The sequence below is a fragment of the Urocampus carinirostris genome, chromosome 19, assembly GCF_059441175.1.
Source record: "Urocampus carinirostris isolate Australia breed hairy pipefish chromosome 19, RoL_Ucar_1.0, whole genome shotgun sequence".
In the NCBI taxonomy this organism is placed as follows: Eukaryota; Metazoa; Chordata; class Actinopteri; order Syngnathiformes; family Syngnathidae; genus Urocampus; species Urocampus carinirostris.
The window spans coordinates 21,433,612-22,008,400 of NC_142367.1; the positions used below are offsets into that span (position 1 = coordinate 21,433,612).

Genomic DNA, 574,789 nt, shown 5'->3' on the forward strand with positions numbered 1-574,789 from the left:
GCAAGTCAAGTCACAAGTCAAGTCCCGAGTCTTAGATTGCCAAGTCCAAGTCAAGTCACAAGTCATAAAAACAGCGACTCGAGTCGACTCGAGTCCAAGTCACTAAGTCTCAAGTCCCCATGTCTGTTGAAAACAGTGTCATGTTGTCCGCAATGAACGGTATTCTATTAACTACATTACCCACAACCCCTTACGCGATACGGTGTTTATTACGTCATGACGTCTATGCTTTCGTTGTCAACGGCGGAAACTGAAGCGGGAAGCACGGATCTGTTTATAATTCAACCGTAATTTAGACGCATATTTTATCTTGTACTTTTAAAAATTTCGGACTGTTTTAAAGATTTTAAAGATGTTGTAGAAAATAAACTGTTCTCAGACGGGGCATTTTGTTACCATGTGGAAGTTAATGCGTGCTAATGCAAATGAAGGCAGTTGGGCGAGTTGTCCTGACTTTGGATAAGATTCATCTCGACTCTTCTTTCCTACTTTTTTCCTATCAATGGCCACCAAAGGTAGGAAACATACAAGTGCCATTGATATTTGGGCTTCAATAACATCCCTTTACTCTTATTTTTGACTTAACACAATAGAACAATTCGAAATAGTGAAATGCATTCGGTTTAATGCTCTTTGATTGACAACCGTTCACTCGCTTTTGGAACAACTGCTTGCCTTGATGTCTCTTCACGAATGACGCAGATTTCTGTTTCTAGATGATTGGCAGCATCCTTACGTCAACATATTCAAACACTTCCGACTTTCAGAGTGGCAAAAGGCGTCCAAAGAAGGCGATGTGTCACTATACACGGTAAAAGTCAGCTGCAAAGAAGTTTTTACAGTCAATGGAAACCTCCCAAAGGGCTTTACAATCTAAAACTTGCACTAAAAGCTTTCTGCTTTGTGTTCTCAGTGCTTTTAAAGCAAGTGTCAGGAACCTATGTAAATGGTCTGCATTTATATAGCGCTTTTCAAGTCAATGAAGACTTCCCAAAGCGCTTTACAATGTGCTTCACACTTACCCATTCACACACACTCACACCCCAATAGCATGCAGCCATGCAAGGCGCCAACCTGCTTATTGGGGGCATCAGGGATTCAGTGTCTTGCCCAAGGACACTTCGACATAAAACACGGAGGAGCCGGCAATAGAACCTGCGATCTCTTGATCCCAAGACAAGCGCTCTACATCCTGAGCTAATGCCGCCCCTATGGCTCTTCTCATGAGTACATATGACTCTGAGATCACATGCTGGTGCAAATTTCCTCTGTAAAAATCCAAACGTGAAGTCATGTTTATTAGTATAGCCCTTAACCACAAGAAGACTCAAACGGCTGTAAAACTGTTACAGTCCAACCCCTGATCTAAAACCTACATGACGGCAAGGAAAAACTCAAATCCTCAGCAGGAGAAACCTTGACAAGGGTGGCACATGAGGTAATCCCCCCTCCTAGGATGACCAGGCTGAAATGGTACTGCAGGGCTCACTACTTGGTCCTCTTCTTTTCAGCATTTATACGCTTCTGTTAGGTGATATTATCCCAGCCATCTCCGGGGCAGTGGGCAGGGGACACCCTGACCTGGTTGCCAGCCAATCGCAGGGCACACAGGGACAGACAACTCATTCGCCCATTCACACCTAGGGACAATTTGGACCGGCCAATTCACCTGAGATGCATGTTTTTGGAACGTGGGAGGAAACCGGAGTGCCCGGAGGAAACCCACGCAAGCACGGGGAGAACATACAAACTCCGCACAGGATTTGAACCCATGACAGATTCCCATGACATGAACTCTGCCGCACAAGCGCTAACCACTGCGCTGCCGTGCCCCACATTTGCATATTACCCTATTTTTATTACAGTGTGTATTTTTCGTAACACCATTTAAATGCTCTTTATTAACACGCTATATTGGGTATTTTTGTATTCGATTATTTTATTTTTAATACAAGAATACAGATGGAAGTGGGAATTTCCCTACGGGGATGAATAAAGTATCTATCTATCATTCCCAAGTATAATATAGACTTTTTGGACTGCTTTATAAGCTCGGGGTGTCGTTGCTGTCATGCACTTTCTGGTCAAATTTCAACATATTACCTATTGTTTTCTTTTATTGATGTTCACTATGTTTTCTGTACTGTTACCCAATGCTAAATCTATTGCACCCTAGTCATCCTGGAAGGAGTATTACCACTTGTGAAGCCCCTTCTCTAGGTTTCTCATTTTCCTCATGCTGAGGTTTTGAGTTTTTCCTTACCTGCATGTTGGTTTTAGATCAGGAGATGGTGTCATTGTAATCCTGTGCAGTCCTTTGAGACATTTTGACTTATCTTGAGTATCACTTTCCATTGCTATGCAGATTACACACAATTGTATCTTCCAATAGAGGATTCTGCCCACTAAATTGTGGTAATTTAGAGGCATTGGAAATATAATGTACGTGCATAGCCAAAACAACACTGATAATCACTGGCGGATCGTACGTGAGGGCAAAGGAGGGGTCTCTGAATTCTGACCCAATACATTTTGATACCAATATTAGCAAGATGTTTGGTTTTGTTAAAACACAATGATAATTTTGTTATGAACGATGATAAAATCTATTTTATTTTTATTTTTAACAGCCTAAAATTCTGAGCATGTAGGTATTTTCTAACCCTACCCTAGATGATAATAAAATACAAAAATAGTTTTAATTTGCTGATGGATTAATCACCAACTATTATTCAGCTGTTAGTTATTATTTTTTTTTTTTTTACAGAAAACTGATATACTTGATATGCAGTTCTGAAATAAATCTAATAATAATAATAATAATAATTTCCTTGTATTGTCATTCTGTGTAACAATGTACACAGAACGAAATGTCGATTGCACCTGACCCGTTGTAGCGAGCCGATGCAGCCGCAGATGCAGCCGCAGCCAACAGAGGGCGCCGCCGACCACTTTTTAAGTCTTAGGAATGACTCGGCCGGGGCGCGAACCACCGACCTCCCAGTTGGTACTATGGCATTGTTATTACTTGGTTCTAAATAGGAATGGGGCTAAAACAGGCTGAATGGATGACAAAAATAAATTAATTTAAAAAAAAAATCATCAATGGGCTGAGTCTAAAAATATCTATTCCTAGTTATTAAGAACTAACGGCGTACGTAAACCAACTAGTCATGTTAATAATGTGTTGTGAGAGTTACAAACGGACGCGACCAATATAAAACACTCGCTATAAATTGTTTTCTATCGTTAACATTTTCCAATTTTCTTGAATTGCGATGACCCATCTTTGGTGAGATATTTTCCAAAGTCATTTGTTGGCTACTGAGTTGTTCATTGGGGGCTATCCGGTTCCAGTGGTCACCACATTGGTGACTTTGGTCTGTCTTTGTGATTAAGGGCTATACAAATAAACACGACTTGACTCGACTTAAACTCCAAAGCTATAGACAGCCTCTACATTAGTGATTTAGAAGAGAATAAGGAAATTAAACTAAATTTCACTTCCTTAAATGTTAATATTAATGTCCAATTGACTTTTTAGAGGTGGAAATGTTTCACATTCACGGTTCTTTGATCCTTTAACCGACTGGGTTGTCAAGGCATCACTTCCTGTGATGTGTCTTGGGCAAGTACAGCCTGATGGTGCCTATCCCTCTCCAGGCCGTTTTTTTTTTTGTTTGGAGTTTGCTCCCTACCATGAAACTAATAGTACTGTTTCTTGAAAATTTGAATTTTAAGAGAAAAGTGCATTTTCTATGCTTTTTTTTGTGTGAGTATGTTACCCTCCTGCTGTCCTCAGGTCAAAATTACCCGCTGTATTGTTGTTAAAAACTTAGAAAGATCCCCTTGAATTATATTTTATTTAAATTAAAATTTTATGACTTCCTTGATTGGTCCCAAGAGTGAAAAATTGAAATATTCATATTTACATTTTCATGTAAGCTGTATTAAAAAAAGTACTAAAATGGTCCTTAAAATCATGTCAACACAAGATTTAATCATTCTGATGTGCTTTAACTTTAAGAAAACAGCACCCTCTTCTGGGGAGCTTTGTAATGGTTGCTGTCTGCTCACTCAAGGCTCAAATCGCTGTGTCTTGCAAACACACAATCGTACTATGTCACATCGCTATATCAAATAGATTTCTGTTAATCGTGCTGCCCCACTAGTTTCGACGGTTACCAGTAGCAGGGAAACCTTCTGATCTGACTGAGATACAGCACCTTCCTCATCTGGCCCTCCCTTGTGTGACAGTACAGGTCATTAAAAATACAATCAATTTCAATTCATGTTTTTTCAGCCGAGAAAAAATGCATTTAGATTTGATCACTGATGGTGGCTTTCTTCTCCAGAGCTCCAATGTTGTTTATCAGCTTTTTCTATTTTGGTCCATGCACATGTACCGTACATCAATTTTGCCCCTACCAATGCATTATGGGAGTCATACACAAACTAGATTGTTAAGGTCCAACTTACCTCCTGTGGTTGGCCATCAAAACTGGCACCATGCTGGCTGCCATCAAAGCGTCAGACTCACTGCAGCACTGATTTTCAACCACTGATAAAATTGTAACTCACAACACGTGGTAAGCTTTCTTTCCTGGCTTTGATCTCCGGCAAAACTAACATAAAATGCGACAGAAACAAAATGAAAATAAATCCAAACAGCTTGCCGACATCATTTTTGCCGTTCCATGGATTACGTTACTCCCCAAGCCTGCACAAAATTTAGTCATTTTATTCATATTTAGTTTCTTTTGTCTTTTATTAGCATATTTGGTATTGGGGTAATCCAAAAGTAATTGAAAGTAATCCAGTTAAAGTAACCCTACCCAACCCTGGCCGCGACACACTAGTGTGCCGTGAGAGATCGTCAGGTGTGCCGTGAGAAATTATCCAATGTCACTTGTTATAACTTAACATTTTATAAAACATTTATGAATCATTTTCTGCAAATATTATGTCATTGTCAAGTGTCTGTGCTGTAAAAACTGGGGGAATTATAAATTATATTGTAATTAAAGATACTGTTCAGTGTCATTTCATAACATTTTTGGTTAGTGGTGTGCCGCAAAATCTTTCCAATGTAAAAAACATGCCCTGACTAAAAAAAGGTTGAAAAACACTGCACTCCAGCATTTCAATGATAACAATTGCTGCCTGAATAACTGCTAGCCCTATGTTTTTTATGTTGAATTGTATTGAACATTATAGCTGGTGCGCCCTTTCCTATACATTTCAACTTCATGTAACACGTTTTTATTGGAGCAGAACTCTTTCCTTAGTATCAAAGTAAGAAGGTAAAGGCATTATTTCATACCAAGCAAGATATTCCAATCACTAATCGCTTACTGAAATTAGTTGGAGTTTATTTAATTGTGAAGAAATACAGTCTGCCACATCAATTGTACAGTAATGCACTCCCACGCCCACTTATTTTTGTTTCTTTAATGAACTAAAAGCTACCTGTCCCCGTTGATTTTGAACCACCTTAGGACAAGACCCTCAACAGTCAAGTGTTCCGGATCAGGGGTTCTGCGCCAGCCGACAGTTGCATACGCCTTCCGAAAAACTCGGAACATTCTCTGGGGCTGACAGGCCGATATTTGTACGTCCTCTTCAAGCCCAAACCAGGAAAGCCATTTTTGATTGTCCTGGATGTTAAAGCGGAGGTACCGTCTCTAATGTTTCCGTTTCTTAGCCAGAACTAAAATAGCAATCCACTTTCAAAGCTATTTTAATATATGACGTTAATGAAATGTCTGCTTCGTCCCTCTTTATTTCCCATGACTCATAGAACGGTCGGGTGGTCCGCATCTCCATCTCCAACCTGTTCAAAGAGTTCAAATTTACGACCTCGTCGCTTCTCTTCCCGTTCCAGTGTGGATCTGAATCTATCACTGAAAGGACAGCAAAGTCAACACAACCACGTAAAATACGCCTTTTTCATAATGACACAAAAATGTTCCTTTTTATATTGCGTCGTTTTTGCTCCTGTGGTTAGAATGCAGGCCCCCGGCACCCACCGTGGCCCGTTGGACCTGCTTGATGATGGATCTGCGGCGTACACTAAACACTTACCTCAACCAGCTTTACTATAGGCAGCTTAAGAGCGTCAAGCTGTGTGCCTACATGTCTGTTAAAAATGTGTTCACCAGTGACCTGGAGCTGAATCCTGGTGAGACCTTCAGCATCTTCCTCACAGAAATGAAATAATACATTTTCATATCGCGGATACAACGATTCATTTCACATCATAAAATGATTGAAAATTGTATGATACAAAAAAGTGCGGGATGATATCTTACAATTTCGACATTTTCTTTTTGTAATGCCATAGAGATTTATTTACATACAAAAAAGTAGTCTTATTTGACCCTCCTGTTGTCATCGGGTCAAAATGACCCCCCCCACTTTGTTGTTAAAAACCCAGATAAATCCCCTAAAAAAAATTTCAACTTCGATCGGTCCCAACTGTAAAAAAAACAACAACAAAAAAGAACTGTTTTTTTTATTCACATTTCCATGTAATCGGTATAAAAAGTATGTCCTTTGAAAGAGCACAACAGAAAGGCGTTCTACATTTTAGAGTGCCAATAGGCAAATATAGTCCTGTATTATCTATCTCTTAATATGCATCATTCTAATAGGTTCCCTCGGGAATATAACTCACTTTATTTTCTAAACGGGAAAACTCATGGGTGCTTGTGACAAAATTGGTGGCTTAAACTCTTGAAAGTTACATATTTTTGACCTTCCGCTTTCCCTTGTGAAAACCGATTGACGGTAAACAAAACCCCATAGAGCTGGATCTGTTTATTGGAAATAAAGAAGGCAGAAGAGAGATCTTTCATTCACCACGAGCCAGTGTCACAATGACGACTGCTCTTTTATCTGCATGTGCAATTGTCTCTTTTGACAGAGGTTTCTTATCAGCAAGCAAAATTAATCGGCCTGTCTGCTTCAAATGGCACTGGACACATGCCTAGAGACATGCTGTTCCCTGTGCCTAAAGGACGAACCTGGAAAAATTGCTACAATTACATCAGGTGAGCTCCTACCTTAAGAAAAATGGATTTAATTTGTGTTCTTTTCCATTTTTTGGAGGGGTTCTCAATTTTTTTTTTTTTTTTAGACCAGCAGCTCTACCAAAAATGTGTTTGAGATATGGACGTGGCAATTCAAGTCAATTGCTTTTTTAATGCGGATAAACCCCTATCAGATGTAAAACTATACCTTGATAGATGCCAGAACTCGTTGGCCACATGGGCCTACCATGTAAAGCAGGGGTGTCAAACTCATTTGAACTCGGGGGCCACACGATAGAACAAACATTCTCTCTGGGGCCGGACTAGTAGATAAAAGAGAAAGAGGGAGGGAAAACTGGGAATGGTGGGACAAAGAAAGGGAGAAAGGGGGAGAGAAAAGAGAGAGAGAGCATGAGCAACAAAAAAACATAAACAGAGAAATGGTGAGACAGGGGCAAAGAAAGATAAAGAACATAATCCAAAGATAAATAGAAAAAAAGAGAAGGAGATAAAAGAGAAGGGGCGAAAGAGGGAAAAGGAAAGAAGAAAACGAGAGCAAAAGAAGGTAAAAAGACCTAGAGGAACAAAGAAAGAGACAGAGAGATGGAGAGTGAGAGAAAAAGGGAGGAAGAGAGAGAAATAAAAGTACAGTGTTTGTGAGAAGCACATCGCTTTGGCAACATTGAGTGGACATATTTCAACCTGCAGCTCGTTTTTCTCTTGCGCTTCTCCGAGTGTCGTCTCGCGGGCCGTATTTAATCCTTTACTGGGCCTGATCTGGCCTGCGGGCCGCCTGTTTGACACCACTGATGTAAAGCAATTTTAACCCACATATTTCATTGATCAGTTTTTTTTTTGACATGTTAGGTAGAGCGAAGGAACACATTAGAAGTGTTTCACAATTCAATTATTACGCGCAGCAAAATAAATGACTTGTTCCCTTGGGAGATCATTTTGATCATCGTATTTTTCTCATTTCACCAAATCTGTAACCTGTTTTTCCAATTCAAAAAATATAAGAAAAGTGTTTGTTAAAAAATTTGAAAAGTTATTTGACACACTTAATGGAAGAAATATCGTTTTCCTTTTGGATATTATTTTTCTTAGTTAACCTCTAATAGTTCTAAAAGTTGAAAAAATGTACAGTACATATGACTCAATAATATTACCTCAGTAAAATCAGCACCTAAACCATAAAGGAAGACAAATATTTTGTAAAATAAGCAACGTTTTTGCTAACCAAACACAAATGTTTTATCCTCAAGAAAAATGTGATTTTTCATTTTTCAAACTGGACATTTTGAAATGTGTATTTGGATCATGTTACTGTGTTTCCATTGAAACCCTACTCTGTCCTCAACCAGGTTTCCATTGGAAGGAGATCTAAAGTGTGGTGTCATACGAAAAGGGCCTTCAATTGTGGAGAAACCTGAGCACCACAGGAAAAATAAATGTATGTCCTTTTATTTTGTGCAACATAATAACTATCTCATATACAAGTATATGTACATGTACATTATGTTTTTTAGCAAAGGTGCCAAACCTCACAGTGGGAGAACCTCAACTCCCCAGCCAAGAATTTGTAAGATTAACAAAAATAGATTGGTATTTATAGGGCAAACCTTTCAATCTTTGTCCATAAAAAATGCAGCTTTCACAGCAGGCGATCAGCGTTCCTAAGCTGCCTGAAGATGTAACGGAGGCCGTGGATGATCCACAGCCTCAGCAGGAATCATCACCTTCCAGTCAGTACTCTACTGTTGGGGAGGAAAACGAGGAGGTGAAGTAGTGTGGAAAAAAAAAAAAATCAAATGTCATTGACATAATGGGCTGCCGGCTCATGTTATTTTTTCTCTTATCAGGTTTCTGACAGTCCAGGAGAGGTGCAGGTAAAAAAAAATAACACTCTTGACAGTAAATGCATTCAAACAGGATTCTTTTTGTATTCAGCTTTTCTTTTGTCATAGAAACTGATGCCAGACCCCATTCTCCGGCTCAGGAGGATAATAGGCTTTGGAGGAGCTACTTCCAAATGTGTAGGAATATTTATGGCATTAAAAGTTCATGCATTCGAACATATTTCTATTAAAGTATTAAATTGTATATTTTATTATATTTTATAATTCATTGAGATTTTTCCTGCCTCTACTTGTTTGATATTAGTATTTTTGGGTATTTTAACATTAACAGATATTTGTTAAAGACCATTGGTTTGACTAAATGGTTGAATTTATTGATTTATTTTTTATTTTAGGCCCTATGGACAATGTCAGGCGATTCTGTGGTCTATCCATGTCACGCTATTATCGTCTCAATGAAGATGGACTCGAAAGAGCAGAGGTTCTTCATTGGCCACACGGATAAAGTAAGATGGCATCCTGCAATGTAGTTCTGTGAATGATGCGCACATTTTATTTTTTTCATGGAATCACGATGGAATTACTTAAAAAGCGCTATATAAATGCAGACAATTATCATTATGGTGACTGGGGCCAATTACCTGAAATGGCAAAAGGTTTTCTTTCTTTTTTATCGCATAGCAACCATAAAGCCTGCGGGGATGAATAAAGTATCTATCTATCTACCTATCTATCTAAAGTGTTTGGTTGTGTGTGCATGTCAGGTTTCTGCCCTCGCTTTTAATGGCAACAGTACATTGCTGGCTTCTGCGCAAACAGGAAATTACTGTGTGGTCCGAATATGGAACTACTTCAAAGGAACCTGTTTGGCCATGTTCAGGATGCATGCTCAATCAGTAACCTCGCTAAGGTAATCAGAAGCAAACCACAGGTCTCTTTTATTCAAAGTTGAGAGCAGACTGTAATTGTGTACTTTTCAAAGCTTCTCATACAGTGGCAGCATTCTCTGCGGTGTGGGGAAAGAGAGTCGAGGGAAAACGGTAAGTATGGTACCTTGGGCACATAATAATAACATGTTTCAAATGCACAATACGGCACCACTTTATGTAAATCTTAGCTCAGTGTAACTGACTGATTTTTTTCAAATTCTACTTTTCGTAATAGTTGGTGGTTGCCTGGAACACAGCCAGTGTAGGCAGCGGCGGAGAAGTGAGCATGTTTGCCAAGACAAAAGCTGACGTGGATATAAAAACCATGAAATTTGCAAACTTTGACGAGACAAGGTACCCTCTTTTATTCCCCGGCACATTCATTCTAGTTCGCTCATTTTAAACTCAATTCTCTTTAGGGTGAGTGGAGGTGGTTGATTGTCAAAATCCTTTATATATACCCTTTGGTTTTGAATGTTTCTATTGTCCAAGTTGAACTCGTTTGTGCCTTTCTTTAACCGCAGAATGTTTTACTTGATTGCACTCCATTCCAACTGCCAAAACGTTCTGCAATCTGGTTTCAGGCTTGTGTCGTGTGGTCGTGACAGCATTTGTCTGTGGAGGGTACGCCAGGGCACACTGCGTTCATGTACAATTAACTTGGGTGAATATCGCCCTTTGGAGTTCACAGATGTGGCCTTTATTGAAGGGGACTCACCTGAACAACATATTGATGATAGACTTCTGTAAGTGAGCAATCTGCGTCCGTTGGACTCTGGAACTTGTTCCCTCTTAATGGCTTCCCCCCTATACAGGTTTGCTAGCTGCAGGAGTGGCCACATCTTCGAGATTGACTACACCAGAGTTGTCATTAAAAATGTACGATGGTTGTTCCCAGCGCAGCAGGGGGAAGAGATTTGGTCACCTCACAATGGTGGGTTTGCTTCCTTAAGTGCTCCTCTAGGTGCCCGAATGGCAAAGGTGCAAACCTAGCAGAATCAATTTTAATGCACAAGTACACTCTCAATTTGTCAACTCCAAAGTAGCAAACGAACAAGAACAAGTAGCTAAATCATACTCTCATTTGATTATCATATAACAAGAAAAGGATCCTGGCAAAATGCAATCACAGAGGTAATTGTGTTCAAGAAAATCTAAGTTTCAGGTTTTTTTTATGCGAACATTTTTGTGTGAGAAAAATATTGAAAGGTTAAAAATAGTTTCAAACCTTGTTCTGGATCAGAAATAACACAAATATGTGTAAATGTCTTAATCACTTGAAAATTATGATTTTGAGGATGCCAAAAGGGAACATTTGCTAAATCTGGAAATGTTTATTTTTATTATCAATATATAATTGAAATCGCTATGTTTGTTTTATCTCATTGTTAGTTCTAGTTATAAGGAAGATGTATTTTTAAAGTGCTGAAATTGGGTATAAATGTGCGTTATGCCAGATCCAGGTATTGGCATCAACAGCCTCAGCGTGTGCTCATCGTTCTGTGCCACCGGCTCTGCTGATGGCTTCCTTCGGCTGTGGCCTCTGGATTTTTCCGGTGTCTTTCTTGAAGCTGGTAGGTGCAGTGCAGCATAAACTACTTGACACAATTAGGCCATTGTCATTCAATGACCATAATCTGTAAGGCGTGAATGCACAGGGAGCCGAGCACCAATGAACTGGAAGCAAAAATTTTCAAAAGAGGAGCATCACATGAAGGGACAGGGGCATCTGTTGCATTTAAAACATGAATGTAGCTGTAATTCACAACATTACACTCATTGTAAAAACTCGCCTATCTTAAAAACGATTCTTATTTAATGTCTAAGTGTAAATCTAGTCATTCTAGAAAATCTAATTCTACCTAAATTGTTTTGTAGAACACGAGGGCCCTGTGAGCCTGGTATCTGTGTCATCAGACAGCATGCGCGTCCTGACCGCCACCTTTACTGGCAACCTGGGTTTCCTTGATGTGAGGAGTCGGGGTTACAGCACGCTGATGAGGTCGCACACGGGCACCGTGCTTGGCTTCAGCGTGGATGGGATTCGTCGGCATCTAACAACAGCCTCTTCTGACGGCTCTGTGCGTATTTGGTCCATGGACTCCTTGCAGCAGGTTCGTCTAAATTTTCAAACAGTCAGATTCCTAATATTTAATCTTATAGTGAGTGAGCTACAGTTGTAAAGATGTGTTCACTCTGGTTTTACAGATGACTTGCAAAACAAATAAGCAACATCAAAGCAGCTGCAGCTCATTTTTTTAGCTACAGCTTTTTTCTTTAATCAACATTTTTCTTTGTGTTCGCAGCTGTATGACTTTGTTTCTGAGGACAAGCCATGTTCAGTTGCTTTTCATCCCAGCGAACAGATCTTCTCTTGCGGCTTCAGCTCGGGCACTGTACGAGTCTTTGATATTTCCTGTGGCAAACTCTTGGCTGAGCACAACAAGTATGTGTGAACTCATCAATGAGCAAATTCCACAAAAATGTTGATAGGGCTAAAAAAATTTCTTCAGTTTGGACTGATGGACACGATTCAACTAAAATGTGTGAATTCAGATAGGTGTTATTTTTTGCAATTTAATTCCTAGAATGCAATTCAAGACTAAAACTGACTTAATTTGCTTTGTTCCTGCTTCAGTTATACGCAAGTGTTGCTAATGGTGATCTTTAATGGCAAATAGGGGGCTTGTGTGTTGCAGCACTATAGTTTAGATGTCCATTCAATAGTATTTAAGGTTACATTTCAGTTTAAAAAAAACTACAACAAAAAAAACCCATTCTTTTACATTACTTGAAGAGATTTTTATTTTATATGCAAATTTGTCTCTATTGCATTCGACAGTCATCACAGAGGTGAAGTGGTGGGACTTGCCTTTTCTCCAGATGGTGACTACATGTATAGCGCTGCCTGCGAGGGCTCTCTTGCACTCTACAACTCCTGTCACGGTGACAGCCACTTAATCAGAGTTGTTTGTGCGTAATCGCCTCACTGACTTGAATCCTATGCATCTAGTTATATTTCTCTTGGACAAACATGGTTTTCATATGGTCACTATCATTTACTTTGTGATCTCCTGATGTTTTAGGTGGGGTGGTTGCCAGAGGCACGGCGCGTTCTCCAGATGCGCTTACAGTGAGCAGCGACAGCCGGTCTGTTGCGTTTGTTGGGCCTTCTGAGTACACTATTACCATCGCTGACGCATTATCGCTGGAAGAGGTTAGGTTCTGCTTCCCGCCGATCTTCAAATGCCACGCTAACACGCACAAGTATTCAAATCTTTCCATTATAAAGGTCTTCCAATGAATTGAATGAAGAATATTAGGATTGGAATTAGGATTTGTCTTTGTCATTGGTATCAACGTTGGGAAACGTTGTATGCAACAAGAGTAGACATGGTTCTCCAGGGTAAAAAAAAAAAAAAAAGGAAATATTGACTTTGAAGAAAAAAGAGAGGAAAGACTATCGGGATAAATAAACCAAAACATAGTTATTACAACAAAGTGCTTAGCAAAACTGGCCTAAGTTATAATAATAATAATGCAATGAAGCACAGTGCATTGTAAGAATAGTGTTATGAATATAATTGCAATAACATTTAGCAGCAGCAATTAAAGTATAACAACAATATAATTCACAAGGTATATATATAATTGTTTTTAATTAATATTATTCACAGTTAAATTTGGCTACAACAAAAAGAGAAATCAACCCAAAACTGTCGCAAGATGTGTTTTCACAGTTTTGTGGGTTTGTTCGGGGTTGTGATGGCCCTGGGGAAGGAGCTGTCCCTGAGTCTGTTTGTCCTAGTTTTGAGGGACCTGTAGCGCCTACCAGATGGCAACAGGTCAAAAAGGTGTTGGCCGGGTGGAAATTGTCTTTTATAATGTTTGTAGCTCTGCTACAGTATTGCTCGTCGGCATTGTCTTAAAATAATACAATAATATACAAAGTCCTACTTTAAGGTACTGCTTAACATTTACCTTTCTTCAGACACTTCGTCTTGATGTGAGTGTTTTGGATTCGGACAGCACCTTCCTGGATTCTGTGCTTAAGGTCTGCTTCTCCTGTGCTTCTCCCGAGCATTTGTTGGTAGCGACGTCTGCGAACAAAATCCTCTGGGTCAACATCAAGACGGGTAGTCTGTTCCGACAGGTATTGTTGCAGATAAAAAATGTTAAGGCACGCGCTTTAAAAAAAATAAAATAAAAAAATCAAGCATTAGTTTACTTCTAACTTATTTTTCGGTTTCACCAGGTGTCCAATGTGCACAAGCACGGGTGTTCCTCTCTGGCTGTAAGCGAAGACCGACGGTTTTTGGTCACAGCAGGGCATAATGCAGTCAAAGTCTGGGATTATAACATGCAGCTTTCTTTGAACTCTCAGGTACAAAGACAGCAATTTACTGTGAAATTCGGACTATAAGCCGTGACTTTTTTTCCCAAGCTTTCAACCCTGCGGATTATGCAATGATGCGGCTAATTTATGCATTTTTTTTCTAACGGCCTCCAGGGGTACCCGAGCAGTAAAGGTAAGAGTAAGACGTGTGGAATATATGTGTTGAGGAAGATGCAAGTTTAACGAAACTTCGAGCTTTGTCCATGAATAAAAGGACCATGAACAGACCCACATAATGGAAAAGGTGTCAATTGAAAGGGAAGCGCTATCTACCATATTAGGAACAATTTTACAAGTCTATTTATTTGTGAACAGAAATAATGTGGCGAAACGAATGGATTACAAGAAGAAACGTCCATCAAAGCAGAAATCTTTTAGGATGGTTTCTATTTATCTGTTGGCATTATCGTGTGTTTTGGAATAAATATTTTACACGGTTGGATTCTATGGGTTTTCCTTGATCTAACAAAAGCATTTTCGCTGATATTCAAAGAATTTGAAGACGGCCAGGGGGCGTTATGGTGATTTACCTCGGATTTATAGTTTTCGGGTATCTTGTTTCAGACTGATCGTGATGTTTCTCTGATGAGTATATTTTGAATCTTTAATCCCAATAGTTTAAGCCTTCCAATGATATATGTGTTGACGTATCTCAGTGACTGAACTGGTCACATCGTACAGACACGTATTTGTTTATCAAAAGTCGAACAGCCCACCGGCGGGTCGGCCGAACGTAGAGGGGTTAAGGTACCGTATATTATTAAAACTTTTTTGTGTACCGTCTTTATTTGTAAATTTATCATGTTTTGGCTTATAGTCAGGTGTGGCTTATGTATGTACAACATAGTTTTTCCTTTAAAAATGTACTGGGTGCAGCTTATAATCAGGTGTTCCTTATCGTCTGAATTTTATGGTACACATTTTTAAGGATATTTTTTACCAGAATTAATTTATTTTTTACTTTTGATAACTAGATGGTATTTATGCAAATTAAAATAATTCCTTTCTCAATTCTTAAATTATGGTATTTAATGAAGGATCTTTTACGTTTTTGCTGGACGCTATTGTGCATTACTTGCAAAGTTGCATACATTAGTGATGCGATATTTGTAGCCTCAAAATCAAGACTTTTCAGCAGAACCTAAAATGCGTGTAAACATTGTATTGTCAAGCATTGAAAATAAATTATATGTAAAAATGATGTTTATCATATTTTCATGAAAGGTTGTTGACAAAACTATATTTTCAAATTATTAATGAAGTATATTTCTTACTCTACACTCCTTGGCCAACACTGGTCCATTTATTACTAACTATATTGTATACAGTTCATGCCATTCCACTCTAAGCATGTATTTTTTTTATTTTTGTCCCAGATGTTTATAGGTCATAGTCAGCCCATCAACCAGGTGAGCTTCACCCCTGGACAACAAGGTGTGGTTTCCGTGGGGGACGCCATTTTCCTTTGGGACTTCTTGGCACACCCAGTTAGCTTGCTACGCACCTTTCGGTATTGATAACTATTAAGGTGTTCTGTATTTAATTGACATGTCAGTCTTTAATTTCTTGTCTATGGTTTTATTTTAACCCACAGTTTGCCATTGCGATTTGCAACCACCTCAGGTACAGTAAATGTTGTGCACAAGTCGACATATCCTCAGCATTTATCTCCTGCCACACATGATCTGATAGACCGTTTTGAATGAAAAGCTCTGGATGAAATGCCTCGAGAAAAGGCACCACGACCCTTGTCTCCGCCACCACCACTGGATGTGACCGCCATGGACCCTGTTGAAGTGCTCGAAGGTATTAAGAAAAATAAAATGAATGAATGAATATTCCGAAAGTTACGAATGTAACTATGGTTCTACGAGGCGGTGCTTCAAGCACGGAATTTCACCTTCACCCATGTGTAGTTAGAAAAGTGCATACCAAAAATTTGTCTCTCCATCGTACCTGTCTCGTTAGGAATGTCCGTAAATTCCAGTCTCATCAGAGATGTGCCACCTTCAGAAGAGCCCCAAGGCACAACAACCCCCCGAAAGAGGCCAGAAAGCGCCTCACGGAGGCATACAGCTACAGCAAGACTCCAGCACCGTCCCAGCGCCAGACGTAGACCACAAGACGGGACACAAAGAGCACCATGGGACAAAGCTGCCGTGTGCCCCCAATCGAGAATGGTGTGCCAGAGCTGGTCAGCACTAGCACTCAATGTCAGACCAGGCCCCCTTAGAGGCTAAACACATGAGCGCTGGTTGGGATGCCAAACCTGTCCCCCCTGTCGGAATAACAGAAGCTGGCAGTCGTGGACAGGCCAAAGAACACCTAAGCACAGCTGGCGCAAAAGGGAGAACCACGTCCAGGGCGGCCAAAAGGAGGCGAACAGGAACAGTGTGCAGCCCACCTGAAGAACACAACCCTAACCCTGAAATTTATAGACATTCCTAATGAAACTAGTTGGATGGAGTGGCTGATTTATGCTATGCATTTCTCGAACTGCCCATGGGTGAAGGTTAAATTTTGTGCTTGAGGCTCCGCCTCTTGTAGTGACAAGATATAACTTCTTGTTTTCATTATGGGTCACCACCTTTTTCAAAGCCCAAGGAGTAATGGGAGTTCAGTGATAGAACCTTAAATAAAGAGCTAGAAGATCCTTGTTTAATATAAGCAGATTTTTGTCCATATTTGGCTCTTCTTGCTAGAGCTGTGAAAGGAATTAATTTTGTGGCTTTATTCTTAAGTATCCCTTCTCTATTTGATTTGCTGCAGACACAGCCACTATTTCAAAACCCATCTTTCATACCAAGCCTGCTTCGCCCTTCCTGAAAATTACAGAACTATGTGAAACCCTTAAACTGACAAACAATCCTCAAAATGATGGTAAGTACTTGATGTTTCCGGGATATTAACAAAAGAAGATTCATTTTTAACATCTTCTCCATGTGTAGATTTGAATGAGAAAGTGAGAGTGCGTCCAGATTGTTATACACACTACATGCCACGATTTAAAAATTCTGTTCTTGATGAGGTAAAACATTTCTTAAAATATGAATTATATTTGTTTTTTTCTTTTGACCAGTCAGAATATTTTCTTTGACACAGAATGCTGTGAGTCCCCAGCCTGGCAAGGAAGGCTTGATCCTGAAGTCTGTAATTGGTTATAATGGAAATGGCCGTAGCAACCTTATTTGGAGTCCTGACCAAGGTTATTCCCTATCATTGCTTAATGAGCTAAAGCAAAACAGATCATTGGCTGGGATAACATAGTTTGAATCCAATACAGATGATAATTAAAATGGCTACTCTTTTTGCAGGAGACATTTTGCCTGCAAATCAGTTTAGTTTTGTTTTTCCCTCACAGGTTTATTTGCATACTCCTGCGGCAGCGTGGTGGTGGTGGAAAATGTCAACTCGGGGCATCAGAGACATTTGCAGGGCCACAGAGAAGAGATATCTTGTCTTACTATTTCAAACAATGCACAGGTATGAGGGCTCCAAGATCTCAATGTTAGATATTCTTGGAAAATGGTGTATGACGTGATTAGCTTTGCCACAGAGATTACACCAGAGAAATAAAGATATTTCACTGCAGGGGGTCAGCCCCTGTGATGCACCTTAACCAACATAGTTAGAGGTATGATCAGGCCTAAAATATCCGACCCAGCCCGCGGGTATTGAAGCCCTAACATGCCTGAACCTGACTAATTAAATCTATTTGAGGGACCGAGCCTGACAAAAACCCATATTTACATATTTTATTTGTGAGGGTAAGCGGATCGTCGCTCTCGCTGACTTCTAAAATGATCCAGCCGTCATTGTTCACAGTGTATGCTTCTTTGCAGAGGATGCAAAGCCTTCCAATGAAGGGATTCCGTCCCCCTTTCGCGCAACGCAGCCCACGCGCGTGCATACCTGGCTGTGCGCACCCCGAGGGCTCAGCGGAGTGCGTTGAGCCAAAAAGGGAATCCTCAAAGAAAAATAAACTAAGAACGAGAACTAATGATTGGCGTTTTAGGCTTAAGACCTTACCTCCACAACATATTGCATTGTTCCACGTGGCGTTACCACAGAAAAGAAAAGAAACCAAATAGCTACCAATTTTCTCAGCAGGAGTTTAAATGTTGAGGCTTAATTACCAAGTGGAGTGGCAGATGCCTGCCTGAACACACTTTGTCTCCAATTATCTGGACGAGTGGAAGCCTTGTAGCGCCTCTATATTTAGATCAATTTTACCATAAGGAACACTCACACACAACCATATACAGGGAAGAAAAACACATCCTACAAAAAGTATTTCTGTAACAGATTCTGGTAAAAAAAATAACGAGCAGTTTATGTACAGATTTTCTAAAATAACATTTAGTAGGCCCATTTGTTTGGTTTAAGTAGGCCTCAGAAGTAATTTCGACAATTACCTAACCCTAACACTACTCATCTTTACCTACCTACCTACCTAACTTTTGATATCACACCAATAATTTCAAAGAGTAAATTATTTTTATTGGTTGTGGTTTACTATTTTTTATTTAGATGATGGCATCCGCTTCGAGCAAAAGTGCCAGCAAGAGCCTCATTTGCATCTGGGCTGTCCCAAGCGGATCTTGTCTGAAAACAATTTCCTACCACAAAGGGGCAGTGCAAAGTCTCTCTTTCTCCAAAGATGACCGTTTCTTCCTCTCCATTGGTTGGTGCCGTTTTTCTCACTTTTTTGAGCCAACTGTCAAGTTTGAATTACTGTACTCGTTCAAAAAATAAAGAGAGAAGACATGGATGGATTTTACTTGAAACTACTGTGGGCGTAAGCCTTCAGATAAGGGATTCAAATTTCCGCTCTGCCGCCCCATGAACACCTTCTTTTCATTACAACTTCAAGGATATGAAAAGCGGATCAGTTGTAAGGGGTTTGGAAATTGAAGCATGGCAACATGATCAGTGAAATATCGCATTTTAAGCAAGACAACGAACCATAAAACAAAGAGCAGTGAGCCGAAATAACGAGAAACTATGCACAATGATAATATACAGACTTGGCAACCGCCTTCTTTGCAGAAGTGGTAAAAATAGAACCTACTGTAGTAGCGATAAATAATTAAAGAAAAAGACAATAAATGACTTCCTTTAAAATATCTCATCTCATCTCATCAGCCGTACCGCTTATCCTCATCATGGTTGCGGGGGGGCTGGAGCCCATCCCAGCCATCTCCAGGCAGTGGGCAGGGGACACCCTGAACTGGTTGCCAGCCAATCGCAGGGCACACGGGGACAGACAACTCATTCGCTCATTCACACCTAGGGACAATTTGGACCGGCCAATTCACCTGAAATGCATGTTTTTGGAACGTGGGAGGAAACCGGAGTGCCCGGAGGAAACCCACGCAAGCACGGGGAGAACATACAAACTCCGCACAGGAAGTCTGGAGCTGGATTTGAACCCACAACAGGTTCCCATGACATGAACTGTGCCGCACAAGCGCTAACCACTGCGCCGCCGTGCTGCCCCTTTAAAATATACATTGCATTATTTTTAATACAGACATTTTATGGACACGCTATAATGTAAGACAAGTTGTACAACAATTCATATTTTCCTCATCATATATTTGCTAATATACATTTTTTTGAGGAAGCACCTGCTATAATGTAAAGATTGACTAAGGTTGTTAAAGAAGCTTGTTTTTTTTTTTTTTACTAAACGATTGAGTCAAAGATTTACTTTAAATACAAATACATTTTTATCTGACTTCATTTCTATTGATTATTTTGTCAGGAGACTTCTCAGACCCAACAGTGGCTGTGTGGAACAGCACGACCTTTCAGATGTTTTCCAGTGAAAGTGTTTTGGGGGCGATGCATGCCGCAGCTTTCTGCCCCTCTGTGGCAAGCCAGCTGGCCTGTGTGGGAAGCCAAGGAGTCTACTTTGGCCTTTTCGACAGCCGCGACCAGGATGGCGACCTCACTGTGTGCTAATGCAGATTCTCCATTTTGGCTCGATCACATGTGATGATGCACTGTGTGTGGTATAATAGCCCTGATTTCATCCATCCTTTTAGCTCCAGAGAGTGAGGGCACCAGTAGAGGTTGGCGATGTGGAAATGACTGCTGTCTGCTACCATTCGGATTCCATTCTGTACACTGCCACTAATAGAGGACAAATTTGTGTTTGGGACATCAAGACACAGCTTTGCTTTATGACATGGGAGGCGGATGAAGGAGAAATTGGTAAATATTTTTGTTGCTCTCCTTTTATTACAACAAGTGAAGTTATGTTTATATTCGCCTTTAATCGCAGTGATTCCTATCATCTACACTTGGATACTTTTAAGGAAGCTCTAACGAATGTGTCTTTGTACATTAGTGGTCGAAATATTTTATTTATCTTCTGCTAGACGGCAGATGTTACTTAAACCTGTGTATTTACTTGTCATTGTAAAAGAGGGAATCTTTTTCTGCAGCCTGCTGTACGGTACATCCAGTATAATTATAGTTAATATTGACCTTTTGCACACACATGCCCATAACTATACGACGGAAGGAGCCGATGCCTTGACAGACTGCAGTAAACCGGACTCTCTGGGTGAGGCCAGTAGACAACAACAGCAAAAAAAGCTATTCTATTCAACAAAATTGGCAATGACTAGACAAACCAATATTGTGCAGCTGTTGGATGAGGTGGGTCACCTTGTCAGAAAACAAAGAGCGCTATTTGGAGGAACTGAGGGACGCATACCTTATTCCAACCTAGCATATTCCATCTTATCAAATCCTCCAGTCTGCCTGACTTCAGTCCACACGATCTGTACCACTATATTGTAAATCAGTGGTCTCAATCTCAATTTACTTAGGTGCCATTTGAACTTGGGTCTGCGTGAGGTCGGGCCGCATCAGGTTTTCAAAGGCTGAAACTCCCCAAAAGATACATGTAAAATGCATCCAATGTCTAAGCTTCGGTTTTACAGCAGTGACTCTTTCCACATTACGGCAGCCTCTCGTTCTGAATTTTAATTTGAATAAAATGTTTTGCCAGCCATATATAAAAGAATGATTCATAGAATCAGATATTTTTTTTAACTTTGAGTTCGTAATGTGTACACACTGCGTGGGTTTAACCAGGAGGTAGCTAGCCAATCATATTGCAGATGGACATCCATCGATCTTCAAAATGAGTGCAGTGTTTTCAGTAATAAATTGTTGTACCGTGCCCCGGGATCTACTTTTACCGGAGATCCAACGGCACCGACCGGTGTTGGCCCGTGGGATTATTTCAATGTAGGAAATGTGCCTTGGGTCAAAAAAGGTTGAAAACACTGCATTAATGAGTACAGTTTGAGTCCTGCCTAAATAGTTTGCACAGAAGAAGCATCGATTTCAAATTCACGCTGGCCGCTCCAACATTAACCTTAATATGTCAGGGGCCCCACGCTATTAATCTTGAGGACCGCAAATGCCCCGCGGGCAATGTGTTTGAGACCCCTCTTACACCGGCGCTGATCTTAAAGGTTAAAACAGTGAATGTTTACCAGTTCCCACCGGTACATGTTGCTGCGCTGACGGGCAAAAACGAGACACTAATGTTGGCTGTGTATGCTAATTTGTTTTATCAAGGGTGTCATCAAATCCTAAATAGACTGTAACCAAAATCTGTTGAAATTGTTTATCATTTTTATTTTAGCTACAGTAGCACTAGCTAACTTATTGATAGCTACATTGAGTGTCTTTAGTGACCTATCTATATGTCAAAGCCGTCTCCCTAATGGGAGGTGTCAAGAGTCAAGAACTCACTAAAATTCACCAAACATTCACTCCCCTTTGACCTTCCCATCCTGACACCGTACAATGAGCCCACAGCTCAACAAGGGCTAAGATGTTGTGCCATGCAACCCTCATCAGCAGAGAGCCTCGACAGGATACACTGGTTTACCCTCTGAGCATCATATAAGCTGATATCAGTCAATCATAACTATCCTTCGCTATTAACATCTATCCTCAGCACACACTCTTCCATCCTTTCAATTTGCCGACCTCATATCCAGGGAACGTTTCACCCAATCCATCCAACCATATTTGGGCCTTCCTCTCATTCAATTTACGACCACTCCTGCACTACATACTCCCTTAATCAAAAGGCCTACATCAATACTTTTACCATATGTCAAACCATCTCAAAACATTTTAATCAACCCTCTCAGCAAGATGTCTCACCACACTAGTTCTCCTTACTTCCTCATTCTTTAACATCTTTAATTAAAGACACTTTTTGCAAATCTTGGAGTACTTTGATGGCTGCCAGGCCCTCCAATTAGTTGCAGGTATCCATCGCCGTCCTCTCTTTTCATCGAGAAGGATACAATGAAATGCCAAATTGGGCTTAGAACCTTGCCAGTTCGCACAGCAAGAAATCACCATTGTTTACAGTCCTATTTATATTCTTTTGTCATAGTTATTGATATTTGATTCAACTCATTTGATGTCCACTTAGGTGTTTTTGCCGTCTGTCATGGGGCTCATATTTTTGGGGAATGCAACATGACGTTATGTGCAAAGGTCAATAGTTTTTGTTTTGTTTTTCTCAAAAGTGTAGTTCTTTTCAAATGAGTAAATACATTTTATAGAAGCCCTTGCGTCCTTCCTCTTTTGTACGAGTCTCTCAAAAGATGAAGTTTAGCACCTAACGTCTTGATTCCTTAAAAGCCATTTTGTCTCCTTCTTTTGAATACGGGTGGTGCATTTGTGAAGCTTTTCACAAAAACGGCTCGTCACTTTTTCTCATAGCGTTTCAAGAGTTTGTTTTTCTTCATTTTCTAAAGGTGTGTTGCTCTGTCGAGGGAACAGTCTGCTGACGGGCAGCAACACCCACTGGCTGAGACTGTGGGAGGTAGAAGCTGTTAGGCACTTGAGGCCGCTGGGCAAGGTGTCAAGAAAAGATGGGTACGTTTTAGTTAAGCCATAATTTGCTATTAGTCAGGTCTTACTCTGTAGCCCGTCGCCTCAGCTTGCTAATCACGTGCTTTTTACTCTCAACTCTGAAACATTAAGGAAATTGGTAGAAAATGTATCAATCCTCAATGTTACCCCATGGTGAGCCTTTACCAGGAGCACATTAAATACTTGAGTGCTGTTGCTATGACAACGTTTATACTGATGTAGTTTTTTTTCCATGTTGATGACTTTTTCTACTCACAAATCAGAGCCGATGGCAATATACTCGAAGTAGACATGATATCAAAGATTTAGATATTCATGATTTGCATTCATATGTTGCTCCAAATTACCCTGCTGATTGACAAAGGTTTTGAGTGTTACTTTTTCTTATTAAAATAATTTTAGAATAATTTCCAAGCAGCTGTGTGTCATACGAAAATAATCCCGCAATAGATGTAATATTAAGTTTTAGATTGCCTTGCAAAGGTATTGGCCCACCAGGAATTTTTCTACATATTGCCATATTTGAGGTAATACTTTGTACAGCCTCCGTATGTCTCCAGAGGGTTTGCACATTTAAACAGAAATATTTGCCCATTCTTTTTTACAAACTGCTCACGTTTTTTAAGGTGTGATAGAGATCTTTTGTGCACTGCAGGGGTCGGGAACCTTTTTAACCCAAAGAGCTTCAAAAGCAAAAATATTTTGATTTTATTTTATTCTTTTAAGAGAGAGCCACACCATATATATTAAGACAAAAAAAAAACGCCAAACCGTTTCTCCAGACAAAAGCTAAATCTTCAGCAAATTTTATTTCACTGTGTGATGATTTGATAACATTTATGAAATAATACCAGAGCCTGAGTCCCAAAGCAATATAAAATTGGTCATACTTAAGAGCGTTGAGGCTCATGTTGACTTCAATTATTGTAAATAATGGTTTCAAAACAGGTGCGATCAAAGTCTTTTTTGTAAAAAGGTGACAAAATACTACAAAGTAGGATACTAACGTATTAACCTGCAGTGCAGACTTCGCAGGGCAAGGGGAAGAAGGAGTGCGCGGGCCCTGTGTGCAGCTCCGGCCATTTCTATCACGCACCCAATCAAATTGCACTAGGTGCTTTGCTAGGGCTTCTGGGTATTTAAAGTTTGGTATGTGACTTTTAATCATAAAGTGTCTTAACAATGAAATTGAGATTCGATCTGCAACCTCAGTGGAATGTTTAAATCTAGGCTTAAAACACACTTCTACTCTATAGCATATGAATAACCTATACTTAATGTTGATAATCTGTGTATCATTTGCCCTCATGTAGATTAATAGTCTGTAATGATAGTTTGCAATAGTCTTTGATCTGTGCAGCCCTTGCTGTGATTTTTGGACTGTGGACTTTAATGAAGGAATAAGAGCTTGCTCTGTCCACTCCACGCATCGGCCCGGTATTGCAGTACCTCCGGGAACGGTGCATTCACAATGATCGCAGCAAGGCTTTAGGGCTAGGACCTTAGCTTGGCCTTTTGGCTGAGAGTAAGTGTCCCGGCTCCTAGGCTTTGTAGCGTATTATGAACTGACCGATAACGGATAATGGATAATGAATAACGAAGATAGAACAATAACCCTTAAACCCCCCCCCCCCCTTGCTGTAAGTTTGATTTTTGCAATCGGGAGATGGAATAAGAGCTTGCTCTGTCCACTCCACGCATCGGCCCGGTATTGCAGTACCTGCGGGAACGTGCATTCGCACTGATCGCTGCTTGGCTCTGTGGCTAGGACCTTGACTCAGCCTCTTGGCTGAGAGCAAGTGTCTCGGCCCCTTGGCTTTGTAGCGTATTATGATTTGACCGATAATTGATAAAGAATATAGAACAATAAACCTTACAAAATCCCCCCCTCGCACAGTGTTCTGGGAGATGTGTAAATGTTGCGAAAGCTTCTTGTATCCCATTCTTGGTTTGAACTTTTCTGTAACTTTATCCCTGACCTGCCTGGCGAGTTTTTTGGTTTTCACAGTGGGGTCTGTCCTCCAATGTCTGAATTTTCAGACCTCTGAACCCATCACAGAGCAGGTGACTTTAAATTGAAACCTGATGCACTTTGTTTGTCATTGTTACTCATTTAGGTCAACATTGAATTATTTCTAAATCATCAGGGAACTTCCGGAGTTGGTTCCACTTTAAGATTATGTCTAACGTGTTGTTGAATTTTCAGGTTTTTTAGCTGTTGGGTTTGACGCCTGAAATGTGGCAAGATGTTGAAAAAGTTCTTGGGGGCCAATACTTTTGCAAGGCAATGTAATTGACAAAAGGTCTTCAGAAAGTACAACATTCCCTTCTTGTGTTTGCGGCTAGTAATGTTGTTTGCCAAGGTCGTTCTACTTCATACTAAGCCCGGTCATTGTCTTTTATTAGCATGACATCAGTGGTGTTAAAACAGGAGATGAAGCTGGACGGGACCACAGTCAGTGCTGCTTTCGACAACACAATGGACATGGGCATTGTAGGTACCACAACCGGAACTTTGTGGTACATAGACTTTTTGGACAACAGCAGCATCCGGCTAGTGAGTGGCCACAAGAATAAGGTAATAATAGACGCGCCACAAGTAGTTTATTATTGAAAGTAATATCAAACCATCTTTTTTCTAATTTACCTATTCATTTGCATGAGGAGGTGTTTGAATTTGTTATTTATTTTTATTGTATTTTCATTTTTTTTAATATTGGTTCAATTTGTAGTTTTTGCACAGGCTTACTGTATTTTATTCCCTTTTGTTTGGTCGTTTTAATGTAATAAAAGTGCTGTCCTACAGTGAGTAGCTGCAGACTACATTAGCCTCTCTTACTCTGATGAATGCATTGTTAACAAGTAGTTGAAGTAAGCCAATCACACCTTTACACCGGGTGTTGGACCCCTTAGACGATAATTAAAAAAAAAAATAAAGAAATCAGTAAGGGTGTAATAAAATGGAATGTTTAATTAACTCTTGCTATGAATACTGCACATGCAATACATGATCTAAGATCCAAATGGCATTTCGTGCAGAACTCTTACTGACATTAAAATCTAATAAAATCTTTCCTTCAGATAAATGATTTAGCCTTTCAGGCAGATGAAAGCCACTTTGCAACTTGCAGTGAAGACGGCAGTCTGAGGGTTTGGGCTCTGCCCAGTAACGAACTAGTGGTCCAGTTTCAGGTGCTCAATCAGGTGAGGATGGTTTAGTAGATCTACTTTTCATCACTGTTGCATGAATGGGTCGATTAGATTTGGACCTTTTGTATGTTTCGCTGTGTTTTAGTCGTGTACCTGTGTGTCCTGGAGCCCGGCTCCTGGCATGCATCACGTGCGCGTGGCGGCAGGATACAGCGACGGCACCCTGCGCATTTTTCGACTTTCCACCTCTGAAATGGAGCGGAAGCTTCATCCCCATCAAGTTGCTGTCACTGCCATACAGTATTCTGCCAATGGTAGTGTTTGAGAGGCTGTATGACCAATGTTCCCTGTGAGATGTGCACAATTGTGCTCTGCGCATGAAAATCAAGGCTCGAAATTGCAAAATGAATTCCCTAGCAAATTCGTCCAGAATTACAGTGCACGCAGGTAAAAACGACGCAGGTTCCCTCTGCGGTGTGTTTTAAACATGCTATTTTGAAGATAATGTCAACACGAAATTGAGTCAACCAAAGTAAGCTTTGCATGTGACCTCAAATTCTTGCGCCAGGGGGACAGGCAATAGAGAGACTGTAAGCCTGAGGCGTGTTCAGGAGAGTGATCAGACATGTAGTCTCTTGATAATCGCTTGCCGCGCACTGCTGAACGTTTTGTAATCGCTCACTGTGATTGCCTTACTGATCCAAAATGGCCGACGACAGTACAATGGATTTCGTTCTACAGCTTGCTTTGAGCGAGTTGGCTGATATGAGCGACAGTTCGCATATTGACACAGTTAAGGTTATCCTAAACGCAGTGGAAGGGTCATACCTGTCTTGCATTGTTCACAAACATTACCAGGCAATGTAAGACGATATATTACATCGCCAACAGCACTCGTCAGGGTGAGATCCTCCATCTTCTGCACTGTCGACGCCATGTTGGAAATCAAAGTAAGCGGTCTTTCTCCCGTGATTACTCGGGCACGCGAGCGCTCAATAATCACTGGCCGTTCAGAAGCTAGCGATAGCTCGCGATAGCAATCACTCACTCTCCTGAACACGCCTCTGATCTTTATTATTATTACTGTTATTATTATTTTTTTATCACTAAGACATTAGAAAATAACGATACAAGTGTGATTTACTTCGATTGTTAGTGACCTTTTTTACCAACACGACCAGGTCAATTTTGTCGCGCGAGTATCAGTTTCTTTTTAAGGATCGGGCACTTTCGGCTCGGCTCACTAAAAAAGCTGACTTTTTTGGCTCCCAATCGGGTATGTTTTTGATGCTTTAATCTATGTATTAAGAATTATTATGTAGCATTAAAAAAATATTTCAATAAAGGGGGAAAATACAGCAAATAGAAAAAGAAGGAAAATAAAAAAAAGGAGTAAAAGAAGGGGGAGAAGTAAAATAATGAAGGGAAAATACAAAATAGGAAAAAAAGAAAAATTGGGGGGGAAGCCACCTCGAAAATAAAAAACCTTAAATCAAGAAATAAAAAAAGGATTTTGGGAATCTTTTAGTGGATTTAAATAATTTGCAGATATATCAAGTCAGTATTTGAATTCAAAAGTGATTAAATACTGCACTGTTCTTTATAGAGCAACCAACTACCGGTAAATAGATTCTCTACATGTTAGTATTATGTTGCAAACGATACATTTTTTTTTTAATGGAAAGTTTATGTAAAAGTTGTGGGCTGTGCAACCTTTCCAATAGTACATTCGTCAATTCATTCAAATGTGAAAAAAAAAAATTTGCATTTCCATAAACTCGGAAAAATCTAACTCGACTTGATCTCAGGTTTTGGACATGTTCGATAATGATTTGGTTGCCACACTTGGGATTGATGTTTCTCACTATTGTTCCAAACTATGCTCACAGACTCTGTGTGAACGCTCAGACACGTGGAAGCTTAGAAGAACATTGTTTATGACCTCAGTTCTTTCTGTCATTCAGTTCATTTATTTGGTCCAGTGGGTGCTTGGCCGTTGATGATTTTGGTTTCAATCCAGTTTTCCGTAATTAACCAGGTGACGTTATCCTCTCCGGTGGGAAAAATGGTCTCATCGCTGTCAGTTATGCCCTGGACGGATCTACCATTCGTGTTTTGAGGGACCACAAAGGAGCGGCCATCACCACCATCCAGTGTGTTCGGGAACAGGTCAGATTTCTGGAGGGGGCTGTTTTCACACAATCTTAGTCTTTCTCAAATGGGGATACATTCTGAGACGTAAGGCTCTTCAAACAGTACTTGAGGTTTGAAATTAATTTGATAAGTATTTATAACATTTTTATACAGTATATAGTGCACACACACACACCATAATTTGTTAGAATTTGTCCCCTCCCATAAACAAGAGGTGAGGAGCTGCCGTTGTGTGTTTGGAGCTATTGGTTACCAACCCTTGGTGCTGGATTTTAGGGAGGGTCCATTTTTTAAAAAAGGGAGTATGATCTCACAAGACTGCGAGTGACACACCACCACAAGGTTGACAAGAAGGTTGGAATTGATTCGAAATTAAAGCACTTGTTTCACTTCGACCTACACTAAAAATAAAGTGTTTTGTCCCCTTTTTGCATTTAAAATAAATTGAATACTTTGAAAAAATATTTTTATTTAATTAAATTTAAAAAATATAAATCGAACGGAGCAAAAGTAGCAGATTTTGTTGAAGGCTGATATATTTTGTCTCCAATTTAATAATTTGTTATACTAAAATAAGATAAAATATAACAAAAATATTAATATTTTGCAAACATTAATATTGAACCCAAACATTTCATAGATAATGAGTAATGATCGGGCATACCACACAATTTTGCTGGTTTTATTCTTATTTTATTTGTTAAAAAAAATAAGTTAAGCAATACAGTAAAATACGGGCAACTAGAGTGTCAATAGAACAAATATTCATTTTGTTTTCAGTAGACTATCTCATAGATCTTTAATGAAGCACCGGTTTAGGGGTTAGTATATGAAGATATAGACAACGTATAAAATATGTTAGTATGCAGATTTATTACATTTCACTTTGACTAATGGAATACATAAATATACACAATTTTACATTCATTCATATTTACTCCCTTTTATAAGATTTTGATAAATGAGAACTACTAATGTGACCAACTCATTTTTACTTCTTTGCAAATATAAGTATAACCTTTCAGCTCTGGAATAAAATGTGGGTGAGATTAGATTAATATTTTTTTCTCAAGTAACCTTTTGTTCGGATGTGAGGGTGCCGTTGTCAAGGGTTCTGTCAGCTTGTTATCAAAAAAAGAAGGAACGCGAATAGTCTGGCATTTAAGGTGCTCGGTTTTCAGCAGTGAGGTCACAGAAGGTTCAGGGTACTAGAATATATTTCCTGACATATTGTGACTTTTTCTCCCTCCAAGCTTATCGATACCCTTTTATCGTTTACAGTGCAAGGACTTTGGACTGGGCGGGAACGAGCTGTGGTTGGCTGCCAGCGTGGACCGGCGTGTCAGTGTCTGGGCGGCCGATTGGTTCAAGCGCAAGTGTGGTCTACTCGACTGGCTCACGCTTGCCGCACCGCCATATTGCCAGGTACTTCCCAGTCGTAGAAAAATGCCACTGTAAATGTCGAGTGCTTCAAGTGAGTCATTCCATTATCTGGTTTTGATATTTAGTCACATCGTGATGTAGGGATTTTGCTAGCTTTAATTTTGTAAATCGCCCTGTTTTATTCCTGGACCCTGGCTATTTCAGCTGAAAATGAAAATCTCCATTCTGATCCCTGTGTATGGTCTCAACGTGTGGTCCACGTGCTGAGTTCAAGACCGCAGAGCAGGCCTGCCTGGCCGCGCCACGCGGCCGTTATGCGAGGCAGTACTAAAAAAAGCGAGCTATCGATCAGCTCCTCTATTTATATGGACCAGGGACGCTTGACCAGCTCATGCCTCTATGAGTGCGGTCTTGGCTATCTGTATTCGGATAACGGACTTTGAAGTTGCTAAACTTGTTAGAAAGCCAAAGAAGTGAGAAATTTGTGTAATGTTCTGTACTTGAGAATGCCCCTCCAGTCAACATAATTACGTACGGTGACATTATTTTCTCAATACATTGCCTTGGATGTTTTAATTACATTCAAAACTTCATGTTATCAGATTTTATTATGGTAGATGATGAATTGGTACTTTCGGGAAGTTTCCGAAGCACTGGGTTATTTGGAATTTAATTTGGTGCTGGACTTATTTGCTCTATAATGAGAACACCAAAAACGGAAAAGCACATTGCAAAGAGCTACCCTATATGCTCGCGCATTAGCCGTATTTAGAAATTCAAAATACAACACTGAAATTGGATGTTCGTAAAACAAAAAATGAACACAAGGAGGTGTAAGATGGTCATAGCCACTCCATGGCCCACGGCCGTGTCCTTACGCTCCCCCGCTCGCCTGATCTCATCTTCCCGTTTAGTCAATTGGCGTCATCCCAATTGAGTTTAAGAGGGACCGCATATTGTTTGTCCACAGATTTGCTATGCAGTTGAGATCTGTAGACTGGTTAGGCCACTCCAGGATGTTGAAATGCTTCTTACCAAACAATTGCTTTGTTGCCCCAGCTATGTGTTTGGGATTATTGGCATGCTGAAAGACCCAGCCACTTCTTATCTTCAAATGCTCTTGCTGATGGAAGGAGATTTTCACTCAAAATCTCTTGATACATGTTCCCATTTATTCTTTCCCTTACACATATCAGTTGTCCTAGTCCCTTTGCAGGAAAAATGGCCCCAAAGCATGATGTTTCCACCCCCATGCCTTACAGTGGGTAAAGTGTGGAATTTAGTTTTCTTTCTCCTCCAAACCTGAGAACCTGTGTTTCTACCAAAATGTTCTATATGTGTTTCATCTGACCATAACACATTCTCCCAGTCCTCTTCTGTATCATATAAATGTTCTCTAAGGAACTACAGACGGGCCTGGACGTGTACTAGCTTTAGCAGGGGGACACGTCTGGCGGTGCAGGATTTGAGTCCCATCTGGCGGTGCAGGATTTGAGTCCCTGGCGGCGCATTGTATTACTGATGGTAGCCTTTGTTACTGTAGTCCAAGCCCTCTGAAGGCTATTCACAAGGTCCCCCAGTGTGGTTCTGAGATTTTTAACAACCATTCTTATCATTTTGACGACACGGGGTGAGATTTTGTAAGCAGCCCTAAATCGGGGGAGATTATCAGTGGTTGTGTATGTCTTCCATTTTCTAATAATCGCTCCCATAGTTGATTTCTTTACCTATTTCAGATTCAGTCTTCACAGCCTGGTGCAGGTCTATAATTTTGTCTCTGTTGTCTTTTGGAGTATAACTGACTGAGGTTTTTATACCAATAATGAGTTAAAACAGGTGCTATTATTACAGGTAACAAGTGGAGCCTCGTTAGAAGACGTTAGCCCTCTTTGACAGACAAATATATTTTTTGTACGTGACCAAATTCTTATTTTCCACTTTAATTTGGAGATAACTTCTTTAAAAATCAAACAATGTCATTTTGAGGGTTTTTTGCAGTCTGTCTCTTAAGGTTGATGTTTACTCATGTTGACAATTACAGGCCTCTCTAATCTTTTCAAGTAGGAGAACTGGTGGTTCACTAAATACTTATTTGCCCCCATCGAATTGTATTGCATTGCAGGACGACAGCCCACCCCCGAGCCTGGCTGCCTTCTGCGCAACAGACCCCGGCCTGCTCATTTACACTGGTTACGGAGTTGAAAAAGAGCTCATTTTCTACAGCCTTGCCAAAAAACAGGTATGAATGAATGAAAATTTAACAACAAAAATAATGTTAACATAACATGTTCGAAAAAGAAGCAGACGCTTATTTTCCCCCACCCCTTCATCTTCCCTATTAAATACATTTTACAGATAGCTCCTCTTGTGTCCAATATAAAAAGTCTCATGGATATACACATTACTTTGGTCAGATATCAATAATTCTGATAATTATAATGATAACAATAGTTACCGTATTTTCCGCACTATAAGGCGCACCTAAAAGCCTTTATTTATTTATTTTTTTCAAAAACTGACCTCGCACCTTATAATACAGTGCGCCTTATTTATGGATCAATATTAAGTCGCAAACTCTTCCAACTAACTTGCAGCCGCCGACTAGATTTTCCCCCGAACGCCATGTAGTCCACGGTGTATGCTGGGATTTATTTACTGGCGTTTCATTGGCTAACCAATGTGTCAATCATCATTTGAATCGATCACTATTGGCTAAAGTTATTCAGAGGTCAAGGGACGGATCCTTTTTATCATTTACAGGCTCTGGCATAGGCCTAAACGTCAAAACAAAGCCTGCAATTGGCCAAAAAAGATGTGTCAATCATCAGTTGAATCGATCACTATTGGCTAAAGTTATTCGGAGGTCAAGGGGCGGATCCTTTTTATCATTTACAGGCTGGCATAGGCTTAAACGGCAAAACAAAGCCTGCAATTGGCCGAAAAAGATGAATGTGAATAGCACGTGGTTGACGGCATAGAGAAAGCATTTTTTACTATTTTGTATTTGTAAATATTTTATTCTCCTGGATTTACTACACTCACGGATATAAGAGGACCATGGCTGCACATTATTACGAACACAACGACTTCGGTGAGCTACTCCGGCTATATATTATCCCTGTATCATGTTTCAAACTGAACTCGATGTTTCTGTGACAAGCGGTGCTGACAGTGGATGGCCCTATAACCCGGTGCGCCTTATAGTGCGGAAAATACAGTACATATTTTATACACTAATCATCGCAGTACCCATCTATTAACGTTATAATGCTACTAGTCACTAAATATCATTGTGACACGAGTGATAATAACAACAATAGCAATAATAACAGTTATGATATAATAGTAACAATAACAACAAGGTTAACTATAGTTGTAAACGCAGTATTTCCAATCTCTAGTATTTCATAGGCCATTTTCTTCATCTCTGTATTTTGCCAGTATTTTTTTTTTTGTATTTATATTTGAACACGTAAATAGTTGGACATTGTTTGATCTCGTCTTTTAAATTGTTCCAAAGTTTGACTCCACACACAGCCACACACATACTTTTCCTGGTGGTTCTCACTTTGGGATTTTGAATTTACTACAGCCCCTTAAAGGTACATATGTTCCTTGTGTATTTTATAAAATAGCCTCCATTCATGACTTTAAATTCCTTTCTACTTGATCAAGATCATCAAAAAAATTGCTTTGCCTCACTGGGCAACGTGCTTCAGCCTCTCTTCTGAGAGTCAGCTCATAGCCTTGGGATCAAAAGGTAAACTCTCCCCTGGTAGTCGCAAGATGTTTAAAAATGAAAAAAAATCTCTTAAATGCCCGACTTCTTGTCATGCTTTCAGAGCGAGTGTTGAAGCTGATAAAGTGGACCAGCGGCAAGTTTCAGGACTTTGTACAGCACAGCGACTCACTGCAGACGTGTCGTTTCTCACCTTCGGGGACTCTCCTGTTTTCAGTGGCTCATAATGAGATTTTTCTATGGGAGATAAAAGGCCTCTGAAGAACTTTTTTTTTATGTTTAGTTTTCATCTTTCTCCTTGGTTATGCATCCCTGTGTTTTTTTTTTACATACCTGTCAACCTTAGCCAATTGTTCCCCTATTAATGATTGCAATTTCCCATTATGAAGCGATATTAAAGCTTACAAATACAACGCACCACCTATTTACTCACAGCAAGACAGAGTTGGTAGAATAGGAAAAAATATCATTTTTGTAAACAAGTTTATTGTGTTGCTATCAAATACATGCTTCATAGAGGATAACATTTGCTAGCGTACCAAGGTAATGTTAGCAATATACGATAATGTTTTTGTTTCCTACCAATGTTTCAAAAAATGAATATAACAAAAGAATCCCATACGAAATGGTTATACAGAATACACAATTTAATATGATACGGGGAAACCGTGTCAGGTGACATGTATGTTTTTAGGATAAAAGGTAAGGAAACTAGCCAGACTTTCTGCCACTCTACAGAACATGTGATCGAATATTTTCATTCCTTTTTAGCCAACTGGGGACGTTTGTTGTAATTTTGCTTCTGCATTGCGAAATACAAATGTAACAAGTGTGTCTTTTACAGATTTTTTAAAAAAAAAAATTTAATTACATATTAATTTCAGAAACCCAGCCAGGCACTGATGTTTGAAATAATCAAAGGCTGATTGTGGAGTTCTCATTGAGTGATTTCAAAAGTCAAATCCCCTGATTAAAGGAAACAATAGAAACCAAAACAGTGACCACAGTTAATTACAGTACATCAATTGAATTTCATTTTTTTTAGGTTTTAGGTTTTGATTAATCACAGGGTCAAAAAACATATCATGTATTTAACTCAGTGTCATAACGTATGAATACGTTTTCAGAAGTATTGTCGTAAAAATTCGTTGTTGTATTTTTAAACTATTATGAACTGTTTGGCGCAGCTCATTAGTAAGAATCGAGGCTCTAGGAAATTATAGTATGAAAATAACCACTAGATGGCAGGATTGGCCGTTATATTTTCACACATCGGGGTAGCCCCCACTCCCTAGTGTTGCTTCCTGTATCCAGTGATTAAAGTCTGTAGGTGGCGAAGCAGTGTGAGTGAAACGACTATATGGATCAGTACAGATAGAACGTTTTCCTTTCCAAAAAAGGGTAATAAGTCCATTCGTCGAGGCGGAGAGGGATGACGATTTGTGTGCGTTTCAAGGAATGTGATCGCCGCTGAGACTGAAATCCTGTGATCAAGTCATAGAAAAAGTTCTTGCAAAGTTTATGGATGAGTTTAGTGTTCTTGCAATAAAATGTTTGGCGAGCAAAGTGTCCTTGTGGTTATGAGCGAATTATTTGCATATTGGAGGGCTCACAAATGCAAAAGAAAAAGCTCCAAAGGGAAAGTTCTGCTTGAAATGCATCGTCATAACAAGCTGTTTTTCTCGGTTTTCTTGAAAACGAGTATTTTCAAGAAACTTAGCAATGATCAACTGTTTTTATTGTTCTAAATAATGTTAAAAGCTCGAAACGTTATTTTCTGTGGGCCTTCCAAAACTAGTCAAATTGGCTGGCACCTGCTATCTCATTTGAGAGAAACGTCTGGCATTGAATGAGTTAAAATTGTGTATTCAATAATAATCACATTTTTTCTGCTTAAAAAAATAACATTAGGGGAAAAATGTTCATCGTGTTTCCTCGTTTTTATTACAGTAACGTCCACTAGTTGTGAGAGCATGTAGTTTTATGTGTGACCAGCAGATGGCGTTCTTTCCCGCTCTTCCTTTTGAACCGGAAATGTACGAGTTCACCTTGTGTCCAAAATTCGCAGCGAAGAGACTAACAGTTATGGAGCTTTCTCGGGAGTTTTAACTTCCACATGAAATTCAAATGCCTCCTTAACCCAACAGTGCTTCTGACTGCCCGTCAAGAGGGAAGACGAGATGAAGAAGGACGTGAGGATACTTTTGCTGGGGGAACGTGAGTACTGTGTGACGCTCATTATGACAGATGACGGACAGCTAGCCGATTAGCAAATATCATTACAAGGCTAACTTCTTAAATAGTATTTCTCTTATCCAAACGGAGAGTAAATGTTAGTTATAAAATACTTTAATTTATGTCGACGTAGTTTGGCAGCTAAGTTGTAGGGCTTTTATCATACGAAGCTTAGACTCAATGCAAAATATATAACGTAGAACTTTTTGTATTGCTGGGTTGGAACATATGGCTCGCGAGCCAGATATGTCTCTTTCCACGAGTACATACGGGGCAGAGATGAAATAATGGCTTGGAAATCAAATTCAAAACTTGTAGTGTCACTTATGACTTTAAAATGAGTAATTCCGGCTACAGTTTGCAGTCAGGGTGTGACACCACCAGACCCCTTTTTGGCTGTGTGATGCTAAAAGAATCCTGTGTATGGAAGTTTATTAAACAATCTATGCAGGGAGGATTACTTTTAAAATGAAATTCGATACAGTTACTAATAACCTATTAAAAGATGTCTTCAGTAGTGTAACCCGAACACTATAATATAAAAGTAATGTAACTTGATTTATTTTGGATTATTTAAATGCCAAATATGCTACTTAACATCCATCCATCTGCACCGCTTATCCTCAGAAGGGTCGTGGGGGTGCTGAAGCCATCTTCGGGCAGGGGACACCCTGAACCGGTTGCCAGTCAGTCGCAGGGCACACAGAGACAGACAACTCACTCGCTCATTCACAAATAGGGACAATTTGGATTGGCCAATTCACCTGACATGCATGTTTTTGGAATGTTTGAGGAAACCCACGCAAGCATGAGGAGAACATGCAAACTCCACACAGGGGGTTTGATCTCACGACCTCAGACCTGTGCCACACACGCGCTAACCACTGCCCCGCCGTGCTCCCTATTTTGTTTTATATAAATGATTAATGCAACCTTGATAAATTAAAATAGGACACTAAGATTCGATCTGCAACCTCATTGGAACTGTTTAAATCTAGGCTTAAAACACACTAATATAGCATATGAATAACTTATATTTTATGTTGACAACATGTGTATTATTTCTTATTGCAACATCCATTGCAGCCTGGTTATCCTGGAAGGGGGATTACCTCATTTGAGGTCCCTTCTCAGTTTCTTCATTTGCCTCATGTTGAGGTTTTTGAGTTTTTCCTTGCCCTCATTTAAATTTTAGATCAGGGGATGGTGTAATAATAATAGTCTGTGGTTTGCAATAACCTGTGGTCTGTGCAGCCCTTTGAGACTCTTCGTGATTAAGGGCTATACAAAAAAAACATGACTTAAGATCAGGTCGTTGCTTGTAGTCCAACAAAAGTGCTCCCATTTTAATCATGTAGTGTAGTGTGTTGAGTAAAAAAAGAAACATTCTCTTTTACATGGCGGATAATATATAAAACTAGCGCACACGGGACTCTAATATTATTCCCTGTAGTATTGAACATAAAAATGCTTTTAAATAAAATAGCAATCCTGCAAAGTAATCTTTGTTTTTCCAAACTATACCTGTAATGTGGTTACATCTTTTGTAAATAACTAACGGAATACATTTACATTTTTCGTATTCTGATTACGTAACGGTGTATTCTCCCCAAGCCTAAATATATGTCCACTGCTGAGACACTTTATGGTGAAAACCCGCAGAACTAACTGTAAACACCTGAAATTTTTACCCAATTTGATTTTGTGAGTGTGGGCAGTTTCTGCGCACACATGCGCTTCCCTCTCTCCCCTCTCTCTCGCAAGCACCGACTGCAAGTAACCGAAAACTTTTCATTAGCAGTATTTTGTGGCAATTTTACAAAAGAACTTTGCTCGCACCTTTATATCGGACCAAAATGACGGTCAAAACGGGTCTCGATGCTCTTAAGTTACTGCAGGAGGGAGACATATTCAAGTGGTATATTTACATTATTATTTCTTAAATTTGATCAAATCATAAAACCTCACACAGTGAAATAGAATGCGCTGAAAAATTAGCTTTTGTCTGGAGACCGGGTTTGGCGGTTTTGTTGAATTTTGTCTGAGAATATATTGTGTGGCTAAGAAAAAATAAAAATAGGAATTAAAAATATAATATTTTGCTTTTATGGCAAAAAAAGGCACCTGATCCCTGGGTAAGACTAAACTACCCTTCCAAACTGATTTAATTGCATCTATTTAAAACAGTGGCTTTAATTTCCTACAGAAGATATCACTAAGTATATGGATTACATAATGAAAAGAGAGCAGAATCGTTATCCGACCCCTATCTACCATTGAAATATTGCGGCACATTTGCCTTACTGTTCAAATTCTGCACTTAGTGGCTCATAAATCACGTGATAAATAAACTGATGATCTCATTTCCCAACGCTTTTAATAAACGACTTTATCCGACGTTATCGCTTAGTTGTTGCAGCCCTACTCTTTTCAGACTTTGGAGATTGTTTTGAATAAAAACGACCATTTTTTTGGACATGACAACCCAAATAGACAGCTTTTGTCCCAGAATGGATTCTTTTGTGACCTGAATGTTTTTAATTGTACATTCCTTCCCGAAATTAATACCTCATAATTACCTAATTAATGCCAATGACTAATAAAACATGTTTTAAACCCACATAATCCTATTTGAGAACCACTGATACTTTTTATCATGAGTACACACATGCATCAAAACTTCAAAAACGAAGAATGAATATGCCTGGACAATCATCCTATATCGCCTGGCGCTAGTATTGTGCATCAAAATCTCCATGCATTTCCAATAATTTCTTGGATGTTCTTTACCAAACCAGCCATGGTGGGGAAGACATCCCTCATTATGTCTTTGGTTGGGGAGGAGTTCCCCGAAGAGGTCAGTGCAATTTCCCTCTCCTCATCATCTCTTGTGCCTAGTTATGTGAGATTGGGCTTTAATTAAACACCTCCTTTCTTTTCGGAACACGGTGGGCTAATGATGACTCACAGGTTCCATCTCGAGCTGAGGAGATTACCATACCGGCTGACGTCACCCCGGAGAAAGTTCCCACACACATTGTCGACTACTCGGGTAACTTTACTTATTGAACCATCTGCTGCATTGGAATGATAAGTTGTGAGTTTTATACAAGCCTGCTTATTATTACTTATCTTCTTGATAGAAAAAGATCAGACTGATGAGACCATGAAAGCGGAGATTCTAAAGGTAAGACTTGAGATGGAATGTTCGAGACTTTTTTTTAAAGAAGCAGCGTTTAATGACGTCATCCAACGTAGGCCAATGTGGTGTGTGTAGTTTACGACGTGACCAACGAGGATTCAATAGAGAAGGTAGATCCTCCACTTCAAATCAGTTGTAAAATCCCAATTAAGTTCCGTTTTGCCTTTTCAGATCAAAACAAAATGGATACCTCTAGTAAATGGCAACGCAGAGAAAGGGAACAAGTATGTGTCAGCTTGAAATGAGTATCTCATTTCGACGAGCTTAATTAAAGCAATATTTTTTCGTTATCACCTTAGAGTTCCAATCATCCTCGTGGGGAACAAATCAGACCTCCGTTCGGGTAGCTCGATGGAAACCATCCTCCCGATTATGAACAAGTTTTCTGAGATTGAGACGTGCGTTGAGGTAGGTTTTGTTGGCGATTTTTTTTCCCACTTTGCATTCACTGAAAATTCACATCGGCTGCGGTTTGCCTTAAGTGCTCTGCTCGGAATCTCAAAAACATATCGGAGTTGTTCTACTACGCGCAGAAGGCGGTCCTACATCCCACCGCACCGTTGTATGACCCCGAGGACAAACAGGTTTGTTGTTTTGTGTTGTTTGGGTTTTTTTTTTTTAAAAGCATTTTCTTAAAAGACTTATTTGATCCCCCCGCTAGCTGAAACCACTATGCATCAGAGCGCTCAGTCGCGTCTTTTACATCTCCGACCAGGACAACGACCGCATCCTGAGTGACACCGAGCTCAACTGTTTTCAGGTTCTCGTCACAAATGTTCCACTATCAACCAATACGATTTTTTGACTGGGATTTTTCTTTTTCTGAACTAGAAATCTTGTTTCGGCAATCCGCTGGCACCGCAAGCCTTGGAAGACGTCAAGACGGTTGTGTGGAAAAACACAAGTGATGGAGTGCAAGACAATGGCTTGACCTTAAATGGTAAACAGACAAAGTAATTTATTCAGTGCCAGTGATGGTTATATACGCCAAAGTTTCCAATTTTTATATTCAAATGAATGATATTTGCTCTTTCCATATCTGAAAAAATTAAGCCTGTTTTATTTAAAATTATTTTAATTGTTTGACATGACCACATGTAAAATCAATGAAACTCAATATGTAGTCCCCAAGCCTTAAAAGTGAGCTGTAAAAGTGTTTACACAATACACACCAGATCAGGGTTTGTACTTGAAATCCTTGAACATGCTTGAATTTTAATTTCTTTCTTTTCAAAGATTGAAAAGTGCCTGGATTTGGGATGAAGTGCTTGAAATTGTTGCCATATTTCACAAGTCTGCTTAAAAATGACGTCAACACTGCAGTCTTCCTTCAGGATTAATTGAAACTATCATTAGTTTGTATGGCATTGATCCATGAAGCTACATTGCCCCTTAGGGGCCATGTGCATGCTACACCTAAACAGGGCACTATGAAATGTGTAGTCGCCCAAGGGTAACGTATCAATTACAGACATTTAGTATGGGCCATGCAAAAATGAAAGTAGCGTTTCCCAGGTGTAAATTGTAAGTTAAGTTAAATTGAAGAACTTCCTGCTACTGAAAATGCTAGCAACATATTACTCTCTTACCCAAAACCTATATGGGAAAAGGTTTGTCTCAAAAATATTGACGAACGTTTTGTTCACATCAATAAATATATTTGCGATTTACTAAAGAATTAAATAGCATATGTCTTGATAAATGCACTCACATGTGTAAATCACAGATATTGGCTCTACAAAATACACAGTTCACAACCTGGATTTCTCTTTTTCGATTATACTGGAAAAATATTGTTAAGAAGTGCTTGAATCTGGCAATGAAAAAAGGTATACGAACCCTGAAAAATACTAGACCAAAATAATCTTAAACCGCCTGTAATTGATGTTTTTAATCTTGCAAACGTTAAGATGCTTTTGTACTTTATTTTACTTCTTGAAATTGTATTCCTGTTAACCGTCAAGTTTTTGACCTTGAAAGAAAAATAATCTGTTCTCGGTAAGTGGTAGTTTTTGCACAATTCTTCACCACAAAACATTTTTCTTTTCAGGTTTTTTGTTCCTCAATACATTATTCATCCAGCGGGGCCGGCACGAAACCACATGGACGATCCTCAGAAAGTTTGGTTACGACGATAACCTGGAGCTGACAGACGATTACCTTTACCCGGCGTGAGTCGGCTCATATTTCTGCTACCATTTTTTGTGTGTGTGCGTGTTTGTACTCACTCCTCACTTTTGCTTGTTTTTACTACTGCAGCCTACAGGTTCCTGCGGGCTGCACCACTGAACTCAGCCACCTGGGTCAGCAGTTCCTCCAACGACTGTTTGAGAAGTACGATAAAGTAAGTAGTGATCTCAGCTGATGGTTGTGTAAGGAGTGGCTGTTGTAAATCCCTTTATCTCGTTTTGATTAGTCAATTGTGTAACCTTTTGTAGAGTAAAGGCAAACATTTATTCGATTATACCATACAGATTAGGAAGTTATCATTGACTATGTATTAGGCAATAATCCGATTGGAAAGGAAATATTCATCGGAATGAATCGTTCCCCTAAGACAAACTGATAACCCCATAAAAAGAATTTTAACAAATATTCTGATTACAAGGGCGAAGTAGGAGCATTTGATTTTTGGCATAAAACAAAGAATAGTTGCATTCATGTCACTCATCCCATCAAATGAAATTCCATGCTTGTTTCTTTCACACTCGTGAGGCCCATTTACAAGGTTTTCTTGTACGTGGCTTGCCAAAAGCATAGATACTCTATATCTGGTGTATGGAACCTATGGTTCGCGAATCATATATGGCTCTTCTCACGAGTACGTGTGGCTCGGAGACAAAATTGACTCAATGCAAATTTTCTCCATGTTGTTCCAAATTTGTGTTGGCGAATCCTATTGCAAAGCAGACAAAGCCAAACCAACGCTGATGAACAAAACGGTACTGTCCCATATATACAGGGCACATTTTTAACTACAGTTTAAAGTCGGGGGCGTCACACCAAAAAAAACCCGTTTTGGCAGTCGGTCGCTAAGAAATCTCATATATGGAAGCTCATTAAAAAACCCCAGTTCACTGTTGAGACACCTTACAAAGAAAATCCACATTGCCAAAACGGAAAAGCAGGCAGTGCAATTTGATTGGGTGAGCAGTAGGGATGGGTGCAGCTATGCAAAGAGGGCTAGCACTCCCTCCTGTCTCTCGCTCTGTGCTGAAAGTAAATACAGACGCTCCCCTACTTTGACTTATGTCAAACGGTAGATAAGAACATTTTTTTCGGGATGTCAAAAAAATATCCGTACATTGCTGTAAGTTAGATTTGGTATTGTGTGCACCTTTTTTTGAGTACAGGACAGTACTGTCGTACTTCTTTCCGCCACTACCGGTGTGTTGTGGCGCTGTGAGAGGTCACCCAGCATCCACCCCGAAAAAAAATAATTCGCTTCCTCTTCCTAGTTAATTTGTAAACATTCTATACTGTATCTCCAGCACACGAAGAACTTTGACATTTTTATTGTTTAATATCATGTGCATCCATTCAATATGGTTGGTGTAAAGTGTAAAAAAGAGGTGAGCCATTTCCTTTTGAAATGAAAGTGGAATAAGAAAGAAAGCTTAATGCGGTTGGAAAATGGTTGAACCGCTTTCGGCCACTCTCTAACACGGAGGAGGACCTCTTGAAGCTCATCTTCCAAAAGTAATTTAAACTCAACTTTATTTATCTTTATAGAGCATATTACTTTATGAAATGTTTATTTTTTAGAACAAAACAATACAGGTTACTTATGCAAGCCTTAAACATATTTATACAAACCTTAAACATACAAAATATAGCACTGAAGCAACTTACGAACAAATTCAACTTACAAAAGATCATCCGGAACCTATCTCGTTCGTAAGTAGGGAAGCGTCTGTACGTCGAAATCCTCGTTGCAGAATTTTGTGACGTTTTCACAAAATAACTGCTTGCATCTTGTTGTCAAAGCCATATTTATGAAAAAAATGAAAGTCAAAATGAGCCTCAGGGATATTAAGTAATTGTGCGAGGGAGACACGTTTTAAGTGGTATATTTGCGGATATTTGGGACACAGGCTCTGGCATTATTCTTATTTCATAAATTTGATCAAATCATCAAATGTCACTCAGTGAGTGATAATATGATAAAGAATAAACATTTGTTTAGAAAAATGAAAATATTTTGCTTTTATTGACCTTTTAGTCAAAAAGGTTACCGAACCCTGCTTTATTTGGATTGTTACAACTGCGGCTTCCATCATTTTGAAATGGATACATTTATGGAATTATTGCCTGTGGGGGAAGAAAATGAAATGGAAATCGTCTTGGTTAAAACTTGATATTGTAGTAGAAAAAAGAAAAGCACACACCCTGAGTTGGAGTTTTGGGTTTTTGATACCACCTTCCATCAGAGGTGCGTGTTTCCAGAATCGGCTCAAAGAAGAACACGCTCCTCCTTTTTCAGGAAGCTCATTTATTGTAAAACACAAAAAAGAATCTCCACATCTAATTGGTTTATATGAACTCAGAAAATGAATCAGATTGGTTTAGACAGGAATCACATATTTAAATGCAGTGTATGTTGGTCGCTAGATTGCGAGCGAGTATAATAAATGAGTAAACTTTATAAACGCAATGCGTCTCTGTTAGGAAAATCGCAAGCTCTCGCTTGGAATTTGGCAGTGTCAAAGTCATCGCAGAAAGGAGTTCTGTGCACTTGTTCGATGACAGATATGGAGGTTACCAGTGTAGAGACAAGTTCTTTTGGCTTGGGAAACTTATTCTCTTGACCTTGAAGCTGTTTGAGAAATCGTAAAACCACACACTTATTGAGCACTATAGAAATATAAACTTATGAAGATATAAGAAGACTATAAAAGTTGTATTGGATAGAATATAGTATTAAGGCAAAAGCATATCCATGCGCAAAAAATCCGAAAATGAAAGGAGTAACGCAACTACTGCTATCCAAATAATTGCAGTCTGGCTAGGACTTTAATTGAATTTCTTAGCACGTTTACATAATTGGAACACTGGAACTGTTCTGTTTCCAATCCGATGATTGTAAATGAATATAATGTTTTGGTTCCAGGCTATTATATAAATATACACTGTATATCCCTTTCTAGGATAAAGATTCTGCGCTGTCACCGGCAGAGCTGAAAAATCTGTTCGGCACTTGTCCCAACATGCCGTGGGGTGACGAGGTCTACACAACAGTCGCTACAACCGCCGAAGGTTACGTCTCAAATCACGGCTACCATTCTCAGTGGAGGTATGCCCCTTCTTGTCAAAAGGGCTCTTTTGAGCTTTTCAGACGGTTTCTTTATTTGCATTTAGGCTTTCTGCTTATTTGGACGTCCACCGCTGCCTTGAGCACCTCGGGTATCTCGGCTTTCCAATCCTCACCGAGCAGGAGTCGCAGGCTGCTGCGGTCACGGGTTTGTTTATTTCTTCACTTGGTTTGTATCTGTGACGTAATACAAAAGGACTGTAGATAAGAACATAACGCATGGTCGATGAAATTACAATCGCCGTTAAGAGGATTACTAGTGTGGATCTTACGGTGTATATAGGGCACAAAAACAGATCGACCTAGATACAGTATAGACCTCGTTGAGGTGTGAGTCTAGCTAGAAAAGTTGAAACCTCAATTAGACGTGAATGTTTCTCTACCTTGCCTAAGCCAAGACTCCTATTTTGAAAGCAATGCTAAATGAAGACAATGCAGTTTCAGTGATAGCTATATTTGGTAGGATTTAGATTATTCAAACTAGGCAGCCTGTTGTCAATTTTGATTTGACACACCCTTTGTCATAAATTAATAACATTTGGCCTGGTTAACAGTGTATTAAATATACACTAAATGCAATTGAAAAGGCACCCACCAGAGGGCAGCACCCTGAATTGCACCCTGATATTTTTTAAGGGGCTCATCAACTACAATTATGAGGCAACTGTTATTTTGAGTATTAAATGTCATATGTTTTTAGATATTTGTGTGTTTAAAAGTAGCAAATATTTCCACAGGCCATACTGAATGTTTTTAAATGTAATCTGCACTCGTAAACACAGCTTTACAATTAAACCCTGACATCATTTATCTGTGTTATTTTAACTAAAACGTTCAAAGAATAAATTGCTTGTTTTGGATATGAAATTTCCTCTGGTCAACTTAAAATATTTTACATTCTAAGTGAATACAAATGCATGTCTAGCCATCTTAAAGTATAACATATAAATCAAACTTATTGTTTCAGTTTATTAATGTTCCAATATTAATTAAAGAAATTATGTAATTGTAACCTTACATTTTAACTTCACCAAATCTGCTACCCTTTCCAAAAAGGCGGGACTCTTCCTAACAAATTAAAATCGGCATTGTAACCCTTCTGTTCGTATATTTTTTTGAATTTTACTTTTATTGCTGAAATCTAACAGTAACAAGAGAGAGAGAAGTGGACCTGGAAAAGCACCAAACGCAACGCTCTGTGTTTCTATGCAAGGTGATCGGACAGCGAGGGACGGGCAAAACCACTTTTCTGCAGGCCTTCATAGGCCGCACCGCTCTGGTACTATGCTCAATGTTAGCCAGGGATGTCAGCTGTTTAGCTGCGGTGGTCTGACTGACTCCTCTGTTCCTTGACTAGAACAACCTGAGCAGCCACAGCAGCGCCGTTTCCCACTTCGCCATCAACACGGTCCAAATTAGCAATCAAGAGAAATCCCTTATTGTAAGTAACTCCGTCTTGATGACTCTTTTTATTTGTTGACTGTGAATTTGAAATTGTGCAGCTACAGGAGGTGGACGTCGAAGCGGACTTCCTGAAGGCGTCGGACTCGTACTGTGATGTTGCTTGTCTCATGTATGATGGCAGTGACCCATATTCCTTTGACTACTGCACCAGTATTTACAAGGTATGATACACACCAGTCATTAGATGTTAATGTAATAAGTTACAGGATTGTGTAATGGGGGTGGCTATGTATATTTTTAATTAACCTAGGCAATGGAGGCATGTTCTCAGTGTAGAAAAAGGTCCTTGGTTTCGGTGTAGAAGTTTGTTTACAGCGTAGGTAAAATTGTTGAACCTTTTTTTTTTTAAATATATTCAGAAACAGAGGGAAAGGATGACAGGAAAAAGCCGGATCTTAAAGATGGTGTCCGTAACATCAAAATGTTGTACATGCTGACATCTTCTGGCTGAAATCACCATTGCTGCTCCTTTAGTTGCACGTGCAAGTATTTAAAATTTGCTCAAATAAACTATTTCTTTAGGTGAAAATACTAGTTGACTTTATAGAAGATCATGACACCTGCTTTTCAATTGTTATTTTTTTCAGCAGACAAAACACCCACTCTTAAAATAAATAAGGAAATACCAATGCTGGTTTACACCATATAAAACAAAGACCCTTGTTTTCAGCATTGGATAAAATGCTAATTAATGACCTAATAGATTATGATGATTGTTTTCAGCCTAGAAGATGGAAAAAGGCTTGTTTTTGGCTTTAAAGAAGATGTTATTTGTCAGTGGGGAGAAGATGATGCTTGTTTTCCTCTCAAAGACGACCCGCTCTTTCATCGTAGATGAATATACGAGTTGACTGCATAAAAGATAATTGTGTTTGCCTTTGAGTCTAGAAAGGAAAGTGCTTTTTTTTTCTCGTATCTTCAGTGTAGGGAATTTTATTTTCTCCGAATAAGAAGACGCTAGTTTACAGCACAGATGATAAATGCTTGTTTCCAGTGGAGTTGATGGTAATAGCCCGCTGAGAAGACAATTACGTGTACTTATCAACCTAGAATGATTAAAGCAATGCTTGTTTTTCGCATAAATCACTATTTGCCAATGTTTTCACTGTGAACAAACAAGACACTTATGGAAGACGATGCTAATAAGCCACAAAGAAAATAATGATATTTACATTTAATCTTGGAAGGTATCCATCCATTATCTGCACCGCTTATCTTCAGTAGGGTCGCGGGGGTGCTGGAGCCCAACCCAGCTATCTTCGGGCAGTGGGCAGGGGACACCCTGAACCGGTTGCCAGCCAGTTGCAGGGCACGTAGAGGCAGACAGCTCACTCGCTCATTCACACCTAGGGACAATTTGGACCAGCTGATTAACCTGAAATGCATGTTTTGCCCGGAGGAAACCCACGCAAACACGGGGAGAACATGCAAACTCCACACAGGAAGGCTGGTAGTTGGATTTGATCCCATAACATCAGAACTGTGACGCGGACGCGCTAACCACTCAGTCCCTTTTACACACTAACTAACCGATAGCGGCGTCAGCCCTACAAGGCAACTACCTGCTATCGTGTCTTGCCCAAGGACACTTGGACATATAACACCTAGGAGCCGGGAATTGAACCTGCGACATCTTGATCCCAAGACCAACGCTTAATGAGTACCAGGCAAAAATACATGAATTATTATACCAATGTTATGTTTTTTGTTTTTAACCATAGTTGGAGAAATTTGTATCTTTTACATAGTGGAATCCATACCTGGTAGTTGGCAATTTTCGTTCAGCGTCTTACTACTCGCTGTGGCACTGGTTTCGCTCATATTGGACAACAGTGCCATCTAGTGGTCAAATATTACACACTGGTTTAACATGAAATCACGAAAACTACAAGAAGAGATGTTTTAATAGCTTTGGATTTGAAAGCCATCAATTTATACAACCGTAGGCAGTTATGTAAAAATATGAGCTTGCAGAAAATATGGTAGTTTGTTAGTTTCTATTTGTTTTTTTGTTTTTGTTTTTTTGTGGGGACCTCTCAATAATGAAATGTCATAAATACAGGACTCACTGTCTGTTTTTTAGCAACACTACATGGGGAGCAATATCCCCTGCGTTCTGGTGGCCTCCAAACAAGACCTCCCTGAAGTCAAGCAGTTCCACGGGGTGACATCGGCCGACTTCTGCTCCAAGCACCGTCTCCCTCAACCGTTGCCTTTCTCCTACATGTTTCCCGAATCCGACACCAAGAATATCTTCACCAGACTTGCCTGGGCTGCTGTGTACCCGTATGTTGGACCTTTCAATCTTTTGCCATTTCAAGAAGGGGTGCAGAGTTGATATGAATACAGTAACCCTTGGTTTTTCGCGAAGATTGCGTTTCAAAGAGGTCTCGTTATACTCAACACCGGCAAAGTTGAAACATTTTTTTGTTAAATACTCGCTTGGACATCGAAACCAAAGAACAAACCCATTTTACAGGCTCAAGCATTTTCTTACTAACAAAAAGGACTACTTCATAAACGTTTTTTAAAAATATATATATATATATATATATATATATATATATATATATATAAAAATATCCTCTGTACTGTCAAGTCAAATCATATTTATTTGTAACACCCTTAATCACAAAGAGTCTTAAAGGGCTGCAGAGACCACAGATTATTGCAAACCACAGACTATTATTACAGCATCCCCTGATCTAAAACCTACCTGTGGGCAAGGATAAGCTCAAAAACCTCAACATAAGGAAAATGTCTTCATTTTCCTTATGGGCACATGAGGTAATCCCCCTTCCAGGATGGCCAGGCTGCAATAAACAGATATTGTCAACATAAAATACAGGTTATTTATATGCTATAGAATAGAAGTGTGTTTTAAGCTTAGAGTGAAATATTTCCACTGAGGTTGCAGATCGAATCTCAGGGGGAAGAGTATTCCACAGCACCGGGGCTCGAATGGAGAACGTTCTCGTACCTGCGGATTTCTTCTTGGCTCTTGGGATCACTAGTAGACCAGCGTTTTCAGAGCGAAGGCTCCGGACCGGAACATTGGGGGAAATTAAATCTGAAAGATATGAGGGAGCAAGTCCATGCATGATTTTGTATACTACCAACAGAACCTTAAAGTCACATTTTAAGCTAACAGGGAGCCAATGCAGGTTAGCTAAAATCGGGGTCATATGATCAAACTTTCTTGTCTTAGTTAAAAGCCTAGCTGCAGCATTTTGCACCAGCTGAAGGCTCTTGATTTTGGACTTCGGGAGACCGGAGAGAAGTGCAGTAAAGTAATCGAGACGGGAGGTAACAAATGCATGAATTATAATCTCCGCATCTGACTGAGACAGCATAGGGCGAATTTTGGCAATGTTGCAAAGATGGAAACAAGCTGTTCTAGTAATATTGTTAACGTGTGTTTGAAAGGGCAGATTGTCAAATTTTAAATTCTAAAAAAAATCTAGCTGCTTTATTGCACTTCTGTATTGACTAAGGACGCGATCCACTTTATTTCAGAGTATATTTTGCCGCCATTATATAGGAGACAAAAATATGGCGTGAAATCAATATTCAACTCAACAAATAAAAGTACTCTATAAAGGGTTTTCAATTTCAAATAACTACTGTACTGTCAAATTTTAATTTACCAAATAGCCTCGCTACCAAATTGCACCATTGATTAGTTATATGAAATGTGAAGGGTTGACTTGTGAAGATATATTATAATGTTTTTCCATTTTGGTTTGGCAGATAAATATTAGAAAATTATTCAAGATTATTCTGAACGTCTCAAAACTATCCACTTCACATATGTTGTCGCCATCATGTGGACGTTATTGAAAACTGCTTTTACCTTCCTTTAGCGCAGGGGTCTCCAATGTGGCCCGTGCACGCTTCAGGTATCCCCCTACGTCTACCTGAGTAGCCCAAGGACTGGTTCTGCTAATGAATCACGGGTCATTGTGATTTTCTTTGAAATTTGATTTCTAGCTGTCATGATGTTTTGTGGTTGACTGAGCCTATTTCAACCTCTTATCATTTCAAACTGGTAATTACATAGTCATAACAATGTAAAAACATAGTATATCCAACCAGTAGCTATTTGCGCTAATCAGTTCAAGAAGGTAGCTCTCTACTTCAAAAAGGTTGGCGACCCCTGTTTTAGTATGACGAGAAGTCCAAATTTGTTGGCGATAAAGCGTTTTCCTCTGCCTTTTCGTTACGGCTTTTTTCGGTCCAGAACACAATGCATGATGGAAATAAAGCGAGGGATTACTGTATTTTCCGACCACAAAATCATATTTTGGGGGACTTTATTACAACAAAGCAAAATATTTAGTACAAAATACACGTTTTGGAGTAGCCACATCCGGACTTTAATCCCATTGAGATATTTTGGCATGTCCTCAAGACTGCGTTTCATGCCAGACACCATTGGGAACTGATAGAACTAGAGCGGGTCATAAAGAAGAATGGTGCAACATTAGTCCGGATTAATGTGCCAACCTGATATGCTGTCTGGTTGAAAGTATTGCTGCTAGAAGGGTGGCCACAAAATATTAAACGTGACCGTTCAGTTACTTATTCCTCCTTCTACTGTCGTTATCGTTATAATATAGACATTTTTTTAGCTATTTGAATGATTTGAGGTCAAGCTTTGTTTTTACAGTGTTTTTATAAAGGTCTTACTATGATTGTGTTTATCTCCCCCAGACACCTGAACGGACCAGAAATGAGCAGGACTTCGTTCTGGCTAAGAGTGACGTTGGGCTCAGCTGTGGTTGCAGTTTTGGGTTTGGCGCTGTTCAGAGTGGCCGTGAGACTGAAATGAGCTGGGACCAGCTGAGTTTTCAGTCTGTCTGTTGCTTTCCCGTACAGGTCAACACCCTCGAAAGGGTTTCGGTGTGGCCTGCTGCTGTGATGCTTTCTTTTAATTTCCCTTTTTCTGCCTTACCCTTGCTTGTGCTATCAAAGGGACCACCGGCCAGAAGACCCTTTATCGTTTGACTGGAAATGAGATTGAAATATTTTATTAGAAACGCAGTGTTTCTTAAGCAGGATCAGAATCGAATGCCCGTTGACATTTTTTGAAATGTAAGAACAGATTCTGTTCTTTCCGTGCTTAATAAAGAGAACACAACACTAGACCGTTGCCCCCCTTCTGACTGCAGGAATAGAGCCTTTCACAGCGTGACGTTACAGCCGAAAGAATACTCGGCGCTGGTCAACACAATGAAGAAACCAAGCTTTTGTTTCTGCGAGATCGGTGTTTAAATGCCGTTTTGTGTGTTTGTGTACCGGATTCTGGGAAAGAATGATAGTAATCGTTTTACAGGATCCAGCCGACAAAGAAAAAGAAGAAAAGCGAAAAGATTGGGCCGAGGCACTGCTCGGGTTTGCAGCGCACATTTTATATCAGGTAAGGGAAATTAATTGTTTATGATTGCTTCTATCGAGTCTATACAGTTATATAAACTATTATATCTGCATAGTATGTTCTTTTTCAGCATCAGAAAATAAGATATTTTCCTGATACTATAAGTAATACGGGGTCGATAGTGTGCTCTGCAAACCCGAGTATTTTTGATGAGTGCCTCGCTCCAATCTTTTCACTTGAATGCATCCATAACTCTCTCTTTTGATCAGGATTATCCGCTGGAATCCTGTAAAACTTAAATATACAATCATGTTTTCTCTCCGATTCCGATCGCACAACATGATGACATTTTAAAACCAAACTAGCAGAAACAATAGCTTGGTTTCTTCAGTGTTTTGACCAGTGTGAAAAAAAAGTTTGCCTCCAGGCTAAGTTCCGCCCACCGGATCCGTCACAATGTTTACAAAGAGTCTATATATCAATCTTTTTAAACTTATAAAAGCCAACATTCATCTTTATCAACTTTCCCTAAAGAGACAGTATATTTGACCATTAAGTGTCACTGTATTGTGTCATGCAACTCAAAACGAGTGCTAAAAAGCACAACATAGAATACAAACTCGTAGTTACTCGAAGTTACAAAACCGCACCATTTTGGCGAACAATTATATCAGCTCCCTTTTGGTAAGACCATGTTTTGTACAATAAATGCCAATTTCTCGACTTATGTGTATTTGAAAAACATGCATGTTTCTATGATAGTTAATGTATTATTGCCTATTATTTCGATCATTTTTTTCAATGAATCAAGTTTTATAAAAAAGATAACTACTAGTAGTCGCTATATTATACACCCCCCCCCCCCAAGTGTGTAAGTGGCATCGGTCTGAAAACTGTCCTTTTTATGTTATTCAAAACTGACGTTTCTCTTCCCAGCAGTTGTTAATGACAGTTCCTCGTGACCGCCAAAAGGGGGCAGTGTTGGACCGAGTGAGTCGCTCTCGTTCTTAGGTGCGTCCGTCAAATCACGTGATGTGCTGTAGTAAACAATACTATAATACTATTTTTGCGGTGATGAAAAACTCAAAGGAGTTAATAGGGTGGAAAATTCACATGATCTTATTTACCTAAAGTGTTTGGAAATTCTTTATTTAGGTGTGCTTTTGCTGAATGCATTGACTAAATATATTACAATTTCGACAGTTAAATGAGCAATTCCACTCTCCGTTACTTATTTCAATACAAAGTGCGCAAAAGAGTGTTTTAATCACGACACAATATACATTTTAATGTTTGTACAGACAGTGGTTAGAACATTCGCCTCACACGCGAAAGATCCCCGGTTCGAGCCCGGGTGGAAACGTATGTTGGCCTGGAGAGGGATGGGCGCCACCAGGCTGGACTTACCCAAGACACACCACAGGAAATGATGCCCCTACAAACCTAGTGGTTAAGGGATCCAACCAACAAACAACCACTGCTCCCTTTAGTTGGTGTACAAAAAACAAAGACTGGAGAGTCACTCTGTGAGTATGTCGTCATTTCACATCTCTTTAGATCAGGGGTGTCAAAGAGGCGGCCTCCGGGCCGGATCAGGTCCCCCAAGGAATTGAATCCGGCCCGCTGAAGTGCAAGAGAAAAATGAGCAACAGGTCAAAATATGTCCAGTTGATGTTGCCAAAGCCTCTCACAAAGACGCTGTACTTGTATTTCTTACGCTCTGGTTCTCACTCTCTGTCTCTCTCTTTCTTTGTTCTCTGTCTGTCTTTTTACCTTATTTTGCTCTCTCTTTTTTTCCTTTTCTCTCTCTACTTTGCTTTCCCCTTCTCTCTTTCTTCTCTTTTCTCCTCTTTCTCTCCTATTTCTCTTTGGATTTCTTACTCTTTTCCCCACTCTCTCACTACTTCTCTTTTTATCTCTTTTGTTTCTCACATTATCACTTTCTCTTTCTTTCTCTCAATTTATCTCTTTCCTTGTCCCACACTTTCTCTTTTTCTCTCCCTCTCTTTCTCTTTTTTTCTTTCTGTCTAATCTACTAGCCCGGCCCACGAGAGAATGTCTTGTCTATCGTGTGGCCCTTCAGTTAAAATAGGTTTGACACCCCTGCTTTAGATATTTATGTGTTCTTGTATTCCTCGTGGAACAATCGAGGTATTTATGTTTCATGGAACCATTTTATTGAATGATTTATTTACGTACCTTTATTAAATAATTGATTTCGTTGTTATTTTGTAAGGAACGTTTTCATTTTTTTTAATCCGTCAAATTTAAATCCATAAATATTTTAAATATCGATATAGAAATATATGAAACGCAGATTCCTTTATCGGCAACGGGTGTAACGTCATCGCCACCAAATTTGATATTCAATCAAAATATTGAGGTTTGGCTAGGCTCTAAAAAGCGGGATGATGTTTTTGACTGAAAAACAACGGCGACCAGATGATGAAGGTGCTGTATTGGAGTCAGATCAGGAGGCTTCTGCTTTTGGTAACCCTGGAAACCAGTTGTATCTTTTTCATGCGGAGGAGGAAAAGCCTGGAGACCAATGGACTCCTCCAGGCTGTACTTGCCCAAGACACACCACAGGAAATGGTGCGTTGACGGCCTGGGTGGTTAAGGGATCCGTGAACCGTGATGAGGGTAAACGGAGTGTAAATGTCTTTTTGAATCATACTTATCAATCTGTTCTCTTCTGTTTTATAGTTTTTGTGTGACAAAAAAGACAAAAATTGAAGAAATCTGTTACACTTAAGAGCTATCACATCACAACAAATGGACCACAAATACCATATAAATCCTTTAAAGGAGGTGTAGGGAATTTTGAACTTTTGTACTCACTGCCACCATCACCTGCCTTGTGTCGTCATTGCACCCTCGGTTAGCTCTTCATGATGCGTGTGCAAGTATATGCATTTCTTAGGCAAGCTCGAAAAAATCTTTTTACATCTTTCTTGGGGGTTGGGTTGAAATTAGGACTCTACTTAAAACGGGCTTCTTCTTACTTTCACCGTTTTTGTGCTACACGAACAAATCAGGTGGGGACGAACATGACGTCACACTTCAACACTGCCGCACTTAGGTACAGCTTTGCCGAAATAGGATAAAAGCAGATAGAAGCAGTGTAAAATAAGTCATAAAGGCTCTTTGAACTCATCTGACCATTAATAACACACCTAATAGAGAAAATATTTAACTTTCAACTTTTTAAAGGGGCAGTGTGTATTATTTAAGGCCAGGTGGTACAAAAAATCTTCATAAAGATTCTTTTAACTCCTTTGGGTATTGTTAACACATACCTAATAGAGAAAATATTTAGCAACTTTTTAAAGGGACAGTGTGTATTATTTAGGGACTCATTCGGTTAAAAAAACAACATTGTTTTGAATAATGGGCAAAAATACATGAACCATACCAATGTTCATTTTCATATTCCGTAGTTGCAGCCATTTTTGTCCTGCTACTTGCTGCGCTCATTCTGCACTGGTTTTTGTTTGTATTAGACGGGAGGTGACAAACTCATTCTAGCTCGGGGCCACATCCTCGAAAGAAAAATCTGAAGGGGGGCTGGACCAGTAAAAAGAGGAGAAAGAAAGAAGGGGAAAGAGAGAGAACAAAGGAGACAGAGTAAGAGAGAGAAAAAAGAACAATAGAGAGAGGGTAAAAAAGGAGAGAGAAAGAGAAAAAAATAAAGAAGGTGAGAGAGAATGATAAAAAGAATAGAATAGAAAAAATACAGTGAGAAAAGACAGAGAAAGAGGGAAAAAAATGAGTGTGAGAACGAGAAAGAAAAGAAGGAAATAGCAAAGAGAAAAAGTAAGAAATATAAAAGGGAGAGGCAGGTTGAGAAATACATAGGGGAAAAAAGAAAAAGAGAACTGGATAGAAGAACAGATAGAGAAAAGGAAATTGAGAGAGGAATAGAGTAAAAAAAGAGAGATATAGAAAATAAATCCTACTACAGTTGCTTTACGAGGGTTGACATCAAGCGGACATTTTTAAAACAGCAGCTCATTTTTCTCCTGCGCTTTTCTCTGCAGTCTTCCATTCATACCCTGAGCGGGTCTCCTCTGGGCCGCCTGTTTGACACCAGTGTATCAGACAACACAGTGCCATCTAGTGGTCAAATATTATACTTGGGAGGACCGCCTCAAATGACGCACCGCACAAGTGTATTGGAAATAACTTTATGTACTTTCGTTGCATTTATCGATGAAATATATACATATATCGACAAGTAAATGAGCATGGTCAATTGATTTTTAATTTATGATATAAAAAATCGAACAATATATCTTCCATTTTATTGTTTTTAAGATAAAAGACACAATCTAATGTTGGAATGAACAAATACAAATAACTAGCACCTCGTGACGTCACAACGAAAGGACCTTACAGTGACAGTTTATTCCAAAAATGGAGTTTTACAACAAAAAAAAGGAGCTTCTTGGAGGAGTATTTACAAAGTCCTGTGAGTGAGTGTCCCTTCACTTCTTTTTACCCGCTTTGGTGGCCTTTTTCGCAGCCTTGGGTTTGGGTTTGGCGACCCTCTTGACCGTTTTGGGTTTGGCGGCCTTGGTTTTCTTCGGCGTGCGCACTTTCTTGACTTTGGCCGGAGAAGCCTTCTTGGTGGCGGCCTTGGGGCTTTTGCTCTTCTTGGCCGCGGCCTTTTTGGGTTTGGCCGCCGCCTTGCTCACCTTTTTAGGCTTGGCGACCTTTTTGGGCGCCTTGGCCGCGGGTTTGCTGGGCTTTCTCGCCTTTTTCGCCGGTTTGGCCTTTTTGGCTTCGTCCGGCTTGGCGAGTCGGAAAGATCCGGACGCGCCGATGCCTTTGGTGTGGCGCAGGGTCCCGGAGGCCACCAGGCGCCTGAGGGCCAATTTGATCTGGACGTCCGCGTTGTCCCCCACCTTGTAGTTCTTGCGGACGAACTTCTGGATGGACTGACGGGACGCGCCGCTCCGGCTGGCATCGTGGAGGATGGCCGCTTGGATCATGTCCGAGTATTTGGGGTGCGAAGCGGGTTTCTTGGGTTTGGGGGTCTTCTTGACTTTGGCTGGGGATGCTGATGTCTCCGTCATGGTTTTTTTTTTCCTTTTTTGGGGGGGCGTAAAAGTTCAATTCGAATCAATAAAAAAGCAGCACCAAAACAATCCGCGTCAGGATAAAGAAGTCATAAACAGGTCACCCGTGTGATCCAAAACCCGTTTTCCCCGAAAAAATCCGAACAAGCGGTCGTGTTAAAGTGTGAATCCGCAAGCGCTCCGTCCCTATGAAGCCTCTCCGCGGACGTGATTGAAAGCAGCCACCGCTTCAGCTGATCTAGCGGACTCCCGCGGAACTGGCGCCGTCCCGTTTTGTGTTTCTTCCCTCACCAATTCGCACCCCGTTCCAAAACCGCGCACCGGTTCCGACACTCCGAACCACACGAACCGGTAGCAGAGGCATCGGGCTTCCCCACGACACCCACGCCGTTGGCCCACGACGCCGAAAAACAACTTTTATTCCGGGAAAACCGACTCGGAGTCGCACGCGCCGGCGCTCATTTTGCACAATTCGTCTTAAATAAACCCCGAAATACGCCACGCGTGAAACATTCACACCACGCGTGTGGAAATCGAATCTATGCTTTATCGATTCCACGCGACGGAACCGGTTTACGATCCGGTTTTGTCTTTTAATTCGCCCTTACATTTTCGCAACTAACACAGTCCGGCCGCCGACTTGGTGTGACGCGCTCGAGATTATTTGGTGTAAAAGGTCGTTTACATCAAATGTCACCTTGACACAGTCACGGGTGACTTTCGTGGTCGTGGCGTGGGTGTGTTTTTGTCCCCTCACGGGGATTTGATCAGCCCGGTTTGATGATTTCGGGGCGATTTGTTTGCATTTGTCACTATGGCAGGCGGCGCTCCTCCATTGTTAGGAAAGTTGCCAACGCGCCTCATCGCGACACGATTGTTGGTGCAATTAAATCGATTTCAATTCGAATATTAGGTTATTTGTGGATGGGGGGGGGGGGGGTGTCCTTTTATAAAAGCAGATGTAGATCCAGATGTTTTTTCACTGGAATAAACGGCGCCACTTCTTTTGTTTGGGAAGTGACGCACATCTGTCAGACGCGCTTGTTTTGCTTGATTTATTGAAAGAAACTCTGCATAATCCGGATTCAAACGCACATAGATCTCTTTATATTCTTATTTTCATACACTGGATTCGAAAATACACTGCTAGGTATACAAAACACACCATTTACTGCAATTGTTTTGTTTATCCGATGAATCAAATTGTTTACCTACGTTATCTTTCTTTTTATTCTACATGTCTGTGAGTAAATAGGTGCCGCGTTGAGCGTGTTTGTTAGGTTGTATATAATGTCAATAAAAGTGAAATGCAATGACTAATGATTTAGACGTTTGTGTATTGTTGTAGTATTACTTCCGTAGTGTTTTTGTAGTAAAGCATTCTTGTATTTCTGCAGTGGTGTTTTTGTAGTATTACTGTACTGTATTTTTGGAGTATTTCTGTCGTAGTATTTTTGTAGTATTATTGTAGTTGTACTGCATTTTTGGAGTATTTCTGTAGTATGGTTTTTGTCGTATGTTTTGTACTATTTCTATAGTAGGATTTTTGGAGTGTTTCTGTAGTAATCTTGTACTTTTTCTGCAATAGTATATTTGTAGTACTACTGCAGTTGTACTGTATTTTTCAAGTCATTTTGGATTATTTCCGTGCTAGGGTTTTTGCAGTATATTTTTTGAAACTCACTTATACCCTATACTTTAGGTTATTTATATGCTATAGAGTCTATAGCATATAAATAACCTAAACTGCTTTATGTGTAATAACCTGTGAAGCCCTTTGAGACTCTTTGTGATTAAGGGCTATACAAATAAAAATGACTTGACTTGACTTAAAGTATTCTTGTAGTATTTCTGCAGAAGTATTTTTGTAGTACAATGTTTTTAGTGTTTTTTGAGTATTACTGTAGTTGCACTGTATTTTTAGAGGATTTCTGTGGTAGGGTTTTTGTAGTAATGTTTGTACTTTTTCCATAGTATGATTTGTTTGTGTTTCTTTAGTATTTTTGTTGTATTTTTGTAATATTATTGTAGTTGTATGGTATTTTTGGAGTATGTTCCTAGTAGGGTTTTTGTATTTTTTTTTAACTATTTGGATAGAATGATTTTTGGAGTGTTTCTGCAGTTTTCTTGTTGTATTTCTGCAGTGGTGTTTTTGTTGTATTATTATAGCTGTACTGTATTTTTTGAGTATTTCTTAGTAGTATTTTGTAGCGTTATTGTAGTTGTACTGTACTTCTGGAGTGTTTCTGTAGTAGGATTTTTGTTGTATGTTTTGTACTATTTCTATAGTAGGATTTTTGGAGTGTTTCTGTAGTAATCTTGTACTATTTCTGCAGTAGTATATTTGTAGTACTACTGTAGTTGAAATGTATTTTTCGAGTATTTTTGGATTATTTCCGTAGTAGGGTTTTTGCAGTATATTTTTTGAAGTATTCTTGTAGTATTTCTGCAGAAGTATTTTTGTAGTAGAATGTTTTTGGAGTATTACTGTAGTTGCACTGTATTTTTAGAGTATTTCAGTGGTAGGGTTTTTGTAGTAATTTTTGTACTTTTTCCATAGTAAGATTTTTTTTGTGTGTTTCTTTAGTATTTTTGTAGTGTTATTGTAGTTGTACTGTACTTCTGGAGTGTTTCTGTAGTAGGGTTTCTGTTGTATGTTTTGTACTATTTCTATAGTAGGATTTTTGGAGTGTTTCTGTAGTAATCTTGTACTTTTTCTGCAGTAGTATATTTGTAGTACTACTGTAGTTGTACTGTATTTTTCGAGTATTTTTGGATTATTTCCGTAGTAGGGTTTTTGCAGTATATTTTTTGAAGTATTCTTGTAGTATTTCTGCAGAAGTATTTTTGTAGTAGAATGTTTTTGGAGTATTACTGTAGTTGCACTGTATTTTTAGAGTATTTCAGTGGTAGGGTTTTTGTAGTAATTTTTGTACTTTTTCCATAGTAAGATTTTTTTTGTGTGTTTCTTTAGTATTTTTGTAGTGTTATTGTAGTTGTACTGTACTTCTGGAGTGTTTCTGTAGTAGGGTTTCTGTAGTATGTTTTGTACTATTTCTATAGTAAGATTTTTGGAGTGTTTCTGTAGTAATCTTGTACTTTTTCTGCAGTAGTATATTTGTAGTACTACTGTAGTTGTACTGTATTTTTCGAGTATTTTTGGATTATTTCCGTAGTAGGGTTTTTGCAGTATATTTTTTGAAGTGTTCTTGTAGTATTTCTGCAGAAGTATTTTTGTAGTAGAATGTTTTTGGAGTATTACTGTAGTTGCACTGTATTTTTAGAGTATTTCTGTGGTAGGGTTTTTGTAGTAATTTTTGGACTTTTTCCATAGTAGGATTTTTTTGTGTTTCTTTAGTATTTTTGTAGTATTTGTGTAATATTATTGTAGTTGTACGGTATTTTTGGAGCATTTTCCTAGTAGGGTTTTTGTAATATGGCTATTTGGATAGTAGGATTTTTGGAGTGTTTCTGTAGTATTATTGTAGTATTCCTGCAGTAGGATTTTTGTAATACTCTTGTACTATTTCTGCAGTAGTATTGTTGTAGTATTACTGTCGTTGTACTGTATTTTTGGAGTATTTGTGTAGTAGGGTTTTTTTCTCTTAATTTTTTGTAGGATGTTTGTCGTGTTTCAATGATATTCTTGTAGTATTTCTGCAGAAGCATTTTCGTAGTATTTTTGTGGCATTTCTGCAGTAGTGCTTTTTTAGTATCCTTGTACTATAACTGCAGTAGTGTTTTGTTGTAGAATGTTTTTAGTATTTTTTGTAGTATTAATGTAGTTGCACTGTATTTTGGGAATATTTCTGTAGCAGGGTTTTTGTAGTACTTTTTCCTTTGTAATATTTTGTATTATTATTATTATTATTATTGTATTATTATTCATGTAGTAGAATGTTTGCAGTATTTCTGAAGCATTTTTGTAGTTTGTAGTAGTAGTACTATTGCATTATTCTTGTACAATTTCTGCAGTAGTATTTTGTAGCATTACTGTAGTTGTACTGTTTATTTGGAGTATTTCTGTAGTAACGCTTTTGTAGTAGTTTTTCCACTGTAAGATTTTTGTAGTAATTCTGCAGTAGTATTTTGTAGTATTCTTGTCCAATTTCTGCAGTAGTATGTTTGAAGTAGTATTTCTGTAGTATTTATGTAGTATTATTGTAGTATTACTATAGTTGTACTGTATTTTTCTAGTATTTCTGCAGTAGTATTTTGTAGTATTCTTGTACAATTTCCGCAGTAGTACGTTTGAAGTAGAATGTTTTTAGTATTTCTGTAGTATTATTGTAGTATTACTATAGTTTTACTGTATTTCTGCAGTAGTATTTTGTGGTATTCTTGTACAATTTCCGCAGTAGTATGTTTAAAGTAGAATGTTTGTAGTATTTCTGTAGTATTATTGTAGTATTACTATAGTTTTACTGTATTTTTGTAGTATTTCTGCAGTAGTATTCTTGTACAATTCCTGCAGTAGTATGTTTGAAGTAGTATGTTTGTAATATTTCTGTAGTATTATTGTAGTATTACTGTGGTTGTACTGTGTTTTTGTAGTATTTCTGCAGTAGAATTCTTGTACAATTTCCGCAGTAGTATGTTTGAAGTAGAATGTTTGGAATATTTCTGTAGTATTATAGTAGTGTTTCTGTGGTTGAACTGTTTTTGGAGTATTTCTGTAGGAAGGTTTTTGTAGTATTTCTTTGTACTATTTTGCTTTCTGAAAAGTTTGGACACCCCTGATCTACAGACAAGAGGCGACTCCATGATGCTAGGCTTCAAAGCAGAGAGGCAGAAAAAAGCCATATCTGAGACTGGCCACCAAAAGGAAGAGATTCATATGGGCTTATCAACAGACATTGGACAACTCATTGAAAAATGTAAGTACGATGTTTTCCTGGAAAACACAAAATTGTCTGGTTGCGTATAAAAATGGAACTTGTGCCAGGAATTCATTTGTATACATTTTTGACGGGCGGTGGAGCGCCTTGAGATTTTTCGACGTAAAACGCTAAGGTTGAGAAATGGTTACTGTAAATTCCGGACTACAAGCCACGGCTATTCACAAGCTTTCAACCCTGCGGTTTATGCAATGATTATGCTTTTTTTTTTTCTAACCAAGCAGTTTTAGTAAGAGTAAGACGCAAGTTTATTGTAACTTCACGATTTGTGCGTGAATAAAACTAGCATAAACATAACCCTCATCATGGAAAAGGTGTCCATCGAAAGGGGAGGGCTAACTACCATGTTGGGAATCATCTCACTAGTCTGTTTATTTTTAAAGAATAGTTTTGAAGCAAAACGAATGGATTACTGTGAGGAACGTCCAACAAAGCAGATATGCTTTTAGGCGGATTTTTTTTTCTGTGGGCATTATGGTGTTTTTTAAAGTAAATAATTTACTTTTACCTGTGATTGGCTGCAACCAGTTCAGGGTGTCCTCTGCTGGGATGAAAAATCTGGGATGGGCTCCAGCACCCCCGTGACCCCACTGGGGGATAAGCGGTGCAGATAATGGATGGATGGAATTTACACGGTTGGAATCTATGGATTGTCCTTGATGTAAGGAAGCCAGGGGACGTAATGGTGAGTTATTCCGGCTTTATAGTTTTCGGGTATCTTTGTGTTTAAATTTTTGGCATATGCGGCTTATAGTCAGGTGCGGCTTATGTATACACAACATGTTTTTTTTTTTCCTTTGAAAATATACCCGGGTGCATTTTATAATCCGGTGCGGTTTATAGTCCGGTATATTCCCAATATGTCCGTCGGTTGAGGGACTACGATCCGGATCGGTTAGCATCATCTGCGAATGTTTAGCGATCCGTCACCTGTTGCGCGTTAGTTGCGAACAAGGTCCCGTAACACGGCCACTTGCGTTTTCAAACACTTGCTCTTATTCATTTGTTCAGTGAATGTTCAGTGAGTGAACAGGTGTCGGGGGCCAACTGTGACGCCGACTGCTCCAACAAAGGCCCCTGTCAGTCAAAGCGGGGTGTCACTTGACCCCACTGCTTCCCTGGCGAGGCTAACTGTTTGCACTGCTTTAGCTTCTTTGTCTCACTCCGTCATTTTTATAAATAATGGTTTCAAACCAGGTGCCATCGGAGTTCCTTAGTAAAAATGTCACGAAATATCAACAAATTTACCTTCGGTGCAGACAGCGTTGTGTGCCGAGCTCCGCCTACTGCTCACCCAATCGGTGTGCTTGGCTGGGGTTTCTGGATGGTTACAGTTTTTCTATGGGTTTTCATCATAAAGTATCTCAACAGTGAACCTATATTTTTAAATGGCTTCCAAATAAAGAATTCTTTAGGGACATAAAACATACATAAAACTGTAAAACTGACCAAATAAACGGGATTTTTTCTATTGTTTTGCCCATCCTTTCATAAGGTTTTTGGTTTTGAGGGGTACCCATAGCAGCAGGATGGCAGACAATCATGTCAGCTCCTTCTAGGTGAGCCCCATGTTTGGATTTTTTAAATTTAATCTTATGCCCTGTTTGATTAAGACAATTTGTAAGCCCTTTTCCTCTTTTCACTCGTGATTTGTCATCAGCTGTTGTCTTGGATTCATTTGTGCCCAGAATATTCTTTGAGTAAAACCTTCGGAAAAACTTCTAACGTCTTTCATTTTGATAACCTACCTTCGCTCTCTCTTCCTTTTTTTCCCTTTCCTCTCTTTCTCTCTCTCTCTCTTGCTTTACCCTTCTCCCTTTCTCCCCTTCTCTCTTTGTCTTCTTCTTTCTCTCCTCCTCTCTTTCTCTTTTTCTATTTCTCTTTGGATTTTTTTCTTCCTCTCTCTTGCTTCCCCAATCTCTCACACTTTCTCTTTTTATCTCTTTTTTCTCATGTTTTCTCTCCCTCTTTCTCCCTTTGTCTCTGTCCTTGTCCCATACTCTCTCTTTTTCTCTCCTTCTCTTACTCTTATTTCTTTTTCTCTTTTTTTCTTTCTCCTCAATCTACTAGTCCGGCCCCCGAGAGAATGTTTGTTCTATCGTGTGGTCACTGAGTTAAAATGACTTTGACAGCCCTGATTTAGACCAAATGTTATTTTCTACGTACATTTTTTTAGAATAGATCGTCACTGATCTATTTTAAAGGGACAGTGTGTAATACGTAGTGCCTCCTAGTGGTACAAAAAATTCAGTTCAAATGAATGATTTGAATAATAGGCGAAATACATAAACTATCTTGCCAATGTTATTTTTTTATAAAAATCAGAGAAATTTGTATTTGTATTTCTTTTACACAGTGGAATCCCCACTTAGGTCGCCGCCATCTTTGTCTGGCAACTTGCTGCTACGCTGTGCTTTGCGGCACTGGTTTTCGCAACTTGCTGCTACGCTGTGCTTTGTGGCACTCCTTTCTGTTTGCATTAGACAATACAGTGGTTAAATATAACACACTGGGGCTTTAAGAGCATAAAAGAACCAAGAAAAACTTTATTGGATCTAGACTATTTGACTTTTTCTTCTTTTTAAAAAAAAAATCTATAGTATTGTTATTATTCTATAGCAAATGTATTATTCCGGGTTAAAATCCACCCGCTGAGATAAACGATACTGCAATCGTAGGATAAAGGAAGGTCAATTCTTCTGCTTGTCATATTGCTCTTGAAGAATTCTCCGTTTAGCTCTAATCCCAATATTAACCCTTGCCCCTTTAACACTTGGAGGATTTAGTCTGAAAACGTAAGGGGTTTTCTTTAAGCTCAACAGTCTCGACCCCAGATACAAATACTAATAACAGTAAAAACGTGTTCTTATATATATGTACGTATAACAAAGCTGCAAAGTATGAACCAAACCATAGAAAAATAAACAATTAAACACATTTTTTTCAGATTTCTCCCCAACTGTTTTTGGCCTTTTTTTCAACCCTTTTGGTTGTTTTTTCATGTCCAGTCAGTTACAATGACACTATAAAACCTCCCCCTAAAGCTTTATGTAATTTATATATATATACATATAATTCTTTTTTTTAAATTAAGTAAAATATAAGCAACACTCTAAATGAGCATTAACCTAAAATAATGTTATTTTAATTCAAAAGGAAAAAAGGTAAAAATTGAATTAATGATATAATAATATACATATTTTAATCAAGTCAAATATAAACAAAATTCGAGATGAGCATAAACCGGAATTAATGATGCTTCAATTTAAAAAAAAAAAGAAAAAAAAAGGTAAAAAAAATAACGGTAATGATAATCACCATTTCTATACATGTCAAGAACCGGAACAGGATCAGAACCCAAATGCGTGACGTTTCTCACACAAGCCTTTTATTTTACGGGAAATGGGGAGTCATGCACGTTGCCGTGGAATGACAGGAAGCCAGAGTCCGACGTGATCGATACCAATTGCCCGAGCAGATATCGGACGGATGGGTTCGATACCAGACAGGACGGACAGACAGGGTTGATAATGAAACAGGATATCGAAATTAAACGGGAACAAAACTGGAAACCGTTATTAAACAGGACAAAATAAACGGGAACAATACCAGACAGGAAACACAAGCAGAAAGTCAAAATCCACGTCTTGCGGGGCAGAGGTTCGTTGACGGACTGACAACAGGTGAGTTAGAGCATTGAGTTTAAATAGAAGGAAAGCCTATCTGTTAACGAGCCGCAGCTGGCGCCACATGGGCGGGGCCAATTGGGCTCCATGGCAACCTTTACAATACATCTATGTGTGTATGTATATATCACATATAATCTATTTATATATTTAATTTTTTTCAATCAAGTAAAATTACAAAAAAATCTAAATGAGCATAAACCTAAAATAATATTTTATTTTTAAAAGAAAGAAAGTATACAATAATCATGAAAAGAATAATTTTCTTTGTTTGTATATATACTGTGAGCCACAAAAACAGTGCTCAAGAGCCGTAAGTTGGATATTGACTGCAAAGATGTTGGTTATTAAGTTGTAATTGCTTATTTTGTCGCTAGAGGTCGCTACTGACTTGTTTTTTGCATCGTACTGCCAAAACTTAAATTTAAACAAAGAAATACTGTAGTCAAATTAGCTCAAGTGGTACAGAGGCGTCAAGTCGTTCCTAATCGATCACAGATCTTATGATCAACCCTTCCGAACATCTTATCGGTGTTCCCCTTGACTCGGAATCAACCTTCATTTGCATCTTTCGCTTGAATTGTATCATCGAGAGATGTTTCTATGTGGAGCAGTTTGGAAGAAAACGATGTCATTTTCTGACCTAATTCTTCCCTGAAAGAGGGGGGTCTGTTTCCCCCCCAAAATCACGCCCTTTGCTGTGTCAGAAGAGGGGAGACTTCTCGGTTCTCGTGTCTTCGTATGGAAGCACGTGGACCAAGGGCTAAGCAAATGTTTTGGGTTTTTGAATGTGGCCGAGGGAGACGTTATTCTCATTTATGGAAAATTATACAAGCAGAGATCTACAGATTTCGTTGTATTTGTTTACATCGAATGGGTTTGGAAACACTCATGATAAAAGAGAAAGAATACATTATAATATATCAGGGCTCTGTTTTAACACTTCATTTGATATTTTGTTAGGTGGTATTACTGTACTGTAGTTGTATTTTGGGGGGGATATAATTTTGTAGTATTTGTCTAGTATCTCTATAATGGGATTTTCATGAAATTTGTATTGTAGGATTTTGTAGTACAGCACGGCGGCGCAGTGGTTAGCGCGTGTGCGGCACAGTTCCGAGGTCGTGGGAACCTCCTGCGTGGGTTCAAATCCAGCCCCCGGCCTTACTGTGCGGAGTTTGTATGTTCTCCCCATGCTTGCGTGGGTTTCCTCCGGGCACTCCGGTTTCCTCCCACATTCCAAAGACATGCATTTCAGGTGAATCGGCCGGTCCAAATTGTCCCTAGGTGTGACTGAGCGAGTGAGTTGTCTGTCCCCGTGTGCCCTGCGATTGGCTGGCAACCAGTTCAGGGTGTCCCCTGCCCACTGCCCGATGATTGCTGGGATGGGCTCCAGCACCCCCGCGACCCTACTGAGGCTAAGCGGTGTAGCTAATGAGATGAGATGAGATTTGTAGTATCTCTATAATGGGATTTTTATGATATCTGTATTGTAGGATTTTGTAGTAGGATTTTTGTAGTATTTCTGGAGTATGATTTCTGTAGTAATTCTGTAGGAGGATTTTTATGGTATTTTTATAGTGTTTGCCTGTAGGGTTTTGTAGCATTACTGTAGCAGTATTTTTATCGTAATTCTGCAGTAAAAAAATATTGTAGTATTTTCGCACTAGGATTTTTTGGTAGTATTTACATAGAAGGATTTTTGTAGTATTTCTGCAGTAAGAATTTTTTCTAGTGTTTTTCAGTTGGATTTTTTTATTTTGTCGTACTTATATAGTAGAATTTTTGTAGCATTTTTGTTGTAGGATGTTTATAGTATTTATATTTTAGGGTAGTATGTCTGTGGAAGGACTTTTGTAGTAATTCAGTCTGAGGATTTTTGTAGTATTTCTCTAGCATGATTTTCGGAGTATTTCCATAATAGGATTCTTATAGTAATTCTATTGAAGGGTTTTGTTGTATTTCTGAGGTAAAAACATTTTCTAGTATTTTCGCAGTAGGATAATTTGTTGTATGTATGTACTAGGATTTGTTGTAGTATTTACTTAGTAGGATTTTTCTAGCATTTCTGTAACTGATTTTTTTCTGATTTTTTTGTAGTAATTCTGTGTGACAATTTCTGTAGTATTTCGGTGGCAGGATTTTTGTAGTATTTCCATAATAGGATATTTATAGTATTTGCATTGTAGGGTTTTATAGTACTGTACGTCTGTAGGAGGATTTTTGGTTGCATTTCTGTAGTTGGGATTGTTCTCAGCTCAGGGATGCTGCTGGAAATGTGAATTTCCCTTCGGGGATGAACAAAGTATCTATCTATCTATCTATCTATCTATCTATCTATCTATCTATCTATCTATCTATCTATCTATCTATCTATCTATCTATCTATCTATCTATCTATCTATCTATCTATCTATCTATCTATCTATCTATCTATCTATCTATCTATCTATCTATCTATCTATCTATCTATCTATCTATCTATCTATCTATCTATCTATCTATCTATCTATCTATCTATCTATCTATCTATCTATCTATCTATCTATCTATCTATCTATCTATCTATCTATCTATCTATCTATCTATCTATCTATCTATCTATCTATCTATCTATCTATCTATCTATCTATCTATCTATCTATCTATCTATCTATCTATCTATCTATCTATCTATCTATCTATCTATCTATCTATCTATCTATCTATCTATCTATCTATCTATCTATCTATCTATCTATCTATCTATCTATCTATCTATCTATCTATCTATCTATCTATCTATCTATCTATCTATCTATCTATCTATCTATCTATCTATCTATCTATCTATCTATCTATCTATCTATCTATCTATCTATCTATCTATCTATCTATCTATCTATCTATGTAGTATTTCTGCTGTAAGATTTTTTTCCTAGTATTTTTTTCAATAGGATTTTATTGGAGTATGTATGTGGTAGGATTTTTGTAGTATTTACATAGTAGGATGAGTCTTGCATTTCTGTAACAGGATTTTTTTTACCTGCACTTCACTTTAATCAAGGAACTGGTATTTAAGGTGTGTGCCAACAGCAGAGGCTGCAGTGTCATTGTCTTTCAATTCAATTTACGTTTCCATTTTGTTTTCCACTTCTGTTCCAAGTTTGGTCTCGTTGTGGTTTTCTAGTTTGGTTCACACGTTGATTGTTTTAGACCGTTTGTCACTTTCTTTCCCTGCATTTGGGTCCACCCGTGAAAAAAGATACAACGAAAACAAGTCTACTTAGAAGAGATAATAGGAACGTTGGTGTCATGAAGAAATTGGTCGCCGTGGAGTGTTATACGAGTCAGATGTTGAACTCCTGGTGCATTCTTTCCTCAGCCGCTGTTTTCGCCTTTGTACCTTGCAGCCGTAAAAGCAAGAAAGGAAAAGTGAACGCCGGCGGCGGTCTAATTGATACTTTCTGCCGCTCTTTCTCCCTGTAAGGCACAGGGATTCAATCCGGCCCGCGAGACAACACTCAGAGAAGCGCAAGAGAAAAACAAGCTGCAGGTTGAAATATGTCAACTTGATGTTGCCAAATAAAGGTGCCTCGAACAAAGACACTGTACTTGTATTTCTTTTTCTCTCTCTCTCTCTTCCTCTTTTCCACCCCTTTTCTCCGACTCTGTGTCTCTCTTTTTCTCTTCCTTTGTTGCTCTTTGTCTCTTTCTCTCTCTGTGTCTTTTTAACTTATTTTGCTCTAACTTCCTTTTATCCTTTTCTCTTTCTCTCTTCCTACCCTTCGCGCTTTCTTTTTTTCATTTCTCTCCTGTCTTTCTATTTCTCTTTGGATTTCTTTCTTCCGCTCCCTTTCTTTCCCCTCTCTCACGACTTCTCTTTTTATCTCTTTTGTTTCTCACGCTCTCTCCCTCTCTCTCTTTCTTTGTCCCATCTGCTCTCTTTTCTGCTCTTCTCTTCCTCTTATTTCTTTCTCTCTCTTTTTCTTTCTCTTTAATCTACTAGTCCGGCCCTCGACAGAATGTTTGTTCTATCGTGTGGCCCCTGAGTTAAAATGAGTTTGACACCCCTGCTGTAAGGCCTCATTAGCCTCTACAGTCTACAGTCTCCCACACAGCGACTAAACTACTGTTTTGTTTGAGCAGACAGGGGATATACAGTAAGTTAAATCGAGGCAGCCCACACACTTATGGAGACTATTTGGTGCTCTTGTTTGAAGATTGAAATTTCTATATACCGAAGCCATATCCCCCTAGTGCACGGGTGTCAAACATGCGGCCCGCGGGCCGGATCAGGCCCACCATGGATTTTGTTTAGGCCCCCGAAACAACACACAGAGGAGAACAAGAGAAAAAGCAGCGGCAGTATGAAATATGTCCATTTAATGTTGACAAAGCAAGGTGTCACTCGCCAAGCAACTGGTGCTTTATTTCTTTCTCTCCCTCTCTCTCTTTCTGTTTCTCTCTGTTTCACTGTCTTTTCTCTCTCTCTCTCTGTCTCTCTTTCTGACTCTCGGTTTCTCTTTTTTCTCTATTTATCTATTTCTATAGAGCTCCCTGTTTCTACGTTTCTCTGTTTCTCTTCTTTTTAACAATTTTTTCTCTTTCTTTTTCACTTTATCACTCTCTTCTCTCTGTCTCTTATTTTCTTTCTTTTTTTCTCTCCTGTGATCTCTCCTTTCAATCTCTTTCTTTTTTCATTTCTTTTGCTCTCTCTCTCCCTCTACGCACTCTGATTAAAGGGATAACCCAAACCTGTCTTTTTTCATGTTCTCCTTTTATAATTCCTTTTTTTCTTAACTTCTTTATACAACATAATCATTCGTAATATAATTTTTCAAAGCAAGTGAGCCGTTTGAGAGCCGGCTCTCTCGAATGAGTTGAGCCGAAAAAGCCGGTTCTCTAAAAAGAGATGGACTTTCTTTCACTACATAACTACCACATGAAATCTGGGGCGGCAGACGCATGCGCACAGTAGCATCAAACCGCTGGCTTCGTTTGCAACAAAAAAAAAAAAACGATACAGAGATAGAGGCTACTGCGGCGAACTTGTTTGACTTGATAGATTCGCCGTTTGGTGATAGTCGGTGTATACCGGATGGTACCCATCATTGACAAATTTGCGTTTTTTCGTACAGATTTTCTCGTACGTGGTACACGCCTAAAATGCATAATAGACGTACTTTGGACGGCAAAAACGTACCGGTTGACAGGTATGTTATGCTGTAACTGAGTCAAAGCCTTCTCATTGGCTGGAATTCAAACGGTCTCCACCGCAGGACACATTACTGTAATCACATTTCCCACAATTACGGAATATGAAATAGAAAAACAGCGAAGCGATAGGGTCCCTCTAAAAGCGGAGCTTTGCGTTTATCACCGAGACTCGGCCCGTCGGCGGTAAATTCTCAAAGACCCCGCCGAGAGAGCGAGAAATACTTCATCATGGTAATCTGGGCGGGTGTCACCAGGGTGTCAACGCCACCTTCTGGGCCTCCCTTGTTTTACGATTCGGGATTTACGTCCGATTTCGCTCCGGGGGGGAGGGTCCCTGAGGGCTCTGGAGTAGGACGTCGGTGCGGACTGCCCGTTATGGGCTTGTTTATTATGGCTTGAAGATTTGGTGAACTTTCCTGTGGATGCTCTGTTAGAGTGCCTTGTCGTCTGCTGCGTGTGCATGTGGGTAACGCGGAGAGGATGAAGAATATGGAGGGAATATAGCGCGAATCCAACTTGACACCCATCTTATGGGTGATGGTGATGCGAAATTCGAGGCCCTGGTTGTTGTTAAAATCCTTTTTATTTATATATATATATATATATATATATATATATATATATATAAGTCGAGAGAGATATCTAGAGAGAGAGAGAAGTCTAGAGTGTGTAAAAAGAGAGAGGGAGAGAGAGCGTGAGAGAAATCTAGAGAGTGTGTAGAGGCAGAGAGAGAGAGAAATCTAGAGTGTGTAAAAAGAGAAAGGGAGAGAGAAATCTAGAGAGTGTGTAAAAAAGAGAGATTGAGAGGGAGAGATCTAGAGTGTGTAAAACAGAGTGTGAGAGAGAAATTGTGAAATAGAGAGAAAGAAATCTAGAGAGAGAGGGAGTGAAAGAAATCTAGAGTATGGAAAAAGAGAGGAGGGGAGAGAGAGAGAAATCTAGAGTGTGTAAAAAAGGGAGAGATCGAGGGAGTGTGTAAAACAAGAGTGTGAGAGAGAGATTGTAAAAGAGATTGTGAAAGAGAGTGAGAGTGAAAGAGAGCGAGAGAAATCTAGAGAGTGTGTAAAAAGAAAAAGGGAGAAAGAAATTTAGAGAGTGTGTAAAAGAGAGAGAGATCTAGAGAGTGTACCAGAGTGTGAGGGAGAAGATTATGAAAGAGTGAGCGTGAGAGAGAAATCTAGAGAGTGTTCGAAAAGAGAGAGGGAGAGAGAGAGAGAAATCTAGTGAGTGTGTAAAAAGCGAGGGAGAGATAGAAATCTAGAGAGAGGGAGATCTAGAGAGAGTGAGAGAGAAATCTAGAGAGAGATGGAGTGAGAGAGAAATCTAGAGAGTGTTCAAAAAGAGAGAGAGAGAGAGAAATCTAGAGAGTGTGCAAAAAGCCAAGGAAAAGCGAAATCTAGAGAGAGAGAGATATAGAGAGAGTGAGAGAGAAATCTACAGAGAGATGGAGTGAGAGAGAAATCCAGAGAGTGTTCAAAAAGAGAGAGAGAGAGAGAAATCTAGAGAGTGTGCAAAAAGCGAAGGAAAAGAGAAATCTAGAGAGAGAGATATATATAGAGAGTGAGAGAGAAATCTACAGAGAGTAAGAGAGAAATCTAGAGAGAGATGAAGAGAGAGAAATCTAGAGAGAGTGTAAAAAGAGAGAGGGAGAGAGAGATTGAGAGATATCTAGAGTGTGTAAAAAAAGAGTGTGTGAGAGAGAGAGATTGTGAAAGAGTGTGAGAGAGAGAAATCTATATATACATAGAGAGAGAGAGAGAGATCTAGAGAGAGAGGGGGAGAGTGTGTAAAAAAGAGAGAGAGATTGAGAGAGAAAGATTTAGAGAGTGTGTAAAAAGAGAGAGGGATGGGTGCCACCAGGCTGTACTTGCCCAAGACACACCACATGGAATGGTGCTCCGACGACCCTAGTGGTTAATGGATATACCAACTCACCCACCCAGTATTACCTAACACGCGAAAGGTCCCCGGTTCTAGAGCGGGTGGAAACATTTGTTGGCCAGGAGAGGCATGGGCGCCACCAGGCTGTGCTTGTCCAAGACACACCACAGGATGTGGAGCCCGACGACCCTCGTGGTCAAGGGATCCATGCACATGATTCTGTTCTTTGTTTACAAGGTCATAAACTGATTTTAACCATGGCCCCCCAGTACAAATAGTGTGTTGAAATCAAATAGAATGCCTTTTCCTAAGTCATCTACAATCTATATCCCTTGGGAATTAGATGTTGTGCTCGCCCTGCTACGCTTTGGGTTCGATTTATGTTGATTCTGATGTTATGCAAGCGTGGTCAGCAGAATTTTTCAACAGATCAATCATTGCTTAAATATAACTCATGCACCCAAACTATGAAGGGACAGTGTGTCATTTAGCGCCTCCTAGTGGTGAAAAAACATTCATTTGAAAGAAAACAATATTGATTTGAATCCTAAACAAAAATGCATGAACTATCATACAAATGTGAATACTTGTAGGTGGAGACATTTGTATTTATTTAATATCAGATGAGGGAGCTGATAGAATTGTTTTTTTCATTGTTTTTCTTCTGTTTACTTTCGAGGTTTTTTTCTTTTTTACTTTTTTCCAATTTTTTTTATTTATAATTTTTATTCATTTTATTCATTTTTATTTTATTTTGTATTTTTTTTATTCTTTTTGCCATTTATATTTTCTTCTTTTTCTTCTCTATTCTTTCCCTTTGATTACCTATCTTTTTTGTTTCTTTTCTGTCTCCTTTCATTTCCTTCTTCTTTTTTCAATTTTTTTCTGTTTTCCCTGACATTTTCTATTTTCTTTTTCTTCTTTTTTTCATTTTTTTCTCTCCCATTCACAAAGGCCGGCCAAATGCACAAAAAAGGAAGGAAACACTGTGATATTTGGTGACTTTGAGTCTCCTTAGTTTGTATTTTCCCTCGTTTTTGATTTCCCCACGCAATACAAGTGGTCAAATTTTACACACTGTCCCTTTAAGTTCTTTAGTGGGTCAAAAAATGTGCTTTATATACGGTGTAAGCAAAAAATAAGAGAATTTTCCAACAATTCTTTGCGGCCTCGTACCATTTTACAGACTGTGGTTGCTGACCACTGCTACAAAACATAATTATAGTGAAGGATATTTTTTCCCCTCTCGTTTTGAGCTTCTAAATATCGCTATCCAAAAAATGCTCCTGTGTGCCTTTTTTATGATTTCAGTGATGATAATTAGCGTGCGTTAACGCCTGTTAATGGCAGCATCCATCTCTTGAAAAAAAAAAAAAAAAAAAAAAAAACTGTCCGTGTGTGTGCAAGGCGGCGGGCGTCCGTCAGTAGTAAATCCGCAGTGGGCTCCGCCCCCTTCCCCCTTCCCCATTGGTGGATCCAGGCCACCTCCCTCCCCCTGCCTCATTAGTATGCAAGTGACGAAGGTGCGCGTGCGCGTTTCCCTCCGTGCGCGTCCGTCGAACGAACGGATGGGAGACTGAAGGAGATTTACGTTTGCACGCGCTCCGAAAAAAGAAACGGGAATTCCATTTTTCTTTCCCGTCTTTCTTTTCTTCTTCTCCTCCTTTCTTCTTCACTGTCGTCTCTTCTTCCTTATGCCCTTGTCCTCGGCGGCTCCTCTCACCACCCTGGCCAGTATATGGATAGAAGCTCTTTTTATCAGCTCATACAAGAGCAGGTAAGCTGGCGGATGCGGTTGCCATGGTGACGGGCTTTGCTGGAGGCGGATGGATGTTAGGGATGGAGAGCTGATCCCTCCGAAAAATGGGGGGCGGGGGGCGGAGGGGATTCTGCGGAATGAGCGATATCATGGAGCCATGTGGGTGCATACGTTGCGAGGTCAGATAGTGGGGAGAGAGGGGCGTTGGGGGGGCGCTGGGGGGGCGTCAACGTCTCCTTACGATGAATGGGTGCAGAGGATCGGGTGAGGGTGTTGAAAAAACGACTGGATTTATAGCACTTTGAGCCAGGTTACTCCAATCAAATGTCATTTTCAATTATCCCCGGATGTCATTGGCTCCCAGGGTGATTTGGGGGCGGGGGGTAGCCTCCATTGTTTTTTCTAACCAATCAAATTCTTTTTGGACCCGATTTCGGGTTTATTCAACAACCGATCTCGAATCACATTTGATGGACAGCAGTTCAAAATGGATTTCGGTTCCCGGGGGTCAAAGTTGAGTGTTACATCGCTGACAACCCAAATCAACGAGAACAGGGGTCTCGGATCCCCACCTGGAGTGCCAATTGCGGCCCTCGGGGTGCTAGTTTAAGCCCCCCCTCTTTAACTCATTCAGTGCCATAACATATGTTTTAGAACAGGGGTGTCAAACTCATTTGAACTCGGGGGGCCACACGATCGAACAAACATTCTGTCAGGGGCCGGACTAGTAGATTAGAGAGAATGAAAAAGACAAAAAAATAAGAGAAAGAGAGGGAGAGAAAAGTAGAGAGGGTCGGACAAAGAAAGAGAGAAAGGGAGAAAGAGAGAGAGAAAGAGAGAGAAGCCAAGAGAGAGAGAGATAGAGAGCTCATGAGAAACAAAGAAGATAAGAGAAATAGTGAGAGAGGGGGAAAGAAAGAAAGAAAGAAAGAAATACAAAGAGAAAAGAGAAGGAAAGAAAGAGGGAAGGAGAAAGCCAAAGAGAGAAAGAAAGAGAGAAAATAGAGAGAAAAGGAAAAAAAGGAAAAACAGAGAGAGTAAAAGAGAGATAGAGAGTGAGAGAAAAAGGGAGGAAGAGAGACAGTGAAAGAGAGATAGAGAGTGAGAGAAAAAGGGAGGAAGAGAGACAGAGAAACAGAGAGCGAGAGAGAGACAAGTACAGTGTCTTTGTGAGAGGCACCTGGCTTTGGCAACATCAAATGGACATTTTTCAACCTGCAGCTCGTTTTTCTCTTGTGCTTCTTCAAATGTTGTCTCGCGGGCAGGATTCAATCCCTTCGCGGGCCTGATCCGGCCCACGGGGCGCCTGTTTGACACCCTTGATTTAGAAGCATTGTCTCTGACTGCCATAACATACCCCAAAATATATTCTAAAGGCTTTGGCGCTGTTGATCAGTATGTATCAAGCCTCTGGGAATGATTTCAGTATGATAAATCACCACGACATGGCAGGAATGTCTTTGATCAGATCTTTGTGCTCACATCAAGGAGCCCACACTTCCTCGTGTTGCTTCCTCTATCCAGCGATTGAGAGTGTGTGGACCGAAATCATGTGATCACATCACGGGAAACATCGGGCCCTTAAAACTTGAAGCATGATATTCAGAATATTATGGTTTTTAATTGTTTTTGGCAAGTTCATCATCCTTAGTGATTTTCCTTTTGTCACTGTGTTGTATCATCCATTTTCAGATAGGCAGCTAAACAGTTTGTGACCTTTTGAGTTTTCCCTCACCGTTATGTAGGTTTTAGATCAGGGGATGGTGTCATAATAGTCTTTAGTCAGTGCAACCCTTTGAGACTCCTTGTGATTAAGAGCGTCATAAACAAGCATGACACGACTATAATTTTCCTTCACCAAGCCGGTTGAGTGCCATTGACGTTTAGAATTAAAGGGACAGTGTGTGGAGACTGGAAGTGAAGAACATCAGGATAAGCCTCCATTGATTTCTTTTCGTCCAATCGTTTTAACCTGCGATTTTAAATCAGTTTCGATTGAAGGACTGATTTTCGCCGCCGGGGGTCAAAGTTGAATGGCGAATCACTGACAACCCTCATAAATAAGCTCAGGGAGGCGGGGCTTGTCTGTGGCATCGTGTATTTCCTTGTTGTTGTTTTGTTTTGTGAATGTGTGTTTGTAGCAAGCTGAGTAAGAGGAAGCTTGTGGTCACGTTTCTGAGTCATTGGCTGGGAAAAGCACTTGAGGAATGGCGAGGAGTCAATCATCAGAAGGACTTGGGGGTTTGTAGCCACGCCCCTTTTTCTTCTTCGTGAATTTTTTTCGTACATTTATGGTCGGAACACCAAAATGTTGAAAGAGCCATATCGGACCCCAAAAAACTCAAAACTTGTACTTGGAGTCGCAAAAAACTTTATATAAGCCTTATAAGGAAGGGAAATATATAAAGTGGCACCTCTACTTTTGAGTTTAATTTGTTATGGGAGTAGATTTGTAACCTGAAAAATTTGTAAGTAGGGACACCTTTTGAATATAAATGCGCTATTCCGTTCCAAGCCCCACAAAAGTATATATATATTTCTAATAAATCATGAAAGAGCATCAGAACATGAAATAAACAAGTATTAAAATTAGACTGGTCCTCATCAGTGTTTTTGGCATTATGTTTCTTGAAAAACTGATCCAATGACGTCTGCTTTTGCTGTTGAAATTGCGCGGTCAGACATCATCATAATGTCAGGAACCAGAACAGGATCAGGACCCAAATGCGTGACGTTTCTCACACAAGCCTTTTATTCTACGGGAAATGGGGAGTCATGCACGTTAGGCAGCAGTCTGGCGTGGAATGATAGAAAGAGGCTGACGAGATCGATACTAATTGCCTGAGCAGATATCAGACAGATGGGGTCGATACTGGACAGGACGGGGCAGAAAGGGTTTATATCGGAACAGGACATCGAAAATAAACAGGACAAACTAGACGGGAACAAAACTGGAAACTGATAATAAACAACGGGACAGACAGAATTGATACCAAAACAGGATATCGAAATTAAATAGGACAAACTAGACGGGAACGAAACTGGAAACCAATATTGAACAGGACAAAATAAACGGGAACAATACCGGACAGGAAATACCAACAGGAAACAGGACCGAGTCAAAACCCACGTCTTGCGGGGCAGAGGTTCGTTGACGGTCTGACAAAAAAAGACTGAGAGCACTGAGCTTAAATAGACGGAAAGCCAATCTGTCAACTGACGCCATCTTCTGGCCGAAATCATCATTGCAGCTTCTGTCAAGCTCCTTTTGTTACGCATGCTTTTTTGTGGGGGGCGTTTGTGTGGGCATTTGGACTGTATTGAAAGCAGTCCTTTTCTTACTTTCACCATTTTCATCCTAGAATGAACGAAACCCTCAAGCACACGCGTGAAATCTGTCTCCTTCACTCTATCCCTCCATCCTTTCCTTCGGTGTAATACGCTCTGTAACCGGAACACAGAGGACAAAAGTGAGATAATAGCAAATAGGTGCGGTGGGAAAATATATGTAAAAGCTCTTTGAGCTTAGTTAGCAATTGTGAAGACGTACTTAAAATATTTAATTTGAGACTTTTTCAAGACATTTCAAACTCCGTACCCCACTTTTTACTTTAACAGTATTCTATGGAGCCCTCCTAGGGACATAGTAAGTTTAGAAGTCCCGTAGTATTTGTCATGGTTGCCATGGCGCCCAATCCGGTATTGTTCCCGTTTATGTTGTCCTGTTTAATTTCGGGTTCCAGTTTAGTTTCCGTCTGTTTTCTCTCCTGTTTATTATTTTCTCCAGTTTTCGTTCCCGTCTAGTTTCTCCTGTTAATTTTCGATATCATGATCCGTTATCCTGTCTCCCCATTTCCCGTAAAATAAAAGGCTTGTGTGAAAACGTCACGCGCTTGGGTCCTGTATCTGTTCTGGTATTCTCCACGATTTGCTATTGAAAATCTAGTGAGTAGCAGTGCAAAAATAGTCGATTCTTCTGCCTTTTTTATTATTTAGATAAACTAATCATGTTTTAATTTTCCTCGGTTTTCTTAAATAGATCTTGAGGTGAAATTACCGCTGTGGAATACATTAATTAATGATATTAAACATACTGATTTGAAGTAAATCAAATCAGAAAATCAGAAAACTGATGTATTGTAAAATAATAATAAGTCCGAAATGATCACTAACTCACTATCCAGTAATTTGTGATTTAATTATAATAATAGTAATAATAAGAAAATATTCTACTTCAAAAAACGCAGTGGAGTTAAAAAAGGGGGCGCCATGTGAGGCAGATGATCATTAAAAGGCAAGTCTGAAGAGTTTTGAGTTCGGATTCGAAAGTGGAAATTCCGGAGGTCAAGCGGCAACGAGTTCCAGAGCCGGGGGGCAGAGCGTCTGAAAGCGCAAAAGTATCACCTCTACCCGTTGTGCGATGAGTACTTCAAATTTTATTTTGACACATTTATGTCAAGCCAAAAAGAACGAGGCTCTCCCAAGCTGCTCCCCTTTTATCATCCTCCAACGCTAATTTGCATTGAGCAGCATTTAAACGACTCCCTACGAGGCGTTTAAGCGGCGGAAAATGGAATCGGAATCGCCCGCGTCAAAAGCATTTCCTCACGTCTCCCTTTTCGGTCGAGGAGCCACAAAAAAGGGGGTCGGGGGATTGACGGGAGTGGCAGATGTGATGGATTTCTTTTGGCGGATGTGGAATTTATCGGCTTTTGGAGGCCATTTGGATGTTTTATCAGCACAAAGTGCTTTGTGTCTGTGAATGCCACACAGCGGGAAACTTCAAAATAAGAGATGTCAAGCCGCGTGTTGATACACTTAAGACGAATGTCAAAGTAAACTTTGCAACATAGAGAATTAAAGATTGCGCATTAGATGAAACTGACTACATTGAGTTCAAATAGACATCAAAGTGCGGATTTGTCTTGATAAACCACAAAGAGCATCGAAAATCGGATTTAAATGAGGAAATCTGCAGGAAGTGAACAATAATTCAGTGATTGCTAATAATTCAGTTATTGAGGACCAGAACACCACCCGGCAATATGCAAAAAATTCATGAAAACGCCCCTCCCCCTCCAATATAGCGCCTCGTAGCAAAAGTCGACCGGGGATAATTGATCACGGCCGCACGTTAGCCAGGAAAAAAAGAGTAGCCATGCATGAAAAAAATTTGCTCTCTCTGCCCCATCTCTCAGAAATAGGTGACTTGGAATAATGGTTTGCAGCCGAAACAGTGCAGTTCGTTTAGGTGTGCCACAATGGCACGTTTCAGTTGCCTGCACCAGAAAGAAAATCTTTTTACCGGCCCCTGCTCTCAGCAATAATCAACTGGGGATAATGGATCAAGGACACGCATTAGCTGTCAATTTCAAACGGAAATAACGAAAAAAAGTCGCCACACAAATTTGCTTTCTCAGCCCCAGCTCTCAGCTATAGTTGACTGGGAGTAATGGTTTGCAGCCAAAAGAGTGAAGTTTGTTTTAGGCGTGCCACAATGGAACGTTTCAGTGACCTGCACCAGAAAGAAAATCTTTTTGCCTGCCCCTGCTCTCAACAATAATCGACTGGGGATAATGGATAAAGGCCACCCGTTAGCTGTCCATTTTAGGCGGAAATAACGGAATAAAGAGCCTCCACGCATGGCACAAATTTGCTCTCTCGGCCCCAGCTCTCAGCAATAGTTGACTGGGGATAATGGAATGCAATCAAAACAGTGCAGTTCATTTAAGCCGTGCTACTATGGCACGCTTTAGTAGCTGCACCAGAAAAAAAAACTTTTTGCTGGCCTCTAATGAATCAGGGCCACGCGTTAGCTTTTAATTTCAGGCGGAAATAATGTGAAAAAAAAAGCCACGCATGGCACAAATTTGCTCTTTCGGCCCCAGTTCTCAGCAATAGTTGACTGGGGATAATGGATTGTAGCCAAAACAATGCAGTTCATTTTAGGCAGAAATAACAGAAAAAAAGAGCCGCCACACATGACACGAATTTGCTTTCTTGGCCCCAGCTCTAAGCAATAGTTGACTGAGGATAATGAATTGCAGCTAAAACTGTACAGTTCATTTTAGGCTGGCTTGAGGGGCCTGAACTGGGAAAAATATATTTTTGCTGGCCCCTCATGAATCACGGCCACACGTTAGCTTTTAATTTTAGGTGGGAATAATGGAAAGAAAGAGCCACGCATGACACAAATATGCTCTCTCGGGCCCAGCTCTCAGCTATAGTTGACTGGGGATAACGGTTTTCAGCCAAAACAGTGCAGTTCATTTCAGTGGCCTGCACCAGGAAAAAAACCTTTTTGCCGGCCTCTGCTCTTAGCAAATGTCGAAGACTGATAATGGATCACAGCCTCACAGTTGCTGTTCATTTTATGCGGAAATAACTGAAAAAAAGAGCTGCCACGCTTGACACAAATTTGCTCTCCCTGCCACAGCTCTTAGCAATAGTTGACTGGGGATAACGGTTTGCAGCCAAAACAGTGCAGTTCGTTCTAGGTGTGCCTCAATGGTACGCTTCAGAGGCCTGGACCGGATTGAAATTTTTAACGATCATAAATTTGTTTTCTCCAATGATACATTGAATTATTTCTTGTGTTAGACTTCACGAATTCAGATCAAAACGTGTCAAGTTAATCCAGAGATTAATCGACCGATTAATCGACTGATTATTCGACAGATGAATCGCTTTTTCCTTTGCAGACCTCATTTTTATTTCCAGGCCAGCGATTTCACCGTATAGCCTTAAGCGCTACAGTCTCAAACCCATTTTTCAGAGAGAAATCTTTTCACCGGAATGACAGTGACTTTTATTTTGTAGGGTCGTCCCATCAAAACGCCCGTAAAATGACTTGTGTTCTGGACGACTGGAAGTATACGGGCTCTCTGGAGGAGCCAGGTCTTTTCATCCGCAGTCAGCAGTGTACTCTTCCTTCCAATTTTATTTTGTTGAGCTCTTCCCACGCAGTCGTAAAAAAACGAATCGACTGTGGGGGCAAAGTCTGGCGCTCAGGGGCGACGTTTTATTTTGAAAATAATATATGTGTTTATTGCATATATACAACTGTGATCCTGTTTTTCTTTTTCGACCAATTTTTGAGAATGACTATGTTTGCTCGTTTAGTCCCATTGCGGCAAGCGGCTATTTTACGAATCAATTAATCGGTTGTTGTTGTCGATTAATCGATGAATCCGGTTAACTCAAAATGATTTAATCTCTTTTCTGAAACGGAATGTCAGTTTAAATGAACAATAATGTAGTTGCTATTGGAATCCCTCATTTATTGCAGTAATTTGGGATCAGAACCCCCCAAGTTATGCAAAAATCCACAGTACCCTTCCCATTTTTAACAGCCCCCACTCACATCAATAGTTGACTGGGGATAATGGATCTTAGTGGCAGGGTGCTGTCAATTTTAGACAGGGAAAAAACGGGGAAAAAAAGAGCTGCCACGCAGGGCACAAATTTGATTCCCTGCTCTCTGCAACAGTCGACTGTGGATAATGGCTCGCAGGCGAAAGAGTGCAGTTCATTTTAGAGGGCCACAGTGGCATACTTCAGCGGCCTGAACTGAAAAAAAAAAAGACATTTGCTGCCTCCCTAAGCAATAGTTGACCGAGATAACGGATCACAACCACAAATTTGCATTTTATTTAAACTGGGCCAGCACACCCTCTGACATAAGTCTCCTCTGGCAGTCCCCGCCCGCAGCAATATGGGTTTGGGGATAATGGATCGCGGACGCATGAGTGCAGTTATTTTCAGTGGAAATACAGTAACAGCAAAAAAAAAAAATCATCAGGCCCCACAGAAGTTCGCCTTTTCGATTCCCACTCGCATCAAATATGTGATTGGGGTAATGGATAATGGACACATTAGTGCAGTTATTTTCAGTGAAAATACAGTAACAGCAAAAAAAAATCATCAGGCCCTACAGAAGTTCGCTTATTCAACTCCCACTGGCATCAAATATGTGATTGGGGGTAATGGATCACGAACACATGAGTGCAGCTATTTTCAGCGCAAATACAGTAATGACTAAAAATCCATCAGGCCCCACAAAAGATCGCTCTTTTGATCCTCACTCCCATCAAATATGTGATTGGGGGATAATGGATTGCAGCCACACTAGTGAGATTAGTTTAAAGCAGTTACACTGTAATGGCAAAAAACAAAAAAACAAAAGTGTGCTCTACCTGTCTTTGCTTGCAGCATTAGGCAATCAGAGATAATGGATCGCAGCTGCACGACTACTGTTTACTTTTTGGTGGCCAGAACGACAGAAAAAGCAACAGGGCCTGAGAAAAATGTGCTCTGCTGGTCTCTGCTCGCAGCAGTATGTGATCAGGGATAATGGATTAAGGAAAATGTGTTAACCAGCGGAGGTATTGAGGCTACAAAGAATAAAGTAGCCAGGGATTCAAGTATGTCAGAAAAATTGAGAAAAAATTGGACTCTGATTTTTCTAGAAGAAAATGAAAAATGGTACGTTCAGGTTAAAACTATCTAGTTTCAAAATAATCCATTTCGGTGATACTCTAAAATGATTCACGAACCATTCATTAAATATTTCATAATTTTTCCTCAAAACAAAAACAAACCTGCTTTTATTATGAAAGAAAAAAACAAAAGATTGACAATCATTTCCTGCTCAAAGGCTTCATTTGATCAAGTTAAATACAAAACAATACTAAAACAAACACAAATCAATATTTTCTAATCGATTTAACATTCGCCCCCGTGAAGCTCGAATTTACCACAGACGCCTGAACGCCACATCCTTGGCGTTCTTCCATTCATCTGTATTCTTTCATTTCCTTCTCCAATATTCCGAGACGGAGATGGGAACGGGGGGCCTGGCCGTCACCATGGCAACCTTTACAGTTTGTCACCTTGTTGCAGTGAGTCGCTTTCCTCGGAGGAAAATTCTGCACCCCCCCAACCCTTCCCACCACCAGACCCATTCGCTAATTTGTGTCCTTGTAGCTCATTTTGCTAATTGATAGTCCTAATTGGCTGCCTGCTCGGGTTCCTCCGCCCCTTATTTCCCCCCTCAGTGTGGGCTTATGTGTGCAAGGTCAGGACTAAACCTGCTGCCAGAAGTGGGTAATAGAAAACATACCATAATTTCCAGACTTTTAGCCGCACCTGCCTCTTTGATGCGTCTGAATGTTGACCCAAACAGCAAGAGAAGCAATACGACTTCGAATAGAGTGAGAAAAGATTTCTATGTTGAGTTTCCTTTTTTGAGTCGCAATTGATAAAAACATCATGTGTCTACGGGGGCGCCAATCGCAATTTTAAGAAAACTGCAGGGTTTTAATTGCAAAAAAAAAAAAAAACGCTTTTGTTTCTGTGTGTTAGTCAGTGTTAGGGGGATAATGGATTGCAGTCAACTGTGTTTTTAAGAGTTGATACACTTGGGTAAAAATAAAAAGGTGTTGAATATTCTTTGATGGCCCCCTTGTGGCAAGAACATAAATCCAAGGAGCTCATGTAAATGTCCGCCATCTTGCTGCTACAGGTAAAACAAAAACCTTGTGAACTGAAAGTGTGGAAGCAGTGATATTTTATTTTCGTCCAAATTCTACAAACGGTTCAAGAACAGCATTCGTTTTACTTGGAGTTCGTTTTGGATTGGGATTTTAGGCAGATTTGACAGGAACTGTAAGGGGTTAAAGCGGGTCAAAAGTTGAAAAATCACAATTTTTCACACCCGAAAACAAAATAGAACAGTACAAAAGACTTTCTCAAAAAATCCCTCAGAATATTTGATAAATAAAATACAGTTTTTGTGCGAATGTATCCATTTCATAAATAATTTTGGGCAGTGATTGGCTCGGACACACATAAAAGCTTTATGATGACGGGACCGGTCTGAACTGGTCCATACTAGCTTTATGATTATCGGTCTGAACTGGTCCATACAAGGTTTATGATGACCGAACCGATCTGAACTGGTCCAAACTAGCTTTATGATGACCGGACCGGTCTCAACTGGTCCAAACTAGCTTTATGATGACCTGACCAGACTGAACTGGTGCATACTAGCTTTGTGATGACCGGACCGGTCTGAACTGGTCCATACTAGCTTTATGATGACCGGACCGGTCTGAACTGGTCCACACTAGCTTTATGATGACCGGACCGGTCTGAACTGGTCCACACTAGCTTTATGATGATCGGACCAGTCTGAACTGGCCCAAACTAGCTTTATGATGACCGGACCGGTCTCAACTGGTCCAAACTAGCTTTATGATGACCTGACCGGTCTCAACTGGTCCAAACTAGCTTTATGATGACCTGACCAGACTGAACTGGTGCATACTAGCTTTGTGATGACCGGACCGGTCTGAACTGGTCCATACTAGCTTTATGATCACCGGACCGGTCTCAACTGGTCCAAACTAGCTTTATGATGACCTGACCAGACTGTACTGGTGCATACTAGCTTTGTGATGACCGGACCGGTCTGAACTGGTCCATACTAGCTTTATGATGACCGGACCGGTCTGAACTGTTCCACACTAGCTTTATGATGATCGGACCAGTCTGAACTGGCACATACTAGCTTTTTATGAGCGGACCAGTCTGAACTGGTCCATACTAGCTTTATGAGGACTGGACCGGTCTGAACTGGCACATACTAGCTTTTTATGAGCGGACCAGTCTGAACTGGTCCATACTAGCTTTATGAGGACTGGACTGGTCTCAACTGGTACATACTAGCTTTATGATGAGCATAATGGTCTGAACTGGTCCAAACTAGCTTTATGACAACCAGTCTGAACTGTTCCATACTGGATTTATGATGACCAGACTGGTCTGAACTGCTCCAAATTACCTTTCTGATGACCAAACCGGTCTGAACTTGTCCAAACTAGCTTTATGATGACCGGACCTGCCTGAATTGGTCCATACCAGCTTTATGATGACCGGACTGGTCTGAACTGGTACATACTAGCTGTATGATGAGCGGACCGGTCTGAACTGGTCCAAACTAGCTTTATGATGACCTGTGTGATCTGGTCCATACTGGATTTATGATGACCTGTCTGAATTGGTCCATACTAGCTTTATGAGGACTGGACCGGTCTGAACTGGTCCAAACTACTCTGATGATGACCAGACCGATCTAAACTGTCTGGTCATCATAAATTAGACCGGGCGGGTTTGAACTGGTCCAAACTAAACGTTTGGCAGGATACAAGCGATAAAAACGCGTCAGCAAAATAAAAGGTCACGATCATATCAAACCAGTCTGTACTACTGACATGGCTGCCACTACTCAAACAACAAATTAAAAAAAAAAAAAATCTTATTTTGAGGTGGTTATACAAATTAAATCTATATTAGTAGAGGAATGTGTGCTTGCTCAGCATAAACGTTGCACTTGTGAGTCTAGCCAACGAGGCGTTCGGGTTCGCGCCGACTCTTTTCATGTCTGGCTGCTCGCACCCTCCAACACTTGCCTCGTCCTCCGTCAATGTGTGAGTCAGTGTGAGTGCGTTTGGACAGTCGGGAGCTGCGGAAATATGCTGACATTTTTTGTAAATCGCTAGCAAACAGATTTTGGGTGACACATCCTGCTATTTCTTGTCCAAGAGTGGCCATTGCCTTTGATTTTTTTCAATGTGACGCTAATTAAAAAAAAGGGTGATTTTTTTTGTTCTTTTTAAATAAAATGGAAGGAGACAATGGCAAAGGCAATGAGAGTAAATAGTAAGTGAATTATTTCAAGCTTTACCTGAACGTGTTGAAGCAGGTTTGATGCTTTAACTCAGGAGTTAAAGCAGAGTTATAACTTTGACTTTTGAGTGAGCTTTAAAGCTTTAACTTTGTAAGTTATAAATAAGGCTTTTGAGTGACTCTTAAGCAAGTTGAGTCTTGACATTTCCGGGAGCTTTGAAGCTTTAACTCCGATTTGGTTAACTCTTGTTTGAAGGGCTTGCAATAGATATATAAACTTTGTATATTCAAGTGAACTTTTTAACACCAAACTAGTTGAATCAGAGTAAAAACGTTGACTTTTGAGTGAGCTTTAAAGCTTTAACTCCGATTTGGTTAACTCTTGTTTGAAGGGCTTGCACAAGAGTTAAACAACAGTTCAGTCCGAGTTAGTTCAAGAAGATTCAAAACAGATTCAAATTTAGAATTTTCAAGTGAAGTTTTTAACACCAAGCTTGTTGAAGCAGAGTTACATTTTTGACTTTTGAGTGTGATTTAAAGCTTTAACTCCAGTTTGGTTAACTCTTGTTTGGAGGGCTTGCACAAAAGTTGAACAATAGTTCAGTCCGAGTTAGTTCAGAAAAATTCAAAACAGGTTCAAACTTTGTACATTCAACTGAACTTTTTAACACCAAACTAGTTGAATCAGAGTGAAAACGTTGACTTTTGAGTGAGCTTTAAAGCTTTAACTCAGATTTGGTTAACTTTTGTTTGAAGGGTTTACACAAGAGTTAAACAACAGTTCAGTCTGAGTTAGTTCAAGAAGATTCAAAACAGGTTCAAACTTAGAACATTCAAGTGAAGTTTTTAACACCAAGCTCGTTGAAGCAGAGTTAAATTTTTGACTTTTGAGTGAGATGTAAAGCTTTAACTCCAGTTTGGTTAACTCTTGTTTGGAGGGTTTACACAAGAATGAAACAACAGTTCAATCTGAGTTAGTTCAAGATAATTCAAAACAGGTTCAAACTTTGTATATTCAAGTGAACTTTTTAATGCCAAACTAGTTAAATCAGAGTTAATTTTTATACTTTTGAGTGAGATTTAAAGCTTTAACTCCGATTTGGTTAACTCTTGTTTGAAGGGCTTGCACAAGAGTTAAACAACAGTTCAGTCCGAGTTAGTTCAAGAAGATTCAAAACAGATTCAAATTTAGAATTTTCAAGTGAAGTTTTTAACACCAAGCTTGTTGAAGCAGAGTTACATTTTTGACTTTTGAGTGTGATTTAAAGCTTTAACTCCAGTTTGGTTAACTCTTGTTTGGAGGGCTTGCACAAAAGTTGAACAATAGTTCAGTCCGAGTTAGTTCAGAAAAATTCAAAACAGGTTCAAACTTTGTACATTCAACTGAACTTTTTAACACCAAACTAGTTGAATCAGAGTGAAAACGTTGACTTTTGAGTGAGCTTTAAAGCTTTAACTCAGATTTGGTTAACTTTTGTTTGAAGGGTTTACACAAGAGTTAAACAACAGTTCAGTCTGAGTTAGTTCAAGAAGATTCAAAACCGGTTCAAACTTTGTATATTCAAGTGAACTTTTTAACACCAAACTAGTTGAATCAGAGTGAAAACGTTGACTTTTGAGTGAGCTTTAAAGCTTTAACTCAGATTTGGTTAACTTTTGTTTGAAGGGTTTACACAAGAGTTAAACAACAGTTCAGTCTGAGTTAGTTCAAGAAGATTCAAAACAGGTTCAAACTTAGAACATTCAAGTGAAGTTTTTAACACCAAGCTCGTTGAAGCAGAGTTAAATTTTTGACTTTTGAGTGAGATGTAAAGCTTTAACTCCAGTTTGGTTAACTCTTGTTTGGAGGGTTTACACAAGAATGAAACAACAGTTCAATCTGAGTTAGTTCAAGATAATTCAAAACAGGTTCAAACTTTGTATATTCAAGTGAACTTTTTAATGCCAAACTAGTTAAATCAGAGTTAATTTTTATACTTTTGAGTGAGCTTTAAAGCTTTAACTCCGATTTGGTTAACTCTTGTTTGAAGGGCTTGCACAAGAGTTAAACAACAGTTCAGTCCGAGTTAGTTCAAGAAGATTCAAAACAGATTCAAATTTAGAATTTTCAAGTGAAGTTTTTAACACCAAGCTTGTTGAAGCAGAGTTACATTTTTGACTTTTGAGTGTGATTTAAAGCTTTAACTCCAGTTTGGTTAACTCTTGTTTGGAGGGCTTGCACAAAAGTTGAACAATAGTTCAGTCCGAGTTAGTTCAGAAAAATTCAAAACAGGTTCAAACTTTGTACATTCAACTGAACTTTTTAACACCAAACTAGTTGAATCAGAGTGAAAACGTTGACTTTTGAGTGAGCTTTAAAGCTTTAACTCAGATTTGGTTAACTTTTGTTTGAAGGGTTTACACAAGAGTTAAACAACAGTTCAGTCTGAGTTAGTTCAAGAAGATTCAAAACCGGTTCAAACTTTGTATATTCAAGTGAACTTTTTAACACCAAACTAGTTGAATCAGAGTGAAAACGTTGACTTTTGAGTGAGCTTTAAAGCTTTAACTCAGATTTGGTTAACTTTTGTTTGAAGGGTTTACACAAGAGTTAAACAACAGTTCAGTCTGAGTTAGTTCAAGAAGATTCAAAACAGGTTCAAACTTAGAACATTCAAGTGAAGTTTTTAACACCAAGCTCGTTGAAGCAGAGTTAAATTTTTGACTTTTGAGTGAGATGTAAAGCTTTAACTCCAGTTTGGTTAACTCTTGTTTGGAGGGTTTACACAAGAATGAAACAACAGTTCAATCTGAGTTAGTTCAAGATAATTCAAAACAGGTTCAAACTTTGTATATTCAAGTGAACTTTTTAATGCCAAATTAGTTAAATCAGAGTTAATTTTTATACTTTTGAGTGAGCTTTAAAGCTTTAACTCCGATTTGGTTAACTCTTGTTTGAAGGGCTTGCACAAGAGTTAAACAACAGTTCAGTCCGAGTTAGTTCAAGAAGATTCAAAACAGATTCAAATTTAGAATTTTCAAGTGAAGTTTTTAACACCAAGCTTGTTGAAGCAGAGTTACATTTTTGACTTTTGAGTGTGATTTAAAGCTTTAACTCCAGTTTGGTTAACTCTTGTTTGGAGGGCTTGCACAAAAGTTGAACAATAGTTCAGTCCGAGTTAGTTCAGAAAAATTCAAAACAGGTTCAAACTTTGTACATTCAACTGAACTTTTTAACACCAAACTAGTTGAATCAGAGTGAAAACGTTGACTTTTGAGTGAGCTTTAAAGCTTTAACTCAGATTTGGTTAACTTTTGTTTGAAGGGTTTACACAAGAGTTAAACAACAGTTCAGTCTGAGTTAGTTCAAGAAGATTCAAAACCGGTTCAAACTTTGTATATTCAAGTGAACTTTTTAACACCAAACTAGTTGAATCAGAGTGAAAACGTTGACTTTTGAGTGAGCTTTAAAGCTTTAACTCAGATTTGGTTAACTTTTGTTTGAAGGGTTTACACAAGAGTTAAACAACAGTTCAGTCTGAGTTAGTTCAAGAAGATTCAAAACAGGTTCAAACTTAGAACATTCAAGTGAAGTTTTTAACACCAAGCTCGTTGAAGCAGAGTTAAATTTTTGACTTTTGAGTGAGATGTAAAGCTTTAACTCCAGTTTGGTTAACTCTTGTTTGGAGGGTTTACACAAGAATGAAACAACAGTTCAATCTGAGTTAGTTCAAGATAATTCAAAACAGGTTCAAACTTTGTATATTCAAGTGAACTTTTTAATGCCAAACTAGTTAAATCAGAGTTAATTTTTATACTTTTGAGTGAGATTTAAAGCTTTAACTCCGATTTGGTTAACTCTTGTTTGAAGGGCTTGCACAAGAGTTAAACAACAGTTCAGTCCGAGTTAGTTCAAGAAGATTCAAAACAGATTCAAATTTAGAATTTTCAAGTGAAGTTTTTAACACCAAGCTTGTTGAAGCAGAGTTACATTTTTGACTTTTGAGTGTGATTTAAAGCTTTAACTCCAGTTTGGTTAACTCTTGTTTGGAGGGCTTGCACAAAAGTTGAACAATAGTTCAGTCCGAGTTAGTTCAGAAAAATTCAAAACAGGTTCAAACTTTGTACATTCAACTGAACTTTTTAACACCAAACTAGTTGAATCAGAGTGAAAACGTTGACTTTTGAGTGAGCTTTAAAGCTTTAACTCAGATTTGGTTAACTTTTGTTTGAAGGGTTTACACAAGAGTTAAACAACAGTTCAGTCTGAGTTAGTTCAAGAAGATTCAAAACCGGTTCAAACTTTGTATATTCAAGTGAACTTTTTAACACCAAACTAGTTGAATCAGAGTGAAAACGTTGACTTTTGAGTGAGCTTTAAAGCTTTAACTCAGATTTGGTTAACTTTTGTTTGAAGGGTTTACACAAGAGTTAAACAACAGTTCAGTCTGAGTTAGTTCAAGAAGATTCAAAACAGGTTCAAACTTAGAACATTCAAGTGAAGTTTTTAACACCAAGCTCGTTGAAGCAGAGTTAAATTTTTGACTTTTGAGTGAGATGTAAAGCTTTAACTCCAGTTTGGTTAACTCTTGTTTGGAGGGTTTACACAAGAATGAAACAACAGTTCAATCTGAGTTAGTTCAAGATAATTCAAAACAGGTTCAAACTTTGTATATTCAAGTGAACTTTTTAATGCCAAACTAGTTAAATCAGAGTTAATTTTTAAACTTTTGAGTGAGATTTAAAGCTTTAACTCAGATTTGGTTAACTTTTGTTTGAAGGGTTTACACAAGTGTTAAACAACAGTTCAGTTTGAGTTAGTTCAAGAAGATTCAAAACAGGTTCAAACTTTGAATTTTTAAGAAGTTTTTAACACCAAGCTCGTGGAAGCAGAGTTAAATTTTTGACTTTTGAGTTAGATTTAAAGCTTTAATTCTAGTTTGGGTAACTCTTGTTTGAAGGGTTTGCACAAGAGTTAAACAACAATTCAGTCTGAGTTAGTTCAAGATGATTCAAAACAGGTTAAAACTTTGTATATTCAAGTGAACTTTTTAATGCCAAACTAGTTAAATCAGAGTTAATTTTTATACTTTTGAGTGAGATTTAAAGCTTTAACTCAGATTTGGTTAACTTTTGTTTGAAGGGTTTACACAAGTGTTAAACATCAGTTCAGTTCGAGTTAGTTCAAGAAGATTCAAAAAGTATTCAATATTCAAAGCAGGTTCAAACTTTGTAACGCCAAGCTTGTTAAAGTAGGTTAAAAGCTTTGACTCAAGAGTAAATCACGTTTAAATATTTGACATCTGAGTAAGTTGTTGTATAAAGCTTTAACTCTGAGTTAGTTAAAGCAGATTTGATGCTTTAAAACTGTAGCACTTTTGACATTTGAATTAACTTTCAAGCTTTAACTCAGAGTTGGTTAACGCAGATGTCAGGATTTAACTCAAACGCAAAAGCAGGTTGAAATATTTCCATTTTCAGGAGCTTCAAATATTTCACTTTGATGGCTATGTCTTGTTTTTTATTCTATTATTTTGCTGGTGAGTACCCAGAACATCAAAAGAGCTTAGTTGCCTGTAGGGCGCTGTTCGATTATTAAAATAGGTCAGTGAGTACGTTGTCACCATAACATGAGTTTTCCAGCTATAAGGAGTTTATTGCTTTAATGATTGCATTATTCATTTTGGATATCGTAAATGCACTTTTGTTCATTCACATTTTTTTAGTAAAGGGTTTACTAGCTGAATCCTTTCTTATCAGTACTTTCCCAGTAATAGTCTTCTGCACTTATCATACAACTTGACGTCTCAGGACTGTGCAGTACTAAACCTTAGAGAGGGAGTTTGCATTCCCACACGGGGGCAGATTTATTTTCTTAAAGTATTTAACTAAGTGAACTCCATCGAATTAGTTGAATTAGTGTCGCTTGAGTCTTCGTCAAGCCTCCTTTTTCGTTCTCTCTCGATCTTCTTCAAGTTCTTCCTCTGCCCATGCCTTTCTCCCAAGCTGCCGTTTCGGCTCCTCCCATGGGCGGGACAGAGAAAAGCCCCCACATGCCCCCTCCATCTCGGAGAAAAGCGTCGCGATGTCTGTCCTTGTGCGTCTGGCCTTCTGCGGCAGAGTCCTGTTATCAACAGAACTAAACAAAACATTCGGAACGGCGTGACCTGAAGCTCACTGAGTGAAAATCTTCATTGCACTCGATAAATGTAACTTGTATTTAATGAAATCCTTCATAGTAAAATGTATAAAATCCTTCACTTCTAATGCTAGATCCCAGATTTGCCTTTAAGAGTTTCATGGTCCATTTTACAAATCCACACCCCTTTCCTATTTTAACGTCGGTTTAGCAAATTTCGATGCCTTTAGGTGGTAGAATGCGTGCCTAAAATCCACTTTTTAATGGATTATTCTCTTGTTTCACTTTTCCATTCCTCGCTTTCTTGTTTTGTATATAAATCCTTTTTTTTTCTGGGTTTCATTCTCGATTGCAGCCAATCACTGCGCTACGATAGCGGTGCTAGCATGTTGCCCTCTTGCCGGAAATGTCATCGGAAAGAAATAATACCATGCTCAGGAGAGAACAGGGAGTGTTTGTGTTTGTTTGTTTATAGTCCGACTTATTTTAGTTGCATGTTTATTCTTATGAATACAAATCAATGTATTAGCACCGGGAGCTGTTGGACAAATCCATTACTTGCTAGTGCTAGCGCGTCTCTCCAGTGGTTAAAGACTTCCTGGAGTATGTGAATGGATTACCCAGACTGCAATTTAGAAAAATGTATATTATAATGGGTTACTAGGCAACGGATTTGATGTTTTAATGCTAGGGTAAAAAACTAAATGCTTATTTTGCTAGCTTATTAGCTTTAAAAGACTAAAAACATGAGGTGATCCGAGATGGTTTTATATTATATTATTATTATTATTTTGTGCGTTAAACAACAAAATTTGGCCTTTCATTTCAAGGATTTACGAGGCATGAGAGAATGCAGATTTAACCCTTATTTAAAACCTTTGAGCTTAAAGTTTTAACTCTGAGTTATGAAAGAGGATTTAATTATTGAACTCAAAAGTCGAAGCAGGTGGAAAATTTCCCTCTTCAGAGGCTTCAGAGTTTTAATTGTGAGTTGGTTAAGCAGATTGGAAGCTTTAACTCAAAAGTTAAAGTCAGTTAAAAAAAATCCTTTTCAGAAGCTTTAAAGTTTTAAGTCCGAGTTAAAGCAGATTTTGAGCTTAACTTTAAAGTTAACGCAGATTGAAAGATTTCCCTTTTGAGAAGCTTTAAAGCATTAACTCCGAGTTAATTAAAGCAGGATTTAAGCTTTAACTCAAAAGTTAAAGCAGAATGAAATATTTTCCTTTCAGAAGCTTTAAAGCTTTAAGTCAGAGTTAAAGCAGATTTTAAGCTTTAACTCAAAAGTTACAACATATTGAAATATTTACCTCTCAGAAGCTTTTAAGCTTTAACTCTGAGGATAGTCCAGGCATATTTTAAGCTTTAACTCTAAAGTTAACGCAGATTGAAAGATTTCCCTTTCGAGAACCTTTAAAGCATTAACTCCGAGTTAGTTGAAGCAGAATTTAAGCTTTAACTCAAAAGTTAAAGCAGATTGAAAGATTTCCCTTTCAGAAGCTTTAAAGCTTTAACTTCGAGTTGGTTAAACATATTTGAAGGTTTCACTCAGGAGTTAAAGCGGGTAAAACAATTTCCCTTTTCAGAACCTTTAAAGCTTCAACTCTGAGTTAGTTAAAGCAGAATTTAAGCTTTAACTCAAAAGTTAAAGCAGATTGAAAGATATTCCTTTCAGAAGCTTTAAAGCATTAACTCAGAGTTGGTTAAATCATAATTTAAGCTTTTACTCAAAAGTTAAAGCAGATTGAAAGATATTCCTTTCAGAAGCTCTAAAGCATTAACTCAGAGTTGGTTAAATCAGAATTTAAGCTTTTACTCAAAAGTTAAAGCAGAATGAAATATTTTCCTTTCAGAAGCTTTAAAGCTTTAAGTCAGAGTTAAAGCAGATTTTAAGCTTTAACTCAAAAGTTACAACATATTGAAATATTTACCTCTCAGAAGCTTTTAAGCTTCAACTCCGAGGATAGTCCAGGCATATTTTAAGCTTTAACTCTAAAGTTAACGCAGATTGAAATATTTCCCTTTTGAGAACCTTTAAAGCATTAACTCTGAGTTAGTTAAAGCAGAATTTAAGCTTTAACTCAAAAGTTAAAGCAGATTGAAAGATTTCCCTTTCAGAATCTTTAAAGCTTTAACTCCGAATTGGTTACGCAGATTTAAAGCTTTAACTCAAAAGTTAAAGCAGATTGAAAGATATTCCTTTCAGAAGCTTTAAAGCATTAACTCAGAGTTAGTTAAATCAGAATTTAAGCTTTTACTCAAAAGTTAAAGCAGATTGAAAGATATTCCTTTCAGAAGCTCTAAAGCATTAACTCAGAGTTGGTTAAATCAGAATTTAAGCTTTTACTCAAAAGTTAAAGCAGAATGAAATATTTTCCTTTCAGAAGCTTTAAAGCTTTAAGTCAGAGTTAAAGCAGATTTTAAGCTTTAACTCAAAAGTTACAACATATTGAAATATTTACCTCTCAGAAGCTTTTAAGCTTCAACTCCGAGGATAGTCCAGGCATATTTTAAGCTTTAACTCTAAAGTTAACGCAGATTGAAATATTTCCCTTTTGAGAACCTTTAAAGCATTAACTCTGAGTTAGTTAAAGCAGAATTTAAGCTTTAACTCAAAAGTTAAAGCAGATTGAAAGATTTCCCTTTCAGAATCTTTAACGCTTTAACTCCAAATTGGTCATGTAGATTTGAAGCTTTAAATCAAAAGTTAAAGCAGATTGAAAGAATTCCCTTTCAGAAGCTTTAAAGCTTTAACTCCGAGTTGGTTAAGCAGATTTAAAGCTTTAACTCAAAAGTTAAAGCAGATTGAAAGATTTCCTTTTCAGAAGTTCTAAAGCTTCAACTCCAACTCATTTAAAGCAAATTTTAAGCTTTAACTCAAACGCTAAAGCAGGGAGAAAGATTTCCCTTTTGAGAAGCTTTAAAGCTTTAACTCTGAGTTAGTTAAAGCAGATTTTAATCTTTAACTCAAAATTTAAAGCAGAGATAAAGATTTCCCTTTTCAAAATATTTAAAGACTTAAAGCCCCAGTGTGTAACGTTTGACTGTGTTGTCTGGTGCGAACGAGGGCCAGGGTCACAGAGCACAACGTGGCGGCAGGATGCCGGACAAAAATGGCGCCGATCTAACTTTCTCGACCTATGATTTTTTATCAAAATTAACATTGGTATGACAGTTCATGTTTTTTTTTGCCTTGTACTCAAATCAATGTTTTTTGTTTTACTGGATAAAAATTCCTTTTGTTCCACTAGGAGTCAATAATATTACACACTGCCCCTTTATAGAAGCATTTGCATCTTTGTGTGATTTGAGTCAAAACTAAAGATAACATTTTGGCTATTCATCAAAACCAAGATCAAACCATAACGGTAAAGGTATTTTACAGCATATTACTTTCGGGATTGTTTTAAAACGTGGGCGTTATTTTCCACAAGCGCACCCGCAGACATTTTTATGGCACTCGCCCACTTAAATCAATTAGCGGGTAAGGCACAAAGGCATAATAACCGAGTGAGCGGTGATTATCGAAAACCTGACATTCCGTCGAGTGACCCCGATAACAGCTTCAAAGTTGAAATTGAAAAAATATGAGGAGATTGCCTTGTTAGTTGACATCAGGATTAGAATGAAAAATCGAAACATTGTTGACAGGATAAACTCGCAGTTCACGGATTCTTTAAGCATTATCAGGGCCTGCTTCCTATTGGGTGTCTGGGGAAGTACAGCCTGGTGGTAACCAAAGTTCCCTTTAAGCAGCGCACAAGAAAATCTAGCCAGCTCACTAAAATGAGGGCTCAAAATTGCTAATTAAGAATATTTAATACCTATAGTGCATTATGAATGCACTATAGGTCCGTGTGAGAACCCATAGAATCATATTTCCTATCAGAAAACATCGCAGACTTAAATGTATCGTTGTGATTTTCAGCTTTGGTCACAATACCCGACCCGCTTTTTCCGTTATCGCTCGCCACTTATTGGCCCACGTCTCCCCGCAAGATGGTGTGCTGGCACCTCCCATGGGCATGCCAAGGAAGCCCCATGGGCTTCAAAATATCAACCACGAGCGCATTGATGTCTGGCTTCCTCAAGACAACACCGGACCTTTCTGCGTCAACAGCGTCTGGGTGTGCTGATTGTGTTATCAGGACCCAAACGCGTTTCTCACTCAAGTCTTTTATTTTACGGAAAATGGGGAGTCATGCACGTTAGGCAGCGGTCTGGCATGGAAAGACGGGAAGCCAGAGACCGACGAGATCGATTCCAATTGCCCGAGCAGATATCGGACAGATGGGGTCGATACCGGACAGGACAGGACAGACAGAATTGATAATGAAACAGGATATCGAAATAAACAGGACAAACTAGACGGGAACGAAACCTGGAGAGAATGCTAAACAGGACAAAAATAGACGGGGACGAAACTTTAAACCGATATTAAACAGGACAAAAATAAACGGGAACAATACCGGACAGGAAATACCAACAGAAAAACAAGACTGAGTCAAAACCCACGTCTTGCGGGGCAGAGGTTCGTTGACAGACTGACAAAGGAAAAATGAGAGCATAAAAGAGTAAAATAACACACAAATCATTTCAAAACGAGATATTATCCTCTTTCTTTTTTCTTTTGCAGTTGGACCCAGACAACACCGGTTTCATCGCAGTGGAGAACTTCACCAGCCTAGCGGAGCACCATGAGCTGCAGCTGGATCCGTCCAAACTGGACATGCTGCTAGCGCTGGTCCAAAGCAATGAGGACGGCCAAGTGTGCTACCAGGAGCTCATCGAGCTGGTCAGTGTTGATTGTGTTGCCATGGTGTGCAGTTTAAACTTTAGTAGACGCTCTAAACGAGGAGGGGAGACATCAATGGATTTTGAACTTGCAAAGAGGACCAGGAGAGGGGATTTCAGATAAGAGAATTCCATCCTGTACCAAAGCCCTCTCTTTATTAAATCATAAAGGATGCATAAAACGGATCAGCCCTAAAGGGTGTGGAATCAAAGAACAGCAACAAAGTTGTAATAGTCAAAACAATATATAAAAGTGCAAAGTGATATTTATAGTAAGAACTTGCCATCCCAAGAAATCTATCTCTCAGGTGTCCAATATTAAAAACAGAAAAAAATACAAATTAAAAAAAAAGAAAAGAAAAGTCCATGCAACGAGAATATCTCGTGCATCCATTCAATATGGTTGGTGTAAAGTGTAAAGAAGAGGCGAGCAGTTTCTTTTGAAATGACAGTGGAATAAGAAAGCTTGATGCGGTTGAGAAAATGGTTGGATCGCTTTTTTTCGGCCACTTTTTACCACGAAAGAGGAAGTCGCCTAACTCTTCCTAGTTTGTGTGTAAACATACTATAAGTCAAGTCAAGTCATTTTTATTTGTATAGCCCTTAATCACAAAGAGTCTCAAAAGTCTTCCTGTTTCCTGTTTCATTATCAATTCTATACTGTATCTCCAGCGCTCTAAGAACTTTGACATTTTTATTGTGTAATATCTCACACATCCATTCAACATAGTTGGTGTAAAGAAGAGGCGAGCCGTTTCTTTTGAAATGACAGTGGAATAAGAAAGCTTGATGCGGTTGAGAAAATGGTTGGATGGCTTTTTTTCGGCCACTTTTTACCACGGAGGAGGAGCTCTTGAAGCGCATCTTCCAAGAGTAAGTTAAACTTCACTTAATTTATTTTCATAGAGCATATTATTTTATTTTTTAATACAAAACAATACATGTTACGTATACCAGCCGTAAACATACTTGTATGAACCTCAAACATACAAAATATAGCACTGAAGCAACTTACGAACAAATTCAACTTACGATCGATCTCGTTCGTAAGTAGGGCAACGTTTCAATCTTTTTATCGACAAACCTCTCACAGATTTCAAAAATGAAAGCTTTATTTATAATCCCAATCCGAAACAAAACGAATCATCCTTCAGCAGACTCGTTTCCCGCCACGTCCGATGATGCAACATGAGCTTCTAAATATTGCACTTGCATCTTTCCTCCCTCCAGGAGGTCCAATCAGAGGAGCGCTTCAATAATAAGCCCTCACATGTTGTTCTTCCAAGCTAGCCAAACTTTCGTCACATTCCCAAAAGCGTTGAAACGGGATCAAACGAGCGCCACTTGGTCCTCTGTGATGTATATTCTTTTTGTTTTTGACTGGAAATGGCACCTCGAACTTCTATCAGATGCTTGGTGTTGATTAAAGCATGAAAGGCGATCATATGACCTCAAATTTGGGGGTAAAACCAGCAAGGTGGGCTCCACACGGGGGCAGATTTATTTTCCTTAACGGATTAACTAAGTGTACTCCATCGAAATCGACCGAATTAGTGACGTTGGAGTCTCTGGCAAGCCCTTTTTCTCAAGTCCTTTAGCTCTCTTCTGATTGGCCCAAGTCTCCTCGCAAGATGGTGTGCCGGCTCCTCCCATGGGCGTGCCAATGAAGCCCCCTGGGCTTCACCATCTCATCGAAGAGCGACGCGATGTCTGGAACAACCCAAACAACATTGAGCGTTTCTATGTCATCAGGGCCTTTCTGCGTCTGGATGTGCTGATTATCTTATCAGCCTTATGTCCCATTCCTGCCGTTCCTGTAAACAACATTTTCTCCTAGGGTGCCCTGACATCGCACCACATCCCAGCCAGTCAATATATATCAATCCCCGATCCAAGCTCTGTTCCCCTGTCCCGGCTACCCATATCCTGATTGTTTCCTGTATCGATCCCTGATCCAAGCTCCGTTCTCATGTCCTGGCTACCCGTATCCTGATTCTGTTTCTTGTATCGATCCCTGATCCAGGCTCCATTCTCCTGTCATGGCTACCTGTATCCTGATTGTTTCCTGTATCGATCCCCGATCCAAGCTCCGTTCTCCTGTCCTGGCTACCCGTATCCTGATTCTCTTTCCTGTATTGATCCCCGATCCAAGCTCTGTTCTCCTGTCCCGGCTACCCGTATCATGATTCTCTTTCCTGTATCGAACCCCGATCCAAGCTCTGTTCTCCTGTCCCGACTACCTGTATCCTGATTCTCTTTCCTGTATTGATCCCTGATCCAAGCTCTGTTCTCCTGTCCCGGCTACCTGTATCCTGATTCTCTTTCCTGTATTGATCCCCGATCCAAGCTCTGTTCTCCTGTCCCGGCTACCCGTATCATGATTCTCTTTCCTGTATCGAACCCCGATCCAAGCTCTGTTCTCCTGTCCCGACTACCTGTATCCTGATTCTCTTTCCTGTATTAATCCCTGATCCAAGCTCTGTTCTCCTGTCCCGGCTACCTGTATCCTGATTCTCTTTCCTGTATCGAACCCCGATCCAAGCTCTGTTCTCCTGTCCCGACTACCTGTATCCTGATTCTCTTTCCTGTATTGATCCCTGATCCAAGCTCTGTTCTCCTGTCCCGGCTACCTGTATCCTGATTCTCTTTCCTGTATTGATCCCCGATCCAAGCTCTGTTCCCCTGTCCCGGCTACCCGTATCCTGCCCGATTCTGTTTCCTGTGTTGATCCCTGATCCCTGGCTTCCCGCTCGTCCCGGCTACCCGACTTGTTCCGATCTCTGACCACGCTCCTTTCTCCCGTTCCGGCTGCCCGACTTGTTCCGATCTCCAACCACGCTTCGTTCGCGAGGGCTTCCCGCTCCTCCTGCCCAGCAAGCAACAGATCGCTATCTTTTCCTCTCGCCCTGACTTCCCCGATCCCTTAATAAGGATTGTGTGAAACGTTACGCATTTGGGTCCACTGCTAGTTCCGGTTGTGACAATAAACCGTTAAAGGCTGGAAAGGAGTCAAGAGTCTCTTCGCAGGCTTCCGTCACCTTTTGAAAATATTTCCAGGCGTTATGGTTATCGCTAATGACTATCGAGCCGGGAGGGTATTGACCGTGCGCTGCGGCTAATTAATCCATCTAGGACAATCGACTACGGCTGAGAGCAGTTTGCGCGGTAGACAATGTGCAGACCTTTCCTCGTGCACACCTGCTGCTCGACATTTCGACCATTCGGCTGTCTTTTAAGGGTGTTGCTATCTTAGCACTTAGCTTCCTCATCCAAGCATTCAATCAACAGTATCTATTCCTCTTTTAGTATTTAGTTTCCGCTAATTCTATTAGCATGATGTCCTTGTTATAGCGTTCATGTGTTCATCTAAACCAGGGGTGTCAAACTCATTTTAACTCGGGGGCCACACGATAGAACAAACATTCTGTCAGGGGCCGGACTAGTAGATTCAAGAGAAAGAAAAAGAGAGAAAGAAATAAGCGAAAGAGGGAGGGAAAAAAAGAGAGAGGGCGGGACAAAGAAAGAAAAAGAGAGAGCGGGAGAAACAAAAGATAAAAAGTCGTGAGAGAGGGGGGAAAAGAAAGGGAGAGGAAGAAAGAAATCCAAAGAGAAATAGAAAGACACAAGGAGAGAAAAGAGAAAAGAAAGCGCGAAGGGTATGAAGAGAGAAAGATAAGAGAGAAAAGGAAAAAAGAAAGTCAGAGCAAAAGAGGTTAAAAGACACAGAGAGAGAAAGAGAGAGAGAGAGAGATACAGATACAAGTACAAGTACAGTGTCTTTGTGAGAAGCAAGTTGACATATTTCAACCTGCAGCTTGTTTTTCTCTTGCGCTTCTCTGAGTGTTGTCTCGCGGGCCGGATTTAATCCCTTAGCAGGCCGCCCGTGTGACACCCCTGATTTAAAGGATGTCATCGACGCCCCCAGAGAGACTCTCACCTTGTAATTATATTTATGGCTCCTCCCGTATTCATTGTCACGTGTAATTACTTCGAAAACCTCTCGATATCTATAGGCGTATCCTGTGTTACCGTGGTAACAGGCACCCACATGCTGTACCCGTTTTAACTTTCTACCTGACACTGACAGTTTTTAAATGATGTTTTTCCGATATCGCTTTATTTTACAGCGTGGTAATAGAGTGAAGAAACTAAATGATAGTAAAAAATGGGCAAATCATGATTTTTTTTGTATACCCCTTAATCACAAGAAGTCTAAAAGGGACGATTACAGACTACGGACTATTATTACACATCCCCTGATCTAAAACCTACATGAGGGAAATGGAAAACTCAAAAACCACAATATGAGGTAAATAAAGAAACCTATTACATCATCCCCTGATCTAAAACCAACATGAGGGCAAGGAAAAACTCCACAACCTTACCAAGTGGAAAGAGAAGAAACCTATTACACCATCCCCTGATCTAAAACCAACATGAGGGCAAAGAAAAGCTCAAAAACCTGAGCATGAGGAAAATGAAGAAACCTATTGCACCATCCCCTAATCTAAAACCTACATGAGGGCTAGGAAAAACTCAAAAACCTCATTATGAGGTAAATGAAAGAACCTATTACACCATCCCCTGATCTACAACCAACATGTGGGAAAGGGAACACTCAAAAACCTCAACATAAGGGTAAATAAAGAAAGCTATTACACCATTCCCTGATCTAAAACCAACATGTGGGAAAAGGAAAAACTCCAAAACCTGAGCATGAGGTAAATGAAGAAATCTTCTACACCATCCCCTGATCTAAAACCTACATGAGGGAAAGGGAAAACTCAAAAACCTCAACATGAGGTAAATGAAGAAAGCTATTACACGATTCCCTGATCTAAAACCAACATGAGGGCAAGGAAAAACTCAAAAACCTCAACATTAGCTAAATGAAGAAACCTATTACACCATCCCCTAATCTAAAACCTACATGAGGGCTAGGAAAAACTCCATAACCTGAGCATGAGGTAAATGAAGAAACCTATTGCACCATCCCCTAATCTAAAACCTACATGAGGGCTAGGAAAAACTCCATAACCTGAGCATGAGCTAAATGAAGAAACCTATTACACCATCCCCTGATCTAAAACCAACATGTGGGAAAGGGAAAACTCAAAATCCTCAACATGAGGTAAATGAAGAAAGCTATTACACCATTCCCTGATCTAAAACCAACATGAGGGCACGGAAAAACTCAAAATAAGGAAATAAATTATTATTATCTAAAATTTATATATTGGGCGCCATGGCAACCATGACAATAATAAAATTAAAATAAAACGTCAAATCGTATCCTGATCGAAAATGTGAAGATGCATTTCATTTTTAGCGAATTCGGCTTCTTACGATTTACTCGTTCCTCCCCCCTCTTGCCCACAAGGACTCAAGATCAACCAAAGTTAGACCGTTTTTTGGCAGTGCAAGCTAAATAAACGCGTTGGCACTTTCTTTTTCCGTTTCTTGTCGCGTTGAACATCAGAATCGGCTCTTTTATTGTGTTCCAGGTGCTTTGTGTCACATTTTATCACGAAAGCCACTCGCTAACTTTGATTTGGGGATGATTGCTTTGTTAGCGGTTCCCTCCGCCATCGGGATTATTTTTGTTTTAGCATAAATGGTTTGACTTTCAGATGAAACATGGGAGGGCTTGGGGGTAATAGAGTACATGTAATGGCGTAATCAAGATACAAAAATTGTAATCGTATTCTCATACGGTTACATAAAGAAAGACGTAAGAAAATCACAGGTATATCTTGTAGAAATAGGGATTACTTTGCAGGATTACAAATGTATTTAAAAGCATTTTTACGTTATATTCAATAAATATATACAGACGCTGCCCGACTTACGAGCAAGATTGTCAAGACCAGAACGGAGACAGGACCCACTTGCGTGACGTTTCTCACAGGTTTTATTAGAAGAAAGAGAAAGGGTTGTGCCCACGATCCGGTGATCGCTGGGCGCGGGAAGCAGGTCGATATGAATGTGGTGTCGGGAATGGAAAAAAACGGGTCGAAAGCCAGGGGAGGAGAGTAGATGTGGTCAGGATCAAAAAACGGGTCGAAGCCGGGAAAGAGGAAAGAGGAAGGACTTCGCTAGGCGCGGGAAGCAGGTCGCTCTGATTGGGAAACGGGTCTTCCGTGGCGAGCGATGGCGGTGTCAGGGACGGAAAAACGGGTCAGTAGCCGGGACAGGAGAGGTAAAACGTGGTCTGGGTCGGAAGCGAGTCGGAAGCCAGCAAAGGAGAGTAGACGTGGTCGGGGACAAAAAGAGGTCGGAAGCCGGGACGGGAGAGTAGACGTGGTCAGGATCAAAAACAGTTCGAAGCCGGGGACAGACGGGAGCAAAAACAGCAGGTGGGAGTTAGGGTAAAAAAAACCTTGCCTGGAATAAACTGAGGTTCGTAGACGGACTGACAACGGGTGACAGATAGACGTGGGTTTAAATAGGGACAGGGAGCCAATCAGAGTCCGAGGCAGTTGGCGCTAAATGAGCGGGCACAGGTGCTTCACATCAGTAATCATGACAGAGATTCTGGATCTGGACAATCGTTCGTAAGTTGCTTCAGTGCTATATTTTGTATGTTTAAGGTTTATAGAAGTAACCTGTATTATTTTGTACTAAAAAAGGAAAGATTTCATAAAATAATATGATTTATAAAGATAAATAAAGTAAAGTGTAACTCACTTTTGGAAGATGCGCTTCAAGAGGTCCTCCGTGGTAAAAAGTGGCAGAAAAAAAGCGTTCCAACCATTTTCTCAACCGCATCAATCTTTCTTATTCCACTTTCATTTCAAAAGAAACGGCTCGCCTCCTCTTTACTCTTTACACCAACCATATTGAATGGATGCACGAGATATTAAACGATCAAAACGTCAAAGTTCTTGGCGCGCTGGAGATACAGTATGGTATGTTTACACACAAAGTAGGAAGAGGAAGCGGGTTTCTTCTTCGGGGTGGATGCTGGGTGACTTCTCACAGCTCCACACGCCGGTAGTGGCGGAAAGAAGCACTACATGTCATGGTTGCCATGGCCCCCAATTGGCCCCCGCCGTTTGGCGCCAGCTTCTGTCACGGTTGCCCAATTGGCCCCACCCATAGACACCGGCTGAAGCTCATTGACAGATTGCTCCCTGTCACTTCTTAAACGCTGTCCTGTGAGTCGCCTTGGGTCGGTGCGTCTGAGAATCTCTGTCTTTCCTTTTGTTTTTGCTCCTGTTTTGCCCCCGCCACGTTCTGTTTGATTTTGACTTTTTCCGTTCCCGACACCGTCATCGCTAGCCACGGAAGTCCCACTTCTCCTTTCCCCAATAAAACTGTGAGTAATGTTACACGAGTGGGTCCTGTTTCCTGTTCTGGTCCTGACACTGCAGTAATGTCGTGTACTCGGAAAAAGGTGAACACAATACAAAATCTAACTTACAGAGATGGCTGGATATTTTTCGACATCCCGAAAAAATGTTTTCGTATCTACCGTTTTGCGTAAGTCGAATGGTCGAAAGTAGGGGAGCGTCTGTAATACTGTAGTACAGTGTGTGTTAGTTTGAAGTCATTCTACTGTTTTCCTTGTTTTCATTAGCTTTGTTTACATTCGCCATATCCTGTCGCATCTCTTTCTGCAGTCTGAATTATTACTCACACACGCAGCACACTCAGGACCCCCTTTCACCTGTGGAGCTGTCCAAGGTGCTTGACTACAAACAGGGTTGGGTAGGGTTACTTTAACTTGATTACTTTCAATTACTTTTGCATTACTCCTATACCAAATATGCTAATAAAAGACAAAAGAAAATAAATATGAATAAAATGACTCAATTTTGTGCAGGCTTCGGGAGTAACCGAATACATGGAACGGCAAAAATGATGTTGGCAAGCTGTTTGGATTTATTTTCATTTTGTTTCTGTCGCATTTGATGTTCGTTTTGCCGGAGATCAAAGAGATCAAAGCCAGGAGAGAAAGCTTACCGCGTGTTGTGAGTCATCATTTGATTCATATTTAGTTTCTTTTGTCTTTTATTAGCATATTTGGTATTGGAGTAATCCAAAAGTCATTGAAAGTAATCTAGTTAAAGTAACCCTACCCAACCCTGTACATATAGTACTTTTAGATGAATTGTGTCTATCCGAATTTCATCTCCTGAGATAGAGAGAGATGACAAGTCCCGGAATGTGTTGGACATTTAGAGAGAGAACAATACAATATTGGGTTCTTAATGTGAATTTAAACAAATCTTCAATGCGAAAGAGGTTTTACCTGGTTAAAATATGAGTTTTTTATGGGACTACAAGCAACAACCAGATCTTGGCGTCCTCTATTTCTTTCTCAAGGTTACATTAATCATTTATCTTAAACAAAATGTATTAATGATATTTATATTTAGTTTATTTCGTCTTTTTGTTGCATATTCGGTATTGGAGTCATCAAAAGTAACTGAAAGTAATCAAGTTACATTACGTTAATATTATAGTGTTTTGGATCACTGATGATATTTTTCAACAGGTAATTAGTAACTGTATCTGATTACATTTTTAGAGTAACCCTCCAAACCCTGAACATGGGTGTAAGGGAAAATGAGTGTTTAGTTTAACGGAAGCAGAATACAGCACTTTTATTTATTTATTTTATTTTATGAGTAATGATAGATTTCTTTTCCCAAGCGTATCCCTGCTGGTATACTCTCTACACAATGATTAACGACACTGTGAGCAAAGAGAACAGTTGATCTCAGCAGACGGTATTTTTCTTTATCTGTTCCCGAATTTACAGTTTTGGTCGAGACGGGAGAACGGCCCACGACACAATCAAATCGGTTAGAAGCTAAATATACATATTTTTTTGAGTAACACAATGAAAAAGATCATTAAATATACAGTACAACAGGGGTCTCAAACAGAACATTGTTTGAGGCATCAGCCTTGGTGTGAAAGTTTAATGTTTATGTTAAAAGTTTCATTAATGTTTGGAAATGTAAACTGCCAATGCATACATTCGAGGTCTTTATCATTTGCTGGATAGTTATTTTAATTTTATGTATTGCTGATTGATCTATCAAGTTATTTATAAATATATAAATATATATATATATATATATATATATATATATATATATATATACACTCAATTTTCTTTTCTTTTTTTTTGTTGCAAAAAACCTGACCCAGGACTTTGCTCTGGCGGCGAATTAGAATTGTCTTATTTGTCAGGACCAGAACGGAAACAGGACCCAATTGTGTTACGTTTCTCACAAGCTTTATTAAAGGAAAGAGGAAGGGCTGCGCCAATGATCCGGTGTTCGCTAGGCGCGGGAGGCAAGTCGCTCTGAATACAGAAGTAGATCTTCCGTGGTGAGCGATGGCGGTGTCGGGAACGGAAAAACGGGTCAGTAGCCGGGACAGGGGAGCATAAACGTGGTCGGGGTCGGAAACGAGTCGTAAGCCAGGAAAGGAGAGTAGACGTGGTCGGGGAAAAAGGGGTCGAAAGCCGGGATGGGAGAGTAGACGTGGTCAGGATCAAAAACAGGTCGAAGCCGTGGGACAGACGGGAGCAAAAGAACAGGTGAGAGTCAGGGTCGAAAAAGGCTTGCCCAGTGTTAACTGAGGTTCACAGACGGACTGACCAAAGGGGACAGATAGGAGTGGGTTTGAATAGGGATAGGGAGCCAATCAGAGTCCGAGGCAGTTGGCGCCAAAGGAGCGGGCACAGGTGATTCACATCGGTAATAATGACATTAATTAAAGTGTATAGGGTTCCTAGAGTTGAGGAAAATGTTTTCCTTGATTCAGAAAGTTTTATCACCTTGTGAACCACTCAACCATTTGCTTAAGAAGAGAAGCTGCTGCATTGTCCATCCATCCATCCATTCATCCATCTATTATCTTCCGCTTATCCGGGGTCGGGTAGCGCGGGAAGCAGTCTTAACAGGGAAGCCCAGACATCCGTATCCCCAGCCACTTCCTCCAGCTCATCTGACGGGTTCCCGAGGCGTTCCCAGGCCACCCTAGAGACATAGTCACTCCAGCGTGTCTCCAGCAACCCTGTGACTCAATTATTTGTAATAAAATAAGGAAGCTGTTGCAGTTCTGGTTGTGAAGCGTCTCCTTCATGAGAAAATATTGGTCCCGCTTGTCTCTCTTATTGTGTGTTTTAATCAGAGATGTAAGGTAATAGACCTAACAGGGACCCATACAGTATAAAGTAGGGATGCTCAATAAAGTTGTTTTCCATCCCATACCGATAAGCAACAACTTCCCATTGTTACTTGAGTAAAAGTCACAAACGCGTTGATTTCAGATCATCAAACCAATTTTAATATTACACGAAAACAACCCAAGGAAATGCAAAATGCGGTTTTGAAAACGTTGTTTCAGGACTGTTGCTAGGCATTTAGGTGCCCTAAGCACAAACTTTTTAAATACGCACCCTTGTTTTGGTGGGAGACTCGCATCTAATAGGCCAGTGCGCCACATGAGCCGACAAAAGAATAATTTAAACCAAGGAGAGTGCGCCCTTTAAAACAGTGCGCCAAATAGGTGTTGAAATACGGTACAATAGTGAGCTTTTTTTAACTACCGAAAAGCGACGCATGAGCTTCATCTCATTTTTAGAGAGATAACAGAACTCAAACAGTTAGGATAATTGGTGATGAGTCTTTAACAACACTGTGGAGGAATTTTGGCCCACTCTTCTTTGCAGAATGCTTCCAGATCTTCCATATTGGAGGGCTTTCTAGCACGAACTGCCTGTTTAAGGTCACACCACTGTCATGGTTGCCATGGCGCCCATTTGGCCGCGCCCATGTGTGTCTCGGTTGTTGTGGTGCCCAATTGGCCCTGCCCATGTGTGTCTCGGTTGTTGTGGTGCCCAATTGGCCCCGCCCGTGTGGTGCCAGCTGTGGCTTGTTGAGAGATTGACTTTATAAAGCTCAGCGCTCTCTTGCTTGAGGGTCAGCCCGTCAAACGAACTTCTGCCCACAAGACGTGGGTCCTGACTCGGTCCTGTTTTCCTGTGATATCTCCAGTCCGGTATCGTTCCCGTTTATTGTTGTCCTGTTTAATTTCGGGTTCCAGTTAATTTTCCGTCTGTTTTTGTCCTGTTTATTGTTTTCTCCAGTTTTCGTTCCCGTCTAGTTTTCGATATCCTGATTCATTGTCTATCCTGTCTGTCACTTCCTGTCCGGTATCGACCCCTTCTGTCCGATATCAACTCGGGCAGTTGGAATCGGTCTCGTCGGTCTCTGGCTTTCTGTCTTTCCACGCCAGACTCCTACCTAACGTACGTGACTCAATATTTCCTGTAAAATAAAGGCTTGTGTGAGAACGCCACGCGATTGGGTCCTGTATCTCAGGACCTACACTTTGTTTTGGTTCGAGGCCTTTCAGAGGTGGGCTCGCTCTTGTCCCTAACGGTTTTTCCATTTCCTAGATGAGCAGCAAGCGCTCCAGCAGTTTCCGCCGAGCCATCGCCAACGGCCGCCGAACTCTGCAAAGGGAGATCCTCCTGGACGAGACGGGCCTAGGTCTCTACAAGCGCTTCGTGCGCTACGTGGCCTACGAAATCCTACCCTGCGAGACCGACCGGCGCTGGTATTTCCACCAGAACCGTCTCTGCCCTCCGCCCGTCTTCATTGCCGTCATCACCATTGTCCAGGTAAGACCTATTTACTCTCTGGTCGGATAAAAACCTGCATTTTAAAACTCACCCGGACTTCAGGTCAGGTCGGGCCTCAAATGACAATCATTAACCCGGGCTCGGGCTGGGCTGGGGTTCTCTATCGCTTTTTATTTTTTTATTGTATTGATCTGACGATAAAAACAGCTTATCCCGTGATTTGAAGTCCGACGTTTGCTCAGCTCGCCCTCCAAATATGGATTAGCATTGCTGGTCTCTGCACGTTGAAGGATTTTATATATTTGACTATAAAGGATTTTATACGATTGAATACAAGTTACATTTATTGAGTGCAATGAAGATTTTCACCGAGTAGGCTATAGTTCAATGACAGGTCACGTCGTTCCAAATGCAGAATATTTTGACTAGGGAATTTTGATAACAGGACTCTGACGGAGGACGGCAGGCGATGTTTTGAGAACAAGGCCCTGATGACGTAGAAACGCTCGGTGTTGTTTTGAGTTTTCCAGACATCGCGATGCCCAGGGGGGTCTTCCTTGGCATGCCTATGGGAGGAGTCGAGACGTCATCTTGCGGGGAGACGTGGGCCGAGAGGAAAAAGCTAGAGGACTTCAGAGAAGGCTACACAGAGACTCGAGCGAAACTAATTTGGCTAATTCGGCCATATTCAATGGAGTTCACTTAGTTAAATTGTTTATGAAGGGGCGGCAGTGGCTCAGAGCGCTCGTCTTGGGATCAAGAGATCGCAGTTCGAATCCCGGCTCCTCCGTGTTATATGTCGAAGTGTCCTTGGGTAAGACACTGAACCCCTAATACCCCCAATAAGCAGGTTAGCGCCTCACATGGCTGCACGGCCGCTATTGGGAAATGTGAAGCACACTGTAAAGCGCTTTGGGAAGTCTTGACTTGAAAAGCGCTATATAAATGCAGATCATTTCATTTTCATTTCATGAAATGAAATCTGCCCCCGTGTGAAAATCTCGGCTTTTCATGTTCATCTTTTCCATCAAGAAACGAGCGCGCATTGTTGGGTGAATGTAGGTTGTGTTTGGTTAATGGAGTCAGACAACTAACTTGAACAATTTGGTAATTTGATGCTAGCATTAGCGGTTAGCACCCGCAGCCATAAAGCTATGAGTAGCAGTTAGCCGACACAGCTGGAAAATATGCAATGAATTTTTACTAAAAGGACTAAATAAAGGTTGTTGTTTTTTAGGCTAAAGCCGGCAAAAATAATATTAATAAACATAAATAAAATACTGAAGCTTATAAATACAAAAACACATTTGGATTCTTTTTTTTCAATTAAAAACATAATAAAATAAAAATGAGCCAAAAGATCTGTCGCATCACAGTTTTCCTCTTCATTTTAACTATTTTTACCTATTTTTAGTAGAAAATGTATTGAATTTTTTACAAATAAAATCTTTTTTTTTTAGCCAGAAAAGATTTTCATTGAAATATTATTTGATGAAATAAGCTTAATTATTTCTATTATTTTTTTCTTATTAGTTTCCTTCCTAAAATGTCAAAGATCCTTAATAAAGCACTAGTTATGTCACGACCAGAATTGAATCAGGACCCAAATGCGGAAGTGGGTCTTCCGAACCAGGAGATGGCGGTGTCAAGGACGGAAAAACAGGTCGATAGCCGGGACAGTTGAGCAAAAACGTGGTCGGGATCAAAAACGGGTCGTAAGCCGGGACGGGAGAGCAAACGATGTCGGGATCAAAAATAGCTCGGAGCCGGAGAAAACCGGGAGATCAGGATTGGACGGGTGCAATAACGGGTCCAAAAACGGGTCCAAAAACGGGACAGGCGGGAGTCAGGGTCAAAATGCTTGCCTTGTAGAAACAGAGGTTTGCTGACGGATTGACAACCTGAGAGTGACAGGACTGGGCTTAAAAAAGGACAGGGAACCAATCAGCGTGATGCTAATCAGTAATCATGACAAGATAGGTGTATACTGAGCTGAACTACATTAGAATAGGAATGCAAAAAAACAAAACAAAGAAAGGTTGGAAAAACCATAGGAGAGACCAGTGGTTTCCAAAATACGGCCCGGAGACCATTTATGCCCATATTTTAGCAGCCTGCTGCGTATACTCAAATCGGCACTTGCTTTTTTTTTATAACCTTTGCAGGTTTTTCAATTTCTCAATTGTTCACAATTTTCATCGTAACTCGATTGTTTTGCTCGTATGCGCCGCCAGATCATCGTCTTCATGTGCTACGGCATCATGCTCAACAAGTGGGTCCTGCAGACCTACCAACCCGACTTCATGAAGAGCCCCCTGGTGTACCACCCGGGGCACCGCGCCCAAGTCTGGAGATTCTTCAGCTACATGTTCATGCACGTGGGGTACGTGAAATCCAGCGCCGGATCTCCTTCGAAGTCGTTTGAAATCCCGTTTTTGATTTAGCTTGGAGCAACTGGGCTTCAACGCGTTACTGCAGCTGATGATCGGAGTTCCTTTGGAGATGGTCCACGGCGTATTACGGATAAGTCTGCTCTATATGGCCGGAGTTGTGGCGGGTGAGTGTCTTTTCTGGATATGTTTGGATGTTCTTGGGGTTTTTTTAATCTAAATTTTGTTAAACCCATGGTGTCACGTTTCAAGTAACGACTAGGGCTTTTATTGACAACATTTAATGTAGACGCATCATTTTTGCTGGGGACGCATTGTGTCAAATCAACGTGCGTCCCCGGGACGCAACTTTTTTGACACCAAATTGTCATTATTACCCGATTACTTTTTTTTTTTAAACAAAAGATTTACCGCTCTCCAAATTTATCGTCAGGCAGATCCGCCATTGTTGTTTTGGTCTCGCGCCGATCTCGGCAAACGAGATCTCGTTCTTCGAGATGACGTCATTGTTTTGGCGGTTGTCGAGTGAAAGAGAAGTATGGCTCCGAAAAAACAGTTGGTATTAGGTGCTAATCAACAAAAAAATTGGTAATTTCTTCAGTGTCGGTAATAAGTCGAAACATAATACAGAAAGTGGTAACGACAGCAATAATTCCGGCACGAAAAAACGACGGAGAAATTCTGCAGAAGACCGCGAAGGCAAGGAAAACACGTGTTTTCAACCCAACGATTCGACGAAAGATAAACAAAAGAATACTCCTACTTTTCTGCCAAAAGGGACTCGATTATATTCCTGGTTACGCTATGTGGACGATGGTAATGGTGGCTACATGTTCTGTGATGCGTGCACCCAGCGTGACAAAAAACTGGATTGCATCAATCATTTCGCAATACGAACTTTCAGAAGAGCACATTCGATCGGCACTACGACATTGAAAACCAAAAATTAGCTATGGAAATTCCGTTGCTGCAATTGGACCTTGAGAAGGCATTATATCTGTGGCGGGACAGCAAATCACGAAGAATATATGAACTGAAAAATCTGAAGTGATTAAACCTGCATAAATATATAGACTAATATTTCAGCAATATTATTTTGTATAATGTACAATATTTTTGTGAACTGAAAAATCTGAAGTGATAACTGCTTTGTATTACCAATTAAGTGTGATGATTAAAACTGAATGAATATATAGATTTATATTATATGTCGCCGATTTACGATTTCAACCTCGATAAGACTAAATTTTGGGGACGCATAGATCTCTGTTGGGACCCATAGATTTTTGAGCATGCCAGCCGGGACTGGAGAGCAAACGATGTCGGGATCGAAAATAGCAAATGAACACTGTGACAGGATTCACTTTTAGCCATCACGCTACTGATTTGCATCCTGCGTAAAAACAGCAGTAAAAACAAGCATTGGAGTTAAGAAGTACAAAAACTGAATATTCTGGACTTTGGACTGCTTTAGAGCGCCTCGTTGTCAAAGTTGCTTTGTGGGTGCAGGCAAGACCTAAAAAGACATATATGAATGCAAAAATAACAGGGACATTTGTATATCAATAACTTTTTTTCATTTGTAGAAGATAATAGGCCTTTAAACGTGGGTGTTTTAGAGTGCCTTTGTTGTTGGCAGCGAGTACATGCATGATTGAGAAGCGACAGTTGGCGAGGCGTGGCTTACACATTTGAGACTGAAGAAACATGATTAGAAATCAGATTTCCCGTTGGTGTGTGTCAAAAATAGAGCATTTTTGGTGGGCTTTACCAAAACCTTGTCATAGTTGCCATGGCGCCCAATTGGCCCCGCCCGTGTGGCGCCAGCTGGAGCTTGTTGACAGATTGGCTCCCTGTCAGTATTTAAACTCTGTCCTGTCAGCCCCTCTGGTCGGTCCGTCTGCGAATCTGTTTTTACACGGCAAGCCCTTTTTCGCCTGTCCTGTTTTTTTGCTCCTGTCAGTCTCCCGTTACGATCTATTTTGAGCTAGACCACGTCTGCTCTCCCGCCCTGAATAACGATTTGTTTTTTCATTCCGATCACGTTTTTGCTCTTCCACCTTGGCTACTGACCCGGGCGCTCCTTTCCCAGCTTCCCAATAAAACTGTGAGTAATGTAACGTGAGTGGGTCCTGTTTCTGTTCTGGTCTTGGCAAAAATATGCTCAGAGAAGTTGCTAATTATGTCAAAAAGACTTGGTTTTACACCGAGTCTAAAAAATATTATTTTGGCTCCCTATTCGGCCTGTTCTTTTTTCGCCCATTTGCCAGTCAGCAGTAGCTCTTCCCTGACCTACTTTGCTTTTCCCCTTTTGTTTGCAGAGTTTTACATTCGGCCCTAAAAACGCTTAGAATTGCCTTTTCCCAACTGACTGCTATTTATCAAGTTAAAGGTCTGCTATCGCTAGGAAGGGAAAGGCTCATTTTTGCATAAATTTATATATACGTATATTTATATATATATATATATATATATATATATATATATATATATATATATATATTTATGCCGTAAATTCCGGACTACAGAGCGCACCTGATTATAAGCCGCACCCACCACATTTTAAGAGGAAAACCGATTTTGTACATACACAAGCCGCACCTGTATATAAGCCGCATGCGCCCACATTTAAAAATGTAACACAAACACAAAATTAACCCAAAATTAACTTCAAGTCCTGCGATTGAAACTAAATGTCCTTCATTAAAGTCCACAGTCCAAAAATCACAGCCGGCAAAATGAACGGAAGATGATACCTGTACTTAAGGTTTGATGCAGACCTGCAGAGTCCGGGTCCCGTTGAAAGTAATCCAAGGAAAAAAGTGTATACTTCCAAAGGTAAGGGTGGGAAAAATATATCAGATGAACACATTGACTCACGCAACTCCTTTTTCTTTAACCAACTTTTGACCCCCTCTTCTTTTCTTGTTTGTCCCTCACCTTTAGCGGTCCCCACTTAAACTCGGCACCCCGCGTTTGTTCCGCCCCTCATTTTTCGTTCACCTGTGCAAAACATATCAGAATAAGTGTCTAAAATAAATACAAATAAATACATTACAAAAATATACAGTTGCAAATACATATTATACATGGGTTACACATATTTACAAAGAAAGACGGTACACCGAGAGAGTTTTCAAAGCTTTAATAATTATAATATAGCTTTGACGGGGCAGTTAATGGTAGCAACACTCGAGCGCCGCTGGCGGCCGTTAGAAAAATACATAAATTGGCCGCATAACTGAATAAGCCGCAGTGTTGAAAGTTAGGGAAAAAAGTAGCGGCTTATAGTCCGGAATTTACGGTATATATATATATATATATATATACACATATATGTTTGTATAACGTCTGCATTTTTTACATCAGGCGTACAACTTACAAAACGACTCCGCCCGGGTGGCCGACAACTTTTTTATCTATTTTTTAAATCAAACGTTTGCTTTATTACGATTTCGAAATCTTCGTTCGGTTTGGAAATTTCGGGATTTCAATTTCGGTTCGCTTGGTAATTTGCATACCCGGCAGCCAATCAGAAGCCTGCATCTAATAACTTGGTGCTTACGGACTTTCTCGTGCGTTATAAGGTCGCTCATTTCCGTATCATTTTCCAAAGTAGTAGAAAAATGGATAAGTGGTTTGGAATTAAGCCAAAACCTCAGCCCCAGAAGATTCAAAAGAAGCTAACAAAATTTATGACGCTACAGAACGTAAAGGTACATTAAGAGCATCGTGGAAAGAGGCATTCACGTGGCTTGTAGCAGATGACACAACGCAAACATTGCATGAATGAAGATGAGTAAATACAGGTACCTACTGATGGCAGATGGAAACCAGCGATGTCATATACATGCAATGAATGTTACCAGTAGATTTTAAATAAACTCATTTTAAAGTGTTCTGTTATATATTCTGATCATCAATCCTTAATACTTTGCAACAATGGGTTTTTTTTTTGCGATTAGTCGTCTTATTGTGTTTCAAGTTGTGAAAAATTGGGCAGGCAACTGTCACAAACCAGAAACAGGGACAGGACCCAGTAGTGTTCGTTTACTAAGTGGCACTTCCGTGTCGAGCGAGGATGATCGTAGACTTGCAGGAATACTAGTCGTTAGCCGGGACGGGAGAGCAAGGGCGGTATCAAGTACGGAAACAAGGTCGGTAACAGGTGTCAGGCAGGTAGTGGGGCAAAACAGGTCGGATGTTGGGATGGCAGAACAGGGCATAAATGGGTCCAGAAACAGGTCAGCAACGGGTATCAGGCAGAAGAAAACTGGGCAGAAAAAATCTCGGACGGAACGAGCTTGCCTAGCTGGGAGCATAGGGTCGCAATGATCTGACAGCTTCCTCTTGAAAGCCGGGGGTTTAAAAGGAGTCTCTTAGCCAATCAGCTCTCAGGGCTGTTGGCGCCAATTGGGCAGTCACAGGTGCCTTGAATCGGCAATCATGACAGCAACTTTATGACTGGGCAGGCAGAGTTGTCTGCCCTAGTGTCTGGTAACTTTTTGTCATGAGTTTCAGACACTGTATATATATATATATATATATATATATATATACCGGAGCCATATCCCCCTGGTGGGAGGTGGCTAGAGTCAAGAACACATTCACATTTTTGACTCTTTTTAGGAGAGGATTCCCAGCCCCCTCGCTTATCCCAACTGATGTGTTGGGAGTCATTAGGTGACTAAACCCCCCAATTCCAACCCCTAATTCCGAGCGCCGAGGCAATGGGTACCAATGTTGTAAGTCTTAGGTTTGACCCGGCCAAAACTTGAAGCGGCAACCTCTCAGTCTCGGGCTGAGCGCCCTACCCCCAAGGCCATCGAGCTGGTTTTTGCATAATTAATAACAGATTATTGCACTTTTTCCGTGTCCGCCATCAGATTTGCTCAAGCTAACGAGCGATTACTGTTGCATAGCAGAAGCCGAATCCACTCTGAGTCGTCTTAAAACCTCAAATTTTGCTTCTTCCTCACTACGTGACGAAACGCCCAAATGCTTCATTTCTTTTCCTCTGTGCCGCATGTAAAATTAAGTTAGCGCCATTTGAATCTTTCCCCCACTTCGTGGAAACAACAGACTGGAGTTTTTTTTTCTATCTTTTTTTTTCGCGCGATAGTATTCTTAACCCCTTACCCTAACCTTGCCAAGTGTACAAAATGTTAAGTCCTCCTCCCACAATGACGGTAAAAATCCCCAAAATGCGCCTAAAAAGGCAACTTGCGGGATCACACATGTATTCGTATTCTATCTTAGTTAAGACATTTTATTGACATAATGCTTCAAAATCCTAACCTTACCCCAAACAAAGTCCAACTTAAACCCAAACCTCATTCTATCCATATGTCCTAAACACATTTGGACTGCCAAATGTCCAAAACGTTGGGTACAACTCCCACAATGACAGTAAAAATCCTGAAAATGGGGCTAAGAAGATACAAAATTCAAATATAAACACACATATACATTCTAATTCTTACCCTTACCCCTGACAAAGTCCAACTTAAACCCAAGGCTTACTCTATCCATATGTCCTAAAGACATTGCTACTGCCAAATCTCCCAAATGTTAGGTACTACTCCCACAATGACAGTAAAAATCCTGAAAATGGGGCTAAGAAGATACAAAATTCAAATATAAACACACATATACATTCTAATTCTTACCCTTACCCCTGACAAAGTCCAACTTAAACCCAAGGCTTGCTCTATCCATATGTCCTAAACACATTGGGACTGCCAAATCTCCCAAATGTTCGGTACTACTCCCACAATGACAGTAAAAATCCTGAAAATGTTTACTGTCATTAATACTAAAAAAAAAACATCTTTTTGTAGTATTAATGATAATAATAATAATATACTAAATTTTATTTCAAAGCGCCCTTCAGGACACCCAAGGTGGCTGTACACAGAATATAAAACAGTAAAACACAGTCTGCATGTTTTTTCCTGCATTCTTAACCCAAATTGGATTTTCCGGAATGCACTTGAAATAAAATCTTTGCATTCTTGTCTGGATTCCAGTTTTTCTAAGGCTTAAAAATGACAAAATACATTTTTAAAAACATTTAAAAATATATATTTTTCTAACCAAAAAAAAAAACGTTTTTTCAAATGTATAGAAGCTGTATTATTATTTTATTAGGATTTTTGCTATCTTCAGAAAAATCCACCTTTCAAATTTCGAACGCAATAAAATAAGTCCCTGAACACACCGCGAGAACCTCCTCCACACCACAACCCTCCTTTTCAAAAATCCTCCGAAAAAACCCCAAATTACGTCCTCCCAAAAATAACCTGAGGCGTTTTACTTTTTGTCCCGGCGTGCCAGGGACGGGAACATTTTGGTAATGTTTTTCGACGCCAGCGCCGCGAAGGCCGCAGTTTTCGTTCCCGTCTTTTTTTTTTTTGGCACTCTTTATTCTGTTTCAGTCTACAGTGAATCGCACTTCTCTAATTTGGATGGAGGAAGGAAAAACATCATTGTTTTAATGAAAACTGCAAAAACTACATTTAGAAATAGGGAACTTCTTCTACTGGCAGTTTGTTTTCCCTAGCATTGAATTAAATTGTCTTTATTGTCATTGATAAGAATGTAGTCAACATTGTGTGCTGCGAGATGGGGCATAGCAATTGAGGGTAAACACGCAAGACTTTAATGGGAGAAAGAAAAAAAAATTGAGACTGGCGTATAATATAACCTCACAAAAGAGGTGGGTAGTGTAGCCCAAAAATGTACTCAAGTAAAAGTCCAGTTACTTCAGAATAGTATGACTTGAGTAGAAGTAAAAGTTTGTTTGGGAGAACCCTCTGTGGATTACAGAAATATACATAGCCTATGTGAGGCTACAACTATATATCGTTTACCAAATTGTTCAAATTATTTATCTGACTCCATTAACCAAACACAAGCTACATTCATCCAACAATTATGTGCGCTTGTTTTTTGAGAGAGATTTAATTTCTTTAAAAATTTAACTAAGTGAACTCCGTCGAATATGGCCGAATTAGTCGAATTAGTGTCGCTCGAGTCTCTGTGTAGCCTTCTCTTAAGTTCTCCATCATTTTTACCTTAGCCCATGTCTTTCCGCAAGCTGGTGTGCCGGCTCCTCCCATGGGCGTCCCAGGGAAGCCCCACGTGGGCTCCTCCACCTCGCCTCGATGTCTGGAAAACTCAAAACAGCAGAGCGTTTCTCAAAACATTGCCTGTTGTCCTCCGTCATCAGGGCCCCCCCGCGTCTGGATGCGCTGATTATCTTATCAGCCTCACTTCCAATATTCTCCACTAGGTTGCACTGACCTCGCACCACAGCCCCGCCAGTGAATATCTTTTGCATTAAATGTAATTTGTATTCGATCATACAAAATCCTTTATAGTCAAATGTATAAAATCCTTTAATACACTGCACATACACTGCACATACAGTACCGTAAAACCTTCCCAACCTTGCACACTAGCACTACCTGGTGGTTGTTTGGGTCACTGGTCAAATATAAATGAAAGGTCTGACAAATTGAATTCGCCTAAGCAGAGACAGGCATATATTTATATGGAGGGGATTTAAGGCAGTAGCTCAGGAGGTAGAGCGCTGGTCTTGGGATCAAGGGATCCCAGTTCGAATCCCGGCTCGCCCGTGTTACATGTCGAAGTGTCCTTGGGTAAGACACTGAACCCCTAATACCCCCAATAAGCAGGTTAGCGCCTTACATGGCTGCAAGGCCGCTATTGGGAAATGTGGAGCACATTGTAAAGCGCTTTGGGAAGTCATTGACTTGAAAAGCGCTATATAAAATGCAGATCATTTCAAGTAACAGGTTCAATGTAGCCTAACGTAGACGGCTGTTGTGCAATTTTTTCTCGGCTGCAGGCAAGTTTGGCCCATCGCTTTTTAGCGGGTGGGTTTCTTGTGTGGTATTAAGGGCCATAAAAAATAAACAAGAACAGAATTGACTTTTGAGAGAGGTAGAATGAGAGCGAGAGCCTGCGAGTGAGCCAGCAGACTTTATCGCATCATCGGACTTTTGCTACGTGAGTTCCTTCTAAGGTACTCTAGAATTTTAAAAAAATGAATCTTGACACCGCACATAAAGACAAATCGATTATCTTTTGATTAAAAGCTCACATGCAGCTCTATTTATATGGCTCTTTTAAGATTTGGGGTTGCCATCCTCTAGGTAAAGCTCATAATTCATCCAAAGCAAATAAATAAATAAATCATAGCAAGTCTTCCCAGCGTTTTATCATCCGTCAGAGACGTCTTTTTGTCCAAAAGGAGGACCGCTGACTCCCTCCATCTCTTTGTGCCCTTTGAACGTCCACGCCATGGAACGTCCCCCTTGCAAACAGGACCTAAAATCGTAAAGAGCGTTGCCGTAACGACGGGAACCGGATGAAGAGTTTATCGTTCGTGTTAATAGAGCCATAACGATTGCAAAGTATTTCCGTGCTTGATTTAGCTGGAAGCGGTCCAGTGGAACGCAGTACTGTAATTGCCTTGCCGGTCATCCGTTCACAAATATAATTAAGATATTTTTATTTTATTTTTTTTAATTTTTTTTTTACATAATTGCTCTAGCTGTACGATAGAGTGTATAAAGGTCAAGTTTGCTCATTAATTTGAATCAATTCCCTCGGGGTATGACTGATCGTCCGAATAACATAGATGAATGTATTACTGATTTGACTCACTTGTGCCCGCTCCTTTGGCGCCAACTGCCTCGGACTCTGATTGGCTCCCCGTCCCTATTCAAACCCACTCCTTTCTGTCACCTGTTGTCAGTCCGTCTGCGAACCTCGATTACTCTAGGCGAGCTCTTTTCGACCCTGACTCCCACCTGTTTTTGCTCCCGTCTGTTCTCCGGCTTCGACCCGTTTTTTGATCCTGACCACGTTTTTTGCTCTCCTGTCCCGGCTACTGACCCGTTTTTTTCCGTTCCCGACACCGCCATCGCTCGCCACGGAAGTCCCACTTCTGCGTTCACAGTGACCTGCTTCCTGCATCCAGCGATCACCGGATCCTGCGTGCAACCCTTTCTTTTCTTCTGCAGTTTAAGAAAATAAGGCAGAGTGTACCCCAGAAAAGTGGGCAAGCCTAATAGCTAAAGGACAAGACACAGGGGACGTTAGATCAATCAATTATTCATCAATTAATCCATGAATTCATTCATCCATTATTCCATTAATCCATTATTCCAATAATCCATTAATCCGTTAATCATTTAATCCGTTAGTCTGTCAGCCCGTGAGCCCTTGAGCCTGTGAATCTGTTCATCCGTTCATCCATTCATCAGTTCAACAGTTCATCACTTAATCACTTGATCCGTTAGCTCGTTAGGCCGTTAATCAGTTCATCACTTAATCACTTAATCACTTAGCCCATTAAGCAATTAATCAGTTAATCAGTTCATCACTTAATCCGTTAATCCGTCAGTCCGACAGCCCGTGAGCCCGTGAATCCGTTCATCTGTTCATCACTTGATCACTTAATCACTTAATCCGTTAGCCCATTAGCCCAATAATCAGTTCATCACTTAATCAGTTCATCACTTAATCACTTAATCACCTAGCCCATTAGCCCATTAAGCAATTAATCAGTTAATCAGTTCATCACTTAATCCGTCAGTCCGACAGCCTGTGAGCCCGTGAATCAGTTCATCTGTTCATCACTTGATCACTTGATCACTTAATCACTTAATCCGTTAGCCCATTAGCCCACTCATCAGTTCATCATTTAATCAGTTAATCACTTAATCACTTAGCCCATTAGCCCATTAAACAATGAATCCATTAATCAGTTCATCACTTAATCACTTAGCCCATTAGCCCATTGAGCAATGAATCCATTAATCAGTTCATCAGATAATCAGTTAATCCAGTCTATTAGTCCATTAGTCAATTAATCCATTAATCAATCAATCAATGTACGAAAGCCATATCCGCCTAGTGGGAGGTGGCTAGAGTCAAAAACACACTCACATTCACCAAACATTCATTCCACTTCGCTCTTCCCAACCTGACACCGAACATTAAGCCCACAGCACAACAAGGGTGCAACCCTTCATCAGCAAAGCCCTGGCAGGATGCACCGGTTTACCCCCTCCGCATCATATGTGTCAATATCAGTCATTCTAAACTATCCTTCGCCATTCACATCCATCCCTAGCACCCACTCTTCATCAATGAAATTAACCGACCTCACATCCAGAGCAATTTTTACCCCACCCAACCATTATTGAGCTTTCCTCTTATTCTATTTCCAACCACTTCTGCACTACTTTCAGTCAAACGGCCTTCATCCATATTTCCAAACCATCTCAGAACATTTTCATCAACCCTAAAGATGACCTAGAAAAAAATAGTGACTTTGCAGAGAAGATGTAAAAAAAAAAGGAATCCTCTCAAACCGTCTATCCTAGAACTGTCAAAATCCGCCCCGATATCCGATTAGCGGCTAGCATCCGCGCTAGGAAGCGTGCGAAGTTGAGAGACTCTGCAGAGAGCCAACTTTTACTCTTGACGGTTTGACAAAAGGTCTCAGCCTGGAGGATTAAAGCGATATACTTCAGTTGTGCCGATGACCCCCCGACTCCGACGCCTATCGACTACGTTTAGCTAGCGGCTAGATTTGCGGGCGTGTAGCACGGGGACCGCTAAATAATCCTTGCACGGGATGCGAGGCGTCAAAATTTCGCGCTCCAGGAGGAATCTTAAATCCTCGCTAAGCGGGACAAGACACATGACAGGTCTGTTTAATATTCGTACTTAATATTTGGAAACATAGCAAGTTTTAGTTTTTATCCAATCAGATAACAGAATTCTTGTTGTCGTGGCATAGTAACCTGCCCTGGGCCTTGACATTTTTAGGATACAGTATCGTGAAAAAGTGTTTGACCCCCACCCCTCCTAATTTCTGTGTTTTTTGCAAAATGATCACTCACAAAGGTTTCAGATCCATCCATCCATCCATCCATCCATTATCTGCACCGCTTATCCTCAGTAGGGTCGCGGGGGTGCTGGAGCCCATCCCAGCTATCTTCGGGCAGTGGGCAGGGGACACCCTGAACTGGTTCTCAGCCAGTCGCAGGCAGGGTTGGGTAGGGTTACTTGAACTTGATTACTTTCAATTACTTTTGGATTACTCCAATACCAAATATGCTTATAAAAGACAAAAGAAACTAAATATGAATAAAATGATGACTCACAACACGTGGTAAGCTTTCTCTGCTGACTTTGATCTCTTTGATCTCCGGCAAAACGAACATCAAATGCGACAGAAGCAAAATGAAAATAAATCCAAACAGCTTGCCAACATCATTTTTGCCGTTCCGTGTATTCCGTTACTCCCCAAGCCTGCACTAAATTTAGTCATTTTAATTGATTGTAATTGAAAGTAATCAAGTTCAATTAACCCTACCCAACCCTGGTCGCAGGGCACACTAGGACAGACAATCCGCTCGCTCATTCACACCTAGGGACAATTTGGACCGGCCAGTTAACCTGACATGCATGTTTTTGGAATGTGGGGAGGAAACCAAAAGTGCCCAGAGGAAACCCAGGCAAGCACAGGGAGAACAGGCAAACTCCGCACAGGAAGGTTGGTAGCTGGATTTGAACCCATGACCTCAGAACTGTTCCGCACATGCGCTAACCACCACGCCGCCGTGCTGCCCAGGTTTCAGATCATCAAACCTTTTTCAATATCACGCAGAGACAACCCCAGGAAATACAAAATGCAACTTTGAAATGTTGATTCTGTCAAGGTTAAAACTTGAAATAGTAGTAAAATGAAGAAAAGAACACGCTCTGAGTCAGCGATTTAGGTTTTTGATAGCTCCTTCCATCGGAGGTGCGTTTTTTCCAGGATCGGCTTTTCAGGAGGCTTATTTATTGTAAAACACAAGAAGGAAACTACACATCTGATTGGTTCATATGAACACGGGAAATGATCTGATTGGTTTAGACAGGAATCACATTTAAATGCAATGTATAATGTTGGTCGCTAGATGGCGTGCCAGTATAATAAACGAGGAATAAGGATAGTGAAACTTTATAAACACAAAGCGTCTCTTCCAGCGGCTTGGAAAGTGAGAGGGTCAAGGCCATCTTGAATAGCCAGCTAGCAGGCCTCAAGTTGTAGCTTTTTAATCAGAGGTACATCCCTTGGTGCCTGAGAACTTATTCTCCTGACTTTGAAGGTGTTTGCAAAATCGTAAAACCACACACTTATTGAGCACTATAGAAATATAAACGTATAAAGACATAAGACTATAAAAGTATATATTGGGTATAAGAGTATAGAATATAGTATAAAAGGCCCATTTAGACCACAGATTCCATTCTATAAGACTCAAAAAAATCTAAACCTATCTGGCCCTATGTGAAAAAGTAATCTTCCCCTGAACCTGAGTCTGGCCACCTTTGGCAGCGATAAGAGTTTTTCACAATGCTTTGCAGGATTTTTGGCCCACTCTTCTTTGCAAATTCGTTTCACATCTGCCATATTAGAAATATTCCTTTTGGTTTTTTTTATGTATTTTTTTGAATACTCCTTGTTGATATTGTCGATATTTATAGCTGTTATTCATTGTCTTTTACTCCTGTAAGCAAAGACATTTCCCCATTGTGGGACGAATAAAGGATTAACTTATCTTATCTTCTCTCGTCTCTCATATCATCTTAAAGGAGCTGGACAGAATTTGAAACTTTTTTACTCGCTGCCGCCATCTCCTGGCTTGTATCATCATTGCAGCCTTATTCGTCTCATTCATGATGCGCTCGCTAGTACGTGCATTTCTTAGGCGCGCCCAAATAAACACTTCTCTCTTCATCCTTCTTGGTTTGGGTTGGTGTTTGGACTGTCCTCGAAGCAAGCCTCTTCTTACTTTCACCATTTTCATGCTACACTAACAAATAGAAACCAAAAAAACTGCAGGGACGAGCATGACGTCACTCCACCAAAACCCACATTCCACCTCCCTGATGTGTTTTGCCCTGAACCGCTTTGCTAAAAGATAAAAGCAGATGGAAAGATTGGTGGAAAAATTTATAAGGGCTCTTTGAACTCAGTTGAGCATTTAACAGGAGAAAAACAATTCCCCACTCTTTTATTTTTTTATCTCGCAAGACCGAAACACGATTGCTATGCTAGACCGACAAAGAAAGGTTAAAAAGGACGCATCTGTCGCTGCTGCAAAGCGACATCCCGGAGCCGGTCAGAATTCCGAGCAGGAAAACCGTCAAGATGCCGACTCTTAATTATGCAAACGAGCTGATAAGGCAAACTCGCCGAGGCCCGATAAAACAATGCGGCCATTTTTAATTACGGTCGGGGTCGGTATGTCCCATCTGTGAGGTGTAGTATTCCGGCCTGAGGGCGCAAAAGAGTAAACAGGAGAAAAAGACTTTGAGAGATAATGGTTTTGCGGTGGGTGCTTTGTCCTCTCCGCCGTACCTTTGGGCGTCCTACCTTTTGTGAAGAAAGCTTGTACTTCACCCAACATAAAATCTAAGAAAACGCGGAGCATCTATGTGTGCTAGGGATGTCAGTTTGGCTCTGTGTGTTAGGGTTTTGAGGGGATAATGGATCTGTGTGGGGAAGGTTGGAACAGAAACAAGAGTGTTAAAAACAAGGACTGTATTTCTTAACAGAACCAAAGTACATAAGTAGTATATAAAGGGCTAGGATGAGGTGTGTGGACCTTGTCCCCACCTGTATCCAGTTCCAAAGCTGTTTAGGGCCCCCTGGTGGACGGAGGCCTACTGAACCCTAACTGTTTAAGGCCTAAACCATTGGTTCTCAACTGGTCTGATTTCAGATATTGTGTAAATTATAACTCCTTGTTTTATAACCTTATCTTCTCTGTTCCTTTATCTTCTTGGCTTTTTTACCTCACTGTGAATGTGTGAAACTGGAGTGTCATGCCCAATTTCGTTGTCACAATATGTTAACCCATTTTGTAACATTGACAATAAAGGTATATTCTATTCTATTCTATTCTACTTGGATTTCTCTCCCACTCTCTATCGCTCTTTCACTCTCTCTGTCTCTCTTTTTCTCTTTCTTTGTTCGTCTGTCTCTCTGTGTGTTTTTACCTTCTTTGGTTCTCTTCCTTTTTCATTTTTCTCTCTTTTCTCTCTCTCTCTCTTACACTCTCTCTCTCACTTGCTTTTCCTCTCGTTCTCCCCTTCTCTGTTTCCCTTTTCCTCCTTCTCTCTTTGTATTTCTCTTTGGATTTCGTACTTTCTCACTTTTTCCCCCTTCTCTCACTATTTCTCATTTTATCTCTTTTGTTGCTTCCGCTCTCTCTCTCTTTTCTCTCTCTCTCTTTCTCCCTTTCTCTCTTTGTCCTATACTCTCTACTTCTCTCTCCCTCTTTTATTTCTTTTTCTTTTTTTTCCTCTCTCTCTAATCTACTACCCCGGCCCCCGAGTTTGTTCTATCTTGTGGCCCCCGAGTTAAAATGAGTTTGACACCACTGGTTTAAGGTTAGGGTTAGGGTTAGCGCACTGATAAGATTTAAGCATCAATCTCGGGTAATGGCCAAGAATGAATGGATCTGTTTCTCTTTCATTCCTAATGTGATTTTGGCCACGGCTGATTTTTGTTGTACTATTTTGAGTAAGGCCCAAAGGAAGGTGACTGGTGCCGGATGAGTAATCCAACCCCCTTTTTCTTACCTCCCCCTCGAAAAACCCTTCACGCTCTGTGGACAGGACACGACAAAAACCATCATTTTTTTCGATTTGTCGCCTGAAGGATAACACGCAAAAACGTGTTGATAGAATAGAACAGAACAGTGTCCTTCCACGAGTGGATCAGGACCCAAAAGTGGACCGCGGACCTGTTTTCAGTGGGTCGAAGGAAAAAAAACGCAGGTCGATGACATTCCTTTATAGTAGATCGTGATAATGCCCTGCCCCATCTCTTTCACCTGTTCGGTCAATCAGCGCATATGAGAGGGACCACATCTCATTTCAATGGGATTTATTGAGTTTTATTTCCTTTTTCTGCCAATAATAACTGATAAGCGGATAGAAAAGTGGAAAACAGTGACGACGATGATCAAGTTTAAGAGGGAAACGATTGCGAAATAAGAAAATAGGGTACGAGTGCCATCGAAGCGCTGCTTCAAGGTAAAGTAAATGGTTTCGAAATAATATATTTTAAGCTTTTTACCAGTATATGAACCTTTATTAATGACCTAATTGAATAATTATGGACGTTTTGGTACAGTCTTTATTCATATTTTGAATTTATTTTAAGTATGTGGCAATTTTAAAACAGTTTTAGGGGGGTGGCTTATATGCGATGTAGGCTTATATGCGAGTATATACTGTTGGGATTTTACTATCAAAATGTACAGTTTACCAAATTGTTCAAATTAGTCATCTGACTCCATTACCCAAACACAACCTACATTCATCCAAAAATTATGCGCGCTCGTTTTTTGAGAGAGAAATGACCAGGAAGGCCGACATTTCCACACGAGGGCGGATTTTTATCTTTCATAACAGCAGATCTAAGAGTAAACAGGAGACGGGCCCCATCCGAGTTGCCCGGGATCATTTATACGTTTCAACAAACAAAGCAAAGCCATCCTACTATTCCCCTATTGGCTATGTGTCATCTGCAGCTAACTTTAGCTTTCTCTTGTTGGTTAAGTTTACCCCGCATGATGGCGTGTCGGCTACTCCCATGGGCGTGCCAAAGTAGTTGTTTTGTGCCCAACAATCTCTGGTCGTCCTGCGTCAGCACCCCTACGCCTCCTGTTATCAGAAATGTCCGAGACAAATCAACTGCCATTTATGCATTCCACACAGCCTCCCCTCACCTTTTATTGTACATTGAACTAAAGCACAGTCAGTGAATATCTTTTTATTCCATTAAACCGAATACATGTAACTTGTAGTCAATCGTATAAAATCCTTTATAGTCAAATGTATAAAATCCTTTAATTCGTAGCCGAAGTAGTCATTTTGTTCTTTGAAAATGTATGAATATGTTGTACTATCTCTGATGAACATTGTTTTAAACGTATACATTTGAGAAGTGGAATTTTTTTCGGGGTCTTCAAGTCAAACCAGTTGAAAACAAGTGGAATGTAACGGCATAGAATAGCTATGAATAGATAGAATATTTGCAATAATAATATTAATTGTTGTCCCTCCGCTCTAGGTTCACTGACGGTATCCATCACGGACATGCGGGCCCCTGTTGTGGGGGGCTCCGGAGGGGTCTACGCGCTCTGCTCGGCACATCTGGCCAACGTTGTCATGGTAACTGTCGTCCTCACCTCTATGGTGGCGCAGGGGGAGTTTCTTTTCTTTCTTTTTTTTTTTGTTGCTTTTTCTACCATTTCAATGTCATTGGGGCGGCAGTATTTTTCTAGTATTGCTATAGGTGTAATGTGCAGTATTTCTGTTTTCAACTTTTTGTAGAGGTATTTTTATAGTACTATTTCTCGAGTAGTTTTTTTATATTGTAGTATTATGTATTGGTATTTTTTTAGTATTTCGGTAGAAGTTAAATCGATGTCTTTCCAAAGCAGTACAGTATTTGAGTAGTATTTTTTGTAGAGTTTTTTGTAGTATTTCCATAGTAATATTTTTGTTGTATTTCCAAAACTATATATTTTTTTCTTGTATATCTGTAGTATTTTTATATTTTTTTTGTAGTATGAGAGTCGTATTTTTTTAGTATTACTGTAGAATTATTTATTTTAGTATTTTTGTACTATCTCTGTTTTATTTTTTAGTATTTCCATATAAGAATGTCTGTTATATATCTGTAGTATTTTTGAAGTACAGTGTTACTGTAGGTTTATTTTTGTAGTATTTCTGTTGTATTTCCAAGACTAGATTTGTTGTTGTATATCTGTAGTATTTTAATAGTATTTTTGTAGAATTACTGTAGAATTATTTATTTTAGTATTTTTGTACTATCTCTGTTGTATTTTTAGTATTTCCGTATAAGAATGTTTGTTATATATCTGTAGTATTTTTGTAGTACAGTGTTACTGTAGTTTTATTTTTGTAGTATTTTTGTGATATTTCCATAGGAGACGTTTTGTAGTGTCCCTCTACATGTAATTTGCAGTATTTCTGTTGTAAACTTAGTAGTAGTAATAGTATTTTTGTAGTTATATTTCTCTTGGAGTTTTTTTATATTACAGTATTATGTAGTGGTATTTTGGAGTATTTCAGTAGAAGTATAATTGATGTCTTAACAAAGCAGTACAGTATTTGAGTAGTATTTTTGTACACTAGTATTATGTAGTAGTATTTTTTTAAGTAATTCCGGAAGTACTTTTCTTGCATTTCCAAGAGTAGATTTGTTGTCGTACATCTGTAGTATTTTAATTGTATTTTGTAGTATTAGAGTCGTATTTTTGTAATATTACTGTAGCATTATTTATTTTAGTATTTTTGTTTTGTTGTCTCTGTTGTATTTTTTAGTATTTCCATATAAGAATATAATATTATATATCTGATAGAGATAGATAGATGGATACTTTATTCATCCCTGCAGGGAAATTCACAAAAGTGTTTTTGTAGCACAGTGTTACTGTAGTTTTATTTTGTAGTATTTTTTCCATAGGAAACATTTTGTAGTGTCGCTCTATGTGTAATTTTCAGTATTTCTGTTGTAAACCTAGTAGTCGTAGTAGTATTTTTGTTGTAATATTTCTTTTGTCGTTTTTTTATATTACTGCATTATGTAGTTTAGTAGAAGTGTAATTAATGTTTTCCACAGCAGTATTTTAGTACTATTTTTTTTAGAATTTTTGTGGTAGTATTTCCATAGTAGTATTTTTGTCATATTTCTTTAGAATTTTTGTAGAATTTTTGTAGTATTTCCATAGTAGTATTTTTGGAGTAAATAATTCTGTAGTCGTAGTTTTGAAGTAATATTTCTTTAGTAGTTTTTTTATATCATATTATTATGTATTGGTATTGTTCAAATATTTCAGTATAAGCATAATTGATGTATTTCCAAAGCAGTATTTTTTTTTTTAGATTTTTGTAGTATTCCCATCAGAGTAGTTTTGTCATATTTCTTTAGTATTTTTGTAATATTACGGTGGTTGTAGTATTTTTGAAGTAAATAATTCTGTAGTCGTATTTTTGAAGTAATATTTCTTTATTAGTTTTTTTTTATATCATAGTACTATGTATTGGTATTGTTTTAGTATTTCAGTATAAGCATAATTGATGTATTTCCAAAGCAGTATTTATTTTAGATTTTTGTAGTATTTCCATCGTAGTGGTTTTGTCATATTTTTTTAGTATTTTTGGAATATAACTGTAGTTGTCTTTTTGTAGTATTTTTGGAGTAAACAATTCTGTAGTAGTATTTTGTAATATAGTATTACTGTCGTAGTATTTTGTAGTAATTCTCCACTATTTTTTTTTATTTCAGAATGAAAGAAAAATAAAATATGAGGTCCCTGTTTCGAAGCACTATATTGGATATTTACTTTTGTAGTTATTGTGTAGCAGGGTTGGGTAGGGTTACTTTAACTTGATTACTTTCAGTTACTTTTGGATTACTCCTATACCAAATATGCTATTTATTTTCATTTTGTTTCTGTCGCATTTTATGTTCAGTTTGCCGGAGATCAAAGAGATTAAAGCCAGAAGAGAAAGCTTACCACGTGTTGTGAGTCATCATTTGATTCATATTTAGTTTCTTTTGTCTTTTATTAGCATATTTGGTATTGGAGTAATGCAAAAGTAATTGAAAGCAATCCAGTTAAAGTAACCCTACCCAACCCTGTTGTGTAGTATTTCTGTTGTATTTCCGTAGAAGTATTTTGGAGTGGACTCACAATGTTGGCCCCAAAAGAGTTAACCCCTCTTGGGGGCCCCCTAGTGGTTATGCCTTGCCCTGGCTCTGGCGGTGACCTCGTTCCTTCACGATATAAATCATTACTCTCTCGTAATATTGTGACTTTGAAGGCCTCCTCTTGCGACAAAAGCTTTATGGCCCGTCTATTTTTATCCTGTTTTTAATCTTGTATGCCCCCCCCCCCTGCCTGGATGAGAAAAGTTGCCCTGGGTCCTTTTACCCACAATTCCTCACAGTCAAAAAAGAGACAATCCAGAAGCCTCTTACTCTTCGAATCTCCTCCCTGTGCAATCATATGTTTAATTAGTGGAAATCTAATTAGAGAGAGCGCCCCCGGCTGGCAGTGTGCAGATCTGCAGCGGTCGGAGGCAGTTTCGTTTAAAAAACCTGGTTTGTTGCCAGGGTTGGGTAGGGTTACTTTAACTTTTAGTAATCCAAAAGTAATTGAAAGTAATCAAGTTAAAGTAACCCTACCCAACCCTGGTAACTATGACAATAAAGGTATATTCTATTCTATTCTATCAATGTAGTTTGCTTTTCAACCAAAAACGAGTGCTAAATGCGCAAGGAAGAAAACAAACTATGGGGACTCAAAGTGACCAAAACATAACCAAATGTTACCCATAATTTTTTTGCCTGATTTTTCACGATCACACTGGAAAAAAATTAAAACTTGGCTATAAACAAGGTGTACGAACCCTGGAATTGGTTACTAAGTAATCTAGGTGGTAAATAAAGTACTTTTTAAATGAACTACCTACAAACTAAGTATTTTGTTTCCAGTTTTTGCGACCAACACTGTTCACCAACCAGGGTTGGGTAGGGTTACTTGAACTGGATTACTTTCAATGACTTTTGGATTACTCCAATACCAAATAGGCTAATAAAAGACAAAAGAAACTAAATATGAATCAAATGATGACTCACAACACGTGGTTAGCTTTCTCTCCTGGCTTTGATCTCTTTGATCTACGGCAAAACGAACATAAAATGCGACAGAAACAAAATGAAAAGAAATCCAACATCATTTTTGCCGTTCCATGTATTCCGTTACTCCCCAAGCCTGCACAAAATGGAGTCATTTTATTCATATTTAGTTTCTTTTGTCTTTTATTAGCATATTTGGTATTGGAGTAATCCAAAAGTCATTGAAAGTAATCAAGTTAAAGTAACCCTACCCAACCCTGTTTGTTGCTCACTCTGGTTGATTGCAGTGTTGGGTGTGTTACTGAAAAATACTCATTAGTTACAGTTACTAGTTACTTCACTGAAAAGTAATTCTGTTACCCCCCATCCCTGGATTACTGATACTAAAAAGTAACGGGTTCCTCTGAAAGTAACTATTGTAAGCGTTCAGGTTCCCAAATGTAACCATAGACCAGGGCTCTCCATCAGGCCTGCTAAGGGATTGAATCCGGCCCGCGAGAGAACGCTCAGAGAAGCGCAAGAGATAAACGAGCTGCAGGTTGAAATATGTCCACTTGATTTGCCAAAATCACAAATGCTGTACTTGTATTTATCTCTCTCGCTCTCGCTCTCGCTCTCTCTCTCTTTCACTCCCTCCTCATTCTCTGTGTCTCTCTTTCTTTGTTTCTCTTTGTCTCTTTCTCTGTGTCTTTTTTCCTTTTCTTTCTTTTCTCTCTTTTTCTCTCTCTCATGCTTTCCTCATATCTCTTTCTCCCTTTCTTTCTCTCCTCTTTTCTCTCCTCTTTTTCTCTTTCTATTTCTCTCTGGATTTCTTTTTTTTCTCTCTCTTTCTCTTTTTATCTTTTGTTTCTCACGTCCTCTCTCTCTCTCCTTCTCTGTTCCTCTTTTCCCTCTCTCTTTCTCCCTTTCTCTTTCTTTTTCCCACTCTTTTTCTCTCATTCGCTTTCTCTTATTTCTTTTTTTTCTTTCTCTCTAATCTACTATTCTGGCCCCTGAGATAATGTCTGCTCTATCGTCTGTCACTTTGTGGGCCCACTCCAAAATACTTCTACGGAAATACTACACAATAACTACAAAATTAGATATCAAATATCGTGCTTAAAAACAGGGACCTCATATGTTATTTTGCTTTCATTCTGAAAATAAAATATCGTATAGAAGTACTACAAAAATACTACTACAGTAATACCATATTACAAAATACTGCTACGGAATTAATGACTCCGGAATACTACAAAAAAAACTAAGGAAATATGTCCAAAAGTACCACAGAAATACTACAAAAGTTCTACAAAAACACTACTAAAATACTGCTTTCGAAAGACTTTAATTATACTTTTACTTGAATACTAAAAAAATACCAATGCATAATACTTTAATATAAAAAACTACGAGAGAAATATTACAACAAAAATACTACTACAGTAATACTATATTAGAAAATACTACTAAAGAATTATTTTACCCCGAAAATACTACGAAAAGACAACTACATTAATATTACAAAAATACTAAAGAAATATGACAGAAATAGTACCGTGGAAATACTACAAAAAAATTACAAAAATACTACTAAAATTCTGTTTTGGAAAGACATCAATTATACTTCTACTGAAATACTGAAAAAATACCAATACATTATAACTATAATAAAAAAAAAATACTAGAGAAATATAACTACAAAAATACTACAAGAAATACTGCAGATTACACATAGAGTGATACTTCAAAAATTCTCCTACGGAAATATCAGAAAAATGTTACAAAAATAAAACTACAGTAACACTGTCTACAATAATACTACAGAAATATTAAAGACATACAACCAACATTTTAATATAGAAATACTACAAAATACAACAGAGATAGTACAAAAATACAAAACAAAAGTAGTACTACAGTAATACTACAAAAATACTATGATTATAAAACTACGGTAATAATACAGAAATGCAACAGATATACAACAAAAACTCTCCACTGAAATACAACAACAGTACTTCAGAAATACTAAAAAAATACTACTATGGAAATACTACATAACATGACTTCAGAAATACTACAAAAATAGTTCAAAAAAATAAAACAACTGTAACACTACAAGAAAACTACAGAACTTCAATAAAAATGCGACTTCAGAAATACTACAAAAAAACTACAAAAAAACAACAGTAACACTTCAAAACTCAATAACAAATGAAGTACTTAAAACATGGAGTTAATATACTATTTTGCTGTAAATGTTTTAAAACCAATTTAATGAAACTAATCTATTTCAAAAGAAATATGTCACATGCGGCCCCCGACTCCAAATAGTTGCCCACCCCTGGAGTAGAACATGGAATGAATTCTAGTAGGTATAGAAATTATCAAGTACTAGGGCGCCCCAAATGGAATTTTGCCTAGGGCCCCTGAAGGCTTGGGTCCTGCCACTGTGTATTCAATTTCCGGGATTCAGTATTTGGACAAAGAAGTAAGAGCTGAAGAGAGCAATTCAGTTCAGGACTTTTATTACAATGAAACAGAATATTCTGGGCTTGGGGCCTCAGGACAAAGTCCTTCCTAGAACAAGCATCGGAAAAATGTCCCACCACCGTCTCATAGGAAAGGGGCGTGGATTTACAAAAGTGAAACTTAGCTGGAAAATGAAACTCAAACCAGGCAAAATAGGGAACTCACATCTTCACAAGAGATCTTTTGGACCCAGATTGATTGTACGATACGATTTGGGCAGACTTATCAGAACACCACTTAGAAAACTCCCACATAATCAAAGAAATAAAAGAAAACATGAACACTAATGTGTGGAAGCGGTGAAGTCTTCAAATTTCTTGGTTGTGCAATCATGAGAGCTCGCGAACAAACACCTAGCCGAGACACTCCATATCCATATTGTCTCTGGGTTCTAAACAACTGAAAAATCACCATCTTTATTACTGCTCAAGACATTTTTTCATGTTTTTTGTGTTGCAAAAATAATTGTATGGTAAAATAGACTAAAATTCAGCACATGTTTGCCTCAGTCGTCTATGTCCCCCTCCCCATGCACTGCCTACCATTAACTACTGATGACACACAACCAAATATGCATCTCATTTAAGAATTTTATTTCATACTTGGAAATTCAGCTTAGATGCGAATATGTACAGTAGGGAGAATATCTACATGAGGAGAAATTCAGCGCCCTCGTACTCTGTGACAGATATGTGTGACAACCTAAGTGAGGCTAAGTGTACTCATCATCAGACTACACAATACTTCATGATCTGCATTTATCTAGTAGTACTAGAGTAACACACAAGGTAGTAACTACAGTTTCGTTACAAAGTTTTCCCAACATGCTAGCGTCGCTCACTTTTGCTTTTTTCTGTTTTGCAGAACTGGGCAGGAATGAGATGCCCGTACAAGCTACTCCGCATGATACTAGCACTCGTTTGCAGTAAGTTACCTTCCTCTTCATCTACAAATGTTTATTCGGACATTTATTTCTAAACATGGACAACAATATTTTTATCAAGGAATGCTGTATTTATTCTATTGCAGGGGTTTTGGGATTTTAAATAGCAAATTTTTATATTTCAGCCTGAATGCAACTGAGGAAAACCAAACGTTTGTTTCTCAAATCATCTTTTCCAATTGAAATGAATGCATTTGGGTTTAATCCGTTCCAGTTTGCTCCGTAATGATTTCAAAAACTTTAGGTGGCCCCTGAAGGCGACTGAGGGGCCCGCGGACCTGTAGCTCACCAGTGTTGGGTTTGAAATTGTTTTGGTGAAATTCTTGTCAATGCTTGAAATTGTTGCCACATTTTTTAGGTTAGGCATTGGGCTAGGGTTAGGAGCTAGTGTTCGGGCTTCAAATAAAGGGTTTAAACTTATTTTAGGAATCTGAAAACGGATTACCACCAATGTTCCCTCTAAGCTGCGTGTGCGCGCAATTGCGCACTGCCCAGAGCTTTTTGGCGCACAAGAAAATCTAGCCTTCTCACAAAAATCAGGGCTCGAAATTGCTAATTAAGAAGCGAATTAAGTCAAAGTTACAGTGCATGAAGGTAAAAATACACGGGTTCCCCTGACACTGTGTTCTAAATGCGGTATTTGAAGTCATTGCCGTCATTTCCACACGGGGACAGATTTAATTTCCCTATCAATAGAACTAAGTGAACTCCATCGAATACTGCCGAATTTGTGACGCTGTAGTCTCTGGGAAGCTGTCTTCCGAAGTCCTTTAGCTCTCTCCTTACCGGCCCACGTTTCCCCGAAAGATGGTGTGCCGGCTCCTCCCGTGGGGCGCCAATGAAGCCCAACGTGAGCTTCACAATAAGCTAAAATATTCTGATATCTGAGAGGCACTATAACTATAACCGTAAAGGTTAAGTTTTGCCGATAATCCGTTTCTTCCGCCCTAGTGAGCTCGGAGGTGGGCCGAGCGGTGTGGCTACGCTTCTCGCCGCCCTTGCCCTCATCGGGGCCGCAGCCCAGTTTCATGGCCCACCTGTCGGGGGCGGTGGTGGGCATCAGCATGGGCCTGCTCATCCTGCGAAGCTACGAGGAGAGCCTGCAGAAGCAATGCACCTGGTGGGTCATCGTCTTCTCCTTCATCACCTTCCTCCTCTTTGCCATCTTCTGGAACATCTTCGCCTACGAGCTGCTGGGCGTGCAGATCCCGCCCGCCCCCTGATGACATCAGACTTCGGAACAGCTTTTCCTGTCATAACCCCCTTAACCCTAAACATCCGCGACCAGACATTTTGCAAAGGAGTAAGTCTCTTTTATTAAAGAGGGTAGCAGCCGGGTTCCTCGCCTCCGTTTTGAGGAACTTTTTGTCTTTTTTGGACTTGGCCGTGCTCGTTCATTTCGTGCCTCTGGTGATACGAACAAGGAGACATGCCACAAAAACAAAAAAAAAGGTAACGTGCTGAGCGATTCAAACATCCGTTTTCTGTATTTATTTGTTGATCAAACAACACTGTGGATTCATAAAAACACTAATATAACATATCTATTAGTTATGGAAAGCTTTTAAGCATTTATCCAATAATGTTGAAAGGCTCAGACAGGCTACTAGCACACACTAAACCTTAACAGTAAACTACTAAGCTGCACTAGTACTTCAAAGCTCTAGTAGTAGGTGTGTACTTGAAACTAGTACTAGCACCTTGTCAAGTAAAGTTGTACTGATGATGCAGATACTATATCATACAAGACACTGTCTTGGTACTCTGCAACTAGTGCCACTTTTGGGTAAACTACTGTGACCTTGAGCCAGGGGTGTCCAAACTTTTGAGAAAGCGATCCAGATTTGATAAGCCTAGCCTTCTTTGGACAGTCTTTGATAGATTCACCTTCCGTGCAGTGCTTGGCGATCAGCGACGCGACTCCGTAGCTCGCTTTTGTAGCATTTTCATTTGACCCGCGGGGTCTCGTGAAAAACCGCCGCTGTGCTGTTTAAACAGCTTCCAGTTGCTTCGCCTTCTCACAGCGCTCGTTTCCATTTGGCTTTTTGTAATCGGGATGTTTCGTTTGGTAGGGCCTCTATTCTTTGAAAACAGCCAGTCTCTTGGCAAATTAGACAGATGCGGCTGGATTACAGTGAAAAAAAATGGATTTCCACTTGTCCTGGAAGCAGCGGCCCTCACAGTCAACTTTCCTTTTTTGTTTACAGTTGCCATGTTGGAAACGGGGTGAGCCAAAATATCTCACAGAAAGCTGTGGGCATGGTGGCCAAAGGGCTACTGCCATCATCTGGTGAAATAGTGATGTTTCTTTTTTTTATAATTTTATTTGAAACTTTGGTCTACATTACTGGTGGGCCTCTTATTACTAATTTTCTGACAGAGGTCGCCGGCCAGTAAAAATTTAATCCTAACTTTGGACATGCCTGCCTAAAGCCAAAGATACAGAATATAAATAAATGCTTAAACAACTTTCCATAAATCTATTTTTTTTCCCTCTAAACTTGGGATATGCAACTAGTGTGTCACTAGTAGGGTGATTCAGAGCACTGGTAGAATGTCGAAGACACCCTTTAGAGAGGCTTGGGCTAACATGGGTGTGTATTTTCCACCTTAGTCAGACCAAATGTCTGTCTTTCTCTCTCTCTCTGTCTTGGTCTTTCTGTCATTCTGTCTTTCTGTCCCTCAGTCTTATTCTTTCTGTCTTTGTCTTTCTGTTTTTGTTTTTCTGTATTTGTCTTTCTGTCTTTGTCTTTCTGTCCTCCTGTCTTTCTGTCCCTCAGTCTTTGTCTTTCTGTATTTGTCTTTCTGTCTTTCTGTCCTTCTGTCTTTGTGACTTTGTGTATTTGTGTCTTTCTGTCTTTCTGTCTTTCTGTCTTTGTCCTTCTGTCTTTCTGTCCCTCAGTATTTGTCTTTCTGTTTTGTTTTTCTGTATTTTTCTTTCTGTCGTTGTGTTTCTGTTATTGTTTTTCTGTCTTTCTCTTTCTGTCTTTCTGTCTCTTTGTCTTTGTCTTTTTATCCTTCTGTCTTTCTGTTCCTCAGTCTTTGTCTTTCTGTCTTTGTCTTTCTGTCTTTCTGCCTTTCTGCCTTTCTGTCTTTGTCCTTCTGTCCTTCTGTCTTTCTGTCTTTCTGTCTTTCTGTTCTTCTGTCTCTCTGTCCCTCAGTCTTTGTCTTTATGTCTTTCTGTCTCTCTGTCTTTGTCTTTCTGTACTTCTGTCTTTCTGTCCTCCTGTCCCTCAGTCTTTGTCTTTCTGTCTTTGTCCTTCTGTCTTTCTGTCCCTCAGTCTTTGTCTTTCTGTCCTTCTGTCCCTCAGTCTTTGTCTTTCTGTCGTTGTCCTTCTGTCTCTCTGTGACTCTGACTCTTTGACTGTCCATACCTAGAACTATGTCTCAAGCTATCTCAATTTCTATCTCTATAATACTTCATCTTTATCTTACTCGAATATTGTCGCTCTATGTCTATATTGTTATCTCTAGCTATCTATATCTCTACGTCTTTATCTGTCTCTCTCAAGTCAATCTATTATCTATCTCTATATATCCCTATTTGTAATGAATCATTTAAGAGTAATTCCAGAATTTGGAGTGAGATTAATATTGATAATTCCCCAAAAAATACTACTAGTTAACGTCCAACCCTCTCATGGATGTCAATTTTAACCTCATTAGTATGCCGAAATTCTACTAACCTGCAGTGATATTACACAAAGGAGAATAGTACACAGTCATTCTACTAGTGAACTGAATCATTTAAAGAACCGAGGTCTTGTTGTACTATACAAGGAATTTGGGATGCTTATCAAAGATTCTGAGGGAAAAAAATGTTCGAATAAACAGCTTCTCATCGTTTGGACATAAGGAGAGGGAACAACTCTCTCAGCCGATACCTCAGCTTGTGGTCTCGTGTAAAGGAATGTAACTATATAGATGTGGCCATAGGTAACGGTGGCTCATTTTTATCGTGTGTCGTGAAAAAGTCAATGTTTATTCTGGATTTCAAAAGGTGCATAAAGAAGGCTACGATTGTCAACCCTCACTTGACGTATACAAACTTCAGTGCTTTACTCAACAAGCCATAGGAAAGAACAAGGAGGCCGTTTTAGAACGATTATGTAGCCAGGAAATAAAAGCTTGATATCAATTAAAGAAGTTGACTTCTCTAAAATGTGGGGCAAGTAGTGGTATACATGTCATGAAACAAAACAGGATCAGGACCCAAATGCGTGACGTCTCTCCCACAAGCTTTTATTTTAGGGGAAATGGAAAGGCATGCACGTTCGGAAAGACAGGAAGCCAGTGACCGACGAGATCGACACCAATTGCCCGAGTAGATATCGGACAGATGGGGTCGATACCGGACAGGACGGGACAGACAGGATTGATATTGAAACAGGATGTCGAAATTGAACAGGACAAACTAGACGGGAACGAAAACTGGAGAAAATATTGAACAGGACAAAAATAGATGGGGACAAAACTGGAATCCAATATTATAAATATACCACAGCCATATCCCCCTAGTGGGAGGTGGCTAGAGTAATTTCTGACTCTTTTTGGGAGATTGATTCAGAGGAGGGGATTCCCAGCCCCCTCGCTCAGTGATTAGGTGACCCCTAATGACCCCCAGTTCCAACCCCTAATGCTGAACGCCAAGCAGGGAGGCAACGGGTATCAATGTTTAAGTCTTAGGTATGACTCGGTTGAGGCTTGAACCACAACCTCCCAGTATCGGGGCGGGCGCCATACCTCCAAGGCCACCGAGCTGGTTTCAATCCAATCCAATATTAAACAGGACAAAATAAACGGGAACAATACCGAGTCAGAACCCACGTCTTGCGGGTTAGAGGTTCATTGACGGACTGACAAACGGAGAGTGAGAACGCTGAACTTAAATGGAAGGAAAGCCAATCTGTTAACGAGCCACACGGGCAGGCCAATTGGGCGCCATGGCAACCGTGACAATACAATTCTACATGATTAGAAAGTTGAAGTGTTTTTGCAAAGATCAGGTCAGTCGACCAACAATCGAGGCGCGAATGAAAAATTTCACCCCAAAAAACGATGTTAAGTGTGTAAAAGTCTTGTGAATATCCCCAAGCAAGTGATACTTTCTCATACATTTCATTTGTCCCCTTTCGGCCGCTTGTACAAGTTGTTTATAGTTTGTTCTGCGCTTAAAGTCCTCGCCCGCGGTGTGTCTGCGCGTGGGCAAATTACAACCGATATGGATTCCTGCGAGCCGTTTACTTCTAGGAGGCTCCGATTTTCACCGGTCCGATCAATAATTCATTTTTATGCTTTCGCCGGTGGGCTCATAAATTCCGTTCCTCTACCCAGATGAAAAATCGGGCGGACATTTTGGGGAAGTGAGCGAAAATCGGCCGCTACGTCCAAGTAATGGATCGTTGATGGTAGCCCCTTGTGGTCACTATGAAATTTTATTGGCGGCCATACTTTCGGGTGATGAATAATGCATGAGCGCCCAGCTAGCTTGTAATGAAGAAAAAGGGGACGTCCGAGCGGGGGTTAATGTGCCTCTTTAGCTTTTAGATTCATAGGAACTTGTAAAAACGGGCTGGCAAGTGCTTGGGGTTTTTGTAAAAAACGTGCACGCACACTCGCCAAACTTGTGAATAATGAACCGATCAATTCATAATTCATGGCTGCTAACGCTCACTGCTAGCTCCTTTCGCGAAGTGGGCCGGACTAGGATTGACGTTGTTGACTAGCTAAACTCGCTTTTGGGTTCGTCAAGGTCTGCATATTTGACGCGGAAATGTCATCCAGGCCCTTCTCCAATCATTTCGATTGTTACTTTTTATTTTCGTAGGAAGAAAAGGTGCCAAAAAAAGTGGTCGGAAGTGACACTTGCTAACGAGACTGCTATAGAGTGCCTCGTTGTCTGCTGTGAGTACACGCACATCATTATGAAAAAAAACGAAAACAGAGGTTTATAAAAATGAGGATGTGGTCTGTTTTGGAGCAGTGGTTCTCGACTGGTTAAACTTGAGGACCCCCGAATGACAACCTGAGACCTAAATCAGGAAAAACTGTCCACTACTCAAATGTATCGAATGTAAGGGTTGTACAGTTTTAAGCATGTATCGTAGAATATATTCACAAATTTCTAAAAACAAAATGACCAGCAAAACCAAAAATGACTTCAAGTAAAGTATACCATGATTTTAAATCATTCTGGGATACGTTTATAACCTGAAAACTTTGTAAGTAGAGACTCATTTTGAATGTAAATGCGCTAATCCGTTCCAAGCCCCGAAAAAGTAATAAATCATAAGAGCTTTAGAACTGTCATGAACCAGAACAGGATCAGGACCCAAACGCGTGACGTTTCCCACACAAGCCTTTCGTTTTACGGTAAATGGGGAGTCATGCATTTTAGGCGGTAGTCTGGCGTGAAATGAGAGGCCGACAAGATCGATACCAAATGCCAGAGAAGATATCGGACAGATGGGGTCGATTCCGGACAGGACGGGACAGACAGGAATGATAATGAAACAGGATATCGAAATAAAACAGGAAAAACTAGACTGGAACGAAAACTGGAAAGAATAATAAACAGGACCAAAATAGACGGGAATGAAAACTGGAAAGAATAATAAACGGGACAAAAATAGACGGGAACGAAACTGGAAACCGATATTAAACAGGACAAGAATAAACGGGAACAATACCTGACAGGAAAATCTGGAGTCAAAACCCACGTCTTGCGGGGCAGAGGTTCATTGACGAACTGACAAAGGAAAAATGAGAGCACTGAGCTTAAAAAGACGGACAGCCAATCTGTCAATGAGCCGCAGCTGGCACCTCACGGGTGGAGCCAATTGGGCGCCATGGCAACCGTGACAAGAACACTAAACAAATACATGTTGAAATTAGATTATTGCACAATAAACATAAAAAGAGAGAAGCATAACGTAAAAAAACAAAGAAAACTGAAAAACTGATCCAATGACGTCTGCTTTAACCAGCTTTTGACAATCTGTCAGATATGCGCGAGGCAGACGTAGCGATACCCCGACTTGTCAACACTTTTTCTAGATGATGATAGTATTTTGCAGAGGGCTACATCTTCCTCCCCGCTATCTTACTGGAAACCCTCGTCCTCGTCGTCTCTGAACTATGACAGTGACGCAAAGAGCATGCCCGGAGCACGCACAGTCAGATTTGAAGCAGTTTGTTTTGTGTTCAGGAAACTTTGTAAGTGGCTAATAACAGCACATACTGTCCTGTATTTCTGACTTTGTATCATGAAACGCCTTTGTAACTAGAGGGAATATTTTCATTTAGGTACTTCTTATCCCGGAACTCTCGTATGTAGAGACATTCGTAAGCCTACATCACATATAGGTGACCAATAAAACTGCTTTAAATTAGCAACATACCAAAAGAAATTCATACCCAAAATATTAATAAAACATATACCGAAACAAAAATAATTACTTAATTGTGTGGATAATACATACTGGTAAAAAAGCTAGGAAGATAACATTTTTAAACCACTTACTGTCCCTTTAAGCAGTGCTTCAATGACACACTCATAGAATATTTTCGTATTTAGCAATCAAATCCTTCTTCGACTTGATTGTTGTTTTAAATGTTTTCCAATTTTCCTTCCATCTTATCTCTAGCTTTACTATAGGCAGAAAAACACACAAAATCACATAAAATGAAATATGGTCCCACTCAAATAAAATTGTGACACGCCGATTGTCTAAACAGGAAGAAAATCGAGCAGGGCATTATTGCCATTTATACTCTGTAATTGACTGTTTTTTGATCCTCTGAAAAAATGGTCCCCGAGACTGTGACCTGCTTTTGGGTCCTGATCCACCAGTTGAGAAACACTCCAATAGAGCACCTCGTGACTTGACTCTACGAATGCTTAATGCTAATATAAAGGGGAGGCATAAATTTGTTGTTTTTTAAGTTAAAGACCGGCATAGTAGCTGTTTCCAGCGCCTCATGGATCAAAATTTGCTTGAAAATAGTTACAGTTTAGAAAAGAATAAAGCTTTAGAGTGCCTCGTTGTCCATAGACCTTTACATGCCTGCAAATAAAGGTGCCGAAATTCTTACAAGTGGATGGATTTGACACATGCTGTGGAAGTTGTTTTAGAGTGCCACGTTGTCTGGTATGCGTACGCAGAAATCACAGAGAAAAAGGGGACAAAAGAGTGCCTCGTTGTCTACTAGTACGCACAAATCACAGAGAAAAGGGGGACAATGTTGGTTAAGAAATTGAGGGTAGGGTCTTCCTTAGGGCACTTATTTTTTGTGAGTACTTGCAAGTAACTGAGGGAAAATATAAAGTGTTTTTTTTAATATTAGACCAACAGATAGGGACTTCTCGCTGAGGTAACTGTTTAGAGCGCCTCATTGTCTTGATCAAAATTTGCTTGAAATATATTTACTTGATGGCTAAGGGCTTAGCGCTAAGGTAACTGTTTTAGAGTGCCTCGTTGCCCATAGACCTTTACATGAAGGTGCCAAAATACTTCCAAGTTGATGGAAGGGATACGCTAAACAGGTTGTTTTAGAGTGCCTCGTTGTCTGCTAGTACGCACAAATCACAGAGAAAAAGATTGAGGTTCATAAAAAAGAGGACAGGGGCTTTAGAGTGCATCACCAAGTGAAAGGAGGCGACAAATATTTAAAAAATAAAGTAGGGACAGGCTTAGCAGGGACTGCATTGGAGTGCGTCGCTTTCTGCTGCGAGTGCCCGCATGTCACAAAAATTTCTAAAACAACAAAAAATAGGAATTAAAGTATAGTTGGAAGGCTTTACTTTAATATAACCTTTTTGCAATGTCTCATTATTTGCTGTAAGTATACGCACATTAAAGAGAAAAAGGGAGAGTATAGGTAAAGGGTACATATAAAAATCAAAGTAGAAACGGGCTTAGCAGTGACTCCCTTGGAGTTCCTCGTTGTCTGCTGCGAGTGCATGCATATCACAGGGAAAAGGTATGGGGATTTTTGCTGATATGTGTACTCAAGAGCGCCTTTGTGTCCAGGAGACGAAAAGGCAGACTTAGGTAAAAAAAATGGACAGGGGCTTCCAGATGTCTTGGCTGCTTTAGAGTGCCTCGTTGTCCAGTTTTTGTGCGTGCAAATCGCAAGAAGGCGACAGATTAAAAAAAAAAAAAGAATAAATAAATGCAAAAATTTGGACGCCGCTTTCAAAATGCAAAGGGTATCCCCGGTTGATATGGCAAATTTAGAGAGCCTTGTTGTTGTGGCGCTTTACAATATAAAAGGATTATAAGTAGGATTCTAATGATTACCATGTGCTTCTTTGCCAAAACATTTTGCTGTCACGACCGATGCCTTGCCAATGGAACGACTTAAACAGTGCAAGCTAAAATCAAGTCAGTGATTGATTTAAAAGAAAGAAGGGGAAATACAGAAAGTCACAAAAGTGAGTACACCCCTCACATTTCTGCAGAGATTTCATTATAGTGTTTCGTAGAACACTGAAAAAGCTCACTTTGACACAATGGAAAGCTATTATAGCAGCGTGAATTTGTTTTAACCCTCAAAATATAGCTGTCAATAACTAAACCCCTTTTCAACAAAAGTGAGTGCACCCTGAAGTGAAAGTTCTGGAAGTGCATGGTCTGAGTACATCCAGACAGACCGCCCACCTCTTCAATCCCTACAGCAATGCTGATAGCACTCCTGCCTCTATCTTTCTTAGATAGTATCTGGATGTGACGCTGTGCACATTCACTCAGCTTCTTTGGACATCCAACCCAAGTATTGTTGTGAGTGTATCCTGTATTTTCCACCTTAGTCTGACCAAACGTCTGTCTTTGTCTTTCTGACCTTCTGTCTCTTGTCTTTTTTTTTCAGTCCTTCTGTACCTTAGTCTTTTTCTTTCTGTCTTTCTGTCCTTCTGTCCCTCAGTCTTCGTCTTTTTGTCCTTTTGTCTTTCTGTCCCTCAGTCTTTGTCTTTCTATCTTTCTGTCCTTCTGTCCCTCAGCCTTTGTCTTTCTGTCCTTCTGTCTTTCTGTCCCTCAGTCTTTGTCTTTCTGTCTTTCTGTCCTTCAGTCTTTGTCTTTCTGTCGTTGTCTTTCTGTCCTTCTGTCTTTCTGTCCCTCAGTCTCTGTCTTTCTGTCCTTGTCTTTCTGTCACTCAGTGTCAATACCTATAACCTTCTGTCTTACTGTCCCTCAGGCTTTGTCTTTCTATCCTTCTGTCTTTCTGTCCCTTCAGTCTTTGTGTTCCTGTCTTTGTCTTTCTGTCTTTCTGTCTCTCAGTCTCTGTCTTTCTGTCCTTGTCTTTCTGTCACTTAGTGACTTTATGGCTCTTTGACTGTCTATACCTATAACCTTCTGTCTTACTGTCCCTCAGTCTTTGTCTTTCTATCTTTCTGTCCTTCTGTCCCTTCAGTCTTTGTCTTCCTGTCTTTGTCTTTCTGTCCTTCTGTCCCTCAGTCTGTCTTTCTGTCCTTGTCTTTCTGTCACTCAGTGACTTTATGACTCTTTGACTGTCAATACCTATAACCTTCTGTCTTACTGTCCCTCAGGCTTTGTCTTTCTATCCTTCTGTCTTTCTGTCCTCCAGTCCTTGTCTTTCTGCCTTTGTTTTTCTGTCCTTCTGTATTTCTGTTCCTCAGTCTGTCTTTCTGTCCTTGTCTTTCTGACACTCAGTGACTTTATGACTCTTTGACTGTCTATACCTATAACTACAGCATGTCTCTAGCTATCTAAATTTCTATATCTATAATACTTTGTCTGACTCTAAGATTGTCTATTGATGTCTATATTGTTATCTCTAGCTATCTATATCTCTGTCTTTGTCTCTCTAAAGTCAATCTATTATCTATCTCTATATATCCCTATCTCAAATGAATCATTTGAGAGTCAATCCAGAATTGGAGTGTACAGTACTGTTGTGAGTGTTGTGAGGATCTAGGCCACTGTATTGCAACTCAACTGCAGGGTGTTGGCAATGAAGCCTTGGGTAGCTTTATGTAGTGCCATGATTCATTTTTTGACAGTTCCTTGCCATGGTGTGCCATATTGGGAGTTTCAGTGACCAGTATGACAGAGGGTACTTCAAATTGAACACATCTGCTCACTATTTATACCTGTGACCTAGTAAGAGTAACAAGTCACATGGTAGTTTGAAGGGAGACTGACAAGTAGTGCTTTTGGGGTGGACTCACTTTTATTGCCAGGGGTTTAGTTATAGATGGCTATATTTTCAGTTTCTTTAAGGAGGGGAAAAATTACTCAACTATATAGGCTTAACACAGTGTCAAAGCGATATTTCTTCATAGTTGTTCTATTAAACATTAGAATAAAATATCTGCAGAAATGCTAAGGGTGTACTCACTTTTGTGACATACTATAAACGTCAATTTCATATTGTAATATTGTGTAGCAATGAGTGCTTTGCCCAAAAAAGTATTTTTGTTTTTTTCTTAATTCGCCGATCCCGAGAGCTGCGTAAGGCCCTCAGGTAGCCGTGTTGCTTTCCGCGTCGCCGAACTTTCAAGGTTCAATCTTGACAAGCGGACGCCAGGTTGCACCCACACAGCGTTTACAAACAACTAGAGGGACACACACAATAAAAGCTATTTTTCTCTTGGATGATTCAATTTACATGCGGGAGATTTGTATCAAAGTCCTCATGAATTATTTCATTATCTATTGTATGTACTTTCTAAATGTTCTAAAACGGAACCATTTTATATTGTATATATATGAATATATTTTGTTTTATTTTGTACCGGTCATTGTATTTTGCTTTCTTTGAAAACAATATGAATAAAGAACGATACCGTGGCGACATCCAACAAATATCTTTGTATTATTATTAACTGGGATGTAGTTTCTTGTGGCTAAGGGCTACCAGTTGGAAATTCATTTTCTGAAATAACTTGCTATTACAGTGGAACCTCGGTTCTCGACCATAACCCGTTCCAGAACCCTGTTCGAGAACCGATTTGTTCAATCACCGAAATCATTTTTCCCATTAAAAATAATGTAAATCGTTTTAATCCGTTCCAACACCCTGAATGTTTACCATGAATGTTTAACGTTAACATGAAGCTAACCCAGGCTAATCGTACGTTCGCGTTATCGTAATCTTCCGTACGAAAGATTACGCTAACATGAACGTGTAAAAATAAAAGAATCAGGTCGTTTACAAGTCATTTAGCACCACAAAAAAAAAAAAGATAAAGAAAAGAATTATGAATAGGATTTCTTACCTTTGTGGTGGTCAGCAGAAGGCGCAGGCAAGATCGGAAACTCGCACACCTCTTTCATATTTAGCTATTATGTCTTTCTTAAAGGCAATAGTTGTACGAACAACTTTTCTTTTTTCACCTGTCCTACTTGCACCGACCTTCTTCGGAGGCATAATTAGGGGCTAAAACACTCCGTTCACCGATATTAAAAGCGAAGGCAAAAAGAGGCAAGTGTGCACTTGATAACAGTTGGTCACGAGGGTTAGGGGCGATCAACACCATCTACACCCATACGCCGCTCAGCATCACACTCTAGCGTTCCACTGTACTATGTTATTATCATGTTATTACCCGGTTGTAATCATTAAAAGTAGGGTAGGTATAAGCTCAATCAACTACTAATACATTGAACCAGATGGAAATCAAATTTCTTAGAAGATCACAATGAGTTATGTTCACAGGGTTTGTACACTTTTTTAAGGCCATTTCCAGCATTTTTAAGGACTTTTAAAGACAATTTTTCAATTTTCCAGTACTATTAAAAGAAGAAATCCGGTGTGAAACATGTATTTTGCAGATCCACAAATGTATTGATTCTGAGATCTTAAGTAAATACACATTTCATCATGCCCTGTTTAGGTGCAGCATGCACCCATCCTCCTTGGAACGACCCAAGTAGCTCAGGAGGTAGAGCGCTCGTCTCGGGATCAAGAGATCGCAGTTCGAATCCCGGCTCCTCCGTGTTACATGTCAAAGTGTCCTTGGGTAAGACACTGAACCCCTAATACCCCCAATAAGCAGGTTAGCGCCTTACATGGCTGCACAGCCGCTATTGGGAAATGTGAAGCACATTGTAAAGCGCTTTGGGAAGTCATTAACTTGAAAAGCGCTATATAAAATGCAGATCATTTCATTTTCATTTCATTATAATTATTGTTAGATTAGAGTGCCCCCTAGTGGCCAGCAGAGTCTATCACACCATGTAACCGTCTCTTATGAGCACGTGATTTATTTTATCCTCCAATCAGACGTGTTGTTTTATTTTGGTGTTTTCCGATAAATGAGCCTCTAGCACGCGCCTCTGATGGAAGGGCTATTAAAAACCTAAATCTCCGACTCGGAGTGTGTTCTTTACTTCGTTCTAATAAAAATTTTAAAAAGTTTTAACCTTGACACACAACACCGGCTAGCCATTTTCAGAATCGCTGCACAGGTAATGTAATGTAATGTAAATCTGCATTTCTATAGCGCTTTTCAAGTCAAATGAAGACCTCCCAAAGCGCTTTACAATGTGCTTCACACTTATCCATTCACACACACACTCAAACACCAATAGGGAGTCAGCCATGCAAGGCAACTACCTGCTACTGGGGGCTGTTCATTACCCACCTATAATGTACACAGTGAAGCCTTGTTTGTCGAAGGGGTTACGTTACAAAAACCTAATTTGGCATATATGTGTACATATTAAACCACAATGTTATCGTCACACTGTCCCGATCCTGCACCCATGTTGTTTTTTGTAGCTGTCTCTATTGTCTTCCTACCTTTATTTGTATTCCGTCCCCTTGGTTCCTTGCTAGTTCCTTGTCTGATTAATTGAATACATTTTAACACGTTTTTTTCAGGATAAGAAAAATAATACAGAAAACGAGCTAAGGCATTTAAATACATAATTCAACAAAAAGAACATGTTTTTTAAGGATGCTGCAGACACCTGCCTTAGGGTAAAAAAAAATAACTTTATTGTTTTTTTTCCATTGCTCAAATTCCAAATAATTCACATTTCTTCCCGTCATCTTGTTTTAAGTTTCTTAGCCGCTCTGCGATCATCACTCGGGCGCTCTTCCGCCGCACTGCCGCCTTTCAAGTCGATATCCTCGAAAACGGGAAGATGCTGTTGCTTAGCGACGGCGAGCGCCCACAAACAGCGCTCCAGTCTCTGGGGCATCCAATCGGGTTGAGGGTCCACTAATGGGGATAAACGTCATCGCGAGAGAAAAATGTGACAAGAAGCAGATTTATGTTTATGTTTGAACAGTTCAAAATAGGGCAAAGCTGTTGCTCTAGTGCAGGGGTGGGCAAGCTTTTAGATTTGGGGGCCGCATTGGGTTGAAAACGTTTTCATAGGGGTCCGGGCTGGGCATCCACCCCGAATGTCAGGACCAGAACGGAAACAGGATCCACTCGCGTAACGTTACTCACAGTTTGATTTGGGAAGAAGGGAAAGGATAGTACACACGATCTGTAGTTCGCTGGTCGCGGGGAGGAGGTTGCTCAGACGCGGAAGTGGTATTTCCCTGGCGAGCGATGGCGGTGTCGAGAACGGAAAAAACGGGTAAGAAGCCGGGATAGAAGAGCAAAAATGTGGTCGATATCAGAAAATGGGTCGTTATTCGGGACAGGAGAACAGACGTGGTCGAGATCAAAACGGGTCGTTATTCGGGACGGGAGAGCAGACATGGTCGAGATCAAACGGGAGCAAAAACACAGGACAGCCGAAAAAGGGCTTGCCGTGTAAAAACAGAGATTCGCAGACGGACCGACAAAAGGGGACCGAGAGGACAGAGTTTGAATACTGACAGGGAGCCAATCTGTCAACAAGCTGCAGCTGGCGCCACATGGGAGGGGCCAATTGAGCGCCATGGCAACCGTGACAGAAGTTGGCGCCACATGGGCAGGGCCAATTGGGCACCATGGCAACCGTGACACCGACGAAAAAATGCGGCTTCCTCTTCTTAGTTCGTATGTAAACATTCTATACTGTATCTCCAGCGCGCTAAGAACTTTGACATTTTTATTGTTTAATATCTCGTGCATCCATTCAATATGGTTGGTGTCAAGTGTAAAGAAGAGGTGGGCTGTTTCCTTTGAAATGAAAGCGGAATAAGAAAGCTCGATGCGGTTGAGAAAATGGTCGCATCGCTGTTTTCCGGACACTTTACCACAAAGGAGGAAGTCGCCCAACTCTTGAAGCTCATCTTCCAAAAGTAAGTTAAACTTCACTTTATTTATCTTTATAGAGCATATTATTTAAGGAGGGCAGCGTCTGTATTTCTTTTTTGTAAATGCCGAAAGTTTTAAATCTTATTCCTCGGCAATACATGAAAAAAAACGGATAACATGAGCCAATCCTTTTTGTTCTCATTTGCATTTACCCACACAAGTTATGTTTCATTGTCGATTGTTTATATAGGGACCACACTCCAAAAATACAAGTATATTTATTTATAAATCAAAACTTTAAATAATAGCAATAGCAAAGTAATACCTCACCTTTTAAGCACTATATTTAATCATTTGCATTGAAAAGCCCAATGCAATAGGTCTACTTCAGAACTCTTTTATTGCATGAAATATTTCGATATAATATTAACAAAATTGATGTACACAAAAATGTCGCCAACTATTATATTATTGGACATGAGCGAAATGAAAATTTCAGTTATCACGGGAGACAATGGATAACAAATACGTTGAAAAAACAGTGTATTCTTATTAGCACTACTTTTATAAACACACGTGTTAGCGTTAGCATTGAGTTTACCCAACGCCTGAGTTAAATCATTGATTTAATGATTTCAAAGGTGTTATTTATTTGATTTTGTATTTAATTGTATTTTCTAAGTCAAATAACATCAAGAGTGGTTGTTTCCTCAAATGTTCTCTGGTTGATTAACGGTAGCCAGCATATACAGCGACAGTGGCTTTGCTTTGCGAGCAGTGTCTGTTTTTGGCGACATCCAGTAGACATATTTAAAACTGCAGGTCGTTTTTCTCTTGTGCTTCTTGTATCACAGGCTGGACTAAATCTATTGGTGCACTCGATCTAGCCCGCAGACCATAGTTTTCCTACAACTGGTCTGGTGTCACAAAAAGGTTATTACAACGTTTGTACACCTTTTCCATGGTCCAATTCAAGCACTTTCAAACCCAATTTTTCATTTTTTTCAATACCTTTGAAGAAGAAATGTGGTGTCAATCATATATTTTGCAGATCTACAAATATATTTGCGATTCACATATGCGATTTTAAATATTCTTGGGCACAACCCGTAAGGGGGCTATGACGCTTCCCTGAAAGATAAAGATCTATGCCATACAAACTAATGCCAGCTGCAGTTAATTATGAGGGAGGAGGAAACGCAATGGCAAAGCTAGCCACCAGAGAGCCGTGTTGGCTTCCTTTTTTGGCAGACTTGTTGAGAATCATGGCAACAATTTCAAGCATTTAAAGCACTCTACCCCAAATTCAAGCATGTTTCAATCTTTGAAAACACAACATTAAAACTCAAGCATTTTCAAGGATTTCAAGCACCCGTACGAACAGAAATTTAGGCTTAAGATACGCTTTAAAATCGCTTTTTTTGTTTGAATGCTGTACTAATAGAGGTAAAATGGCAAACCTCTGTTCAGTCTTTGGGTCATCTCCACCATTTTGCTCAGGTAGAGATTGTAGTGTTTGGCTGTATACTGGACGGGTTTGAGACCCGGCACGCTCTCCAGGGCTTCGTCCGACATAAATGCCGCCCGATCTGGTGCCGCCGCCGCCAGCAGAGCTGAGAAAAAAATAGAAAATAAGAACCGTAGCTGCAATAATGGTAGGAATAATAGTAATACAGCAAATATACTAAATATATCACATTTAGTATTGTAGCACAAAAAGAATAACTCCCCCTCTCCCTGGTAATGGCTTAACATTTACAATTCTTTAACAATTTTTAAAGTTGTTTTTTTTTTTACACGATGCTGACCTGACGCGGTTGCCGGGCCGACTCCTCTCAACGTGCTGAGCTCCTCGATGGCGGCGGCCACGTCGGGCAAGAGGTGAAAAGCCTTTCGGGAGCATTTTGCCACAGCATCTTCGCCGTTGGAAGCCGCCAACTGCTGCAGGCGAGGCCTGAACTTCCCCCTCTGTCCACAAACAAAGACACCTGAGCTACTTTGTGCGAATGTATGTGTTGGAGTCAATAGTTGACCTACTCTTGTGAAGAACATCATGTCATGGTTCTCTCGAATTTCCAATTATTTCCACAATTCTGATTTTTCTCTGATAGAGTGATTGGAACAGAGTTCTTTGTCTTTGGTTCTATTTTGACTTTATTATAGTTTAACAGTGATCAAATCTACATACATACAGCCGCTCTATTATTTGGTAACATGTCCCTTGGCCATTTTCACTTTAATCAGTCGTTTTTGGTAACCATCCACAAGCTTCTGGCAAGCTTCTGGTTGAATCTTTGACCGCTCCTCTTGACAGAATTGGTGCAGTTCATTTAAATTTGATGGCTTTCTTGCATGGACTTGTGTCTTCAGCATTGTCCACAAGTTCTCAATGGGGTTTAGTTCAGGACTTTGGAAAGGCCATTCTAAAACCTTAATTCTAGCCTGATTTTGTCACAACCAGAACGGAATTAGGACCCAGATGCGTAACGTTAACCACAAGTTTATTGAGATGAAGAGGAAAGGCAGGGCCCGCGATCTGGTGCTCGCTGGACGCGGGAAGCAAGCCGCTCACAGAATCGGAACGTGTTCCGAATGCGGAAGTGGATCTTCTGGAGTGGGAGAACGTAGTGTCGTAGACGGAAAAACAGGTCGAAAGCCGGGACAGGAGAGCAAAACGTGGTCGGGGTCAAAAAAATGAGTCGTAAGCAGGGACGGGAGGTCAAAACGTGGTCGGGGTCAAAAAAATAGGTCGTAGCCGGAGACAAACGGGGAAATCAGGAACGGACGGGTGGAAAAAAAGCGGGACGGACGGGAGTCAGAGTCAAAATGCTTGCCTTGTAGAAACAGAGGTTCGCTGACGGACTGACAACAGGCGAGTGAACGGAGTGAGCTTAAGTAGGACGGGGAACCAATCAGGAAGCCAGCAGGGGCTGGCGCCAAACGAATTAATCAGTCATCATGACAGATTTAGCCCTTCCATTACCACTTCTGATGTGTGTTTGGGGTCATTGTCCTGTTGGAACACCCAACTGCGCCCAAGACTCAATCTTCAGGCTGATGACTTTAGGTTATCTTGAAGGATTTTAAGGTAATCCTCCTACTTCATTATCCCATTTACTCTCTATAAAGCACTAGTTCTATTGGCAGCAAAACAGCCCCACAGCATAATACTACCACCACCGTGCTTGGCGGTAGGCAGGGTGTACTTGGGGTTAAAGGCCTCACCCTTTCTCCTCTAAACATATTGTGGCCAAATAGCTTGATTTTTGTTTCATCTGACTGTGGAACCTTCCTCCAGAAGGTCTTATCTTTGTCTATGTGATCAGCAGCAAACTTCAGTCGAGCCTTAAGGAGCCGCTTTTGGAGCAAGGGCTTCCTTCTTGCTCGGCAGCCTCTCAGTCCATGGAGATGCAAAACACGCTTGACTGTGGACACAGCAACTTCTTAAAAAGTGATTTTCCTGACTTGTTCAAGTCAATGATTCGCTTTTACAGATCCATGCCGAGCTCCTTTGACTTTCCCATTGTAGCGTTTGTGGGCGTTTGCATCCAATGAGCACTATTTAAATGGCTTCAGACAGGTCACCAGCCGTAGTCACTCATAATCCCTCACAAGAAGTTAAGAGGCCATGCTATGGAGCTCATTTCACTGACACAACTTTCTAAGCCACCAAACTTGCTAATTGCTAATTCGGATTGCTGTATGTTTAGTAGATTTGTTCACTTTTTCTGTGAACCCACAATAAAGTCATAAAAGAACCAAACCTTATGAATGTTTTTTCAAGGAACTATCTGTTCCAATCACTCTAACAGAGTAACTCACCATGACTAAGCATTGTGTCAGGGCCTCCCCCTCCCCTTCACAATAAGAGTGTCCACACCGTGTCCTCAGTTGACATAAGCTCGCGCTCAATGGCGTCAAGTCAATAAATGCTTTTATTGAGAAGGTAAAGTATATTTTTTAGACCCGCAAAGCTCTGAACCAGCAAAAGTGGAACCGCGAACTAGCGAGGTTCCACTGTAACTGGAAACTCAAGAAAGCCATGAGAAGCGTAAGTCAACTTTTGACCACAACTGTATGTCTTGCAGATTGAAGTGTTGTGTTGCAGGGGAAGCCATTACAGTGAGCTTCCACTCCATCAGCTTGACCAGCTCTGCCAGGGTGACGTGTTTATCATCGCCTCGATTTGAGATAAGAGTAGGCAGCTCCTCTTGGTACCTGAGCGCACATGAGAATTTGAATCAATTACCTTCATATTCAGTGACTTGCCTTACCCGTCCGTCATCATGGAAAGTTCAAATAAAAAGCATATTAAATAGTTATTTTTATTCAGTCTTAAATTGCTTTATCATTTCATTTTCACATTATATTGTAAACATTATTAATGAAAAAAAACGTTGAATGCAACGTATTATGGAGCAGAGTGAAGCACGCAATTCTCTTGCCTCATGGCAGAGGGCAATAGTGAGTCCAAGGATCCCTATTCCAAACAATAGAATTAGTGTTCGTATGAGCATACTAACAGCAAGTCAAGCCATCTAGTAATATTTTTCTCATTGCATGGACTGTTTTCATGATGGAGGATTACCTAGATCGTGATGCTTTTATTCAAAAGGAGAAGTAAGTACAGTATTACTGTGCTGAGGATCTGCAGATGAAGAGCGAGGCACGCATTAATAAAGCGATAGTGAGACGAAGGAGTTTTATTTGGCGTCGACCTAAACTCAAAAACAATATAAACGGTGCATAGGTGGGTAGAGTAGCCAAAAATTTGACTCATATAAAAGTACTTTAACTTTAGAATGAAATGACTGAAGGAGAAGTAAAAAGGAGTCCTAGAAATGATTATTTGAGTAAAAATAAAACGACACAAGTACACTGACTGTAGTAATGTCTTATTAATTGATTTTTATTCGATTTTATGAAACAACCTTAAAATCGGGTCATCAAGACATCATCCAATAACCCAGCTCACAAGTGCCACCTAGTTGTTGTTTGGGTCAGTGGTCAAATCTAAATATAAGAAACGAGGTCGCTGATTTAATAAATGCGCCTAAGAAGAGACAGACAGACTCCTACTCACATGGGAGCGATTTAAGTAACGGGTTCAATGTAGCAGAATGTAGCGGAGTAAGAGTGCATAGCTTCTTCTTCACAAATCTACTAAAGTAAAAGTAAAAAGTACAGTGATTTAAAAGTACAAAATGTCCCAAAACATTCATGTAAATGTAACAAAGTAGATGTAAATCGTTACTACTGAAGGATTTCATACATTTGACTATAAAGGATTTTATATGATTGACTCATAATGCAATGAAGGTTTTCACTGAGTAGGCTTTAGTTCAATGACAGGTCAGGCTGTTCCAAATGCAGAATATTTTGTCTAGTTCTGTTGAAAACAGGACTCTGACGGAGGACAGCAGGCGTTGTTTTGAGAAACGCTCTGTGTTGTTTTGAGTACCCCAGACATCGGGACGCTCTTCTACGAGATGGTGAAGCCCAAAGGGCTTCCTTGGCACACCCATGGGAGGAGTAGGCACGCCATTATGCGGGGAGAAGATGGCCAATAGGAGAAAGCTAAAGGACTTGAGAAAAAGGCTTTCCACAGACCCCAACATCACTAATTCGGCCGTTTTCGATGGAGTACACTTAGTTATATTGTAAAGAAAATTAAATCTTCCCCAGTGTGAAATGTCGGCTTTCCTGTTCATCTTTCCCTCAAGAAACGAGAGCGCATAAGATGTTGGGTGAATGTAAGTTGTGTTTGGTTAATGGAGTCAGATAACTAATTCGAACAATTTAGTAAACGGTACATTTTGATAATTAATTCCAACACCTCTGAATTAGTGATAGTAATAGCAAACTAACAGCAAGTCAAGCCAGCCAGTATTTTCTTAGACAGTTACCTATCTGTTGCTTTTATTGAAAGGAGCATTAAGGTCCGACAATAAGACAAAAATTCCCATGCAAACGGTTAGTATATTTCCAGATCTGCAAATTAAATGAGGAATATTTGCAAACCAGACAGGAACCTCACTGCAGGTCACTGTTAATATATAGAGAGAATAAAAATGCAATTACCACTTGTCAAGATGAAGAAGCTTTCCAGGTTTCTTCATCTTGCTCTTGGTCTCCACCACGTCCCAGTATTTGTCTTCCACGCTCCTCCATGTGGCTGGATTCTCGCACTCAAAAAGCATCGCCTAATAATAATAATACATATATATCACACTGTTACACAACTTTGTTAATGAAGTTTGTTTACACTTAAGAACACACTCACTTCAATTTTGCTGGAGATGCTCCGGTGACGTTTCCGCGTGACCTTGTTCGAACTCTCGCGAGATTATCGTTTATCTGCTATTTACGGCAACGCAAACAAACACAACCCGTGAGCGTGGTTTTCTTTAAATTTAATGTGTTATTCTTCCGTCTTTACGCCTTAAATAATTCAATAAATTCACACTACTGTCATTTTCTACAGTACCAGTTTGGCTGAGTAAGTGTTACGTGATTTTGTTCGAGTTAGCCATTTAGCATTAGCATCCAGTGCTGCCATCTTTAGGGAAATGCAGAGAGTTGAGTTATTCCCAGATACTGGACCTCAACGCTCAAACATGAAGGTAAGAGGGGGAACACTTTTAGTTATTATATTTTAGAACAGATAGAACCGTGTCCTCTTTTTTTGGGCGACCTCAAATAGTCACATATAGCAAAACTGGACCTCTAAAGGAGTTGTCAAACTTTTAACCTTTCAAATTAACGCCAATTAAACACAACAACAATGGGTGGGCGAGTTTCAAAACAAGCCTTTTTTAGGGTATCGGTACTCACGATGTTGACCCATACTATTAGTCATTTAGTACTAATAAGTCATGGCATCATAAATTGTCATTATTTATAAAGAGTATATGGTCTTCCGAGGGTCACGTGACCTTTTAAGTGCCCGCCATGTTGGATTACAAGTGACAACGAAAGAAGATGTACAGTGGTACCTCTACCTACAAATTTAATTGGTTTGGGAGTAGCTTTGTAACCTGAAACACTTGTAAGTAGAGGCACCTTTTCAATGTAAACACACTAATCTGTTCCAAGCCCCGCCAAAGTATTTATTTTTTAAGAAATTAATAATATATAAAAGTGCTTGAGAACATGAAACAAATACATGTTACATTTAGATATCTCTAAATAAACATAAAACAAGAGGCAAGTAATGTAAATAAACAAAGAATAAAGAAAATAATACTTATATATTAATGTACCCTTAATCGCTGGTGCTTCGCATTTCTGGAAAAAACTGATTCAAAGACATCTGCATTTGCAGACGTTTGACAATCCATCGGAAATGCGCAAGGCAGACTAGTCAAAATCTTTTACCGGGTAATTTCTTTTTACAAATTTCGAGTCTTCGTGGGATTTTGCCAAAAGGTCTTTTAAAAAGATGGCTGCATTCTCCTCCTTGTCGTGTCTGAACTCTTCCTGCACGGCGGTGCGTTGCATCATCTCCAATTCCTGCAGCTCCTTCATCGAAAGCTCCTCGTTGTGGTCCTGAATCAGCTTGTGATCCACACATTATCATGGCGATAATAGATGTATTACAGCCATAATTTTTTTTAGCGCGTTCGTCCAAAGCTTATTTTTTATACCTTTCTATTATATCTTCCTTTTAACTCTATGGTCAGAAATAGTCTCATCTTCATCTTTTGTCCTTGTTTATTTTCTCCGGGTCCTTCGGAGTGTCCATTGTGAATGCTAGCTCTTTGTAGCAGTACCATACAGTAGTCTGTTTTCAAAGCGGGAAGGGGACACGAAGAGCATGCCGGGATTCACGCTAACGCATCGGGTTGCCATGTAGAACTCTGGGACAGCAAATAGCAGAGCGTACTGTACTGTATGTTTGACTTTGTCCTGAAACTCCTTTGTAACTAGAGGCAAATATTTTCCTGTTAAGGTACTTCGTATCCTGAAACTTTTGTAAGAAGAGACATTCTTAAGTAGAGGTACCACTGTTTACACAATTGTATCCGTGTACTTTACAGGTTTGGACACAATTTCGAAAACTTTATTCGAGGAAAGGTTCATGGTAATTATTAACATAAACCTGTATTTTGAATTTAAATTTAACCTAATCAAAACACAATTACAGCTGTGCCCTACTTACGAACGAGATGGGTTCCGGACTACTTACTTCATTGCTATATTTTGTATGGAATGTATGTTTAAGGTTTATAAATGGGCGGCAGTGGCTCAGGAGGTAGAGCGCTCGTCTTGGGATCAAGAGATCGCAGTTCGAATCCCGGCTCCTCCAAGTTACATGTCGAAGTGTCCTTGGGTAAGACACTGAACCGCTAATACCCCCAATAAGCAGGTTAGCGCCTTACATGGCTGCACGGCCGCTATTGGGAAATGTGAAGCACAATGTAAAGCGCTTTGGGAAGTCTTGACTTGAAAAGCGCTATATAAATGCAGATCATTTAATTTCATATAAGTATGTTTAAGACTTGTATAAGTACATTGTATTGTTTTGTACTAAAAAATAAACATTTCTTAAAATAATATGCTCTATAAAGATAAACAAAGTTGAGTTTGACTTACTTTTGGAAGATGAGCTTCAAGAGTTAGGCGACTTCCTCTTCCGTGGTAAAAAGTGGCAGAAAAAAAGCGATCCAACCATTTTTTTCAACCGCATCGAGCTTCCTTATTCCTCTTTGAATTCACATAAAACGGCTTGCCTCTTCTTTACTCTTTACACCAACCACATTGAATGGAAGTACGTGATATTAAACCATAAAAATGTCAATGTTCTGCATGAGAAAGTACCCGCTGCAAAACGAATCTGTATTTGATTATATATGACAACTAAGGGCCATTAAGTCCCTCATGGTAAATTGTCTGCATTTATATAGCACTTTTTTACACACACAAAGCCCTCCAGAACCTGCCCCTTGATCACATTTGGTGTGTTTTGTCTGCTGCAGATAACAAAAGACAATGACAATTGTATATTGTTAATTTCAAATGTTTTGCTTTGTTGGTGTGATAGCGCCACCAGCAAATGGCCTTTGGCGGGAGAGCATGAAGTGAATTTGGAGCCAAAGTTGAAGACGTCAGCCTTGCTTCAACAACTTGGTAATGCACATGTTCATTTCCTTCCTTTACAGTTTGACTGTCATACAAATGTTTTCACAAAATGACAAATTCAGTTTTTGCTTTTACACTGAATCAATTATTTTAATTAAAAAAAAATATCTATCCATCCTTCGGGAATGTGCTGATTAATTACTAAACCTCATATGAATGAACAGGAATCAACAACCACAGGAATGAATACATTTTGGCAAAGTAGAGCTCTTCTAAAATTACTGACACCTCGATGAATCCATTCAAATCAGTTAGTTGACATTATTGCAAATACTTTGGTAATGTCTCATTTTTTTAGGATTAGAATTGTCTTTATTGTTGTTGATAAAAACTTTGAGGACAGCGTTTACTATCAGACAAGATAAACTGGACCATTTAACAACTGGAAGTAACATCGAACCGCGAGATGACGAACTGCTGCGCTAAAATTCTGACGAAGACATGGTTAATCTTATCTATCCCGGCTGATGCTCAAGGAAACTGCGGGTCAGATGTATCGACATTTCGTTCTGTATACACGTGTACACGAATGACGATAAAGTAAATCTGAATCCGAAGATGTGGCACTCAAGATAAATACATAGTAAAAAAATTTAAAAGAAGGAAAGAATAAGATGAGAAATATTACGGACGCTGGTCTACTTGCGAATGAAGTTCCGGACGATCATTCGTAAGTCGAATTTGTTCGTAAGTTCCTTCAGTGCTATATTTTGTATGTTTAAGGTTTATACAAGTATGTTTAAGGCTTGTATAAGTAACCTGTATTGTTTTGGACTAAAAATAAACATTTCATAAAATGATATGCTCTACAAAGATGAATAAAGTTGAGTTTAACTTACTTTTGGAAGATGAGCTTCAACAGTTAGGCGACTTCCTCCTCCGTGGTAGAGTGGTCAAAAAGATAAGCGATCCAACCAGTTTCTCAACCGCATCAATCTTATTCCACTTTCATTTCAAAAGAAACTGCTCGCCTCTTCTCTACACTTTACACCAACCATATTGAATGGATGGACGAGATTAATCAATAAAAATGTCAAAGATACAGTATAGAATGTTTACAGATGAACTAGGATTAGGAAGCAGATTTCTTCGGAGTGGATGCTGGGTGACCTCTCATAGCGCCACCAGCCGGTAGTGGCGGAAAGAAGTGCTACAGTAATGTCCTATACTAGGAAAACGGTGCACACAATACAAAATCTCACTTACAGTAATGTCCGGATTTTTTCGACATCCCAAAAAACGTGTTTGTATGAGATGAGAGATGAGAAAATATATCATACATTTTTTTACTAATAAATAATCATTGAAGGTGCATTTCAAAATAAATGCTTTCTTATGTTTATTTATATTATCATATATATTTATTGTAAAATGTAATACTACAATAATATTTTTTGAGAGTAGAAGTATTAGAAACACTATAAACCAAATATTTGATGACATTTTTTCTAATTAAAGATAATTAAATACATATTAAAGGGACATTTTGTGCTGTCTAGCGGACAACTTCATTTAAAAATAACTTTCGACTTGAGTAATAGTTCATGTTTTTGCTTATCATATAAAACATGCCTTTTTAAAATACTCCTAGGTCAAGAAATTAGGTACATAACATGAGCCTTACCCATCTTGCTGCTACGAGTATACCCAAAAACCTTGTGAAAGGCTCGGCAAAAAAATGAGAAGAAAAATTCGGTTTGGTCATTGTCAGTACTCTTATTATTTATCGTTCCTTGTGGTTGTTAGCGCTACAAAATAGTGACCAGCTCAGTAGCCTAGATGGTAAGGCGCCCGCTTTGAGACTGGGAGGTCGGTGGTTCGCGCCCCGGCCGAGTCATTCCTAAGACTTAAAAAGTGGTCGGCGGCGCCCTCTGTTGGCTGCGGCTGCATCGGCTCGCTACAACGGGTCAGGTGCAATCGACATTTCGTTCTGTGTTACACAGAATGACAATACAAGGAAATTATTATTATTATTATTATTATTATTATTACATTCAGTGCTCAAATATTACACAGTGTCCCTTTAAAGCAGGGATGTCAAACTCAATGCACAAGGGGCCAAAATTCAAAACACACTTAAGGTCGCGGGCCAACCAGGATAAACATTTATTGAACACACTTAAACTGAATGTTTTTGGAACATAAATATGAATAAAAACAGACGAGAATATTAAATTTAAACTTTAAATCACTTATACAATATTTATTATTTTGCTCTAAATAAAAATATCTTGTCAAATTATACAACTTAGAACTTAACTTAAATTACTTAACATTAAAATAACATTCAAATTCCTTTGCTCCTATGTCAATGTATATATTAAAAAAAACTTAAATATCCCAAAAGATTTTGCTCTCCCTAATATATCTCCTATCAAAAGTAGAAATCTGAAAATGCTACACAAATTATTTTGTAAAAACGTCACAACATTCTGAGAACAGGGAGCCTGATGTGCTTACCTTTGGCGAGAGACGGGAGGGAGTGCTTGCACTTTTTTCATAGCTCCAACCATCCCTCCCTCCCTCTCACCCAATGAAATAACTTTAATAACTTTAACTTTAAATAAAAGTTCTCTTCCGGTGTTTTGGCGTATTTACAATTTCTTCTGTGGATTCATCAAAAAGTATCGGAACACTGAACACAGATTATATAGTGAGCTTTTATATAAAGGATTCTTTAGCGTTGTACAGCCAAAACGAGTTTTTTTCTTTTGTGTGACACCTTGACTGTAAATCGTAGTGAAAACGTGCCCTATATATTCAGAAAAGTACTGCTTTGCTATTCAGATTTGGTTTGGCTTTGCGTGCATCTGAACAGGATCAATGGCTCAAGTTTTGAACGAGATGGAGAACATTTTCTTGCAATTAAATTTGTCTTTGAGCCATAGGTACTCGTAGACAGAGCCATATGTGGCTCGCGAGCCATAGGTTCCCGACCCCTGGTATCTAGCATAGTATACGTCATATATGAAGGAAAAGGTACAGCGACTAAAACATCAGAATATGATGTCCACGGATGAGACGGCGTTGTTCATATTGACGGGCCATTAATAACAATAATGTAAAATGGTCTTGCGGGCCGGATATGATTACACGGCGGGCCGGACGTGGCCCGCGGGCCGGGAGTTTGGCGCATGTGCTTTAAAGTGACTTGGGTTTGACTATCGTAGGACCATGGAGAAGATGTCCCGCGTCTCCACGGCGCTCGGAAGTGGCGCGGTGAGCGGACGAACCATGTTCTGCCACCTGGACGCCTCGGCCAACGCCATCAGCGTGTGCCGCGATGCCACGCAAGTCGTGGTGGCCGGCCGCAGCATCTTCAAGATCTTCGCGCTGGAGGAGGAACAGTTTACGGAAAAGCTGAACCTGCGCGTGGGCCGCAAGCCGTCGCTCAACCTGAGTTGCGCCGACGTCATGTGGCACCAAGTGGAGGAGAACCTGCTGGCCACGGCCGCCACCAACGGCGCCGTGGTGACCTGGAACCTGGGAAAGCCTTCGCGTAACAAGCAGGACCAACTGTTTACCGAGCACAAGCGCACGGTCAACAAGGTGTGCTTCCACCCCACCGAGGTCTACATGCTGCTGAGCGGCTCGCAGGACGGCTTCATGAAGTGCTTCGACCTGCGGGAGAAAGAGTCGGTTAGCACCTTCTCCGGTAATTTACATCGATGACAACTGCTGTACAGTGGTACCTCTTCATACAAGCTTATTTCGTTACAGTAGCTCGAAATGCTCGGATAGCATTTTTCCGATATGAAAATAACAGAAAAGTGAGTGTTCCTGATCTCTCAAAAGGGAACAATAGATAACACTAAAACACATCTTTATGAACACTAAAAACGGATTCACATAGTAATTAAACATACAAAACACAGTAAAAAGATGATATTCAAGGTGGTGTCCATAACTTCAAAATATTCGACTCGCTGACGCCATCTTCTGGCCGAAATCATCATTGCAGTATCTGTCAAGCTGCTTGTGTGGCGTGTGTCTGTAGGTTTCTCTCTTCTATGTACTCACTCCTATTTATTTTTCTCATATTTTGGGGGGTTGGGTTGGCATCTGGACTGTATGTGAAACAGTCCATTTCTTACTTTCACCATTTTCATTTTTGATTAAAAGAAAACCTCGAGCAGATGCATGATATTACTGTCCTTCCCCCGCCTCCTTTCCTCCAGCTTCATGCGATCTGTGTCCGTAACATAGATGCTAAAAGGAAGATAAAAATGGTAAAAGGTATGTTTTAATATAGCGCTTTTCAAGTCACTGGAGACTTCCCAAAGGGCTTTACAATGTGCTTCACACTTACCCATTCGCACACACACTCACTTATAGCGGCGACAACCATGCAAGGCGCCTACGTGCTTATCAGGGACATTAATGGGGGCATAAACAGATGGGCCTGGTGAAAATAAAATGTAAAGGCTCTTTGAACTCAGTAAGAAATTGTTCACATGATTTTGATGGAGAAAATATTTCATTTTAAACTTTTTAATGACACCGCAATCTACGGACCCCACCTTTAATTATTAGCACTCAAAGTGGATGTATGTGGAGGAAGGGGTGGAAGGGCATGGTTTGGGACCATTTTTTTGTGTGTATGCCTCATAATAATTTTTACACACTAACGTTTTCCTAAAAAGACTTCTAGGCTCGAATCCAGATCGTCTCGGTCACTGGAAAAGTGGACAATGTCATTTCAAATTGGTCCTATTGTCGCGCGATTCTTCTCAGTCTGTCTTGCTGTGAATAAATGGGTGCCGTGTTGTGTTGGTAAGGTTTATTATTGCTTAAAAAGGAGGATCTGAAATTGGCAGAGGTTGACAGGTATGAGATACTTAAGCAGTTACTGTACACTTAAACAATAGTCTTACACATAATTGTTTTACTGCACCATTTTTCTACCTTCGTTTCCTGTAGTAGTTTGCATGCACAAACCGGACGAGACGACAATCCCATTCGCTTTTTGATTCTAGGCCAGTCGGAGAGTGTGCGGGACGTCCAGTTCAGCATGAAGGATTATTTCACTTTCGCCGCATCTTTCGAGAACGGAAACGTCCAATTGTGGGACATCCGTCGGCCCGACCGCTACGAGCGAATGTTCACCGCCCACACGGGCCCGGTGTTCTGCTGTGACTGGCACCCAAACGACAGGTAAAATATCCTTTTTACGCCTTCAACAATAGAATCATACTTTTGTACATTCGGAGAGTGTCAATTGGGATTAGAAATCTGTTTATAGTCGTCGAAAACAACCTAATAAACATTGCTGACAATAAAATTACACATGGCACTCCAGTATTACACATCAACAGAGAAAAATTAGATAAAAATGGGCAAAAATAGTTACACGGTAGTGCTTGGAGACTGCCTAAATTGGAAGTGCATTGTAACATTACTGCAATGAAAAATAGCGCAATAACATTTAGCAGCAACAGAATTCCAGAATAAGTCGATAAAGAAGATATGAATGCAGACACTGCCCTACGTACGAACGAGGTTCCGGACGATCGTTCATTAGTTGAATATGTTAGTAAGTTGCTTCAGTGCTATATTTTTTAAGGTTTGTATAAGTATGTTTATGAAATAATATACTCTATAAAGATAAACAAAGTTGAGTTTAACTTACTTCTGGAAGATGCGCTTCAAGAGTTAGGCAGCTTCCTCGTCAGTGGTAAAAAGTGGCCGAAAAAAAGCAATCCGACCATTTTCTCAACCGCATCAAGCTTCCTTATTCCACTTTAAATTCAAATAAAACAGCTTGCCTCTTCTTTACCCTTTACACCAACCAAATTGAATGGATGCACGAGATATTAAAGAATAAAAACGTCAAAGTTCTTAGCGCGCTGGAGATACAGTATAGTATGTTTACACACGAACTAGGAAGAGGAAGCGGATTTCTTCTTCGGGGTGGATGCTGGGTGACCTCTCACAGCCCCACACGCTGGTAGCGGTGGAAAGAAGCACGGCAGTAATGTCCTGTACTCGGAAAAAGGTGCACACAATACAAAATCAAACGTGCAGCAATGTCCGGATATTTTTCTACATCCCAAAGTTTCGTAAGTAGGGGAGCGTCCGTACACATTTTTTTATACATAGGCAAGATTTTTCACAATTTTGTGTGCTTGTTCAGGGTGGAGTCGGACTTGGGAAAGAAGCTGTTTCTGATGTTGTTGTTTTAGGACTCTGAGAGTTCTGTGAAAAACTTTTATTGAGGGTAGTCCGCATGCAAATATTAGTTCAGGTGACGTATATTTGTGTCTGCCCAAAATATTCTGTGAACCATTGAGAAAACTTTTCTTGTATGTGCGTCGTTTAAAGTTAAGGCAATATTTTCTCTATTAAGTACTGTATTTTTAGTTTTTCAGAGTTTGGCCGGGGGGTGTGACTTATACTCTAGTAAGACTTGTATGGGAAATTATCAACACATTATATCCTTGAGATTTATTACCCGTACTGTATATAATTCCACATGTTATTTTCACATTAATTAGCAAGAGGGCCCTCTAGGCCTGTGTTTATCATTTCAACCTGGCCCTATTGTGGAAAGTTTTAGAACCTGGAGGACCAAGAGGCTTACGGTCGACTTCCCAAATGGGGAGTTGTTTACCAGTAACAATGACACTGAGGATAAACATTCCATTGGATTTAGTAATTTTCGGAGTGAAGCTGATAGTTTGGTACACTTGTTCTTTATGCTAGAGTTATAGGAATAACTCTTAAACTCTCACTAAGTTACTGACCTATTTGAGCATGTCTAAGATATGCACGTGTAACCTTAGTATACTGTGTTCTCTATTTTATTTTGAATTGTCTTTAAAGATGACATGTATGTTTTTGGTGTTGGCTTTTATCAAATAAATTGGAGAGTGGCTTCATGCTGGTCATTTTTAAGAGGAGGCTCAAGACTCACTTTATTAATATAGCTTTTAATTGATAGTTTTTATTTCGTTTTGATTTGTTTAACTTCTAATCATCTTACTGTAACAAAATATACTTTTTATTTCACATTTTTATGTTTTGTACTGCAGTTGTTTTATTTCTATTTTTACATTTCAGTTTCTACTTATTTGAGGGGGCCACACTGGTAGAGTGTGGTTCATTTGCTGAAATTATGAGACTATCTGCTGCCACCCCTATCAGTGTGGCTAAGCCTCCCTCAGGTCCCCTTCCCCACATGGTTAGTCTGTGCCTTGCCATAATTATATTTTATTTTTATTGCTATTTCTTTTTTTTCCAATTGTATTTCAACCATTGTGTGTCTGTATGAGGCTCTTTCAGGTTGTTGGGGGGGGGGGGATGTTCGGTGGGTGTCATTGTCCTGTACCCTGAATGCTTTTATACAGCACTTAATGTGCCAATTTATTGCCTAAAAAGGGCTTTACAAATAAATTCGATGATGATTTGATAATTGCAGTTCTTTGTCAGTGTAGCATGAAACTGGTGAAAGTAAGAATAGGCCTGTTTCAAAAACAGTCCAAACAACTTCCCCCCCCCGGAAGAAAAAAAAGAAAAGATTTATTCGAGCGGGTCTAAGGAATGCACGTAATTGCACGCACATCTTGAACTGGCTTCCTGAGGCTTCAATAATTTTGGCTGAGGAGGGTAAAATTGTTTCAAATTCATCACAGAACCTTTAACATTTGGCTTGCCTTTCTTTTCAGAGGCTGGTTAGCCACAGGAGGCCGAGATAAAATGGTCAAGGTCTGGGACATGACCACAAACCGGGCCAAGGAGATTTTCTGCGTCCAAACGATCGCCTCAGTGGCGCGGGTCAAGTGGCGTCCTGAGCGCAAGTTCCATTTGGCCACCTGCTCCATGATGGTGGACCACAACATTTACGTGTGGGACGTTCGTCGGCCATTCATCCCCTTCGCCACCTTCGAGGAGCACAAGGACGTTACCACGGGCATCGAGTGGCGCCACCAGCACGAGCCCCACTTCCTGCTCTCGGGCTCCAAGGACGGCACGCTCTACCAGCACATGTTCAAGGACGCCACTCGGCCCGTGGACAAGGCCAACCCTGAGGGCTTGTGCTTCGGTCTTTTCGGCGATCTGGCCTTCGCCGCCAAGGAGAGTCTGATCAGCGGTGACGCAAACAGGAAGCCTTACCCGGGGGGCGACCGCCGCTACCCCATCTTCTTTTTCAAGAAACCCGACCCCACCGAGCAGTTTGCGCACGTGTCCAGCGCGCTCAGCGTCTTCGAGACCGACTTGGACAGCAACTGCATGGAATGGTTCGTGAGGACGGCGCAACTCTACCTACTTGGTGGCAAACCGTTTGCTGAGCTGTGTGATCACAACGCCGAGGTAGCGAGGGAGCTCAAAAGACCTCAGGTATGACACAAGCCGAGCATAATTCAATCATTTGTGCTTGTAGCCAAATCTCTGCTACTGCATGGATTTTCAGGGATGCATTTTTCAACATGGACTTTTTCTAATTAATCAGTTACTTGAGATACATTTGATAAATCTGCTACTGCATAGAAGTTTAGGCTACAAAAATGAAATGTAAAATATATAAAAATAGATTTTAAAATAAACATATAATCAGCAAATAGATAGGTAAACTTAAGTTCAATTGTCTTCTATTTATTAGTACTGTCATTTGTTTTCAAAGACGAGAAGATTTTCCTTTATGGGGTACCCAAATTTCCCAAATTAAATAATATATGAATAAATAAACAAAAACATAAAACTAGACATAAAATCATCATTAGCTGCATCGCTTATCCTCAGTAGGGTCGCGGGGGGGCTGGAGCCCATCCCAGCCATCTCCGGGCAGTGGGCAGGGGACACCCTGAACTGGTTGCCAGCCAATCGCAGGGCTAGACATAAAATAATTACTCTAAAAGTATATAATAATAAAGATTAATAAAAAAATATTTATACGGTATATAGATGAATAATAATGGAAAACAATACAAAAATGAAAAGGAAACACAAAATTATAGAAATAAATATACTAGAGTTTATATTGTCTTCATTATTTTAGTAGTGTCTTGTTTTTTTTTTTCAGAGACAAATTATTCCTTTATGGGCACCCAAATTGTCAAAAATTTAAAAAATGAATAAAGAAATAGTCACATAAATATGTATATAAAATATTGACTCAGAATAATGTAGATATATAATGTAAATAAATAATAACATACAAAAATAGAAACTCACTGGGTAAAAAGATCCACACCTCCAAGACCATGGTTCTCAGATGAAAAAAGGGTTGCATACCCTCTCCGGGTTAGGCACAAGATCCTGCCCCAAGTGGAGGATTTCAAGTATTTTGGGGTCTGGTTCACAAGCGTAGGATGGGAAAGGAGATCTACAGACTGATCGGTGCGGACCCTGTGTTCGTGCTTCCTTGTGGGTAAGGGGCTGAGCCGCGCTTACAAGCAAGTTTCCTCCGCGGGGTGGCTGGGTTTTCCCTCAGAGATAGGGTGAGAAACTTGATCATATAGGAGGGACAAAGTGTAGAGCCACTTCTCCTCCGCATTGAGGTGAGCCAACTGAGATGGTTCAAACATCCGATCAGGATGCCTCCCAAGGGATGTGTTCGATGCAAGTCCCACCCGTACGGGTCCCGAGGACGCTGGACAGACTATGTCTCTAGGCTGGCCTGGGAACGCCTTGGAATCTTGTCGGATAAGCTGGACTAAGATGCTTGAGATTGGAAGGTCTTAACTTCCCTGCTGAGGCTGCTGCCCGCGCAACCTGACCCCTAAGTGTAAGATAATGGAAGGATGGATGGACAAAAATTAAAAAAAAACAAATAAAATATTTAAAAATGAAATTAAACATATACGTGGAAATAAATGGAAAGTGCATTGCTCTTGCATGTATTTATTGCATGCTGCAGACGTGCGGTTGACATGACATGTTATTCAAAAGATGGGGCATGTCTTTGCCAGGCATACCTAGTCAATCCATTCACTTGCAAGTCAATCAAACAATGGCAATCAGATATTCTCCTCCAGGTTTCCACAACATGGACCATGCTGAGAATCATGTTCTCTGACCCAGCAAATATCTCTGGGCCTGGTCCCAACCACCTCAGCAAACTTGGCACCTTACCACTAATGAACAGGTGCTCCTATCTTCCAACAATTCCCCGCGTTGGTACTCATAATGACTTAATGAGGCAGACAACTGTCATTTGATGTGTTCAGCTTCACTTTGAAAGAGATTGGCTCCGGCATGGGTAATGAGAGCAGACTGGAGCGCAACAAAAGCGACACCAGACAGGACAACATCCACTTGGAACCTGAAAACATCAGCAACAATAATGAAGGTGAGAGCGGAAACATTTCCCATTATGCTTATCTTTCTCAATTTCTTTAGGCTAAAGAAATAGAGGAAAATAAGTTTGAAACAGGGTTCTTACGGGTGCTTGAAATCCTTGAAAATGCTTGAGTATTAATGCTGTATTTTCGGGGATTGAAAAGTGCTTGAATTTGGGGTGAAATGCTTTTAAATGCTTGAAATTGTTGCGATGTTTCTGAAGTCTCATTAAAAATGACGCAGACACTGCTCTCTGGTGCCTTCGCTTTGCCAATGCATTTCTTCCCTTGTGATTAACGGCTTCTGGCATTATTTTGTTTGGCATTGTCCTATGAAGCGTCATCGCCCCCAAAGGTCGCGCCCAGGATTACAGGTTAATGCTACACCTAAACAAGGCGCTATTATGAGTTTATTAGTGCAAGGATTATTGATCAATTATGGACCTTTATTAATAGGCCATGCAAAAATGAAGGTAGCGTTTCCCAGCAGTAAATTGAAACGGGAATAACTTCCCGCAACTGAAAACTTAAGCTAGATATTGCCGTCATATTTACCCAACACCTAAATGGGAGAATTGTCTTAAATACACATATATATGCGATTCACTCAAGATCTAAGAGTCAAATGTCTTGATAAATGCACACGCAAGATGAAAATGGTGGCTAAAGATATTATCAGGTGTCAGAATGAATAATTTTATCTAATGAGAGACTAAACACTGTGGAACTTCCCTTTTAGAAAACGAGGAGACGGAAGGCAGCGAGGGCCAGGCCGAGTACATGTTTGGCGACGCCGAGCTGGATGACGACGATCTTTATTCCATGGAACATGACAACCAAACAAGTGAGTATCATCCTTGATTTTTTTTAACTGTGAGTTACATCCTATATTTACCTCCCTAGCCGAAGAGCAGGAGTGCACCCTCCCCCAAGAAGCCTTCCAGCTGCGCCACGACATCTTGGACCACCCGTCGGCCCCCGAGCACCTGCAGCAGGACAAGGCGGACTCGCCTCACGTCAGCGGCAACGAGGCGGAGGTCACCTGCCTGACGCCCATGGAATCCTTCTCGCTTATCTCCATCTCGCAGCCCCTCTTCACGCCCGACCTGCCCGCCAGCTTCTTCTGCCCCATCGTGCGGCAGATGCTCAGCTACTACGCCGAGAAGGGCGACGTGCAGATGGCCGTGTCCGTCCTCATCGTCTTGGGGGAGCGCATCCGGAAAGAGATTGATGATCTGACCCAGGTATTACAATGCTTTCGTGTTCAAAACGTTCATTGTCAATATTAGGAAAAAAGCGCATACAGTATAACCTCGGTTATCCCGGTAAATGGGGACCAGAACACCCCAAAGAAACGTGAAAATCTGCCAAGTAGCATTGCACATTCGTATAAGCCCCCTCAGGGTCATATGTCCTTACCCTGTAACAAAAGAACAACTGTAGATCGACAAGTAAAAACACATTTGCAGTTGAATGAATGATCTTTATTGACATTGTACGAAATCTCTTCTCCTTTCAGTGCAAGAAAGCGATTTAGAGAGTGGCTGGTTAGCTGCATACCAGCATCGAATAAGTTCCACCTGAGCTAGGTCTCCCCGATGATTAAAATACAGCAGTCCAGAGTATAGTGGTTCCCCAAGAGTTGTAACTCTAGGTCATCCATATCTGGCGTTCGCGAGAAACAGGCTCAGCAGGGGTGGTTTAAGAGGGTTGTTTGTTAGCTGAGCCATAGCACCACACCGGACTTGCGGCCTCGCCCTTGCCTTTTCTCCCAACGCCACCTCAGTCCCTTCCCAGACCCAATAACAATCCACGGAGCACCCTGCTGGTGATGACCATTTCTTTGCGCTCTTCTGACTTTCCTCCGATTCCATTGATTAATTTATTTTCAATGTAACCAGCTGATTAAAGCTGGCAGTCTCTATGCTTGCGCGCCCGCCCCGCTGTTTGACTGACTGTCGATCACAGTCACGACCACCCAACAGGCAAAGCCCTCCCTAACCTGCCTTCGTGATAGCATTTGCTGTGTGCAATAATGTCACAAGCCACAAGAATAGAATAGAATATACCTTTATTATCATTGTTACAAAATGGGTTGAACACATTGTGTCAATGAAATTGGATGTGGCACTCCAGTTTCAAATATTACTTCAGAGATGAGGCCGACCATGTTAGTATTGTCGGCGTACTTAACAATTGTGTTTGTGAGGTGGGTCGGTGAGCAGTCGGAGAAGTGGAGGGTGAAAAGCAGGGGGCTCAGTACACATCCTTGGGGGAAGCCAGTGCTCAGTGTGAGGGTGGGAGAGACGTGGTTGCAGAGTTTCACGGACTGGGCGGTTTGAGAGGAAGTCCATTATCCAGTGGCAGATGGAGGAAGAGAGTCCTACGTGAGAGAATTTCTCCACCAGGATCTCCGGGATAATGGTATTGAAGGCTGAGCTGAAGTCCAGAAATAGCATTCTGACGTAGCTCCCCCCGGTGGTCCGGGTGGCTCAGCGCGGTGTGAAGTGCGGTGTTTATGGTGTCGTCACTGTGCAAAATAAATAACTTTCACGAGCTTTTTGGGAACATCCCCCCACCCTGAACTACATTTCCTCCGTTTAGGAGCACTGGTACACGTCGTACATCGACCTGCTGCAGCGTTTCGAGTTGTGGAACGTGTCCAACGAGGTGATCAAGTTGAGTACGTGCAGCGCCATCACTTGCCTCAACCAAACATCCACCACGCTTCGCATCAACTGCAGCAACTGCAAACGCCCCATGAACACCAAGGGCTGGATTTGTGACAGGTACCCGCACATTCATTCAACCCAGGGGTGGGCAAAATCCGGCCCGTGGGCCACATGAGGCCTTGTGGCAGGCTTTTCAAATCCCACTCGCCCAACAAAAGTGGTAAAAGTATAATTACCGTAAATTCCGGAATATAGAGCGCACCTGATTATAAGCCGCACCCACCACATTTTAAGAGGAAAACCGATTTTGTACATACACAAGCCGCACCTGTATATAAGCCGCATGCGCCCACATTTAAACATGTAACACAAAATTAACCCAAACCCGACTTCAAGTCCCGCGATTGAAATTAAATGTCCTTCATTAAAGTCCACAGTCCAAAAATCACAGCCGGCAAAATGAATGGAAAATGATACCGGTACTTAAGGTTTGATGCAGACCTGCAGAGTCCGGGTCCCGTTGAAAGTAATCCAAGGAAAAAAGTGTATATTTCCAAAGGTAAGGGTGGGGTAAATATATCAGATGAACACATTTACTGACGCAACTCCTTTTTCTTCAACCAACTTTTTACCCCCTCTTCTTTTCTTGTCTGTCCCTCACCTTTAGCGGTCCCCACTTAAACTCGGCACCCTGCGTTTGTTCTGCCCCTCATTTTTCGTTCACCCGTGCAAAACATATCAGAATAAGTGCCTCAAATAAATACATTACAAAAATATACAGTTGCAAATACATATTATACATGGGTTAGACATATTTACAAAGAACGAGAGAGTTTTCAAAAGCTTTAATAATAATAATATAGCTTTGACAGGGCAGTTAATGGTAGCAACACTCGAGCGCCGCTGGCGGGCGTTAGAAAAATGACATAAATTGGCCGCATCACTGAATAAGCCGCAGGGTTGAAAGTTAGGGAAAAAAGTAGCGGCTTATAGTGCGGAATTTACGGTAACCCACCCCCAGAATGATTCTTCATCCACCCATGGTGACATTTCTGAGCTGTATTCTGTCCCGTGGCCTGCAGGTGTCACCAGTGCGCCAGCGTGTGCGCAGTGTGCCACCACGTGGTTAAAGGACTGTTCGTGTGGTGTCAGGGTTGCAGTCATGGCGGCCACTTGGAGCACGTCATCAAGTGGCTCCAGAGCAGTCCGCATTGCCCCGCAGGATGCGGACATCTGTGCGAGTACACTTGATCGTGTGGGAGGAAAAACCCAAGGTAAGATCTTAAAGGGGCACGGTGATATTTAGTGCCTCCTAGTGGTACCAAAAATAATTTAATTCAGAAAAAAATATATTAATGTGAATACTAGGCATAAATACGTGAACTATCATGGTTGTTTGGATCCCTTAACCACTAGGTTTGTAGGGGTACCATTTCCTGAGGTGTGTCTTGGGCAAGGACAGTCGAGTGGCACCCATTCCTCTCCAGGCCAACATATGTTTCCACCGGTCTTGAACCGAGGACCTTTCGCTGCACTAACACCATACCAATGTTAATTTATCTAAAATCATACATCCAAAAATGGTATCTCTTACATGGTGGAATCCCTACCTGGAAGTCGCCACCATGTTTGTCTGGCAACTTGCTGCTACGCTGTGCTCTGTGGCAATGGTTTTCGTTTGCGAATCCCAGTGTGTAATATTTGACCACAAGATGGAAATGTATTGTCTAATGGAACTGAGAACCTGTGTCACGGAGCACAGCGTAGCAGCAAGATGCCAGACAAACATGGCAGTGACTTAAGTAGGGATTCCACTATGTGAAAGAAATACAAATTTCTCAAACTATTTTCTTAAATAAGATTTAACATATGTATGATGGTTCATTTATTGTTGCCTAGTAGTTTTTTTGTACACTTTCCCTTTAAGCCCGAGCCTGACCGGGTCAGGCCTAAAATGTTGGGTTGCTGCCTGTTCTTATATCATCCACCTGTTATTGTTCTTCCTTCTCTCTCAAAGTGCCACGCTAGTTTTTTTTATCGACTCACTGCTGCTTTATGGCCCAATTTTCAACCCATCAAAATGATGGATGGCCTTAAAATTTCCCATCAACTAGGGGTGGGTGATAATAGGAATTGTAGTATTGATCCGATCCAAGGGAATACATGGTAGTATCAATCAGATACTATTACTTGTTGCTAGAAAAGGTTACGATCAATAAACAATTGAACCCTCCCCCTAGAGTTAGTTTATGTTTATGATCAACACAAAGATTCTAGGCACTATCAATGTTTCCTTTTTTTCATCAAATAACTACAATTCCAACTTTATCAGCATAAAATAAAACAAATATTTCTGTTACAACTGTTTCTGAACAAAAGCCAAGGTAGTAAAAAAAAGCAGCATTGTAACAAAAATATAACAATGTCAACTGTACCTTCCATCGCACATTATTTTGAAAGTCAGAATCTGCAAATAGTGTAAACTGTACTATCTAAAACATTTAAGTGTTAAAAATTAAATCCTTCGACTATAACTGTTACGGAGCAAATGTAACGAGACAATTCCAAAAATCGGCAATAGATTTACAGGGTTTTGTTCAGTAACAGTAACATTTTTAAATTTTTGATAGCAGCTTGTTTCTGTCAGTGGGGTTTTTCATGTGTTTATGTAAATTTGCCGATAACAGTGCACACGTAGATTTGGCCTTCTCTTCCGCTTGGCAGGCAAGATGCAGCAGCAGGCCAGGTAGGGAGAGGTGCTAAGAGTATGCCTGTCAGTCACTCAAACAGGCCGAGGGCACTGGGTGAGAGAAGGACATCTACACATAGAAACTGCACTTTGAGGAAATTGGCTGGCGATTGAAATATCGATCTGATCCAAGTACTTCCTTAACAATGATGGAAAATTGTCAGTAATGTGACCTCTGCAGACACAGAAATATAAAAGATGTAACTGTTGACACAGTCTTGTTTCAGTTAGATTTCATCGTAAAAGACAGGCTTTCATTTTGTTATCATAAATCACCTCTCTTCCTCCCGAGTCCTCACAAAAAAATTGTGAAATTTTGCAGAAAATGGATGGATTTCAAGTTTGCTTCGGGCTCGGTCCTGCAAATCAAGTTAATTGGTCGGGCTCGGGCTGGGTCGGGCTTTAATACCTGTGGGCCTGGGTCGTCATTTTATCGGCCCGGTCTTACTTCTGGAGCAAACAACCAATACGCCTTCAGTCTTCCTCTATATGTGAAAAAACATGTGGTGCTAAAGGAAGAATTCTTAAGTGTCATGTTGGACTTGCATGGTTCTGTATATAAACGGACAATTTCCAGACAATTGTATATTTGAGACCGTTTATTGTGTATGAAACGGCAGAATCAGATTCTGTACTTGAAAGATTCTATGCAACTTTTAATTAAAACTGACGTGCCAAAAAAAGCCATTCATAATAATAATAATAATAATAATTTCCTTTGTATTGTCATTCTTTGTAACAATGTACACAGAACGAAATGTCGATACACCTGACCCGTTGTAGCGAGTCGATGCAGCCGCAGCCAACAGAGGGCGCCGCCATTATACCAATTAGGTATGTCTCGGCCAAGGCGCGAACCAGCGACCTCCCAGTCTCAAAGCGGGCACACTACCATCTATTCAGCAGGACATTCAAACATTAGAACAGTTTGTTGGGTGTGATCATTTATAAAACAAAACACGGGAACTAAAGCACTTCAAAATTTTGACATTTTTGAAAGAAGATGGTAAGTTTGTTTACTCTTTGCTTAAAGGAGCTGAACTGTTTTACTCTTTGCCGCCATCTTCTGGCTTTAATTCACAATTACAGGCTCCGCTTGTTTGTGATGCATGTGCAAGTATGTGCATTTCTTGGATGCATTAAAATTAACTTTTTTTCATCTTTTTGGGGGTTTGGGTTGGCGTCTGGACTCTTAATTGATGAAGGCCTATTCTTTCACTATTCTCATTCTACACTAATAAATATAAACTAAGCATCACATCACTTTCTCAGCACTCCCCTACCCACCATTCCTCTTTCCTAATGTTTTCTGCACCGAACAGCTTTGCTAAATGTCAGATAAAGCAAATGGGCACAGTGGAAGAAACATAAGGTCTCTTTGAACTCAGTTGGGCATTTTTAAAACATACTTAAGAAAATAGTTTAAGGACACCTCAAACGACGTACCCCAACTTTAATAACCACTGTAGTCCATTGAATACATTTTGTAGCTTTGATTTATTAAAAAAATTGAATTCATTAAAATTAAAACCTGCATTCATAGAAAAATCACATTATTTCTTTGAATATCTTTTTTTTTTTTTGCTCAACATTAAAATATGTGTTTTTCAATAATATCATGGCTATTTCAAATAGGTGTATCTCATTGTTTTTCATTGTGAATATTCCTGCTAAAAAAGGAAACGTGACATAAAACAGGGAGCAGCCATGATACTAAAACCTAAACTGCTTCATTGATTTGCCATTTCCCGTCAAATTGTTCGACTAAATCGTTTTCTTTATCTTTAGAGGGAAGGTAATGAAATCATTGAATGAAAATCGCAAGTACTCTATTTTGCGGAGGGTGCGACTCAAATATGCTTTTTCCTTCTCCGTTTTGCAATTTTGGGCTGGTGCAATTTATAACCCGAAAAGCGATTTCAAGCCCGGAATATACAATCTATAGATTAATCAAACGACAACTGATGTTTGACACTAAAAATTCCCTGTCTTCACAGCATTTACGCATTCCAGCCCCCCCGCCGAGAACCACCTTGACCGCGGCATGCACCGAGTTCATGTTGCGGGAGTTTTCGGGAATCGAACCGGTCCCGGTCCGTGCAAGGCCAGCTCTGGCCCTTCGTCATTCCGGGTGGTCATGTCACCCTCCGTCGTTACCGTATCGGACACTGTAAACGAAGATCAAATTCAAATCTGCAGAACTTTATTGGCGCTATTCGATAAAAAAATTGAAATATAGGTGTTGCAAAAGTATTGGCCCCCTTTAAGGTAATACTTTGTACAACCTGCTTTTGCTGCGACACAGGTCTTTTGGGGTATGTCTCTAAATTTTGCACATGTTGAAACTGAAATATTTGCTCATTCTTTATTACAAAAGAGCTCAAGTTTCTTAAGGTTTGGTGGTGATGGATCCTAGCTGCAGCGCCCCCCTAACTCATTTGAAACCCCTGCTCTTTAGGACTTTGGCTTGGCCATTCCAACAGTTTCACATTGTTAGTTTTAAACCATATAGTAAATTTTGCTTTAGTTTATTACGTTGTCCTGAAGGAAGGGCAGCATGCACCTAACCTCGGGTCTCAGAATCGCGCTCCATCTTCTCATCATGTCTAACTATCTTCCTAGTCCCAGCTGAAGAAAAGCAATTCCAGAGCATGATGCTGCCACTACCATGCTTGACAGTGGGGATAGTGTTTTCATCATTGGTTGATCATTGGTTGCTTCTCTGATAAGTTTTCTTCTTGTTTGGGCCAAAAGATTAAGAGGGAAGGCCAGTGGTTTTATGCTGATTGTCCCATTCCTGCTTTTGAACATATCCTCAACTCTATCCTGAACCTGCCTGGTGTGTTCTTTGGTTTTCATACTGCAGTCTGTGCTCTATTATCTCTTTTCACAGACCTCGGAGCCCATTAACAGAGCAAGGCATTTAAATTGAGACTGTTTCTTACTGTTGGTCATTTAGGTTGGCATTGGATCATTTAGAATTCATCGGGAAACTTCTGAAGTCAGTTGGTTGAGCTGAAGGAGAACAAGGGGGGCAATATTTTTGCAACACCTATTTTTCAGTTAGTTTTTTGAAAATATAAAATATTGAAATAATTTGGTTTGACTTCAGGATTGTCTCTCACACATTTTTGAAATATTTTCTTTTTTTTTTTTTAGCTTTAAGTTTGAAGCCTGAAATGGGGGTATTAAAAAAAACAAAAAGTAGCATTTCCCTCTCTAGGCACTCTAATACAGTGAACATCTCCGTGATGCGTTTACTGACCTGATTTCATTTAAGGCCTTTCCCAGCTGTCGGCCACTTTTTCAGGAGCGCTGAGTCGCCTCAGACTCTGAAGCACGGTTTGTAAAGTGTTCCCTGGTTGGACGAAAGGCTTCACGTCAAATGATTGCCATATTTGGGCCACGTGACCATATTTGGCAATCTCCTTACCCACTTCCTCTTCGTACAGGTTGAGTTTCTCCACAAGCTCGGAGGCGCGGGTGGGAAAATCGGCAACTGTCAAACAAAATTGGAAATATTGACTTAGAAGAAATAGTTACACCATTTTTGAATACGATTGTGTTCTTGGGGTATAATGTTTAATTTTAGAGCAAAAACATTGATGTTCAATTTATTGAAAATAATCGTTATGTAATAAGTGGAATATCCGATTAACCGAGTTTGAAATCTAAATTTGTTCAGTAAACCCCCTAGGATACGGCGACCCACTTGCATTTTCGCATTACTGTTTTTTTTCAGCCCCTCTTTACGGCATTTGCCCCTCTATGATATCAACTGAAAATTTTTCGCCACCCAAAACCTTATAAAATTCGGTTTCGGTTTTCGCCCAAGTCGTCTCTAAGACTCCTGTTTCCAATTGGTCGATGACCAATAAAATTCTGGTTGGCGTCACGGCATCATGAAAATACAGGCATGCTATTGGCTGAACTCCATCCCACAATGCTTCACTCTTCATTCGGTTCGAAATAGTTCTTTCTATTTGCAAGTTGGCGATAGAATACTACTTTTATACTGCACTTCGCTATGGGTCCGCAGATTTAAGAGATGCTAAAAAGAGAAGCCAAAAATAAAGAACCATGGAAACGAAGCTTATAATTAGCAATAAGTTTGAAGAAGGCACACAAACCACTATCAGTAGCATAGTCGTAACCGAGAGATTAGGCCCGCCAACAAATCGAATCCGGTGTTGTGCCGAGAAATGCATCCCCTGGCTACTATAACCACTTTGACCTGGTTTTATCTCACTTTTCAGGAATGTAAAAACGGACATATAACCAAAACCACTTCGTTTTGCATTTGTTGGGAATGTAATACAACTTAAACCGTTCCGTCTTTGTATTTGTTGTGAATGTAATCGAACGGTAACGCACACCGTATATAAATCACTTTTAAGCAGGTAACATGTTTATTTTGCCCTTTTCTATTCAAATCGCTCGTATTGAAACTGTTATGCACTCTACCTTAAAGCTTATTTCAGCATAATAAGCTTTATGGTAGAGTGCATAACAGTTCTCAAAAGTGATTTATATACGGTGTGCATTACCGTTCGATTATATTCACAACAAATACAAAGACAGAATGGTTTAAACTGTATACATTCCCAACGAATGCAAGTCGAAGTTGTTTTGGTTATATCTTCGCCATCAAATTCTCGAAAAATGATATAAAAGTGAGATAAAACGAAGTAAAAGTGGTTATAGTAGCGAGGGGATGCAAATCTCGGCAGGAATGCATTTCTCGGCACAACACCGGCTCGAGATAAAAACGAGCTGCAGTTATAAATATGTCCACTTGGCGTCGCCAAAGCCAGGCCTCACTCCCAAACGCAAAGTAGCTGTATTTCAGTCTCTCATTTCTCTTTCTCCCTCTTAGTCTATCTCAGACCATCTTTTTTCTCCCCTTTCTTTTTTCTGTCTTTCTCTCACTTTGTCTTTGTTTCTCTTTCTCTCGCTTTCGCTCTTTCTTACTTTTCTCTTTCTGCAAATTACCGATGTGATTTTTATTCTTGTCTGTGCATTTATCAAGACATGATTTTTAGAAATATTTTTGAGACAAATCTCTCCTCATTTAGGTGTTGGGTAAAAATGGCTTATTTTCACTTGCAGAATTTTCTTCCCATTACAATTTACCACTGGGAAACGCGGACTTAATTTTCGACATCACCCATAATTTATGTCCATAACTGATTCGAAATCCTTGCACTCGTACACATTTCATAGTGTCCTGTTTCGTTGTAGCATGCACCTGTCCTCTTCGGGCTATGATGCCTTATTGGACCATTGCCATACAAACTAATTCCAGCTGCTGTTAATCATGAGGGAAGAAATGCATTGACAAAGTGAAGCCACCAGAGCACTATTTTTAAGCATACTTAGTGAGAAACATGGCAACAATGTCCAGCATTTACATGCACCTTACTCAAAATTCAAGACGACATTACCAGTAAACATGACTTGACATTAATATTTGAGGATTTCAAGCATCCGTACGAACCCAGGATATAGTAAGTCTTCATTCCTCGGCAAACACTCACCGACATTGCTTTTGGCCCGAATGCCGTCGAGCAGGGCGAGCAGCTCCGAGCGGCACGCTCGGGCCTTGGCCAGGGTGGCGCTCATGTCCTGGGTCAGCCGGTGGTTCTCCACCAGCTCGCCGTGCACCCTCTTCCAGGCCATCTTGTCCTCGATCAAGCATCCCTCCATCACCGTGCGCAGCTCCTTCTCTTGCGACACTTGACTCTGGAGGACCTCCGCCTCCTCGCAGCGCTAAGCGCGGGTTTGGTGGCGCGTCAAGCGTCTTTTTACAGAAAGAATCGAGGTTTTTTTGCGTTACCTTGTGCAACTGAATGGCCATCTCCTGCATCTCGGCTTCCAGCTGGTCAGCATAAGCTTGCTCCAGGGCGTCACCGGGAGGGCGAGCGCTGCTGTGCCACCGAGCGATAGCCGAGGTCATCTTGCGCTTGGGTCCAAACAAGCTGAAAAAAGACCATTCTTTATCGGGTCTTTTCCCAGTTTAGCCCCTAAAATATGAAACTATCAGTATCCAGTACCAACTATGAAATGATAAAGTTCAAATTGGCCTTTTTTTAAATACTAGATAATTCAGTCCTGTGTGGAGTTTGCATGTTCTCCCCGTGCTTGCGTGCGTCCAAATTGTCCCTAGGTGTGAATGAGCGAGCAAATTGTCTGTCCCTGTGTGCCCTGTGACTGGCTGGCAACCAGTTCAGGGTGTCCCCTGCCCACTGCCCGAAGATAGCTGGGATGGGCTCCAGCACCCCCGCGACCCTACTGAGGATAAGCGGTGCAGAGATTATTGAGAAAGATGTATTTCCCAAGCCTTAGAGTACTGGGGGAAATCATGAAAAATAACATCTGATTCGAGGGTCTCAAACTCAATTGACTTTGGGGCCGCTGGAGTTGAGGTCTGGGTGATGTTGGGCCATAAAGGCCTTTCCACAGGAGAAGGTCCAACCAAGGCATTTAACTGTTTTCAAAGACAAAATATTATCAAACAGTCTTAAAGAAAATAATACAACAAATAACCTAAGAAATGTAATATGTGAGTAGAAATCTAACAATCTTGGATCACCCAAAGTTACATGCAAGGTGCAGCCATTGTCCTTTAAGGCTCAGTTCAACAGCAGTAAGCCCCTCATTCCCCATTTCGATTTAAGTAAAATAATTTGCAATTAGATTGCAAACATTGACCAATCAAATGAGCTATTTTGTTAAAACGTCACTGCCCATGTCAAAAGAGGAGGTAACTCGCCTACATCGATCTCCAAAATAGTAGCATGTGAATTTTAGGTCCTTCCTAACTAATTAGCCGGGAAAAATCATTTAGGGCTGCAACGACGAATCGATAAAATGAATTATTAAATGCATGGGATCTACTTAGATCATCGATTCGTCTTTCGCCACCTCTATTAAATGCAAATAACAGCGCATGCTTGTAGTACCCCTTCGATCCGGCAGAGGACGCCCTGACACCGTATTTTCATGCACCGGGCCAAATCCAAATGTACCGGTTTTAGCACTTTTAAAATTCAGAAATTAACTCAAAGTGCTGTATAAAAACATCCAATGTACAAAAAGGAGCAGACATTGCAGTTATGAGCAGATGAAGACATATATTAGATCCCAAAAACTACAGTTCATTCCTTGCCTTCTTAAGTTTTTGCATAGAGATTTGTAGAAATACATATAAGAGCGATATAGAATTGATAGATTGTTAGCTGCAGCCCTAGTAGCATCCATGTCAAAGTCATGCAGGCCGCATTATTATTAATTTCATATCAAGGTTGGGGGCCACAAACTATCGTCTTGCAAATGACCCGCGGGTTGTAAACTTGGGAGTGTAATCTGGAGGTGCCAACCTTTTTAAAGTTTAAAACAACTTTATGTTAATGATTAGCAAAATGGATACCATGTTTGAAAATAACTTATCAAATTAAATCATCAAGGGGGAAATATTGAGGAAAAGAGCGGTCCATTTTGTATGAACTTTGAAGGACAGCATCTCGATGGCATGCAATTGGCCAGAGAAAGCTTGTGCAACGGGAAGGAGGGATACTCTGCCTTGACAGGACCTGGACATGTTTTCGATACTAATGTCCTTGAGGATGAAATCGTTTTAAAAACGTTACATCATAAGAGTATAGTAAGGAATTTGGAATAAACGACAGGGCTCCATTTCTATCAACTGCAAGTCTTCTGGGTGACTTTTGGAAGAACATTCATGTTATAACGCAGTCATAATTATTAGAAGTTGGGTTGCAATAGGCTCAGTGAACCACTTAAACATCTTCTTTGTTTAACATTAATTATAGGCTAATTTTAAATACACCAATCATGCCAATGATTTCTCATGTCAGTTACAAATCAGACTGTCTAGAAAATCACAATGAAACATCACTGGTGAGCGTTAGTGACCCCTGCAGTAAATTAGCTGTGTGTTCAAGTCGTTCCTCCTTAGAATAAAGTTCCCGTGGAAACTTACGTGATGCCGATTTCCTTCAAGTCGTTCTCGGTCAGGGTGAGAAAAATACGGAGGTCGATGTCTTGCTCCTCGAGTAGAGGCAGATATTTGGAGAAGCCGATTTGTTCCAGAAATTCCGCCAAATCCTACAGGGATCAACCCAAAGGGAGGGGGGGAGTCAAGACATTTTAGAACAATGTGTCACAAACCTTATTGAAGCAAAGCACTGCTATCAATTAGTGTGAAGAGCTACCAGTATGATACACATTTTTGACGCATCAACTTCTATCAGGGAACTTAATGGTGAGTTTCTCTGGCTTTATAGTTTTCAGGTATCTGGTTTCAGACTGATCTTGATGTTTCTCTGATGAGTATATTTTCATATCTTGAATCCCGAGCGTTTAAGCTTTCCAATGATATGGGGCATGATATAGTTCAGTGACTGGTGACATGGTACAAGCACGTATTTGTTTCTCAAAGGCCCAGCAGTTCACTAGCGTGGTTAAGGTACCGTATATTATTAAAATTTTCTGTGTACCATCTATCTTTGGGCATATAGTCAGCTGTGGCTGATGTATGTACAAAATGATTTTTCCTTCAAAAAAGTACTGGGTGCGGCTTATAGTCAGGTGCGCCTTATAGACCGGATTTTACAGTAGGTTATTACTAAGTCGATGTAGCAGAGGTAAGAGCTTAAGCCCAACCCTTGTTTGCCCCAAATTCTGGCCCAGGTTGGGCCTAAACTGCCAATCATTACGTTGGAATTGGGCCTGGATTCTCTCACGCTGACTTTTTAATACAAATATTTGTATAAAAATGTATACTAAAACAAAAACTTTTATTAAAAAAATTTATCTCCCCAAAAATTCTGTCTATGCTTTGGCTCTTGCCGACCATACATTGTTCTTCTTATATCACTCTCTTACTTTAAAGTGCCATGCTAGATTCTACTGCTGCTGTGCTTTATGTCCCAATTTTCAACCCTCATATGATGGCCTTCAAATCCCTCAATGATGGAAAATTGTTTATTTAACTTCTGCAGACACAGAAATATAAAAGATGTAAATGTTTAATTTGGATTCAGTTATAAAAACAGGCTTTAAATTCGGGCGCAGTCCTGCAAATCGAGTGAATTGGTTTTAATACCCGTGTGTGGCACAGTTCTGAGGTCAGACCTGACTAAGGCAGTAGCTCAGGAGGTAGAGCGCTCGTCTTGGCATCAAGGGATCCCAGTTCGAATCCCGGCTCGTCCGTGTTACACGTCGATGTGTCCTTGGAAGAGACACTGAACCCCTAATACCCCCAATAAGCATGTTAGCGCCTTACATGGCTGCAAGGCCGCTATTGGGAAATGTAGAGCACATTGTAAAGCGCTTTGGGAAGTCATTGATTTGAAAAGCGCTATAGAAATGCATTTCATTTCATGGGATCAAACCTCCTGTGTGGAGTTTGCATGTTCTCCCCGTGCTTATGTGGGTTTTCTCCGGGTACTCCGGTTTCCTCCCACATTCCAAAAACATGCATGTCAGGTTAATCGGCCGGTATAAATTGTCCCTAGGTGTGAATGAGCGAGCAAATTGTCTGTCCCTGTGTGCCCTGCGGCCAGGGTTGGGTAGGGTTACTTTGACTGGATTACTTTCAATTACTTTTGGATTACTCCAATACCAAATATGCTAATAAAAGACAAAAGAAACTAAATATGAATAAAATGACTCAATTTTGTGAAGACTTGGGGAGTAACGGAATACATGGAACGGCAAAAATGATGTCGCAAGCTGTTTGGATTTATTTTTATTTTGTTTCTGTCGCATTTTATGTTAGTTTTGCCGGAGATCAAAGCCAGGAGAGAAAGCTTGTGAGTCATCATTTTATTCATATTTAGTTTCTTTTGTCTTTTATTGGCATATTTGGTATTGGAGAAATCCAAAAGTCATTGAAAGTAATCCAGTTAAAGTAACCCTACCCAACCCTGCCTGCGACTGAGTGGCAACCAGTTCAGAGTTTCCCCTGCCCACTGCCTGAAGATAGCTGGGATGGGCTCCAGCACCCCCGCGACCCTAATGAGGAAAAGCCATGCAGATAATGGATGGATGGATGGGCCTGGATGTTTTTTCAGGCTCAATCTTACTTTCGCGCTTCAGTGGTGGGGCAATAATAGTCTGTTAAACACAGAAGAATCTTCCTTGTTTTTGTTGTCATGCAACCCCCCCACTAAAACGGATAAAAGCCAAACTTACTTTTGGACCACTGTAGGCCGCGTCAACGTTCGAGCCCGTGCACGGAGCTCCACTTTGAAGTGAGTTGTTGCCGCCGTGCCGACTTTTCCCTTTGGAGTGGTGACATTTAGTCACCCGCCGCGAGCTACTCTTCCCGCACGAGTCCGAATCCTGGCGGGGGACGGTGCGCGTGAGATCCGGGTTTCGGACTGCCGGGGGGGGGGCTGGCGCCAGCTCACCTCGTTGCTCTCCACGGAGCCCTCCCAGCCCACGGCGTGGGGCAAACCTTCGCTGGCGCTGCTGCTGCTCCTCGTGGTGGGCGTGTCGTTTCCCAAACAGGGACTCTCGTCTGCGCACACTCCGCGTGAGCCCACCGCGATACTGCTCGTAAATACGCCGCCGCCGGTTAACTCTGACCTCTGCTGCTGTTGCTCTGCCCGTCCAGCTCGTTGATAGGCGAGGTCACGTCCCGGTAGCGGATGGGGTCGCCCCGGTCGCCGGTTGCCGCGGTGCGGGGCTCTTTGAGATGAACGTAAACAAAACAAAATGGACTCCGTGACCAGACATCATTCTCAAGGGGGCGGCGTATCAAATGCATGGGAGGGGGAGGCACGGCTATTATTACCCTCCACATTTTCTGCACAGCTCTTGTTAAACATAATCAACAGCTTCTTTATTTAAAACGCGACAGCAGACTCCCATCCGGACGCTTTTTTGCCACTTGTGATCGGTCAATATGCATTTTTCTCAATAGATTCATTGTGGTTGACTTTACATTTGTTGAGTATTTAAAAGTTGAAAATTGTTCTGTGTGTCTTTGGCTGTTTTTTTAATATATGTTTATAGTAGTTTCCATTATACGCGCTCTTAAAAAATGGATGGTTTATTGTTGTATTTTTTGTATTTGCTTGACTTTAAAGTTGCGTAATATAAAAGGTTTGAGGTTCACTGAAGAGTTAAAAAAAGAGCTATTACTATTTTATTCATTTTGTGCAAAATAGTACATTATTATTGGTAATATAATGATCAATAGGAAGCCCAAAAACCTGTATTTTGTCATGCTTTTTCCTTTTATTCTCCTGCTTAATTTCGTTTTTCTTTTTTGTTTTCTTCCTTTGCGCTCCATTTTCCTTTATATTTTTCTTTCTAGCTTGTTCCTCTTTTATTCTTTTTTTGGCATCTCTTTTTTTCTCTTAGTCTTTCTCTTTTTTTTCTCTTCTCTTTCTTTTTTCCTCTATTATTTTTTTTTTCTTTCGTGTGTTTCTAGCTTTTTCCTCTTTTTATTGTTTCTGCTTTTTTCTTGTCTTTTTTTTTAATAGTCTTTTTCTTCTTTTTTCTTCTTCTCTCCCTCTTTTGGGTGGGTGGGCACTACTCAAATTCTAGAAGACAGAACCCGGGAAACCAAACTGTAGAGAATATACCAGATTGCAACAGAGATGTGTCTTTTTGTGTTGTTGCCATGTTGTTGCCACGATACTGAACGAAAAATGCATTCTCTTTTCCTCGTTCCTCAAGGTTTAAGGCATACTTTGACAAGCTGACATTGACCGCAATGATACAAGAAAAGTGCAGCATTTTTGATAAATAACTTCCACTGCTGTTTGATTCTGATGTATAAATTGAGGACTTGATTGGTAGGTAAAACAGTTGGAATATAATGGGTATGTTGTATACATTCACTTAAGTACTTTTAAACTTCCTGTTTTGCTCCCTTTATATATAAAATAAATCATGTTGGCAAAAAAATACACTTCTTTGTCTCGGAGGGCATCAAATGCTTCCAGGCATCACCGCGGTGTTTTGTATTTAGGGTGCGTGCGTTGTGGAAAAGAGCAGCTCGCCAATTTCCCCTTAGTTCATTATTAATAGTCGCGTGATTGTGCTGAGCTTGGGATTTACCGTTCGCTCCTCCGGTGCGGCCTCCGACTCGGAATTTGGCGATGGCTTGAGGCCCGTCGTGGATGCTGGCGCCCTTAGCACGGCTGCGGCTCGCTCTCGGCCTCGGCAGCCCGCCGTCCGAATCCTCCGACGAGCTGAAGTCTTCGAAATGCCCTGAAAAAAATTCATCTAGATCAGGGATCGAGAACGTATGGCTCATGCTTATCTGAGGTCTTCAGTGATAAGCGCGATATAAATGTAGCCTATTTACATTTGATTATGTTGCACCGAATTACACATGTGCAAAGCCGTATCTTGTTCATGCTAAGTCAAAGCAGAACTCAAAGGGTTGGGTGCATTATCCATGTTGCACTCTTTCAACAAGATTAACAGTCTGGGTGTTACATCAAGAGACCCCGTTTGGTCTGTCACGAAGGAATCAATTACATAGAAGCTCATCAAACAATGTTCGTTCACTATCGATCACTGTGTTTCCTTCGTACGCCACCTTTATTGGTTAAGCATTTTGTTGACGTGGTGGCTTTTAGAGATACTCGAAAAGTAGAAGTTCAGCTAGCTGTTTTAGTTATGTGTAACAACATAGTCTAGGGGTGGCGAACACGTGGCTCTAGAGCCGCATGCAGCTCTTGGCTTATAAGAATGCGGCTCTTTGCCTCATCATATTTTCTTTATACTGTGGCTCTTTGCCTTTTTTCATGTTTAGGTTGTTTTTTGTGTGTATTGAGGGTGGCCACTTTCCTTGAAATCAACACAAGAACAATACTTGTTGCATTGTAAGGAGAGGAGTGTGTTATGGGAAATAATGTTTTTAATTGTGTGTGTTTGTGTGTGTCTGTCTGTCATGGCAGGTCAGTTCGTGGTGTGGCTTTGACTCTCCCAGTTAAAAATTTTGGCTCTTTGTGTCAAAATTGTTCGCCACCCCTGACATAGTCCATATAGTTACTGATGCACAGGTTGACTCATGCAGAAAAAAGGCGTGGCGTGAACGTTTAGCCAACGCAGTACACAATTCACAATGAAAACCTGGGAAGTAGCGAAACCAGGAAAAGTAAACCGCGATACAGCGAAGGCATACCGTACCTCCTTTGTTCCTGGGAGAGCGCGAATCAATGAGGCCGGCGATCTTGGTGTAGCCGTACAACATGGCGAGGGCTCGGGCCGTCTCTCCTTTAGCGTTCCGCTCGTCAGATTTCACCTTCTGTTCGACAAACAGCAGCGATAAACCAACTGCTAAATTCAATTCAATCGAACTTGCCGAACACGTTGAGCTGTGTTGATATCTTCTTAATTTTAGCCTATTTTTTTTTATTATCATGTATTAATTAATTAATTCAGTGAAGGCTGTAACAATTCAAAATGAGAGCAAAAACAACCCAATTGATAAATGGATCGATACAATACTGGTAACAGTCAACCTTAGTCATAAAATACATTACAATGGGGCTATCTGCTGTCGAGACACTATCTAATGAGTGCATTGGTAAATTGCTGTGGTTGTATGTGTGGCCTGGCTGCAACACGCCCAGTTCAAGACATTGAAATATAAAAATGAGCATCTGCTGGACTGAGTTGTAAATACAGCTGGACTTAAGTCGAGCAAGTTGTAAATCAGATGTGATTTGAACAAACCGTCCAGATTGTCTTTTATACAAGACTACCTTATTTTTTAGATCTGAATGCTGTTGTTATTTAATGTTTATTCAAAACTGAGCTAATGTTTTCCTCGGGTTTTCAGATCATTAAAAAAAAAAGGGCAAGAAGATCTGGAATAAATGATAATGTAAACAAAATAGGACTGGCACTGCTCAGAGTTGCAAGGACAGAATGCAGACAGTCTAATCATGATCTGCTCTTCTTACTGCAATCAGTGGAAATGAGTTGTCTGAAGGCTAAAATGTTGCATGAAATGCAGATGTTCTGTGTTATTTTTAATCTACAGACAGCACAAGAGTCGGCAGGTTTTTTTTGACATGCATATTTCATACTTGCTCACTCAGAACCGCTTTAAATACCTGCTGCAAATATAATAAAAATGAAGAATTCAATGCCAGCAGGAAAACTACACAAGCTTCTCACGTGATCTAGAAGGTACTGAACGATGATTTCATGTCCAGAAGCGGCAGCCTCCATGAGAGGTGTGAAGCCAGATCCAGGCTCCCTGCAGAAAAAAAAAAAAAACAAACACAGTGTTGTATAACACCTTTGACATATATAAACCTTTACCTCACGTTGGCGTCTGCATTGTTATCAAGCAGGAACTTCACCATCTGCTGGTGACCTGCGCTCGTACAATGAAACAAAGCCGTCCAGCCTCGACAGTCTTTTACCTCCAACTGGGCACCTTGCTTTTGAGAATAGAGGGACACCTTTTTGTAAGGATAAAATAAAGAAAACTAAAACCTGTTTACGTACCTGGAGCAGAAAGTAGGCGATGCTCTCGTTCCCACAGCTGGCGGCCAGCATCAGGGGAGTCTGTCCTTTGGCCGTGCTGGCGTTGACATCAACGCCGGCCTCCAGTAGCAGGTTAGCTATGTTGTCGTGGCCGATATACGATGCATACATCAGGGGAGTCCATCCTCCTAGGTTCTTCCGGTTCAGGTCCACCTCACGCCTGGAGAAACACAACGAGAGTATGGCGTTCGGTTTGAAAGCTTGCCGATTACACTTTAGGTCAAGTTTAATTGTATAGCCCTTAGCCACAAGAAGACTCAAAGGGATGCACAGACTACAGACGATTATTACGCCATCCCCTGATCTAAAACCTACATGAGGGCAAGGAAAAACTCAAAAACCTCCTTTGGATTTTAAATGCTGCACAGGGCTTTCAACTAGGACAAGACAGTTCGATTATATTACCCCTATTTTAGCTGATCTGAACTGACTTGACTCCCTGTCAGTTTCAGTTGTGATTCTGTTCAAAATCAGAATTAACTTTATTATCATTGTGTTGCTGCAAGAAATCAGGGTTGCACTCCTGTTGGCAAAATATATAATAGAAAATATAAAGTATTCACATCTAAAATAAAAATTATACACAACCGAGATATTGCACTTAAAACTGTGGTTTGGAGTGGTGGTAGCTCTGAATGGAAGAGGCTATTTTACCTGTTGGTAACGTACAAAATAATTGAATTGTCTATTTGTTCCTGCACAGACCCTTCGTTATGAAAGTACTGGTCTTCTCGTGATTCCAAGAGCCAAGAAGAAATCCACAAGTTTGAGATTGTTCTCCATTCGGGCCTTGGTGCTGGGGAAAGCTCTACCCTCTGAGATACAATTTGCAACCTGAGTGGAAGTGTTTAGACTGATGCTTAAGACACATCGCTTATGAGCTATGTTGACTTCATATTCTTGTTTCTTGAGGGACCAGGATGAGCCAGGTTGTTGGATGGTGCATGCATTTTAAACCATCATGCCGGCACCTAGACCTGATGTACTTCATAATCTAGAACCTGCTGCATCGGGTAAGATTTTAGGGCAGGAAGCTGTGAACTGGAAATTCTGTATTAACCTATTTTTCATATTGATGATGTCTGTGTATTACCTGTTGAAACCCTTACAACGCCCATTTCAGCCGGGTCAAAGAGGGTTTACCTCATACCTTTTCAAGGTTTCTTCATTTTCCTCATCCTAAAGTTTTTGAGTTTTTCCTTGACCTCAATGAGGGTAGTGTGTTCAACCCTTTTGAGACTTTTTGTAATCAAGGACTATACGAATAGAAGCAAATATGACCATAAATACTCTCCACTTTGGGATCTAAAAGGTAGTTTTCATCACCTAGTGATGCATTTGGCCACAACGTCGTACTGTCCGATGGAGCAGGCGGTGTGCAGGTCTAGAGGGACGTCCAGGTCCTCAGAACTCACAAGAGACTCTCCCAGCCACAGCGAGAGACTGGCACCCAGTTGCTCGGACTCGCTGGCCTCGTCACTGAGCTCCGACATTGTTCTTAACTTCTGAAAATAAATTTTAAGCACTTTAGTCCTGACAGTTTTGGTCAAAAGCGATTGCGATCTCATAGCTGACAACCTCAGCCTATTTCTCCCCTTATATATGATTGCGATCCCTCTTTTTAAGCGATAATAACCCTTGCAAACGCAATGCTGTTTACTCACCGCAAGTGATGCTATGTAAGGATAATTTGAGTAAAATTCTCTCAGGATCTTTCTTAGGTTTCCCCTCTTGCAGTTAATGTAGTGTTGCTTATTATGCATAGCAGTATATATATATATATATTTAAATCCCTTACTAGAATAATTAAACGTCGTAAACAATTTGAAATGATCAAAAAACGTATAAAATACGGGGAAAGCGTATAAATTGAAAGATATGATGTTCTGGCAGTTTTAGTCAAGCAAGTTAACGGTCCCGAGAGGGTTGCGCGCAAGCGCAGAAGTGGCATGATTCGTAGTAGCCATTTAATCGTCCATAACAATAGAGGGCTCCGCGCTTTGTGCTAAAAATAGTAACACGGCTTCGTGCCGCCATCTTGGAAGTCTGTCGATTACAAGCGGTGATAGCGAGAGGAGCAAATATTTACTCAGTTTGTCTATTTATTTACTCAACTAGCTTCGTTTGTGTACGGATTTTGTCCATCAACACTATGGAAAACTACGTGGAGAGTTTAGACAAGCAAGCACGCGAGCGGTACGCTGCGAAGTTGCATTTTATTGCAAAATTGGATCCCTACAAAATTAAAAACAAGGACTGGAAGTCTGATCCCGATTTGTTGCCGTGTGTGACTTACATCGAACTTGTTAACTATCTTATTTTCTACCCAAGTCCCTTTTGTGAACTGAAGGATTTTCAAAATTACTAAAGTATGGAAGCCTACGACAGATTTGTTGAGGAATCCTCTTACTGTGTTTGTCAAGGTTTGTGATGTGGCGAAAACATGCGAACATTGGATGATACTACACTGAAACTCAAAACGCTATCCCGCCCCCCTCAGCCATTGTAAATTAAAGGTGTTAATTAAGAGCCTTTCATTTAAACAAAGATTGAAAATAAATACAATTGCAAACAGCGCATACTTCATGTTTGTTTGATACATGTGTATGGTGAAGTAGTTATTTAATAATGTTATCCACTGAGAGAGAAGAAATATCTCATCAAAGTGGATGAAATGCACATTTACTATTTATTCTTGGTATATACTTGTTCAACATCTAGATCTTTTAAGAATATTTTTTCAGAAATGTTACTCAAGAAGCAACACCCACAGTATTTAACCTAGCCATACTTGAATGGTGTCGACAGATGTACATGAAGTACACATGTCCCATAACCTTTTTAAAATTTATTTCTACATCATAAATAATTCAATTTACCTGTCAGAAAGTGGTCAGAACAAACACGAACACAGTCAAGCTTTGGCAAATTCGACCGGTTGATAGCTGCCAGCCACATTCGTCTTCGCCGTTCACTTTTCTCCTGAGCTTCAATCCCCTGATTGTAAACACACTTCGGAAGTCTAAAGAAGCCCCTCCCACCCTTTTCCCCTCGGCTACAACAGCCAACAATAACGCACATATTCGGCATCACAATGTAGAATCTAACTGGTTCGCTGAACAATAACAATGAAGTGAAAAGCTTTGTGGACTTCCAAAATGGCCGCCAGCAATGCATCGTGGGTAATCTTAGGACCTCGAAGCACTCTATACAGATCTCGAAAACTTGTCCTTAACTTGTCATAATTTAACAACATACGACAATAAATACTGTATTAAAAACGTTACACTTGAATGTATATACGTGAAACATGATGGTAAGTTGTGCTAAACTTTGAAAAAAAAATACCTCTCCTTGATAAAAGCATGACTCAAACGCACATCTCATTTGAACATGATTATTAATACATTCAGTTACATATATAATAAAATTTAGCGTTAAATCGTTATTTTTCGACTTACTTGTCGGTAAAGTGTGCAGATGTGACGGGACACTGTAGCCCCCCTTTTCCGGTTTGTTTTGTTTAACGGAAGTGACGACATACAAACAGCAAAATATATGAAACGTTGAAACAAAGCGGTTTTAACAAAGCTTTAAACCGGAGGTTTTTCTTTCACAAAATTGTGTTTGAAACATCAAATATTAAAAAAATGAAAGCCATACGCAAAGCATTGCTCCAGCTAAAATCAGTCTAAAAGGTCCGACTTCGTCAAACCGGATCAAGTAACCCATGAAAAAGCGCGTTCACGTTCTCCTGGAAGACAGCAAAGGTATATCACAGAGTCATCGATCAAAAACTGAGAGAACACACGGAGTGTTCCCTCCGTTCTGGATAGATATTACATACTGTATTTCCTTGTGTTTTTAAATATGTCTAGCGTCATTCTTTGTATTTGTAAGAAAATGCCGTTTACTGGGCGTGAACGCCGCGCGCGTTTTCCCCATTTCCTATCGATGACTCTGTAAACTACCTTTCCTGTCTTACAACAGGGAACGTGGACGCGCATCTTCAAGGGATTACTTGATCCGGTTAGACGAAGTCGGACCTTTTAAATCTCAGGATAGGGGAAACCAGTCAGGTTTACTTAAGCCTGGTTTAGATTTCTTATCCTGGATTATTCAATTCACACTTTTGGGGATTGAAGATACTGTATATCGATGAAATTCCACCTCATATACAGCCCTGTAGTTTAAGCGAACACATGGCAACGGGAAAGCAGAGAGCGGCGTATTTTACCCCTCGAGAACTCGAAGTTCTTATGCGATCCTACGCCGAATACGAGCACGTCATTAAAAAGAAGTGTAACACCGCGGTCGCCGCAAAAGAAAGGGAGGCGGCGTGGGAGAAAATCACGGCGAACGTCAACGAGTAAGTCGAAATCTTATATGAAAAGCGTGGAGTGCTTTAACGCGAGTTGGTTCGTTTGATTCAGGTGTCACATGGGAGAGAAGCGCACTTGGCACCAGGTGAAGATGAAATATAAGAACGTTGTCCAATCAGGTAAGCCCCGCCCCCTCACAAGAAGCCCTTGTTCCGTAAAGCAATAGACCACGCGTTTAACAATAAAACGAAGAAGCTTAAAAATGACGCCAACACTCTGGTGACTTCGCTTCGCCATTGCATTTCTTCTTCCTTTGCGACAGGCATTAGTTTGTATGGCGATGAGATGTGAAGTGACATCGCCCCTTAACTTGTATTTCTGAAGTCATTCCATGTTCTAATCCGGGGAGGGGTGGGGCCGTATGTGACATGTTTTGAAACGACCACTATTGCAGCAAAATAGTATATTAAGTCTTTGTTTTATGTACTTCATTATTTATTTAATTTTGAAGTATTACCATAGGTTGTTTTTTTAAGTATTTCCGAAGTCAGATTTTTATTGATTTATCCGTAATGTTACTGTAGTTTTATTTTTTGTACAATTTCTAAAGTAATTGTTATGTTGTATTTCCAAAGTGGTATTTTTATTTTAGTATTTTGGAAGTACTTTTGTTGTATTTCTGTCGTATTTTCGTCTTATTTTTGTATTATTACAGTAGCTTAATGATTATAGTAGGTTGGTAGTATTATTTTTTGTAGTATTTTTCTATTATTTCTGTTGCATAGTGTAGTATTTCTATATAAGAATGTTTTTTGTATATCTTTAGTATTTCTGTAGTATTTTTGTAGTAGTGTTATTGTGGTTTTATTTTTGTAGTATTTTTGTGATATTTCCAGAGGATATTTTTTGTCGCATCGCTACAGGTGTAATTTGCAGTATTTCTGTTGAAAACCTCTTGTAATAGTATTTTTGTATTGTACAATTATGTATTAGTATTTTTTTAGTATTTCAGTATAAATATAATTGATATATTTCCAAAGCAGTATTTTAATCGTCTTTTTGTAGATTTTTTGTAGTATTTCCATAGTAGTGTTTTAAGCATATTTCTTTAGTATTTTTGTAGATTTTTTGTAGTATTTCCATAGTAGTATTTTGGGAGTAAATAATTCTTTAGTAGTATTTTGTAATATAGTATTACTGTAGTATTATTATTTTTTTTAGTATTTTTGTAACAATTCTGTAGTAGTATTTTTCTAGTAACTTCTTTAGTAGTTTTTTTATATCATAATATTATGTATTGGTATTGTTTTAGTATTTCAGTATAAGCATAATTGGTGTATTTCCAAAGCAGTATTTTTTTTACATTTTTGTAGTATTTCCATTGTAGTAGTTTTGTCGTATTTCTGTAATATTACTGTCGTTGTCTGCAGTGCTGAAGTATTTTGTAATATAGTATTACTGTGGTAGTATTTTGTAGTCATTCTATACATTTATTTTCAGAATAAAAGCAAACTAATATATATAGTCCCTGTTTTGAAGCACTATATTTAATATTTACTTTTGTAGTTATTGTGTAGTATTTTTGTTGTATTTCCGTAGAAGTATTTTGGAGTGGACACACAAAGCGACAAGCGTTAACCCCTCTTGGAGGCCCCCTAGTGGTCGCGAGGCCCTAAGCAGCCGCTCTGCTAGTCATGTTCTATGAAATAATGAAGCCTACGTGAACTAACATCGACTTCTTTTCAGCCAACAGAAAAAAGGCAGGATTTCGAAAATCAACGGAAAGCCAAGCGCAGTCGACGATAACAGAGGCAGACGTGGAGCTCGCCTCAAGCCCGAATGCAGGACAGTTAAAAGCGTTGGGAGGAATCGTGGGAGGGAGTTTATCCTCTGACACAAGTAACTCTATGAACTGAAACATATCAAGAACACGGAATATTTTCAAGCCTACTTTTAAAAAGAGTTTATCCCTTTTTTCCCTCCAAACAGATTCTGACGCTACCATATGCATGGTGGAGCCCATAGAAACCAAAACAGACATTGTAACAGTAAGTATGAATATTAAAGGGACAGTGTGCATTTAGAGACTGGTGAAAACCACTTTGTTCATTAAAAAAAATTAAAAAAAATCAACTATTATATAAACGTGCCTTTTTTTAAATTCTTGTAGTTCAAGGAACGTATTAAGCGTAATCGGAGGCTTCCTTAGAGGGAGCTGATATAATTGTCTGCCATCTTGCTGCTACGGGTAACCACAACCCCATGCAAGGCATTTGAATACACTAAGCGTATTTTTATATGATTACATTGAGATGCGTATGCAGTAATTCCTTGTTTTTTCGTGAGGGTTGCGTTCCCAAAAAGTCAAATCCCGCAAGTAGAAAACATTTTAGTCATTAGATATATGTAATATACAACATATGACTAACAAAATAACAACAGATCTATGAATAAAAACACAAAATAAAGTAATATATGGTCTTTATTGTCATTAGACAATATTCCAATGGAATTGGAGGTTCTTCTTTCAGTGTAAAAATGCTCACAGTTACGCTAGCACCGGGAATCCACAAGTTGAGCCAGGTCTCCACGATGATTAAAATACAAGTGTCACGAATGTAGAGGTCCCCATGAGTTGTAGCTCTAAGTCATCTCTTTCATGGGTTATTGGTCCGGCTTTTGTGAGGTACAAGCTCGGCGGAGTTTTTATATCCCCTAGCCGTAGCTATTGCTGTCTCTCCCGGTGGCGCCTCAGTCTCTTCCCGTACTTGATAACAATCCACGCAGCACCCTGTGTTGGTCAGCATTCCTTTTCACTCTTCTGATTTTCCTCAGAGTCCGATTTAGTGAATGAATTTCTTTTAAAGAGACGCTAAAATACAGTCGCTGTGCTTCGTCGGTTGCCATATTGACATTTGCGCCCGCCTTCTGTTTGACTGACACCAGCCAATCACAGTCATGCCTACCCAACACACACAAAGTCCTCCCCAACCTGCCTCTGTGGTAGCATGTGCTGTCTGCTGCAGAACACAACGCACAATACGTTGATATCAATGAGAATAAAGTGAGTCTGTGTTGTTATTCAAGACAGAACATAACGGAATGTGTCCCTCTTTTAGGATGACGAGCACGAAGAAAAGGTGTCCATTTCCTTTATAGAGGGAATTAGACCTACAGAGGTAACTTTTTCCATTTCCTAGCATTAAATATAGAGAATTATGTTTAGCTTCCACTAAATAGGTCCCCATTCTTTTCAACAGGACATGGGAGAGGAGCAGCATGAGAGTCTTTCAACTTCGCTTGCACAGGCTGAAACAGTGAGACACGGTGCCTTGCACAAGCATGAAAACATTTTTTTCAACATTTTGTGTGAAAAGTAGGTGTTGCAAAAAGATTGCCCCCCCCCCTTGAGTTAATACTTTGTACAACCTCATTTTACTGCGATGACAGCCACAAGTCTTTTGGGGTATGTCTCTAAAGGTTGTGCACATCTTGAAACAGAAATATTTGCCCATTCTTCCTTACAAAACAGCTCAATTTTCTTAAAGTTTGATGCAACGCGTTGAAGCACAGCGTTTCAGATTTTTCCACAAATGCTCTATAGCAGGGATCGGGGCCATAATGGCAAAATATTTCAGTTTTTGGAAGCAGCATACAATATATTTGAAGCAAAAGAGCCAAACTCGCTCTCCAGAGAGAATCAAATTTTTCGGTGCGTTTTATTTCACTGTGATGCGAGATGATTTGATGACATTTATGAAAGCCCGTGTCTCATATCAACAGATGTACCACTTTAAATGTGTCCCCCCCCCCCGCAATAAGTTGAAACTCATTTTGTCCATTTTTTCATAATGGTTTCAAAACAAGGTGCAAGCAGAGTTCTTTTGTGAAAATGTCACAAAATACTGCAAACAGGATACTGATGGATTTACCTTCAGTTCAGATAGAAGTGCGCTGTACGCATTGCTCCTATCGCTCACCCAATCAAATTACTCTGTGTGCTTGGCTGGTATATCTGTGTGTTTTCAGTTTTTTGTGGGTTTTTATCATACAGTGGACTTATATAGTTTATTGAGCTTTCAAATGAAGAAATCCTTAGCGACCTACAGGCAAAACAGTACAACTAATTGGCCCACTTCAGTTGTCTATGCCTGCAGGTCATCTAATGTGATCGTGGACCTCATGGTTGCTTCTCTGATTAGTTTTCTCCTTGCTTGGGCCTCAGGTTGAGAGGGAATGGCAGGTATAAATAGGTTTTCAGTGGTTTTGCGCTCTCTCCAGTCTGATATTCTTGCTCTGGGAGATGTGTAAATGTTGTGAAATCATTCTGTATCCCATTTTTGCTTTGAACTTCTCCTATGCTTTATCCTTAACCTGCCTGGTGTGTTCTTTGGTCTTCATAATACTGTCTTTTCTCCAGTGTCTCCTTTCACAGACTTCTGAGCCCATCACGGAGCAGGTGCATTTGAACTGAGACTTATTGTTTGTCATTTAGGTTGACATTGGGTCATTCAGAAGTCATCAAGGAACTTCTGGAGTCAGATGGCTGAACTGAGAGAATAGGGGGGGGGGGGGATTTTTTTTGCAGCATCTACTTTTCAGTTTTTTCGTTGTAGTTACACATAATGTTGATAACATTTACAAGGATCAGAATTTTCCGCGGATCCGCGGATTTCCGCTGTTTTTGAACCCCAAAGGTCATTCCCGTAAATCGTCTAAATTCGATGAGAAAATATTTTGGGGGGGTGAGGTATGATACGTGACTGTTTCATCACCCCAAGTTAGCATTTAGACCATTGGTCGATAGGTTCGCTGCTAACCAATCAGCGGAGCTTTTGTTCAGAGCATTGGCTTTCTCAAACATGGCGATCCTTCCGGTCTTTTCAAACGGTGAAATGAGTGTTTGAAAAAGTAAATATGAAAATACTAAGAAAAGAAGACGAGGCTTTTGTCTCAGAGATTGATAAAGGAATCAAGAATAAATTGAAGTGGTCATGGCTGGAGAAGACTGTCACAGTAAACGTTAAAATCGGCGCAAAGATCGAGGAAGTTACAGAAACTTTGAGCCAGTTCGTCGCAAAGTGTGATGTTCCAGGGAAAGCAAAGTGTCTATACTGTGTCGATCTGATTAATTATGGTACGCGAGGTTGTGTGGCACTGCTCGATCATGCTAAAATGAACAAGCACAAAGCAAAATTAGCTTGCCGGCGATCAAATTATGCACTCGGATCCGCATTTAAAATCGGCAGTGAAACTAACAGGAAAAAACCACCGGTTCAACATTATTGGCCGTTCCAAATCCTTCCACTTCAAATACTAGCAGCAGTCAACCACTGGTTCCCCTGTGTGACAGAAAATCCCAATCTGAGGTATTTATAAATCTATTTATTTATGAAATGATTTTATCTTTTGTGTTTATACAATATTTAGAACAGGATAAACAAAATTTAAAATTTGTTATAAACATGATTAAAATAAATTATTTTGTATCATCATGATCATGTTCAATATTACAAATGCTTTTAATGTCATTATTATTTTTTTAATTTTTATATATATATATATATATATATATATATATATATATATATATATATATATATATATATATAATACAAGGTTTCTGTTTTGTTGGATTTAATTCATTGTAGTGCAATTTTCACATAGCAAATAAGATAAATGCTGTTGGCTCCGCCCTGGACCTGGCCGGGGCCTGTGGCCCCTGGACCCTGGCTATTTCAGCTGAAAATGAAAATCTCCATTCTGATCCCTGCATTTAGTTTCATCTCACATGTCGACTCATAGAAAATATTTTCAGTTTTTTAGTTAGAAGTTTGAAACCGGAAATGGTAGCAATGTAACGAAAAGTTCTTGAGGTGGGGCAACACTCGCTATGCACTGTAGATGCTCAATATACACTGTTATTTTTGTGACAGTTCAATCTAACACCCTATTTCGTTAGCAGTTATCGTGGATTCATAAAACCCATCTGTTGAAAAAAATCCAAAAAACCGACAAAGAAATGCAGTACCTGGACCGCCAGATCAGGAAGGCGGACCTGGAAATTCAAATACTGGAGCATCAATTAGAGGTGGGTGCATGGTCAGAACATTTGAATTGTGACTAAACTAGTTCTTTTGATTGTAGGAAATCAAGAAGGCCAAATGAAGCATGTGACGTGTCCTTGTTTAATTGCTGGTGGTGATTAGGAATCATAAAGATAGCCCCTGGGGTTCCTCTGAAATTGCAGTACATTTTATTTGTGTTTATTTTACATATTATTAAGTTGTTGTAGTTTTTTTTATAATAAAATGAGGAAAGAAATGTCTGATGTGGTATATAATTTCCTATTTTTATTATAGGTTGGTTATTTCAGTATTTTTCTCTCATTTTAGTAGAGAAAATAATCTTTAAGGCAGGGGTGGCAAACAGGCGGCCCGCGGGTCGAATCAGGCCCGCTAAGGGATTGAATCTGGCCCATGAGACAACGCTGAGGGAAGCGCAAGAGAAAAACGAGCTGCAGGTTAAAATATATCCACTTGATGTTACCAAAGCCAGGTGCCTCTCACAAACTCTGTACTTGTATTTCTTTCTCTCTCCCTCTCTTTTTTGCTCACTATCTCTCTTTCAGTCAGTCTCTCTTTTTCTCTTTCTTTGTTCCTCTTTGTCTCCATCTCTCTCTCTGTGTCTTTTTACCTTCTTTTGCTTTATCTTCCTTTTTTCCCTTTCTCTCTCTCTTGCTTTCCCCTTCTCTTTCTTCCCTTCTCTCATTCTCTTGGATTTCTTTCTCTTTCTTTCCCCTCTCTCAATATCTCTTTTTGTTTCTTGTTTTATCACATTCTGTCTCTTTTCTCTCTTTTTCTCACTTTCTTTGTCCCACCCTCTCTCTTTTTCTCTCCCTCTTTCTCTTATTTATTTCTCTTTCTTTCTCTCCAATCTACTAGACCAGCCCCCGAGAGAATGTCTGTTCTATCATATGGCCCCAGGGTTAAAATGAGTTTGACACCCCTGCTTTAAGGGGTAGTGTGTATTGTTTGACCACTAGATGTCCCAGTATTGTGTCATGCGGCGGAAAACAAGTGCTAAAAAGCACAAGGATGAATACAAAATACGGAGAACTCAAAGGGACCAAACTGCAGTTTTCTTCCTAATTATTTTTTACAAACATTTCGTGACGTTTCCTTGTTTTTCAAAACCCTAGCTAACGCTAATTTCTCGGCTAACGAGTATTTAAAAAATGCACTTACAGAGATAATACGTCCATGAAGTTGTGCTAGTTTTTTACACCACTATATGAAAATAAATAGAAGAAATACTGCCATTAGTTACTTTGAGGCCTTGTAGTTTGTATTCCTCCTTGTGCTTTTTAGCACTCGTTTTTAGCTGCACAACAAAATACAGCAACATGCAGTCATCAAATACACACTGTCTCTTTAAAACAGATGTAAAAACACAAACGTTCCTAAAGATTTGTCTTATCTTTAAATAAGAATTCAAATATCATTAAGAAATTGATGCAAGTAAGCAAGTGACCATGTTTATGTAGTTCAAGGTTTGTTGTCCTGGAGAGGAATGGGCGCCACCAGGGTGTACTTACCCAAGACACACCATAGGAAATGGTGCCCCTATCACCCGAGTGGGTAAGGGGTCCAAGTAACCAACCATGCAAGTGACCACTCTCAGGGTGTCTTTACATATTTTGGCCTTGTGGGGTCAGTGTGGTGCCATGCATGCATAGTGTACGCATTAAAATGAGAACATTTTTTAATGTTTTGATTCAATTCAACTACAATAATGTAACTCACTTTTTAAATATTAAAACTATTTCACCCTTTGAATTCTCAAATTTTGTTTTGGGGTTATTGGTACCCGTAGTAATATGCAAATGTCTCAACCTACAAGTATTTAAAACGAAAACCTCTTTTATAGACTACATTCATGCATATGTTGCGACCATCCAGGGCACGAGACCAAATCTCTCTGCAAGGCAAGTAAGATGACGGATTCAAAACTTAACTCAATATTTGCTAGTTCTTGGGAATGAGCGTTTTTTTCTGCACGTGGGAATATCCCCAAAATCGATGTGCATAGCGGAAAACCTTCTTTTTATGCTAGTAACTTACAGACTTTCAGTGGTCGAAAACTCCAATAAACTCCCCCCATTCTTTTTTTCTATCATTGATTATCTGTGTTAATAAATTGTGTGTCCAGTCGGCATGGTTCATTGATTTACTTTTCTTGGGATTAGTAATTCATATCAGAACTCAAAAAACTCAAATATCTCAATTGTTTTATCAGTGTAGGAAATTTTAGCATCTTTCAGAGGAAAAAAAAGATTTATGGTGGAGCATAAGCAATACCTAGAGGCAAATTTGTTAACTGATTGCAGGGAAGAATAATTTGTTGAAATCCTCAAAATTAAAGCTAGAAAAATCCCTGCACATAGTATGGACGATTTATTGTAGTTTATTTTTTATTTTTCCTTTGTAAACGAGACGCATAACCTCAAAAGATGAAGAATTTACCTTTTTCCCGAAAGTCCACATCAAATTATAAAAAGTTGAAGCGGAACTCCTCTTTTGACGCAGTAAACACAAAGGAGGAAGGTTCCAAGCCAGTCTTCGAAATGGCATCCTGAGTTTCGGTTTGAGTCCGGTTTTCCTCAGAAGCCTCTTTGCTCTCAGCCCTCTGACGGAATGAGGATTTTCTAGGCGACTCCGATTTTATCCTGACCTGAGCGGATGCGAGTTCTGTAGAAACGGAGGGATGAGAATCATAAAACTGCTCACCAGGGGAAAGTAAATCATGTCATTTTCTACCTTTTTGGATGAGTTTGAACTGCTTGTTTTTCTCCTCCTCCATCTTTTTCCTGTAGTCTCCAGCCATGGCCCTCATCACTTGCCTCTTCTTGACAAGAGGAGCTTTGGAACTGCGTAACGTTTTAATCGCATGGGAAACGTCCTCTCCTGCAGGAAAAATTAACATAAATAGATATCCGGCTCTTCTGAGTTAAATGCCTAAGTGTCCTTGAGCAAGACACTGAACCCCTAATGCCACTGATGGCTATTGGTGTGTGAGTGAATAGGTGAGTGTGAGCTCGATGCCCACTTTTCCCTGCAGGCATGTTTCTGGCACTTTTATTCCGGCAAAAGTAAAATAGGATGGATTTCACCTAGGGAAAGACTTAATTCAGGGGTTCTTAACCTAAGGTTCACGAGCAAAATATGTCTCTTTTCATGAGTACATAGGGCCTGCAAATAACATTTTGCTCTTGCGATTTATTTTTGTGTTGTTCCCTTTTTTGATACGTGCAATGCTGACTTTGGTACATATAAAGCCGAAAACTCAAGCAATGCTGATGTTGGATGGCTCTGGTCCGGTATACATACAGCACAGTCCCAACTACAGTTTACAGTCAAGATGTCACACCAACAGACTCCATTTTGGCTGCAAGTCGCTAAGGAATATTTGTTTAACAACGTTTGTTCATTATTGAGACACTTTATGATTAAAAACCCTTAGAACTAACTCTAAACACCAGCCAAGCACACCAAAAAGTTTGATTGGGTAAGCGGTAGGGTTGGAGCAATTTCTGCACACATGGCATGCTCCCTTCACTCACATGCGCCCACTGCGGTGAAGGAAAATACATCTGTAAACTTTTTTGTTTGCAGTTTTTGTGACATTTGTACAGAAGAACTCTGCTTGCACCTTGTTTAGAAACCATCACTTATTAAAAACATGGAAGTCAATATGAAACTTAATGATCCTAAGTAACAGCGGGAGGGAGACAGGTTTAATGTTAATCATTTTATCAATTTTATCAAACCATCTAACGTCAAACAGTGAAAAAATGGGCAGTTTTGTCTCAAAAGATATGGTGTGGCTCTCTCTCCATTTATGTAAAAATAAAGGTATTCTGCTAACATGGCTCTTTGGGTCAAAAAGTTTCCCGATCCCTGACTTAATGTATAAAACCAGGCAATCTTGCCACATTTCAAGGGTTTCAACATTCAAAACTTGGCTAGTATTTCAAGAAGGAGCTGACCCAAAAAATATTACAGGGTTCTTACAGCTTAAAAAGTTAAATTCAAGACGTTTTAATGCCTTTTGAAATCAAATTTAATACCAAGTCGACGAAAACACACCATTGAAACAAGCAAAACTCCAAAAATAACAAATTTAAATAAATGCTCATTTTATTTTGAGTGTAGCATCATCCAAACACATGCCTGGAAAAAAATACTTCCTGGATGTGTAAAATTGATCAATGTGACAAAATCTTTGCATTTTCATTTTTAAGACGTTTGAAAATTGGATTCAGGACATTTTAATGCCAAATAAAGCCTTATCTTTAGAATCATGAATTCAATGCCGGGCAGGACGGCGGTGCAGTGGTTAGCGCGTGTGCAGCACAGTTCTGAGGTGATGAGATTGAACCTTCCGTGTGGAGGTTGCATGTTCTCCCTGTGCTTGCGTGGGTTTCCTCCCACATTCCAAAAACATGCGTGTCAGGTTAATTGGCCGGTCCAAATTGGCCCTAGGTGTGAATGAGTGAGCGGATTGTCTGTCCTTGTGTACCCTGCGACTGGCTGGCAACCAGTTCAGGGTGTCCCCTGCCCACTGCCCAAATATAGCTGGGATGGGCTCCAGCACCGAGACCCTACTGAGGATAAGTGGTGCAGATAATGGATGGATGGAATTCAATGCCTTTGAATACTCTTCAAGGATACGTGGGAACTCAAACTGTGGCATGAACCTTGTTGCCGCAGTAAAAGCAAATAAAAGGGAAATCTCTCAATTAATAAAAGGGAAAAGAAACACCAAACTCCATTGCTTTTCTATCAACCAAAGAAGTCACCTCCCTAACAAAGATTCATAAAAGAAGGTCCTCCTCCTCCACTTTTAATGCACAAATCCAACAATTAGAGCAACCGGCAAGCCTGAAGCAATTGAATTTGAGAACCAAACAAAGGGAGGTGTTGATACTTTTAACCAAAATGTGTAGTCATTATAGTTGCGGAAGAAACACCAAGAGATAACCACTGTTACTTTTTAAAGCAGAAGAGTTTTAGGGTTCATTAAGAACACCAGTTCACTCAAACCTATTGTAAAACTGTCTTCTGTGTCCTCAGTGCTGATTGGAGCCATGCGAATGAATCGTTTACGTGACAAATGACTAACAAATGACCCGCCGTGACAGAAATACTAGTTTCCACATTTACCATCAATAAAATCATGTTTTTTTCCGTGCCACTCACTGAAATCAACAAAGTACAATGCTTGTTTGCTTTCGCTCCATTCGTGTGCACTGTTGCTGTCTGAAGTATAAAAGCGTACACTACATATGGATGAATACAAAAGTTAAACCCACCATAAAATATATATAAGTATTTTTGCCCTCAAGCAGAAAATGGAAATGCACCGGAGGGATCATCCAATGCACATGAGGCTTTTCAGTGAATAAGCCAGAGTTTCTGTGTATTATTCATGTCAAGTCTTATTATCCGTATAGCCCTCAATCACAAAATGTCTCCAAAGACTGGTTACAATGACACCATCCCCTGATCTTCAACCAACATGCAGGCAAGAGAAAACTCAAAAACCTCAACACACGATAAACGCCCATTCCAGGATGACCATCTGTACAAGTACATAACTTCACTGACTGACTTGGTCTGTGATAAACTAAATAAAGACTCAAACTAAATGTAGAAACATATTTAATACTAACTCTGCTTTGGCGTTCCCTTCTGTGACTTCATCCCCAGCTCCAGTTGCTCAATACACCAGTCGAGTTGCCTTTTAAACTCTTCTTCCGCACTCTAAAAGAGACAAGTTATATTTAAGTTAACACATCGTCGTGGTTTGATGCAAAATGGGCACTTTTAATACACTAACCAGCTCTGTGTTGTCACTGACTTGACTACCCTCAGTTGCACTCGTCTTTTGAGATGCCTCAGTGATACCTGTTGTTTTTTTCTTTCCAGATTTCTTCTTTTTCTTTGTTTTTGACAGTGCAGGCTGTTCATCTTTGGGGGGGATCTTGGGTGCAGTGGAAGAAGGGGGATCTGGGTTCAAGCCATCGATTTCTGAAGTCTTCGATGCCATGATTTGAACCTTTGCTGTTTTTTCTTTTGTTTTACGTTTTCTGGCACTGTGGTTCTGGAAATGTCTGCATCTGCTTGAATATAAATAGGCAAGGCAAGTTTATTTGTATAGCACAATTCATACACAAGGCAATTCAAAGTGCTTTGCAGAAATGGCAAAGAGACAGGTTGAAAACACACAATTACAGTTCAAACATAGAAGAAAAGACATCGAAAATTTAAAATGTGGTGTTTAAAATGCATTAAAACCACAGATAAAACATAATAAAATCAATGAATTAAAATAAAGTAAAAGTGAAGAGTGCAGATAGAACCCTATGCACAGTTGTACAGAGCTGTTTTCAGCCTGGACTTGAACACTGTAAGAGTAGAAGCCATATTAATTTTAATTCATAATTTAATTAAATTTTAAGAAATATAAGTTAAAAAAAAGACGTCATTAAAGGAAAAGCATTATTACGTGAAAAGCGGGAAGCTGAGAGGGAACGTTGCGAGACGTCACTATAACTGCACCAGGAATCTTTACTTTTTTTTAAAAATACATTCTATTCTGTTTCGCTTATATTCAGTTAGAAACACGTAAAAAATATGATTTAAAAACAAAAACACGGATAAAACATGTCAATTTTCCATTGCCAAGCGAAAAATCTTACCACGGGTGTTACTGATTTTTCTTCGTGTTTTGACGGGGGTTGGTATCCATCTTTTTGCTGGATTACCGCCCCCTATCGCCAGAACCTCGTCACCGTTCCACTTTTCAAAACCTGTTAAAAAAGTCCCGTCCTCCTCAATTGGCAACGACTAAAATAGCACTGCGCCTGGACAACTTCCAGCTTTCTTAACCCTCATGGCATGCGGGTACACGTTATGTATGTAACGGGTGTAATAATAACTTGTTTTATCGAAATTCCTGCTGAAATATGTTGCATAGTTTCTGTATAAGTTCCTGCAATGATGAGTCAAACAGTGCCACCTACTGGTATGTGGTAAGGTTTTGTTTGGCTTTTGACTTTGCGACAGGAAGGTGGGGGTTTTTGGCAGACTACAACGAGCTGCCAACGGCAAGACACGATCTTTTGGTGCTCCGCAAAAAAAAAGTTAATTTTAAAAATTAAAACCACAGCTGACAAATCTCTCAACATGCACAGTAATGTGATTGATGTTGTCAAGCTGTTTGGATTTATTTTCGTTTTGTTTCTGTCGCCTTTTATGTTAGTTTTGCCAGACGTTGCATATTGTGCTAAAATGCTAATTCCCCTTATAGAGATCAAAGTCAGCAGAGAAGCTTACCACAGGTTGTGTTGTGACTCATTCATTTGCAGCTAAATTGTACCTGTTTTTATACTCGTTATTGTTATTATTTCTATTTTCTCATATATATAAAAAGGATGATGTTGGTTGAAATTCAGAATAAAGAAAAATATGTTGAATTCATTGTAAACGTTAAAAAAAAACACTATACGATCTCTTGTTAAAAGTATCTTGTTAAAATGGATATAAAAATGTATTGTGATGGTTGATATTCTAAAATGTATTTTTTGTAAACTGAAAAGAAAGCTTTTTCATATGTTTTTGGCAGTCTACAACGAGCTGCCAACGAGATCAAAGCCAGCAGAGAAGCTTACCACGTGTTGTGTTGTGACTCATTAATTTGCAGCAACTATAATAAAAACATCATCATCCACCAGCGTGAATGTGGATCTTTGGTGGGACGGGTACACTGCGGTTACATGTACATTTTATTGCCTTTTGCATTTTAAATCAAAGAGAGAGCGTTGAAAAGTAAACACTTGGGAGCCCAAATTTCCTACGGGTTGTGAAAACATGTGGATGTTCAAAATGGCACTGTGCTTTAATTTATATGTTACTGCATTTAGGAGCCAATCACATACTGCACATAAAGCCTATGTACATTATTTGGACTTAGATATCCATTATAATTCATCGTCTTTGATATATCATAAACCTGGTGTATTTCAATGCATTTCCAGGGATTTTGGTATTTTTCTCTTTAATGCCATGGAGTCAATTGTATGCAAAGTAAAAAATGCTGTTGAGAGGCGCCAAAGTCCAAATATAATTCTATCTATCTATCTATCTATCTATCTATCTATCTATCTATCTATCTATCTATCTATCTATCTATCTATCTATCTATCTATCTATCTATCTATCTATCTATCTATCTATCTATCTATCTATCTATCTATTTATCTATACATCTAGACATCTAGACATCTATCTATCTAGACATCTATCTATATAGACATCTATCTATCTATCCAGACATGTTTCTAGACATCCATCCAATTGTCACGATTACTGTTGTGAATCACTTGTGCCCGCTCCTTTGGCGCCAACTGACTTTGATTGGCTCCCTGTCCCTTTTTATACCCACTCCTATCCGTCCCCTTTTGTCAGTCCGTCTGCGAACCTCAGTTAACACTAGGCAAGCCTTTTTCCCACCTGTTTTTGCTCCTGTCTGGTCCTTGGTTTCGACACGTTTTTGATCCTGACCACGTCTACTCTCCCGTCCCGGCTTTCGGCCTGTTTTGTCCCCGAACACGTCTACTCTCCTTTCCTGGCTTACGACTCGTTTCCGACCATGTTTTTCCTCTCCTGTCCCGACTACTGGCCCGTTTTTCCGTCCTTGACACCACTATTGCTCGCTACGGAAGATCCAGTTCCGTGTTCGGATCATAATCCGAGTACGAGAGCGACTTGCTTCCTGCACCTAGCAGACACCAGTCCGGGGCGCGGCCCTTCCTCTTTCCTTTAATAGAACTTGTGAGCAACGTAACGCAATTGGGTCCTGTTTCCGTTCTGGTCCTGACAAAAATCAAGTGTCGTTAACTTAAATTGTGTGTGTGTTAACATTCTAAAACCCCTAAAGTAATACTTCAAAACAAAATAACAAATTATGTGCTTACAACAGGGACCCTATATACTATTTTGCTCTAATTGTGGTCGTATTATAACCACATTAATGAAACTAATCGAATTAATAAGAAGTATAACATGTTATATGCGTCCCCTGTTCTCCAAATAGTTGCCCACCCCTAGAGTAGAACATGGAATGAGTTCTAGTAGGTATAGGGGCCACCAGATCTAATTTTACTTAGGGCCCCATGAAGGCTTGGGCCGGTCCTGCATCCATCCATCCATTATCTGCACCGCTTATCCTCAACAGGGTCGCGGGGGAGCCAAAGCCAGTGTAGATTTACAATTTTGACAAGGGAAAGTACTCAAAAACGGAGCTCATCAAACAAACATGTTTACTCGGTTCATAATTGATTTACTTTTTTCCCCAGTAGAATAATAACGGGTAAGTTTACTCATTTATCGTAAACAGATAACCAAAACATACACAGTAAGGTCTAAAAACAATAATATTGGATGTGTAATCTGATATGGCGCCAAAGAAGTCCCTCACCCCAACATTTTCTGGACTTGAGAACATCCGAACTGTGCAAATAGAATAAATAATCAATAAAGATTGAATTCTTAAATTTTTATTTAAAAAAGTCCGGTAAAATGAGTTATGACACGTATTTGAACATTTTTATTGACACTTTTAACAGTAACAAACAATGTGAGGTTTGAACCATTTTCATCGACACTTTTAACAGCAATTAAACACATTCACAATTTCATTAATTCATTTTCTAACAATATGAGGTTTGAACAATTTTTGTCGACATTTACCTTACATCTAGATAACGTTTAAATGATTTCGTATTGTTCAAAACAAAAGTGATTAAAATAAAGGCAAACGTTAGGGATGGGTGGGTACGTTATCTCTTTCAACCAATCATATTGCGAGTTGAATAACCTTTGAGCCAATTGCCGCGCTTCAAAGGCGGAGACTCTGACGCTATAAATACTGAACGTGGGGCAACCGGGCATCAGAATCCAGTTTAAAAGAAGGCGTCTACAGCGTGATTAAACAGCTGCTTTTTTCCCGAAGGATTTTATAACGTAAGTTAATTGCACGGTTACGTTTGGCATGTTACATTGTTGTAAAGTATTATTGGGATTTGATTTACCCTTTTTCGAGTATGTGTGAACTCGTCGGTAGTGTTCCTTTCATACATCAACAATACAGTGCGCGCGCCATAGCAACTAGCAAGGAAGCTAAGTCTATGACTTAAAATGGCACGTTTCACCTAGAAATGTCAAATTTTCTCACATTTGGTTGTTATAATATATGTATTGGATTATAAAGCCATCATATTTAGGTGAATTTTGTTAAAAATGCAGAAAATAGTCTTTTGCCGCTCTGTGGCGCCATTTTGCATACTTGAAAGCGAAACGTTAGCCATGGAGGGAACGTGCGTGATCGCTCTTTGTAGTTTAATTATGCTTCTAGAATTTGTACTCGTAACCGTTACACCTAACTTTCATTTGCTTTATCTACACTGATGAATGACTTTGGTAACGAGGTCATTTCCCGCGTTCTGTAGATCGACTTGACACGATGACTCAATTGGCGCCATTAATGCTTAATCCGAAAACAATGCTCTCTAACCTATTAATAATGTATATTATTTTTTTATATAGTGAACAATGGCTCGTACTAAGCAGACCGCTCGTAAATCCACCGGAGGAAAGGCTCCCAGGAAGCAACTGGCAACAAAGGCCGCCAGGAAAAGCGCGCCTTCTACTGGTGGAGTCAAGAAGCCCCACAGATACAGGTATTAAACCCCTTTTTATCTTTCAATGCACGAAAGATCATCAAACTAAAATTATGGATCGATAATGCTTATTATACAGTGGAAGTTACCGCCATGTTTGTCTGGAATCTTGCTGCTATTCTTTGCTCTTGGCGCCGTTTTTGCTGGTACTGGTCATTAGTTCCCCTTGTGGTCAAATACAGACTGAAGAAAAAGTCCATACATTGCCAAATTGTGACCAATAATATAAGAGCAATGGAATTAAATTTGTATTTAAATATTTCACGCTAGCTCTCTTGTTGACTGGATGAATGTGGACTAAATTGAGACGAGTTGATCTTGATTAATGGTGGAAATACCTGTATCCCATAGAAAACGTTTAAAACTGCTCAACTGCAGGTTCAAAATAAACACACCAGCGCCCACCAGAGGCTCCAGGGTTATGGAGTACAAATTTCTCGATCGTGTACTAATGCCAATTCTCTCCCAGGCCCGGCACCGTTGCCCTGCGTGAGATCCGTCGGTACCAGAAGTCCACCGAGCTTCTCATCAGGAAACTCCCCTTCCAGCGCCTGGTGAGGGAGATCGCTCAGGATTTCAAGACTGATCTGCGATTCCAGAGCGCAGCCATTGGCGCCCTCCAGGCAAGTTTGTTTTTAATTTGGAGTCTTGAGTATGAATCAATGGAAAGCTAACTTGGTTGCGCTCAATTTCAGGAGGCCAGCGAAGCTTACCTGGTTGGTCTCTTCGAGGACACCAATCTGTGCGCAATTCACGCCAAGAGGGTAACCATCATGCCCAAGGACATCCAATTGGCCAGGCGAATCCGGGGAGAACGCGCTTAATTTTTTAAAAAATTTGTTTCGGGGTCGTTTTGTATATTGTGAACCTTTTATGTAACCCTGTCCTAGATGCTTCATAGTTATCGTTTACCTGTTCCATTTGTAAACAAAATTTTCATCCTTAAGTCTGTCTAGTGACTTTAATCCTATGTCTGCATGTCATGCAGTTGTTTCCTGTAAATAAACTTTACACTAAATCATATGGAGTGTTGTGCTTTGGTGATTACAACCAATACACTTGAGATTATTTTAACTTGCAGTTTATACACATAAAACCTATACTGTACATGTAAATGTGAACAGACCATAGTGTTCAGGACTAAGCATTCAATTTCAACCTTAAGGAAACACTTGGTTTTGGTTTTCAGTCAAGCACCTCAGCCATGCTTTCGTCCCTCCAGGTGAAACTGACCATAAAGCGGCCATGACACAACACCTTTCCACTCATTCCTATCGCCAACAGCAAGGCAGATCTTTCTCTACTTTAGATAATTGCAATTAGTGAACTGGTGATTTAATCATATACATTATCACTTAACCTTGATGTACATTGGATAAGTGTTTATCTACCTCATAATGGTCATTTGGGATTCCATGTCTTGCCCAATGACATGCAACACAAGGACTGCCTAAACAAGTAGAAAATTAAACAGGAGCAACCAAGAGGAACCATGATTATGTTAGCTATCCCACCTCAGCTGTGTATGTGTGTAGATCAGTCTGATGCTATCTGTGTGGAAAAGCACTGTGGGGGGTCTTCAGTACTTGATAAGCACTATATGGATCAGGGGTGTCGAACAGGTGGCCCGCGGGCATAGCCCACTACGGGATTCAAACCGGCCTGAGAGAAGTGCAAGAGAAAAATGAGCTGCAGGTTGAAATATGTCCACTTGATGTTGCCAAAGCCAGGTGCCTCTCACAAATGCTGGACTTGTATTTTTTTCCTCACTCGCTATCTCTCTCACAGTTTTCCCTTCTTTGTTCCTCTGTGTCCTTTTTTATTTTGCTTCCTTTTTCCCCTTCTCTTTCTCCCCTCTTCTAATTCCCTCCTCTTTTCTATTTGTTTTTGGATTTTGTTATTTCTCTCACTATTTCCCTTTTTATCTCGTTTCTGACGTTCTTTCTTTCTCTGTATTCTACTAGTCCGGCCTCCGAGAGAATGTTTGTTCTATCGTGTGGACCCCGAATAAAAAAGTCTTGACACCCCTAAAATAGATGCAGAGCATTTACATACACCTATTATAAACATTGGGATTATATATTTTAGCCTAGCATAAAAATAATACTACTTTTTTGTGCCATGGGGAACTCATTACTGTCCTTTTAATGTCAATGATAGTACTGTACAGTAAATGTTAACATAGTGGCACAGAATGATTTAAGCTGCATCGAAAATACATTGTTTACAGTAAAACGACAACCACTCAACACATTCCTAGTAGGATTAAATACGTCGAACATCCCATGTGTCATTCATCATCTTCGTTTTTATCAGGGAGCAGTCCGGGGAGATGCTCATAAAGTTTCTTCTCCAACTGTTCATCAATCTCTGACTCTTGTCTTGTCACGCACCAAAGCAGGAAGCCCACCGCCAATAAACTAAAAGGGGCAACTTTCCACCAGGGATGTCCGTATTGGCTCCCCATGGAGCGATCCACTCTCCAAACTTTATGGCTGGCTTTGCTGGTGGAGAAGCGAATGGGTTCATTGAAGTCCTCCGGGTCATCTTCAGGTTTGTTTGACTTGGCCGGCAGACGATGGCTCATAAATAGAGGTCGTACGCTGAAGACAAAATACATCATTTGAAGCATTTACTATCAATCTACTCTTTCCAAATGCTTTCAAAAGTGAATGAAAACTTTATTCGAACATTAAAAAAAAAAACAGAACAAAAACAACTCAACGACAAAATAATATTACATAATATGTCCGAAAAGGGGTGATCGGAAGCAAAAGCTTATATTCCCAAAGTCACAGTGATAAAATTGATAAAATAAAATTACTAATTTTTGTGCAGGCTTGGGGAGAAACAGAATACATGGAACGGCAAAAATGATGTTGGCAAGCTGTTTGGATTAATTTTCATTTTGTTTCTGTCACATTTTATGTTAGTTTAGCCGGAGATCAAAGCCAGGAGAGAAAGCTTACCACGTGTTGTGAGTCATAATTGTATTCATATTTAGTTTATTTTGTCTTTTATTAGCATATTTGGTATTGGAGTAATCCAAAAGTAATTGAAAGTAATCAAGTTAAAGTAACCCTACCCAACCATGTATGTAATACATATGACAATGGGGAAACGAAGCAAAAGTCTTAAATATAACAATTTCCAGTTACAATTGACTTCAAAACAGACACATCACATCTTAAGCGTAAAATTAAAATACGTTATTGTTGCAAAATGCACGAAAACATTCGAGTGTAAATAGTGAAGGATGAAACAAGGCACATACCTCATCCCGACATCTATTTGCCGGGTTAACGTTGATGTCCCACGACGTAATAATTTACTAGTCAAACCAGTGAAAGCGTGTGCTATCGTGGCATACATTTTGTACAATCGATCATTTTAGGACACGCTAGGGTCGATGAAAATCTTGTTTTGCTATCCTTACAACACAGGTCATGTAACGCGGAGTTGTACGACTGATAATTCATACCGAAGCAACGCAAGTCCTCACAATGGTTCCTGTATCTATGACGTTGACGCCCTTAAAGTGATATTGTGTATTATTTAGTGACTCGTAGAAGTTAAAAATACTTTCATTGGGTAAAAAACGATATTGATATGAATAATGAGCAAAAAATGCATGAACTATGATATAAATGCGCATTTTGTAATTCTCGTAGGGTGATTTAAAAAAACATAATTTTCAATATTGGAACTAACAATATTATAAAAAAAAAACGTCAATTTAGAAGTCTTTTTAGTAAAGTTTGCGCTGAGGGGGACGTTTCATGTGGGAGTGGGGGACAATTTCCGACAACACACTCTTGAAATGAAACGAAGGAAGCCAGCTTCCCACCAATCAACATCTGGTTCCTCCAACACGCCCCCTCTTGTGATTGGTCAATATGCATTCCTTGGGAGAATCCGTGTTTTTGACTTCAAATTTGTTGAGCATGAAAAAAGGTTAAAATGTGTTGTTGTTTTTTAATTTTGTATATTTATTAATATTTTAAGTATATTTAGTGTAATGTTTATAAAAAGATTAAGTTTATTATTTTTGTATCTCTCTTTTTCCTCTTTTTTTTGTATTTCTTCTTTCGTTTAATCGCAGTGTACTGTTATCCTATCATATTACTGTATTCCGTATGACATCACTTCTGGTAAAGTGACGTACTATTGTGCGACAACACGTGCTAGCAGTCTCTCGTTCATTGCTGTTTACTGTAAGTACATTTTACGAAAAGAAATGTGCTGATGTTTTCTTAAAACTATTCTTTACAGTTTTTTTACCTGGCGAATACGTTTTGATAGATAGATGAGTAGATAGATGGATATATACAGTGTTCATCTTACCTCTGAAAAGTGATGGGTCTCGGGGACTCGCGTGCTCAAAAATCTATGGGTCCCAACAGAGATCTATGGGTCCCTAAAATTCTGTGTTATCGAGGTGGCAATTGTAAATCGGCGACAAATGTATAAATCTATATATTCATTCCGTTTTAATTATCACACTTAATTGGTAATACAAAGCAGTTATCACTTCAGATTTTTCAGTTCCCAAAAATATTGTACATTATACAAAATAATATTGCTGAAATATTAGTCTATATATATATATATATTCCTGCAGTTTTAATCACTTCAGATGTTTCAGTTCATATATTCTTTGTGGTTTGCTGTCCCGCCACAGTTGTAATACTTTCTCAAGGTCCAATTGCAGCAACGAAATTTCCATAGCTAATTTGTGGTTTTCATTGTCGTTGTGCTTTTCTGAAAGTTCGTATTGCGAAATGATTTATGCAATCCAGTTTTTTGTCACGCTGGGTGCACGCATCACAGAACATGTAGCCTCCATTATTATCCTCCTCATAGCGTCACCAGGAATATAATTGAGTCCATTTTGGCAGAAAAGTCCTTTTCTTGCTACGATTATTCTTTTATTTATCTTTCGTCGAATCGTTCGCTTCAAAACACGTATTTTCCTTTTTTTCGTGCCGGAATTATTGTTGTTGTTACCACTTTCTGTATTATGTTTAGACTTATTACGGACACTGAAGAAATTACCAATTTTTGGTTGATTTGCACCTAATACCAACTGTTTTTACGGACGTATACTTCTCTTTCACTCGACAACCACCAAAACAATGACGTCATCTCGAAGCAACGAGATGTCGTTTGCCAAGATCGGCGCGAGACCAAAACAACAATGGCAAATCTGCCTGACGAAAAGTTTGGAGTGCGGTAAATCTTTGTTTAAAAAAAAAGTAATCGGGTAATAATGACAATTTGGTGTCAAAAAAGTTGCGTCCCAGGGACGCACGTTGATTTGACGCAATGCATCCCCGGCAAAAATGATGCCTCGAGGACGCAGGGGCGCGGGCAAACGAGAACACTGTAAATAGATACTTTATTCATCCCCAGCAGTATACTTGTGTTGAAAATAAAACAATAATAAAGTAAAAATAATATAATACATAAATACCCAATGTTGCGTAAATAGTGGTTCATAAAATACACACTGTAATAAAAAATAGGGTAAATGCAATGTGGGGTGTGGTTTAATGTGGGCTTTTACTCCCCCGGGTGGAGTTAAAGAGCCTCATGGCATGAGGGAGAAATTATCTCAGTCTGTCCGTGGAACAAGACTGACAGTCTGTCGCTGAAGCTACTCCTCCGTTTGGAGATGATGCAGTGTTGTGGATGTGATGAATTGTCCATGATTGACCGTTTTGGAACCTATCATTGCGTATTTTATAATTGCTTCAATTTGACGAGTGCCCCGATGTGTGCTTGTTGCAGGGTTTTAATTGTGTCATGGCTCAAGGTCAATCACAGAAGAAAATGAAGAAGACTCCAAGTGGAGAGGATTCTTCCCTTATTGAAGAGAAGACGTTGTCTCCTAGTGATAGTGTGCGAACCAAAAAGAAGAAAAGAAGAAGATCGAGAGTGGAAGTGAGTTGTAAAAAGTGCCTTTGCTGCGATATAAGGAGAAATTTTCTTGACTTTTTTATGTATGACATTCACATTTTTTTTTCTTGTCCAGCGTGCTCCAGTTGAAGCTCTAACTCAGACTGTTTCAGTGGAAAAGGACCAAACGCAGGTTGGCGAGTTCAATTATTGGGTTTATTTACTTGAAGTTTATAATTTGATTTCCAGTACAGTGGAACCTCGGTTCTCGACCATAATCCGTTCCAGAACCCTGTTCGAAAACCGATTCGTTCGATCACCAAATTTTTCCCATTAAAAATAATGTAAATCGTTTTAATCCGTTCCAACACCCTGAATGTTTACCTTGAATGTTTAACGGAAACATGAAGCTAACCCAGGCGAATCGTACGTTCGCGTTATCGTAATCTTCCGTACGAAAGATTACGCTAACATGAACTTGTAAAAATAAAAAAAATCAGGTCGTTTACAAGTCATTTAGCACCTGGGTCTCCACAACAAGTGGTGAGCGGTTAATTGGAAAGGGGGCTCCGTTCCAACACCCTGAATTTTTACTGAATGTTTAACGTAAACCTAAAGCTAACCCAGGCTAATCGTACTTTCGCGTTATTGTAATCTTCCTTACGAAAGATTACGCTAACACGAACGTGTAAAAATAAAAAAAAAGGATAAAGAAAAGAAATATGAATAGGATTTCTTACCTTTGTGGTGGTCAGCAGAAGGCGCAGGCAGGATCAGCAATAGTTGTACGCACTACTTTTCTTTTTTTACCTGTAGCAACTTTGCTGCTTGCACTGACTTTCTTCGTAGGCATAATAAGGGGCTAAAACACTTTGTTCACCAATATCAAAAGCGAAAGCAAAACGAAGCACGTCCGCACGTGATAACAGTTGGTCACGAAAAGAGCGATCTACACCCGTACGCCGCTCAGCATGGCACCCTAGCGTACGCACTCACGCATTACCGGCGTTCGAACTCCGATTTTTTGGACCGAACAGCGAAGAAAGAATTTTTCAATTTTTGGTCGGACTCCGATTTGTTCGAACTGCGAGGCGTTCGAAAACTGAGGTTCCACTGTATTTCGATTATGTAATACTATATAAACTCGCACAATAATCTATGTCATGGTGTGGTGCCCAGTTTGAGGTGTCCCTCAAGTGGTTCTCTCTTAACCCCTCTGGTTGTCTTAGGGTCAAAATGACCCGCCAGTGTGCTTTTGATGGCAATCAATTAAGAAACGCTTAAAAGCCACAGGACATGCATAGAGGTAGCATTTAGTTGGAAATGTGAACCTTTTAACCTAAAAATGTTATAAGGCTTGACTCGGCCAAGGCAGTAGTCTTTGACCTTCCATTCTCAGGACCGGGGGCCCAACCTTAAGGCCACCTAGCTGGCCTCCGACCCTCGATAGAGCGGTGTGCCCTACTATATGAAGAAAATCTGAGACTTTTGTGCGCCTTATGTGTGTGGAAATACTGTAATTACATTTTTTTCAACCTTAAAAAACTTAAACCTTAGTTGTGGAGGAAGGACAGAGAGAAATGTAAGTCATTGGAGTTAAAAAAGTGCATCCAGAACACATTTTTGCACATTTTCAATAAAATCTTCAGCGAAGAGGGGGAACTGATTCAAATATAATGTGGTGATGTCAAAGTTGTTTCTTCAAGCAATATGAAATTTGACGACTGATCTGTTTGACCTGGAGGACCCGAGGTGTTTACAGAAAACGAGGACGACAAGAGGGTTAAAAATGTGTTTACGATGCCCAACTGAGTTCAAAGAGCCTTTATATCTATTTTTCCACCGCACATATCTGCTTTTGTCTTACTGTTACCCTCAGTGTTCTGGCTGTGGGGCGCATTGGGCTGTAAGTAAGCAGGCAGGGGGGTGGGGGGAGCGACTTCTCGTGCATGCTGGGGTTTTCTTTCATCCTAGGATGAAAATGGTGAAAGTAAGAAAAGGACTGTTTCCAATGAAGTCCAATGCCAACCAATTTGACGAGTGCCCCGATGTGTGTTAGTTGCAGGGTCTTAATTGTGTCATGGCTCAAGGTCAATCACAGAAGAAAATGAAGAAGACTCCACGTGGAGAGGATTCTTCGCTTATTGAAGACAAAACGTTGTCCCCCAGTGATAGTGTGCGAACCAAAAAGAAGAAAAGAAGAAGATCGAGAGTGGGAGTGAGTTGTAAAAATTGCCTTAAGGAGAAATTATCTTGACTTTTTTTAATGTATGACATTCAGTTTTTTTCTTGTCCAGCGTGCTCCAGTTGAAGCTCTAGCTCAGACTGTTTCCGTGGAAACGGACCATACGCAGGTTGGCGAGTTCAATTATTGGGTTCATTTACTCGAAGGTTATAATTTGATTTCCAGTATTTCGATTATGTAAAACCATATAAACGCGCACAATCATCCGTGTCATGGTGTGGTGCCCAGTTTGAGGTGTCCCTTAAGATGTTCTCTCTTAACCCCTCTGGTTGTCTTGACCCGCCAGTGTGCTTTGTAAGTAAAAAGGGAGGGAGATGTGGGGAGCATGCTGGGATTTATTTCGTCCTAGGATAAAAATGGTGAAAGTAAGAAAAGGACTGTTTCCAATGAAGTCCAATGCCAACCAAAACCCCTCTCAAAAATGAAAAAGGAAGAATTTATTCACCCGCATCCGTTTAAATTTCACGAGTGTGTGTGTTGCAGAGTTTAAATGGTGCCACGGCTCAAGCTCAATCACAGAAGAACCAAAAGACTCCTAAAAAGCAGACTCCAAGTACAGATGATTCTTCCCTTGCTGAAAAAAAGACGTTGCCTCCAAGTGATGAGGTTCGTAGTGTGCGGGCAAAAAAGAGGAAAAGGTCAAAATCGAAGGTGAGTAAAAATAAAATGCCTTCGCTGTGGTGAAGGGAGAGATGGAGCGATAGTATTTACTTTATTTTTTTGTTACAATCCCCCCTTTTTTTCTTGTCCAGGATGCTCCAGTTGGAGTCCTAGATGAGGCGGTTTCCGCGGGGAAAGACCAAACAAAGGTAGGTGTGCTTAAAACCCCTCCTGTCATAATTACTGATTAGCATCGCCTGTGCCCACTCATTTGGTGACCGCCGCTGCGGGCTACCTGATTGGTCCCCTTCCCTTTTAAAACTCAGTCCTGTCACTCTCCGGTTGTCGGTCCGTGGGCGAACCTCTGTTGTTACAAGGCTAGAATTTTGACCCTGACTCCCGCCTGTCCTGTTTTTTCACCCGTTCTTCCACCCGTCCGTTCCTGGTCTCCCCGTTTGTCTCCGACCTGTTTTTGACCCCGAGCTTGTTGGCTCTCCCGTCCCGGCTTAGGACCTGTTTTTTATCCGGACCACATATTTACTCTCCTGTCCCGGCTATCGACCTGTTTTCCTGTCCTTGACACCGCCATCTCCTGCTCCGGAAGATCCACTTCCGTATTTAGATCACGATCCGATTGCGTGAGCGACTTGCTTCTTGCGTCCATAACTAATTCTTCGGATTAGTTATCTGACTCCATTAACCAAACACGACCAACATTCACCCAACATTTATGCGCGCTCGTATCTTGAGGGAAAAGATGAACAGGAAGCTTACATTTCCACACGGAGGCAGATTTTTTCCTTAACATTTTAACTAAGTGTACTCCATCGAAAATGGCCGAATTAGTGACGTTGGCGTCTGTGGGAAGCCTTCTGAAGCCCTTTAGCTTTCTCCTATTGGCCATCTTCTCCCCGCATAATGGTGTTTTGGCTCCTCCCACTGGCGTGCCTAGGATTTTTTTGCGCGCCTTGATGTCTTGTTTCCCAAAACAATGCCTGCGTCAACGTCTGGATGTGCTGATTATCTTATCAGCCGTACGTCCCGTTCCCGCCGTTCCTGTAAACAACATTTTCCACCAGGGTGCCTTGACCTCGCACCACAGCCCAGTCAGTGATTATCTTTTGCATTGAATGTAATTTTTATTCAATCGTATAAAATCCTTTATAGTCAAATGTATAAAATCCTTTATAGTCAAATGTATAAAATCCTTCGCGTCCTAGGATGAAAATGGTGAAAGTAAGAAGAGGACTGTTGCCAATGAAGTCCAATGCCAACCCACCTGCCCCCAAAAATGAAAAAGAGTTTATTCACGCGCATCCGTTTAAGTTCCACGAGTTTGCTTGTTGCAGAGTTCAAATGGTGTCACGGCTCAAGATCAATCACAGAAGACTCCAAAAAAGAAGAGTAAGGATGATTCTTCCCTTGTTGAGGAAAAGCCTCCAAGTGATGAAGTCCCTATTGTGCAAACCAAAAAGAAGAAGAGAAGGTCAAGATCGAAGGTGAGTCGAAAAAAACGCCTTCGCTGTGGTGTAGGGAGAGATGGAGAGATGATCTTCACTAGGTTTTTATTACAATCAGCCTTTTTTTTTTCCTTGTCTAGGGTGCTCCAGTTGAAGTTCCAGATAAGGCGGTTTCCGTTGAGAAAGACCAAACAAAGGTAGGCGGGTTAAATTATTAGGTACATTTACATTAAGGTACCGTAAATTCCGGACTATAAGTCGCTACTTTTTTCCCAAATGTTCAGCCCTGCGGCTTATTCAGTGAAGCGGCCAATTTATGTAATTTTTCTAACGGCCACCAGCGGCACTCGAGTACAAAAGGTAAAATTTAGACCGGTGGAATTGTAAGCCGAGGTAGTGGTGGTACCTTTCACAGGCACGGTTTGGGATGAAAGTTATATTATTATTATTAAAGCTTTGAAAACTCTCTCGGTATACCGTCTTTCTTTGTAAATATGTGTAACCATGTATCATATGTACTTGCAACTGTATATTTTTGTAATGTATTTGTTTTAGAGACTTATTGTGATATGTTTTCTACGAGCGAATCAAAAAGAAGGGGCGGAGCAAACGCGGGCTGACGGGAAATGGGATAAATCTGAGTTAAATCTCTTTGTTGTTGCAGCGGACAATAGTAGATATATATTTTTCCCACCCTTAACTTTGGAAATATATATTTTTTTCGTTGGATTACTTTCAACGGGACCTGGACTTAAAAGGTTTGCATTAAATTCAAACTACCGGTATCATTTTCCGTTCATGTTGCTGATTGTGGTGGATGGATTGTGTACTATATTTGCAGTTACAATCGCGGCACCTAAGGTCAGGTTTGGGATAAACTTGTGATGTTGGCGCATGCGGCTTATATACAGGTGCGGCTTGTGTTAGGACAAAACCAATAATGTTCGCAAAATGTGGTGCGTGCGGCTTATAATCATGTGCGCTCTATAGTCCAGATTTTACAGTAATCGGATTTCCAGTATTCCGATCATGTAAAGCCATATTAATGCGCACAATAATCCACTTAAGGCCTCAGTCCCATATTAGCTCAATGACGTGGCTCCCATTTTTAATCCAAATACTCACAAACGCAATGTGTAATCCAATTTTCTCCGGGCATGTAAGCGATTAATTGGGATTGCTCCAGAAATCCGATATTCTGTTTCCAATGTTTCTATTGCCTGCGTGTATCGGGGTCCTTTTGAGCATTCGTCAGTCATCAGCACTCGGGCCTTGTGTCAACAGAAAACCGAAACCGCAAAAATAAGAGATTTGAGTTGGTAAAAAATATTTACTAGACCGTATTTTCACGACCATAAGGCGCACATCTAAGTCTGAGATTTTCTTCAAGTTTTGCGGCCCGACCTATCATGTAAAGCGGTGGACGCGGACCAGCTCGGTGGCCGTAGGGTTGGGCGCCTGCCCCGAGACTGGGTGGTCACAGGTTCAAGCCCGGGCCGAGTCGAGACTTGAAATCTGATGTTTTCTTGTTAAATGCGATCTCCTATGACTTCTATGCGTCTCCTATGTGAATGCAACCACTTCCCATTTGCGCAAAAGGGGACATGTGACACACAATGCATTGTTGGCGGAAGTACTCATGGATGCTCACACCGCAGCGAATTTAGCAATTTGAAAGTTATTGTCTTGATGTTTCATCTATTGAAACTGTGTCATCTTTCCATCCGGACCAGGGCCGCGGTGGCGCAGAAACCATCAGCAGATTATAACGAAAATATCAGATTGTCGACGCTTGGGCTAACGTGTCTGCCGGGACTGTTGTGAAAGTGAAGAAAGTGGACTTTTTAATGAAGATATAGTGAAGCATTTCTGGTCAGAAACAGAGGACACCGATTTTTACAGTTTTGTTTGATATGGATTCCCGGTAAAAAGACTTTAGCACCAAACTGTCTAGCACCAAAATAGTTTTATCTGTGTGTTTTACTTGGTAATCAATACTTAAATAAACCACAACGAAACTCCGTTTTGCCTCCTTTGTATTTTTAAATACGCACACTAGTATGCTTGTTATTGTAACACGGCCGCAACAGAGGGCTTTACAACTGTGGCGGGACAGCAAACCACGAAGAATATATGAACTGAAAAATCTGAAGTGATCAAAACCGCATGAATATATAGACTAATATTTCAGCCATATTATTTTGTATAATGTACAATATTTTTGTGAACTGAAAAGTCTGAAGTGATAACTGCTTTGTATTACCAATTAACTGTGATGATTAAAACTGAATGAATTTATAGATTTATATATTTATATTTTGGGTACCCATAGATCTCTGTTGGGACCGATAGATTTTTGAGCATGCGAGTCTCCGGGACCCATCATTTTTCAGAGGTAAAATGAACACTGCACAGCATGTCGATATCTTCCCCGCCTCTGCTGAGGAAGCTTCTGCCGCAACACATGTTTCCACTTACCATTTCTGAAGGCTTGTTATCGTCGCTCACGCCTCTCCTGTCTGAATCTCGCCGTTCCAAGGCTGCCAAGGCTTCAAAAAAAAACAAAATCGATGTTGCTGCAAACGCTCACCGGGGGAGTTTGTCGTACTCTCGCGGGCAACATCTCAACCAGCATACTTTCAGAGTGACTTGGATGCCATGTGATCAAAAAGCCCTCCTTTTTTTCCCTCCTTCACCTTGCAGACCGTTAAATCACAGCATATACTGGCTTCCTTGTTTAGCCCGGAGGATCATATGTTCTCTTTTCTGGGGGCATGTCTGCCTGAAGTTTTTTTGCACTCATTTTAAAAAGGACGTATTTGCCATCCAAAAAAAGTATGCGTCGAGTAGAAGTGTTGCACAGACGACTAAATACAGGAAACCCCTCGTAAGTGCAATGAAACAGGAAGCAGGTTATTTTCTCATTTAAGTTGATCTTTTACGTAGTTCAAGAAATTGCAACCTGCAGCTTTCAAATTCAATGAAGTAGCTCTCATGCAAGAAACCGCCGGGAGTTTCAGGGACAGTGTGTGTTACTTAGAGCGGGGTGTCAAACGGGCAGCTCGCGGGCCGGAGCGGGCCCGCTGAGAGATTAAATCCGGCCCGGGAGACAAACGCTGAGGGAAGCGCAAGAGAAAAACGATCTGCAGGTTGAAATATGTCCACTTGATGTTGCCAAAGCCAGGTGCCTCTTACCAAGAAGCTGTACATGTATTTCTTAATCTCTCGTTCTTTTTCTCACACTCTCTTTCATTCTAGCTGTCTTTTTCTCTTTCTTTGTTCCTCTTTGTCTCTTTCTCTCTCTGTCTTTTTACCTTCTTTTGCTCTGTATTCCTTTTCTCTCTCTCTCTCTCCCTCTTGCTCTCCCATTCTCTCTTGCACTTCTCTCTCTCGCCTTTTCTCTCCTTCTCCCTTTCCCTCTATTTCTCTTTGGATTTCTTTCTTTCCCTTTTCCCCTCTCTCACTATTTATCTTTTATCTCTTATTTCTCACATTCTCTTTTCTTCTCTCTCTTTCTCCCTTTCTTTCTTTGTCCCACCCTCTCTTTTTCTCTCCCTCTTTTTCTCTTATTTCTTTCTAATCTACTTGTCCGGCCCCCGAGAGAATGTTTGTTCTATCGTGTGGTCCCAGAGTTAAAATTGAGTTTGACACTCCTGATTTAGAGCCACTATTTTGTGTATGTATATATATATATATATATATATATATATATAAATTTATATTAAAGAAATATAGATTCAAATAACACGCATAAATACACAAAGTATATAAACATGCTTTTATTTAAAAAAAAAAAGATACTTGTAGGTCAATAAACTAGCATTTATTTTACATAGCATGAGCCTCACTTAAAAGGAACTGACATAATTGTCGACTACTTTGCTACTGCAGTAGGGGTAGGGAACCTTTAGTGACCTGAACAGCCATTAAAGCTAAGTATTTTGATTTTTTTTTTAAAGACAAAAATCAATAAAACCGCCAAATGAGATCACCAGACAAAATCTGATTCTTCAGCTTATTTTATTTCACTGTGCGACAATGCCCTGCTCGATCTCTTCTTCCTGTTCAGTCAATTGGCATTGTCCTAAATGTGTTTAAGAGGGACTTCATTTCATTTTATTATGAATTTGTTGGTTTTATTTCCTTCCGCTACTGGAAAGTATAGTAAGTAAATGGTTTAAAAATGTTTGTATTTGTGGCTTTTAACCAGTGTATGAAGCTCTATTATCTACAAACAAATAAGTATCGATGTTTAGAAATATTGTGGGTAGAAATTTGTTTTAGTATGTGGCTATTTTTGAAAAGTGGAATGCTGGGTCCTGAAGTCAGGTCAGTTGAGAACCACTGTCGCATGCCATCCAATCAGCCAAGGAATATGTTAATTTCACATCACATTGACCATTATTTTCCAGGATCAAATTATGTTCCCAGAGTGCCCACACCTCATCCAAGAGGATTACCAAGTTTCCTGGAGGAAAGCCTATATCATCTAACCCTGGTTTGTTTTACACTCCCGCGACAGATTTCCGATCAAGAAGAGAACCTGAGCCCAGAGGAGAAGCGAGTCCTGGAGCGGAAGATGAAAAAGCTCCTCAAGAAGAAGATGAAAGCGGAAGGGCTCATCAAGCCCAAAACCAAAGAATCCGCCCCTGTCGCGTCTAAACTGGCCTTGGACTACCTCACCCGGTAAGGTTTTCGCTTTTGCGTGCAGTTTTTGGGGAAATCAGCGAGCTCTATGCTAAATAGAAACTCTGGTTTGGTGAACTCAGAAATCGCAAGAATTCTTCTTGCAACTCGAGGTTAACACCAATCGGCTTAATGCGATTCTGGCTCCCTCTACTGGTATATGAAAGAAACGCCCAGATACAGTTCTTAAAGATTCAGAGCCCACGTCAAACCTTCATTTTCCATTTGAGTGGGCTGTTAACTTTTAAATTGATTTGCCTTCATCGTCGTTAAACTCATTCAATGGCAGACGATTTTCCCAATTGGGGAGAACCGATATCAGCCATTTTTTTGCCATTTTAACTCATTTTTGAAGGCAAGAAACTAGAAACTTGACTTCTGTAGCTATATTGGCTTAGATATCACTAAAGAAAGCTTCAACTGTCATCTCTCCTTACAAATAACTATAATATTAATAAATGAAAATAATAAACTATTCTTCTTTTATAATCCGCTCTATACAAAAATTAGAAGAAGAAAAATCACATAAAGGAAGCTAACAAGAGGGAGCACGAGATGGGAGTGGGTAGAAGACATGCTTATTTGCTCCTAGCCCCTATTCAGACAAAACATAGGAGCTTGTGACAGATGCCTCTCGCATAAAAGCTCCCACTTGTCTGCCCTAACTATGATTTGTGCAGTACATCTCTGTTTTGGGTTCTTATTTAAAGTTATCTATGTAATTGTATCCCCATTTTTGTTGTGTTTAGTTTTTACCATTATCACCAACATATTTATTCACCTCATTGTTTTGTTAATAAATATAGATCTAGATTGTAATGATTTTGCATAATGGTGACAATATAATAGCAATAACGGTGTTCAACAATAAGAATAGTCATAGAGGTGATGATACTAACAAGAATAAAATAATCGTCATGATAATAGTTATAATAATGACAAGCTTGATAATAAGCTTGGCCCATCCCTTAACTCTATAAGACTTTTGCTCATTAAAGTTACTTGGATACCAATAAAAATAACAATAGTCACATAAGTTATTATAATTATCATCATAGTAGTAATTATAATACAGATTAATTCTCAGTTTTACCTATCATCACTCCGTCCATTTTCTGTGCCGCTTATCTTAACTAGGGTTGCAGGGTTTACCTATCTATGAACTCTATAATGCTACTAATCACTTTGTATCATTCAGACACCAAAAATAGTTTCAAAAGTAGCAAGGATAACAGTTATGGCAATAATAATTATTATAATAATGTTAACAACAACAATAACAAGGGTAATTATCGACTTAAACCATCCATTTGCTATATAATGGTTTGAATCTCTAAATATCATTCATGCCCCATTTTCTTCCCCTCTGTACTTTGACAAAAATGTTTTTTTTGTTTCTGAATTTGAACAGGTGAATATTTAGACATTGTTTGAGCTCATCCTGTAATTCGTTCCAAATTTTCCCTACGCATAAAGACACACACATACTTTTCCTGGTGGTTCTCACTGGTTCTATCTTGAAGGTACTACGTCCCTCTCATGTTATAGCCTCCCTCTTTTCGTGCGATTCATTTTTGAATGTTCTCTGGCAGTCCATCTTTGTTCACTCTAAATAGTAGTTGTGAAGTGGAAACTCCACCAGATAAAACAGTTTGAATAATTTGGACCGCAGAGACAAAATATTGGTGTGATGAATCGTGTTTTGTTGCTTATTCCTTAATGTTTTTAAGGCCTAATTTATGAAAATGTGATCCCAGGTGATCTGTATACAGTCTGACTATAATATTTCTCTGTTTTTTCGTTGATAATTTCTGATTTTAAGCATTCAAGAAAATAAATCATTGATCACCAATGACATATTTTATTTTATTTATTTGATTCCTTTTCCCTCATTGAAACAGGTTTCCGTAATGGATCCTAAATTTGAATGCATACTCATTGAGAATTTCCCTTTAGATTTTACATTTTATATTCATTTTCAGTATTTTAGTTGCAGTTATTTGAGATAGATGATAGGAATTGGTCGTCAGGGTCTAATTGACCACCCAGTTCTGCATTATTCTTTAAAACTGCTTTCAACACAGTGTTGTCTTTCCAGCTGGGCCAACGATCGCACAGCATGGAAGTTTGAGAAGAAACAGCAAACCTGGCTATTGAGAAACATGTTCGATTCCGAAAAGGTAACGCGACCGACCGCAACAAAACGTCCACCCTTCCGCCAATCGCGTTTAAATTTTCCGACAGATTCCAGATGAGGATTTCTCGGTGTTGCTTCGGTACATGGAGGGCCTGCAGGGGTTGGCGAAAGACCTCTCCTTACAGAAAGCCCAAGTTGAGGTCGAAGAATCTGGGAAAGCACCTGAGAATAAAAATGTCCAGAAGAGGGCGGAGAGAGCTAGAGAATTACTCCAGTTGCTGTTCTGAAGATGAGACGCACCTCAGGCTTGAATTTTTCTGTTGGAATTTATATCTGCTAAACAAAAGTATTGCAATATTATTATCATGATGAAGCAGAAAATTGCTAAACAAATGAAAATTAAATGAAATGATCTGCCTTTATATAGCATGAAAAGTCTGATCTTATCTTAGTTTTTATTTTTAAAATAAAAAAATGTGTACAAACCGAGCAGCATATAACACAATTGAGGATTTTTTGTTATTTTTCAAGCATTTTACATCCCTTCCACTTAAAAATAATTAATTCATAACATTTAGATTTTTACATAATCAACTCCTGTGTTTTGGAGGGATACAATGCAAATTTAAAGGCACATTGTGCATTACTTGGCGCATCCTGCTGGTAAAAGAAACTCATTGATTTGAAGAATTAGCCAAAATGCATGAACTGTCAAATAAACATGCATTTTTCTTAAAGCCCCAGTGCGTAATATTTGACCACTAGGTATCACTGTATAGTGTAATGCGAATTGAAACGATATTATTTACATTTCCAATAAATTTGTTGTTTGAATAAATACATTAAATTTCCAATAAGTTAGTTGTTTTTAATACAAATTCAAAAAAAAATCATAATTTCATTTTTTGGTTGTAGAGAGAATGATAAAGACAGAAAATAGATATTGAGAAAAAGAGAAGAAAAAAACAAGAGATGTAAAGGGGAGAGATACAGAAGTAGAAAAAAAGCAAGAGGAAAGAGATGAAAGAAAAAAAGAATGCGAGAAGAGAAGAACAAGAGGCAAATAGAGAAGAAAAGAGAAAGATAGAGAAAGGAAGAGAGGGAAAGAAAAGAGAAAAAGAGAGGGGAAAGGCGAAAAAAGAGAAAAAGTAGTTTGCAATAATCTGGTCTGTGCAGCCCTTTGAGACTCCTTGTGATTAAGGGCTATACAAATAAACATGACTTGAATGAAAACCAGTGCCACAGAGGACAACGTAGCAGCAAGATGCCAGACAAACATGGAGACGACTTTTAGGTAGGGATTCGACTTTGTAAAATGAATACAAATTTCTTCACCCTTGGTTGTTTTTAAAAAAAAAAATAACATTGGTTATGATCTTTCATCCTGGAAGGGGGATTACCTCATGTGCGGTCCCTTCAAGGTTTCTTAATTCAACCCGTGTTGCGGTTTTGAGTTTTTCCTTGCCCTCATGTAGGTTTTAGATCAGGGAATGGTGTAGTCTGCAGTCTGCAATAATCTGTGGTCTGTGCAGCCCTTTGAGAGTCCTTGTTAAAAAAAGCTATACAAATAAACACGACTTGACTTGATCTTGTATGTTTTGTACCACTAGGAGGTGCTAAATATTACACAGGCTCACCTAGAGGGAGCGGACATGATTGTTCGCTATCTTGCTGCTAGAAGTACACCAAAAATCAAGCAAAACTGGTGAACGGCCGGGCAAAAAGGGGTGTGGTTTGGTTACTTTGAGTCTCAATACTTTGTCATCTTCTTTGTGCTTTTTTGCAGTCGTTTTAGGATAATACAACATCTAGTGGTCAGATATTACCAAGTTTCCTTTTAAGGCTTCACTAAATTGAGATAATTTGATTTCACATTGTAACAATTCCAGTTTCTATGACGTCATTGCCAAAAAAGAAGATATTTAGCTCCTCCTACCACATTTCTTAGCCAATTAGGACATGTATACCTCCCCTCCAATTAAGACAGTTTTTAAAGGTCCTATCAGTGTCTGAGAAAGTCACTCTTAAAAAAAGTCTCCACCTCTCATCCATTTTGACAATCCTGTAAATAAAACAATCAGGTTCTTATTCTGCATCCTCTTGTGGTTCAAAATGGCCGACGTCGCCGCGTAAATGATGTCCCTTGGTTGTCCTTTCCACAGTTTTACTCCCATCTGTGGAAAAAAAAGTCTACATTTGTGCACACTGTTTTTTCTCTTATCCAGTGAGTGAAACTTTACCTGGTTTTGCCTCAAAATCGATATTGTGATCAGTGAGCAGGGCTCGAAGCCTCGTAATCTCTTCTCGCTGTTTTCGGAAATCCTGCAAAAAAAAAAAAACGAGAAACACCCTTTATAGAAATGTGTGTCGTTCAGTTTCCAATCCTGACATGTTCATACCTGTCAACCTGTACGGTTTTGCCGTACAAAGTACGTTTATTGTGCATTTTAAGACGTGTACGACTTACAAGGAAATCTGTACGGAAAAACGCAAATTTGTCAATGATGGGTACCATCCGGTATACATCGACTGTCACGAAACGGCAAATCAATCAAGTCAAACGAGTTCGCCGCAGTAGCCTCTATCTCGGTATCGTTTATTTTTCGTTGCAAACAAAGCGAGGAGTTTGATGCTACTGTGCGCATGCGTCTGCCGCCTGGGGATCTCCCATTGCATCCATGTGGTAGTTGTGTAGTGAAAGGAAGTCCGTCTCTTTTTAGGGAACCGGCTTTTTCGGCTCAACTCATTAAAGAGAGCCGGTTCTCAAACGGCTCACTTGCTTTGATGCATTATATTACGAATTATTATGATGTTTAAATAAGTTAAGAAAAAAAAGGAAGTATAAAAGGAGAAAATGAAAATAGACAGGTTTGTGGTGATCCCTTTAATCAATATATTACCAACAATAATTGAATGCAGAAAATGAATTCATAATTTGAATAAGAAAATTCTACTTAAGTATCTATCTATCTATCTATCTACTTAATTATATTTGCATGTGTTTTTTCCTTCTACAGTAAACGTCCAAGCAACTTCATTTTTGAACTTTTTTTATAATAAACCTCATTCATGTCGAGCAACTCCCAACAAAATGTTAATTAACAGTATATATGACATAACAAAACACATGTACAATATAACATGTTAAACTACATAAATAAGCACGTTTGGGGAAATAAAATATGGTGCAAGATTATTTTGTAAGGGAAAATACGACAGTTTGTAAGGGCATGGAGCCCTGGCGCTTGACAGGTATGCATGTTAACGAACCTCGTTACATCTCTGCAAAGAGTCGTGCGTTTCTACTTGATCCGCATCCTGGGAAGGATTTTTCCTGGCTTTCTGGCTCTTTAGTAAACCGGCGTCTTCGAAAACATCCCTTAATCGCTTGTCGTATCCCTGCGAGGTACATTAGCGGCGTTTAGCTTGGTGTCATTCGTTTTTTACATTTCTATTATCTTACTTGCTCGGTGATGAGACCTTCATAGCGTGACTGCTCCGCTTCATCCCACTCCTTCTGGAAATTCTCATCCAGGGTGGGGTACACTTTAAAAGACGGACAGACTTTAGAATAGAAGTGTCTTTATTGTCATTGATTGTAACGTAGTGTGCATTGTTGGCACTCCGAAATAAACACGCAAGATTTTAAAAAAACATATTGGGATGGATATGGTATATTTACAAGCGAGGGGTTGTATACACTAGCCTAAATTGTATGTCTATCTGAAAATAGTGCAATGCAGTAATGTAGATATGAAATACAATTCTTTGCATAGTCCTTATATTGCATTGTGTGTACACACAAACGTGTTCATTTTTCCTATGGACAAGAAAAGAAGATTTAAATAGTACTGACGCTGCCCTACTTTCAGACAAGATAGGTTCCGGACAATCGTTCGTAAGTCTGCCTAGTGCATTTCCGACATTCTCAAAATCTGGCAAAAGCAGATGTCATTGGATCAGTTTTTCAAGAAAAACTAGGCAAAAAGGTATGTTTTTTTTTCTTACATAATGTGCCTCTCGTTTCATTGTGCAGTAATCTAACTTCAACATGTAATTGTTTCATGTTCTGATACTGTTGTGGAATGTGGATAATAACTAATGATAAGTATGGGGTGACGTTGTTGCAAGAGGTCACAAGCTGATAGGGCCGGCGGACGACCTTCACGAAATATCTTAACTTTATTTGAGAACATTATAAAAGCCAATGTTGAACATCTGGAACTTTGAATGTGTCCCTAATGCAATAAAGCGTGTTTCCTTTTTTGTCATACCTCTTCTCTGCGTATTTTTTTGGGGTGACGCCCAACGACGATCTATTCGAAATAGGTTGGTTCCCTGACCGGGAATCAAACCCCGGTCTTCCACGTGACAGGCAGAGATACTGTCCTCTATACTACATACTTATCATTAGTTATTATCCACGTTCCACGACAATGCTCAAATGCTGGGATGTCAAACTCATTTTAACCCGGGGGCCATACGATAAAACAAACCTTCTCTCAGGGGCCGGACTAATGAGGAAGGAAGAATGAAAAGGAGAGATGGACAGAAAGAAATAAAGAATCAAGGAAAAATGAAAAGGAAAGATGGGGAGAAAGACTAGTAGATGTAGGAGAAATAAGAGAAAGAGGGTGGGATAAAGAGAAAGGGAAAAGAAAGATTGAGATAAAAGAAAGCACAGAGTTAAAATGGGAGAAATAAAAGAGATAAAAAGAGAAATAGTGAGAGGGGGAATGAAAGAGAAAAAGAAATCCAAACAGAAATAGAGAGAGAGAAAGAGAAAAAGAGAAGGGGAGGGGGATGCAAGAGAGAGAGAGAAAAGACATAGAAAAGGAAGAGAGAGCAAAATAAGGTAAAAAGACACAGATAAAGAGACAAAGAGGCACAAAAAGAAAAAGAGCGTGTGAAAGAGAGGGATAGAAAGTGAGAGAAAAAGGGAGGAAGGGAGAGAGAGAGAGAGAAACAAATACAAGTACAGTGTCTTTGTGAGAGGAACCTGGCAACATCAAGTTGACATATTTCAACCTGTAGCTTGTTTTTCTCTTGCGCTTCTCTGAGTGTTGTCTCGCAGGCCGGATTCTATCCCTTAGCAGGCCTGATCCGGCCCGCGGGACGCCTGTTTGACACCTGTGCTCGAATGACTAATTGAAAGAATATTATAATGTATCTCTAGGGCTTGGAACGGATTAAGCGCATTCCCATTCAAAATGCGTCTCTACTTACAAAGTTTAAGTTACGAAGCTACTCCCAGAACGGATTACATTTAATAGAGGTACCACTATGTTCAAATTTGATGAGCAACTTGTCTTACCTAAAAGAGAATGTGGATGGCAAACAAGCGGCGTCTCAAAAGTGAGTGAATACACGCAGGTACTTGGCTCGGACACTTGAGCCAGATGGGTTTTATTGCTGCAGGCAAGAAGAACCTATAGAAAGACATACCTTTATCATACACCATGTGTAGTATAATAGACACACACCACCAATGTTCCCTGTAATTTTCCTTACGGGTCTGAGCGTTCACACAAAGTCGGTGAGCAACGCTTGAAACAACAGTGAGCAACGGCAATCCCAAGTGTGGCAACTAAGTCATTATCAAACATGTCCAAAACTTGACATCACGTTACATTTTGCTGAGTTTCCGGCAATGCAAAATTATTTTTCTCTTTTGAATGAATTGACTCATGTACTATTGCAAAGGTTGTACGGCCTACAAACGTCGTTTGTTCTTACAATTCTTTCACAAGATATCAATTTTTTTTTATTTCCTGACATATTTTGTCGCAAAATACTAAGATTTTGGGGGCTTATTTAGTCGGTTGCACGATACACAACTGTATTTAATCACATTTTTAGTGGAAGTACAATGTTGGAAACAAGATTAACTTGATATAATTGGAAGTTATTTGAATGCAACACAAACTTTTTCCCAGTTTTTTCTCCTTTTTTAAAATTCTTTTTTTTTTTAAATCTCATTGTGTTTATTTTTTCCTAGCTGTTACTTTTATCTTGCTTTTTTTGTTATCTTTTACCTTTTTTACCTTTATTTGCTTCTTTCTTTTCTTCTGGATCTTTTACTGAATTTTTCCTGCTCTTTTTCTCTCCTTTTGTTTCGTTTTTTTCTCAGCTTTTCACTACTTTTTCATTTTGGTATTTTTTTCTTTTTAGTTCTATTTCCCCCCTTCCTTTAAGTCATTTTGTGCACAATTTTACATAATATTTGGTCGTGTAGGGATTAAAGAAGCAAAAACAACCTGAAGAGCCGTTTGGGACCCGAAAGAGCCGGTTCTTTTTAGTGAGCTGAGCCGAAGAAGCCGGTTCTCGAAAAACTCTACTGACTTTACTCAACGTTCTACTGCAACATTGACATCAAAATACCGCATTTAGAACACGTCAGGGAAACCAGTGTATTTTTACCTTCATGCACTGTAACTTTGACTTAATCCGCTTCTTAATTAGCAATTTCGAGCCCTGAATTTTTTGAGCTGGCTAGATTTTCCTGTGCGCAGAAAAGCTCTGGGTAGTGCGCAATTTCGCATACACGCAGCTTAGAGGGAACATTGCACACCACTCACGAAATACTATGAAGCCCAAATTTTCAAACTTTTGGGGGATGCCTCTTACCTTTGCTTCTCTGTTCCTGGTGCCACAAGTGTCTCCGTCTCTCATCCACATACCTGTGAAGGTGTTGTTCACCATCTCCCACTCGTGCCAAATCCTTTAAAGAAAACGCGAGGCTTTTATTTCCTCGACTATCGCCGCCGGACGTCCACACTTACCCTAAGATGCCGCTGTAGGCATTCCATCGGAATGACTGTTCATGTTGCGTGACGTTGTGAAATGGGCAAAACTCGTATCTATACCTGAGAGTAGAAAAGCACATGAACCCTCTAAAGTCTCGATCCCTGACGTAGATTTGGAGGTGACTTACACGGAGTGTGTCAAACTGAAACATCTTCCAGCCAAATGGAAAAGGTGTGAAGGTCCTATAAGCACAAAACCGTGTGAGGTTCTCACCGATGATCAAGATTAAAAATCGACCTTATCTTTACCGTCATCAACATAAAATGACAATTCCATTTTGTTTGCAAAAACAAACATAAAACAAGTCAAATAACGATGTTAATGTAACATGTCCGAAAAGGAGTAGGAAGATCATGCTTATTTAATCCTATCCTTTGGACTTGCTTAATAATTGTCTTACTTAGACATTTCCTGAGGATTTACATAGAACACCTCAGAAATATACATATTTACATAGGGTCTGTGGAGGCACAGTTACTTTTTCATGATTATTATCGTCATCACTATTTCATCGTCATTATCATTTTCGTCTCCATACATTTTGAGCATACTATATAATTGGAGTATTTATTATCATAACAATAATTCTCATTATTAAAATAGATTTGGATGGGAAGTTCAAATTTTCAAAGGGAGTTCAAAACGGGATGAAATAAAATCTCTACTTCTCTATTGCTCCATTTTGCTCTCTCTGTCTCACACACACACACAATCTCTCTCTTGCTCTCACACAGACTCGCGAGTTTTATCTCTCACACACACTGTAGTTTTATCACTCTCCCTCTTTGTCTCAATCTCTCTTGGTCTTGTTCTCCTTTTCTTTCTCTCTCATTCCCTCTTTGTTTCTCTCTCTCATTCCCTCTATGTCTCTTTCTCCTTTTCTCTCATTCATTCCCTTTGTCTCTTTCTCCCTCTCTCTCATTCATTCCCTTTGTCTCTTTCTCCCTCTCTCTCATTCCCTCTTTGTCTCTTATTAATTTTCCTTTTCTTTCTCTCTCATTCCCTCTTTGTTTCTCTCTCTCATTCCCTCTATGTCTCTTTCTCCTTTTCTCTCATTCATTCCCTTTGTCTCTTTCTCTCTCGCTCTCATTCCCTTTGTCTCTTTCTCCTTTTCTCTCTCATTCCCTCTTTGTCTCTTTCTCACTTTTTCCTCTCGCTCTGATTCCCCCTATGTCTCTATCTCCTCTCTCTCCCTCTCTCGTTCCCTTTGTCTCTTTCTCCTTTTCTCTCTCATTCCCTCTTTGTCTCTTCCTCATTTTCTCTTTGTCTCTTCCTCATTTTCTCTCTCTCATTCCCTCATTGTCTTTTTCTCCTTCTCTCTCTCACTCTCGCTCTACACACACACACACACACACACACACACAAAGATGGTTTAAATGTATGTATGTGTGTACATCAAAGTGCGACTGAGTAGCTGAAGGACTTAATCCTTGTGTTCGGTCAATTTTCAACGCATTATAACCTTGTAAATGATAATTAGTTGGAAAAAAATAAAGTCAGTCAAATATTGTTTAATATATTTACCAGACACTGGTGACGGAAGCACTTTGGCTTGAAGCCGGGTTCCAGCAGCAAGAAAATTGTTGTTTACCCTTAAATAAGAAACAAAACATAATTAGCGTAAAAAAACAACAAAACATTTAGAATAAATCAATTTTAAGTAAATATTCATCAACTAATAGGGGCTGGCTGGCAGTCTCACGATTGAGCAAGGACAGGCAGAGAAAAACACTTTTATGGAACTGCTGTATACCACAGCTTACAACAAGATGCTCACACACAAGTCTGACTTCAGCCCCCGAAATCACTCAAGACCCGCCCATTCAAGGCAAATGCCGAACATGCAGTAACCTTAAAACATACATCCATCCTTCCATCATCTGCACCGCTTATCCTCAGTGGGGTTGCGGGGGTGCTGGAGCCCATTCCAGCTATATTTGGGCAGTGGGCAGGGGACACCCTCAACTGGTTGCCAGCCATTGGCAGGGCACACAGGGACAGACAATTAGCCCGCATATTCACACCTAGGGACAATTTGAACCGGCCAATTAACCTAACATGCATGTTTTTGGAATGTGGGAGGAAACCGGAGTGCCCGGAGGAAACCCACGCAAGCACGGGGAGAACATGCAAACTCCACACAGGAGGTTCGATCTCATGACCTCAGAACTGTGCCGCACACGCGGTAACCACTGCTCCGCCGTGCTACCCAACCTTAAAACAAATAAAAAGTATTTTTGTTTATAAAAAAAAGTATTTTCTTGGTTAGAAATAAGTGGGGAAATGTTTTGGACTGCCAGTAATGAAGCAATTTAATAGAGTTGAGAGAAGATTGATAATATTATGAAGGGGATTCAGTGAGGAGAATATTTTAATTTTCTTTTGCATGGACAAACCCAAATGTATTCGGTGCCTCCACAATCTTCATTTTACCGCCTGCTCCATAGTGCACTGTGGAAAAGGTTAAAAGAAAAACACACAAAAAATAAATATAATAAAATACCAACGTTAAGAATTAGCATATAGTAGAATCATGTGGTCCATTTTGATCGATGTAATTTGTCGCGCAAAGGCAAATTAAACTTACCAAAAAGGCACAGCCATGCGATGAAAACGATTAAAAGTTTATTTTTCACGTCGAATAAATAGTACTTTTTCATTTTTGTGACTTATTAATGTTTTCTTTGACATGTCTAATCGCCTCCGCTGGAAACCGAGATGTCTTCCGGGTTAGATAGTCACGTGACAACAACAACTTGGCGCATGCGCTTGTTACTTTAGCGAAGGACGTCGGATTGTATTTATATGATAAACAATCATTGCTAATCGCAAGTTTTTTTTTAAACATAATCATGGTTTGAGTTATATTATTAGCATTATTATTATTTAAACTATCTTCACTTACTTAAGAAAGTGTACAATCTCTGCTGGATACTCACGCGTGATTGTTTCAATACATGCTAATGCTAACAGGAAGCATGTGCTTAACTTTTGACTAGCAATTATAACAGTTTTATTCCACCAAGTGAGATTCTATTTTGGATTTGTAAAATGGGACGGAAGAAACAAGGCAAGTTTGTGCGTCCTGACAAAGGAAAAGACAAACGACACAAAGTAAAGGGGAAAACATTGGAGGCTTTCACTGAGGAAATGCACTCTGCATTTGAAGGTATGAATGAAATGCTGTTGTTTATCTGTGCCTTAGAAAATGAACGAATGATGTTTGTGTATTCGTGGCAATCCATCTTGAAGGATTTTATACATAAAGGATTGTATATGATTGAATACACATTACATTTAATGCAAAAGATATACACTGAATGGGCTGTGCTGCGAGATCAGGGCACCCTAGTGGAAAATGTTGTTTACAGGAACGGCGGGAACGGGACGTACGGCTGATAAGATAATCAGCGCATCCAGACGCTGGTGACGCTGAAAGGCCCTGATGACGTAGAAACGCTCGGTGTTGTTTTGAGTACCCCAGACATCGGGACTATTCTACGAGAAGGTGAAGCCCAGGGGGCTTCCTTGACGTGCCCATGGGAGGAGTCGGCACACCAATATGCAGGGAGAAGATGGGCAATAGGAAAAATCTAAAGGGCTTGAGAAAAAGGCTTCCCAGAGACTCCAACGTCACTAATTTGGCCGTTTTCGATGGAGTACACTTAGTTAAATTGTTAAGGAAAATAAATCTGCCCCGTGTAGACATGTCGGCTTCCTTGTTCATTTTTTCCCTCAAGAAACGAGCGCGCATAAATTGTTGGTGATTGTAGGTTGTGTTTGGTTAATGGAGTCAGATAACTAATCCGAAGAATTTGGTAAACGGTACATTTTGATATTTAATTCCCAACAATGTCAATTTACATGAAAAAATGGTCTCAAGATGTGCAAAACAATGATTGTAATTATCTTGCATTCTTCCATGACAGCAAGTCTTCACAGAGAAGAGGAGGGTGCAGAGGGCCCTCAAGTGAAGCTACCTTGTCCCCTTGCCATGTGGGAACTGGGTCACTGTGACCCCAAACGCTGCACAGGCCGAAAGCTGGTCCGCAAGGGTTTTGTACGTAACCTGCGCCTCAATCAGAAGTTTAACGGACTCATATTGAGTCCCATGGGCACAAAGTATGTGACACCAGCTGACAGGTAGGTCATGTGTTGACGCTAGTATCAAACTGTTTGTACTGTTTCTCAAATTGGGTACTGAAGGATTTTACTATAAAGGATTTTATACGATTTAATACAAGTTACATTTATCGAGTGCAATGAAGACTTTTACTGAGTGGACTTCAGGTCACGCCGTTCCAAATGCGTAATGTTTTGGCTGGGGAATTTTGATAACAGGACTCTGACGAAGGACATCAGGCATTGTTTTGATAAACGTAAGTGTTTTGAGTTTCTCCAGACATCGAGGCGAGGGGTGGACCCCACGTCGGGGCTTTCATTGGCACGCCCATGGGAGGAGCCGACACACCAGCTTGCGGAAGAAACATGGGCAGAGGGAAAAAGGCAGAAGATTGAGAGAGGAGGCTTGACAGAGACTCGAGCGACACTAATTCGGCTAATTCTGCCATATATTCGATGCAGTTCACTTAGCTACATTATTTAAGAAATTAAATCTGCCCTCGTGTGGAAATGCCGGTTTCTTGTTCATTTTTCCATCAAGAAACGAGCGTGCATTGTTAGGAGAATATAGGTTGTGTTTGGTTAATGGAATCAGATAACTAATTCGAACAATTGGGTAAACGGTACATTTTAATATTTTATTCCTATCAGTACCTTAGATAAGATTTAACCTAATTAGGCAAAATCAAGAGCATTTTCTATAACGGTTCTGTTGACTCACTTTTAAGTATGGTTAACAATGAGCCCTTTTATTTTCCATTGCACTTATCTGCTTTGATCTTACCAGTACTATATTTAGATCTGTTCGGGGCGGAACACATTAGGTTTGAGGAATGGAGGCTGGAGGTAGTGCTGGAGAAAGACGTCATGCTTGTCCTTGCAGGGTTTTTTGTATTTGTCAGTGGGGCAGAGTTTTCTCGTTTGCCCGCATCCCTGCGTCCCAGACGCATCATTTTTGCTGGGGACGCATAGTCTTAAATCAACGTGCGTCCCCGGGACGCAACTTTTTTGACACAAAATTGTCATTATTACCCGATTACATTTTTTTTTAAACAAAGATTTACCGCACTCCAAACTTTTCGTCAGGCAGATCCGGCAGATGTTGTTTTGGTCTCGCGGTTCGAGTTTTCGTCTGCACGCCGATCGAGTTGTGTGGTGAAAAGTCCGTCTCTTTTTAGAGAACCGGCTTTTTCGGCTCAACTCATTCAAGAGAGCCGGCTCTCAAACGGCTCACTTGCTTTGATGCATTATATTACGAATTATTATGTTGTATAAAGAAGTTAAGAAAAAAGGAAGTATAAAAGGAGAAAATGAAAAAAAGACAGTTTTGTGGTTATCCCTTTAATCGGTATATTACCAACAATAATTTGATGCAGAAAATGAAATAATAATTTCAACCTCGATAACACTAAATTTTGGGGACCCATAGATCTCTGTTGGGACCCATAGATTTTTGAGCATGCGAGTCCCCGGGACTCATCACTTTTCAGAGGTAAAATGAACACTGAGGGCATGAAAATGGTGAAAGTAAGAGAAGGCCTTCTAGTAAAGTCCTAACATACACCCCCAAAATGATGAGTTTATTCGAGCGCGTCTAAAAAAGAATAAACTTGCATGCAAATCATGAACCGGTTGCCTACGACTGCACTCATTACTTTAAACCAGGAGATGGCGGCTGAGAGTAACAAAGCTTTCAAACCCTTTTAAAAATATGAAAAGTGATGCATCAAACTTAGGAGAGTGTGTTTCTTTGGGGTCTTTCTTCACAGGGAGATCGTGGCGCAGAATGGCCTCGCGGTGATTGATTGCTCTTGGGCTAAACTGGAGGAAACCCCTTTCAATAAGATGGTGGGGAGTCATCCACGCCTGCTGCCTTACCTCGTAGCTGCCAATCCAGTCAACTACGGAAAGCCTTGCAAGCTATCTTGTGTTGAAGCTTTTGCTGCCACTTTTTGTATCGTGGGTAAGGTCTGCCTTTATTTTTGTAGAGGGTCTCACAATGTGCCCATCCTGTGTTTTACGTTGCCAGGTTTTGAGGAACTGGCTGTGCTCTTGTTGAAGAAATTCAAGTGGGGGACCGGGTTCTTGGAACTCAATAACGTTTTGCTGAAGCACTATGCTGCCTGCGAGTCGGAAGAAGAGCTACTCACCGTAGAGAAGGACTTTCTATCTCATAAACCAGAGGAGGAAGACATTGGTAAATCTCTGTCATATCTGGTGTCCTACTGCGTTTTAGGGGCCATCTCAAACACTGAAAGACGAGCAGTACGGGCGATAATTGCATTTCAGTGAATCGACACGAAATTGATTTATAAAATGTGATCTTCGGATAGCCAATCGAGATGTGTTGACCAGACGACCGTAAAGCGAGAACCTAAAATGGGTGCTTAATCAATTTTATTATAACACAACCAATCTGGGGCAGCACGGCGGCGCAGTGTTTAGCGCGTGTGCGGCACAGTTCTGAGGTCGTGGGAACCTCCTGCGTGGGTTCAAATCCAGCTCCCCGGCCTTACTGTGCGGAGTTTGTATGTTCTCTCTGTGGGTTTCCTCCGGGGACTCCGGTTTCCTCCCACATTCCAAAGACATGCTTTTCAGGTGAATTGGCCGGTCCAAATTGTCCCTAGGTGTGACTGAGCGAGTGCATTGTCTGTCCCCGTGTGCCCTGCAATTGGCTGGCAACCAGTTCAGGGTGTCCCCTGCCCACTGCCCGATGATTGCTGGGATGGGCTCCAGCACCCCCGCGACCCTACTGAGGATAAGCGGTGCAGCTAATGAGATGAGACAACCAACCTGACATGAGATTTTTGAGGTTTTCCTTGCCCTTATGTTTGTTTTAGATCAGGGGATGGTGTCATAATAGTCTGTAGTTTGCAATAGTCTGTGGTCTGTGAAGCCCTTTGAGACTACTAGTGATAAAGAGCTGTACGAATACACTTGACATTTTCTGGTTAAAACTAAAACATTTTGCGTCCGCTTTTAAATATGAGCATTTTTCACACGAAAACCCCTGTTTGCAGATCCATTCGACATCAACTCGGGAGTGGAATGCATGAATCTCAACAGACGTCACTGGTGAGCGTTTTGCATTTCATTTTAGGTCATCTTTAAATTCTATTCACTTTGATAAATGTTATTATTACAGTACTGTACTGTAAAACAATTTCAAAAGGATTGGATCTGTTTATAAATGATCCTGAGAGCCCAGTGTACATTATTTTGTATATATATTTATGTACAGGTCCTGGAAATCCTGAAAATGCTTGAAATTTTAAGTGTTGTTTCAAAATGTTAAAAGTGCTTGAATTTTGCGTGAATTGCATGCGAATGCTTTAAATTGTTGCCATGTTTCTCTGCAGTCGTACTCGATAGACCACGCATTAAATAAAACCAGTGTGTTTGAAAATGATGCATTCACTGGTGGCTTCGCTTTGCTGTTGCATATCTTCTTTGCTCTTGATGAACGGCGGCTGGCATTAGTTAGTATGGCTTTGTTATGTGTTGCTTCATCACAGGTGAATGCTAACCTAAATAGGGCTCTATGAAATGTGTGATGGTGCAAGGATTATCACTTATGGGCCATGCAAAAAAATATGGTAGCGTTTCCCAGTGGTAAATTGTTATGGGAAGAACTTCCTGTCTCACTTTTGAACCAACACCTGTATGGGGAGAGATTTGTATGAAAAATATTAAAAATTGTTTATATCCACAAATAAATTTGCGATTTACTCAAGATTTAGAAAAAAAAAATATTCATGAAAGCACAGGCAAGATTAAAAATGGCAAGTGTGAATCTCAGATATATTTGTGGCTCTGCAAATTATATGACCCACATCGGATTATTTCGTTTACTGGTAATGGATACATTTTTAAAATGGCTTTGAAACTCCCTAAAAAGTGCTTGAATTTGGCCATGAAAAGGTGTACAAACCCTGTAAGTTCACTGGTGGGTGGGTGTATGCTTTAATCACTAGGGTCATAGGGACACCATTTCCTGTGGTGTGTCTTGGGCAAGTACAGCCTGGTGGCACCCATCCCTCTCCAGGCCGTCAAATGTTTCCACACGGTCTCAAACCAGGGACCTTTTACGTGTCAGGCGAATGTGCTTAACCACTGCACTATGGAAACGCCAACATGCGATACCCAGCAAAAAAAATTAAAAGGACAGTGTGTATTTTTGACCACTATATGCCGCTGTATTGTCTAGTGCAGTGTTTCTCAACTAATTTGACTTGAGGACCTACCATCCCACCCTTATTAGAAACTTATACCCAAATTAAGAAAAAAATAATTCCACTTCCCAAATGTATTGAAAAAAAGGCTGTTTAGGAGAGTGGTTGTGAAAGGATAGTGGAATGTTTGGATGAGTTTTAAGGGATGGGCATAGCACCTGTATGATGCGGCAGGGGTAAACCAGCATTTGGATGGGCCATGGTCAAAAATTTTGTGTTTTTTGCTACTTTTTCCTTTTTTTCTTTTCTTTGTTTTTGTGTATGTGTTTGTCTTGCTGTCGGTCATCCCTCTCAAGAGGGATATGACCAGGGTAGATATATAGATAGATAGATAGATGGATAGAAACCAGAATTGGTAGAATTCTTTCACAATTATTTCAGCAAAACCAAATGCCCAATTTTTATGAAATCCAAAATGCTTGAAATGCATGTAATGAAAAAGTTTAGTTGGGCCTAGCAACTCTTTTGCCGTCCACCGTAAAGTGAACTGCACTTGTGAGGCCGTGATCCATTATCCACCAACTCCAGCCAACCACCTGTGCAAGCGTGGGCACGTTAAAACAGGGAGAGGGGAGGCTACTCGTTGGATTTTAGATTACTGCGGTGGATTCAGGTCCCCGTTAACCATGATAAACGCACCACGGTATTGGTGTTTTACTGTGCTCAACATGTGTAAACACACTTTACGGGTCTTGGTGGTGTGAAATGACGGGTTTCAACTCACATCTGCAGGGCCTTATCGCCATCTTCTGTTAAGGAGTGCAATTGCCCCTCTTGTTATTTTTGTATCTGTCACAATTTTTTTGCCAAGGCAAAGGCCGGTGACCCACTGGAAACAGGTCCGCTGGGTCCCGACCCACCAGTTGGGAAACAATGGTCTAGTCACTAGTGCGACCAAAAACGAGTTCTAAAAAGCACAAGTAAGAATACAAACAACAGTGGCTCAAAATAACCAAACCGCATCGTTTTTTCTATCCCTCCGACTAGAGGGGAGGCTTGTCATATGTATAAAGATATGATAAATACATTTAATATATTTAAAAATGCACGTTTCCATAATATCACAATCTTTTGATTTTTTTACCACTACGTATAATTCTAAATGTGTGACCTTTTGTGGGGTATTTAGGGAGCCAGATGAGGAGGATTCTAGCGAAAGCACGACGTCAGAAGAGGAGGATGAAGAAGATGATGACGAACCAGAAGATGGAAAAAATGATGAGTCAGAAAATGTCTTAAACGCTAAACGGGAAGTTGCAGAAGCAGAACCGTCACAATAAATTATTGTATTTGTACAAATATGGGCAAGTCTGTATGTCTCAAATATTTTTTGAGCCTGGCTTTTCTTTCACAAAATATTTTGACAATATACAGAGTATTTGATTTTGGTTGGCTTGACTTGAATTAAAAAAAAAAAAAAAAAGAATTGCTTCTCATGATCTTATTTAGTTTTTTGAAATAATGACTCATTGCCAACTCATGATGGGACAAAAAGTAAGTTGCCACAACAATACAATGACCCCTATTTGCAAAATGAATTCTTTATTTCTCAGAATTTTCGACTGCTGTTTATGTGCCAAAAAAGCAACTTAAAGGGAAACTGTGTAATATTTGACCACGAGATGTCGCTGTATTGTGTAGTGCAACTGAGAAGGAGTGCTACAAAGAACTAGGAAGAATACAAACTATGAAAATAAAGTAACCTAACTGCGAAATTTTCTTCTCATTTTATGTATTTTCACGTTTGTTTTTGTTTTTTGGTAAGCCTTTTGCAAAATTTGGTGTTTTGGGGTACCCATAGCAGCAAGCTGGCCGCCAATTTTGTCTAGGTAAGTCTCATGTAAAATAAATGTAGTTTTTTTTAACCTAGAAGTATTAAAAAGTTTCTTTTAGATAGATAGATAGATACTTTAATCATCCCCGAAGGGAAATTCACATTTCCAGCAGCATCCCTGAGCTGAGAACAATACAATAATAAAGCAAAAAGAATACAATATACAAATACCCAGTGTGACGTGCAAATGCCCACTGAAGCGTGTTATATAGAATATCTAAATAGTGCTACACAGAATACATATTGCAATAAAATTCGGTAATATGCAATGTAGGGTGCGGCAGTAGCTCAGGAGGTAGAGCGATCGTTTTAGGATTAAGGGATCCAAGTTCGAATCCCGGCTTGTCCGTGTTACATGTCGAAGTGTCCTTGGGTAAGACATTGAACCCCCAATACCCCCAATAAGCAGGTTAGCGCCTTACATGGCTGCACAGATCACGGCCGCTATTGGGAAATGTGAAGCACAATGTAAAGCGCTTTGGGAAGTCATTGACTTGTAAAGCGCTATATAAATGCAGATCATTTCATTTCATTTCATGTAGGGGGCTTTTACTCTGCCGGGTAGAGTTAAAGAGCCTCATGGCATGAGGAAGAAAAGATCTCTTCAGTCTGTCCGTAGTACAAGACAGTGACAGCAGTCTGTCGCTGAAACTGCTCTTCTGTCTGGAGATAATGCTGTGTAGTGGATGCGTTGGATTGTCCGTGATTGACCGCAGCTTTTCCAGTGCCCGTCTCTCAGCTACTGTTGTCAGGCTGTCCAGCTCTGTGCCCGCAACAGAGCTCGCTCACCTTTATATGATAGCCTATGTATTTTTGCTTTTTATTAAAATCAATATATTTTAACTGAGTCTTTTTTTATCTGACGCTAAGAAGCACTAAATGTGCAGTGTCCTTTTAAAATAACATTTTTGAAGACGTACTTTTTTTCTCCCCTACATGTTTCACCATGTCAGCCAAAACTAAAAGAAAAGAGCTGTTCATAATTTGAAACCTGAAAGCTCTGTCACCATCTCCTAGCCTAAAGTCATGATCGCAGCCTTGTCAGATCATTCATCATGCGTGTGCAAATACGTGCATTTCTTAGACACGCTCTAATAAACTCTTCTTCTTTTTTCTAATTTTCACCATTTTCATGCTATGCTGACAAAAAGAAAGAAAAAACACCAGGGACAAGCATGATATTACTCTCCAGCACTTCCCTCATTCCTAATACCTAATGTGTCCAATCCCGAACAGCTTTGCTGAAAGTAAGATAAAAGAGAATAGATGCAGTGGGGGAAAAAAGGATAAAGGCTCTTTGAACTCAGTTGGGCATTGTTCATCTGCACCGCTTATCCTCAGTAGAGTCGTGGGAGTGCTGGAGCCCATCCAAGCTATCCTTGGGCAGGGGCAGGGGACACACCCTGAACCAGTTTCCAGCCAGTTGCAGAGCACACAAAGACACACCTAGGGACAATTTGGACCGGCCAATTAACCTGACATGCATGTTTTTGGAATGTGGTTGGAAACCAGAGTGCCCAGAGGAAACCCACACATGCACAGGGAGAACATGCAACCTCCACAGGGAGGCTGTGATAGCTGGACTTGAACCCTGAACTCTGCACCGTGGGGCTGTGCGCTATTCACCTATCTGCCGTGCCATCTGTTAAAACATAATAGAGAAGATAATTACCATTCATCTTTTTGAGGATACCTCAAACAATGCACCCCATCTTTCAAGTGTGTAATAATTGTATGGTGTTGTGCAGCCAAAACTGAGTGCTAAATGCACAAGGGAGAATATAAACTATGGAGACTCAAAGTGACAAATACATTTTTTCTTCACCTTTCACTAAGAACAAAAAAGGGGAAACATGATAAGAGACAAAAGAGAAAAAATGAAATGGAAATGCAGAAAATACGGGAAAAAAGAAAGAAACATAAAAAAATGAAGAGAAAAAAGCCAGAAAAATGGAAAAAAGAAAAGGGAAAAAAGGAAGAACAAGGGGGTGATAAAATATAGGAAAAAGTAAATATGATAGAGAAGAAAAAAAGGGAAAAACAAAAAATAATACCATAAATGAGCAAAAGTTATATTAATGTTTTTTTTACTTCATTTGTTCAGTTCCAGATACAAAAACACAATATTGCCAAAGTACAGAGGAGGAAAATTGGGTCTGAATGATATTTAGAGATTAGAACCATTATATAAGATTTAATTTCTTAAATAATGAACTAAGTGAATTCCATCGAATTAGCCGAATTAGTGTTGCTCTTCTCTCGATTGTCCCTCTCGATCGATCTTCTGAAGTTTTTCTGGCCACGTCTTTTCACAAGCTGGCGTGCCGGCTCCTCCCATGGGCGTGCCGACTCCTCATATGGGCGGGCCAGAGACTCCCCACGTGGACTCCACCTGTCTCCTCGATGTCTGGACCGGTCAAAACATCCCCGCGCGTTTTCACGTCATCAGGGCCTTGTTCTCCAAACATAGCCCGCCATCCGCGTCAGAATTCTGTTATCAATAGAACTAAACAAAACATTCGCATTCGGAATGGCGTGACCTGTCATTGAACTTTGAGAAAAATCTTCATTGCATTCAATAAATGTAACATGTATAAAATCCTTTATAGTAAAATGTATAAAAATCCTTCAGTAGCCAAATAAAGTTAGTAAGGAAGCCTAAAACAGGAAAAGTGGGGTCAAGCTAATCATTAAGCTTGTTATTATTATTATAACTATTGTCAATACTATTATTTGTTGCTGGTATTATTATCAACTATACTGGATGACTGTCAGCCGGTCTGCCTCCAAGCTCTGGAACTCATTCCCACCTAACCTTCGGAATTCCACTACCCTGTCCAGCTTCAAATCCCATCTCTTCCTACTTGCCTACTGCCACAGATGTCCGCCCCCCTTTTTTTTAACTGTACTTTGTTTTATTTTTGTTTTTATTCCCTGTTTGTTTTATTCTGTTTTCTTTTGTTGTCTAATACTCTGTGCACAGTGACCCAGGGTGTCCTGAAAGGCGCTTTGAAATATAATCATACCTGTCAAACTGTACGTTTTTGCCGTACAAAGTACGTTTATTATGCATTTTAAGACATGTACGATGTACAAGAAAATCTGTACGGAAAAACGCAAATTTCTCAATTATGGGTGCCATCCGATATACACCGACTATCACGAAAGGGCAAATCAATCAAGTCAAACGAGTTCGCCGCGGTAGCCTCTATCTCGGTATCGTTTTTTTCGTTGCAAACGAAGCGAGCGGTTTGATGCTACTGTGTGCATGCGTCTGCAGCCTCAGATTTCATGTGGTAGTTATGTAGTGAAAGGAAGTCCGTCTCTTTTTAGAGAACCGGCTTTTTCGGCTCATCTCATCTCTTAAACGGCTCACTTGCTTTGATGTATTATATTACGAATTATTATGTTGTATAAAGAAGTTAAGAAAAAAAGGAAGTATAAAAGGAGAAAATGAAAAAAAGACAGGTTATGTGGTTATCGCTTTAATCGGTATAATACCAACAATAATTAATTGCAGAAAATTAATAAATAATTTGAATAAGAAAATGTGAATGAGCGAGTGAGTTGTCTGTCCCTGTGTGCCCTGCAATTGGCTGGCAACCAGTTCAGGGTGTCCCCTGCCCACTGCCCGATGATTGCTGGGATGGGCTCCAGCACCCCGCGACCCTACTGAGGATAAGCGGTGTAGCTAATGAGATGAGATGAGATGAGATTATTCTACTTAATTATATTTGCATGCATTTTTTTCTTCTACGGTGAACGTCCAAGCTACTTCATTTTTGAACCTTTTTATAATAAACCTCATTCGTGTCGAGTAACTCAGTATCTCACAACAAAATTTTAATTAACAATATATATGATATAACAAAACACATGTGCAATACAACATGTTAAACGACATAAATAAACACGTTTGGAAAAAAAATATGGTGTAAGATTATTTTCTATTTTGTAAGGGAAAATACAACATTTTGTAAGGGCATGGAGTCGTGGAGATTGACAGATATGTATAATATACTATAATCTAAAAAAAATGCATGTTTACATGATTGTTCATAGATTGTTGTTTGTTATATGAATCAACGTTGTTTTTATCTTTTCAAATAAGTTTTTTGTTACCACCAGGAAGAGTCAAATAATACAAACTGTCCCTTTAAGATACTTTAATCCTCGCATGATAATTTTCAGTTTAGTTTTACTTGTGTTTTTATAGACACTAATCAAAATATTATGTTAAAATTGTATTTTTTCGAGATTCGGAGGGATTTGTCCCCACACCTCGATTTAGGGGAATACCATTTTTTCCCACCGCCGTCACACAAGTGTTTCCTAATGGAAACTGTGGTAAGTAAACGCATCACTTTACTACGACTAGCTAGCCGGCATCGTGTTTATAAAGTTTCGAGTTAATATATTGTGCGTTAATTAGTTTTGTTCAAAAATATATATTTATAGCAATGTCTGGCGTCTGACGGAGCCCTTTTCCAGTAAAGAGAAGTTGAGTGTTGTACTGTAAATGTGGCGAGGGGGGCGGACACAGCGGGACTCTGCTGTCCTGCGGTAACATTGTTGTGGAACGACGTCACAGCTCGAAAATGAAGGCGCAGAGGCAGCCATTACCGGAGCTTCTCTAATTATTTTATCCCGAATAAATACCCGCGGAAAACTCCCATGGCAAGAGCTACAAGTCAGCTGGTGAGTTTCGCCGCTTCGACACGGAGCACTATACGAAGCCGGCGGTCCGAACGTGGCGTGTGGCGGCTGTTTGACAACAAATAGTTAGGTCGGGCCTTCGTTGCGGGTAGCGGTAGCTTAGCTCGTTCGAGTGTTAGGACCACATTAGCGACGCTAGCTAATTCATGCTAACTACCTTTATATTTGTTCAAATTATTCGTCGGTGTTGAGCTTTAAATATGACTATTGTGTCTCTTATACTTGAGAAGGGTGTGTGTTTAATTATAACCCAACACAAAGCTGTTATACGTACACTCCCTGTTGCTATCGGCTAGCTAATGCTAAGCTAAGCAGCTTTGCGCTCTCAATGTTAACTGTCAGTTCAGTGCGATGCGCAAGGGGACGCTAAATGTATTCCTTCTTATTTTAACCGGCAGAAAATTAAAGAAAACATGGAGAGGGGATGTTTTTTCTAGTTGTCCCTAAGCAACCTGACGTTGAGCTAATCTGCTGGCTGTTAGCCCAAGTTTGTAACTCAGCGTCAGCCGGTGCGGCTTGAATCGGTAGCCCGAGAGAAAGTTCATGCAGGCCCCAATGCAGAGAGGAATGAGTCCCTAGGCGTGTTTTTTGGTATATTGCTTTAATCGACGAACACTCCGCGGTAGATTTACAGCGAATGAGTCAAAGGATATTGTTGTGAATGGGCCGGGTGAGTAGATAAAAAGCGTATAAATGACCACACCTTGGTTGTTGAATGAGATAAAAGCGAGGTCGAGCTGTGTAAGGAGAAAACGTCATGAGAGTTGTAAACGTGTTCTTCGTGTTGTTTTTGTTGGCACCATAAGACCTTCTGGTATTTACAACCTTGCACCGTTTGTTGTCTCGAGCAGTGAAATGATTAGGGATGGGCACGTAACGATACCAGGCTTTTCTAAATGCATCTACTTGCACTAGTGGATATTCAGCAATCGGAATCCTGTAACTTAAGGTAAGATACATTAATATTAAATAAACGCAATATTAATGTCAAGTATATATTTAAAACATGGGTCATTGTTTTGCAGAAGGAAGCACAAATCATGTAGTACTTGTATCTGGTATTGGTGACTATTAAAGGGATTCCCAAATTGTAAATAATAGTCTGTGGTTTGCAATAATCTGTGGTCTGTACAGCCCTTTGAGACTCTTTGTAATTAAGGGCTATACAAATAAACATGACTTGACTTAAAGCATGCAAAATGTGAGAAAATAGTATATGTTTTTGCATAATGTCATTGGTATAGTCCATTTTTTTTCAAGATAATGCATTTTGAATATAGTCTGTCTGGTCTTTGACTTCCTGAGTTCTGATGTCATGTGAAACCATTCTCCCTATTGGTTTATGTGTTACCTAGTCAAAAAGGTTTGGAGTGTTTTTAAGCAAAGTTTTGGTAGTTTTTGTGGAGAATGCCTAGGCGTTGTGTCATAGTTGGGTGTAGCAATGGCGAGAAGACTAAATGGGGCAAACTGGTAAAAATAACACACAGAGGGCTAACCTGGCCGGGACACCACAGGCTGCTGAAGAGGACGGACTGCGGGCCGATCGGCGGAAATAAACTTAAGGCTGGTTGACCGAAAACATGCAATAAGCAACCAGGATAACTGCGAGCCATGGCAGCAACAAAAGCGAACTCGGTCGGGAGAAAAAAACGAGAGCGGCGGGCCGTCCAGCTAACAGGGCTAACCTTGACCAAAACAACTGAAAGACTTCGGGAGCCTGCACGCTAACAGGGAGCTATCTGGACAATATTACATAAATGGCAAAGACAAGTTGCGAAAAACATGAGCAGAAAGGTAACTATCACATACCTAAACTGAGGCAAAGTCAAAAAGGGACGCACGCGCCTTTTACATGACGGCAGGTAAACTTACCCTTTGATGATGAACTGGGACAAAACGTTTAAAGGTCCCCTAGGGAAACGGTATGCAAAGTTCCAATTACTTCAAGCTGCAACAGGCGCAATACATTTGATGATTACTACAATCCCCGTCTGTTTTTCTTCAACTGGACGCGCCGTTTGTTTTGCGTCTAATGGTCGTCCGGTGACGTCTTAGCTCTAGGGTATATGAGGTCAAAGTGTCTACTTTGAGAATTAATTTCTCGAGATCCTTGGTGCGTGTAATATTTTGGAACATATCTGCGTGATTTAGGGAGGAACAAAACAGGGTATTTTAAAATCCATTTAAGATTTTAAGTATATAATTGAAATTGTCTTTATTGTCATTGATTGCAACTTAGTGTTGCATTATACATAACAAATTTAGGCGAAAATAAAAATGTAACCATATCACGATGGGTAGGCATAGGCAATATAGAAAAAGGAGTGCTTTTTAGATTGGCTTAGATTGTAAGTACACCATATCATGACATTCAGGAGCAACATAGTGCCAAACAATAACAAAGTATATGATACGAATTTATATTTTTCTATACATAGGCAAGCTATTATTTCCATTTAGTGTCCTTGTTAGGGCACTAATGGCTCTGGGGAAAAAACGTCTCTGAGCTCGTACGTTTTTGATTTAAGGGACCTGTAGTGTCACCCAGAAGGCAGCAGGTCAAAGAGGGGGCGGTGGTATCGGGTCAGATAAAATGTGGTATCAAACATCTCCATAAATGTCTGCTATGAGCCCACTTTTCAAACAAAATCTTTTATATTGGTGCTCATAAAATAACCAGTTCATCCTAGTTTACTCTCCAGTTCTATTCAGCAGCATCTGGATTTACCATGCAGACTACATGATAAAAACAACTGTTCGTCTGAAGCAATTGGCTTTTTGCACTGTCCTTGGATAACCTGCAATTGAGGGGATTTTGACTAAAATTTGCTTACCTGAAACAACCATAAACAACTGCGACAGGACACCCCTGGTATTATTGATGAGGCAGGAAAAAAAAACAAATAAGATGCTTACTGAAAAAACTTTATTTACTGAGAACTCGAGACAGGTCACAATTATATTATTGTGCCAAACCAGTCTTTCTCTCACACCCGCTTGTATATTGGGTGAGAGATGGGATGCAATGGTTTCCAGCACATCCACCCCCCAAAATATCTAAAAAAGACCCTTAAATTTGCCACCCTAGGTACATAGTCCCATCTACTGGTGTGTTTGTTTGGTGGAACTTGTCGGACAGGATACCCAAGTGATACGGGAACAGGAGAGTGAAACATAGACCTGTTTAGTGAAATCAAAATCGGGGGCTTTGAGGACAATCCGGATGGGTGGTGTACAAGCACATCGACTGAAACCAAATGAGCCGGTTCAAGCCTGCCCCCAAGACACACTCCTTACAGGCCGCCCAAATTCTTTAGCACTGTGCTCAAGCACCAGCAACGGGCTGTCAGACGATGTTTGTCGGGTTGAGCGTTGGCCATTGTGAAGCTCGAAAACAAACTGGCTCAGTATGAGTGTTGACAGTAAGAATACTTGAGAAAACAATGATGCACAGGTGTGGGGGTCAGCAACATATTGCCCAGGAGGGCTGTGTTTTCGAGGGCATGAAAGGGCTTGAACACCTGTGCTAAAATAAGTATGCCCGACTGAATTGACATTTTTTTCTGATTTGTGGACTGGCCTCTTTGATATTTGAAATCAAGTGCTAAGTGCGATCAAATTTGCTTAACTTAATAATGCATGCAATTATAATATATAAAATAATAATAAAATAAACTTATCATTGTATAACAAGCTTGTTTTTTGGGAGTTTTCTCACTGAGCCATTAAAAGTTGTACGTCAATGCAGGCTACTACAGTATGAACATGTTTGACGCCACTCATAACTCTGCTGACTCATGATTCTCTCTGTTCTTCCAGTATGATGTCGTGCCTATTCAGCCCAGCGTTGTCATTTGTTCCCGCTCTCATCCATCAATGGTAAGGAACCACCCTGACTTAAGCAGCAGCCACTGTCCCGGCATGGAGGGCTCGCCCTCGGAGACCCGTGCTGTCGGCGCATCTGCCGGCGGCCAGGGATCCAACCTCCGCATGCAGAAGGTGGCTCCTGGTCCTCAGCCCCGCAAGAAGAAGCCAGAGGACTTTAAATTCGGCAAGATCCTGGGAGAGGGCTCCTTCTCAACGGTATTACACTGTATATACATAATATATATATATATAAACACATTCCTCTTCACTTTTTAATTAGACTTGAGTATTTGTTGCTACATGCTAGCATTCCTATGATTATTGTTGGTGGATGAGTCATCCTTTTGAATTGACTGACTTATTATTGCTTTGCACTTTCCAAGGTTGTCCTGGCAAGAGAGCAGGTAACTGGCAAAGAATATGCAAGTAAGTATTTCCAAATGCGCTAGTAGCAATTTCCAAATGACTCAAAAGTAGAGGCGCATATTTATGTCTGTGTTCTCTGTGTTTCAGTTAAGATATTGGAAAAGCGGCACATCATGAAGCAGAACAAAGCTCAGTATGTGAAAAGAGAAAGGGATTTAATGTCCAATCTCGACCACCCGTTCTTCGTCAAACTCTTCTTCACATTTCAAGACGATGATAAGTTGTGTATCCTTTTCAACACTAGTATTATTTCTAGGGACTTACCGCTAAGTAGTTTGAAGAATGGTCTAATAAAATCTCACATTGCAAATAAATCAAACCAGACATTATTCTTTGTTTCAGTGTTGGGTTGATGACATGTTTTGTAGTTGTCCCCCTTAATTAAGATTTCCCAGACTTTGGTCTCAGCTACGCTAAGAACGGCGAGCTCCTAAAATACATCCGTAAAATCGGCTCGTTCGATGAGACCTGCACTAGATTCTACTCGGCAGAAATTGTTAGTGCTCTCGAGTACTTGCACAATGAGGGGATTATTCATAGGTAAGTATTTATGTCTTGTCTTCATTTTTATTCTTCTGCTTTCTTTTCAAGTAATACACAATGTTATTTCAATGTGCAGAGATCTGAAACCAGAGAATATTCTATTAAGCGAAGAGATGCACATCCAGATAACAGATTTTGGGACAGCAAAACAGTTGTCTTCGGATAGCAAACAAGGTACATTACATGGGTTTTTTTCTTTTTAGTGACTAGAAGTGTTATAGATGTCATTTTTTGAATTATTTATTACTTTTTTTGTTTGTTTTTGTTTTGTTGCAGCAAGAGCTAACTCGTTTGTCGGAACAGCACAGTATGTTTCTCCGGAACTTCTAACAGAGAAATCGGCATGCAAAAGGTAATTTGGTCTTGTCAATTGTGTATAGTTTTGTGATTGACATTTTAGTAACATTTTTGCTTTCTATTCCTTCCCTTATTTTTTTTTTTTTTTAATGCTTTTAGTTCGGACCTCTGGGCTTTGGGATGTATAATCTATCAACTGGTGGCTGGTTTACCACCATTCAGAGCTGGGTAAGTACCCTATTTTTATGTTTTACCACTGGTATCATGGAAGATACACGCACAATAAAAGGCAAAATCAGGAACAATGAAATGTACTAGCCCTGGAAATCCCGACAAGACTCCATCAGAGACCAGTCTTGCAACTCCTCAAAGTATTATCTACCCGAGCAGCTGCAAATGAGCAAGCACTCAATCGCCTTATCATCCTCTCGTCATTGTAAAATGCCCGTTGTTGTGGCGACGGTACCAGCAGTGTTGTTCAAACACGAGGCTTTGTAAATAATGGCGTATTTACTGTGCACAATTACTTGCTCGATCAAACCAACACGTCTTCCCCGCGGCCGAGGTAACGGGTATCAATGGTTCCTGAAATTGAGTTTTATTTGTGTCCGTAGAAATGAGTACTTGATATTCCAGAAGATTATCAAGCTGGAGTATGAATTCCCTGAAAAATTCTTCCCTAGAGCCAAGGATCTTGTCAAACAGCTTTTGGTAAGTCATTGCATAGCAGAATTAATAGTCATTGCATAGCGGAATTAATAGATTTAAGGAAATTTCTCCATTTTTATTGTATCTTTTGGGGGATTTTGCATAAAGAAGATAAACTTTTTATCAAATCAAAAATGTTCAAATTCAAAGATATAATAAAACTTAAATCCTTATTACAATATTAATAAACAAAGCAACCTTTTTTTTCTCCAAAAGATTTATTTTGGGTATCACGTGCTATAAGAGTCACCTGCGACATTGTTATAAGTTTGAACTATAATATGTATAAAATCCTGTATCCTTGTTTTCTAATTTCCTTTTTTTGGGGGGATAAAGTAATTTTTTAATTTTATGTTTTGGTGCATATGTCTTCTCTGCAAGGAAAAACATATAACTGGATGGACACATAAAAAGTTTGCCTTCAGCTTACACCATTTGGGCACATGTTTATGTATATTATTATTTTAATGTTCTACTGTTTTTCTGTTCCGTTTGTTTTTTATGCAATTATTTGATTGTTCTCTTTTTTTATTTTTTTTTTTGTGCGCTCAAATAAAGTTAATTCTTTTTCTAGTCCCTAGACCCTTCAAATCGGATTGGGTGTGAGGAGATGGGCGGTTATGGGCCGTTGAAACAACACCCCTTCTTTGACACCATCTCCTGGAGTGACCTGCACTTGCAGACGCCCCCCAAACTCACCCCTTACCTGCCAGCCATGTCTGAGGATGACGAAGACTGCTACGGAAACGTATGACCATGTCCATTCTTTTTGCATTCATAAATAGGGACGACACTCTCTAAAAGGCAAGTTAAAAAAAATGTCATCCGTCCAACTTTAGTACGACGACCTCCTGAGCCAGTTCAGCAACATGCAAGTGGCCCAGTCCAGCTCGTCGCATTCGCTGTCGCCGCACGAGTCAACGCCGCCGCAGAGGTCCAGCAGCAACATCGAGCAATACATCCACGACCTGGACAACAACTCTTTCGAGCTCGACCTGCAGTTCACAGATGAGGAGAAATTGTTGTTACTGAACAAACAAACTTCTGGAAACCCATGGTAAGTCTTGATGGCTTGTCTTTATATGCACATGCAATCTTCTTTTAAAACGTTAGAGATTAAAGCTATCCGGTGGAGGTCCTTCATTCATTTATTTATTTATTTCCCTGGTCAATATTGTAATTGATTTATTTTCTGGCGCACCGTTTTTTCAGTGGCACTCTTTTTTTGGTATCCAAAGTTCGCTTCCGACTAAAATCTTCCAAAGTACGTGACGCTACCACTAAAGGTTTGCGCAGTTGCGCACCAAACTCGTCCTTGTGGTTTATCAGTTAGGCGAGACCTTTGCAAACCCCCTGCATAAAAATCTGTTAATTCATGGGTTGCAGCCACTAGGGCTAAGTTCCATAGAGTCTGTGACAGTGGCGTCAGGCATCACTGTTTTATCAAGCCAGAGGACGGTGATAAATGAAGATATGGAAAAGTTTATTATGATTTGGGTCCGAATAAAAGCACTCGCTTGGGACATAATCACATTAGGGATGGCAGAAATTAAGGAAGTGATGTTTGATGAAAAATGTGAAACATTTTTAAAACATTCTTAATCTAGACAAAAACAACAATTACTGAATCGCTGTTTTATGCGTCAAGCGACCGAACCGGCACAGTGAGTAGAAAAGCGTGCCAAGACATTTAACTGACATTTTTTATTTTCATTCGGTTGTTGGTGGTGGTGGATTTTTTTGTGTTCTTGGCAATAAAGCTTTGGATTGTACAGTAACTTGGCCATATTTCTATTTTTATCTATACAATGTGGTAGATTTATTAACATTGACTGAACATTAGTATACCTACCGGGCAGTTGATTAATGGAGGTTTGGTTGCATTTAATCACCTTGGAACAGATAACCCAAAAAATCGTTCTATAAGGCGATATTTAAAAGCCGCACCCAGTACATTTTAAAGGGAACATTTTTTGTCCACACATAAGCCGCATGTGTCCAGATTGAAACATGAGATATTTCCATAGAAAGACGGTACACAGAAATAATTTTATTAATATACATGGTACCATAACCCCTTAACATTCCGACAGCCCGCCGGTGGGTTGCCTGACTTTTGATAAACAAACGAGTGTCTGTACGATGTCACCAGTCATTAAAATATGTCATGCCACATATCATTGGAAAGGTCAAAATATTTTCATCAGAAAAACATAGAGATCAGTCTTGAAACAAGATCCCCAATAACTATGAACCCAAGGCAACCTAGCAGTGCGTCCCCTGTCCGTATTCAAATTCTTTGAATGTCTGCAAAAATGGCTTTGTTACATCAAGCATATTCCAGTGAATCCAACCGTGTAAAATATTGTCAAGTCATGTTTTTTTGTATAGCCCTTAATCACAAAGAGTCTCAAAAGGGCTGCACAGATCAAAGACTATTGCAAACTACAGACTAATATGACACCACCCCCTGATCTAAAATCTACATGAGGGCAAATAATACACAGATATTGTCAACATAAAATATAGGTTATTCATATGCATATGCTATTGACTCCAAAACACACAATAATGCCGACAGACGGAAAGGAATCCACCTTAAACATTTCAGCTTGGTTGGGCGTCGCTTATTGTGATCCGTTTGTTTCGCCACATTATTTCCGTTCACAAATAAACAGACTCGTAAAATTATTCCTAATATGGTAGTTAGCGCTACCCCTTCGATTGACACCTTTTCTGTGATGAGGGTCTGTTCATGCTAGTTTTATTTATGCACGAAGTTACGTTAAGCTACCGTCTTCCGCAACACGCATATTCCATGCGCTCCTGAAAAAAAATGCATACATTGGCCGCATCGTTGCATAAGCCGCAGGGTTGACAGTTTGGGGAATTTTATGATAATCCCGTTTCATTTCAATAGGAAAACCTGTTTCATTTTACAAAGGTTTCATTATACAATGTCCCTGCTGGAACCAATTATATTTGTAAGTGGAAGTACTACTGTAGCCCTCATTTTTGTGTTAGTATTGGCACCACCAACTATTGTTAGCAGTTCATTTTTAACCTGGGGTCTAACTCCAAAAAGAAAGGAGTATTGCTCTATATACTAAATACTAAATCTTAACAAAACATTATTTGCATCCATTACCATATGTTGCTATTGTAATTTGATTTTATGGCCCATATTATAACTTTTAAACGGGTCACTGGAGACCATAACACAACATATGGGATATATTTGCTTTGCCAAGCTACGTTATGCGTTCCGGGTGTAAAAAAAAAAAAGATTATGTACCGGTCGATTGTTTATGACTAGCCTTTGTTTAGCAGTTTGATTCTGTTCCAAATTGGTTAGATTAAATGGAGAGCTTTCATTTGAAAGTTAATTTTTATTTTATTTTATTTTTTCACTACAGTTTTATTTGTTCTCTAGTAAAATAAAAATACCATCATTCAGCAAAACGTGTCTGATATGGCAGAAATATTTGCATTTTTCCCCCCAGTTAACTTATTATTGAAAACAAATCGGAAAAAGCAAAAAATCTGATATTAACCAGACAATTTACTTGAAAACATAGTTATTTTACCTGTTCTTCATTTTTACTTGATTTGAACTGGACATTTTGCACCGTTCTTGTTGCACTTTAGAGGATGAGGATGAGAAAATTAAAAAAACAAAAACACACATATTTACCAATCAACCAATTGACCAATGGCGTTTGCAATCTTTTTTTAATTGAGATATCGTAAATGTTTTTTTTGATTAACTTTGCATTATACATAATTAAATGTTATCACATTCTGTAATGATATGACTTTAAAAGACGCTGCCGGAGACCAATTAGACCCAATTATATTGGTATGGGAAACTGCCTAAGAAATAAAGTATTATACAGGTAAAAAGAAAATCACTTTGACGAATATTATAGTTTCGTCAATGTTGGATGTCAATAAATCTTTTTTCTCCTCTTCAATTTACACAGGCACCAGTTTGTTGAAAACAACCTCATTTTAAAAATGGGTCCAGTGGACAAACGGAAGGTATGTCTAAATGAATGATTTTCTCATTTTTGTACTTAGCTGGTTCATATAAAAACTCCGGTTTGAAGTTATCTGGGGCAAGGTTTCCAGAAAGTTTACTTTTAATAGCCGCCCAGTAAAATGTGTTCCTGTTGTAGGGTCTGTTTGCCCGACGGAGACAACTGCTGCTCACTGAGGGACCACACCTGTACTATGTGGATCCTGTCAACAAGGTCCTGAAAGGAGAAATCCCTTGGTCATTAGAATTACGCCCGGAGGCTAAGAACTTCAAAACCTTTTTTGTTCACACGGTAGCTATAACGACATTAAAGTCAATTTAAAAAAAAAAATATGCGCTTAGCAAGTCATAATAAGCCTCTTTTCTATTCCAGCCTAACCGAACATACTATTTGATGGACCCTAGCGGAAATGCTGACCGATGGTGCAAGAAGATCCAGGAAGTGTGGAGAAAGATCTATCAAAGACACCAAAATCCCGGCCTATAGGAATGCTCCCACTTCCTCCTGCGGCTGGCCCCCTCTTTAGCACGGAGGCCAATCACTGAGCAGAGTAACACCCTCTTTAGTGCCCTTCATCACCGCAGTGTAAACAAACTCTTTGCAGACGCTGGCATCTAGACCTTGTTTGTTTTACAGAGTAGACTTCTTTTATTTTGAGGGGTGGGGACATCTTTGGATTCAGGGTTGCTTTGCTTGGTCTTTGTGCTCCACGTGAGGCTTCTGTTGCCATCGAGTCCCACCAAGCACATCTGCTTTCATTATTCTTTTTTTTTTGTACATTCTCAATGGAAGGAGAACCGGGCAACACCTCTCTTTCTGTCTCTTCAAATCTAAAGGACTGCTTTCCTGATGATACCCTCAATGCAAAAAAATATATATATATTCACCTGAACCCCAGAGTCGAATTCAACCATATCGTTAACCCGCGTCCTATGTGCGAGCGTCAAGACTGTCCCCTCGTAAGATCGTTTAGCTGTAGCGGTTAGCGCACGCCGGCTCCACATATTCGCCGACATTTACCAAACTCCAATGTATTTTTGTAAGAACCCCCTGTGTATTTCCGCTGTATTTGGGATTTTTTCCTAAATCTAGTGGTACTTGCTTCAGACCGCGAGCAGGCGATAAGGTCGGTAAACGTGCCACTAGCTTGTACTTCCAAATCTTCAACTCGTTGACTGTTTCATGCATGGCCAGTTGTGTAGCGCCTTGTTCTCGCCATCTGTTTCAACGGGACACTGGGGATGTTACAGAAGTTGATTCAAGTTTTTTTTTTTAAAGGTTGGTAATTTATTTTGAAGGGGGGTTACATTTGGAACCATAGCAAAAGGTTACTGGACGATTTGGCTTTTCTGTTCACTTTGCTGTTGTGACGTGAATCCCTTTTTTGATTTGATTTTACTCATTTGCATCATCGTCTTGAAATACAAATATCCGACGTGCTGACCAGAAAGTCCTCATCCAACAGATATTATCACTCTTTGATGCAATCACAGGTTTCTCTGGATCGCTGGCTCAACCGCTTAGTTCCCCGCACGTGCGTTCACACGTTCAGCTCCAGTACAACTTAAGTTATCGTGAGCTCCTGTTTTTGTGTGAGCGTGTGTTCTCATTACTCTTGTATTTTTTTGACAGATTACCTTCAGGTCCTTCTTTCCAAAGGCCCTCTCCTCCTTGGTTTTGGCTGAGTCTGTGTGCAGTGTGTGACTGGAAAAAATAGACGAATAGGACCCTGGGGGCCCGGGGCTCTGCGTGCAAGGTTATCTTTATCTGATCCAAATAAGCGATAAAATTGCTGTAATTGTCTAGGAAAGCGGAGGCGGCGCTCCAGAAGCGTAGGCCTCCTCCTCCACACGGAGAATTAGTCGGAATCCAATAGATGGCAGTCGGTTACGTCGAGCGTGGAAACTCTACCGCGGTTTGTAACCGACGAGAACTGTGATGTACAGATAATGTACAGTATTATTAAAATCTGAAGCAAGTAATGCAATGACATTAGGATACAGTTTTTGTATTTTTATTCTTGTATAAGATTAGAGGGCTGTTGTTCAGCCTCTAGTTCATTCTGTGTTATTTAAATTCTAATATATGAATCATATTTGGATTGAAGTCATGTTCAGGGGCCATGTTGTGTATGTTTTGAGATGTTAAAGCCTTTGAATGTGAATAATTATTGTAAACTATAATATTTTACAGCTTTTTTCTTACTATATCATACATTTTCTATTTGCTCTGTGATTTAATCATATTTCCGCTGATAATTTAACGAACCCGTTCATTCTCTCTTTCGTCGGCTAGGTCAGTAGATGTTGAATGGCGACGGTTTCCACTTAATGCTCGGTAGTCCAGTCATGAAAGCATGTAGGGAATTTAGGCATCCGAAGAAAGCCACGCGTCCCGTCTTCTGAAAGACGCGGCTTGGCAGATCCTGCAGCATGTAAATAAAGTATCAGCCCACGATTTGTGTTTTTTTGTCTTGTGCAAATGACTTCGGGGTATGCTGTTTAATGCAATTGTGTGCGATGCTGCGGCAGGTTATTGGTGCACTAATTTGATATCCAATTTATGTTCCATGTACTCGGACGGTACGTACTGTCCTCCCGAGTGGGACAACCGCGTGAGAATAAAATGTACGGAACAACTCAATTGTGCTACTCGTACCGTGGAAATCGTGATCCCCAAATATTGCGCTTTTGGATCTTTTTTCTCATTGATATGTTTTTTTTTTTTGTAGTTACCGAGAAGAGCTACCCGTTCTCCATTTTGAATATAACATCCTGTTATTTATATTTTACTATTATGTTACTAAAAGACGGTGCAGTAATTAAAAGTCGTGTTAAACTAGTCTTAGTCAGCCACTTAATCATCATGATAGATTTTATAATCTTAGGAAATCACAATGACCCATCACCGGGGAGCTATTTTCAGAACTGGTCTGAGGGCTACGTTGTTCTTGGAAGGCTACTAGAGGCCTGCGGCATCATTTCGGTGACCCCTGCTTTTGAATAAAGGCAATTGAAAAAAACAAAACAGTACCTAAAAAAACACCGAAATATACTTGTTTTAAACATATCTCGGTCAATGGTTAACAATTAAGGTCAATTTGTTACATTTACCCCGGTAGAATATTTTTAAATCATAACGTTTTTATTTCCTGCCTTTGAATTTCTATCTATCTTGGTCATATGCCTCGAGAGTGGTAATCGACCGCAAGACAAACGCATATAAAAAAGGGAAAAAGTAGCAAAAAACGCAAAATTTTGTGGACCATGGCTAACCCAAATGCCCAACACTGAAACAAGTTAGGCACCTGAGTCGGTCATGCTTTCGTCCTTCCAGATGGAACGAGACACAAGAAAGCGGCCATGTCACTCGCGTCAGGGTGACACAACACACCGTTCAACAGCAGGGCCCGACAGCTTTCACTGGTTTACCCCTGCCGCATCATAGAACGCATCCAAACATCCCACTATCCTTTTACAACACCTCTCCACTCATTCCTATCACCAGCAAGACCTCAAGCTTCCATTATATTTCGACCTCTTTCCTGCAGTGCACTCATAACACCATCTATCCACGTCAACCGCAGCCTTCCTCTTGGTCTCTTTCCATTTACTTCTACTTTGTAGATCCTCCTCAACATTCGCTCCTCATCCATCCTCTCCATGTGTCCAAATCAACCGAGTATTCTTTCATCCACACACTTTTTTCAGTTCCACTACTACTCCAGTTCTGTCTCTCACAATTTCATTTCTCTATCCAATTTTGTCACTCCTAACATACTCCTCAAACACTTCATTTCAAAAACAATTTCCTTCTTAATACTGTGTTCAGGTTCCAAGTCTGCATCATTCAATTTAGGTTAGTCTTTGATTTTAAACACACCAGAAAATACTTCTTGCAGATACAGTACTTTAGCTTGCGTTTTCAAATTATTTCACTATATTCTTTATTTTGTAGTAAAATAAAATGCTTATTAAGATTGGTTTATACACTGTAGTTTTTATTATTGTTACCTAAAATAAAAGTAATAGTTTTTATTTAAATCATAGAAAAAATACACCAAGAAAAAAGTCCTCTAATAAGAAACACTCTATAAGAATTATTTTACGGGAAAAACTAGGAAAAATATCATGAAATACACAAAAAAACTATCAGCTATTGGAAGCGTTTTTTGGGCAGGCTTGTGTGGGTACAAATGAACTACTGTTTTATTATTGAATTAGATTTGTCTTTATTGTCATTGATATCAGCAAACCTGGTATGCAACGAGATTAGACATGGCACTCTAGGATACAAATTAAGGCTTAAAAAGAGGAAAAATAACCTATAAATGTCAGTATAAATCGGCAAAACTATAACCTAAGTTGTGTCAGAAAAATGTATGTTACTTTTTAAAGATCTAAGATATTTCAAATATCAAGTACAGTACGCGTTACAATAACCCCCACCCCTAATTTGAAAGCCGGGATGAAAAGAATTGAAATTAGGCATAAAACGTTTGCTTGTTAAAACGTATGCAGTCTTTTAGTTTGCCTCTAGGTGTCACTATTACACAATTTCACTACGGAATGTCACCGATCAATAGATACTGTACTTTTATGATAAACTTAAATACGATTAGGATGCAAAAAAAAACTGATTCTATTCCTTTACAGTTACAGAAAAAGAGACGTATGCAAACTACGGGTATATTTTGTAGAAACAAGGATTGCAATTTTTATTTAAAAGTACAGTATATTGTGCGTAATTCGATGGACGAATTAAGTCTCATCATGATTCCATCAATGACATTGGAGAGACGGAGAGAGATGACGTCTCTTAAAGGGACAGCATGTAATATGTAGTGCCTCCTAGTGGTACAAAAAACATTGACTTAAATACTAGGCAGAAACTATCACACCAATGTTAATTTTTACGATATAGGTTGATAAATTCGTATTTCTTTTACATCGTGGATTCCCTAGTAAAGTCGGCGATTTGTTTGTCCGGCATCCTGCCACCACGTCGTGCTGGTGAGATATTACACATTGGGGCTTTAAAGGGACAGTGTGTATTATTCAGCGCCACCTGGTGGTAATAAAAAAATCTTTCACTTAAAAAACAAAATGTATTTAAATAACGAGCAAAAATATGAACTCTCACGTAAACATGCATTTTTTTCAGTACTCGTCGGTCGAAAAATGAGAATTTATTTGATATGTAATGATCCTCACCTAGATTAGCGGGAGCTGACGTGATTGGCCGCCATTTTGCTACCCTCAAAAACCTGTCTTTTTTTCCTTTGTTTTGCTTGTAACGTAATTTTGATTATTTTTTCACACAAAAAAACAAAAACAATATTATTCGACTTTAAGATCAATTTTGCTCGTTTTTAGTATTTTTGTTATTTTTACTTTTTCTCTCGTTACTTTTATCCCCTTTTTCCGGCTTTTGTCTCTTAGTTTTTACTTGTTTGTTTTTCTTTTATTCCATTCTCCCTTTTTCCTTTTGTCTTTTATTGCTGTTTTTTTAATCTACTTTAATTTTTTATATTCTTCTTTCTTTTTATTTATTTTTCTTTTATTGCTATTTTTTCTCTCCTTTCCTTTTTCCTTTTTCTCCTTCTTTCTTTTTTTCTTTCCCCTTTTCTGATTTTCTTTTATCTTTTAATTTTTTTCATAATTCTCTTTTTTACCTTCTTCCTTCTTTCATCCTTTATTCCTCTCACTTTTTTCTGTTTTTCTTTATTTATAGAAGGCTAGGCAAAAAGGTGGGGGGAAGAAGGTGTTTGAGTCAATGTAGTTTGTATTCTTACTTATTGTATTTCCAGTTGCACAAAACAGAGACATCTAGAGGTCAAATATTACATACTGTTCCTTACTAAACTATGAACGCACATTTCCTTAAAAAGACAAGAACGTTTGCTCACATGACCCCGATTTTAGCTAACCCGCATTGACTCCCTGTTAGCTTAAGATGTGATTTTAAAGTTCTGTTGGTATTATACAAAATCATGCGTGGACTTCCTCCCTCATATCTTTAAGATTTTATTTCCTCCTATGTTCCGGTCCGGAGCCTTCGTTCTGAACATGTTGGTCTACTAATGATCCCCGGAACCAAGAAAAAATTCACACGTCCGAGAGCGTTCTCCATTTGGGCCCTGGTGCTGTTGAAAACTCTGTCTTCTGCGATTCGAGCTGCAACCTCAGGTGAATTGTTTAAATCCAGGCTTAGAATACACTTATATTCTATAGCTTATAAATGACCTATATTTCATGTTGACAATATCTGTGTGGTATTTGTTGCTGCTACATCCATTGAAACCTGGTCACCCTTTTTCTTTTATATTATACTTTAATTATTTTATATTTTATTCCTAATTGTATTGTTTGTTATTGCAACATCCATTGCAGCCTGGTCATCCTGGAAGGCAAATTACACCCCATGTGTTTCATCATTTTCCTCGTGCTTAGGTTTTTGAGTTTTTCCTTGCCTTCATGTAGGTTTTAGATCAGGGGATGGTGGCAGAATAGGCCGTAGTTTGCATTATTCTGCACAGACCGTTGGGACTCCTTGCGATTTAGGGCTGTACAAATAAACACGACTTTACTTAAATGTAACTCATTAATACCCACCTCTGGTGTTTTGTACGTTGCTATATGTTGAAAAAGGCACAATAGCATACCTGTTGCGCTCCAGGGCTCCATGCCCTTACAAAATGTCGTATTTTCCCTTACAAAATAATCTTCCACCATATTTTTTTTCAAATGTGTTTATTTATGTAGTTTAACATGTTATATTGTACATGTGTTTTGTTATATCATATATATTGTTAATTAAAAAAAATTGTGAGTTACTCGACATGAATGAGGTTTATTATAAAAAAAGTTCAAAAATGAAGTAGCTTGGACGTTCACTGTAGAAGGAAAAAAAATGCATGCAAATATAATTAGGTAGAATAACACATTTTCTTATTCAAATTATGAATTCATTTTCTGCATTAAATTATTGTTGGTAATATACTGATTAAAGACATAACTACAAACCTGTCTTTTTTTCATTTTCTCCTTTTATACTTCCTTTTATTCTTAACTTCTTTTCACAACATAATAATTCGTAATACTGTATAATGCATCAAAGCAAGTGAGCCGGTTGAGAGCCGGCTCTCTTTAATGAGTTGAGCCGAAAAAGCCTGTTCTCTAAAAAGAGACGGACTTCCTTTCACTACATCAAACCGCTCGCTTCGTTTGCAAAGAAAAAAACGATACCGAGATTAAGGCTTCCGCGGCAAACTCCTTTGACTTGATTGATTTGCCGTTTCGTGATAGCCGGTGTATACCGGACGGCAGGGTTGGGTAGGGTTGCATTAACTGGATTACTTTCAATGACTTTTGGATTACTCCAATACCAAATATGCTAATAAAAGACAAAATAAACTAAATATGAATAAAATGATGACGTAGTAAGCTTTTTCTCCTGGCTTTGATCTCTTTGATCTCCGGCAAAACTAACATAAAATGCGACAGAAACAAAATGAAAATAAATCCAAACAGCTTGCCAACATCATTTTTGCCGTTCCATGTATTCCGTTACTCCCCAAGCCTGCACAAAATTGAGTCATTTTATTCATATTTAGTTTATTTTGTCTTTTATTAGCATATTTTGTATTGGAGTCATCCAAAAGTAATTGTTAGTAATCCAGTTTAAGTAACCCTACCCAACCCTGCTGGATGGTACTCATAATTGACAAATTAGCTTTTTTCCGTACAGATTTTCTTGTACGTCGTACACGTCTTAAAATGCATAATAAACGTACTTTGTACGGCAAAACCGTACAGGTTGACAGGTATAAGTAACTCGTTACTACCCACCTTTGGTGTTTTGTGCGTTGCTCTATGTTGAAAAGGCACAGTACAGTACAGTAGTGGCTTAGTACTAGTACTGGAATACACGACATTTTTGGGTTTGAACAATTTTATTGTCACTTTTAACAGCAATTAAACACATTCACAATTTCATTATATCATATTCTAACAATATGAGGTTTGAACAATTTTTATCAACACTTTTAACAGCAATTAAACACATTCACAATTTCACCATATCATATTCTAACAAGGTTTCTGGAGGTAAAGTGAAAGTGTGACATTCTCTAAACAATTAAAGTAGTTTAATCCAGGAGTAAAAACGTGCAAGGCTTTGACCTTTTCCCTCACTTGACTGCTTTCGTGACATCACTTCATCATCATTGCTCGTGGAGCGGTTTTGCACCAAATAATATTACACGCATGCAATTGCGTGCGCAAGACGCGAGTGGGTTAGTGGGAGTGGCCGCCGGTTGGGGTTTCTTCTTTCTTTTTTTTTTCTTTTCTGATTTTTCTTTTCCATTTGCGTGATTTGATCGAGCATTCGCGTTTGCAGCGGCAGGGGATCTCGTTCCATTTTTTGTTCCCCTTCAGCCTCTCCTGCAAAACAGCCGAAGCCAAGGCGAGGGCGGCGGTGAAGACGCGAGGGATGGCGGAAAATAACTCGGAGAGCAGCGGCTCCGTCCACCGCCGATGTTTGAGCCATTCTCCTCCCGGAGCGGGTTCGTCCAAATGGATTCGACTGAACGTCGGCGGGACTTATTTTTTAACAACTCGGCAGACATTGTGCCGAGACCCCAAATCGTTTCTTTACAGGCTGAGCCAAGCTGACCCGGAGCTCGATTCCGACAAGGTAAATGCTAAGCTAGTTAGCATTCGTTTTACTTTTCGTTGTTAAAACCCATGAATGAATTACTGGCGGCTTGGTCAAACTGTCTTTTGTTATAAACTTAGTTAATATGTGTTTAATTTAACCAGGTGGTCATGTAGTAACAAGCCTCGGGTAAACCGTATCCTCCCTATCTCCAAGCTAGTTAGCATTAGCTTACTGGCTAGATTCCTACAGTCACCACATGATGTTCTTTAATTCGACTATTTTAAAGTTACCTATTTTTATGTTTTGCCATAGTTATCATTAATTAATATTATTATTTACATTATACTTGCGATAGTTAAGACATTTTTTTTAAATTATCAGGAAAGAGGATAACAACTGTCCCAAAACTTTGGTCCATCAATGCTGTTTAATCCCTTAACCACTAGGGGCACCATTTCCCGTGGTGTGTCTTGGGCAAGTTCAGCCTGGCAGCGCCCATCCCTTTCCAGGCTGACATGTTTTTCTAGTCCAGTGTTTTTCAACCTTTTTTGAGCCAGAGCATGTTTTTTTACATTGGACAAATTTTGCGGCACACCACTTACCAAAAATGTTATAAAAGGACACTGAACGGTCTATCCATCCATTATCTGCACCGCTTATCCTCAGAAGGGTCGCGGGGGCGCTGGAGCCCATCCCAGCCATCTTTGGGCAGTGCTTAGGGGACACCCTGAACTGGTTGCCAGCCAGTTGCAGGTCACACAGGGACAGACAACTCACTTGCTCATTCACACCTAGGGACAATTTGGACCGGCCAACTAACCTGACATGCATGTTTTTGGAATGCGGGAGGAAACCGGAGAGCCCGGAGGAAATCCACGCAAGCACAGGGAGAACATGCAAACGCCGCACGGGAAGGTTGGTGGCTGGATTTGAACCCATGACCTCAGAACTGTGCCGTGCTGGACACTGAACAGTGTTTAATTACAATATAATTTATAGTATTTTTACAGCACAGACACTTGACAATGACATAATATTTGCAGAAAATGATTCATAAATGTTTTATAAAATTTTAAATTTTAAAAAGTGACATTGGATAATTTCTCACGACACACCTGACGATCTCTCAAGACACACTAGTGTGTTGCGGCACAGTGGTTGAAAATCACTGCTCTAGTCGACCTTATTCAAGCATTTCCTCAACGTAAAAAGCTAATTTTACCCTCAAAAGTTTATAAGTTGACGAACAAATATTGTGTTCTCATAAGAAAAGTAATTACTAAAATGATCAAGGAACAAATATTTAACTGTATTAGTAGTAATGGGTTGGATCCCTTAACCATCAGGGTTGTAGGGGCACCATTTCCTGAAGTGTGTCTTGGGTAAGTACAGCCATCCCTCTCCAGGCCGGCATATGTTTCTCTAGTCGACCTTATTCAAGCATTTCCTCGGGTTATAAGTTTACCCAAAAAATATTGTGTTCTCATTCATATGCAAAAGGAATACAATTTTACATTTTTTTTTTACACTTTTTTTTATTAAGATAAAAGTAATTACTAAAATGATCAAGAAACAAATATTTACTATATTGTTATTAGTAATGGGCAGCACGGCGGCGCAGTGGTTAGCGCGTGTGCGGCACAGTTCTGAGGTCATGAGAGCGAACCTTCCTGTGTGGAGTTTGCATGTTTTCCCCGTGCTTGCGTGGGTTTCCTCCGGGCACTCTGGTCTCCTCCCACATTCCAAAAACATGCGTGTCAGGTTACTTGGCCGGTCCAAATTGTCCCTAGGTGTGAATGAGTGAGGGGTTGTATGTCTCTGTGCCCTGCGATTGGCTGGCAACCAGCTCAGGGTGTCCCCTGCCCACTGCCCGAAGATGGCTGGGATGGGCTCCAGCACCCCCGTGACCCTACTGAGAATAAGCGGTGCAGATAATGGATGGATTATTTCTAATATGGGTTGGGTTGGATCCCTTAACCACCAGGGTCGTAGAGGCACCATTTCCTGTAGTATGTCTTGGGCAGATACAGCCTGGTGGCGCCCATTCCTCTCCAGGCTAACAAATGTTTCCACTCGGTTCGCCTGTTCGGCGAATGTGCTAACCGCCGCACTTCAGAAATATAATCAAATTATGACTCGAAATATGGCAGACATTTATTTTATATTGAGTATATTTTAAGTTCACAAAAAATATTTAAAAGGAGAAACTGATCTGCCAGAGGAACAGTATAATTGTAAAATATAAGAGAATACTCTTATGCAAGAAAAAAACAATTTTACCACTTGTTTTTTATATCACGAGAAGAAAAATTAATAATGAAAATGAACAGGGACTATTGTTTTATTGTATTTTGAACTTTTTTTATTTTGAAATTAGCCAAAACTATATTTTATAGCAGGTGATTGAATGTTATTTAAGTTTGAGTGGATTTCAATATTTTGCAATAATATATACTGGTTTTACTATAATTTATCATCAAGTATATTTTGTTTTATCATTTCATTTTGTTGTTATTTTTACTAACGTGTGCGTGTGTATTTGGCATTCAGAGTTGTTGAGTGAGGGGAAAGGGGCAGTTTTATTTTGTCTATGTACATGGAACGTTTTTATATAGCACCTTGAGTTGCAATATGTTGTATGGGTTGTGTTGGGTATCCATAGCTTTTTCCTGCGAATACATACCTAATATCTTCCAACAATCCCTCAATAAGAGGCTGACTTTCATTTTTATCTTGGGCCAACTTATGCCTCTACTGAGCTATAAAAATAGCCCTACTCCCTTCCTAACACTTTTTAAAAATTAACTCGATTTGAGCTTCCCAAGGGTAATATTAATACAGAGCCGCTGACACTGTTATATTTTTAAATTTATTAATTTTTTTAAACAATGTCCCAGTCTAGAAAAAAATACTGGATTTTATTGAGTTATATCTAGTTTTTCTCCTGCTTTTTATTCAGTTTCCTTATTTAGAACGGTGTGTTAAGGACAACTGTTCCTCCTACATATGTGTTCCACACTGAACAGCTGTGCTAAAAGTAGAATAAAAGCACATGGGCGCGATGGGATTTCAGTTGGGTTACACATAACTTATTCGAGAAGATATTTCACTTTTTTTTAAGCCCCAGTGTTTCCTTTGACCACTAAATGACACTTTATTGTTTAACGGGAACAAAAACCAGTCTCACTGAGATGAATGGAGCAGCAAGATGCCAGACAAACTTGGCGGCGACTTCCAAGTAGCGATTGCACTGTGTAAAAGAATACACATTTCTCCACCTATTATTTTTTTTAATAAAAATTGACAGTATGATCGTTCATGGATGTTTTTTTTTTTTTTTAACTGAATGAAAGTTTTAGTACCACTAGATGGCACCAAATTGTCAGGACTAGAACGGAAACAGGACCCGCTTGCATTACGTTTCTCACAAGTTTTATTGGAGGAAAGGGGGAATGGCTGCGCCCACGATCCGATGCTCGCTGGACGCGGAAAGCAAGTCGCTCTCACAATCGGATCGTAATCTGAATACAAAAGTGGATATTCCGTAGTGGGAAATGGTGGTGTCAGGGACTGAAAAACAGGGACAGGAGAGCAAAAACGTGATCGGGGACATAACGGGTCGTAAGCCAGGACGGGAGAGCAGACGTGGCCGGGAACAAAAAGGGGTCGTAAGTCTGGACGGGAGAGCAGACGTGGTCGGGATCTAAACGGGTCGAATCCGGGGACAGACGGGAGCCAAAAAACGGGACAGGCAGGAGTCAGGGTCGAAAAATTCTTGCCTAGTGTTTACTGAGGTTTGAAGAAGGACTGACAACAGGGGATTGACAGAACTGAGTCCAAATAGTGACAGGGAGACAATCAGAACCCGCGGCAGTTGGCGCCTGAGTTACATCAGTAATCATGATACTAAATATTACACACTGTCCCTTTAAGGACGCTTCAAACGATACACCCCAACCCTAACGAAGCCCAAATATGAATTGCTTAGTTGTTTGACGTGGCGCCTTCACATAAGCATTTGATCCTTTCACGACCATGCTTTTGCCCACAAAATCAACTGAATTTATGTGCGTATTGGCTAACGACCGTGCACAGTGTGTCATTATCTTTGGTTTATGTTTAGTGCACTTAAGAGTTGAGTTATTTTTAAGGTAAACGACTTCATGCGAAATATATTGCCCGAGTTTTTAGAATTTAAAAGTTAGGGGGAGGTTGGATGGGCTAAATAACAGAGGGGCCATTGTGTGTTGTATAGGCAATGCATTGGCTTCCCTCCCGCTATAAAAGGGGTGCCCTATTGGCCCTACAGCTAGCAGCCACGGTGCTGGTGGCAAGGCGCCCAGCATGAGTAAGAAGTCACTGCCAAGTGGGGTGAGGTACTGCCGGAGATGAAATCACTCCTCTCTCCCTGAATGGCCTCCACATGCTCCACAAGCAGGAGGAGGCTGTTTGTGCATCTGCCGATTCGAACAGCAAGCTGCCTGTGGGCTTTCCAGCACAATGAAATTAGTGTGCCCGTCCTCTCCGTGACACACTTTAGTATGCCTTGCCGCTCGTTTAACACCTCTGACGGTTTGTTTTGGTCCACTTTCATAATCTGCCCTAGTTTACGCTCCGCGGAGACCGCGGCTCATCTTGCATTTTAATGCCAATATTTTAATCTGGCAATAATCGGCTCACTTTTTGCTCAGTTTATCCTTCGATGGGTTACGGCTCATGCGGATGCCGTGTCTTAAGTGCGTGCCAGAGGAACCTCTGTGCCCCTCTCCCGTGAGTGCTGCTTAATCTCGGAGCGTGAAAGCATATCCGCTGATAACTTTTGAATTTAAACTTCTAGTGGTTGGAACATGAACACATGCGAAGAGTACTTGTTTATCCAAATAATTGGACTTCTTTCTAACGGATCGTTTGGATTGCTTTTGTATTAGAAATGTTCAAAATCTTCCCACTTTTCTCATTAATAACCATGATGATGATGGTTTGCATATATATATATATATATAGCGCTTTTCAAGTCAATGAAGACCTCCCAAAGCGCTTTACAATGTGCTTCACACTTACCCATTCACATACACACTCGCACACCAAAAGCAGTGTCAGCATATGCTATAAAATCTATTTATGTATTAAACAATCACATGCATTCATCTTTTTTATGGATTTACTCAATAGGATATACAACAAACTAAAATTCCAAGTTTTTGGTTTTATTAAGTGAATAAGCAAAAAAAAAGGCCAGTTTTTAAGCTAGATGTCCACCTTTTTAGCTAAATATCTTCCTACATTTTTATCCATTTAGCAAGCTATATAGCTAACTTTTTTACATTTTTACAAGCTATCTGGCTAACATTTTATCTTTTTCGTCAGTCATTAAGCTAAATTTTCGCCTCCTTTCTAGCTAGCTTTATTTTTAGTTGTCCATTTGGCTTTTGAGTTGGCTTTTTACTCTTTTAGCTAGCAACCTAGGCCCCTTTTAGTTTTATTTGGTTTGTATTGTGCTCTGCAGTGTAAGACACATTATCCTCCCATTTAATAAAAATTGAACATTAGAAAAAAGGGTTACAATACGTCACCTTTAAAAATCCATGATAATGCCTTGCTTACAACATGAGGGTGTTGTTTTTGTTTATTTTTGACAAACATTGAGCATGAGGAGCTTCTCTTTAGGTGTGATTGGGCTACTTGTAATTTCTTGCATAACTTGCTAAAACACCACTACTACTATGATTAAAAAAATTTCACCAGCACAGAGCAATTCAGAAAAAAAGAAAGAAATCATACCTATGATTTTAGAATTTATAAAACGTATTTATTGCACATCCCACCATAGTCATGTTTAATTATAAACAAGCTCTTCTATTTGTCATGTGAAATTTATGAGAAACATTTTCCTTTTATTTACTTTTAACATAGCTAATTCTACTTTAATTTTTATATTATTTTAACCAAGCTCTGTGTTGGCGGTAGAGAAAGGCCACCACCTGACGGATCGTCTTCCTCCATCTCAAGTAGATGCGGCATTGTGTTGCTGTTTCATCCTAGGAGATGAGAGGTTAATTTCTCAGTCATTCATGCTGACGTGCCTCCGCAGTACTCTTGAAACTGCATTATTCATGTTGTTGACTGGAGTCTGTTTTGCACGTAGGGTTAGGCTAGGGGAGAAAGTGCTATCACGTGGCAGGTTACAACTTTTGGTACTATTTTATTAATATGGCTGCAAGTTTTATTTTTAGCTATCTTAAATACAAGAGTTTCAAATGAGTTGCTGTCAGAGCTGTGTAATGTTGTTGCCCTCTATGCTTTTATGTATCAAATCCAATCTCGGTTGATGATTTTCCATCAAATGACGAGCAGAACGGCCAGAGGTTCGTGATAAAGATGATTTTTAGTCAACTCTGTTCAGACATGCAAAGTCCAGGCGTTCTCGCTCTGAGAGCTGCATAAATTTTTCAGGCACCCATCACAAAAGATCCCTGTTTCTCTTAACATCCTCTTTTGCTAGCCCAGCTCTTCTGTGCGAATGAGAAACACGGCCACATCTAATGCTGAATTCTGGTCGTATGTCATGCCCAAGCAGAATTGTGAGTCGAGATGTAAATATTTAACTGAAATCCTGAAATTTTATGTGGATGATTTTAAATTATGTCCAACTACAAGTTTTATAACAATGTGGCTGGCAATTGCTGTACTGATTTCTAAAACTGTTGCTCTGTAGTGCCGAAAATTGGGCTTGTTTAAGCAAAAAAATTCACCAATCGCTGTTTCATCAAAAAAATAAACATATTAGCAAGATGAGGTTAGCTAGTGTCTCTGCGCTGGTGTCATCACTATGATCCTACGGCAAATCATACTTAAACTGCTTTGTTCCCCCCCCCCACTCGATTTTTTTGCTTCTCCATGTCATCCAAATTTTAAGCTTTTCTTCGCCATTTCGAAATTTCACATAATTGGACATCGTCATCTTCCAACTTAACATGTGATTCTGGCATTGACCAGGGCTTGCCAAATTACGGCCTGGATTTAATCTGGCCTGTGAGACGAATCATAAAGAAGCATATGAAAACAAGAAGTTGCTTTTTGCCAAGGACCTGCAGTTTTAAACAGGTCCACTAAATGTCACCAAAGCCACGTGCCAGTCCAACCCACCCACTGTAACTGTATATGCTGAGTACCATTTATCAAACGGAGAACAGTAAATCTTTGTGTAAGGCAATACAATTACACTCAACTGGATTTTTTTTGCCTGTGTCCCTTTGTGCACCCATAAAAACTCTAAATTTTATTGGGCTTTTGGTGAACATTCAAGGTGGATTTTTCTGTATATGCTTTTAAAAAAAATCAATTTTGTCCATCCAGATTAAATTTAATTCAATAAAAAAATCGGGAGTAGCCCTATTGTATTCAGTTATTTAGTGCAAATTATCAAATTTAGTGCTTAAAAGAGAGTTCTTGCTCTGCTACTCCTCTTAAAGTTTTTATTTGACATATAATTTATTTTAATTCATTGTGTGTTTCGAAAACCTGCTGTTTGAAATGATCCCTTTACCAACAGATGGGCAATGAAACACAACTTTTGCAGGTAAATGCAAACAATTAAAAAATAGATTGCTTTATTTGATCTATAATCCTCATGTATTGCCGAGGTATCACATTTGAGACGCTATCGGCATAGACAAAAAAGGAAACGCATCAATCCCATAGATTTTGTCCACCGGCCCCAGTGCAAATATTTTCAACCCAATGCGGTCAGTGACTCAAGTTTTCCAACCCCTGGCGTCTCTTTTCTGCTGTTGTCCGAAAAGCTGAACTACCCGCAAACATGACGTCATTTTGGGATCAAACCTGTTCTAATTTTGCAGTGAGAATTTGTTTGACTGAATGCATCCATTTTTTCAGGTGGATTCGAGTCTAAAAGCGAGAAAATGACTTTTGCCAACATTCAAGTCAACCTCGCATTCAAAGCTTTCATATTTTGCGAGCGTTTCCTCTCAAACCTGCCGAGATGCAACGCGTGTATTATTTAAAAGATGAAGGCCTATTCGACTATGCCATTACCGCTTCTACTCCGGGGGGATTCTGGCTCCTACGCTCCAAGGATCAGACTTCCACTTGGCTAAGTAGCTGCAGTCATGTGACCCGGCGCTCCACCGCATCGTCTTTTAAATGGCGCTTCCGTGCGTCTTTCCTTTCTCCTGCAGTTGCGCGCTGATGCGTTCTTTCTGTACCTTCCCGAGGCGGTAGCAAGCGTGCGAAGCTTCCTTTTGGTCGTATAATTGTGCAACGTGACACGTTAAGCCGAACGGAGGGTCGACATCCGTTTGTGCGCATCATGTGTTGGACACGTGTGCGCCGCTGCAAGCAAGCGAAGGGGGCCGAGGTCTCGCCCTCTTTTTGGAGGCCCAACCACAAAACAAACCATGTAATGTGGTTGACCCACAATAAACTGACCTAATTCTGCTTGTTGGGTGTTGACACATTTTCATGTAATCTGACATATTTAGTCTAATTGATTGATTTGAGCCAGTATAATTCCATGGTATTTATGTCATCATAATACAGTGGGTCAAAGGAAAATTCCTTTTTAAAAAAAAAATAATTTGTCAGGACTGGTTGCTTTGAAAGAGGCAAACGAAATTAAAGCTTCCTGCAACGTATGTGTCAATCAATCTAAGCCTTCTTATTTTTTTGTCTGTACTGTACCAACCTGTTGTGGTTTATGGATCAACTAAAAGAAAAACAACACAAATCTATCTTTCTGTGACGCACAGTAACAAATGGAACACTGACAGTATTCTGGTTTCTTTTGTTTTTTTTCTTTATTTTTGTGAGAACTGAGGGCATTTTATGGCAAAATGGTGCATAAGGGGCAGCAAGACAGCGTAGTGGTTAGCGCGTGTGCAGTACAGTTCTGAGGTCATGAGATCGAACCTTCCCGTGTGGAGTTTGCATGTTCCCCCTGTGCTTGCGTGGGTTTACTCCGGGCACTAAGGTTTCCTCCCACATTCCACAAACATGTTTGTTAGGTCCAGATTGTCCCTAGGTGTGACTGGGCAAGGAAATTGTCTGTCCCTGTATGCCCTGTGACTGGCAGGCAAGCAGTTCAGGTTGTCCCCTGCCCACTGCTCAAAGACAGATGGGATGGGCTCCAGCACCCCCGCGACCCTACTGAGGACAAGTGGTGAAAATGATGGCTGAATGGTACTTAAGGGAAAATTTTCTTTCTATTGCATATAACAAACTGGAAAATTACGTCATCTTCTCGCTAATGTCATCAATAAAGCCTTAGTCAAGCTCCTGATGTGGCGCCTGCAAGTACGTACATTTCTTAGACATGCTTGATTAAAAGATTTCTTTAAATCTTTTTGGGGTTCGGGTTGGCGTCTGGTCGTTTTTCACCGTTTTCATGTTACACTATCAAATTGTGATGACGAGCATAAAGTCACTCTCCAACATACCCTCCCTCTCCCCCTTTTCCTCCTACGTCATGTGCTGGACGTCCCAAAAAGCGATGCTCAACATAAATATTAAAGCAGATCAGCACTGTGGGGGGTGGAAATATAGATAGGATTTGTTAGCACATACTTAATAGAGATATATTCTACTTTAAACTTTTCAAGGACACCTCAAACGACACCCCATCGTGAAAATTAAAAAACCTGCTTTTCGTCACAATAAATCGTTCTGAATTGTGCATACATTTTCCTGTGACAGCAATAAACTGCCATGTTAATTAGTGATTTTACTGCCTGCTCTGAGAATTTTATTGAGTATTATACACCGTATCAAATTAGATTTTACTTGCAAAATCTATATGGAAAAACAGCAGAAAAAAAAGTTTTTTATTTTTGTTTCCTGCCTCATTGACATACGTTAAGGTACATGACTGCACATATACAGAACTTTGGTTGTACATGCCATTCCTCGATTGTCTTTTGATTTTGTTTCCCCACTGTCATTTCTGTGTATTTTTTGGGCCTTTTCTCTTCAGGCTAAATAAAAAAACAACACATTTGTATAGCTGAGCCCACATCAGAGCTCCCTTCAATAGCTTTGTTTCAAACGGTCTGCTGATGGTTGCCTAAAAGAGCATCTGGTGGTGTCTCCAACTACTTTATGCATGTACGGCCAATTAACGTGACATGCATGTTTTTGGAATGTGGGAGAACTGCCCAGAGGAAACCCACACAAGCACGGGGAGAACATGTAAACTCTGCACAGGAAAGCTCGTAGCTGGATTTGAACCCATGACCTCGGAACTGTGCCATGCACGCGCTAACGGCAACACTGCCGTGCCGCCCGACTTAGTACCCATAGATCCCAAATTTAACATGTTGGCAGGGGAACAAAATATCTCCTGTGCTTTGGTGGTATATTTTTACTTACAAAAAGAAGGCCAACCTGCCATCAGAGTACAGATATTAAAGAACACGAACTGGGACATTTTAATCTAATTGGGCGGATGCAATTAATAGTTCACTTGTAATGATGGCCCAGTTTGCTGTACAAGCACATGAGAGTATTGGCATGGTTTTATGGCTCTTTCCTCAAGTTTAGGAAATTGAGTTTTGAGTGGTGTTACTAAGTACCTAAATAATTCCGATTATCAATTCAAATACACACATTTAAGGAAAATGGTGTTGAAATTTTGTGGAAGGTGTAACTCGCCAAACTATAACTTTTGTTTGTCAAACAGCACCTTAATAATGATAGTTCAATAATTACGTAATAAATAGGAATCATGCTGTCTAATTAACAGCATATCCTCAACCGCCCCATAATTTTGACCCATATTGTGCATCAAAGTGTTAAAATGCAATGCTTTCAAATTGAGGAAATGGCCAAAATACAAAACATTTAGGCCTTTTAAAGATTATTGAGTACAAATATGACTTAGTCTTTTTTTCTTTTACTCCAGATCATCTTTGATTGTGATGCTTTCTTTGTACATGGATAATCTTGGGTCTTTGAGTTAAAGTAATATTTTTGTTTGAGTGTAAATGCCGATCGACTTTAATGTCCTGGATCAGGACAAGTTACTGGATTCTTTTTAGCTCGTAAAACAAGGTGAGTTCTCCTGTCTCCCTTAGGAAATTCGTCTCGCTCTTCCCAACGCTTTTCCGCTCTAATTGTTTGAATCCACCCCCGACCCCCGTGAGACAAAGCCGGCCTAATCACTATACTTAGAGAAATAGGGGAATACCCAGCGGTTGCGAAGGACTCGAGATCAAATCCAAGGCCGGTGGGAATAGTAAAGTGATACTCAAACGCTTGTGTGTACAATTCGACTGGAGAGATGATGAGTGCAAAGTCTGACCTCACGCTAATCAGATGATGCATATGTAATCCCTGCTTTCACAGTTTATCCTGAGGGGGATGTGATGATTGCCCTACTGATTTTTCGCTTTTCTTTTTAGGATGAAACTGGTGCCTATCTTATTGACAGAGACCCTACATACTTTGGGCCGGTGCTCAACTACTTGCGGCATGGCAAACTGGTGCTCAACAGGGACTTAGCGGAGGAAGGTAAGAGGGGATTGTGGTTGAAAGTGTCAAACGAGCTGTGAATTTTTCTCTTTTTGAATGAAGTAGTAAGAATTGTCCCTTTTCTAATGTTAAAAATAAAGTTTTTTACACCAACCAAACTTTCTGGAATTATATATTGCGCTTTTTTGTAGTTTGGCTGTTCCTGTAGCATAAGCCTCAGAATAGATTAAAGTTTCTCTGCCACTTGTTAATATAAGGTATGCTAGGTTGCTTTGTGAGCGTTTCACTAGTAGCACTTGTTCTGACTACTTTTTCACTAGGTCACACTTAACAGGATTTGATCACTTTTTTTATTTTAATGGAGGGAAAGCAGGACCGTGTTTGCATCCCGTAAGACAACCAAAAAATTGCGTGACCAGATTTTTTTCCCAGCACATACTGTAAATTTCATGGCAAATGCGTTGTGTCAAACCATTGCTTAATTTAAATGGTCTCTTCTTCTACACTGGAAATTAGCATTTTATTCTCCGAATACGAACATCTTTTTTTATGCCAAAAATGATCGTAGTGTTCTCTGCAAAAACTTGCCGCATTGTTTTCCATTAAAGCCTCGGTCAAGCTTCTTATGTGGCGCGTGCAAGTACGTGCAATTCTTAAACACGCTCGAATAAATGCCATAAAGGTAGCAAATTATTTTTCTATAATTTAGCTGTATTGTCAGATAACTTTTTTTATACAGAATCATTTTTGGCCTAGAGTGGCTAATATGCACTGCAAAGCGGATTGTAGTCTGGAAAATATCGTACAGGCCGCCCCACAGAACAACTAGTTTTAGTACAACTATGTATGTTTTTTCTGTTTAGCGACCGTTTCGAACCAAATGTTTCAGGTGTCCTGGAAGAAGCTGAATTTTACAACATCACGTCGTTAATAAAGCTCATCAAGGACAAGATCAGGGAAAGAGATTGCAAGACATCGCAGGTATGGTGACGGTTTACGCTGGCGTCCGCATGCATGGACATAAATGCACATCAAACCAAAAAGCTCTGGTCTAAAGAGGTTAAAGAAGAATGAAAGACTTTCTCCAAAAAGTGGTACAGAGATCTCTGTTTTCGCGGTTAATGGGGACGAGAACCCCCCATGAAAAGTGAAAATCCGCATAGTAACATCACAAAAACTTACCTCAAGATGACGTCATTACTGACTAAGTGTATACAACTGTAACAAAATAACAACTATAGATCTACAAATAACACACAAAACGTATTTGCAGTTGAGTTAATGGTTGTATTGTCATTATACAAAATTAAAATGAAATTGGATGGCTTCTCATTTCAGTTTAAGGAAGCAATTTAGAGAACGGCTGGCTAGCTGTGAGCATCGGGTGTCCTTGATTTGAGCCAAGTCTCCCCAAAGATCAAAATACAACCATCCTTAGTGTAGCGGTTTTCGATGAGTTGTAGCTCCAGGTCATTGATTTCATGGGCAATGGATCTGGCATTGTTGAAATACAGGCTCCGCGGGGTAGCTTGTGAGGGTTGCTACGTACCTTGGCCGTAACAGTACACCGGACCTGCAGTACTGCTCTTGCCTTCTCCCCGACGCCGGGCCAGTCGCTTCTGGAACATGAGAATAATCCACGGAGCACCCGCTGGTGATCACCATTTATTTGCGCTCTTCTGACTTTCTTCAGGGTCTAATTTAATTAATGAATCTGTTTTTCAGTGTAACATGCCGCTAAAACCTAGCGTTCACTATGCTTCCCAGTTTATTTTGGGGGGCAGCCCCTGCCCGCTGTTACGCTGGTGTAGGCTGCCAGTCAATCAGTCGTGCACACTGTCAGTCATACCCACCCAACACAGAGCGCTGTCCCTAATCTGGCCCCGCTGTCTATCAGAACACAATGCACGATACAATGATATCAAAGAAAATAAAGACAATTCAAATCTAAAGGAGCCAACCAGCAATAACCGAAGCGCGAAACGGCCAGGGGTCTCTGTACTCTAAAGTTGCCACAAGTCCCGTTCTGCTCATCCACTCTCAATTGTTCATTTATTTTTCTCCAGGTGCCAGTGAAGCATGTTTACCGGGTGCTTCAGTGCCAGGAAGAGGAACTGACCCAGATGGTGTCAACAATGTCGGACGGCTGGAAGTTTGAGCAGGTAGAGCGTCATCCTTGGACGGGCAGGGCGCCGGGGGTGACTTCCGCTGTCCTGTTTTTATGTGCTTGACTCACCCACGCTACACTCAGATAGTCCAAAACCTCGACGTGAAATTTGACACCAAGCCAAACAGGCAAATCACTTCTTCCTGAAAGTCCGCTTACGTGACCCGGGCATCCCTTTTGTGCTCTGATTGGTCATTGCAGTTTCTGAGTATAGGTTACGGGCGGGCCCACCAGTCAGAGTTTCTACTCATTGTGTCAAGGGAGGTGAAGGGAGAGGAGTCTGCTTTGCCAAACAACAGCGGAGAGGTGTGTCCCACTTGTTTATGTCTATGGGCTGGTCACTGCATGGTCCCCTGTTGCCCATACACACACCCTGTTGGCCAGTCTTGTCCTAAGTAGACGCACTTAGATGTCAATTCCTTTTTTTGGTTGATCCTTTTCATATTGCATTTTTTCCAAATGTCAGACCAACAAGAACCTTGTGGCACCTTTTCCTCTTAATAGTTTTAAGTTGTACCACGCTCACTTTTGCATAAGCTTGTCATATGCCTCTCTGGCTTCTTTTATACACTAGATACTACAAGAATGGTTGTGATAGCCAGGCAAGATGTACAAGTTTTACCTGTGTTTGTGTTTCTTCCGGAGCCCAAATCTCTAATCTGTTTACTCATCTCAGATAAGAAACTCCAAGAAACACAACCAGACCGCCAACAGTTTTTCAGAGGGATTATGCCTACCTACTAGATATCTTAACTTAGTTTAAAATGAAGCATTTTTTTGATGGGCTTACATGATCGTTCTTATTATTAGGATGGTGTTTTCTTTTCGGAGTTCTATCCGGTGACATACAAAGCAGTTGAGATTCTAGCCAAAACTAGAGCAGAAAGACTGAGGCAGCAGTGTCTAATGACTGCCTGTTTCAACATGCACACAGGGACACAATGTTTACAGCTAGCCATTGTGTAGTCATGCCATGAAGTCAAAAGGGAGGGCAGGTGGGCTTTCTTGATCTGGAGTTGCTGTTTGTTTTTTTCTATCTGTGGGTTTTTCTGGGCTCTACAAAAAAAGTGGGTGCAATTTAATTTGACATATTTATGTTAGAGTGATAATGAGTACTTGAGTAAGTTTAAAAAAAAAAAAAAAAAAACAAAACTTCAAAAACTCATACTGACCCCTTCAAGCACGTACACGGTCCCCACTGACATGTGAAGTGGCATGTTTACTTCACGCAGTCAAGCCACATCCCCTGCCGTCTAGTTTTTTTTTTTTAATGTAAATGGTGCTGACCATGTTTGATGTCTATTTTTCTAAAGGTTATTGTGTGTAAACACTTATTTCTAAGATAATTTCCTCACAGCCTTGTCTATAATGGATGTCCTATGAACAGATATGATATGGGTAATTTATCATTCAGTGGTACCTTGACTAACAAGTGCCTCACCTTCTTAGTTTTTTTCTTAAACCTTTTTTTGTTTTGGGGTGCAATCACAAGTTTTAGGTTTGAGCAAGTCTTTGTTTAATCAAGAAAATAGAAAAGGCAACCTCTGTGTTTTGAATTCCTCTCATGTGGGCAAGGAGAGCCGTCATTGCTGATCAACTTAAGAGAGCTTTTTGCCAAATGGGATAAACTAAAATGCTATTTTGCAAATATGAAAAATCGATGGGTTGATTAGGACAACAAACTGACCTGATAAACTTACAAGAAAAAAAATCAGCCTACCACACTCCTAGTCCTAGTGTCCCACTTGAAGAAAAGCCTCCTAAAACTACACATTCTTTATGTTAAGTTTTATATTATTGTTAACCGTGCTTTAAAATCATACAAGAAGGAAAAAAATTACATTTTTGAAATGCTTACGCAGCTTTTATTTGCCACTGTTCTTCCCTCAATATTAACTGCAGCTGGCATTAGTTTGTATGGCATTGTCCTATAAAGGGGCATTGCCCCCTACGAGGCATACATAAGAGGACAGGTTCATGCTGCACCTTATCAGGGAACTATGAAAAGTGTATTTTTGTAAGGATTATGTATCAATTCGGGACTTTGTTTATGGACAATGCAAAAAATCAAGGTAGTATATCCCAGTGGTAGATTATAATGGGAAGAACTTCCTGCAGCTGAAAAGGTACATAAAATATTATTTTTACCCAACACATATATGGGGAGCGATTCGTCTCAAAACATAGCTATTTGAGATTTACTCAAGACCTAAAAATCATACGTTTTGATAAATGCACACGCAAGATTAAAAATCCATCTGTCCAATTTCTGCGCCACTTATCCTCTCAAGGGTCATGGAAGGATTGAGTTCAAATAGACTAATGCTGCTAAATAAAATAATAGAGAAGTATCTCTTTTGAAAATGTTGCTCAATCATGCTCAGAATGAATATTTTCCTTTTCAAAAATGGTGACCAATTTCCAAAATCTCCTCTTAAGTAAGTCAAGGTACCACCGGAAACAGCTAAGTGTTCCCAAACATGTCCCAAACACTGTATTCAAATGTCTTGTCTCTGCCGCTGTGTCTTTTTAGCTGGTCAGCATCGGCTCTTCTTACAACTACGGCAACGAAGACCAAGCCGAGTTCCTGTGCGTCGTCTCCAAGGAGCTGCACAATCAATCCTACGGGACAAACAGTGAGCCCAGTGAGAAGGCAAAGGTATAAGGACTTGTGCATCCGTTTTGCACGCAAGTTTGATAACACGTGATTTTATGCTTTTCTGTGTTCACGATGTTGTTTTGCCCCTTGTGGTGATGTTTTTTCCCGCCTTTTCCCTGCTCGCCCCAAATGGGTTCCTTTGTTTCTAAAAACGTGTCTCTCTTGTCTTCTGTGCCATCCGCATGCTGCATGTTGCTCAGAGCGACGATGAAGACACGGATTATGAAATGAATGATTCCGATTAGGGTTGAGCACTTGAGACTCATCGGTGAGCGCTCAACTGGCGGTAGTCCTCCCCATCCTCTTCCTAGACTCTCCGCTTTTCCTTGCCTCCTTGTTGGTGTGTTCCGCCTTTCCCGAGAGGCTTTGCCACATGTTTTCGCAAACTACCCTATGGGGCTGCACGATTTGGGGGAAAAAAACCTATTCGCGATGTTTCAGACCTGTATTGCAGTTTCTATGTGATTTTCGATTTTAAAAGAAACGTGCAATTTCTGTGCTATTTTTTGTTTTTTGTGATAACTTGATCACAGTGACCGTAAAATTCGTACTATAAGTTGCGACTTTTCCCTTGAACTGTCAACCCTGCGGCTTATGCAACGATGGAGCTATTTTAAGCATTTCTTTCTAACGGCCGCCAGGGGGCGGCCTAACAGTAACAGTAGGAGTGAGACACGTGGAAGATGCAAGTTTAATATGACTGCGCTTTATGCATGAATAAAACTAGCATGAACAGATCCTTATCATGGAAAAAGAGAGGATTATGTATGTACAAAAATGTACTGAGTGCATAATAGATGTTCATTGTACAAGTCAAGTCTAAAGAACAATGATAGAAGTAAGAAAGCCATTTAGAGAGCGGCTGGCTAGCTACACGCATCAGGCTACTGCGTCTTCAACAAGGTCTCCACGATTATTAAAATACAACCGTCTGGAATGTAGCGATTTCCCACAAGTTATAGCCCTTGGTCAACTGTTTACTGGCTAATAGATCTGACATTGGTGAGCTATATGCTCGCCATCAGTGGCTTTAGAGCAGGGGTCGGGAACCTTTTTGACCCAAAGAGCTATAAAAGCAAAAAATGTTTTAAAAAGAAATTGAGAGAGCCACATCATATATTTTCAGACAAAATTTAAAAAACTGCCAAACGCGTTCTCTAGACAAAAGCTAATTCTTCAGCACATTTTATTTCACTGTGTGTCATTTGATTTAATCAAATGTATAAAATGATAATAATGCCAAATCCTGTGTCCCAAATCAATGTAAATATGCCATTTACAATTTGTCTTCCACTTTAAGTTAAGAGTGTTGAGGCCTCTTTTTTTCCATGAAATTTGTCCTTAACGGTTTCAAAACCATGTGCATGCAAATTCTTTTGTAAAAATGTCACAAATGACTGCAAACGATAAGCATATCGTCATAATCACTTTCGGTGTAGACTGCACTGAGCGAGAGAGAGAAGGAAGTGCCCTGCACTGTGGGCAGGGATACGCCCACCTGTACTGCTCACCCGATTAGTCGTTTGCCAGCGTTTTTATTTATCAGTTTAAATGGTTTCTTATCAAACTTATGCATTACGTTGCTTTGGCTTTATATGCACCAAAATCGGGATGAAATCACTTGACTTTGGAACGCCACAGAGAGATGTGCAATAGTTACGTTTTATTTCGGAGCCATATGTACTCATGAAAAGAGCCATATATGGCTCCAGAGCCATAGGTTCCCTACCCCTGCTTTAGAGGGTTGTCAGCCTAGCCGTAGCAATGGCCGGACTTTGAGCCTCGTTATTTCTTTCCCTCCTGATGCCGCCTCAGTTGATTCCGGAACATAATTATAATCCATGGATATAATCCATACCACTCTTCTGACTTTCCTCAGCGTCCGATTTAATAGACGGATTTCTTTATAATATTAAGAGCCGCTAAAGCCACAAGCTGTCGTGTTTGTTTTGGTGGCCATTCGTGCATGGGCTGACAGCTTACACCAGTTTATTACAGTCGCGCGCACACTGCTTGCAAACTTTCCTCACATTTATTGGCTTGGGACGTTAAAACTTGCCTATGATTGGCCAGCGGGGTTAAAACCCAAACTGTGACAGTTTTGTTTGGCCAAACACAAACATGGAACTCTCGCAATTACACAATCACACTACGTCACGTCGCAATGTCGATTATATTTCGGTTAATCGTGCAGCCCTACTACCATAAGCTCTAAATGAATGTGAGATGCAGCTTTTTTCACTATTACAGGACCGATAGCTTGTGTAACCTTTTAGAACATTTTGCGTAGAACTTTTACAGCAACTCTATAATTTCAGTGTCATTCCCAAGGGTCCTGAAATTAGCTAGGATTCTTAGTTAGTACATGCTTCGCATTTTCAAAAGCGATCATTAAAAATCTTCCTATTGTACTATATCATCGGATGGACATTTTACTGTTTTACATTACAATTTTTATTACAGGCATGAAAATCTTTCACCTTGAGGAGAAATTTACTGTTAAGATGTCAAAAAGGGGGACCTACCTGAATTGAATAGATCCGAGGAGAAAATGTTTTGCATGGTAGAGAGGAGTATTGTGAAATTTCCCCGGGTGATTCGGATGTTTGGGGTGGTGCCTTGTAGTTAAAGTCAGTGTTGTTAGCAGGGGCAAAGTACTGTTTTTATTTGTGTGTAACGCACATTTAATTTGATCTCATTATCACACTATTTTTATTGACGGTACCAGAAAGTAGTCCAGAAAGACGTCAATAAATGCAAAAAAGCACGATGAGGCAACAACTCTTTGGTTTACCTGATGATGAATCGGACTTTGAAGGACATAAAATAAATACATTGTGAATTTGATATTTGTATTGTGTTCATAGTTTACATTGTCGATAAACGATTTGAATCATGGCCATATGTATTCAACAATGTTTGGCACTTTCAATGGTTAGTTTTAGCTGAGAATTAGTGAAACAAAACTTGATTCCGATTTTTAATAAAAAATTAGAGGTCCGCGTTATACACGGCATTTCCCTCACACCTTTTCTCACCTTTTTAAGCCCTGGACCATTATCATGCCTGTTGTTAAAATCTTAGACAATTATATGATATGGTAGTTTAATAATTCGCTAATTGAAATATATATTACTGTACAACAGAACTACAGTACATCATGTACAGCAGTTCTTTTCCAATTTATAAGAGGGGATTTTTCCGATTCGGTTATTTTCGCTAAATCGGACGCAAGATAAAAAATATTTCTCAAATTGAGCAAAATTGTCCATGACAGGTGGCAAACATCCATCCATCCATGATCTGCACCGCTTATCCTCAGTAGGGTCACGGGGGTAATGGAGCCCATCCCAGCTATCTTTGGGCAGGGGACACCCTGAACTGATTGCCAGCCAATCACAGGGCACATAGAAAACTCACTTGCTCATTCACACCTAAGGACAATTTGGACCTGAGATGCATATTTTTTGGAATGTGGGAGGAAACCAGAGTGCCGGGAGTAAACCCACGCAAGCACGGGGAGAACATGCAAACTCCACACAGAAAAGTTTGATCCCATGACCTCAGAACTGTGCCACGCACGCGCTAACCACTGCGCTGCCGTACTGCCTCGGTGGCAAACAATGTTGGTCAATTATAAAAATATTTTTTTGACTTATGAACAAAATGATTCGCTTTTTTTTAAATGTATTTCTTATTGACAGAAAAACTCATATGAAATATTTGACAAATGGTTCCCCTCCAGAATTGGAAAGAAAACACCCAAACTGAGCCAAATGATCCGCCATATTTAATGTTTTGTCATTAGAGCAAAAAAAAGGAAATGGAAAATGTCATGGCAGGTGGTAGATAATCGTGCTTATTATATGTACTTTTAATAATTTTATTAGATTTTGTTAAATGGGTCGTTTATGGGGCAAGATTTCTAGCTCATCAACATGTATTTCCTTTTCCCTAACAGATCCTCCAGGAAAGAGGTTCTCGCATGTGAGGACGGTCAAGTATTAGGAGCTCCAGGTGTTAAGATGCAAACATATCATCCTCGCGGAGAAGCGTTGGGCACAAGAGGAGATCCAAGCGGGGTTGTTGTGCATTTTTATTCTTTTTGTGTTTCCCTCCATTTTAGTTTTGGATGTAAATATGATTCTTTACTGACAATTGGTGCCTGTACATTGAACTGGAACTTAGAAACCTGGCAGGTTTTTTTTCCTCATCGTTTAAAAACTATCGCCGTCATCAAATCGGCCAGTGATGCTCTCAGGGTCCTCTTATCAACTTAATGATATCCTCCAAGGGATCCCGGGCGCTTTTTTGGGGGTAGTTCAAAAGCGTCACATTGTTTGGAGACGGCAAGAAGGGAATTTGCTTTTATTTATTAAAAGATAACGACCTGAAGTCGGCCATTTTTCTACCCGTTTTTTTTTTTGAACGCAGCTCCGTTGAGGTTTTCGGTCATGGTACCTACTTGATCATTGCGTAGCGCCATGGACTGTCTTCCATCAGGACCTTGACTTTGCATGCATACGGTAATAATAGTTGGAACTATTTCCTCTGCACTAAAATAAGACATTTCAAGCTAGCGACTGCCGCAGCTCTTTTTGAAAAAACAAAAAACAAATCCTCAAACTGCTTCTGACAATGTAGTTTTGTTATAGAGTTGAGGAACGTTATTTTATTCCCAGGACTGACTTACTGTTTTTTGAGGGAGCATCTCTTTTTATATCAGTTTTGGGGTGTAAGAGGATTGTGGACTGGAACCGTTTTATTTTCGTCTTGATTTAGGACCGTGGACAAAATCTCTGCATCCGGAGGCTTTTGTTCTGGTGTAAATAATCAACAGAATTTGATATTTAACTCTTTTCGAAATGCACGTTTTGTACACTGTATAGAAAAGCACAACTTCAAATGGAAGTTGATGCACTGGATCTTTTAAAGAAAAAACAACAAAAAGTCCTGCGCTCCATCACCTTGTGTTTTGCATAGTTTGTACAGGATTTGCGAGATTTCTGAGTGAGATGAACAAGGCGTCTTTTCGCTGAGAACATGCCTCTTCATGTTTGATGAACGATAACAAAGCCAGGCTTGGCTTTGAAATTGACTGTTACATTATCAACCCCCTCCACCCCTCCTCTGGCCGTTCGTTCCAGTCTTTTAAAGCCCCAGTGTGTAATATTTGACCACTAGATGGCACCGCATGGTCTAATGCGAACGAAAACCAGTGCCACGGAGCACAGCGTAGCAGCAAGTTGCCAGACAAACACTGTAGCGAACGTAGATGGGGATTCTACTATGTAAAATAAATACAAATTTCTTATCATATAACATGTTGTTCTGGAGAGGGATGGGCGCCACCAGGCTATACTTGGGTTCCAACCAACCATAGTATAGGACAGTGTGCCGCTGGAATTTGCCCAATTTTATATTTCCAAAAAATCAGGCCGTTATTCAGTATTTTTGCTATCTTTAGACGAAGAACTGTAATAGTCATCCATATCAGTAGGTGGCAGTAGATTTTTATATTGTTTTTATATACTAATTCTCTGCTCATGAGGTAGCACAGTACATTTAATGACTTTTTCTTTTAACAGATTCTTTTAACAGAGTGGTTTAAGATTGCACTGTAAAAAATGAAAACAAATAAAGCACATCATTCTTTTTTTATTTTAAGTATTATCTTCTTTTTACATACCAATTATCTGTTTATGAGGTAGTACAGTGAAATATTTGACCCAACTTCATTTTCGACGGACTTTTTTATAAATAAAAGGGTACCTTGGTTCAAAAAGGGTTGAAAAACACTGGTATGGTGTATCAATAATTATATTAGTTCAGGTGTTTTTGCCTCTTATTCAAATCAATGTTTTTTTTTTAACTGAATGTTAGATTTCTGTACTAAGTATTACACACTGTCGCTTTAAACAAGCACTACAGCGGGGGGGGGGGGGGGGGGGGGCTACAAAAACGACATTGTGCACATTGCTATCTGGTGTAATGTTACCGTAAGTACTGCAATTTCGAAGGTTTTGGGGGTTTGATGTGCAGTTCTGATAGGTCGGAATCTATCATTGACAATTTGGCGTTGCCTTGTTGAACCCCTCCCTCCCCAATGACCAAAATCCAATGTCTTACGTGTATTGCACACACTGATGTTTAGTGTCAGGGAAGAGCAATTTCTCGTTCTTATTCACACTTTGTACATACGGACTCTTTAAACGACACTTCCATGTACTCACGCATACACTTGACTCCGTTTTCTAAGTGTGGCTGCATGCTTTTTTTATATAGACACACGTTTCCCCCTCACTCAAGGGCTTTTTAAAGTAAAAAATATATAGTTGGGAAAGGAAGAGTAGACTGGAATTTCTGCAAGTGCTAGGCCGTGTTTACATTCTATTTGGTGTTCCGAAGCCTTCCGACGCGCGTATCGCACTCCCTGAAACGCATGTAAACGGCATCTGAACGCACCCATGGCAACAAGCACTCTGCTTAGAAGCGGTGAAAAAGACTGACATTAGAAGTCTACAGCCTCAAAATATATTTAGGGGAGTATATTCGACCAAATATGCGGAGGGGCCAAGCTTGCGGCTACACAAACGCGGTGCAGCGCCGTCCACTCGAGCGTTTCCGACAATCTTGATTCCGCCCTCCTGTTGGGAACCCGATAGAACTTTACAGGTAGAAACAGTGGCAACTTATAGACCTTTTCATTTGTTTAGAAACGTTGTGATGCATCCGTTGGGCGGGGCTTAGCCTGAAGGCCAAAGAAAACTTGCCCTAAGCAGTTGTGGCGGCTAGTTGTCGTCATGTCTTGTGTTTGGGTGCCCGAATCGGGGAAAAGGTTAGTGAACACAATTGGAAGTATAGCAGGATCTCGAGACAGAGTTGCAGTTAAATGCATTAAAGTAACAAGATGATCGTAAATTGAAGTTTTACAGAATCCCAGCATACACTCCCGATAAAAGAAATATAAGAGAGTTGTGGTTAAATGCATCAAAGTGAATAGATTGGACCGAGGCACTCATCAAAATGCTTAGGTTTGCAGCGAACATTTCATATCAGGTAAGAGAAATTAAACGTTTATGATTGTTGCTATGGAGTCCATATTACTTGTTATATCGGTGAAATATCGTATTTTCTTAGCTTTAGCTAACTGTTAGCATGTAGCCTAAATCCCAACGGTAGCTCTGTAAACACTGCGAGGGTGAAACATAAAAACAGGCACTTATTGCAAACAATTGTTGGGAACACATCCAAGTAATATCTAATATCTAATGGTAAACAATCATGAACGTTTAATTTCTCTTACCTGCAAAGTGTGCGCTGCTAACCCGAGCATTCTTGCTGAGTGCCTCGGTCCAATCTTTTCGCTTCAATGCATTTAACCACTACTTTCTTTTTCCTTTTATAGGGAGTGTCCCTTGAGATCCTGTAAAACTTCAGGTTAAGCTCACTGGCTTTTTTTTCTCCGATTCTGGCAACCAAACACATACCGTGATGACGTTGCAACACCGAACTAGCTTCGACTGTGCCGTCACACGTTACATAGGCTATAAAAGGGTCTATTAGTGACATACAGTTGTGTTTTTTAAGGCAAGGGAGGGTTTTATTTTTGCCATGAAATTGACTTTTTGTCCTGTTTGTGGTCCTCAAGTGAAGATGTTCCGCCAACGATTACGTGCGGTTTGAATTATTTTGTGTGTGTGTTATGGAAAATCGTGTAAGAGCTGTAGCCTACTGTTCTTAAGTGCCCTCTTTGTTGTTGCATTTTAAAGTCATAAACCACAAAACACCACCGTGCATGAACCAAGAAGACATCATTTCCAGTTTCTCCCCCCTCTCTTTGATCTAACCGTTACATCAATGATCTCATATCACTAAATACATCACTTCTATATGATCTTATGCAATGTGTATAAAATATAAGGTTAAGGGGATTAATCTATTGTGGTCTTGCGCAAGGAAAACCCAAATAAAACATGTCATTCACATCTGAGTGGATTTTTCTTTTTTGGAATCGAGGAAAAAGACATTACAAGGATGTATTAAGATTGTTTTTGAATATATTATGACCTTGAATTCATATTGCTCCCATTGGTAACTGTTTTAGCCACTGGAGAGCAGTGTAATAACAGCAAATTGAGAAGACACCTCAGCCGCAGTAATAGTATTTATTTGAGCAGTGAATGGTAAATAGTCTGCACTTTTACAGTGCTTTTCAAGTCAATGAAGACCTCCCAAAGCGCTTTACAATGTGCTTCACACTTACCCATTCACACACACTCACACACCAATAGGGAGTCAGCCATGCAAGGCAACTAACCAGCTTATTGGGGGCATTTGGGATTCAGTGTCTTGCCCAAGAACACTTCGACATATAATGCGGAGGAGTTGGGAATCGAACCTGCGACTTCTTGATCCCAAGACAAGCGTTATACCTCATGAGCTAAGAATAAATACCGTGAACTTCTTTAATATTATACTTTATTATTTTAGATTTAATTTTTTGTGTTTGTTATTGCAACATCCATTGCAACCTGGTCATCCTGGAAGGGGGATGACCTCATGTGCCGTACCCTCTCAAGGATTCTTCACTTTCCTCATGTTGGGGTTTTTGAGTTTTTCCTTGCCCTCATGAAGGTTTTAGATAAGAGGATGGTGTCAATAGTCTTTTTTTTCTGTGCAGCCCTTTGAGATTCTTTGTGATTAAGGGCATCACAAATAAACTTGACTTGAGTTTTTTTTAGTTTTCCCTTGCCCTCATGTAGGTGTTAGATCAGGGGATTGTGTCATATTAGTCTGTAATTTGCTATAGTCTCTGCAGCCCTTTGAGACTCCTTGTGATTAAAGGCGTCACAAATAAACATGACTTGACTATTAAGTCTTCTTGGAGTATAAGTCACACAAGCCCCAAAAAAATGCAAATTTAAGAAGGAATGAACGTGTATAAGTCGCACTCTGAGTATCATCCTCATTTTGGGGAAAAATGTAATCGATCAAATCGAACAGCAAAAACATGCATGTTGTCTCAAGGCAATTTAAAATAGTGTAATGCCCCTCGATGTGATCAAAGATGCACACATTTACTGATAAAGTATTGTTGCTGATTTAATAACAAAATTGTCTGGACCAGAACGGAAACAGGACCCAATTGCATGACGTTTACCACAAGTTTTATTGAAAGAGAGAGGAAGGGCGCGCCCACGATCCGGTGTTGGCTGGGCGAAGGAAGCAAGTCGCTCTCGTACTCTGACGGAAGTGGATCTTCCGTAGCGAGCGATGGCGGTGTCGGGGACGGAAAACTGGTCGGTAGCCAGGACTGGGAGAGCAAGACGTGGTCGGGGTCGGAAACGAGTCGTAAGCCAGAAAGGGAGAGTAGACGTAGTCGGTAACAAAAGAGGTTGTAAGCCGGGACGGTAGAGCAGACCTGGTCAGTATCAAAACAGGTTGTAGCCGGAGACAGACGGGAGCAAAAACGGGACAGGTGGGAGTCAGGGTCGAAAAAGGCCTGCCTAGTATGCACTGAGGTTCGCAGACAGACTGATAACAGGGGATCGACAGGACTGAGTTTAAATAGGGACAGGGAGCCAATTACAACTTGCCGAGGGTGGCGCCAAATGAGCGGGCACAGCTGAGTCACTTCAGTAATCATGACAAAAATAGCAAGCGGTAAAACAGTCACACAAGAGCTACTGTTCGACATAACATACCGTTGGTGTGCACACCCAGACTGACTTCCAAGCACAAAACTTCTGCATCTGTCGCCGCTTCCCCTTCCTCGCATCACATCCTTTCTTAAAGGGTCCATGCGTAAACACAAACAACAGCAACAAAAGTAACACCTTACAATAGAAATAAAATGGAGAACACGGTCTACTAACATTAAACGTACGGGCGTATCCGTCAGGGACCGGAACAGGATCAAGACCCAAACGTGTGACGTTACTCACACAAGCCTTTTATTTTATATTTTAGAGTGACTCATAATGCAATTAAGATATTCACTGAGTAGGCTTTAGTTCAATGACAGGTCAGGCCGTCCCAAATGCAGAATATTTTGTCTAGTTCTGTTGATAACAGGACTCTGACGGAGGACGGCAGGCGTTGTTTTGAGAAACGCTCGCAGTTGTTTTGAGGAACCACAGACATCGGGATGCTCGTCTCAGAGATTGTGAAGCCAATGTTGGGCTTCCTTGGCACGCCCATGGGAGGAGCCGGCACGCCATTGTGCGGGGAGAAGATGGCCAATAAGAAGAGAGTTAAGGGACTTCAGAAGAGGGCTTCCCAGAGACTCCAACGACACTAATTCGGCCGTTTAAGATGGAGTACACTTAGTTAAATTGTTAATGAAATGAAATCTGCCCCCGTGTGAAAATGTCGGCTTTCCTGTTCATCTTTTCCCTCAAGAAACAAGCGTGCGTAAATTGTTGGGTAAATCTAAGGTTGTGTTTGGTTAATGGAGTCAGATAACTAATTCGAACAATTTGGTAAACGGTACATTTTGATATTTAATTCCCTACACATGGCAAGTAAATTAAAACAAAAAAGCTAGTCTGTTGAATTTGAGTTTAGTTTGTATTCTTTCCTGTGCGTTGTAGCACTCGTTTTCTGTTGCACGACACCAGATCTGTCAAGGTAACAGCCTGCCGTCCGGATCAGGCTCGTTGGGTGATTTAATCTGGCCCACGAGTTCGGGTGCTCATTACGTAGATCGCAATCTACTGGTGGATCCCATAAATCGTACTGGTAGATTACAGAAAGCTGTATTCAGTGCTTTGTTTTTCTTGGAACACACTGCCATCTAGCGGTTTCTTTGCAACATCACTGGTCTTGGAAAAAAAGACCAATTTATCACTTTTTACTCTTAGACTTTTGTTTCATTTTGTGTTTACGCATTTGATTTATTTGGGCTTGCGTTGAGAAACATTCTCAGTTTTCAATAACACAAATAAGGAATAACTTGAATCTTCTTTTATTTTTGTTAGTTTTCAGTTTAAATAAAGAGTGTAAATAGAATCCTCAAAGCATTCCGAAATACTTCCATGTTTTGCAGGATCCGTGATGGGTAGATCTTTTAGATCATTTTTAAGTAGCTCTCATGCTGTAAAGGTGTGAGCACCCCTACTCATCTCGATCAAAAGTTATGATTGCTTTTAAAAAAATACAAACCAAATGCTCGTTCTTGCCACTTGAGGGCAGTAAAGGTGTCAAAGAGGTGACGTCCAGTCTGGTTTCATGTTAAAGACAATATTTTGCAGTATTTTCTCCACTTTAGTAGGCCCAGCCTGGTAGTTTGATCTGATGTTATTCCCCGTAAACTGCTAAAACTCTTATTTTGTGTTTATTTTTTATGTCAAATAATTGTGACAATTGAGGCAAACATATTTCTATTCATATCTACCACTTGAGTTTATAGTTGAGATGTTTGTGGTGAGCTGGTTCAGGTGTAAAGCTGCATTTACTCATCTGTTAAAATAAACCAATATTTTAACTGATTTGAAGCCAAACGGGCAAATTATTTTTTACACCGTTTTCGAATAAATGTGCTGTATTTAGAAAACTACTCATATTATCCCTAATTGATAGAGCGGGCTTCTAATGTAGGCTGAACAATGAAGCATTGACATTTTTTACTGAAACGGCCCACTCAAAAACATGAAGTCTAAATCAAACCATCAAGCAAGATTGACAAGCCTGCACTACACAATACGGCGACATCTAGTGGTCAAATATTACACAGTGTCTCTTTAATGGACTTGGCTGGAGGACCGTGATTTTATCATATCCTGTTTTGGTCTTCCTTTGTAAACACCGGGGTTGCAATGAAAATTCAATCGGCATTTTATGTTAAAGACAATAAAGAATTATCACAATAATAAATTATTGTAACCCCATTTACGGCATTTCGTTAAATTTAACTGAAGATATCTTTAAAATAGCGCGGCAATAGTGACCTCTTCTGTCCTGTGCTTTTAAATGCTGCACGAATAGAATAGCTGTCGCAAATATTGCCAGTCTGAAAACACGAATGACAAAACTAGTTCATTTAAATAAATGTTTTTTATGAAAAATTGAAATCAAATTTTTAAATATTTAATTACTGGGATATTTTATTCGACGAATATCAAGTATTTAGTGTGCATAATGTTTCCATTCATCAGGCATAAAGTTCGTCGACTAAACACAAAGAGTACAAAGTAGACGACCGATACACTTTATGGCATTTCCCGTTCGTTCAAAAGATGATAAAGACGACGATTCGGGGATTATACAATTACAATATATTTATTTCAGCAATTAACAACTGAAAGTTTTTGTTTTTGGGTGGGTGTTAGTTAATTAGCAATCTTGTGTGAAAAAGTAAATCAGAAATATAAACAGAAATTACTCCACTGCACAAACTAAATATATAAAAAATAATTCGTTTTTAATATAAGAAACGCTGATATTTAATATCACCAGAACATCTCAGTCTTTTTTTTTAAATACAATCATATAAAGTTGGACATTTTAAAAAAACAATAATCGCTGCAAAATTACGTATAAAAACAAATAAAAACGATCATAATTAGGTTTAACTCGACACAAGGGGGAGGGGGGGTTTTGGGGTTTTTAAGGGTTATTGTTCTATCTTCGTTATTCATTATCCATTATCCGTTATCGGTCAGTTCATAATACGCTACAAAGCCTAGGAGCCGGGACACTTACTCTCAGCCAAAAGGCCAAGCTAAGGTCCTAGCCCTAAAGCCATGCTGCGATCATTGCGAATGCACCGTTCCCGGAGGTACTGCAATACCGGGCCGATGCGTGGAGTGGACAGAGCAAGCTCTTATTCCATCTCCGGATTGCAAAAATCAAAGATCATGGAAGGCCAAGCTAAGGTCCTAAGGCCAAAAGGCCAAGCTAAGGACCTAGCATCAAGGGGGAGATCCTTAAGTATGTTATTCGTCATTTTCACATCGGTATTGTTCATCACATAAAAAAAATAAAACCCCAATTTACTGATAACGTTTAAAATTTTGGGTTACCTTTTCGACATTTTGCTTTTTTTTGTGAATAAAAAAAGTTTCTACGAAACATCCCAAAATGCCATTTGTTCCCCCTATTAATCAATGCAATTTCCATTATTAATTAAGACTACACGTTAAATAAATAAAAACAAAAAGTAATATGGGTAATTGTATTTTATTTACCGAATTAACACAAACAATTTTTTCGGCACCTTTCTTAACTTTTACCCTACTTGTAGTAAATGAATTGTTGTTTATTATACTTAGCAGAATTAAGATTAAATTAAAAAAACGTAAAAAAATCGCGTAAAGCGTATAAATTGAAGGGTATGAGATCCTTAAAGGGACAGTGTGTATTATTTAGCGCCTCAGGACGGTAAAAAACAGCATTCATTCGAAAAACAAATCATAATACTAATTGAAATGATAAGCAAATATATATGAATAATCACGCTAATATGCAAAAAGGGAGAAAAAGAGAAAATGGAAAGAAAAGCAAACAAAAAAATGGAAAATGAGAAAGATGGAAATTGGAAAAAAAAGGAAGATTACAGAAAAAAGGAAGAGTAGAGGAGAAAAGGAGATAAAATAATTAAAAGACTGCGACAGACTGGCAACCTGTTCAGTGTGCCCAAGATGGCTGGGATGGGCTCCATCACCCCCGTGACCCTACTGAGGATAAGTGGACAGAAAATGGATGGATAAAGCAAAAGAAGAAAAAACTGAGGGTAAAAAGAATAAATGAAAGATGACAAATGGAAACAAAAAGAGTAAACAGAAAGAAAATGAAAGAAATAATAAACTAAGGGGAAATTAATATCGCAAAAGTGAGCACAGAATTAGTGGTAAAATAGTGCAGTATTTAGGCCTTTTTATTTGTAAAATTATTTTTGCAATACATCAAGCCTGGAGAAAAAAAGAACATCTTGGACAGTACCTCGAAACAATGAAAAAGATCTTTGAGTTGTTTGAAGCCCAGAGCTAAAATGGATATGGAATGCCTCGGCTTGGTGTTTGTTTGAAAGCACTCAAGGTTGCAGTAACGGGATACTTTTTGGTGGTACCTGAGTTACTTTAAAATGAAGTAACTAGTAACTGTAACTAATTACTATTTTTCAGTAACCTGCTCAACACTCATAGCGACACATTTACATGTGTATTATTAAATGTTGTCATGGCAACGGCACCAGGCACTTCATTTTGTGTAAAATAAATACAATTTCTACACCTATAAGCAGGGTTGGGTAGGGTTACTTTAACTGGATTACTTTCAATTACTTTTGCATGACTCCAATGCCAAATATGCTAATAAAAGACAAAAGAAACTAAATATGAATAAAATGACTCAATTTTGTACAGGCTTGGGGAGTAACGGAATACATGGAACGGCAAAAATGATGTTGGCAAGCTGTTTGGATTTCTTTTCATTTTGTTTCTGTCGCATTTGATGTTCGTTTTGCCGGAGATCAAAGAGATCAAAGCCAGGAGAGAAAGCTTACCACGTGTTGCGAGTCATCATTTGATTCATATTTAGTTTCTTTTGTCTTTTATTAGCATATTTGGTATTGGAGTAATCCAAAAGTAATTGAAAGTAATCCAGTTAAAGTAACCCTACCCAACCCTGCCTATAAGCATACCTGTCAACCTCCAGGGCTCCATGCCCTTACAAAATGTTGTATTTTCCCTTGCAAAATACAAAATAATATTTTTTTTTTTCAAACGTGTTTATTTATGTAGTTTAACATGTACATGTGTATCGTTATATCATATATATTTTCAATTAACATTTTGTTGTGAGATACTGATTTGCTCGACATGAATGAGGTTTATTATAAAAAAGTTCAAAAATGAAGTCTCTTGGACGTTCACTGTAGAAGGAAAAAATACATGCAAATATAATTAAGTAGAATAATACATTTTCTTATTCAAATTATGAATTCATTTTCTGCATTCAATTATTGTTGGTAATATACTGATTAAAGGGATAACCCAAACCTGTCTTTTTTCATTTTCTCCTTTTATACTTCCTTTTTTCTTAACTTTTTTATACAACATCATCCCTAGGTGTGAATGAGCGAATGAGCTGTCTGTCCCTGTGTGCCCTGCAACTGGCTGGCAACCAGTTCAGGGTGTCCCCTGCCCACTGCCCGGAGATGGCTGGGATGGGCTCCAGCCCCCCCGCGACCCTAATGAGGATAAGCGGTATGGCTAATGAGATGAGATGAGATAATTCGTAATATAATGCATCAAAGCAAGTGAGCCATTTGAGAGGCGGCTCTCTTTAATGAACTGACCCGAAAAAGCAGATTCTCTAAAAAGAGACGGACTTCCTTTCACTACACAACTCGAACTCGTTTGACTTGATTGATTTGCTGTTTTGTGATAGTCGGTGTATACCGGATGGTACCCATAATTGACAAATTTGCATTTTTCCATACGGATTTTCTTGTACGTCGTACACGTCTTAAAATGCATAAAAAACGTACTTTGTACGGCAAAAACGTACAGGTTGACAGGTATGAGCTTACGTCTTTTTTCATTTGTTTAACTTTGAAAGTAATGTTTCTTGTACCACTAGGAGGCGTTATATAATACCCACTTTCCCTTAAAGCGCGCTATACGTAATTTGTACATTTGGATTATTTATAACACTCAAAAAATTCCCCCCAAAAAACAAAAGAAATGAAATTATAATTGTGTATTTATATACGGCGACGAATACATCCCAATACGACATGTGGTCCTTTTAAAACGAAGTCGGAAGTAACGGACGTGACACTCCGCTATATCCTCTCTGAGTCTGCTTGAGTAGGAGCGGGTGTTTTTTTTTCAGGAGGGAAACTTTATCAAGGTTTTTAACGCGTTCTGAAGACGATTAACTCACAGTTTCGCTTCCCCGTTCCAAAAGCAACCGCATTGAAAGGTAGGAACACCCTCCCGCGACGAAACCTGGCGAATTTTACCCCGTTAAAAGCTCCTTTTCCCCAGTTTCCATTTGCGCCATTTTCGCTACTTTGATGATGCGCTCATGTAATGTGCGCCCCGGCGCTGTTGTTCTTTGTCCGCTTTCTAAACGTTCTCCCTCGTTTTCTCATAATGGAGAATATAATAAGTCTCGGGAAGAGCTCCAAGTTATATGTCGGTTTTTGTGTCTTGCGAGCGGAACGTTTTTAAAACGAAGCGCGTTTGCGCCATTTATTTGTGCTGCATCAGGCCGTGACAGTCGCTAACTGCGCCTGTCGGTTCTGGCGCACATGAGTTAGCTTCGCCGGCTAACCCGCTAGCCGGCTAATCGATTAACTTCGGTGTTTTTCAGACTCTTAAAACGACGAGGCGACATAGTTAACACCCGTATTGGTTTTGTTTTGTTCTAAAGTGGATACGGAGAAGTCCTAAAACTGCGTTTACAGCTAGGAAATACTGCACACGCTAACTACGTTAGCAGGCTAACTGTTAGCCACCTAGCGCTAAAACCAAATACTTCAAAACTGTCGCTTTTTAACAATGAAGTCACCCTAATGAAGTCCTTTATTAGAATCAACTTTATTATCATTGTAGTGCTACAACGATATTACGGTTGCACTCCAGTTTGCAAATTAAACAACACAAAGACTAAAAAAACAGGAACATTAAATATTCACCTCAAATGTAACGTATTCACGTCAAAAATAATGGAATATTGCACCTAGAACAGGATATTGCACTTAAAACCGTAACAAATACCAACTTGAATGCCTTCCATGGCACAAAATTTTGTAAATGAAGTCTAAATGAAAGAACATTTAACAGTGGATGAATAAAATACTTCTTCTACAACTGTTTTCGAACCAAAATACAGAACATCTGAATCTAAACTATACAAAACTGCGATGTTGCACTTAAAACTGGGATGTTGCTCTTAAAACTAGGACATTGCCCTTTAAAAACCGTGCCTCACGACTGCAGATCAGTTATGTTGATAGCTCTGGGTAAGAAGCCAAATTTCAGTCTGTTCGTTTGGGACTTGTGGGATCTGAACTCGGGTAACTTTGAAAAAGGCAGTTGCTGGTGTGCAATGACTCTTGCAGGATGTGTGTTCCCCTGAAGTAGCGAGGCTAGGCAGGGAGCAGCCAGTGATCTTTTTGGTTGTGTTCGTAACCCTTTGCTGGGCTTTCCCGTTTGCTGCAAAGCATCCTGCGTACCATGATGCAGTACATTGGGATGCATCTTTAAATGCTAGGTGATTTAGTGACTTGTTGTCTCATCTCATTAGCTGCACCGCTTATCCTCAGTAGGGTCGCGGGGGTGCTGGAGCCCATCCCAGCAATCATCGGGCAGTGGGCAGGGGACACCCTGAACTGGTTGCCAGCCAATCGCAGTGACTTATTGTAATATTTTCACATAATTTGGTTCAAAACCAGTTTCAAAATTGCACCATATCTGTTAAATAATCCGTCAGGAAATTGTGCTTAATGTAATTGTTTTCTTATATTGGAGATATTATCTTGTTTCTTTATTAATAATAATACTTTTTAAGAAGTGTTTGTATAAATTCCTAATGAGTTGGATATCTCCCACTAACTAGATGAGTTTAGCATATTGTAAATCATTTTTCATTCTCAACTTTATTGTTAAATCTGCTATATGCACGACCCAAATAGACATAGAGTACTGTACTTTTAACCAACTGACCATTTTCAGTAAAGAAATACAATATTGATCCCTGGTGTAACACACAAAACTATAAATAGAAAACATAGTTCTGTTTTAGAAGGCAAGAATGGAGCACACACACACATAAAAAAGCAAAAATAGTTCTGAAATTGCAAAGATTTTTCTGATGCTTTTAGGTCAGAACAACCAACAAAAGTGCAATATAAGACTGTTCTGGCACAATAAAATGAGCATTCAAATGCCATGCAGGAAGACTATAGCACAGTACATCGGAGAATGGGAATTGGTCTGCATTTATATTGCGTTTTTTAAGTCAATGAAGACCTCCCATAGCGCTTTACAATGTGCTTCACATTTACCCATTCACACACACACACACACTCGCACACCAATAGCGGCCATGCTGCTATGCAAGGCGCCGACCTGCTTATTTTGGGGCATTAGGGATTCAGTGTCTTGCCCAAGGACACTTCAACATATAACACGGAGGAGCCAGGAATCGAACCTGCGACCTCTTGATCCCAAGACGAGCGCTTTCTTCAATGTTTTATACAACACTCAAATTAAAATGTAAATATGAATACCATGTGTTTACACATTCTAGAGCGACTGGTTTGCAAAAAGAAAAAAACCTTTCCCCAGAAAATAACCTATAAGCCCCTTCAGACACAGATTCCTGACTACCTGAACAGGTAACTCTAAGACCTAAGTTTAATGAAATTACTCCCTTGACCCCGTGTGCAAACATCGCATAAATATGACGCAAATAGAAAAAAAAACCGAAGTAAAAAAAGTAAGCGTATATAAAATATGCAAGGCTTAGAATAGAAAATGTGCAAAGTAGAAGTTGTAATTTTAAATGCTGTTTTAAGTGCTGTGGACTTTAGGTGAGATATTGTGATATTATTTCTTATAATAAAATGATTTACCTTGTTTCTTTAATAAAATAATCCTTAGTGAACTAAATGTCTTTTATCACACCTTCATAAAACCCCCCAAGGGAAACTTGCTTCGAGATGATGTCATTGTCGACTGAGTTGTACGATTGTACCTAAATAACAATTTTAGGTCAAAAAATGCTAACATATTTGCAGTTGAATGTAGTTTTATTGTCATTATACATAATTACTGACCTGCAGCCAGGCTAATACTTGCCTTCTGACACCACCTCATTCGGTTCCCGGACGCAATCCACGCAGCACCCGCTGGTGATCAAGATTTTTTTTGCGTTCTTCTGAATTTCCTTAGAGTCCAATTTAATTGCTGAATTTATTTTCAATGTAACGATCCGCTAAGCACTAGCAAACGGTATCCTTCCCAGTTTGTTTCGATTCGGAGATGTTGACTGCCCATGCCCCGGATATTTGACTGACGGCATGCAGCAGCCAATCGCAGTCGCCCACACACAGTTACACCCACCCTCTGTAATCTGTTCCGCGCTGTCTGGCGTCTATTAGAAACACAATGCATGATACATTGATATCAATGGCAATAAGACAATTCCATTACGAATCCGGGAAGGAGTGAACCAGTGATACCTGGTTATGCGAAGTAGAGAAGTCTTTATATTTACCTTTTTATTTTAAGAAAAAAAGGTTAAAATGTTATTATACTAATTTAAAAGATCAAAATATGTAAAATAAAAAAACCCTCAAAATAAGCAGATTTTTCTGTCAATGGGGTGAGATATTGTGATACTTTTTCCTAATTTTAAAATTGATATAGTTTCTTTTAATCAGATGAGAAAATGTTTGGACTGAACGAAATAATATTATCTAGCAGATGGTAGACCATTTTGATATTTTTAAGAAATATTTTATCCAAATATATAAGCAAATCTCTTTGAAAAAAACATTTTTAGGCACTGCGGTCTGATACTGTAGTTCTTTATTAACTTGGTCTTTATTATTAAATTGAATTGGTGTAATTTTAATGTGTTGAGATGCTGATGAGCTTGGATGTATGACTAAAGCAGCAACGTATAGAACATAAAAATACAATGTGTAGTAATATGTTGCGCTGTTGGTTCACTTTCAAATCGGTCGACCCAGAAAAATCATAACCCATGACAAAAATGAGTTTCACATACATGGCCCTACATTTCAAGTTTAGCATGATTATCGCTCTATTACAGGAGTCTACAAATCATGTCTGGCATTGCATTGAGCCGGCTTGCCCAGGAGCGCAAAGCGTGGCGGAAGGATCATCCTTTTGTAAGTACAAAGGGAAATCTCACCATATTAAAACTGGCCTTAACAGTCCAAATGCTGCTTATTAAAGTCACATTGTCTTAAAAATCTGTCCCTTCAGGGTTTTGTTGCCGTACCGACAAAAAACCCGGATGGAACCATGAACCTTATGAACTGGGAGTGTGCTATTCCAGGAAAGAAAGGGGTAATGTTCCATATTCAAAAGCAGAAATCATTCTGAGATGTGTATTCAAAGAGGCTATTGATTATTATTAGGCACTATTTAAATACTCTATATCAACACGTTACTTTTATTTTACTTGTTTTTCAACACAAGGATACTGCTGGAAGTCTGAATTTCCCTACGGGGATGAATAAAGTATCCATCTAAATAGTCGAAGAATCTACTCGTCTTGCCGAACAGTTTTCAATATAAGAAGCGAATATGTTGGGTGTAATGCTCAACCCTTGCTTTAATTTGCAAATGATCTGTGTGGAGGCTTGAGACGCACTTGCTGATCAGATAATTGTATGTCTCCAGACTCCCTGGGAAGGAGGCCTTTTCAAACTGCGTATGTTGTTCAAGGATGACTATCCTTCATCACCTCCCAAATGTGAGTTTCTTTCCCTATTCTGTTGACACAAATTAGCTACCTTGATACAAATTCACACCTTGGTGGTTACAGAAAAACCTCTGGAATTGTTGTCTTTTTCATGTAGGTCGCGGTGTGTTTCCCGCATTATAAGTGTTATAACTCCTTTCTTCTGGTTACAATTGTAGATGGTTGCTTATCAACTCCACTGGTGCGTTTTGATAGTTCAGTTACTACCATAATGAGTTTTTATTTTTGTTTCAGGTAAATTTGAGCCGCCGCTCTTTCATCCAAATGTATATCCATCAGGCACGGTATGCCTTTCCATCCTAGAGGAGGACAAGGACTGGAGACCGGCCATTACAATAAAGCAGGTTTGTGCTTCATCAATGCTCGTTTTAAGTGATTCATCAGTTAAGACAAAAAATTCAAAAAGTAAGTATCCTCAAGGCTTTGCATACATTTTTTTGTTTATACAGCAAACACAACAAAAAGCCATTTGTACTATTTCCAATTTGGTTTTAGCTTTAACTCATGTTTGATTTTTAAATAGTTAACAATAGACCTTGGGATATGACTAGGTGGGTTCGTACAGGGAAATTTCTGTATAGCAGGGGATAGAAACCAATGGTAATTAGCCCTGAACTCCCAATACCCCGATAAAAACATAACAAAATGATATAGAGTACTAATGTGTAATAACTTTTATAAACAGTTCTACATGTAAAGACAAAATGAGGTTGAAGTTTGATTAAATGAGTTGAGCTGGTCGAGTGGAGTAACTGGTGGATGCAGATAAGGAAAGATGGCGGATTGAAAATTAAACTGATTTCAGAACTTCCGCTTCAGGAGATTGTCATGCCTTTAGATTGTCTTGCTTTAATCGCCTCTTTATTTTTCCCAGTTGGCGATTGGTTACAGCCATGCACTTTAGCAACACTTATTATTATCACTTCTTTGTATTTCTTGATGATATAAGCTTTGCTTGCATGGTTATCATGATTTTGCCTCCCCTTTATCATTGGGACCTGTAGTGAACCAACACGGCACATTAAAGACTATTTCATCGCTAACTTTACGAAGCACACGGGATTTTGAACTGAATGAATATCCGAAAGGCATTGTGGGAGGGAGTTCAGTCATTAGCATCTCTGCGTTTTTAGAGATTTAACTACCTACGCACGGAAGCTGATGAATTAGCATTTTATACATTGTTGGGGATGCAAAATAATTTGTTGTATAGTAGGGAAAATGCTGTTGGTAGACACACTTATTCCACACTGCAAAGTGAAAACATCATAAGGCGAGGACACCGTATCACGGGATATTGGTTCTTCGAACTCTCACCAGTAAACAACTCATGGCAATGGATTCCTTGTCCTTTTGGTTATGTTGCAGAAACAATGCTGACACCATTATTTCATGGTCATTTCTACAAACCTTTTATCACTGCATCCCTAAAGTGCAATTTTTATGTAATCTCAGTAACTTTAGTTACTGCTGTCACAGTCTTGTTCCACGGACAGACTGAGATAATTTCTTCCTTATGTCATGAGGCTCTTTAACTCCACCCGGGGGAGTAAAAGCCCACATGAAACCCCAACCCCCACATTTGCATATGACCCTATTTTTATTACAGTGTGTATTTTCCGTAGCACCATTTAAATACTCTATAGCATAACGTTTTATTGGGTATTTTTGTATTCTACATCTTTTATCATTTTATTTTTCAACACAAGGATACTGCTGGAAGTGTGAATTTCCCTACGGGGATGAATAAAGTACCTATCTATCCATCTATCTATCGCTGCTGAAACAAGTTAGAAAATCTTTTGATTTCTTTTGCAGATCCTATTAGGTATTCAGGAACTCCTAAACGAGCCCAACATCCAGGATCCAGCCCAAGCCGAGGCCTACACAATCTACTGGTAAGGCACACGTAAATGTTGAAACAGGCCTTGAAAGTGTCTAAAAGTAGAGGAACGGACATTCCGGTCCTGCGATTACGGGGAGTTCTTTTTAAGGGTGGCTACTGCTGAACGTGGCTAGTGGGACAAGAAATTGCTCCTTGTCATAATTACCCCGAAGCTAATGCAACACCTCACAAGGAGAAGCTAAAACCAAGCGAAACGGCAGTCTAAAATTCTTGCCGATGACACCGGATCCTGACGAGTTTCCTTTCTCTTGCAGCCAAAACAGAGTAGATTACGAAAAAAGAGTGCGATCGCAGGCCAAAAAGTTTTCCCCCTCGTAAGGGCAAAGACGGCAGAAGGAACCGCCTCCCCCGCTCAGTCACAATGAATGTGCTCCCCTCACATCGGGACTTGCTTAAAGACTTCTATTTAAACTCTACACATTCTGTGCCATCCACACACACGCCCCCCCGTCCCTCCCCACGACCTTCGTTTGCTGTTTTTTGCTTTTAATCGACGTTTGGCGCGTCATCCCGAGCGGGGTCCCGGGTTTCAGCACCCTCCGCTCGTTTTTAAACTTCCTCATGTGCGGCGCAAGGTTCGCCCAGCCCACTTTCGAGTCCATGCGAGCCGGCCGTCATCCGTTTCCAAGGAATATATTTTTGTTCCCTTTTGCTCCGCCCCCTCCCCACATTTAATGTCAATGTCTGCTTATTTCATTGTCAGTATTCTGACTGCTGTATAATGAATGGCACTTTTATACTGTTGTATTTCACTTAGCGTCTCTAGATGGTTCTGTCTAATCCTTTATCCTAGGTTTTTCTATTCCGCATGCTGTAACATACGATCTGCTGCCTTGGCTGTCTATTTGTTAGTTCTCAGTGTTAAGTTTTTTTGTTTTGTTTGGGGGGATAAATGGAAAAAAAATGGGCTGTGATGACCGAGGCAGGTAGGCATACCATTGTATCAGACTTTAAGGTTATACGGTGCTTTGTTCATGTATGTGTTGGCGTAAATAAAACTTTCTACAAAATGTTTCTCGGTTTGACACAGCAAGCCAAAAGCCTCCATTTGTTTCTGTACTTCATAGCTTACACAGGGGTTTGAAATCCTTTAAAATGCTCGAATTTTCACCTCGTGGTTGAATTTAATATGCAGTGTATGCTTGAAATTGTTGCCTTCTTTTAACAGGTCTGCTTAAAAATGACACCGACACTGCTTTCTGGCATTTCACTATCCATACCTGCCAAGTACTCCGGTTTTGCCGTAATGAGTACCGTTTTCTTTAACCCACTACGGTGTTACGGTTGGGTCACATGTACAACGGTTTTCCCTTTTTGAAAAAAAAAAAAAAAATCGTAAAAACATTCTACCGCAAGATGGAGACAAAGTGCCATTTCAAACAACGGCTATATCAGCACTGCCAGACATATCAGCACTGCAAGTCGTCTGGCAGTGCTGATATATCACTGGTCGAGGTTTATTTTTAGCTCAATTGGAGCACCGTAATTGGCAGCGGGAATATAGGTCATTTGGGATATCATTCATTTTGCTAAAGTGAATCAACCAACGCATGTTTATGGCTTTTCAGTCCCTTATTATCTGCTTTTCTGCGAAAAATATTTTGGTCTCGCATGTTCAATTGACACTGGTGTGCCTTGCTTCACTTTGAGAAGTGACTGATTCAATGGAGCTGTGACACTTAGAAATGTGCCAGTGAAATTGTTTGCATGATATATTGAGATTTAGCCTTTAGTTTGTTTATTGCTTAAATATGTGCTGAAGCCAGTTAAGTGAAATGGGGAATTTCTAAGATGAAAAGCTCCCTATGGACTTATGTCCAACAGAACAAGTGCATGTTTCATTTAAACAGGGCCAAAATTTGTATTGGTGCAAGGATTATGTACCAATTATGGGCCATGCAACTATTAAGTAAACGTTTTCCAGTTGTAAATTGTAATGGGAAGATCTTACTGCTGGGGTCAGCAACCTTTTTGGTGTGGAGTGCTACCTGCAAATTTCCTTGTAAATCAGTGTGCCACAGAGCTGTAATTATACAACCTGGATAGACATAGAAATTGTAGAACTGACCTATTTATCTTCACTATTATTCATCAATAAACTAAATAATGAATGTGAGCAACATGCAGAAAAGCCTGTAGACATCCATGTCTTCAACTTTTGACCACAAAAATCAACCATTTTTCATCAACAACGAACTTCAATCAAAAAAACAAATGTTATGGACGGCTACCATACCATTCATCAATGAAATCTTTTTGCAGAAAATATCAAAACTTGAAACACGCATGCACGCTTCTTACATATATTTGCCATCAGGAAATGGTTTTCTGCGCATTTCAATGCAGTGAGCACTGTGATGGCTTGCTTCATTGGTGGTGTTTTTAACAGAGACAAAGGTTTTCATGGTCTGTTTGTTTGCCGTACCTGGACGCTGTGTCTTTTAATGTCTCCGCCTTGTCAGACTCGTGTTTGAATTCATCTTTCGTCTCGTAATGATGTTTAACACTTGGTACAACGCTCTCGGTGCATAATGCACAAGCAGCATGGTCAAATTTTGGCACAAAGCCCCTGTTAACTGTCCGCGCTGGCTGGAAAGGATTTTTTTCGCTGTATTTACTGAAAATCTTAACCCTTTTATGATCCCTTTATTCACCCATCCGTTGCAATACATAACAGCAATCAAACTCCATTATGAATTAAAGTGCATTACAGTAATTGATTGTCGTCGTTTCTTGGACTGGCATTGCTTGCGGCAGGGTGCCCAGTGTGCAGTATTTATGGCAGGGTGCGTCTTGCACCCCACGAACGAGGGGAATGTCGCTCGATTCCTTTGCTTCCCCAGGTTGACTTGCAGCGTTTGCATACTCCAGCTCCTGTTCCCGTTTTTCGGTTTCCTTCTGATCACTGGCCACTTGGAGCGTGTCTTCTGGCTTGAGTGTTATGATCAAGTTGTCTTGAGTGTCTGCCCAGCTCTGTGATCACATTTAATGTCAAGTCATGTTCATTTGTATAGCCCTTAATCACAAGTAGTCTCAAAGGGTTGCACAGACCATAGACTTTTCAGAAAGTTTCCCACCCTTTGTAGATAGAAAGATAGGGGTTTCTGTGCTGTTCTCTGGAGGGACTAGTACACCGCGAGATCTTACAATTATAACTTATATAAGGACATTCTCTCCTGTTACCCTAACAATGAATACTATAGTTTCACATTAAAAATAATAAAATGGCATCTTATGAATGTTAAAATTAAAACATAATGTAAAATAGAAATAAACTTCAAATGATGTAATGATATCCCCACATTTTCTTCTAATTTCTTATTTTACTTTTTCACTCAAGGCTAACACATCAACATTCTTTTTAGTCATCATCCTTTATATTTCCTCTATCTTCCACTCATTCGCTTTACTTCCACATCCTCTCACATTAAAAAAAAGATAAATCCAGACAGAAGTCCCAATCCCAAGAAGAAAAAACCTAGACCGGCAATGAACTAAGCATGCGCTTCAGAAAAAAACGACGTCTGTTTACGTTACAAACTTGATTGTGAAGTGTCACAGTTGCCATGGCGCTCAATTGGCTCCGCCCGTGTGGTGCCAGCTGTGGCTCATTGACAGATCGGCTGTCCGTCTTTTTAAACTCAGTGCTTTCATTTTTCCTTTGTCGGTCCGTCAATGAACCTCTGCCCCGCAAGCCGTGGGTTCTGACTCGGTCCTGTTTTCCTGTTGGTATTTCCTGTCCAGTGTTCTTCCCGTTTATTTTGTCCTGTTAAATATCTGTTTCCTGTTTTGTTCCCGTTTATTTTTGTCCTGTTTATTATTCTCTCCAGTTTTCGTTCCCGTCCAGTTTGTCCTGCTTATTTCTATATCCTGTTATGATATCATTCCTGTTTGTCCCGTCCTGTCCAGTATCGACCCCATCTGTCCATTATCTGCTCGGGCAATTGGAATGGTTCTCGTCGGTCTCTGGCTTTCTGCCTTTCTACGCCAGACCGCTGCCTAAAGTGCATGACTCCCCAAATCCCGTAAAATAAGACTTGTGTGAGAACGTCGTGCGTTTGGGTTCTGATCCTGTTCTTGACAGCAAGCATTTGTTTACATGGGTTTACCAAACAAGAAAATGGCTGACTATTCAGATCATAATAATTATTGACTGAAGTCACCGTTTTTCTAAGCTGTATACAACAATTCCTGATATTATGCACAACAGCGCCCCACCAGTTTCATCTTGGTAATGTGTCCCAAAATCCTGGACGGTTACAATTGTATTCAACAGTAAACGGAATCAATTGTCCAAGCATGGAGTAAACAGCCATTTTCAATTTCAAAGGTCTATTTTTTTTTTCCTCCTTCCCGCAACAGGCCTCCAGTTCTAAGTGCATTTCTAAAATCACTTGTTTTTTCCTACTTTCACCAATTTCAACCTAGAATAAAATAAAAACTTGAGCATGTGCGTGAAGTCACTCATAAAATTTGAATACACTATACAAATACAGGCAAACATGTATTATAAGTACAAATACACGATTCACACAACAATGGTAACTATTTGGAAAATACTTAATTTATACATACAACTACACTTTATAAACAAAAAATGTTTATTTTCCACTTGTCTCGAACGTATAAATGTGCATCCCCCAACTGTCACAACGAGAGGTGGGTAGCATAAAGTTGCATTTACTCAATTACATTTACTTGAGAATGTCTTAGGATATTTTATACTCCTATGACTCATTTTAAACCACTGTACTGTTAATTTTTACTTGTAGAAGAAAGTGTACTCTTACTCAGCTACCTTAGGCTACATTGAACCTGTTACTTAAATTCCTTAACTGTCTGCCAGGCGCATTATCTAAGTACCGTATTTTCCGCACTATAAGGTGCACCTAAAAGTCTTAATTTTTTTCAAAAGCCGACCATGCGCCTTATAATACAGTGCGCCTTATATATGGCTCAATATTAAATCGCAAGGTCTCGCAACTTACGCAACAGCCGCCGACTCGATTTTCCCCCGAACGTGGAGTAGTCCGCGGCGTATGCTGGGATTTATATACCGGCGTTTCATTGGCTAACCAATGTGTCAATCATCATTTGAATCGATCGCTATTGGCTAAAGTTATTCGGAGCCCTGGATAGGCTAGAGGGCCGAAACAAACCCTGCAATTGGCCGAAAATGATGTGTCAATCATCAGTCAAATCGATCGCTATTGGCTGAAGTTATTCGGAGCCTCGGATAGGCTAGAGGGCCAAAACAAACCCTGCAATTGGCTGAAAAAGATGACTTTGAATAGCAAGCTTGCTAAACTACGCCATAAAGAAACATGTTTCATTAGTCTGTATTTGTAAATATTTTACTCTCCTGGATTTACTACACTCACGGTTGTAAGAAGACCATGGTTGCGTATCATTATTGAACGTAAGAAATTAGGTAAGCTCTGCGGCTTTATATTTTCCCGGTATCTTGTTTTAGAACGATCTTGATGTTGCTGTGATGAGTTGAGTGAATTCAACTCAATTCCAAGTGTTTATTGTCATATGCACAGTAAAGTTGCGAGCTAAAAAGAAAATAGAAACTAAGGAATGGTTGGCATTTCTTGAATCCCAAGACTTCAACCTTCCGAATGATATTTGAAACGATGCATTTGAGTGACATCGTACGGACAACGCATCCGCACGTGTCTACGACACGTATTTGCTTCTTTGCAAGCTTTGGGAATGTTAAGGGGGTAATCAGTTGGACTGAATCATCACTGTTTTGTCCACGTTCCCATTGTAGCGCCTTATAATCCGGTGCGCCTTATCTATGGAAGATATAGGACCAAAAACTATTTTTTGGGGGTGCGCCCTATAACCCGGTGCGCCCTATAGTGCGGAAAATACGGCATTTGTTTTTGTTTTTTTAAGTCTGGATTCGAGCAGAGACCTAAACAACCACCAAGTAGCACTTGGGAGCAAGGTTAGGGAGGTGTTTATTACTGTATTGTTGGACAGTCGCTGTTATTTATGTTTTATTTTCACATCTACCTTGATATTTATTAATTTTAATATTTTGAATGGTACCATTTTATTATATTATGTATTTAGGTAATTTATTTTAAATCATTTTTTTCTTTTTTGATAAGATAATTTTATTTATACCTTCATTTAGTTATTTATTGATTTAAATACTCTGTGCAGCCCTTTGTGATTTAAGGGTGTCACAAATAAACATGTTTATGCTTTACTATGTTTAGTTTCTACGAGGTTGTCATTACTAGAAGTCATGTTAAAATACTCAGTCAACCCCTGAAACAGCATGGCGGTTCGAAATCCAATATCCTAGAAAATCGCAATGACTCAATACGAATCAATCTAATTATATTGATTGGCCAGCTTTACCTTAAAATTTCCGTGACACTCCCCATAAAGCCTCTGGAAGTATGGCGCAGGAGTTGGAATGAAGGTACCTCTTCTGCACCTAGGAAATCACGATTTATTAATTTAGAAACCTTGAAATTAGTCTCTAAAAAGGGAACACCGTACTTCTTGGTCAATATGCAGCACAGAATCAAAGCGATTGTGGCCATCACAGCTGAACTGAGGAGGACTGTTTTGCCACTTTTGGATAGAAATCCATCAATTGTGGAACCTGGGAATGGGCTACAATGAGTCAGTTAGTTAATTCTAGTTGTAAAGGGGGTATCTTGGGGGAAAAAACTTAATAGGTGTTGTGAAATCTGCTTGCAAAGTGAGTATACTATGGGAAAAATAGTAATGGATAATGTGAACTCAGCCTTCAGAGTTGGTAAATTACGGAAACGGGTAAAAGGCAGTAGTGGGCCGTCGAGGCCTGCAAGGCCTTTTCTGCTGGCCTAAAGAATATCTGAATCGCGATGTTATTTATATTTTGAGCCACAATACTGTTTAAATAATTTCAAATTGTCTGTCTGCTTCCTTTCCTTGCTTCTTTCCAGTTGCTTTGCCTCCAGATGTGTGCTTTCCTATAAGGAAAAAACTATATTACCAATGTATCGTTTACTAAATTGTTCGAATAGGTTATCTGACTCCATTAACCAAACACAAACAAACTTCATTCTCCTAACAATGCATGCTCTTTTCTTAATGGAAAAATGAACAAAGATAGCTGGCATTTTCACACGGGGGCAGATTTATTTTCTTTAAGTATTTAAGTGAATTCCAATTAGCCGAATTATTGTCGCTCGAAGCTTCCTCTAGCCTCCTTTTCGCGTTTGTCCCTTTCATTCTCCGATCTAATCTCCCATCTCTCCTTCTGTCTTCTGCCCACATCTTTTCAAAAGCCGGCGGGTCGGCCCCCCATGGGGCGTGCTGACTCCTCCCCTGGGCGTGCCGACTCCTCCCCTGTGGCGGGTCAGGTGCTAGCTTCACCACCTCCTCGCCGAAAGGCGCCGCCATGCTGGAAATGTGAATTTCCCTTAGGGGATGAATAAAGTATCTATCTATCTATCTATCTATCTATGTCTAAAGAAAGTCATATCAGCAAAGCGCTTCTCAAACAATGCCGACGTCCTTGTGCGTCTGGCGTTCTTCCGTCAGCACTCACAGGAATTCTGTTATCAACATGCGTCTAATGCATTCCAGTCAACCTAACCTTCTAATATACCTTGAAGAAAAATCTCTCTACTGCATCAAACTGAGTACATGTACTTACTTTGTAGTTAATTTTATAATATCCGTTATAGTCAAATGTATAAAATCTTTCACTATTTAAGCAGTTAATCAATCACATTTCAGCTATTAGTTGTTGCTAGGCTCAGAAATCTACCTGGAAGCCTTTACAAAAATCCTGAAGACTGTGTACCGTAACAGCAGTGTTGGATCAAGCTGTTGGTTTAGCCAATCAAATTTCAAGTTAAAAAAAATCATGGAAAACATCACTGGGTTCACAAGCTTTTGATTGGGCAGGGAGGTGGTAATCTATCAAAATGATCGCGCCAACAATTGTTAAATTAGAAGAGACAGAGCTTCACAATGGAAAGTATCATGCTCATTTAATAGCAAAAAAGCTAAATACTACAAAGCAAGTAGAAAAAGGTTTTGTCCGCCACTTTCAGTCCAGAGGTAAGGGCTAAAATGTCAATCATTACATTACGTCCGGGCCGGGCGTCTCTCTTGCTGATGTTTTCTTTTTATTTATTAGCCACCTGTCATTGTTCTTTGTCTCTGTTTATACAGTCTTGTTTAACTTGGATCATGTTTCAAAAGACAGGCTTGACGCAGAGTTCGGTGTTGCCAAAGCCAGGTGCCTCTCACAAAGACACTACTTTTATTTATTTCTCTCTCTCTCTCTTTTCCACCCCTTTTCCCCCACTCTGTCTCTGTCTCTTTCACTCTGTGTCTCTCTTTTTCTCTTCCCTTGTTGCTCTTTGTCTCTTTCTCTCTCTGTCTTTTAACCTCTTTTGCTCTAACTTCCTTTTTTCCTTTTCTCTCTCTCTCTTCCTACCCTTCGTGCTTTTTTTCTTTTTTTCTCACCTTCTGTCTTTCTATTTCTCTTTGGATTTCTTTCTTCCTCACCCTTTCTTTTCCCCTTCTCTCATGACTTTTTATCTTTTGTTTCTCACGCTCTCTCACTCTCTCTTTTCCACCCCTTTTCTCCCACTCTGTCTCTGTCTCTTTCACTCTCTGTGTCTATTTCTCTTCCTTTATTGCTCTCTGTCTCTTTCTCTCTGTCTTTTAACCTCTTTTGCTCTAACTTATTTTTTTTCCTTTTCTCTTTCTCTCTTCCTACCCTTTGCGCTTTTTTTCTCTTTTCTCTCCTTCTGTCTATTTTTCTTTGGATTTCTTTCTTCTGCTCCCTTTCTTTTCCCCCTCTGACGACTTTTTATCTTGTTTCTCACGCTCTCTCCCTCCCCCTCCCTCTCTTTTCAGCCCCTTTTCTCCCACTCTGTGTCTCTTTTTCTCTTCCTTTGTTGCTCTTTGTCTCTTTCTCTCTGTCTTTTAACCTCTTTTGCTCTAACTTCCTTTTTTCCTTTTCTCTTTCTCTCTTCCTACCCTTTGCGCTTTTTTTTCTCTTTTCTCTCCTTCTGTCTTTCTATTTTTCTTTGGATTTCTTTCTTTCGCTCCCTTTCTTTTCCCCCTCTCTGACGACTTTTTATCTTTTGTTTCTCACGCTCTCTCCCTCTCTCTTTTCTTTTTGTCCCGCCCTCTCTCCTTTTCCCTCCCTCTTTCTTTTATTTCTTTATCTGTCTTTTTCTTTCTCTTTAATCTACTAGTCCGGCCCCTGACAGACTGTTTGATCTATCGTGTGGCCCCCGAGTTAAAATGAGTTTGACACCCATGTGTTGATATTACACAAAGCACTGTATTACGGAAAATCAAGGTCATGTGAACACTAGTTTCAAAGGGAGTATATTGTGGAGAAAAGGCAAATGGTTACGCAAGTGCTTTCTAGTCTCTTTTGCCCAAGTTGTTGAATAAACCCCGAAATTGGTCACCGTTCCCCGAGGCGGTCCTCCATCGGACCTCTTGAGACCAATCGCTCCATTGGCCCAAAAAGTGACTCCCACTGGGCCTGGACCTCACTCGGGTTCCGTATTCCGTGTCGGCCTCCAGGTCACGCCCATCCACCGAGAAGTCCTCACTGTCTTGATAATGGAATCTCACCTGCGAGGAAGAAGAACACGGCGCTGTATTTTCGGCGCCATTGTCAAAATGGCTTCCTTACGATCTCTTCGCCCCGTCTGTGGTAGAAGCCGAGCTGGTATTCGAGGTACTCCGACAGGGCGGCGTATTCGCATTTCTCGTAGGTGTTCTTCCAGGTGAAGTGGTGTCCACCGGAGTTGCGGGTGACTGCGAGGCAGCACGGTGCGTTCGGTTTGACTGGGAAACGAAAGCGTTCATAGGCTTTGCTTTATGTGCAATGGGATATACTGGATTTTCCAGACTATGAGGCACACTTAAAAACCCCAAATTGGCCATTAATCTCAAAGTGTGCCTTATATCTTTGAAAATGCATAGTTACGATTAACTGATACTGCGTACGGTAACTGTTCTACCTTTGATGAACGGAGTGATCTTTAAGTGTCCTCTTGTTAATATGTCGAACGCTCAATGCAATCTCCATTGAACAATTGTAAGAATCGATTATTTGAATGAGGAATTTAGTTTTCGGGAATGTACAAAATAACGTACACTTGTTTGAATTGTAAATGTTCTGCCTTTGAGAATCATATGAAGCAGGGGTATCAAACATATGGCCCGCTGGCTGGATCAAGCCAGCCAACAGGCAAAGTTGAGAGAAGCGCAAGAGAAAAAAAGGTTAACAGTGACCTGCAGTTTTAAATACATCCACTTGGTGTCTCCAAAAGGCGCCACTCCTAAATTGCATGTAGGTGTATTTTTTTAACTTTTTCTTTCTATCTCTATTTCTTTCTTTTTCAATTTATATTTCTCTTTCTTTTTTTCTCCCTTTTTCTCACATTCTGTTTTTCTCCTCTTTCATTCTCATTTTCTCTGTTGCTTTCTTTTCCTTTTTCTTTCTCTGCCTCCTGTCTTTTTTCTTTTCTCCATCTCTCTTCCTCTCTCTTTTTCTGTCTCCTCTTTTTCTTACATTTTTTTCTCTCCATTTCTTTCTCACTTTCTATTTTTCTTGGTCACTTGCTCTCTCTTCTCCTTTTTTTTCACTTTATCTCTCTTCTCTCTTTATATTTCTCTCCTCTTTCATTCTCTTTTTCTCTCTGTGTTGCGTTTTGGCTCCTTTCCCTCTCTCTGCCTCCTCTCTTTTATCTTTTCTCTCTTCCTCTTATCTTTCTTGTTTTCTCTCTGTCTCCGCCTCATTTCCTTATATTTTCGCTCTCTTGCTCTCTTTCTCTGCCTCCTGTCTTTTTTCTTTATCCCTCTTTTCCTCTCTTTTTCTTTTTCTCTCTCCATTTCTTTCTTTCTCACTTTCTATTTTTCTTTGTCACTTCCTCTCTTCTTTTATTCTCACTATCTCTTTATATTTCTCTCTCTCTTTCATTCTCTTTTTCTCTCTCTGTTGCTTTCTTTCTCCTTTCTCTCTCTGCCTCCTGTCTCTTTTTTATTTTCTCTCTTCTTCTGTCTTGTTTTCTATCCGTCTCCACCTCATTTCCTTACATTTTCTCTCTCTTGCTCTCTTTCTCTGCCTCCTGTCTTTTTTTTTCATTTTTCTCTCTCGCTTTCTCTTTTTCTCTGGCTCCTCTCTCACATTTCCTCTCTCCATTTCTATTTTTCTTTCTCATTTCCTCTCTTTCTCTTTTCTCATTTTTTTCTCAATGCATCTCTTTCTCCTCTTTCATTCTTTTTCTTGTTGCATTCTTTCTCCTTTTTTCTTTGTCTTTTTTCTTTTCTCTCATCCTCTTTCTCTTCCTCTCTATATACTTCTCGTTTTCCATTCGTCTCCGTCTCTTCCTCTTATATTTTTCTCTCCTGCTCTTGCTTCTCTCTCCCCCAAACAAGTTTGGCAGCCTTGATATAATAATAATAATAATAATTTCCTTGTATTGTCATTCTGTGTAACAATGTACACAGAACGAAATGTCGATTGCACCTGACCCGTTGTAGCGAGCCGATGCAGCCGCAGCCAACAGAGGGCGCCGCCGACCACTTTTTAAGTCTTAGGAATGACTCGGCCGGGGCGCGAACCACCGACCTCCCAGTCTCAAAGCGGGCGCCTTACCACCTAGGCTACTGAGCTGGTTATGTAGAGTTTTTTTTTTTTTTAGTTTTAATGCATTTATGAATATTTTATTCAACCACAGCTCTTATTGTAGTTTCAATTCCAGTGCACCTTATAACTGGAAAATATATCACAGGGGCGCCTTATAGTGCAAGGAAATCCAGTACACGTCACAATGACTCCCTACTATGTTCCTTGGGCATGTATCGGCCGTCCAGCATCCGGCAACTCCGAGCACCTTGCGCCTCACACAAGGAGATCTCGTAGACGTCGTAATCGAAAATATCGCAAGGATCTCGCGACGTGTTTATCTTGACGGAACAGGAACGGCGCCCTCCAACAGAGTCGGACAGCTTGCATGCGAATCTGTCGCTGCGGAATGGAACATTTGAATCAGGGTTGATTTTTTTTTGTGAATATGTGAAGATATTTAGGAGACTTGCTCTGTGTATTTCTTGGCGAATGCAAGCCACCAGGGGGCGTCGGGGCCTGATGTAAGGCTCAGCGAGCAGTTGATTGTCAGCATGTAATCGGTGTGGCACTCGAGGTCCGTCGTATTGTCTACAAAGAATTGCACATTATTGTAAAAAAAAATATATATATATACCAAGACAATCTTGTTGCCAACATTGTACTTCCACTAAACAATGTAATTAAATACAGTTGTGTATCGTGCAACCGGCTAAATAAGCCCCCAAAAATGTTATTGTATTATGCGACAAAAGATACCAGGGAAAAAAAGAAATGGAAATCTTGTGAAAGAATGACGTTTGTCGGCCGTACAACCTTTGCAATAATACATGAGTCAATTCATTCAAAAGTTAATTTTTTTTTCGCATTGCCGTAAACTCAGCAAAATGTAACTTGATGTCAAGTTTTGGACATGTTAGATAATGACTTAGTTGCCACACTTGGGACTGCCGTTGCTCACTGTTGTTTCAAGCGTTGCTCACCGACTTTGTGTGAACGCTCAGACCCGTGGAAAATTTGAAGGAACATTGCTCAAAAGGCATTAAATTTACATTTAATTTACTTGCATTAAGCTGTAGGAACCATGTTTCAGGAGCAAATTCTTTATTTTCAAGTCAAACAAAATGATAATTCCACACTGCGATTAAATGATTGATAGAAATTGGAAAGAAGACATCACCTTTGATGGAAAATCCAGTATGCAAGAAAAGCAGCAAGAATTTGAGCTGCTCCATCCCTCCTGCGACCGCTCTCTGGGTCCGATTCCCGAGACGCTCTCTATTTAAAGCACAGGTTGAGGTACCGGCCTCTCTCGTGCGCAGTTTTCATAACATGCAAATTAATCAGACGTACACTGGCTGCTCACATCTCCAGACATTCAAGAGATTAACCGTAAGAACTGTGATTTACATGAGAGCAGTTCTATTACAACTTGTTTGTTTCCCCAAACTTTCTTCTACGCAACCCGATTTTGTGTCACTGATTGTGTGAAAGATGCCCGAATTTGTACACGTCATTGCAATGCTCTCACACTTACGCTGATATCAATCTCACACTACTGAAACACAATCATAATCGCCACAATACTCTCTCGAACGCTCTTCTCAAACCGAAACTGTCGTACGCACAAAACTTTTCACAGTCCATGCTAAAAAAGTACACTTATACGCACAGTACTCCCATTGTTATACAAGTAACCCTTTGATCCTCATTTCTGAAACATACAGTACATACCTGTCAACCTGTATGTTTTTGCCGTACAAATTACGTTTATTATGCATTTTAAGACGTGTACGACGTACGAGAAAATCTGTACGGAAAAACGCAAATTTGTCAATGATGGGTACTATCCGGTATACACCGACTATCACGAAACGGCAAATCAATCAAGTCAAACGAGTTCGCCGCGGTAGCCTCCATCTCGGTATCGCTTTCTTTCCCGTTGCAAACGAAGCGAGCGGTTTGATGCTACTGTGCGCATGCGTTTGCCGCCTCGGATTTCATGTGGTAGTTATGTAGTGAAAGGAAGTCCGTCTCTTTTCAGAGAACCGGCTTTTTTGCCTCAACTCGTTAAAGAGAGCCGGCTCTCAAACGGCTCACTTGCTTTGATGCATTATATTACGAATCATTATTGTTGTATAAAGAAGTTAAGAAAAAAAGGAAGTATAAAAGGAGAAAATGAAAAAAGACAGGTTTGTGGTGATCCCTTTTAATCAGTATATTACCAACAATAATTTAATGCAGAAAATGAATGAATAATTTGAATAAGAAAATGTATTATTCTATTTAATTATATTTGCATGCATTTTTTCCTTCTACAGTAAACGTCCAAGCTACTTAATTTTTTAAAAACTTTTTTATAATAAACCTCATTAATGTCGAGCAATTCAGTATCTCACGACAAAATGTTAATTAACAATATATATGATATAACGAAACACATGTACAATATAACATGTTAAACTACATAAATAGACACGTTTGAAAAAAAAATGGTGTAAGATTATTTTGTATTTTGTAAGGGAAAATCCAACATTTTGTAGGGGCATGGAACTTGACAGGTATGCATACACAGTTCTAGTCGCTCTTGAAAGAATAAAAAAGGTATTGATACTACAGGAATGCTCTCATACATACTACTGAAACTCCTAATACACATGACTCAAGCACTTTTATACACACTAGTGAAATGATCTCCTATACAAAAGCTTATGTTTACGCAAGTGACACTCTCACACGCTGAACCGAAATGTTCCTTGCACAGTACTAAATTTTTCCTTACAACACCTGGAACGAGTCGTGTCAGAGACACCATTTTAGTTATCATTTACACACTACTGAAATCTCATATAAACAAATTTAAATTTATCTTTAAAGAATATCATGCACACTCTTCTAAAGTGTTTGCATTCTCAATAAATCTCCACTTTTCTCAAACACACACGACAGAAATACTCTCATATACAACAGATCTCAATTTCTTTAAACAAGTGACAATCTCGTACACAAATGCGTGAATCTAAATTGCTCCTGCCACTGAAACACCTTAAACTGCAGGCCTGGAACAAATAGTGTCATAAACACCATTTTAGTTCTCATTTACACACTACTGAAACATTCTCTTCTAAGGTGTTTGCATTCTCAACAAATATCCACTTGTCTTTAAATAGATGACAATTTCAAACTCACACTACAGAAATACTCTCATATACAATAAATCTCACTTCATCTGTAGACAAATGACAATCTCATACACATAGGCCTGAATCTAAATTGCTCCTGCCACTGAAACACTATAATCTGCAGGCCTGGAAAGAACAGTGTCATAGACACTATTTTAGTTCTCATTTACACACTACTGAAACATTCTCATAGACAAGTTTTATATTCATCTTGAAACAAGTGACAATTTCAAGCACACTTTTCTGAAATGTTCGCATTCTTAACAAATCTCAACTCGTCTTTAAACAGATGACAATCTCGATCACACACTACAGAAATACTCTCATATACAATCTATCTCAATTTATCTGTAAAAAAGGTATACTCTTTCAAACACGCCAATGTCAATTGCTCCTGAAAACGATTTCATACACTACTGAAATGCTTTTATCATTAATTTCCGCCCCACACATAATTTTAATACTTTTACATACTACTGAAATAAACTCTTCCACAACACATCTCAATTTATCTTTCAAAACGAGACAATTTAACACTCTCACTATTGAAATACTCTCATACAAATCTCAGTTTATCTGTAATCCACTGACAAAATAGTTTTAACAATATATACATGAGCATTTTAATTGTAACCCTATGCAGTATGAGTATGTGAGCAAAAATTACCCCTGATAATCTCAGGTATATATGAGAGCATCTCAGTACAGAATACTATTGTGTAAATTATAACCTTATCTTTGTTCCTTTATCTTCTTTGTTTTCTTTTATCCTCACTATTAAATGTGAAACTGGAGTGCCACGTCCAATTTCGTTGTCACAGTATATATATATATATATATATATATATATATATATATATATAATATAATGACAATAAAGGTATATTCTATTCTATTCTATTCTATTCTATCCTATTTGGATTTCATTTTACTACATGCCTGTAAGTGTCAGGGTTCCAGAATGAGTTGAGTCAAGAAAGCCGTTTTTATCTGATTTTGTGCAAATGTGAAGTAGAAACGTTGCGCAAGATTCATCGTGAGAAGCTGGGCTTTAATATGAGATCCACTTCGATTAATCTGCATATCGGTGTTAGGAGACCGTGAAGTTGATGCTGAACATGCTGAGTAGTTAATTCCGTTTCTACCACAGATCGCTATCAATACACCCAATATGTAGACTTGATGACACATTAGATTTAGTGATGTACAGAGTGGGTGGTGTTTTTTATATACGATTTTATTTCCATAGATTTTTGAAAATGCACAAATATAAGACACAAAATGCATGAAATATAAAATTTTCCTAGTACTGTTCACAACAAGGCCCAATATTATGTTATTTCTGTTTGTATACTGTACAGGTTTCTTCATTTTCCTCATGTAGAGTTTTTTGAGTTTTTCCTGGCCCTCATGTAGGTTTTTGATCAGGGGATCGTGTCATAATAGTCTGTAGTTCGCAATAGTCTGTGCAGCCCTTTAAGACTCCTTGTCATTGAGGGCCAAACAAATTAACAGGACTTGAGGTTTTTGAGTTTTTCCTTTCCCTCATATTAGATCAGGGGATGGTGTAATAAGTCTGTGGTCTGTACAGCCCTTTGAGACTTCTTGGGATTAAGGGTGTCACAAATAAACATGACTGGACTGGACTGATTCGTCGCAGTAGAAATAGGCTAGCATTTTGGGAGTTTTTCATTTCCTTTCAAGCGTGTGGTTAAGATCTGGAGGAGCACTTAAGAATCGCAGTGTAGCTTGCCAAGAAAAGTGTGATAGCGAAGGCCTGTAGGGCACACAGGGGGAAGGTGTAGTCCATGGAGAAGACGTCGTGGGAAACCCGTCCGAACTGCATCACGATGTAGTCGCCTGGAAGACGCACCTATTAGCCTGTTAGCATTCGCGCAAAAGAATCTGTTTTGTTAGAAATTTAATATTAAAATGTACCGTTTACCAAATTGTTCGAATTAGTTATCTGACTCCATTACCAAACACAACCTACATTCTTCTAACAATGCGCGCTCGTTTCTTGATAGGAAAAGATGGACAAGAATAGCCGACATTTTCACACGGGGCAGATTTAATTTCTTAAATAATTTAGCTAAGTGAACTTTATCGAATATATGGCCGAATTAGTGTCGCTCGAGTCTCTGTAAAGCCTCCTCTCTCAATCTTCTGCCTTTCTCCCTCTGCCCACGTTTTTATCGCAAGCTGGTGTGCCGGCTCCTCCCATGGGCGTGCCAATGAAAACCCCCACAAGGGGTCCACCCCCTCGCCTCGATGTCTAGGGAAACTCAAAACAGGAGCGCATTTCCACGTCATCAGGGCCTTGTTCTCCAAACATCACCTGCCGTCCTTCGTCAGAGTCCTGTTATCAAAATTCCCCAGCCAAAACATTCCGCATTTGGAACGGCGTGACCTAAAGCCCACTCAGTGAAAATCTTCATTGCACTCGATAAATGTAACTTGTATTTAATCGTATAAAATCCTTTATAGTAAAATGTATAAAATCGTTCAACATCAATGCCTAACATGAAAATCTTTTATCCCCTTTTGCTTGTAAATTAATGTATTGTGTTTAGAAAAGACACCTTGTCATCAGTGATTATAATATGTAGGGTAGGTTACTAATGTAGACTGATTGATAAAGCATAATATTGGAAAACTAGTTTACTGATCCAGTCCCCCTCAGAACTGAAAGTCCAGATCTGGCCCCAGCGCAAAACCGAGTTTGACATACCTGTTTTAGGTGATGCTCACGTTATGTTAAATAAATTCAAATATCCCGACTTAAGAATTAATTAAAAAAGCACGTTTTATATGGATAGTTCATATATTTTTGTATATTTAAATCAATATTGTTTATTTACCGCTAGGAGGCGCTTAAATAATACAGCCCTTTTTATGATAAAGTAAACCAATCTTAGTAGTTGAACAATCCTTCACTGTAGTTTGGTAGTAATTCTCTCAATTTCCACAAGAGAGAGCCCTTGCATATGAGAATCACTACTTGTTTTGTTTTTCATCCTACGGTGCATCTAATAATCAGAGTGCCAAAACCCACAAAAAAATAACACAAAGTTCAGGAGCAAATATTAAACAATATTTATTTAGTCCCCTTCAACTGTTGTGGTGCACCGGAATGAGTTTTCACAGATAATACAGTTTTCTTATGAAGAAACTTGGAGGCTTTTAAAGGGACCCTCCAAAACATGCAAGTACAGTACATATAAACATTTCACAGTCTTTCAGTACTCTATGTAGAAATTTATTACTATTTTGTCTGCTAACGGACCTCATGCAAAAAGCATGGAATGCGATGATAGACCCAAAATGCTTTAATTCCTTTAGTACAAGTTTCTCAACTGGTGGGTCAGGACCCAAAAGTGGGAGCTGTTTTCGGTGGGACACAGGCAAAGTAACACTAAGAATTAGGAAAAATCGAGTAGATGACTGTAATGCCCTGCTTGTGTTTTCTTGTTCAATCGGCACCCTCATAATTGCGTGCGAGATGGACCACATCTCATTTTATTGTGATTATATAGGTTTTATTTCCCTTTCAGTCTGTATTACTGGTCCCAAGACATAGTGATAAGGGGAAGGAATAGTGGAAAACAGTGACAGCGATGTAGGCTTGCGATTCCATACAGTACTTGAAGTTATATTGGTTTTGCTGGTCTTTTTTTTTTAAAAAGGTGAGTTTATTCTACGATCTCTGCTTGAAACTGCACAATCCTTTCTATCAATGAATGTGAGAAGTGGATTTTTTATTTTGATTTGGGTCACAACTTGTAATTAGGGTGCTATGGTGGGTCCTGAAGTCAAACCAGTTGAGAACCATTGCTTTGGTGGCTATCTGAATGCACTTTTTGAACGTTCCACAATAATTTCAAGTTTGTTCTGATATGCATAGCGCACTAAGAAAGAAATGACTTAAGTAGTTTAATTAAAACGGCCACGAAAATGCTTACGAGCATCATTTTAACTGCATGCTTGAAACTGCGTGCAATAAGGCATCGATTCCCGAAGGGTTCGTCTTAAAATGAAACGACGCAGGCATCATGTTTCAAAGTCCTCCAGCTCCAGCAGCATGACCTTGGCCGTGTTCTGGAAGAGGGCGGCCCGGTTCTGCTGTTCTCCTTTCTTCACCCAGTGGCCATAGATGCGGAAAGCGCAGCCGTCGATGAGTTTGCGAACGCCGCGCAGCGAGTAAGGGTCTCGGGCCAGAACTTCCCGGGTTAACGGCCGGGCTCTACGGTAGCGGCCGTACATGCGGATGCACGCCAGCACCGTCACGATCAAAACCTGGAGAAGCGAGGTAGAGTCAGACTCCTTGACGGCATCGACTTTCATTAATAGTCATTGTATCATACCTATCAACCTTTAGGTTTTTTGCCGTACAAAGTACGTTTATTATGCATTTTAAGACGTGTACGACGTACAAGAAAATCTGTACGGAAAAACGCAAATTTATCAATGATGGGTACCCTCCGGTATACACCGACTATCACCAAACGGCAAATCAATCAAGTCAAACGAGTTCGAGTTGTGTAGTGAAAGGAAGTCAGTCTCTTTTTAGAGAACCGGCTTTTTCGGCTCAACTCATTAAAGAGCCGGCTCTCAAACGGCTTACTTGCTTTGATGCATTATATTACGAATTGTTATGTTGTATAAAGAAGTCAAGAAAAAAAAGGAGAAAATGAAAAAAGACAGGTTTGTGGTTATCCCTTTAATCATTATATTACCAACAATAATTTAATGCAGAAAATAAATGAATAATTTGAATAATAAAACGATTTACTTACTTTTCAAGTACCAAATAAACAATGAAGCAGTTAAATTATATATATTATAGAGCGACATTCACTATCCTAACTCCCCACAAACGTTTGAACAGAAGAACTACAATACCCATGAATCACTGCAATGCAAGAGTGTGGTCATGGGACCTTGCTGAGTCTATATATTTGAAAAACGCAAAACTAAAACGGCGATCACAAAGACAGTTAAACGGTTTAAAGTAACAAAAACCAAAGCGTGCTCACAGAAATAAAATAGAGGAGGACTTACTGGTGACGTTTGGCTTTGCTTAACGCACTCTAACGTTTTAAGTCCTCTTGACTCGAGCCCCAAAGCACAATAATGTGTGCGCTCCAGTTTTAAATTCCGGAAGTGCAGTTGTTTCGGATTTCGGTAAAATAAAATACTCCCAATTTCCAATTGTTCTGGAAGCGGTGGCCCTCACACTCAACTTTCCTTTTTTAAATATTTGGGGACGATGGCCTAATGGCTACTGCCACTCTCTGGTAAAATGGTGATTTTGTTTTGCACAAAAGTATTTTTAATGCGGTCAACATTACTGGCGGGCCACATATTATTAATCTTATGACAGAGGCCGCAAGCCAGTAAATATTTGATCACCGGCCGTATCTGGCCCGCTGGACGGACTTTGGACATGCCTGGCTTAGAGCAAGCGGGCGGTACGGCGGCTGGGTGGTTAGCGCGCAGCCCCACGGTGCAAAGTTTCAAGTCCAGCTACTAGTGTAGAGTTTGCATGTTCTCCCTGTGCCTTTTCCTCCGGGCACTGGGGTTCCTCCCACATTCCAAAAACATGCATTTCAGGCTAATTGGCCAATCCAAATTGTCCCTAGGTGTGAATGAGCGAGCGAATTGTCTGTCCCTGTGTGCCCTGCAACTGGCTGGCAACCAGTTCAGGGTTTTGCCTGCCCACTGCTCGAAGATAGCTGGGATGGGCTCCAGCACCCCCGCGACCCTATTGAGAATAAGTGGCACAGATAATGGATGGATGGATGCTTAGAGCAAGTGGATTTGACTGCAATATAAATAAACTTGTTAAACACTTTATAATGAAAACCCACAGAACAAACTATAAACACTAGAAAACGCACCCAGGGCAGTTTGATTGGATGAGCGGTTGGGGTGGGCGGTCACATTGCTGCTGCATTGCTGTTCGTTGTAATTTGTGAGATTTTTACAACTTTACTACTACCCCTTTTCGAACACTAACATTATTTTGTTATTGAATCATTTTTTTTGTCGTGTTTCTATTTTATAATGTTCAAAATAAAGTATTCATTCATTGATTCATTCAAAGAAACAAAAAAAAAACACAATTTCACCAGATGATGGCAGTAGCTCTTTGGCCATTTTGCCCTTGAATTTCTGTGAGAATTTTAGCCCACCCCATTTCCGAACTTGCCTTATAGTTCGGAGAATACATTTCCTAAAAGAGAGTCGGGGACAACCAGTTCATAACTCGATAGCGCTACGATAGCAAAATCGTGTATTCAATATCACCAAATCGGCTGAAAGTAAAAGAGCGGAAAAGTGTACTCAACCAAATACTTGAACTCTGAATCTACTCACCCTGAAGGACTTTCTAGGACTAAAGCGTCGCACGTTTTCTTTCTGGTACTGCCTGAAGAAAGGATGCGCCAAGGCCTGCTCGGCCGTGAGCCGGGCGGCCGCGTCCACCACCAGCAGCCTAGAGATCTGAAAATGGGTGGTACAAACACCAGGTTAAAGGTAATCCCAAATCTTTAAACATGCAAAATGTGAGAAAATAGTACATGGTTTGGGGGATAAAATCTAGATACAGTTGTGGTCAAAAGTTGACATCCACTTGTGAAGAACATAATGTCACGGCTCTCTCGAGTTTCCAGTTATTTCTACAACTCTGATGTTTCTCTAATAAGAGTGATTGGAACAGATAGTTTTTGGTCACAAAAATATTCATGAGGTTTGGTTCTTTTAATGACTTTATTATGGGTTAACAGAAAAAGTATTCAAATCTGCTGGGTCAAAACTATACATACAGCAGCGCTAATATTTGATAACAAGTACCTTGGCCATTTTCACTTCAGTTGGGCACTTTTGGTAGCCATCCACAACCTTCTGGTTGATTCTTTGACTGATCCTCTTGACAGAATTATTGCAGTTCAGTTAAATTTGGTAGCTTTCTGACATGGACTTGTGTCTTCAGCATTGTCCACAAGTTCTCAATGGGGTTTAAGTCAGGACTTTGGGAAGGCCATTCTAAAACCTTAATTCTAGCCTGATTTAGCCCTTCCATTACCACTTCTGATGTGTGTTTGGGGTCATTGTCCTGTTGGAACACCCAACTGCGCCCAAGACCCAATCTTCGGGCTGATGACTTTAGGTTTCTTGAAGAATATGAAGGTGATCCTTCTTCTTCATTATCCCATTTACTCTCTATAAAGCACCAGTTCCATTGACAGCAAAACAGCCCCACAGCATAATACTACCACCACCGGGCTTGACGGTAGTCATGGTGTACTCGGGGTTAAAGGCCTCATCCTTTCTCCTCCAAACATATTGTGGCTAAATACCTCAATTTTTGTTTCATCTGACCACAGAACTTTCCTCCAGAAGGTCTTATCTTTGTCCATGTGATCTTCGTAATCCCGCCACTCGTGAAATCAACCACCCGCCTTTATTCAGTCCACCCCAGCGCAAGAATAATTCCAACTCACCAGATCCTTGACGGTATCCGAGCGGTCGTCCCACTCGGGGGAACCGAATTTATAGCGGCCCTCCATGATCATCCTTAGCATTAGCATCTGCTTGCGATGCCAGAAGGGAGGCGAGCCGGCCAATAAGGTGAAGAGGATCACACCGCACGCCCAACTGTGGTCATAAAGCTCCGGATCAGGGACCAATATTAGACCAACTCCCAAAAGGTTAGAATATTCTATGTATTAGTCCTGTCGTTCTTGCACTCCAGGACGTATGTGATTTTTTTTTTTTTTTTTAACTATTTTGTTTCATAATAATTTCTGTTAAAATCACTTAAAAGGAATTACTAAATATTGCATTATTTTGAGCAAGAAATAAAGAAAGTTGTTCATTTTTAAATGTGTTATTGGATTTTATAAACCTATTCATAATAACCCAAAAGAAAAAGTGGTAAAAAATGTGTATATATATATATATAATATATATAATTTTCTTTTGTTAATTTTGCTCATTTTAACTATTTATAAGTACTTTTGATTTTACAATATTTTAACTATTTTATAAATTGAAAAAAAAGGATTTATAATTGTCTTATTGAAGCATGATTAAAGATTTTCTGCCAATTAAACAAGAACATTTTATTGGTAAATAATCTTATTTATTTAACAGTTTAACAGTGGAGTTTTTCCTCCATTTTGTCACTAGGCGGATTTGCTGTATAAAAAATAATATTTCAATGCTTGAAATAATGAATACATTCTTGAATTTGATGGTGTACCTTCAAGGTTTGAAAAGTGCTTGAATTTTGGGCAAATGCTTGTAAATGCTTTAAATTGTTGCCACTTTTTTTGGCAGTCTGATTCGACAGACCACGCGTTAAATGAAGAAAAAGAAATCAAGTCTGCTTAAAAATAACGCCAACACTAGTGGCTCTGCTTTGCCGTTGCATTTCTTCTTCCCCCGTGACTAACGGCAGCTAACATGAGTTTGTATGGCGTTGTCATGTCAAGTGTTATCGCCCTAATGCGTCACGCCCAAGAGGACAGGTGAAGAGACTTAGATGCAGAGTGCTGGAGTAATTGGAAAAAATTGCCTTTGAAATTGCTTAAAAAGTGTCTAAATTTGACCATTAGTATGATGTATGAACCCTGTACGTACTTAGCTTAAAAATAATCTAAATGAAAAAAATTAAAAGCCACTATTCTACTGTATAAACTTTAAAACTATTCACATCAACAGAGGTTGATTCAGGAGTAAAAAAGCCAAGCTATTTTTTGTGTACTTCTTTAGAAGATGAAATGAAATGAAATGATCTGCATTTATATAGCGCTTTTCAAGTCAATGACTTCCCAAAGCGCTTTACATTGTGCTTCACATTTCCCAATAGCGGCCGTGATCTGTGCAGCCATGTAAGGCGCTAACCTGCTTATTGGGGGTATTGGGGGTTCAGTGTCTTACCCAAGGACACTTCGGCATGTAAGATAACTTCTATGTCCAAGCTAAATGGGAAAGAAGTAAATGCATCCCCCTGAAAGGGACATAACCCTGCTACATACAATAGAAATAATAATAATAATTGATGTATATTACTTGTTATTGCAACATCCATTGCAGTTGGTCCTCCTGGAAGGGGGATTACTTCATGTGCGGTCCGTTCTCAAGGTTTCTTCATATTCCTCATGTTCAGGCTTTTGAGTTTTTCCTTGCCCTCGTGTAGGTTTTAGATCAGGGGATGGTGTAATAATAGTCTGTGGTTTACAATAGTCTGTGGTCTGAGCAGACTCTTTGAGACTCTGTGATTAAGGGCGTTACAAATAAACATGACTTGACCTGAGTTGAGGTTTTTAAGTTTTTCCTTTCCCTCATGTAGGTTTTAGATCAGGGGATGGTGTTGTAATAGTCTGTAGTTTAGAGTAGTTTGTGCAGTCCTTTGAGACTCCTTGTGATTGAGGGCCAAACAAACATGACTTGACTGTAAAATGTGTTACACGATGGTGGGAAATGTCGAAAGCTAACTCAACATCAATTAATTTTAACATGGTCTTATTTTGTGTGTAAGGCGATGTTCAGGAAAATGGATGAAAAAAATGGATGTTCTAGTAGGCTTTTTATGACTTCTAACAAAAGACTACGATCAAGTGAAACCAAAATAATCAAATTTCATCCCGTGCTTCCTTGAGGGAGGTCATAAACAACACACATCTGGGTCTGGACTTACAGATCAACCTCTTTTCCATAGCCTGGGTGCAATTCATCCATTGAGCATTTCAGTATTTCAGGAGCCAAATAACCAGGGGTCCCACAAAGCTCTAATCACAACAACAGACAGAGGGTCATAACTTTTTTCTTTTTTAAAAAGTAAAAGTGTGTTTTATGCAAAGCAGGCGACGACTGGACTACCTCTCAGCTTTTCCCCGGGTTGCAGCTGCACTGAGAAGCCAAAGTCGGACAGTTTGATGTGCCCCTGGTCGTCCAGCAGAATGTTCTCGGGTTTCAGGTCGCGGTGGACGATGTCACGGGAGTGGAGGTAGCGTACGGCTTCCAGCAGGGCTCTCATCATGCTCCTGCGTTGGGATGATGGTGGTCACCGTTTTGAGAACAGTTAGATAGCGCAAACTCACCTAGTTTCTTTCTCACTCAGTGTAACTTTTTCTGTGAGGTAGTCGAACAGCTCCCCTCGCCTCATACTGTCAGAGGGGACAAATGCACTCATCGGATTGAGGTATCGACTCGCTCAGTGCCATTGACGGCTATAGGCGTCCGGTAGTTATTTTTTTTAAGCACACCGATTTTAAAGAGACAACGTTCTACTCACAGGTCAAACACCAGGAAGATGAAGGTTGTGGACTCATACGAATCAATGAGTGTGACTGAGAAAAAATAAACATTAAAGGCATGTTATTTTAACATTTTTCTAAAACAGTGTTTTTTTTTTTTTTAATAATTTGAGGCAAACTACACTCAAAGCGCACTACCCAAAGAAAATGTTGAAAAAAAATTCTATTTCCTTTTATCACAATATTTCAAAGAAAAGAAATAAAAGGAGGACATAATTAATTAAAATCAACAGGGGCAGCACGGCGGCGCAGTGGTTAGCGTGTGTGCGGCACGGTTCTGAGGTCATGAGATCGAACCTCCTGTGTGGAGTTTGCATGTTCTCCCCGTGCTTGCGTGGGTTTCCTCTGGGCTCTCCGGTTTCCTCCCACATTCCAAAAACATGCATGTCAGGTTAATTGGCTGGTCCAAATTGTCCCTAGGTGTGAGCAAGTGTGCCCTGTGACTGGCTGGCAACCAGTTCAGGGTGTCCCCTGCCCACTGCCCGAAGATAGCTGGGATGGGCTCCAGCACCCCCACGACCCTACTGAGGATAAGCGGTGCAGATAATGGATGCATGGATGGATGATTTAAAGCATTGTTAAGAATTTTTCGAAATACAAAAATACACAGGATCTTTCCATAAAGTGACACTATGTATGTACATACCTTTTACTATATATATATATATATATATATATATATATATATATATTTAGTTTAGAATGGAAAACATGTCCGTTAACCATATTGTGCTCACGCTTTCCCTTTCGTGAAAAGGGTTTTGCAAATTATTTGGTAGATTTTGGTTAAATTCTCGGTTTAAGTTGATTTTTTGGTGTTTAAATAGCCATGGCAGGCTATAATGTAGTCCAAATTGACAATATAGAATTATCCGTTTGTAATCCCTTGCTACTAAGAGCCGACTACTTTGCGGCCTCAGTCTATTAAGGGCTGCAAAATATTCAAATCAAGTCAAGTCAAGTTTATCTGTGACACCCTTAATCACAAAGAGTCTCAAAGGGCTGCACAGACCACATATTATTGCCACCCCCTGAGCTAAAACCTACATGACGGCAAATAATACACAGATATTGTCAACATAAAATATAGGTTATTCATATGCTATAGAGTAGAAGTGTGTTTTAAGTTTAGATTGAAACATTTCCACTGAGGTTGCAGATCGAATCTCAGGGGGAAGAGCATTCCACAGCACCGGGGCCCGAATTTTGAGGCCTGCCTCACTGAGATAAAAGAATGGATGTCACTCAACTTCTTGCGCCTTAACTCTGAAAAGGCCAAAATGTCAGTTATTGGTCCATCTAAATGCCGTGATTTGTTCCCAAAAACTGCTCTGAACATTGACAAATGTAATATAACTCAGAGTGACTCAGTCAAAAATTTGGGTGTCATATTTGACCCCGATCCGTCCCTTCAAACACACGTTAAGAATATTACTAAGACAGCTTTTTTCCATCTTCGCATTATTGGTAAAATTTGCCCTTTGCTGTCTCAGAAGGGGGCCAAGTACTGAACCCTGCGGAACACCACAGGTAACACTAAAGGGCTCAGATGCCATTTCACCATATTTAACACAGTGCGTCGTATCTGAGAGGTAGGATCTGAACCATAAGAGGACAGTTGCTGAGAGACCAATCCATTTTTCCAACCGTTCTAGTAAGATATTATGGTCCACAGTCTCAAAGGCAGCACTAAGGTCCATAAGATCATAGGTCACCTTAATCAGGGCTGTCTCAGTAGAGTGGTTCGCCCTGAATCCTGATTGCATAGATTAAAAAAGATTGTTCTCTGATATAAAATTATTTAGCTGTGCCACAACTTTTTCAAGTACTTTAGAAAGAAATATAATTACATAAGATTTCTGGATCAAGGATGGGTCGTTTCAGTGTAGATTCAATAAGAGCGGACTTAAAAGCCGCTGGACCTACACCTGAGGAGAGTGATATGTTTATAGTAGTTAGAACTGATATTCCCTCATGCATTGTGCCTGATTGCATATTGGTCTGGCAGAGCACATTTTTTGCCATTATTTTCACCTAAAATGAAATGCAGCCGTCAGGCCGCAGTCCCTTAACACCAATCCCACACTGTTGTGAGCAGGGGCCGACAATAGGGATTTTTTTCAGGAGGCCACTTGGTCGTGATCCATTATCCCCGATCGACTATTGCTGAGTGCAGGGGCCGGCTGAGTGATTTATTTCATTCTGTTCGGGCCACTGAAGCATGCCATTGTGGCTCGCGTAAAATGAACTGCACTATTTTGGCCAAAATCCGTTATCACCAGTCGACTAATGTTAAGAACGAGAGGAGCTACTTAACGGATTTTCGCATGTTGCGTGGGGCTTCTGTTCACCATAAACGGGGATTGTACTAATCTACTTGTAGTTTTAGTATGTGTTCTTTTTGTTTTTATATTCTGTAAAATATTAATCTGATACTTAAAATATGCAAGGATATATGCAAGTGGAACCATTTTTTAAAATTCTTATTATGAAACATAGGTGTCAGGTCTATCACCTAACCTGGCAAATCCAAAATACAATTACAATAACCCTATCTGATAAAACTTCAACAGAATCCAACAGCACAATAGTGTGCGGCTGCATTGTGGCATAGAAACATCACATTTTACGATTTTGACCGTACTGATGGACGAGTGGCCTTTGACCATGTTGAGGACTTGGACCTCCTTGAGCGTGGAGTTCTTGACCTCCTCCAGCTGCTGGACGGTCATCTTCTCCGATGTGATCTCAATGATTTTGACTGCCAGCTCCTGGCCCGTGTGCCTGTGCACGCACCTTCTCACCACGCTGCTCACACCCCTGCACCACACATTTTAAACAGATCTGGTCTGAGATAGCGTAATTTATACTCCTGTTAATTGTGTGCCCTTTGATGAACTCACCGGCCGATAACCTCTTTGGGGTCATATTTCTGGTAAAACTCCTTCGCACCCACCCAGTCAGGTAGATCATCCCCGATCACTATGTCTTTTGTCATGTTTACTAGTCAAGACACTGTGGAAAACAAAAACAAATCAGAGTTCAACTTGATGGCAACGCTTAATTAATAACAGGAACTGCAGTACAAGGAAGTGTATGTTGGTACATACATGTACAGTATATGCTTTTTCCACGCTATTATTCCTCACGTGCAAACATTGATTAAATGTGCACTACTAAAATATTTCATGTTGAATACTTAAGAGGCAATATTGGCCTTGCATGTTGCATTTGACTCAACAAAGCCATTCGGTACTTACCAAGTACAATGGGAGCAGACACAAGCGGCACAGCTATGCAACAAATCTATAGCATGGTCATCATTGCACACGCATCAGTTGTGGTTTTATCCTGAGCAAATCAAAGAAAACAAGACAATATTTGCAAAGTGATGACATTTTGCCCGCATTCCTCCTCGCTGCTCGTTCGGTTTCGATTTTGGGGGAGGAGCCTTCGCATCGCCCTCAGGTGGTCGGAGTGTGTTGTGTCATTTTTTTTTTTAAACTTAGAAAAAAACTATGTTTTAATACACCACAAGCATATAAATATCGCATAAATCATACAAAAATTATTTGTAAAAGTATCCGTCAGTAACGTTGTGAATCCCATAAGCGGAAGTACGCGTCGTCACTTCCGCTTGCTGCTCCAATGTCTTGAAGCGTCTCGTCAACTCGCCCTCAGAAGGTTTGTATCTAAATAAAAGCTAAAACAGTCTATCTTAACACTTTTTAAATACTGTTATTTGAATTGTGTTTGTTGAATTATGATTCAGTCGTGCTGGAATTCAGTGTAGTGTTGGGAGGCGGTATTAGCATTAGCTACCGTACCTTGGTGAGTGTGGCTAGTACTAGCTAAACATATACCAAGTGCAATGTTCATTTAACCTGTGAAAAATGATGGGTCCCGGGGATCGCATGCTCAAAAATCTATGGGTCCCAACAGAGATCTATGGGTCCCCAAAATTTAGTGTAATCAAGGTTGAAATTGTAAATCGGCGACAAATATATAATATAAATCTATATATTCATTCAGTTTTAATCATCACAGTTTATTGATAATACAAATCAGTTATCACTTCAAGATTTTTCAGTTCAGACAATATTGTACATCCTACAATTTTTTTTTTTACTGAAATAATTATATTTGTATTTTAATTAAATTTTAATTATCACAGTTAATTGGCAATACAAAGCAGTTATCACTTCAGATTTTTCAGTTCACAAAAATATTGTACATTATACAAAATAATATTGCTGAAATATTAGTCTTTATATTCGTTCAGTTTTAATCATCACAGTTAATTGGTAATACAAAGCAGTTATCACTTCAGATTTTTCAGTTCATATATTCTTCGTGGTTTGCTGTCCCGCCACAGTTGTAATGCCTTCTCAAGGTCCAACCCATTATCATCCTCCTCATAGCGTCACCAGGAATATAATTGAGTCCATTTTGGCAGAAAAGTCCTTTTCTTGCTAGGAGTATTCCTTTGTTTATTTTCTTTCGTCGGATCGTTCGCTTCAACTCACGTGTTTTCCTTGCCTCCGCGATCTTCCGAAGAATTTCTCCGCCGTTTTTTCGTGCCGGAATTATTGTCGTTGTTATCACTTTCTGCATTATGTTTCGGCTTATTACTGACACCGGAGAAATTACATATTTTGTGTTGATTTTCACCTAATACTAACTGTTTTGTCGGAGGCATACTTAACCTTCACCTTCCCTCGACGACAACCACCACAACAATGACGTCATCTCGAAGCAACGAGATCTCCTTTGCCGAGATCGGCGTGCAGACAAAAACTCGAACCGCGAGACCAAAACAACAACGGCGGATCTGCCTGACGAAAATATTGGAGTGCGCGAAATCTTTGTTAAAAAAAAAAAACTAATCGGGTAATAATGACAATTTTGTGTCAGAAAAGTTGCGTCCCGGGGACGCACGTTGATTTGACACTATGCGTCCCCAGCAAAAATGATGCGTATAGAACGCAGGGACACAGGCGAACGAAAACATACCATACATTTTGAGACCAATTTCAGCAAAACCGCCTAACTTACACTCCAGACAAAATCTACAATTTCAGCGCATTTTATGTCACAGATAATTTGATACATTTAAAAAATAATAATTCCAGAGCCTACGTCCCATATCATCTTGTTCATCACTTTAAACTTGTCTCGCTCCCGCAATTACTTAGCCTCGTTGAGGCTTTTTGACCTTTATCATTTTCTGAATGGTTTCAAAACAAGGTGCAAGCAGAGTTATTTTATCTACAAACTAAAGTATCTAAAAGCATTTCAATAATTAATAAAGCCAAATTTATTTTAAATGATAATGCATTGTATTTATTATATTGTTCTCTAGTTCCTCCATACTTAACATATTGTGCAGAAGTCTGGGGCAGTCATTACAAAAGTTGACTACACCCCCTTTTTATCCTCCAAAAACGTGCAATTAGAACCATACACAGGGTAGGATATCGAGATCATACTAATATTTTATTCCTGCAGTCCAAATTATTAAAATTAGATAATTTAGTAAAATTTTTCACTGCACAACTGCTATTTAAGGTCAACAAAAACATAGTGCCAGAAAACATCCGTAAATTATTCATTCGGAAAGACGAAAATTATAACTTAAGGGACTGTAGTGAATTCATAATCCCAAAGGTGAGAACCACCAGGAAAAGTATGTGTGTGTCTGTGTGTGGAGTTAAGCTTTGGAACGGATTGCAAGACAAGATCAAACGGTGTCCAACAATTCACTTGTTCAGGTTTAGATACAAAGGAACATTCCTGGCGGTATACAGAGATGAGGAGGGTGGGGTATGAGTGGTGCGGGAGATTGGGAATCGTGCGTCGAGTTAACTTTGTTATTGTTGCTATTCTTATATCAAAACTCATTATTAATATCACTACAATTGTGATATCATTGGTATATTTGGTTGGGAAGATGAAGGGGTAGGTAATTTAAGCATTTTGCTTCTGACTACCCCTTTTCGAACAGATTATGTAACGTTATTTTGTTGTTAAATTATTGTTTTTGTTCTGTTTTTATTTTGATTTTCGAAAATCTAAAACAAGTATAGTATGATTTCTTGTTTTTTTAATTCATGTAAATCAGATACATTTTTAAGGTTATCTTACATCGTTCCATAAATGAAATGCATGTTTCTACTGTGTACAGTTATTTATTTGAGCTCTCTTATACAGATTGGGGTTTTGACTGGTTAATTAAATATTGTATGAAGTAAATAGACCTAATTAAAAAACAAAAATTGATACCATTCAGGTTTCTTACAGGTGCTCGAAATCCTTGAAAATGCTTGAATTTTATTGTTGTGTTTTCAAGGATTGAAAAGTGCCTGAATTTTGGATGAAGTGCTGGATTTTTATGTGACTGATATGAAAACAGATTAAGGTTCATTCTGAAATCCTATCTGTGCGCACAAAAGTACATTTTTTTCGACTGATAATAGGTTTATTAATCTTGTACAGGACTGGTCATGAAACTGAAATAGAAAGAAAGAGAATTATTAAAACAATATTAACCAATCTTAGATTGTCATTCAACACCCTAAACCAAGTGGATTAAGTGTGTTCTTTCACTATAATTTTATGCTAAAAATAATTATGCATTGAAAAGTGGAGTGTGTAGTTAGAGGTGTGTTTAAAAAGTTCAAAAATTAATAATTTCTCTACGAGTACATGCTAATAGATAACAACTAACAACTTTCTCAAGGTTTCTTTATTTACCTCATGTTGAGGTTTTGAGTTTTTCCTTGCTCTCATGTAGTTTTTAGCTCAGGAGATGATGTAGTCTGTAGTTTGCAATAGTATGTGGTCTGTGCAGCCCTTTGAGACTCCTTGTGATAAATGGCAATACAAAAAAACATGACTTGACTTTTATTAAAATGTCACAAAATGCTGCAAACGAGGATACTGACGTATTTACCTTCGGTGCAGACGATGATGGGCAGAGAGATGTGCAATCAAATTGCTTTGTGTGCTTGGCTGGCGTTTCTGGCTGATTGCATTTTTTCTGTGGGTTTTTACCATTAAATGTCTCAACAGTAAATAGTATAAAAATGATTCCCTAGCCACTGACAGCCAGACGGGGTCTGTTTGTTTGACACCTTGACTGTAAACTGTCGATGGAAGTATGCTCTTGGTATACTGAACGAAACCGTTTTACTTGTGTTATGACAGCTATGTGTGCACTAGATTCTATTCTGTGCTCGTCAGTAATGAAACAGTACTGATGACAAAGTATATTTTAATCTCTGAGCCATTTGTTCCCATGTAAATGACCCCTGGCATAGACGGATATAACTCAGTGACGAACAATTGAAATGTAGTCTACCTTTACTCTCGTTTTGACAAATTAAGCAGGGGACGGGGGGTATTACGCAAACGAGGCTAAAATCCTCGATGGCAGTAAAATATAAATCAATATAAAGCATGTCAGAGTGATGGTACTTCACAACAAGTCTAAATGTCCCCAAATTATGACTTTTAAACAGGGGAAGTCAACATGTCAGGTGCAGGGGGAACAAAACGTCCCTCCGGTGGGGATAGTCCTCCCGGCCCACCGGAGAAGAAAGGCAAAAAGGAAGAGAAGACCACCACCACCCTCATCGAGCCCATTCGCATTGCAGGAGTCTCGTCCACGGTAAACCCATTCACAATGTAACCTGCCCTTCCCTTGAATTCCCACCTTGCAACTCTCTATTATTTGGTGTGCAGGAGGAAATGGACATGAAAGTGATTCAGTTTAAAAACAAGAAGCTCACTGAGCGCTTGGAGCAGCGGCAGGCAATGGAGGATGAGTTACGAGAGAAAATAGAGAAGCTTGAAAAGAGGCAAGCGACTGATGACACCACCCTGCTGATTGTAAACCGCTACTGGTCCGAGGTACTACCGCGCAATATATCGGGGCATCAATCTTTTTACTGATAGCATGATTTAAGATCAAGTTTGTATTGCAGCTGGAAGAAAAGCTCCATGTTCTACACAAATGTGTTGAACCAGAGCCCCCTTTACCATCGACGCCAGTACCCCCACCTGCTCCTCTTCCTGAGGCTGTACCAATGGAGACTGATGGTGTCAGTATAGCCTTACCAACACCTGTTGTGCCGCCACCTCCACTCCCTGACGCACTGAATGAAAGGAAGCAACCAGAGCATACGCAGCAAGATGAAATAATAAAAGGAGGACATCAGGAAACCCTACAACAACCTCCACCACCTGAAGGATCAGAAGTCACTGCCACAGAGCCACCACGGGAATCAACAACAGGTTGCCATTTTGTGCTTTTGGGCTATTTCTGGCCAAAGGTTGGATGTATTCATTTGTTCTTTTGTCCTGGAAGCATTGCCAACGCCGCCTCCTCCCTTGAGCGACAGCGCCAAAGGGTTTTTGGCCACGCTGGAGCACAGCAGTGAGGAGGAGGTCACGCTGCATCTCCAAGACCGCATGCTCTTCAGCAAAGATGCCATCGCCTGCCTCGTGTGCGCCTTTGACAGGCTGCACAGCTGTATTGATGACATGTGCAAGCAGATCCAAGCTGCGAGTAAGTCAACGGTTTGGAAGTTGGAAATATTACTTGAGAATGAGTTGATCAAAGAGAACTATGTTTGCTCTGTAATGTTAAATTTAACAAGTGATCCTAGAACATTCTTTTACCGCAGCATGCGAGGACGAGAGCCTGGTCAGCGTGGGCGCCGTCAATCGCACTCTACTAGATGAAAACCGCAGACTTCGGGACCAGGCCACCTTGCTGCAAGGTCGGCATCACAAAACATTCATGGAGGTAAGACGTCACGGTGGTACGCGATGTCTGCGTACTTGTGGCGCGCGATCAAGTTATCAATGATCCTTTTCCGTGGCAGTACAACGAATGGGTAGACAAGGTGACCAGTGCGGAGACCAAGGTGTCGGAAATGGAAACCACGGTGGAGGACCTTCAGTGGGACATTGAGAAACTCCGGAACAGAGAACAAAAGCTCAACAAGCACCTGGCAGAGGCCATGGAGCAGGTGCAATTTTGTTGTTTTCATTTATGTGAAGTGATATCAGTTTGTCTTTTTATGGAGTTAGCCTTAGTTTTCTTCTCGACATATTACACATGTATTTTCTAAAGTGTGCGTTTAACACTAAGGAATAGTAGGACCCTACAATTTCTCACTTACTCCAAAACAAATAAATAATGGAATTATAAATGAACATGTATTAAATTATTTTGAAGCACAATATGAGGGGGAAAGTAATATAAAGGACAGTTGGCAGGTTTGCCTCACTGTTTTTATCTTCCCAACATAAGTGTGGACTACTCATGCTTTCCTTTGTGCTAACTACTGACAACAGAACAAAGAGGCATCATTGTTTTCTTGTCCCTGGTAGTAACCCTTCATGGGGTTCACACAAGTACAGATTCAATTTTCATCAAAATTCCCTCTATGTGTCCTCTGATTGCCTGGTAATTAAACCATCATCTAACCTGCCTCTCATAAGCTCAATTTTAACCGTGAGGGGGAAGGTGGATATTTTGCATCGTTGGAAAATGCATTGCTATGATTGTTCTGGAATGTTAGAGACAGGAAGTTAATAAATCCAAATAAACTAGAGTTAAACTCTCGCTTCCTCAACTGTGTTCATAAATAACGTGCATTCACTTTAAATCAAACATACCGCGATTTGCAAAAAAATGGATTGGTTAATGTGAGGAACAAAAGTGGAATGACGGATCTAAATAGGAGTTGTAGTCTTGATAGATTTTAATATTTAATAACCTCTTGTCAATTTTTGTGTTCTGCAGCTGAAGTCTGGCTACAGCTGCACCGGCAGCTCAGGTGGGCTTGCTGGGGGCCAAATTACACTAACTATTCAAAAGGTGCGTGCTTGTGAAAACAACTTCCTCTCATTTTCATTTCTTTCATTCATATATATGTTTGGGCTTCCTTTTCAGTTTGAGAGTCTTAACACAGAACTAGAGCATATCCAAGAGTTGGCCAACAGCCGCATGGCAGAATTGGAGAAGCTGCAAGTGGAGCTGCAAGAGGCCGTGAAGGAGAGCGAAAAGCTCAAGGTGATTTCGGACACCTCTTTCCACGTCGTTTCTGGCGGCGATGTTTAAGTCCTCGTCCTAATGGGGGGCTGCAGTTTGCATGTTCTCATGACATCTGCAAGGCTAGCAATTTAGCTCAGGGCTGAGTGCATTGTGCATGACATCAGCTGGACCCATTCCCAGCTTTTAGCAAGTTCTCGATGTGTTTGTTTGGCTCCCAACGGGGCCGACCACATTGACGGGCGGCCAGACAAACCACAGCTCAAGTTCAATTTTGTTAAACTAAACAAAGCAGGTGTCAGGGAAGTGGATGCTTAAATGGAGTTGGACACTCAGGGTGGTTCCAAAATCACTCTTTATGCGCACATTTTTTCATGTTTATTGTGCATTAGTAAATCATATTCCTTATCCCTGGCGTTTTGGATGTCTCCCAAAATGCATCTTGAGAAAAGCAGTGAACAAACAAGAGTCACTCCCTTATTTTATACAACCATAAAACTGTTTATTATTGGAGTTTTTTTATTTAGCACTGTGTAAACCTTAGTTGCTTTATTGAGTGATTAGAGAATGTGTGATTCATTCCAACATGACTTCTTGGCTCCAGATGGATTTGCGTAATATTCCGGAAGATGTCGTGAAGGAGACGCTGGAGTACAAATGTCTACAGTCCCAGTTCTCGCTGCTCTATAACGAGTCCCTGGGAGTAAAAACTCAGCTGGACGAAGCCCGGGCCCTCCTTCTCACAGCCAAGAACGCCCACTTAAGACAGATTGAGCACATGGAGGTACAATTGAATAACCGGCGTCACTAAAAGTACATTAAACTTACAATGCCATTTTTTTGAGATTCCTCTGCACGTACCCTGTGAGAAAATCCTGATGTATCTCAATGCCACTTTTGTGCATCTGCCCACTCAGAGTGACGAGCTGTCGCTGCAGAAGAAGCTGCGTACTGAAGTCATCCAACTGGAGGACACACTGGCCCAAGTGCGCAAAGAATACGAGATGTTGCGCATCGAATTTGAGCAAAATCTCGCTGCCAATGAGCAAGCTGGTATTGTCTTTGTTTTTTTCTTCTGCAGTCATTTTTTCCAAATTTGTTTTGACTGGATGTTTCAATTTTGTCCTTATTATGGTTTTAGCATCTTAAATTATTATTGTAAACTGTAAGAAATAACCAAGATAATTTTCTTTCCGGTTCCATTGAAGAAAATAAGCATATTAACAGAACACAAGACAGTATCACATAACAACCACCAATGTTCATTTTAGTGGGGAAAAAGGATATTGGACTATAAAGGTTTTAGGTTAACACACACCGCATAGGATACGAATTGTTTACAATTCTATCATCTTCTCCAGGACCAATCAACAGGGAGATGCGACATTTAATCAGCAGCCTTCAGAATCACAACCTGCAGCTAAAAGGCGACTTGCAGCGCTTCAAGAGGAAGCTGCGCGAAACCCAGATTGAAATCAACAAGGTAGCTGTTTGACGTTGATGCCGTTCGCCTTCGCGTGACTGAAGTTCTTCAAGCGGAAGAAAATGACACTGTTTTGTTTGGTCTATAAGCTCCGCTGCCTGAACAGCGACGCCGGCATTCTACCCCTGGAGGAGTCGAGCGGCGACGCTGTGGACGTGAAAAAAGAAGAGGATGAGGACCAAGAGGAAGAAGAGGAGAGGAGAAAGGAGCTGGAAAGGCAGAGAGCTCGCGAGCGGGAGAGAGAGGCAGAGCGTGAAAGGGAGCGTGAAAGAGAGCGGGAGAGGCAGCGCAGCGACGAGCTTAAGAGGAAAGACTCGGACACCTTGAAGATGCTCCGAGTGGAACTCAAGTGTGTCCATCTTCCGTGTGAAATCGTTGACTCTGCAGTCATGTCACATCTTTTCTTACTTTGTCGTCCTCCAGAAAAGCTCAGGAGTCCCAAAAGGAAATGAAGCTTTTGTTGGACATGTACAAATCGGCTCCAAAGGAGCAGAGAGACAAAGTGCAGCTCATGGCTGCTGAGCGCAAATCCAAAGCAGAGGTCCGATTTCTTCCATCTTATGATTTTTGTTCTTCCTTCAAAAAGTTTCAAATTGTTTTCATTTTCTCCTTACATTAATAAGGTTTTTGGGATCAATTTGTTTTTCAGGGATTCAGAGATTTCAAATGCATTTTCTTTGACTTTATTCATTTTCCCCCATAAATTTTGAAAGTATTTTTGACATTCTCAGCATAACTTCTAAGGCAAATATACTCCAAAAAGTTGGTCAAGTGGCATTTTTGACTTTGTAACACAAAATAAGATTGTGTCAAACTAGGGTGGGATTTAATAAGTAATAATTTGTAAATATTTCACACTGTAATGATAAACGTTCCACTAAAATGTAATAGACTTTATAGCTTTATTTGAAATTGTGAAAGAGGACACAATTTACTCACATCCTGGTGCTTTATCTGTTTGTCCTAGTTTTAGATACTCATAATTGCAAGGCCACAAAAAAACATTTAAAAAAAGACTTTGTTCCATGCCAAAAGGTTTAGGTAAAGTCCAAACAAAACTAAATACAGTGATCTCTTGTTTATCACAGTAGTTAGGTTCCAAAATGAGACCGTGATAGGCAACATCTGTGAAGTAAAAACCTTTGTTTTCTTTACAATTATTTTACAATTAATTCATTAGGATCAAAAAGCAAAACCGTTTTACACTCGTTTTTAATTATGTATGACCGATAACTACTATCTTTGTGACTGTTTAATAAATCAGAATACAGAACACGAGGTCGGGTTTATTGTAATTTGAATTGAGTTTCAACGCCTGAAACGCATCGTATACATTGCCTTTCTAACAATGACAACCTCATATAGGTGGATGATTTGCGGACGCGTGTGCGCGAGCTGGAGGAGCGCGAAAAGAAAGAGAGCAAAAAGCTGGCGGATGAAGATGCCCTCAGAAAGATCCGAGTGGCAGAAGATACCATCGAGCATCTGCAGAAGAAGCTTGGGGCCACCAAGCAGGTATTCACACACACGCGTGCTGAACTTTGCAGAACGTTAAAGCATTTGGACTGTGATGCAATAGTATCGGGAGGGGCCATAGAATGACCTCGATGCCTCGAAATTGAAATGAGGGTGCGCCTCTGGTGTAACAATCTCCAAATCTCCCAGGTCTGAAAGTGACGTTACACATATGGAAGGCTGTTGTGAGATGCGGAATAGCCAAAAAATCTAATCTCCCTGAGGTCGAGTGTCACTTCAGCAGGGTTGTGAATTTTAAATTAGAGCCACAGGGACATAGTGGACACACCTACATTAGCTCATGTTTTACTCGTGATATTAAAACCATTGCACCTTCTGACCTTGAGGAATTTTTAGTGCTGCACTGGGGAACCTCCCTAGTCCCTACCCCCCACTAAAATTATAAGTTGGTGGACACAGCAGTTGTATAACAGAAAAATGTTAGTTTGTAAAAACAGCATAACTTTATTTGGGGATACAAATATTGAAGTAAATTACTTCATCCTAGCTTGGTGGGAGACATCACAAATGGGGGTTCCACAAGAAAACTTGTTAAGGCTGGTGGTCAGGGACCGGACAGTCTTGCTATTTTTTCCTCATTCCTGTGTGTGTGTGTGTGTGTGTGTGTGTGTGTGTGTGTGTGTGTATGTACGGCCTGCCCCTGTGAGAGGCATGGAAGTCGTGTGAAATGTTAGCTACCTAGCCATTAGTTAGTTTTCATGATTATTACCAAAGTGTCAGCTGTATAAATGATGTATTGATAACTTTAATCATCATTTTTTTAACCTCTTTTAGTCAAGCAATTTTGATTTTTACCGTATGGAAAACAATGTGGAAATAGTTATTTTCTTTTTTTTCATATTTCCTAGGAGTTCGGTAAGGTTACTAAACATAGCATCCGAAGAAATACATTGGCAGCACGGACTTTTCTTTTGTAGATTTGCTCTTCTGCTTGCAATGATGTGAGTGGAATCAGTAAAGACAAATAGCAGAGATAGCGAAATATTGAATTCATTTCAATTGAGTGCAGTTATTTTCCATATATCCTTGTTGAAAATAATGATTCTTAGGGCAATTTGGAGTGCACATGGCAGTTATTTTACAAGAGTCCTTGAAGTAACATCCCCTGTTGAAGAACCCCGGTACAAATCTGATGAGCTCAAAGAGAAACAGTCATATTCGTATAGCCTTCAGCACCTTCTGCTTGGGAGGTCCAGTTCAACTAATGCAGTGCAGGCTCAAACCGCTTTCCCCAGTGCCTCAGGCTCAGTGACACAGGATGTTTTCCATTTAACCAATATAATTCTTTTCTGCCCAAATCTGGTTGTTCGGAACAAAAAATATGTATAATAGAAGCTGCCTGAGTGATTTGTGCAAGCTGCCCCACGAGGCGTATCAAACCAAGCAAATCAAATTCAGCCTTTGCGGTTTTGTTCAGAGGTTGCAGAAATTAGAAACATTTCCTCACGTCTTGTCATGTGCTACTTTTACTGCATTTCTGGAGGAGGAGGAAGCGCTGCTGAGCGAGATGGACGTGACGGGCCAGGCCTTCGAGGACATGCAGGAGCAGAACAGCCGGCTGTTGCAGCAACTGCGCGAGAAGGACGACGCCAACTTTAAGCTGATGAGCGAGCGCATCAAGTCCAATCAGATCTACAAGCTGCTCAAGGAGGAGAAGGAGGAGCTGGCCGACCAGGTCCTCACTTTCAAGACGCAGGTGGGAAGCCAAACCGGATCATGTTAGCTTAGCATTGACCATACTTCTGGATTTGAGCAGTTGGGAAAGCAAGAGAAAAATTGGACTTTGATTCAAATTAAAGAGAAAGTTTTCATGCTAATGAGGACCGTGATTCCATCTGTTTTGTTTAAACTTTAGTAAACACTCAAAATAAGGAGAGAAGACATTATTGGAGATTGAACTTGCAAGGAGGACAGGGAGAAAAGCTTTCAGATAAGGGATTCTCTATCCCTAATCTAAGGCCTTCCTTGAGCCCTATCTTTTTATTTAATCCTCAAGGTTTCAAAAAGAAGATCAGCCTCAAGGGCTGTGGAATCAAAGGACAGCAACATGATTGGCTGATAGCGACAATTATGTAATTGTCAAAACAACAAACAACAGTGGACTTATAATAGTCAAAATAAGGAACTGGCATCCTATGAAACCACCTTTGTGGGGGTTTAATCTCATCTCATCTCATCTCATCAGCCGTACCGCTTATCCTCATTAGGGTCGCGGGGGGGCTGGAGCCCATCCCAGCCATCTCCGGGCAGTGGGCAGGGGACACCCTGAACTGGTTGCCAGCCAATCGCAGGGCACACAGGGACAGACAACTCATTCGCTCATTCACACCTATGGACAATACAAAATAAACTTAACACCTTCTATAACCAGGATTTCATGAATTATAATGGAGTCAAAATTTAAACCAGATGCCAAGCTAGCAGTCTGGGCACCCTTACATCAGTCCCCCAAGCGGGATTTATAATTGTCTGTGTCTGACACAATGAAATGGTAAAGCGTGAACAAAGCTCCTCAACACACTTCAACGTTTTCCAAATTTCCACCAGATGGCGCCACACAAACACTTAATAGTGCTTGATTGAAGTGCAAAACTATGTTAGAACAAAAAGTCCTAAATTCAAACTGATAAAGGTAAAAATAAAAACAAATCTGTAAGTGTGCATGAAAAAATAAATTAAAAAGTTGCATACTGTAATACCATAATATAAAATTACGGTAATTCATATAACAGCCTTTTTTCTGTTAAATACAATTTTGGATTCGTTTGTATTTATTTCAATATTTTCCTATGCTTTCTTTTAAATGTTTTGATTTTCTTTAATGTTTTTTACATTTACGCATTATTTTTGTTTTAATTTATTGTAGTTTATTTGTTTTTAATCAGGTTTCAGTTTCACTTTTATATATTTGGTTGAAACGAAAATCTTTATTTCTTTAAAAATAGATTAAGGTTTCTTACATTGCAAATAATTCATGATAGGTTTCCCCTAGCAAAGCAAACAAAAAAAAACTCACTATGTGATATGTTTTGATAGATAGATAGATAGATAGATACTTTATTCATCCCCGCAGGGAAATTCACATTTTCAGCAGCATCCCTGTGCTGAGAACAATACAATAATAAAGCAAAAAGAATACAATATACAAATACCCAATGTGACGTGCTAATACCCACTGTAGCGTGTTATATAGAGTATCTATTCATCATTATCATCATTATTATTATTACTATTATAACTGTTTTCTGTTTAACCTGGAAGGTGGATGCTCAGCTTCTGGTGGTGCAGAAGTTGGAGGAAAAAGAGGGTGTTCTTCAGACCACGCTGGCCACGCTGGAGAAGGAGCTTTCCCTCAGGACACAAGCACTGGAACTCAACAAGAGGAAGGTGAGTTTTGCAAGAGCGGCCTTGTTCTCGTGACTCACTAATGAGCAGCCGGCGCTCTTTGATGGCACCCAGATGGAGAAACTTGAGGAATTGCTTGCACCGGTGCTCCTTAATGGGGCTTGGAGGAAGCGCGGCTTCAATGCTTGTTAGTCACCAAACATTCCTTTGTTTATATATATATAGACCTTAGCATCCAAACTTTGGTTTGTGTTGCTAGTCTTTGAGTGCAGGGGTTGTACCAGTGCTTAAAATCCGTCACATTGTTTGAATTTGGATATGTTTTCAAGGATTGAAAAGTGCTTGAATTTGGGGTGAAGTGCTTGTAAATGCGTGACATTGTTGCCATGTTTCTCAACAAGTCACTGCCCTCTGGTAGCTTAGCTTTACCGTTGCATTTCTTCCCTCGTGATTAAAGGACAGCTAACATTAGTTTGTATGGCATTTTCTAATGAAACGTCATCGCCCCCCCACAGGTCACTCCCAAGAGGGCAAATGCATGTCACACCTAAACATGTTTACTATATTTGCAGTGCCCCAAATTACAAAAAGTCTCAAAGGGTAAATGGTCTACATTTATATAGCGCTTTTCAAGTCAATGAAGACCTCCCAAAGCGCTTTACAATGTGCTTCTCACTATCCCGTTCACGCACACACTCACACACCATAGTGAAGCAGCGTTAACGCATCAAGCTTTTTCATTCTAAAAAGATGACAAAGTCCCTTAGCCTTGGTCGGGGCCAAGAGGGATGATGTTTCGTGCATTGCCATAATGCCCGAAACTTTATAATAATAATAATTTACTTGTATTGTCATTCTTTGTAACAATGTACACAGAACGAAATGTCGATACACCTGACCCGTACAGTTAAACTGTAGCGAGCCGATGCAGCCGCAGCCAAACAGGGCGCAGCCATTTTAGTCATTAGGTGAGCAAACCCCCCATTCCACCCCTTAATGCTGAGCGCCAAGCAGGGAGGCAATGATGATAACGTCACCGGAAACATCAGGCGCTTAAATTTTCTTGCACAGTTAATGCATCGTTCATTATTAAGTTGAGTGTTCTTGCAATATAATTTTATTTAGCTAGCAAAGTGCTCTTGAAAGGGCTGCACAAGTCTATCATTACATAGACTCTCCGGGTCACGGTTGGGTCGATTTAGCGTAGGTTTAATGACAGCGGACTTAAAGACTGCCAGAACAACACCCAAGAAGAACAAAACACTGCACTATGAATTGTGTATTAGTTCAAGGATTACGCATCAATAATGGACATTTATTATGGGCTCTGCAAAAAATGAAGGTAGCGTTTCTCAGTGGTAAATTGTCACGGGAAGAACTTTCTGCAACTCAAAATGGATATGGCGAGAGATTTCTCTTAATCAGGTATATTTTCCATTTACTCATGTGCAAATTACAGATATATTTATGGCTCTGCTAAATACTTGATTCACACTGGATTTCTTATTTTAACCCCTTAACATTCATTTAAAATATACATATATATATATATTTATTTTTATCAATTTTTTACTGCGCCTATCTGCTTTTATCTTACTTTTATCCTCATTTTTTTCTGGCCACGCAGCGGATTACGCTGGAGAAAATGAAGCATGGGGATGGAGGAGAATGATTTGACGCGTGTGCTCACGGTTTTCTTATATTCCAGGATGAAAATGGTGAAAATTAGAAAAGGACTGTTTGAAATTCAGTCCAAATGTCAACCCACAAACTCCCAAAAAGTTGTAAAAGAAAGCGTCTATTCGAACGCATCTAAGAATTTCACATACTTGCACGCGCAACAAAAGGAGTTTGACAGAGGCTGCAATGAGGATTTCAGTCAGAATATGGCGTCAGCAAGTGGAATATTTTGAAGTCACAGACGCCACCTTTTGAAAGTGCTTGAATTTGGCCATGAAAAGGGTATACGAACCCTGTGAGTGGATAGGAAAGGTTGACACACCTAGTTTGTTTTCCAAGAGTATTTCCTTCTTACCCTTTTGTCCTCACAAACCTGGACTTTTCATCGGAACATTGTGAATTTCAAGTCAGGATCGGTTGTTAGAATTATGACGGAGTTTGAGGAATGTCTGCTATAGAGTGACGTTGTTTTATTTGTTTTTTTTCCTCTCTTTCCCCCAGGCGGTGGAGGCCGCACAGCTGGCGGAGGACCAGAAGGTGCAGCTGGATCACACACAGGCCAAGCTCAAGGAGATCCAGGTCGCCGTCGCCGAGAACCGCACGGCCCGGGAGAGGGAGAGCAGCAACCTCAAGCGGGCCCAGGTATTTTACCCTTTACAACATCAATCGCGTAAAAAAATCAATACAATACCTTGTTCTGTTTCCTTTGGGAGTCTTTGCTATCAAATCTTTGAGATTAAAAAACAAACCACAGTGGTGATACTTACTGAATCAAAGGTCTAAGATTTCAACAAATTGGCCTTTTAAAAAAAGGTCTTAAAAATCTTGAATTCACTTTCCTGAAGTCCACTAAGACTTTTGCTGTAAGAGAATACGACTAATAAAGATAAAAATCTCAAATACAGTGTCAACTTTGGTGTACTTTTCAATAAATCACAGAGGGACGATTTACAGAATGAACAAACAAAAACAAATTTAAGGGAGGTGTTTTTGTTGTGTGACAGAGACGATATACAGTATTTTGAATAGTAGCATCAGTGCAAAAACGCTGCCCTCTGTTCCATTTTAACTACACAAAAAAACTGAAAACAAAATAATGTTTTTTTATATTTAGCCAAGATTCACGCCGATCGTCAAGCGCCTCTTCTCTATGACTTAAGATCTCTGATGCCGATTGGCGTATTTATATCATTTTGGCTCTCATACTGTATTGTGACCGGACACCTGTTCTGCAATATCTGTATCTCGCTAGGCATTTATGTTCCGCTCCTTCGTCATGCTGAAAACTTTGTTCACTCTCTTTCTCTCGTTTTCACTCGCGCACACACCCAGCCAGCCAGGGTTTTGATTAGGGCGCCCCCCCACCTCAAAAATTGCCCTTTTTCTCAGTCCACAGGGCTTTGATCAAAAAAAAACACAGTCCTATTTAAGATAAGTAGTTGATTTCAATTTGTCCATACTCCTTTTCTCTCTCTTTTGCTCTCTCGCACTCTCTCACTCTTTTTCTTGCGCTCTCGCTCTCTCTCTCTCACTTGCTCTCCCACACTCTCTCTCTCTCTCTCTCTCTCTCTCTCTCCCACACTTTAGTTTTCTCTCGCTCACAATCTAGTTTTCTCTTTCCCTCTCTTTCATTCTCTCACACTCTCTAATTTTCTCTCTCTAGTTTTCTCTCACACTCTAGTTTTTTCTCTCTTTCTCTACCTATAGTTCTCTCTCTTTCTCTCTCATAGTTCTCTCTCTCTTTTGCAAACACTGTAGTTTTCTCTCTCTTTCTCTAGTTTTTTTATCTCTTTTTCTCTCTCTCTCTCTCTCTCTCTCTCTCTCTCTCTCGCAAACACTCTAGTTCTCTCTCTTTCTCACACTCCCTAGTTTGCTCTCTCTCGCTTTTTCTCACACTCTAGTTTTCTTTCTCTCTCTTTCTCTCTCTCTCTCTCATTCACAGTCTGTAAGTCACACGTACGCTCTAATGAAGGTCTACTTTGCGGATTTTCACTTTTCTCCGTTGGTTCTGTTCCCCCTTACCGCCAAAAAACTAAGGGATCTTTATTTACCCAGTAAAATAACATTTTCATTTGGAGTATATCTTCCATATTGAAATGAAATGAAATGAAATGATCTGCATTTATATAGCGCTTTTCAAGTCAGTGACTTCCCAAAGCGCTTTACATTGTGCTTCACATTTCCCAATAGCGGCCGTGATGTGTGCAGCCATGTAAGGCGCTAACCTGCTTATTGGGGGTAATTAGGGGTTCAATGTCTTACCCAAGGACACTTCGACATGTAACACGGACAAGCCGGGATTCGAACTGGGATCCCTTAATCCTAAAACGATCGCTCTACCTCCTGAGCTACTGCCGCCCCTTTACTAGATAAACGGGTTAATTGGTATTTTTACGAGAAAAACAAGTAGAAATGTCGTAAAAATGTCGAAATACAACTAAAAATTTAAAAAAAAGATATATTTTACAATGGGACTTTTATGTGGCGTGAATGTCAAATATTCTCCACGAGGCATTCTTTATGGATTGACTTGTCTTAAAAGAAAAGACACTTAGGAGACATCAATGAAAAAGGTTTGCGGGAAAAGAAACGATTGGAAAGAATATCAGACGTGAGAATTCCCCACCCAATTTTCCAGCCAATCAAATGGAACAAAAACCACGGCACGCAGGTGTCTCCCCGCAAAATATCTCTTTCTGTTCTCCACGGGTCCCAGGAGGATCTTTCCCGGCTGAGACGAAAGCTGGAGAAACAAAAGAAGGTGGAAGTGTACTCCGATGCTGACGAGATCCTCCAAGAGGAAATCAACCAGTACAAGGTACGAGGAAAGTTAAAAAGGAGGAGGTCGGCTAGTTCTGAGTCACGCGCCGCTGTGTGTTGCAGGCCAAGCTGCGCTGCCCGTGCTGCAACAATCGGGACAAAGACACGGTGCTCACCAAGTGTTTCCACGTTTTCTGCTACGAGTGTCTGAAGATGCGCTACGACACGCGCCAGCGAAAGTGCCCCAAGTGCAACTGCGCCTTCGGGGCCAACGACTTCCACCGCATCTACATCACTTAGGGGGGGGGGGGGACGACAGTCTTCCAAGGGAGTTCACACTTGTTTTGGACGTTAAGCGGGGGACAAACGTGACCAAACTGACCGAGTTGTTGTGTGTAGTCGAATAAACGTCACTTAGAAGGCATTCTCATTAGTCGTGTGTGTCCAGCTGCAATTTTTCTTCTGAAGAATTCGACAACACATCTTGAAGCGTTTTTTTCTTGCATTCAGGAAATGAAATTAAAGGTCTAAGGCACAGGTGTCAAAGAGGCGGCCCGCGAGCCAAATCAGGCCTGCTAAGGGATTGACTCGCGAGACAATACTCAGAGAAGCGCAGGAGAAAAACAAGCTGCAGGTTGAAATATGTCAACTTGATGTTGCCAAAGCCAGGTTCCTCTCACAAAGACACTGTACTTGTATTTATTTCTCTCTTTCTCTCTCTTTCTTTATCTTTTTCTCTCTTTCTTTATCTTTTTCTCTCCCTTTTTCTCTATCTCGCTCTCTCTTTCTCTTTTCTCTCACTCGGTCTCTTTCACTCTCTGTGTCTCTTTTTCTCTTCCTTTGTTGCGCTTTGTCTCTTTCGCTCTCTGTCTTTTAACCTCTTTTGCTTTAACTTCCTTTTTTCCTTTTCTACCCTTTGCACTTTCTTTTCTCTTTTCTCTCCTGTCTTTCTATTTCTCTTCGGATTTCTTTCTTCCCCTCCCTTTCTTTTCCCCGTCTCTCATGAATTTTTATCTTTTGTTTCTCCCTCTCTCTCTTTTTCTTTCTTTGTCCCACCCTCTCTCCTTTTCCCTCCCTCTTTCTCTTATTTCTTTATCTCTTTTTCTTTCTCTTTAATTTACTAGTCCGGCCCCCGACAGAATGTTTGTTCTATTGTGTGGCCCCCGAGTTAAAATGAGTTTGACACTCCTGGTGTAAGGTTAGGCTGGGGGGGAGTGGCTCAGTGACGCACGAGTGTTTGATTTATAGAGTACGACACACACACACATTTTGTGTGACATCAGCTAATGAGCCTGCAGAGACGCGGGCCAGTTTGGCCCTCATTCAGCGCATACGACACGATTTGCATCACCTTGGCTGAGCTTGCCAAGAGGGAGGGTCTGCGTGGGTGGGTTTATTGTATGTGGCATGTCTTTCCGTCCGTATACTCGGTCGCTATGTTGCCTGTTTTGTTTGTCACGTCTGGTTTCTATGCGTTCGAGATTCATGCATCCCGTGTTACTTGGTGTGTTTTTGTTTTCTCCATGTGTGTTTGATCAATTTTGGTGTAAGAGTGTTTTTCTGTGCATGCATTGTTTCATGTTTGTGACTTATAATTGAGTTCCTGTTTGTGCCTCTATATCTGAATGTTTTTGGTGTGTCATACTTTCATTACTATTTTGCAGAGGCGGGCACTCTATTGACTGAAGGTCCATCGAGCAGTCGATGATGCCGGCCTGTTTTGTTGACAGTCATTCAGCAAAAATTGCCTTGTAAAACATTTCTAAGCCAAAGTAACCGTCAATAACCAGGTGAGTACCAACGTCAAATTTTGCAGAGGAACTAAGAATGGGTGGGGATCCTTGCAACATTTCTGTAAACTGGTAAATAAATACACACAGAGCCAATTTTTTTGTCCTACTCCTTATAACAACAACCAGGTAATAACATAGTAACAACCTGATTATAACATATAGGGGCATATCAAACTAAACCTTCAATCTAATTAGTAACAAATAGTTTGCTCTGAACTCGAAAAAGGTTGGCACCTCTGGTTTTAATATGAGGCGAGAGGAGGCCCCTCCCCCCAGTCTCTTCCATCATGGCAAATTTAACAAAGCTCGTTACTACTTGCGCAATTAAATTTACTGCTCAGTTTTTGGCATCTGGCACTGGTTGGGTAAACAGCTAACAGCTTAAATGGTAGTCGTAAACTCAAAAAAATGACGATTAATTAAAAAGAAAACCAACATATTGGGAGAAAAACACCCCGCTAAATGCGAAATCTACCAAGTAGCCCAACTGCTTACTCCCTCTTCAAAACATGCTCTCTGATGCAGTTCATTTTAGACGGAGACATTAAAAAAAAATGCCGGCATGCATGACACAAATTTGCCCTCTCAGCCCCCTCATCAGAAATTATCCACTGGGGATAAAGGACCGCTGCCAAAACAGTGCAGTTCATTTTGGGTGGGCCACACTGCCAAGCTTCATCATAATGGGTTGCGGCCAGAACCTTGTATTTCATTTTAGCCAGAACAGCACGCCTCCCGACTGAAGTGCCTTTTCTTGGCCGCTGCTCAGAGCAATATGGGATTGGGGATAATGGATTGCGGCCAGACAATTGCAGTTCATTTGAGAGCGTAAATATCTTAATGTCCATTAAAAGACTGCAAGGCCCTCAGCTAAGTGTGCTCTGCCGGTACCCGCTCGCAGCAATATGAAGTCAGGAATAATGGATCTCAGAATAGTTTTCAACCTGCGATGCACTGAAGCCGGGCAGTATTAAGCGTGAAGTAGTGAGGGATTACATTATACAGTTTGGATAAAAAATACACAGGATTGATACTGCCTCTTTGGTATCAACGATACCGATACTGTACTCAATGTAATGATACTATCAATACTTAGATCAATAAGCACTGCCGTAATGCTTTGAGTGAGGCAAACAATTGGAGAATGTCAGGCCTTTTGGCATGATTCTCAACTCATTCGGTGTAATAGATCGGTATAGATGTCAAAGATCCGTTCAAGGTACGCTGCTATTGACTGTTTAAACACTCAAGTGTTGTTTTAGCTTGGCTGCTTTATAATGATGTCAAAGATCGAAGATTCAGCAATCAGAGGGCTTGTACAGGTGCTTATTATATACTTGAACATGGTCGAATTTTAACATGTTTTCTTAAGGATTGAAAAGTGCTTAATTTTTGGGTAAAGTGCTTGTAAATGCTTGGAACTGATGCCATGTTTCTCAACGAGTCTGCTTAAAATAATGACACTGACACTGCTCTCTGGTGGCTGGTGATTAACGGCAGCTGGCATTTGTTTTTATGGCAATGTCCTATGAAGCATCATCGCCCCCTATGTGTCGCGCCGAAGAGTACAGGTGCAAGTCTGCTTAAAAATGATGCTGACGCTGCTCTCTGGTGACTGGTGATTAACAGCAGCTGGCATTTGTTTCTATGCCAATGTCCTATGAAGCATCGCCCCCTATGGGTCACGCCCAGGAGGACAGGTGCAAGTTTGCTTAAAAATGATGCCGACCCTGCTCTCTGGTAGCTTTGCTTTGCCATTGTGATTAACTGTAGTTGGCATTAGTTTGTAAGACATTGTCCTGAGATGCAATGTTTTAAGGCTAAATGTCTGTCCATTTTTTTCCCAGGTTTCGATGACAACTAGCAGGAACAACGAGGACTGAAGGTTTGACAAGAACAACATTATCACTGGGTGTTTTTGTTGAGTGTTCGCCGTCATGCTTTTGTTCCCGTTTGCATGTTTCTGGGCATTTGTTTTCCGGTATTCTGTTTTGTGTCTGGGCGCATGTTTTGCCTTCCTCGCCTGCTTTTTGCGCGCCCCGTGTTCCCGTTGCTATGGCGCCCCGCTCGGAGTTTTGACACAACATCTGCAGCTTATAGTGGCTCATTACAGTCTGAAATCACATCAGTGGAAAGTCGGCGCACATGGGCGTCCGCCTCGCGGGTCGTCCTAGAGGTCGAGTAGAAAAACATGTGCGCGAGGACATTCCTCAGGCGTCACGAACGCCGTGAGTCTCCTTTTTCCCTCCCGTTGGCTCGCGTCTGTTTGACGTTAGAACTTGTGGGAAAGGCAGTTCACACCATGTTGCGCGCGGGAACCTTTCCAGCACGAACGGCGAGGGAGGGAGGGGGAGGGAAGAAGAGTTAATTCAGCATTTGGGAACACTTAGATCAGCGTTCCGGGAGACTTTGTTCGAATGTCGGACGAAAAAGTAACCCGTGATGTAACCGCTTGGGTTCGAAGTGGGGGTTCATACTTGAATCACCCAATTCTTTGTTTACTTTTCATATACTATGTTGCTTTTTGTGTCTTTTGGGAGTTTGGCTGTGTTTAGTAATGCAGGGGAATGAGTATCTATCTCTATCTATCTAGACATCTATCGATCTATGCATCTATCGATCTAGGCATCTATCGATCTAGGCATCTATCGATCTAGGCATCTATCGATCTAGGCATCTATCGATCTAGACATCTATATATCTAGATATCTATCTATATCTAGACATCTATCTATATCTAGACATCTATCTATCTAGACATCTATCTATCGATCTAGACATCTATCTAGACATCTATCTATACATCTATCTATATCTACATCTTTCTATCTAGACATCTATCTATCCATCTAGACATATATCTATCTCTCTACATCTATCTATCTAGACATCTAGATATCTATCTAATGAGCCAAGCTCAAAACCTTCAGTTACAAATTGTCAATAATATTAACAGGGCGGCAGTCGCTCAGGAGAGAGATCGCTTGTCTCTGGGCCAAGAAGTCGCAGGTTTGATTCCTCAGAATTAAATGCAAGGCACTGAAGCCCTAATGCCGCTGATGAACCAGTAGGCACCTTGCTGACTATCGGTGAGTAGGTTTCTATGAAGTACATTGTAAAGCACTTTGGGACGTCGCACATTACCGTATTTTTTGTGTATAACGCACTCCTAATTAAAAGTCGTTTGAAATTTGTTTCACTTATTCTCAAGCATTGTTGGATACGTGCACCCTTGATTCGACAAAATGAAAGCTACATTGAAAGAGAAAGATAATGATTCTTATCTGCAACACACAGTGGTGTTCTTGTGCCTAAAATTGAGAGAGCCAGACTGTATATTTCACAACAAAATTTGATAAAACCGTCAAACCCACTCTCTAGACAAAAGCTAATTCTTCAGCACATTTTATGTTACTGTCTGATGTCTGATGATTTGATCAAATCAAGAAAATTATAATGACATAGTCCCATATCAATATTAATATACCACTTAAAATGAGTCTCGCTACCACTTAAGAGTGTTTAGGCTCTTGTCCTAAATAATGCGTTCAAAACAAGGTGCGAGCAAAGTTCTTTTGTAAAAATGTCACAAAATCCTGCAAACGAGGATACCAATGTATTTTACCTTCAGTGCAGTCCTTTTCTTACTTTCATCATTCTTATCCTAGAATTAAAAAAAGGTGCGAGCACACATGTAAATCACTCTCCAACCCCCCATCCCCTCGCTTCGTTTCCTCCAGCGTAATGCGCTCCTTTGCCGAAACACCAATGATAAAAGATGGAAATGAAATGAACTGCATTTATATAGTGCTTTTCAATTCAAGACTTCCCAAAGCGTATTAAAGTGTGCTTCACATTTCCCAATAGCGGCCGTGCAGCCATGTAAGGCGCTAACCTGCTTATTGGGGGCATTAGGGGTTCAGTGTCTTACCCAAGGACACTTCGACATGTAACACATAGGAGCCGGGATTCGAACTGCGATCTCTTGATCCCAAGACGAGCGCTCTACCTCCTGAGCCACTGCCGCCCTCAATAGGATAAAAGCAGAGAGGCGCGGTGGGAATAAAATGTATATAATATCATGATTACCGATGTGCCCACTCCTTTGGCGCCCACTACCTCTGACTCTGATTGGCTCCCTGTCCCTATTTAAACCCACTCCTTTCTGTCACCTGTTGTCAGTCCGTCTGCGAACCTCGGTTAACACTAGGCAAGCCTTTTTCTGCCCTGACTCCCACCTGTTCTCGCTCCCGTCTGTCCCCCGGCTTCGACCCGTTTTTGATTCTGACCACGCCTACTCTCCCGTCCCGGCCTTCGACCTCTTTTGTCCCCGACCACATCCACTTTCCTTTCCTGGATTTACGACTCCTTTCCGACCCCGACTACGTTTCTGCTCTTCTGTCTCGGTTACTGACCCGTTTTCCGTTCCCGACACCGCCATCGCTCGCCACGGAAGTTCCACTTCCGCGTTCAGAGCGACCTGCTTCCCGCGCCCAGCAATCCCCGGATCATGGCTGCAACCCTTTCCCTTTCTTCCAATAAAATTTGAGAGAAACGCAACCCAAGTAGGTCCCGTCTCCGTTCTGGTCCTGACATATAAAGGATCTTAATAATGCCTCAAACTCCGCACACCACCTGTCCAGTTATAGTTTCACATAGCAACCAAAACAAGCTGAAATCCGATTGGACAAAATGACCCGAGACCTTCAAGTGGAGGCCTCAGCCAAGAAAAGTATTTCAAAACGAGCGGACTGTTGCGAAAGAACGATTTCATAGAACGAGGACTGGGATTTTGGAACTCGGAGGGCCCCTGAATAGGAACTTTTTGAGTAAGGGGCTAATGAGCGGGGTGGTGTCGCACACCTCCAGATGTTTGCGGGTCAGTGGACTTTGTTATTGCATATTTGCAGGGGGCTCCGCCCTGCCCCCGGGCGCTAACGACAACAGCGCTCAAAATCAAACCAAATGACGACACGACGTTGTTGCTCTACGCTCGTATCCAAAAGTTTGTGTAGAACATTCCGAGGGACGTGTTTAAAAGCAACATCCCGGATTCAAACGCGGAGAGGCGGATGTGATAAACACTAGGACACAGTGCCCACCCCTGCCGTGTGTCCTGTTATTGCAGGATGCTCCGTGAGATTATCATTGAAGTTTTTCCCCAAAACGTTGCTCTAGTCCAGGGGGCGGGGGGACTTTTTGGAGTATTATAGTATTACTGTAGTCGTATTTTAAAAGTATTTCTGTAGTAATATTAGGTCCCTGTTTTTAAGCACTACATTTTATATTTAGTTTTGCAGCAATTTTGTAGTATATTGATAGTATTTCCGTATTATGCATTACCATTTTGAGTATTCTTGTGTACTAAACTGGAAATGTAATTGCATTTTCATAGTATTTCCGTAGTTGTATTTTTGTAGTGTTACCGTAGTTATATTTTTGCAGTATTTCTTCTTTTGTAGTGTTGCTATAGTAGTATTTCTGTAGAATTATTTTTGTATTATAGTATTACTGTAGTCATATTTTTAAAGTATTTCTTTAGTAGTATTAGGTCCCTGTTATTAAGCACTACATTTTATATATCATTTTGCAGCAATTTTGTAGTATATTCATAGTATTTCTGTATTATATTATGTATATGTATATTAGGTATTATTGTTTACTATAAAAATGTAATTGTATTTTTATAGTATTTTCATAATTGTGTTTTTGTAGTATATCCATAGTTGTATTTTTTGGGGTTACTGTAGTATTGCTATAGTAGTATTTCTGGAGTAGTGTTTTTGTATTAATAGTATTACTGTAGTAGTGTTTTTGAAGTATTTCTGTAGTATTCTTTTTTTTAAGCAAAAAGAAAATATATTAGGTCCCTGTTTTTAAGCACTAAATTTTATCAATCATTTTGCAGCAATTTTGTAATATATTCATATTTCAGTATTATGTATTACTATATTATGTATTATGTGTACTATAAATGTAACTTTCTTTGTAGTATTTCCGTAGTTATGTGCTTTTTTTAGTATTTCTGTAGTTGTATTTTTGTAGTGTTACCGTAGTTATATTTTTGCAGTATTTCTTCTTTTGTAGTGTTGCTATAGTAGTATTTCTGTAGAATTATTTTTGTATTATAGTATTACTGTAGTCATATTTTTAAAGTATTTCTTTAGTAGTATTAGGTCCCTGTTTTTAAGCACTACATTTTATATTTAGTTTTGCAGCAATTTTGTAGTATATTCATAGTATTTCTTTATTATATCTATTGCCATATTAGGTATTATTGTGTACTATAAATGTAATTGTATTTTTATAGTATTTCCATAATTGTGTTTTTGTAGTATTTCTGTAGTTGTATTTTTTTAGTGTTACTGTAGTATTTTTAAAGCGATGTTGTAGTATATTCATAGTATTTCTGTATTATGTATTACTAGATTATGTGTACTATGAATGTAATTTTTTTGTTAGTATTTCCTTAGTTGTATGTATTTTTAGTATTTCTGTAGTTGTATTTGTAAAGTATATTGTAGTATTGCTATAGTAATATTTCTGTCGTAGTATTTCATGCAAAATGAAAACAAATATTTTAGGTACCTGTTTTTCGACACTAAATTTAGTTTTGTAGTAATTTTGTAGCCTGTTTTCTGTATTCTGTACAATATATGTAGTTTTATTTTTGTAGTATTTCTTTAGTATTGTTATAATAGTATTTTGTTGTAGTATTTTTGTATTGGCGTAGTAGTATTTTTATAGTATTGTCATAGTAGTATTTCTGTAGTATTCCTTTTTGAAACGAAAGAACAATACATCGGTTCCCTTTTTCTAGCACTAAATTTTATATTTAGTTTTGTAGTATTTTCAGCAGTTTCTTTTAACGGGCGTAGTTTGCTTATCACTTCTCTATTGAATGTTTTGCTTCATTGAGTTTTTTTGCACTGCGCATGCGCGCGCGTGTATTGGCAAACGGCAACGATGACGTCGTCAGGCGTGGTATTAACAATGAGAAGGAGATTGAATCCAGATTACAAGGTTTCGCGCTTGACCCCCCCTCAAATGTAATCAAATAAGACGTTTAACGCTATTTTTTTGGCCCGCAAGCTGCGTTCGCGTACGAGGAGAGTGCGTGTGGGAAAAAAAGTCCACTGGTGGAGTTTCCTGAGTGAAGTGGAGCAGTGTAAAGCGGATAGGAAATGACTCATGTTGTGCGCGTGAACGCGTACGCGCGTGCGGGCGTGGGTGTGTGCTAGAAAACACGGAGCGCAGTGGTCCCGGTGAGTCACTCCGTGATGTTCACTTTTCCACGCTGACGACCACCGCCAGTGTGTCGCTCTTCGCGTCGACTTTTTTTTTTTAACGCGTTAATTTATTTTTTTGTATTGTTATTGTGAAAAAAAGTGTAACGAGCGTGCTCTTAATTCCACGCGTTTCTCAGTGATGGACTCCCACGCTTTATGCGCAATTTGCGGATTTCTTGTGGCGATGCTGAGCGCTTTCCACGGCGTGCGTGCACAAAAGGGTAAGTTTTTTTTTCTATTTTTATTTCAAATTCCCTGAATGTGCTTTAATTGTGCGTGTTGTTTGCTGGACCGGTTCCGCATTCCAAAGTTCGGATAACGGGCAGCCATTCTCCGCCAGATGCACTGATTAGGTGAATGTCATGTGTTGCCTTCACGCACAGTCTGAAATCAGAACACGCCGCAATACTTTCTGTCAAAAATGAGTGATTTTCCCTCTGATTATTGAGGTAGTAAATGTATTTTCCTCCCTTTAACTGTACCCTAGTTATTCTGATTTCAGATTGACAATGAAGGCAACAGTTAAATGGTGCTAAATTACATGTCAAGTGGCATTCAGGGAAGGTCCGTTAAGCGCACACTCCTCACACTGACTGTTCCAATCCACCTTGTTTCTGTTTTCAGACTGATTAAAAAAAGCCAACGTTTGAATAGAAGTAGAGGTCTTGTTGCCTTTAGGGAACGTCAGTAAAGTGCAAATTTCTCTATTTGACCGTCCACATCTATCGAGTTGCTCTGATTTCAAAATGACAACAAAGGCAACATTTGAATTGTGATAAAGATGTCAAGTGGGCTTTAGGAAACGTTGGTAAAGTGTTTTTCTGATTTCAGATTATCATGAAGGCAACATTTGAATAACGAGAAATTACTGTAGTCGTCAGGGAACGTCTGTAAAGTGCCTTACCCTCACGGTGGCTTTCATCCGGTCCCCAAGCTATTTAAACCTAATATTTTTGACAGTCCACGAAGGCAGCACTTGATTTAAGATGATGAGGTGTCAGATGTTACCTTGAGAGATCGTCCTCACTTTAACTTGTACCGATCCGTTAGCTTCTCTGGTTTCAGATTGACATTGAAGGCAACGTCTAATTAGCGATAGGTACATGTCGGGTCGCCTTGAGGGAACGTCTGTCAAGTGCAATTTCCTTACTTTGTCCTCATCTGTTGCGCTACTCTGATTTCAGATTGATCACAAAAGCAACATTTGAACAGCGAAAAAAATAGAGAATATCAAAGCGTAATTTCCTCATTTTGAGTCAATTTCGTTTAGTGTCGGATTGGCCTTGAGGGCAACATTTGAATGACGAGAAATTAAATATCCGGTAGCCTTCAGGGAACGTCTGTTAAGTGCAATTCCCTCACTGTGACTGTCCATCCGTTCCCCCAGCCATTTAAACCTAATATTTATGGCAGTCCGTGAAGGCAGCACTTGATTTAACATGATGAGGTGCCAGATGTTACCTTGAGGGAACGTCTGAAATCAGTGCTTCAATCATGACTAATTATTATTCGGAGAAAAAACAAAAAGGAATCCATTAAATCTCCCTTTATGACATGCACCTGTTTTAAAAGCGGATTGCTGATCTCCAAAGAGTACAGCTTTGAAACAAGATGGTCGTTCTTCACAGTCATTCGTTTCAGATACTGTTAAAAGCAAAATAGCATTCCGTTTTTTGTATAAACTTAATTAAAAAAAAAATGATGTGCTCATCCTGTGGTGTCTGTCTTCCCCACTGGTGGGCAGTATAATTACAACTGATGTGGTTTTCTGCAGAGGATAAAGAAGATAGTCACCTTACAGATTTAAATGAGGCTTATGAATGCCATCAAAGTTGGCATTAGGATAATCGTAAAGACGGGCTGTAAAGGCCACAATCCATTATCCCCTGTCGACTATTGCTGAGAGCAAATCTGTGTCATGCGTGTATTGTTGTCGTCAGGCATTGTGGGTAATTTGCTTTTAGATGAATGATTGCATTTCACTAGTCCCCATTAACTCATTTTTATCAACGTTGTGGTCAAAGAGAGCAAAGAGTGTGTGCTGCACGGGGCAGATTGGTGGGGCGTGACTGTTTGCGGATATAACTCTTGATAGGCTGGTGTATGCTGTCAAACAGCCAGGGTGGGCTTGCTCAGGGCCGTTAGCTTTTAGCGGCTTGTTACATAGAAAATAAATGTATCTGACTCTAAGGAAAATTATTAAAATAAAACACAAAGAAATTCTGATGACCGGCAGGTGCTTCGTGGATTATTATCAGGTTCCAGAAGTGACTTAGGTGGTAACTAGGAGAGTGCAAGAGTGGTGCTCTAGGTCCGGCTTACTGCCAACAGCTAGGCTTAAAACTCTATAATGGCTCCACTGCAGACCCTGTATCTTGCTAACGCCAGGTCCATTACTTTTGAAATGGATGATTTGGAGTCACAACTCGAGGGAAACAACTTAGGACCATCTTATTTTAATATCCGGGAGATCTGTCTTTATTCGAAGACACCCTAGCCGGCCGCTCTCTAAATTGCCTTCTTACACTGAAAGGAGAAACCCTCCAGTTTGGTTTCACTTGTGTATAATGATGATAAAACTAAGGGTCCAAGCGTTCCGATTTCTGTGTGGGAGTCGGGGGGGTGATAAAGCCTGGACCACACAGGGGTGTCAGTGAGGGTGTGTGTGCTTTTGACGAATGTCCTCCAAATTGGTTCAAATTTCGTATGATGACATTGAAAGCATTCATTCAACTATTATGATTTGTAGATCTATACCAGAGTTCCTACAGTTAAATTCTAGGATTTTTAAGACTTCTTTAATGTCTTTTGAAATCAAATTTAAGACCAAGTCAACAAAAATAGCCCAAAAATTGAAACAAACCAGGCAAAAATCGCCACACGAATAAGACACAATTTTAAATGTTTATTTTAATTTGGTTTTTAAATCACATTTTGGTCTCGCTGAAAACTTTGTCTGAAAAAGACCGCTTTCTCCAAAGTTTTAGACATAGAAAACAATAAATATTAAGGATGTTTACACTGCATCATGGATTTTTAGTCAAAACTGGCAAATAACTACTAACTCCTTGGAACTATTCTGCTAAATTGATGAGCTATTTTGTCATGATGCATGAAAAAAGGACTTTTTTACTGAATATTTTTAGTTCAAACAAATATAAATTTAACACTTTCGAAAATTGCATTTAAGACTTTTTTTTTAATGCCAATTAAGGCCTTATTTTTAGAATAGTGAATTCAATGCTTTTTAAGACTTTAAGGACCCGCGGGAACCCTGTAGTTTTTTGTTAAGATCGTTTACTGCAGGGGTGTCAAACTCATTTTAACTCTGGGGCCACACGATAGAACAAACATTCTGTCGGGGGGCGGACTAGTAGATTAAAGAGAAAGAAAGAGAGATAAAGGAATAAGAGAAAGAGGGAGGGAAAAGGAGAGAGGGCGGGACAAAGAAAGAGAAAGAGGGAGAGAGCGTGAGAAACAAAAGATAAAAAGTCGTGAGAGAGGGGGAAAAGAAAGGGAGACGAAGAAAGAAATCCAAAGAGAAATAGTAAGATAGAAGAAGAGAAAAGAGAGCGCAAAGGGTATGAAGAGAGAAAGATAAAAGTGAAAAAAGGAAGTTAGAGCAAAAGAGGTTAAAGGACAGAGAGAAGGAGACAAAGAGCAACAAAGGAAGAGAAAAAGACACAGAGTAAAAAAGACAGAGTGGGAGAAAAGGGGTGAGAGAGAGAGAGAAAGAGAGAGAGAGAAATACAAGTACAGTGTCTTTGTGAGAGGCATCTGGCTTTGGCAACATCAAGTTGACATATTTCAACCTGCAGCTTGTTTTTCTCTTGCGCTTCTCTGAGTGTTGTCAGATCAGGCCTGCGGGCCGCCTGTTTGACACCTGTGGTTTACTGTGACGTCATCTTGAAGTAAGTCTAACTTTTTGGGGGCTTTTATGAAGGTGGGACGCTATTTCGCAGGGTTTCGGTCCCTATTAACTGCGAAAATCGAGAGTTCTCTAGCATTTTTCTTGAAAAATGAGTGGAGATGCAGTCGTGTCCAATGAGAACGAACCGGTGAACATTTTCCCGTACAAACGATAACACGATGAAGTTGATTTAAGAAAAAGATCGTAGCGCGGTTGTTTGCGTTGCGGACGGCGGCCCCCCGAAAACTTCAAATCCTATCCGGACGCCTTGGGCCGCCATTCCAAACAAGCTCGCCGGCGTCTCGCAGCACGAGAGCATCTCTCGCATGGCGAACATCTGGCCCTCAGCTGCTCGCCGCCCCCGCCCGTCTCTTTTTACGACCCGAACGCAACATCCCCACACCCAAAAACAAAAAAAGCAACGTCAGGAATGCTAAAGCTGTCGTGCCGCGGAGAAAAACTTAAAAAAAAATAAATAAATAATGGTGTTCAATCGTGACGTCACGTACCGATTGTGTCGCGGTTGGGTTCACGGGACGGTCACGCCTCCGCTCGTCGCCGGTGGTGACCTTGGGCATTCCCGGAGTTCTTCCTCCGCTTGTGCCACTAAAACCGCATTCCAAAACACTCCACCAGACACTGTGAAAAAAACCCTGTAACTTACATTTATTACAGAGCTGTGAGTCCAACAACTATTACCAGTTTTTCCCGACAACTCAGCCCAATTAATAGTTAATAGAGGAAGTCGTAAAATGTACTTTTTTTTTTAAACTGGCACAGTCGCAGTAGGCGTCAAGCTACTATGTTTAGACTCAAGTCTGGAATACAGAGACTCCTGAGTCCATTTTACTTGCCTTTTTCGATGTAGCATGCACCTGTCCTCTTGGGCGCCACCTGTAGGACAATGCCATACTAACTAATGCCGGCTGCCGTTAATTACGAAGGAAGGAATACCAGAGAGCAGCATCGTAAAACATGGCAACAATTTCGAATTGTTATGTGGAGAAAGTATCTTATTTTTTTCAGCCTAAGCTTCAGAGTGGAAGGGAGTTGTTTACCGGTTAAAGTGACACCGTGGATGAATATTTCATTGGATTTAATGCTACCAGAGAGCAGAGTCATATTCAAAGCAGACTCGTGAAACATGGCAACAATTTCAAGTTGTTATGTGGACAAAGTATCTTGTTATTTTCTCGGCTTAAGCTTCTGAGTGGAGTTGTTTACCGGTTAAAGTGACACAGTGGATGAATATTTCATTGGATTTAATGCTACCAGAGAGCAGCGCCATGTTTAAAGCAGACTCGTGAAACATGGCAACAATTTCAAGTTGTCACGTGGACAAAGTATCTTGTTATTTTCTCAGCTTAAGCTTCCGAGTGGAGGGGAGTTGTTTACCGGTTAAAGTGACCCCGTGGATGAATAGTTCATTGGATTTCATGATTTGGAGCGAAGCCGATAGTTTGGTGAGAATATTCTTTATGCTAGAGTTCAACTCTGAATATGTTATGTCGTAACCAACGTCCCAGATACTCGTGGAAGTGTAACCGTACTATACCTTGTTCTGTATTTTTATTTTATATAGCCTTTTAAGAAGACATTTTTGTTTTTGATGTTGGAATTTATCTAAATGCGACTTTTAGATCAGGGGATGGTGTAATAAGTCTGTGGTTTGCAATAGTCTCTGCAGGCCTTTGAGAGACTCGTGTGATTAAGGGCGTCACAATTAAACATGACTAGACTCGAGTCATGTTGAGGTTTTTCTTGCACTCATGTAGGTTTTAGATCAGGGGATGGTGTATTAACAGTCTGTGGTTTGCAATAATCTGTGATCTGTGCAGCCCTTTGAGACTTCTTGTGATAAAGGGCTATACAAATAAACATGACTTATACTCCTGGTGCGTCTTATAGGTTTTTTCCTTCATAATTATGCATCTTTTTCTGACTTATACTCTGAAGATACTTTATAGTCTGTAAAATACGATACTGGATAAGTATTCTACCTTCAACATTTTTCAATGGCCCCCAGCCTTGAACTTAAAACAGGGTTCATAGACCTTTTTCATGGCCAAATTTAAGCACTTTTTAAGGATTTTCCAATTTCTCCAATGACATTAAAATAAAACATCTGGCGTAAATCACGTATTTTGCAAAGCCACAAATGTATCTATTTTTAATTTTGTGTGTGCATTTATGAAGACATGATTTTTAGATCTTGAGTAAGTCGCAAATATATTAGTTTTTGTGCTCAATCTCGTAGAAATGACTGGAAAATGTAATATGTAGTTCACATTTTCAGTTGCAGGAACTTCTCCCCATTAGAATTTATCACAGGGAAAGACTGCCTTCATTTTTGAAATGGTGACATAGTGTGAGTCCATTTTACTTGCCTTTTTAGGTGAAGCATGCACTTGTCCTCTTGGGCGCCACCTGTAGGACAATGCCATACTAACTAATGCCGGCTGCCGTTAATTACGAAGGAAGGAATACCAGAGAGCAGCAAATCTAGAATGTTTGAAAAAACTAAAGAATCACACACAATATAAACAAATACAATGTATATTTAAAAAAAAAAGATAAATTTATAAATGACTATATACTGCTAGTTTTGTTATATAAAAGTGACCAATTATCCCAACCACAAGGGCATTATTCGGGCCGTGAGCCACACATTGAGCAACTTCTGCAATGCCCGGTGTCCATTTCTAGCCTCACCTTGGACATGTTTGCATCAGGACAATGACATACAAACTAATGCCAGCTGCAGTAATTATGAAGGAAAGAACGCGACAGTAAAACGAAGCTACCATAGAGCAGCGTCATAGTTAAAGCAGACTCGTGAAACATGGCAACAATTCCGAGCATCTACAAGCACCCGTAAGAACCCTGTCCGTTTCTATTCTCCAATTTTTAGTAGCAGGTGCACTCCTGTCCTCGCTCAAACCCCGGCATGCATTTTTACTTGCGGTTGCGACGACTTTCTGGAAATCGAAGCAAGATGTCGCCTTCAAATGCCGTTTTGGGGTTTGTTCGGCTCACCAAAGAACAATGTAACAGATGATTATAAACCCTTTCAAGTGTTTTTTGGGGGGGATTGAAGGATAATAAGAGTGCTTTTAAGATAAAAATTAAGGGCGTCACCAGAAGTCTGTCTCATAGTACCCCCGAAACATTTTTGCACATCACCAATAGCACAGCCAGCCTTTCTAAACCCCGCCCCTCTCTTGTGATTGGTCAATAATATGCAGTTTTTAATGGATTCTGTGTTGAGTAATTAAAGTGTTAAAATTGTTTTGGAGTATTTTGGGGAGAGAATTTGTAAATACTTTGTTTCCAGGGTTGTGTTTGATTCTTAGCTTTAAGGAAAAAAAACTAAAACAAAATCCTCGAGTTTATTTTGTATTTTGTAGTTTATTTGTTGGTGCACAGAAATGTCATATTTTCAATTGATATTTTGTTGTCACGCAAGGATTTCAGTTTCTTAGGATAAAAAGGTTCAAAGTTTAAATGATTTAACTAAATAAATGCTATTATTTAGTGGAGTAGATTTTTTTTGTGCATAATATATTATTGGTAGTATATTGATTAAAGTGATCCCTTCAAAATGGTCTTTTTTTCTTATTTTACCTGCTTTTTTCCCCCCCAAGCTTTTCAATTTATTTTTTGCCTATTCTCTTTGTTCCCTTTCTGTTTTTTTTAACCTTTTTCTTCTCTTTTTTTCTTTTGTTTCCCTTTTTTATTTTATGGTTTCCTTTTTGTTCCCCCCTAGGTCTACTTTTTTCTTTTTGTTTTCTTTTTAATGTGTTTCTGCTTTTTTGCTTCATTTTCCCCCTTCTAAATCATTCTGTTGCATCATTATTGGTAATGAACGGATTAAAGCAACAAAAACAATCTGAGGAACCGTGCCGTGAGCCGGTTTTCGAAAGAGACGGAATTCCCAGCATGACAACAAAGGGATGCGTTTCCATTACGCGCGGCGCACACAGAGGCACACGCAGACACTTTGCACCGCGACTTGTTGGCACCAGCGCGATTCTGTTGCAACCTAGACGCTGAGACTTAACATCTCAAAGCTGGGAGGGCGGGCGGCTCGCTCTTTGGGGACTGACGCACACACTGTACTGTAGGGGGCGGGAGAGTCCACGTGAGTGTATGCTGACGTTCACAATATGAATGAGATTGCGTATGCGCTGCCCAGACTGCCCTCATTATTACATCCGCTTTTCTTTGGAGGACACTTCTTGGTCATAGTGACAGTTCTTTTCAGAAAATTCCTGGCGGGTTATTCATCCTCAGTTCTTTTTGTCCGCGGCACAATAGGAAGATGTCAAGAGTGTATCTCGGCGATGCCAAAACGGGAACAAAGTAGAACCGTGAGTGAATGAGTCAGGAAGGACAAAACGAGGTCGAGGAGAGTCCCATTGTTTAATCCGGTTTATCTCCATGACTAATTCCTTCTTCTTTTTTTAAATCTGTGACGTCTTCCTATTGTTGAACTTTGTTTAGTTTTGGTCTACTGCGGGGATGTGTCATCGGGAGTAAAAATATCCCTGGTATGAAAATAATAAATATGACATTCGAACTTAAGGGTATAATGTAGAGTATTTTAAATAATCGAGTATTTAGATAAAAACCATGCACGTAACTGTTTAACTGCTTAGACTTCAGTCTTGGGATAATAAAAGTATTTCAAAAAAGTCATAAATACAAACCCTGGAGTGTTCCTAGAGTTTTTTTTTTCTTTTTACAAGTTCCAAAGTATCATTAATAAGTGAATATAAATTGACATATTTGATCTAAAAAAAACAACTTTTTTAACTGAATATGTAATTATTAAAATAAAAATAATTTAAAAAATAAAATAAATAAATATATATAAAACTTAAGAGTTCATTATTAAGTGATCAAAACAGTTTAAATAATTAATAATCAAATAATGATTAAAACAATTTAAAATGACATATCAAGCAATCCTATTTTTTTTTTAAGAATCCATTAAAAAAAGAAATATGAAATGGTTGAGTAGAAATGGGAAATTTAATGTCCCCAATTTGTAATATTTGACCACCAGATGGCACTGTGTTGTCAGAAACCAGAGTGTCGGCATCTTGCCGGACAAACATGCCAGCAACCTAACAGAGTAATAAATTCGTAATGTGTTGATGTAATAAAGCCTGGAATTCATATGCTTTTTTTTAATAACTGAATCAGTTTTTACTATCACCAGGAGGCACAGATATTACACACTGTCCCTTTAATGCCAATGCCAGTTGCAGATAATCACGTGGGAAGAACAAATGCAACAGCAAAGCCGCCAAGGAGCAGTGTCAGTGTCATTTTTAAGCAGTCCTGGCAACCATTTCAAGCACTTCACCCAAAATTCTATTCTCGGGGAAAAACGTTCATACTCAATTCATTTGAATGATTTCAAGCACCGGTACGAACCCTCCGTATAGAATATCGAATTCGGCCTAATCCAAACAAGCAGAGTGTGTGCGTGGGCCCGCATTGAAGCGTTTGTCTGTCTGGCCGTCATGCAAACAAACGAAGCCTTCTATTGTGAGCGCGGCGGGCGGGAAGGAAGTTTTCCCCTCCAGCACCATCTTGTTTTCATCTGGGTGACGTTTCGTGGAAGAGGCACAAACAATCCCAAGGAAGCGCTTTGTTAACCGCCGACTCGCGTCTTGCATCAGCAGTGCCGCAGGAAAGAAACCCCCCCCTTCCCATCTCCTGTCTCACAAAGGCGCTCATGTATTCTCTAACTTTTACTCATCATTTTGAATGGGTAGGATGTCGGAGGGCGCTGGAGCCTCAGGCAAGACCACCCATCGGGGGAAACGACGCCCGCTTTGCTTACCTTCAATCGTAGTTGGAATCATCAACACGACCTAGGAAATCATCAGCTATCCCCTGCCCAGTCTGGAGAACATTGCTGGCTGTCGTCATCACGGCAACATTATGGAGGACTCCTCTCATGCCGGCCACCGCCTTTTCAACCTTCTGATAGACGCTACAAGTCCCTTAAAAGAATAACTGAGAGGCTCAGTCAGTTAGATAAGAACACAAAATTGTAGGGAAAAAAAACTATTGACTTGATATAGAAAACATTTGATTCATAAATGTTTGTTTTTGCACAATTTGGCTGTTAATACAACTATTTTTCGATGCACTTGGGCTAATCTACAAGTGTTACCTTGTAAATATTGGCCTATCTTAAAGAGACAGTGCGTATTATTTGACCATTAGGTTACTGTATTGTGTAGTGCCAACTTCTTTGTAGCAGAGAAACGCTATTTGGTTTCTGATGGGCATGAAGGGCTACCAGTTTGATAGGCATTTCTAAAATAACATTACTATGTTGTTGCTCAGTGGCCTTGGGGATAGGGCGCCCGCCCCGAGACTGGGAGGTTGCTGGTTCACGCCTCGGCCGAGTCATACCTAAGACTTACAACATTGCTACTCATTTGCCTCCCTGCTTGGCATTAGGGGTTGGAATTGGGGGGTTTGGTCACCTAATGACCCCCAACACATCAGTTGGGTTGAGCGAGGGGGCTGGGAACCCCCTCTGTATCAATCTCCCAGAAAGAGTCAGAAATGTGAATGTGTTCTTGACTCTAGCCACCTCCCACTAGGGGGATATGGCTCCAGTATGTGTTATGTCATTACACTGTTATTACCAGTTTGTAATTATCAGGTTAAAACAGGCGGTCAACCAGTGAACATCATACCTGGTTGAAAACAAATTTCCTAGATAATCACAATGACCCATGATATGTTTTCAGAAACGGTGTGCAGGGAACTTGGGTGGTCTTCGGGTGCTAGCTGGTACCTGCATGCACTATCTTAGAGCCCTATGATGTAGTGCAACCGAAAACGAGTGCTAGAAAACACAAGCAAGAAAACGGACAACAGCGACTCAGTGACCAAACTGATCATTATTTATTTTTCATTCCCAGGGCTTATGATGAGGTTTTGGTTTTTCGGGTACCCTTAACAGAAAGATGGCTGACAATTATGTTAGCTCCCTCTCGGTGAGATTCTTAATGTATGGAGTGTCACTTTTAATCTCATTTTAACAATATACACTACGTTTTAATCCATGACAATTTTTGTAATGGATTTAGGGTACAATCCTCCTCCTAACCACTAGGTGACCACACTCACATAGCTGAACGGATGTGAGACCTCTCGTGTACCAAGTATGCATCTTGATAAGGTTTCCCCTGTGCACAGGTCAGTGCGGGATCTCGGATTTCTGGAATTCGGACCTTGACGTTTGCGTGCCGTGTGCATCGTGCAAGCAATATCCCAAGACGCCGTCCTGCAACACGTGTAAGATTTTATTTCAGTGTTTCCCATACATAGGAAGATTCTGGCGGGCCACCAGGGTTTAGTTGGTCCCATCAGTCTCATAAACTTGTATTGTTAAAAAAATGTGTCCATAAGTCTGAGGCTAATCAAAAGGTATTTTGGATTTCTCATTATATAAATGATCACAACTGCTGGCTTCTGTCATTCAGTCCCTTCCCCCGTGTTTGTCCCGCCCCACCTGCACTGTCATTAGACGGTCGGGTCAAATGTGACAATGACGAGTGTTGTGTTTTCCCCAAGACAAACAACTCTCGCAGAGTTCATTTGACCAGTGAAAAGTGATGCATGCTCAAAAATCTATGGGTCCCAACAGGGATCTATGAGTCCCCAAAATTTAGTGTAATCGAGGTGGAAATCGTGAATCGGCGACAAATATATACCGTATTTTCCGCACTATAAGGCGCACCTAAAAGTCTTAATTTTTTTCAAAAGCTGACCATGCGCCTTATAACACAGTGCGCCTTATATATGGCTCAATATTAAATTCGCAAGGTCTCGCAACTTACTCAACAGCCGCCGACTCGATTTTACCCCGAACGTGGAGTAGTCCGCGGTGTATGCTGGGATTTATATACCGGCGTTTCATTGGCTAACCAATGTGTCAATTATCATTTGAATCTATCACTATTGGCTGAAGTTATTCGGAGCCTCGGATTGGCTAAATGGCCAAAACAAACCCTGCAATCGGCCGAGTTTAGCAATGGCGTAGCAAGCTTGCTACAGTACGCCATAAAGAAACATGTTTCATTAGTCCGTATTTGTAAATATTTTATTCTCCTGGATTTACTACACTCACGGTTGTAAGAAGACCATGGTTGCGTATCATTATTGAACGTGAGAACTTAGGTGAGTTATGCGGCTTTATATTTTCCCGGTATCTTGTTTTAGAACGATCTTGATGTTGCTGTGATGAGTTGAGTGAATTCAACTCAATTCCAAGTGTTTATTGTCATATGCACAGTAAAGTTGCGAGCGAAAAAGAAAATAGAAACTAAGGAATGGTTGGCATTTCTTGAATCCCAAGACTTTAACCTTCCGAATGATATTTCGAACGATGCATTTGAGTGACATAGTGCGGACACCGCATCCGCACGTGTCTACGACACGTATTTGCTTCTTTGCAAGCTTTGGGAATGTTAAGTGGGTAATAAGTTGGACTGACCCATCTGACTGTTTTGTCGACGTTCCCATTGTAGCGCCTTATAATCCGGTGCGCCTTATCTATGGAAGATATAGGACCAAAAACTATTTTTTGGGGGTGCGCCCTATAGTGCGGAAAATACATAATCTATTTCAGGTGAATTGGCTGGCCCAAATTGTCCCTAGGTGTGAATGAGCGAATGAGTTGTCTGTCCCTGTGTGCCCTGCGATTGGCTGGCAACCAGTTCAGGGTGTCCCCTGCCCACTGCCCGGAGATGGCTGGGATGGGCTCCAGCCCCCCCTAATGAGGATAAGCAGTACGGCGGATGAGATGAGATAAATCTATATATTCATTCAGTTTTAATCATCACCGTTTATTGATAATACAAATCAGTTATCACTTCAAGAGTTTTCAGTTCACAAAAATATTGTACATTTTACAAAAAAATATTGCTGAAATATTAGTCTATATATTCATGCAGTTTTATTCATCACAGTTAATTGGCAATACAAGGCAGTTATCACTTCAGGTTTTCAATTCATATATTCTTTGTGGTTTGCTGTCCCGCCACAGTTGTAATGCCTTCTCAAGGTCCAATTGCAGCAACGGAATTTCCATAGCTAATTTGTGGTTTTCATTGTCGTTGTGCTGATCCAATGTGCTTTTCTGAAAGTTCGTATTGCGTAATGATTTATGCAATCCAGTTTTTTTGCCACGATGGGTACACGCACCACAGAACATGTAGCTTCCATTATCATCCTCCTCATAGCGCAACCAGGAATATAATTGAGTCCATTTTGGCAGAAAAGTCCTTTTCTTGCTAGGAGTATTCCTTTGTTTATTTTCTTTCGTCGAATCGTTCGCTTCAACACACGTGCTTTCCTTGCCGGAATTATTGCCGTTGTTATCACTGCCTGCATTCTGTTTCGACTTATTACTGACACTGATAAATGACCAATTTTGTGTTGATTTTTACCTAATACTGTTTTTTCGGAGACATACTTAACCTTCACTCGACGACAAGCACTACAACAATGACGTCATCTCGACGCAACGAGATCTCGTTTGCCGAGATCGACGTGCAGACGAAATCTCGAACCGCGAGACCGAAACAACAATGGCGGATCTGCCTGACGAAAAGTTTGGAGTGCGATAAATCTTTGTTTAAAAAGTAATCTGGTAATCATGTCAATTTTGTGTCAAAAAAGTTGCGATGCACGTTGATTCAACACTATGCGTCCCCGGCAGAAATTATGCGTCTAGGACGCGGGGACACGAGAACACTGCTCTCGGAGACCAGAAAAAAAAGTTTAGGGCCGAGCGGTCTGCGCAGAAAATATGCCCGGAGCCTTGCCTCACTGCCGAGTGTAAAAACATGCAATTAGAAAATTTCACTCCGAGCAGGAAATTGATCTTGTATTCATGGGCCCTACTTGTAGATCATGTTATTAGTTACAATAACCTCCTGTAAACCATTGAAGAAGAACCGGCATCTGGTCATAGCAGCAATCACAAAATCAGTGGTACAGATATTGAATACCGTAATTTACCAAACCAGTGATACAAGTTTTAAATATAATTTATTGCAATACTTAACTGATTTGGTCCGTTTCCTCACCGATACCATAAAAAAGTACAGCATTTTCATTAGAACACTGGTTGTTTTTAATTTAAAGCAATTTTTTTTAAGCATTAAACACCTGTTTTGTTGACCATGCTTTGTGGTTTTCTGTATCTTTGTCTTTCATAATATATATATAATTTTTGGACCAACATAGGTAAATTGGTGGAGGAAACGTCGGATGTTTGGAAGCTTGCGGCCATCAGCAGCTTCTCCGTGCTGGCCGTGGTCCTGGTGGGCGCCGCCCTCATCATTGGAGTCATGGTGCATCGGCGCAAGTCCCACAAACTGCCCCTGCGAGGTACTTGGCTAGACTTTGAGATTAATAATGAAATTCTAACACTTTTTATAAACACTCAAGAATAGTCTTTTGTGGTATATTGTTTCATATATAAGGTACACTCGACTAAGGAATGGATTTAAAACTTGGTAAGATTATGGTTGAATAAAAAGAAAATAAATGCATTTAAATCAAAATGATGTATTACCAGAAATATAATTATGACATCAGGTTTGACCACTAAAATTAAATTTAGCGACTAACAATTAACAAGTTAACCGCGCGTAGGCACTCAAAGACAAAAAAACAGTTACCGTAAATTCCGGACTATAGAGCGCACCTGATTATAAGCCGCACCTACCACATTTCGGGAGGAAAACCGATTTTGTACATACACAAGCCGCACCTGTATATTAGCCACATGCGCCCACATTAGAAAAATGCAACACAAACTAAAAATTAACCCATACCCAACACAGTCCAAATATCACAGCCGGCCAAATGACTGGAAAATGACACCGGTACTTAACATATGATGCAGACCTGCAGAGTCCGGGTACCCGTTGAAAGTAATCCAAGGAAAAAAGTGTGAATTTCCAAAGGTAAGGGTGGGAAAAATATATATATCCACTATTGTCGGCCGCGTCCACAAACGCGTCTCACCTTTACTCCACTTCCCGTCAGCCCCCGTTGTTTTCGCCCCTTCTTTTTGATTCGCCCGTGGAAAACATATCAGAACAATTCTCTAAAATAAATACATTACAAAAATATACAGTTGCAAATACATATTATACATGGTTACACATATTTACAAAGAAAGACGGTACACCAAGAGAGTTTTCAAAGCTTTAATAATAATATAACTTTCATCCCAAACCGTGCCTGTGAAGGGTAGCAAAACGCTACTAGCAACACGCTCGCAAAACAGTAAACAGGTCTGTAAAAAAAAACATACTGTACATGAAGAAAGCACGGTAAACTGTCCTCATCTCCCTCCTTATAACTGATGTCATCAAAGTCGTCTTCCTTCAATACGGGAAAGGGACGTCATCCCACGCTCCCTTATTTCAAAACATGCTAGCAACACGCTCACAACGTAAAGTTTACGTGCAGTAGCTCTGTTTTTTTTTTTTATCGGACTGTTCGATTGCGTTTAGCTTGAAAATTGCGTCACATGCCTTTCTTTTTGCAATTTGCATGATGAAGATATGTCTACGCTAATTTAATTTGTGCACAAGCTAAGAAGTTGCAGTCTTCCTCGTCGCATATATTCCACCGGTCTAAATCTTACCTTTTGTACTCGAGCGCCGTTGGCGGCTGTTAGAAAAATGACATAAATTGGCCACATCACTGAATAAGCCGCAGGGATGAAAGTTTGGGGAAAAAGTAGCGGCTTGTAGTCCGGAAATTACGGTAAGCATTTCCAATATCATCCACCGTATGTTTCAATATAAATGGAGTTTCTGATTAAAAGGCGCCTGTTCAAATTTTTGGCCAATTTTAGTGTTTTTAGGTGTGCCTTTATAGTCTGGAAAATACGGCAATGTTTTTGGAATTGGTCAGACTGAAATGCAATTACATGAAGAGTCAGAAATATTTCCACAACTATGAATCATTGTTGGCAAGCAGGTTAGCAAGTTATTGACCCAATATCCCACGGCCCTCTCGGGACATGGGCGAAGTTCTGCCAGAGGTGTGAATTAAAACTGTTTCTGACAGGAGATCCTGGTAGATGTCCCCAACAGACCCTCACAACACGTTTGGGTCTGCCAAGTCGGACTGGCATCTTTCCCCATTACCGGAGCCAACTGGCCACCAGGTGGTGATCAGTTGACAGCCACTGTATGCCACTCTCTTGACCAAAACAGGCGGTTGCAGTTTCGATGAAACGACTACAAAAGTTGATCATCGAACTGCAACCTAGGGTGTCCTGGTGCCAGGTGCGCATATGAACATGGTTCCTCCTTATCACGCCCCTTCAGGACTAAATCATTGCCCACGTAAGCGTTTGAGTCCCCAGCAGTACAAGGGAGTCCCCGAGGGGAAGTTTTCAAGCGTACCCTCCAAGGACTCCAAGAAGGGTACTCTTAACTGCTGTTTAGTGTGTAAGCACAGTCGTGACCCATCCCTCCACCCATAGGAGGAGAGAGGCTTCCTTCTAAATCGACTAGGGTGAACCCCAACGTACAGAGCTAAGCTGTAGGGCACCTAATATGCTCTTACTGGCTTTGCACCTCTCACCACGGGCAACTCCAGAGTGGAAGAGGGTCCAATCCCTCTCGAGAGGTCTGGTACCAGAGTCCAAGCTGTCTGTGGAGGTGAGTTTGACTTTATCAAGTCGGAAGCTCTAAACCTCACACACCAGCTTGGGTTCCTTTCGTGCCAGAGAGGTGACATTCCATGTCCTGAAATCCCAGTTTCTTAAGCCGGGGATCTGTATGCCAAGACCCCTCCTTTGGCTGCTATCCGGCTCTCTATGCACCCCAACCCCTTTGGCTCCTCCTACAAGCGGTGTGCTCATGAGAAGGGGGGACCATGTTGTGCCCAGCCGGACCCAGCAGATGAGGGAGGGCCATGGTTACCAGCGTCCGGGCGAGGGAAATCATGTTCCAATGTTATTTTTCTTCATAAGAGGGGGTCTGACTCACCTCGGACCTGTTTGTCATGGGTCACCCTACCAGGGACTTGACGCCACCAGACAATATAGCTGCACAAACACAAAGTTTCAATCTTATACATTTGTGGGCACAAGAAAGAATTGAGATATATATATATATATATATATATATATATATATATATATATAGTGGGGAAAATGTTGTAACCACGGACAGGAAAAAAACATCTTACTCCATATCTTAAAGTGACAATATTGTAAGGCAGGGACGCAGTATTATAATCATTGCTTGAATTAATTTCATTTTAATCAACTGTTTCATCAAACACAATTTGGTTCTCGTATCATCAGGTTTTAGATTAATCTAGTTCGTTTTTACAATTTTCATGCATCAATTTTAATAGAAATTGCGCTAACAAATTGCCTTATTTTGAATGCTTGATGGTTTCTATCGTTACCTTAGTATGTATAATACCCATATTGAGATACTTAAGCCAAATTGTAATGTATATTTTTTTAGTTGTGTGTGTTTTTTTGCAAGGACCACGTCATCATAATGGCTGTCCTTAAAGGGCCTGAAGTCACTTCTAAATGTAACTAAATTTAAATGAAATGGTATATTACATAATCGTGACTAATTCTTCATGTAAAAGACAGTTGCACTGCAAAATATTGCTACACATAAGTTATAAATTATATATAACAAAATCTCCTTGGACATGTTTTTTTCAATTCCACCATCAGTATTGATATGGGAATATTGACAAGTTGTGAAAGTCAGCATTCACTTTGTAGGTATGGTAAAGATGCATTGTGGGAATTGTAGTTTTTTTAAAAGCACATAAACTGATGTGGCGGGCCATGAGTTAATTTTTTAAAATGCTGTGAGGTTCCTCAAATGTTTTTGCTGTTGTTAATGTTCTTTTGGTTGTTTTTTAAAAAACACAGAGCCAATAGAAGAAACCGCAGGTCCACTTTACCAAGCTTAAATCTTTCAGTGAGTATTTTTATTTCATTTACACAATGAGATCATTTGAAGACACATTTTAAAATAATCTTTGTCGTCCGCAGCCTCATCTTTCTACGACATGCAAGCAGGGATTGACCCCTCCAGAGACCCTACCAAGGGACTTTGAGAACTGCCAAATTCTGACTGACAGGATTCCTCCCTGACGACAAATCCTTTTTATTTTTTTGAAAACTTTATTTAACTGTACAAAAAAGGCGACAACGCGCTTGGGTGCCTTCAGACGAAGCCCTTCCCAGCAGAACACGAGAGCTCCACAAGTGGGCTGTTATGTTACATGAATGTAAGTATGAGGAGGTCGCAAGGGGTGGACAGGAGGGAGGGGATACTGTTGTGCACAAGACAGCGAGTGGGTGTGTTTGAATGTAGCTAAAGTTTAGGTGAAGTGAAGCATTCTTCTCTAGACAATCGTGCACTGTTACTGCGGCTCCTGCCGACCAACTTCCACATGACACTAAACGCCGAACGCATCAAAATTGCGCCGAGTTAGATGAAGTTTGATTTTGTGCGGGAGAGAGGCAAACTATCACGATACTTCATGTTGAAGTCCTGACGATTCTTTTGTTTTTTTTCCTTGCAGAAGATTATTTGGGCCACATAACTGCATAAGGTGGAAAATTAAAAACAGGTAAAAAATGGTTTTCTTGAGCAACATGTTTATTTTATCAGGCAAAAAGAACATGCATTAAAAATGTGTACTTGATGTCATTTATTACAAGTTTACAGGCTAAATTAAACTGTAAACATCTACACCAGAGATCACCAATGTGATATTCAGAGTTGGGTAGGGTTACTTTAACTGGATTACTTTCAATTACTTTTGAATTACTCCAATACCAAATATGCTAATAAAAGACAAAAGAAACTCAATATGAATACAATTATGACTCACAACATGTGGTAAGTTTTCTTTCCTGGCTTTGGTCTCTGGCAAAACTAACATAAAATGCGACAGAAACAAAATGAAAATAAATCCAAACAACTTGCCAACATCATTTTTGCCATTCCATGTATTCAGTTACTCCCCAAGCCTGCACAAAATTTAGTCATTGTATTCATATTAGTTTCTTTTGTCTTTTATTAGCATATTTGGTATCGGAGTCATCCAAAAGTAATTGAAAGTAATCCAGTTAAAGTAACCCTACCCAACCCTGGCACTGGTAAGTACAATCTAGCCCCTTAGGAACAGGTAAGGAGTCCATGTACATGTTCTGAAAATAATTTCCCTAGAAAATCACATTGAAGTGGAAATGGTTAATTTATAACAGCCATGATGATTAGGGTGTTGTGTGAGCCTAATATAGTCCTAGTAATAAAATAGTCATAACATTAGTACATCGTTTTAACTTCATTACTGCAATTTATAGCTTATTGACATCACATCGTTACGTAGAAAAATGTCACGTTGTTAAAATGTGGTCGTTATGCTTTAGTTTTCACGTTACGGCGTAAATTACATAATCACCCTTCGGGTTGGCAAGTCATTATGCCGTTATGAGGTGGTAACATGATTTTTTAAAAATACATCTTCTCATCAGGAAGTTAAACATGCTCGTTTTATCAAATGTAAGTGATCCCTGATCTATGCAGCTTCATTTGAAATTTATTTTGTTGTTCTGTAATAATGACTTTTGATTGTTGTTTTCAATGTGGCCCTAATAGTCTTTTGTTTACTTTTTTTCTGTCACAGCAAGAGATGCAAAAGAGATAGTCTTCACACCCTTATTCATTGTCATACAACATGAATGATTTATAAAATTTAAATGTTCTAGTGGGTTTTGTCTACCATTGTTTTGTGCAAACATTCTATACAAGTGGCCTTTTTTGTCATGTTAGTAATGATCACATTTTGAAAAAGGGACTTTACAGTGGACTTTTCCATTTATTAAAATATACAGGCCAGCTTGTGATTTTAACTAACTTCTTAATACCCTATTCCACCTAAATGTAAATATTTGTGTACATGCACTGGCTACTTTTGACCTTAACGCAGTTTTCTTATTGCTTTGAGTACCGAAATGTATTTTCCCAATAAAAACTTTTTAACATGGTCATTGTTGTCAGTGAATACAATTTACATGCCCATGCATTCTGTATTTAATCACTGGTTTGTGTCCCAACAACATGAATATAAATATACAATGACATGACAAGTTATATTGATCATTTAAATACAGAAAATCAGCTGTTTTTTTAACTAATCTAGCACCTTTAAGTACAATATACTAATCCCGTGAATATTTTAATTTTACTGTTGCGTGACAAAGATAATATATATAGATATACATTGTGCATTTGCTACCTGTCCTGTAATCTAACATGATAAGGTTACAGTGTAATACTGTTATATTTCTTATATAATAGAAAAAAGGCGTAACTAAGCTCGGGTCACACTGGAGGGAAAAATTGTCATATTGCAATTTAGGGGAATAATAAAAAAATACCTGAAGATGTTCGATTGATTTCTTTGCCTGAAACAAAAAAAAAAATCAAGGCAGTTTAAAATACAATTTCGATAAACATCAAAAGGATACAATTCAAATGTGATGGCAAAAATATTTTTTATCTTTTACTTAAAATTGTGACCCTAACCTAGCTTAACTCAGAAAGTGATTACTTGGAATCTGAAATAAAACTCACATGTAGGATCCACACAAAGCCTTTTATCTCCGGTGTGTGCAAATAGTATTACGTTCCAAACGCATTGTTTGGAATTAAATTGGTAACACTTAGTGGTAAGAATACTGTTTTCACAACAAGGGGGCAGGAAATTGGTGCCCAGAGTTAGAGAGATTTAGGAGCACAGGGAAATAAGGCAAAGCAAATCCCAGTCGAAATGTGAGGACAAGCCACGGGAAAGTGGTAAAATAATTGGGGAAAAAAAACTTATACACTCCCCGTGCTTGCGTGGGTTTCCTCCGGGCACTCCGGTTTCCTCCCGCATTTCAGGTGAATTGGCCGGTCCGAATTGTCCCTAGGTGTGAATGAGCGAATGAGTTGTCTGTCCCTGTGTGCCCTGCGATTGGCTGGCAACCAGTTCAGGGTGTCCCCTGCCCACTGCCCGGAGATGGCTGGGATGGGCTCCAGCACCCCCGCGACCCTACTGAGGATAAGCGGTACGGCTGATGAGATGAGATGAAACTTATACACAAGTGGATGTAAATAGAAAAATAGAAGGGTCAGATGAAATTTGAAACCTTCATAATTGAAGGGGTCATAACATCAACATTTTTACAAAAGAACAAGACCATGCAGAAACAGAAGAAATCAAATCGGAGAGTTACGACAGAAGTGAGTCAATACATAAAAGTCTGCATTACGACTGTTGCAAAGGATAATCCGATGGAAGTGAACCAAGGAGGAAAAAAAAAAGACTAGATAAATATGTAAGTGCTATGAAAGTCAGGCAACAATACCAGACAAAAACGAATTTGAACAGGGTTAGAAAAGACAACATTCAACATATGAATACAGTCATTCAAGACCATGTTGTTTCTAGCATACCATGTTACTTAGGAAAATATTTACTATTATTTTACCAGTGTGTAGAAAAGCTTTAGTAGACTATATCACTTCGAGTGAGCTTCACACTGACTAGATGAAGTATTTGTTTTATTTTTCCAAACAAGGTTTGTGCCTTGAGCAGTTTTCCCACAAAAAAACTTCAAGGTGCTAAACTTTGAGATTTTAGAAAGCAGCCCTAATGCTTCTGCAGTTTTGAGATCACAAATCCGAGCATTGAAAAACTAAAAAGCTGTACCTAAAACTTCAGACTTGGTCTATTTCTTAGATCCCAAACTTATTTTTTTACTGGGGGCGGCAATGCTGTATAGTTAAAAATTTCCTGACACAGGCAGTTTTAGCGTAAAGGGACAGTGTGTGATATTTAACTATTAGATGTCACTCTACCGTGTACTGCAATGGAAAACGCTAAAAATTCAAGGTTAATACAAAATACAGGAACTCAAAGTGACCAACGCCACACCATATTTCTTAATTTTTGGACCTGCCTTTTCCCATTTTTTTTCAGATACATGTAGCAGCAAGATGGAGGACAATCATGTCAACTCCCTCTCAGTGAGGCTCACATTATGTTAAAAGGAATACAAATTATTCGAACTGCGAGAAATTAAAAAAAAAATATATATATAAACATATTTAAATCACTATGGTTTCTTTTTACCATTACAAACTGCTAAATAATGAACAGTGTCCCTTCAAACGGAGCCACTTTGCTTGTTTAAAAAAAAAAAGAGGAAACATTCAGTAATGAGATGCTCTTTGAGGTGAGTGCAGCCCAAGACTTCAAAGCAAAGAGCCCATTTCTAAATCTATGAAGTTAGCATCTAAGCTAAAACAGGTGTTTTTGTAACTGTGGTGGTTCTGGTGCAATTTCTCATGGTGCCTTAGGTTGGACTTACTGGAGAAGCTATTTTCACGTGTGGTGCAGCCGAATGGTTTCTCCTTGCTGTGGATTCTGCGGTGAAAAATGGGCTATGTGGACACACCGAAAGCTTTGCCGAATTCCGGCCACTGATGTTTCTCGAGGGCCGTCAGGGTGGTAAATTCCTAGAGGCAGGCGCTGCAGGAGAAGGATGCTGTATATTTCATCCTGTTTTATACAGAAAATAAGAAAAAGGATACAATGAGAATAAGTGATCTGCTAGTGGGACCAAAACACGTTTCACTAGAGATTCTGACCATTTTTTTTTTCTTTTTTTCCCCCCCAAAATAAGAAAATTATTAAAATAATTGAATTTGTTCTTGTAGTGCAATTTTAGGCCGGTTCATGAGCAGATAATTTGTATAATAAAAACAAAAATTGTAATCTGCTGCCATCTACTGACATGGATGAATGTTCCAGTTACTGTACTTGGCTGATCAATGGAAGAAAGAAAAGATCCATTGTTTGCCTTTTTACAAAGACAAAATTTTGAGATTCCCTGCAGAACACTGGAAAAGTTCTCACGCCATACTAATGTGCCCCGGCATTCTGGTTGAAAAAACACTGGTCTAAAAAAACAAAACAAACCTTTTTCTGTTACTCAAATTAGCGTCTTAAACTTTAACACACTCTTTTGCCACCTGGAAGCACCTTAGAGTAGAACCTTTGTTAACATACATGACATGGTCTATAAATGGCAGCTAGAACCAACGATATTGTCTTACTTGACGGAATTACTTTGGAACAGTCTTTACCAGAGACCGCTACAGACTTCAAAAATACATTTTAACCTGCTACTGATTGCTAGAAGTCACAGATACCATTTTTATCAGTACAGTATTATGTCCATCAGACTATCATCATTGGTCAGTAACAAGATGCAAACAAATCAAGGTAAGCACTAATAAGTAAGAAGAACTCACGTGAAGCACCTGTCCTAACTGCCGCCCGGCGACATCGCTTCCTCTCACAAAACCCTCCAGCAGCGGTGCCTTTTGACTCCTGAGATTCCTTGAAAACTTTTTCCCCATGCCAAAGAGCTGAAGTGTCCGTCTGTCCGGTCGTGGATCTTCTGATGGCTGTGCAGGATGCTGGAAAGGCGGAAGGCCTTCCCGCACATCAGACACACAAACTACTACTTCTGTGTGTGGAGGCGAGTGTGATTGCCCAGCATCATTGGGTCGGGGAAGGTCTTGGAGCAGAAGGCGCAGGATAATTGTCCCATCTTGTGCTTGAGGATTCTGGCGGCGTGTCCATAACTGCGGTGGCAAATGTTGCACAAGACCATCCGCTCCTACTTGCCTTTGGCGCAGGTGTGGCCCGCCAGTTGGTCGCTGGAAGGAAACGTCCGTTTCCAGTGTTGGCATTTGAAAGTGTCAGACGTTGCAACCTCACCAGAACCTACGCAGACGTGAGTCAAAAGTTGCCATCTTCCTCGGAAGCCTGTGCCGCACTTTTGGCAAGGGTGCTTTTGGATATTGAAGCGGGTGCACGCTTGTGGTTTTTCATAACCAGCTGATTAGAGTAAGCCTTATTGCATATGAAACAATAATACTGGCCTGTTTTGTGGTTGACCAGACTCCCGGCTTGACGATACGTCCGACCGCACTGCTTGCCCACATCGGGCCGCCTGTCGCCCAAGGGTTCTGATTTAACGGCAGCCTCAAGTCAGTTGTGCTTGCCAGTCATCCTCAAGTTCCAAGTTGTTCAACTGCATGTGGGCCTGCATCTGGTGGTTTAGCTTTTGGACCTTGGATCGGTTCTCCTTGTGCCTCCTAAGGTTGATCAAAAGTTGTTTCTGCATTTTGAAGGCTGTGCCGCACTTGCGTCAAGTATGCCTAGAGGGGAGAAACATGTATATTTCTTAGTTTTCCTAAGGACATATGCAAATTAGTGACTTTGCAGAGTTATTGCTCCATAAGCCAAAAATCATTACCGGTATATAGCAGCTGACAGTTAAAAATATTGATTATTGGCAGAGCCAAATGGATCATCAATCGGGTAATAAGGATCAAAATGATTGCTGTATCGATCTATAGAATTACAATTGTCTTTATTGTGATTGATATCAATGCTGTGAAACATTGTATGCAACAAGATTACACATGGCACTTCAGGGTAAGACATGTAATATAAATACTTAGATAAAAAAGATAAACTTGGGATGAATAGGAAAAATAATAATAATAAAAATTACAACATATTGCTTAGAAAAACTGGCCCAAGCTATAATAAAAATAATGCAATAAAGAATAATGCATTGTAACCATAGTACAATGAAAATAAGTGCAACAAAATTAGCAATGTTTTCTAGACTGGGCAGAGAGCTGCCGATGATCAATATGTATCATATAATCAATAGACTTTATTTCTTTCAATCCTTGTCCACAACTCTCCCTGGGCCAGGACAAATTTTCCCTAGAAACTCCGATTACTACCATACCACAACACATAACCTCAGCTTTTTTTTCTGAATACGAAAAACATTAAACACTCCCGAATGCCATTAATGCTAATTTGTCACACTTGTAAAGTACATGTGTTTTACCTCTTAACATCAAAGTGGGACTGCTCGTGGTTTTTAAGGGCCTGCATGTTGTAGAAGTATTTCTGGCACACGCTACACTTGAACACGCCTGTTTTGTGGGACTTTTTGTGGTTGAGGAGGGAGCCCGAGTGTCTATACGAGCGGCCGCACTGATCGCATCTGTGCTGACGGTCCTCAACGTGGTGTTTGCACTGATACTCATTCTGCAAATTCTTTGCTTTTTCCTCCGTTGTTGCTAATTGATACTCCTCTTTTTTCTTTGTTTTTTTGCTGCATTGCAGTTGTGGCTCTTCATATGATATGGTAGAACTCCACAGCAGGCGCAGATGATACTTTTCGTCTCGTTTCCAGGCCCTTTGCTCTAACCGACGGCGACTTTGTCTAGGTGCTTTACATGCACAAGCTGATGGGTGGTTAAGTCTCCCTACAGGTACTGCAGATCATCATCTCCACCAGCTGCTTGTCCCCAGCCTCCTCCTGAGAGAAAACAAGGACAAGGGTCCCAAGCTGCTGGCAGCACTGTGCGACTGTGTGTGTCCTCTGAGTTGGCTCCTGAGAGACTGCCTGCTGCTATAGAAGTTTCCACAAATGGAGTACTGGAAAAGATCGCAGTTGCTCAGCTGGTTGCTGCTCTTAATTCCTTGAAAGCTTTGCTTAAATAAAGTCTCCTAATTTGCAGCATAGGGAAATAAGTTCCCGTTGTGGGCCTGGCTCGTGTGCTGCTGTTGGACCAGGGGGCACATGTATTCCCTGATTCCGGTGACGTCTGCAAAAATGCCCCTGCAGTCAACGCACATGTGCCTCTGTGCCGAGTGTTGAGCGTGAGGTAGCATTGTGCTCGAGTCATGACCATTGCGGCTAACACTGTCATTGTCCTGATCCATCCCAATCAAAAGGTGAGTGGTATCATCCGGTTGGTGATGGCTGACTGGTGAAAATGTTTTAGAGGCAAACCATTGTCCCTCTCCTGTGTTATGGTTGGAAGAGAATTTGTGACTCTTGAGCGCAGCCAAGTGGGATACCTCTTTCTGCAGAGAATTCGTAAACTCCTAACTGATGCGAACGTTTGTGGTTGATGAGGCTGCCAGAGTCAAGGTAACTCTTTCCGTATACCTGACACCTGAAGGGGCGGCATCAGAATCAGACAAAAGCTTGACGGTTTTGGGTGCATCTAGAGATTTGAGAATGTTGGGATTTAATTAATGCAGTTCCTCCCTGAGAGCAATTGGAAGAATGTGCTAGAATCCGTCAGCCATTTGAATACCAGTGACTGCTTGTGCTAACAAATGCATGCAGCTGATGACAACCTGGATGATTATCGACTGACGGCAAAGGAGCATGATTTAAATGTCCTGGATAAAAATGTGATTTCGGTGAGGTGATGTTGTATTTTTATGTGTTACTCTTTGATGTGTTGTCTTGAAGGCAAAAGAAAGGGGATGAAGAGTCATGCATTTGGATTTTCTCCTTGAACTCCTCATCACTTGGGAACACAACCTGACATAAATGGCAGAAATTGATAGGACTTTTGGGGGAAAACTGTTTTTGTGTGGATTTGGAGTAAAAACCGGTTGCTGAGTTCATGACCTTGAGGGTCCGCTGGTGGCTGTAGAGCGCCGCCATATTGTTGAAGAGTTTGAAACACACAGCGCACTGAAACATCCCCAACTGAGGAGTCTTCCTGTGATGGCTTAAGCTTCGAAGGTGAATGTATGTCTTTGTCGCACAGGCTGCATTTAAACGGCAATGTCAAACTGCGGGGAGTAAATCTTCATTTTGTGATATTTTTCCGTTTGAGTTGGCTGGCCGTTCCAATGATTATTTGAAATTTCATGCAGGTCTTCATCCTGTGAGGAATGGTGATGCCGCTCATGAGCAGCACATTGCGTTGCCAGGCGGAAAGCTTTCCCACATTACGAACAAGAGTATTTTTTGCGTGCTGTGTGACTCATCAAGTGACTCTTCAAAGCCAGGGCATTTGAGTTCTCTTTGCCGCAAGTGGCACGCAAATGATCCCACGATGTGAGCCTTTTTGTGATTGGTGAGACTGCCGGCATGTTGGTAACCACGTCCGCATTTGTCACATATGAATTTGCTCTCTTCTTCTTGCCCCAATGATCATTCGTGTGCTCGACTAGTGTAGCCATGTCTTGATACGACAGCTGGGACAGTTTGAACTGAAATCGTATTGTCTTTGCAGAGTTGAGCAAAGACGTGATAATGACAAGGAATACGACAGTCCTGGGTATGAGTTATATGCAGGAGGGAAATACACAAGATGTTTTTTTTGTCTATACACAATAAATAACAGTTGTTTTTGATCAGAGTCTAGAAGGTCATAGGGTAGAAATTGATCAAGCCTGTAGGAGAAAGGGGAGCAAGACAGAATTAATTAGTGCTTATTAATTGTATTATATTCATTATTCACTTTAATCATTCTTACAAAATACTAATGTAGGAAATCTCTCTAGCGGAAATTAACCAGACATTATTTTTTAAAGTACTAGAGCAGTGTTCCTCACACAGTGTTTGCCACAAGCCCTTTTCTGGTGTATGTAGAAAGTTGTAAAATAAAATTGAACATTGTGTTTGGTGTCGTGTCTCAAGTTCCTAAGGTCATGATTGAGAAATGTAAGGAAGTAAAACATTCACAGATTTTGCAAATTGATTGGAGGTGGAGGAAATACCTATTGTCAAAATTAGCTGTTATCAATGTTTTCTTGAGGAATACAAAATAAAGAAAAAGAAAACTGAAAGGGGCAACAATGTTGTTAGAAATAACCTCAGATCACAAACACCGAGTTCCTTGAGGTTGAAGTATAATTTTTCTTATTTTATAAGAAAATAAAGGTAGTATTGACATTTGAATATTTTACCTGTATTTGTTTTACAAGTACAATAAGAGCTATAATACATACTTTTCCGATTTCTTTTCAGTTAACTAATTTTGTATTGAAAAATGTTGTTTAACCTGCAGGAACTTTTGCTAAGTAGATACTATTTTCTTACCCTAAAGGAAGTTAAAAATGTTGTACCAGTTAAAAACTTAGGTGATATTATTCGCAAGTATAATATCAGTTTTCATTGCTACGCAGATGACACTTAACTATATCTTCCGATGGAGGAATCTGCCACACTAAACTGTGGAAACTTGGAGGCCTGCCTCACTAAGATAAAAGAATGGATGTCACTCAACTTCTTGCGCCTTAACTCTGAAAAGACTGAAATGTTAGTTATAGGGCCATCTAAATGCCGTGACATGTTCTCAAAAACTGCTCTGAATATTGACAAATGTAATATCACCCGGAGAGACGTGGTCAAAAATTTAGTTTTCCTTTCAAACACACGTTCAGAATGTTACTAGAACAGCTTTTTTCCATCTTCGCAACATTGCTAAAATTCTATTGCTATTCTGTCTCAGTCGGATGCTGAGATTACAATTCATGCGCTTGTTACCGTCTCGATTACTGTAATGCACTACTCTCTAGTCTCCCAAAGTCCAAAATCAAGAGCCTTCAGCTGGTACAAAATGCTGCAGCGAGGATTTTAACTAAGACAAGAAAGTATGATCACATGGCCCAGATTTTAGCTAACCTGCATTGGCTCCCTGTTAGCTTAAGATGTGATTTCAAGGTTCCGTTGGTAGATGGTAGTGTGCCCGCTTTGAGACTGGGAGGTCGCTGGTTGGCGCCTCGGCCGAGACATACCTAATTGGTATAATGGCGGCGCCCTCTGTTGGCTGCGGCTGCATCGACTCGCTACAACGGGTCAGGTGTATCGACATTTCGTTCTGTGTACATTGTTACAAAGAATGACAATACAAAGGAAATTAGGAAATTATTATTAGGATACAAAATCATGCATGGACTTGCTCCCTCATATCTTTCAGATTTTATTTCCCACTAGGTTCCGGTCTGGAGCCTTCGCTCTGAAAATGCTGGTCTACTAGTGATCCCAAGAGCCAAGAAGAGATCCGCAAGTTCGAGAGCGTTCTCCATTCCAGTGCTGTGGAATGCTCTTCCCCCTGAGATTCGATCTGCAACCTCAGTGGAAATGTTTAAATCTAAGCTTAAAACACACTTCTATTCTACAGAATATGAATAACCTATATTTTATGTTGACAATATCTGTGTATTATTTGCCCTCAGGTAGGTTTTAGATGAGGGGATCGTGTCATAATAGTCTGTGGTTTGCAATAATCTATGGTCTGTGCAGCCCATTTAGACTCTTCGTGATTAAGGGTCTATACCACGGGTGTCAAACAGGCGGCCCGCGGGCCAAATCAGGCCCGCTAAGGGATTAAATCCGGCCCGCCAGACAACACTCAGAGAAGCGCAAGAGAAAAACACGCTGCAGGTTGAAATATGTCCACTTGATGTTGCCAAAGCCAGGTGCCTCGAACAAAGACACTGTACTTGTATTTATTTTTTTCTTTCTCTCTCTCTCTTCCACCCATTTTCTCCCACTCTCTGTCTCTCTTTTTCTCTTCCTTTGTTTCTTTCTCTCTCTGTGTCTTTTTAACTTATTTTGCTCTCACTTCCTTTTTCTTTTTCTCTCTTTTCTCTTCCTACCCTTCGCGCATTCTATTCTTTTTTCTCTCCTTCTGTCTTTCTATTTCACTTTGGATTTTTCTTCTTCTCCCTTTCTTTTTTCCCCTCTATCACAACTTTTTATCTCTTTTGTTTCTCACGCTCTCTCCCTCTCTCTCTTTTTCTTTCTTTGCCCCAAACTCTCCCCTTTTCCCTCCCTCTTTCTCTTATTTCTTTCGCTCTCTTTTTCTTTCTTTTAAATCTACTAGTCCGGCCCCCGACAGAATGTTTGTTCGATCGTGTGGCCCCCCAGTTCAAATGAGTTTGACACCCCTGGTCTATACAAATAAACATGACTTGACTTTTATACTTGTTTTCTAAAAATGATAGATAGATACTTTATTCATCTCCGCAGGGAAATTCACATTTCCAGCAGCATTCCTGTGCTGAGAACAATACAATAATAAAGCAAAAAGAATACAATATACAAATAACCAATGTGACGTGCTAATACCCACTGTAGCGTGTTATATAGAGTATCTAGTGCTACACAGAATACACATTGCAATAAAATACAGTAATATGCAATGTAATTTGCAACATAAAACTACAAAAGCATGATATTGTGAACTTAGATTAAATTATACTGTTTTTGGTGATTTCAACGTTGAAAAACGAAACTTGGGGCAGAGAATGTTTATTTCCTTTTTTTTAATCATGGGAGCTGTTCCTCAAAATTGATTATAATCAAAACATGTACTTTTTAACAAAAAAAGGTTGAAAATAACTCTCCTAAAAATACGTGAGCTTTTGCGACCACATCAAATGGCAATTTGCGTTAGAAGCCTAATTAGACCAGCTGTGTCAATAAATATTGTACGCACTTACTCTCCTATTTTCTTCCACCGTTGTTAAATTAACGTAGAAAATGCGTAATTGCAAACTTGCTAAAAGAAACTATTAAATAAAACTAGCTTAAAAATAAGTGCAGGTGAATGTGAAGAGCTATTCAGTCCCAACGCCAGCTTTTAGCAACAAATTAGCTAGCAAAACAAACAAAAAAGAGAAGAAACGCAAATTCTGCAGGCTCACCAAATATAATACGTCCAACGTCGACCACGTTATGGTTCAAGGGAATGTTTGGCTTCTCATTTATCAATTTAAGAGCTCATTTTGAAAGAAAAAGCTAACCAAAATCCACAGTCTCCACTGTCTTCTTCCATCCCCGATTTCACACTGGTCGTTGCTAGGAAACAGGAAATGTGCAACTGCTAAACACTTCCCCACAGAAATGTAATTTATTTTTAGAAATAAAATAAACTACAAAAAATTAAAAAGTCTTCGGTCTTTTGTGTCTGATGGTATTTTTCCTGGTTTATTTGATTAAAAAATATATTAAAAGCAATATAGTGAAAAAAAGTTATTGGTGTGAAGAAACTAGTTTGGTAATGTTTGTTTTGTTAATAAAATATAACATAAATAAACTATTTTATTGTGTCGCTTGGCTGGTGTTTTAAATCAAATTTCTGGCAGAATTGGGTGATAGCTTTGCATTTTAAAGCTCTAAAATGTTTGCATACCTCCTTTCCACAATATTTTCAAGTAGAAGTTGGCTAAAATGTTTACATGGATCTATTTAGGTAAGATTTCTGTTCATGTATCGTATTTGCTCCAAATTATCATTAGGTTGTTTAAAGAATAAACTGTGCAAAAATTGATGAGAAAAATTTTCAGTAAGTGTTTGTGTGTACGTTACGAATTCAGATGGACTATATTAAATATAATATGAAATCTTTATAAATTGACAAGCACAGTAATTTGCATGAAAACATTTCAAACAAGGTTTCTGTTGACAGGATGTGAATTGACAATTCTTCAGCCAAGGAATTTAAAGGTGCAGTGCGTAGTTAGTAGTGTCTAATAATAATAATAATAATAATTTCCTTTGTATTGTCATTCTTTGTAACAATGTACACAGAAAGAAATGTCGATACACATCTCCTACGACCAGAGGGTCCCAACTGAGGTTTGAACTGGGCACAAGTGTGTCCTATCACCACACACATGTGCCCAAATATCCTGCATCATTCAAAAACGACATTTTGATCTCCACAGAGTTTCTTGAGTTATCATGTTACGTTTTAGGGGTGATGGACCCATGTGGGGGAGGCAGGAACCGAAGGCTGGGGGTACTCAAAAACTAGGAGGGTATAGGAAAAAAGTAATAAACAAACAAGTGGGTGGGCACAAAACAACTAAAATGTCCAAACAAGAAATCAGAAACAAAAACCAAACCTGACAAAGTCCAAACTAGAAAATCCGAAACTGGTAATGGAATAACGCAAGGAACAAAAAAACGAACTTACCTGACATAAAGGTGGATATGAAAATGGAAATGAAAACCAGGATGACAATGGCAGACAAAATGAAAAATTACAATGAGTCAACAAATAAAAAAATGTCCAAATGTCTTTTTTTAAGGGTTCGTGATAATAATTCAATTTAAAAAATGATTAGAATACGAGGCAATAATACATGAAATATTGTACCAATGTTGTTTTGTATTCTAAAAAAAAATTAGGTTGAAAATGGTGAAAGTAAAAAAATTATTGTTCCTAAAACAGATGAAAAAAGGAAGAGTTTATTTGAGGGGGTATACGATAGACACATATGTGCACGTGCCACAGTAGCAGCTTGACAGAGACTGCAATGACTTCAGCCAGAATATCGGGTCAGCAAATAGAATATTTGAAGTAACTAACTGCACCTTTAAGGTCATATTTTTACTGAGCAGTTTGTCATATTTGTGCCTGAAACCAGATATTTTCAAATGCAGGTGCAGACTAAACAATAAGGCTCAGTGGATCACCCTGGCAGCAAGTGTTACCACAATTCTCATTTGTTTCACTGCTTACAGTATTTATGCACCTGCATTAAGGGTATTCAGACAGAATATCAGTTTTCAGCAATTATTTATGAAATGAAATACGCATTCCATTCCATGGGGAAAAGCACATCATTAGAAACTACAAATCCCGACAACCCCTCGACCAGACGACGCGGTATGACGACACGTTTAATATCGGCAGAATTTTGACATTAATGGAATACCATACCATTAATGGCCAGCTCTAGGTGAGTCTATCTGATGATTATATTTTAACAAGTGAATACTTTTTGAACTTGTAAATAAGCTGCCTTTAGGTTTACTACGGGAAAACGATGCAGTCAAGCGAAAAGGGTGCAGTCGGTCCTAAAGCCAGCCATTTTGAGTGGAATTAAATTAGCAAACCAGCTAACGATGGCACGAGACGCTCATAGTGTTATATTTTATTTGCACTGTTACATTTACTCCTTAAGAATGACACTTTAAGCACATTCTGACGTGCAGGGCAACAACAATAAATAATAAAAAATTCTGGGTTTACGTCGCTGACTTCCTCTACTATAGAGGCGGTTAGCATTTTGTCCCTGAGGTCCTAATGCCAGTCATTTGTATTTATATTTATTTTTAATGCACAGCTCTTAAGATCACGAGAGTGGATTGTAATATTGAATAAAACCCACCGGCTATTATTGTACTGCGAAAATCTGCTGTCATTAAAAATGTATTTTTTGGGCGATTCTGTATTTTAATTGCCGACCAGCTTTGTTTTTCTATGCTAGCCATATGGGTTGATAAGATATGCAAACCAATTAAATTTGAGTGCAATGTTACTACGTTTTGTATCAATGGGAACAAAGAAAGTCTTGATTGTTACATAAACTGTATATGAAAGCCTCAAATAAAATGTTCACAAAGATTACAAGCCAGCAATGTTGTAAAACTGAGATGAATACACCACATAATTTTAAATTTACAATACAGTGGATAATTGATCGAAAAAAATGACCCTTTTTGCACTACCAATATAATGATGTTTAGATAAAGTCGTGATTTATAGTGACATTCAGAACAACCATTTTTGAGAAACAAAGGAAGAACAATAGCCCCTAAAAACGGGACCAATTCATCCTCTGTAGCAAAGTAAAAAACAAAAACAATAAAAAAAGAGTATTTAATCCAAAATCTGAGTCATGTCAGAATTTTGGATATTTGGTGAATGCAGTTTACTTTTCACAGTTCAGTGGATATGGATTGTGCATTGTTCTGCATTCTGATTGGTTCAGCAGTCCCAAAAAGTTGATTAATTACAGTATACAGTACTTTTAATTGATAAAATAATGCATGGGGCTCTAAAAGGTTTCTGCTTTAATTTCAATGCATTGTATTTAGATGTATGATATAAAAAAGGGCTTCAACTTCACAGATTTTGCTTATCGCAGCTCCCTGCAATTTTCTTCAGATTATCATGCTAATCTAAAATATATGTCTCGATTCCATAAAGGTTGGGAAAGCCTGGTCTAAATTATTGTCGGGCAGAACGATGGCTTCGCCGCCAGCTGGCAGCCTGCCTCCTCCAGAGCAAATCCAGGAGGATGATGACAGCCAACAGGAGGTGGCAGAGGTGCCTGTCAAGAAACGTGGCAGAGGTCGTCCCCCGAAACCTAAACCGTCCTTCAAGTGCTCATCCTGCGCAGAGTCCTTCAAGAGCACGTTGGCGCTTCAAGAACACAAGCTCTCGGCACACGGCAAGGAGCATCCTGAGCACCGCCACTCGTGCCCGCAGTGCCAAAAGAGCTTCCCCAGCAAGGCTCTTCTGTCCAAACACGAGAGCACCCACTCGGCGCAACGGCCCTTCCAGTGCCCCGACTGTCACAAGGCCTATAAGACGCCCACCGAGCTGCGCAACCACAGTCGTTCTCACACGGGCGAGAAACCTTTCGTGTGCACAGAGTGCGGCAAGACCTTCATGCAAGCCATTTGCCTGCGCATTCACATGACGCAGCACAACGGCGAACGGCCCTACTCCTGCCGCCAGTGCTCCAAAAGCTACCCCACTTTGTCCAAACTCAAAGTCCACACGCGTTCTCACACCGGCGAGAAACCGTACTTCTGTGGCGAGTGCAGTAAAAGTTTCGCCGACCCCTCCGTTTTTCGCAAGCACCGGCGGAACCACCAAGGCCACCGTCCGTACGCCTGCAAAGAGTGCAGCAAAACCTATACGGAACTGAAGGACCTGAAGAACCACGAGCGCTCCCACACGGGGGAGAAACCGTTCTTGTGCTCCGACTGCGGCAAGGCCTTCTCCCGCTCGTCCTCGTTGGTTTGCCACCAGCGGATCCATTCTCAGAAAAAGCCGTACGAGTGCGAGCAGTGCGGTAAAGGCTTCACCCAGCTCTCGTCTTATCAGTCTCACCTCCGCACACACTCTGGTGAGAAGCCCTTCCTGTGTCCGCAGTGCGGCAAGATGTTCTCCGACCCGTCTAGTTTCCGGCGGCACCAGCGAGCACATTTGGGGTTTAAGCCTTACCCGTGCGACAAGTGCTCCAAAAGGTTCCGCCAGCCGGCCGACTTGGCCGTGCACGAGCGGGTCCACTCTGGGGAGCGACCGTACAAATGTCAGAGCTGCGACAAGGCCTTTGTGGCATCTTGGGACCTGCGACGGCATATGCTGGTGCACACGGGTTTGCGGCCGTTCTCCTGCAGCGAGTGCGACAAATCTTTTGCCGAGCGCTCTAGCCTCAACAAGCACCGCCGTGTGCACTCCGGCGAACGGCCTTTCAAGTGCGGCGAGTGCCTCAAGTCGTTCGTGGTGTCCTCCAGCCTACGAAAACATGAGAGGACTCATCTGGCGGAGCAGCAGCAGCAAAGCCAGCAGGAGAAGAAGCAGAATCAACCGGAGAAGACGATAGAGGAAGCTGGCTTCTCAGACAACCAGGTGAGCCTACAGCAGTTCTCCTGCAGTCGCTGCCAAGCCCCCTTCAGCACTTGGGATGAAGTCCTAACGCACGAGAACCTCCACACCACTGAGCAAGCGCCGGTAAAAACGGCCGGTTTGCACACCTGCGCCACCTGCCAGGCGGTGTTCCAGGGAGAGGCGGAGCTACAGGAACACGAGAAACTGCATCCCAAACCGAGACTTCATGAATGCACCAGCTGCGGTAAAACCTTCCTCAACCGGGCCGGCCTGCGCAAGCACCGGAAGATCCACTCGGGCAGTAAATCGCACTGCTGCTCCCAGTGTGGGAAAGCGTTCCTGTTCCCCGCCTACCTACGAAAGCACCTAAGGACGCACGCAAACTCCTCGCGATCCGACAATAACATTGTTCACACCGACCCGCTGCCGTCTCCAACTCCCTTGGACCCTTCCCCATCCAACGACACTTCTCCAGGGGCATCCGAGGACGTCGGCATCACTTTGACTGTTCCGCTCACTGTGTCCGCCACAGATTTCCATACACTACCTGAATATTTGATCAAGGAAGAAGAGCTTTGAACCTCTTAAGGCAAATGGAGCTTTGACATGGAAGGACCATCAGATTAAGATCAGAATATTGCCGATATACAGGCTTTGTAGATAGAGGACCAATGCTGCAATCTTTGGAAACAAATGTATGAAAAATTCACGTTCGCGGATGGTCGCTGGGGCACCACTAAGGATGCATCTCTGGACAGCTTTCTCCACTTCTGATGGTTCCTAGACCTGTCATTGGCACCAGTATGAATAGATGAATACCTACAAATATCTGCCTATCACTTAATGCACACGTAAATCAAGTTATACCTAAATTTATGACATAAATTCAATTTATTAGTATATTTATGTATTTTGTCTTTTTTTTTCTTCAAAACAAAACGTTATTTCATATGAGGGTGTAAAACTGTCTGAGCTTTTCACCGATTGGTTGATATAGTGTTGTAGCCGATTCCTTAATCACTGACTAACCATTAGGTGAAAATCGAAGGCAACTGGGGCCACATCCTTATTCGAACAATTTGTTTTGACGAAATAAACAACACAATGCATGACAAAATACATAAAATATGAAATGAATGACAAAGCAGATGACAAACTACGTAAATACATTTATATCAAATATTTAGGTATTGCACAATTTATTTTTGTGTTGTAGGTTGATCATATTTTATATGTTTGTAGCTATGTATGTGTTTACATACAGGTCAACCTTTTGATAATTAAAAAGCGTTACCTCCGGTTTTTAGCGCGAAACAATCAGTCAGAATCCAAAATATTCATTTTTGTTTGTTTAAATCCGGATGTGGCAAAGTTTTACCAAAATGGAAATGTAATCCTTTCATTTTAGTGGTTTATTCAGGCAAAAATATCATGCTGCATTCCAGAAAAGTAGGAGTTTTCCAACCTGTGTGAATTTCCCTACGGGGATGAATAAAGTATCTATCTTTATCTATCTACCTGCGACCAGGAAAATATTAAAACGACACTAGAGGTAGATGGTCCTTGTCGGAGAAAAAATTCGTACCCCGACTTCGAGTTTCTTCAATCTAACCTGACTCGACAAACACGCGGTGAGTGGTTAAACTAAATTTACACGATTCTAAAAACATATTTATCGGTGTGCTATTGACCTTAGCTGTCGTTTTTCTTCAACAATTTGAGCATTTGAGGGAAGGCCAATTGCTGGAGGTCCAAATGTTTTTAACTGAGCAAAATAAAGAACAACTTATCGCGATCAGCCATCTTTGTAGTCTACATTCGCTTGAAACGCTTTGGGGTCGGATCTGGTACCATCCGAGTGGGAGAAATCTGATTTTTTTTTGGAATGCAGCACAAGTGCTTCTTTGTTCCTTTATCTCTTTGTTTTCCTTATCCTCACAGTAAAATGTGGACTGGAGTGCCACGTCCAATTTCGTTCCCATGTTGTAACAATGACAATAAAGGTATATTATATTCTAAATTAAGCAGGTGTAGGATAAAATACTAGTCTTAAACAAGGATTTTTGTCATTGGGATTTAAAAAAACAAAACAAAAAATAAATCGGTTTGGCGTTTTGAATTGGAGAAAAGTTTTAGTCTAACGCAGGGGTCAGCAACCTATGACACGCGTGACAGCAGTGGCACACGGCAAAAAAATGATTATTTTTCAAAAATGCGCACTTTTACCTGAAATGTAGACATTTTCAATAGCGCGCCGTGTTGTTTAGAGGCTTTACGGTAGTGCCCCTCCTCTTCTGCTCCGTGTGCGAGTGTGTGTCTGCACAGCGACTCGCAGAATAGGAGCCACAAAAACACCGGCGCGAGATAAATGAATGAATAATGACAGCTCCTTCAGCGGAAAAATATCGTTCTTTGACTGACGACTGGGGGCTTGTGCAAAAAATGACTGCGCTGTTTGTGCATTATGCCTCGAGAGCGTTGTACCCCGCACATCAAGTGTTGAACGTCATTACGAGACGAAACATGAATTCAAGGCGTAGATATTAAAACACGCCGTGTCCAGGTACGGCAAACAGAGACCCTAAAAACCTGTCACTGCTAAAAACACCACCACTGAAGCAAGTTATCACATTGCTCACTGCATAGCAAAGTACGGAAAACCATTTATATCTGAGACCAAATCAGCTGTTATTTCTGTTGCACTTATGTTTAAGTAGCCTTCTGCATTGTTGCGGTTATTTCAAGTTTTGATATTTTCTGCAATAAGATTTCATTGATGAATGGTATGGTCGCTGTCCATATCACTTGTTTTTGATTGTAGTTCATTTTTGATGAAGAATGGTTGATTCAGGTTGATTCTTTTGGTAAAAAGTTGAAGTCATGGATATTTACAGGCCTCTCCACATGTTGCTTACATTCATTTTTTAGTTTATTTATGAACAAGAATAATGGAATATAAATTGGTCAGTTCTGTTATTTCAATGTATATGCATGTTGTATATTCGGACTGGTGTAAGATTACAGCTCTTTCGGATATATAAAAAAAATGTTGTGCGAGTCATTGATCTTGGTGTGGCACACTCATTTACAGGGAAATTTGGAAGTGGCACTCCACACCGAAAAGATTGCTGACCCCTGGTCTAACGTGTCAAGTGGAAGTGTTGTTACGTATGCATTTATTTCTAAATACGGCAGGATTAGTCCTCATATTGTAAGGCTTTGTTAATGTGCACAAATATAATCTTTTTTTCAACCCATGTAGTTGGATTAAGATGTGGATGTAACAGGAGGTTATTTAATCAACATATCATTTTTTAAAATATGTATTTTTTGTAATATGGCCGTCTCAAACTACAAGTCTCTTCATCCACATGCCGAGCGTCACTGTACTGAAATTGCTGGTTTTCTCACCAAAAATGAATCCTCATGTCAGAAAATGACCAAAAATAATGATAAAATGACCTTTTTTTGGAATTTGTTTTTCACTATGCCTGTAAAGTTGTCGTGCTTTCATTTGTAAAAGCTGCCCGGTGCTTAAGGTTCTCTTTGTATGAATGAGTGTGGAAACATTTCCTTTCCAGTGTTTCAAGGTTGCAGACATACCGCGTGTCAGTCACTGTGAAATTCCTTTTCAAAGGTTGAATGAGCCACAATTTTTGTAAAGCTTTGTCCTAAGCCTTTTCACTGTGTATAGGAATGACTTCAAAAAAAGCAAAACCTGAAAATAAAGATGACATTTTACACACCGTTTGTATTAATGACACAATCAGCAATGTATAAACTAGCCACATTTAATTTTCTCTGCTGTGTATGTAGAGTACACTAGAAATATATAAACATAATTTTTACATATTAAAAATTGATTTGCAATAAAACTACGGCATAAACAGAATAAATTAGGTGTAGGTAACCTAAGGCCCAGGATTCTTGTTTGATGTGCATTTATGTCCACGCACCAGATTTCAGGAAAGCAAATTATGTGATTTTTTGTTTCTATCATACATGTTCAAATAGCCTAGTTCAAACTATGAGGAAAAATACTCATATTTTAAAACAGTTTTATTGCTCTGTTGGCAACATTCGTTAGAATTTTACTGTATTTTATTTTCAGTGCGGACTTGCGAGAGAACATGCAAAAGTACAATTGTAAAAACTACCAATATTTAAATATTATATAAATGAAGTTTCTAATCGTTTTGGCTTGATTTACATTCTTATTTTACTGTGTGAATAAAAATGTGGGAGTGTAATGCTACTAAAAAAGGAGTGCTAAAAAGCACGATGAAGAATACAAACTACAAAGGCTCAAAGTGACCAGAATGCACCATTTTACTTCTCGTTTTCCCCCCCAAGCCTTTTGAGGTTTGTGGGTACTGACAATAGGAATTTCTTCTCTCTTAGATGTGGCTCATGTTATGTAAAATAAATGCGTATTTGTCAACCTACAATTATTTTAAAAACTGTACTTATTTTTGTTCATTACTTCAGTATATATATATATATATATATATATAATGTATCTTTTTTTAACACTAGGTGCTGCTATACAATACACACTGTCCCTTTAAAAATTGAAATCTTTTGAGATGTAAAAATTACAAAAAGTACATGGTAAGGAAAATTACATTTTAGAAAGGGCAGCATGGCGGCACAGTGGTTAGCACATGTGCGGCACAGTTCTAAGTCATGAGATCGAACCTCCTGTGTGGAGTTTGCATGTTCTCTCCGTGCTTGCGTGGGTTTCATCTGGGCACTTGGTTTTCCTCCCACTTTCTCAAAACATGCAAGTTAGGTTAATTGTCACTAGGTTGAATGAGCGAGGGAATTGTCTGTCTCTGTGTGCCCTGCGATTGGCTGGCAACCAGTTCAGGGTGTCCCCTGCCCACTGCCCGAAGATAGCTGGGATGGGCTCCTGCACCCCCACGACCCCACTGAGGATAAGCGGTGCAGATAATGGATGGATGTAGATTTTAGAAGATTTATTCAAATTAAGCAAATACAGATTCATTCTTGGAAATCTAAATGAGAAATTTAAAAGCATGTGGATTATGTGAACCAGATTTCACGGCATACGTTAAGTCAGTAATCCAGCTCCTGCCAAACAGATAACTATTTTTTTCCTCTTTTTATATACAAATTACCTGCTTGTGAGTTAATGTAGTGGAGGGAAATACATATATCTGTTTTAATAATTATTGCTATTCAAAGGAGATCCATTTTTTAAATACAATGTATATTAAAGTTGAAAGCAGATGCCAACAGAGCAATGTTTTACCAGGAAACATTTTTTCTCTCTCAAATGTATACCTAGACTTTATGCAGCAAACGACCAGGCGCACAATTTTGAAGCTCCTCTCACCTCACAGTGACTTTCTTCGCACAAATCTTTGTCCCGCTGACCAAGATGAGCTAACGGTCACCTCATTACGTTCGTCCCTCCTCTAAATAGCAACGGCTACAGCCTCCCTTGTTGGCAAACACATCAAAATCAGTGAACTTGCCAAATTGTGGCTTATCAGCAGTTAGTGTGTGTGTGTGCCTTTCAGTATTTGGACTGCTTCCAATGGGGTGAAAAGTGAAGGTTCTGGTGGTTCTTGATCATGATGGTCTTCCTGTTGCTCTGCTTCATAGTGTACAGCAACGCTGCGCCAGCGTCTGTCAGAGACTGGTGGGAGGACACGAGGGAGTTAGGGAGTATTCCCGCAGGAAGTATTCCGGCACCGAGTAACAATAGCTGGAAGTACTCTAGTTTCAACAGGAAAAATTGCTTAAGGTTTAAAAGAATTCCACAAGAAATTAGGCTAGCAGGAAGCATTGACGTTTAAGTATTTGGAGGAATTGTTGAAGAAATTATACATTTACATTATGGAGTATCCCAGTACATTTGAGCTTTGAAACTGTAATGCTGCTTTTGAGGAAAGTGGGAATTCATAATTACTCCAAATGAAATCTTCCGGTTGTTACCTAAGGTGACCTGAAATCGTTTAAGGCAGAAATAACTAACAAATGTAGCGGAGTCCGATAAATTGTTGTTCCGGTGATTTCGCCAAATAACTTTGCATTATGATGAACATTTGTCATGTATATAAATTCTATAAAATAATCAGTTTAGATGGATGCCTTTTATTTTTTGCCATTGTCGCGTGGAGTCAGGTTTAAAGGGACATTGTGTATTTTTAGCGCCTTCTAAAGTACAAAAAAAAAATCTATTAAAAAGAAAAAAAGAAGTCAAAATTGATTTGAACAATAAGCAAAAATACACAAACTATCATACAATTAAAATCCTTGTAGGTCAAGACATTTGTATTTATTTTACATAACATGAGGCTCAACTGGTGGGAGCCAACTTGCTGCTACGGGTACCCCCCCAAAACAAAAATAATAGAATAAAAATGGTGTGGTTAGGTCACTTTGAATCTACGTAGTTTGCATTCTTCCTTGTGCTTTGTAGCACTCGTTTTCGGTTGCACGACAAAATTCAGCGACATCTAGTGGACAAATATTAGCCAAGCTCGGCCTTCAAGTTCAAAGGGTCATTCCCATGCTCTCTTATGGTATATGGTTGGAAAGAACCGACATCCCAATGTCCTTGAATGCAGCATAAGTTCCTTGCAGGACGTTTGCAAACAGGAAGTGCTCGAGGAGTATGTAAGTCAATAGGAAGTAATGTTGAACAAACAGGAAGTTAAAATCATTCCATTTTTGGGGCCCGAAAAAAATGATGTGTTTAATGTAATTTACTACAAAGGTGAGAACAACCAGGAAAAGTATGTGCGTGTCTGTGTGGAGTCAAACTTTGAAAAGATTTACAAGATGAGATCAAACAATGTCCAACTATCCATGTGTTCGAATTTAAATACAAAAAAGCATTACTGGCGAAATACAGGGATGAAGAAAATGGGATAAGAGGTAGATTGGAAATACTGCGTTTAAAACTATGGTTAACTTGTTGTTATTGTTGCTATCATTATATCAGAACTGTTATTATAAATATTATGTTTATTTTTATTGTTGTTATTATCATTGGTGCCGCAGTGACATTTGGTAACTAGGCGCATTATGATGTTGAGGGATGGGTATTACGAAGATTAGTGTATAAAATATGTGAATACTGTAATTATAATAATTATTGATATCTGACCTATGTAATAAGTATATCCATGAGATTTTGTTATATTAGACATAAGAGGAAATGAGGATTTGTAAAATGGAAGATAAAGGGGTAGGGAAAATAAGCATCTGCTTCTGACTACCCCTTTTCGAACATGTTATGTGATATTATTTTGTTGTTGACTCATTGTTTTTGTCCTGTTTTCATTCATTCATTCATACTTTGCCAATTTAAAAAAAAACATGTAATTTGTCATAAATAGGGAAACCCACACTATAATTGTTATATATTGTTTTGTAGTTTTTTACCTGCGAGTCAGAGACGACAGATTTAGCCTAGAAAATGAAAGACATTTTATACGATTAGGTGAAGGCAGCAGAAAAAAAACATCTCCCAAACATGAAAACAAAACAACAAAACAAACCCTGGTGAAGTGAGCGTTATTGTTGTATATGGGCTCCATGGTGATGACCCATTCCTTGTACGTCTCTCTGTCTTCGGCGCTGCTTTTGTATTCACTGAACAATAAAAGAGACAATCAGTGTCAATTTGGAAAAACCGAGAGCACTTTGGTCCACTCCTGCTCACATAACTCTCTCGATAAGCTTCATCTGCTGCTCACTTTCCCGCCGGGCATCCAGGAAACGTCCCCGGACCGCCAGGGCAGCGCTGGCCTGTGATGAGTTAAGTTGGATGATGGGCAGAGACAAAGAGGACAGCGCCACCAAGCTGAGGAGAAGGGAACCGCATTTGAACAGTAAGTGCAGTGCCTCACCTGTCATCATGGAAATATATATGAAATGGTTATATTCATTCAGTGTTAGTGTTCTTTTTCATTTAATTTCATGATTTTTGGATTCTCTTTTTCAAAATGAATACCTTTTCACATTATATTATAAATACAAAAAGAATGTAATGTATTACTGTGCCTCACATCTACAGATGCAGAGTGAGGCATGCAATTCTTTTTTCTCATGGCAAGGATTCTGCATTGTCACACACTTCTTCCCTAAACAATAGAATTAGCGACGGTATTAGCAAGCCAACAGCAAGTCAAGCCATCCAGTAATATATTTTTCTCCTTGCATGGATTTTTTTCTGAAAATTGACAATTACACATCCGTTGATGCTATTATTCAAAATGAGCAGCGCATAGACTTCTTAAAAGGTTAAAGGAGCAACACGGAATTTGGAAAGGATTTAATCGCGGCTGTTATCTCCCGGCTTGTGTCAAAATTGCAGCATCTATCGTTTATGATGAGCGTGCAAGTACATATATTTTTTTATAGACATGCTCGATTAAACTCTTCTTTTTTCATCTTTTTGGGTGTTTGAATTTTACTTAAAGAATCCCTCTTCTTGCCATCTTCATGCTACACTAACAAATAGTAACAAATAAAAAGGATGAGCATGGCATCACTCTCCAGCACTTCCCTGCGCCTTTTTCTTCCAACCCAATGTGTTCTCCACCTGATTCTTCCTACCAAATGTGTTCCGTCCCAAACAGCTATGCTAAAAGTAAGATAAAAGCAGATAAGTGCAGTGGAACCTAAGCAATAAGCCTTTATAATTCAAAACCGTGCCTATCTGCCTTTATCCTACTTTTATCAAAGCTGTTCAAGGGCATCAATACATTCGGAAGCAGGACAGGGGGCCCGAAGTATTTTTGAGACTAAATTCATGGTAATATTCATGTTTTTTTTTTAATGTAGCATTAAAATGGTAAAAATGAGAAAAAGTATTTTTCAGATTCAGTCCAAATACCAACCCAAAACCCCAAAAAGAAGAGTTTATTCGAGCGTATCTAATAAATGCACGTACTTGATGAATGAACTGCCCGAGGCTGCGATCATGACTTTATGCCAGTAGATGGCCACAGGGAGTCACAGTTTCAGACTGCACCTTTAATGTAAGACAATAAATTATTTTCTATAATTTTCTATATTACAGTTTATATCCTGCTTTCTTGTTCTACCAATCAAATGATAAATAAGATGTATGTTCATTTTTTTGTAAATCAGACATGTACCAGACATGAACCTATCACGTCACTGCCCTACAGGATATCCAAAATTAATGTAATAGCTACTTTCAACAAATGCTGAGAACTCTGAACTCCATCCATCCATCCATTTTCTGCACCGCCTATCCTCAGTAGGGTCGCAGGGGTGCTGGAGCCCATCCCAGCCATCTCCGGGCAGTAGGCAGGGGACACCCTGAACTGGTTGCCGGACAGTCGCGGGGCACACAGAGACGGACAACTCACTCGCTCATTCACACCTAGGGACAATTTGGACCGGCCAATTCACCTGATACGCATGTGTTTGGAATGTGGGAGGAAACCGGAGTGCCCGAAGGAAATCCACGCAAGCATGGGGAGAACATGCAAACTCCACACAGGAAGTTCAATCTCATGACCTCAGAACTGTGCTGCACATGCGCTAACCACTACGCTGCCGTGCTAACCCCCTGTTAACTCATTCACAAAAAAAAAACATAAAAAATAAAATTTAAAAAAAGGAGATTATAGATGTCGAATGCACACAAAAGAAAAAAAATATTAAAACTTTTGTGCTGGATTTACTTTCCTGTTTAAAGCAAAAGAATACTTTGTTGGCAATACAGAGTGTGCAATCAACCTTTTGAAATCCACATCGGAACTTGCTGAAAACCTGACTTGCCGCATACTTGACATACTACATACATGACATCACCTTTCACGAGTGATATTTCGGGTCATGCTGAACACTCGCAACATCATTTGCCCGTTCTTCTGCATGTATCGGAGCTGCAGTTGGACGGACACGGCGCTGCCCAACTGGGGCGAAGACACTGGAAGTGAACATTAAGCAAAATGAAAGTGTATTTAACAATAACAACAATCAATCGACAAATTAAAAGGTTTACACAGGTGCCATGTTACTGCATAGCTAAGTATTGGTGGTTCATAATAACAAATCTCTAAGGTGTGTTATGTCCTATTTTAAGATTTCAGATGTTTTTAAACAGTTTAATTAAAGAGAAAGCACTAAGAACAAAACAAAAAAACAGGTTGTTGTAACAGGTGAGGGTTCAAAATTATGCCAAGAAGTAATTTCTAAGCTATTGCAAACCTGAGGGTGATGTTTACTCAATGTACTGTAGGTGTAAAAACGCTAAATAGTCACATTATAAATCATATTGACCAACGGCGCTAGACACACAATGTCGCTTATATTTTCCCAAAAGAAAAACAACAACAAATAATAATACTTACCAACACCACCACTTTACGTTCGACTACGACTTCTCTCCTTTTAAAAACGCCTACCAATAAAAAAACCGCCACCGCTTTTTCAAATGTAAACAACAACAAAAAACTATTTTTACTTTAAATTAATATTTTAGTCTACTGCTGCTTTTTTTAGTGATACTGAGACTTTTTGCATGAAATAAAACACTCCAATGATAGCCTTGGATTCTGTTTTGATAAAGGTTTATCACTTATGGTTTTAAACAAGCACATGTTTGTTTTTAATATTCTGCAGATGGATTGTATTTCATGTGTGTGCAATAAAATCTACCACTTGTTATTGACAAAAGTGGCGCGTATGGAATAGGTCTGATCCAAGTGACTATTTTGAGTGAAAGTAAAACTATAATCATAATTGACTTATTTACACCTCACTTGTAAATACCAACAGTCTAAAAAGGCAGATGTAAAAAAGACAACCCAAACTCAGACATTTTTCACATTTCAATTGCTCATTTGTTATTTCAATTGAAAAAGGACATTTACACAACGGCTTAATTAGCTCAATATAATATCAACCTACAATATTCGTCTTTTTATTCATATTGTGTTCTTTTAAACAACTGACAGCTGTCATCATCATTTTTCTTGGCAACAAAACCAGTTTTGCCGCTCCAAGTATATAGCACACCGCTCATGTATTCTTTGCATGATCCTATGTGTGGGTTTGAGATTAAATAACCCCAACCTTAGACATCTCCTAAAGCCCCCTCACTTTTCCTTTGCACCACGCAAACGGCTTTGCTTACTTTCCGCTTCATTGGCCATGAACTGGAAGGTGATCTCTTTTTCAGTGTGGACGTTTCCCACCTTTCGGACCGCTTTGTGCCCAGCCACCTTCTCTCCTCTCATTCGCCTGTTGCAGATTATTGAAACCGGAATATTACTAAACAAAAAAAAAATCTGAGTGAGATGCTGCGTCTTACATAGATCGGGGCAGAAGCAAGGTGACGACACACTTGGTGGCGATGGTTTTGTTCTCAATGATCTGCTCGAACTCCGATTGGAGCATCTTTGGATTTGCGATCACCACCTTAATTAAGAACAGCGAGAAAAAATGAACAGACAGAAATATGAAGAAAATACTATTGGGTGGAATATTTATCACTTTTCCTCCTGTGCGATCAGCGAGTCGTCCCAGCTCGTCCAGCCTGCAGTCAGTTCCCTCTATGGAAAGTACTGACACGGTTACGCTAGTAAAGACAAAGCAAAACACACAAATCAGTATGTACAGTGTTCCTTTATTTAATCATGAGAGATGAAAAATCACACCTAGATGGCTCAATAATAATTACTTTTTGGCGTTTTTTTAGAATACCTATCTCTATTAAATGCACCTATCAAACACAAGTAGCTAATCACTCACTAGTTAGGAGTACTTTTACATTATGTCAAGTCATTTTGTGCTGGTTAGTAGCTAAGGATTACTGTATTCAAACTGGAATCTTTTAACAGTTTTTTAGCAGAGTTGCAAGTACATTAAAGGTATGGTGTGTCGTTTGAGGTGTCCTTAACAAGTCTAAAGTAAATTATTTTCTTCATTGAGCAATGCCAAACTGAGTTCAAAGAGCCCTTAAAATTCTTTTACACTCTTCTTTTATCTTACGTTTAGCAAAGCTGTTCAGGGTGGAACACATCAGATCGGAGAAATGGGAAAAATGGGGCTTTGGAGGAAAGTAACTTCATGCTCATCCCTACTGTTTTTATTTTGTTCCTATTTGTTAGTGTAGCATCAAAATTATGAGAGTAAGGCCTTTTTCAAGTACAATTAAAACTCTTATCCAAACCTGATAAAATAAAAATAAAAAAGATAATATCAGCGCATCAGAGAAATGCACATACTTGCATGTGCAACATAAAGAGCTTGACAAAGGCCTCAATGATGACACAAGCCACAAGTCAAAAAGTTCAGAAATTATATACAGCTCCATCATAAGTACCCTTGATTGGCAGCATTCTCCCCCAGTTCTTGGTAAAAGATGGTGGACGACATGAGCGTTCGAGCGTCATTATCCTCCGCCTCCAGGTTCCCCAATGTGGTGTTGGCCTTTCCATCCGTGCAGATTATGACCTTTTCGAGACAAATTCATGTCACTTGTGGATCACATGTAAGATGCCAATTGATAGATCCACTTGTTTTCAGCCAATCAGAATGCCAGGCAAACGACAGCCCATAGCTGCTGATTTAGGTCGGCCATCTTTGTATCCCAAACTATGCACATGTGATCCACACGCTTGTACAGTGTTTTGTATCAAAAAGGTTTGACGATGTATTTGTAATGTAGATCAAAGGTAACAAGAACGATTGGTACGGGTGAGGTTCGTCCCTTTTCCTCAGCCAAAACTAATTTGGAGAGATGTTTGAGATGGATAAAGGCATGCGGGCGCCCTCAAGATCAACGCAACGTGCGGAAGATTGATGGGAACCAGAACAAAAGTTTATTTGTTCTACAGTAAGTGTTTTATTTTTATCAAATTGAAGTTTATGCTGCTGTTGGGACAGCACCGCGAGCTTCAGGCCATCACCTTTGTCTGATGTGATGTCGGTCACTTCATAGTTTGAGATTGGCGTACGCAGTTGATCCCAGTATCTAATGTTGAATGTGTGTAAATACTACTACTCTATTTTTTTTTTAAATTAATGGATAACTTTGATGTATCAACTAAAGAGTCGCTCGTTGACGTTTCTGCCGCCACATTTGCTCCGCTTGTGATACATGGATACCGTTACTATGGTGGCCGTGGCTTAGCGCTCGCTGTCAGATGTAGGAATCGGGTGTGGGTGATTGGCATACCTTGGAGCCTGGGTGTCTAGAGGCCATGGTGACAGCAACAAGAGCTGCAGGACCTAGGGCTGTTGTTCCCACTGCTGACAATCTTCAGAGAGAAACACAAAATAGCCAAATAACAGGAGGTACATTGTGTGGAAATTTTACGTGAATCTACCCTACTGGCCATCGTTATTAGCAGCTTATAATTTCATTTTTCCAACAATAGTATAAGGCACAACTAAAAACCCTAAATTGGAAAGAAATTTGAAAGTGCACGTAAGCATCCATAGATAGAATTAGTAATTAAAGTAACAATTAATTGATACTGCATACAGTAACTGTTATACCTTTGAGAAACAGACTGTAGCCTTCGAGTGGCCTCTTGAGGGTAACATATTAATTGTTGTTGCTAAAAGGAAAGAAAGTAGAAGCGCAGAACTTCGATAGCAGCAGAGACGCCAACTTTCGAAATACTCTTGTCACTTTAGAAAATAATCGTCTGTAAGTATGAAAGTATTATGACTACTTGAAGATTTTTGTTTATGGGAATGTTTTGTACAAAATTACATACTCTTGTTTGAATTGTTGAATTGAATTTTCGGTATTGTCATTAATATCAATGCTGTGAAACATTGTATGCAACAAGATTAGACATGGCACTCCAGGGTAAACATGTAATAAAGATTTAAAAGAGAAAAACAGGATAAAAAAACTATCAGGATAAACAGGCAAAAATATTTACAAAGTAGTGCCTGTGTTTCCATAGTGCAGTGGTTAGCACATTCCCCTGACACGCAAAAGGTCCCGGGTCAAGATCGGATGAAAACATATGTTGGCCTGGAGAGGGATGGGCATCACAAGGCTGTACTTGCCCAAGTCACACCACAGGAAATGGTGCCTCTATGACCTTAATGGTGATGGGATCCAACCAACCAACCAGTGCTTAGATTATGCCTTAAGTTATAATAATCGAGCAATGTTTTTTATATTCCAATGCATACGGTTACTGTTTTGCCTTTGAGGAACATAAAGAGTGATCTTCAAGTTCCCTCTTGTGGTTAACATGTTAATTTTTACTTTCTAAAATTAATTGTGTTCTACGAAATAATTTATTTCAATTTAAAAGAATTTTCTAGCCGTTATTGGACTTCATAGTCCAGTGTGCCTTATTCTGTATATGAAAAATATTGAACAGAAGTGGTGGGTGGTGCGCCATATAGAGCGGAAAATGCAGTAATGATTTGATGATGCTCCGTGCTAGTACCCTGTGACTTCTTTCTCCAGAAATGCCTTTGTATACGACAGCGGAGGCGGCGTGGTGAAAAAAGATGCAACCGTTTTTAGATTCTCACTGTCCATCAGTTCATCTCCGCTCAGGACACGGGAATGGAAATCTCCGTAGCTGTGTACCGTAACCTGGTAACGGATCAGGCCAGAAAACAAGTCTTTCAAAAAGAATGCGTGAACTTAAAAGTACATAGGCGGTTATTCTATTGTGTGCAATTAGTAAGAGCTCTTATGAATTAAGGCAGGGGTGTCAAACATATGGCCAACTGTTTTAATCTAGCCGGCGAGACAATGCTGATAGAAGTGCATGAGAAAAAAAGAGCTATATCGAGTCAAACAACGACTCGCAGTTTTAAATATGTCCACTGTATGTCTGCAAAGCCAAGTGCCATTGGAAAAGCCAAACACTCACTGTAGATGTACTGTATTTGGTGACTGACTACATTTATCAATCGGAGAAAAATCAAGGACACCACCCATCCTAATGTTATATATAAAAGAAGTCACAATGTTTAAAGCAATTAGATTGCACGAGTAGTGCGTGAATGTGTCTCTTAACCGCAGCATATACTACTGAAATATCCTTTTCATTCTAAGTGATTGGATATTAACAGTTAGTACCTGGATTAACATAAATAAATAAATAAATAAATAAATAAATAAATAGCACTTGGGTGACTTTGGAGAAGTTTAAAGAAGCTTTAGCTCTTTCCTAGAATATATATGAAATGCAACAGCGGCCTTCAGGAATTCAGGTAAACATTTTCATTAAGAAAAAAAAGCACTAAAAGACATTATAATCATTAGATCAATCATTTAAATAATTTAGATTAGAATAGAATATACCTTTATTGTCATTGTTACAAAATGGGTTAACATATTGTGACAACGAAATTGGGCATGACAGTCCAGTTTCACACATTCACAGTGAGGTAAGGAAACCAAGAAGATAAGGAACAGAGAAGATAAGGTTATAAAACAATTTGTATTTGTATTTAAACTTGTGTTTTGTTCAAGTTCCAATTTGCATGTGTTTCCCTGAGGTAAAATAAACTGTAGTGGAAATTCATTTAATTAGTATTTTACTTTTTTTGTGTGTGAAGAAAAAGAAATGCTGAGGAGAAAAAGACTCATTCATAATGTTATAAAATCTTACAGCCCTCTATCATAATTTAATTGTGAGCCTCCAAATGATACCCATCCCTACAGCTAAGGCACAATATTTATGCCATTATTTTCCTAGTCCGACCCCTTTGAGAATGATGTTTCTACCATGTGGCCTCCAGAGCTAAAGTGAGTTGGACACCCCTGAATTTGGGTTTCTAGATTTTCGCTCCATTGAAGAGAAATGCCAAATGGTCGTGATTATATTGTACCGCATAGTTGAAGGTGATGAGCCCCACTGGTATGTCGGGTTGTTGTCTGCTCAATTTTTGAACGCATAGTAAAACAGCTTCCTGGACAAACTGGCACAAACATATAATCGGGTAAATGAAAACGTGTTTGTGGAGTATGTCATGCTCGCCAGTGTCCACCTCTTACCTCCAGCCGCGATCTGTGTAATAACTCCTGCCCGATCAGCACCTGAACAAGAAAATGCTATTACTAATCCGTGCTGTAAGATTCAATCACCCACGGAATGTCTGCGTACCTGAGAGGTGATGCTCATGGAGGCCGAGATGTCGATACAGAAGATGAGAAGAGGCTGGGAAAAGGTCAGTGATTTTTCTGGGGGGCTCAGCACAAAAAGGCCATGGCGCAAACCAGCATTTGGGGGGCTTTTCTGCTCGGATGGCTCGCAGAAGTAGCATCCGCTTGTCTAGAGTTGAAGAGAAGAACGTTTGAGTAAAAGACTTTAGAGCTGCACAGTATAAAAACAATTTTGGTACAGCAGCTTGTGCAAAGATTAAGAGATAACAAATTTTAGCTTGGTTAATTCTAAGTTAGATGATATAGATGCATTTGCTAGCAAATGTATTAACGCAGCTAGCAGGATAAAAATGGCTAAATATAGCTAAACAGATAACTAGCGTGATACACGTGTTGCCAACAAGATAACTAGGCAGATATATAGGCAGCAGGCAAGATAGCTCGATATATATCTATCTTTAGATATATAGATACATCTCCAGTTTGTGCTTTTTCATTTTTTTCCATTGTTAACATTCAGCAAAGGCAAACAAGAACAATAGCGAAATAGTTAGAGAGCAAGAAAGCTAGTGAGATAGCTTTAAAGCTAGATTGAAAGCGAGATAGCTACATTGTTATTAATAAGGTAGTTAAATGATAGAAGCTCGCTGGCTCATAATCTGGAAGTAGTGTTTCTTATTTTATCAAATTGAGCAATAAGTTTGAGATAGCTAAAAAGAGATAATTGTGGCACATTTGTTGTATGCCCATAGAAAAATAAATATAAATCAAACTTGCTAGATTGAGATAGATAGCAACAGACTACCAGTAGCTACCTTTCTTAAGTTAAATATGTGTCAATAAAAGTTGGAATACGCAGGTTATAATCAGGGTTGGGTAGGGTTACTTTAACTTGATTACTTTCAATTACTTTTGGATTACTCCAATACCAAATATGCTAATAAAAGACAAAAGAAACTAAATATGAATAAAATGACTACATTTTGTGCAGGCTTGGGGAGTAACGGAATACATGGAACGGCAAAAATGATGTTGGCAAGCTGTTTGGATTTACTTTCATTTTGTTTCTGTCGCATTTTATGTTCGTTTTGCCGGAGATCAAAGCCAGAAGAGAAAGCTTACCACGTGTTGTGAGTCATCATTTTATTCATATTTAGTTTCTTTTGTCTTTTATTAGCATATTTGGAATTGGAGTAATCCAAAAGTAATTGAAAGTAATCAAGTTAAAGTACCCAACCCTGGTTATAATGCTACTTCCTTATAGATATTTGCCTATTTATTCTGACATTTTTAAATCTATTTTTGTCTGTATTACGAGTGTATTCTGTCTTTTACATTTTTATCAAAGACCATAAAGACAATTGCTCCTGTATTATTGTCAAAGTAGCCGTGCTTAAAATATCAAGGCCACATCACTGAAGCTTTGCCTACCAGGTTTTCATAAGTGTAGTCCAACACTGAGCCACAATTGGCACAGGTCGTTGGTTTTCCTGGTGTGGGCTGCACTGGAAATATCACAAACGTCATCATCGTTTTTGTCTTGATCTCTTACGGTGACGAATTTCGAAAGCTGACTGACCTTTCTCCGAGAGAAGCTTTCCCAAACTGACCAGGATCACGTTGGGGTTTCCCGGCAGAGGGTCGTTATCTTCTGTTGAGGCTAAGGAACATGGAGAGGCCTTACAGCAAACTATATTTCTATACATATGAAGTCTATGAATGAGTAATAAAAAGGCTATTTTTTACCTGGGGACACCATGGCTGGGGGTGGGGACGGAATCCTTTTTCCAGGAGTGGAAGATGCAGGCAGAATCACCAAATACTCTGGCATGTTATTCATGAGAGAAGAACGAGGGGGAAGAGAGGGAGCTGAGGCTGTGGGAGGCAAGCGATTTCCTTCAGATCCAGGATTTCTTTACCCCAACCATTAAAATGTAATTCGCTTACGTATCACCGGGGAGGCCTCGTATTCATTGAGCTTGCGCCTTTCCGGTAAATTCTGGAATTTGTCTGCGTCCCAGGACGATCGAGAATCTGTGTGGTCGTTTGGAGACAGTCGGCCAGAAGAAGGTTTCAAGTGTGGTGGAAGCAAAGCTGAGGGAACACAGCATAAAAGGATAAAATATTAATATAATATTCTTGACTTAAAATGATATTTCACTTCTACTAATGCACGATAAGCATACGACTGATATTTATCAGACAGATAATGTGAAAAAAATTGCCGTTAGAGTTACCTATCTAGTAACATACTTTTATACACAAAATAGTTTACAAGATTAAAGTTCTGAATTATTTCTTCATATAGCTCTTCTTTTTACTGATATTTGTATATAGTAATCAATGTTTGGTCAGACTTCCGTTTCGCTACTTTAGAAAATGATCAAACAATGTCAAGACATGTGAATTGAATACACATTGATATGTTAATAATTGATATGTTATCTAACTGATACTGATGGAATGTGAGGTTGGGGAGTGAGGGGAGTTAGCATGCATTTGTGCATCGAAGGTTGCTGTGACAACTCCACAACAGGGGGTCCGCCCCTCCCAGGAGACCAGAACCGAGAGCTGGTACCCTTCTCACCTCGCAAGGCAAGTCTGAATTTGGCTAGCAAGAAGGCAAGAGGGCATAGCCTAACAAGAAGAAATGGACCAAAACCCTGGCCGGTCCTGACCAAGTCTCAGCTCAATAAGCAGCTAGATAACCTTGCCAAGTCAGCAGCCAAGCTTGATCAAGCTAGCGGTCAAACTGGTGGGACAAAGCCAGTGACCTCAGAGAAGCCTCAAGCCACCGGCAATCAACCTGTGCCTCGGCAACCTGCATCCTGTGGTCCTCGGGCCCAACCGGCTCTCGAGCCTACCAGGATTCCTCATCACTCTACAGCCGAGGATTTAAAGATTGGGCCATCATCTTCAACGAAGCAGAACATCTCGTCGTTGCTAGGTATTGGTATGACATAAAGGGGGAATTCTATCAGAATACAATTTTGAATAATCAAGCCAACGTTAAGCATCTGCTTCTTACTACCCCTTTTCGAACATATTATGTAACATTATTTTGTTGTTGAGTTATTGTTTTTGTTCTGTTTTTATTTTAATGTTCGAAATAAAGTTTGTATTCATTTCATACATTCATTCAACGTTGTCGTCTATCCAAATGGTGCCCTTTTAAGTTTTCAACTTCTAGTTGTCCCTTTTATTTCCTTATTATCAATTTGTTTTATTCAAGCTTCTTTAGTAGATGATTAGTAAAAGAAAAGTCCATAAATCAAGGAGTGTGTGTGTCTTGATTAAAGTATATAGAACATATCAAAAACGGTAAAAAGAATTCACCTAAAGTGTGAGTAGCCACCCTTCAGAATAACTAAACAAGGTTTATCATCCGTTTTCCTGACATAAGGATCTAAATACATATGTGGTGCTGGAAAAAGGCGAGACGAGTTTTGAAAAGAATAAACTCGGCTCTTTTATTCAATTGGTCAATAAATTGTTTGCTGGAATAATTTATCTACCACCCATATTCGCTTCTTATATTTCTCATTTTAATATATTCATACAGAACTTCACAATGTTATTGTAAGTATAAACACATTTTTTACAAAAAATAAGAAGCCGCCCCTCCCCTACGCTTTTCCTTGTCTCAGCCTCAGTCTCTTCGCACACCATCACAGGAAGCAGGGGCGTCAAAGCAACATTGACAATCGGCAGTCATAATGTTGTTAGATAATATAAAACCGCTTTTTGGTGCAAATTTATTGTAATTGTTTTTTAATTTTTTTGGAAGATCTCGTGCCACCGCCCCCCATGTGTCATGATAAAAATTCTGCCCGCCTCGCCTGTGCCAAAAACTGCCATTAACGGGTGGTGTAGTTGATGGCTTTAAGTGGACCCCTCCGATCTTCTGTTTTGGTCACGTGCATTACAGTAGATTTCTCTCTATCAAAATTTGAAATAATATGGAAAAATTTGGCATGGAAATAATTTTGACATACGCAGTGGTTAGCGCGTGTGCGGCACAGTTCTGAGGTCATGAGATGGAGTTTGAGGCCGCACTTAATAACCGTAGCGTGCAGGCGGCGGTGGCAGTCAAAAAAAAAGACACGTTTGCATGTGAGATGTATAAAAAGCCATCTTCTGGACACTTTCCAGATGCACTCAAAGTCATTTCCACATTATGTACATATTTACATCCCAATAAAGTTAAAGGAAAAAAAAAACAGCTGGCCTCATTGTGGATGCGTTTGGACTATGCATTTGTACATAGGAGTTTTCTAACTCTAATATTTCTCTTATTTTACTACAACCCGTGTATGTACGTAGACATGAATTCTCTGTTTTATGTATTTATTTTTTACAGTATTTGCACCATGGTCTCCGGTGGTTAAAAATATGAAACTATGGACGTCACTGGAGTTTTTTTTTATTTGACCTTGTATGGAATACAGTATTATACTCGCGTTGGTTCATCCACTCCACAAGGTGTAATCTGTAAACTATCCCATTTTTAATCATGACACGTAGCAGTCTATTTTACCAAGAAACCCTCACAGATGCACAAAAATGAAACCGTTTGTTTTATTCGTGCATGTTTGCACATTTTTCTTTTAAAATTACGGTAGATGATATACTAAGTTTGCATGTTCTCCCCGTGTTTGCGTGGGTTTCCTCCCACATTCCAAAAACATGCATGTCAGGTTAATTGGCCGGTCCAAATTGTCACTAGGTGTGAATGAGGGAGTGAGTTGTCTGCCCCTGTGCGCCCTGCGACTGGCTGGCAACCAGATCAGGGTGTCCCCTGCTCACTGCCCGCGACCCTACGGAGGATAAGAGGTGCAGATAATGGATGGATGAAAATGACCATATGTTCCCGACCCCTTGGCTAAGGCGTCACTTCGCCAAAGTCAATATTTTCTACTTAATTAAAAGGGATTTCTACAAGGTGGAAACATCTGTTGGCCTGGAGAGGGACGGGTGCCACCAGGCTGTACCTGCCCAAGACACATCACAGGAAATGGTACCCCTACGACCCTAGAGGTTAAAAGACCCACCCACCATACAAGCTGCAGTGCTTTATTATTCCATTCCCCGAAAATTAGATGGAAGGTCGTTTTCTATGTGGGGACATTTCATGCCATGTTTTGGGGGGCACAACACCGCCTCTCGTTACCTGTCTTGCGGTTGGGCGTTAACTGCTGAGGGGACTGTTGCTCCAGGACGATATTGTCATAGAAGACGGAATCGGAACTCGTCGATCCCCGTCGCTCGCTCCAAGCGGGGGGCTCCCCGACCTTGACCTCGCCAGGCGGAGGAGGAGGCGCTCGGAGAGGACGTACCCAATTGACGGGAGGTAGAAGCGCTGCGAGGAATGCAAATATCAGTGATTGCCCCTTTGTGTTTCTTTCAAGCTCGCATGAGTCATTTGGAAGGCTTTTAGTGAGCTTATCGCGGAGAAAACATTTGTTATGAAAGGATGACGGATAAGGTTGTTCCACTCGAGTGTTGCATAATGCCTTGTGAACAAACAAACTCGGCCTTAAGAGGTGATAAAGCTTTTAGCGGGGGTGGGAGTGAATCACAGATAGTTTGTTAGTATAATAGCCTGTCAGTTTAGGAAAAAAGTACACATTTGTAACATGTCAGCCGAGGAAAAACAAAAAGTCTCAACAACCTAGGTCTGGAGTTTAATAGCACGACGTCCATCTTGTTAATTTGATGCTGCTTTCGTGAAAAGTGGGAAGTTTGATAGTTGTAGCTCGAACACATCGCAATTAACTAAGTAAGCTGACTAAATTAAAGTGACAAAACCTGAAGATAATATTGATTTAAAATCGCTTAAGTTATGTTGTACCACGTCCCACCTCTCAGCGTGGCGCGCTTTTATGGGCTGATGTCAAGATTGAAGACAGTTTGTACATTCGGATCGCCGGCGAATCCTCAGTCTACCTGATCTAAAATCGGAAAAGTCTTAAATTCCCACATTCCTTGAACGCAGTACTTTTGTGAAGTACCGGTACTTTTAAAAATTGATATTTTTAGACCTTTATTTTTTCGAAGTACTTTTTAAAATTGATATTTTTAGACCTTTATTTATTAGCCTTTATATATTTCTGTTAAAAAGAGATATTGTATTTATTCATATTCATTTAATTTTGTTGTTTCCATTAAATTTTTACATTTTATTTATTTCTCTCGCTCTGGTTTTGCGTGTATTAATGTTAATTTTGTTGTCATTAATATTTTGGGTTAGCACGTATTTATGTATCCATTTATACATATGGATGCTATTTCCATTCATATTTCATACCTAATTTGCATGTAGTTAATCTTAATATATATTCGGGTTTTTCCACGGATTTATTTATTTAAATGAAGATCAATTTATGCTTTATATTCATTTGTATCGCTTGTTTATAATTGTTTCTATTTTAATTATTATTTGTATCTGGTTTAAGGGAAGCTTGGCCCTCAAAAGCAGGCAGGACGTCTGTTTCCATTCGCTCATTCGCCTATAACCTGATGATTTCAATGAATTACCATCAAATAGGGTGGTGTCGTTGATGACTTCAAGCAAACTCCATTATAAAGCGATTAAAAGACAATTAGAAAATTGGCAAGGAATCAATAGAAACTAAATGACTCACTCATTCGGTTTATTTGTGTCCCGGCAGACAAATGAACAAACGAAAGTTTGGGGACTTTTGTAGGTTTTAAATGAGTTCAATGGGAATCTTTCATAAAAAATATGTAATTGATCATGTTTGTTTCAGATGTTTCCATTTGATACAATAGACTATTATATCATTATGTCACATGACTTGATTCAGGTTGTCAAGTCGAATCGTGCAAGAGGGATCTTGCAAAAGCAGTTAGATTTTGTAGTATGTTTATGTCTCGCTTAAAGGAACACTGTGTAATATTACACCTCTAGATGTCGCTATATTTAGCAGTGCTACAAATTACAAGTAAGAATACAAACTCAGAAGACTAACCTACACTTTTTTGGGCTAGCCTTTCACAAATTGATTTCCGTTGCATGAAACATTTTGTGATTGTGATCAGCAATATTTTAAACTGATCAATCATTGTACAAATATAATTAGATACTACTGTGAAACGGGCAGAACGGTGTGGCAGTGGTTAGCGCGTGTGCTGCACAGTTCTGAGGTCATGAGCTCAAACATCCTGTGTGGAGTTTGCATGTTCTCCCCGTGCTTGCGTGGGTTCCATCTGGGCACTCTGGTTTCCTCCCACATTCCAAAAACATGCATGTCAGGTTAATTGGCCTGTCTAAATTGTCCTTAGGTGTGAATGAGCGAGCGAATTGTCTGTCCCTGTGTGCCCTGCGACTGGGTGGCTACCAGTTCAGGGTGTCTTCTACCCACTGCCCGAAGACAACTGAGATGGACTCCAGCACCCCCGCAACCCTACTGAGCATAAGCGGTGCAGATAATGGATGGATGCACTACTATGAAACCTTGCGTTGTACACAAATTAATACTGTACTGTACTTAAAAAGCGTAAGAGGTCAGCTCCCTCCAGTAAGAACTCATGAAAACAGAATAACGATCTTGTTTACCACGAGGAGGCGCTAAATAGTACACAAAATACCTACAGCTCCTAATCATTTTGGGTCATTCTGAATGTAAATAAAAAAAACACAGTTTCAGTTAAGATTGGGGTGGCCCCCCTCCAGGCCCCCCAGTTTGCATTATCCTTGAGCAACCCCGAAATGAGAATCCCACCTGAGCGCTTGAAGGCTTGCTGTTTGTCCTTTGGTGGCGGAGGCACGTAAATAAAATCACAAGCAAATTCCATTGTGATCGGGCAGGCCTGAATAGCCGAAATGATAGAAATGTCAGCAAAATGGTCACAAATCTGACTGAAAGTCGTACATTTAGTCCACCACCAAACGCGTGGTCCTCATACTTACACATGAAGGGAGAAGCAAGCAAAGCGATGGCAGACATGGACAAACAACAAATGTTGTGAGTCGGGTAGACGTCTGCTCTTCCAGGATTCGACCGTCAAGCAATCTGGCTCGACCGGTTGGTTGGCTCGGTGCTGGCGGGGGTTCCCGCAAAACATCAAGTTAGCCGTTTAATCGCCGGTTAAGATGTGATGCCCGAGTATTAGTTAAATAGAGGACAAGTTGAAAAAAAAAAAACGCAAAAGAAAATTCTGTGAGCTCACAAAGAAAGTTTTTGGGCTTGACTTTATTGTTTGGTGCTGAGTTGTTTGCCAAATCAGAATCCTTGGACTCACTATTGCCCTCTGCCATGAGGCAAGAGAAATGCATGCCTCACTCTACACCTGTAAACGCTACAGGAGGGTAATACGTTACATACTAATAGTACTAATAATATTCATAATACAATGTCAATAAACACCAATTGAAAAAAAGAAAATCCTCAAATTGTGAAGTTAAATATGAACTTTAGCACTGATTTATTATAACCATTTTATACATTTTAAATGTTCTCGGTTAACTATCAAAGGAGAATGTGTAGAATTTGTCCAGACCTACAAATACCTGGGTGTGCAGCTGGACAATAAACCGGACTGGACTGCCAATACAGAAGCTCTATGCAGGAAAGGTCAAAGCCGACTTTACTTCCTGTTGGGGAGGCAGCGCTAAGAAGAAGGATGCCTTTCGTCTTAATAAACTGGTGAGGACGGCGGGCACAGAGCTGGACAGCCTGACAACTGTGGCTGAGAGACGGGCACTGAACAAGCTGCGGTCAATCATGGACAATTCATCACATCCACTACACAGCATCATCTCCGAACGAAAGAGCAGCTTCAGCGACAGACTGCTTTCACAGTCTTGTTCCACGGACAGACTTTCTTCCTCATGCCATGAGGCTCTTTAACTCCACCCGGGGGAGTAAAAGCCCACATTAAACCCCATCCCCACATTGCATATTACCGTATTTTTATTACAGTGTGTATTTTATGTAGCACTATCTAAATACTCTATATCAACACGTTACATTTGGTATTTATGTATTATATTCCTTTTACGGGGATGAATAAAGTATCTATCTATCGATCTATCTATCTATCTGTTTAACGACAAAAACATCCCGAACAATACCTTCTCGTTTCCAAAAATGGTGCATTCAAGGTATTTTCACATCAGTAAATTTGATTTTTTCATAACACCACACATCATTTTCAATGTTTTTGGCTGATGAAAACCAGCAGCTGATTATGAATAATTAAATAATTTGTTCTGTTTTTACTGACACCTGCAAATGATGCCAGGGTTGTTTAATATTATTTTTGCACACAGTTGTTGGTGATTTTGGCACACTGTTCGTAGATTTTGACTGCTATTTCAAACTGTTGTTCATAATTTTGGGGCTAATCTGCTTTTTGTAACCTCAAAGGATGAATGAAAAGGGCTCAGAAGAGGACCTTCACAGGTCAGAATCACTTATCTGAGGTTTGGCCTCCCTCACATCCTTGCAAGTTCAAAATCCATTGATGTCTTCTCTTCTTATTTTGAGTGTCTACTAAACTATTAAATTATCAATGAATGACCCCTGTGTCATCGTTTGGACACTGCTACAAAACATAAGAAAAAGAGCATGATGTAGTTCATCATCGTAATCATTAATTGTTGTTTTTATTTTACCCAATTTAGTTCTTTCCAAACACACATACAATATGAGGTTACAGTAACTCACAGTTAATGTGAACCGTGCTTAATATAATCAAGAAGAACCTGCATCGGCCAAAAAAACTATAAAAACGTTTATCAGCTCACAAGAATTTCACATTTAAAGACTTGCCAAACAGCTGATTTGGGGAAAACCTTATCAGCAGTAAACCTCAACCTGGTGAACACGCGTGTAAAATTATTCCCATTTGACTGGTACATACATTGTTATTCATCAGAATATTTTACTGGAAAGCACATCAACAACATGAAACTTAACATTTGGGAGTTTTTATGGGTGTCCTAGGCATAACAGTTCCGAAAAAGTGACATCACTCGACGAGTTCGACGTAATTGGCCGGATAGAATCCTTCCTTTCCTCCGCTCAGGACCCCCCGACACCAACCCTGGTCATCCTCTTCCTCCACCTTCAGGAACTCCTCACCTAGGATCACAACAAGCATCATATCAATAGCACACTCTGCAGAGTAGATTCTTTATCCACCGCGAAGAACGACTATCAGCACTGCAGCTAAGTGAATTATACTTCAAATCCCCCTGTTTTTTAAATAAAATATATTTTTATTTTCGGTTTTTCAGCTCATCTGTGCGTCACCTGCTTTAAAGGAGAGCTCATCCCCCTCCTCCCCCGTGTAGTCGTACAGAGCCCGAACCTTCACGCCTCCGATCATCACTCTAATAACGGAGAGTCATAAGAAACAGGAGGCATCAAGGACCGACTTCGGCCACAGCTTTTGACTTACGGACGGCCTTCTTTGCCTTTCTGCTCTCGCTTCTTCCTTTTCAGCTTTTTCACCGGCGGGACCCACTCCTGAAAGAAGACGTCACACAGGAAGTTTAATTGAGTTTTATTGTGAAAGGCGTCCTAATGAAAGTTAATTTTAAGTCCCTTTAGTGTAGGTTTAATATTAGGGTGTCAAACTCATTTTAGCTCTGAGCCGCAAGGTAGGAAAGGCACTCTCACAGGGGCCGGACGAGTGGATTAAAGAGAAAGAAAGAAAGAGAGGGGGTGGGAGTGGCACTTTCAAGGTTAAAACTTGAGATTGTAGTAGAATGAAGAAAAGAACACACTCTGAGTCAGCGATTTAAGTTTTTGATAGCCCCTTCCATCGAAGGTGCGTTTATTCCAGGAGGCTTATTTATTGTAAAACACAAGAAGGAAACTACACACCTGATTGGTTTATATGAACACGGGAAATGAATCGGATTGGTTTGGACAGGAATCACATTTAAATGCAGAGTATAATGTTGTTCGCTAGATGGCGTGCGAGTATAATAAATGAATAATAAGAATAGGTGAAACTTTATAAACAGAAAGCGTCTCTGTGAGAAGAAAAGCAAACTTTCCGGCTTGGAAAGTGGGAGTGTCAAGGCCATTTTGTTTAGCGAGCAAGCAGGTGGCTTTCAAGTTCCATCCATCCATCATCTGTACCGCTTATCCTCAGTAGGGTCGCGGGGGTGCTGGAGCCCATCCCAGCTATCTTCGGGCAGTGGGCAGGGGACACCCTTAACTGATTGCCAGCCAATCGCAGGACACACGGACACAGACAACTCATTCGCTCATTCACTCCCAGGGACAATTTGGACCGGCCAATTAACCTGACAAGCATGTTTTTGGAATGTGGGGGGAAACCGGAGTGCCCGGAGGAAACCCACGCAAGCACGGGGAGAACATGCAAACTCCACCCAGGGGGTTTGATCTCACGACCACAGAACTGTGCCGCACACGTGCTAACCACTGCGCCGCCATGCTGCCCGGCTTTTAAGTTGTAGCTTTTTAATCAGAGGCACATCCCTTGGTGCCTGAGAACTTATTCTCCCGACCTTGAAGGTGTTTGTGAAATCGTAAAACCACACACTTATTGAGCACAATAGAAATATAAATGTATAAAGATATAAGAGTAGAAAAGTAAGAATATAAAAGTATATATTTGGTATAAGAGCATAGAATATTGTATAAAAGACACATTTAGACCATAATTTGGCGACATCAAGTGGAACTATTTAAAGCTGTTTGTTTTTGTCTTGCGCTTCTCTCAGCGCTGTCTCGCGGGCTGCATTAAACCCCTCGGAGGGGTTGATCTGGCCCACAGGCTGCATGTTTGACATCCTAGGTCTAATATGTAATGTCAAAGAAGAGCAAAGTTGTAATTGGAGACAAAAATACAGTTATTCCTAATGTGTTTCAAAAATCTAGTTCTGAGTTCTAGAAATAATGAATGTGTGCATTGGTTTTGACTCTACATGCATATAATGATAGAAGTTTTTTAGTTTTTCCCGTTCCCTACCTGGATTTTCGGCCAGTTGGTGATCATGCCTGGCCCATGATTGTTCTTCCACCATTTGAGATCCTCCTGCTCGTTGATGGCCATCAGAGTTTGGTGGAGCTCGTTGTAAACTTCCTTTATACTGATTCCAACACAAAATGACACGATTATGAAACAAAAAACTAAGAAAATGTTGAGAAAGTCAGGAAGATGTTCCCCACCTCTCGTTGTTGGTGACGTCAAGGTGTCGGTGGATGGAGAGGAAGGCTTGCTTTAAGAAACTGATGCGTTTCCTCTCCTCCTCCTGCGACTGTTCAAAAATGACATCCATTTCTTCCATGTAGCGCGGTGTGTAGGTGGTCACGTCCTCTAGCAGTTTTACGTAGCGCTCCCTGGCCTGAGGAACGGGCAGAAGAAGCAGTGACTAACAGAAAACCTATATCAGTGACCTTGGTTCCAATCCGGATCACGGCACCAATTGTAATGTTCGGCCGGACACTCAGCCCGGTTCTTTAATCTTAAATCAGTGTTCTCGTTTGCCCGCGTCCCCGCGTCCTAGACGCATCATTTTTGCTGGGGACGTACAGTGTCAAATGAACGTGCGTCCCCGGGACACAAAATTGACATTATTACCCGATTACTTTTATTTTAACCAAGATTTATCGCACTCCACACTTTTCGTCAGGCAGATCCGCCATTGTTGTTTTGGTCTCACGGTTCGAGATTTCGTCTGCACGACGATCTCGGCAAACGAGATTTCGTTGCTTCAAGATTACGTCATTGTTGTGGTGCTTGTCGTCGAGTGAAGGTTAAGTATGCCTCCGAAAAAACAGTATTAGGTAAAAATACACACAAAGTTGGTCATTTATCAGTGTCAACAATAAGTCGAAACATAATGCAGAGAGTGATAACAACAGCAATAATTCCGGCAAGGAAAGCACGTGTGTTGAAGCGAACGATTCGACGAAAGAAAATAAACAAAGGAATACTCCTAGCAAGAAAAGGACCTTTGCGCCAAAATGGATTCAATTATATTCCTGGTTACGCCATGAGGAGGATGATAATGGAGGCTACATGTTCTGTGGTGCATGTACCCAGCGTGACCAAAAAACTGGATTGCATAAATCATTTCGCAATACGAACTTTCAGAAGAGCACATTGGATCGGCACCACGACAATGAAAACCACAAATTAGCTATGGAAATTCCGTTGCTGCAATTGGACCTTGAGAAGGCATTACAACTGAGGCGGGACAGCAAACCACGAAGAATATATGAACTGAAAAATCGTAAGTGATTAAAATTGCATGAATATATAGACTCATATTTCAGCTTTATTATTTTGTATAATGTACAATATTTTTGTGAACTGAAAACTCTTGAAGTGATAACTGATTTGTATTATCAATGAACGGTGATGATTAAAACTGAATAAACATATAGATTTATATTATATATTTGTAGCCGATTTACAATTTCAATATAACACTAAATTTTGGGGACCCATAGATTTTTGAACATGCGAGTCCCCGGGACCCATCACCTTTCAGCGGTAAAATGAACACTGTTAAATGCTCGTTATATTAGAAATAATAACCAGGGGACCTCGTATTCTTGTTTAACGATTCACTAGATGCCAGAAAAATTGAATAGCTGTGGAGCCTTTTTTGGCACGACACAGAGGAAGTTTGTCTTAACATAGTGCCTAGTCTTATACCGTCTTAGCCGTCCACTCACCCAAGGAGGAGGCGAATCAAATCACCATTGTGCCGATGTTGAGACCCAATGGTCTGAATTGGTTCAGTCCAAATAATGTATGCAAGAGTGCTTTTAGATAGTAAGACCCTAAAGGACAGGCAAGTCACAAACCTAGCAGGTCAGCTCAAGTTTTCCATCTAGTTTCTAAGAGACCTAGTCTAACAATGTCAAAGTCAATTGGAAGGAGGGCCAAATCAAACATTTGAGCACAGACCCCGATTTAAATGGAAATTTGTTTTTTGTATCATCATAAAAAAAAAATAGAAAACTTTTTCCTTGACAGCTGTAAATAATGTGCTACTTGTTACTTTTTCGTAAACACGAAGTAGCATAACGACAACACGTGCCCAAAGAAGGGCAGGGCAGGCAGGGAAGCCTCAAGGTTAAAATTCCTTGTTTGGACAAGATAATAAGCAATGCGGAGTAAACACGCATTTGTGTAACAGAACATTTCTACAATAACAAAAGGAATCTTACTCAAGTATTTTTCCTTTTTCCTTTTTTTGCACGGGGCATAAGACCGGCATAGCTACCCTAGACATCCAATACAGTGTCCTCATGATCCCCCCCTAACCAATGTCTTCTTTCGGTTAAGTCATTCAGCGCCAAGGTAACACATCTCATTTTACTGTGATCTAGTGCGTTTTATTGCCTTTTTTGCTGATGATAATAATGGGTCCGAAGAATGTTGGTGATGAGAACACTTTTTAAACAGTAACAATAACGATCGCGTCAAAGAAGGAAATGATTGGAAAATACAAAAATGGTGTCTGCCATCAAAGCGCTGCTTGAAGGTACAGTAAATGGTTTGAAATGGTTTTATTTTGATATTTATTACCAACAGAGGTGGGTAGAGTACCCAAACATTTTAAAGGGTAAAAGTACTGTAACTTCATAATAATAATACTAAAGTAGAGGTAAAAGTAGTCATCCAAACACTTACTTGAGTTAAAGTACACTTGATGAAAAAATGACTCAAGTACTGAGTAACTGTAGAACCGTCGTATTTTTATTGATTTTTTAAAACAACCAATCAGATCATCAAATGATCAAAGTCCATCCAATAAACAAAATAATATATTTCATTTAAAAGTAGATTAAAATAATCAACGTAAAGTCAAGTGAATTAATAAAGAATGAAATAAAAGTACTATAAATCAAATAAATTAATGAATCATCTTTTGGTGTCCAGCCAGGGGTGCTACTCCACTTCTATATTTAGATAGTCCGTTTTGCTATGCGACATTTTTCATCTGTTTGACTCTGTCCGGTATCCTGCTAGTATATCCAGTATCCGGTATCGATCACGCCTGTCTCGTCCTGTCCGGTATCTTGCTCGTGTATCCAGTTTTCGGTATCGATCCTGTCTGTCTCGTCCTGTCCGGTATCTTGCTCGTGTAACCAACGTCCGGTATCGATCCCGTCTGTCTCGTCTTGTCCGGTATCTTGCTCCAGTATCCGGTATCTATCTCGTCTGTCTCGTCATGTCCGGTATCCGGTATCTTGCTCGTGTATCCAGTATCGATTCAGTCTGTCCTACCCTGTCCGGTATCTTGCTCGTGTATGCTGTGTCTGGTATTGATCCCGTCTGTCCTGTCCGGTTTCGATCTCATCTGCCTCTGGCGTTTGTGTTCCCACGCATGACTGCCCCATTCCCGTAAAAAAGCTTGTGTGAAAACGTTACGCCTCTGGGTCCTCCGTCTGTTCGGGTTCTGACAACTCAAGTAAATATAACGGAGTAAATGTACTCTTACTACCCACCTCTGATTACCAGTATATTGTATTATATTTTATCTTCACTTTGAAATTATTAATGTCGTTTCTGCACCTGTTTCAATAGTATTTCATGTACATTTTTTTGTATGCGGCTATTTCAAAGCAGTTTTAGGGGGTCAGCAAGCATTTGCTATAAGTATACTGTAAAAGAAGAAAAACTGAAGCTTTTTTTCCTTACAGCGCCGACTGTCGACTAAGGATTTAGAATTTTTTAACAAATGTAAGCACAGATTCAAGATAACTACAACCAATGTTCCCTGTAATTTTCCACGGGTCTGAGCGTTCACACAAAGTCGGTGAGCAACGCTTGAAACAACAGTGAGCAACCATAATCCCAAGTGTGGCAAGATAAGTCATTATCAAACATGTCCAAAACTTGACATCAAGTTACATTTTGCTGAGTTTCCGGCAATGCAAAATTATTTTTCTCTTTTGAATGATTTGACTCATGTACTATTGCAAAGGTTGTACGGCCTACGAACGTCGTTTGTTCTTACAATTCTTTAACAAGATATCCATTTCTTTTTATTTTCTGATATATTTTGTCGCATAATATTAACATTTTTGGGGGCTTATTTAGTCGGTTTTAAGATACAGAACTGTACTTAATCACATTTTTTAGTGGAAGTACAATGTTGGCAACAAGATTCACTTGATATAATTGGAAATTATTTGAATCCAACACAAACTTCTTTTTTCCGTGTTTTTTTTCAACTTTTTTTTTTTAAATCCCTTTAAAAAAAATCTCATTGTGTTTAATTTTTCCAAGCTGTTACTTTTTTCTTGCTTTTTTGTTCTCTTTTACCGTCTTTCCCTTTACTTGCTTCTTTCTTTTCTTCTGGCTCTTTTTCTGAATTTTTGCTGCTCTTTTTTTCTCTTCTTTTGTTTCGTTTTTTCCTCAGCTTTACACTACTTTTTCATTTTAGTATTTTTTTCGTTTTTGTTCTATTCCCCCTTCCTTTAAGACATTTTGTGCATAATTGTACATAATATTTGGTCATGTTGGGATTAAAGAAGCAAAAACAACCCGAAGAGCCGTTTAGGACCCAAAAGAACCGGTTCCTTTTAGTGAGCCGAGCCGAAGAAGCCGGTTCTTGACAAACTCTACTAACTTTACTTAACTTCGTTCTACTTCGACTCGACTTCAAAATACCGCATTTAGGACACAACGTCAGGGGAACCCGTGTATTTTTACCTTCATGCACTGTAACTTTGTATTGAGTCGCTTCTTGATTACCGGTAGTAATTTTGAGCCCTCATTTTTTGTGCGCTGGCTAGATTTTCTTGTGCGCTGAGAATGTGCGAGCAGTGCGCAATTGCGCACGCGCGCAGCTTAGCGGGAACACTGACTACAACACACCTTTTCTTTAGCATCGGTGGCCACTTCCCTGGCCTCCGTCACTTTCTGCCTTTTCTCTGCACTCCAGTTGTCGACTTCGTTGGCTTGTCTCTCTTTGTCCAGGGTGCTCTGCTCCTTCTGGCAGCACTTGTGGTAAGAGGCCCGCGCCTTCTCCAGCTGTTTAACGCAAACACATACATATAAACACATAAATGAAACCAAATCATCCGAGAGAACCGGTCGACAAGACTGGAAATAAGGAGCGGTCTGCAAAGTGTTGTCATCATTGGCAACGCAAACACGCACATCTATTTGATGGTACAAATAATTCGCCTTGCAGTATATAAACCCCGAGTCCTGAAAAAGCTTTGATCCCACTTGCGATTTGCACCACTTTTTCCATAATACGTAAAAATGACTCACGCGCCAGGATAGGAAATTAAAAACTCGTGTAAACATAAACTGCAAGAGTTACATGCAGCCGCTGGCACTAATGTCAATCATAGGCGAGATGGGATTTCTCTGAAGGGAACATCTGCTTTGTATTGGAAATCCTTAGCTAGGTTAATCAGATCCACATGCCAGAGAGCCTGGTTGAGAAACGAGTCTCTTGGTTTCCCTCTTGTGGCAATAGACAGAATAGAAAACGTGTTTATTTATGTAGCTTAACATGTTATATTGTACATGTGTTTCGTTATATCATATACTGTATATTGTTATTTAACATTTCGTTGTGAGATACTGAGTTGCTCGACATGAATGAGGTTTACTATAAAAAAAAGTTCAAAACTTAAGTCGCTAGGACGTTCACTGTAGAAGGAAAAAAATACATGCAAATATAATTAAGTAGAATAATACATTTTCTTATTCAAATTATGAATTCATTTCCTGCATTCAATTATTGTTAGTAATATGATGATTAAAGGGATAACCACAAACCTGTCTTTTTTCATTTTCTCATTTTATACTTCCTTTTTTTCTTAACTTCTTTACACAACATAATCATTCGTAATATAATGCATCAAAAGCAAGTGAGCCGTCTTTAATGAGTTGAGCCGAAAAAGCCGGTTCTCTAAAAAGAGACGGACTTCCTTTCACTACATCAAACCGCTCACTTCGTTTGCAATGAAAAAAAAAAACATACAGAGATAGAGGCTTCCGCGGCGAACTCGTTTGACTTGATGGATTTGCCGTTTCGTGATAGTGGGTGTTTACCGGATGGTACCCATAATTGACAAATTTGCGATTTTCTTGTACTTCGTACACGTCTTAAAATGTAAAATAAACATACTTTGTACGGCAAAACCATACAGGTTGACAGGTATGCAACCTAAACCAATTGCTAATTAGAATACGAATTGGAATTGTCTTTATTGTCATGAATATCAATGTGGTGAAACATTGTATGCAACGAGATTCATGTGTTTGTTACCTCTTGTCTCGGTTACAGTAATGTACTACTCTCCGGTGTCCCGAAGTCCAAAATCAAGAGCCTGCAGCTGGTACAAAATTCTGCAGCGAGGCTTTTGACTAAGACAGGGGAGTTTGATCACATTACCCCGATTTTAGCTAACATGCATTGGCTCCCTGTTAACTTAAGATGGGATTTTAAGGTTCTGTTGGTATTATACAAAATATACATGGACTTGCTCCTTCATATCTATATCTCATAACTAGTTATAGTGGTGTAAAATATAAAGCTTTAATGCCGATGCTGATTTAATTCTTGAGTGAAATATTTCAAGCTGATTTAAAGTGATAGTGTGTATTTTTTGACCACTCCGTCTTGCTGTATGGTGTAGTGCAGTGGCCGGGAAGCTAGTTCTAGTTTTTTATATTTTTATTTCATTCAAATGAATTATAACGGAATAAAAACAATTTTTAATCAGTGTCTTTTTTTGAGTGGGTGCCTTCTAAACATTAAAAAAACAAGAGGATTGTATTCATAAAAACACAAATTCAAGCATACTTCAATCGGACCTTGGTCAGTTTCTTGTTCCATGGTTTCTGCGCCCGGGAAAAACTGGCTTTGCTGTTGTAGCTTTCTCGAAAACCGCAGAACAGTTTTTTGGGGAAGGTTTCCCTCTGCCAGGTCCTGACCCGGGAGCCCTCCTCGGCCACCAAAGACTCTGAGATGGACGTGTGGAGGGCGGAGAGACGCTCGGTGGAGGTGAAGAAGCTCTGCCAGGCCGTCAACAAGGAACCGTAGAGCGGCCCTAAGGGAAGCAGAGCGAACTGATGAATAGAGGGATGAAAACCTAGCGGGCCTCGGAGGTGAGTCACGGAACTAATAAAGGAGTAATCGTCTCCGTCTTTCTACTCTGAGGCATATGGACTCATTTCAAAGCAATCAAGAGCTCATTTTAAACTGCTGTGCATCTGCGTTTACTAGAAAAACACTTTAGTAATAAAACCTAATATATTCTTTATCTTCTGGGAAGAAGGGCCCAGTACAGTGGCAGATCTACATGCAAGATTATTTCGTTCCCGAATCGAGGTCACATCTAGGATTTCTCGGATGTGGAATGACTTTCCCCTCTAAGAAATAAATGAAAACCAAAGAATCTGCCCCCAAAATAATTCAAGTTACCCTAAATGAGGTGTATCAATTTTATTCTTATGTTTCATATTTTATTTTTCATTTACATTTTACTGTGTCGTGTGTTTTCAGGTCTTCTGTGTTGCTTAACTTTAAAGTTGCTTAGAATCAAAAGAAATAAATCAGCAGCGCGGTGGTTAGCGCGTGTGCGGCACAGTTCTGAGGTCATGGGTTCAAATCCAGCTACCAACCTTCCTGTGCGGAGTTTGCATCTTCTCCCCTGTGCTTGCGTGGGTTTCCTCCGGGCACTCCGGTTTCCTCCCACATTCCAAATACATGCATGTCAGGTTAATTGGCTGGTATAAATTGTCCCTAGGTATTAATCAGCGAGCAAATTGTCTGTCCCTGTGTGCCCTGCGACTGTCTGGCAACCAGTTCAGGGTGTCCCCTGCCCACTGCCCGGAGATGGCTGGAATGGGCTCCATCACCCCCGCGACCCTACTGAGGATAAGCGGTGCAGATAATGGATGGATGGAAGGTTGTATGATGGGTATTGCGCGTGTTAACTGGGAAAAGCTTCTGCTGGCGGTGGGCGGTCTCTAGTGGTAGCATCTGGAAATCCTCGTAACTTGGGTTTTCTCTCGCATGTTTGGTAAGATTTTTGCCCGAAAGACATCTCAAATTTAAATGATCCGTTAATGTCGCACGCAGTTCTGATGTCATGGGTTCGATTCCAGCTATCAGCCTTCCTGTGTGGAGTTTGCATGTTCTCTTTTGCTAGCGTGGGTTTCCTCCTGGCACTCTGGTTTCCTCCCACATTCCAAAAACATGCATGTCAGGATTAATTGGCCGGTCCCTAGGTTTGAATGAGCGAGCAAGTTGTCTGTCCCTGTGTGCCCTGCGACTGGCTGGCAACCAGTTCAGGGTGTCCCCTGCCCACTGCCCGAAGAGGGCATAACAGACCTCTCCCCATTTTGTTGCTACACAAACAAATAAAGACACTCTGTCCCCCTCCCTTCCGGCTCTCGTCTTGCCTAATGTGTTCCTTGGCCTGAACAGATTTGCTAAAAGTAAGATATAAACTGATAGGCGCGGTGGAAAAAATCATAAGGGGTTTACTCACACACACTCAATAGAGAAAATATTCTACTTTCAACATTTTAAGGTCACCTCAGAAGACATCTGTAATTATTTCATATTGGAAAGCCTCGAGCTACGAGCATAATCCTGGAATGAATTAAGAGGTACTGTATTGGGTAAGGCTAGTAATCAGGTGCTGCTTATAGTCCAGAAATGACGTTAGCTTGTAAGTAGAGGAGCCACTGTAGGAATGCGTCATACTGCCCTCGTGTGGCCATGGCGCTCACGAGCACCGTTTACTCACGAGAATCCACCACAGCCTTCCACTTGCTGCTCCACTGGCTGAGCTGCTGTGCATACTGCTTCTCTACCCGAGCCCTTTCGGCAAAGCAGGCCACGAGATCGTTGCAGGCCCGGTAGGACTGCTGGGTTCTGTGCACCGTCGGCACGTAATTCCCGGGCTGGGACGACAACACATGACGAGATACCTTGAGTTGCGCAACACAGAGTTATTGTAATTGACGAGGAATGCAAAGACTTACCATCCAGAAGCTGCGTTTGGCCACATCTTGAGTGGGTTCCTGGGGGAGGCTCGCCATGGCTGAGGCGGTCTAGCTTGTGCTGTTACGCAAGAAAGTTCCTAGGCTGTTTAACACGCATTTCAATCGAGGGAAGGCATTTTTTTTTTGTGTCGGTTGAGCCACGCCAGTGATTATCATGCAACTGGTTGGACGCCTCCACTGTGTCATTACAGTCTGTCATTAGCAGTCTTTCCGAAGACCGGAGAGACGAAGAGACTGAGAATCGGTTGTGCACAAAATGTTATTTAGTTGAAAAATGAGCAACAGATTCTACTTTGTTTGCTCACAGTCAGTGAGGATAAATGTCAATTTAGGGAAATTGAAATCTAATGTAATCTAATTGAAAGACGGGACACCAATCACAAAACCTCTTTGGCTCAGACCAGGGTTCAAAAAACAAAGGATGAAAGACCCATAACAGACTTAAAGAATTAAAAATGTCTGGAGGAAAAATAAATAAATAAAAGCCTTAAAACTTTTTTTTAATAAATTGAAAAAAAATGAATAATACATTAAAGTTACTCATTCAATATGTATTCAAAACGTTTTACATACTTAGTGTCTCCTAGTGGTAGAAAAAAAACCTTAATTCAGTAAAAAAAAACATTGATTTGAATCAAAAATCACAGTTTCCGGACCCTTTAATCTTATTCGCCTCATGCTGAGGTTTTTGAGTTTTTCTTTGCCCTCATGTAGGTTTTAGATCAGGGGATGGTGTCACATTAGTCTGTAGTTTGCAATAGTCTGTCGTCTGTGCTGCCCTTTGAGACTCCTTGTGATAAAGGGCGTCACAAATAAACATGACTTGATTTGAGTAACAGGCGAAAATACACGAACTCTCATCCATCCATTATTTGCACCGCTTTTCCTCAGTAGGGTTGCGGGAGTGCTGGAGCCCATCTCAGCTGTCCTCAGGCAGTGGGCAGGTGCCAGCCAGTCGCAGGACACACAGGGACAGACATTTCATTCGCTCATTCACACCTAGGGACAATTTGAACCAGCCAATTAACTGTTTTTGGAATGTGGGAGAAAACCCACCCAAGCACGGAGGGAACATGCAAACTCCGCACAGGAAGGCTGGTAGCTGGTTTTGATCCCATGACCTCACAACTGTGCCGCACATGCGCTAACCACTGCTCTGCCGCGCTGCCCTTTTTTTGTTTGTTAGGCTATTTGACAAACACTAGGATTTTTTTATAGGTTAATATCATAAAATATTCAGCTATTTGGTCCAAAACTCCAGTATTTGAATAGAGGAGGAGATTCAAAATGTGTTTTTTTAATAATCCGATCCATCGATTATTTGAAAATTTGATCAACCGATTCATCGATTCCATTATTCGTTCATTGCACGGGTTTTAATTTTTCATGGAGATGTTTCCTGATTTAATACAATGCCTTGCAAAAGTATTGCACCCCCTCCCAGAACTTTTCAACATATTGCCATATTGAAAAAAACTCAAAATATTTTCCAAGAATCAACAACATGTGAGGTATTCGTGAAAAGAAACCTAATTTATCAAACATTTTATAATGTGCTTAATTGAAAAGTAGACATAGCACAAATATCGGCCCCCTTTGAGGTAATACTTTGTACAACCTCCTTTTACAGCGATCACAGCCGTGAGTCTTTTTGGGTAAGTCTCGAAAGGTTTTGCATATCTAGAAACAGAAATATTTGCCCATTCTTCCTCACAAAACCGCTCAAGTTTTTTGGGTGATCGTTTGTGCATAGCATTTTTCAGATCGTTCCACAAATGTTCTAAAGGATTGAGGTCCTGACCATTCTAATATTGTTAATTGTAAACCATTCCATAGTAGATTTTGCTTTATGTTGAGGGTCATTGTCCTCTTGGGATGTAACCTGTGCCCCGTTCTCTGCCCCTCTTACGATCTTTTCAGTTCCTGCTAAAGAAAAGCAACCCCAGCGTATGATGCTGCCACCACCAGGTTTGACAGTGGGGATGGCGTTTCAGGGTGATGTGTTACTCTTACGCCAAATGTAACGCATTGCATTCAGCCCAAAAACATAAATTTGGGTTTTATCTGACCAGAGCACCATGTTCCACATTGTGTCTCCCATGTGGATTCACTTGCCTTTTTATGGTATTCTTTCAGAAAAGGCTTTCTTTTTTCCACTCTTCCGTAAAGAGCAGATTTATGCAGAGAACAACTAATTGTTGTCTTATCCACAGATTGTCCCACTTCAGCTGTCTATGCCTGCAGGTCATCCACCGTAATCAGGGGCCTCTTTGTTGCTTCTCTGATTAGTTTTCTCCTTGTTTAGGGTGAATGTTTAGCGGGATGGCCAGGTCTTGGCAAGTTTGCAATAGTTTTATCTCTCTATATTTTGATATTATTGCTCGCACAGTGCTCCAGGAGATGTGTAAATGTTGCGAAAATGTCTGGTATTCCATCCCTTCTTTGAACTTTTCTACAACGTTAGCCTACACTTGCCTGGTGTGTTCTTTGGTCTTCGGTGTCTGTTCTCCAGTGTCTGCTTTCATAGACCTCAGAAAGCCCACAGAGCATGTTCATTTAAACTGTGACTTAATGCACTCTGTCAATGTTAGTCATTAAGGTCGACATTGGATCACTAAGAAGTCATGAGAGTACTTCTTGAGTCAGTTGGCTGAGCTGAGAGAACAGGGGGCCTACTTTTGAGTTTTTGTAAATGAAATATAAAATGATGAAAAAATTTGGTTCCACTTCACAATTGCATCTCACATGATGATTCTTAGAAAAGATCTGTTTTTTAGCTTCAGGTTCGAAACCTGAAACGTGGCAAAATGGCAAAGAGTTTCTGGGGGGTAGACTCGGTACTGTAGAACTGTTGCCAGATAAATCCACAATTTACATTCACTTTTAAATAACAATGTCACCGCTGTCGCTGCCAATAAATGACACAAGCAGTTATTTATACCGTCTCGAGCTATGATACATGCATATCTGTCCCAGTGGCAGACTGGAACTCACAAAGAAGGTGGGGGCCAATAGGAGGGGGGGATTTCTGGAGGGGGCGGGGCCGGAATAGAACAGCTGCGCCTGCATTCTTCCCCAAAATAAACAGCAGCGAAAGGTCATCTTTCCTTTTGCTCCGATGAATACGGAAATCCACGTTGGGAGCCGGCTCATTTTGGGTTTTGCTCGTCCGCAAATCGAAGCAAAGTGCTTCAAAATCAGGACCTTGCAGATTGGCGCTTCCGAGTCGTGCCAAAGTGACTAACCGCACCTCAACCACGACAAGACATGACTGCACCTACTTGTAATCAGGGTTGGGTAGGGTTACTTTAACTGGATTACTTTCAATTACTTTTAGATGACTCCGATACCAAATATGCTAATAAAAGACAAAAGAAACTAAATATGAATAAAATGATGACTCACAACACGTGGTAAGCTTTCTCTCCTGGCTTTGATCTCTTCGATCTCCGGCAAAACGAACATAAAATGCGACAGAAACAAAATGAAAATAAATCCAAACAGCTTGCCAACATTATTTTTGCCGTTCCATGTGTTCCGTTAATCCCCAAGCCTGCACAAAATTGAGTAATTTTATTCATATTTAGTTTATTTTGTCTTTTATTAACATATTTGGTATTGGAGTAATCCAAAAGTCATTGAAAGTAATCAAGTTGAAGTAACCCTACCCAACCCCGCTTGTAATGCAGCTCGCTCGTCTGCAAGTTCTTCTTCACTCTCAAAACAGTTGGGTCAAAAATGAACACTGTAGTTAGATTGATTTAACCCAATGCACCAAATTGTGTAATGTTTTTAGCACAGAAAATCTGCAAAAGAAGATTTTTTTTGTTTTAAATAACACCCCCCAAAATTGGTTTACCATATACAAAAAAAACTGGGTCATCTTGTTATTAACAACCCAAAAAATTGGTGGTTTTGCATAAAACAACCCAGAAATATAAGTAGATTTATCCAAGTATTTTGTTGGTCCCATTTAAGAGAGTTGCTAACTTTTTTGACACCTTCCTCTAATCTAAAACCTTCATCCACCCGCTACTTTAATTGACCAGTTAAAGTCATGTCACACAAAAAGTAAATAAAATTTACTTTTTCCTTCACATATGTATTAAATTATGTTATTTAATCATATTACATATAAGTGAGTACACATGTATTATTTATTAGGTTAAATAATCAGGCCACTTGAGACAAATTTGGACAAATTTCAAAATATTACCTTTTGTTTAGTTTTATGGATGTTCACTATGTTTTGTGTACTGTTACCCAAAATCTATTGCACCCTGGTCATCCTGGAAGGGGGATTACCACTTGTGAGGCCCCTCAAGGTTTCCATTTTCCCCGTACTGAGGTTTTGAGTTTTGCCTTGCCTGCATGTTGGTTTAATAATAATATTAATAATAATTTCCTTTGTATTGTCATTCTTTGTAACAATGTACACAGAACGAAATGTCGATACACCTGACCCGTTGTAGCGAGCCGATGCAGCCGCAGCCAACAGAGGGCGCCGCCATTTTACCAATGTTAAGATCAGGGGATGGTGTTATCGTAACCTGCTCAGTCCTTTGAGACATTTTGTGATTAAGGGCTATACAAATGAATGGGACTTGACTTGACTAGAGTGCCTCGTTGTCAGTAAGGGCCTCCTAATACTAAATCTTTGAGCAGGCATGGTACGGTGAGAGCAATGTTTCTCAACCTTGTTTCTTCATTTAGGAATCTCGGGAAACACTATCCGCTGAATTTTTAAAAAAAAATTAGTTGACCACACTAGTATATTGCTTTTATTTTTAAAGCTAAAATTGACAGTGTAAAGTTTTTCTTATTGTTTGTGATCACTGGGAATTCATACGATTCATTTTGGTTAATAATTATTCTGTAATTTAGGTTTTTAGTATATTTTTAACCAGTTGTTTGGATTTTAATATCATTTTTATCTTGTTTTTGTAGAAAAATAATAATTATTCAAGATAAGAAAAAATGATCTAGTGGAACAAAATATTTTTTCACTACATCCCAACTTCTTCCATTTTTATGTAAAGCAACCACATTAGCCTGGCACTGCCAAAACTGCCGTTGCCGGGCACTCTCCTTGGGCGAGGTTATTGGGGCCGTAATTTGTTGAAGAAGTGGCAGGGAGTCACTAAGGAGCCACATGGCCGCATGCAGTTCCAGCGTTGCTTGTACAAAAAAGCAGATGTTTAGCGATTTTGTTGGTATTTATTCGGGATGCCTTGACACCAAACAAGCTAAAAACGCTCCCAGAGGCCTAAAGTACAAGTGTTTAAATGTTCACGAAAATCGGTTCCGTTTTACTGAAGCCTATAAGCCACATACGAACACACACACATGCACGCAAATTGGTATTTATTTATTTCATTTAGTTTGGATCGATTAGATAAGAAAATAATAAGTACAATTTTGTGCAATACTTTTACTTTGTTACATTTACTATCTTTTTGCCGGGCAATCAACAACTTCTTCAAACAAAAACGTTCTTAGTTATATGTCCCTGTACTAACCCAAAAGTGGATAATTAAAAACACGAAAGAAAAAAGTAATATGCTGCCACCTACTGGTATGGATGAATGATAGCATGCTTTTTTTTTTCAACAATAAAATTAGGGCAATTTTCTGCGGTAAAAACAATGCTTTAGAGAACCTCATTGTTGACCACAAGTGCATAAACATCACAGAGAATATACGAGTGTTGTGAACACAAAGTAGCATTTTTAGAGCGCCTTATTGTCCTCTAGAAAAACCTTATGGAGGATGATGACCTGGGCTATAGATTTTGTAGCTCAGTGAAGCAGGGTGTGGTTTCTGTGGACACGCCCACAGCGCCAGAGAGCAAAAACTGCGATATTTCTATTTAAAAAGATGTTTTAACGCTACTTTCTACGGTGCGTGGAATTTAATAGGGACTTTTTTTACATTACGTTTCATTTTCCGTCCCGCAGATCTCAATCTGTTTTACCGTTCTCAGTTTACGGCTATTTTTATTCCAAGCGCTCATCGGCGGAGGGTGGGAGAAGAAGTTTTTCCACTATTGAAGACGAACAGGACAGTAAAAAAGCCGCGCTATGCTAGCAAAGCCAAAAATAAAGCTAAAGCGACGGTGGAGAAGTCGGGAATGGCCCTGGGCACTTAAAGGTTGTGAGTGAATAACTGATTACTCAAGTGAGCAACACTTGTTACTGGAGGGTCTCTCTTGTCACTGCCTTGACCCCATTTTGCCTCACTTAAGTTGAGTCAAGTTTATTTTGTATAACCCTTAATCACAAAAAGTCTTAAAGGGTTCTACAGACTAGTATCACACCATCCCCTGATTTAAAACCTGCACGAGGGCAAGGAAACCCACAAAATTCTCAGCGTGAGAAGGTTCCACACACCCATCTTGTCTACATTCACGCGGTTCTTACCTTGAGCTTGATTTTCGTTCTTCTCGTTCCCCGTCACTTCAAGTCCATCCCAGGCCTCGACACTCTTTGACCATGGCTCCTCCGGTGTAAAAGGACACCCCCTCCCCTTAAATCACCCCTCCTTCTCGTTCTCTCTATATGGTGTTAATGGGATGCCCTAGTGTCATTTTGACTTGTGTCGATGTGGTGCGGAGTCCTGTGATCTCATTAGACGGTGAGTGAGTGTGTTCACACCCTTAAATAAGCGGGGGCCTTATTTCCGATGAAATCTCACGAGTCAAAATTTGCTGAACATAATTATCATATTTTACGGAGTGTAAGGTGCAACTGAAAAACTAAAATGGTCACAATTGCCATGGCGCCCAATTGGCCCCGCCTGTGTGGCGCCAGCTGCGACTCATTAACAGAGTGGCTTTGCGTCTTTTTAAGCTCAGTGCGCTCTCTCTTGGTTTGTCAGTCCGTCAACGAACCTCTGCCCCGCAAGACGTGGGTTCTAACTCGGTCCTGTTTTCCTGTTGGTATTTCCAGTCCGGTATTGTTTCCGTTTATTTTTGTCCTGTTCAATATCGGTTTGCAGTTTTGTTCCAGTCTATTTTTGTCCTGTTTATTATTCTCTCCAGTGTTTTGCGTATAAGAATAGAGTACCCGATCAAATACTGTATACAGTACTGCGTTTTAATGTTAAAAGGTCGGCACATATGCATCTACTCACAAACTATCGGGAAAATACATTTTCGTGTTTGGCATTGAATGTGTTAACTGGGTGATTTTAACAGTTGAGTGAATGCAGTTTTACACCTGAACCGACTTACCACGCTATACAAACTCAACACAAGAAATGACCTAGAAATGCGCTTCTTTTTTTGACATACTCGGAAATTTGTGTGTTGGATTAAATCACTTCATGGTTTATGTTTTACATGCTTGGTTTAATCCCTCCCTTTTGCTGTTTTTAGCCAAGGGAGGCCATATTAGAAAGTGATACCATACTCGAAAACATTTGGGCCTGCCAAATGACACAACCCAAACTTTTGAATCACATCATGATTAAAAAGGGCAAGCCATGACAAGGAATAACAAGCGGAATAAAGACGTTATCATTTCGGTCTTTATTTCAACACAGTTGTACCTCTATGGCATTTCAAATGTAACTTTATATTCATATATACTTTGTTAAACTCTGCATGAATACACTCATACTGCATGGTCAGATACATTATACATTTCACTAGACCTAAACTATTTTATAAAGTATGTCATTGTATGTAGTGCAGCTCAAGTACTTTGCACGTCCCGTCATGTTTTTGTAACTCACATGGCGAGAATATGCGTTTTATAACATGTATCGGCTTCATTAAGGTAGTCACGAAAGGGTTGGGGGGCTGAGGCAGGGTTTGTGGCAGTAGAATACAAAGCATTTGCACAAATGTCATCATAAATGAAAAACATGGGACGATACTATTTGGAAGACAAAGATTCATCAAAATGGTTTAAAATGGCTATGACAGCGGTTCTCAAACTTTTCCGTAATCCAATTGAACAAAATTATCAGGTACTACTTTTTTAGATCAGGATATTTAAAGTAATATTTTTAATGTAGGTAAAGGAATTGATTCTATATTATATACTCTTTTGGGGGAAAAAACATTTATGATATTATTACACTATGTAAAGTTACCCAAACCCTGAGAATGAAGTCTACTACTTTTAAGATAAATTAATTTAAAACACACTGCTTCAATAGATTATAAGGTTGTTATTGCTCTCTAAAATAAAATACAGTATTTTTCGGACTGTAAAGCACACCTAAAAATCACAAATTTGAAGATATTCGAATGAACAATGCAGATATAGATAAATAGACCGGAAATACAGAAAATAAAACCTGAAATGCACAGTTACAATTAACCGCTTCTTTGTACAGTTACCATTTATGAATTAATACGTTAATGAGAAAGGTAATTTAGTTGTGATTGTTCATGATTTTTTGTGTTTTACCATTTAAAAAAAAAACTTTCCTATGCAATCTTCGCTCACAGTTTTTAATTCAATGCGCCCGATAGTGCGGTGCGCCGGATTTATGACTTATATCTCAAAATGGGATATTTTGAGGGTGCACCTTATGTTACGAAAATACAATAAATCTTTATTAACTAAGCGTATATATTCTGTGCTAGGAATCTTTACACTTTATTCTAAATAAATCAAATAGAATGAATAAATAAAGAGTGAAAATTAAAATAATATTTTTTTTCCCACTCCCTACCAAAAACCTGTTGGCAATTAATTTTGTTCATTAAGTAATGTTTTCTTATTTTACTGCATCTTGTAAAATATTGTTTTGATATATTTTTTTCTCAATTATTGCATCTCCACAGTACAATACATGTTAATAAACTTTTTGAGTAAAATAGAAATATTTTTCTAAAATATTGGATAGGATATAACATAAAAGGAGCTATATTACATAAGACAATATTTTTGTGTAAACATTGCAATGCAAGCAAAATTTTAATGTGTTAAATATCATATACATTTTATTTTGATTCTGATTATTTATACCTTTATTATGTCATCACAAATAACAGCCATTTTGACCAAATATTATTTTGTTATTTAACTTTTTGTTGTAAAACATTTATTCTTTTACTGTTTTTTGCAATTATTGCATCTCCATGGTGCAAAAAATGAAACCACTTTAAGTGAGATATAAAAAATTTTGAAAAGAAATACAAAATAAGAAAATTAACATAAAATGAGTAATATTACATGCCAATGTGAAAACCTTTTGTGCAATTTAAACATAAATATCATGTTTTGGATGTCGTAGCAAATATCAACAATTTGTTATTCTTTATTTTTTTACTATATTTTTTTTTTATTTCATCTTGTGATTATTTTTTATTATGTTATTGCAAGTAATCCTAATTGATTGACCTTCACCTGCAAAATAATTATTCAGAGACATTGCCTTAAGATGAAAAATGTCTTTTCGTCAGGATTTCAAAAGTCCTAGCCATCTTGAGAACCACTGACATATACTTCATTAAACACTTCTCACACAATTAACTATTTAAAAAGAAGATTGTCAAAAAGTAGCAGCAACAACAGAAAAACGCAACATATTGACACAAGTTGGGGAGGTGAAGCAGTTAAAAGCCCTTTGTGATTATGGTCATGGCACCTTCTAAATGAAAAAAATTGGCACGTGAATCCATTTCCACTCAAAAACAAGCGGAACTTTCCCAAGATTTGGAAAATTAAAATAACAGGTAACAGGATGTCCCCCAAAATATGTACGGTATACACATCTTAGCAGCATACAACTCTTAATAATTGTTTATTCTTTCTTAATAGACTTAAGTTATTGAACCAAATGATGGTAGTGTATCCATCCATCCATTATCTGCACCGTTTATCCTCAGTAGGGCCGCGGGGGTGCTGGAGCCCATCCCAGCTATCTTCGTGTAGGGGGTAGGGGACACCCTGAACTGGTTGCCAGCCAGTTGCAGGGCACACAGGGACAGACTCATTCACACCTAGTGACAATTTGGAATTAACCTGACAAGCATGTTTTTGGAAAGTGGGAGAAAACCGGAGTGCCCGGAGTATGCAAGCACGGGGAGAACATGCAAACTCCATACAGGAGGTTTGATCTCATGACCTCAGAACTGTGCAGAGCACGCGCTAACCAATGCGCTGCCGTGCTGCCTTACCTAGCTATATTAAGTTTATTATTTAATCATCACATCGTTACCTTGATAAATCTATCTATTCAGTTTATTTTTTGTAAATGTGTGTCCATATATTTTAATGGAGTATTTCCCTTTCTGGCCTTATCACATGACCTTGAAGACTCAGCAAGGTGCAGTACTAATCTTGTACAGGGACTGATTTTTTGAAGTCTGAATTCTGAGTGTCGTAATGGTGCATGTACAACTTTTTTACGATAAGAGAGGGGCCGAAACATTCTTGCATGCCTTCGGTGGGAAAATGTTTCTTCATCAATTTGTCCGGAGTGAACTCTGATTTTAACTTTATTTTGAAACTTTGTAATAAATGTCCTCAACTGCATTGCTACTCTGCAGCTCTATTTATTTCAAAGTCTGAATACTCGGTCTGTTCCTGGAAAAATCACGCGGCGGAACGTCAGACTTTCCTTCACCTTCAGCAGCCAGACTTGACTTTAAAGATAAGAAATGGATTCTAAGATGCTATTGGAAGTATAAAAACTCATGAGAAGTACAATTTACAATTTCGAAACGGGTTTAAAATGGGACCACCAACACATGTCACCCTCATCTCTATCTAACTAGAAGCGGATGGAACGGTTCAGGACGTCCATGAGAAGTGTTCCAGAAGACCACGTACATGGACAAGCCCCGCAGAAGAAACAAAATCTTTGGAAACATTTTAGGAAGTCCAAGTAAGTCTTTGCGGCAGGCATTTACAGAAAAGCAAAAAATCTCAAGTGGTTTTATAACCATGGTCAAACAGAAAGAAACATGTTTAACACATTGCCCAAAGGCAGAAACTTACTGAAAGTAGTGTACAAGGTGCATTCACGATCCACTATTTAAACAGCGAGGACAACCTCCTCCAAAGCCCCTGCCCAGTCCAGCCACCCCACCCTCCTCACTCCTGCTCCAGCTCACTTGCGCACTTAATTTTGTTCACTCAATCTCGTGCTGATATTGACTTCAAGATACCACGTTCAAAACACACCTGCGTTGTTTTTACCACAGTCTGGCCGAATGTTTTTTAGGGAATTCATTTTGCTATTTTAAGGCCCTGGTTTTTATGCGCTAGATAGATTCTCTTGTGCGATTAGAAGGTCTGGGCAGTGCATCTTTGAGGGAACATTGGTTGCAGCCCCAGATGTAACAAAGGTGCACACTGATTGACACAATTACACTTACTGGAGACTTGAGAATCTATATGTTATAGTCAACCAGCAACTTAATTTTCCAGGAGTAATTTGCGTTTTCTTACTTCCAGTAGCATTTTAGAATACATTTATTTTCTTAAAGTCAAGTCTGGTTGCCGTCACTCGGTTCAACGGGTTAAGTCTATGGAGAAAAAGTAAAGACTGCTGTCACAATCTTGTTCCACGGACAGACTGAGGAGATCATTTCTCCCTCATCCCATGAGGCTCTTTAACTCCACCCTGGGGAGTAAAAGCCCACATTAAAACCCAACCCCACATTTGCATATTACCCTATTTTATTACAGTGTGTATTTTTCGTAACACTACTTAAATATTAACATGCTATATTGGGTATTTTTGTATTCTATATCTTTTATTTTATTTTTAACACAAGGATACTATTGGAAGTGTGAATTTCCTGACTGGGATGAATAAAGTTTTTATCTATCTATCTATCTATCTGATTGAGTTGTCAGCTGCTAAAATGTAAGTACATTTTCTGGGACACCTTGTCGTTTTTGAACTTTTAGAGTTATGTGGTGAAAACTATTACCATAGGAAATAGTCTCAAAGGCTTACTATAATACCTGTTTCTAATATTTCAAAACTCTCACTTTATAACTCCTAAAAAACAGATTTGCAAAAGTGAAATTATTACGACAAAAAACACTGAAATCCCTCAACAATAAAGAAAAAAAAAATCAAATTAAAACATGAGAAAAAGAGCTATTGTTACAATACAGACCGAAGCGGCACTATTGTGAAATTAAATGATTTAAGCCACTCAAAATATGGCTGCTGTGCGAAATTTTCACATAAAACGAGTGAAAACTCTGCAATATTCCTCCCACGGTTTCTTCATTATCCTCAGTACTTGACCACATTTGTCCTACAAATATTCTTTGCTACGAAACAAATACTAAAGAGTATTTTACATGTGTATTATCTGAGCCTGACTAATCAAAATAAATAAATGAAAAGAGTTTGCGGCCTGTTATTGGCTAAGAGTGATTCCTGTTTATATATATATTTATTGGTCACAAGTAACACATATACAAAGCTTATCATTAGAAAGATTTTTGGAGGACATGGCAAACATTAAAAAAATCCATTACTCCAATGCCTTTATCATCCAATATTCTATTATTCAAATGCTTTTGTGTATTATCTACAAAAGAATAACGAAATCCTTTGCTATCCTCGGCGTATTAATATCGCTGGCGTGATGCAATACAGTGAACCCCTGCTATATATTTTTTTATGGATTTTACAGCATACCTGAAATAAGAATAAGGCAAAATTAAAACAATAACCTGTGAGTGTAAAAATGATGACGCTGATGTTAACTTATCCCGTGTTCACTTAGTAGATCCTTTCATAGCCTACGTCACAGTCGGAGGCAAAACAATACTCGAAATCAGGACGAAACCGAGCTTTGGTTTCTGCTCGTTCGGCGTTAAAATATCGTGTTGAGTATTGTTGTGCCAGAATGGAAGAAAATCGGTAGTGATCGTATATTAAAGTTTTAAAAGATCCCAGCAGATACTCCTGATCAAAGAATTAAAGAGAGTTGTGGTTAAATGCATCAAAGTGAAAAGATTGGTCCGAGGCACTCATCAAGAATGCTCGGGTTTGCAGCACACACTTAAGAGAAATTAAACGTTTAGGTTTGTAGCTATCAAGTCCATATTACAAATACTTTCAGCAAAGAATCTTGTTATCTTCTTAGATTCAGCTAACTGTTAGCGTGTAGCCTGAATGTCATCAAGATATACTTCTCATAAAAAACTATAAGATACACGAATGACTAAATGTATCTCATACATTACTTGGACTGTGGGCCGAATGTTTTTTTTGCATTGCGTGCCTGTTTTTATTTTTGACCGACGCGGTGTTTATAAGGCTACATGCTAACATTTAGCTGAAAACAAGCTATTTTGCCCGCTACAATAAGTAATTTGGACTCAACAGCAACAATCATAAACGTTTCATTTCTCTTACCTGATAAGAAGTGTGCCCTGCAAACCCGAGCGTTCTTGACGAGTGCCTCGGACCAATCTTTTCGCTTTAATGCATTTAACCACAACTCTCTTCTTTTTCTTTGATCAGAAGACTTCGGTGGGATCCTGTAAAATTTCAATTTACCATCACTAAGGTTTTTTTTCAGATTCTGGCACCCAAAGACACAACATGACAACAACTACCAGCTACGACAGCTTTGTTTTCCTCTGTTTTCTGACCAGCGCAAGTATTATTTTGCCGCCAGGCTAAGCCTTGCCCACTGGTTACGTCACAATGTTTACAAATAAATAAAAGGGTCTATTAGTAACATCTATTTTATGACACTTTGGAAATTACAGTCTTTTTCTATAAATACATTTTGAGTTCTTACATGTTGGAACTAAATTTTAATTTTAAAAATGTTACGAAAGAAATTCTGATTTGTTTTTCCAGCGATTCCTTTAGATTATTTAAAACGATTATTGCCAATTAATGCCTTTGTACTGTATGTAGTGATATGCTTTCTATTGGAGATAGCTGAAGACCAATACAAGGTATTGGTATCAGGTGATAACAGACCACGTAAGAGAACTTAATGTGTCTCACTGACAGTTGCCAATAAAGTTTTTTTTTTTTTTAATATGTGCTTGATGTACAAAATATGTCTTAAACCCAATTGGGAAAAAAGTAAATCATCAAAACGTTTTGTTCTTTAATTTTATTACTATAAACAGGGTTGGGTAGGGTTACTTCAACTTGATTACTTTCATTTACTTTTGGATTACTCCAATACCAAATATGCTAATAAAAGACAAAAGAAACTAAATATGAATAAAATTACTAAATTTTGTGCAGGCTTGGGGAGTAACGGAACACATGGAACGGCAAAAATGATGTCGGCAAGCTGTTTGGATTTATTTTCATTTGGTTTCTGTCGCATTTTATGTTCGTTTTGCCAGAGATCAAAGAGATCAAAGCCAGGAGAGAAAGCATACCACGTGTTGTGAGTCATCATTTGATTCATATTTAGTTTATTTTGTCTTTTATTAGCATATTTGGTATTGGAGTAATCCAAAAGTAATTGAAAGTAATCCAGTTAAAGTAACCCTACCCAACCCTGACTATAAAGTATCTATTGTATCAATGTTTGATATCAGTGAGCTCTGAGGTGGTATTATGAAAGTCTGTATTGATAAAAAAAAATGGTATCGACCATTATGTATCTGTAAACTTAGCAGTAAAAGTAATTAAAATTTTTCCAGCTGGTATAAACCACAAAACAGTCAGAGAACATACAGAATAAATTTCAAAAATATACTACCTGATTCAATGCCAGCTCATTTAACATGGATATTTGATGTCTGTGGCTATCAATGGCACCAAATGAGTTAAATGGGCAGAAGAATATTACTCATACCTTTTGCGATAAACAGGGGTTCACTGTACACCATCTCAGCACCGCGTTGGTAACCCGGAGTCAGTTACAGTAAAACCATAACACGCCTGACAAAATGTGTTGAAGTCCACTGCTATCTCTCCCATCTTCTGTTAGTGTTCCTTTGCCAAGTCATGCGTTCCTCACACATTTTTTGCCATCTCTCACTCACCCCGACACTCTCAATCTGTGTCTCTGGGGAAAATAGTGCCACGCAAAGGCAAATCAACGGAGAAGGGTCGAGTGAATCGTAACGGGTGATAACTTGAAATGAAATTGTAGAGAGGGGGGCAAGTTTTCCTGAAGAACGCTCTCCTTCATTGGTGATTTATGACGCAGCTGCTTTAAATGTTCGATTACCTGTCACTGAGTTTCTTCAGCGCCCTCTCGATGTTCATCCGATGCCCCACCCGTGTCACACCCAAGTCCAAGAAATCGTCCTTGGTAAGCGAAGGCAAGTGAGATCCGTCGATTTCGTTATCGATAAACCGCTCTATGTGTTCGGTCAAGTTCAGGTAAGCCAACCAGTCGGCCACGTCGTACTTGGTCCAGTACGGTAGCGGCTTGAGAGAGAAGGGTTTGGTCGGCGGTGGAGGGGGAAGGTGAGTGAAGTTGAGGCAGGAGGGGCTTTGGGGAGGTTGCAACGGGGATGAGGTTCCAGAGAGATAATGCGTAGGGGAGAGAGCATGGGAGACCAGCAATGGGTTGGAACTGGGACCGCTGGCTGGGGAAAAAAGAGGCGGCGTTGAAGCCATGTAGGTGTCGCCTAGAGGGAGGCCGGGAGACGGCGGATCCAGGGGTCCTGGGAATTCAAAGGGGTTGCTATAGACCGGAGTGCTAGGAAGGATGGGGAGCGAGGACGGTCGCGGAGGGGTAGGGTTGGGTTGTTCGCTGTTATAAATAAGAGGACTGGGGGCTCGGCGCCGAGAAAGGGCAGATCGCATTTCCTTCGTGGGACTACACTGAAAATCAAAAGTTTGCCGGCGCATCTTGGACCGGTGCTTGGGCGACGTCGGGTATGGGCAGTAGGTCGGCGAGTGGGGAGGGTGTGAGTGAACAGGGGAGGTGGGCATTTGAGGAGAGGGCGAACGGGGCCAGCCGTGGGGTCCCTGCGGTGAAGGGGATACAGAGGGAGCGGCCGACAGGTTCGGCGGGAGTCCTTGATGCGGTTGAGGTGACGAGGCGGGCAAGGGAGAGGCGGCGCGGCCGGTAGGGGGGCTGTGGAACGCATCTGTGAAATCTGCCGAATACCTGGAAAGACAAAAAGTGAAATGTCAAGAAATTCTGTGATTTACGACTGGAGATGTTCTGTGAATGCCAACCTGAGGTCACTTTAAGGCAGACATTATCAGCTAAAGAGACTTTTGGATCTTTAGGCCTTCTAAAAATGCCAAATTCTTACTAAAACACAGTACCATAAATTCCGGACTATAAGCCGCTACTTTTTTCCCTAACTTTCAACCCTGCGGCTTATTCAGTGATGCGGCCAATTTATGTAACTTTTCTAACGGCCGCTAGCGGCGCTCGAGTGTTCCTACCATTAACTGCCCTGTCAAAGCTATATTATAATTATTAAAGCTTTGAAAACTCCCTCAATGTACCGTCTTTCTTTGTAAATATGTGCAACCCATGTATAGTATGTATTTGCAACTGTATATTTTTGTAATGTATTTATTTGTATTTATTTTAGACACTTTTTCTGATATGTTTTGCACGGGTGAACGAAAAATGAGGGGCGGAACAAACGCGGGGTGCCGAGTTTAAGTGGGGACCGCTAAAGGTGAGGGACAGAAAAGGAAAGAAGAGGGGGTAAAAAGTTGGTTAAAGAAAAAGGAGTTGCGTGAGTAAATGTGTTCATCTGATGTATTTTTCCCACCCTTACCTTTGGAAATATACACTTTTTTCCTTGGATTACTTTCAACGGGACCCGGACTCTGCAGGTCTGCATCAAACCTTAAGTGCCGGTATCATTTTCCGTTCATTTTGCCGGCTGTGATTTTTGGACTGTGGACTTTAATGAAGGACATTTAGTTTCAATCGCGGGACTTGAAGTCGGGTTTGGGTTAATTTTGTGTTGTTGTTACTTGTTTAAATGTGGGCGCATGTGGCTTATATACAGGTGCGGCTTCTGTATGTACAAAATCGGTTTTCCTCTTAAAATGTGTTGGGTGCGGCTTATAATCAGGTGCGCTCTATAGTCCGGAATTTACGGTAATTGTGGCAATTTGCTCCATATAGCCTTTTATGAGAATTTCCAACCAGCGGGTCCCGGCATCCCAAGAAAATGTTTTAGGTTCATTTTGCTTGTACAACTACAGACGCTGCCCTACTTACGAAAGAGATTGGAAGTTGAATTTGTTCGTAAGTTGCTTCAGTGCTATATTTTGTATGTTTAAGGTTTATATTATTATGTTTAAGGCTTGTATTAGTAACCTGTACTGTTTTGTACTTAAAAATAAAAACAATAATTAAATAATATGCTCTATAAAGATAAATAAAGCAAAGTTTAACTTTCTTTTGGAAGATGGGCTTCAAGAGTTAGGCGACTCCGTGGTAGAAGGTGGCCGAAAAAGAGCGATTCAACCATTTTATCAACCGCATCAATCTTTCTTATTACACTTTCATTTAAAAAAATGGCTTGCCTCATCTTTACACTTTACACCAACCATATTGAAAGGTGATATTAAACAATAAAAACGTCAAAGTTCTTAGTTGTACGTTTACACACGAACTAGGAAGTACAACCCGGATTTCTTCTTTGGGGTGGATGCTGGGTGACCTCTTAAAGCGCCACGTGGCGGAAAAAGGCACTACAGTACTGTTTTCTACTCGGAAAAAGGTCCACACAATAAAAAAAATCTAAATTACAGCAATGTCCGGATATTTTTCGAAATCCCGAAAAAAATGTTTGCATTTACCGTTTTTCGTAAGTCGAAAGGTTGTACATAGGGAATAGCTATACGTGATAGCTATGCGATGGATGTTCATCAAGTGACGCTGGTTTGAAAAAAACGTATTTAGATGTCAAACAACTGGAACAAAACTGAAAAAAAACACTAAGATTTCAGAGATTTTTGCAGAAAATGTAAAGGTTTTGATTGAAAGTCTGGACTTCAAACGCATCATGAGTCTAGTGGATGCTTTGCTTCAGAGAGGCAGTAGTTTTCAAGAAATTATAGGTATAACGCTCTATAACAAGGGTCAAAACGTATGGTTAGCAAGCCTGGTGTGGCTCTTTTCATGAGTACATCTGGCTCGAAGAGAAAAAACACTTTAGAAACACATTTGGGCAGGGGGTGCAACACCATGTTTCTACCATTAGCGGCAGAAGTGCTGTAGCACTTTTCTACTTTTAAGGCCCATAAAAAGAAATGACATTAGTTCTTTTTTCCGTGTCTCTTAGCCATTGCATCAGAATACTCATGCGAGTGTGTGACGTCTGCTATTGACTATTTCCTGGATATTTTTCAAGCGTGTAGTCTGCGCTAGTCATGAAAGAATTAAGATTGTTTAACGATGAGCATGGGAACATTTAAAATGAATGACCACTTGATTTCCAAGGTAAGAACTGAACATATGTAAAGGTAAATACATCCGTGTACTTCTTGTTTGCAGTATTTGGTGACATTTTTTTGAAAGAACTCTGCTCGCAGCTTGTTTTGTAACTATAATACACGACAAAAATGCGGGGAAAAATGAACCTTACAGGCTCAAGTAATTGCAGGAGGGAGAAAACCTTTGAGGGATATTTGTTGTAAAGGGACACAGAATCTGGTATTATTTTATCATTTTTATTATTATTAGTTTACAATATCATCTAATATCCCACCAGACTAATGTGAGTGACTCAATAGGAGACAGTGTTGGGCCTTCATCTGCTTTGTATGGAAAGGTTGGCATCCAGATTCAAAACAAAGCGTAAAAATGAAATTGCAAAGAACCAACCTGTTCATGGTGGGTGATTTGGGGGTTTGGCTCCAGTCGTCCATGCTCCTCATGTTACTCATCTGGTGGAGCTTGGAGCTAAGCTCGTTAATGATGCTTGCCTTCACCCCTGAGAGAGGCGAGTGTAGCCTCCGCCCATCCAGAGCCACGCCAGCTCTCTGGAGCTGTTCGTGTTCCCCAACATGACCCCAAACCGTCGACCGAGCGGCCGCAGGCCGGTCCAAGCAGGCTGCCAAGGTAGCACTAAAGTTGTCTTCCATTTTGGGCCTTGTCTGCAATAAATTTCTTTCATCAGGTAAGGGTCCGTCTATCCTGATATTGTCCAGGATGTTCTGTCGATGCAGCTGTAAGGGAGCAGGATTGGTGCTGTTTTGCCTTCGTAGTGCAACGGGCAAGACCTTCCCTGCGCCCTCCCTATAATTCACCATCTTTGGATATGAAGGGTTTGCAGATTTGGTGTTCTGCACCTCAAAGGTCTGACCACCGAAGAAAGTTAAGGAAGTATCCTGAACAGTGCCCCCTTTTCGCGCCTCGCTGAAAGCTCCATCGCCACTGATTCCACCTCGCTCTCCCCTTAGCGCCGTAGATCCCAACATTTCAATATGATGGTCGCTACTACTGTGGCTGTCTGGCTCTTCGATTCCGGAATCCCCTACAGCGTCCTGCCATTCCCCACCCTTGTGGGCTTTGGCAGGGTGGTGAACGTGGTTGGCGGCTCGGGCCCCTGCAGAGTTCCCCTCCATTGTCGGGCCGTAGTTGGAGTCTTTCAAGACCGCCTGTGCCATGGTGGCGATCCTTCTATCGCGCTCAGCCAATGGGTCATTAAAACCACTGTAATACTGGTGGGGGAGGGACATGGGTTGGGGTCTGTGTAGGTTGCTGGCGGGCAAAGCGGGGGAAGGTAAAGATGGCGAGAGAGCTGACTGCGTCAGGGTAGCCACCTCGCTGTCGTACGAAGTCAGACTGGACGTTGCGGAGTCTCCGCCTTGTGACGAAGTGTGAGGAACACTCTGCGTTTTGGGACTCGGGAGAGGAGGCGGTGCTGGAGCAGAGGACCGCCGACTCTCGTGATATTCGTGATGTTGGTAGTCCTTCAGTCTTTCATTCTTGCCATTAGCAAACTGTAACGGGGGCGGCAAAGGGTCTGCAAAGACAAACTCCTCGTCGACATCGATCGATGGAGCCGGTGGAGGTAGGACCATCGTCCCCGCATTGTCCGCGTTTGTCTCAGATTTGGCATTGGGTGCTGTTGGGATGTAGCTAGTGTTAGCAGTGATTTCCATTTGCAGGAAAGATGGCCTGCGGGGGGCAGGCTCAGAAGGGGGCGGCGGTGGGTGTACAGAAGAAAGGGGTCTGCCGTCATGAACTTCTTTCTCTCTTTCCCTGTGGTTTGGAGGGTAACTTGAATATTGATTATTTTTGTCCTCTGAGAAACGGACTCTGAGGCCTTCTCGGTGCCCTGTGTCCTTGTCTCGCTCACTCTTCTCCCCTCCTGCCCCACCACGCAAGATCCTGGGTGACTGAGGCCGGCTCTGAGATGTGGGTGAGGTGGTAGTGGTAGGGGATGTCAAGTGTAGAGAAACTGGGGATGTGTAGGTCGATTGTGTCGGGGATGTGAAAAGAGAGGGTGCTGGGGTCTGGGTAGGAGTGGTAAACGCTCCCGCTGTGGACAGCTGTCGACCGAAGTGTCTCTCTTCTCGGCGGGTGCTGCGGTCGTCCTTTAAGGCCCTTTCCCTTGCGGCAAGCGCTAGCCCAAGCGGAGATGAAGGGTCTAGGACTTTCCCCGTGAGCGGGTGGATAAAAGTGGTCGCTGGCTGGGAGCCATACATTGACGGCGCCGACTTAGGTTGTCCGTCCTGGCTGAGGACGGGAGAAGAATACTCAGGCAGGCCAAAGGCTGGCGGCATGCTGCTGGAATAGTGGACATAATTGTCTCCTGAAAACATGCCCTCGTCAATGGACTTTGAGGGTCGCAGTCGTGGCATCGGCACGTCCATATGTGAGCACTGTAGTGGTTGAATCCTTGCGTTCAGAGCGTCCCCGCCTTCCCTGACTCCTCCTACCACTTCTCCATGAAAGTCCTCTTCAGAGGAGAGGAAGAAAGAAGCGCTTTTTCTTCTCATGTCACGGAAACGTTCCCGCTCTCTGCGTGCGTTTCCACCACCGAAGGCCGTATCGAAAGCTGAGGGATACTCGAAGTTCTCGAGGTTCTGCTTCAAAGGAATGGGTGGAGCAGCAGCTGATTGAGGTAAAAATGTGGATGTCGGCATGGAGGTAAGAGGTGATGGCAGAGTGGAGTTGGGGCTTTCCAGAGGTGGTTGAACAGAGGCGGGCTCCTCCGCATCCTGGGAGGTTTCTGCCTCCATGCTGCTACCCTGGCTGCTTCGACCACTGCTGCTGGTGGAAGGTGCTTTGATGATGATGGTGGGGATGGGAATAGAGGTCTTCTCTTTGTCTTTGGTTGCGCCACCTTTCCCACGATGCTGTCGAAGCCCATCCTCAACTTTTGATTGTTTTGTCAAAGCGCCACGACCTCCCCTACGGGCTGCAACCTTTCCGGTCCCACCACTTTGCTCCTTGGAGGTAACGTGTGAATGATGCGGCACATTTTGTTGGGGTTTCGGTTTAGCGCTCGTGGGTGGCGTGGCACTACTGAAGCCTCTTCGTAAGCCCCCCATCTTGCCTCCTCCCCGCCTGTGTGCCTCTTGCTCCCTGCCGCATAGCCCTTCTGACTGTCTGCGAAGCGTAGAGACTACAACCTGCTGGTTCATCCCGCCACCTCTTTCCCAGCCTGGTTGATTAGGGTGGCCTGGTTGTGACTGGGACTGAAAATGGGATTGAGGGACAGAAGGTATTGGCATGGCGGGCCCCCTCCCAGTATGAGGGCCGGCAGATAATGGCGGCTCCGGTGCTGATGTATTTGGAGGCGGGGGGATTTCTTCTGGGCCGGGCACTGATAAGCTTCTAGCTAACTTGATTGCTGGTGGGTGAAGGTACTGCCTCTCCTCTTCAGTTATACCTTAGTGAAACAAGACAAACAGAAATGAAAGTGGGTGTTAGTTGCATAATGTTAGTATGTAGAGAGAAAAATCTCTGTGGTGTGGGATAGATTAATTAATATCAATACTTCAATTAGTTATTAGTTAAGTAAATCAATTATGAACTCACAAAGGAGTGTAATCTGTGCTTTAAAACTGATTTAAAATAATGTGTTCTTTAAGAAATATTGCACAAGATGTATTATCTAAATAATACATTTTCTTTGAATAAATGTGTATTGGATGAGGTATATTGTTTAAAACGAATACATTCATTGTAGATTAACTGATTAAAAAAAATAATTCCCTAGTTACAAGACGTTTATTATTCCTCAAGAGGAATCCTGCTTTGACATTTGGTCTTACCAATGGATTTCTGACGCATCATGACTGCATGGTGGGCTGGTTGAAAGTGAGCTTGATTGTAGGTAAAACCCTGTCTGGGATTTACTGTCGATTGCAACTCGTAGGTTGGCTTCACGCGTGAATAAAAAGAAAAGTATACAAAGCTTTGAGGGCAAAGACTAATGACAAATTCATGAAATAAACCACAAAGCTAGGTCATTTTAATACATTTCAATACGACAAACATGCACTGTGTGGTGCACCAAGCAAGAGAGTCAAATGAATGGCCACAACCTGACTCAGACTCGAGCAAACGTGTGGGTGTCTCATTGTCTATTATTTTCAAGTACTGTGAGTGCAGAGGAGCATCCCCACAGCTCAAAGACACAGAAAGGTCGAATGATTAAATCTGTGCTGTTGCTCAGATCTGTGGAGAAACTCTCTTGGTCTCGAGTGGGAAAAAAATCCGCAGCTGAGGCTGACACGTCTAAGAATTAGGAGTACATCCAAAGTAAACCACGCAACATGCCAAGTTTAAGAATCAGAAGAGAACAGGCAGAAAATACCTCGTTGGAGATATTGGGAACAATACTCTTGCTCCGGTCCCTCTTGCCTCCGTGACCTCTTTGTCCCTGGTTGTCTGATGTAATAGTGTGTTGGGCTGCAGCCAAGATTTCATCCAGTTTATCTTAAAAAACAAGCAAATTAGTTTTTTCTGGATTCTCAAAGGTGTTAAAAACACTCAAAAAGTGTTTCTTACTCAGTGCCATCTGATAAACTGTCCTCTTCTTATCAGAACCTTGAGAGGAATCGGAGTCTCCAGGAAAAGAAAAAAAAAACTAGCATCAAACATCTCTTAATTAAGGCCTAGAGGCTGATCGAGTCGACGATAGAGCCTGATGTTCACCTGCTTTCTTTTTCCACGGAGAGGCAGCTGGAGCATGCATAATTGGGAAGTATAAATTAAGTGCGAATGCAACTGCCACATCGTTAGATTCATATGGCGATGAAGGGATGGAATACATACTCAGAAACACGATGGTGTGAATGCAGAGGAGGGGTGGTGATGGGGATGGGAATGAGAATGAGAGCACGCAATTTTGTGATCCTCCCACCTTTGTCCACTTTGCAGCAGCGCGTTGGGTTGAGGGGAGGAAAAAAGGAACAAAAAAACACACTGTAACAAAATGCTGTAATTTCTGCATTAAAAAATACAGTACTTCTACTGTGACTCAGTAAAATGTTGAACTAGTACCGTATTTTCCGCACTATAAGGCGCACCGGGTTATAGGGCGCACCCCCCAAAAATAGTTTTTGGTCCTATATTTTCCATACATAAGGCGCACCGGATTATAAGGCGCTACAATGGGAATGTGGACAAAACAGTCAGATAGTTATTACCCCCTTAACATTCCCAAAGCTTGCAAAGAAGCAAATACGTGTCGTAGACACGTGCGGATGCGGTGTCCGTACGATGTCACCGATCACTTAAACGCATCGTTCCAAATATCATTCGGAAGGTTAAAGTCTTGGGATTCAAGAAATGCCAACCATTTCTTGGTTTCCATTTTATTTTTTGCTGGCAACTGTGTGGACAGCAAAGTAAGAATTTTATTGTGCAGGGAAACGGGGTTCTTTACTGTGCATATGAAAAAAAAACACTTTGAATTGAATTTAGTTTAAAAATAGACTCATCTCATCACAGAAACATCAAGATCGTTCTAAAACAAGATACCGGGAAAATATAAAGCCGCATAGCTCACCTAAGCTCTCTTGCAGCCATCACGTTCAATAATGAAACGTAACCATGGTCTTCTTACAACTGTGAGTGTGGTAAATCCAGGAGGGTAAAATATTTACAAATACAGAATAGTAAAAAATGTTTTCTCTATGCCGTAGTGCAACCCAACGTGTGATTCACATTCATCTTTTTCGGCCAATTTCAGGCTTTGTTTCGCCCCTTTAGCCCATGCGAGCCTGTAAATGATAAAAAGGATCCGCCCCCTTTACCTCCGAATAACTTTAGCCATTAGTGACTAATTCGAATGATGATTGACACATTGGTTAGGAAATGAAACGCCGGTATATAAATCCCAGCATACACCGCGGACTACTTCGCCTTCGGGGGAAAATCTAGTCGGCGGCTGCTTGCCTTAGTTGCAAGACTTTGCGACTTAACATTGATCCATATATAAGGCGCACTGTATTATAAGGCGCATGGTCAGCTTTTGAAAAAAATAAAGGCTTTTAGGTGCGCCTTATAGTGCGGAAAATACGGTAATATGATATACAATAACTAACTGGATATAACATTATATTGCTAACTGATACAGTTGCATAATACAAAGACACTTCAATGCTTGACTAAATCATTGCTGCCTTGGGTGTTTCCCTAAGTAGAATGCCCAACACTTTCCAGCCATGTTTATCTATTTGGTTGATATTTATAGGGGCTACCTTGCCACAGAACTTAGCTAGAGACACTCGTTTAGGCCTAAAATACAACTGTGTAAATTTTCACAGAAATCAGTGCAGCCGTTATGGAGCCTATATGTCACATACAAACACACACACAAACACATGAATCAGGATTTCTAAAGTAGTAAAGATTTAGATTAGAGATAGATTAGATAGACTACATTACATTTAGATCTGGATTAGATGGATTGAAATCATTTTTTATTGCATATTAATCCTCAAAATCGGCCTAGAAAATCATTGGCTGCTCTCTGCCCAGTCTAGATGACATTCCTGGTTTGAGATACCGCAGTAGAGCCTACAACATTATAAAGGACCACCTCTTTTACCTGCTGCCCTCTGGTAGGCGCTACAAGTCCCTTAAAACAAGGCTCTGAGACAATTTCCTTCCCAGGGCCATCACCACCCTAAACAAGCGTACAAGACGGTAAAAAGGATAGATCTTGTCTATGTTTAGAAAACGAGTATTCATATTTTTCAACTTAATTATGAGTTATGTTGCTGCTAAATGGCATTGCACTATTTTCATTGAACTATTGTTCCGATGGAATTACACTTTAGGACAATCTCCAAGCACTACTGCGCGAATATTTTTGTCTACCGTATTTATTCGTGTATAACGTACACCCATCATTTTTTCGGTTAAAAGCCGTATAAAATTTTCTCAGCTTTCTCAGCTTAAACTAAGCATTGTCAGCAAAAAATGCATTTTAATTGTATGGTACTTTTCTATGAATTATGCTATGTTTTTGGTCATGTTTTGTACTCAGGCACCTGGGACAGCTGCGGGGGTCCTGAGAATGCGTGTGTGTGGAATGAATGAGACGGCAGAGAGAGATGTAAACAAAGCTAATGTGAACGGGTAAAAGAATAAAAAGTGAAAATCAATGCACTCCGGATGTCATCATTGTCCCCTGAGCTGTGCAACATAAATGGATACAAAATATACAGTAATTCTGCAAAGTACTCCTTATTCCTTACTAAATGTACCTGTAACATACCTGTCAACCTCCATGGCTCCATGCCCTTACAAAATGTTGTATTTTCCCTTACAAAATACAAAATAATCTTACACCATAATTTTTTTTCAAACGTGTTTATTTATGTAGTTTAACATGTTATATTGTACATGTGTTTCGTTATATCAAGTATATTGTTAATTAACATTTTGTTTTGAGATACTAAGTTGCTCGACATGAATGAGGTTTATTATAAAAAAAGTTCAAAAATGAAGTTACTTGGACGTTCACTGTAAAAGGAAAAAATACATGCAAATATAATTAAGTAGAATAATACATTTTCTTATTCAAATTATTCATTCGTTTTCTGCATTCAATTATTGTTGGTAATATGCTGATTAAAGGGATCACCACAAACCTGGCTTTTTTCATTTTCTCCTTTTATACTTCCTTTTTTCTTAACTTCTTTATACAACAATAATGATTCGTAATATAATGCATCAAAGCAATTGAGCCGTTTGAGAGCCGGCTCTCTTTAATGAGTTGAGCCGAAAAAGCCGGTTCTCCAAAAAGAGACGGACTTCCTTTCACGACACAACTGCCACTTGAAATCCGATGTTTTTTTAAGACCACATGTATTTCAAATTTACTCAATCAACCCTGCCTGTTGTTTTCAGATCAGAACGACTTACGGCGTTTTAATTCCGGTTCGGCCATTGCGACTTGATGATTTTATCCAAAGAAAATTCAAAACTATGTTGTGATGTAGGCCTACTGCTCTGCTTTCGCTCTGTTCACGTGTGATCGGAATGATGCATGATGGGAATTCCCCAGGCGGCAGACGCATGCGCACAGTAGCATCAAACCGCTCGCTTCATTTGCAACGAAAAAAACGATACAGAGATAGAGGCTACTGCGGCAAACTCGTTTGAGTTGATTGATTTGCCGTTTGGTGATAGTGGGTGTTTACCGGATGGAACCCATCATTGACGAATTTGCGTTTTTCCGTACAGATTTTCTTGTACGTCGTACACGTATTAAAATGCAAAATAAACGTACTTTGTACGGCAAAAACGTACAGGTTGACAGGTATGCTGTAATATACTTAAGTCTTTCTGTAACTGTCACAGAATACATGCAGTTAGTCCCCCAAGCCTGCTTACCCATGTCCTCCAGCTCCGACGTCATGGACTTGGAGCGCAGGGCGATGGCGGGAGGAGTCAGTCTTTTCGTTTGCTGCGGGGCTGCAAAGGGAAGCCAGCCAAACGCGGGCTGGATGTTTACTTTTCATGTACGCGACACACATTGAGTCATTGCTAGCATTCACTTTGCTCATGCCTCCATGTAAACACTCCATCGGCGTTATCGGCACATCGCTGACGCAAAGGGGGTTGGGTGCTAACCTTTCTTACGAGCGGTATCCTCAAGCTCGGGGTTCCTGGCGACCATGACCACTTTCACCATGAGACTGTTGCCGCCCTGTCGGATTGTGTTGACGACCTGCCGGTGTCCCACTTTTACCACATTTTGGCCGTTCACCTAAACAGACAAACATTTATTCATTTTCCAAACCACTAATCCGCATAAGGGCCAAGGGGAGACCTCCCAGCTGAGAATCGGACACCCTGGACTGATTCCCAGGGAACACATGGACCAGGGGTTGGGAACTTTTTTGACCCAAAGAGCCATAATAGCAAAATATTTTGATACTATTTGGAGAGAGCCATTCCATATATTTGAAAACAAATTTCAGCAAAACCTCCGAACCCGCTCTCCTGACAAAATCAAATTTTTCAGCGTATTTAATTTCACAGTGCTATGTTAGATGATTCAATGAAATTTATGAAATAAGAAGAATGCCAAAACCTGTATCCCATATGAACAAATATACCACTTGTCCCCCCCGGCAATTACTTAAGATCGTTAAGGCTCATTTTGACTTCCATTTTTTCATTAATAATGGTTTTAAAACGAGGTGCAAGCAGAGTTCTTTTTTAGTAATGTCACAAAATACTGCAAACGAGGATATTGACGTATTTACCTTCAGTGCAGACGGCGCTGGGAAGACAGAAGCGCGCCTTTTGCATAGCACCGCCCACCCCTACTGCTCACTCAATCAAATTGCTGTGTGCTTGGCTGATTTTTTGGCTAGTTAGTTTTTTGGTGTTTTTATCATTCGGTGTCTCAACAGTGAACCTAAATTGTTTAATGAGCATTCATACATATCATTTCTCAGCAACGTACAGCCAAAACGCGGCCTGTTGGTGTGACACCTTGACTGTAAACTAGTGGGAAGTATGCTCTTTATATACTGGACTGAACAAGTTCACTACTGTGCTACTGCAGCTATGCACGCAAAGACTTGACTCTGCGCTCATCAAATTTGGAATGTTACCGATGAAATTTGCATAAGAACAATTGTATCTCCGAGCCATATGTACTTATGAAAAAAGCCATGTATGGCTCGCGAGCATAGACATTAGTGTTGCAATGATTGTTGGGGCGGCAGTAGCTCAGGAGGTATAGCACTCGTCTTTGGATCAAGAGATCGCAGTTCGAATCCCAGCTCCTCCGTGTTACACGTCAAAGTGTCCTTGGGTAAGACACTGAACGCCTAATGCCCCCAATAAGCAAGTTGTTCCGTGGATTCATCAAAAAGTGTCTGAACACTGAACACAGATTATATAGTGAGCTTTTATATAAAGGAATCTTTAGCGTTGTACAGCCAAAACAAGTTTTTTTTTGTGTGACACCATGACTGTAAATTGTATTGAAAACGTGCCCTACATATTCTGAAAAGTACTGCATTGCAATTTAGCTTTGGTTTGGCTATGCGTGTATCTGAACAGGATTAGTTGCTCAAGTTTTGAACGAGATGGAGAAAATTTGCATCCAATTAAATTTGTCTCTGAGCCATAGGTACTCATAGAAAGAGCCATATCTGGCTCCCGAGCCATAGGTTCCCGACCCCTGGTATATCATATATGAAGGAATAGGTACAGTGACTAAGACGTCAGAATATGATGTCCAGGGATGAGACGGCGTTGTTCATATTGACGGGCCATTAATAACAATAATGTAAAATGGTCTTGCGGACCATATATGATTACACGGCGGGCCGGATGTGGCCCGCGGGCCGGGAGTTTGACACATGTGGCTTGGAAAATGAACAGAGGTTTATTTTTTTGATGTATCTCTATTGACCGAGCACCGTGTCAAATGGATTTTAGAAATGACAAAAGTTGCGCACACCTCGATGAGGAAATCCCCCATCCTGAGGCCGGCCCTCCACGCCACGCCCCCCTCATCGACAGACTCCAGATATTGCAGTGCAGGGAACGCTGGCGTGGGAGTGAATTCCTCTATGGGAGTCTGAGCTGTTGAGGAAGAGACAAAATAGGTGAGTATAAACGATAGAAAGTCAGTGGCCGGAGGATGCTCACCTTTCGCTCCCCTGAGGACAAAACCGAACCCCTCGTTGTCTTTCTTCTGTAGGAGTGCTGTCTTCTCCTTAATGATGTAATCACTGTAAGGAGAGGAAAAGAACACAATGGAGTAATTTGACTTCTGTTGAAAGAGGAGAGTACCATAAATTCCGGACTATAGAGCGCACCTGATTATAAGCCGCACCCACCACATTTTAAGAGGAAACCCGATTTTGTACATACACAAGCCGCACCTGTATCTAAGCCGCATGCGCCCACATTGAAACTAAATGTGGGGGATTTTGTAGAGGTTTATTGTTCTGTATTCTTTATCAATTATCCTTCATCCGTTATCGGTCAAATCATAATACACTACAAAGCCAAGAGGCCGAGACACTTGCTCCCAGCCAAGAGGCTGAGTCAAGGTCCTAGCCACAGGGCCATGCAACGATCAGTGCGAATGCACCGATCCCGGAGGAACTGCAATACCGGGTTGATGCGTGGAGTGGACAGAGCAAGCTCTTATTCCATCTACCAATTGCAAAAATCAAATGTCCTTCATTGAAGCACACAGAGTTGTGACACAGTCACAAGATTAACCTGCACAATCCTAGAATGTCCTTCATTTAAGTCCACAGTCCAAAAATCACAGCCAGCAAAATGAACGGAAAATGATACCGGTACTTAAGGTTTGATGCAGACCTGCAGAGTCCGGGTCCCGTAGAAAGTAATCCAAGGAAAAAAGTGTATATTTCCAAAGGTAAGGGTGGGAAAAATACATCAGATGAACACATTTACTCACGCAACTCCTCTTTTTGAGACGTTACTTTTTACCCCCTCTTCTTTCCTTGTTTGTCCCTCACCTTTAGCGGTCCCCACTTAAACTCGGCACCCCGCGTTTGTTCCGCCCCTCATTTTTCGTTCACCCGTGCAAAACATATCAGAATAAGTGTCTAGAATAAATACAAATAAATACATTACAAAAATATACAGTTGCAAATACATATTATACATGGGTTACACATATTTACAAAGAAAGACGGTACACCGAGAGAGTTTTCAAAGCTTTAATAATAATAATATAGCTTTGACAGGGCAGTTAATGGTAGCAACACTCCAGCGCCGCTGGCGGCCGTTAGAAAGATTACATAAATTGGCCGCATCACTGAATAAGCCGCAGGGTTGAAAGTTAGGGGAAAAAGTAGCGGCTTATAGTCCGGAATTTACGGTATTTTCCTGACTACAGGTCACTGCTTTATTTTTGCGGCCTATACCAGTATCTGAAATAACGTCTGCATCTGCATCTTTTACGTCGGGCATACAACTTGCAAAACTTCTCCGCCTGGGTGGCTGTTTTTTCTCTTGAAAAAGTTGTCAAACAAAAACCAAAGATTTTTTTTCAAATCAAACGTTTGCTTCATTCCGATTTCAAAATGTTCGTTCGGTTTGGAAATTTCGGGACTTCGGTTCATTTGGCAATTTGCATACTCGGCAGCCAATCAAAAGATAAGTCAAGCCAAGTCGCATTTATTTGTATAGCCCTTAATCACAAAAATGTCTTAAAGAAATGCACAGGATTACAATGACACCATTGCCTGATCTTAAACCAACATGCGGGCAAGGAAAAACTCAAAACCTCAGTGTGAGGAAAAAAGAAACCTTGAGAAGGAGCCTCACATGTGGTAATCCCCCTTCCAGGATGACCAGGGTGGAATAAGCCTGCATCGAATAACTTTGTGCTTCCGGACTTTTCCGAGCATCATAAGGTTGTGCATTTGCACATCATTTATAGCTCAGGAGGTAGAGCGCTTGTCTTGGGATCAAGAGATCACAGGTTCGAATCCCGGCTACTCCGTGTTTAATGTCAAAGTGTCCTTGGGCAAGACACTGAATCCCTAATGCCCCCAATAAGCAGGTCGGCGCCTTGCATGGCTGCATGGCCACTATTGGTGTGTATGTGTGAATGGGTAAGTGTGAAGCACATTGTAAAGCGCTTTGAGAGGTCTTCATTGACTTGAAAAGCGCTATATAAATTCAGATTCAGATTCAGTCTCGCACACGTGTATACAGAACGAAATGTCGATACATCTGACCCGCACAGTTTCCTTGAATGTACAGATATAAATAAAATGTTGTATTGAGTTGGAGTATTGAAGTACTAATAATATACTAAATAATTATAGCTATGTATAGTATTATACAGTAGTGCAAAGAGTGCAAGAGGAGCAGCTAACCAGATGTGCAAAATGGGCAGTCAGGTAAACAAGTCACTATACAATAACAATAACACTGGAGTACGATAGCGCAGAGGAGAACAGATGTGCAAAGGAGTGGCTAGGTAAAAGAGAACTGCCAGTAGTGCAAAAAACAAAACAAACAGATGTACAGATTAGCAGCTGTATGCAGACCATTTATCATTTACCATCATTTTGCAAAGTAGACGCATAGAGAACACAAGAAAATGGATAATCAAGCCAAAACCTCAGCCCCAGAGGAAAGATTCAAAAGAAGCTAACAAAACATATGATGCTACATAAGGTAAACGTACATTAAAAGCATCGTGGAAAGAGGAGTTCACGTGGCTTGTAGCAGCCGACGCAACGCAAACATTGCACGAATGAAGATGAGTCAATACAGGTACATAGTGATGGCAGATGGAAAACAGCGATTTTGTATTCATGCAATGAATGTTATAAGTAGATTTATAATCAACTTAATTTTAAAGTCTTTAAAGTCATTTTTCTTATTGTTTGTGGTCACCCTGGCTCAGGAGGTAATGCAAATTCTTACTTTTGATGAATTACTTTGCTGTAATTTTGAACTTTACTATTATCTTTCAGGACCAGAACAGAGACAGGACCCACTTGCGTACGTTTCTCTCAGTTTTATTGGGAAGAGGGGAAAGGATTGCACACACGATCTGGTCGCGGGGAGCAGGTCGCTCGGAACGCGGAAGTGGCACTTCCGTGGCGAGCAATGGCGGTGTCAGGGGGGTGGAAAAACAGGTCAGTAGCCGGGACAGGAGAGCATGTTGTTTATTCTTAGAACAAATGTTCTTTTTTTTTTAAGTTTGAAGCCTGAAATGAGGCAAAATGACAAAGTTCTTGGGCGGCCAGTACACTGACTGTAGGGCTTGTAGTCCAGTGTGGTTTGTGTATGTAGAACAGGGTTGGGTAGGGTTACTTTAACTGGATTACTTTCAATTACTTTTGGATTACTCCGATACTAAATATTCTAATAAAAGACAAAAGAAACTAAATATGAATAAAATGACTCAATTTTGCGCAGGCTTGGGGAGTAACGGAATACATGGAACGGCAAAAATGATGTTGGCACGCTGTTTGGATTTATTTTCATTTTGTTTCTGTCGCATTTTATGTTCGTTTTGCCGGAGATCAAAGAGATCAAAGCCAGGGGAGAAAGCTTACCACGTCTTATGAGTCATAATTTTATTCATATTTACTTTCTTTTGTCTTTTATTAGCATATTTGGTATTGGAGTCATCCAAAAGTAATTAAAAGTAATCAAGTTAAAGTAACCCTACCCAGCCCTGATGTAGAACACGTTTTTTTTTCCTTATAATGGGTGAGCCTAATAGACCAGAATTTAACAGCAATGTTGTATTTTTGAAGGGGTGAAAACGGTTGAACTGCATCCCATAATGGAACTGCACTACAGGGAAATAAACACAACGAGAGTGAGTGGCACAATGGAAAGAAAGTAGAACAAGATGCCAATCCATAGTAATATACTGTACGCGCTTGCTTAGAAATGCACTAAATAGGCGCATTAGAGTTCACGGCTTCCGGCTACCTCAGCCACTGCACGACCAGTCATACATACGTGACAATCGAGATGACGTACCAGTGGAGATTGGACATCGTCCTCTCCCTTTTCAAGGCTACAGTAAGACTGGAGAGAGAGCTTTCAATGCTACAATCTTAAATCACGCAATTTTTATTTTTTATTGGAGTTGGTTGAACTCTAGTCTGGCTGGTTTATTTCCTGGTATTAGAGAATCTCGGTCTTTGAGTTTCTGAACACTGCAGGATTTAAAAGAAAAACTGTAAGAGAAATTATGGTATGTGCCTTATATAATATAGTCTATACTCTAATACCCAATATATACTTTTATACTCTTATATCTTTAAACATTTATGTTTCTATAGTGCTCAATAAGTGTGGTTTTACGATTTCACAAACACCTTCAAGGTTGGGAGACTAAGTTCTCAGGCACCAAGGGATGTGCCTCTGATTAAAAAGTTACAACTTGAAGGCCACTATTAGGCCTGCTAGCTGGCTAATCAAGATGGCCTTGACCCTCCCACTTTCCAAGCCGCTGGAAAGCTTGCTTTTCTTTTCACAGAGACGCTTTGTGTTTAAAAAGTTTCACTATTCTTGTTACTCATTTATTATACCCGCACGCCATCTAGCGACCAACATTATACGCTGCATTTAAATATGTGATTCCTGTCTAAACCAATCAGATTCATTTCCTGTGTTCATTTAAACTGGTGGTTCCCGAACTGGGCGGTACCAAACTGATTAAGCGCGAAAAGTGAGGGAATACTGTATCTGTAAAAAGACTAGGAATTCACCAATATCAAAATTGTTGGTCGGAAATCATAAAATGCTCGGTAGAAGAAAAAAAAAAGAATTTAAATACTTATTTTACACTGAGTTGGTAAATATGTATAATATAAAACTCAGTTTTATTTCTAGATTTTGAGTCTTTCATTTATTAAATTCTAATAACAAAAAGAGGCATTTAAGTGCTTTAAAAATCCTGCAGTAGTTGTGTTTTTTTTGTTTTTGTTTTTTTTTGTTTCATTAATCCTCCAGAAAGAACCAACTTTTCTCACTTTGACAAAGGAACCGATAATTGGTAACTGCACCTATACATTCTCTATTACACTTGCCACATGTGCGTTCCCTTCTCAAGGTTTCTTCATTTTCCTCATGCGGAGGTTTTTGAGTTTTTCCTTGCCCTCATATAGGTTTTAGATTAGGGGATGGTGTAATGGTAGTCTGTGATTTGCAATAATCTGTGGTCTGTGCAGCCCTTTGAGACTCCTTGTGATTAATGGCGTCACAAATAATGATAACTTGACTTGAGGTTTTTGAGTTTTTCCTTGCCGTTATGTAGGTTTTAGATCAGGGATGGTGTCATAATAGTCTGTAGTTTGCAATCATCTGTGGTCTGTGCAAAGTTTACATAGAATTGTTTCAAATCACACTTGTGACTTAATATTTAGATGAAAATGCAAAAATCACTGTGGGAGAAAATGTACCGTTTCCTTTGTAATCAGCTAGCCCTCCCACAAACATCGACTTTGAATCCTTGACGGAAATACTTTTTTGATGAGCCCCAAAATCCACACAAGAAGCCACAAGTCAAGCGCCCAAACCGATCCCTCCCGAGGTCTGTCCCGGTGCCTATCTTCTTCGCCGACGCTCGGCCGCCTCGCCGCCATCTGCTCCTCACACCTCATTCCTTTTTCTCTCACCCTGTCCCCCATCATGCCGTTCTCTTCTCCGAAAGTTCAGCGTAATACGTAGTGGGCGGACCAAAGGGGTTCTATGTGAAGCGGTGGAACGTCTGTCCTGCAGGTGTCTCTTGCTTACCTATTAAACCGCTTACAATACAACTTTAAAATCATAAAAGAGAAAAAGGCTTTGAATGTTTTTGTGGAACCTTTCTATCATTTTATAGTCTCCAAGCAAAATTGCCTGACTTTGCCGGGCCAAAAGATTGGATTCGGCTGCTTGGAGTGGTCGGTGTTCGGGAGCAGCAGCACCCAATTTGGCTGCCAGAGACACCAAAAAAGAAGACTACAATAAAGTATCTGTTTATCGATTTTGTTGGTATTTATTGGGGGTGATTTGAAATGAAAGCTAGCTGAAACCACTTAAAGTACAACTGTGTGAATTTTCACGAAAGTCGGTTTAGCCGTTTTGGAGCCTAGTATAAGCACACACACACATATAAGGATTTAGAAAGTAATTAAGATAGATAGATTAGATTGGATGGATTAGTTACTTGAGAAAACATTATTCAGTAACCACCGGGCTACGGACCGGGCCGTGGGGTGTTTAGTACTGGGCCGCACAGAAAGAACAACACGTTGCCTTATTTTGTGCTTATGCCTTATTTCTTCATGTACACACGCATGTTTTTTTACCCAATGACCTCAAAATTTGGGGGTGCATTGTACATAAGGTTTTACAGTAGTATATCAACGTATTGAGCAATTATTGATTGACAAATATCGCCGACCAAATTTATTAAGCATTGGATGCAACAGGAATCAAACCCGGATAACGGCGTTGGGAGCGCAGAATCCTTATTACTAGACCACTAGGATTGTATATGACATAGGAAAGGGCATTCCATTTTATCTCATCATCACTCTATTTTTACTTAAAGTGCCATGTTGTACGACGTATTAATGTCAAATGGTTTGCATTCATATAGTCAAAGTCAAAGTTAGTTTTACTGTCAATTCTGCAGCATAAACAGAGAATTGAAATTGCGTTTCTATTATTACACCATCCCCTGATCTGAAACCAACATGAGGGCAAGGAAAAACTCAAAAAACTCAACATGAGGAAAATGAAGAAACCTTGAGAAGGGACCGCACATGTGGTATCCCTTTCAGGATTACGAGGAATAAATAGAAGATTAGCTGGAGAGCAACGAGCCGCAGCATACACGTGCGCCGCCATTTTGCTTTCCCCCCCACATAAGACACATAGGTAGCCAGTATGACATAGAGCGCTTTATGAAACATTATGAGAGAGAATCAAGCCAAAACAACGTTGTACAACAAGGTACTGTGAGTAAAAAGGGGCAATGCTAATCCTCTCTGGTACTGTGAGTAAAAGTACTATGATGAAGTTAACATCCAATGCCTTTTCCCGTGTTATATAGATTTAGGGTGATTTTACAGTGGATTTGGGTTTATTAATAGTATTATCATTGTTATTGTTACTAATGTTATTATCAGGCCAGGCTGTGAGAATAATGTATGCCTTTAAAGCGGTCTGTGGTAAGGAAAATATGGCGGACCAATCGTCTAAAAGATGTCTAAAAGACGTTTAAAATGTCTTCTAATTTGTCGCCCACAGGACTAAAAGTGAACGTTGCTTAGTCGTCTAAATTCAAACTAAATTTCTCATGTCTATGTTTATCTACCATGCAATGCAATGTGTTTATGGTCGAAATCGGTCTCAAAGTAAAGATTTTTAGACTTCTAAGTTTAGACTAGACGTCCAATAGACGTCCATTTTTGTATGCAATGGCTGTGTAATCGACCGCTGAGTATGAAGTGGCACTAAACGGACCGACAACTGCACACCACGAGCGATGCATTTGATGGATGTCCGAAACACAAGTATTGGACGGAGCGGTGTTAAAAATTCAGTATGCACATAGGTGGTATTACACAAAGCACATTAAAGCACACGCAGGCAATCCTCCTGCAACACACACCATCAATTATACAGCGAGTCTTAAAAGAGAGTGGTATAAATAGCCTCAATGACTGAGAATCTGCTTGAAGGAAAATAATGAGTCAAAGAGAATGCAATACACCCACATTGTCCGACTGAAATGCATTTAAAACGCCTTTGACGCACACGGACACACACGTATTTCACGGGAAACGACGCGCACAAGGATGACACACGAAACCAAGGTTTAGAAAATGGACACTTAGCCCGTCGGTAGCAATGCTCTACCTCTCCCCTCTCTCCATTGTCCTCTCCTCACATCCATAGCCAGCCAATGAAGGAGGAAACAGCCGCTACCTGTAAATGAACCACACGCTCCCGTTTCCGAGGCCCAGTGAATGCCACGGAGAGGAGAAGGAGAGAGAGCGATCTCTCTCGGCGCATCCCCCCATTTGCCGTCTCACCCCCTCATACTCATCCCTCCTCCTCCCGCATCCCTAGCGCGTCGCACTGCTCCCTCCCATCCGCCAGAGGGAGAACTCAGACGATTGGAGTCTTCCCCATTGAATTTTGGGAGACCTTAATGTATGGACAGTCTAAGGCAGGGGTGTCAAACTCATTTTAACTCGGGGGCCACGAGATAGAACAAACATTCTCTCAGGGGCCGGACTAATGAGGAAGGAAGAATGAAATGGAAAGATGGACAGAAAGAAACAAAGAAAGAAAGAGAGAAGGAAATGGAGAAAGAAAGAGAAAGAGAGAAAGAAATAAATAAAAGGAAAGATGGGATAAAGAAGGAAAGAAAGAAAGAAAACAAAGAAAGAAAGATTAGTAGATTGAGGAGAAAGAAAAAAGAGAGAACGAAATAAGAGAAAGAGAGGGAGAGGAAAAAGAAAGAGGGTGGGACAAATAAAAAAGAGAAAGGGAGAAAGAAAGAGAGGTAAAAAAGAGAGAGCGATATGAGAAACAAAAGAGAAAAAATAAATTGTGAAACAGGGGGAAAGAAAGAGAGAAAAAGAAATCCAAACAGAAATAGAAAGAGAGAAAGAGAAGGGGAGAAAGAGGGGGGATGCAAGAGAGAGAGAGAAAAGGAAAAAAAGAAAGAAAACAAAGAAAGAAAGATTAGTAGATTGAGGAGAAAGAAAAAAGAGAGAACGAAATAAGAGAAAGAGAGGGAGAGGAAAAAGAGAGAGGGTGGGACAAATAAAAAAGAGAAAGGGAGAAAGAAAGAGAGAGAGGTAAAAAAGAGAGAGCGATATGAGAAACAAAAGAGAAAAAATAAATTGTGAAACAGGGGGAAAGAAAGAGAGAAAAAGAAATCCAAACAGAAATAGAAAGAGAGAAAGAGAAGGGGAGAAAGAGGGGGATGCAAGAGAGAGAGAGAAAGGGAAAAAAAGAGAGAGCCAAAGAAAGTAAAAAGACACAGAGAGAAAAAGGGAAGAAGAGGAACAAAGAAAAAAAAAGAGAGAAAGAGCGAGTGAAAGAGCAAAAGATAGAAGGTGAGAGAAAAAGTTAGGACGAGAGATAGAGTGAAAGAGAGAGAGAGAGAGAAAGAAAGAAATACAAGTACAGCGTTTGTGAGAGGCGCCTGGCTTTGGCAACATCAAGTGGACATATTTCAACCTGCAGCTCGTTTTTCTCTTGCGCTTCCCTCAGCGTTGTCTCGCGGGCCGGATACAATCCCTTAGCGGGCCTGATTTGGCCCGCGGGCCGGCAGTTTGACACCTGTGGTCTAAGGCAAGGGTAGAGAACCTATGGCTCGGGAGCCATATATGGCTCTTTTCATGAGTACGTATGGCTCCGAAATAAAATGTAACTATTGTAAAATCCGGACTATAGAGCGCACCTGATTATAAGCCGCATCCACCACTTTTAAGTGATTTGCCACTTTTGTACTTACACAAGCCGCACCTCTGTACAAGCCGCGTGCGCACGCATTAAAACTTGTGACACAACCCAGACCAAGTTGAAAGTGCCACGATTGTTTTTTGTTTTTTTTGGTTTGAACAAATTTATTGACACTAATAACAGCAAACAAACAATGTGAGGTTTGGACAACCCCCCTCTCGACAATCTTAACAGCAATCAAGCATATTCACAATTTCCTTATGTCTGACAATTTTTTTTTTTAACTACCTGTAAATAAATAGTAGACAATCTTGGAACCACAATCGGCATCATGAATGGAAAATGATACCCGTAATTAACGTATGATGCAGACTTGTAAAGTCCGGGCTCCGTTGAAAGCAATCCAAGGAAACAAAATGTATATTTCCAAAGTTAAGGGTGGGAAAATATATATATCTACTATTGTCCGCTGCGACAACAGACAGATCTACCGGTAACTCAGCTTTACCCCACTTCCCATTAGCCCGCGTTTGCTCCGCCCCTTCTTTTTGATTCACTCGTAGAACACATAACAGAATAAATCTCTAAAATAAATACATTACAAAAATATACAGTTGCAAATACATATTATACATGGTTACACATATTTACGAAGAAAGACGGTACACCGAGAGAGTTTTCAAAGCTTTAATAATAATATTATAACTTTCATCCCAAACCGTGCCTGTGAAGGGTAGCAAAACGCTACTAGCAACATGCTCGCAACACAGTAAACGGGTCTGTTAAAAACACATACCGTACATGTAGAAATCACGGTAGATCATCCTCAACTTCCTCCCCATAACTATCGCCATCAAGGGCGTCTTCTTCGTTATCGGAACGTACCTTTCCTCTACAGCACAGGTGTCAAACTACCGGCCGTGGGCCAAATCCGGCCCGCTAAGGGATTGAATCCGGCCCGCGAGACAAAGCTGAGGGAAGCGCAAGAGAAAAACGAGCTGCAGGTTAAAATATCTCCACTTGATTTTGCCAAAGCCAGGCGCCTCTCACAAACGCTGCACTTGTATTTCTTTCTTTCTCTCTCTCTCTTCCACTCTCTCTCTCGTCCTCCCTTTTTATCTCACCTTCAATCTCTCTCTCTTTCACTCGCTCTGTCTCTCTTTTTCTTTCTTTGTTCCTCTTTTTCTATCTATGTCTTTTTACCTTCTTTGGCTCTCCCTTCCTTTTTTTCATTTTCTCTGTCTTTTCTCTTTCTCCCCTTCTCTCTTTCTCTCCTTCTCTCTATTCCTGTTTGGATTTCTTTTTCTCTCTCTTTCTTTCCCCCTCTTTCACTATTTCTCTTTTTATCTCTTTTGTTTAACATTCTCTGTCTCTCGCTCTCCTTTATCTCTCTCTCTCGCTTTCTCCCTTTCTTTGTCCCACCCTCCCTCTTGTTCTCTCCCTCTTTCTCTTATTTCTTTCTCTCTTTTTCTTTCTCCTCAATCTACTAGTCTTTTTTTCTTTCCTTCTCTTTTTCTTTCTTTCGTTGTTTCTTTTCATCTTTGTTTCTGTCTGTCTTTCTATCTTTCCATATTTCTTTTCATTCTTCCTTTTTTCTTTCTTTCCCTTTCATTCTTCCTACCTCATTAGTCCGGCCCCTGAGAGAATGTTTGTTCTATCCAGTGGCCCCAGAGTTAAAATAAGTTTGACACCCCTGCTCTACAGACAATGTATGCATAAACTTAGAGGTTACAGTCTTTCTTGGCGCACATATTCTACTGGTCTTAATCTTACCTTTTATACTCCAGCGCCGCTGGTGGCCGTTTGAAAAATTGCATAAATTGGCTGCTTCACTGAATAAGCCGCAGGGCTGAACATTTGGGAAAAAAGTAGCGGCTTATAGTCCAGAATTTACGGTATCGCACATCTCTTTGTGGCATTACAAAGTCAAGTGATTTCATCCCGATTTTGGTCCATATAAAACCGAAGCAACTTAATGCAGAAGTTCGATGAGAGACCATTTAAACTGATAAATAAAAACGCTGGCAAACGACTCTGATTGGGTGAGCAGTACAGGTGGGCGGATCCCTGCACACAGCGCAAGGCACTTCCTTCTCGCTCAGCGCAGTCTACACCGAAAGAGAATATGACGATATGCTTATCGTTTGCAGTCATTTGTGACATTTTTACAAAAGAACTTTGCATGCACATTGTTTTGAACCGTTATTATTCATGGAAAAAAAATGGCCTCAACACTCTTAACTAAAGGTGGACATTGTAAATGGCATATTTACATTGATTTGGGACACAGGATTTGGCATTATTATCATTTCATACATTTAATTAAATCATCAAATGACACACAGTGAAATAAAATGTGCTGAAGAATTAGTTTTTGTCTAGAGAGCGTGTTTGACAGTTTTTCAAATTTGTCTGAAAATATAAGATGTGGCTCTCTCAATTTATTTTTAAAACATTTTTTGCTTTTATGGCTCTTTGGGTCAAAAAGGTTCCTGACCCCTGGTCTAAGGCAGTGCATCTCAATTATTTTCTGTCACGCCCCACTGGACTAAGACTTCACACTGCAGGAAATGGGATTTTTTTTTTGCAGAGCTCCATTTTTAATTGCGATTTTTGAGTGACGTTCGATGTTTTTGAGGGATGGCTCACATCTGAAACTAACTGCAATCTCCTCTGTGAACGCCACACTTAATACGCTCGGTGTTTGTTTGCGGAAGTACTCATGGATGTTTACAACTAATATTAATGAAATGCAAAATCGGGATTTATCTCCATTGAATGCTTTCCGTGTTTTGATACGCCATGGTTGTTGATTTTTCGTCTCCCTCCCGCCTGGTTGAACACAGAATTATGACGTCTGTCGCCTATGGATGACGTGCAGGTTGCATGAATGAGTCTTGAGCGTTCACGCAGCAGTGGCATTCCAAAATATCAGGATTTGGGATCCCATATGAAAGAGGCCAGGGTCTCGTGTGAAAAAAAATGGATTTGTGCCATTCAGACGGACATCAACAGATCGGATACAGGTTGTGGTTGTTCAAAAGAATCAGGTTTCCCTGAAGTGTTACCATAGCCTCTCATACAGATATAAAAAAGCAGTAAATTGTAGATTAAATTTTCAGTTGCAGGAAGTCTTTCCCATTACCACTGGGAAACGCTACCTTAAATATTGGCATGGTCCCATATAAATGTCAATGATTAATACATAGGGCAGCACGGCGGCGCAGTGGTTAGCGCGTGTGCGGCACAGTTCTGAGATCATGAGATCGAACCACATGTGTGGGGTTTGCATGTTCTCCCCGTGTTTGCGTGGGTTTCCTTCGGGCACTCCGGTTTCCTCCCATATTCCAAAAACATGAATGTCGGGTTGTTTGGCCCGTCCAAATTGTCCCTAGGTGTGAATGAGCGAGCGAATTGTCTATCCCTGTGTGCACTGTGACTGGCTGGCAACCAGTTCAGGGTGTCCCCTGCCCACTGCCCAAAGATAGCTGGGATGGGCTCCAGCACCCCCGCGACCCTACTGAGGATGAGCGGTGCAGATAATGGATGGATGGATGGATGATTGATACATAATCCTTGCACTCGTAAACAATTTATAGTGCCCTGTTTGGGTGTAGAACGGTGGATGACGCTTAATAGGACAAGACCATACAAACTAATGCAAGCTGCTGTTAATCACGAAAGGGAGGAAATGCAATGGCAAAGTAAACCCGAGAGCAGTGTCGTGTACTATGAGAAACAAGCAATTCACCCAAAATTCAAAGCGTTTTCAACTCTTGAAACGCAAGCATTTTCAAAGATTTCAAGCCCCCGTACGAACCTTGATCATCCCTCCCAGTTAGAGGTACTTGGATATTAAAATATTTCACAAGGATGACCTTTTTAAAAAAAGATTGATAACCACCGAGGTCGAGGATAGCAATTGTTGACGGAATTTCAAATTGCCAATCTTGTCGTTCAAATAGTGTCCTGAATTATGTAGCAAGCCAAGACAATAGGCATGCTCCCGCATTGGAAATTCAGTTCACCCGCAGGATATCGAAAAAAAAAAATACTCAAAGTGCTTTCCCTAACAGCTCATGAGACAACGGAGGGGACAGAAAACCCGAGATTCGTACTCATCTGCGCTTGTGATAGCGAGGAATGGAGGGGAAAGGGTGATAATAACAAGAGAGGATGTGGAAATGTTGGATTTCTATTGCTGGTGAATCACAGATTGGATAACAGCTGATTCCCACCCTAGATTTGCACAAACGTGCACATGCCATTGCACACACACCTGCCAACTTTAGCATCAAAGCTTTTCATCACAAACACTTCCTCCAAGTTGCTCGGTGGAATCCTACTTCACATTCTCTCACAGTTTTTCCAATGAAGCACTACTCAAGAAGGATAAAAATACAGGTGGATTAAACATAGCAGTGTTTATTGACCTTTTCAAGCCAAAGCACTTCAGTATAATTCCTTATAATCCAAAACACCAGTAACATGTTTGTTTTAAAGCTTAAATTATCACCTTAATTGACAGTATAACGTTTTTCTTATCACTGTCATGTCCTGCACGGTTGTCATGGCACCCAACTGGCCCCGCCCCTTGACACCGGCTGAGACGCATTGAACTGATTGCTTGTGGAGTACTTAAACGCTCCTTATGGGACTGCCCGTTGCTATTGCTTTACCTTGTTGAAGACCTGTTCATGCATGTTTGATCTGAGTAATACCTAGTTTGTAATTTTGATTGCCTTTAAGCCTGTTTTGTTTTGTCTTTGGTCCGTTTTATTTCCTAATTAAAGTTACAGATCGTCTACGCTTATGCGTTCCGACTTCCTGCTTCCCGGTCCGTTTCCTGACAATCACCAAAGCTCAGGAGGTAACACAGTATTCATTTTGGTTAACAATTGTCTTGTTTTTTTGTGATTTAACTACAATCATAACCTGTTAGCCAAGTTTTACAATATTTTTGTCTTGTTCATTCTAAAAAAAAAAAAATAGCAAGCAAATACTTAAAATGAGCAAAATGTATTTGCAAGTAGAACCAAATATGTTTACATGTTTCTCACTTTTTCATTTTTCTTTTAAATAATTGTAATCAGCAAATTTATGTGCACGATATTATTTTCATGGAGCAATTTGAATAAATGATTAATTCAAAATACTGAGATCCTTCGGTTTTCCCGGTTAATGGGGACCAGAAACACCCGCAAAAAGTGAAAATCCGCGTTATAGTGTCGCACCTTTTTTGTTTGCCGCCTTCATTAGAACCGACTTGCAGACAGACAGACACAGACAAACACAGGCAGACACAGAGAGACAGGGCGAATTTAAACCCATGTATTTTAAATTACCGGTAGTTGATTTTTTTTCCAAGGAGGGGGCGCAACATAATCAAAGCCCTGCTGAATGAGAGTGCAAAAGCAAGAGCGAGAGCGATGCATGATTTAGGCGGCATGACAAAGGTGCGAGACATAGACTCTTTTCAGCGAGATGCAGAAGAACGCAGTGCAGGTGTCCGCTCACAATGCAGTATAAAAGACACTAGGATATGAATAGGCTAATCGGAAGCTTCCGAGGTCTAACGTCAAGAGGTGCTGGCCGATCTGCGTAAATCTTGGCTGCCCTGGACATTGGACAATCTTAATAAATTTATGTTTATTGTAGTCCATCTATTAAAGATTTTCAAGCTTAAAAATGGCAAATTTTTCCATTTCAATTTTATCTATTCATCCATCTACCCTGGTCATTTCCCTCGAAAGGGGTGACCGACAGCAAGACAATTACACACACAAAGAGAAAAGAAAAAAGGAGAAAGGAACAAAAAAAAAACACAAAAAAATGACCATGGCCAACCCAAATGCCCAAACACCCAAAAAGTTAAGCACCTCGGCACCCAAGTTGGTCATGCTTTCGTCCCTCCAAATGAAACGGGACACGAGAAAGCGGCCATTTTACTCCAGTCAGGATGACACGACACACTCTTCTCTTCAATAGCAGGGCCCGACAGCTTTCACTGGTTTACCCCCGCCGCGTCATAGAACGCGTCTAAACATCCCACTATCCTTTCACAACACCTCTCCACTCCTTTCTATCACCAACAAGAGCTCTAGCTTCCACTATATTCAGACCTCTTTCCTGCAGTGCACTCATGACACCATCCATCCACGTGAATCGCGGCCTTCCTCTTGGTCTCCTTCCATTTACTCCTGCTCTGTAGATCCTCTTCAACATTCGCTCCTCATCCATCCTCTCCATGTGTCCAAACCAACCGAGTACTCTCTCATCCACACGCTTGCTCAGTTCCACTACTACTCCAGTTCTGTCTCTCACAATTTCATTTCTCAATCCATCCAATCTTGTCGCTCTTAACATTCTCTTCAAACACTTCATCTCAAAAACATTTAATTTCCTTCTCAATTAATTTTGCACCACAATAAACCTTTTGGGGCAATGTTTTTCCTTGCCCCCTTGTAGGTTACAGCTCGGGGGATGTTGTAATGGTGTTCTGTGCAGCCCTTTGAAACTCTTTGTGATTAAGGCTAAATGAATAAATGTGGCTTGAATCAACAAGGAAAATGGCTGTCGGTCCTTTCGTGCAAGAGCCTGTCGAATCTCAGGACTAGCTTCCCTCACCAGGCAAACGCTTAGCCTGCTCATGACTCATCATCAGCACCATAATGTATTTACTCATAAAGACATATTCAGAGGCACACCAACTCCCAAGTAAAACATGTACTGCCTTATGTCAACAAGAGAAGAGCCTCATTATTAAGAACGGGAAAAGACATGGCTGTCTGCTTTCAATGTAAAAATGAAAACAGAGGAGACATAAAATGAGTCGGCATACAATGCTGTGAAAATGTATTTTTCTCCTTCCTGTATTTATAAATCACAAAAGGTTTAAGATCATTAAACCAATTTTAGTATAACACACAGGCAACCCAAGGAAATATAAAATGCAGTTTTAATTTTTTGATTCCACTTATTAAAATATCAAAACCTATGGCCCTATGGGAAAAAGGAATGGCCTCCTAAAGCTAATAGCAAGCTGGGGCACATTTGGCAGCAATAACAGAAATCAAACGTTTAGGATAATGTCATGATTGCCGATTAAGCGCAGCTGCGGCGGCTTAATTGGCGCCAACAGCCCGGACAGCTGATTGGCTGTCACTCTCCTTTAAAACCCCCGGCTTCCTCTTGGAAGCCGTCAGATCGTTACGTGAACTGTTGCCTTCAGCTCAGTAAGCCTTTTCGTCCGACTCTGTTCCTGTCCTGCTTTTTCTGTCTGATCTTTGTTGCCAACCTGTTTCCGGACCTGATTACGCCCCGTTCTGCATGCCTGTTACCTGACCTGTTTTGCCCAGTTACCTGCCGGCCTCCTGCTACCGACCTCGCTTACGAACTCAACACCGCCTTTGATCTCCAGCCCCGGCCAATAACTTACTATTCCTGCCTGTCTTCGATCCTCCTCGCTCGACACGGAAGTGCCACTTCTGCGTTCCCGCCACCTGCTAACCGTCCGTGTTCGTCGATCCGCGGATCGTGGAAGCAAGCCTTTCTCTCCCTCTTTTATCAATAAAAACTGAAAAAACGAGCGCTATTGGGTTCCGTCTCTGTTCCTGGACTGTGACAGAATCTGTATTCGAGTCTTTCAAAACACTGTGGAGGAATATTGGCCCACTCTTCTTCGCAAAATTGTTTGAAATCTGCTATATTCGAGGGTTTTTAACATAATCTGCCCATTTAAGGTGACACCACAACATCTTAATCTGAACATTGACCGTGTCACTCCAGAACCTTCATTTTGTTTTGATTTGGAGCTATTCAAGGAGGAATTTTTGGTTTCTTTCGGATCGTTGTCCTGCTGCACGATCCGAGAGCACTTGAATCTTGATTATTTGTTAGCAGGTCCCAAGAGGATACAATTGTTGCAAGAATACAAACCGCACATACATAATCTTCGGCTTCGTTAATGTCACGGTTGCCATGGCGCCCAATTGGCCCCGCCCCTGTGGCGCCCAATTGGCCCCACCCCTGTGGCGCCAGCTGCGGCTTGTTGTCAGATGTGCTTTCTGTCAATTTAAGCTCAGTGCTCTCATTTATCCTTTGTCAGCCCGTCAACAAACTTCTGCCCCGCAAGACGTGGGTTTCGACTCGGTCCTGTTTCTTGTAGGTATTCCCTGTCCGGTATTGTTCCTGTTTATTTTGTCCTGTTTAATTTTGGTTTCCAGTTTTGTTTCTGTCTAGTTTCTCCTGTTTATTTTCGATATCCCGATTCATTATCTATCCTGTCCGTCCCGTCCTGTCCGGTATCGACCCCATCTGTCCGATCTCAACTCGGGCAATTGGAATCGATCTCGTCGGTCTCTGGCTCCCTGTCTTTCCACGCCAGACCGCTGCCTAACATGCATGACTCCCCATTTCCCGTAAAATAAAAGGCTTGTGTGAGAACGTCACGCGCTTGGGTCCTGATCCTGTTATGGTTCAGAAACTGAAGACATCGGAGGTGGAATTTACCTGGGGCCGTCGTTGCCGTCGTAGGCGCCGACCGTCACGTTACGGAAAAGCTTCCTTTTGGCTTTCCCGCTCCTCGTTTCTGCAAGGCACAAAAGTGGCCCGCGTTTACGTTTGGATGACACGATGACACCGTTCGTGCATAATCAGATCCATTCCTCGGCGCGGCTTTCCAGAATGTCGATGTGATTCTAACGTGTGACCATCATTACAGTCACTTAAAGGATAACTCCACCCAGAGGGACCATATAACCTATATTAGCCACCCATAGAATCTAATTATTGTGCATGAAGTACTTTAAGCCTCTGACAAGGGGATGTAGAATTGTCTTCAGGGCTAAAACAACCATTTTAATATGCAATGAATCTGATGATTCTGAGTGCCAGTCAACGAATCAGATATAAATTGTATAAACATTTAAAAATGATTATAATTCGGTCACCGGTTTAGCTTATAGAGTGATGGAAAATGGGCAAAATGGTAAGAATTATTATCCTAGAGCAGGGGTGTCAAAGAGGCGGCCCGCGGGCCAGATTGGGCCCGCTAAGGGATTGAATCCAGCCCGCGAGGGAAGCGCTGAGGGAAGCGCAAGAGAAAAACGAGCTGCCGGTTGAAATATGTCCACTTGATGTTGCCAAAGCCAGGTGCCTCTCACAATTGCTATACTCGTGTATCTCTCTCTGTCTTTTTACCTTATTTTGCTCTCTCTCTCTTCTACCCCTTTTCTCCTACTCTCTATCGCTCTTTGTCTCTATCGCTCTCTCTATCTCTCCTTTAACTTTCTCTATCTTTTTACCTTATTTTGCTCTCTCTCTCTCTCTCTCTCCCTCTTTTCTTTCTCTCTTTCTTTCTCTCTCTCTCTCTCTCTTACTTTGTTTCTCTTTGTCTCTTTCTCTCTCTGTGTCTTTTTCCCTTCTTTTGCTCTCTTCTTTTTTCCTTTTCTGTCTTTTTTCTCTCTCTCTCTACCTCTCCCTTGCTTTCCCCTTCTCTCTTTCTTTCTTTGTATTTTTATTTGGATTTTTTTCTATCTCACTCTTTTCTCTGTCTTTCTACCTTATTTTGCTGTCTCTCTCCCTCCCTCTCTTTCTCCCCTTTTCTCTTACTCTCTATTTCTCTTTCGCTCTCTCTCTTTGTTCCTCTCTGTCTTTCTTTCTGTGTTTTTTTACCTTCTCTCTCTCTCTCTCTCACTCTCACTCACTCTCACTCACTCTGTCTCTCTCACTCACTCTCACTCACTCTCACTCTTACTCTTACTCTCACTCTCACTCTCTCTCTTACTCTCTCTCTCTTACTCTTTCTTCCTTTCTCTGTCCAACACTCTGTCTTTCTCTCTCTGTGTCTTTCTATATAATCTGCTAGTCTGGCCCCCGAGAGAATGTTCTATCATGTGGCCCCCAGAGTTAAAAATGAGTTTGACACCCCTGTGTTAGAGAGACTAAATTAGCACAGACATTCATTTATTGTTTTGTTTTTTTCAAGCTATTGGTCAGATAATAATTTGTTAAATTAATACATAAATGTCTTCCTTTGGTATGAATTTTTGAAAAGACAAGAGAGTCACCAAATTGAGGTCTTGATCCAACAAAATTGGAACAGAATATTTATTGTTGTTCAATTAATAACTGCAAAATAATTTGCCATTTTTGTCGATTCTGGATGACTTATTACATCTCTACTTGTCTTCACAGAAGACCATTTTGTTTAAACTGGACATGAAAATCACCACCATTTTTCTTCTTATTCTAAGAGTACTAATCATTTATCTTTTCCCCTTCAAAATCTTTCCTTTGCAGTCCCCCCTGCTGTGCTTTTGCAATGTTTGTGCTTTCTGCCCAGTTTTAGATTTTCTTCTCCAGTTGCCAGGCAGCTACAAAGTTATTGGAGTTTGCACATCTTACCTGCTCGATTGTCCTTGTTGACGGGGGCCACTTCTTCCACACAGTCTGAGGGGAACCATCCGGTGCGACCCTTCACCGTCCCTTCCCAGTATCCTCCCTCGCCAACACTTAACACTGCCAAAGGACATTATACAACACATTAGGTAGGCGATGACCAATGTTCCCTCTAATTGTCCAGGGGTCTGAGCGTTCACACAAAGTCGGTCAGCAACGCTTGAAACAACAGTGAGCAACGGCAATCCTAAGTGTGGAAACTAAGTCATTGTCAAAACTTGACATCACGTTACATTTTGCTGTGTTTCCCGGCAATGCAAAATTTTTTTTCTCTTTTGAATGAATTGTCTCATGTACTATTGCAAAGATTGTACGGCCTACAAACGTCGTTTGTTCTTACAATTCTTTCACAAGATATCCCTTTCTTTTTTTTTCCCGGATATATTTTGTCGCATAATATTAACATTTTTGGGGGCTTATTTAGTCGGTTGCAAGATACAGAACTGTACTTAATTACATTTTTTAGTGGAAGTACAATGTTGGCAACAAGATTCACTTGATATAATTGCAAATTATTTGAATGCAACACCAACTTTTTCTTCTTTTTTCCGTGTTTTTTTTTTTTAATTCCTTTAAAAAAAATCTCATTGTGTTTTTGTTTTCCGAGCTGTTACTTTTTTCTTTTTGTTCTCTATTTACTTTTTTTCCTACATTTCTTTCTTTTCTTTTTTCTGGCTTTTTTCTAAACTTTCCTTCTTTTTTTCTCTTCCTTTTGTTTCTTTTTTTCACAGTTTTTCACTCCTTTTTCATTTTGTTATTTTTTTCTTTTTTGTTCTATTACCCCATTCCTTTAAGTCATTTTGTGCTTAATTTTACATGATATTTGGTCATGTTGGGATTAAAAAAGCAAAAACAACCTGAAGAGCCGTTTAGGACCCGAAAGAGCCGGTTCCTTTTAGTGAGCCAAGCCGAAGAAGCCGGTTCTCGACAAACTCTACTAACTTTACTCAACTTCGTTCTACTTCGACTCGACTTCAAAATACCGCATTTAGGACACAACGTCAGGGAAACCCGTGTATTTTTACCTTCATGCACTGTAACTTTGACTTAAGTCAATTCTTAATTAGTAGTTTTGAGCCCTCATTTTTGTGCGCTGGCTAGATTTTCTTGTGCGCTGAGAATATATATATATATATATATAAATATATATATATATATAATTGATTCAAATTCAGCCAAATTATATAAGGAGATACTGGGGATTTCTAGTGCTTTTTAGAAATTCTAGAAAGTACCATATTTTCCATGCTATGAGACGCACCGGATTATGAGGCGCACACCTAAAAATTTGTCCTATGTAAAAAAATGTCATATATAAAGCGCACCGTACTATAAGCTGCATGAAACTGAGACTAGGTTAAGAGCTACTGTGTAGTGCAGATCGGCAATGATCAATCAGTCGATGAGTATCGCTGATTAAAATAGCAAATCATTATTTGCAACGGGAACTGAACCCGGATCGTGGCAGTGAGGGCGCTAACACTTGACCACCAGAAGACATACAAAAAAAGATTAGAGCTTATCTGTCATGATTGCCAATTTGGATCACTTGTGCCCGCTCATTTGGCGCCAGACGCTGTGGGCTATCTGATTGGCTCCCTGTCCCTTTTTAAGCCCGGTCCTGTCACTCTCCTTTTGTCAGTCCGTCTGCAAACCTCTGTTGATACAAGGCAAGCCTTATTTGACCCCGACTCCCGCCTGTCCCGTTTTTGCACCCGTTTTTCCACCTGCCCGTTCCTCATCTCCCCGTTTGTCTCCGGCTAGGACCTGTTTTTTGATCCCGACTACGTCTGCTCTCCTGTCCCGGCTTACGACCCGTTTCTGACCCCGACCATGTTTTTGCTCTCCTGTCCCGGCTATCGACCTGTTTTACCGTCCCTGACACCGCCATCGCCCGCTACGGAAGATCCTCTTCCGTATTCGGATCACAATCAGATTGCGAGAGCTCTTTCTTTTAATAAAGCTTGTGGTAAATGTTACGCAATTGGGTCCTGATTCCGTTCTGGTCTTGACATTATCTCATTATCACATAATTTTTACAGTGCCAAAAACATTGATTTGCATAGTGCATTCTGATAGGTTGAACAGTCTCTCCACTTCACCTGCGCGTCGATAACATTTCGGTTTAATATATATTTAGCACTCAGGGAAAAGAGCCTATGTAGTATTGTGTTTAAAGCCTTTTTCTGTTCCTGTCTTTTGCAAAGTTATTGACACACAGGTGAAGATAAAGAGATAAAACTGTGAAAAGAGAGAGAGAGAGAGAGAGAGAGAGAGGGAGAGAGTGAAAGGAATATAGATTGAACTAGAAATGGAGATAAAATCAGAGAAAGAAAGAGAGATAAAACTAGAGAAAGAGACAAAAAACTTGAGCGAGAGAGAAAACTAGAGAAAGAAATAGATAAAACTAGAGCAAGAGATAAAAATAGAGAGGGAGAGAGAGATAAAATTAGAGATAGAAAGAGTTAGAGGAATAGAGATGAAACTAGAGAGAAATAAAACTAGAGAAAGACTGAAATAGAGATAAAACTAGGATAGAGATAGAGAGAAAGATACTTTCTATTTTTTGTTCCCGTCTTTCCCAACGTTATTGACGTACAGGTGAGGAAGTAGAGACACTGCTTAACCCATCAGAATGCACTATGCAAATCAGTGTTTCTAGCACCATGAGCAAAAATATCGTTGCAATGAGATAAGCCATCATGCCTTTTCGTATGTCATCTGTACCATTGGAGGTCTGGTAGTAAAGTGCCCTCGCCACCACAACCCGTGTTCTAATCTCGTTGCAATTTGAGGCAGCAATGATTATCGATTGATTGCACAAATGCTATACTTTACAAATACTGTATGCATTTCAAATCATATCCACTTTGCGGTATATAGGGCTTATAGTTTTGTTTTTTTAGTGCACATTATACAGTGGAACCTCGGTTCTCGACCATAATCCGTTCCAGAACCCTGTTCGAAAACCGATTTGTTCGATTACCGAAATCATTTTTCCCATTAAAAATAATGTAAATCGTTTTAATCCGTTCCAACACCCTGAATGTTTACCTAAATGTTCAACGTAAACATAAAGCTAACCCAGGCGAATCGTACGTTTGCGTTATCGTAATCTTTGAAAGATTACGCTAACATGAACGTGTAAAAATAAAAAAATCAGGTCGTTTACAAGGGCAGCACGGCGGCGCAGTGGTTAGCGCATGTGCGGCACAGTTCATGTCTTGGGAACCTCCTGCGTGGGTTCAAATCCAGCTCCAGACTTCCTGTGCGGAGTTTGCATGTTCTCCCCGTGCTTGCGTGGGTTTCCTCCGGGCACTCCGGTTTCCTCCCACATTCCAAAAACATGCATTTCAGGTGAATTGGCCGGTCCAAATTGTCCCTAGGTGTGAATGAGCGAGTGAGTTGTCAGTCCCCGTGTGCCCTGCGATTGGCTGGCAACCAGTTCAGGGTGTCCCCTGCCCACTGCTCCATGATTGCTGGGATGGGCTCCAGCACCCCCGTGACCCTACTGAGGATAAGCGGTGTGGCTAATGAGAGATGAGATGAGATGAGGTCGTTTACAAGTCATTTAGCACCCGGGTCTCCACAACAAGTGGTGAGCGGTTCATTGGTAAGGGGGCTCCGTTCCAACACCCTCAATGTTGGGCTCCGTTCCAACACCCTGAATGTTTAACATAAACTTAAAGCTAACCCAGGCTAATCGTACGTTCGCGTTATCGTAATCTTAAGAATAGGATTTCTTACCTTTGTGGTGGTCAGCAGAAGGCGTTCGCACACCTCCTTCATATTTGGCTATTTCTTTCTTAAATGCAATAGTTGTACGCACTACTTTTCTTTTTTCACCTGTAGCAACTTTGCCGCTTGCACTGACTTTCTTCGGAGGCATAATAAGGAGCTAAAACACCCGTACGCCGCTCAGCATCGCACCCTAGCGTACCGGTGTTCAAACTCAGACTCCGATCTGTTCGTACTGAGAGGCATTCGAAAACCGAGGTTCCACTGTATATAGTATGGAAAATATGGTAAGAAAACGAAGTCTTATCTGTAGGTCAAACTGATCTCACCTTTAACTTTGTCCCCTTTGCTGAGTGAAAGCTGTCGCTCTCCGCTTGCAGAGTGCGCTCGAGTGGCTACGTATACTCGCCCCGGGACTGCGCTGTACATTCGTTTCATTTGACCTCCTCCACCGGCCGAAGGGGTCACCCTGTGCAAACGTGTCAAAACAACGACAGGAGAGGGGAAAAAGAAAAGAAACGAAAGATGTATTGCGTTTGTAACTCTGTAGCGAAAACACAAATATACATTACAGTGCGTAGTACCCCAAAAACTTCTTTTCATATTACCACATTTCAAGATTCGGTTTTTGATAGCCCTTCCATCAGAGGCGCGTGCTTCCAAGATCGGCTCATTTATTGGAAAACACACAAATGAACCAACACATCTGATTGGTTTAAACGAGATCACATGAAAAGTCAACAACATTAGAGACACAATCGAGAAGTGGAGCCAAATTATTTCAACATTTTATACTATAATTACAATGAGAAAACCGAAAAGTAGGTGTTGTGAAGGATTTTATACATTTGACTATAAAAGATTTTATACATTTGCAGTGTTCATTTTACCTCTGAAAAGTGATGAGTCCCGGGAACTCGCATGCTCAAAAATCTATCGGTTCCAACAGAGATCTATGGGTCCCCAAAATGTAGTGTTATCGAGGTTGAAATTGTAAATTGGTAAAAAATATATAATAAAAATCTATATATTCATTCAGTTTTAATCATCAAATTATGCTTCAGGACGTAGAGCGCTCGTCTTGGGATCAAGAGATCGCAGTTCGAATCCCGGCTCCACCGTGTAACATGTCGAAGTGTCCTTGGGTAAGACACTGAACCCCTAATACACCAATAAGCAGGTTAGCGCCTTACATGGCTGCAAGGCCGCTATTGGGAAATGTGGAGAACATTGTAAAGCGCTTTGGGAAGTCATTGACTTGAAAAGCGCTATATAAATGCAGATCATTTCATTAAAGGGATAATCACAAACCTGTCTTTTTTTCATTTTCTCCTTTTATACTTCCTTTTTATCTTAACTTCTTTATACAACATAAAAATGTGAGCCGTATGAGAGCCGGCTCTCTTGAATGAGTTGAGCCGAAAAAGCCGGTTCTCTAAAAAGAAACGGACCTTCACTACACAACTCGAACTGGAGATCGGCGTGCAGACAAAAACTCGAACCGCGAGACCAAAACAACAATGGCGGATCTGCCTGACAAAAAGTTTGGAGTGCGGTAAATCTTTGTTTCAAAAAAATGTAATCGGGTAATAATGACAATTTTTGTAATTGAACTCAGCTTTCCCGAAACTGTGGTTAGTCACAGTTACTCTTTCATCAAGGGCGGGCAATGACTTTTTCATATAGGGACAAATAGGTCTAGATTTTGTTAGTGCCTTAATAAATGGAATCAACATTTAAAAACAGGATTTTGTATTTCTTTGGGTTGTCAGTGTGATGTTAAAATTGGCTTGATATTCTGAAACCTTTGTGAGTGATACATATGCAAAGTACAAATAATCCAGGAAGGTGTTATTCAAATGCAAACTGTAAAATCCAATCAGTCCGTTTTCGAAGACCGAAACCTAAGGGTAAGATCGAACCTAAAAAAAATTCAGCCTGACCCGACCCGATTTGACAGTATATAAACCCGAACCCGCCCAAACCTGACAGAATAACTTAATTTGATAATAAGAGCCAGAAGTAAACCCGAAGCTTTATTTTGGCCAAAGTGTTCATTTCGGTTGAACTACACACGTTCGGGTTTACTTGGGGGGGCCGTGTTCCTAGAAACGAGTGTGCATTTCGGCAAAGTGCAACAAATTGAAACCGAACGAAATGGCACCGAACATAAAATCATATTCTATAGATTACAAGCTGCAAATAGTGAAAGATTTGGCCGAAAAGCAAAGAGTTTGTAAAGCTTGTAAGCTATTGGCGAGAAGCGGAATTGACGTCTGACATAAGGGAGGCGGAGAGAGGAACCGGCGCATCTATCGTGACACCGAATGTAAATTGAAGGATTTCATACATTTTACTATAAAGGATTTTATACAATTAAATACAAGTTACATTATCGAGTGCAATGAAGATTTTCACCGGGTAGGCTTTAGGTCACGATGTTCCAAATGCGGAATGTTTTTAGGGAATTTTGATAACAGGACTCTGACGAAGGACGTCAGGCATTGTTTTGATAAACGCTCTGCTGTTTAGAGTTTCTCCAGACATCGAGGCGAGGGGGTGAACCCCACGTGGGGGCTTTTCCTGGCACGCCCATGGAAGGAGCTGGCACACCAGCTTGCTGGGAGACGTGGGTCGAGAAAAGAAGTAGAAGATCAAGAGAGGAGGCATGACGGAGACTCGAGCGACACTAATTCGGCCATATATCCGATGGAGTTCACTTAACTAAATTATAGAAGAAATAAAATCTGCCCCCATGTGGAAATGCCGGTCTCTTGTTCATTTTTCCATCAAGAAACGAGCGCGCATTGCTTGGCGAATGTAGGTTGTGTTTGGTTAAAGGAGTCAGATAACTAATTCGAACAATTTGGTAAATGGTCCATTATAATATTTAATTCCTAACAAAATGTATTTGGATTCTGTGATTTGGAGTTAAAATGATATCAAAGTTATCTGAATAATATAACCTCAGCACATTTCGGGGCCGAAGTGTGTTACCCAAGATCTTACCTCGACCGAGACCATACAGAGGCGATAACTAGTCCCTCAATTTCAAGACATTCACTAAACAGGCGGCCCGCGGGCCATATCAGGCCCGCTAAGGGGATTGAATCGGGCTCCGCGAGACAACACTCAGAGAAGTGCAAGAGAAAAACAAGCTGCAGGTTGAAATATGTCGACTTGATGTTGCCAAAGAAAGGTGCCTCGAACAAAGACACTGTACTTGTATCTCTCTCTCATCTCTCTCTCTCTCTCTCCTCTCTCTCTCTCGTCTCTCTCTCTCTCTCTCTCTCTCTCTCTCTCTCTCTCTCTCTCTCTCTCCTCTCTCTCTCTCTCTCTCTCTCTCTCTCTCTCTCTCTCTCTCTCTCTCTCTCTCTCTCTCTCTCTCTCTCTCTCTCTCTCTCTCTCTCTCCTCTCTCTCTCTCCTCTCTCCTCTTTCTCCCCCTTTCTCCCACTCTCTGTCTCTTACACTCTCTGTGTCTCTCTTTTCTCTTCCTTTGTTGCTCTTTGTCTCCTTCTTTCTCCGTGTCTTTTAACCTCTTTTGCTCCAACTTCCTTTTTTCCTCTTTTCTTTTTTCTCTTTCTCTCTTCCTACCCTTTGCGCTTTCTTTTCTCTCCTTCTGTCTTTCTATTTCTCTTTGGATATCTTTCTTCCTCTCCCTTTCTTTTGCCCCTCTCTCACGCCTTTTTATCTTTTGTTTCTCACGCTCTCTCCCTCTCTCTCTTTTTCTTTCTTTGTCCCGTCTCTCTCCTTTTCCCTCCCTCTTTCTCTTATTTCTACTAGTCCGGCCCCCTGAAAGAATGTTTCTTCTATCGTGTGGCCCCCGAGTTAAAATGAGTTTGACACCCCAGCTCTAAACGCTACAATGTGACATTCTCTGGTTATAATTAGAAGATGGAAGTGGGACAACTAAAGCTCGGCGCGGTTTATAAATGGAAGCAAAAGGACCTGATTAGCTAACGAAGCTTTCAGTTCCCGAGGGTTTCTCACCCTGCCTGCCTCGGGGCTGCCGGTGCCTCTCCTCGGTGTCACTCTGGCCTCCTCGTCCTCGGGACGGCGACCGCGTTCGATTCCTGGGGTTGCTCGTGCTTCGCAAACCCACCGAGGCCCTGCGCTGGCCCTGCATGGTGCACATGGAGCAAAATCGTGGCACGTGGATTTATGTGTTAAGTACAGTGGTACTTCTTTATACACGAGAATTTTAATTTGCAACAAAAATATCCAGGTCACGAGCAGTCCCGGAGGCTACCACTAGAGGTTGCTCGTGAGCGCTCACCGCCAGTATCAAAATTAAAATGGCGCTGCAAATTTTTGGACTGTGAACGTGAACTTAAAGTTACAATCACTTTAATGTAATGTGACAAGAAATGCTTACGTATCCAGGCTTGGGTAGGGTTACTTTAACTGATTACTTTCAATTACTTTTGGATTACTTCGATACCAAATATGCTAATAAAAGACAAAAGAAACTAAATATGAATAAAATGACTAAATTTTTGTGCAGGCTCGGGGAGTAACGGAATACAGGGAACGGCAAAAATGATGTTGGCAAGCTGTTTGGATTTATTTTCATTTTGTTTCTGTCGCATTTTATGTGAGTTTTGACGGAGATCAAAGAGATCAAAGCCAGGAGAGAAAGCTTACCACGTGTTGTGAGTCATCATTTTGTCTTTTATTAGCATATTTGGTATTGGAGTAATCCAAAAGTAATTGAAAGTAATCCAGTTAAAGTAACCCTACCCAACCCTGTACTTATCATCAACAGTCTCTTGATCTCATATCTGTCAACCTCCGCCATTTTCCCCTTGTATTAATAGTTGCAATTCTCCTCACTAAGCGATGATGAACCTCACAAACAATGCGATCATTTTTTCAGAATGTCGAAAAGTATGCGGGCATTGCTTTAAGTTAGATTTTGTATTGTGCACATCTTTTTCCCAGTAGAGGACAGTACTGTAGTGCTTCTTTCCGCCGCTACTGGTGCTGGCACTGTGAGCGCTCACCCAGCATCCACTCTGAAGAAGAAATCCAGTTTTTACTTCCTGGTTCGTGTGTAATGTAAACACGCTGTACTGTATCTGTAGCGTGCTAGGAACTTTGACGTTTTTATCGTTTAATTTCTCGTGCATCCATTCAATATGGTTGGTGTAAAGTGTAAAGAAGAAGTGATCCGTTTCTTTTGAAATGAAAGTGGAATAAGAAAGCCTAATGCGGTTGATAAAATGGTGGGAACCCTTTTTTCTGCCACTTTTTACCACGGAGGAGGACCTCTTGAAGCGCATCTTCCAAAGGTAAGTCAAACTTAACTTTGTTTATCTTTATGGAGCATATTATTTTATGAAATGTTTATTTTTTAGTACAAAACAATACAGGTTACTTTACAAACCTTAAACATACAAAATATAGCACTGTAAGAACTTACGATCAAATTCAACTTAAATCGTCCGGAACCGATCTCGTTCATAAGTTGAGCAGCGTCTGTACTTGAAACAGATAGCCTTTTCCTACTTTCACCATTTTCATGCTACACTAAAAAAACTGCTGTAATAATCATAAGGTCACTCTCCAGAACACTCCTCCCTTCCCTGTCCCTCCCTAGCTTCGGTGGATAAAGCATAAGGGCTCTTTAAACTCAGTTGGCCATTGTTAACACATACTTATTAAAGAAAATATTCTACTTTTAACTTTTAAATAACACTTCAAAAGACACACCCGAACCTCGACGTACTAGTCTGAAAAAGTGGTAAGTTATATAATGATTTGGATTTGTTATTTGAATGAATCATTATTCCATGCATCAACTTGATATACCTGAGCTGGGTTGGGAGTATTCGCGGCCTTGCTTGGCTGAAGGAGCGATTCAGAGTGCGTCATAGTGTTGTCGCTGTTAGCACGTAACAAAGGGTGCGGTTGGACCAAGGGAAGAGGCAGGGGCAGCGTATGGGCGCTTTCTCTTCTCTTGGGGACATATTTAGGCGACTCCAAAAAAAGAACTAAAAATAAGGAGAAGAGTCGTGTGATGTCATCAAACGGTAAAAAGTGCAGGAGGGAAAAGGCATGGCATTGAAATGTCACCTATGTCTGAATCTTTGTGATTTTTGATGATTTCCCCCACTTCGAAGTGACCCGACATCACGGCCAGCTGGAGATAATGGAAAACCACGTGAAACACTCAATCTCAGACCTACTAATGTTACATACGCAATCGTTCAAAAGATTGGGGTTTCTTCATCGCAGGGGGTCTCCAAGATGGTGCCTCCTGAGGACAGTTGAGGTGCACCGGTGCTGGGTCATTGGAATGTTCTAGTAAAATCACTTTTAAGAATTAACTTGGAAATTACATAGTAATAACATAGTAATAACATACTACTTTTTTTTTTTCTAAAAATTCAAATAAATAATTTCCAGTTGAAGGGCTTCATGGACACACAAAACAAATCTATTCAAGTATTGATAATTATTTTTAAACAATTCTTAAGAGAATAGAACAAAAATCTATTAATGTAATAAAATAATTGATTGATTTATCTTTTATATTTTATATTTTTATAGAAAATACAATAAACTAAATTCCAATGAATAGGTTTTATAAAGCGAATAAGGACAAATGTGCAATTATTTTTAGCTTGCTATCTGGCTACCTTTTTAGCTTTGTAGCTAGCTATCTTCCTACATTTTTAGTTATTTAGAAAACTATCTAGCTAGCTTTTTACATTATTGAATGCTATCTAGCTATCATTTTATCTTTTTTTTTTGCCGGTTACCAAGCTAAATTTTGGGATCGTTTCTAGCTAGCTATCTCACTTTTTTTTAGCTTGGTATATGGCTAATGGAGAAGGATCACGAATTCAGATATTGTCTTTCGCATGTTCGTTGAATTTCGGGTGAAGAGAATGTTTGTAAATTAAGAGGCTGGAGATGAACTGCTTCTCGAGAAGTTTTTATTGGCAAAATATATTCTGGAGACGTTCTTCAATCAGACAGTATTAGCAATAGTCTGTCTATGACATTTTGAAGCGAGATTCGAAAACCTTTATTGGGGTTTTGTAAAGGTCAACAGGTAACTGCAACTTCTGTTTTCTGCCTGCCATCTGTTTTCAGATCTCTTTTTGAGGCATTGTATAAGTCAACAGGAAACAGCAACTTTACTTTTTGGCTTGTCACCTGTTAGCACATTTGTGTCATCGGTCAATTCTCAGTTTCAGTTTGTCTTTTTAAGGCGTTTTATAGGTCAACAGGAAACCGCAACTTCAGTTTTCTGCTTGCACCTTGGTCTCGTGGTTTCTTGACATCAGGCTAAACTTAGTTCTTTCGCTTAAAGTTCCTGACATTAGTTTGAACTTTGCATTGCAAATATCCATTTGTAATAAAAGCTGAAATTCCTCATGTATAATAGGTCTACAATATTGAGTTGGCTTTTTACTCTTTTAGCTAGCTATCAAAGCTCCCTTTTAGTTGTTTACCTGTTTCGTTTTCAAGCTAACTATCAAGCTACTTCTTTAGCTATTTAGAAAGCCATGTAGTTAAGTTGCTAGTTTAAAATTTCATATCAAACTTGGTGTCCTTTACGGTAATCAGTAACAAAAGTAGCTCTCAGCTTCAAAAAGGTTGAAGACCCCTGCTTTTTAGTATCGGGGGCTGTATCCAGTCTTTATGTTCTCAGGTGGACCAGATCAGTGAGAAAAAGTCAACGCCAAATATCAAACTTAGTTTTTCATTCAGAAAAAAAGGGATTTTCATGTTTGGCATTGAATGTGTTAACAATTTGTTTATTTCAACAGTTGAGTAAATGCATCTTTACATCCGAACCAACTCACCACAAACAAACAAACTCAACGGGTAGAAATGAATAAGAATAGGCTCGCCTTAATCATCATACGGCTTTAAAATAAATAAAAACGTTTTGGCAGTGAAGTGGCAATAACATCAGATCAAACGACTACGCACCGTTAAATGTGAAACTGGAATGCCACGTCCAATTTCGTTGTCACAATATGTTCAACCCATTTTGTAACAATGACAATAAAGGCATATTCTATTCTATTCTATTCTACTATGCCGTGCCTAATGAAGATGAGAAAATAATCCACAATGATATCTTTAACAAACCAGACTGGACGTCAGCTCTTTTGCACTATTGCGGCTTCTGGTGGTGGAAAAGAGCATTTGGTTTGTATTCATTAAAAAAAAAAAAAAAACATAACTTTTGATAGCAACAAGGAGGCCTGATTAAATTATCCAACAGGCTATGTGTTTTGACATTGAAAGGAGACTAAGAGTGGCAAAGGAAAAGTGCTGCCTAAGACTGGCTCGGTGGCCTTGGTGGCCTGGCGCCCGCCCCGAGACTGGGAGGTTGTGGTTCAAGCCTCGGCCGAGTCATACCGAAGACTTAAACATTGGTACCCGCTGCCTCCCTGCTTGGCGTTCAGCATTAGGGGTTGGAATCGGGGGGTTTGTCACCTAATGACTCTCAACACCTCAGTTGGGTTGAGCGAGGGGGCTGGGAATCCCCTCCTCTGAATCAATCTCCCAAAAAGAGTCAAAAATGACTCTAGCCACCTCCCACTAGGGGGATATGGCTGTGGTATATATAATATATATATATATATATATATATATATATATATAAAAGACTGGCCAACAAGGAACATATATTGATGTAGGCAAAAGAACACAGATATCGGACAATTCATTTAATAAACGTGTGACTTTTTTATGGAAAACACGAAATTGTCTGGTTGACCCCAATCTTTTGAACGGTACTGTAACTGAAAGTCAAAAAGTAAACTGTAATTTATCATACCTGAAAAGGGGTCTGACCATGTTTGTTCTTGGCCTCCTTATTGGCTCCCCTGTATAAAAGAACCCGAAGACAGCTTTCCTGGAGAAAGGGAAAGCGGTTAATCACAATTCACATTAATAATAAACTGTTTTTATAGAAGGGAATTAGTTCTACTTGCTTTGTTGTATAGGGCACAAATGTGAAGTGCGGTATTCCCTGAGGCATTCTGAGATGAGGTGTCTGCCCCATAAAACAGCAGATGCTCCAAGTGTTGGGCAAATCCGTTCTGGCAAGCCTTTTAAAGTATAAATAGTGGGATGTTGACACAAATAGATTAGGTAATTTGTAATTGAAAGAAAAATGAGAGAAAAGAACAGCGTTTCAAAACCAATAGTCAGTTTAACAGACAGTCATACGGATGCTCGGAATCCTTGAAAACGCATGAATTTTGATGTAGTGTTTTCAAAGCTTGAATTTTGGGTGAAGTGCTTGTAAATGTTTGAAATTGTTTACATGTTTCACAAAAAGTCTGCTTAAAAATGACGTGGACATTGCTCTCTGGTGGCTTGGCTGTACCATTGCATTTCCCTTGTGATTAACTGTAGCTGGCATCAATTTGAATAGTCCTGTAAAGTGTGTATGGATTTTTCTAGCTTTAAGTTTGAAAATCGTTAGGATTGGAACAATGTATTCTTTACTGCTATCAGTAAATAAATTTGCCTTTTAGGTGTTGCTTGTGCTCCACCATACATCTATTTCCTCTCTGAATGATGCTAGAATTTCTTACACTGCTAAAACATTTTAATTACGTTATTACTTTGAGTTCTGATATGAATTACTAATTCCAAGAAAATGGATTCAATGAACCAGGCCGAATGAAATAGCACACACCATTTATTAACACGGAGAATTAATGATAGGAAAAGAAAGGGGAGGAGAAGGCGCCGGAGATTATGGGAATTTTCTACCGCTGAAAGTTACCAGCACAAAAACAAAGTCTCCGCTATAATGCTAGTCGATTGGGGGGGGATTCCCTTGTAATGAGCAAGAACCAGCAAACATGGAGTTCAATCTGAAACCGTCATCTTTGTCTGTTGTTGTGAAGAGATTTTGTCTCGGGCTCCAAATGGTCGCAACGTATGGCCCACGTGCTAAACTCAAAGCCGCAGTGCACAGCCGCGCAATGCGGCTGACGTGCGATGAGTCAGTCAGGTAGGAGAAAAAGAGAACAGCTATTGCTCAGCCAATTCTTTATATATGGCCCAGTGCCTCTATGGTTGTGGTCCCAGATATCTGATACTCAGTATCGGGTGACGGTGTTTGTAATTGCTAAAACTTGCTAAACTTGTTAGAAAACCAAAGAAATGAAAAATTTGCGTAATGTTCTGTATTTGAGAATGTCCTTCCAATCGTCATAATTGCATACGGTGAGAACATTCTTTTATCAATATACAACTTTGAATGTTTTAATGACATTCAAAACTTCATGTTACCAGATTTCATTATGGTACATGGTGAATTAGCACGACCGGGACGAGTCCAAAAGAGGACAGAGTCGTTCCATCCATTCCAAAGTGAGTTATTTGAAACAAAGAAGGTGGAAGAAGTTATTTTTGTGCTGGGCTTATTTGCTCTATGGGTCACGCCGAAGTTGATAGGTGCATGCTAACCTAAATTCTGTGTATTAGTGCAAGGATTACATATTTCAAAAAATTAAGGTAGCGTTACACAATAGTAAATTGTGACAAGCAAAACTTCCTGCAACTGAAAATGTAAGCTACATATTACAGTCATTTTACCCAACCCCTATATTGGGAGAGATTTGTCTTAAAAATATTTCATACGTATTGTTCGGATCAACAAAAATAATTTCGATTTACTCAGGATGTAAAAATCGTATGTCTTGATAAATACGCATGCAAGATTAAAAATTGCATTTGTGGAAAGTAAAAATGCGATTCTTCTATACACCCTCTATCACTTCAAAATATAAAAATACCTCAAATCTATGTTGGCGTAACTGTGGGGAGGTCGGAGACTTTACGCATATTTTCTGGAATTGCCCTGTAATATTACATTTTTGGAGAAGTATCCAGACAGAAATAAAATTAATTATTGGCTGGGAGTTGCGGTTGGACCCAATGGCCTATGTAGTATATCACGGCAAGACTTTAACTGAAACTCGATCAATTCGAGAAAAGATGGAAGCCAATCAAACAAATTTTACTTGATGTCTAGATAGATAGATAGATAGATACTTTATTCATCCCCGAAGGGAAATTCACATTTCCAGCAGCATCCCTGAGCTGAGAACAATACAATAATAAAGCAAAAAGAATACAATATCAAATACCCAGTGTGACGTGCAAATGCCCACTGTAGCGTGTTATATAGAATAACTAAATAGTGCTACACAGAATACATATTGCAATAAGATTCGGTAATATGCAATGTAGGTGGTGTGGTTTAATGTGGGCTTTTACTCTGCCGGGTAGAGTTAAAGAGCCTCATGGCATGAGGAAGAAAAGATCTCTTCAGTCTGTCCGTAGTACAAGACGGTGACAGCAGTCTGTCGCTGAAACTGCTCTTCTGTCTGGAGATAATGCTGTGTAGTGGATGCGATGGATTGTCCGTGATTGACCGCAGCTTTTCCAGTGCCCGTCTCTCAGCTACTGTTGTTAGGCTGTCCGGCTCTTTGCCCACAACAGAGCTCGCTTTCCTAGCCAGTTTATTGAGATGAGAGGCATCCTTCTTCTTGACGCTGCCTCCCCAACACGCTGTCGCATAGAAGAGGGCGCTTGCCACTACTGTCTCATAGAATATTTTCAGGAGCTTTTTTGCAGATTTTGAAGGAGGCCAGCCTTCTGAGGATGTAAAGTCGGCTTTGCCCTTTCCTACATAGAGCTTCTGTGTTGGCAGTCCAGTCCAGTTTGTTGTCCAGCTGCACACCCAGGTATTTGTAGGTCTGGACAAATTCTACACATTCTCCTTTGATGGTTACAGGAACCGGGTGAGTTCTGGTTCTCCTGAAGTCCACCACCATCTCCCTGGTCTTGGTGGTGTTCAGGTGCAGGTGGTTTGCGTCGCTCCATCGGACAAAGTCCTGTATCAATTTCCTGTACTCCTCCTCCTGCCCGTTTCTGATACATCCCACGATCGCAGTGTCGTCGGCAAACTTTTGCACATGGCAGGACTCAGAGTTGTACTTAAAGTCCGATGTATAAAGAGTGAATAGGAACGGAGAGAGCACGGTCCCCTGCGGAGATCCTGTGCTGCTAACCACAGTGTCCGATGTACAGCCCCCCCGTTTAACACCCCCCCCCTAATTTTTATTTTATTAATTGTATTGTATTAACTTGTTTTTTTTTCTGTTGTTCCTTCTGTTATTTATGGGTGTGTTGCTGTATGATGGTGGAATCAAACCTCTGTCAAAATTCGTGTGAGAAATAAAAAGTTATTAAAAAAAAAAATGCATTTGTGAAACGCATATATATCTATAGCTGAGCAAAATACACGATTCACACCGGCTTTCTTCTTTTAAGAGCACTGTATAAATCGAACGATTGGCTTTGAAAATCCTTCCGAATCGCTTGAACCCAAACAAACAAAAAACAACCGAAAGGTTTCCTTCATATTTTCCTGCAAAGACGAAAATAAGCAGACGCCATGTGCGTGTGCGTGAGCAAGCCAAAATAAAATACCATGACAACAAGCTTGGAATGGCATGGTGACGTCATGTAAGTGCACTAATACACACACACCAATCATTTTTGCGCATTAGCTGTAATTAGAACAAGATGAGTCATGTTTCCAACAGCAAGTACTATAATGTCCGCAGAATATGTACAATATTGGCCTTGGTGGGTTCCCAATGAGTGCTGAGCCGAAGATATAACGGTACCTTATGTATTTCTTCCATTCCGAACTCTTCTTCGTCCCTGTGCTATTGGGACAGATAATGGAAAGGTGAGAGTACGTACAAAAACAGAGAGACCTTGTACTTGTTTCGTGACCACACTTAAAACTGCTGTTAGTAATTCAGATATTTTGAGTACAGGCTGTTTTGACTGTGAGTTATTCAGGGTTGTAGGCTTGAATAATTGATCAATCTGCAGATTATGTTTGTCAGGACCAGAACGGATACAGGACCCAATTGCGTTACGTTTCTCACAAGTTTTATTAAAGGAAAGAGGAAGGGCTGCGCCCACTATGCGGTGTCAAGGACGGAAGAACAGGTCGGTAGCCGGGACAGGAGAGGAAAAACGTGGTTGGGGTCAGAAACACGTCGTAAGACGGGACGGGAGAGCAGACGTGGTTGGGATCAAAAACGGGTTGTGACGGGAGACAGACGGGAGCAAAAAAAAAAAAGGAGGAAAGGAGAGTAGACGTGGTCGAGGACAAAAAAAAAATCGAAAGCCGGGACGGGAGAGTCGACGTGATCAAGATCAAAAACGGGTTGAAGCCGGGGGACAGACAGGAGCAAAAAACAGGTGGGAGTCAGGGGTCAAAAAAAGGCTTGCCTAGTATACACTGAGGTTCACAGACGAACTGACAAAAGGGGACAGATAAGAGTGGGTTTAAATAGGGACAGGGAGCCAATCAGAGTCCGAGGCAGTTGGCGCCAAAGGAGCGGGCATGACAATGTCGTTGTTTAATCCGTAAATGATTTTTCAATCCATATATTCTAAAACTGAATACTAGTTCAATAAACTATTACGAAAAACACCTTAGTGATGATTTAATCAATGATTAATCACCAGCAAGGATGACTTTTTGTCGAGGTGGGAATGAAAGAGTAAAATAATGTCAAATCTAAATTTTTAGCATTGTTTTTTTAGTATTATGCTTTATCGTTTACCCTATTAGTAGTTTACCCTACATACTGTAATCATTGAGGACGAGGGATCTTTTAGTCGCAAGCAACGGGGAAAAGAGATTTTAATCTTTGGCATTGAATGCGTGGTTTAAGAGTTGAGTGAATGCAGTTTTACTACCGAACCATCTCACCACACTGTACAAACTCAACACTGCCCTCTAGCGGCCGAAAAGAACATCTGGTATTGCGTCCATTTCAAAAAATCATAACGTTTGATATAAATGACCGAGAGACTTGCTCCCTTTTTTTGACAACGAAAAAATTTCATGGCAAGCCAGATTAAATCATCCAATGGGTCATATATGGTAGGTTGGACATGCCTGCCATACAGGGTAGAGAATAGTTTCAGTCCCGATTTCGAGACTCGATTTGTAAAAACGAGTATCTTCTACCTGAGAAAACCAAATTCTTCCAATGTGAAAACCTTAGGGTGCCCCCGTAAGGACAGCTGAGATGCCTGTAGACCTGTTCTGAAAATAGCTTACTAAAATTTTTTTGTGTGTTTGACCGAGTCTATTCAACCGTACTCTTAGTAATTAACCTGGTAATAACACAGTAACAACATAGTAATAACAAGTTATTTTGGAAATGCATATGAAAATGGGTTGCCCTGGCGCTAATCAGTAACCAAAAGTAGCTCTCGGCTTGAAGACCCCTGTTCTAGACTAAAAAGCAGACAATAAAAGCGTTGTCTGTTACACTGGAAACCTTATTCTTCAAAGCCGAAAACTAGAGGTGTCTTTGTGCCAGTTAGAAAAGAAAAGTAGCTTGAAATACCCCTGCTTTAAGTACTGGGATGTAAATATATTTAGCCTAATTATTCGGACAGTCTTTTCTTCTTCTCTGGAAAGTCTATTACATGTTTTCCCCGGACTGCCCTGTCTATTCTTGTTGGATACGATGTTCCACCACGTTAATCTCGATGACTATAGAGACTATTCTAAGACAACAGTCCCCTTGATGTGTTTTTCGGGACGCTGCCCAAACGTACCTGATGGGACTCGTCCCAACCGTTCTCATCTCTGGTCCCCAACTTGGCCCGGTAATAAAGCAGAGTCTCACAGCAGGAGGTGTCGCCCCCTGTCAGGACGGTGTGGTACAACGGGGTCAGGCCTCGGCGGTCTTTATAGTTTGGTGAGCTTCCCAATGACAAGAGGGCCTGGCAAGCGAGAAATGAAGAGATAGAACTGGTTGCCATGTTCTGAGAATTCATGTGGAAACCCATTTGAGCATTTATTTTATATTTTGAACGGACGTAGTTTGACTGTTACACAGATATTTGGCTTCTCTCATTGGCAGGGTTGGGTAGGGTTACTTTAACTTGATTACTTTCAATGACTTTTGGATTACTCCAATACCAAATATGCTAATAAAAGACAAAAGAAACTAAATATGAATAAAATGATGACTCACAACACGTGGTAAGCTTTCTCTCCTGGCTTTGATCTCTTTGATCTCCGGCAAAACGAACATCAAATGCGACAGAAACAAAATGAAAATCAATCCAAACAGCTTGCCAACATCATTTTTGCCGTTCCATGTGTTCCGTTACTCCCCAAGCCTGCACAAAATTGAGTCATTTTATTCATATTTAGTTTCTTTTGTCTTTTAATAGCATATTTGGTATTGGAGTAATCCAAAAGTCATTGAAAGTAATCAAGTTAAAGTAACCCTACCCAACCCTGTTTGTAGTACTTGCAAAGTTTGCAAAACAGACCTTGCATATCATGGCAGTAGCCTGGTGATACAAGAATATTTAACTCATCCAGTGCCATAAGGTTTTAATCTATTTTCAGATGCATTGTCCCTGAGTGCAAAAACCCAAGAATAGTTTTTTTAAAATCTAAAAAAAAAAAGTTCTAAAGATGTTGGCGCTGCTTTACAGTAAGTATCAAGCCTCTGGGAATTACTTCAGTATGATAAAAAGCCATTTGATGGCAGGAATGGCTTATATCAGATCTTTGTCCACACACCGAGGAGCTCCCACTTCTTCTTGTTGCTTTGCTTTTTCTGACCGAAATCGTGTGATCACCGGAATGCATTCATTCACAAAATAAAAAATGTTTTTCTCAACGTTTTCTTGGAAACGGGTATTTTCAAGAAACTTGGCAATGCTCAAGTGTTGTCTACTGAACATGATAAAAGCTAGAAAAATGTTTTTTCTGATGAAAGAAGAGGGTTCAAGCTTTCTTTTGTTATGTCATATGTCCTACATAGCTGCAGAACAAAATTTTCTGCAGGCCTTCAAAAATAAGTCAAAATGGCAAAAAATTAGCTGGCACCCGCATTTCCCAAATGCCTGGCATTGAATAAGTTAAGAGCCTGTGGACTGTTGAACGAAATAGAGTCTGACTCGCCTCAGGAGTCTGCCAAAATCACCCTTCCTCGGGTTTGCTTAGGACACAGGTGTCAAACAGGCAGCCCGCGGGCCAGATCAGGCCCGCTGAGGGATTGAATCTGGCCCGCGAGACAACCCTCAGAGAAGCGCAAGAGAAAAACAAGCTGCAGGTTGAAATATGTCAACTTGATGTTGCCGAAGCCAGGTGCCTCGAACAAAGACACTGCACTTGTAATTCTTTCTCTCTCTCTCTCTCTCTCTCTCTCTCTCTCTCTCTTTTCCACCCCTTTTCTCCCACTCTCTGTCTCTGTCTCTTTCACTCTCTGTTTTTCTTTTTCTCTTCCTTTGTTGCTCTTTGTATCTTTCTCTCTCTGCGTCTTTTTAACCTCTTTTGCTCTAACTTCCCTTTTTCCTTTTCTCTCTTTTCTCCTTCTCTCTTCCTACCCTTCACGCTTTCTTTTCTCTCCTTCTGTCTTTCTATTTCTCTTTGGATTTCTTTCTTCCTCTCCCTTTCTTTACCCCCTCTCTCACGGCTTTTTATCTCTTATGTTTCTCACGCTCTCTCCCTCTCCCTTTTTTTTCCTTTGTCCCGCCCTGTCTCCTTTTTCTCCCTCTTTCTCTTATTTCTTTATCCCTCTTTTTCTTTCTCTTTAATCTACTAGTCCGTTTCTTTCTTTCATTCTTCCTTTTTTCTTTCTTTTTCTTTCTTTCTGTCCATCCCTCTTTTTCTTTCTCTTTAATCTACTAGTCCGTTTCTTTCTTTCTTTCTTTCTTTCTTTCTTTCTTTTTGTCCATCCCTCTTTTTCTTTCTCTTTAATCTACTAGTCCGTTTCTCTCATTCTTCCTTTTTTCTTTCTTTCTTTTTTTCTTTCTTTCTTTCTTTCTTTCTGTTTATCCCTCTTTTTCTTTCTCTTTAATCTACTAGTCCGTTTCTTTCTTTCATTTTTCCTTTCTTTCTTTCTTTCTGTCCCTCTTTCTTTCTTTCTTTCTTTCTTTCTGTCTCTCCCTCTTTCTTTCTTTCTGTCCATCCCTCTTTTTCTTTCTCTTTAATCTACTAGTCCGTTTCTTTCTTTCTTTCTTTCTTTCTTTTTGTCCATCCCTCTTTTTCTTTCTCTTTAATCTACTTGTCCGTTTCTCTCTTTCATTCTTCCTTTTTTCTTTCTTTCTTTCTTTTTTTCTTTCTTTCTTTCTTTCTGTTTATCCCTCTTTTTCTTTCTCTTTAATCTACTAGTCCGTTTCTTTCTTTCATTTTTCCTTTCTTTCTTTCTTTCTGTCCCTCTTTCTTTCTTTCTTTCTTTCTTTCTTTCTTTCTGTCTCTCCCTCTTTCTTTCTTTCTGTCCATCCCTCTTTTTCTTTCTCTTTAATCTACTAGTCCGTTTCTTTCTTTCTTTCTTTCTTTTTGTCCATCCCTCTTTTTCTTTCTCTTTAATCTACTAGTCCGTTTCTCTCTTTCATTCTTCCTTTTTTCTTTCTTTCTTTCTCTTTCTTTCTTTCTTTCTTTCTTTCTTTCTTTCTTTCTTTCTGTTTATCCCTCTTTTTCTTTCTCTTTAATCTACTAGTCCGTTTCTTTCTTTCATTTTTCCTTTCTTTCTTTCTTTCTGTCCCTCTTTCTTTCTTTCTTTCTGTCTCTCCCTCTCTCTTTCTTTCTGTCCATCCCTCTTTTTCTTTCTCTTTCATCTACTAGTTCGGCCCCCGACGGAATGTTTGTTCTATAGTGTGGACCCCGAGTTCAAATGAGTTTGACACCCCTGGCTTAGGACCTTCCCTCAAATCAAGTTAATTTGTCAGGTAAGGGCTGGATTTTTTTTAGGCCTTGATCTTACCTCTTATACTGCAATGGCTATGTCGCATAGATGTCACCTCGGTCTCCTTACCAGTAGCCCAGCATGATTGTGAATCCTGACCGCTTTGTGGACAGCAGTCAGGCCATCCCTGCTTCGGAAATCCAGATGAGCTCCACCCAGAACCAAAGCCCTCATCCCGTCCGCCGTTAAGCCCGACTGGGCAGCGACAGTAAGTGGGGTCTCTAGTTGACGGACACAATTAAGACGCGTGACCACGCAACACCCGCAAAATCGAAAACTCACCGCCACTCTCCGGATCGTGGAAATTTGGATCAAGACCTTTATCCAGGACTTTGACCATTTTCTCCACGGCCCCGGTTTGAACGTAATCGATGAACTTCTTCAGATTAGCCTGGAAAGAAGTTAGAGAGCGTGAATAGAAATGACGTTTTTGCACCCTAATTCATGACCTTACCTTGGTAGAGAGCTTAGAAAGAGCCTTTTCGTCCAGATTTGTTTGCTTATACACCCTGGTTTTGTATCTAAACTGAAGACCAGAAATAAAGAAAAAGATTTCAGTTATCACTCAGTGTTCATTTGACCTGTGAAAAGTGATGGGTCCCGGGGACTCGCATGCTCAAAAATCTATGGGTCCCAACAGAGATCTATGGCTCCCCAAAATTTAGTGTTATCGCGGTTAAAATTGTAAATCGGCGACAAATATTTAATATAAATCTACATATTCATTCAGTTTTAATCATCACAGTTAATAGTTAATACAAAGCAGTTATCACTTCAGATTTTTCAGTTCACAATATTGTACACTATACAAAATAATATTGCTGAAATATTTATACATTCATGCAGTTTTATTCATCACAGTTAATTGGTAATACAAAGCAGTTATCACTTCAAATTTATTTATATTCTTCGTGGTTTGCTGTCCCGCCATAGTTGTCATGCCTTCTCAAAGTCCAATCCATTATCATCCTCCTCATAGCGTCACCAGGAGTATAATTTAGTCCATTTTGGTCGAAAAGTCCTTTTCTTGCTATGAGTATTCTTTTGTTTATTATCTTTCGCCGAATCGTTCGCTTCAAAACACGTGTTTTCCTTGCCTTCGCGGTCTTCTGAAGAATTTCTCCGCCGTTTTTTCATGCCGGAATTATTGCCGTTGTTACCACTTTCTGTATTAAGTTTCAACTTATTACCGACACTGAAGAAATTACCAATTTTTTGTTGATTTGCACCTAATACCAACTGTTTTTTCAGAGACATACTTCTCTTTCACTCGACAACCACCAAACCAATGACGTCATCTCTAAGCAATGAGATCTCGTTTGCCGAGATAAGCGCGAGACCAAAACAACAATGGCGGATCTGCCTGATGATAAGTTTGGAGTGCGGTAAATCTTTGTTGAAAAAAAAAAAGTCATCGGGTAATAATGACAATTTGGTGTTAAAACGATGCGTCCCGGGGATGCACGTTGATTTGACTGCTGCCTGGGGACGGACCCCCTAAGGCAGCAGGTCCAAAGACACTTGTATGATGGAAAACACACACCACATACCAGTTGTCACCATGATCACCAATGAGAATTATTGTTATTATAATAGATACTCTTAATGTATAGTACAGAGACAGCAATGATGATGGCGAAAATGGTTGTGGTGATGATAATGATGACGGAGTGACTGTGCATCCAAACGTGGAAGTGGATCTTCTGTGGTGAGCGATGGCGGTATTGGGAACGGAAAAACGGGTCAGTAGCCGGGAAATGTGGTCGGGGTCGGAAGCGAGTCTTAAGCCAGGAAAGGAGAGTAGATGTGGTCGAGGACAAAAAAAAGGACGAAAGCCGGGACGGGAGAGTAGACGTGATCAGGATCAAAAACGGGTTGAAGCCGGGGGACAGACAGGAGAAAAAAAATAGGTTGAAGTCAGGGTCAAAAAAACGTCTTGCCTAGTGTAAACTGAGGTTCGCGGACGGACTAACAACATGGGAGGGATAGGAATGGGTATAAATAGGTACAGAGAGCCAATCAGAGTACGAGGCAGTTGGCGCCAAAGGAGCGGGCACAGGTGAAGCATATCAGTAATCATGACATACGATGCACAATTTTCATTGAAATACGGTATTATTATAACTTAGGCCAGTCTCTAAGCACTACATTGTTAATATATTTTTTCTGCCTTTCATCGAGATAGTCACTCTCTTTAAAGTTTTTACCATGTTCAATTTTGTTGCATACAATGTCTCACAACATTGATTTCAATGAGAATGATATAAAGACTATTCATCCATCCATTATCTGCACCGCTTATCCTCAGTAGGGTCGCGGGGATGCTGGAGCCCATCCTAGCTATTTTCGGGCAGTGGGCAGGGGACACCCTCAACTGGTTGCCAGCCAGTCGCAGGGCACACACTCCCTCAGTCACACCTAGGGACAACCCACACAGGCACAGGGAGAACATGCAAACTCCACAAGGGGAGGCTGCGGTAGCTGGACTTGAACCCTGAAACTGCACCGTGAATTCATTTCAACTCTAAGAGCCAAAAAGAAGTTCTTGGTTTGAATATTATCTAGAATTCAGACACTAGACCGTCTTAAATGTAAGCATTATACAAGACTTCTCTTAGCCTTGACTCACAAAAACTCCATTTTTTTCAAACTACATGCCAAATTACACGATATCCAGATGTTTTTTTTTTTTAGTTTGTAAAGAACCACTGCCAATTAAGAATCGTTCCAAATATTGATATTATCGATACTGAGCAATTACTTGGATTGGATTGATACTATTGGCATGGGATTGATTCCTTATTTAACAGAGACTATAATAATGTTGTTAGTGGAATGTAGGATTATACATACATTATAACTTTTACATTGGATCCAATTGTGTTTTTATTTTCAAAATATTGTGCAACGGAAGGTATTTGAGTCCTGTTGATATCATCATACAGTATTTGTAATATTTGTTGTTTGACTCTTTTGAGTTCTGATACAGTTGTTGTAGTAGAAGTATGTTTTTTTCAATACTTTCTTTTGTTTATTCAATTTGAACTTTGAGATAATTTTCAAAATAAAGTACTGTGCAATGGACAGTATTATGGTTGTCATGTTGATATGGATGTATTTATATTTTTGGTACATTGCTGCATTTTTTGATTTGGCTCGTTGCATTTTTGCTCCAAAACTGTCACAACCAGAACGGAATTAGGACCCAGATGCGTAACGTTAACCACAAGTTTATTGAGATAAAAAGGAAAGGCAGCGCCCGCGATCCGGTGCTCGCTGGACACGGGAAGCAAGCCGCTCACAGAATTGGAAAGTGTTACGAATGCGGAAGAGGATCTTCCGGGGCGGGAGCTCGTGGTGTCGAAGACGGAAAAACAGGTCGATAGCTGGGACGGGAGATCAAAACGTGACCGGGATCAAAAAACGAGTAGTAAGCTGGGACGGGAGATCAAAACGTGGTCGGGGTAAAAAAACAGGCCGTAGCCGGAGACAAACGGGGAAACCAGGAACGGACAGGTGGAAAATGGGTGAAAAAAGTGGGACCGACGGGAGACTGAGTCAAAATGCTTGCCTTGTAGAAACAGAGGTTCGCTGATGGACTGACAACAGGCGAGAGAAAGGACTGATCTTAAGTAGGAAGGGGAACCAATCAGGAAGCCCGTAGCGGCTGGTGCCAAATGAGCGGGCACAGATATATAAATATTTGAAATGTTAACGTCTTTTAAAAAAAAAGTATTCCATTTTTGGTGCCGTGTTTATCATAATAATAATAAACTAACTCAAGAGGGGAGATCAATTGCTCTTTGCCATTTCCAAAAGTATCATTGGATCGGTATCCATTGATATCGCCAATTATTTACATGTATCGGATCAAAACCAAAATTACGCTTAGTGCCACTAAAATGCAAATATCTACTTCAGACAGATGCATCCAATCCCTGCTTTAAATTAAAGAAAAACAAAGAATAATTTCACAAGAAGGACTCTTTCAAACACAAGAAGAATTTTTTTTCTAAATGTACAGATGTTGAGTTAATAATCACGTCTGTTTTATGTTTGTCATGTCCAGCATGGTCGCCGTGGCGACCGGCTGGCCCCGCCCCCTGGGCACCGGCTGTAGCTGATCGCCTAATTTGCGTGTGTGCTTCTTAAGGGGGGTTTTGGGTTTTGCCGGTTGCTGGTTCATTGCGTTTTCTGTTCTGCATTAATCTGTTCTGTTTGACTTGAGGAAAACCTGTGTTTGCCCGTTCTGAGTAAAGCTTGTTTTGTGAGTATTCCTAGTCTGAGTTCCTGTTTGCCTGTAAGCCTGTTTTTGTTTTGTTTTGTCCCTGAGTGTTGGACAACTTTTATTTTGCCAAATAAAAGTAACTGGTCGTTACGCGATTGAGTTCATCCTTCCTGCCTCCTGCCTCCGATCTGGTCCGTTCTCGTGACAATGTTTATTTGAGTATATAATGTATATGTATTAGAAATCCCCCACTGGCTGATGATAGCTGGGATGGGCTCCATCACCACCGCGACCTTAGTGAGGATAAGTGCCGAAGAAAATATATCAAATAAATGAAATTATATATATTATACATAAATCAGGTTTTTTTTCACCTCGTGAATTATTCAAATGGCAGTGACAAACTAAACTATTTGTCTTTAGAGTAGAAAAGTGGGCGGTTTATTGTCTGAAATACTTCTGAGTTTTAGAATCTCCCAAAACATTTAAAGTGGTTAAATTACAGTTCAGTACAGTATTTCATTCATGCATTTGGGGCAAATGTTGCCGACATCAATTTCACCAGCAGGTGGCAGTCTAATATCAAAATACACTATTGATTTTTCTTTATCGGCAGCTTTGTTAAAATATTTCTTTTCACTTTAAATATATAAATGTATGAAAAACGTACATAACTGTTTCTGAAAATTGGAATATTTAAGTCTTTTGAGGTTATTTATCATTGAACTGCATACACCCTGGATTGATTTGAAATTAACGGAAATATTGCAAGTTTTTTATTGTTTTAATATGGTTAATTGTGGCGAAAACTCGAATATCCCATCTCAAAATATTACAATATCGTAAAGAAGAGTACTAGGATATATTGAATATCATGAAAGGCTTGCAATATTTCATGTGATTGATATATTCAGCATTTATTATCATTTTCATTACAGAAAATAAAATAACGTGATCATAACATTATATTTTCTGATGGTATATATATTTCAAATAATGTAAATAAGAGTGTAATCCACAAAAGGGGAAAACAAAGTCAATTTTGATGAGAAAACATGGGAAGGGATTCTCTCCAGGTCAGAGGATTATGTAAGAGAAGCTAGAATTGCCAAGAACCGGAACAGGAGGTGAACCCAAATGCGTGACAAGGTTTTATTTGATGGGAAATGGGGCAGCCATGCACGTTAACCCAAATGCCAGTGATTCGGCGATCGTTGGGCGGAAGAAGTAGGGCAGCGGTCTGGCGTGGAATGGCCGACGATATCAATACCAATCGCACGAGCAGATATCGGACGGATGGGGTCGATGCTGGACAGGACGGGACAGACAGGATTGATATCAAAACTGGATATCGAAATTACGGGAAGAAAACTGGAGATCGATATCAAACAGGACAAAATAGACGGGGACAATACCGGACAGGAAACAAAAGCAGGAAAACGGACAGCGTCTAAACCCATGTCTTGCGGGTGCAGAGGTTCGTTGACGGACTGACAAAGGGTGAGTGAGAGCACTGAGATTAAATAGAAGGGAAGCCAATCTGTCAATGAGCCGCAGCTGGCGCCACACGGGCTGGGCCAATTGGGCGCCATGGCAACCGTGACAAGAATTTGATTTATAAAATCTAGAATAATCAATAGATATTATTCAACACCATTAAACGTTTTCAGAATTGGACTGCTCAAAGATGATTTTTGTAAGAAATAGCAACGAGAAAGGTACACTGCTTCATACTTTGTGGGAATGTTCTAAAATACCGAAAGTGCTGGAAATTTTTTAGAATTGTTAGGTTCAAGGTTCCTTTGACCGCATGGGTCGTCGGAGCACCAATGAGGACGCAACTCTGGACAGCTTTCTCCGCTTTTAATGGTCCCTGGCCTGTTCTTGGGTCCTGGCAAAGTTGGCACCAGACCATTCCTTAATGTGGTCCACCTAGTTCTTTTTGGGTCTTCCTCTTCACCTGCCCCCTTGGACTGTGCCCTGGAGAAGGACCTAGACCAGTCATGATGATCTTGTGACATGACCATACCACTGAAATTTCCGTCTGCGCACAGTCCAGAACAGTTCTTCATAGGGTCCAATGTTCCCTCTGATGGTGTTGCCGGCTGGGTAGCTGGCATCACATCTCCAAGGCCTGGATTTTCTTTTCCCGTTTGCTGTGAAAGTCCATGTCTCACAAGCATAGAGGAAGATTTAGGTAAACAGCGCTGATCTATGATTCCCCTGATTGTCTGGCAAGTGCGGCTGCGGTTTGAGCTTCCCTGACCATTATTTCCGGTTCTGACCCCTCTTCTGATGACAGATCTAAGATATTTACATTTAGTGACAGGTTCTAGCTCTCTGTGATTGATTGTTCGTCATTTCGTTTGCTTTTTCTGTGCCGATTTCCATCGCATACTGGGTTGATGCTTCGTCCAGGCCATCAACCAGATCTCCGAGTTCCTGTTCGTCTCCTGCCAATCCGGCAATAGCATCAGCAAAATGAAGGCTGACTGTACCTTCTGGTGTCTTCTTGGAGAGAGAACTGTAGTGCCCCACTTGGACTCGTCATCTTCCAAAATTCTCAAGACCTGCTGTCGGATCATTAAGACACTGGGACCTCCTGGATAGCCATAAATATTTGGAAAAAAACAAATGATGGATGAAAAATGCTGGGGAGATTAAATGGGTTGAATGGAACTAATGAGTGATGGGATGACTTTGGGATATGTAATTTCCACATAATGAACTATTCTTTTGCCTCTCAGACTTTGGGTTTGTTTGGTATTTGATTTTCCTTTAATTTTTGAATGGAAAACCATCAATAAAAACTGAAAATTTGATAGAAAAATGTAATCCACACAGTTTAGGTCTACAATATACAAATGAAGATATAATAATAATAATAATTTCCTTGTATTGTCATTCTGTGTAACAATGTACACAGAACGAAATGTCGATTGCACCTGACCCGTTGTAGCGAGCCGATGCAGCCGCAGCCAACAGAGGGCGCCGCCGACCACTTTTTAGATGTGCCGTGTTCACTGTCTTTAAAATTCTAATTTCCTACCTCCAGGTAAGGCACCCCTTTCTCAAAAGACTGCGAGTATTCCCGCAAGGTCCTCTCTTCCTCCAGGAATTTAGCTTCCCGGCCTTCTCCCGCCGGCTGGAAAAGACCGTAGTTGAAAACGTCCCACAAAGTCTCGGTGAGGGAGCCGATGATCTGCTGTTTGGCGTTCCACACCGTGCAATCCTGGTCAAACTGGACACACCTCTGAAAGACACGCAAGTCAAAAGTTGCTGCTATGCTTTTTTGTGACACCAGGGGCGGTTTTAAGTTCAGACTTTTGGGGTTACTGAGCACCCAGTGTCGAATGCAACTTGCATTTGATTCAATGGAGCTAAAACAAGGACTAATACCTGTTGATGATAGAAAGTGTCAGTATTTGGTGGTAAAATAGATAGAGATGTCTAGATAGAGATGTCTAGATAGATAGATAGATAGATAGATAGATGTCTAGATAGATGTCTAGATAGATAGATACTTTATTCATCCCCGAAGGGAAATTCACATTTCCAGCAGCATCCCTGAGCTGAGAACAATACAATAATAAAGCAAAAGGAATACAATATTCAAATACCCAGTGTGACGTGCAAATGCCCACTGTAGCGTGTTATATAGAATATCTAAATAGTGCTACACAGAATACATATTGCAATAAAATTCGGTAATATGCAATGTAGGTGGTGACAGACAGACAGACAGACAGACAGACAGATTGATAGATAGATAGACAGACAGACATGTTGGAAAGTGGACAAAGACAAAAGAAGAGAAAGACCCTTTTTCTTGACATTGAAACTAAGCAATAGACGATAGAAAAATATGAAAAGGGAAAGCGTTTTTGTGATCTTGTAAAAGGATATTGCTGTATTAAATCTCCGATAAAACAAAAGCAGACGTCATTGGATCAGTTTTTTCAAGAAACACGTGGCAAAAATGACTGCTGAGGACCAGTCAACAAACATGACATGTAAATAAATAAATTAATATTTTTATTTTTACTTTATTCTTTATCTTTTTTTTTTACATGATGTGCCTCTCGTTTTATGTTTATTGTGTGGTAATCTAATTCTAACACGTATTTTGTTTCATTTTCTGATGCTCTTTTATGATTTATTGAAAAAAATGTTTCATACTTTTCTGTTTTGGAACAGATTATCGCATTTACATTCAAAAGTCGTCTCTACTTACAAATATTTCAGGTTACAAAGCTACCCCCAGAACGAATTAAATTCTTAAGTAGAGGTATCCCTGTAAGTACTTGTAGTACTGCTCATGAAAACAATATTCCTACAAGCACAGTGCAATTTTTTTAACCCCTCTACGCGAACTTTTGTTTTGATACAGTTGTTGTAGTGGACATATTTTATTTTTATACTCTTAAAGGTTAATACTTTGTTTTACTTCCTCAATTTGCACTTTCTTTTTCGAAATATTGTGCAAATGAAGGTGTTATAGTTTGTTGATATTAATACAGTATGTGTATTTTTGCCGACCAATGCAATAGTGTACTCGCACTAATCTTGTACAATCATGGAAATATAAAATAAATAATATATCAAAATGTTATATTCATTCTGTTTTAAAGTTTTTTTCTTTTTAAACTTTTCAATTTTTTGAATTTTACAGAATTTTCAAATTAAGTAGTTAATATTATTAAAAATAGATTGCAGTGCTAAACGCCTCAGAGTGAGGCACGCAATTCTCTTGCCTCATGGCAGAGGGCGATAGTGAGACCAAGGATTCAGATTTTGTGCACACCTCATCCCAAAACAATAGAATTAATGATAGTATTACCAAACTAACAGGAATCCAGTATTTTTCTTTTGTTGCATGGACTTTTTTGCCACAATGGAGGATTATCTACACTTTTATTCAAATGTATGTAACATATGTTGCTGAGCATCTGCAGATGCAGAGTGAGGAACGCAATTCTCTTGCCTCGTGGCAGATGGCGATAGTGAGACCAAGGATTCTGATTTGGAGATAAGTTTATCCAAAAACAATAGAATTAGTGATATTATTGACAAACTGACAGCAAGTCAAACCATCTACGGTAAATTCCGGACTATAAGCCGCTACTTTTTTCCCTAACTTTCAACCCTGCGGCTTATTCAGTGATGCGGCCAATTTATGTAATTTTTCTAACGGCCGCCAGCGGCGCTCGAGTGTTGCTACCATTAACTGACCTGTCAAAGCTATATTATAATTATTAAAGCTTTGAAAACTCTCTCGGCGTACCGTCTTTCTTTGTAAATATGTGTAACCCATGTATAATATGTATTTGCAACTGTATATTTTTGTAATGTATTTATTTGTATTTATTTTAGACACTTATTCTGATATGTTTTGCACATGTGAACAAAAAATGAGGGGCGGAACAAACGCGGGGGGCCGAGTTTAAGTGGGGACCGCTAAAGGTGAGGGACAGACAAGGAAAGAAGGGGTAAAAAGTTGGTTAGAGAAAAAGGAGTTGCGTCAGTAAATGTGTTCATCTGATATATTTTTCCCACCCTTACCTTTGGAAGTATACACTTTTTTCCTTGGATTACTTTGAACGGGACCCGGACTCTGCAGGTCTGCATCAAACCTTAAGTACCGGTATCATTTTCCGTTCATTTTGCCGGCTATGATTTTTGGACTGTGGACTTTAATGAAGGACATTTATTTTCAATCGCGGGACTTGAAGTCGGGTTTGGCTTAATTTTGTGTTTGTGTTACATGTTTAAATGTGGGCGCATGCGGCTTGTATACAGGTGCGGCTTGTGTATGTACAAAATCGGTTTACCTCTTAAAATGTGGTGGGTGCGGCTTATAATCAGGTGCGCTCTATAGCCCGGAATTTACGGTAGCAGCGTTTTTTCTTGTATTTTATCTTGACGGAGTATTACTTAGAGATGCTTCTATTCAAAATGAGCAGCGCATGGATTTCATTTTTAAGTTAAGACAATAAAACCAATTCTTCTATGCAAGAACTTGAATCAAGTTATGAATAAGATGTAAGTTCATCATTTATTCGGAAATCTGACTGTGCCTCTATGCCATTTTCAATGGTCTAATTTTCCTCTTAGCGATACAATATTTTTCATGGTACATTTGTGGCCAACAGTTTTAATGCATAAATGCTGCAGAAAAAAACGAGGAACGTACGGAATACGAATTGCTCACCTTTCAATAATTCATCCCCCGCTACGGTAATCTCATAGGAATGAGACATTAGACTAGTTTTGTGGCGAATTTGTGCAACAATCCGGTGAAGAAAAACACAAATGATTTCATGGGTGGGTGACATCCACCTGAGACTCATTGGCCACAAAATACACAAAAGCATTTTTACTGTCGTGTCCATCGCACAGTAGCGATGTCCAAGTTCTAACAAACAATGTTTATTTTTCAATTAGGACACTAACAATATGCAAATATGTTGCAAACAATGTTCCCTGTAATTTTCCTTACGGGTCTGAGCGTTCACACAAAGTCGGTGAGCAACGCTTGAAACAACAGTGAGCAACGGCAATCCCAAGTGTGGCAACTAAGTCATTATCAAACATATCCAAAACTTGACATCAAGTTATATTTTGCTGAGTTTCCAGCAATGCAAAAAGAATTTTCACTTTTGAATGAATTGACTCATGTATATTGCAAAGGTTGTACGGCCTACAAACGTCATTTGTTTTTACAATTCTTTCACAAGATTTCCATTTCTTTTTTTTTCCCCTGGTATCTTTTGTCGCATAATACTAACATTTTGGGGGGCTTATTTAGTCGGTTGCACGATACAGAACTGTATTTAATCACATTTTTTAGTGATTAAATAATGTTGGCAACAAGATCGACTTGGTATAATTGGAAATTATTTGAATGCAACACAAACTTTTTCGTCTTTTTCCCTGTTTTTTCAAATTTTTTTTTAATTCATTAAAAAAAAATCTCATTGTGTTTATTTTTTCCTAGCTGTTACTTTTTTCTTTTTGTTTTCTATTTACTTTTTTTCCTTTGTTTCTTTCTTTTCTTTTTTTCTGGCTATTTTCTGAAATTTTCCTTCTTTTTTCTCTTCCTTTTGTTTTTTTTCTCAGCATTTCACTCCTTTTTCATTTTGGTAATTTTTTTCTTTTTTTTTGGTCGATTCCCCCCTTCCTTTAAGTAATTCTGTGCACACTTTTACATAATATTTGGTCGTGTAGGGATTAAAGAAGCAAAAACAATCTGAAGAGCCGTTTGGGACCCGAAAGAGCCGGTTCTCTTTAGTGAGCCGAGCCGAAGAAGCCGGTTCTCGGAAAAACTCTACTGACTTTACTTTTCAACTTCGTTCGACATTGACTTCAAAATACTGCATTTGGAAAACAGTGTCAGGGGAACCCGTGTATTTTTACCTTCATGCACTGTAAGTTTGACTTCATTCGCTTCTTAATTAGCAATTTCGAGCCCTGATTTTTGTGCGCTGGCTAAATTTTCTTATACGCTGAGAATATGCAGGCAGTGCGCGATTCCCCCTTCCTTTAAGTCATTTTGTGCATAATTTTACATAATATTTGGTCATATAGGAATGAAAGAAGCAAAAACAACCTGAAGAGCTGTTTTGGACCCGAAAGAACTGGTTCCTTTTAGTGAGCTGAGCCGAAGAAGCCGGTTCTCGAAAAACTGCGCTGGATAGATTTTCTTGTGCGCTGAGAATGCGCTTAGAGGGAACATTGGTTGCAAAGAATTCTAAACGCCGGGGCACTTGAGAATTTTAGTTTCAAAGTGGACCTATCTGACTTGTTTCCTCTAGAACTGTGATGTCATTGAGGGAACAAGAAACTTTCAAAATGGTGAATCCCATTAACGTAACATGTGAGGCAGCTCTGAAATAGACGGTGATTTTAGTGAATAGCGATTGCCTACAAAGGGCCCGCTCGGCGTGGTGCGGAACACAGATTTGTGCAGAAATTAATATTTTCTCTGCAGAGAGCTTTCCTGTTGTTTGCGCTCGTTGGCTGCCCACTGCGTGTTGTTTGGCTGGCTAACCCGGCATAAGCGCCGGTTTTGCCATGTCCCTTGGTTTAATCCCGGCTTTGTGTTGCCGCTTTTCGTTGATGGTTCTCGATTAGCCTGGCTGATCATGGCGTGTTTTTTGGTTGGCCAGCCTCAGTTTTTTCCCCGCGGAGGCTGCAGACGCCTTTTGTTGATTGGTTCTGGTTATCTCCCTGTTGGCAGCTCTCCGTGTGTAAATTTAGTCTGTTAGCCCCTTTTTGGCAGCTCTGCCTTTTTTGTCCCAGGACACAACGCCTTGGCATTCTCCACAAAATCTACCGGAAAATACCTGAAAACACTGGGAAGCTCTTAGAATATTTAACTAGGGTACATGTCTTCTTAGAAATCCATTATCTCTGAAATCAGTTGGACTACATAATTAATAGTACACCTTTTCCGTAGTTCGTTCTTTTTCAGAATTCTTCCCTCTGCTTGCGCGAAATGTATCTCTTCTTGCATACTGGGTGCAAATTCTCCGTGCTTTATTGTTCCATTTGCATTTGCCCCAAAATTAGAAATGAAGATGTTTTAGTAACGTCATTAAAACACACGGATAGAAACTTGTCGAAGTTCATTTACAGCTTCCTCCATCTTTTGCGTTGGCTGCTCGGTTTCTATGTTCGTCCGCGTAGCCTAAAAATCAACACACCATGGCAGACGAAAACACGGAAAGCATTCAATGGAGGGAAAGGAAGGTTTGGGATTGAATTCCTATTGGGGGGGACAACTCTCTTTATCCTACGGTAGTATATCTATCCATCATCTGCACCGTTTATCCTCGGTAGGGCCGCGGGGGTGCTGGAGCCCATCCCAGCTATCTTCAGGCAGTGGGCAGGGGACACCCTGAACTGGTTACCAGCCAGTCGCAGGATACAACCCCTCGTTCATTCACACCTAGGGGCAATTTGGATCAGCCAATTAACCTAAGCACGGGGAGAACATGCAAACTCCACAGAGGAAGGCTGGAAGCTGGATTTGAACCCCTCACCTGAGACCTGTGCCGCAGACGCGCTAAGCATTGGCTAACCGGTGACTCAACAACCTTTAAATTGCTAGATATGCTACGGCATTGGCATCCATGAGCTCTTCCGCTAACAATGCACTGCATGTGACGTCGTAATGGCAACAAAACAAGAGATGCTTAGAGTCGCAGGAGTTGCATAGAAGTCACATTTAGTAGGAAATGGGAACCATCTCGCAAAAACATAAAATTTCACCCAAAATTTTTGACTCGGCTAAGGTTTCGAACCTGTGACCTCCCATTCTCAGGAGCGGGTGCCCGACCTTAAGGCCACCGAGCTGGTCTCTGTGTCATGATAACCGATGTGAATCACCTGTCCCTGCTCCTTTGGCGCCAACTGCCTCGGACTCTGATTGGCTCCCGATCAGTACTTGTAGCCACTCCTGTCTGACCCCTTTTGTCAGTCCGTCTGTGAACCTCAGTTAACAATAGGCAAGCCTTTTCCGACCCCGACTTAGACCGTTTTTTTTTTTTTTTTATCGACCACGTCTACTCTCCCGTCCCGGCTTTCGACCCCTTTTTGTCCCCGACCACGTCTATTCTCCTTTCCTGGCTTACGACTCGCTTCCGACCCCGACCACGTTTTGCTCCCCTGTCCCGGCTACTGACCCATTTGTCCGTTCCCGACACCGCCATCGCTCGCCACGGAAGAGCCACTTCCGTGCTCAGAGCGACCTGCTTCCCACGTCCAGCAAACATTGGATCGTCTCCGCAACCCTTTCTCTTTCTTCCAATAAACCTTGCGAGAAACACAACGCAAGTGGGTCCTGTCTCTGTTCCGGTCCTGACACTCTGTCCTTTGATAGAGCGGCGTTCCCCTACAATTTGAAGAAAATCACTTATTTTCGGTTTAAGGGCGTGAAAATACGGTTTGTAAATTTCATGCAAACCCCATGTATTATTTCCTCACATTTTCCATGTTCAAGAATTCGGGAATACCTTTAAACCGAACGCACCCATGCCTGATTATTCCGTATCTCGGAGCGTAGTAAAAAAGAAAAGCCTGTGATTGCCACCGTTCACCCCCCAGCCCGCTGACCTCGCCCGCAAGCATCCACTCCCGACGTCGTCCTTTTTTCTTCAGCCAACTCCATCGGCATGGCAACCGCTTCATTAGAGAAGGCAGACCCCCGGTTGCCGTAGCGATAACGCCGACACCCCGAGGGGCTAACGCATAGATTATAATCTAGCGTATATGTGAGTTTTTTTATTGGGTTGTGGCGTTCTGCTGCTATCGATTCGTATGTAGGATTGAGTGGTGGCGGAGATCGGGTCGTGATAATGTCGGATTTTTATTATTGGTGGGACGAAAGGTCAATCCACGAGATTGGCTGCGTAGAATGATGATGTTGAAAGGGATATTAAGGATAGCTTAACTCACAGAGGCATCTTATTTTATACCTGTCAAATTATACATACCGAATTTTCCGCACTATAGGGCGCACCGGGTTATAGGGCGCACCCCCAAAAAATAGTTTTTGGTCCTATATCTTCCATACATAAGGCGCACCGGATTATAAGGCGCTGCAATGGGAACGTCGACAAAACAGTCAGATGATTCAGTCCAACTGATTACCCCCTTAACATTCCCAAAGCTTGCAAAGAAGCAAATACGTGTCTCAGACATGTACGGAAACAGTGTCTGTACGATGTCACTCAAACGCATCGTTTCAAATATCATTCGGAAGGTTAAAGTCTTGGGATTCAAGAAATGCCAACCATTCCTTAGTTTCTATTTTCTTTTTCGCTCGCAACTTTACTGTGCATATGACAATAAACACTTGGAATTGAGTTGAATTCACTCAACTCATCACAGCAACATCAAGATCGTTCTAAAACAAGATACCGGGAAAATATAAAGCCGCAGAGCTTACCTAATTTCTTACGTTCAATAATGATACGCAACCATGGTCTTCTTACAACCGTGAGTGTAGTAAATCCAGGAGAATAAAATATTTACAAATTCAGATTCAGATTCAGATTCAGATCTACTTTATTGTCATTCTAGTACACGTGTATACAGAACGAAATGTCGATGCATCTGACCCCCACAGTTTTCTTGAATGTACAGATATAATACAGACTAATGAAACATGTTTCTTTATGGCGTAGTTTAGCAAGCTTGCTATTCAAAGTCATCTTTTTCGGCCAATTGCAGGGTTTGTTTTGGCCCTCTAGCCTATCCGAGGCTCAGAATAACTTCAGCCAACAGCGATCGATTTGACTGATGATTGACACATCATTTTCGGCCAATTGCAGGGTTTGTTTTGGCCCTCTAGCCTATCCGAGGCTCCGAATAATTTAAGCCAATAGCGAGCGATTCAAATGATGATTGACACATTGGTTAGCCAATGAAACGCCGGTATATAAATCCCAGCATACACTGCAGACTACTCCACGTTCGGGGGAAAAATCGAGTCGGCGGCTGTTGCGTAAGTTGCGAGACCTTGCGATTTAATATTGAGCCATATATAAGGCGCACTGTAATATAAGGCGCATGGTCAGCTTTTGAAAAAAAAAAGACTTTTAGGTGCGCCTTATAGTGCGGAAAACACGGTATTTTGAATTGTGTATGCTGTATGACAATTTTTGTATGGGAAAAAAAATATATATATTTATTCAAAACTCATTATTTGTAAAACCGTGTTGCACAGTTTCAGTTTTTAATGGTATCCACAATCTTACTATGAGATTCATTATTACCATTGGGAGTCATTAGGTAACCAAACCCCCCAATTCCAAATCCCGAACACCAAGCAGGGAGGCAATGGGTACCAATGTTATAAGTCTTAGGTATGACCTGGCTGAGGCGTGAACCAGTAACCTCCCAGTCTCAGGGCGGGCGCCCTACCCACAAGGCCACCGAGCTGGCTCTAAGAGTGTCTAGGGCCAAAACTCAAACCACACCTTTGTTCACAGGCCGAACAGGATAAAGATTTATTGATGACACTAGAAATTGAGATTTAAAAATGGTAAAAAAAAGTAGCAAAAAAAATCACTAAAGGATGGGCTGGGCACCGTATGATACGGCAGGGGTAAACCAGTGAAATATGAACTGAAATATAACTTTTAAAAAATGCGCTCCATAAAAATATCTCCTTTCAAAACTATACAAATTCAAAATATGAAAAGAAAAAAGGGATATATAAATATAATTTGTGCTTTACACATTTCTGGATTCTTATATTCTTCTTTATCTTCTGCTCTGCATTCAGGTTTTTCAGCTTAACCTGATTTTTTTGCCTCGGAGTGTCGTTTTTCAATAAATTCCTTATTCACAGCCACATTAGCTCCTCAAAGAAGACTCACGGGTTTAACGGCAATGTCAGTTAACAAATATTTTAACAAAAAAAAGAAAAGAAAAGAAAAGAAAAAAGGAGAAGAGAAGAGAAGAGAAGAGAAGAGAGAAGAGAGGAGGAGGCAACAGAGCAAAAGAGAGAGAGTGGGGGAAAGAGCAAACGAGACAGAGAATGAGAGATAGAAGAAGAAATTAAGAGAAAGAAAACAAGACGAGACTAAGAGAGGAGAAAAAAGAGAAAAAGGGAAAGAAAGACAGAGCGAAAAAAATAAAAAAATGAGAGACAGACAGTGAGAGAGAAAGAAAGAAGAAAGAGCGAGAGTGAAAGAGATAAAAAAGAGAATGAAAGATAGAAAAAGAGATAGAAGGAGAAATTAAAAGAAAGAAAACAAGACGAGACTAAGAGAGGAGAAAAAAGAGAAAAGGGAAAGAAAGACAGAGCGAGAAAAAGAAAAATGAGAGAGACAGTGAGAGAGAAAGAAATAAGAAAGAGCGAGAGTGAAAGAGATAAAAAAATAAAGAATGAAAGATGGAAGGAGAAATTAAAAGAAAGAAAACAAGATGAGACTAAGGAGAAAAAAGAGAAAAAGGGAAAGAAAGACAGAGTGAAAAAAAGAGAAAAATGAGAGACAGACAGTGAGAGAGAAAGAAAGAAGACAAAGCGAGAGTGAAAGAGATAAAAATACAGAAGAAACAGAAACAAGAGAGAAAGAAGTAGTAGTGAAAAAGAGAGCGACAGAATAATAAGAGAGATGGAAAAAAGAGAGCTATAGTGAGAAACAGAAATAAAGAAATCCAGCAACAGTCGCTAAGTGAGTGACACCTGGCTATAAAACTCCAGCTCGTTTTTCTCTTTCGCTTCTCCCTGCATTGTTTCGCCAGCTGGATTAAAACCCTTGTCCTATATCAAAATAAGATACAAAAAAATTAATAAAAATACCTCTTTTATTGTATATTTTTTCCATACTTTCAACCTAACTATAAAGTGCAAATACTTTTGCCACCTCTGCTTTATTACAGCGCTTCACAGAACTTCCTATTCCCAAGCCAGGCAGCTCGTTTGTGTGCTGCTCGGCATCTTCTCTCTCATCACTCCAATTATGTTCTACCCATTTCGATGCGTTTGTCAAGGGTCTAGCGTATATTCCATATCACCGTGTCCCCTCTCTCCCCAAACTCATTAAAATCCAATTAGACGATTAGCAATTACCGCCACACCGAGGGCAAATGAGCTGACATGTCGAACAGCCGGCAAGCAGTGTTCCCTCTAAGCTGCAATTGCGCACTGCCCGCACATTCTCAGTGCACGAGAAAATCTAGCCAGCGCACAAAAAATCAGGGCTCGAAATTATTAATTAAGAAGCGACTTAAGTCAAAGTTACAGTGCGTGAAGGTAAAAATATACGTGTTCCCCTGACGTTGTGTCCTAAATGCGGTATTTTGAAGTCGAGTCGAAGTCGAACGAAGTTGAGTAAAGTTAGTAGAGTTTGTCGAGAACCGGCTTCTTCGGCTCGGCTCGCTAAAAGAAACTGTCTCTTTCGGGTCCTAAACGGCTCTTCATGTTGTTTGTGCTTCTTTAATCCCAACATGACCGAGTATTGTGTAAAACTATGCACAAAATGACTTAAAAGAAGAAGGGAAAAAAATACCAAAATGAAAATGTAGTGAAAAGCTGGGAAAAAAAGAAACAAAAGGAAGAGGAAAAAAAAAGGACAAATTTTAAAAAAAGCCAGAAAAAAAGAAAAGAAAGAATTGTAGGAAAAAAGCAAATTGGAGAACCAAAAGAAAAAAGTAACAGCTCAGGAAAAAATAAACACAATGAGACTTTAATTAAAGGAATTTTTTAAAAAGTAGAAAAAAAAACACGGAAAAAAGAAGAAAAAGTTTGTGTCGCATTCAAATAATTTCCAATTGTATCAGTGTCACGAAGCGTGGTGGCGTGGAAGGGGACCGGACCAGAACAGAGGCAGGAGGCATGAAGGGAGAACTCAAATGCGTTGACGATCCATAAGTTTTATTTAATAAAATAAAAGTCGCCCAATACTCCGGGGCAAAACAGAACAATACAGAGTTCCTCCGGCACGAACTCAACAGGACATGGCATAACAGACTAAAACGGGACATGGCATAACAGACTAAAACGGGACATGGCATAACAGACCGGGATTGTGAAGAATGAGTATTAATGAACCCGCAACCGCAGAGCCCACCATGCAGCCTTAAGTACAGACCCACCATTAGTGGAACTGCTTTCAGCTGTTGCCCAGGGGGCGGGGCAGACTGGTCACCAAGGCGACCGTGACAGAGCCCCCCTCTTAAGGGACAGCTCCCGAGGTCCCAAAAAAGAAAAAATTACAACCTCATGGTTCGACGCTCACGATTGGGGCAACCCCGCTCCCTCCTCCGAACACGCAGGAACGGGGAGAGGCAGGCGCCATCTGCGTCGGGCGGATCGGAATCGGCGCTCGGCAGGGGGAAGTCCGGCGGGCAAGCTGGACAGGGGATAACAGACAGGCAAAATCAGGGCAGAATCAGAACAGGCAAAATCAGAACAGGTAAACAGGACAGGCCTCTACAGAAGAGTCGCACTCAGGTCAGGCCGAAGCAGAAGAGTCGCACTCAGGGGGTTATCAGATTCAGAAGAGTCGCACTCAGGGGGTTATCAGATTCAGAAGAGTCAGACTCAGGGGGGATCAGATTCAGAAGAGTCAGACTCAGGGGGGAACAGATTCAGAACAGACAAGACAGGACAGGAAAGACTGAACAAAATCAGTACAGGGAGACTCAAGGCAGGCATGGGAGTCGAACAGGCAGGCATGGGAGTCGAACAGGCAGGCATGGGAGTCGAACAGGCAGGCATGGGAGTCGAACAGGCAGGCATGGGAGTCGAACAGGCAGGCATGGGAGTCGAACAGGCAGGCATGGGAGTCGAACAGGCAGGCATGGGAGTCGAACAGGCAGGCATGGGAGTCGAACAGGCAGGCTTGGGAGTCGAACAGGCAGGCTTGGGAGTCGAACAGGCAGGCTTGGGAGTCGAACAGGCAGGCTTGGGAGTCGAACAGGCAGGCTTGGGAGTCGAACAGGCAGGCTTGGGAGTCGAACAGGCAGGCATGGGAGTCGAACAGGCAGGCTTGGGAGTCGAACAGGCAGGCATGGGAGTCGAACAGGCAGGCTTGGGAGTCGAACAGGCAGGCTTGGGAGTCGAACAGGCAGGCTTGGGAGTCGAACAGGCAGGCTTGGGAGTCGAACAGGCAGGCTTGGGAGTCGAACAGGCAGGCTTGGGAGTCGAACAGGCAGGCTTGGGAGTCGAACAGGCAGGCTTGGGAGTCGAACAGGCAGGCTTGGGAGTCGAACAGGCAGGCTTGGGAGTCGGAGTCGGCCCGACGGGCAGCGGAGTCGGAGTTGGCCCGACGGGCAGCGGAGTCGGAGTCGGACTTGCACGCAGGGAAGAGGGAATAGCAGGCAATCGGCACGGGAGTCGGGCAGGCAGGCGTCAATTCTTCCTGGGACCCCATTCGAGGCACAGCAAGGGCCACGACGGGCGGGGCCGTGGTTCGAACGGGCAGGGAAGGCCAACTCAGTAGGCGCCTGCCAAACTGCGCACTCCAGCTCTCCCCAATGTCGCGCTGGGATCGTTCGCTGAGTTCTATTTGTTGGCGGGTTCATTCTGTCACGAAGCGTGGTGGCGTGGAAGGGGACCGGACCAGAACAGAGGCAGGAGGCATGAAGGGAGAACTCAAATGCGTTGACGATCCATAAGTTTTATTTAATAAAATAAAAGTCGCCCAATACTCCGGGGCAAAACAGAACAATACAGAGTTCCTCCGGCACGAACTCAACAGGACATGGCATAACAGACTAAAACGGGACATGGCATAACAGACTAAAACAGGACAAGGCATAACAGACCGGGATTGTGAAGAATGAGTATTAATGAACCCGCAACCGCAGAGCCCACCATGCAGCCTTAAGTACAGACCCACCATTAGTAGAACTGCTTTCAGCTGTTGCCCAGGGGGCGGGGCAGACTGGTCACCAAGGCGACCGTGACAATCAGGTGAATCTTGTTGCCAACATTCCACTAAAAAATGTGACTAAGTACAGTTCTGTATCTTGCAACCGACTAAATAAGCCCCCCAAAAATGTTAATATTATGCGACAAAATATATCAGGGAAAAAAAAGAAATGGAAATCTTGTGAAAGAATTGTAAGAACAAACGATGTTTGTAGGCCATCGTACATGAGTCAATTCATTCAAAAGAGAAAAATCATTTTGCATTGCCGGAAACTCAGCAAAATGTAACTTGATGTCGAGTTTTGGACATGTTTGATAATGACTTCGTTGCCACACTTGGGATTGCTGTTGCTCACTGTTGTTTCAAGCATTGCTCACCGACTTTGTGTGAACGCTCAGACCCGTAAGGAAAATTACAGGGAACATTGCCGGCAAGTATGGAAGATAGCCGAGGACTCGCCCGATGTGCGGTCTTTTCAATTCTCACCTGACGCGCCTCTCGCACAGGAGAGACCTGCTTTAAGTGCGAATGCGAACCAGGTTAGGTCGCAAATAAAAATTTTAAAAAAAAGGGGAGGGAAGGACCGGACTTGACCCTCGGGTGCATGCTTACGTGTCTGGTATTCCCGGGTGTTTAAAGACAAACCCATTATTTTCTCTCACTTCCGTCTCGATGTTATCGCTCGACACTGAAACACTGTCAAACAAGGTGTGGTTTGAAGAAGACGTGGGGAAATGATCTACAGTGGTTCTTCTATTTTGGGAATTAATTCAACACCTGAAAACTTTGTAAGTAGAGACGCGTTTTGAATGTAAATGCGCTAATCCGTTCCCTGCAAAATGACAGTATGATATTTTAATCAATGAGAAAAAAGCATAAGAACATGAAACAAATACACGATAAAATTAGACTACTGCACAAAAAACAAGAGGCACATTTAAAAAAAAATAAAAAGAATAAATTTAATATTAAAAATATTCCTTTACCTTTTCCTCACATTTCTTGAAAAACTGATCAAACAACGTCTGCTTTCGACAAGCTGTCGGAAATGCAGACGTCATCATAATCATCAATAGCCCGACTTGTCAGCACTTGATGATTCCTTTCAACAAATTCCTAAACTTCACGGAATTTTGCTAAAATGTCTCTAATTTTGATCTGGGCTGCGTCCTCCTCCCCGCCATCTTTCCAGAGCCCCGCCTTGACCTTGTCTCTGAACTCTGAATGGTGATGGTAACACGGAAAGCATGCTGGGATAACGCATGCGTACTGGGTTACAAGGCAAATTTCAAGCGATAGCCAGTTTGTTTATGTTTGGGAAACTCTGGGCGTGGCTAATAGCATCGCGTACTGAGGGATGGGTGCCACTAGACTGTACTTTCCCAAGACACACAACAGGAAATGGTGCCCCGACGAACCTAGTGGTCAAGGGATTTTACTGTATTTTTACTTCATACCCCGAAACGCCTTTGTAACTAAAGGCAATATTTTCTGGTTCAGGAACTTTGTAACCTGAAATTTTTGTATGTAGAGACATTCGGAAGTAGAGGTACCACTGTATTTGGATTCAACATGAGAATCTTTGCTTAAAGCCCTAGTGTGCAAGATTTGTCCATTTGATGTCACTGTATTGTCTATTGTGTACAAAAATCAGTGCCAAAAGCACAGCGCAGCAACAAAATGACAGACAAACATGGCGGTGACTTCTAGGTAGGGATTCGACTATGTAAAAGAAATACATATTTCTCTTCCTTTTTGATTCTTTTATAAACATTAACATTGGTGTGATGATTCATATATTTTTGCCTAATATTCAGATCAATATTTTTGTACCACTAGGAGGCACTAAATATTCAACACTGTCCCTTTTGAATTTACACCTCCCGCCTCACCCTTACTGTTGCAAACGATGCTCAGCCTCCTGCCTCTGGAAAGATGCAGAAGCTTCTGCTCCCGCACTATCAGGCTCTCCAACAGCTTCATCCAACAGGCAGTGAGACTACTCGACTCTCACAACACCCGGTAAGAATAAATGAACACTATCTCTGCACAACTTGCACACATCTGCTTCTTGTATTATTATTTTAATTATTGTACTTTTTTACTTAAGCTTACTTGCACTTTTATTTTTTCTTCTTTTATCTGCATTTTTAACGTTATCAATGTCTCCATACGAGACACAGTGAAACATGATTTTGATTCCGTTGTTTGTCACGTATATTTGAAGAAATGGACAAAAAAATGGACTGACTTTAAATGAGAGGGGTATGGCACGTTCAATATTTTCTATTATTTGTTTTTCGTTTCTAATTCAGTCTCTACAATGTCCAAAGCAAAATAATTTGCAGAGATAAACAGACAGGAAATTGTAGACCTATTGTACATAAACTGTATCAGCTTTTATTATAAATGGATATTTTCAATGCAAACTACAAGTTCAAACTAATGTCAGGATCTTCAAGCGAAAGAACCAAGTTCAGTCTGATGTCAAGAAACCACGAGACCAAGGTGCAAGTTGCGGTTTCCTGTTGACCTATGAAACGCCTTAAAAAGACAAACTGAAACTGAGAATTGACCGATGACACAAATGTGCTAACAGGTGGGCAAGCCGAAAAGTAGAGTTGCAGTTTCCTGTTGACCTATACAATGCCTTAAAAAAACAAACTGAAACTGAGAATTGACCGATCACACAAATGTGTGAACAGGTGGCAAGCCGAAAAGTGAAGTTGCGGTTTCCTTTTGACCTATACAATGCTTCAAAAAAAGGTATAAAAATCTTAATTCAAAATGTCATAGAGAGACTATTGCTAAGATTGCGGTGGTCTGCCGATTAAAAGTTCTCAGGGCAGTTCATCTCCAGCCTCCTATTTTACCAAAATTCTCCTCACCCGAAATTCAACAAACAAGGGAAGGACAAAATCACAATCTCAGGATTGTTCATCAAAATAAAACAGAAACTTAATTTGAAATGAGCAATTTGTTGGACTGTAAAAATTGCAAAAAATGTAGGTCATTGCTTTGGTTCCATCTGAAAACCCCACTAGTCTGCACAAGTTTTAGTATCTGTTATTTTATTGTATTCAAAGCCAATGATATTTTGATAATATTTCAATTGCGTGATAAAGAAATTGTTGTTTTTATCTTTGACCAAAATTTGCTAAAAACGTTTGCTAAAAACTATAAGCTACTCATGGTGCCTGAAAAATAATCTCTCATTTACAGTTTCAATTACAGAGAGTCACAAGAAAATAATACTTGGAATATATTTGCTAGGTTTTCAATAGGTTCAATTGGACCAGTGTTTTCCAACTGGAGGGTGGGACCTAAAAGTGGGTCGCGGGGTTTTGCCTTGGCAAAATAATTGTAAGAAGAAGAAAAAAAACAAAGGTCAATCACACTATTTAACAGTAGATGGCGATAATGCCCTGCTCGATCTCAATCGGCACGTTTGAGAGGGACCACATCTCATTTTATTGTGATTTTGTTGGTTTTATTTCCATCTTCTGCCCCTAAAAATGGGTCCTAAGGAAATGTGTGTTAAAGGGAAGGACGTTTGGAAATTTGATTTCTTTTCTTAATGGTTGCAGCTCTTAATTAGGGTGGGATGGTGGTTCCTGAAGTCAGACTGTAGGCCTAATTTAAAAAAAAAAATCAAAATTCAGTTAGTCTGACCCTCAGCTTGTTTTGATTCATTTGACTTTGACAACCCGATTTAGAACTTAGTTCCCATGTTCAAACTTGTGCAGCTTTATACCAATCTGTTGACTCACTGGAGATTAACTGCCAGATAAATTGAGTCACCTTCTTTTTCTAATAAAACCAAATATTTTGGGTACTGTTAGGAATTAAATATTACAAAATGTATCGTTTACCAAATTGTTCGAATTAGTTTTCTGACTCTATTAGCCAAACACAACTTACATTCTCGTTTCTTTATGGAGAAATGAACAATAGGCCGGCATTTCCGCACAGGGGCAGATTTATTTTCTTAAAGTATTTAACTAAGTGAATTCCATCGAATTAGCCGAATTAGTGTCGCTCTTCATCGACCCTCTCTCTCGATTGTCCCCCGATCTATCTCTTGAAGTTCTTCTACGTTTTGAACTATTAATATATCTCACAATCATCCCCAACCATAGTGTTTGTTGCACCTACTGTTTGCTTGATGTCAGGAATCCCGATGCGGAACACCATCATGGTCAGGAAAACGTCCTCCATCGGTTCCACAGCGGTCATGCTGCGTTCCATCAGAGCTCTCCTCTTGTGAGCCGTGGTCAAACCGGCGTGGTGCTGATTGGCCGCCACGCCAGGACGCTGCGTCTTATTGGCCGTCTGATGACGAAGGGTCGCTTGATTGGACGCGTAATTAACGCCCTGGTTCCCCGGGTCGCCCGACCTGACAGGCCGGTCTGCTCTCTGTTTCCCGACCGAAACAGGTTTGTTTGCGTCCCAGGACTGTCCCGCTCCAATCATCTTCTCCACCCGGCCGTCTAACCCTCCGTTCCTAATGTGGCGTCCGCCGTCCCTTTCCTGGGTTTCTCCACCCTGCTCCTCGTCTTCCTCCTCATCCTCACCATCTTGGTCTTCCTGACCAGCATAAAAGAGCTCGTTATTTCCGAGCATGGTCGGAGATGCGTGGGTCACTGCCGAGAAAGCCGGTCGACATAGCCGTCATGGAGATAAAACATGGCTTTCACGGGAGACCGGAGGTCGTTCCTTTGAAACATGCTGTGGGGAACAGGAAGGGAACAAGAGTCAGTTTCCATTAGATTGGGTCAATGATTGTGTGAACCTAGCAAAATCTTGATTTATGAAGCCCAGGTGATTCCTGAGCAGTGTGTCATTGTGCGCTGGTTTGATATGAGCTATCACGGAGAAATGATCTCACCGAAATAGTCGATAAACTGGTCATTTTCGTGTTCATTTCTCTATAAAGGACGTAAAATATTTAAACTTTATATTCATCTCATCTCATCAGCCGTACCGCTCATCCTCATTAGGGTCGCGGGGGGGCTGGAGCCCATCCCAGCCATCTCCGGGCAGTGGGCGGGGGACACCCTGAACTGGTTGCCAGCCAATCGCAGGGCACACAGGGACAGACAACTCATTCGCTCATTCACACCTAGGGACAATTTGGACCGGCCAATTCACCTGAAATGCATGTTTTTGGAATGTGGGAGGAAACCGGAGTGCCCGGAGGAAACCCACGCAAGCACGGGGAGAGCATACAAACTCCGCACAGGAAGTCTGGAGCTGGATTTGAACCCACGACAGGTTCCCATGACATGAACTGTGCCGCACAAGCGCTAACCACTGCGCCGCCGTGCTGCTAAACTTTATATTGAAATGCAAATTCTAAAAAAACTAGCATACTGTTTTGCTGAAGGTGAGTGTTTGTGGACACGGCGGACAATAGTGGATATATATTTTTCCCACCCTTACCTTTGGAAATATACACTTTTTTCCTTGGATTAATTTCAACGAGACCCGGACTCTGCAGGTCTGCATCAAACCTTAAGTTCCGGTATCATTTTCCGTTCATGTTGCCGGCTGTGATTTTCGGACTGTGTACTTTCATGAAGGACATTCAGTTTCAATCGCGGGAATTAAAGTCGGGTTCGGGTTAATTTCGTGTGTGTGTTACAGTTTTCAATGTGGGCGCATGCGGCTTATACACAGGTGCGGCTTGTGTAAGTAGAAAATCGGTTTTCCTCTTAAAATGTGGTGAGTGCGGCTTATAATCAGGTGCGTTCTATAGTCCGGAATTTACGGTAATTTCGACGCTTGTACCTTGGCTCAGTAAACGTTGGGAAACACATCACTGCAACACGCAGTACGCTCAACTGCAAGTAATCGGACACCATGAAAGAGAAAATCCTCATAGAAACTCAGTTGGGGGAAAAAAACAAGAGTTTCTTTTAAGTGTGGCCCCGATTCTCATGTGACTACACCGCTTCAAGTCGCGTGCCATGTTGGAACAACAACAACATTTATGTGTCAATGAGCACAAAGCCGGTGGTCCAATTATTCCATTTAGCCGGCGGGGAAGCTTGGGGAAACACAGGCTGATGAAATCTGAGCTCACATCACAGGACCATCTTTGCAGACGTGCGTTAGTCAGATCAGCAATTTAGCTTCACATGAGGTCAAGTTCTTTATGGTCGGCGGAGATAATGAAGCCAAGCCATGTTTGAAGCACTATTCTGTGCCAAAAGCGCAATGGTAATGAAGCAAATAGCCACTATAGCTGCATCACTCATTTTAATTGTCCTGTTCTCAAATAAGTGCTACAGCCGCAACAATTGTGGACCCCGAAATCTTTATTTAAAAAGGTCAGACAACCCCAATGTAATAACAGCTAGAATACGTTTGTGCCCATTTCCAGGGTTGGGTAGGGTTACTTTAACTGGATTACTTTCAGTAAATGCATCTTTACATCTGAACCAACTTACCGTAAACATCACAAACAAACAAACTCAACGTGTAGATAATCATCATACGGCTTTAAAATAAATAAAAAACGTTTTGGCAGCGAAGTGGCAATAACATCAGATCAAACTACTATGCACCGTTAAATGTGAACCTGGAGTGCCACGTCCAATTTCGTTGTCACAATATGTTCAACCCATTTTGTAACAATGACAATAAAGGTATATTCAGGGTTGGGTAGGGTTACTTTAACTTGATTACTTTCAATGACTTTTGGATTACTCCAATACCAAATATGCTAATAAAAGACAAAAGAAACTACCGGTAAATATGAATAAAATGACTCAATTTGGTGCAGGCTTCGGGAGTAACAGAATACATGGAGCGGCAAAAAGGATGTCAGCAAGCTGTTTGGATTTATTTTCATTTTGTTTCTGTCGCATATTATGTTAGTTTTGCCCGGAGATCAAAGCCAGGAGAGAAAGCTTACCACGTGTTGCGAGTCATCATTTTATTCATATTTAGTTTTGAACCTCGACTTCCAACTTGTTTTCGGTTACCATGTCAGGTTTGGTTTTTGTTTCTGTTCCAGAGACTTTTGCGGGTTGTTTTAATACCTGAATTGTTTTTTGTTCCTGTTTTTTTTTTAATAATTACCATTCTTTGTTTCTGGCTGCGCCGCATTTGGGTCCACCCCTCCAAAACTTGATAAGTGACACAAGGCTTGGTTGGTCTTTATCTTCTGCAACTAGTAAGATTCCACCAAACTACATATGAGCATTACACAACGGGAGAGTAAAACCAGAGAAGGACATTTTTCACACCCTATTTTGAATTCTTGGAAGAGGTTTCCTTGAAGGGATTTTACATGAGCAAACTGGTGTCTCCATATGTTGTGTGCGGGTTTTCCTGTTCGGCTTCAGGCGTTCTGCCATCGCGACCAACAGATGCTTGAATGCTGCCGTTTGAAGCAGTGTGAGGAGTGCCGTAGGACAGATGGAGCTTAATAAAATATCTCCTCACACAATGGATTGGGGGAGAGCACAATTTCCATTAAGACACTGGCCCGCAATCGGTGCCGTGCAGAAATAGAGTCGTGATGTCATCGGCACTTGCCAAGAAAAGCACCGATGTGCCAATTTCATAGCAGTTGTCCTGTTCTGCGGGAAAAATAGATTGTTGATTTGACTGTGGTGCCCGCAAGAACCATTTACAAATGAAAGGTTGCTTAAAATTCTACTGTCAATGCAAGCGAAATTGGTCGACAGTCAAAGGTAAATTGAGAATTCTTTATTAGGAATTTTACTTTAACGGAAACCCCACAAACTATGGATGTTAAACTTGTTTTATCCGGGAATTCTAATTAAAATATATGCCAAGCTAATGAAGTTAGTGTATTGCCTTGTTGGGCAAAACAAAAGCAGCAAACTGCCTTCTATCGATCAATGATCATATTGTCACGGTTGCCACGGCGCCCAAATGGCCCCGCCCGTGTGGCGGCAGAGACAGATTGGCTTTCCGTCTTTTTGAGCTCGGTGCTCTTATTTTTCCTTTGTCAGTCCATCAACGAACCTCTGCTCCGCAAGACGTGGGTTGTGACTCGGTCCTGTTTTCCTGTTGGTATTTCCTGTCCGGTATTGTTCCCGTTTATTCTCATCTCATCTCATTAGCTGCACCGCTTATTCTCAGTAGGGTCGCGGGGGTGCTAGAGCCCATCCCAGCAATCATCGGACAGTGGCCAGGGGACACCCAGAACTGGTTGCCAGCCAATCGCAGGGCACACAGGGACAGACAACTCGCTCGCCCATTCACACCTAGGGAAGATTTGGACCGGCCAATCCACCTGAAATGCATGTCTTTGGAATGTGGGAGGAAACCGGAGTGCCCGGAGTAAACCCACGCAAGCACGAAAGAACATACAGACTCCGCACAGGGGCTCCGGTAGCTGGATTTGAACCCAGACAGGAGGTTCCCAAGACCTTAGAACTGTGCCGTACACGCGCTAACCACTGCGCCGCCGTGCTGCCACCCCGTTTATTCTGTCCTGTTAAATATTGGTTTCCAGTTTCGTTCCTGTCCATTTTTGTCCTGTTTATTATTCCCTCCAGTTTTCATTCCCGACTAGTTTGTCCTGTTTATTTCGATATCCTGTTTCTTTATCAATACTGTCTGTCCTGTCCTGTCCAGTATCGACCCCATCTGTCCGATATCTTCTCGGGCAATTGGAATCGATCTCTGGCTTCCTGTCTTTCCACGCCAGACCGCTTCCTAACGTGCATGATTCCCCATTTCCGGTTAAATAAAAAGCTTGTATGAGAATGTCACGCGTGTGGGTCCTGATCCTTTTCCGGTTCTTGACACATATGGATTTTAGAGACGAGTAAGAAAAGGTTTAGAATTTTTTTTTTCAACTTTTTAAGAACTCATTGAAAAGAAATGGCGAACATGATTTAACATACATACATATATATATATATATATATATATATATATATATATATATATATATATATATATATATATATATATATATATATATATATATAAAAGTCAATGGACACCAATGATCTATATTATTTAGATTGGACCATGATCCTGTGATATCGAATGTATTATGTTGCAGGGTTGGGTAGGGTTACTTTAACTTGATTACTTTCAATGACTTTTGGATTACTCCAATACCAAATATGCTAATAAAAGACAAAAGAAACTAAATATGAATAAAATGACTAAATTTTGTGCAGGTTTGGGGAGTAACGGAATACATGGAACAGCAAAAATGATGTTGGCAAGCTGTTTGGATTTATTTTCATTTTGTTGCTGTCGCATTTTATGTTTTGCCGGAGATCAAAGAGATCAAAGCCAGCAGAGAAAGCTTACCACGTGTTGTGAGTCATGAAATGAAATGATCTGCATTTATATAGCGCTTTTCAAGTCAATGACTTCCCAAAGCGCTTTACAATGTGCTCCGCATTTCCCAAAAGCGGCCTTGCAGCCATGTAAGACGCTAACCTGCTTATTGGGGGTATTAGGGGTTCAGTGTCTTACCCAAGGACACTTCGACATGTAACACGGACGAGCCGGGATTCGCACTGGGATCCCAAGACGAGCGCTCTACCTCCTGAGCTACTGCCGTCATATTTGTATTCCTATTTAGTTTCTTTTGTCTTTTATTAGCATATTTGGTATTGGAGTAATCCAAAAGTAATTGAAAGTAATCCAGTTAAAGTAACCCTACCCAACCCTGTATGTTGGGCATGTGTTGATCCGATAAACAGTATCATAAGACTTCCACAGGGCTTGCTTTGAGGAGGGAGTATTGAAAACAGGCAGGGCTATGCGTATGGAGGACCTAGGCGAAGGGATCATCGTGATGATCCTAAAGCTTCTCCGACAGGTTCTAAACTGCTGCCGGGGGCAAAAAAAATTCTTTCTAAGCAAAAAATTTTGCAACGTAGTTCAAATGTCAATTGGTGAGTAACCGACAAGGGAAAGATGCACTTATAAAACGACAAAGCTACTAATATGTCGATGTACGAAGGCCTTCCGTGTGTTCAAATGATAGCAGTAAACAAAACAAAACAACAACCAAAAAAAACGATTTTTGAGAGTTGAGGGACACCCTATATCCGGGGTCTCAAACTCATTTTAACTCGGGGGCCACACGATAGAACAAACATTCTGTGGGGGGCCGGACTAGTAGATTAAAGAGAAAGAAAAAGAGATAAAGAAATAAGAGAAAGAGGGAGGGAAAAAAAGAGAGAGGGCGGGACAAAGAAAGAGAGAGAGGGAGTGAGCGTGAGAAAAAAAAGAGATAAAAGAGAAGTCGTGAGAGAGGGGGAAAGAAAGGGAGAGGAAGAAAGAAATCCAAAGAAAAATAGAAAGACAGAAGGAGAGAAAAGAAAAAAGAAGAGTAGGAAGAGAGAAAGAGAAAAGAAAGAAAAGGAAAAAATGAAGTTAGAGCAAAAGAAGTTAAAAAGACACAGAGAGAGAAAGAGACAACGAGCAAGAAAGGAATAGAAAAAGAGAGGCAGTGAGAGTGAAAGAGACAGAGAGAGAGGTGGGAGAAAAGGTGTGGAAGAGAGGGAGAGAGAGAGACCGAGAGAGAGAAATAAATACAACTACAGTGTCTTTGTGAGAGGCACCTGGCTTTGGCAACATCAACTTGACATATTTCAACCTGCAGCTTGTTTTTCTCTTGGGCTTCTCTGAGTGTTGTCTTGCGGGCCGGATTCAATCTCTAGCGGGCCTGATCTGGCCCGCGGGCCGCCTGTGGAAGGAGTGAGCCGTTTCTTTTGAAATTTAAGTGGAATAAGAAAGATTGATACGGTTGAGAAAACAGTCGGGACGCTTTTTTCGGACACTTTTTACCACAGAGGAATACCTCTTGAAGCGTGCTCTGTGCAGCCCTTTGAGACTCTTTGTGATAAAGGGCTATACAGATAGATTTGACTTGCGCTACAAATGGCCCCTGAGCCATAGTTTAGACACCCAAGCCATAAACTAAAGCCAAAGCAAATCCTTCTGCATATTAAAAGTCTCGTTCCCAGGAGTGACAGTAGGAGCTCCATAATTATGAGAATAAATGAACATCGAACGAGAGCACGGTTCAAATAAGAGAAAGCATCGGCTCATTTTTCAATTTCTTATTCGAGCGGGATGATTCTTTAATCACGAGGCGCCATTAAGATGCTTGTTAGTGCTCTCGGGGTCGAGGGGCCCGATGGTTGATTTATGAATCAAGTCTCATCCAATATTGAGCTACATGGATGGAGGCTTTCACTCAGCCAGATAAGAAACAGGGGGGGAGAAAAGAAAAGAGACGGGAGAGTAGGCAGGAGAGGACTAATTGGAGTGTAAAAGTGAAGGGAGCGATGAAGAGTGGTAGTTTGCATAAAGCTGAGTAATCCGATTTGGGTGCAGAAAGGCGAGCGAGGGGACAACAGAGAGGCTCAGATAAATGAGGAACGGCAACAGGAATTGAACACCACGGCACGCTTGAGTTTGTTTTTCTTTTCTGAGGTTTATTAACGAAGATTTCGTTCCTGTTCGCGAGAAAGTGACCTGGATTGGCCTCTCTCGGTCGGTGTGTATTATCTAGCGCCTCCTAGTGGTGAAACAACTTCATTCGTTCAAACCTTTAAAACTACTGGGAAAATAAATGAAAGGAAACAATAGTGCATGAGAAAAATTGTGCAGTTCGGTCGCTTTGAGCCTGTGTAGTTTGTATTCTTCCTTGTGCTAATCCATTATCTCCATGTATAACACATTTACACTATACGGAGCGTACGGGACCAAGAGATCAGTGTTCAATACGAGCAGGAACCAGGAAGTGATTTATCATGAAAACGATGACAGAGACAGCTTCGCAGGTTCAGAACTGCGAGCAAAAATGGATGGATGACAGTCGCAAAACAAAGGTGTGCTGACTTTTGCTACTGCGAGGTTCTCCTGAATATCAGCCTGGTTTGTCTTTAATACTCCATCCTAAAATTAATAACCAGAAGACTGCATATTTCCATTTAACTCTTTACTGCGTGCCAGAAAGATTAAATACACAGCTGTGGAGCCTTTTACCGGTGTAAAGTAGGCTTAAAGGTATTTGCTCAAAAGTGTGTATTTCTATATATCATCAGATTGTATGGCCCTTTTTGGCGTCTCCGAGTTTTGCTGTCTTTGTTTAAAACTGTTGGTACTGTCCCAGGGCGGATGGTCAGAGGGAGTTTCTTCTCCTCTTTGTCTCAGTACTTTTCCACCCTTGTGACTTCAATAAAACACAGCGCAGGGGGGGAGGTTTTTCAGAAGGAGTTTTTGGCCAGAGAGTCGAAAGCTCCCATTTCCAACTGCAGTTGTCTAGAAAACTAAAAAAGTCTTTGCCTGAATTTTACTTAGTTTAATGACCACAATAATTTAAAAACTAAGAAACCCAATGCAACATTAGGTTCTAGTGTTTCTGAAGCTCCCATTAGAGTTAAAAAGATTATAGTGGTCCTTATTGGAAAATGAGGGTTAAGTTTTTTTTAATGCCGAAAACTAGCATCATTTTCTTGTAAGCTAAAAATGACTGTTGTCTTTTGCTCTTACAACTAACATCATTTTATATTACAGTGATAAATAATGTTGTCTTCTTTAAAGAGACAGTGTGTATTATTTGACCATTATATTTTCCTGTATGGTTTACCGCGACCAAGAACGAGTGCTAAAAAGCACGTGCAAAATGTTTTTTGCCCAGCCTTTATGGGGTTTGGGATACCTGTAGCAGCAAGATGGTTGGAAAATTATGCCAGCTAAAAATGAGCATTATCCTTTTGAGAGGGACCTCATCTCATTTTATTGTGATTTTGTTGGTTTTATTTCCAACTTCTGCCCCTAACAATGGGTCTTGCAAAAGAAGTGGAAACAGAGGTTCAATTACACTCCTTAACAGTAGACGGTGATAATGCCCTGCTCGATGTCTTCTACCTGTTCAGTCAATCAGTGCGTTTTAGAGGGACAACATTTCATTTTAATGTGATATGGCTCGTTTTATTTCCTTTTCTGTTCAATATAATAGGTACCAAAAAAGTTAGCGTTAAGGGAAGGAAACGTTGAAAACAGTGACGACAACAATCCAGTCAAAGAAGAAAATGATTGCGAAATCTGAAAATGGTTTACGAGTGTCTGCTATTGAAGCGATTTAGTAATCTTTATTATATTTATTTATAGTTATTGATGTCTAGCTACATGTCTTCCAATATTTTGGGTACACATTTCTTTTAGTAAGCAGTTTTAGAATAGAATAGAATATACCTTTATTGCCTTTGTTACAAAACGGGTTGAACATATTGTGACAACGAAATTGGACGTGGCACTCCAGTTTCACATTTAACAATGAGGATAAAAGAAAACAAAGATAAAGGGGGTCGTGTGTATGCCGTGCAGGCTTATAGAAGTCATTTTTGTTTTGGGAAAAATGTGAATATTTCATACTATTTTACTTTAAACTGCACAATCCTCGCATTCAATAAATTTGAGAAGTGGAATTTCCTCTTGATTTGGGTCGGAACTTGTCATTAGGGTGTAATTCTGGCAAAGAATCTACACTAAAAACTAGCTTAGTCCTCTTCAGGGCCCAAAAAGATCTATTCTTCCTCTACACCAGGGGTGTCAAACTTTGGGGGCACACAATAGAACAAACATTCTCCCGGGGGCCGGACTAATAGATTAGAGGGAAAGAAAAAAAAGAGAGAAAGAAATAAGTGAGAGAGAGGCAGAGAAAAGAAGAGAGGGTGAGACAAAGAAAGAAAGAGAAAGAAAGAAAGAAAAAGAGAGAGAGGGAGTGAGAAAAAAGGGGATAAAAAGAGAAATCATGAGAGAGGGGAAAGAAAGAAAGAGAGAGAGAATGAAATCCAAAGATAAATAGAAAGAGAAGAGACGGGAAGAAAAGAGAAGGGGATAAGGGGAGAAAAAGAGAAGGGGAAAGCAAGAGAGAAAAGGAAAAAAGGGAGAGAGCAAAAAAAGAAACAGAGAGAAAGAGACAGAGAGGAACAAAGAAAGAGACAGAGAAAGTGAAAGAGAGAGATGGAGAAAAAGGAAGGGATAGAGAGAGAGAGAGAGAGGAATACAAGTACAGCCTTTGTGAGAAGCACCTGGCTTTGGCAAAATCAAGTGGATATATTTCAACCTGCAGCTCATTTTTCTCTTGCGCTTCTCTGAGCGTTGTCTCGTGGGCCGGATCTAATACCTTAGTGGGCCTGATCCGGCTCGCGGGCCGCCTGTTTGACACCCCTGCTCTACACGGAAAATTTAGCATGGTCTTCTCTTTGACTTATGTAGGACAGTGCGGGTGTAGCTATATTTTCAGTGTATCAGTCCCCGGAAAGTAGAATTGGAGATCATCCGAGGAACAGATTGTCCCACTTTAATGCGAAACTAGAGCGGCCAAGTTGTGTCCTCTTTCGGCGGCCCCTCGCCCCGTCAGTGACAAAGAGCAATCGAGAATGCCACCGGGCCCCTCAATCGCCGTTCGGGCCCCCTGATTCATCGAAGAGTGGGCCCCGATGTTTGTTTTATAGGCAGTGATGTCACTTTTTCTTCTTTTTCCGTGTTTTTTCTACTTTTTTAAAAATTCCTTTAAAAAAATCTCATTGTGTTTACTTTTTCCTAGCGGTTACTTTTTTTTCTTTTTGTTCTCTATTCACTTTTTTTCTTTTCTTTTCTTTTTTTCTGTCTTTTTTCTGAATTTTTCCTTCTTTTTTCTTGTCACAATCACCCGGATCGGGAACACCTGTGCTCAGGATTTGGCGCAACCTGTCCATTTAAATCCCCAGCTTCCGGAAACAAGCTGTCTGATTGTACTATGCTACCTGTTGCCATCTGCTCAGAAAGCCCGTACCTCCGACTCTTTGCCTGCCTCCTATTTTCTTCTACTTGATCTCCGTAGCCGACCCGTTTCCGAATTTGCCTACGACCTGCCCTGCCCGTCTAACTCCTGATCACTCTTCCGAACACGATGACGCCCTTCTTCTCCAGCCCTGACCAACAACACGACGATTACGCCTGTCCACGACCATTCCCGCCAAGCCTTCGCCCGCCTGTCAAGCTTCGTTAATCTGTCAAACAACAGATCGAAGAATCACGTCTTGTCATTCCTTCCTTCCAATAAAAACCAAGAAACGAGTGCAAGTGATCTCAGTTTTCCTTCCGTCTGAGATTCTCTTCCTTTTGTTTCTTTTTTTCTCAGCTTTTCACTACTTTTTCATTTTGGTATTGTTTTCTTTTTTGTTCTATCCCCCCCTTCCTTTAAGTCATTTTGTGCACAATTTTACATAAAATTTGGTGGTGTCGGGTTTAAAGAAGCAAAAACAACCTGAAGAGCCGTTTGGGACCCGAAAGAGCCGGTTCTCTTTAGTGAGCCGAGCCGAAGAAGCCGGTTCTCGAAAAACCCTACTGACTTTACTTTTCAACTTCGTTCGACATTGACTTCAAAATACCGCATTTAGGACACAACATCAGGGAAACCCGTGTATTTTTACCTTCATGCACTGTAACTTTGACTTAATTCGCTTCTTAATTAGCAATTTTGAGCCCTGATTTTTGTGCGCTGGCTAGATTTTCTTGTGCGCTGAGAATCTGCGGGCAGTGCGCGATTGCGCACGCGCGCAGCTTAGAGGGAACATTGGTGAGGGGCCCAAATCAGGTTTTTCACAGAAACGTTCAGTAAAAGCATTGCCGTGTTTCAATTATTTACTCCAAATAAGATCTAAAAATAAAATAAAAAAACAGAGGTTCATATGAAAATCTAACTGTAATAAATTAAGCCGTATTTAGCTATGGTTGCATTTAAAGGGACCGTGTATGTTATTCAGTGCCTCCTTGTGTTAAAAAATTTAAAATTTAGAACATTGATTTAAATAACTGGCAAAAAAACAAACAAACATGAACTGTAGATATGCATTTGTTTAAATACTCGTTCTGGTCCTGACAAGCGGGCTGTGAATTTGAAAACCTTGGCTTTAGATGAATAGGTTTTTTGTGTTTATAATATGTCACTGCATATAAAATCCTAATTCTACCCAAATCAATAAAACTGGGAAATTATCATTTTATTATTTTGATCATTAATTATAGCAAATACATTTTAGCATTACTTACGTAATTGAATGAAGTATTTCGTCTAGTTGTGTTGATGTCTAGTCTGGTTATAGTGCATTCTTTGATTTTCTTTCGGCAGAAGAGGCGGAGTTCTGCCAGACTGCTTACAAATTCCAATGAACCTTGTTTGAATTTAGTTGTAAACAATAACATTTAGGAAAATTCCACTACCTCCAGGGACTGTTTCAAAAAAATCCCCATTATTTATATAAACACCGACCACCATTTTATGTAGGCTTTTATGTAGGCTTTAGGACAGACCTGGGCACTCCGGTCCTGGAGGGCCATAAGTCCTGCCAGATTTTGAAGTTTGCTCTTCTTTAACTCAGGTGATACAAATTATAACCTCGTTAGCAAGCTAGCAAGTGCTCGTTAACGATACTGGTGATTGGAATCACCTGTATTGGATCAGAGAAACCTCAAAAATCATGCAGAACATACGGCCCTCCAGGACCGGAGTGCCCAGGTCTGCTTTAGGAGAAAGGACAGTGTCTTGTACACAGGGTTGAGTAGGGTTACTTTAACTTGGTTATTTTCAATACCAAATATGCTAATAAAAGACAAAAGAAACTAGATATGAATACAATTATGACTCACAACACGTGGTAAGCTTTCTCTCCTGGCTTTGATCTCTCCGATCTCCGGCAAAACGAACATAAAATGGGACAGAAACAAAATGAAAATCAATCCAAACAGCTTGCCAACATCATTTTTGCCGTTTCATGTATTCCGTTACTCCCCAAGCTTGCACAAAATTGAGTCATTTTATTCATATTTAGTTTCTTTTGTCTTTAATCAGCATATTTGGTATTGGAGTAATCCAAAAGTAATTGAAAGTAATCCAGTTAAAGTAACCCGACCCAACCCTGTCGCAGAACCCGGATGTTGAATTTGAGTGCAAAGGTGGAGACAAAACCCCCAAAACAGGATAAATGTATATTAATATTGTGAAGTTTTTATGTAATTCTTTAGTTCAATTTTAGTTTTTAGAAAACCTCAACTAGCCGTGGCCGAAAACAGCCGCATTGCTGAAAATCTGCAATATGTTGCATCATTGCCAGTGACGGATGACCCAAAGAACACTATGCAGGAAAAACTCACCCCCGAAAAGTCCCAAAGCAATTTTAACTTGGCGTAACTTAAAGGTGTAATTGCTCAGCAAAAGATATTTGTTTACCCAGCAAAACCAGATCTATTTTATCTTTTTTCATATCAATCCAAACAAAGATAATCTGCAGTCATTACACAGATGATTGCATTTCATACCCTCTGAATGCCCTCCAGCTCAGTCTTCCACGTCCTCACCTCGCCAAGGACGGTTATTTTTAGGAAAAGGCTCACCTGCCAGGTTAGACTCCGATAGCCAACACATTCATGAAGATCGAAAACAAAGTGCATCGAAACCCTCCGGCACCACGGTCACACAGAGCTTGGCCGGCCGTCTCGTTTTGATAAAAGTGGGCTATCTTTCCCTTCAGCCTAGATATAATTGGGTCAGCTGGATCAGGTGCCGAGGGCCCCGTTTGGGCTAAACTTGGCTGGATGGGCTGGGGAGACCTCGATGTAGAACATTGCTGAGGGTTGCGACCTTGTTTACGGTTTGTTGAGTGGCTTTAATCAGTGATTGAAATAACGTCTGCCCGGACGCCCGGGACGTGCATAGAATAGAATATACCTTTGTCATTGTTACAACATGGGTTGAATATATTGTGACAACGAATTTGGACGTGGCACTCCAGGTCCACATGTTACAGTGAGGATAAAGAAAACAGAGATAAAGGAACAAAGAAGATGTTTGTACTGTCCTGATTGCAAAGGCTTTGTTTTCCTCCGGATGGGGGTGTATGAGGGGGTGAGGGACAGACAGAGATGGCCAGATTCAACTAGATGTTTGATCTTACTGTACATTTAGTCATTTTATTCATATTTAGTTTCTTTTGTCTTTTATTAGCATATTTGGTATTGGAGTAATCCACAAGTAATTGAAAGTAATCAAGTTAAAGTAACCCTACCCAACCCTGGATAGGAATGAGTGGGGAGAGGTGTTGTAAAATTTTGTGCAGGCTTTGGGAGTAACGGAATACGTGGAACGGCAAACATGATGTTGGCAAGCTGTTTGGATTTATTTTCATTTTGTTTCTGTTGCATTTTATGTTCGTTTTGCTGGAGATCAAAGAGATCAAAGCCTGGAGAGAAAGCTTACCATGTGTTGTGAGTCATCATTTTATTCATATTTAGTTTCTTTTGTCTTTTATTGGCATATTTGGTATTGGAGTCATCCAAAAGTCATTGAAAGTAATCAAGTTAAAGTAACCCTACCCAATCTTGTTCCTATCCCACAGCTGACCAGACAAAGTTTTGTAGCAGACTAGTGTGCCCTGACACACTGGTTCAAAATCGCTCTTCTACATGATAGATAATTCAGCAGTGGGGACATTATGCCTCGGTGCTGTGGAATGCTCTTACCCCTGAGATTCGATTTGCAACCTCAGTGGAAATGTTTAAATCTAAGCTTAAAACACAGTTTTACTCTATAGCATGCGAGTAACCTATATTTTATGTTGACAATTTATGTGTATTATTTTCCCTCATGTTGTTTCCAGATCAGGGGATTGTGTCATAATAGTCTGTAGTCTGCAATAGTCTTTGATCTGTGCAGCCCTTGGAGACTCTTTGTGATTAAGGGCTACACAAATAAACGTGACTTGACTCAATATTACAGTGTTGTCAGAAGACTGATAGACGCATAAGGCAGGTTTTAGAGCGAATTACTGAGTTCAAACAGACATGCAATGTTGCGTGATGACAGATTCAATTACCCGGCGTGTCTGTTCTCAAAAAAAGTAACAGTGACCGACAACAGTCAGCACCGTACTAATAAAAGCAATCAGGCAAGGGAGCCAGACTTAGAACTTTGCTACCGCGGCTGTCAGGCACCATTACATCTTGCAAGACCTCCGTATAATGTAATATCCTGAAACTCCTTCAGATTGTTTGGGCAGCGCTTGAGCAGAAGCAAAGACTTGTTCTCCTCCACACCTACAAGTTTCTGCGAAAGTGGATCAAGGGGAAGGAATAAGTGTGAATAAACAAAGCGTCCACCTTGTGCCACAGTACATACAGTCTCTCACATGGCGAGGAAGCGCGTCACCATGGTAACCCAGTGTTCATTTTACCTCTGAAAAGTGATGGGTCTCGGGGGCTCGCGTGCTCAAAAATCTATGGGTCCCAACAGAGATCTATGGGTCCCCAAAATTTAGTGTTATCGAGGTTGAAATTGTAAATCGGCGACAAATATATGAATAAATATATAAATCTATATATTCAGTCAGTTTTAATCATCACACTTAATTGGTAATACAAAGCAGTTATTACTTCAGATTTTTCAGTTCACAAAAATATTGTACATTAAACAAAATAATATTGCTGAAATGTTAGTCTATATTTTCATGCAGTTTTAATCACTTCAGATTTTTCAGTTCACATATTCTTTGTGGTTTGCTGTCCCGCCAGTTATAATGCCATCTCAAGGTCCAATTGCAGCAACGGAATTTCCATAGCTAATTTGTGGTTTTCATTGTGCCGATCCATTGTGCTTTTCTGAAAGTTCGTATTGCGAAATGATTTATGCAATCCAGGTTTTTGGCACACTGGGTGCACGCATCACAGAACATGTAGCCTCCGTTATCATCCTCCTCATAGCGTAACCAGGAATATAATAGAGTCCATTTTGGCAGAAAAGTCCTTTTCTTGCTATGAGTATTCTTTTGTTTATTATCTTTTGTCGAATCGTTCGCTTCAAAATACTTTTAGGGATCATTTCTATAGTTTTTGTTGTTGAACTGAATACTTTATCCTCAGTTTAGCCATGATCTTTGATTTTTGCAATCCGGAGATGGAATAAGAGCTTGCTCTGTCCACTCCACGCATCGGCCCGGTATTGCAGTACCTCCGGGAACGGTGCATTCGCAATGATCGCAACAAGGCTTTAGGGCTAGGACCTTAGCTTGGCCTTTTGGCTGAGAGTAAGAGTCCCGGCTCCTAGGCTTTGTAGCGTATTATGAACTGACCGATAACGGATAATGGATAATGAATAACGAAGATAGAACAATAACTGTTAAACCCCCCCCACCCCCCACCCCCCCACACACACACATGTTTTCCTTGCCTTCGCGGTCTTCTGAAGAATTTCTCCGCCGTTTTTTCGTGCCGGAATTATTGCCGTTGCAACCACTTTCTGTATTATGTTTCGACTTATTACCGACACTGAAGAAATGACCAATTTTTTGTCGATTTGCACCTAATACCAACTGTTTTTTCAGAGGCATACTTCTCTTTCACCCGACAACCACCAAAACAATGACGTCCTCTTGGAGCAACAAGATCTCGTTTGCCTAGATCGACGCGAGACCAAAACAACAATGGCGGATCTGCCTGACGAAAAGTTTGGAGTGCGGTAAATTTTTGTTAAAAAAAAGTAATCGGGTAATAATGACAATTTGGTGTCAAAAAAGTTGTGTCCCGGGGACGCATTGTGTCAAATCAACATGCGTCCCCGGGACACAAAAACTATGCATCTAGGATGCAGAGACGCAGGCAAACGAGAACACTGGTAACATGAGAGTAGGGCATAACTGTTACTGTATCTGAACACTATCGCGAGTTTCATTTTTATAGATTTCAATGTATTAAATATTTCACGAAATCCATGTTCAGAAACTTATTCGAGTTCAATCTACTAAGCCAACAGTGACTGCCGTTGCTAAGGCAACCCTTGTGTGACCTTATTTTATATGTAAAAAAAAAAGTCTGAGCGTAAAACTGAGTACACATTATTATCCATTCATTTTCTGATATCACTAGGGTCAAATATATCTCACAAAAAAGACGTCTAAACACACAGTCAATGGCAAGAGGTATGAAAAGGTATTTTGGTAGGATTGGTTGGATATCACTGATAGACTGATAATGATACTCAACACTTGAGTAGTCATCTATAAAGATGCTGTACACTGAAGTATCACAAAATTAATTTTCGTAAAAGGATAGATTTAATTTAAAACATGTATTTTTTATAAAATTACTTCGATTCAACAACAATTTACAATGCCGAGATGCGTCTACATCCGTCGATCCATTATCTGTCAGAACCAGAACAGGAAGAGAACCCAGATGCGTAACGTTTTCACACAAGCTTTATTTTACGGGCATAGGGCAGTCATGTGTGTGAACACAAATGCCAGTGATTTGGCGATCGCTGAGCGGAAGAAGTAAGACAGAAGTCCGCCGTGGAAAAACAGGAAGCCAGAGGCCGATGAGATGGATAACAGATACATGAGCAGATACTGGACAGACGGGGTCAATACCGGACAAGACAGGACAGACAGGATCGAGACCAGATACACAAGCAGATACCGGACAGACGAGATCGATACCGGACAGGACAGACAAGATCGATACCTGATATTGGAGACTGGAGTCAGATATCAGACAGGGCGAGACGGACAGGATTGAAAACGGGTACTGGATACTGTAGCAAGATATCGGACAGGATGAGACAGGCGTGATCGATACCGGATACCGAAAACTGTAGCAAGATATCAGACAGGACGAGACAGACGGGATCGATACAGACACTGGAGACATATATCAGACAGGACGAGATCGATGCCTGATAAATGGAGACTAGAGTCAGATATCGGACAGGATGAGACAGACAGGATCGATACCAGACACTGGAGACTGGATTCAGATATCAAACAGGACGAGATAGATGGGATCGATACCCGATACTGGAGTCTGATATCAGACAGGATGAGACAGAAGGGATCGATGCCCAATACTGGAAACTGGAGTCGGACGAGACAGACGGAATCGATACCAGATACACGAGCCGATGCCAGAAAGACGGGATCAATACCAGATACACGAGCTGATGCCGGACAGGATACACAAGCAGGATACCGGACAGAGTCAACGCACACGTCTTGTGGGTGCAGAGGCTCGTTGACGGACTGACAAAGGGTGAGTTAGAGCACTGAGCTTAAATGGGAGGGAAGCCAATCAGGCAACGAGGCGCAGCTAGCACCAAACGGGCGGGGCCAATTGAGGGCAATGGGCAACCGTGACATTATAGTAGGGTCGTAGGGTTGCTGGAGCCCATCCTAGCTATCTTCAGGCAGTGGGTAGCGGACAACCAGGACTGGTTGCCAACCAGTCACAGGGTACAAAGAGACAGATAACTACACAGGGGCAATTAGTAGTCACCAATTAACCGTGACTGAAGGAATCGGAAGAAGCCCACGGAGGAACGGGGAGAAAATGCAAACCCCGCCCAGGAAGGGTGGGAGCTGGATTTGAACCCATGACTTCAGAAATGACACGGATGTGCCAATCACTCAGTTCAGTTCAGTTATCGAGACCCCTGTTTCAAAGACACACCACAGTACATTTAAATTCAGCTACAATTCATTTAACAGTAGCATAAAAAAATCCATTTCTTCTAGCCTCAAACAAGCAACACAGGCCAAATAGAGTCAATAAAAAGTCAACCCGTAGCTCTGCCGCCTCAATTTCATAGTAAATCTACGTTTTGCCATTTTTCAGATCGACAGATATCCACAGTTAGGGGCAGCCAGTTCTCAACGTAATGGAGAACAGCAAAACAGTGAGTACCGTAAAATTCACCACATTTTGCAGACATTATTGGTTTTGTCCTTACACAAGCCGCACCTATATATAAGCCACATGCGCCAACATTTAAACATGTAACACAGTCCCAACTTTATCCCAGACCTGACTCTCGGTGCCGCGATTGTAACTGCAAATAAGGTACACAATCCATCCACCACAATCGGCTACATGAACGGAAAATAATACCGGTAGTTATAATTTAATGCAAACCTTTAAAGTCCAGGTCCCGTTGAAAGTAATCCAACGAAAAAAATGGATTTGTCCAAAGTTAAGGGTGGGAAAAATATATATCCACTATTGTCCGCTGCAACAACAAAGAGATTTAACTCAGCTTTACCCCACTTCCCTTCAGCCCGCGTTTGCTCCGCCCCTTCTTTTTAATTCGCTCGTATAAAACATATCACAATAAGTCTCTAAAATAAAGATATTACAAATATATACAGTTGCAAATACATATTATACATGGTTACACATATTTACAAAGAAAGACAGTACACCGAGAGAGTTTTCAAAGCTATAATAATTATAATATAACTTTCATCCCAAACCGTGCCTGTGAAAGGTAGCAAAACGCTACTCGCAACACGCTCGCAACACAGCTAACGAGTGTGTTAAAAAAATATACCGTACTTATAGAAGTCACGGTACAACGTCCTCATCTATCTCCCTGTAACGACGCCTTCAAAGTCGTCTTACCCGGTAGGAGAAAGAGACCTTGTCATATAGACGTCGTCCCACGCTCCCTTGTTCAAAAACACGCTAGCAACACGCTGGCGGCTGTTAAAAAAATTACATAAATTGGCCGCATCACTGAATAAGCCGCAGGGTTGAACGTTCGGGGAAAAAGTAGCGGCTTATAGTCCGGAATTTACGGTAAATCTACGTTTTGCCATTTTTCAGATGGACAGATATCCACAGTTAGGGGCCGTAACGGAGAACAGCAAAACGGCGAGTAACTGGTTTATTATTAACGAGCGCTACAACGCCGTGCTTAGAATCACACTGAAGGGGAAAATGTCTTTGTTTTAAAACTGGAAGCTTTATCAATGAGGTGGCCTTTGTGTGAATGCTGCGATAGTGCTTCTTAAAGCTGTAGCCCACTTTTATCCCCCGTGAGAGCGAGTGTGGGAGCATCTTGGCAATTCTTCATTTTTTTTTTTTTGTATTTCTGCTTGACGAGGCTGCAGGTTGCTTCTAATAAGAGCAGGGTCGGACTCTTCCACGGCTGAAAGCTGTCAGTGGAAATATTTGTCAGCTGTGTCTGACCGCAGCATTGCTATTCCACATTTGCGGTGCTGTCAGAGTGTTTTACTGACTCTTAGTTTGAGGATATCCTTGTGGTCAAGTTCAGCATCCGTAAAACTCAGCGTATTGGTCGAATAATTACTGGACTAGTGTCTTTAATTCCTTATTATTTGTGCTGAATATTAATTTGATCACCCACGGGTCTGAGCGTTCGCACAAAGTCGGGTGAGCAACGCTTGAAACAACAGTGAGCAACGGCAAGCCGCAGTGTGGCAACTAAATCATGATCAAACATGTCCAAAACTTAGTTATATTTTGCTGAGTTTCCGCAAAAAAAAAAAATCACTTTTGAATGAATTGACTCATGTATTATTGCAAAGGTTTTACGGCCTACAAACGTCATTTGTTTTTACAACAATTTTTTCACAAGATTATTCTTTTTTTTCGTGGTATCTTTTGACGCATAATACTGAAATTTTGGGGGGCTTATTTTGTCGGTTACAAGAACTGTATTTCATCACATTTTTTTAGTGGAAGTACAATGTTGGCAACAAGATTGACTTGGTATAATTGGAAATTATTTGAATGCAACACAAACTTTTTCTTCTTTTTCCCTGTTTTTTTTCTATTTTTTTAAATTCCTTTAAAAAAATCTCATTGTGTTTATTTTTTCCTAGCTGTTACTTTTTCTTTTTGTTCTCTATTTACTTTTTTTCTTTTGTTTCTTTTCTTTTTTTACTGGCTTTTTTTCTAAATTTTTCCTTTCTTTTTCTCTTCCTTTTGTTTCTTTTTTCTCAGCTTTTCACTACTTTTTCATTTTAGTATTTTTTTCTTTTTTGTTCTATTCCCCCTTCCTTTAAGTCATTTTGTGCACAATTTTACATAATATTTGGTCGTGTAGGGATTAAAGAAGCAAAAACAACCTGAAGAGGCGTTTGGGACCCGAAAGAGCCGGTTCGCTTTAGTGAGCTGAGCCGAAGAAGCCGGTTCTCGAAAAACTCTACTGACTTTACTTTTCAACTTCGTTTGAGATTGACTTCAAATTACCGCATTTAGAAAACAGCGTCAGGGGAACACGTGGATTTTTTTATCTTCATGCACTAACTTTGACTTCATTTGCTTCTTAATTAGCAATTTTGAGTCCTGATTTTTGTCCACTGGCTAGATTTTCTTGTGCGCTGAGAATGTGCAGGCAGTGCGCGATTGCGCACGCGCGCAACTTAGAGGGAACATTGCCCACAAGCAAAGCAAGGCTGATGATGTGTCATGATTACTGATGCGAGGCACCTGAGCCTGCTGTTGTCAGTCTGTCTGCGAACCTCAGCTTACGCTAGGCAAGCCTTTTGACACTGACTCTCTCCTGTTCTGATTCCTGTCCATTTCCCCGGCTCCGAACCATTTTCTGTACTCGACCACGATTTTTTGCTCCATTGTCCCGGCCAGAGACCTGTTTTTTCCCGCTCTCGACACTGCCGTCGCTCGCCACGGAAATACCACTTCCGTGTCTGAGCAACCTGCTCCCCACGGATCATGTGTACTATCCTTTTCCTTCTTCCAAATAAAACTAGAGAAATGCACGCAAGTGGGTCCTGTCTCGTTCTGGTCCTGACATGATGTTTTCATTTGGGAGCTAAGGTATGTTTGTGTTTCTGTCCACCCAAGAAAGAGGGGGAGGAGTTTACATAAGACCCCCATCTTTCACAAGCAGTCAGGTAGGTTAAATGAAATTCACCAAAAATAAAGCTGACTCAGCAATTTAGGTTTTGGTGACTCAGCATTTTAATCCAAGAAAGACATTCCACTCTCCAAGGCCAGGGTGACATTGAATATAAACACCCACTTTTACAGGCAAATCAGTTACCCCAGATGTAAAAACTTCCAAAAGAGTTGGATTTGGCATGTTTGGTTTTGTTGACTCAGCATTTTTTCCATCAAAGACATTCCACTCTCCAAGGCTAGAGTGACATTGAATATCAGCACTATCTATTACAGGGAGTCTGGTTGGTTACTTCAGATATAAAAACTGCCCAAAAAGCTGATTTAGCATGTTTACTTTTGTTGACTCAGCATTTTTTCCAACAAAGACATTCAACTCTCCAAGGCTAGAGTGACATAGAATATCAACACTATCTATTACAGGCAGTCTAGTTGGTTACCCCAGATGTAAAAACTGCCAAAAAAGCCAACATGGCATTTTTGGTTTTGCTGAAAGACATTACACTCTTCCCTGCTAGAACAATAATCAATTTCAACACAAGTTTTTGCAGAGAATTGTTGATTTATGTGGGAGGAAAAAGTCAATAAAATGTATACCTAGTACTTTTGGTTTTGCTAATTGGGCATTTTTAAAGACAAGACATTCCATTCTCCCAGAGCGGAACAACTTTAAATATCAACACTAAATTTTACTAATTGTATATCTTGTATTACCCCCTGAGCCCTTGTGACCACAATTGATTAAATGAAAATTACCCTCTCATTACAGGCGACATAATTTAAGCTTTGGGAAAAAAAAAAACGGGTGCTGGGAATTATTTTGAAAAGAACTTCGATGGACTGTGGGTCTCAAGATTTTTATAGGAAAAAAAAAGCGGGCAAGAAGATGCTACAAACTTTACTTTTTAGCGCAGAGGACTATGCTAGATTTGATGTAGAAGAAGAAGCTAGTTATTTGCAGTCCATAAAATCTTACCTTTTGGTGGAGAAAAAAACTATTTCTAGGCATAAAAGATCACAACGCTTATTGTCAGAATATCGCCGATTATCAACGTAGAAGAAGACAATGCTAATTTTTACAGCAAAAGGAGACCTTGCTAATTTGAGTGTAGAAGAGGGCAATGCTAACTTGAAGGACCTAGTTGTAGGTGCTGATAACAAGCATCAATAATTTCCAGCATAGAAGAAGAAGATGCCATCTTTTTCAGCATAGAAGAAGCCATTTTTGGGCATAGAGTAGAGGACTATTTTTAGATTATGAAATGTGTCAAAGAATATGGAGTCATGATTGCATAAGTTTTCCAGTTATACTTTTATTATTTCATCGTAACACTATTCATTTAGTTGTTATAAAAGCGCTTTATTCTTATCCACATATTTGAATAAAGTATTTCCTTTTTGTATTCATTTGACGTTTCAATATATACATTCATTGAGTACTTTCCCAGTGAAGGATTTTATAGAATAGAATAGAATAGAATATACCTTTATTGTCATTGTTACAAAATGGGTTAACATATTGTGACAACGAAATTGGGCATGACACTCCAGTTTTACACATTCACAATGAGGTATGAGCCAAGAAGATAAAGGAACAGAGAAGATAAGGTTATAAAACAAGGGGGATAAGGCTATAGTTATAATTTACATGGTATTTACACAAGAAATGTCGGCATGTGGGATGTTACATACAGTGTTGTCGTGATACCGTTGGTATCGTAAGGGTTGTGCAATATTGCATTTGGTGCAAAGTCATCATAGTGCAACAAATAGTCAGCATATGCATTGGTGCAAACATAGACAACATAGTGCAGAAAAAAGGAAATGGTCAGACATTGTGCAAGGTGAGCAGTAAACGTAGTGCAGTCGACATGTGCAAGAACATAGACATTAGTACCATTATATACGTATGAGGTAGTGTTGGCACAAGTTTTCAGGTTTTTTGTGCTGTGTCTGTTTTGAGCAGTGAACAAACATAGTGCAGACAGCATGTACGTGAGTACCATTTTACATTCGTGTGAGGTAGTTTTTTGCAACAGTTTTCAGTTTTTTTGTGCGGTGTCTGTTTAGGGTGGTAATGGCTGTGGGGAAGAAGCTGTCTCTGAGTCTGTTTGTTTTTGCTTTGTGTGACCTGTAGCGCTTGCCGGAAGGCAGCAGGTCGAAGAGGTGGTGGCATATATTTTATACATTTATACATTTATACATTTTATAAAGGATATTATAATATTATAAAATTAACTACAAAGTAAGTACATGTACTCAGTTTGATGCAGTAGAGAGATTCACTGACTGTTTTTCTTCAAGGTATATTAATAGGTTAGGCTGTCTGGAATGCATAAGACGTCTTTTGATAACAGAATTCTTGTGAGTGCTGACGGGAGAAGGCCAGACGCACAAGGACAAACATCCGCGACGCCCTTCGGCGAGGAGGTGGTGAAGCTGGCACCTGGCGCGCCCATGGGAGGAGTCAGCACGCCCATGAGAGGAGTCAGCACGCCTATGGGAGGAGGAGCCGGCACGCCAGCTTGTGAAAAGACGTTGGCAGAGGAACTTCGGGAGATCGATCGCGAGGGACAATGGAGAGAGAGGCTCGACGAAGAGCGACACTAATTCTGCTAATTTGATGGAATTCGCTTAGTTAAATACTTTAAGAAAATAAATCCGCCCCCGTGTGGAAATGCCGGTCTCTTGCCCATATTTTCCCGAAATTATGAAAAGAGCAATTCGGCAACGTTCTGATAAGCCTGGCCTAATCTTATACCACCTGTAAAACACAGTTAGATCCAGTCTTAACAAAGTTATTTTGTGAAAGATGTGACTCCCTTACTTACTCTCAGTAAGTTTAATTTACCAGCTAAGTTTAATTTGTTTTCATCCCACGCAGGGTTGGGTAGGGTTACTTTAACTGGATTACTTTCAATTACTTTTGGATGACTCCAATACCAAATATGCTAATAAAAGACAAAATAATACCGGTAGTTATAATATGAATCAAATGATGACTCACAACACGTGGTAAGCTTTCTCTCCTGGCTTTGATCTCTTTTATCTCCGGCAAAACGAACATAAAATGAAACAAAATGAAAATAAATCCAAACGGCTTGCCGACATATTTTTTGCCGTTCTATGTATTCCGTCACTCCCCAAGCCTGCACAAAATTTTGTCATTTTATTCATATTTAGTTTCTTTTGTCCTTTATTAGCATATTTGGTATTGGAGTAATCCAAAAGTAATTGAAAGTAATCAAGTTAAAGTAACCCTACCCAACCCTGATCCCACGCCCCTTTTCTATGTTTGTCTAGGGAGCACTTTTTCCTGTAGCCCAAAGTCCAGAATATTCTGTTTATTCCTTATTTTGTTTCTCTGTAATAAAAGTCACTGCCCTTTTTAGCTCGTTTCTTCGGACAAAGTATTCGTCCGAATCTCAGAAGTTGAACACGCGCAAACACAATGAAAAGTTCACGGTTCGTGTCGTATTTAAATGTTGTCAGTTTTTGTCTTGTTGACAAATCTTGCGCTACGCCATTTTGGCTAACACTGTGTACAGCTGCGTCTCATTGCTAAATAAACACACAAAAAAGAAAGATGTCTGCGCTTTTAGCCCTTGTCAATACAAATTATTTCCATTAATACTGTGTTAGTAGAACAGGAATGAAAAAGCAAAATCCACCTGTTCTGATCTTTCTCCAGAGGCAGCCATTTTGAGTGAAGATAACATCAAAGTGGCCCGGGGCTTCGCTAACGAGCTAAGGTGGAACACCTGCTTTCTAACTGCTTATTAGCTAAAGACTCAACAACTTGTCACGCCATATTCACTCAAAGAATTCTCAAGATGGCCGCCCCCAAAGAAGAACATAACAGGTAAAATTTGAATCTTAAACTCAGATTTTATAAACACAAAATGCCATGTTGGGAAATAATTTGAAAAACTAGGTGTTGTTCGTGTAGCTAGTTCTAGGTTTGGTGAGTGATTCGTTTGTTTATAAGTAGTGTGTGAAGCAATTCAAAGACTTTTTGACTGAAAAGAGGAACAATCGGGTTCGGTTCAGTGAGATTAAGTGATGTGGTGCAAATCTTTAATAAGGTAATAACTGTTACATTTCTTATTCATATAAACGAACTGCACCTTTCAAATTAAAAGCCTTTTTCAGTTCAAACCAGTTTTTCACGGTACGTTAATGTAAACATTCATATTTATACCTTTTTATCCCACTGAATAGACATAATGTTTTTCTTCTTCTAATACAAGTGTGTTCACACTGAAGTCCGAGGGCCAATTTATGTCCCATGGCCATTTTTAGGGGCTTGTAGTATTACTAAAAAATGATATTTTCAACAAAACACTTTAACACTATAAGATTTTTAATGGGTTTAACCAAATATGCAAATGACAATTTTTAAACCAACAACATTTTTCCATATTTTTGTAAATTTCTGGTCCAAGCTATGGCCCAGGGGCCAACTGTGGTTCTTAAACCATTTGTCAGTTGCCTGCAGAATGATGTTAGTTTCAAATTATCCATTATCTGCACTGCTTATCCTCAGTGGGGTCACGGGGGAGCTGGAGCCCATTCCAGCCATCTCCGGGCAGTGGGCAAGGGACACCCTGAACTGGTTGCTAGCCAATCGCAGGCCACACAGGGACAGACAATTCGCTCGCTCATTCACACCTAGGGACTATTTGGACCGGCCAATTAACCTGACATGCATGTTTTTGGAATGTGGGAGGAAACCGGAGTGCCCGGAAGAAACCCACGCAAGCACAGGGGAGAAGATGCAAACTCCGCACAGGAAGGTTGGTAGCTGGATTTGAACCCATGATCTCAGAACTGTGCCGCACACGCGCTAACCACCGCGCCTGTACAGTATTTACAAATATTTTTTTTCCAAAACCGGTTAATTTTCTTTAATATTGAAATAAAATTATTTTTATTATTTCTGTAATATTCTAAACTTCTTTGGAAGTCTGTTAACAAACAACAAAATAATATGGAGTTTAGTGTGCGTAGTACATTAACATTAAAGTTGAAAAAATTGATAATTACCAGACATTTAAAAAAAAAACCTAATACATTCATACGTATTGTAATCCCTCGTTTTTGGGGAACAGAACCCATCACGATGTGCAACAATCTGTTAAGTAGGCCCGCTTACAGCAACGGTCAACAGGGGATAATTGATCGGGCTGCAGAGTTACTGCTTATTTTAGGCAGAAAGAACTGAAAAAAAGAGCCACCACACATAACACAATTTGGTTTCTTGGCCCCCACTCTCAGCAATAGTCGACTGGGGATAATGGATCGTGACCGCACAGGTGCTGTTCATTTTAGGCAGAAAGAACGAAAAAAAGCTGCTACGCATGACTCAAATCGGGTTTCTCAGTTCTTCTCTCAGCAATAGTTCATTGGGGATAATGGAGCGCAGCCAAAACAGAGCAGTTAATTTGAGGTGGGAGTCACAAACCCAAACAAAAATATGACCAATAGATAATGTATCACAGCCACAATCGTGCATTTTCTTTTAAGGCAAAACAGAGCGGCACGTCCTCCGACAAGTGCTTCTGGCTCCCCCCCGCTCGCAGCAATACGTGATCATGTCACAACAGGAACAGAATCAGGACCCAATTGCGTAACGTTAACCACCAGTTTTATTGAAAGAAAGAGGAAGGGTTGCACCCGCGATCCGGTGTTCGCTGGTCGCGGGAAGCAAGTCGCTCTCGCACTCGGATTGTGGAAGAGGATCTTTTGTAGTGAGCGATGGCAATGTCAGGGACGGAAAAACAGGTCGGTAGCCGGGACAGGGAAAGCAAAAACGTGGTCAGGGTCGGAAACGAGTAGTAAGGCAGGATGGGAGAGTACACGTAGTCGGGATCAAAAATGGGTCGTTAGCCGGGACGGGGGAGCAGATATGGTCGCGATCAAAATAGGTCGTAGCCGGAGACAAAACGGGAGCAAAAATGGGAGAGGCGGGAGCAATGTTCCCTCTAATTTTCCACAGGTCTGAGCGTTCATACAAAGTCGGTGAGCAACGCTTGAAACTACAGTGAGCCACCATAATCCCAAGTGTGGCAAGATAATTAATTATCAAACATGTCCAAAACTTGACATCAAGTTACATTTTGCTGAGTTTCCGGCAATGCAAAATTATTTTTCTCTTTTGAATGAATTGACTCATGTACTATTGCCTACAAACGTCGTTTGTTCTTACAATTATTTCACAAGATATCCATTTCTTTTTATTTCCTTATATATTTTGTCGTATAATATTAACATTTTTGGGGGCTTATTTCGTCGGTTGTAAGATACAAAACTGTACTTAATCTATTTTTTTAGTGGAAGTACAATGTTGGCAACAAGATTCATTTTTCATTTACACGGCTCCGCCCGATATCTATTTATCGAAATGAGAATTGGAAATTATTTGAATGCAACACAAACTTTTTCTTCTTTTTTCCGTGTTTTTTTTCTACTTTTTTGTTTTAATTCCTTAAAAAAAATCTCATTGTGTTTATTTTTTACTTTTTTCTTTTTGCTCTCTATTTACTTTTTTCCTTCATTTCTTTCTTTTCTCTTTGTTTCTTTTTTCTCAGCTTTTCACTCCTTTTTCATTTTAGTATTTTTTTCTTTTTTGTTCTATTCCCCCCTTCCTTTAAGTCATTTTGTGCATCATTTTACTTAATATTTGGTCATGTTGGGATTAAAGAAGCAAAAGTAACCTGAAGAGCCGTTTAGGACCCGATAGAGCCGGTTCCTTTTAGTGAGCCGAGCCGAAGAAGCCGGTTCTCGACATACTCGACTAACTTTACTCAACTTCGTTCGACTTCAAAATACCGCATTTAGGACACAACGTCAGGGGAACCCGCGTATTTTTACCTTCATGCACTGTAACTTTGACTAAAGTCGCTTCTTAATAAGTAATTTTGAGCCCTCATTTTTGTGCGCTGGATAGATTTTCTTGTGCGCCGAGAATGTGCGAGCAGTGCGCAATTGGGCACGCGTGCAGCTTAGAGGGAACACTGGGCGGGAGTCGGAAACAAAAAAAGGCTTGCCTTGTGTCAACAGAGGTTCGCAGACGGACTGACAACCGGAGAGTGACAGGACTGGGTTTAAATAGGGACAGGGAGCCAATCAGAGCCCGCAGCGGTTATGAGCGGGCACAGGTGATTCACATCGGTAATAATGACAGATCAGGGATCGTGGATTGCGGCCACACGAGTGCAGTTCACTTTCGGGTAGACAGAAGCCCAAAAAAGCAAGACTAATTGTTTACTTTTCAAGTAACAGTTGTTGCCAGTGGATATGGACCTCAGGTTGGCTATCAAGAATAATAAACAGGGGCTCAAAGTTCTTTATTTTTTTTCACTCAGGACGGCATCCCTCTTGTGCATTTTTTGTTCTAAGCTCTTTAATCTTCCGCACAATTGCGTCACATTGTCTTCCGGCATTAGACACAAACGCCGCATATAATCACTCAACTTCCTTTTGTCAGCCATTGATAAAGTCGGCCCTGGCTTACATTTTGATCAATTGTTCCCCGTTTTTGAAGAGCCCATTAATCTCGCCGCTCTAAATTGCCGCCGTTTGTTTATTTTTCCTTCCTTTCCGAATAAATCCCCAGCGAAGCGCTTCTGCTGGAGAAAAAAAAAAGCAGAAAAGAAGCTTTTGAAGCCAATTTTTGCTTGTTTTGCATTACAGCGTGTGGTCTTAGGAGGCTTTGCAAAGTCAATTAGATTGCACAATACAGAGACGCAGCACTAATATTACACAATTCTGTGCTTATGTATGCAAATATGTTAAGTATTTGGTCTCACTTGGGAAAAACAAGGTTAAAAACGCATGATTATAATTTTTCAAGATAGGTAATGTTGAAAGAGAAAAAAAATTTTTTTTCGTGGAGTGATTATTAGCCATGATATAAGATGGAGACCCCGTATCGATGGCATATAATCTGTCGGAACCCTAACAGACGGTGGACCTAGATGTGAAGTGTTTTCGTGGGCGGCAGTAGCTCAGGAGGTAGAGCGCTCGTCTTGGGATCAAGGGATCCCAGTTCGAATCCCGGCTCGTCCGTGTTACATGTTGAAGTGTCCTTGGGTAAGACACTGAACCCCAATAAGCTGGTTAGCGCCTTACATGGCTGCAAGGCCGTTATTGGGAAATGTGGAGCACATTGTAAAGCGCTTTGGAAATTCATTGACTTGAAAAGCGCTATATAAATGCAGATCATTTCATTTCATTTCAGATCATTCACACAAGGTTTTTTTTACGGGAATGGGGCAGTCGTGTGAAAAAACAAACGTCAGTGATTTGGCGATTGCTTAGTATTGACAGAGAAGTTAGGCGTGGGAAAACAGGAAGCCAGAGGCAGAAACCTTACAGGCAAAACCGGACAGGACAGACGGGATCGATACCAGATACACGAGCAAGATCCCAGACAGGACGGAACAGACGGGATCAATACCTGACACGTGTTCAATGTTCTCTGTTTGATTGTATTGTTAATATCAAGAGGTGGTTGGCCCGAAATTGTCTTTATTCTAACAAAGACAAAACCGAATAACTTATGTTTGGGGATACGGTGGCGGCCGGCTTCGGCGGCCTGTCTTCTAAGTTGAGTTCAACCGTCAGAAACCTGGGTGTGACTTTTAACAGTCTTCTCCGGTTCGACAAACAGATCAACAATGTTGTCAGGACGAGCTTCTTTCGGTTGCGTATTTTAGACAAAGTTAAATTGGTTTTAAGCCGTCTTGACCTTGAGAAAGCTATACATGCCTTTAATAAGCTCAAGGTTAGATGAGTGTAATGATTTTTATGTTGGTTACTCCCAGTCTTCTCTCCGTTGACTTCAAGCTGTGCCGAACACTGGGCATATCTCTCCTTCATTGGCTTCTCGATCTAGCCGCGTTGTATTTATCTAAGCTTTTAACTGCTAGCAATCCTGGTAGAGCTTAGGACTCTGGCGTTCCTGTGAAGGGGATTTCTACTTGAGAGGACCCTCTTATTTTTCTCGAGCTGAGATTTTGAGTTTTTCCTTGCCCGCATGTTGGTTTAAGATCAGGGGATGTTGTAATTGTAACCTGTGCAGTCCTTTGAGACATTTTGTAATTAAGAGCGTCACAAATAAATGTGACTTGATTTGACTCTGAGGTCCAAGAATCAACTTCTGCGTGAAGTTCCTAGGTCAATATATAAAAGCTGGGGTGACCCATCCTTTTCTGTTGCCACCCTCAGGCTTTGGAATCAGTTCCCTGTCGAGACGTGTCTGATATCTGACCTGGGCCTCTTTAAATCCAGGCTAACAACCTCCCTGTCACTATTTGAACCCGGTCCTGCCAATCCCCTGTTGTCAGTCCATCTGCGAACCTCAGTTTTTATACCAGGCAAGACTCCCACCTGTCCCGTTTTTGCTCGACCTGTTATGCTCCTGACCACATGTGCTCTCCCGTCCCGGCTTACGGCCCTTTTTGTCCCCGACTACGTCTACTCTCCCGTTCTGGCTTATGACTCACTTTCCGACCCCGACCACGCCTTGCTCTCCCAGTCCCGGCTACCGACCTGTTTTTCCGTCCCTGACACTGCTATCGCTCACTACGGAAGATCCACTTGTGTATTCGGATCACAATCCGAGTGCAAGAGCAGCTTGCTTCCCGCGTCCAGCACAGCCCTTCCTCTTTCTTTCAATATAACTGGTGGTAAACATTACGCAATTGGGTCCTGATTCCGTTCTGGTCCTGACATTGCTGTTATTTTCTACTATAAACTACCTTGGTACACCGAAAAGACTGATGTGAAGGGCTGTATAAATACAGTATATTTACATGAGAAATGCATGTGCAACATAAGGATCTTAACATAGTCTGCAATGATGACACAAGCCAGAAGATGGTGCTAGCGAGTAAGAAAGTTCCAAAATCTGCACAACACTGTTAAGTAATTGTCGTACACTGCAATTGATTTTTAATTGTAAAACAATCAAAATTAACTCCCTTGGTGGTAAATATGGCACATAGAGTTAATCTCATTTAGATTAATAAACATGTATGGAAATGTGTCATTTGGCGCCAACCACTGCAGGCTCTGATTGGCTCCCTGTCACTATTTAAACCCACTCCTTTCTGTCACCTGTTGTCAGTCCCTCTGCGAAGCTCAGTTTACTCTAGGCAAGCTTTTCGATCCTGATTCCTGTTTTTGCTCCCGTCTGTTTCCCGGCTTTGACCCGTTTTTAGATCTTGACCACGTTTTTGCTCTCCTGTCCCGGCTACCGCCCCGTTTTTTTCCGTTCCCGACACCGCCATCGCTGGCCACGGAAGTCCCTCTTCCGCGTTCAGAGCGACCTGCTTCCCGCGCCCGGCGATCACCGGATCATGTGTGCAATCCTTTCCTTTCTTCCCAATAAAACTGAGAAACGTAACGCAAGTGGGTTCTGTCTCCGTTCTGGTCCTGACACATACATCGGTTAAAAGATTTGAAAGATTTGTCCTACTTTATCAGCAATGCCCACCCACATAAAACATCAGACCCCAGACGACTGCATCTCCCTTTCACTCTCACATATTCTAACAAAAGACCAGACTTTACAATATTCAACAAATAATAAGAGTTGCTTCTATATTTCATTATTTACAGTTCAAATACTAATAAACAACAAAGTCACCCGTTTCATATCAAGATATAAATAAAAAGTAATGAATTACCTTTGACTTTGCTTATCGGGAGTATCCGAAAAAAATTGTCTTCAAAAAAATGTGAAAGAATCAAACAATCTATCCGCTTGATCAATTCGAAGGAAAGGTGAGCATTTTAAGAGAGTATTTTCCTTTTTTGAATGCCTCGCGGACGGAAATGGCATGGCGGTTCGAGCTACTGTACTGTGCAGTCTGTTCCTGGTACGCAGGCTTTTGCTCTCACATACGCTCTCACACATACACACACTTTCACCTCTTGCGTGGCCCAGTAGGATGCTGGTTGGCTGCCGCTCTTTCTCTCCTCACTCTGCCGTCGAACTCTCGTTATTTCGCTCATTATCTCAGTCACTGGATCGATGGCACCCCGTCACATGTTGGGATTTCCTTCTGATCTTTACCCTGCGGTTTCTTTACGCGGGGGTGGGCAAACTAGAGCCAGCGGGCCCGATCAGGACCCCCGACGGGTTTAATCTGAACCAAGAGACAATGTTGAGAGAAGCGCAAGACAAAAAAGTGTGTCATATCTTCAAACGATGACCTGCGGTTTGAAATATGTCCACTGGATGTCGCCGAAATAGCCATTGTATCTCTATTTACTGACTATTATTTGTCATCCAGAGAACATTTGACAAAACGCCGAACCCCATTTTATTTTACGGTCGCGCAGTTCAAAGGTGGTGTCCGTAACTTAAAAAAATATTCAAATTACTGACGCCATCTTCTGGCAAAAATCATCAATGCAGCTTCTGTCATGCTCCATTTGTCATGATTACCGATATTCATCACCTGTGCCCGCTCCTTTGACGCCACCTGCCTCGGAATTTGATTGGCTCCCGGTTCCTATTCAAACCCACTCCTATCTGTCTCCTTTTGTCAGTCTGTCTGTAAACCTCAGTTAACAGTAGGCAAGCCTTTTTCGACCCTGACTCCCACCTGTTCTTTGCTCCTGTCTGTCCCCCGGCTTCGACCCGTTTTTGATCCTGACCACGTCTACTCTCCCGTCCCGGCTTTCGACCTCTTTTGTCCTCGACCACATCCACTCTCATTTCCTGGCTTATGACTCTCTTCCGACCCCGACTGTTTTTGCTCTCCTGTCCCGGCTACTGACCCGTTTTTCGCCACGGAAGATCCACTTCCGCGTTCAGAGTGACCTGCTTCCCGCGCCCAGCAATCCCCCGATCATGGGCGCAACCCTTTCCCTTTCTTCTAATAAAACCTGTGAGAAACGTAACGCAAGTGGGTCCTGTCTCCGTTCTGGTCCTGACACCTTTTGCTGCACGTGTAAGTTTATGAAAATGAAATGAAATTGAATGAAATGATCTGCATTTATATAGCGCTTTTCAAGTCAAGACTTCCCAAAGCGCTTCACATGTCCCAATAGCGGCCATGCAGCCATGTAAGGCGCAAACCTGCTTATTGGGGGCATTAGGGGTTCAGTGTCTTACCCAAGGACACTTCGAAATGTAACACCGGGATTCGAACTGCGATCTCTTGATCCCAAGACGAGCGCTCTACCTCCTGAGCCACTGCCGCCCAAAATCTTAGGTGAGCTCCTTTTTTATGTTTTTGGGGTTTTGAGTTTGCATTTTGAGAGAAAAATAGATAGATACGTTATCCGTACCCGTAGGGAGACGGATGGGCGCCACCACTCTGTACTTGCCCAAGACACACCACAGGAAATGGCGCCCTTACGAGGTTAAGGGATTAACAGTCTGTGCAGCCATTTGAGACTTTTGATTCAGGGCTTTACAAATAAACATGACTTGACTTGACTTGTACTTGCCCAAGACACACCACAGGAAGTGGTGCCCCTACAATCCAGGTGGTTAAGGGATCCGCAAACCGAAGTATCAGAACAGTATCAGTACCTGTTATCAGTATCAACAGTTGAGTAGTTTGGGCTGGAAAAATGATCGAATATCCCTCGTTTTGAATACTGCTTTTTTTCGGCTACGCGAAGAGCAGCGTGTTCAGTAGGGACAGGAAGGATCTCATTTTGTCGAAGGCCACGATCAGCCAGCCGTAGTTTTAGAAGCCGAATGAAAACCACCCTTATGATTACTCAACGCTCGCTTTTCGAGCTTATCAAAACGAGAAGGACGGTGGGGACGACAGGAGGAAATACATTAAGCGGCCCGAAAGTACACTTGTGCGCGTACGGAACTTGCAATTTTCCACCTTTTCAAACCGGCAAGTCCGTAAGAGCACCAGTGGCTTTTTTCCTCACATCATGTACTTTTTATTCTTTGAGGCTATTAGAAGCACATTTTGTTCTCACCTCTGTTGCCTTAATGTGCCGAACCCTGCTGGTGAAATATAATGACGTGTCTCATAAATGCTAGGGAATATTATTAAGGGAGAGTACAACGGTAATATTTTAAAGCACTGGTTTTCAACTGCTCTGACTTAAAGACCCACCGTTCCAAGATAATGACAAGATGTGACCCAAATCACTCCGTTTTATCAAAGGATTGATAGATAGATAGATAGATACTTTATTCATCCCGAAGGGAAATTCACATTTCCAGCAGCATCCCTGAGCTGAGAACAATACAATAATAAAGCAAAAAGAATACAATATACAAATACCCAGTGTGACGTGCAAATGCCCACTGTAGCGTGTTCTATAGAATAACTAACTAGTGCTACACAAAATACATATAGCAATAAGATTCGGTAATATGCAATGTAGGGGGTGTGGTTTAATGTGGGCTTTTACTCTGCCGGGTAGAGTTAAAGAGCCTCATGGCATGAGGAAGAAAAGATCTCTTCAGTCTGTCCGTAGTACAAGACAGTGACAGCAGTCTGTCGCTGAAACTGCTCTTCTGTCTGGAGATAATGCTGTGTAGTGGATGCGTTGGATTGTCCGTGATTGACCGCAGCTTTTCCAGTGCCCGTCTCTCAGCTACTGTTGTCAGGCTGTCCGGCTCTTTGCCCACAACAGAGCTCGCTTTCCTAGCCAGTTTATTGAGACGAGAGGCATCCTTCTTCTTGACGCTGCTTCCCCAACACGCTGTCGCATAGAAGAGGGCGCTTGCCACAACTGTCTCATAGAATATTTTCAGGAGCTTTTTGCAGATTTTGAAGGAGGCCAGCCTTCTGAGGAAGTAAAGTCGGCTTTGCCCTTTCCTACATAGAGCTTCTGTGTTGGCAGTCCAGTCCAGTTTGTTGTCCAGCTGCACACCCAGGTATTTGCAGGTCTGGACAAATTCTACTCATTCTCCTTTGATGGTTACAGGAACCGGGTGAGTCCACCACCATCTCCCTGGTCTTGGTGGTGTTCAGGTGCAGGTGGTTTGCGTCGCTCCATCGGACAAAGTCCTGAATCAATTTCCTGTACTCCTCCTCCTGCCCATTTCTGATACATCCCACGATCGCAGTGTCGTCGGCAAACTTTTGCACATGGCAGGACTCAGAGTTGTACTTAAAGTCCGATGTATATAGAGTGAATAGGAACGGAGAGAGCACGGTCCCCTGCGGAGATCCTGTGCTGCTAACCACAGTGTCCGATGTACAGCCCCCCTGTTTCACATACTGGGGTCTGCCTGTCAGGTAGTCAGTAATCCATTCTACAAGGTGTAAGCTAACTCCCATCTCTGTCAGTTTCCTACTCAGTAGCAGAGGCTGTATGGTATTGAAGGCACTGGAGAAGTCCAAAAAATGTAATCCTCACAGCCCCCTTAGCCCTATCCAGGTGAGAGAGGGATCGGTGTAACATGTATACTATAGCATCCTCCACTCCCACCTTCTCCTGGTAAGCAAATTGCAGTGGGTCGATGGCGTGACGGACCTGTAGCCTCAGGTGGTGCGGAGATAATCAAATCTATTCATTTTTCTTTCTTTTTTTTTAATATTCCAAAATAACCAGCATACCAAAAATACTTCAAGTACCGGATATACAAGCCTGTAAAGGAAATTATAGTTTGATTATAGTTTGAATGTGCTGTGGAAGATGTTATCCTCAAATGTACCTTACCTAAGCCAAAGATTATATCCAGGTGCTGTTTGTGGTGTTGCAGTTGTTGCCCTCTTGAGGCCTCCTAACTATTAATCAAGATGATCTTCCCTTTAGTGCCGGGAAGCCCGCTCAAGAGCTTGCCTCCCTACATTCCTTTCTTCTTACAGAGACACATTGTATCTTTTATATTACAAAGTTTCACTATCCTTATTGCTCATTTATTATACTCGTACGCCATCTAGCAAAGAACATTATACACTGCATTTAAACATGTGATCCCTGTCTAAACCAATCAGATTTGTTTCCTGTGTTCATGTAATCTTGTTTGAAAAAATCAGATGTGTTGTTTCATCCTTGTGTTTTCCAATAACTGAGCCTCTAACCATAGGCGGAGCGGGATTCCTTCTTGAACCGATTCTGGAAGCACGCTCCTCCGATGGAAGGGTCATCAAAAAACAAAATTTCAGATTCAGAGTGTGTTATTTTCTTCATCTTAATACAACTTTGACAAAGGCGACTCTGAAAACTGCTATGAAATAACAATAACTAAAATAAATACAAGATATTAATAAAATATGTACCTAAAAATTGAGAATTATTGACTTATGTACCGTTAATTCCTGACTATAGAGAGCACCTGATTATAAGCCGCACCCACCACATTTTAAGAGGATAACCGCTTTTGTATTTACATAATCCGCACCTGTATATAAGCCGCATGCGCCCACATTAAAACATGTAACACAATCATAAAAGTAACCCATACCCTATCTTAAGTCCCACGATTGTAACTGAATATAAAATACGCAGTCCAAAAATTACAGCCGGCAAAATGAACGGAAAATGATACCGGTACCTAAGGTTTGATGCAGACCTGCAGAGTGCGGGTCCCATTGAAAGTAATCCAAGGGAAAAAAAAAGTCTATATTTCCAAAGGTAAGGGTGGGAAAAATATATATCCACTATTGTCCGCTGCATCCAAAAACTTGTCTCACCTTTACTCCACTTCCCGTCAGCCCCCGTTGTTTTCGCCCCTTCTTTTTGATTCGTCCGTGGAAAACATATTAGAATAAGTCTCTAAAATAAATACATTACAAAAATATACAGTTGCAAATACATATTATACATGGTTAGACACATTTACAAAGAAAGACGGTACACCGAGAGAGTTTTCAAAGCTTTAATGATAATAATATAACTTTCATCCCAAACCGTGACTGTGACAGGTAGCAACACGCTCGTAAAACAGTAAACAGGTCTATATACCGTACTTGTAAAATCACGGTAAACCGTCCTCATCTTTCTCCTTATAACTGACGCCATCAAAGTCGTTTTCCTCAGTATCGGAAAGAAACTTTGTCATATAGACGTCGTCCCGCAACACGCTCGCAAAGTAAAGTTTATGCGCAATCGCTCTGTTTCCTTCTTTATCGACTTGCTCGATTGCTTTTAGCTCGAAAGCTGCGTCACGTGCCTTTCTTTTTGTAATTTGCATGATGACGGTAAGTTTACGCTAAATTAATTTGTGCACAAGCTAAGAAGTTGCAGTCTTCCTCGGCGCATATATTCCAGCGGTCTAAATCTTACCTTTTGTACTTGAGCGCCGCTGGCAGCCGTTAGAAAAATGACATAAATTGGCCGCATCACTGAATAAGCCGCAGGGTTGAACGTTTGGGGAAAAAAGTAGCGGCTTATAGTCCGGAATTTACGGTAGTTAATAAAGATTAATATACTGGTAAAAACCTAAAAGTGTAACATTTTTAAAACCATTTACTGTACCTTCCAGCAGCGCTTATATCAGGAGATTCCAACATGGTGCACGTTGGACCTTTTCTGAAAATAACACACCTGTACTGGGTCATTGTGATTTTCCAGTTAAATTATTTTTCCAGTAGTTGTCTGAGTCTATTTAACCCTACTTTTAATAATTAACAAGGTAATAACGTAAGTTATTTGCCCCTACCACCCTAACGGTTAAGGGATCCAAACCAAAGTACACAAACGGTTCAAAAAAATAAACGATGCACCAGGAAAACCAAATTTGCTTGAAAATATACCACAAATATATTTGTTTTGATGGGTACTTAAAAAGTGGTCGGCGGCGCCCTCTGTTGGCTGCGGCTGCATCGGCTCGCTACAACGGGTCAGGTGCAATCGACATTTCGTTCTGTGTACATTGTTACACAGAATGACAATACAAGGAAATTATTATTATTATTATTATTATTATTCTTTAAAATCAGCGTTTCACCGTCATCTGCAAATTAAGCCAAAGAATAAAGAAAGAATGATTCATGAGCTAGAAGAATTCTTGCCACCCCCAAACGCATTTCTCTTGCATCCTTTTTCTTTTATCCCTTACTGGACTATTTATCATCCGATGGTTCATCTTAAATGACTGTTGTTGTTGTTGTTGTTTTTTTTCATCTCATGAATTGAAGTTCACTTCCTCCTGCTTTATCAACCTCATTTGTATTATTTGAAGAAGACAGCAAGTGCATAGATGAGTGAGTTTGCAGTAAATGTGTGCATCCACTGTGTGATGGATCACAAGATGTCAGCCATCTAACACCTCAGTCCGAATGCATTAAAGAGGCCATTCAATAGCAAAGTCACCCGAATCTTTTGTCTTCTTTGGGGTGTCATCCCGTCCAGGATAAATGGTTCGACGTGCTTTGGTGCTTTTATGTGTACTTATAACAGTTTCATCCATTAAATGTGTGACTGTAATCTAAAAGGGTTTCCTTTCTATGTGTTGAGTGGGGTTAATGAAGCGGGGCCGTCATTGAAAAGTTGGAGAAATAGTGGCCTCTGCTGGCCATAAGTTGCAACTGAGACTTAGTTACTAAATAAACGCTCCTTTAAAGGAACGTTCTGTATTATTTAACGCCTCCTTGAGAGGAAAAACTCATTAATAGAAAAAACCCACAATATTGATGTGAATATTAAAGGCACAGTGTGTAATATTTAGTGCCTCCTAGTAGTAAAACATTGATTTGATTATTCGCAAAATAAAAGAACTATCTTGTGAATTTTCATAGAAATGTGTATTTCTCTTACATAGTAGAATCCCTACCTAAAAGTCTGGGATCTTGATGCTAAGCTGTGCTCAGTGTTGGGTAGGGTTACTTTAATTTGATTACTTTCCATTACTTTTGGATTACTCCAATACCAAATATGCTAATAAAAGACAAAAGAAACTAAATATGAATAAAATGACTCAATTTTGTGCAGGCTTGGGGAGTAATGGAATACATAGAACAGCAAAAATGCTGTTGGCAAGCTGTTTGTATTTATTTTCATTTTGTTTGTCGCATTTTATGTTCGTTTTGCCGGAGATCAGAGCCAGGAGAGAAACCTTAACGCGTGTTGTGAGTCATCATTTTATTCATATTTAATTTTTTTTTTTTTTATTAGCATATTTGGTATTGGAGTAATCCGAAAGTAATCAAGTTAAAGTAACCCTACCCAACCCTGGCTGTGCTCTTGGCATTGTTTTTCTATTCGCATTAGACAATACAGTGCCATCTAGTGGTCAAATATTACACACTGGGACTAAAAATACATGCAGTGTTTTTAAACTCAAGGAATTTCTATTTATTTTACATAACATGAGTCCTGTCAGAATCAAATGTATTCTCATTGTGTTGCTACAACGAAATGTGAGTTGCACTCCAGTTGCCAAAATATACAAAATATAATGCATTTAAAAAGACAATGTATCCATCACTAATATCAAGTATGCACATTTGAAATAAAAACTATACTCAACCGGGATATTGCACTTAAAACTGCGTTCCACGTGTCTTATGTGAGCTTGTGGTTGATACCCCTGGGGAAGAATTCAAGTCATGTTCATTTGTATAGCCCTTATTCACGTCTCAAAAGACTGAACAGAGTACAGACTATTGTTACAGCATCCCCTGATCTAAAGCGTACATGAGGGCAAGGAAAAACTCAAAACCTAACACCAGGAAATAAGGAAAATTTGAAAAGGACCTGCACATCAGGTAATCCCCCTTCCAGGAGGACCAGTCTCCAATAAGTGTTGCAAGGATATCAACGAACAAAACACAGACATCATCGAGAAGAAATATAAGCTATAGAATATAAGTGTGTTTAAAACCTAGATTTAAACGGTAGTACTGAGGTGGCGGATTGAATCTCAGAGGGCAGAGCATTTCACAACACAGGGGCCTGAATAGGAGAACGCTCTCGAACCTGCGGATTTCTTCTTGGATCTTGGGATCACTAGTAGACCAGATTTTTCCGAGTGAAGGCTCAAAGGAGAAACATAGAATAGAATAGAATATACCTTTATTGTCATTGTTACAACATGGGTTGAATATATTGTGACAACGAAATTGGAAGTGGCACTCCAGGTCCACATTTTACAGTGAGGATAGAGAAAACAAAGAGATAAAGGAACAAGGAAGATGTTTGTACTGTCCTTGTTGCATAGGCTTTGTTTTCCTCCGGAGGGGGGGGTGTATGAGGGGGTGAGGGACAGACAGAGATGGCCGGATCCAACTAGATGTTTTATCTTACTGTACACACGGTCCAGTGTTTTTCCCCTAATTGCTCAGTCCACGTATTGAATGAATTTGGGAAGTACAGTCCTTAAGCATGCCTGATTAAAGTCGCCGGTGTAACAGAGTTGAAATTTGATTGTTTTGAATGTTTTTTTTTGAATTCTCACAAAATCTGTGTTTTTGTTGTATTACTGTTAATATTCCGGTACCTCATTCAGTTGTTAAGTCATGGGCGTCTGCGACTGTTTTTTTCGTTTGGCACTTTATGGGCTTCAGCGCTTGCCGTAGCTTAAGTGAATTTGTAAGCGCTGACGGTATGATGTGCCCAATATCAGTTGGATAAAAAAAATGCATATTTTGCTAGACATTTGAGCTGCTTTCGAAATTATTTTTGTCCATAAAGATATATAAGTTGTTCTAAATGATGTATATTAAAAAAGCACTAAATAAGAAGTTAAGCAATACAGCTTGAAATGAAGATGCAACGTGTTTTGATGCAAACACGCCACGAGGTGCGGCCTGTTGAGTGATGACCCGTTCTTTTGTATCTTTAATATTTTAGATAATTGCAGTCGTGAACAGAGGCCCCTGACTTTTGTATTGTTTTGTTTACTGAATGCAGGTACGTGGGAAAGTTATGTTCATTGTTATTATCGAAGTTTCATTATTAATGTGCTCGCATGTTGTCTGCTTGCCGTAGCTTAAGTGAATTTGTAAGCGCTGACGATAATTGCAGTCGTGAACAGAGGCCCCTGACTTTTGTATTGTTTTGTTTACTGAATGCAGGCAATAAACCCAGAGATTGTGAAACCTTGTGTCGTGCATGAAAGAGGGTCGCCATACCGGCGACGATAAAAGCTCCGTCGGGGTGTGCGAGCTGCTGTTTATTGATGGCAGCGGGCAGGAGATTTAGCGCTATGCTAACGTTAGCATTCGGTGGAACGCAAACAGCAACCACAATGACCACAGTTAGCTCTCTCGGTAGATAGAAGGGTCTACACGATATTGCTAGAAACTCTATATCGAGTGAGCAGTATGTGTCAACATAGGGGCGGGGGGTGTGAAATAAATGAGGGGGCAAGTCCATGATGAATTTTGTGTAAAACCAACAGAACCTTAAAATCACATCTTAAGCTAACAGGGAGCCAATGCAGGTTGGCTAAAATCGGGGTCTTTCCAGTCTGTTTGTTCGGGTCTTGTGGGATCTGAACGTCGGCTCGATAATAACAGTTGAAAAGGACGGTTGCTGGGGTGTAAGAGGTACTTGGGATGAGGTAGCAAGAGCTGGCAATGTCCTCCAGGCTGGGTAAGGGTAGCTGGTGATCTCTTGGGCTGTGTCTGTGAGCCTCTGTAAGACTTTCCTGTCCGCTGCAGAGTATCCTGTGGACTATACCGTGATGCAGGTCATTCTCTATGGTGGCGCCATAGAGTATTACTAGCAGCTTCTCCTTCAGCTTGTTCCTCCTGAGGAGACTCGGGAAGTGGAGTCTGCTGGGTCTGCTCTGCCCTTCCTGAAGTCTAGGATTATCTCCTTCAATTTGTGGTGTTCAGTAGGAGGTTATTCACTTAAAACCATGCTGTCAGTCTTTTGACATAGTCCCTGAAGTGTGACTCATTTTCCCCTGAGATGAGACCAACCATGGTGGTGTCATCAGTGAACTTGAAGATGCTATTCGAGGGATGGGTCAGGGTGCAGTCAGATGTATAGGGAGTGAAGAGAAGGGGACTCAATACACACCCTTGTGGAGAGGTGAGGAGCAGTGATTTCCAAGATTGATAGATTGTGGACTATCTATCAGGAAGTACTTTATCCAATGACAGATGGATGTGGTGAGGCCTAGTTTCAGGAGGATTTCTGGGATGACATCATTAAAGGCTGAACTGAAGTCCAGGAAGAGGAGGTACACGTAGCTCCCTGGGTGCTTTAGGTGGCTCAGCGTGGTGTGGAGTGCTATGGTGATGGTGTCCTCTGTTGATCTACATTATTTGGCTTGTTGTCCAATTGGTGGAGGTCCAGAGTGGTTGGCAGCCAGGCCCTGATGTGTCTGGAGAACAGTCTCTCTAAGCACTTCATCATGACAGGGGTTGGTGCCACAGGCTAATTGTGGAGGCTGTCCGCTGCTGTGTTTTTGGGAACAGGGATGATTATGGAAGTTTTGAGGCTTGTGGGAATGGTGGGTTGTGCCAGGGACTAGTTCTAAATTTTTGTGAATACTCCAATCAGTTGGTCTGATTACCTTCCTGGGCAGTCCATCGGGACTTGCTGCCTTCCTAGGGTTCACTGACTTTAGTACCAGTCCCACCTGATCTTATCCACAAAGAGCTAACATAGTTGTATGCCATCTTGTTGCTACGGGTACTCCCCAAAGCCCAAATACTTGTGAAAGGCTGGACAAAAAAAACAGAGACAATTGGTGCAGTTTTATCACTTTGAGTTTCCTTAGTTTGTATTCTTCCTTGTGCTTTTTAACATGTTTTTTGTGGCACTACACAGTGAGGGACACAAATTATTTGGAGAATATTGGGTATCAAGTCAAGTCAAGTCATTTTTATTTGTATAGCCCTAAATCACGAAGAGTCTCAAAGGGCTTCACAGATTGTTACACTATATTACACAAACTATTTTCAACCGACAAGAGGAGTAGGTTATTCGTATGCAATGGAGTAGAAGTGAGTTTTAAGTTTAGATTTAAACATTTCCACTGAGGTTGCAGATCGAATCTCAGGGGGAAGAGCATTCCACAGCACCGGTGCCCGGATGGAGAACGCTCTCGAACCAGCAGAAGACTTCTTTGCTCTCGGGATCATCAGAAGACCAGCACTCTCAGATCGTAGGCTTCGGACCGGGACATAGTGGCAGATCAGATCTGAAAGATAAGAGGGAGCAAGTCCATGTATGATTTTGTACAATACTAAGAGAACTTTGAAGTCACATCTTTGGCTAACTGGGAGCCAATGCAGGTTAGCCAAAATCGGTGTTATGTGATCGTACTTTTTTGTCCTGGTTAAGAGCCTCGCTGCGGCATTTTGTACTAGCTGAAGAGACTTGATTCTGGACTTCGGGAGACCGGAGAGTAGTGCATTGCAGTAATCGAGACGGGAGGTAACAAATGCATGAATTATTGTTTCCGCATCAGACTGAGACAGTATTGAACGGATTTTAGCAATGTTGCGAAGATGGAAGAAGGCAGTTCTAGTAATTTGCTTTACATGCATCTCAAAGGATAGATCAGGGTCAAATATGACACCTAAATTTTTAACTGAGTCACTCTGTGTGATGTGACATTTGTCAATGTTCACAGCAGTTTTTGAGAATAAGTCCCGGCATTTAGAAGGACCAATGACTAACATTTCAGTCTTTTCAGAGTTAAGACGCAAGAAATTGAGTGACATCCACTCTTTTATCTCAGTGAGACAGGCCTCCAAATTTCCACAGTTTAGTGTGGAAGATTCCTCCAACGGAAGATATAGTTGAGTGTCGTCTGCATAGCAATGGAAGCTGATATTGTACTTGCGAATAATATCACCTAATGGAAGCATGTAAATGTTGAAAAGTAGGGGGCCGAGCACTGAACCCTGCGGAACACCGCAGGTAACATTAAAGGGCTCAGATGTCGTTTCACCATATTTAACACAGTGCGTCCTATCTGAGAGGTAGGATTTGAACCACGAGAGGACAGCTCCTGAGAGACCAATCCATTTTTCCAACCGTTCTAGTAGGATATTGTGGCGCACTGTGTCAAAAGCAGCACTAAGATCCAGCAGCAGCAAAAGTGATGAAGCGCCAGAATCCATTGACATTAGGAGATCATTTGTTACCTTGATCAGAGCTGTCTCAGTAGAGTGGTTAGCCCTGAATCCTGATTGCATGGATTCAAAAAGGTTATTCTCCGATATGAAAGCATTCAGCTGCTGTGCCACTACTCTTTCGAGTACTTTAGAGAGGAAAGGTAGGTTTGACACAGGTCTGTAATTACTTAATATATATCTTTTGCAATTTCTTCCTGTATGCATTGAATCTTCTTAGTGAAGAAGACCATTAACTCCTGAGCAGAGTGTGTCGAACTGTCTGCGATAGGCTGTTGCCTTGTAAGCGATGCTACAGTGTCAAAAAGGGCTTTGGGGTTGTTCTTTTGAGACGCAATCACCTTCGAAAGGTAGGCCGATTTTGCAGAGGCAAGGGCCGCTTTATACTTTAACAAGCTGTCACACCAGGTTTGATGGAAAACCTCAAGCTTGGTAGCGCGCCATTTTCTCTCCCATTTCCTGCATTCTTTTTTAAGAGTTCTAGTTTCATCAGTAAACCAAGGTGTGCGTCTTTTAGGACGTGATTTTAGTTTTATGGGCGCTATTGAATCCAGCACACTAGTCAGGGTGGTATTGAACTCATTCATGAGTGAGTCAATCGAGCCATTGTATTTAGAAAAGGACACAACTGCTCCAGGAAGGAGTTCAAAGAGCTCAGAAACTGTGCCAGTGCTTATATTGCGTCCGCTAAATCCCTCAGCTTTATTAACTCTACATTTAGTTAGCACCTCAAATGTCACTAAATAATGATCAGAGATAACAGTAGTACACGGTAGCACCATAATGTTTGAGGTTAAAACTCCTCGAGTCAGAATCAAGTCTAGCGTGTTCCCATTTTTATGGGTTGGCAAGTCAACCAGTTGAGTAAAACCAAATGCATCAATTAGAGAACTAAACGCAATAGTAAGTGAACTGTGTGGGGTATGTGTTTTATCTTTTTTTCCAGGGTATTATGGCATTTTTTGAAGTGTCATTTGATGTTTTTTTAAAAATATTTTTCCCTTCTCTTATTTGTGTCCTTTTTTTAACGTTTGGAGTTATTTTTTTCTTTTTTTTAAGTGGAATTGAAAGAAAAAACATTCCTAAAATTAAAACGAAATTAGAAGTTTTAAGAATACTTGTATGTATTCTTATTAGCTAGTAAATGCAGCACACTTTCATATATGAGAAGCAAATACAATCTATATAAAATGGTAAAAGAGTTTTCAAGTGTTAGCTTGGTAGCTTAGCACACGCGAGCTAACTTAGTGCTAGCTAGCTTAGCGTTTGCTGACTAAATCAGGGGATGTTGTACCGGTAATTGTGGCCTGTGAAGTACTTTGAGCTACTGTGACCGAAAGGCTATACAATAAATGTGACATGACATGACTTATACAGACTGACAATATTGAGTAGAATGTCAACAACTGCTCAGATGTTTCCTTACGGTTCAATACTTCTCTATTATATAATCAATCGCGTGTCATAGTACACGACAGTTAAAATGCATTCAGCTTCTTCCTGCAGAATGGATGTGCAGGATAAACCGATTGATTCGGTTCTAGAGAAGAACATTAGGGGAACCCTTAAGTGTCATTAAAATCTATTTTACCCTGCTTGCAGATCAATTTGCTGTCTGGCGAATATTCTGGACACAGCGAAAATGAGATTCGACATTGAAATGAAATGATAAAAACAACATTTAATAATTAATATATACACATTTTAATCTACTAAAAGAAAATTATATATATTGTTGTCTGTTCATGATTTTGTTGCATACAATTTATTTGTCATGATTACTGATTGGAAACACCTGTGCCCGCTAGTTCTGATTGGCTCCCTGTCACTACTTGAACCCAGTCCTGTCAGTCCCCGGTTGTCAGTCCGTCTGCAAACCTCTGTTTATACAAGGCAAGCCTTTTTTCGACCCTGACTCCCACCTGTCCTGTTTTTTGCTCCCGTTTGTCTCCTGCTATGACCTGTTTTGATCCCGACCACGTCTGCTCTCACGTTCCGATTCCAACCTGTTTTGATCCCGACCACGTCTGCTCTCCCGTCCCGGCTTACGACCCATTTTTGAACCTGACTACGTCTGCTCTCACTACGGAAGATCCACTTCCGTGTTCAGATCACAATCCGAGTACGAGAGCGACTTGCTTCCCGCGTCCAGCAAACACCGGATCGAACACCTTTCCTCTTTCCTTCAATAAAACTTGTGTGAGAACGGAACGCAATTGGGTCCTGTTTCTGTTCTGGCCCTGACATTATTTTATTTAGGTCATTATAGGGATGTGACAAAATGATGTACGGGACTGTCTCAGAAAAGTGGAATATTGTGAGTTTCTTATTTTCTGTAACTCAATTAGAAAATTAAAAATTTTGGAAGCTGCAATGATGACACGACCCAGGAGATGGCGTCTACGAGTTAAAAATGTTCTGAATTCTGTCCAGCTCCTTTGAATATTGCTGATTGTATTACAATACCATGAAAAAGTATACTACGAGTTCTATTTCTCTGAGACAGTCCTGCATGTTGGCTAAATTGAGTAATACCCCCCCTCTCGGAGACATGTGGATAATATACTTGTCACGGTTGCCATTG

General features: G+C 40.3%; 24 protein-coding genes, 1 non-coding gene and 4 pseudogenes across 48 annotated transcripts; 16 read left to right on the forward strand and 13 right to left on the reverse strand.

The window, feature by feature from the left end:
* The first annotated feature begins 235 nt into the window (after window positions 1–235).
* Window positions 236–34,195, forward strand: wdr90 (WD repeat domain 90). 3 transcript variants are annotated; one of them, XM_088323887.1, is made up of 44 exons: window positions 236–515; window positions 717–811; window positions 5,499–5,675; window positions 5,801–5,933; window positions 6,008–6,181; window positions 6,926–7,052; window positions 8,396–8,484; window positions 8,561–8,613; window positions 8,683–8,811; window positions 8,894–8,920; window positions 8,999–9,067; window positions 9,286–9,396; window positions 9,655–9,800; window positions 9,873–9,930; window positions 10,055–10,173; window positions 10,404–10,565; window positions 10,635–10,753; window positions 11,277–11,393; window positions 11,698–11,933; window positions 12,126–12,265; window positions 12,662–12,792; window positions 12,906–13,036; window positions 13,811–13,825; window positions 13,901–13,972; window positions 14,075–14,203; window positions 15,592–15,725; window positions 15,810–15,838; window positions 15,926–16,021; window positions 16,985–17,095; window positions 17,164–17,243; window positions 17,318–17,420; window positions 17,577–17,698; window positions 18,746–18,899; window positions 19,983–20,173; window positions 20,266–20,434; window positions 23,020–23,140; window positions 25,544–25,715; window positions 26,219–26,341; window positions 26,433–26,601; window positions 28,326–28,456; window positions 29,723–29,866; window positions 31,947–32,063; window positions 33,500–33,584; window positions 33,667–34,195. In XM_088323887.1, exons 1-44 carry the CDS (start codon window positions 503–505, stop codon window positions 33,822–33,824), a joined length of 5,181 nt encoding a protein of 1,726 aa, XP_088180013.1. In that variant the 5' UTR covers window positions 236–502; the 3' UTR covers window positions 33,825–34,195. The 3 variants fall into 3 exon arrangements, with proteins under 3 accessions (XP_088180013.1, XP_088180011.1, XP_088180012.1); XM_088323885.1 differs by having other exon boundaries at window positions 13,811–13,972; XM_088323886.1 differs by having other exon boundaries at window positions 8,692–8,811; window positions 13,811–13,972.
* On the forward strand, window positions 24,637–24,878 carry LOC148347692 (U2 spliceosomal RNA; annotated as a pseudogene).
* Window positions 34,196–35,595: 1,400 nt separating the features above from the next.
* On the forward strand, window positions 35,596–50,920 carry rhot2 (ras homolog family member T2). Its single transcript, XM_088323532.1, has 19 exons — window positions 35,596–35,780; window positions 38,597–38,655; window positions 38,769–38,850; window positions 38,942–38,985; window positions 39,057–39,110; window positions 39,172–39,224; window positions 39,300–39,408; window positions 39,483–39,584; window positions 39,662–39,760; window positions 39,832–39,940; window positions 41,051–41,171; window positions 41,260–41,344; window positions 44,148–44,293; window positions 44,359–44,459; window positions 45,460–45,590; window positions 45,669–45,752; window positions 45,814–45,936; window positions 47,859–48,061; window positions 50,489–50,920. Exons 1-19 carry the CDS (start codon window positions 35,744–35,746, stop codon window positions 50,604–50,606), a joined length of 1,860 nt encoding a protein of 619 aa, XP_088179658.1. The 5' UTR covers window positions 35,596–35,743; the 3' UTR covers window positions 50,607–50,920.
* A 1,624-nt stretch (window positions 50,921–52,544) lies between these two features.
* rhbdl1 (rhomboid, veinlet-like 1 (Drosophila)) lies at window positions 52,545–134,837 on the forward strand. 2 transcript variants are annotated; one of them, XM_088323569.1, is made up of 10 exons: window positions 52,545–52,678; window positions 60,981–61,110; window positions 61,660–61,816; window positions 96,096–96,254; window positions 107,676–107,900; window positions 110,096–110,244; window positions 110,306–110,418; window positions 126,432–126,532; window positions 133,410–133,470; window positions 134,440–134,837. In XM_088323569.1, the coding sequence occupies exons 3-10, from the start codon at window positions 61,745–61,747 to the stop codon at window positions 134,709–134,711; spliced, it is 1,152 nt and encodes a 383-aa protein (XP_088179695.1). In that variant the 5' UTR covers window positions 52,545–52,678; window positions 60,981–61,110; window positions 61,660–61,744; the 3' UTR covers window positions 134,712–134,837. The 2 variants fall into 2 exon arrangements, with proteins under 2 accessions (XP_088179695.1, XP_088179696.1); XM_088323570.1 differs by lacking the exons at window positions 52,545–52,678; window positions 60,981–61,110; window positions 61,660–61,816 and adding an exon at window positions 73,470–73,674.
* h1-0 (H1.0 linker histone) lies at window positions 55,324–56,410 on the reverse strand. Its single transcript, XM_088323380.1, has one exon. It carries the CDS (start codon window positions 56,228–56,230, stop codon window positions 55,640–55,642), a length of 591 nt encoding a protein of 196 aa, XP_088179506.1. The 5' UTR covers window positions 56,231–56,410; the 3' UTR covers window positions 55,324–55,639.
* Window positions 134,838–147,427: 12,590 nt separating the features above from the next.
* Window positions 147,428–154,989, reverse strand: LOC148347696 (uncharacterized). The gene is made up of 6 exons (XM_088324181.1): window positions 154,935–154,989; window positions 154,733–154,854; window positions 152,773–152,869; window positions 150,460–150,619; window positions 150,112–150,264; window positions 147,428–147,676 (listed from the first exon to the last, which is right to left on the reverse strand). The coding sequence occupies exons 2-6, from the start codon at window positions 154,849–154,851 to the stop codon at window positions 147,501–147,503; spliced, it is 705 nt and encodes a 234-aa protein (XP_088180307.1). The 5' UTR covers window positions 154,852–154,854; window positions 154,935–154,989; the 3' UTR covers window positions 147,428–147,500.
* On the forward strand, window positions 154,959–189,667 carry wdr24 (WD repeat domain 24). Of its 6 annotated transcripts, none has more exons than XM_088324173.1 (12): window positions 154,959–155,274; window positions 157,695–157,780; window positions 160,963–161,447; window positions 162,769–162,946; window positions 165,457–166,129; window positions 167,767–167,876; window positions 167,959–168,080; window positions 168,809–168,913; window positions 168,973–169,313; window positions 170,674–170,858; window positions 171,824–172,015; window positions 188,741–189,667. In XM_088324173.1, the coding sequence occupies exons 3-11, from the start codon at window positions 160,967–160,969 to the stop codon at window positions 171,990–171,992; spliced, it is 2,364 nt and encodes a 787-aa protein (XP_088180299.1). In that variant the 5' UTR covers window positions 154,959–155,274; window positions 157,695–157,780; window positions 160,963–160,966; the 3' UTR covers window positions 171,993–172,015; window positions 188,741–189,667. The 6 variants fall into 6 exon arrangements, with proteins under 6 accessions (XP_088180299.1, XP_088180298.1, XP_088180295.1 ...); XM_088324172.1 differs by lacking the exon at window positions 188,741–189,667 and adding an exon at window positions 174,242–174,944; XM_088324169.1 differs by lacking the exon at window positions 188,741–189,667 and adding an exon at window positions 172,158–174,162.
* anks3 (ankyrin repeat and sterile alpha motif domain containing 3) lies at window positions 174,166–201,325 on the reverse strand. 3 transcript variants are annotated; one of them, XM_088324174.1, is made up of 17 exons: window positions 201,179–201,325; window positions 200,885–201,109; window positions 189,364–189,542; window positions 187,999–188,197; window positions 187,810–187,931; window positions 187,663–187,744; window positions 186,667–186,784; window positions 185,587–185,739; window positions 184,105–184,206; window positions 183,927–184,036; window positions 183,709–183,858; window positions 181,493–181,617; window positions 179,327–179,468; window positions 179,028–179,259; window positions 176,924–176,989; window positions 176,756–176,848; window positions 174,166–175,658 (listed from the first exon to the last, which is right to left on the reverse strand). In XM_088324174.1, the coding sequence occupies exons 2-16, from the start codon at window positions 200,990–200,992 to the stop codon at window positions 176,766–176,768; spliced, it is 1,971 nt and encodes a 656-aa protein (XP_088180300.1). In that variant the 5' UTR covers window positions 200,993–201,109; window positions 201,179–201,325; the 3' UTR covers window positions 174,166–175,658; window positions 176,756–176,765. The 3 variants fall into 3 exon arrangements, with proteins under 3 accessions (XP_088180300.1, XP_088180302.1, XP_088180301.1); XM_088324176.1 differs by lacking the exons at window positions 200,885–201,109; window positions 201,179–201,325 and adding an exon at window positions 191,499–191,750 and having other exon boundaries at window positions 189,364–189,539; XM_088324175.1 differs by lacking the exons at window positions 200,885–201,109; window positions 201,179–201,325 and adding an exon at window positions 191,499–191,749.
* On the forward strand, window positions 191,495–198,720 carry LOC148347699 (uncharacterized). Of its 6 annotated transcripts, none has more exons than XR_015848138.1 (8): window positions 191,495–192,406; window positions 192,471–192,538; window positions 194,106–194,258; window positions 194,349–194,407; window positions 195,479–195,538; window positions 195,620–195,686; window positions 198,322–198,450; window positions 198,507–198,720. XR_015848138.1 is itself a non-coding variant. In XM_088324179.1 (8 exons), the coding sequence occupies exons 1-8, from the start codon at window positions 192,240–192,242 to the stop codon at window positions 198,525–198,527; spliced, it is 714 nt and encodes a 237-aa protein (XP_088180305.1). In that variant the 5' UTR covers window positions 191,495–192,239; the 3' UTR covers window positions 198,528–198,720. The 6 variants fall into 6 exon arrangements, 4 of the variants coding, with proteins under 4 accessions (XP_088180305.1, XP_088180306.1, XP_088180303.1 ...); XR_015848139.1 differs by having other exon boundaries at window positions 198,325–198,450; XM_088324179.1 differs by having other exon boundaries at window positions 195,620–195,676.
* A 6,982-nt stretch (window positions 201,326–208,307) lies between the features above and the next one.
* On the forward strand, window positions 208,308–210,186 carry h3f3d (H3 histone, family 3D). Its single transcript, XM_088323091.1, has 4 exons — window positions 208,308–208,447; window positions 209,030–209,163; window positions 209,633–209,786; window positions 209,859–210,186. Exons 2-4 carry the CDS (start codon window positions 209,036–209,038, stop codon window positions 209,985–209,987), a joined length of 411 nt encoding a protein of 136 aa, XP_088179217.1. The 5' UTR covers window positions 208,308–208,447; window positions 209,030–209,035; the 3' UTR covers window positions 209,988–210,186.
* Window positions 210,187–211,290: 1,104 nt separating this feature from the next.
* uqcc4 (ubiquinol-cytochrome c reductase complex assembly factor 4) lies at window positions 211,291–212,712 on the reverse strand. The gene is made up of 2 exons (XM_088323821.1): window positions 212,438–212,712; window positions 211,291–211,766 (listed from the first exon to the last, which is right to left on the reverse strand). Exons 1-2 carry the CDS (start codon window positions 212,533–212,535, stop codon window positions 211,454–211,456), a joined length of 411 nt encoding a protein of 136 aa, XP_088179947.1. The 5' UTR covers window positions 212,536–212,712; the 3' UTR covers window positions 211,291–211,453.
* Window positions 212,713–213,242: 530 nt separating this feature from the next.
* Window positions 213,243–226,600, forward strand: chlsn (cholesin). Of its 2 annotated transcripts, XM_088323181.1 has the most exons (12): window positions 213,243–213,377; window positions 214,954–215,106; window positions 215,198–215,254; window positions 217,121–217,279; window positions 217,359–217,415; window positions 217,790–217,957; window positions 218,059–218,115; window positions 219,256–219,405; window positions 219,507–219,563; window positions 223,889–224,052; window positions 226,151–226,232; window positions 226,297–226,593. In XM_088323181.1, the coding sequence occupies exons 2-12, from the start codon at window positions 214,969–214,971 to the stop codon at window positions 226,474–226,476; spliced, it is 1,269 nt and encodes a 422-aa protein (XP_088179307.1). In that variant the 5' UTR covers window positions 213,243–213,377; window positions 214,954–214,968; the 3' UTR covers window positions 226,477–226,593. The 2 variants fall into 2 exon arrangements, with proteins under 2 accessions (XP_088179307.1, XP_088179308.1); XM_088323182.1 differs by lacking the exons at window positions 217,121–217,279; window positions 217,359–217,415 and having other exon boundaries at window positions 226,297–226,600.
* On the reverse strand, window positions 225,850–235,753 carry gnptg (N-acetylglucosamine-1-phosphate transferase subunit gamma). 3 transcript variants are annotated; one of them, XM_088323184.1, is made up of 12 exons: window positions 235,584–235,753; window positions 235,393–235,447; window positions 234,521–234,588; window positions 233,124–233,178; window positions 232,972–233,055; window positions 232,817–232,910; window positions 231,504–231,618; window positions 229,653–229,735; window positions 229,460–229,588; window positions 228,430–228,511; window positions 228,231–228,363; window positions 225,850–226,522 (listed from the first exon to the last, which is right to left on the reverse strand). In XM_088323184.1, exons 1-11 carry the CDS (start codon window positions 235,654–235,656, stop codon window positions 228,275–228,277), a joined length of 927 nt encoding a protein of 308 aa, XP_088179310.1. In that variant the 5' UTR covers window positions 235,657–235,753; the 3' UTR covers window positions 225,850–226,522; window positions 228,231–228,274. The 3 variants fall into 3 exon arrangements, with proteins under 3 accessions (XP_088179310.1, XP_088179311.1, XP_088179309.1); XM_088323185.1 differs by having other exon boundaries at window positions 225,850–226,525; XM_088323183.1 differs by lacking the exon at window positions 225,850–226,522 and having other exon boundaries at window positions 227,551–228,363.
* Window positions 235,711–242,928, forward strand: tsr3 (TSR3 ribosome maturation factor). Its single transcript, XM_088323186.1, has 6 exons — window positions 235,711–236,165; window positions 236,926–237,139; window positions 238,888–239,081; window positions 239,148–239,315; window positions 240,139–240,193; window positions 242,480–242,928. The coding sequence occupies exons 1-6, from the start codon at window positions 236,048–236,050 to the stop codon at window positions 242,628–242,630; spliced, it is 900 nt and encodes a 299-aa protein (XP_088179312.1). The 5' UTR covers window positions 235,711–236,047; the 3' UTR covers window positions 242,631–242,928.
* Window positions 242,929–247,653: 4,725 nt separating this feature from the next.
* Window positions 247,654–260,238, forward strand: pdpk1b (3-phosphoinositide dependent protein kinase 1b). 2 transcript variants are annotated; one of them, XM_088323847.1, is made up of 14 exons: window positions 247,654–247,882; window positions 251,720–251,983; window positions 252,151–252,193; window positions 252,281–252,418; window positions 252,589–252,733; window positions 252,813–252,910; window positions 253,013–253,088; window positions 253,193–253,261; window positions 253,648–253,744; window positions 254,316–254,489; window positions 254,581–254,798; window positions 257,725–257,782; window positions 257,920–258,072; window positions 258,154–260,238. In XM_088323847.1, the coding sequence occupies exons 1-14, from the start codon at window positions 247,859–247,861 to the stop codon at window positions 258,265–258,267; spliced, it is 1,671 nt and encodes a 556-aa protein (XP_088179973.1). In that variant the 5' UTR covers window positions 247,654–247,858; the 3' UTR covers window positions 258,268–260,238. The 2 variants fall into 2 exon arrangements, with proteins under 2 accessions (XP_088179973.1, XP_088179974.1); XM_088323848.1 differs by lacking the exon at window positions 247,654–247,882 and adding an exon at window positions 248,695–248,849.
* A 5,780-nt stretch (window positions 260,239–266,018) lies between these two features.
* kctd5b (potassium channel tetramerization domain containing 5b) lies at window positions 266,019–288,694 on the forward strand. 2 transcript variants are annotated; one of them, XM_088323319.1, is made up of 7 exons: window positions 266,019–266,478; window positions 277,857–277,965; window positions 278,816–278,907; window positions 279,993–280,088; window positions 280,295–280,399; window positions 282,627–282,752; window positions 286,714–288,694. In XM_088323319.1, the coding sequence occupies exons 1-7, from the start codon at window positions 266,275–266,277 to the stop codon at window positions 286,741–286,743; spliced, it is 762 nt and encodes a 253-aa protein (XP_088179445.1). In that variant the 5' UTR covers window positions 266,019–266,274; the 3' UTR covers window positions 286,744–288,694. The 2 variants fall into 2 exon arrangements, with proteins under 2 accessions (XP_088179445.1, XP_088179446.1); XM_088323320.1 differs by lacking the exon at window positions 280,295–280,399 and having other exon boundaries at window positions 266,025–266,478.
* Window positions 288,695–295,511: 6,817 nt separating this feature from the next.
* LOC148347707 (U2 spliceosomal RNA) lies at window positions 295,512–295,656 on the reverse strand (annotated as a pseudogene).
* A 2,860-nt stretch (window positions 295,657–298,516) lies between these two features.
* Window positions 298,517–306,144, forward strand: ube2ib (ubiquitin-conjugating enzyme E2Ib). Its single transcript, XM_088323829.1, has 7 exons — window positions 298,517–298,682; window positions 302,547–302,625; window positions 302,723–302,806; window positions 303,143–303,215; window positions 303,459–303,568; window positions 305,043–305,122; window positions 305,385–306,144. Exons 2-7 carry the CDS (start codon window positions 302,560–302,562, stop codon window positions 305,446–305,448), a joined length of 477 nt encoding a protein of 158 aa, XP_088179955.1. The 5' UTR covers window positions 298,517–298,682; window positions 302,547–302,559; the 3' UTR covers window positions 305,449–306,144.
* Window positions 306,145–307,827: 1,683 nt separating this feature from the next.
* LOC148347709 (interleukin-21 receptor) lies at window positions 307,828–318,090 on the reverse strand. Its single transcript, XM_088324277.1, has 8 exons — window positions 317,937–318,090; window positions 317,230–317,347; window positions 316,974–317,158; window positions 314,816–314,970; window positions 314,586–314,754; window positions 311,656–311,761; window positions 311,512–311,590; window positions 307,828–308,103 (listed from the first exon to the last, which is right to left on the reverse strand). The coding sequence occupies exons 1-8, from the start codon at window positions 317,989–317,991 to the stop codon at window positions 307,828–307,830; spliced, it is 1,143 nt and encodes a 380-aa protein (XP_088180403.1). The 5' UTR covers window positions 317,992–318,090.
* Window positions 318,091–323,010: 4,920 nt separating this feature from the next.
* phkg2 (phosphorylase kinase, gamma 2 (testis)) lies at window positions 323,011–333,714 on the reverse strand. Its single transcript, XM_088323864.1, has 10 exons — window positions 333,524–333,714; window positions 333,167–333,278; window positions 332,908–333,083; window positions 330,242–330,296; window positions 330,048–330,113; window positions 329,827–329,990; window positions 329,645–329,735; window positions 327,444–327,597; window positions 326,317–326,442; window positions 323,011–324,234 (listed from the first exon to the last, which is right to left on the reverse strand). The coding sequence occupies exons 2-10, from the start codon at window positions 333,259–333,261 to the stop codon at window positions 323,989–323,991; spliced, it is 1,173 nt and encodes a 390-aa protein (XP_088179990.1). The 5' UTR covers window positions 333,262–333,278; window positions 333,524–333,714; the 3' UTR covers window positions 323,011–323,988.
* Window positions 333,715–333,880: 166 nt separating this feature from the next.
* Window positions 333,881–351,563, forward strand: rnf40 (ring finger protein 40). The gene is made up of 20 exons (XM_088323844.1): window positions 333,881–333,947; window positions 337,784–337,932; window positions 338,007–338,174; window positions 338,249–338,558; window positions 338,632–338,832; window positions 338,951–339,072; window positions 339,152–339,298; window positions 340,078–340,152; window positions 340,228–340,347; window positions 340,931–341,110; window positions 341,244–341,379; window positions 341,688–341,809; window positions 341,899–342,158; window positions 342,233–342,350; window positions 343,175–343,324; window positions 344,829–345,041; window positions 346,607–346,732; window positions 348,872–349,012; window positions 351,087–351,188; window positions 351,254–351,563. Exons 2-20 carry the CDS (start codon window positions 337,795–337,797, stop codon window positions 351,428–351,430), a joined length of 3,006 nt encoding a protein of 1,001 aa, XP_088179970.1. The 5' UTR covers window positions 333,881–333,947; window positions 337,784–337,794; the 3' UTR covers window positions 351,431–351,563.
* Window positions 351,564–359,933: 8,370 nt separating this feature from the next.
* On the forward strand, window positions 359,934–380,227 carry LOC148347712 (tumor necrosis factor receptor superfamily member 12A). 2 transcript variants are annotated; one of them, XM_088322941.1, is made up of 6 exons: window positions 359,934–360,188; window positions 360,350–360,433; window positions 371,353–371,451; window positions 374,410–374,553; window positions 378,098–378,146; window positions 378,221–380,227. In XM_088322941.1, exons 2-5 carry the CDS (start codon window positions 360,352–360,354, stop codon window positions 378,136–378,138), a joined length of 366 nt encoding a protein of 121 aa, XP_088179067.1. In that variant the 5' UTR covers window positions 359,934–360,188; window positions 360,350–360,351; the 3' UTR covers window positions 378,139–378,146; window positions 378,221–380,227. The 2 variants fall into 2 exon arrangements, 1 of the variants encoding a protein (XP_088179067.1); XR_015847817.1 differs by lacking the exon at window positions 359,934–360,188 and having other exon boundaries at window positions 360,195–360,433; window positions 378,221–378,459; window positions 378,757–380,227.
* Window positions 380,228–381,354: 1,127 nt separating this feature from the next.
* Window positions 381,355–390,920, reverse strand: znf646 (zinc finger protein 646; annotated as a pseudogene). The gene is made up of 6 exons (XR_015848166.1): window positions 390,889–390,920; window positions 386,572–387,409; window positions 385,169–386,295; window positions 383,592–384,458; window positions 382,821–382,836; window positions 381,355–382,745 (listed from the first exon to the last, which is right to left on the reverse strand). The product of XR_015848166.1 is annotated as a zinc finger protein 646 (transcript).
* A 1,846-nt stretch (window positions 390,921–392,766) lies between these two features.
* Window positions 392,767–398,408, forward strand: znf668 (zinc finger protein 668). The gene is made up of 2 exons (XM_088324099.1): window positions 392,767–392,832; window positions 394,086–398,408. Exon 2 carries the CDS (start codon window positions 394,125–394,127, stop codon window positions 396,075–396,077), a length of 1,953 nt encoding a protein of 650 aa, XP_088180225.1. The 5' UTR covers window positions 392,767–392,832; window positions 394,086–394,124; the 3' UTR covers window positions 396,078–398,408.
* Window positions 398,409–402,839: 4,431 nt separating this feature from the next.
* Window positions 402,840–419,621, reverse strand: LOC148347715 (circularly permutated Ras protein 1). The gene is made up of 20 exons (XM_088324278.1): window positions 419,543–419,621; window positions 419,355–419,442; window positions 416,780–416,968; window positions 413,557–413,703; window positions 413,356–413,484; window positions 413,189–413,269; window positions 413,041–413,114; window positions 411,611–411,778; window positions 411,502–411,543; window positions 411,336–411,425; window positions 409,937–410,088; window positions 408,697–408,778; window positions 407,842–407,972; window positions 407,010–407,094; window positions 406,828–406,934; window positions 406,651–406,757; window positions 405,324–405,441; window positions 403,198–403,338; window positions 403,034–403,127; window positions 402,840–402,944 (listed from the first exon to the last, which is right to left on the reverse strand). The coding sequence occupies exons 2-20, from the start codon at window positions 419,425–419,427 to the stop codon at window positions 402,840–402,842; spliced, it is 2,115 nt and encodes a 704-aa protein (XP_088180404.1). The 5' UTR covers window positions 419,428–419,442; window positions 419,543–419,621.
* Window positions 419,622–421,218: 1,597 nt separating this feature from the next.
* Window positions 421,219–439,194, reverse strand: LOC148347716 (protein kinase C and casein kinase substrate in neurons protein 3). Of its 2 annotated transcripts, XM_088323447.1 has the most exons (10): window positions 439,035–439,194; window positions 432,595–432,673; window positions 432,357–432,513; window positions 430,414–430,649; window positions 428,455–428,610; window positions 423,783–423,958; window positions 423,583–423,703; window positions 422,038–422,105; window positions 421,890–421,969; window positions 421,219–421,718 (listed from the first exon to the last, which is right to left on the reverse strand). In XM_088323447.1, the coding sequence occupies exons 2-10, from the start codon at window positions 432,649–432,651 to the stop codon at window positions 421,606–421,608; spliced, it is 1,164 nt and encodes a 387-aa protein (XP_088179573.1). In that variant the 5' UTR covers window positions 432,652–432,673; window positions 439,035–439,194; the 3' UTR covers window positions 421,219–421,605. The 2 variants fall into 2 exon arrangements, with proteins under 2 accessions (XP_088179573.1, XP_088179574.1); XM_088323448.1 differs by lacking the exon at window positions 421,890–421,969.
* A 6,843-nt stretch (window positions 439,195–446,037) lies between these two features.
* Window positions 446,038–528,169, reverse strand: LOC148347717 (SH3 and multiple ankyrin repeat domains protein 1-like). The gene is made up of 26 exons (XM_088324199.1): window positions 527,663–528,169; window positions 510,166–510,369; window positions 503,343–503,414; window positions 503,171–503,279; window positions 502,958–503,109; window positions 499,737–499,904; window positions 497,771–497,812; window positions 494,048–494,164; window positions 493,891–493,968; window positions 491,163–491,229; window positions 490,899–491,080; window positions 489,060–489,207; window positions 485,416–485,538; window positions 481,295–481,408; window positions 479,399–479,477; window positions 461,606–461,688; window positions 461,415–461,539; window positions 459,566–459,701; window positions 459,326–459,406; window positions 455,841–455,849; window positions 455,633–455,659; window positions 455,486–455,542; window positions 455,292–455,413; window positions 454,747–454,855; window positions 451,343–454,361; window positions 446,038–448,648 (listed from the first exon to the last, which is right to left on the reverse strand). The coding sequence occupies exons 1-26, from the start codon at window positions 528,128–528,130 to the stop codon at window positions 447,754–447,756; spliced, it is 6,786 nt and encodes a 2,261-aa protein (XP_088180325.1). The 5' UTR covers window positions 528,131–528,169; the 3' UTR covers window positions 446,038–447,753.
* Window positions 462,043–462,238, reverse strand: LOC148347718 (U2 spliceosomal RNA). The gene has a single exon (XR_015848188.1). It is a non-coding gene; the product is annotated as a U2 spliceosomal RNA (small nuclear RNA).
* A 15,192-nt stretch (window positions 528,170–543,361) lies between the features above and the next one.
* LOC148347719 (U2 spliceosomal RNA) lies at window positions 543,362–543,540 on the forward strand (annotated as a pseudogene).
* The last annotated feature ends 31,249 nt before the right edge of the window (window positions 543,541–574,789 follow it).

What these genes read in the sequence shown, in the direction of transcription:
- LOC148347716 (XM_088323447.1), bottom strand. Translation starts at nt 432,651, where the DNA reads ATGGCGAGCCTCCCCCAGGAACCCACTCAAGATGTGGCCAAACGCAGC. An exon ending in GGAACAAGAAACTGACCAAG is followed by an intron (nt 428,611 to 430,413) that starts GTCCGATTGAAG and finishes TGCGTTAAACAG; the next exon opens with CTGGAGAAGGCGCGGGCCTC. An exon ending in TGAGCTCTCCTTTAAAGCAG is followed by an intron (nt 421,719 to 421,889) that starts GTGACGCACAGA and finishes TTGTGATCCTAG; the next exon opens with GTGAGGAGTTCCTGAAGGTG.
- rnf40 (XM_088323844.1), top strand. Translation starts at nt 337,795, where the DNA reads ATGTCAGGTGCAGGGGGAACAAAACGTCCCTCCGGTGGGGATAGTCCT. An exon ending in AGCTTGGGGCCACCAAGCAG is followed by an intron (nt 343,325 to 344,828) that starts GTATTCACACAC and finishes GCATTTCTGGAG; the next exon opens with GAGGAGGAAGCGCTGCTGAG. An exon ending in AGGAAATCAACCAGTACAAG is followed by an intron (nt 351,189 to 351,253) that starts GTACGAGGAAAG and finishes TGTGTGTTGCAG; the next exon opens with GCCAAGCTGCGCTGCCCGTG.
- uqcc4 (XM_088323821.1), bottom strand. Translation starts at nt 212,535, where the DNA reads ATGTATGCCACGATAGCACACGCTTTCACTGGTTTGACTAGTAAATTA. An exon ending in CAAATAGATGTCGGGATGAG is followed by an intron (nt 211,767 to 212,437) that starts GTATGTGCCTTG and finishes TTTTGTCTTCAG; the next exon opens with CGTACGACCTCTATTTATGA.
- LOC148347696 (XM_088324181.1), bottom strand. Translation starts at nt 154,851, where the DNA reads ATGCTTTTTGAGTGCGAGAATCCAGCCACATGGAGGAGCGTGGAAGAC. An exon ending in CTTCTTCATCTTGACAAGTG is followed by an intron (nt 152,870 to 154,732) that starts GTAATTGCATTT and finishes ATGTGCGCTCAG; the next exon opens with GTACCAAGAGGAGCTGCCTA. An exon ending in CGGCCCGGCAACCGCGTCAG is followed by an intron (nt 150,265 to 150,459) that starts GTCAGCATCGTG and finishes TTTTTTTCTCAG; the next exon opens with CTCTGCTGGCGGCGGCGGCA.
- chlsn (XM_088323181.1), top strand. Translation starts at nt 214,969, where the DNA reads ATGGCTCAAGGTCAATCACAGAAGAAAATGAAGAAGACTCCAAGTGGA. An exon ending in TGGAAACGGACCATACGCAG is followed by an intron (nt 217,416 to 217,789) that starts GTTGGCGAGTTC and finishes TGTGTGTTGCAG; the next exon opens with AGTTTAAATGGTGCCACGGC. An exon ending in AGAGAAGGTCAAGATCGAAG is followed by an intron (nt 219,406 to 219,506) that starts GTGAGTCGAAAA and finishes TTCCTTGTCTAG; the next exon opens with GGTGCTCCAGTTGAAGTTCC.
- wdr24 (XM_088324173.1), top strand. Translation starts at nt 160,967, where the DNA reads ATGGAGAAGATGTCCCGCGTCTCCACGGCGCTCGGAAGTGGCGCGGTG. An exon ending in GACTGGCACCCAAACGACAG is followed by an intron (nt 162,947 to 165,456) that starts GTAAAATATCCT and finishes CTTTCTTTTCAG; the next exon opens with AGGCTGGTTAGCCACAGGAG. An exon ending in GGGAGCTCAAAAGACCTCAG is followed by an intron (nt 166,130 to 167,766) that starts GTATGACACAAG and finishes ATTCTCCTCCAG; the next exon opens with GTTTCCACAACATGGACCAT.
- rhot2 (XM_088323532.1), top strand. Translation starts at nt 35,744, where the DNA reads ATGAAGAAGGACGTGAGGATACTTTTGCTGGGGGAAC. An exon ending in GATACTTTTGCTGGGGGAAC is followed by an intron (nt 35,781 to 38,596) that starts GTGAGTACTGTG and finishes TTACCAAACCAG; the next exon opens with CCATGGTGGGGAAGACATCC. An exon ending in CCGAGCTCAACTGTTTTCAG is followed by an intron (nt 39,761 to 39,831) that starts GTTCTCGTCACA and finishes TTTCTGAACTAG; the next exon opens with AAATCTTGTTTCGGCAATCC.
- znf668 (XM_088324099.1), top strand. Translation starts at nt 394,125, where the DNA reads ATGGCTTCGCCGCCAGCTGGCAGCCTGCCTCCTCCAGAGCAAATCCAG.
- rhbdl1 (XM_088323569.1), top strand. Translation starts at nt 61,745, where the DNA reads ATGGATGGATGGAATTTACACGGTTGGAATCTATGGATTGTCCTTGAT. An exon ending in CCGTCATCACCATTGTCCAG is followed by an intron (nt 107,901 to 110,095) that starts GTAAGACCTATT and finishes ATGCGCCGCCAG; the next exon opens with ATCATCGTCTTCATGTGCTA. An exon ending in TATGGCCGGAGTTGTGGCGG is followed by an intron (nt 110,419 to 126,431) that starts GTGAGTGTCTTT and finishes CCTCCGCTCTAG; the next exon opens with GTTCACTGACGGTATCCATC.
- LOC148347715 (XM_088324278.1), bottom strand. Translation starts at nt 419,427, where the DNA reads ATGGAATTTGCTTGTGATTTTATTTACGTGCCTCCGCCACCAAAGGAC. An exon ending in AAAGCTTCTCTCGGAGAAAG is followed by an intron (nt 413,115 to 413,188) that starts GTCAGTCAGCTT and finishes TGATATTTCCAG; the next exon opens with TGCAGCCCACACCAGGAAAA. An exon ending in AAGCTTATCGAGAGAGTTAT is followed by an intron (nt 403,128 to 403,197) that starts GTGAGCAGGAGT and finishes TTTATTGTTCAG; the next exon opens with TGAATACAAAAGCAGCGCCG.
- ube2ib (XM_088323829.1), top strand. Translation starts at nt 302,560, where the DNA reads ATGTCTGGCATTGCATTGAGCCGGCTTGCCCAGGAGCGCAAAGCGTGG. An exon ending in CTATTCCAGGAAAGAAAGGG is followed by an intron (nt 302,807 to 303,142) that starts GTAATGTTCCAT and finishes GTATGTCTCCAG; the next exon opens with ACTCCCTGGGAAGGAGGCCT. An exon ending in CGGCCATTACAATAAAGCAG is followed by an intron (nt 303,569 to 305,042) that starts GTTTGTGCTTCA and finishes TTTCTTTTGCAG; the next exon opens with ATCCTATTAGGTATTCAGGA.
- pdpk1b (XM_088323847.1), top strand. Translation starts at nt 247,859, where the DNA reads ATGGCAAGAGCTACAAGTCAGCTG. An exon ending in GAGAGGGCTCCTTCTCAACG is followed by an intron (nt 251,984 to 252,150) that starts GTATTACACTGT and finishes GCACTTTCCAAG; the next exon opens with GTTGTCCTGGCAAGAGAGCA. An exon ending in GAGAAATCGGCATGCAAAAG is followed by an intron (nt 253,089 to 253,192) that starts GTAATTTGGTCT and finishes TAATGCTTTTAG; the next exon opens with TTCGGACCTCTGGGCTTTGG.
- gnptg (XM_088323184.1), bottom strand. Translation starts at nt 235,656, where the DNA reads ATGAAAAAGTACTATTTATTCGACGTGAAAAATAAACTTTTAATCGTT. An exon ending in GCTTCCGTCACCAGTGTCTG is followed by an intron (nt 233,179 to 234,520) that starts GTAAATATATTA and finishes TTGTGCTTATAG; the next exon opens with GACCTTCACACCTTTTCCAT. An exon ending in CGATTTTGAGGCAAAACCAG is followed by an intron (nt 228,364 to 228,429) that starts GTAAAGTTTCAC and finishes TTTTTTCCACAG; the next exon opens with ATGGGAGTAAAACTGTGGAA.
- tsr3 (XM_088323186.1), top strand. Translation starts at nt 236,048, where the DNA reads ATGGGACGGAAGAAACAAGGCAAGTTTGTGCGTCCTGACAAAGGAAAA. An exon ending in AATGCACTCTGCATTTGAAG is followed by an intron (nt 236,166 to 236,925) that starts GTATGAATGAAA and finishes CTTCCATGACAG; the next exon opens with CAAGTCTTCACAGAGAAGAG. An exon ending in TGCCACTTTTTGTATCGTGG is followed by an intron (nt 239,082 to 239,147) that starts GTAAGGTCTGCC and finishes TTACGTTGCCAG; the next exon opens with GTTTTGAGGAACTGGCTGTG.
- wdr90 (XM_088323885.1), top strand. An exon ending in CTCTTGGCTGAGCACAACAA is followed by an intron (nt 12,266 to 12,661) that starts GTATGTGTGAAC and finishes TGCATTCGACAG; the next exon opens with TCATCACAGAGGTGAAGTGG. An exon ending in ACGCATTATCGCTGGAAGAG is followed by an intron (nt 13,037 to 13,810) that starts GTTAGGTTCTGC and finishes ACCTTTCTTCAG; the next exon opens with ACACTTCGTCTTGATGTGAG.
- LOC148347709 (XM_088324277.1), bottom strand. Translation starts at nt 317,991, where the DNA reads ATGGAGCAGCTCAAATTCTTGCTGCTTTTCTTGCATACTGGATTTTCC. An exon ending in TACTGGATTTTCCATCAAAG is followed by an intron (nt 317,348 to 317,936) that starts GTGATGTCTTCT and finishes AATTCTTTGTAG; the next exon opens with ACAATACGACGGACCTCGAG. An exon ending in ATACATGCCCAAGGAACATA is followed by an intron (nt 314,971 to 316,973) that starts GTAGGGAGTCAT and finishes TTCGTTTCCCAG; the next exon opens with TCAAACCGAACGCACCGTGC.
- phkg2 (XM_088323864.1), bottom strand. Translation starts at nt 333,261, where the DNA reads ATGACAAAAGACATAGTGATCGGGGATGATCTACCTGACTGGGTGGGT. An exon ending in CCCAAAGAGGTTATCGGCCG is followed by an intron (nt 333,084 to 333,166) that starts GTGAGTTCATCA and finishes TGTGTGGTGCAG; the next exon opens with GGGTGTGAGCAGCGTGGTGA. An exon ending in CGGATACCGTCAAGGATCTG is followed by an intron (nt 326,443 to 327,443) that starts GTGAGTTGGAAT and finishes ACCCATTTTCAG; the next exon opens with ATCTCTAGGCTGCTGGTGGT.
- LOC148347712 (XM_088322941.1), top strand. Translation starts at nt 360,352, where the DNA reads ATGGACTCCCACGCTTTATGCGCAATTTGCGGATTTCTTGTGGCGATG. An exon ending in CGGCGTGCGTGCACAAAAGG is followed by an intron (nt 360,434 to 371,352) that starts GTAAGTTTTTTT and finishes CCCTGTGCACAG; the next exon opens with GTCAGTGCGGGATCTCGGAT. An exon ending in CCACAAACTGCCCCTGCGAG is followed by an intron (nt 374,554 to 378,097) that starts GTACTTGGCTAG and finishes TAAAAAACACAG; the next exon opens with AGCCAATAGAAGAAACCGCA.
- anks3 (XM_088324174.1), bottom strand. Translation starts at nt 200,992, where the DNA reads ATGCCATTTCGAAGACTGGCTTGGAACCTTCCTCCTTTGTGTTTACTG. An exon ending in GTGGCCAAATGCATCACTAG is followed by an intron (nt 188,198 to 189,363) that starts GTGATGAAAACT and finishes GTGTTTCTCCAG; the next exon opens with GCGTGAGGTGGACCTGAACC. An exon ending in TTGAAGGAAATCGGCATCAC is followed by an intron (nt 179,469 to 181,492) that starts GTAAGTTTCCAC and finishes GTCTTTTTTCAG; the next exon opens with CTTGTTTGGACCCAAGCGCA.
- h3f3d (XM_088323091.1), top strand. Translation starts at nt 209,036, where the DNA reads ATGGCTCGTACTAAGCAGACCGCTCGTAAATCCACCGGAGGAAAGGCT. An exon ending in AAGAAGCCCCACAGATACAG is followed by an intron (nt 209,164 to 209,632) that starts GTATTAAACCCC and finishes ATTCTCTCCCAG; the next exon opens with GCCCGGCACCGTTGCCCTGC. An exon ending in CAGCCATTGGCGCCCTCCAG is followed by an intron (nt 209,787 to 209,858) that starts GCAAGTTTGTTT and finishes GCTCAATTTCAG; the next exon opens with GAGGCCAGCGAAGCTTACCT.
- h1-0 (XM_088323380.1), bottom strand. Translation starts at nt 56,230, where the DNA reads ATGACGGAGACATCAGCATCCCCAGCCAAAGTCAAGAAGACCCCCAAA.
- kctd5b (XM_088323319.1), top strand. Translation starts at nt 266,275, where the DNA reads ATGGCGGAAAATAACTCGGAGAGCAGCGGCTCCGTCCACCGCCGATGT. An exon ending in GAGATTGCAAGACATCGCAG is followed by an intron (nt 278,908 to 279,992) that starts GTATGGTGACGG and finishes ATTTTTCTCCAG; the next exon opens with GTGCCAGTGAAGCATGTTTA. An exon ending in AGCCCAGTGAGAAGGCAAAG is followed by an intron (nt 282,753 to 286,713) that starts GTATAAGGACTT and finishes TTTCCCTAACAG; the next exon opens with ATCCTCCAGGAAAGAGGTTC.
- LOC148347699 (XM_088324177.1), top strand. Translation starts at nt 192,240, where the DNA reads ATGGCAACGGGAAAGCAGAGAGCGGCGTATTTTACCCCTCGAGAACTC. An exon ending in ATCACGGCGAACGTCAACGA is followed by an intron (nt 192,407 to 192,470) that starts GTAAGTCGAAAT and finishes CGTTTGATTCAG; the next exon opens with GTGTCACATGGGAGAGAAGC. An exon ending in GAGTTTATCCTCTGACACAA is followed by an intron (nt 194,259 to 194,348) that starts GTAACTCTATGA and finishes CCCTCCAAACAG; the next exon opens with ATTCTGACGCTACCATATGC.
- LOC148347717 (XM_088324199.1), bottom strand. Translation starts at nt 528,130, where the DNA reads ATGCTCGGAAATAACGAGCTCTTTTATGCTGGTCAGGAAGACCAAGAT. An exon ending in TTCCTGACATCAAGCAAACA is followed by an intron (nt 510,370 to 527,662) that starts GTAGGTGCAACA and finishes CGTGTCTTTCAG; the next exon opens with AGGTGTGTCCAGTTTGACCA. An exon ending in TGGGGGATTTCCTCATCGAG is followed by an intron (nt 459,702 to 461,414) that starts GTGTGCGCAACT and finishes TTGTCTGTTTAG; the next exon opens with GTGAACGGCCAAAATGTGGT.